The sequence below is a fragment of the Desmodus rotundus genome, chromosome 1 (assembly GCF_022682495.2).
Source record: "Desmodus rotundus isolate HL8 chromosome 1, HLdesRot8A.1, whole genome shotgun sequence".
NCBI lineage: Eukaryota > Metazoa > Chordata > Mammalia > Chiroptera > Phyllostomidae > Desmodus > Desmodus rotundus.
The window spans coordinates 158930408-159507123 of record NC_071387.1 but is presented as its reverse complement, the minus strand read 5'-3'; the positions used below and the strand labels follow the sequence as shown (position 1 = coordinate 159507123).

The 576716-nt window shown below is 36.2% G+C and overlaps 1 protein-coding gene and 1 pseudogene across 2 annotated transcripts; one reads left to right on the top strand and one right to left on the bottom strand.

The window, feature by feature from the left end:
- Positions 1 to 97564: 97564 nt before the first annotated feature.
- Positions 97565 to 474153, bottom strand: EDIL3 (EGF like repeats and discoidin domains 3). 2 transcript variants are annotated; one of them, XM_024563551.4, is made up of 11 exons: positions 473581 to 474153; positions 353005 to 353133; positions 324094 to 324123; positions 283546 to 283674; positions 244682 to 244795; positions 217952 to 218133; positions 192122 to 192277; positions 190648 to 190792; positions 185847 to 186031; positions 118380 to 118535; positions 97565 to 98987 (listed from the first exon to the last, which is right to left on the bottom strand). In XM_024563551.4, the coding sequence occupies exons 1-11, from the start codon at positions 473645 to 473647 to the stop codon at positions 98838 to 98840; spliced, it is 1443 nt and encodes a 480-aa protein (XP_024419319.1). In that variant the 5' UTR covers positions 473648 to 474153; the 3' UTR covers positions 97565 to 98837. The 2 variants fall into 2 exon arrangements, with proteins under 2 accessions (XP_024419319.1, XP_024419320.1); XM_024563552.4 differs by lacking the exon at positions 324094 to 324123 and having other exon boundaries at positions 473581 to 474152.
- An 87796-nt stretch (positions 474154 to 561949) lies between these two features.
- Positions 561950 to 562426, top strand: LOC112307482 (large ribosomal subunit protein uL23 pseudogene; annotated as a pseudogene).
- The last annotated feature ends 14290 nt before the right edge of the window (positions 562427 to 576716 follow it).

Below are 576716 nucleotides of genomic sequence, written 5' to 3'. Positions count from 1 at the left end.
CATTTTGCTTGCACATAGCCTAACTTTCTTCACATTGCAAAGGGTGTATCTGCAGAGGAAATGGCTAATGGCTAGTCTAAGATTCAGCCAGTCTAAGTAAATATTCAGGGCAACAAATGATCTTTTAAAGATCACTGGACCTCGTTTGGCCTTACACTCATCAGTTAAAATGCAAGTAATGGATTATCTGACCTTCGAGATTCATTGTAGGAATATGTCTCTGCCTATTTCCTGCATCTGAATAAATAAAATAATAATAATAAATGGCACTTGGGAGAACCTACCACATGGCATGTAACTGGGTGTGATGCTATGTCTAATCCTATTAATTTAAAACTCTTAAAAAACCATTAGTGAGTTGGCAGACAGGGTAAAGAATATATTAATTACATGGGTACATGATAGTATATAAGGAGATGTTACAAATATGACAGAAAGGAGAAATGATAGGTGCGGTTTATTACATAGGCATGGCTGAGGGAACACAGGACTTGCTGACTGATGCACACATTATGTTTGTTATTCTAGCAAGAATCTTTCTTAATGAGCCTGATTCTCTCATTGTTAAATTATTCCCCTAATTCTTCCGGGCTGCTGGAGTACCATGCCCAGGAGTATCAAAACTGCCTTTGATGTTACCCTGATGTTCCAAATGTTATACTTCTCAAAGTGTAGTTTAGGCAGTTGAGAAGATGTGACTCAATGTAATGTTTAGTTTTAGGTATCAGAAACTTTTGCATGGTATCTCTTCTCCCTGGAGGGTTATGTTAATTGTAACAGGAACACTGAAGTGGTAACACACTTAGCATTATTTATCTCTGAATTAGGCACACTAAGGACCTATTTAGCTAGTGGAAGCTTCAGAAGTATTATTTTCAGTTTCTAAAGAAATCAAATTTTATTTGCAATCCTTTGCATTCTAAGCAAGCCTCTCTGTACCCTTAATGAGCTATTCACCTCTCAAAAGAACACTAAGTATTAATAAAAAATGTCCATATTGCTCAATGGGACCAACATTTTTGTCTTCCTAATTTTTCAGATTTGCTGATTTTGGCATAAATTTGTTTACTTATTCTTTCATATTTTTTGTTATCATTGTTGCTGCTACATCAAAGGAATTTCATAACTCTGACTTGAATACTACTTTCTGGTGTCCTGAAATGTTTATTTCATTATATATACTAACAGTAACTATAGCTCAAGTTCAAGACTAATACATCTAATGTTATCAAATATTTGTTCTCCATGTTTCTTTCTCTTTCCAAGGTTTTGTTTTGTTTTATCTTTGACTAATATGAACTGAAGTTGCCCCTTGGGACTTTTTGCCTAATCTTTTTTGCTTTTCCCTTTGAAAGACAAACAGACAGGTTCTTTTCATTTTAAAGTTTTACAGCAACTACTAGGCACTGGAAGTGAAAGGAAACATTGGGGGATTACCAATGAGATGGCATTCAGATACACTTTCACACATTCCTGTCTGCATTTTTCTCTTTGAGAACAGAAGAGGGCAGATCTTTTGCATTTCTCTTTTCTTACTTTCATCCTGGAGAGTGGCCATCACCAAACTTCCTGTTTCCTATTTTCATACATTAAATCAATATTAATTTTATAAATCACTTCTTATTTTTTATTGTTCTTGCATTTCAGAATACAAGAAATCCCACATGCATTGCATATGTTATATACATTTCCTGAATTCTATGAATTCCTGAATGTACAAAAATGCAACTTAAAAACAATAAGATAATATGTCACCGGTATTTTTACTACACTGATGCACCTGCTGCACTATTCTGCATCCTTCTTTACTGTCATCTGCCCGTCTTTTTGCATATATACAATGCTCACAATGCTTTTGATCGATTTGGCCATTATCTTTGGAGAAGTGAGAATCGTCCACTGGGGCATGTCTACTACTATGAATTTTAAGTACTTGGATTTCATTTTAAAAGCAAAAAAAACCCTATGTATAATTTTTTGCTGGAAAAGCTCAGCCAAAGCCAGTGTCATCAGGATCAGGCTTCCGAGAACTGGAAGCTACAATGAGGAAGTTTCCCCTCACCACTGTTGTCCAAAGGTGGGCGTCAGATGGATAACTGCATGTGGGCAACAGAGTGGCTCCCCTTTCTCCTGCAAAGCAAAGCACCTGAAAAAAAAAATAGCCACTTGACACACAATGAAAATTAATAAAATATTATTTCACCCCTTTGGCATCAAAGAGTGCATTTAACTGACCATTCCGAGCAGTCATAAAATTTATAATTTTAAAAGTGATATAACGGCATCAAGCAATCTCTGGGAAAATAATCTTAATTTCCTTAATCTTGTGATTTCTCTCCCAAATACATCTGGAATTAGTCACTGGCATCCTGTTACAACCAAAATATATTTTACTGTATGAATATTTGAACCACAAACAACGTTTCATTAATATAATCTTTATTTTCTGCCTCAAATCATGTTTTATATGACTAAAACTTTTTGTTACTGTCAGCAAAATGTCTAATATTCCCCTGGGTGTGCAGTACTGGATGAGAGCAGAGGACACCAGGGAGAAAACAACGGGCCAGACCTGGCTCACAGTTATCTTCTTTTAGGCCAGAATTTTTTATCAAACATTTTTAAGATCAGTTGCCAACTCATAAAAATTGGTAGAATGTACCTAAATATGTGGATTTCTTATTTTTCTTTATAAATCAAGAGATCACACAATCTGGGGCCATATTCAAGAATAGCAACAATTGGTTTGCACCAGATAGTGCTACCCCCTTAAATGTGCCGCTTGCACTCTCTCTCTCGAGCATCTTCCCCATTTCCAGGTCTTCCGGACCTGGCGGCTCTTACTCAGTAACTTCTGTCTGTGTTCACATCTGTGACTTCTTTTGCTATGTGTTACTCTCGCTCCTCCTTACCACTTAAGCTCTTCACTTACTGACAGTCTAACCACGCCACTTAACCAATTATATTTATCTTTACTTGAACTGTTTTCCACACTTAGAATATTCTATTTTGTTGTTGCTGTTTGTTTCAACAGATCCTTCCATGTCTCTTTTCACAGTCTCCTCTTGTCATATTTTCATATCTCAGACAAACCATTTTCCATTCTTTAAACTTTCATATGGTTTTACACTTCATAGAACTCCTTCAGCTTATGTTATTTTCTTCTCCAAATGTACTTCTTTGTCACTCTTGGATATCACACAGCCATTTTCGAAGAATCAGTACCAATACTGCATTCCTGTCACAGCCCGTCCCTCTGCCAGAGAAGTTAGGGGTCTCTCTCTTGTCTGTCATTGAAACCTTGGATACAGTTCCATCATAACATTTATTCAATGAATGATCCTTGAGTGCATTTGTTGACTCGTTCATCTGTAGCCCCTAAGTGTCTCCACTTCCTGCCTGTTCTCCGAGGGCCAGGATGGTGTGTCATGCAGATTCAGGTATGCACAGTCAGCAACGTGCTTCGCACATACCAGGAGCTGAATGAACTCTGGTTGAATAAAGGAATGAAAAGTAAAATAGACACGTTTATAGTTCTCTAATTGTTTCATTAAATTGTGCTTTATTCAATAACTTTCATCAAACAAACACTTCTAACGTTTGATGGCACAAGGCCCATTCCATCTTTTCCCTTTCTCCTTCTTTTCTTCCCTCATTTCTGCTGGCTGCAAGTATGCACACACACACTATGCTCACACAGTGGATTCATAATGCTTAATAAGGACCCACTAATGTGAAAGGTTCTAGGAGCACGCAAATAAAGATTTAGATTGTAATTTAATATCACACTTGTTATATGCCATTGTGTATTATATAGTTTATTAGATTGCATTTTTAATTGCTCTAAAACAAATAAGAATAAGAATAATTACATGTAGAGATAGAATTCAAAAAAGGGAAATTCTAAAGGCTTTAAAGACTCCGCTCCTTTCTGTGAGTCATGTAGATGTGGCTGTTTTCAGAAAAGAGGGTAGGAACTTTTAGATGAGCTGTGAAGGACCTGACTACAGAAAACTTCATCATTACAGTATCACGTCCACTAGAGAACGTGGGCCATGAATACCCTCATCTGTGTGCCTACCGCTGAGCTGTTTGTTTTTATGGGCCCTGGCACAGCGGCAGCTAACACAGGCACTTGAGTGCAAAATCTGGTCCCCCCAAATGACAGTTCAATTCATAAATTATGTGAATATGGGTAGCACTATTCATTTATAAAATAATGCAGCTATCACTTAGTAATGTAATTCAAAACCTCTTTTATTTTATTTAGCCATTTCCAACTCTATTACATTTGACTATGAAAAGAATAAAAATTGATTAGACAAGGAGTGAAAAGTGAGCAAAAGCATATCCCGGCATCTTGCCTGGCATTTTGCCACCAAAGTGGCAAAATGATGAAACCATAGCATTTTATTTCCTACTGAGGAGATGTTTCTTGCTTCGGTGGCCTCTATCTAATTAAAAGCATATTTGTAATACTGTATTCACTTTCATAAAAAGAAAAATATGCTCTGTGCCAGGAAAGAGTCTCATATAACTGAGGGGAAAAAAAAAGACATGTCACTGTGGCAAGAAAGGCTATTTCTGGCCCCAAAGCCTGTAGGATGGCAGGTTGTGAAAATGTAGTAGATCATGTCCTTTAGCTTCTAATTTCTTTATGTGGTGTCAATGATAGAAGAGGAAATAATAAAATCATTACCTGCAGCTAAGGTAACAGTAACAGCTATCACTTTTTGAGTACTTTTTGAGTGCTGTTTCCTTTAAATATATTACCTATAATCATCAAAACAACCTAGAAATGTAGAATTATTGTCCTATTTTGTAGATGTGTGGTTGCTGAGGCTCACTTGTTAAGTGACTTGACTGATGTTTGCAGTGGCTGCCCCAATCCTGAATGCTGATGTCAAGTCCTTATCTCGGGCTGTCCCATGACATCACAAAGTGCCTCCTTGTGAACAGATAGGAGGTCCCCATTGACTGTCTTCCTGACTGTGGGTCATGGGTTTGGGTGACAAGGACACTCCTTGCTTGCTTTCATAGCCTTCTTAGATTCCCATAAAAGCATTTTGCTGTTTAGGGGTTTCCTTTTGAATTTTGGGGTTCTGTTCTGGATGTGGATCTGCTTTGTTTCAGGAGGGACAAGGAGAAGGTTCATCCATCTCTCTGGTGGCACTTGGGGAGTGTTGTCCCGGCAGGTCGTCTGTCTTCAGTGAGCTCAGGACGCATGCAGCTGTATCCATTCACAGGTGCTCACTGAGAAGCAGCTCAAATTAGAGTTTGATGAAGAATAGCTTGTCAAGAGACAAGGAAAATATTTCACGTTTACTTTTCTGATACGTGGTGTTAAGTATGGAGACCTCACGTTAAGCAGAAGGCTCCTGATTTCCCTCGTGATCTTTATCAAGAAGTACAAAACCAGTGATCAGTGTGGGGCTACAGCAGTGAATTTCAACATTTTTCAACTCATAGTGCACATAACCTAATTACTAAAATTATGTAGCACCCCCCAAAATGTATAGTTTTTGCCATTCTGACAAAAATAGGTATAATTTTTGTTCATTCACACCAGACAGCTATTAGTGTGTTGGTCATTGCCATTTTTTAATTTGACAATCTAAGGGAGTAGAGGTCAATACCCCTGATTAAACAGTCAGGTACTGCATGTTTTAAAGATTCTTGTGGCACACTGGTTGAAAATTGCTGAGCTAGAGAAACACGTCTCAGGTGAGTTGTGAATTATACAGCCAGATGGCCTCAACTCCCTGAGGACTATTCCAAAGTCATATACATTTTTTATTCATTAATTTCAAATTTTGCCTAACATTTTTACAGGCATAAGGCTTTTCTGTAAGGGAAAACTTCCATTTTAATGAAAAGGAAAACAATAAATTTTGAATATTATTCATTTTGCAGGAAAATAAAGGTAAGACAATATTTGCATTCAAAATATATTCCCAAAGAGTTTTGTAGTGTATTTATTTATCACAGTTATTTAAGTCTTAGCATTATTCCCCTCTTACTAAGGTCATATGCCTTAGAGGTCAGAGACTAACTGTATCTATGTTCTATTTTAAGTATAACACAAAGCATACTGCACAAAAGTGCTTTCCTTTTCTTCCTTTGGTTTATTTCTTTTTCTGAGTCCGATGTGAGACTAATATTGCAGTTTTAGTCAGCTGGACTCTGCCAGTTTTGTACATGAAAATGTATTGGGTTGTGATCTCAGGCTGAATATTCAATAGTTGCAAATAAAGAAAAAATATTTAAGTAACTACAATCAACATCAGAGAAGCTTTATGTTCATTATAGACAAAAAAATGATAAAATGATGGGTTTAATTAGAAAACTTTTTTTTTTCCTTTTGAAGCCCTATCACCAGCCTGATGCTTGTAACCATCGTACAATTTCTGAAGCAACTGCCCTGAATACATTGTGGAAGGACAAAACAAACTGAGACATATATCTTTTGCACATATATATTTAGATCAACATATTCTTCCTTCTGTTTTGAAAATATTAACACAGCACAGATGGCCTGCTCTAATCAGTCTGGCCCCTTCACAGTCCACGAGCAGGCCATGTGTGTTTCCTCTCCAGGAGGGTCATTCAGTTTCTGTCTCTTCATCTGTCTTTGTTCCTGCCCTCCAGGGTCCCCCACAGGACCCTTTCTCTCAAGAAGTCTTCTCTGGAGAGTCCACTCTTCTCTTGCCGCAGAAAAAGTGCAGCACTTAATTACACATGTTTAGCCCCCTGCTATGTTGCTCCCTCCAAAATGGGACTGTGGGCCCCCTGAAGATAGGGAACCTGTCATTTGAATCTCTCAGCACAAAGCAGAGCTTGAGCTCTCAGGAGGATCTTATTGATTGAGAGTCTGCTTTCTGCTACTTTATTTTTATTATTTAATTGAGTGAGATTTTGCAGGGCATAAACTATGCCCTTGAAGCCAAGGCACTCTTGGGAGCTATATTAACTTAGGGCACATGGGCCTTATTTATTTACTGTTTCAACACACTGAGTTAGCAGTTCTATCAATCACACAATCTGACAGTCTTTTAAAAATGCAATGCTTTTGCATCCTTTGGCTTTGCTCTCTTTCTGATGACCTTTTGGAAGCAGTGGAGTGGTACCAGAAGAGGAGGACTTGTCATGCTCTGTCAACTTTTGGAACTGAGTTAGAAAATTCAATGAGAACACGGATTCCTTTTGTCATTTTTAAAAAGAATAATGTAGTACCCTTGCTAAAAGCACAGAGAAGCACAGTATTGCTATTCACTCTTAGAATTATAGCCATGGAATGAGAAGGTGAGAGCTTCCCTGAGGGTGTCATTTGCCAAGGCAGACCCGTGGTTATATTACTGTTTTCTCGTTTCATTCCCAGGCCATCTGGTTCCAATGTCTCTGAAACGATATGGATGAGTGTTTGGGAGCCTGGCTAAGTCCCTGGGAGCTCTCAGCCAATGTACATTTCCAGTAAAGTATTCTAAATAGTGCTTCCCTGACCATCAGGGTTATGGGAGCTTAGTAAGGGGGATGGATCTCGTGGTGATGAGTTCGAAGTAAGAGTGGGAGGGACAAATTAATCTCAGGACAGAATTACAGCTTAAGTAGTCAACCTAAAGATGTATAAAAATTCTAAATGAATGCAGCTTAGTATCGAAATGCCGTTGTTTGAAGGGTATCTGAACAATGCAAAAAATAGTCAAACCTTCCTTGTATAAGGAATACAGAAAGCTGGGTCCAGCCCAAGAGAAAGGGCCGCTGGGAAACTTAGGAAGAAACTACAACAGTGGCCACTTTGGTTAGAGTGGGGCAGACCCTGGTCTTAACAGAAATTTTGAGTGAGAACCTGGAACCTGGGTAAAAGATTCATTAGGTTGATGACATACACATGAAGAGGTTGTGGCCTGAAGCTTTTAAAAGTATTCAAAGTCATGAAAGGCAAGGACCTCCATCCAAGATGACTCTATCCAGCAAAGCCAGCATTTAGAACAGAAGGGCAGATAAACTGTTTCTCAGACAAGGTCAAATTAAAGTAGTTCATCATCATCAAGCCTGTATTATATGAAATGTTGAAGGGACTTATCTAAGAAAAAGAAGAAGATCAAAAATATGAACAGTAAAATGACTACAAACTTACAACTATCAACAACTGAACCTAAAAACAAAAACAAAAATGAACTAAGCAAACAAGTAGAACAGAACAGGATCACAGAAATAGAGATCACATGGAAGGTTCTCAGTGGGGAGGGAAAGGGGGAGAGTGGGGGAAAAGGTACATGGAATAAGAAGCATAAATGGTAGCTACAAAATAGACAGAAGGGTGGTTAAGAATAGCATGGGAAATGGAGAAGCCAAATAACTAATATGTATGAGTCATGGACATGAACTAAGGTGGGGTAATGCTGGTGGAAGGAGGGATGCAGGGCTGAGGGGAATAAAGGAGAGAAAAGGGACAACTGTAATAGCATAGTCAATAAAATATATTTTTAAAAAAGTATATACATTTAAAGCTAAATGTATCCTGACACTGTTGGAGCATTTGGCAGACTGGGTTCCTGATATTCCTCCCTGGGGGTGGTTGCTCTTAAGAGTCTATGAGACCTGACTCTCATCGCCTCAGGGTCCTACACTCAACACGCCTTTGTTACTGGTCTCAGAACAGAGTAAGTGTTGGTGGAAATTCTTGTAAGGACTCCTGAACAACCAGGTGAGTTTGGAGCTGTAATGGTGTCAGGGTGGCCCAAGACTATTAGGCCAAACCTAGTCCTTGCATCTGCCCTAGAATGAACCCAAACCCTCAGCCTCTGAATGATTTTGATGGATCTTCTGGCTTTCAGGACCGCAAGGCCCTTCTCCAGGCAAGAGCAGACTCCAGGAGAAGCCTCAAGCAAAATGTATTTCTTTGGCGTCCACCTAGCATGGAAATAGCTTTCCCCTGGTCGGCAGGCTGTGTGTGGTACCCCATCGCTCAACATAGCACATTCTCGTTAATGTACGACTTCTTTGGGAAGGTGGAGCTAAGCATGGAAGGCTGAGGGTAGAGGTTTCTCAGAAGCGCCTGTTTCACAAAGCAGCTCTTTTTCTCGGCTGACTAACTTTGAGCCTATTACTTTCGTTTTCATCAAAATATCTTTCAGGACTTTGTAACTTAAGAGCAAACAAACTGAGACAGAAAGCCATTTTTAAAGTTAATTTTATATTTGCTACAAGATTAGAAACTATGTTACGTTTTTACACTAAGTAGCTGGTAGCAACGAAATTGTGCCTGCTGTTCTGACACATCACAGTGATATTTGGTTAGAAGGGGACTGAGGATGAGAAAAAGAAAAAAGGTCAGTTCTTATTTGTGGGCTATCCTCAGTGTCCTTTCTCAGAATCTCAATTACTTTTCTCTTGTTTTCTTTTCCATGTGTGTTATGGCCTTAAGACTAGTTGGAAACACTGAAGTCCTACATTCTCATCAACAGCCGTGGATCACAGTGCCACTCAGTACCATTTTATTGCAGTGTCCTGAGCTGCCCAGTCACCTCATGCTAAATTTAGCTTTAAATAAACAGGGTATTTGAGTTGTAGCACTACTAGAAAGCAGCTGGAATAAGGATAAGCAGGTCTGTTGCTTTTTTACTGCTGTAAGGTGAAGGATAATTTTGAGTTATTATTATTTTTTAATCAGACAAATACATAAAGATACTGATCCTTTTCTTGAGCAACATTTGGATAAATTAATTGTACATCCAGATCTAGTTTTCAATCCAAAAGTCCCAAGTTGAAACAGCTGTCAGTCTCTTAGCCTCTTAGAATCCTAGACTGTTCAATTTCACTCTTCTGGCGTCATCCTGTAAGGACTGCTGAGATGTGTCTCGGCTCCCCCACAAGTACCTTAAAAGGAGGGACTACTGTTAGTCTCCCTCGGACTATCCTAGTACCTGCTGTGCACTTGGACATACAGTGAAGCTGTCAAGAAACATTTCTTGAAGAGATTGGCCCTTAATATGAATTTGATGTTATAAAATCAAGACTTATTTTTTTAAAAAATATTTTTGAACATATTACACAGTAGAAAATATAAAAGCTGCCACAGGATATAAACTTAAAAGTTAAGGCTGCTCTTACCTCTGTCTCCTCATCCCTTCGTTTTCTTCCTGAGAGGCAAACAGAGACTTCCTGTGTAACTTTCCAAAAATACTACATGCATTTACAAACACACACATAGAACAATATATGCACATATAGAAGTTAGCACAGTATGAATACTGCCCTGCACTTGATTTTTTTTACCTAAAATATATTTTGGAGAGCATCCTATTAACGTAGAGGGAAGTAATGCATTTTATAAATAGCTGCGTAAGATATATTCTATGGATGTACATTTCCCCAAATTTTTACTACAATAAATTGTATAGCAAGAATATCTTTGTATATATGTCATTTTATAAATGCATAAGTATAGCTAAAAATACACACCTACAAACAGAATTGCAATGTAAAGTCATTGACAAATTGCTCTCCACCAACTTTCTCTGTAACCAACTTACAATGCATGTGGTGACTATTTCCTTGACATGCCCTGTGATACCCAAGTGAAGGAAGTGACATTGTTAATGGCAAACACTTGTATAGCAAGCACTCTATCTGCACCAGTCACTGATCTATGTGCTTTACATATATCATCTCAAATGATACAACAACCTTGTGAGGAAAGTACTTTCATTATCTCCAATTTACTGATGAAATAAGACAGTTTGGCTCAGGTCATCCCTCTAGTAAATAGCAGATTGACATTCGAGCCCAGGCTGTCTGGCTCCAGGAATCACTCCTTGTAACTATGACCCTAACTGCACTAATCATGACATTTTTTTTCTTAAATATTCTCCATGAGATATAAGAAGAATTTCTTAAGAAATCCAAGTTCATCTGTTGAATAAGGAGGATTTCATCAGATTCTACCGTGGTAACCCCTTTTGTCACAGTTTTCTATGGTAACCGGAGTTTCTCCCCATCATTCCCTGAAAGTTTTAGCCCCTGGGCTACTAACATATTCTCTAATATTGCTATGGTCGTAATTTGGCAAAATATCAACATTCATGTAGATTAACCTTGCATTGTCCTGACACAGTCCTCCCTCCCTCAATGACCATACCTTCCACCCTCCCTCAGCCCTTTCTCTGCTATCAGATCTGAGATGGAGACCGTTCCCACTCCCTCCCTCTGATACCCCTACTCAACTAACTCTTTGACCCCACTGGGGTTAGTTACAGTCTACTGATCCTATCATTTTTACCCTGTCCACCCCCATATTGGTGCCCTCCCATTTTCCCTTACATAGTAGCTTAGTTTTCATAGTCCATAGCTATAATCCATTTTACCTAGATTATGTATCGGCTTCTGATAAATCTATCTACACCTTTGCCACCTAGCAGTGTATTCTCAAAAAAGCAGGTGACTATTAAAATTTAAGTTAGATTAAGTATTTATCAGTTTAAAACCCTTCAATGTTTTCAGATTTCACTCAGAAAAAGTATTTAAATGGTTTATAAGGCCCTATATAGTCTCTCTGAATATTTCATACCCTTCTCCCTCTTCCTCACTCTACTTAAGCCACACTGACTTCCCTGTGCTTCCTCCAACACTCCGCACGTATTTCCACCCCAAGGCCGTGGTGTCTGATTTGTGCCTTTGCCTGCCACGTCTTTCCTCCATCTATCTGCCTGGCTCCCTCCCCCAGTTCCATTATCCCAAGAAAAATACAGTTGTAAGTATGATAGTTTCAGTCACAAAGGTCAAGTGTGCAAATATTAACTTTATGCTTTTCACTACTGAGCTCAACAGAACGTGTTTCCCTTCATTAACTAAACAATTAAACTTTACTCACTTACTGTTAAAATTTCATGTTAATTTAGCATGTCTCATATTCTTTATCATGCTCTTCTCCTCATAGGTAATATAAATGACTGGTTTTGGAGATGGGAAGCTTACTTATGAGATCTGACATGGGAAAAAGGATACATTTGTTCCAGAGCAGTAGGCTCCATCAACACTGATTTTTACTTGAAATATGTACTTCCTGTTTAATAGTTGGAAGCTTTGGTTGTAATAACAAAGAACTGGAATAAGCTTTAATATCTATAAAAAAGAAGATTGTGCTTGGCACATTTATACAATGAAGTGTTATGTCACCATTAAGTAGTAATAGAATATTAGCTGAAAATTTTGACATGTAAAGATCATTAAACTAAGTAAGAAACAAATATGTCAGGAAAACATATAGAGCAATGTATACAGTGTGATTCCTATATATTTTCTCTACATATAAGTGAATAATAGAGTTCTAGTTAATAGGATGTAAAAAAATCAAAGTATTTCTTTAAGTATACATAAGGAAACATACAGAGAGTTTACTTTGGGAAAAAGGAGGTTAAGGAGATAGAGTTTTCATTCTATTTTTTCACAGTTTTATTTTTAAAAGCATGAACACATTTTAAATTTTTGTTTTTAAATTTTAAGTGGCATTAAAATATTGAACTAAATACTCTAGGATAAACATCTGTTAGTTATTCAGTGAACAAAAAATCACTCTTAGACTTACTGTGAGTGTAGCAGCATGCTGGCCACTGAGCAGGCTGTAAAAGAAGAAGAAACAATCACTGACCTCATGCAAATTAAAATCTAATAGGGGGGACCGAGAGTCACAGAAACAATGAGAGAAGAGTATAAAATACATAAAATTCAGGCTAATGTAATGAAGCGGGTGATAGATATTATGAGAACTGAACAAGAAGAAGTTAAGTTTGCCATGCATCACCACATAACAGAAGATATAATCTACATTTGGTGTTGAAAAAATGGAAGGATTAGATGGGGGGGGGGGGTGGAGAAGATAATCCAAGCAGGAGGAACATGCGTTAGGCAGCATTAGAAAGGCAACAGCAAGGCAACGTCCAAAATGTTTTAGGACCGTGAATTGGCACCAGCATGAGGATTGATAGAAAGGGGGAGGCAATAAGTTTGAAGACTAACGTAGAAAGTAAAGCATGAGTATTTTAGAATTTACTCAAAAGAAAAATAAAATTGTGATAGGAAGAACAAAATGACCCCAAAATATGCTGAAAAAGTAAAGCTCTCTTGTATAGAGCCCAACAGAATGTTAGGACTGCAAAATGATTTTCAGACAATAAATGTTCCAGAAAAAATGTTTCTTTTGTTTTTACTTTGGACACATATTAATATACTATGTTGATATAATAACATGTCTATTTAATTCAGAATAGGAATACAGTTTTATAAAAGGTCTGTCATAATTACTGATAGGGATAGATACAAGTATAAATATGTTTAGTAAAACAAAATATAAATTCAAAACTCAAAGTCAAAAGAGCAGACAAAATAAAAACAATGTACTAAGAAAAATCTAGGTACCAAATTTTGATATGAGAAAACATTGAAAAAAAAGAAAATATTGAGAGCTTAGCAGATAGAATGAGAAAAATAAAACATATGCTAACTCATAGTATCTAGAAGATGAACGGTAATGTGCAATGCATAGTATGTTTCAGCATTGATTCCAGACATTGGAAAATAAAGTGTTGTCACGGTGTTATTTCCCCTGGACTGCCCCCCCCCACCAGGGTCATGTTAAGAGAAAGGAGTGTAGCCCAGCATCTAGACTGACAAAAACAAGAAGTAGAACCCAAGGTTTAGAGTCATGAGGTCGCCCTGAACCCCAACACAGAGCGTCTGCTTTTGCTGAGAGAACATTTCCTAATACAACAAGGGTTGCTTTAAACCAGCAATGCCACACGAACTAGATGAGACAACTTGGATATGAAACTCCATGATTTACTACTTAATATCTGGCTGCAACCTGGGTCAGGAGGAGCAGCACAGGTGCGATGCCTGGAAGATATCTCTTACACGTCTTTTTTACAGGTGTCGTGTTTTCCCTACACTGGCGCCATTCTTGGTCTCTATCACAAAGACCAAAATTCTTCCAAACTCAGCCTAGATCCTTTTCTAATGTGAGACAATCCAGGCTACATTTTCTCCCATCCCTAACTATTACTCATTTCACTTGCATGTGTTTTTTTCTCTTTTTTCTCATTATAATTTATTTTTATAAGGTAGGATCCTATTGTCAGGTCAATACAATGTAGCTTTGGAGAAGTTACCTGGTCTGATTTGTAACAAATTCTTTTTAAAAAATTTATTTTTATTTTTATTCAGTTACAATTGTCTGCATTTTCTCCCCATCCCTCCACCCCACCCCACCCAGTCCCACCTTCCTCCCCTACCTCCACCCTCCCCCTTGATTTTGTCCATGTGTCCTTTATAGTGTAACAAATTCTTTCCTACTCTTCTGTGACAGGCTGAAGAAGGGCCCTGCACAATGTCTACTCTCTAGTCTTTGGAACTTGAGAATAAGCTCTCTTACACAGCAACGGGGCTGTCTCTATGCTATGAAGGTCACAGTACTTGAGATGGGGAGATTATCCCTTTGAGTCATCTAGTCACAGGAGCCTTTAAAAGAGGACTCTTCCCCTGCTGGAGTCAGTCAGTGAGATGCAGTGTGAGAAGGATTCACCTCTCCATTACTGACTTTGAAGATGGAGAAAGGGGTGTATGAGCCAAGGAAAGCAGTTGGCACCTGGAATTTGAGAATAGCCCTCAATTAACAGTCAGCAAAGAAACAGACGCCAGTCTTACAGCTAAGAAAGATGATTCTTTCCCAGAGCTTCCAGAAAGAAGCACAGCACTGCCAACACCTGGATGTCAGCTTTTTGAGACCTGAGCCCCCTGGACTTTTGACCTACAGAAACTATGAAGTCACAGACTTGTGTAGTTTCTGGTATTTGTTATGGCAGCAATAGAAAACTAATAAATCTTTGTTGTGTGCTTAAAGGGATGCAATTCACTGCAAGGGTTTCACTTTTCTCTGTTCTGGCTCGCCTTTCCTTTGCCTTTCAATGTCTAGTTGATAGACAAAATTATTCCTCACTTCATGTCAAATTCCTTCAATTGCTTCTGGCAAACTCTGATGCTTGTCCATATTTACTATACAATAGATTCTCTTTCTCCTCAATGCATATCCCACACAATATAAAAATTAAATAAATTTTAAGTATAAAAATGACAACATGAGGAGAATTTAAGTTAGGATGATTATGGTCTAAAACAACAATATAAAAACAAACAAACAAGACAGTCCATATGACAGAAATTAAAAAACAAGAAAGTATTATTAATACACAAGTCTAATAATCGTTTAACAAGTAAATGAAGCAAGACCAAATATTCTTGCTATAATAATAAATGTAAGTGAAAGATTATATAGTAAAACAAAATCCAGGTGGAATACTTAAAACAAGAAATACAAAAGGATTAAAGATTAAAGCAGTTACAAAAGAATGTTTAATATATTCAAATTACAAGAAGGCATTAGTTGCAATAATAATACCAGACAGTTAATTAAAAACAAAGAATAAAATAAAATAAACATTCTTTTTATATTGTTAAACTATATCATTTATGCAAAAGATTTCATTGGTATGAGTCATCTAGTGAGTGAAAATTTAGTGAACTATATAAGGCAAAAAATTCTGTAAATATAAGGAGGAATTAAATGAAACCAAAGTTGAAGATTAAAAAATATTTCACATTTGACAAAAAGGTAAAATATAGATAATGATAAATATAATCTGAATTAAATAATAAGATTTACTTAAATATACTCAAACATATGCATTATAACAGAAATGTGATTTCTTTACTAGTGCCTATTAAATAGCATGCCAATAAATTACTGAAAGAGACATTTAATGGGTCAGATTCCCAGTGCAAACTGCTTTAAGTAATATTAGAAATTTGCATAAATAGACTAAAGTTAAAATCTGATTATTTCAAAAGTTTAAAATAACTTAATTTTAATTGCTTTAGGCTAGAAATGCCACTAAAATATAGAGTATTTAGAAATCAACAACAATAAGGAAGCTATAGAGAATCTGGCCAAAGAGTACTGGGAAGAAAATTTATCATTAATAAATGTATAGGAGTAAATCAAAAGATAGAAAATAGTAACACTGATAAGGACCATCAAAGAAGCAAATGAAAAAGAGTGACGAATATGCATGCTTTTCTAGAAAAATAGAAATTAACAAAATGAATTAAAAATATATGACTAAGTCAAAAAAGATGAAAGCCATTTTTAACTTATCAAAAACAGCCTTATAAAAGGTGTCTTGGCCCTTTCTGAAAACCAGATGAGTTCCATTATTACTGGGAGTCACAATGCCGTCCTAAAGGAGGACCGGAGAAATGTATGTGCCGAAAAGTAGAAGGTTCCCATTATGATTAATTATGGTCAGTACTGAGCACACCCCTCTGATAGATATGTGCCTGCATATAATGCACAGTATCTCATTATAAGAGAAATGTTTTTCTTTAAAAGTTCAGCTACCCCTAAAATATGTGAAACAGTATGGCCCTTAAAAGTACAAGAGTTTGTCAAATTGCCCTGCTCCACAATGACAAGAGAAATGAGTCCAAATGCACCATTAATGTGGTTTGGGAAACATGCCCTTCAATGGCTTTCTCTCCTTCCATGATTCAGTTCTTCTGCCTGATTCCTTCTCCTTGGGTCACTTCCCAAGAACCTACCTGCAGCTGAAGCCTTTGCGTTAGACTCCGCTTTCTGGAGGACCTGAGCAAAAACACAAGAGAAAAATGGCGACTTCCTAAAAGAAAAGATGAAATTGTGTTTTACTCAGGGTCTAGGTTTTTCTATGGATGCAAAAAGTTACTGAAGAGTAAAAATATAAGGACTTAAAATTCTACCTTGTAGAATTTTTCCTACTTTTGGTAGATGGAGGGGTCATAGAGTGAAAAGAGCGTTCTGCACTTGCTTCACTTCCTTCGTTTTCACTCGTTTCTATGAAGGAACGAGATTCACTTAAACCCCCCTACACGCATCTGTAATAAGCTCTTTTTCATGAGAATACATTCTCCTCCAATTTTTAAGAATAAATCATATCTGATGCTGTCAATGTACATAAATTGTACAGGGGTCTTGTTCATTAACAGAATCAGACTTGTATATGAGAGAGAGGGAGGGGGAGAAAGAGAGATGTCTTAGGTTTAGCATAAAGGATTTAAAAAAGAAATTTCAGGAAACTCAAGAATACAATGACAGAAATCTTTGAATGAACACCCCTTGGAGTTTTTTTCAAATATTTTAAACCATTATTCAGCAAGAGGAAGTCTGTATCAAGACCTTCTGTGCTTTCAGAGAAATCAAAATTTGAGCAGATGTCAGTGATTTTTTTTTTTTGAGTGATGGCCTTGTTCAAATGCAAGCTTTACAGACAATTTTCTAAATGCACATTTATGGACTTGACCAATTATAGGAAATGTCTAAATTACTCAGTTTAGGGAAAAATAAAAAGCAAAAATTAAAAACAAGGATATGAAAAAGATGAATGCCTGTGATTGATATTATTGTTCACTGTTTTATTTTTTACTCCTTGGATTAGCACTCTCTTTACAGCATGCCATAAATACATATTTCTATTTAATAACGTAGGTGCCACTGCACTATGGGTGAGCAAAGGGAGTTCTGTTGACTGCTCACTGTCCGTCTTCCCGGCAGTGCAGGACCGGGATGCAGACCTGAGGCAGGTTATCAGTCCCGGAAAGAGCAACCTGCTCAGAACTGAGGCTCTTCCATTTCTCTGAGATTGGTCTGGGTCTGTACAATTAATTAAAAGGTCAATCATGAGAGAGAAGGTCCAGATCCTGGGAGAGGGTAAAAAAGCACAAAGCTGGAGACAAATTCAGGCAGTCAGACAGTGGTGTGCTCTGACCTTGAATGATACACTGAAGATAAAGCTGAGTGAAAATCGACTCAGGTTTCTTGCCCTTTTCCCCTTGGCCAAAATGGAGACTTGTAAATATATGCTATTCAAGTAAAATGTTTCTTCACATTTAAAGAGAGGAAAAATGAAGCACTTATTTGAGGTCATTCAAGGTCAGAGCACACCCCTGTCTCTGATTGCCTGAATCTGTCGCCAGCTTTGTGGTTATTTACCCTCTCCCAGGATCTGGACCTTCTCTCTCATGATTGACCTTATAATTGTACAGACCCAGACCAATCTCAGAGAAGTGGTAGACTAGACCCTCAGTTCTGAGCAGGTAGCTCTCGTCAGGACTGATAGTCTGTCTCAGGTCTGCGTCCCTGTTCTGCACTGCCAGTAAGATGGACAGTGAGCAGTCAACAGGAATAGAAGTACAGCCTACTTTAGGACACATAGACTAGTCTCATTTTCGTTTGTGGAGGGGAAGAACAATCTGACGGCACAAATTAAAATTCTTGTTCCACAAGGGAAAACAATATCCAAGAATCCAATTGTTTTTCATTGATCACCCAAAATAATCAGATCCCCAGCTGGTCGATTTTCATTTGGATTTTTCTCCTAAGGCAAATCTGCCGGAGGAGAAGTTGTTAGACATACCCTAGGATAGAGGCACCATTACCCTGCAGAGTACTGACTGTACCACAGTGTAGCACGTGCCTGCCGCATCGCCTCTCAACTTCCAGAGAGCACATTATGGGAGGGATTTGCTGGCATGTTTTAATTCCCTACAATCCTCAATGTATGGGACTTCCTTTTCTTGCTGCTTTATATTTATAGGTCAAAAACCTAAATAGGCTGGCAGTTTTCTAGTTAATCTGATGATTTTGGACAGCCTGATTAAATAATTTAGTCCCCAGCTGGAATATGAGTGGCCTGAGTGACCTGGTTTGGGGGTTTGCAATTATCTAATAGAGACGCACGCGGCCACGTCTCCATTTCGTGGCAGCGTTAGGATGTCTGGAACCACTGCTCTCAGTAACAGTCCTGGAAGACCTAAGCTGGATCTTGTTGCTAATGAGTTTAGTTACACACGTGTTGTATGTGGAAAACCTCCTTTATGAAAGTAAATAAAGGACAATGGGATTGTTAAAGACAGTGGGGATTAGATTGCACTTTGAAAGGTTGTGCGAGGTCATGCCTTCATAGTGCAGGAGGAACAGGAATATCTCAGGAATTAGGAAGAATTGATAATTTTTGTGTTCTCCTTAGCTTCACTGGGGACTTGAGTTAAAGTAGCCAACCGATGAACGTGGCATCAGCAAGTAAGGAGAGCAAGCTCTTTGCAGGGCACACTGACTGGGTCTAAAGTTTCTCAGGAATCCTATTAGAGTTATCACTTGCAGAGTTTTGGGGAGACAGCAAGGCGGACCGAGAGACCCACTCCCTGGCATATTCTGCTTGCCAAGTTTGCCCAGGCGGAGAGCTGCCACAGCTTGGCTGTGGCGACAATCCCAGTCTGAAACAGAGAAGCCCTGGTTCCAGGCATTTTTTGTCATGCTGATTTAATTTCTATTATCAAAAATATCCCTGAGGCAAGCAGTTTATAAGAGATCTGTATATTTTTCTCTCTCCTTGCATATTATCCACATCTAAATAAAAGATATTTCCCCCGTAGTCTTAATTTCAAGTAGAACAATCAACAGGGAAGTAAAGTTGTGACACAGAATTGTTGTGAAAACTTAATATGACTTGGAGAAATCAAGTCACAAGATGAACTTTGACCTCAAGAATTTTCCTCATTGCCACCCGTAATACCACAACCACCAAGGGATATGCCACGTGAAGAAGCACGTTTATAAAGATCAAATCTGTTACCTAACTCAAACATCAAAAATGAACTGCAGTCCCTAAGTACTTTTAATCTCATAAACAAGGTAATAAAAGCCATCCAATAATTTAATCTAAAATATAACAAAATATTCATACATATGTATAAGAAAAGCAATATTAAAATGGTGAAACAACACAGAAAGAAGATATATTAAATTGTAGCCAAACAAACTGGTATTGCATAATGGACACTTTCTAATTTTAACTGGAATATTTTATTGAGGAAAAACAATGCTATGTGGTTGTCGGAAGATTTTACTAATTTGTTTATTTAAAAATATTCAAAAAGACTTATTTATGTGGAAACAGAGGTGAGAACTAAATGATTTTTAGGGCCCCCTTGTAAATCTATGCTTCTGTCATCTCTTTCTTGATCGTCTATATGCTTTGTGTAGCTGAGAGACTAAAATGCGAAAGGCGCACTAGTTTCTTACTGCTCTTTATCCACTCTTTAATGTTAAGAAAATCCTTCCTGGAACCACTTAACAGGGTTTATTGGAAAGTACTTAAGGTCAATGTGATACCAAGAATCAGCAGTTGTGGCCACACTATAGAGGCGTGTTAGAGTTTACCGATCCTGGATTTTACTATAACTATCTTTCCTTCCCCCGGACCCTGCCCCCCACCACCCCTGGATTCTGCCTTTCCTGTTTAGTCTTATCACATTTTTTCAACCTCATCATAATTAGAATAGTTGTTCTTGACAGGAGTTTGGATTTCAAAATCTTGAAAAGATTCTTGAACTGTTAAACAAGGCTGAGAAAGAATGTTGTTTGGAGAAGAGGGACTTCTAAGCATGGGAAGGTGTCAGCAGGCCAGCAGTGTCTTTATGACACCCACCGCAAAGCCTCTGAGAGAGGGAGTCGTCTGGTGAACACCACTCAAGCGAAGGGCTTTTGGAAGGATGATCTCAGTCGTCCCAGACACGATCCTCTTTCTGACTGAACTATTTATCCTTCCATCTGGTTCCCAGATAAGTCTAGTCCTGTGTGTCAACTGCCATCTCTTTCTGAAGGGTCAATAACCATCTATTTTTCTTTTACCTGTCTCTGTGTTTTCTGCCAACCTCTGGAATATGAGTCAACATGGTATCAATTACATACACTCCTAGAGGCACAACAGCTTCTTGAACTTCATTTTCATCTTACCGTTTCTCAGTGATAATGGCAAAAGACAAAGACTAAAAGCTCATGAAAACAAGGAAAAACTGGCCTAGAAGGGTGTTGAGGACATGTGCTAGCAACTAATATAAGATACAGAATGAGACACTATTATTTAATGCTCAATCTAGAATATGCCAGAACAGTCCTCAAAATACAGAAATTAATTTTCATTGAATCGCTATTCAATGAAAATCAGACTACATGAGACTGTCAGGAGCTCTGCATCCTCCTAGCATTTGCAAATGCCATCTACCTTGTGATCCTTAGCAAATGGTGTTATTATTGAGTATGAGGGATATGAAGTGCCCAGCGTGTCCCCATACTGTTTGGGTATTTTAATTTTATTTTCTTTTTTCTTTTTATTTTTTTACATCTTTGTTGGGGGGGGGTGGCTCCACCCGCAGGGCCCCCACGGCCAGCTACCACGGATGAGAATAAGTCTACCAAGACATGATCTGCTTGGGGAGGAAAGGTGGCGGATGTCTCAAAGGAGAAGGGCCAAGAGCCTTTTCCTCAATGGGCTTTTATTGGGTTCAGTTTGCACAGGAATACAGGTAAAGCTCATCAATCATTGCCAGGCAGTAAGGATCAAACAATAGATAACAAACAAAGAACTCTGAGGGCTTATTCTGAGTCAGGGTCAGTTAGCTAAAGGGCTATAAGACTTTGGGAAACAAACTCATTTCAGGCTTGGACCCTTATCATTTAAATTGAGGGTATTAGCAAAGCAGGTTTCACAGGATTTTATGCATTCTTTCTTAGGCCTGATCGCCCCAGGGAACCTGCCCTTCCCAGCACAGGGCTGCACCCACCTCTGGCATTGTTTCAGGCTTAAATCAGGCAAGGGAAGGAAGGCAGCCAAGAGATAAGGAGACTTATTGCAGACAGAATGAGGACTCAGGCTATGTCAAAGCCGAGGGGCGAGGGTCCATCACCCCCTTTTTCTATAGTCCCCAAGTCCTTCCCTGTGGGACTCTTCATGACCATGCTTGTCTTAGGTCATCCCTCCCTTCAGGAATCTTACCTGTCATTGGCTAACTGGTCAGGCTCAGGGCCAAGCAGGGTGAAGTAAAGTGGGCAGAGGTGGCACCCCTGCCAGGGAGATAAGCTCTGTCTCCTTAGTGGCTTATGGTCCCAAGGTCTCTGACAGCCTTAGCTATGGGGGGGTTACAGCTTCTGAAACCAGGCAGGGTGGTTCCCAACACATCTTTTATTGATGTTTCAATACAGTTGTCTCCATTTTCCTACCACCATTTCCCTCTGCCCTATCCATGCCTACATCCCATCCTCAATCCCATCCTCTCTTGGCTCTGTCCATAGACATGGGTCTCTCATACATGCTTTCCATTCTTGCTGCCAAATAAACAAGCAAACAAAAATTATATAAAAACATTCAAAATAAGCAAAAGTTGTTATATTAACTTCACTGAACTGTCATTGTTCTTTACATTTTAAATACTGGTGTTCCAATATAATCCATTTGTTATTTTGTAATAAGTTGGGCTCTTATACGTGCAGGACTTCTTAGGGCTTGGCTCCATTGTTCATATGTGTAAGTGTTCTCAGTGTGAACTGGGCCCAAGGTACAACCCTAGAAGATTATCTTCTCCTGGGGATGGAGGTAAGGTGGTTGCCACCAACATCTGAAGTATGTGTAACTGCCTTGGCCAAGTTGCTCCCCAGTGCCAGCTCCAGACAGACATGCGAGGCAAGTGGTATGTGCATTTGGTGCTCCGAGCTTTCTCATTTTTATTCTTCCCAATTCATAAGCACACACGGACCTTAGCTTCTTAACCTTGTCAAAATTTACTTTCAGAACAAAAGAGTTCTTTGAAACATTTTGAAAACTTAGTATAAAATTCTATGTATCACTTCTTCCAGGGAGATTTGTATTTTAATTTCTTTTTCCAGTGCTAATTATAGAATAAAATGCTCTGCCCCTTTTGAAGAATTCTATGCATCATTGGGCAGGTTAAGAAGAGGTTCTGGATCAGACACCAAAGAAAGCCTTCTCAGCACCCTGGGACACACCTTGAATTCACACACACACTGAGGTGAAAGGAAACAGGAACACTTATCACCTTTCTAGCATCTGTTAGGAGGCACAGTAATAGTCATTTGCACATTTCTCACTAAATTCTGTACTGCAAGTAAGTAAGACTTAAGAGGGAGGTCAAGTTATTTCATCAAAGTCACACAACTATTCAATAGCAGGCCCAAAATAAAAGCTTGGCTAAAATTCAATCTCTTTTCTCTGTACATTCTACTTATTTTTGTTGGTTTGAGTTTGTACTGAAAGTGTTAACAGGCATTTTCTGGGCTCAAATCCACATAAAAATATCAGAGAAGCCTAGTGAGAAAACTTAAATGGTAAAATACCCTCAGAAACCTCAGAGGGAAGCCAGACCAATTTTAATGTCTGAAGTCTCCATTCATTTTTTTCCCATTTCTAAAGAGATATGTCATTTATCACTTTTGTGTCATCTCTTGCTTTGGTTAACGGATGGTGTTACTCTTTGATTACTGCCTGATCTCTCATAACTTCTGTGCTGTGGGGTATGAAATATTTAACAAAATATGGAATGCTTACTATGGAGTAACTAAATATTTATTTCACTGGAAATGTTCAGCAGGTTCTGGGTGGTTTTCAATGTTTTCAGCCGGGTTCTATCAGTTTTCATTATTGCTATCAATATTTTATTGTAGCATTTTTGAATATCATAGGCAAAATGAATATTGCATCCTTTAATGAAGACTACTACATTCTCTACTCCTTAATGAAATGAGTGTTCGAACATTAGATGGACTTATAGTTATTTAGCACAGATAAGAAGCACCTAATGTTGATTGTTCTCAATGTCTGACATTCCTCCCTCATTACTGCTCTTTAACCAGCTATGTATTTGCAACAAGGAAAGGCCATAAACATAATTTCATACATTGATTATATCTGTATTAAGAAAAGAATATTTTAAAACAGGATTTGACTGACTTCCATTAGCAAGGCAAGTCATGCAGTTTGAAAATTTTCTGTTTTCATTTATGTAGCAAATATTAGTGACCTCCTATTACATATGCCAAGCACCTTTCTTGACCTAGGAAATCAAATGATGTGTCTCTGGTCTCCTACAGACTAGTTGAGGAGACAGATATTGTTACAGTAGGCAACTAGCTAGATACTAATGAATGAGCCAGACATCTAATTAAGCTGAGTTAACTAAGAAGTGAGAGCTTCCTAGACACCCCAGGGTACAGCCGCATCTACGAAAAAAATGGTAAACCCCAAGAGGACAGGAAATATGGGATTCCCAGTGTCCCAGGGAACAACTGGTCCCTTCCCACTTCCCAAAGACTACCAAGGGTGGGGGTGGGGATGGGAGGAACCAGCGAGAGGGCAAGTGGTTTGCTGAGTGCATGTGCAGGAGGAGCCAAAATGGCGACCATAAAGTGGAGGAGTCTAACCTGGGAAAAACTGGAAAAAGGATCAGATCGGATAAGAGCAGAAACCCTGGAAGATCCAGGAAAAGGATTAGATAGGAGGAGGGCTCAGCATAAGCTCACTTAAGAGTTAGGAAGAAGATTAGTTAGTTTCAAAGAAACCACTCTTTCAAACTAACTCTCGCCCAAGCCCAAGGAAAGAGTCAAAGCTTAACAAAGGTTTGATTGTTTTGGTGCACAGTTCTCTCTTCCCAGCAGCCACAGGGCCTGAGTGTGGCAGCTGGTGGGCCGGGCTGCACCTGGCACCATTAAGTCTTGGAAGGGAATGTGTAGATTTGGGAATGAAACGGAGAAGCTCTGATGGGTGCCGGTGTGGGCCTGCAACCCCAGAGGCTGGATTTCTTCATCAGCAAGGCAGAGCTGAGCCACCTGGTGGTGGGGGGCATGGTGTGGCAGCCTCTTCAGGGCATGTATGCCCTGAATGCCTCTCCAATATGTCTTGCCACTACACCTCACATCCACCATGTGTGAGTCTCTTCGTGACTTCACAAGAACCCGTTTCCAGATGGGTCAGCAGAACTGCCTTGTCCCCAGTCCACATCCAGCAATAGGATTAGTCAAATAAGAGTGCAAAAGAATGTGTGATCATAAATGAAGATATGTGCTCTAAAAGAAAGACTAGAAGAAAAGGAGGAAGGGGGGAAGGAAGGGGCTACATTGGGGACCTATAACAAAGGAGCCTGCCCTACAATGAGAACTTGAGGAAATAATGGAAAACTTCCAGAGGAAGAGATCTTGGAGCTGAATCTAAAGGATTAGTGTTAATATAAGGGAATGAGATGAAAAGGAGCTTTATAGACTGGTTGGCAAAGTTGGAGGCCTGGCATTTGGAAAGAGAATGAAGAGAAGGCAGTTTGGCCTGAGCTCATCCTCTATGAGCTAGGTCTATGACATAGACCAATTGAGAGAGTGATGATTAATGAGACTAAAGAGATAAGCAGGGGTCAGACCAGGTGGACATTGAAACATGGTTGAGGATATTGTTCTTCACTTTAAGAGCAATGGGCAGCTCCTGCTGGGTTAAGCAAGGGGTAACATGATTGACTGGCTTTGCATTTTGAAAAGATTTCTTTCTGCTCCTGAAAGAGTTTGGTCTTGGTGAAAGAACTCAGTTATCAATTTTGTTCTCTAATGTCCAATTATTTTTAAGATTTGATGGGACAGAAAAATTAGGAACATGCTCCATTATGTTATTAGGGAATTTATTTATTTCTGTTCTTTTTCCCTTGCATGCTCCTTCCTTCCATCCATCCTTCCTTCCTCCCTCCCTCCCTTCCTACCTTCCCTGCTTCATTCCTTCTTTCCTTAATTGATACTATCAAGGCTGGTTTTCAAATTAAAAAATATCAAGGCTGGTTTATTCAAAGAGAAAAAAATCTTCTTGGAAAAGGTATTCACCAGCTTCACTTAAAAAGATGTATAGAAAAATCTGACTTCCCAAAGAGAGTGCAAAGAAAGAGTGATAAATAACAGTGGCCAAATACACATTTAAAAGATAGAAGCAATTTTCTTTCTCTAATGAATATGATATTTTGTAGGAAAGACATGATATATTTCCTTATTTATAAGAATAATGAAATCCTCTGTGGAATATTTTTCTAAGAAATGTGGATGTTTTGTAGAAGCCTGGCATCAAAAGGAACCTCTATTTTGACAGATAGAATTATACCAAAATATACTGGACAGATGTTTATAATATTTCTCTTAGTGTTAAAAAAGAGCGTCATATTTGATTTATTTATTCATTCATTCATTTATTAAACACATTTTCATGGTTGTTAATTGTGTACCAGGTACCAGTTCTATAGATATAGCAGAGAAACCAAATAAATAATTTCTGTTTTTATGAGGTTTATATTTTGGGTGGAGTAGATAATAAAAAGATAAGAAAATGCATAACTTGTTAGATTGTGCAAATGAAGGGGGTGCTACTTCAAGACTAATTGGAGGATGTGATATATATTTTTATTTATAAATTATAAGTAGTTCATACATAATTTATAAATAAAATTTATTTATAATATCACCATGAGTAAAGTTTTCTCTCAGTATACATATGCATGCACATACACATATGTACGTGTTTACAAATACATGTATATGTACCCATGTTATATGTACATGTTTATTGAGAGAAAACCTCACTGATAAGATGGCGCTCGAGCAGGTCAGAATCCTGACACCCTAAAGCAAAGAAAATCAAAGAAAGCTGCTTCCAAATATTCTCTTCACCCACTGAGGAAAGACACACAGCATCACCATAATTGTTAAAAGTTTTTAGCATCTTGCTGAAATGTTTTCTTGGTATTGGGAGATCATGCCACTGCTACCACACGTCCAACCGCCACATCCTCCTCTGCTTTATTCTTGATTGCTTGGGGCTGATCTGCTGGCTCGGCCTGGAGTGTCTGCTACTTGGTGATTGCGGACCCTACAAAGAGCGCGTGGGAAAAGATCCACTTCATCTGCAGCGCGGTTCAATTATATCCGAAGTTTTAAATCTAATGTTTCCTTGCTAATTTCTTCCTCAGACTTGGTTTCTGTCTTTTGTTTAGCAGATGTGTTTTCATTACACACCCATTTGGCAATTTTGAAACAAGTTCACAACAGAGCCCATTTTCTAAACAAATCTGCACAAATATGCAAACTGTGAGCTTAACATTCAACTTTACAGTCACGACAACGAAGGATAAATAGTTTCGTTGAGAATTACCATCACGAGGTTGAAGAACAGAATTCATTTTCTGGTCAGTATCATCAAATACATTACCTATCTTGATAGCCAGAAAAAAATGATATCATATTTATTTGTAATAGCAGTGATTTCAAAGTATTTACTTAAGAATGCCTTTTTCAATTCAATAGGATGAAAATGCATCAAGTCAACTGTAAGCACACTTTAAAAATTGTTTTTATGTAAATTCTTTAGTGTTGCACATCTGTCCTGTCTATAATATCTTGTAGAATTCTTTTTAAATGGATCAAATCATTTGAAAATTACATATATACATATATATCTGCTCTGTTCATAAATAAATTCATTTATGAGACCGTGGAAGTGAAATACTAATCTGCAGTTATTTCCCTTTAGAGTACAAGAATAGGGAAGCAAAAATACAAAAGTAGAACATGGCAAGGCACACACACAACTGGCTCAGAATCGATGTTTCTTGAGTAAGACAAGTACTCAGCGACTACGTGTTTGTAATTAACAAAGATTGATATCACAGGATTCCAGATTCTCCTTGCTAAACCTTAATATTCAGAAACATGTGGAAATAGTCCACCTTCAGGCTTGCCAAGCTTTCAATGATGTTTGATATGTTAGGCAATATATTAAGGATAATCAATGAAGCCGACATCTTACTATGGTGGTGGTGTTTATTTCTCACATGAAATTCAACGCTTATTTTTTAAAGGCATATATAGACGCTTTAAAGTTTTATTTATTCATTTTTAGACCAACATAGGACTTTCCAAGACAGAATCCAATAATTTATAAAAAGTTATTGATGTGATTTAAGTATTTTTTCTTTTGTGGAATTCTAATAACAGGGTATATGGAATATTTGATTCAAGACAGTTGTTAAATATGATACAAGTTAGATTCATAACTAAAATTAAATTCACTCAGGGATTTATGAAAGATAAATTATGAAAGAGAATTTACACATGCACAGATAATTCACAGGTACAAATTTTCCCCATCACTTTATAATCTGTGTTAGAGTGAAAGGTAAGGACATGATGTAAATACCACAGTTATCAAAGATGAAGGATATGGGAGGGAGATATGGAATTTAGCTCTTGAGTTACATTTAAAATTAAGTAGGTGTTTGACTCATGGAAAGTCAATCTCCCCCTCATTCATAGGGTCCGCAGTAATGCTATCATCTACCCTTTAATGTCTGTTGAGTGATTATTAGGTTTTCCAAAATTTTAAATGGTTAGCTATAGGAGATAGGAAATACTAACTTAGCCCCTGGTCATTTTTCTTTTCATATTAACTTCCACTATAGTTTAATTTTATCTAAGCTGAAATGAATCACTCACTTGTGTATGATATCATTTTCAAAAAAGTCTTAAACCACAACACACTCACAACTAATTAAATGCGGTTGAGAAAAATCTACCCTTTGTTGGTTTGGTCATGTAACTTCAAGTTCCTTTAGTTGTTTAATAATGTCACCCTACCAAATTCTGCCCCGCATGTATGCATTAAACCTCAACGAACATTTGTTAGCAAACAGGCACTTAAGTTCATGCAATCTCTTCTGGAGACTCTCTGTTCTCTAATCATCAATTTGATAATTTATCCCCTACAGCAAACCCAAGAGTCTAGAGGCAGTCTACTCTCTGGTTGTGTCAGACAAAGAGAAATCTTCTGAGTTCAAATGCTTGGATTGGTAAGGATGGGGTGCAACTCAGAAACATCTTTGCCAAATTATAAATATGTCAAATACCTTTACTTAAGTCCCTTTCCAGCATTCATGATGGTAATTGAAAAGCCACCACTTTTACCTATAAAAACCCATTTCTAAACGGAAAATGTACTAATTATCAAATCCTTAGCTGTCGATACCTTCAAAAATATAACACTATGACTCTTTTCTGGAGTCAATATTGATAGTCATAGCCCTTCTACTTATTAATGCTGTTTGGATTTTGTTCTTATATTTGCTTCTTTGTAGTTTTGTTTTTAACCCAACATGAAACATATTTTTTCACACTTTTAATATCCAGGGTGAAATTTTATCAGAAAAGCCTCACAGAATTAGCAAACTGGAGATATGTGCAGTGGAATCTCCATGTTCCAGATTTGTAGTTCCCGAACTTTCTGTTCATAAAATCCCTGAGCAACCTCAACAGTCTCTGAGGACCTAAACAGCTATTGTTAATGTGGGTAATAGTCATTGGTTTTATCAGATTAAAAATGAAAGTGGGGAAATTTCAAATTATTTATTTGTTTAAAATAATGGCATCATTACATATTTTAAAATAATATTTTAATAAAATAACTATATTTTACAGAACAAAAATTAATGAGAAGAGTGGCATTTTAAAAAACTTGTGCAAATCTCTTTTTTTTTAAGAGGGAGAAAAATGACTTTTATTTTTTTTATTTTTTAAATATATTTATTGATTATGCTATTACAGTTGTCCCATTTCCCCCCCTCACTCCACTCCATCCTGCCCACCCCCTTCCTCCCACATTCCCACCCTATAGTTCATGTCCATGGGTCATAATTATAAGTTCTTTGGCTTCTACATTTCCTACACTATTCCTACCCTCCCCCTGTCTATTTTCCACCTATCATTTATGCTATTTATTCTCTGTACCTTTCCCCCCCTCTCCCCCTCCCACTCCCCTACTGACAACCCTCCATGTGATCTCCATCTCTATGGTTCTGTTCCTGTTCTAGTTGTTTGCCTAGTTTGCTCTTGTTTTTGTTTTAGGTGTGGTTGTTAATAACTGTGAGTTTGCTGTCATTTTTACTGTTCATATTTTTTATCTTCTTTTTCTTAGGTAACTCCCTTTAACATTTCATATAATAAGGGCTTGGTGATGATGAACTTCTTTAACTTGACCTTATCTGAGCAGCACTTTATCTTCCCTTCCATTCTAAATGATAGCTTTGCTGGATACAGTAATCTTGGATGTAGGTCCTTGCCTTTCATGACTTGGAATACTTCTTGCCAGCCCCTTCTTGCCTGTAAGGTCTCTTTGGAGAAATCAGCTGACAGTCTTATGGGAAGTCCTTTGTAGGTAACTGTCTCCTTTTCTCTTGCTGCTTCTAAGATTCTCTCCTTCTGTGTAATCTTGGGGAATGTAATTATGATGTGCCTTGGTGTGTTTCTCCTTGGGTCCAGCTTCTTTGGAACTCTCTGAGCTTCCTGGACTTCCCGGAAGTCTATTTCCTTTGACAGAGTAGGGAAGTTCTCCTTCATTATTTGTTCAAGTAAGTTTTCAATTTTTTGTTCTTCCTCTTCTCCTTCTGGCACCCCTATAATTCGGATGTTGGAACGTTTCAAGATGTCCTGGAGGTTCCTAAGCCTTTCGTCATTTTTCTGAATTCTTGTTTCTTCATTCTTTTGTGGTTGGATGCTTCTTTCTTCCTTCTGGTCCACACCGTTGATTTGAGTCCCAGTTTCCTTCGCATCACTATTGGCTCCCTGTACATTTTCCTTTGTTTCTCTTAGCATAGGCTTCATTTTTTCATCTACTTTTCAAACAAATTCAACCAATTCTGTGAGCATCTTAATAACCAGTGTTTTGAACTGTGCATCTGATAGGTTGGCTATCTCTTCCTCGCTTAGTTCTATTTTTTCCGAAGCTTTGAAGTGTTCTGTCATTTGGGCCATTTTTTTTTTTTTTTTTTTTTTTTTTTGTCTTGGCATTGTCTGTTACTTAAAGGGGCAGAGCCTTAGGTGTTCCCGGGGTGGGGTAACACTGGTTGCTGAGCTGTGACGCTGTACGTGGGGGAGGGGCCGAGAGGGAGCAATGGCGCCCGCTCCACTCTCCACCAGATTTCAATCTTTCACTCTACTACCCACAATCAAACTGGGCCCCTATAGTGCTGGTTCCTGAGTGGGTGGGCTTGGGCACGCCCTAGGCCCCTGTGGGTCTCTCCAACGACCTCTCCTGTGAGGCTGGGAGTTTCTCCTGCTGCCACCCCAACCCCCACGGGTGTTTTCAATCAGAGGTTTGCCTGGGTTGCGCGGTCTGCTTTACTCCACTCCCCGCCGTTTGTCCGGTTTATCTGTGCTCGAATGTGGGGCCTCGGGGTGCTACCCGCTGCTCTGCCTGCCCTGTTCTCTGCCACTCTGAGTCTGGCCTTCTCTGTTTATCTGTGCACGAATGTGGGGTTGCAGGGTCTGCCAGTGGTCAGACTGCCTGCCCCGTTTGTCCCACACTCCGCCAGTCTTGGTCCCGCCATGGCAACGCGAGTCCTCTCCGCCCCAGCTGCCCGTCTCCACCCCTCCTACTGGTCTGGATGAATGTTCATTTTTTTATTTCCTTGGTATCGGACTTCCTTGCCATTCGATTTTCTGTCAGTTCTGGTTGTGTGAGGAGGCGCAGTGTGTCTACCTATGCCGCCATTTTGGTTCTTTGCAAATCTATTTAATGTCTGATGATTAGAAAATAGCTGGATACTCATTCTTATTTTGCATTCTTGTTGCCATATGTTGCTTTTGTTGAGGTATAAAGAAGAAATTTGGCTTCACACATATATGTAACTGGTATAAGAAGGAGTATTACAGTAGCTTTTCCAGAAAAATGTGGATATTGTTCATTGATACTGTACAACATTTGACATGTGCTGGTTTCTTAAAGATCAGTTGCAAAGTAGAATTTCAAATCATATCAATGGGCTTTTTTATGCTGTTATATAAAAATACATAGGTCTATCTTACACTTTTAGAGGATCTGTTACACATGTATTACTGATTTGGTAATATCATACATTGATCATTTAAAAATATCAGTTCATTGAGTTATGTAGGTTTTTCAAATGCTGACATTTTCACATTAGAATATAAAAAAATCACATTCACTAATATACCCACCAATCTCATCAGAATCTTTAAGCTTTGTGATACTCTCAGGTTCAGAATGGTGGATACAATTTTTCAAATCTAATTTTCGTTTGGAAATCATATTTTATCACTTGCAACAAATATTGGAATTTGTTCTTCTGAAATGACAGGTTTACTTAGTTCATTTTTGAAAGGACATATGACAAAAACTCAAGTCTGTAAAACCATAATTTGTCTTTAGTAATTCTTTCAAATAAATAAGAAGTGGAGTTCCATAAAAAAAGGCATGAATGTGCTTTTCCTGAAGACCACCACCATATGCCTCCGTGCAGAAGGAATGCCTTAAGTTTACTTCATATTCACTTGCACAGAATGTTAAAAAGATGTTTACTCTATGATAGAACTTTAGTGAATGAAATGAGTTTTATCTATGAAGGATCTTAAGTAAAACTGACTTAAAAAAAAAAAAAACCCTAGGCTGGCTGATGTGGTTCAGTTGGTTGGAGCATCGTTCCATAAGCAAAGGGTTGCAGGTTTGTTTGCACATACCTAGGTTGTGGGTTTGATCACTGGTCCAGGTGCATATGATCCCCCATCCAGGCGTGGATGGGAGATAACAGATCAATGTTTCTCTTCCTCCCTTCTTCACTCCCTTCCTCTTTCTCTAGAAAGAAGTGGAAAAAATGTCTTTGGGTGGGGATAAAAAATAATAAAATGGTAATGAAAACAACTAAGATTGCATAGAGATGAAGAATACAATGGCTAGTACAATTGGGAGCTGCCGTCCTCATTTGTGTCAGCACATCAGAAGGTTTATTTACAATTGCCTTTTCCACATCAGTGCGAGTGTCAACACTATGAAAAGCAAAATGATATTGCAGCAATAGCTTTTAACTCTCAGATGCTCTGAAATGATCTGGGGGGCTGAGGTTCCAAAGGACACACTTATAGAACTACTGTTCTAGGTCAATCGTTCTTACCTTTCTTTTTGTTTTTAGAGGAAAAAAATAACATTGTAATATTGAGAAATTTCTAAAACAAACTACAGTGGTAATGATAGCTGCTATCTACTTAGAGCATCTAATGTGGCAAGTATATGCCCAGTATGGTAGACACATGATCTTGTATGACCTATACTGAGAAACAGTGAGATGTATTCTTTGAACCCATTGTATAAATGAGGAAATTAATGAATCTGAAAAGGTTGAATAGTTTTCCAAGATTGTCTAACCTATAATTTGTGGAGTTGAGAATAGAACTCTGGCATTTCTAAAGCAAAACCTGAATTACTCTTAACCACTAGATTAATTCATTTTTCAGTAAAATATATACTTGAATATAAATTTAAAGTGATTCAGAAACCCTGAAAATCAATTTATATAAATGATTATTGTTCTGGAATCTGGATCACTTATAAATATTATAAGAAAGCCTTCCCAGGGCTATTTCCATGGAGCAGCATCCTTTGTACTTTCTCTCAGACAAAGCCTCACTGTGTGCTTTATCCATTGATTCCTATTTCGACACCACTTTCCATTCTGAAAATTTAGTCTCCCATCCAGTAGAGTTTTCTTTTGAAATTCTGGTAAAGAACACTGACAATATCCCTATTAAAATCTAGATACATTTTAAAAACTGGTGGACTTTCAATGGTTCCATTTATACACATGGTCACTCGGGACCCTCCTATCACACTGGATCCATCAGACATAACTTCCTTTTCCAGAAGTGTGTTATTTTCTTTCAGATGCTGAGCCTATGGGAACAGGAACTTGTTTTATCCCTATATTGTCTCCTGCATGACATCATTGGTGCTACTCCTGATAAGTGAGACGTAGAGATGACGGGGTGTTCCCTGCCGGGGATTGATAACCTAAAAAAGTCTATTCATTTCCTAGCTGAGTTGATTCTTCCCTCTCAGATAGCAAGGTCTGGGAATCTGTGGGAACTCGCTCCAAGAGTGGTAACCGGGAGTCTACTCAATCACTGACCTCCTGGCTGAGGGAGTTTGGCTGGCCGCTAGAGTAGATGTGCTAGCTGAGTGCATGCTGCATTTTCCTCCTGGGTAGAAGGACATGGAGCTGGGCTTTGCATGGCTGCCACTCACACCCACCCCAGGATGTGAATTTACAAAAAAAGGAGTATATATTGCTTCTGAAAACACATGTAACCTGGTACTCTTACATATTGTAAGTATTTATATTTTCATTTAACAAATAGTTTCCAGACACTTATTAGAGGCATAGTGTTAGGAGCTGAGACACAGGATAGCAGGTTCCTGCCCTCAGAAAGTTTGCTGTCTATGAGAGAAGTCAAATTGTATTATGAATATGTAACCATATACATGGTTTGTTGTCTACAAGCAAATATTCCAGTGCACTTTTTTCCTATCCTCACTTGTTTACAGTAAAACAGTTTTCTCAGCAAAGAGGAAATCTTTCTTTTGGATCAGGACCTGTTAACCACCCCCTGTCTGGTCATCTCAAGCCTCTGCTGTGGGTAGCAAGTTGCAAGCACAGAAAACCTCTTCCTGAACGTACATACCACACTTTCGTGGCTTGGAATGACTTTGCCCCCATTCTCTTCCAGGAAAACCACTCATTCTTTCAGTCAAAGTTCAACCATTACCTTCTTTGTGGAGACTTCTTCCACTTTCCATATAGAGCAGATCAGGCCCTCTGTGTGTTGCTCTGCGTGTTGAGGAAGCCAGGGAGTCAGAATTCAGAATGCTTGGCTTTGAAGGACAGCTCTGCTCCATCTTGCTGCGTGATATTGGATGAGTTAACAGAAACTCTCCAAGTTTCCCTTTCCTCAACTGAAGTGTAGAACAGGTTGAAACCATGTGCATTTGTGAAAAAAACTGACACATAGTAAGCACTCAGAGTTTATTAGCACATAAAATACTAGTGATTGCATTCATTTTTGATAGTGTGATGACTTGTTATGTATCAGTTTTATTCATGAATCTTTTCAACCAGCTTTCACGCCAAGAAGCAGTGTTATATTTGCATGGGCTTTAAACAAATAGTTAACTGCAGTGCAGTATCAGATTGCAGCCAGCATTTGCAGGAGTTGGTTTCCCTGTCACCCCACTGCTATCACCATTCAGGAATTAAATCCACAGCTAAGTTGCTGTTTCTTTTTTCCCCCTTGCTCAATATTTGAAAATATATATTCTGCAATCTATTTAAAAATATATTCACTTGTATTCTTTCAGAACATATCATTTCATCCTAAAAACATCAATTTTTATTTTGGGGGAAATAGAGGCATTTGTAATAGTGTCAACAGTCAATATAAAGTAAAACAAACATTTTTCTCAGAATACAGAAGATGTGCATATATACTATACAGAACTCCAAAAATGCAAATACAGACCTAGAAAGCATGAATACATGTAGATATAAGGCTTCTTTGATAGCAAGAAAATTGAATAAGCACAATTTTAGTGATATTTAAACAAGAGTTCCTGGAAGAAATGCATGTTATAAGTCTGTAATAATTGATTACTAAAATGGGCACAGTGAAAAGTGGCAGCTTGTGAAAAAACCCAGTTAATTTCTATTATTATTTTTATATTTATGAATTTTAGCTTTATCACTGAAAAATAAAAAAATAGTAATTTAATGGTGTAATATCAAATTAAAAACATATTACTAAATATAAGGTATAACCATGTGGGTGGGAAATTGCAAAATGTAAATGACTATAATCTCAATGGAAAAAGCAAGCAGTACAGGAATGAGGCTTCGTTTGGTTTGGGGAATTTGCAAATGTGAGCCCTCCATACCTATTCCCAGGTATCTATTTCCTATTGACCCTTTGGTGACAGAAATGCTCATGACTTTCTGAGAAGCTGGTTCTCAAGCCAAGGTCTTTCTGCTCAGCCTGAAAGTGGACTTTGAGGGCGATGATATACAAAAGCTGACTTTCTCCTCAGAGCTGAGGTTGGGGCTGTGGGCTCCGAACTAGTTTAGCATGTCGGAAAAGATTATGTATGTATCATACGAAAGGTATCTTGCATATGATAGTTTTAGTTTTCTTTATATGGTTTGTTCTATAGGTATTGTTATTAGTGTTGTAATAGCAATTGTATAAAGGATTGTGTTTTGTATTAAAAATCATAGATTAGCAATTATGAATCTTACATGTATATTTTATTTTTTCATCGTAATTTTACCATCAGCTGAAGACTAGAAAATATATTCCAGGGAAAATGGTCATCCATTTTACTAGCTGTGGAATTTTGTACAAATTACTCTCTCTAGGTCTTAGCTTCCTCATTTCTAAAATGGGAAATGTTAATGTGGTTGTGAAGATTAAGTGGCGTCATAAATATGAAGTACTTAGAACTGCACCACGGACACCTCGAATACTTGTTAAAACACTGACCGTTGAGCCCTCGCCTCCAAGTGTCTGTGTTTAGAGTAACACCAGATAATCTGCCTTCCTGACAAGTTTCCAGGTGATGCTGACACTGCTGGTACATGGACCACACTTTGAGAAGCAAAGTGAAATGGAGAATTTGTTTAGATGCCTAATTCCCTTTGTATTTACCCCTAATCTGTGGGTCTGTCTTTTCTGTTTCCACCTAGAGATCTTGGTTTGAGGTTGCAGATTGGACACTGGTGAAGGGTAGCCTCTAGGAAACATTGAAAGAGAAGCAATGGCATACAGAAGGCCATCAAAGTCGACAGAAATATTGACAAAATGGCATTCTCCACACTTTAAATATTGCATTTTTAAGATCACGTTAAATTCACTTTCCATTTCATAGCTGCTTTGAAAATCATCCAGAGGTTTCCTCTTATATTCATCTTGTAGGTTACCAGGCCACAATTTCTAGCCCTGTGGAGCAACACAAAAATCTTAGCAATAAGAATGATTTACTCTATTTCCTTTTAAAAAGGTCAAGAAATGTTTTGCTTTATGAATCATCTTTCTCTTGTTTTCGTAGAATTTGAGACTCGCACATCGCCTTGCAAGTCCGATTTGGAATATAATGTGACGTAACATGTACTTGACCCAGCATGTGAATGGCAATTCTGTTTTTAACGGCTACTTTCTGCAGCTGCTTTGGCTTATATGAACATTAGTAAGAGAAATGGCAACGTCTAGGTTGTAAGAGTACCTTTTTATAACTTCAGCAGTGGGTGAGTACTTCTCAGGCTGAATACTGCCGTCTTAAAATGAGTCAAAATGTTCTTGTTTTTTGAAAATTAAAAAAAACACCTTTCCAATTGCAGAAATTCAATAAATTTTGGGCCATTTGAAATGAGCAATTGATGGGTGACAGAGGATCTATTCAGCTAACCCCAGGCAGTATCTAGAGACTGTCTCTTCTTACAAGTAATTTGCTATTTTGTAATCTTTTAAGATGTAGCCATTAATTTAAACTACAAACAAAGCCCTTTCAAGTCCAAGATGAATGTACTCATTTAACACTACAAACCCTCCTAATAAAAGTATATACGGTTTTCATCGCACCTGTAACTACATCTGAGGTTGTGCTGGAAATACTTCACTTTGTTAGTATATGCATTTAAAGGCACTCATTTTAATTTGAAATATTAAATTTATTATATTTAACCCAACTTTAATACATAGTGACTCAGGAGATACTCTCCCAAATACCTCAGTCAGGAGGCCATTTGTAAGACATCCAAAGACAAGTGACCACAGGCATGAGGCCTGGGAAGGGGTTTTGAAATAGCAGCCAAAGAAAACTGTATCTTGTTAAATGGGTATGTTATTTAGAAACAAAGTTGCCCTTTTGAGAACTGTGCTTTGGGAATGTGTCCAACTTTGGGGTAACATTAAGCAAAATAAGAGTTAAAATGGAGTCCTTCAACCTTATTCTCTGATGATTTTGGAAGGCAGGCCTCAGGCTCTCCACTGGATGCGCCGTTTCAGGGCCGGGACAGAAACCGTTGAAGGGAAAGAAAAGCATTTTGCTAAGGCAGGGTGTGCCCCTGTGTGTGCTGTCCCTAGCTGTGTCCTCTGAGGATAAGCGAGGGCACATTCAACTCATTCATCAACCACGGGGGATCATACACACAGAGAAAGACTCCAGTGAAGTCGCTCAGATGTTTTGGTCATTACACACCGTCAATAATTGCCTGGAAATGTGACTGCAATTCTTAGACTTGGCCTTGGGCCTCTCTTGTGAGTCCAGTCAGAATAGCAAGAGCCAGTTCCCCAAATCCTGCCTACAGCTAGACAGTAGGATTTTGAAGAACTCAGCTATCGCTACTGAATTCGCCAGAGAGAAAGTGACGACCAGATTTTAAGTGACTGGGGAGACAGGGCTGAGAAGGAAGTGGTGGAATATCGCTCCTCTTTCAGAGGAGTCTTAATTACTTACTTTGGTTTATCTTTGTTTCATCACAGGTAAGTTGCATTTCAAGAGGAGATATGTTAAGAATCCACATTTAACAAACGTCAATGGGACAGTGCACGTCTGCTGGCAGCTGAGTTTATGAGCCTGAGAGAAGAGCTATTTCCAGTTTGACGTGAATTATCAGAGGAAGCTGTGCGGTGGGACTTGAACAGCGAATCTTCACAACAAGGCTTTATTATTTAAAGACAAACTCAGACATGCTGTGATTTGGTATGCTCTAATAGGCCCTAGATTCAGTCTCTGACCCTACTCTTTGTCTTCCCTAAGCGTAAACAAGACTGATGAGTGGCAATAACTTGCAGAAGTTACCCAGCAGTAGCTCCAAGACTAATAATTCCCAAGGGTTTTCGTTCTCAACTACAGGTGCTTCAGTTTGAAGTCAATTTCCAGATCATTCATTTTCAAATGTAAGAACCAAAACACGTTTTGAAGGGAAAGATAAAAGGATTTCTCAAGGAAATTTGCTTGCTGTGTCTTTATTAGGAACAGTTAAGTCTTATTAGCAATGTATATTTTAAAAAGAGGAGAGAGATTAAGGCAAATCCATATCTCTCTGGCAGATATAACAGAGAAGTAACAATACTTCAGAAAGTTTTAAAAGAAATTTAGATTATACTAAGTTATTCTTGGAATTTTATGTCATGGTTAGGCAAGGTGGGGAGAAGATGGGTTTGTTTGGGGTCTGAGGAGAGGCAAGACTTTTTAAAAATCCTCTTTTTTGCATGAATGTGCTTCCATTCAGCTCTCTACACAGGGCAAAGGTGTTTTTATATCCCCTAAACCATACAGGCAAGTGCTGAGGTAGGGCTGAGTCTCCATCCTTTGGAAAATCTGGGTAAGCCTCCACCCAGGCACATGGGTTTTGCTGAGACTTATTTACCAAGACATTTGCCAGGAGAAAGCAAGGCCCCCAAATTAAATTGCAAGATGGTAACATGTTAACAAACTTCCAAAAGGGGCATTGTGTGCATAACGGAAAAGGATGGGGAGAGTATGCCTTCGAAGATTCTAATACAACAGGTTTTCCTGAATAGACGTTTGACACTGTAGAGTAGAGATTTAATGTTCAAAAATGTGGGATTTTTTTTTAGACGTTTCTATAACTTTTATCTTTTTGGCAATCATAACTTTTCTCCAAGAAGGAAATCTCTATAACTTGAGCAATTACTGTATATCAAATGCAGTTTTACTAGTGCCTCAAAGGAAAGACAGTGTGAACCACACAGCCCACAAAAATCAGCCCCAAGGCTGTCCTTATCCGTGCAGCTCAGTGGATCGATGGCGGGATAACGGGGCTGAATGGTTGTCATTGGCAGTTTAGCACTATTGCATTCCACTTTTTAGAAGCCCTTCTCCTTTGCTATCACCCATTCTTGCTTTGCAAAGATAGGCTTTCGAGATTTTCGAGAATTGCTGGTGGTACATGTTGGGGACAAGTAATAAGAATGTTAGGTAGTTTTAGCATAAAGCATGAAAGTTCTGGGATGGGCCTAGAGTAGGGCTGGAACATACTATCAAGAAGGAAGAGAAATGAGCAGGCTGGGCCAGGGCTGACTCTCTGAAAGTACAGATTGCCCTGTCTATCTGAACTAAAGTGTTCCTATGAAAGCTTTCATAAACCGAAATGGTTTATTAAACCATAAAGTGAAGAAGCAATTACATTGATTTATATGGAAAATTTTTGAGGTTCTCAGACCCAAAATTCAGCACACACACAATGTCTGCATTTTGTTCACCATGATTGAAAGCTTAATTGCATCCAGTTTTATGCTAAGTGGAATACCCTTAGGAGCTCTTTCAGGCTTTTTGGAAACCTTAGACTACATCTTGCTAAGGGATGGACAAAATAAGTCGAGATAAAGCACAGATTTTCACAGACACAGTTCAAAGCTGTGATGGCTTGTGCTGAAATGCTGACTGTAATTCCTGGGGAAGGAGCTCGGGGCTCCACTCTCGCTGCTCAGCACGCACGCTGCCTCAATAAGGGCTCCCTACAAAACAAACGCTGAACAGTAGTTTTGCTTTCCACCTTTTATCTTAAGAGCAAAAAGTCTCTTCAGAATTTTGTTGGTTAGCAAAAGCAGGTATTGGTGTAAATTCTTTGTAAAAGCGAGTGGTGTAATGTGAACTTTTGAAAAGCAGGGGGATATCTATATGATTCAACTCAGTGAGTGAGTCAGGATTTGGGGAAAAAAGATTGTTTTTATGAATTCTCATTTGGTATGCATTTTCATGGTCCAAACTTGACTAGTAATAACTTCTGACTCTATTAAAATGGAAATAAACAAATAAATGCATGTTCACTCTCAGGTCTTCCTTCCTGCCTGTGAGTCACACAAACACATTTTCAGAGTCGTGTCTCCGTGGGGACTGGTGGGGGAGGCCACCCAGGGTTCAGGCCATTGATGAATCATTGTCTGTGGAGAATTTCAGAGCAATAATAAAACATTCAGTGGATCTGCTTTTTTGCTAACACCATTTGCCCACAATTCTAAATACCGTCAGTAGTGAAATATGTCACCTCTCCAAAAAGGCCCACTCCCACGGTCTTGCCCTAGGTATACCAATCTATTTCTGCTTTGATTTTGCTTTTTGCTAAAATCAGATCATGCTGGAAATATTTTTATGTAAAATAAATCCTAAACATTTTTCTTTTACCACTAATCAGTATTCTGTTTAGAATTTCATATTTGCCTGTCATTTCATCATTTATTTAAACAATCCTCTGGTCTGGGTTAATTTAGACTGTTTCTAATTTTTCTTTTTTATATTTAATTACTTGTATTTTAAAAGTGAAACTGTTGAGTCAAACTGAATGGAAAAATTTTAAGGATTTTAATTCTTTGAAAACTTCACTGGAGAGTAATTACTTTTGTCAGTGCCACCAGACAATACAACTTGAGAGAGCAGGCGTATCTAACAGCTGTGCCAACACTGGGATTTATCTTAGAACAACACAACACAAAACTACAAACCCCAAACTTGGTCACTTTGGCAGACTGGTTGTTGCACTTAGTAGGGTGCGTTGCATCACTTCGGTTAGTAATGCAGCTGATCACCCCGGCGTGCTTCCTGGGATATTTGTATTTCTGTTCTTAGAGTCAGTGCCTCAGTGACCCTCAATGACCTCTCTTCTTCACTGAACAGCGGGTGTGTACACACGCCCATTCATAAAAATCTGTGTCTGTTAAGAGCAAAACCTTTTATTATATATGTTGCAGATATTTCTTTGAAGTTTACTATTTGCCTACTATTTTGCTTTTAAACTTTGGGTTTATCTGAATTTTTAAATTTAATACTGTTCTATCCTATTTTTAATATTTCCCAAAATCAACAGTGGGGTTATATTCTCTCACATTTCCTTCTAGCATTTTCTTCTTTAAATTTAATGTTATATTCCACTGGCACTACATTTTGGAGTATAAAGTAGTAAATCAGCTAAGTTGTTTTATAGAATAGTCATTTAATCTTTCCCCTCTGACATAAAATCACACACATAAAGTGTTCACACACAGTGGGCTTGGGAGCTTTGTCGTATACTCTGTATTCTACACTTATGCCAGCGTCACCCTGTTTTAATTATTGCACTTCCACAATGTTATTCTATGTCAAGTGCAGTATGTTCCACATATTAATATACTTATAAACTATTTTATTGAGTTTGTCCATTATTTATACTTCAAAATATGCTGGAAAATTGTACCAACACATTTATAAAAGAACTCCTGTTAAGATTTGTATTGGAATTATGCTAGTCTATAATTTAAGTGCATTTTAATTTTATGATTTAAATGCTTTCTATTTTTTAATTTAATGAGTTTTTTTCTATAAGTACCTCACACATACTTAAAAGACTATGTTTTTTGGGGGGTAAAATTATTATTGTTGATTCTCTTTCCCAAATTTTTGTATTTTTCTTACTCTCTCCTCTACCATTTCTTAGTTCATTATTAGCAATCACTTTCATTTTTACTGTTTTGATTTCTACTCATCCCTTTATGAGTTGGAACATTTTATCATATAATATTTCTATTTTTTAAAAGCCATGGAAATGTGTATGAGATATATTGATCTTCCCCATAATTGTGTTTTACAAATTTGTTGTATTTCTGGCAGTTTAATTTCATTATGTTGGCATTTTGTTAAGTGACATAGATATGTCAATTATTATTGTATATTTATTGAGAGCTGTACTTATTAGCAATATAAAATCATAATTTGTATGTCACATAATATTTTTACTGAATTTTAAAAAGCTATTTATATCACTTTTTTGCATTTACTTGGTATTTGCTCAATCTTTTGTTTTGAATCTCTTCCCTAATTTTATTTTAGATTTTTCTTTTATATATAGCATTTTTATAATGGAGAAAAATAGTTTTATTTAAAATCCACAGAGACTAAAATTACACCTATCTGAGAAACTGAGGGTGAGCGGGAGCAGGTGATGGCATAATTTGTGTTTGTGGGAAAGTAGAATCTCTAGCTCCTTTGCATTTACATAGACTTGTAGAAGAGGAGCATTGAATTCTGTAGTAAAATTTCAAAACCCATTTTTCTGTGTTCCTAAAAGGGGACACCCAGACTGGAAGGGCTGTTTCAGTAGTGATATGAATAAGACTTTAGAAAAGCAAAGGCAGGATAGAAGACTATTTGTGGTTCAAAAGCTAAATAAACTGCTCTGCTTAATAAAGGTAGAGTACTGAATTTTCTTGCAAGCAAGATGGTGAGGGTTTATGGGAATTTGAGAGGCCTGGGGATTTTCAGGGAGTCTTGAGGATGAAAGAAGGACACAATAGGGTGACATGACACATTTCCTCGGTCCCAAACCTACAGGGATATCTGCAACCCACCCCATTGCCTGTCTATGGAGCTGGGGTTGAAGAAACCCAGGGAAGAGGCAACAGCAAGAGCTGGAGAAGAAGATTAGATGGAAGCGAGACCTAGAATGCAGAAATTAAAAGACCTGGAGTTCAGCAATAACTATAGAAATATACCACCCCGGATAACTAATCTTTCTGTATTTGTGAAATGTAACAATGAGTGCTTGTTTGTTTATCTTAATCTAGTAGGAAAATATGATGCCCCCTGACATCTGAATCACAAATGTTGGAATTTTCGCTTAAGCTAACATGGCCTTTTAATAGAAAACATAGTCAACTTCTATTAATCATCATATCTGATGTATTTGAGCTTATCATCACATCATTGTATGCCTCTCTAATCCTTACTTGTTATTCCATCCTACCTTTCTATTCATACTTCGTGGGCCTTTTGAAAAAAATCTCAAGTGTGTTTTCTTGTTTTGGAAATTTTATGTGCTGTATTATTTTTTCAGTAGAGGTTATGCTTTAGACTTAGAAATAACATTTGAACTTACTGTTTCTCTTTAATGTTCAATGTAAAGGGTCAAGCAGTAGTTAAAACATGTTAGATGAAAATTTAGCCTTTAGCTTTAATCTCTTCTCCCATACCACTTCTCAGTTTGTTGTTATTAACAATTATTTTCCAATCTTATTTTGATTTATTTTTATCCTGTTTTGATTTGCAGCACAATATTAAAGAAAGGATATGTGGGTAGATACATATTTTTTTGACCACTCGAATGACTGAAAATGCAATACTATAGATTTTTCACATGAACAAATCAAGGATGGATAAATAATTCTTGGGTTAAATTTTTTGTTGATGTTGCTTCCTTTTCAAAACCCAGAAATAGTGTTTGACTGTCTTCTAGCATAAGTGCTAGGAAGGAGATATCTAAATCTAATTTGAGTTTTGTTCGTTTGTAGGTTATCTGCTTTCTACATATGATAGTGGAATGCTTCTCACCTTTTTATTTTTTGAAAAGTAAGAGTCATAACTAAGATAAATGACAATATTCTCTCTTCATTATTTATATTTTATATTTGCCAAATCCCCATTGATAAAGATTCAGGCCTTTCTTCTGATTAAACTTTTAGAAATGTTTATTATTGATTTTATGATTTCTTAAAAAATGGTTTCTCTTTTTCTTCAGATGTCTTATAGTTGGGATTCTCTGACTCCTTTACATCTAACATATTTCATTGTATTATTTTCTTATTAGATTTTATTTATTTTTAAAGAAAGGAGAAGGGAAAGAGAAAGAGAGGCAGAGAAACATCAATACAGAGAGAAATATTAATTAGTTGCCTCTCTTACATGCCACTTCTAGGGACTGAACCCACAACCTTGGCATGTGCCCTGACTGGGAATTCAACCCACAACCATCCACCTTGCAGCAGGACACCCAACCAACTGAGCCACATGAGTCAGGGCTTCATTGCAATGTTTTTCCTTCCTTCCTTCCTTCCTTCCTTCCTTCCTTCCTTCCTTCCTTCCTTCCTTCCTTCCTCCTTCTTTCCTTCCTTTCTTGAATTCTTGAATTCTAGGTTGATTTCCTGAGTTTATCCTCTACTACACAAAAATAACTATACAAAATCCAATCTACTGCTCATTCTCATTATCAATAGAGACTTTAAAAACAATAAAAAATCAACTAAAAGTCAGTTTGTTTTTTATGATTACCAAGTGCCAGCAACTATAATAATGCAGGCTTAAGGTCTCCAGTTCTGGTTGGACTACATATTTCTACATTAAAACAGTGATTGTAAAAATTGACAAACAGTTGTAGTTATTTGAGGTCTGTATTTCTCAGTCGTCACTGGAGTTTTTGTGTTTAAAGTTTAAAGCAGTGAAACAGAGTGCAGACTGCAGTGGCAATAGTTTTGATTGTTAAGTGCAAATTTTAGTTTATACATAAATTATGTTATTGCATTTAAATAATATTTTTTAAATAAAATTGATTCTTTTAAATGATTGTTTTAAAACTAAAAATAAATCAGTAAAATAATGATTATTACTGTTACAACATGGTTATTAATTTTGTGATGGAGAGGAAAGAGAGTGAAAAAATGACCTGCTCTGGTTATCAAATATGCTAGTCATGTCACTGACAGCCATGAGGACTGCCAGCTTTTTGTAACAGCTCACTCCATGAGGAAGTTTAATCAATTAGGTTTTCTTTGTGGGTCAGCAATCTGTTCTTCAAGGAAGTCCTCATTTGCTGATATTTCCTCCTCTGGCTGCTGGCTCTAGGGAGATAAAAATTATATCAATATTGACATTTGGCTGGTGTGGCCATCTGGTCTACCCAGACTGTCTTTCTCTCCCTGCACCCCAAACCTGTGTAAATGGAACTATGTAGGATATTTTAAAATTCTCCCATACTTATCTCCTAGACAAAGTGAATTTTGGAAGTCTTTATGCCTCTTCTGGTTCGGTCCTGGTTGCATTTCATCATCAAGAGTATCATCAAAATTTCCAATTTTTGATGTCATCCTTTCTAGTTTCCAGATGTTTAGAAGTTTTCCTCAATTTTTTATTTTGTATTTCCATAGATATCCATGAAGGTGGTAGGAAGACATCTGTGCTAATATCATTATGCCACCCCAAATTTCTGCTTCTTATTGATTTCGATTTCCCGAACTCTTAATCTCATTAAACACATTTATGAAAGAGAGTAATAAGCAAGGGATGAGAGTGTTTATGTGTGCATGTGTATTTGTGTGCATGGGTGGGAGTGCATACAAAGGTGGGCATATGTGTGTATTTATATTAACTTTAAAGGCTTGCAACTGTTAGAAGGAAGCTTTTGAATAATCCTGTAATTACAGTGTAATGAATAGTGTTAAGGTATCCATGCAGTTTAACTTTCCTTCTTTTAAAGAAATTCATGTAGGAGTCTGAATAAGGCTACTGTTATGACAAATTATTGACTTAGAATTTTAAGGTTTATACATGCTCGCATTTATAAAAGAAGAAACACTTTGACCTATCCAGGAAATATAGCTTTTATGGTCCCAAAGAGAACAGTAACAGTAGCTTGTAGAGGCAGTAGAACAGGTTAAGAATTATTGTTTCAGAGCTGAAAGTTTAGAATCAGTTTAGGGAATTGTGGTATACTTAGGACTTAAAACTCTTTATTTCTATCCTATATATTTCAGGACTGATGTTTTTCTACTTTTAGATTTATCCAGTGGAATGTACCTTTGATAAAACTGATTCTACAGAATGTGACTGAATCCCCAGCTTCTGAGGGAGTACTAGCAAGTCCATAATATTGGCTGCAAGTAGAGCAAGGATGTAAAACTCCTGCAAAGCATCATAGGAATTTAAGCAATTCAGTACTGAGCTGAGAGCCTGAGACTAATAGGTAGATTCCTGTTACTGAAATAGTACAATTTGCCAAGACCAATAGTTGATTACTTGAACATTAATATTTAAGATATTTAAGAAATACATAAAGAAGTGAGAAGGAAGTATATTTCATAATGGTAATTTTTTAAAGTAAGAATAGTAGCCTAGGGAACAAAAACACATCATTTTTTGTGGGTGGGGCACACAGACATTTCAAATTCTGACTCCCTTTGGGGTCTCTTTGGTTCACTTTCTGAGAGTAAGTCTCTCATTCGCACTTCACTGCCTCATATTTGTACCCTATGATCTATCTCCATAAACACTGGATCATTTTTTGAACACACTTGTCCTTTCATAGCACTGTTCTTTTGTAGATGCTAATCCCTCTGGCTGGAATTCTTTTTCCATTTTTTGCTTGCCCCCTCATACATCAGGGCCCAATTCATAAGTCCCCTTTTCTGTGGAATTTTTCTCATCAACTGCAGGTAAACAGTGGAAGTTGCTACAGTCCCTGTTCCCTCAATACCCCATCACCTTCTCCAAGCCCAGCATTTTATTTTCCAACACCTACCATGTTGTTTAAATTTTCTCCCTCTACTGGACTGCAAATTCTTTGAGGCCCAAACCATGTCCTATTCCTTTTTTGTACTTATTAAATAATGCCTGATCTTTAGTAGAAGCTCCAATTAGTTAAATGAATGAAGGATAACAAAAACAATCTCTAATGTTAGATTAAATCCATAGCAGAGACTTAAATTAACTTGTTTAAGAAAGATGGACATAGAATTACATTTATTTAATGCAGAAGTAAACTTTAAGTGTACTATACTTACTTTTGGATACAAGCTGTCTAGAACATTGGAAAATGAGAAACATGGATGCTGTTCAGGGGAACCTGGGCACTTGACAATGCTTTCTCCTTGTAGATTACAAAGTCTCTGTTTTTCAGCTGGTCCAATGGGAGTGGATTATCAGAACTCAACTAAAGTTAGTGTCAAAGTCTCTGTTTTTCTTAAATTTGTATCAGGACCAAGGTTATTTGTAAATAGTCCCTTCTAAAGAAGTACATAAATTATTGTGTGGTTTTCTGGGTTGATGATGATAGACTGAGTGTAAATAGGGCACTGACATAATACATGTGTTACTTCATTCTTAACACCCACAAGGACCTAAAAGGTTAATCTGGAGGCCCAGAAGAGGAGATAGAAAAACCACACTAAATTTTCTGCTGGAGCATATTCTATAAAGCCACTTATAAGTGCTTCATAAATAACAGGTATGATCTACCTGTAATACTTCAAATTATTTATACTGGAATGAATTGATTACTCTCATCAGCACTGCATCTATCACAGAGTGTCTATACAATGAGTAATGCTTTTGATTCACAGAGAAATCCTTCAGGTCTCTAGTTAAATATTAATGACAACAAACTGAATATGCACTTAATGGGTATCTGTAAATAGGTGTCCACTCTTCAAAAACATGTCTGAGGGCTGCTTAAAATGATATTCTGGTCAAAATCACAGTTGATCCATGGCCTTATTGATCTTATCTACATGTAAATCATCCTCTTCAGGTTTTCACCTTTTCTTCTTTGTATTATGTAAGCTCCTGTTTCTAAAATTAGTAGCAGTCTATATGTAATCTTTCAGGATCTGCCTCTGCCTTGGAAAACTGTACCTCTTGTAACCAGTTGGAGAGAATTGTATCATACCTTCTAGTCCATTGTGTTAAGGCATATTTGTGTGTCTAGAATACCCTAGTATTTTGCTGAGATACTGATTCCTTCAACCCCTAGGGTGGCCAGAAGAAAGCCCCACGATAGCACCTCTGGCCACAAGCAGTCTCACGCTCTTATTCCAGTCTGATGGTCAAATGTGATCTCTTTGTGTGTGTGCCCCTATGTGAAAACATGTGGGAAGCATTCAGCTGTAGCACATTGGTATAAAAACCCATGACATGCATCTGCAGGGAAACCACAAGGACACTGAGAAGGTCATAGGATACTGGCCGGTAGCCTGAACCTGATGACCTGCTGGGTGAGTTTGAACCCCTAATCTGTCTTTTACTAGTCATGTGACATTGAACAAATGACTTAGCTTCCCTATGTCTCACTTTTTTTATCTGAAAAGTGGAAATAATAATAGAACCTAGGCTAAACTATATAAATAAGATTGAAAATATAAATTAAGATAGCCAGAGTGCTTAGAACATGCCTGACATACGGTGAGGTGATGAAAGGGTTGCTATGATAATTTATTTTCTTGGTGAGGAATAAGTTCAATTATCATAGAACTGATAAGAAAACGTGTCTCTAGTACTTAGTATGCTGTCATTAAGATGCATTCATCTTCAACACACCACAAGGAAGTTCAATATATTTTTAGTTATTCATGTAAAATCAATATTACCAAGGACTTCTCAAAATTCTCATTGTCTTGCTGACATCACTGTGTAAACAGAAATTGTTTATTCTGGATGAGTTTTATAAAAATTCAAATTTTTTTTTCTTGGGCCAGACTTAATGATTTCCGTAACTAGATAAATTGTAAGGAGCAAAAAACAACACTGGTAAATTAGGACAGTTTGTTACCCAGAGTATTTAGTTATCCAGAGTGCTTCACTAGGGAAATTTGGGGGAGCAAACAGGACACTGGAAGCTCCACTGTTCCTGTAAGAATGGTTGATGGATCCAGGCATCTGTCTGGGGAAAGAACATGGAGATGGATTCCAGAGCTTTAATATGTTTAATATGTGGACCCGAGAACAGACAATGGTTCTACTGAAAATCCCAGGACATATCCCTGAAATCTGATATGTTTCTCATTTAACCATTCTCTTATGCCAACCAACTTTTTAAAGAACTTATCTTTGATAGATTAGGGCAAGGTAGAGGTCCCAAATGGATCTAAATTTGTGATTCAATTGACTCAAACTATAAAGTTTTTAACCAAAAATTGGCAATGTATAATGATTATGAAATTATTATTTTTAACTATAGGTGGTGCATGTGTAACATTTTTCCTGATTTGTAGTTAAAGCTGAGGAGGATTTAATATTTTAATAGCATCTTTATTAGTGGTACTCAAAGTATAAGTTACTGTACCAATTGATACAATTCAGGGATATTTCTACATGTGCTATTATGTTTGAGAAATACTACATATATATTTTTTCATTTCATACTAACAACTCAGTGCTCTGGTTCATTTCAATCCCACACTCATCTGATAACTGCTCCCCCCCCAGAAAATTAAGTCTACCTCTTAACTACCATTTCAATCAAGCCATAAATTAGTCCTGCAGTTTATTCAGTTCCTCACCCCTCCCTCCCCGCCCAGCTGCATTCATTCCTCTATAGCAATGTGGACGCCTCAGAGAGTGAGTGAACTATGGAAGTGCACAGAACGGCACTGTAACGACCTGAAACAGATAATACACTTCTGCCAGTGCCTAGCTAAATATCACAGAGTGCCTTGGACGCTGGGGAGAGCTCGACTCATTATTCCACTCTGCTGAGCTAAATCATTTGGGTTCTCTTTATTTGTTGTTGGCCTTTCCCTTCTCCTTTCTCTGCTCATGCATAAAGCATATTGATTTAAATAAAAGACACTGTAAACATGCACTTTGTTAAGGAAATCTGACTATGCAATTATAATTTCAGAGGTCAAAGTTCAAGAAATGCTTGATTTACATTAATTTGTGCTTGAGGAAAGTGCTCCTTCACTAAAAAAAGATATTGATTCTTGTATTGCTCTGTTCTCTTCTATCATGTTCCTCCAAAGCTGATCAAAGGGGAAAATTATATTTACTAGGAAATCTCATACTTGGGATCAACCAATATAGTACAATAGAATCAACCTCTTTGAGAAATAGTATAGCTTGAATTTAAGTCTGAAAGAATTTGGACCACCATCTAAAATGTTTTGCCATAGCAAGATAAACAGTTTTCATTTTAAAAATCATTTTATAGCTGTTTCTAAGACAATGCACTTTTTTAATTCCATAAAGAAACTTTAATGATATATCTCTACTGACATGGAAAAACTGACAAAATAAAAACAGATGATTATGTGCTCAATGTATTGCAAAAATAGTAAATAATTTAACTCTTTTGCCTATTCCCATAGAACATTTGCTTGTCAGTGCACTTATTTTTGCACACAAATCCACTTTTCAGTGTTGGTTTGCTTATACCAAAATGTACTTTTATTAAAAGTTAATAAACATTTTCCTAGAATGATGTTATTTTTATGTATTTTCAAAATTGTTTATTTACCATTTTGTTACTTTAACTGTTCTGTAAAATCAAAAGATAAAATTGAATTAAAACTTTGTAAGTTAATGACCTCATGCAATTGACAAGAATCCCTTAATTATGTGATAGAGGGCATTTTGTTTTTTAAACTTGGGCTTTTTTTTTCTTGACAAACAGACTTGGTACTAATTTCTAGATTTACCTCTTACTAATTGAATTGTGAAATGTAGTTAATAATTATTATCTTATAAATTGTCAAGAAAATTACCAATAATCTAAGTGACCATTTAGTAATCATTCTATTGTGTTCACTCTCCTCTCAATGAATTAAGTATCATATTATCCCATTTCATTCTTATTACAAACCTTTAAGGTAGGCAACAATATTGTTATATTTATACATACAAAACTGAAGTTGAGTTATGTAATATTCAAAATCACATACCTATTGAATTGTAGAAACAGAATTGAAATTCTAACAGTTTGACTAAAAAAAAATCGTTTACCCACAGCATTGTATTGTGTCTAACTATAGGTAAGGTTTTGAAATTATATTTATTTTTAATTGTCTACTTTCATTCTATTTTTCCATTACCATTTATCCACCTTACAGCCCTCTCACCCCTGCAATCACCACACCGTGTCCACGTCCATGAGTCCTTTTCCCTGTTTACTCAGTCCTTCCACCCCCTAACCCCCCGCCATAGCTGTCATTCAGCTCTCTAACCATGCGTCTGTCTCTGTTTTGCTGTTAGTTCAGTTTGTTCATTAGATCCCATTTATATTTGAAATCATATGGTATGTATCTTTCTCTGACTGGCTTATTTCACTTAGCCTAATGTTCTCCAGGTCCACCCATGCTGTCGCAAATGGTAAAACTTCTTCCTTTTTATGGCTGAGTAGAATTCAGTGGGAGAATCCTGTCCCTGGGAGCTCCCCCAGCTGCCACAGAAGAGAACAAGTCTTCCTGGACCCAACCTTGTTTTTCTGGCAGGAAAGGGGGTGGCGATTCCCTCTAGTGGGGAACGCCCTGACCCCTTCTCCCAAATGGCTTTTATTGGGTATGGTATGTGTAGGTGTATACAGCATACATACATAGCTCATCAATCAATGTCAAAAGGCTATAGTCATACAAAAACAGGTATTATCTATAGATAACAATTGAAGGAACACAGAGATTTGTCACAGGTCAGGGTCTGTTAGTCATGCTGATGCCAGATAATCTTTAAGACATGTTTCACGAGATAAGGAATTTACTCCTTATGCCTTGAACTTAAACATCTGGTTTGTATCGACAGGGCTATGCTAGGCAGAGCAGGCTTCAAAGGATAAAATGTACATTTCGGGCCTGATTCCCACGGGAACCCTCGGTGTTAGAGTCGGGTCATGCCTGCCACCTGCATTACCTGGTTTTTCAGGGAGACTTACAAACCCCTTTCAGATCTTGCTGTTGAGGGGTTATAGTCTCTGAAACCACACAGAGTGGTCCCCAACAGAATTCCATTGTGTAAATGTACCATAACTGTTTTATCCACTAATGCAGTGATACACACCTAGGCTGCTTCCAAATCTTGGCTATTGTAAATAACACTGCAATGAACATAGGATTACATGTACCAAATTTTGCCATGTAAAATGCACACCCACATTTTCTGTGCATTGTACATGGGATTGTTCTACACATGGCATGTAATCATCACACCAATGTATCATGTGCATCCTTATTTTTCCCTCAAAAATTTGGGCAAAAAAGTGCACATTACACATGGCAACATATGATATAATTTGAAATTTGTGTTTGTATTTCTTTGGTTCCATTCCCAGAAGTGGAATGGCTGGGTCATAAGGCAGTTCCATTTTTAATTTTTTGATGTAAAAAAAATTAAAAGCAGTACTCCATACTGCTTTCCACAGTGGCTGCACCAATTTGCATTCCCACCAAGAGTGCAGAGGGCTCCCTTTCTCCGCATCCTTACTAGCACTTGTTTGTTGATTTATTGATGATAGTCATTCTGATAGGTGTGCGGTGATGCTTCACTGTGGTTTTAATTTGCATTTCTCTGATGATTAGTGATGTTGACCATCTTTTCACATGTCTATTGGCCATCTGTATGTCCTCTTTAGAAAATTGTCTATTCAGGTCCCTTGTCCATTTTTTAATTGTCATTTGTTTTTTTGGCATTGCGTTTTATAAGTTGTTTATAAATTTTTCAACCCTTTATCATATGTATTAGTGAATATGTTCTCCCATTCAGGGGGTTGTCTTTTTATTTTGTTGTTGTTTTCCTTTGCTGTGCAAAAACTTTTCAGTTTGGTGTAGTCCTATTTGTTCATTTTTGGTTTGTTTCCCTTGCCTGAGGAGATATATCAGAAAAAATATTTCTGTGAGCAATGTCCAAGATTTTACTGCCTATGTTTTCTTCTAGGGTTTTTATTGGTTTCAGTCTAACATTTCAGTCTTTAATCCATTTCAAATTTATTCTTGTATATGACATAAGAAGGTGGCCTAGTTTTTTTTTCACATATCTGTCCTATTTTCCCAACCACATTTATTGAATAAACTGTCTTTAGTCCATAATATATACTTGCTTACTTTATCAAATATTAATTGACTATAAAGGTATGGGTTTATTTATTGCTCTCTATTCTTTTCCATTGATCTGTGTGTCTGTTTTTATGCCAATACTATGCTGTTTTGATGACTATGGCCTTATAATATAGTTTCACATAGTTTGATATTAGGTAGTGTGATTCCTCTGACTTTGTTACTCAGTTTCATTTTTAAATGCCAACAATAAGCTGTCAGAAAGGGAAATTAAGAAAACAATCCCATTCACAAATGCTTCAAAAGAATAAAGGACCTAGGGATAAATTTAACCAAGAATGGAACAGGCCTATATTTGGAAAGTTATGACACTGAAGAAAGAAATAGAAGAAGGTACAAATAAGTGGAAGCTTATACCATATTCATGGATAGGAAGAATTAAAATCATTAAAATGTCCATGCTACCCAAAACAATCTTTAGTTTCAAGGCAATTCCTATCAAGAGTCCAATGATGTGTCTTACAGAACTAGAACAATATTCCAAAAATTTACATGGAAATATAAAAGACCCCAAATAGCAACAGCGATCTTCAGAAAGAAAAACAAATTTGGAGGAACTGCAACTTAATATCAAACTATAGTATAGGTAACATTTTTTTAATAGTTTTTTTAGAGTTTTATTTATTTATTTTTAGAGAGATGGGAAGGGAAGGAGAAAGAGAGGGAGAGAAACATGAACGTGTGGGTGTCTCTCCCAGGCTCCCTACTGAGGACCTGGCCCACAACCCAGGCATGTGCCCTGACTGGGGATCAAATGGGCAACCTTTTAGTTAGAGGACCAACACTCAATTCACTGAGCCACACCAGCCAGGGCTGTTTTTAAAAAACATGGAATATTGCCTGGAATATGATAAGAACTCAATAATTGACTGCTGTAATTAAATATCATCATTTCTTTGATAATCAATAAAAGACATTTTAATGATCAGCATTCAAAATTAATACTGGAGTTGATGAGCTTTTACTTATTTAGGTAGTTCAAATTCTAGACCTACTATTGGCTTAGTTTTTTGTTATATTACTATCTCTGGTGACATGTACTTTTCTTTAATTCTGACATTAAGTCCAATACTTCCCTTCACTGTCAAATCTTCTGGAATTACAAATACTTTTGATAGATTTATAATCTTTCAATAGTCAGATATTAATACAGGGTGCAGAATAAATTCTATTTCTATTGTAAGAATGTGTGGGTCATTTACTTTTCTAGGCCCATAAGATTTCCTTAGGCTTCCTGTGCCTAGTTCATGGCACTTTCCATTCATGTGCATTATTCCCTAAACCCTAATTCACATCTCTACATTTCAGCTGCTTCTTTTTTCATTGACTTATCCTCATTTCTCCCCATAAAACCCTTACTGCACAGAGCATACATAATATAAGTTTTATGTCTCTGCATATTACTTTATTATTTGCCTCTGTCTTCACATGTTGCTAAAATATACAATAATATTTCCCAGGAGAAGAATCTTAGAGCCCAGATTGTTCCTACAAAATGTTTCTTCCATGTTTTAATCATTATTCAGGTACTGTAGTATTTTTTGTTCTATGGTGAGCATGCCCTTTGTTGCATCATGGTATGAATCATTTTTTCTTTATAAATGCCCAGGGTATTGTACACAGATACAGAATCATGATGAGGTTTTGTAAACTTGAGGTGTACTTGGTGTTTTCAAGTAAATGAAAGTGATTCTGTCCCAGGGACAGTCCCGGTCATTCTCATAAAAGTGAAATAAACAGTCATTGCTAGTTCTGGCACTCCTTAAATTATTGTATCATGACTTTTTTACTTTATTGCTTTGGAAGAGAGGGTTGAGAAGAAAGATCAAAAGAGTATTTGATTAATCTCTTTAATGACATTTTACCAATAGCTGCTATACATCAACATTTTATTCATTAAGATACACACATACATAAGAAACATAACTAGATAAAATATGTGTATAAATACATATCTATTTTGTATTTATATATATTTGTGTATATAATTGTGTATATATCTGTGAATATTTTGTGTTATATATATTTGTGTATATACCACGGGCATACATGTACATGTATACACAATCAAATAAAATCTAGAGCAGTTGACATATCACCATATGTGATAGAATACATTTTTATATATGCATATAATTCAGTTTAATAGTTCCTTTATTAAAAAAAAACTAGATAAAAGTAACTATATTCTTACTTAGTTTCAATTATATGGCTCATAGCTCTAGTCTTCCATTTTCCTCTGTGCATTTGTGTGTGTGTGTGCCTCTGTGGGATCTATTCAATGCAATGCAGCCTTTTTATAAAGAGTTTTGCTATAACAACTTTTCAATGACATCAGTGCAACATAATATATTTTTAATGTTTATTATGTTTCCCAGTAGTTCTCCTGCACTTTAAAAGCAAGATCTTGAAGAATGAATCTATGTCCCTCAATATCACATATATTTCTTAATTATGTGGTGCATTTGGGTTTAACTTCATCATTATCTCCAATTTTTAAAGTATAACAAAGACCCAAACAGGATCAGCAAACTCTAGAGGCTTCAGTGAATCCTATAGGTCATTAAGTCCAGAGTCTTCATTTTATATAATATTTTAAAATGAGGTTTGTGTCTATTTATATTTTAAGAAATAAAAAAGCAAAACAAAATGTCTGACACTAAAGTGTTGGAATTTTCTTAATTTTCCTAATTTTCTGTGACATTTTAATGAGAAAGAAAAAAAGTTTACCCATTACTTGGTTTTTAGGTTCCTCTTTAAAATTTTATAGTAGCATCATTTCCTGAGAAAGCATCTCCTAAAATGCCCTGAGGTAACCTCTATGGAATAATGGATTATAAAAATATTTTAGTTAGTTCAGTGGTGATTAGTGACACTTGAGTAAAGAACAGTATTTTAAGTTAATGGAGACTGAGCTTAGTGAATGATGTTTTGTTTTATATGAGTCTGTTGGGGGCTGTTATGAATAATAATGAGGAAAGAGCGTATTTGCCTCTATAGTGAATGCCCTGGGGCCTTGAGAACCCTCCCCGTCCAGGTCCCGCTGCCTGAGTGACGTTCCAGACTCCCCTCCCCAGCAGAGCAGAGCCACAATCAGCCTTTTACTGCAAGGATCATTACCTTTTTGACACCATTCTCATTGCTCTTTTCATCCTAAATTTCTCTGAGAATGAGTTTTATTCATTCTATAACTATAATACATCTAGTTTTGACACTCTTTATCAGTAATTACAAAAGAATCAGTAGACTGGAATTTGGAGCAATTCAAATACTGTCTAACTCAGCTATGACTCTTGATTTTGTAGAGCTTCCAATATCAAATATGACAAACAAGCTTTCCAGCTTTGTACCGTTAGACCAGAAAAAACGGATCTGCTCAAAATCCTGTCGTTGGAAACAAACTTTAGACACTCTTTCTAAACCAACATCGTGTCCATCTTTCTCTATTTCCTTTCCCCAATTTAAGTTCATTCTATCACACATCACTCCTTGACGTTATAATATTTCATTATTAAATCACTCTCAGTTTTTCAAGTGGAATGTAAGCGCTATGAGAAAAGGATTTTGTGTATCTATTCACCTTTGCATTTTAAGTACTAAAACACCGTCTCACACATTTTTATTGGATGAATGGCTGACAGGATTATAAGAACTTTGAAGCTGTAGATATACATCACATATATCTTCACCTCCTGGGTTGATAGATAATTCCAGGGCAGTAGATTTTGGGATTTAATCCACACTAATTAAATTCTGATTAAGTGCTGGGCATTAGGATAAATAAAGATGAATGAGATAGAATCTCTGCCCACACAGAATTTATGAACTTATAGAACATTACATTAATCTAATTTTCTGGGGGTGTTTTTTAAAGACTGTGTGACTGGAAGAGTTTCCCTTTCTTACAGAGGATAAGGCTGAATTTGAATGTCATAAAAGCCACCCACTACAAATCCCAGACTAGGGTTACTCTTACCAGTTGAGTTCAACCATTGTTTCTACCAGCAATTAATGAATGCAAACATGTTAGCAGGGGTTGCTAGTGAATTAATGCAATGGCACGTGTGATATTTCCTTGTCATTAAAAGTTTTAAATGAACCTAATATTTGCTAGATTTATCTACATCTATACTCACAAAGAACCTAGAAGAGGCATGGGAGAAGGTCGGATTTGGGGAAGGCAGAGGCCAAGGACTGAGAGAAGTCTAGACGGCGCACCGAGTTTTGTCAGGATTTCCGGTCTTACCCAGGACAGGACCCAGGGTAGGCGGGGAGAACAGAAGAGACGGAGCACATGGTAGGCAGGCATTGAAGGGAAGCGGAAGGTTCGGAAGTGATGGGTTGCCAAAAATGTTTATTATTGATAACTTGTAGAAATTTTAGGTAAATTCAGATATTAGAAATTATCTAGGTCAACACTGCACCTAAGAAATGAAGAAAATGAGGCCTAGAGAAATGTTTGGCAACTTGCCTATGGACAGTTGCTGGAACTGTGTTTGGCTGCTATGGTTTTATGACCATTAACAGCAATTATTTTGTTTTTTAACCAGCCCTGAATTTTGCTTAGGAATCTGCCTTCTTTTTATCCCCACCTTTCTTGGCTCAGTGAACTCCATTCACAGAACCTAGGGGTGGAGGATGAGACCTCAGCTTGGCCCAATCAGAAGAAGCCATCTTCCTAGACTCACTGAGGATCTCAGCGTGACTCAAGCTACTCACTCAAGTGACACATTGCTACTTCCAGTTTTTTCCAATCTCAGGAAGAAGTGTTCTCTATTTCTAGTTTGACTCAAACTTGAAAGGATGAGAGACTGAAGCTGCTCCAACCATTTTGCTACCCCCAGCAGAGCCTGAAGTAGCTATAAGTAACTAGAGCTACTCCTGTTTGTGGAGGAAGCCTGGGCAGAGGATCTGGGGCCCAAGAGAAGGGAGGGCTCAGGTTCTGGTATCAATGTTGGAACCTCTACATTAAGCAGTGCCTGAAATGCAACAATGTCTCCTGGACTTCTCTGTATCCTAAGCCATTGAACTCCTTTCCCCCCTTTTCTCTTTTTCTTGTTTTCTTAAACATGTTTGGACTGAAGTTTGTGTTGGTTTGTTTTGGCAGTGTAAATGTCCCGATGCACTGGTGGGTTTCCAGTTCAGTTCTTTCCTGTTTGGTGTTTGGGTGTGTTTCTTGTACACTGACTAAGGACACTCAGGTTGGTGAATGTGTCTATTGGAAAGATTTGGCAGAACTAATTTTAGTTCTAATGATAAAGTTACACAAATTTAGTATGTATGGTATAGAGATTACTAATGCCAAGATTGGTGTAGAAAGCGAGGAGCTCAAGTCCCCTTTCTACTTCTAAGACCTTTAGTAAGTTCCTGTAACCCTCTTCTTACCAGTTCTTTTAAACACAAAATGGAGACAATGGTTACACTTGTCTCATTGGTGCATTCTGAGGATAAAGTGAAATATATGCCCATAGCATCTAACAGAGCCCAGGACATGGTCAAATACTCACAGATGTATTATGATGATTAACATTATGTTGTGGGAACTGTCTAGCATGGGTCCGGCATAGAGTCTTTGCCAACTAAGCGGTAGCTTAAAAATAGATTCTTTCAATGTGGAGTCAGAAGAATTTGGTCTCAGTATTTCCTTCAAAGATTTTATTTTTAAAATATCATTCTGGTCCTTTTTACATTTTGTCACCTGTATTTAGACAATGAATTTTTTAGGCTCTCATTTCTTCATGTTGTTTTCAAAAGACCCTTGTGGGGATTTTATTTTCACCCCTAATTTCCTTCCACATGGGAAAGTTATTTAATGGACAACCTGCCTGCTGATAAAACTTGCTCAGAGAAATTGTGACTGATTCATTTATTTTTATTTCTAATTTGTTCTTTTACACTCTCGAAAGATGCTTCTTATAAGTTTCATTTTCAGAGCTCCCCATCAATTTTTGGCCTGATAAATACCATTTTATATTTTTCAAATATGTTCGAACAGGTAGAAAAATAGATCTTTCACATGTTTTCAATTATGATATCTTCTTCACAAGGGTAAACTCCTTTTGCATTGAAAGAACAATTTCATATATATTTAAAGTTTATCTTCATTTTTGTTAAATTTTAAGTTAAATTAGACCACATGCTGAGGAGAAGGGGAAAACCAGGCAGTGAGAATTTAATAAGTATAATAACCTCAAACTCTCCTTATATTCTTCTTACTGGGTGGTTAATGAGAATCTGTGTAAATAAGGTAATTCTAAGGCAAGATTTTCCAATTATTTTTCCTTTGTTCTCTGTAATACAACTTTGTGTCTGTGAGTGGTACTTTTTGATATTCTAGCAAACCTCAATAATGTGGAATAATTTTGAAGGAAATAATGTTATTTATAATTCTTTAAACAGAATAGCTTCTACTGTACTTTAGGGTCTGAGTTCCTAGGACCCTAAAGAAAAATCTATGACTGACACAGCATAGGAGAATGCTTTTCAGAGCAGGGGGAAACCGTGGGCCGGGCAGCCATTGTTCTAACAACCGGTGTCTTGAGGGGCCACTTGGGTAACAGTCCATTAAATGCTTTTATCAATGCAACATAAAAATATAATTTTTCTCAGATAGGAAATTTCTCTAAATCAATGTGAGCCATTAGCTTGAATGATAGGTTTTTATGAACTTAAGGCAATCTAGTCCGGGAATTAAGATGGTGATACCACAGTTGTATAGATTTATCTGCTAGTAAATTTCTCATTAACATGGAGTGTCTGAGAGAGGAAAGTATACTTAAATAGCCTGGTTCCTTCAGACAGAATTAACTTACTTCCATTGTTTTTAGGTCCTATTATAAAACAAAGCAAGTTTGTCTGTCAGGCTCTCAGCTGCAGAAAAATAAAACCCCTTTAGCTGATTTAAATTCAAGGCATCATATGGCTCACATAATCGTTGATAGACCTGGTGAAACAGACACTGGATGCTTCTGGGAATGCTCTCCTAAACTGGGTAGGGGAGCTGGACTGTGAAGGGGGCGGGTGACTGTTGAAGAACCCGATGAATCTTGAAGCTACTGGCACAACTCTCAACTCCAGGCCTAAGTAACCTCTGCCACTGTCTGCACAAGAAAAGTGTGTGCCCTGCACCCACTCCTCTCCTCTCCTCCTGTCAACCTCAATTTAGATGCAGAGTCTCACGGGATTACAGAACCTAAAGTGTCTGGATTTTTACCTGCAAAGGAATTTGGGAAATAGAGCCTTTAGCCTTGAGCCACTGCAGAGAGTTAGGCAAGCTAGAAAAGAGCTGGAATGCTGGCTAAGTGAGCCGGACACAGAATCTGTCATGTAGGGTTCGAATGTGCCCATGTTTTAATAATTTAAGAATTTGATGTGTGGCATCCATAAAGGCAGACAATTCAGATTAAATTTCTTAAACATTTGGGTTGTAAATATATGATGATTTGACAGGGGTGCATAGAGGGAAGGGAGAGAGATGGGAAAAAATGGGATGGGACTAACAAGAAACTAGGGTCCTAGGATCAGACAGATCCATGTTGGTGAGACTTACTTCAGATTCTCAGGGCTCTTTATTCCCCTATGTCTGCCCTGCTGTCTTCATGGGCAGTAAATCAGCTCTGTCTTCCCTCTTTATCTTGCTCATTCAATCTCTTAGCAGAGGACAGAAACCGCTTATCTCCTTGGGCAAGACAGAAGGCTTTGTGCCTGTGAGCAAGGCATGCCTGATTTTCTATGTGGCCCTTTCATTTCCTATATGATGAACTTCAAATGCACCATTAACTGTACTGACACCCTCCTATCATCACCATTACATGAGAAGAGGGTTAAATTTGTTCCTTACAAGAGGCGAGCACTTCATGCATTTGCAGCTTCCCTTGCTGAACGCAGTGCTCCCGCCAGTAGTGTTGGGAATGCTCAAAGACTAGTGGGATCTGTCATGGTACACCTACAGGGATGGAAATCCGAGATTTTAGCACACATCTTATGGCCCTGCATTAAGCACTCAGTTCCCTAGCCCTGTGTATTAGCTCTTTCTTTCCTCTCCTCAAGTGACAGCATCTAGACAATCTTCAAAATGAGAAGCATCTGTTCCTACCCTAGAATTTTCAGTTTCTCTCTACAATTCAGACCAAAAATCTAGTGCATAGCTGAGCCAATAGCAAGCTGTGTGTTTGAGCAGCAAATCAGAGTACAAATAACTGTCTCAGCGGCTCTGCAACCTCTCTCCTGGTCATGCTGCTTGCCTAAGGCTGGATCCTACAGGCAGGGCTGCATTTTGAAAAGGACTGAGTTCTTCTGGAGCTTCCTTTTGATGCTCTTTTGATTCTAAGTATTTTTAAACATGAGAAACTGAGATGTGAGCAAGAATGGAAAGGCCACCAACTTCCTTCTCTCAATACATGCAGTTATTGGGAGACAGATCTTTAGGCTTCCTTGGAGTGTTTGGAACAAGTTCTTTGAAAGAATTATTTGCAAATGTATTTTCCCATATGGTTGGTTCCCTTTTCATTTGCTGATGCTTTCTTTAGCTGTGCAGAAGCTTTTTATTTTGATGAAGTCCCATTTGTTTATTATTTCCTTTATGTCCCTTGCTCTAGGGTACATGTCAGTGAAAATATTGCTTTGTGGAATATCTGAGATTTTTCCTCTCTATGTTCTCCTCTAGGACTTTTATGTTGTTGCAACTTATATTTAAGTATTTTATCCATCTTGAGTTTATTTTTGTATATGGTGTAAGTTGGTGGTTGGGTTTTATTTTTTTTTCATGTAGCTCTTCAGATCTCCTGACATCATTTGTTGAAGAGGCTAGTTTTACTCCATTTTATGCTTCTGCCCCCTTTGTTGAATATTAATTGACCATAGAGCCTTGGGTTTAGAGTGGCCATCATAACCAAATCAACAAACAACAAGTGCTAGAGAAGCTGTAGAGAAAAGGGAGCCCTATTGCACTGTCGGTGGGATTGCAGACTGGTGTAGCTACTATGGAAAACAGTATGGAATTTCCTCTGAAAACTAAAAATGGGACTGCCTTTTGACCTGACAATTCCACTGTTGGGATTGTATCCTAAGAATCCTGAAACACAGATTCAAAAGAACTTATGCACCTCATGTTCATAGCAGCAAATTTACAATAGCCAAGTGCTGGAAGCAACCTACATGCCCATCAGTAAATGAGTGGATCAAAAAACTGTGGTACATTTACAAGACATAATATTATGCAGCAGAAAGAAAGAAGGAGCTCCTACCCTTTGTGACAGCATGGATGGATCTGGAGAGCAGTATGCTAAGTGAAATAAGCCAGGCAGTGAAAGACAAATACCATATGATATGACCCATAAGTGGAAACTAATCAACAAAACAAACAAGCAAGAAAAATATAAGAATATTAAGAACAAACTGATAGTGACCAGAGGGGAGGGGGAAGGAGATAATGGAGGGAAACAGGGGAAGGGTTGTCAAGGAACTTATATAAAGGACACATGGACAAAGCCCAAAGCTGGTAAGATTGAGTATGGGAGGTGGGGATGACTGGTGTGGGGGGGAGTGGAAGGGGAGAATGGAGATCACTGTACTTGGACATCAATAAAAAAAATAGAACTTAGAAAAAAAATACGTAGCAGCTCTTAGTTGAGGATTTTCATACATTTTTGTTTCCCTTATAAAACACACAGGAAGCCTATGTCAATTGTTACTTCAAAAATTCTGAACTCTTCTGTGATTTTTTTTTCTAAGATACCTGACATTATCAAAGGTCTGCGAAATTGGCTATTCCCTTGCTTGCAGAGATTCATTTGTCCTTTTAAACAATTCAGCACTTGGCTGGGTGAGTCAGTCCTATTAATGTTGGCTATTTGGTAGAAACTAAATGGTCATTTGAGTCTAATAAAGGGCAATAGTAATCTTCTAATAGGGACTGGCAATATTAAATGTTGGATTTAATTGCTATATGTCAATTGGATAAATGTGTTTCCAAGTGAAAGAAAAAATTAGATGACAAGAAGTGTTTTCTTTTCAGACGCATAGTCCTCACATTAGTAAAATTTAAATTCAAAAATATATTGCCACATGAATGTAATGTTGAAAGTGTCTCATACTTTACTATCAACTCTAATTGTATTTGTGACAAATATGTATTACTTAAAATGTTTGAAACAATAATTTTTTTCTCTACTAATATTAAAAAATTTCCTTTGAGCCCTGGCTGGTGTGGCTCAGTGGAGTGAGCACTGGCCTGTGAACCAAAGGATTGCCTGTTCAATTCCCAGTCTGGGCACATGCCTGAGTTGTGACCAGGTCCCCAGTTGGGGGCATGAGAGAGGCAATCGCACATTAATGTTTCTCTCCCTTCCTTTCTCCCCCTTTCCCCATTTCTCTAAAAATAAATAAATAAAAATCTTTAAAAATTTTTCCTTTGGAAAAGCCTTTGTAGAAGAGAACTGGAGATTTTATTTACTGTAGTAGTATGCCATCGATATAGTAGAAAATCTACAGATTTAAAAATTTTGAATCCTGTTCACTTGTTATTTGGCCAAATGTTCTATTTCTCTTTTCTCACAGGTAATCTGAGAATAATTACTCTGAAGTTAAAAATTTATTGGGGAATTAAATACAATCATTGATTTACTCAAAAGCAATTTATTGGACACCTATCTATGATGGCACTAAGCTTCCATTCTGAAACAAAACTCACTACTGCCATTAAGAAGCTGTAATCTAGAGGAAGAAAAAGCACTTTGGAAACATTAAAGATGTTTGTAGTTACTATTAAAAAATCTAAAGATGGATAATTATCTATCTTATTTTTGAGATAAAATATTCAATGCTCTAGTCTCTAATGTTTCTTAATATTTTATTTCTCAAAAACACAGTGGCAAATTTCTAATATTCTTTAATACTCTCTAATATTCTCTGTTTTTAAGTGGGCAGGCCACTTGCTACCACGAGCATGCAAATCCTAGAGGCTGTCTCCCCCTGTTCCACGCAGCTTTATGTTTAAATCATTGTAGCTCTGGCAGAGACTGATGAAAGACAAAAATCTTTGAACTTTGCCAATGGTCTTGAAATGCTATCCCATTACTGGATACCTGGGGCTATCAAAACACCTCATTTCCTTGTGCTGTTTTTTCTGTAATTCTCCCCGTGGTGAAGACATTTTCCTTCATATTTATTTTAGATACATTGATAATCACACTGTGTCTATGTGAGTTGGTGAAACTGAGATGCTAACTGATAATTTGTATTAGGTTCACTGTATTTCATTTCCGACAACCCATTCCTGTAGAGGGACTATTTTGGTTTTTATTCAGCTAGTGACATTTTTGACATGGTTACCACGTTATATGTGTGGCATACATTTTGTCTTGAAGAGCATTTCAGTTAAGGATTAGACTCTTCCCCTGAGGAACTAAAAAACATTAGAATGGAAAGAATCTCTCTGCCATGAGAGCATCAGAGGCTTCTGATGATAAATCTGGGATGAACACTGGAATTGGCCATGATTAACCTCTAATTTATTAAGATGATTAATAACAGTATTTTGTGTTTAAAGAAAGCATCACACTAATTTTTCTAGTTATCAAATCCAGTTGTTAACAATTCTCACTTTGGAGCTATTGTTTTATTTATAATAAAATGGCCCAGTATTGGATTTTGGAAAGGAATACAGGTGGCTCATAACAAAAGCTCTCCAGAGGTACCTTAAATTAAAGCAGTAATCTTGAGGCTTGGAATCTTGAAAACCTGCAAAAGCTAACAGGGGAAATGAGGTAAAGGACCAGCCAAGGGAAGGATTCGTATTAAGACCCTGGAAACTAACAGATTTGTAAACCTTCATTAAAGCCCTCTAATATCAAGTGCAATCACACCTCCAGTTTTCAGAAGTGCCTTCTTCCTCATTCCAATCTCTCTGATACCCTTTGGTGAAATATTTTATTCTGTAGCATTTATTTACCTTTTATTTCACATACTTTTTCATTATACCTAACAATGTTCAAGTAACACACTAAGGGCCCAGAGATGAGCAAAAACCCTCAGTCCCTGGCCTTACAGAACTTAGTGTAGGAAAATTTGAACATGAAAACACATGTGAGGATTGTTGTGGTGGCATGATGCCCACACAGAGTAGAACATGTCAAGAGATAACACTAAATGGAGAAATGTAGAAGATTGCCTCACTCTTACGATACTGGCATTTTAAAACAGTTTTTCCCTTTAGGAATTAGAACACTTCATCTCTCAGGGAAGTGGGTTCCACTAGATTATATCTCCAAAGATTAAAATAACTCAAATTCCAGTAAATGAATACCTGAACAAGAAAGATCGTGAAAGTGATTCTTTCCAGACAAAGCTGCTTTCAAAATCAGATTTCCCACTTTTACTCATTGTCTTATAGGAAGTAAATACTTGGTAGTGTTAAAATGGATAATTGATCTTCTAGTTATCAACTTTTAGAAAATATGGAGATTAAGTCTCATAGCTGTGTAAGCGGAAACAAGTAATTCAAAATGTAAATTTTGGAATCCATTAAAATGTTGGTGTGGTCACTATGTGATGCATGGCAATGAAAATTTCTAGAATGTTTTGAGGTACTTTGAAAGAGACTGGACCAGAGTTGAGAGCTGTGTATAGAGTAATGATTTTCACTATTTTTCTATCATAGACCCCTTGAGGATTTGATGGAAGTATGGATCCTCTTACAAAATGCACATGAATAGTTTCAGGGTTTTCACTGAAACGTGTAAGTGGAATCTCCATCAGTTTTTTTTTAATACTTTCCTTGACTTGGACTTGCTTGCTTGTACTTCTTTCATCAAGAATCCACATGACTCATAATTACTGTTGGAATACAAGGAACACTTAAGAGTAAAGGAATCACATAGATAAATATTTCTGAATTACCTGAAACTTTGGAGTTTGTTCTTAATAAAATCAACTCCTATATTTCCAGTGCCATGGTCTGGTCAAGTCTTGCCTTGACTATCTGAATAGCCTCTACCTGTTTAATCTGTCACTATTTCTGCACCTTGCACTTCTCTGCCACACATGACTGAAACCTTCATTTGCTCCTCAAGCTCATATGTTTAAGCCCTGCATCGTGCAGTTGAATGCCCTTGGATTCTCTCCAGCTTCATGTCCCCCAGCTCCATCTCTTACATCCTTATCAGAAGCTTAATTGTTACCCTCCAATATGGCAGAAACTGGACACATAATCACGGTTTATATCTCCAGACCTTGCCTTTTCACTTGGAATCTACTTTCATCTCTGCCTTCCCTGTGACCCATTTCTCTCATTCTATAAAATTCAACATAGAGGCCAATTCCCTTGGGAAACTATTCCAGACACACTAATAATTTTCCCTCTGATTCATGGATTCTTGAATAGAATTCTAGTGATGCTGTTATTATGTCATATTTAAATCTTATTGTTTACTTATTTGAATCACCAGCTAGGTACAGGTTTTATATGAGTAGAAAATTTTCTGTCTTTATGGCCTTGGAGCATAGCTGGTACAATGGGAAAGTTAGTTGAATTGAGAAATACAAAGTCAATCTTTTAAAAATATTGTTATGATGATGATTCCTTACCAAAGGATAGTCCTTATTCTTTTTTTTTTAGAGAGAGAGGAAGGTAGAGAAAGAAACATTGATGCAAGAGAGAGGGATTGATTGGTTGCCTCCCAGTTGGTTCCCTCTTTCATGTGCTCATTTGTGCCTGGACTGGAGATCAAAGCCACTACTTAGGTACGTGCCCTGACCAGGAATCCAACTCACAACCTTTCAGTCATGGAGCAATGCTCCAGCCAACTGAACCACGTCAGCCAGGGCTGAAAAATCTTATTTTTAATAATAACTAATTTGTCTGCAGAAAAAAAAGATTAGTGATATTTTAATTAGCTGTCTATTAAGGCATTAAATTAGTAACATGGCAATAGCCTTAAAATCACCCAAAATTTTATAACATTCATTAATATTAATCAATTGGATGATTAAAGTTATAAAATGAGTCTTAGAAGAAGAGAATATCAGGGATATAAGTACTTGTAGAACCAGCCCTAAAATATGGGCGGAAAAGGTAGGAAAAAGACATACAGATGAACACCTTGGTACAATAAATTGACACATATTTTTAAATATTACCTGGAAGCTGGCTCCAAACTCTCAAGATCAATTTAAATTGAAGGAAATTGAGGAGTGAGTATCATGCCTTTTACATCAAAAAATGGCGGACTTGACCTGCTTGAGCTGGCAAATATTTCAAAACAACCTTTGAGACATTTGTAACTCAGTTGATCTAATTAGCAAAAACCATATATACAATTAGGTAACTTTATCTCTCTAATTTTAAGGACTATCTTTTGTTTTCTAAGTAGTTCTTATTTATTCATCTTGTATCATTTATTTCAAAAGGTATTTGTTGAAATGTCGCTGTTACTTTAAAAAAGCCTTCCACTATGAAAAAAGTATTCTTGATATTGCTCAGTAAATATCCTTATAGTGCTATAATTATAGAACAGATGCCATTGTATTCCATAGTTAATTACACCCCTTTATTTTGACCTTTTCATGTTTCCCTGGTATATTTTTGTGCATTGTTATCTTGAAGATAATATGTCAGCTTATTAAAAAATTTAATGATAAATCAGAAAACAACCAGAGTGGAAGAACTGTTATGCTGATGCATTAGTAAGGCACTTGTTTCTATTTTGTTTTTAATACCCATCTTGCATTTTTTTTTAGTATATATGTTAACTATTTGATTTAAAAACTACCAAAACATATCAGTGAGTAGAGATGTAGAATTGACATTCTCTGAAATTTTAGTTGCATATTCTCAATATTTTCCTTTTGGAAGTAAGGTTAGTAACAACAAATAAAATATAATTATAGAATAACTGTGAGGGCAGTCAAATAAATAAAACTTGTAGAGTTTCTACCACCTAACCTGCTAAGGAGAGCAGGTTAGCTTTTAGAATAAGATGTCAGGTCAAATAACTGACTTTTCTTCACAAACATGGTTGCTTAGGTGATTTGTGTGTGTGTGTGTATGATGAATGTCTATAAAACTATGTAAATATATGTGTGTATGTGTATGTGTGATTATATTAAATTTGGATGTATAAATAATGTGGATATATGTTATACCTAAATATATTATTCATACATGCTATATGGCATACATACATTATTTATTTCATACAATAAAATATATGTTAATATATCAATATATTACATGCATATTGTATATATAATATGAATATAACAATAAAATGACAGGAAACATAAAATATTTTAAATTGTTATATATTTACACAAAATTATATATTTCTAACAAGGTAATCAATGGAGTCATTAAACTTTCTGTGAGTAGAGTTATTTTTAAAAACTTAAAGAACCTGAAGGATGCATTTGTGTCTTAAAGTAATGCAGTTGATCTCTAGTTACTTGATTTATCAGCTTAAGTAATCCTTAGTAATCCTTATTGATCCCTTGCTATAAATGTGGGCCATTCAGGGCACTAAAGCTTTCTCCCACCTTCTTCCCACCCCTCCAGCTTCTGCCTTTTGTTGGTGATTTAAATTATCTCTACATCAAAAAATTTCTATTGTTATGCTTTGATTTGCCCGTGGAAACATGGCTCAAACCAAAAGCTATTTTACTTCATATGAGTAGCTTTCTCTTGCTGTAAAGTATTTTCTTCCAGAGAAGGAGAAAAAAAATCTATGCTTATAGTGAAAACAAGTAAAGCTCATGAAACAAAATAAATGAAATGATCACAATAATAGGGCATTAAACATGGCAACAGTTTTGTAAAATGCAAGGTATTTAGGGGCCTCTGTAGACATCGGTGTTACTGATCTGGAGTGTTTATTTACTCCCTGAATGGCATGAGGTCTTTTGTCCTCTGAGGGTAGGATGTCAACCGATATATCTTTGAATCGATACCATTTGGAGGGAGTCACCAAGTTAATTTATCCTTTTAATGTCTTCTCTACATAGATTGACAGCTCGGCAGACAGCAGGAGTGTAAATCTGTGTTTCTTAAGATGAAATAGTTTGTAGGGAATTTTAAGGCATTCTAATTACTATCACTCTAACTTAAACATAAAGGCAGGTTGCCTTTTAGTTCAGAGACCAAGGGTATAAAGGGACTTGAAAAATAAAACAAGCTTACAATCCAGTGTTCGCAGAGATTTGAATTGACAGTCACACACGGCAGAAGCAGAAGCAAGCTTCAAGTAAAACCGATAGAAATAATACACCTGAATTTCAATTTTCTCATAATTATAATTGTCATGTTGATTAATCATAGGCCATGTCATATGTATCTCAAGAATTAGGGACAGATGAAATTAGAATAATGGCTTTGATCAAAAATTGCATGTCAATAGTTGCAAATGGATTGTCCCTCATCACACAGAAAGAAGGTTCCTGCTTGATTCTCTTGAGCCCCATTTTGTTGGAGCACTTGCTTCCATTGGCTCTGACAGGAGCACTTTCCTGAGGGAGTCCCACTCTCCTTTCTTCCCTTCCAATATTCGGAATGTTTCCCTCCTTCCCTTGGCTACCTGCGTGGGATCAAAACTGTGTTCAATGATTTCTCCCGAGATGAAGCTCAGCTGGCAACTCACCACAGACAACACAGATGTGACAAGAAGTCATCTAAGAATGTGAAATTATAAAGAGGAAAAAAATACAAGCAGCTTAAGCAAAGAGTTTATCCATGTTAATATCATCCCAGGGCTTCAAATATCTTCCAGAAAGGGGCACACAGTGGGCACCTAAACTGCTTCTTCATAACATTAATGACGAATGGTGTTATAAGTTTTAAGTTTTTAGTGCGTTGTAAGTTTTTTTTCATGACTTATTTTAGAGTAGTTTCAGTTGTACATAAAAGATGTAGAGATAAAACAGGAATTTCTCGTACACACCTTTAAGGGAGCTTTTAATACCATAGAAATTAGCAAATGCTAAAATCAGAACTCTACCCCTACCCCAACTCCCCACCCTCCTGCCCATTTAAACATTGTGCTGCACACCACTGCTTAAGTATCCCAGACTGCTCGCACAGGGTGTGAACATTTCTGACCAGAAAAGTCCGTATTTCATTTGAGATATTTTCCAGTTTTGGGCCTTTTTTTTGGTAGGATTCTTACTTGAAGATATTCAAACATATGAGATATATTGTCAAAGGTTGAAAGATGGGATGCAATGCTACATCTTCCAGATACATTTTAAAATAGTGAACACAATGAAAAAAAGGAAATGATATCTGTATTTTATATCTCACATATCCAAAGTGAGGTGCTAGATACATTTAATCTGAAAATTTTTGTAGAAGTTTGACAAGCTCAACCTAAGCTTTTAGGTACTAAACTATTGTAATGTAATTATTTTTATGAAGGTCTTATATAGAATCAAATTGAATTGTTCAATTATATAGAATCAAGTTTCAGTGCAACCAATAATATAAATTAGCTTCATATTTATTTAATTATAGTTTAATATTTCTAAATTTGTATCTTGGGGCCTTATGGCATAATCAAATAATTGAAAGGTTTTAGAAAAGATTTCTATTTAGAAAACAAAAATGCCTGCCAATTATAAGAGCCATATTACATCTGAAATCAGTGTGAATTTAGCTAAATCTAACTTCTTAAAGAGAAAGCCATTTCTTACTTACCTAAAGTAACATCTTCTTCCTACTGCAGGGAAGCCCGATCTTTCCCGGCCTTGGCTGAGTTGCTCAGTGGGTTAAGCACCAACCCGACACACCAAGGTGGGGGGTGTGATCCCCAGTCAACCAATGAGTGCATAACTAAGTGGAACAACGAACAGATGTTTCTCTTGCTCTCTAAAAATCAATCAAAAAAAAAAATCCCTCTTCCTTCTGATCATTTGGCAAACACAAGGAGACCTGGGTTTGCAAGATAGGTTTTCAGGTTTCTTAAGAGAGTCTTTGTTTTGTTAAGAATGTCTTGCTTTGATATTCGTTTTACTATGTTGTTTTTATTTCTCTCACACAGACTTTACAGAATCTCAAATTTCATAGTATCTTATGGTTTGAAGTGATTTTAAAGATCTATTTCCAACACATTTTTGGTGCTGTCCCCTCAGAAAGTCTCCTCCTTGTAACTCTGTCACTGAGCCAGAGGTGACTTGGGGGAGCTGTGACTTGGGCATTCACAGAGGGCCCCGTGTCAGAAGGACCACTCACTTGGTTTAACGCTCTGCAGTTTTGTCTTAAAATTCTTAATTTTTGAAAAATGAGCCCTGAATTTTATTTGGCACTAGGCCTGTGAACTATGTCACCCTTGCTGTACCAGCTGTTGATCACGTGAGTACATTGATTTCATCTTTCCTTTCTTTATAGTAACCCATTGCTTGGATTATAATTATTCTTTATTAAACATTTTCTGATTGTATGGAAAAGAGTTTGTGCCAATGCTTGCTGATTCATCCAAGGAAGATACACGGTCTAGGGGTGTACTCAATCTCTGAATGTAGACCATTGTCACAGTTTTTACTGTGTGATGAAAAGTGGCTGCGGTTAGCCATAGAAAAGAAGACTTTGGGGATAAATAGCCATATCATGTTATTTTACAAGGTAACTAAAATAAAGGTAATTTTTCATAACACTAAAATTAATGTTTTAGTTTTCATGCATATGTTGGTAATAATAATTTGCATTAAGATATAATATAACAACATCAGGAAAAACTCAACTGAGATTTCTTGTCTCATTTTCACTTAGGCCTGAAGGTATTAAATACCAGTTGGCAAGTGTAGGTTTTGAATAATCAATCTACAAAGCCTAAATCATTCCTTAATGTTTCATGAAAATTTTTTAAAAAGAGAAGAAGAGAAAAATATTTTTACCAGAAAATTAAACTGAGCTTGCCCTGCTCAGTGGGCCACCTTATTCTGCTTATTATTGTGTTATGTTATTTTCCTTCATTAGGTAAGTAAGCAACAATGAGGAATAAAATAATGACCAAAAAAGTGGCCTTAGATCTGTACCTTGAAAAACCAACAAAAGATCCACCAGCCATTTAAAAGCTAGTAAACACTTGTAAAACTGGAAATTTTGCTACATACAAATTTGTATGTAGAAGCCGTGAGCGCACATGGCAAAGAAGTGAAATGTTCACTGCTGTTTAAGGTGCTACCTCAGCCCCTGAGGCAAGCTGTACGCAGTTTTATTTGTGCCTATACATATTAATAAAACACCTCATTTTTATAATTGAGCATTGAGTAATCGAATAGAAGGAAATGCTTCATTATAGAATAATATCATTGTAATAGTACATTGCCTTCTTAATGTGGGTAATAATACTATTTTATGTTTACAAAATGAATAAGACTAAAGCCTTTGATATCTACTGATTTAATTTAGCCCACCCTGAAATCATGCAACTGAAGGATGTAGCACTTCATTAAATTTTGTACACTTTTTTCAAGAGAGGAAAAAATTATTTTCAGTTACAGTTGACATTTAATATTATTTTATATTAGTTCAGGTGTATAGTATAGTGGTTAGACATTTTTATTGAATATGGAAATGTGTATGAGTAAACTAATTGATGATTATTCTTAAAGCAGAAACATTTTCAATGGTATAGATCACTGGTTTTCAACTAGAAGCCCTTTTGCACCTGGGCACAGTAATTGTGGAGCCTTTTTATGGTTGTGCCATAATGAGAGGTGGGGGAGTCCTGAGGAGATGGGCATCTGGCGGGTAGGGGGCAGGAATGGTGCTAAACCTCTGCAAATGCACAGGGTCTACCCCCACAGTGAATAATGGTATGACCCCAAATGTCAATACGGTTCATGGTAAGAAACTGGCACAGATCAACAGCTCCTGTTTTTCATCTCCATCCCACAGATGTTTCCATCTCTGTCCCCATGGAAGAGCATTGAGCTGCAGGCTTTACAAAATGTGCATTGGAACCGAGGTCCAGCATCATTCCAGTGATCCAGATGCATTCTTCTTGGTAACTTGCATAGCAAACAGCTTTCAGTCACCTTAAATCTAGGGTAGTGAAAGCAGCTTGCTCTCCAGTGGCTTAAGGACTTCTGTGAGACCTTAGCTTCATTCCTTTTTTTCATTTTTAATGAATGTATTGGGGTGACATTTGTTGATAAAATTATATAGATTTCAGGTGTACAATTCTGTAATACATCACTTGCACATTGTATCGTGTGTTCACCACTCTAAATCAGTTTCCTTCCATCACCATTTATCTCCCTTTGACCCTCTCTAAACTCCCTTCTCCCCACCACTTTCCCTCTGATAATCACCATACTGTTATGCCTATGAGTTTTTTTCTTAATCCCTTCACATTTTCACCCAGTCCCCCAGCCCCACTCGAGGCTATCAATGTAAATAGCAAACACTGCATGAAGAAACAAGGTATTGCATTAACCATGATTACTGTACTATTGAAAGCTTGTCCTTTCTGACTGAGTGGGTAGTTTTCTATTCAAAACAGTGGGTCAAATGATCCCTTTGTCATTTTTATCTATTCGAGCCCCACGCTGAGAAATATTACAGGGTAAGTGTTCAACTGTAAACAACATAATAGTTTCTCCCTAGATGTATACTTTGCCCAAAAAGAAACCATTTATTTGACACTGACAATAGTGAGGTTTTCAAAAATTAGATTGGATACATTGTTCCTATTGCTAAGTGAATGGAAAAGGCAGCACACTAAATTTTTAGAAGTCTCAGAGATTTACCTTATGGAAACATGTAAAATGTATTGAAAAACAATAGCCTTAGAAATAAGTTAGTAAGCTTCTCAATAAATAAATTTGAATAAAATCAAAGTGATTTTACTCTAAACAAGCAAACCTTCTAAATAAAGTTTAGAAATAAGCTTCCCAAAGAAATACCATATTGCTTTAAATAATTATGTTTGATAAATATCAATTTCTTTCAGACCATAACTCCTAGTGAGCAGGTACAATGCCTCTGTTTACTTGCCTATACTTGTTAGACATACATTGGTAAAAGCAGTTGTTGAATTGTTATAGATGTGATGAAAACTGTGATAACCCGATGAAATAACTGCACAGATCAGCAAGGAGAAAAATCGAAACTGTTGGCAATGTGTGAAAAAGATGAGAACAGAAATGTTAAAATGTTCATTTTGGTCTTCCATAGACGTATCAGGATATGAAGTACATGAAATGAAACTTTGTTACATTTCTCTTAGATTTCTTTTAGTCCTCTAATGCCTTCATTCTAGGAACCTGAAAGACTGGAGATCTCAATGAATCCAATCCCCTGGGCCACACCAAAGCTAAATGTCAAGCATGCTTTCCTATTGTCATACATCTGTAATTATATCCTCTGAATATTTTTGGAAGTCTCTGGGCTGCATAATTTCAAATTATGTCTGTACTATTCAAAGTTAATTTTCAGGAGTCACACATAAAGTTAGGCTCAAAAATTGTAGGTTTGTTGTTTGCATGCTGTTGTGGGAATCATGCTAATTCTTTTTTTTTTTTTTCCTTTTTTTTATTGATGTTCGAATACAGTTGTCTCCATTTTCCCACCACCACTTTCCCCCACCCTACCCACCCCCAACTCCCACCCTGAATACCGGCCCACACTTGGCTAGTCCATGCATCCTTCATTCATGTTCATTTACATCCTTTTCCCTTCTTTCCCACGTTATTTCCCTCCCCCTGCCTCTCTGGTTACTGTCAGTCTGTTGTCAATGTCGATGATGTCTCTGGCCATACTTTGCTTGCCAGTTTGTTTTGTTAATTCCTAAGCAAAGCTGATCCACCTCAAGGCAGCACAGCACAGGGGCCAGAGTCCCAGCCCCTGAAGGCACCTGGCAGAGCTCTTCTCCTGGGAGGCTCAGGGGCAAGTTATTTCCTTCTGCAGAACAATTAAGGATGAACCTGAAAGCCAGATTTTTGGGAATGTTTTATGAAATTTGAAAACACACTTCCCATGAAATGTAACATTTTCTCATTAAACTAATGACTAAAGAACAGCTGTTGACTTTAGTTCAGTGAGCTTTGGGGTTTTCTCTTATTGCATTTTTCCTAATGTACAAGTGTTAGTGTAAGGATAAAGTCTAGGGCTTGCAGTTAGGTGACCTGAATTCAATTCCCCTTCCACCGCTAATAGGCTACGTGGTCTTCATCCAGCCTTTTCTCTGTCATGCTTCATTGCCACTTATGAAATAGAGAAAGTAATATGGTATCTTTCAGAGATTTCCTAATTTTTGTTTTAGCCTTTATGTTGAAATGGAAATAGATTCACTACTTTTATTAGATGATTTCATGTATTTTTCTTTTAATTCATATTCTAATAATTTCATATCTCAAGATATACATACACACATCTTTGTGGCTAAATAAAAAATATTTATGGCTAACCTTCTAGGCTAAGTTTCCTCACTGTTTAAGAACATCTAAAATGTCTTTGTGTGAGTCTCTTCATGCAAGTTTTTTTAGTCACAGTGAGTTTATTTGATTTTGCAGTTCATATGCCCTAGTCTGTATTTATAGGTATATATGGTACACACCCTTTGGTTAAATATCAGTTTACAGATTATTTTTTGTTCACTTCAGAGAGTCTATTAGTTTGCTTTGGTTCATAAAAGTCTACATTTAGTGTGTAGGAAATATTTGAAGAATGTGACCTTTAGAATTAAATTTACTCTGAGCAAAAGGTAGTGTGTCAATAGACCTTTTTCCTGTGGTTACACAATTTCCTTTCATAAAAAAATTTAAACCATTAAATGCAAGGGATTTAATGTTTTTAAAATGCATACACTCCATTTTTGTTAGTGATAAGACAGTATGTGAATGCTCAAATTTTTATTTATTAGCCCAATTCACATTGAAAATGGTGTGGTGAGTTGGAGAAAGTTCTCAGAATCATATTTTAACAGAATGTAAATATGGAGGGTCTGTAAGCTGCCTGGTTACTGGATTTAAAGTCAAATTTCCTGACTATATTGTGCTGTTTCCATTTTAAAAAGTTCATTGAACTCTATTATGTCAAATACTTGTTTTTTTTGTTCTTGTAGTGGTATAGTTGACCTTATTCAATTTACTTGAGATTCATAAAGCTTAGTGTAGTATTGAGATAGTAAGTATACTTATCTAACTATATCACTTGCAAGCTAAAAGAAAAACCAAGGTTGCAATAATACCCAAACTACCACCCAAAATGGTGCGTATTACCCAAAATTAGGATGCAGCAATGGATCGATGTTCATGAGTTCCCTGATCTTACCATGCATGTTCCACGTTATCCAAGGCAGCTGGTTTGGCAGAATAGTGAAATGACCTGTGCAAAATTCAGTCACATCATCAGTGAGGTGGCAATCTTTTGCAGAACTGGGAGAAGGTTTTCCAGAACATTGTATATGTTCTGAATCAGCACCCAATACTGTTTCTCCCATAGCCAAAATTCACAGGTCCAGAAATAGAGGGGTGGAAATGGGAGTGATAACACTCACTATTATACCTAGTAACCCACAAGCAAAAGTGTGCTTATCGTTACTGGAACTTTATGCTTGCTAACCTAGCAGTTTTAGCTCCAAAGGGAGGAATATATCCACCAGGAGACATAATGATTCCATTGCACTGGGATCTAAGACTGTCACCTGGCCACTTTGGGCTCTGCATTTCTCTGAATCAATAGGCAAAGAAAAGGAGTAACTGCTAGCTGGGGGTGATTGATCCTGACTAACAAGGGGAAATTGGACTACTCCTTCAACATGGAAATTATATCTGGAATACAGGAGATCCCATAGGGTGTCTCTTGGTATTACTATGCCTTCTGTTTAATGTCAATGCCAAACTACAACCCAGTTTAGTCAGGACTACTAATAATATAGATCCTTCAAGAATATAAGTTGGTATCACTTCGCCAAGTACAGAATCATCACAACCAGCTGAAGTGCTTATTGAGGGTAAAGGGAATATGAATAAGCCATGAAAAAGTTGGTTGTAAATACCAGTTATGACCTTCTGACCAATTACAGAAACAAGAACTGTAATTGTCATGAGGATTTCCTTCTTATTTTGTTGTATGTTCGTGTGTGTACACATACACGCAGATTAAGTGAATAGTTTCCTTTCCTTTCTCCTTATTGTGTAACATAATATGTATTCACTTTACCTCATAGTATTTAAGTATTATTAGTTTTATGCCATAGTATTTAAGTCACCAAACATAAATGAGAAGAGTAAACATTTCCAAAAGACCTCACATCCTCTTCTGGGGAAAGATTTAGTGTGTTTTCAGTTCCCTTTAGGATACTTTCTCTTGTTAGGTGGAGGTATGATGTTGTTACACAAACACACACATTCTGTTGGTCCTGCTTCTCCGGAGAACTAATGTAGACAGATTTTCAACCGCATAAACCCAGTAACAATATGCTGCCGAAAGTAACGTGATAGGGTTCCGCTAGCGTGAAGCTCAGTGAGAGCAGGAGTATTTGTCTCCTGGTCGCTGTTCTCTCTGTCACCCCAAACATTGCCCAGTAAAGAGTATGCAGTCAATAAGTACTTGTTTAATTAACAAGTGAGAAATCTGTAGAGTAGTCATCATTTAGCAAATGAAAAACTATGTACAAAGTTCAGTAAGGAATTAATCAAACCTGTTAAATTCTTACTGGCTGGATTAGATGGTCATTGATAGTCACTGATAGAGGAATGATCATAGAGGAGTGGTAGACAGATGCCAGTTTAACAATAATTTAGAACTCAGTTTAAAAAATAGAGAAATAGATATAAGTATAAATAATCTTTGAAGAGTTTACTTAGAAAAATTCTCTCTCACACATATATAAAAATGTACACACACACTAACAGGTAGGACAGAGCAAATAAAAAAAGATTTTAGGAGATTCAGTAGGGAGAAAAAACACTCTAGAGAAGAAGGTTCACAGTTTTTTTCAAATAGTATTTTATAGAAAGGGTCTTAAAATCCAGGTTTAGTCACTAGCTAGTTTGACCTTTGAGGAGTTCCTTTTCCTTGTTGAACCTGTCTTTATTCAATCATAGAATAGATATAATGATGTCTACCTCATAGGGTTGGAGTTAGAGTTTAAAATGTAGAAGAGTCCTCAGAATATTTTTCAGTAATTGGTGGGTGTAGCCATTTTAGAACTCTGACTACACCTTGAGATGTTCTACCCACCTGAACCTGGAGTTGCAACTGCTTTAAGCAATAGATTTGTCTTATTGCTTAAGACAAATCTATTTGTCTTAACACAAATAGATTGTGTTAAGACACAATCTATTTTGTGTCTTAATAGACACAAAATGGTCATAGATAATATATGGCTTTTGACTCTGGGCCAGAAATGCCATGCAGCTCACACCTTGTGCTGTGGGAGCGCTGACCACAGCGTAAGAAGGCCGGCTACCCCGAAGACACCCCCACGCTGGAGAGGCCTTGTGTACGCAGTGCAGCCAATAGCCCTAGCTAAGCCCAGCCTTCTTGCCATTCCAGCCAAGGCCCCCGTGTGTAAAGGAGAAAGCCACTTTGGAAGGAAATTCTCCAGCCCCAACTTTTCAAAGCACCCAACTATTTCTGTCTCATAAACTATGACCTTTATGTCATGAAGCAGACACAGTCCTCACTTCCTGTGTTTTATTCACATTACTTATCTACCAGATAGGCGATTGGAATGAAATGATTATTAGTTTACAGCACTAGGTTTGGGGTGGTTTGTTATGCAGTAATGGTAACTGGAAATCAGGGGTGTTGGGGTTTGCTAACATGTCCAAAGGCTAATGAACACATTTACACCAGCTACTGCATGTTATCCTCACAACAAGCTTTTAATGAATGGGCTGTTACTATTATTTCCAGTTAACATATAAGGATATCTAATCACAGATATAATAAGAATTTTTTCTAATGTTACAGAATTAATAAATGTAGATTTTGTGTTGCAACTCAGGTCATTTCACTGTACAATCAAGAAGTTTAAGATGAGGATGGAGAAAATGTAAAGAAAAGTAGCAATGGAGGGACAAGGAAAAATGTAGGTGGGTGTGTTATCTACAGATTTAGAACAGAGGAATAGAGTCTGGTTTGTTGCTAAGAGAGAAGGGGAGTGAGGCCTTAATGATGGGGCTAAGATGGAGATGGAGCTGGGTGATGGTGACAGGGAGCCCTGAAAACTCCAGTTTCCTCTGTCTGAATGAGGGCTTCTTGATGGAGCCCTTGATGGGGCCGAGGGACTGAGGAAAGTATAAGAGTTTAAATTTAGACCACCACTGTGGGGAATAGGCAAGAGAGCTGGGCAAGGAGTGGCAAAAAGATCACTGAACAACATTCCATGTGGAGACCATAAAGATCTGGAGATGAGGAATTTGTCATGACAGCATTGTGACTTTCCCCTAGGGTGACATCAATGCAAATGTAGGTCTTAAAGAGGCAACTTTTTGGGTTGATTGAAGGTTAGAAATTTGCAGGATCACTGTGCTAGAAGCAACACAATAAATACTATTTCTGCCTACTCTGTTCCAGGCACTCAATAAATTGTGCTTGGGGAGTCAAGGATGCTTGTGAAATAGGGTCTAGATTACTGAGGATGAACCCTCTCAGTATTGGGAATGAAAATCTGAATGAGAAAAATGAGTAATTTTATGAGAGCAAGAAAGTGAGAGATCCTGACACATGGGAGATTATGGTGAGACAGTGGAATCTTAGAGTTTACAACATCAGTGAATTAATATATTTTGTTGGTGACAAGGTCTTAAGATGAAATATCTATCTTCAATGAAGTAAAGAACATGGTCAATATGAGGAATTCAAGGAACTATGAGGTTAGTCTTTATCCAATCCCCTGGAATCTTCAGTTTGCCTGAGATAAAATAAGGTGTTCTTATACACTGAATATTTGTATTCCCTCAAAATTCATATGTTGAAATCATAATTTCTAAGGTGATAGTATCAGAAGGAGGGACCTTTAGGTCATGAAAGAGGAGCCCTCATAAATGAGATTGTGATGTTATGAGAAGTGACCACGGGAGCTTGTCTTTCTGCTTCTGCCGTGTGAGGGTAAAGTGGGAGACATTTATCTGTAAGGTCTGGCGAGGAAGAGAGTTCTCACCAGGCACCAGATTGGCCAGTGCCTTCATATTGGACCTCCCAGCCTCCAGAACTGTGAGAAATAAATGCTTCTTGTTAAGCCACCAGTCCATAGTATACTTATTAAAACAGTGTGGGCTAACTAAGACAGTGACTTCTGGGGTAGGTCTTTAAGGATGAATAGGATGACTCCAGGTGAAAATACTGAAGATAGGAATAGTGTCAAGAGAGGATCAGAAATATGAAAATCCTTTGAACCAAACTAGCCCAGCTGTTGCCTTAGAAATAGTGACAACAGGAACTGTTTGCACGAGGGATGAGAGAGTTTAACCTTTGTCTTACGTAGTTTTCTCTCTCTCTCAGGGTCAGCTTCCCAATTTATGTAGTAACATCGGATGCTTGAATGAGATTAATTTCTGCTTACAGTGACAAAATAACTCACTTAATTGTGAGTGTAAAGACATTGGTTATAAAAATATACAGTAAGAATTTGAGAAGTTATGTGAAAGTATTTAACACTTTTAATATAGTTATACTCTAAATTTTTATTTTCATGCACATATAGAAAGGGAAAAAAACTCTTGACTTGTAGCCACATAATATTAGCAATGAAACATGAATGCATGTGTTTAATTCAGATCCTGGGAGTCATCAGACAGCTGGACGAAGTTTCTGCTTTCCCCTCTGTACACTGAAGAACATGAACAAATAGCTTTATGAGTTCATAATTCACAGTGTATTCTATCAGCCAGTCTGAAAAATAAAAATGTTGGTAACAGTTGTGCTACAATGACTGTGTAGAGCGAAGCTCCCCCAGGGCAATGACGCATAAAGATCCTCCTCCTAATTACAACCTCTGCCCAACACACTCATCAAGCCTGAGCCCCACGTACCGCTCTGGGCTCAGGAGGGCACTGTGCTGCTGAGCAAGGGGGGGCAGCCACTGGGTTCACAGTGACCACAAGAGAGCTTAAGTTAGTATCGATCACAAAAACGGATTGACTGAAGTGGCTGTTCTTAGGCTGTTGATCAGTGGAGTGATTTAATAAAGTCGACAGAAGCCATGCTTTCGGTGATACTTGCCTCAGTACTGGGTATGCCGAGTGTTGAGTCTCTCTAATGTGTAGCTTCCAGTCAGCCCATCAGCCGACATCAGGCTGCTTCATATTCTCCTGAGTGCCTCCTTCCCTTCAGATGCACTACACAATTTTTAAAAGAATGTTTCTCAAACACAGTTATGGTCATATCCTTCTTTTGTAAGGTAGAGATTGCTGTTTAGCTGAGAACACTGTGGCAATTTTTGTCCTGGGGATATACAAAGAATTGATGGGTGTAAACTTTGGTTTATGGACTTGAAAAGGAAAGAATTACATCCTCTTCTGCCTCTTTCTGCCTTCCTTGCTGACTGGCTGCAGATATGATGGTGGGGGTGGGGCAGCCACTTGAGGCCACCTGTCTAAGAAGGCGGGGCAACATGCTGCCACCCTGGCCGCGCTGGATTGCTTATGCTCAGGTCTGTATGTAGGAGAGGAACACATTTTCATTTTGCTAAAGACTATTTTTTGCTCTTTACCGTTGCAGTAAAATGTATATTCTAAGGCACCTTGTTCAAAAGCCTTCATTGGCCCCCTACTGCGTAAAGGTAAGTCTGTGCGTCCAAGGAGGGCATTTAAAGTTCTACCAAATCTAGCTTCTGCCCAGCTTTGCAGCTTATTTCCCTGTCACTTGCTCTCTGGATACATTTCTCTAGCCACATTAGTCCTACCTTTTTACCAAACATACCTTCGTTTGATACCTTCACATATGTTGTTCCCTCTTCTCCCTGTTTAACAAAATAAAATGGTTCACCCTTCAATGTCTAAAGGTTTAGCTTGAACATCACCACCCCTGTGTTCTCTTCCTAGGCTTCTTGAGACAACTTTCCCTGCTCACTTAATCTTTCTTCTTCCTTAGGGGTTCCAGAATATTCTTGCGTGTGTGTATGTATCATATTTCCTTATAATACCTTACATTAAAATTTGTGTTTATCTCTTCCTAAAGATTATTCTATTATGTCATATTGGTCAGAAGTAGAGTATACCCCAGGTCTCCACCTTTAGACTTGTCACATGCAAAGTGAACAGTGAATAATCAGGATGAACACCAAACTGAGGAATCTTTCTAGAGGAATGGAGCTCTAAATGAAATTGGTCCCGTTAGCCAAGAAGAGTGGAGTGAAGGTTTGATGTTGCTTTATGTTCTTTTCAGCTAAAATGCCTGATGGTGGTGGGGAGACCAGGAAACCAAACAGCAGATGCTTTGGTCACTGGAGTCAAGCTGGAAAAACAGTCCCTGACAGGCGACAGTCAATATTGTGTGTTTCTAAAACTTTGAAAGATAAGGAGGAAGTCTGCAAAGTAGCCCCCTAGGGATAAGAAGGAATGAAGCCAGGGTAGTCCCTGAGAACAGGCGTATCTTATTCCACTGAACAGGGAAATGCCCCCCGTGCATCTGACATCGACAGCTGCCCTCTGCTGCTGCCGTTCCTGACATACCCGACTACAGCAGGCCCACCTGGCACTTCATACAGGAAGCCACAGCCGGTGCATTTGGTTTCCTCTACTTGTATCCTACGCCCAGCCTTAAACAAAGAATTATGTAAACTTCTCAGGCTTCACCATTTTCAAATGAAGAATCTCTATGCCTTAGCACTCTAAATTTTCTTTGAAAAACACTCTTCCGATTGTCACACGAGCACAGTGGTTGAGGACATGAGTTCTGAGGTCAGAGGGGATAGGCTGATGGCCAGGTTCCATTCTACAATGGCAGGCTCCTTAGGCCTGCTGTGTTTTAGCTTCCCCCCAGGTAACATGGAGGTAGTGTTGCTGTCGCCTCACAGGCCACTTTGAGGACTTAAATGAGAGAAATATATGAAATCAGTTAGTGCTGGCACAGGGTAAGCTCAATAAATAACAGAGCTTTTCATTATTATTTTATGTTACATTCATTTGTCAATTAATAGTCCTTTTCCTTGACCTCTTATACAGCTGAAGACAATGGATTGTTTCAAAAATCCTATTATATTGCCCGAATTCGTAACCTTAGAAAAAGAGAATGTTAAGAAGTCAATATATTGAAAGTGGGAACAACTATAGCAGCATAAACAATAAAAATAAAATTAAAAAAAGAATTCAATATCTTCTTATGTGGTGTGCTAGGATATGAATTGGGAGAATATAATCCAATACCTAAGTAATGACTCCAGACTGGATTTCGAAAATGGAAGAGTTTCCTCGTGTTGGTTCTTGTGAAAGTATGGATAGGACTGGCATATGCTGAAATTTTGTAGGTAGGTTTTCATAGGTGATAGTGGATAAAATCATAAATGTGGTAGAATAGAAAGGCTCTTAAAATTAACCCACACCGCATTTCTGGCCACCCCGGAGACATGCAAGGGTTTGAAGTGGATTTATGCCCAAATTCTTTGTGGCATAACTTAAAAGATTCTAAGCAAAATATGCTGCCACAATGAACACACTTTATGCTTTATGAATGGTCTGTTTATTGCTGTGGTTCGGCACAAGTAGAACAAACCGGTCTAAACCAGTCAAATTCATGCAGAGTCACGGGGTTGTGCTTTAAATCTAACCCTGACTTCTAAATCCACTTTTAACTACATCAATGAGTAGATATTGCAGTGAAATAAACCGGGCTGTGTGCCTTTCAGAGGATTCTACATAGGAGAGTATGACACCATTTAATGTGGAGTGTGAAGGAATCGATGTGTGTGTGCTTCTAGCCTGTGTGGGTCTGACTGCAGGAAGCAGCAGCTCAATCTTTGAAGCAAAGACTTTTCCTCTGCTTCTCAGAGTAAATAGCCTGAGAGAGCTTCCTCACTCCAAGGAAAGGAAATCTAGATAAGTGTGTGATAGGAAAGCAGGAGGCTGTTTGTTGTGTCTGTCAGAATGGCACCTGAAGGAAGGCAGCTGGCTCCTGCTGAGTGATAATGCTAAGGTTACTGAGGCAGAGATAAAGCCTCCCTAGGTCAAACTGTATCACAAACAGAAGGATCCCTGACAGGAGTTTTTAGCATTGCACCCCAAGTCCTCCTGTGAACAAAATGGCAGTCTTTTGTCTTTTGGAGGGACATAAGAAATATATTAAGTAGAGCATGTGTAGAACATGCGCGCGCACACACACACACACACACACTTGCTCTCTGTCTCCCGAGCTGTAGGTGGCTGACTCCTTCCCCAGTAGAACACTTTAAGAGAAGAAATCATTGCAAAAGACCAGAATAGACGGAATAGATAATTTCATTGCTCAAAGCAGAAACTTGTATTGCTCCAGATGCAGATGGTGGTGGTGGTGGTGCTGAGGGTGATGTTAGAAATCGGTTAGGGAGCTTAAGGGATAAAACACTTAAGGGATGTATAGGGTCATGGAAAACCTCACTAACTCAATACTGCAGGTGGTGCCTGTCAAGCATTTTAAAACTCTTATTTGCTTTTGATAAACCTGCACATCTTGGGTACACCCGTCCCCTCCTCACTATGGATATTTCCCTTCCCTTCACGATTCCCTCTATCCTACCCCAATGGCCTCCACCATGAAGATATTTATGAGACTTTATTTTCCATGGTTTCTATTCCCCCCAAATTAGTTTTCCCTGCCTGAAAATACAAAATTATATTATCCCTGTGACCAAACTCTTTTTGTAAATAAAACACCCCCTTGTACCTACAGGTGGAGCTACTACCCTAAACTCTTCTCACCCCATGTACATTCCCAATCATTTTTAAAGTTTTTAACACTTATGACCTTCTTGACATAACTTTCCTAGAGAAAGTACTGAACTAACTAGTAAAATGACTAGCCTTGCCTAAAAAAAATCTCACAAAATATTTTGTAAAAGGCGTACCTTAAAAGAAGATACTTATTAATTACATCTTTTAAAGAACAAACAGACCTTTTATCTCTTGCTAGTTTTTTCAGATGCCATTTCAATGTCTACATTTTTTGTCATCCTCCCAGCAATAATCCAAGTGCAGCAAGAAGCTCAACAAGATCTTGTCCTTTGTTTGCCCATCGATGATTCAGGGCTGTGTCTTAATAAGGAAGGCCATCAGGGGGAGCTCTTTGAGTGAGCTTCTGTGGTTTCCAAAGCAAGACCTGAATTGGGTAGCAGATTTGCAGGTCTAAATCTCTGTATGCAGGAGTCACAGATGCCACCTTCTCTCCATGCTTGCTGGGTAGGCAAAGAAATGGCCCATTAGAAGTAAGAAACTCATCAAATTTAAAAGGTGAGGCTGGGACCAGTGCCTATGCTTGGATATGAAGATGACTTTTGAGTACTGTCTAGTAGGCACTCTTATCTCCAGTCACAGCTCTTAGGAATCTAGACCTAGAAACATGGATGAAAAGGGGGAGGGTAACCTCGGGGGGCTTAGCACCAGGTGGTGGGCTAAAGATGGAGAAAGTCATGGAGGTGAGCAAGAAACAAAAGATATTTTTGTGGGCCCCAGGACAGGGTGTGTTGGGGCAGAGTTGAGGGGCAGCTACAATGATACTAATGTTAATGACTAGATTATTTGCTTCAGAATGATGGAGAAAATATCAGATGCCCACAAGATGGAAGGAAAGGAATAAATCATACATGAACCCTTCTATAGACCTCTTTAAACCAGAAAGGACAAATCTGAAGAAACCAGAGGTTCCAGAGACTTTGCTCATAGTAGTAGGTGAGTCAGACTTATTGCTCTGATGCCTTATTAAAATCTTGTCATCTAGGATGACTTGGGAAAGAGTGTCTTAAATATTTTGTTTTCACATGCATGACAAACAGCATTTACACACCTGCCAAAAAACCCCCAAGATATTGACAGCATCAAATATGATCACTTTCCATTTGTAATATGTTCAGATGATGACTTTTTCCTCACCTAACCCACGTGTTCTTTGGTAAAACAAGGGCGAGAAAGGAGGAAAGCAAAAACAAGGTGTCACTTTTCTGTCTCAGATTTCTGGGAGGGAGCTCCACCGTGGGTGTCACATTTATCTGGAGCTGCACTATAGTAATACTGTCGACAATCTCCCACAAAGATGTTTTCTAGAGAACTTCTGCTTGAGACTACGAGGCAGCCTCCTGTGTGGCGGAGTGACTGGCAGGCACATCAATGATGGCTCTGACCGGGAGCTCTGGTTGGCACAGCTCGGCACTGCGAACGCTAGAAAGATGCCGCCGCAAGGCACACTCCTGCCACTCCATGAATGGCTCCTTGAAAGCTCATCTGTTGCCCCTGGAACAAGCTGAACTGAGGGAGTTCTGTGTGCAACAGGCTTCTCCAGACGTGTGGCCTCAAGTAAAAGCTGCATGAACTTTTTGCGTTGCTGTTTTCATATGTTCGAGTTTCTGTTTGTTTTTTTGACACCCTGGTTGAGTACAATATGACAGTTGAGCCACATTAAGGATTCCTTTCAAAACATGTTTACTACACTAAAAAGATAGTGAATTTGGAGACTTACAGTTTTAAACAAGTTAGACCTTTACAAGTGTTATTTGCTTTTTGTTTTTTTTTTTTTAGCCTAACCAGCTGTTTCTGAGTGTACAAATGAAAAAAGTTCCGAGTCAAAAATGAGTGCAGAAGGAAAAAGAGGCTGAGAAAAGAGAGAAAGAAATAGGCAATAATGATAGGAAAAGAGACAGCCCAATTAAAAGGAAATTTATGGAAGTACTTTAAAGATAAATGTTTTTTACTCTTTTGAGTTTATCTTCATCTCTTTACCAATTCCCACTGCATTAAATTATAACTATAAAAATGACAATAATTTATTTTAGTAAATAGTAATAACTTTTCATGTCTTTTCTCTACAGAATGTAATTTATAAAAAATCCTCATAAATGGTTTGAAGTACTTAATCTTACATATAGTTACTAAATATAGTTTTAATGCCCATTTCATTTACAATCTTCAAATAAAGAAACAAAATATATATTGTGTCATAATTCAGTGTGCTTTAACTTAATAAAATTTCCTGAATGCAAGGGCTTTACCTATCTGCACATTACTCAGCCCTTCCGTTTCAGTGGGAGAAAAACTGAAGCTCAGAGAGTTTTACTACGCGTTTACTTATGCATGTGGATAAAGATTCATGCATGGCTAACTAGACTTGGGAGGGCAGGAGTGGTGGAGGGAAGAATGGCTCTTCTGTGTGGGTACCTGGTCTGTACAACCCACCTCTCCCCCTTGGTGGTAAAGAGGGTTGCTATCAAGAACAGAAGAGACCTGTGAGCCACGGTCAGTCCAGAATTCTGGGAGCTGGCAGCCTCACAAATGGGCTTATGCAGGACTGATTTAGGTGCCTAGTTTGCACATGGCTGAGTCTGGGAGATGAGAGTTCTGAGAACAGCTCCGTGTCTTTCTCCCTAAAGAAAGTGTCAGGAGAAGCTATGTTTGTTCATGTTCATTCGTTCGTTCGTTCGTTCATTCATTCATTCACGCACTCACTCATTCAACAAATACCCCAGAGAACAGATTTTGTATAGGACTGAGCTCTAGCAATGTACAAAAAGCCTGCTGTGTTCTAGTGAATCATCCCTGTAACCCAAAGAGGGGTTCAGTGTGAGCTTGGACAGAGGTCAGTAGCTTTAGGGATGATGGAAAAGGACAGTAGCTTCTGGTAGCAAGATGGAGCAGAAAATGGCCCCACGGAGAAAAGGCCACCACCGTGGATGGCAGCAGAGATGCCATCAACAGCATAGGGTGATTGTACATATGTTCCAACATACCAGGTGAAATGGACACACGGGCATCTTCTGTCCCACTAACTCAATGACTTCTGTATTCTCTGAAGCTTAGGCTCGTCCCCAGGCTCAACCACAGGCAAGGGGAAAATAGTGAATCTGAAGAGAAATCAGTAATTTTGGTTGGTAGGCCGGCGCTCAATCCACTGAGCCACAGCAGCCAGGGAGAGAAATTAGTAATTTCATAAAATAACTTAGAAATCCGTGAAGTAACTGAGTTTTCTTAGAAATGGAAATGACTGAATTACTTTTTTTTTGGAGAGGGGCTTGAGGCAAAATATAAAGAAAGTACTATTTTGTACACTTAAGTTTATGGTCAGTGAAAAGTATGCTTGCCACAGTGACAAAAACAAAAATTACAACATCAAAACCCTGAAATGTACTGAATGCCTATTTAGTCAAACTTTAAAAAAGGGTTTAGGGGAGCCAACCCCTGTGCAGTCAAAAATCCACATATAACTTTGACTCCAAAACACTTAATTAAAGTCCTTCATCATCTGTGGGGGATTGGTTCAAACCCATGTTGTTCAAAGGTCAAGTATATATATGAATTTTTCTTCTCTTCTGGAGAATTTTATACATATATATTTCCAGAAGAAAATTCCTTCCAGAGGAAACATTTCTAGTAAGCTTTCCAGAGAGGATTTGAATTTTGAACTCCAGCCTCTTTAATGTTTAGCTTTGAGATTAATTTTTTGATAGTTGAGGAGGGGCAACCCTGGGTTCATGAACTAATGATACTAATTATTTGCATTGTGGGTGCCTTGGATATATCAATCTAAAGAAGGTACATTCACCAAATGGAAGAAGCCGGCACTTGTCAACAGAGGCTGCGGAATCCTGTATGATGTCCGGGGCACGCCTAGGGATAGACTGGGAGATTAGGTTTGCAATTAGAATTTATAACTTAAAACACCCAAATTTAGAATGTGCTAATAATATTCAAGTTTATATATTTCTACTCTTTGAATGATGTCAGTGTTGGAGTCTGTGAATAACTGATGCCTTCTCTGGAAACAAAATAGGTAGCAGATGTAAGAATACAACTCTCAGATGGATTGCTATTTATCTTACAAATTAACCCATAATACTGAAACCACTCTATTGGAATGAATCTATTCTAATAAATGTTCTCTAAAGTAAATTTCAGCTGAGCCACAGTTATTGTTTCAGGACTCGATTTTGTGATGAGGCCAATTACATTTTTATTTGGGCAGCATTACAGAAATGCTGAAATCTTGAGGATATGCCAACATGAAGAAATTGGACTTATCTAGGGAAACCATTGCTTTTACTTTTGCGTGATTATGAAGAGTGTATTTACTCAAACTAGTAGCTAACTTAAGAGGCATGTATTTTTAATATGTTAAGAATCTTTTAGGCTATAAATCATTAGACTCATTAATCTATGGGAGTGTTCTAATGAAAGTTTTTGTGGAATCACCTATCAATTAAAGCTTGCAAAAACCAACACTCTGCCTTTGAATCCATGCTCTTTTTAGTAATATGCAATATAGATCATAAACTATAACAAATGTATGACTATGCAGTTTTTTGAATTATTGAATAAATTTTGATAAAAATATTTTAATGAACATTCTTTGAAGGAAAAATAATTCAAGCATTTTGTAAATACTATGAAAATGTAAATCTTGGCAAATTTTTTATTTCGCCAGCTAAACACATTTTCTTAAGGAAGAGTCACAAATGAGGTCCCAGGCACTTACACAAAGGTGCCAATGTAATGAAAGAGTTTTTTCACATGACAGGTGGCAATTTGCATCAGCTCCTTATTCTGCCTTTCCTGCCCTAATTCACCATTATTAATAAACCCTTGAGTTCAGGTAGAATGTTAGCTTGATTATGTGAGACCCTAGTCCAAGCAAGCCACAGTGAGTAGTGAATTAATAGAAACCCATTCAGTGAATAACAAAGTTTCTAGAATTTTTTCCCTGGCTGGCTGGCTGAGTTAGTTGGACTGGCATCCCATGCACCAAAGGGATGCCTATAAGAGGCAGCCAATTGCTGGTTCTCTCTCTCTCTCTCTCTCTCTCTCTCTCTCTCTCTTTCCATCTCTCTCTCCCCTTTCCTTTCAATCTCTAAAATCAGTAAACATACCCACAGATGAGGATTAAAAAGATTAAAAATTAGAATAATTATTTTTATTTTTCTCTCCAACATTCAATACACCCTTAGTATAACTAATCTAGACATTTTAAAAGGCAGCAAGAGGGAGTAGAAAGAGGACTTCCATCTTCATTTTAGGTACAACTTGTGATCCATAGCACCATCAGTGAAGAGGAGATGGAAGCAAAACCTTAAATGTTTGCTTTTATGCTTTAGGGTAGAACATTTTCAAAATATGCTAAAAGTATTGCGAAACTCTGAAATATTGATAGTCCCCCATACGCAGGACTGCCTTTAATAAAAATGGTAGGCAGGCATTGGAACTTGTCGAACCTCTGGCCCCAGCACATAAGCGCTAATTATAATTAATGAGAGAGGCCTCTTCTGGGAATGTGAGAGACACCTTCTATGGACAGGCCTGCCTCAGCATTTTGTTGTAGCTTTCCAAGTGCACAAGAGGCTGGGTTTGATTTTGCACTCCTATCTCCTGGCCTGTCTGCTTGGTGCATGGCACCATTGGCTAGACTACACACACATGCCCTGGATATAAATTTTATCCTTGGTACTTTCATGTTTGTGTTTCCTTTAGCAAACACTAAATAAATTTCCTAGATGAGAGAGTGCCTGAAGCACAGGTTTCAAATCATTATTTACTGTGAAAATGGTTTTTAAAAAAGAAAGAGGAATATGTATATGACATTGGGCTCAACAAGGAAAAGGATTGCCCAAAGCAAGACCCAGAATAATGTACTGTGTGGAAATATCAATACATTAGAGATAATCAGGTAGTCCCATTAGACTACAAATGGAACGTCCTTCCAGCCTATAGGTTCTGCTCTGAAATAAATTTCCATAAGGATAAACAAAATAAGGTTTGTAAATGAGCTTCCACTACATTCAAAGGGACTTACTAGTCTGATTCTTTACATTTTCAGAAGGTTATTTAAAACAGTGAGTAGGTTTAAAAAAGGTTAAGGAGAGACAAAAAGAGCAAGGATGTTTTCTTTTTCCTGGAAAGGACAAGAACAGAAAAATTGTAAAAAGACCACAATGCCAGTTTTTTTAAATTTTAATGAAATATATGAATTCTACTTCGGCAAAGATATAATTCATATATAAGAGGTAAGAGTCATTGGCCATTAGAATTTTAAAGACTTACTTAGGCTATACCATGCTTTCTCGAACATATTTAGATATTGTATGAATACAACCTGGAAAGATAAACTTTAAAAAATGCATCCTTCAATTACATTTGTCCAAAAATTCTTTCAGCTTATTCTGGCTCACTGAGTAATTGTCAGGGAATTGCTATTTAAATCAAGTTATAGAAATTTAATTTACTGATTGAATAAGGTTGCACAGGTTATTTGTCACTGATTAATAAGCTCCTAATTCTACTAATTGAAGTTCTTGGGGAATAAAAAATATAATGCCATTTATTTACTGTCCCTTACATTGTGTTAGCACCCACACTATACTGCCTAAGACATATTCACTACTCAGCTACTTTTCTAGTCAAGAATAAGCTGACTCAAATATTGGAAACTGGAACCCAAGGAGGGATGATTTGTTTTCTTTATTTAGAATTATTTTTTTTAAAGTGGAAATGCCTGTGTTTTTTCTTAACTATAGAAGATATTTAAAATTTTCTTAAATATATATAAATATACACATATATTATTATTGCATTAAATATCTGATATTCTCCACATGGGAAAAGGCATTTGCTGTGTTTAGGGATAGCAGATGCATTGACATTTTGGGCTTATTACTCACCTTTACAAAATTAATGCATCTGATACCTCATGGTAGTTATTAGTTTTTCAGTAATTTGGGAATCTTTCTTCATGTATTCATGTGGTAACCAGCACTTCACCCAATGATTAATTATTTCAACTCTTTATGTTATTAGGTAATATTGGTGTATGAAATTCTTTAGAACAATAGGAGAAATTGCAGAATAAACAGTCCATTCCTGGTTGGAGGCAAACCATCCCTGTTGTTAGTGTACTAGGATGTAATGAATGGCATTTTCACACCATTTGACTTGAAAGAAGTAAACTAATATTGAACTGGAAGGCAGATGTCATGTGATCCAGGCACAAATGAGAGCCCTGAGACCTGGGAATATCTCCTAACGGCCTTCACCTTCTCCTTCTCCTCTTACAAAGAGGACGTGTTAATCCATTCTTCTTAGCCTTGTTGTAAGAGTAAAGTGGATGATCTATGTGTTGTGAATGTTAAATTAGACAGCTTTGGTGTCATTTCAGATGACCCCTCCCCTTTGGCATCTTCCCTGACCTGCTTCATTTACTGGTGTTAGGTGCTTCTGGCGTATGTCCTCTTTGTACCCGGAACATTGTTTTCTCATAGCACCCAATGTAATTGTTACCTCCTTGTCTGCCCCCTCTCTCGCCCTCCACACTGGGAGCTCCTAAAAGCTAGTCTTTCATCTCTGTATTTTCAGAACCTTGGAAAGTACTTAAATTTTGCTCAAAGAACAATTTTATAAAAGAGCTTGGTTAATCTTAATATTAATATAGTAGTTTCTACAGGGTTAGTTAAAGAAGAATTTAGCTTTTATTTATATCTTCAGTGAAAGTGAAAACATTTTAATATTTCACAGGACCTGAATTACAACCTAATGCTATAATTGGAGTCATTAAGTGTTTTTGATATTAGGTTTACTTAAGGAAATTCTCAAGCAAGAAATTAGTAGTAGTATGAGTTTCTTAAAGACAGGGTCAGAAGGTTAGAAAGAGGGTGTACAAGGAATCAGAATATGAATTTTTTAACTAGAAGTGAGTGTAGAAAGAGCCATTAAAAAAACACAAGCATCAAAGACTATTGAAACAAAGAACCAAACAAAACACCATAGGGGCCTGCATTATGTTTAACCCCCAGGGACAGGGCCTCTTCCCAAGCAGAGTAAAACAATGAAACACAGTAGGGAAAACCCGTATTTTCTTACATATTTTACAGGGAGAAAGGCAAAGTGATGCATCCACCACAGAGAAAAACATTCACACAATTCTCTGTGTCTTATCTTTGTTTTCTTATAAAGCCTCTCAGGCCTCTGGCACCGCACTCGTTTTTGTCCCCAGCGGCCCGCGACAGCCCCATACTGAGCGGATCCATCTAGTTCCGGCTCCAAACTCACGGTGGCTGCCAGCGAGCTGGGCAGCTAGGAGACCCGCTTGTGCAGAAAAAGCGGCGATACTGCAGTGGTTTTCCAACTTTAACATCTGCCTCAGAGTGAGAAAACTCATTTGCACTAAATCTAAATAGAATTATAATTGAAATAAAAATGTATTCTGAAAGAATTTTACAGTAGACTCATTCCTGTACTCCCTCTCCTCTGCTCCTCTCCACTGCTTAGTGTATTTAATTAAAAATACTAGTCCTGACCCACCAATTTCTTTTTACTGGAAGTTTAAGACATTTTACTATTGTTTAAACATGACTCTTGGAGTCTTATTCCACAACCCAAGCCACTTATAAAGTTATTTATAATATTAAAAACAGGTCCTTTTCTGGGATGTGTCTTAGTTCATTCAGGCTGCTATCACAAAATACCACCTATGGGGTAACTTATAAACAACATAAATTAAATAAGTTCCTCACACTCCTGGAGGCTGAGAAGTCCAAGTTGAATGTGTCAGCATTGGCAGGTAAAAGCCTGAATCCTGGTTCAGAGATCTTGACTTCTTTCTGTGTCCTCACGTGGTAGAAGGAGCTAGGGATCCCTCTGGCATCTCTTGAATAAGGGCACTTGTCCCACTAGTGAAGGTTCCCCACTCACAACGTAGCACCTCCCAAAGGTCCCACATCCTATGCCATCCCTTTTGGGGGTAGAATTTCAACATATAAACTGGGAGGGGCAAAATCATTCACATCATGCAGGATGATTCTGCTGTGAAAAAAAATAGCATTCTTCCAAATTATTACCTAAGAAACTTGAGAATTGAGGAAGTTAAATGGCTTCAGGTTGATTGCTCAGCGTTTCCTTTGTCCCATGCCATTTTAAACCTCTCAATTCAGTGCCTCTTTCCTGGGCCTGGATGGAAAATGCCCCTGGCCTTGAGAAGAGCCATACTGGTCACATCTGCCAGAGTTGCTGGCCTGCTATAGTCCTTTTACTAAAAAGGAAGCACTTTTTATTTAGTTATTTTTTGTTTAAATTTCTGCTGTACTCTAAGATGTGACATAGTTATAAAATATGTGTGAATCCATGTTTAATTTGTAATTTAAGTCACTTCTCACAGAAAAAATTCCTTCTGTCACATGTATGTAGTAGTCTATTCCCAGGCGTCTTCCTGTGCATTCTCTTCGGTGTTTTGGCCTGATGCTCGTGTAAGTTATCACAAAGCTGTTTCCATGTTGGCCATGGGGGATGTGCTGTTTGAATGCGCCATCAACCTCATTGCCACCACTTCTTTTCCAGGTGGCAGCAGATTGAGCTTATGTCACAATTCATCATCATTATCAACATACTCATGTGAGGCATATGAACAGCTCTATGGGATTTTACATAAATACGAAAGTGTGGCTCATGTCTTTGAGGACATTAAAATAAAATAAAATCAGAGGCAGTCACCATAGGCAATGCTTAACCTGGTAATATGGTGACCATTTGCTGATGCCACTATACCATATTTCCAGAACATTAGTTTTCAAGGGATTCAATTAACTCCTGCCAAGATGTGCAAAAACAACTAAATGAGGAGCCTTTTTCAAAAGAGTTTTCCTATTTCTGCTACCAAATTCATCTAATAGAAATATCTCTTGGCGTTAAGTGCCACTTGCCTACTGTGGAAAACACTTTATTTGGAGGCATTGTTGAAACATCTAATATAAATTATAGCCATTTACTGGAACAAAATCAAGGGATCCTATTCTCCTCTTCAAAATCAATAGAAAAAAAGATACTTACTCTAGGTATTCTTTCTTTGTGAAGACAAATGACAACACATTTTGTTCCAGGGTAGTTCAGGTATTTCTCAACTAGTAATATGGTTTAATTCTCCATTTACTGACTCTAATAAAAGGGTCCTTTTGCATCTCAAAGGCTAGAGGCAATATTTGTCACAGATAAATAATGAACAAACTTCATTGTTATTATTGTTTAAACTATCCTTCGGGAAGAGAGATATAGAAAATATTGCATTTCTGAAGGTAAAAATCCATTTATCTTTACCAAAATCTTTACTCAACATTGTGTATTCAAAGCTGAAGTGCTAGATGCAATAAATTTTTGGTTATACAGAGAATATTTTCCATTCATGAAGTTGTCTAATAGATTTTTAAAAACAAGTTTTAATATGGTTAGACTTTCATCCCTGAAATTCTAAATGTTTCTATTATTTTTACATCTTGAATCAGTAATTTTAGAAGTTTCATAGTTGAAATTTTTTTGTTGAATAATGATTCTGCTATCACAATGAATGTTTATACATGTTGTCATGATACTTTAGTGGTCTTGTTAAAAATATATATAATTGTTTTCATTTAGTGAAAGCATACTTCTATATGTTTTTATATGTACAAAAGTTAGGCAAGCAATGGAACCCCACTGAACCTTTCTCAGTGAAGTGCGGTTAAGCAGGAACATGTATGGAAAAATCAACACATATAACAAGTTAGTACTAAGAACAATCAGAAATCCACTGAAGTTCAACTAAGGAATCACACTTAATATCTTAAGGTTTTTTTCATTTTTTAAATTCTAAGAAAATATCTAAAATGTAGAAAGTACACAGACTTAATATTTTACCAGTGGCTTTCAGAGTGGCAGACACAGGGTTTATGAAGAAGCCAAGTGTTATGATTTTTTTTAAATAGTAGCTGAAGTTACACGGGTGAATACATATTAATGCCTGTTTGACTGGATCTCTTCATTATACTACTGAGAATCAAGGACTTAAAAAAACAATAGAAGTAATGACATATCATTAACAACAAGCAGATCCATCCTGGAACACAGTACTTTGCATATATATTAGGTAAGGAAATTACTTTGGATTACTAGACTTTCTGTAAAATTTCCACAGTTAAAAGGAGCAGGGAGAAATACACACATTTTAATAATTTTGGATAGGCCAATTTTGCTGGTGTTAATGTATATTTGTAATATATATATATATATATATATATATATATATATTTGTTTTTTAAAACTGTCTTGTACTGGAAAAAAAAAACCTTAAACCAAGCAACTAGTTAAAGAGTAACTAGCATTCACATTCAGACAATTTGTATATTCTTACAAATGTGTTTAATTACAACTGCTTGAAAATTATCCCAGATTTTCAAAAGTTTTATTTTAAGTTTGAAGACTGGACAAGGTCATACTGATTTTACAACAGCCTACATGGTTTAGTATATATACAAAGAAAAAACAACATTGGAATATCACATGGCTTGAATGTTTGCAAAGGTTATTTGTGTCTTAGTTACTTCTGTACTGATACATCAGACGCCAGCGGTATTCTATTTCATACTCTGTCAATTAGCAAAGATACAATCATTGTACCCTAATTCTTCAAAATTCACACCAATCATTAGGAAGTCATTCAGAAAGAGAAAGTCAACCCTAAAATTAGAATTAGTAGCTATGATAAATACTTTTAATAAAACAGATAAAATGGAGATGTTTAACATTTGAATTTCATAGATTATAAAGTTAGCATAATATACTTACTCAATGTGGTGAAGACTAGGGAAAACTGTATATTCTGCTTATGAGATTTTACTTCTTTCAGTATGAATTTAAACCGAGTAAATTTGCCTCACTTTGATGTCCCAGATACAAGTGACACAAAAGCTACATACTACTTTGATTTTGCTCTTATTAAAAATACCATTATGATTGACTTTCTCTTTAAATTCTTTACTGTACTCGAAGACCACTCCATACATGTATTGGTAAGGAATGCTAATAACACACAGACAGACAGGACAGTAACAGTCTGGGGGCTTTCGTTATGTAGCACAAATAATAAAAGAAAGAAACTTAGCAGTGTTGCACAGGACCTCAACATTTTGTACACATACCGTACTTTCTTCTCCAGAATGCTTAATTTTAAACTCCGATAATTCTGTGTCTAAGCCTTATAAAATAAATAATTGTAAAGCTTATAAATTAGATGTTGAGGACTTTTATGGAGGCAGTGTGAGCTTTAATTTGAGAAACATGCCAATGAAACCTCCATTATCAATAACAAATTGTTATGATAATTGCTTGTTTTTTCAGAACCTTTGAAGCAAAATAAATAGAAATCAATTTTCATCTTGAAAATGGTTACTACTTTGTCATTAGTAAGTACTTTTCTTCTCACAAATAACTATACAATGTGCTTTCCTGGGAAACCACCACCAATTTCAAATCTTAATAAAATTCTGGTTTCACAGAAAGTGCAGAGATAAACAAAGAAATAACAAATATGTTTGGCCAAGCTATGAAGTGCTAAGTTAACATTTGTTTGTTAAATAAACAATTTTAAATAGACAAACAAAGCCTTTGTCATTCTATTATGTTAAAGTAAAGATAAGGACATAAAATATCATCAAAATGAAGATAAAATTTTGTTTTACAGAAATATAATACAATTTTGTCCTTTTTTGTAAATGGTAGTGTGGGTTTCTTTGTAAAGGAAGTATTTGGAATTTACATAGTTATAGCTTCCTTCAAAAATAGAATTTCAGATTCAATCTACTGATATTAAATTATGATCAATCTTCCAATTTTCAAATATGTTCCATATATAAGCAAATACGATACTTCTTTTAGGCAAATAATTAAAAAAACCTCAATTAAAAATATTAACTCATTCAAGCAATATACAATATAAAGAATATAAAACAGAACAAAAAATAACATAGCATCTGATTAGAAATAACATGAGAACGATAATATCAACTAGTACTGCATGTTACAAATTTGTCTTCAAAATTCTATTATTAACACTAATGGCGTTTGGTAGGCACAGGGAAACAATTAGCATAATGTAGACTCACTACAGAAAAAAAAACTTATTGCTAACATTGCAGTGTTCCTTTTATAAGAACTGGATGAGTATTGATTATAAAAAGCTCTATCAACTCTTGTTATTATTTGATAACTATGAGATTTTTTTACCTTGCCACTTTCTTTCCCTAATATTTGTCAACTAGTGTGAATAATTCAAAAACCTATGAGAAAATTCATTCACAGTTAATGTGATGTTACGTAAGAAATTTAAATGATAAAATCAAATTAAAGCATCGAAAAGGCAGGCTTAGACCTCATTAAAAAGACAGTTAGTGGCCTACCATGGTTTGAGCACTTTTTCATGAAAAACCCCATTCATTTTCCTACAGATTTTGCACAGTTCATTCCATGGAGACAGAGAGGAAGGAAATAGAGAGGAGGGTTGTAAGTGTGGGTCTCCTCACTCCTCCTCTGTGCAGCCCAGCAGCTCCGACCGCAGCGTGATTCTCCCATACCAGGACCAAGGAAGGATTCTTATGTGCCGAGCATAGATGGGAGGGTCAATGACGTTTTTCCTGTGGGTATCATTGTCAAAATTGCCCTGGAAAACCTAGTAAAAGAGAGTGAAGAATATCAGTCATATAGCCTTCTTTTTCTTGGGAATTATTTTATAATTTTCTTGTTTGGAGTTTCCCCCACCCCAAATGAGAGATTTTTTCTTAAAGATTTTATTTATTTATATTTAGAGAGAGGGGAAGGGAGGGAGAGAAATACCAACGTGTGTTTGACTCTCCCGTGGCCCCCACTTGGGACCTGGCCCCGCAACCCAGGCATGTGCTCAACTTGGAATCGAACCGGTGACCCTTTGGTTCGTAGCCAGTGCTCAATCCACTCAGCTACACCAGCCAGGGCCAAATGGGAGATTTGGTAACTAATTATGTTATATTGCAGCTTCTTTTTAATGATAATTTTAAAATTAAATTATCAATTAGTATTTAAAGACTTAAGAGAAAAATTTCTCTTGTAATGCCAGTTTACGTAGTTCTATCATTTTAATCTGCCTATCAGTTTTATTTAATGCAACAAATACTTCTTTTTTGCTTTTGCCACAGAATGATGTTGGTTAGGCAGTTTGCTGAAAGTGCTGTCTTCTAAGAAGTGACTCAGAGAACCAGGCTGCTAGCAGATTACAGCCACATCTGAAACGTGTGGCCTCCGTATTCAAAGGGACAAGGGCAGAGAGTTGTTAGATTATTCAGGGTGTTTGAAGGAACAAGGTATGGAAGCAGCTGGCATCATTTCTGGATACATCTCGTTGACCTTAACGATTACATGAGCCTGGCCCCACTGAAAAGGAGGAATTGGAGAAGAGCATGTGCTTATTTGGTGAGCGTAACAGTCTCTATCACAGTGTCTTCTGCTCACTTCTCACACAGAGAACAAGATTAATCCACCTGCAAGAGCAACAATCTAAGCGATGCCGTTTTTGAGCTATGCTCTTTTTTTTTTTGGCTTCTCTATTACTTCCTGTATCCATACAATAATGCTGTGATCACTGTGGCTTGTGATGATCTGAGATGATAGCATGCATAACTGTTCTCCTCTATTCTTCTTTTTCTTCAAACCTGTTTGAGCATTTTTCTCCCCAGAGACCTTTAGAGTAACTTGGAGAAGTGTCTGCTTCAGGAAAAAAATATTGAAATCAAAACATTGGGATTCTGATAACAATGGCATTGAATTATATAATACTTCTGGAACAATTCATGCATTTATATTATTTAGTCACGATTTTACTATTTTAAACCCTTTGATTCTGAGCATTTATTATTAAAGTATTTCTAACTATTTAATATTTACATTTTTGTTTTAGCACAATTAAGATAATAAAAATCTCTTTAAGGTTTCCCTTTTAACTGTTTGAGGCATTTTATAATTGGAAGATAATTTTATTTCTTGCTTAAGATCAGAACATGATTATATGGCCAAAGGGAGACCTGAAAATAAAATTTCATCAAAGCAGAAAAAAAAAACCCTCCATCAGCACATGACAATATTTAGTCCATATCTTTGAAGACCCTAAAATTAAAGGGAATGTTCTAAAAATGGCATTCTAAAATTAGTTGGTCCTGTCCCACATGGTCAAAAAAGCTTTCCTGGAAAGAAAAAGAAATAAAGCTATTCTCTAAAGCATTAGACAGCATGGCACTGCTTAATATTTAGAAGCAACACAATATGTGGTAATCTTTCTTCTGGTTTCATGAGGGAAAACAAAAGTGCCATTTCTGAAGAAGAGAATATTGAACTATGCCAAGCCTAGAATTCATCCTCCTTGCATATCTGAATCCACATTCATTTAATAGGGGTTTTATCCTCAGCAATGCTCTGGCTTGCATTGGCCCAGGAGGAACTAATTCTGGATTAAAACGTGTTACTAAGTAACGGTGTCTCTGTTAGCAAAAGCTTCCATGTATAGGATGTAGCAAACACTCATCAAAATCTTGAGAGAGGTTGTCATTGCAACAGCAGAAAATGGGAGAGTACGTGCTGTGGTTTCCCGATATTCCCTCTGACATACGATATTGGATTCAAATGCTTCACTGAGGCTGTGGTGTTACAATTTAATATAGAATCTAAAATCCAATTTCATAGTCCTGCTAGAGAACTTAATGTATACTTTTGGAATAATAGAGTTTAAATTCATTAACTTCCATCACAAGATCTACCACAGTCCAAAGTACAGTGTTATTCCACTTGTCAGGAATGAAATACAGGAAGAAACAATTTTATTTTAAATCTGTGGCTTTCTTCTGGAAGCATGTTTCCAGAAGAAACTATCAACCCAAAAAGCAAAAGTCAGCTTATTAATTATATCAATACTTAGCTCTTTATAATGGAGAATACATACAGAGAAATGACATCAACTCTGAAACTGCATATAGCTAGGACATTTCCAATTTGATGTGTAATAGTCATAAATATTTGAATGCTCATTAAAAAAATTAAATGAAGTTTCATAAAGCAGGATGGTTTAACATAAAAACGTCCATAGAAAAACAGTTCAAATCTGCATTAGAATCGCCAAAGCTATGATCTAAGAGTATTGAAAATATAGTTGTATTGAAAATATAGTTTTATTTTCAGAATTCACTCAGTAATGACCCGGCACAGAACACAAAGCACACATTTGCAAACTCTAGCATGACTTCTTGTGCTTGCTGTGCAAACATGTGGTACATGTGCTGTTTTCTTGTCTCTAGCACTGGGGAGATCCTGCTTAAGAATGCTATTTCAATGTTTTATCTAGAAAAAAAATGCAAACCCAAACTCAGTACTTTTAATTTGTTTTATAAAATCTGTAAGAATTCTAGAAGAATACTTTCACTTACACACTTTAGTCATGTAAGCTCCTTGATTGAAATCAAGTCCGAAAAGGCTTATGAAGAACAAAACTCTCCATATAGAAGGGAAAACATTGTATGTGAGATAGAGGCTTTGAGTCACACGTTTTTAAAAAGAGTATGCACAAGTTTCAGTTTTAGGAGACTTCATTAGCTGATGACACGTTTGCTGATGTACCCAACATGATCATGCGTAGGGGTCTCTTAGGCCTTTCCCAACATGTGGGGCTTCAAGGAAAAGGCACTCAAGGTTCTCTGGAGAGGTTTCCACAGCTACAACCTAAGAGAAGATCGGAGGAACTGCAGCTGCCTGCTGGGGCTGAGATCTTGGATTTTGTTTTCTAATATCAACCCTTCTATGACTAGTTAAAATTCAATTCAGATTCAATTGAGAATTCAAATCTCAATGCAGAGAGATTATCAGATAAAATAAAAGAATTAAATGTTGCTGGGAGCAATATTTAATATTTTTTGTAAGGGGAGATTTGTCATTAAGGCCAGAGTAGATGACGTCAGTAGGATCGTGGAGGGAGGCGGTATCCTCTATGACAGAGTCAGAGAGCTGGGCATAGCTCGGCTTCCCTTAGCAGTCATGGATTACGACTCTGCCTTCCACAAGGATCAAGAAATCCTTTGGGGGCGTCTTACATATGCTACTCAATTAGCAAGTCTTCTGGTTATGAAGATGTCATTCTTTTTCTTTGGCCTAAACTTAACTCATTAAAAGTTTTAAAGTGATTCCCATTGTTCTAACCTGTTGGAAGTTATGTTCACATCCTCAATAGGGAGTAGGTTTAAGCATTTTGTACAGTCTTCCTGAGCTCTGCCAGGCTAACAAGTCAGTACTTTAGCAAGGTCTCAAGTGACTATCAGTTCATCACTTTGGCCTTTTGGTCATCTCTCTCTAGATTTCATGTTTCTCTTCTGGTATGTGGGGTTCCAGATACTAAGGAAATAAAAGGGTTGGATAAAGCTTTCTCCCGGTTTCTCCATTTGCATTTGTGTTGTTAATGGTGTCAAACATACTGTTGGCTTTACTGGCTATACACGTATACATATCTGATGTCCTTAAGAGAGAGAGAGAAGGGACAAAGATAAACATTCATTTCTCCAAGGCAGCATAGGGTACATGTGTGTATGTGTGTGTGTCGCCAGGGTAGTTCCGAAGCTAAGAATTCTTTATTTAGCGTATATAATTTTAATTATTTATCTAGTCTTCATCTAGAGTGCTATAAAGAAGTTGGAAGAGAGCAGGCTTTTCTAGCTCTGATTCCTGTGAAACCCTGTTTTTATTTAATTCTACCCATACAATGCAAGAAACTGAAACTAGGAAGACAAAGCATAGCAGCAGCTTCCCTCTCTAATATTTCAGAAATGAGCTGTCCACCTATTCATGGTAGGCCTCAATATAATAAGGCGGGTATGTATATTCCTAACAAACATAGAAATCCAGCTGCCCAAAAACCAAAACAAAACAACATCAACAAAAACAAACCCAGCAATACTATGACACATTTAATAATAACACAAACCTTTCAAACTCAGATTCAATGCTAGGCTAAACATTCATGGTTCTTTAAAAAAACTCCTCACATAAGATTTTCAAACTTCACTTGATTTCATTCCATTGGCTTCTCTCTGGTTTAACTGTAACTTGATTAAAGTGTGGTATTTCTTTGGACACAGGATGCAGTTTTTACCTGGATGTCTCAAAAGAGTGCACCTTTGTTGCAGATGAATATTTCTATTAATGCAGTCTAAGATTTAAAATGATTATACTACATTTTGGGTCATGGTTAACTGATTTATGGTCAAATAAACTCTGAACTTTCTCATAAAATTTCTCTTAAGCCAGGAGCTTCCCATTTTTTTACTATAAATGAATTTATAGTGAATGAAGAAATCTATATTTATCCCAATTTTATTTCTTTATATTGAATTCATGACATTTTAAAAGTAGCAATTTTAGTTAAAATTATAATTCATTTAAAAGTAGTATCAATTTAGTAGACATTAGGATTTAAGTATTTGTTTCATAATGTAACCATTTATGTAATATGTGAATATAAAATCTGATTTTTGTGAGTGACATAAGGACTTACACTAATTGGTTTATGATTCAGCATCATAAAAGTCATTTTTATAAACCTTGTATTAATATTACTTGAATATTTTTGGATTGTCAAATATTTCAGTTACATCTTGAATCAATGGTTTAAGTGACTTAGAACCTTTTGAAAATTTTCACAGACTAAGCGTGTGCAAATGGTAATAAACATAATATTTATCCATCTGAATAGGATTTATAAAAGAGATTGGTTTCTTCTGATTCCATGATTAGATTATCAATATTTTTGGGGTTGTGTGTGTGTTTTAAGCTATGCTGAAATTTAGTATATATCCTACTTCATCCTATTTGGAACATTTTGAAAATCAAAACTTTTCATTTAAAAAAACAAAATAAAAATTATATTAAAATATACAGGAAATTGTTTTTAAAAATTTTCAGTTAGTTGTGTAAATCTACATCACATTAAAAATTTCTTATTGGCACTTTTGCATGTGTGAAACTTCTGTTAGAGTTTGGATATAAAAAGTTTAAAAACAAAGTTTGATTCTTTTAGCTGACAGAGAGTCTAGCTATTTTCAGTGAATTCAATTTTCTAGGAAAATTTACCAGCATCCTGAAACCATTTCATGATTGAATGGCTGGTATATCATTCTTGATGGTTTTCTCTACAATCAATTCCACTAAACCAATGAAATTCTGTAACAAAATTAGTCTAAATATAAGTACATTCTTTCATATGTAATAAGGAAACCAGAAACCAGCTTTCAGGTAAATTCCAATATTATAGGAAATGTTCCCTGGAAAATAATGCATATTGAGAATAACATTCTAAGATGTACATCAAACAAACAAACAAACAAACAAACAAAACCCCATGGTTTTTGTTGGACATAGTAGATTGTATTAACCAGAGTCTACACTGATCATCTGTCTGCAGAAGGAGTCGGGGGTGAGCCGTCACTGTAGGACATCCCAACAATGCTGCAGCCAAAGTCCTCAGCAGCAGAGAGGAACAGGGAGCTGTAACAGTGTCTTCCAACCCTAAGCATCTTGATTAGCACTACTGCCCTCCAAAGGTGCAGATGAAGTAAGGCCATGCCCACCTGAAACAATCTGTTAGTAGGTGAAAATTCTGCACGGTTCAGGATGTGTCAAATTTAGTGAAGTCACAGCACCTGCAGACACATGTCATTCCAGTGAGCACTGTGTGGTTCACACAACTTGGTGTAATATGGGTGTGCAGTGAAAGATGAACCTTACCCAAACGGAGGTCTGATCTTTGTCTTCTGCTTCTGGGAAACAATTCCAATCTCTTGGAAAGACCCGTATGATAAAAGTGTCTTTGTTTACATGGGGGCGTTAGGTCACACCCGATAGTCCATGCCAACGATGTGAGTTATGGTGGGGCCTTTGCACCAGCTTCTCTACTGGGGGGTGGGGCACTGAAGACTAAAGCCAGCTGTGCAGATGTTCTATGCACGCATGTCTATGTGACCGAATTTCAGTAAAATCTCTGAACATCAAGGCTGAGGTGTTTCACTAGTTTTCAAGAAGAAATACTTGTATATTGTCACACATCATTGCTAAAACAGGTTAGTACTGTCTCATACTCCACTGAGAGAGAACAGAAAGCTCAAGGTAGCTCTCTTCTAGACTCTGCCCCACATGTGTGGCTAATTTTTACATGAATCTGTTCACTCTCATGAAGTACCACTATGAGTATAACAGTTTTGAGTGAGTTCTGTGAGTCCTTCTAGTGAATTATTAAATTTGAGGTGGTCTTGGAGACCTCTGAACTCGCAATTGGTGTCAGAAATAAGGAAGGAATTGTAACTCCTAGACTTTGCAATATGCAATTGATGTTGAAGGGTTAGAGGATTTTTTGATATTTATAATATTGATTAGCCTGGAAAGGGACCTCAATTGCCTGAAAGGATTGTATCTAAAACATCTTCATATCATGTACCAGACTTGCGACAAAACTAATTATTAACTTAAACTTTTCTGATTCTTTCAATAGATCCTGACAACCTATTGAAATTTGTTTATTGAAACCCTAGAGTATACTTTCTAAATTCTCTACTCTTAGGTTCTATTGTATTTTGCTTGCTATTATTTTTATTTTCTGGATAATATTTATCTGCATGGATATAAATTTAATAAATATATCAAACAATTAGTATTACTTGTCCTGTTTCATATTTCCACAACAAAACAATATAATATCTTTATTCTTCTCTATTTCTTTAATGTCATTTCTGCAAAGGCTGACACATTCTTTGGGGAATATTACTTTGGCCGTCCACTGAGGATTAATTTAAAGTCTTCTGAGAAACTGCAGTCAGGTTTTCTGAAAGCTGTAGGAGTGTGGTGACATATATAAATAATTCTGCACCATATTTCACATTGGATGCCAATTTTTCTGTGTTCCTTTCAAAATATTGTTTTGTTTCATGAGCCCTTTTAAAAGTCTGGGCCCTGGTTGCTTTAGAGATTTCTTTGCTTCCCAAGCTCCCTCAGTGAAATTATATGAGGCTTTCAAACTGCCTATCCAAAGATTTAACTTCAAAGATCCAATTATACAGCAGTTTTGTTTGATGGGGGAGTGAAAAGAAAAACATGGGGCCAAGTTCCATGATTTTTTCTCACCACTGTGTGAATCGTTTTCAACCATTAAAATGAATACATGGATTCTCTTAGAAAATCATTCCCACTCCCATTATTGCTCTCAGGAGATTCCTTGTAATTCTGAAATTGGCTCTCTTTTGTAATTATATAAAAAAACTAGGTCTTTGGCTTCAGGGAATGCTATATTTCACTGAACTGATCTAGCTTTGCTTCATGCTCTGACTGTGTATAAATCTCTGATTACATTCCAAGAAAAAATGTTACTAGACCACAAATTAGATGTTCCCTTAGAATTCTTGCAGTACTATTTTGCACTCTATTGGTTTTTTCTTAGACTTATTTTTTCTTCAAGATACACCAATGGGAGATTTTAATAAGAGTTGGCCTAAATTCAAATATGCTTTATATTTTTTACCCTGGCAATAAAAGGCCACTTGATATTTTTAGATATTCATACATTCTCCATCATTTTCCTATAATTGATGTGAATGTTGGTTGGCTGATATACAATTCTTGATTGGGAAAGAGAGCTGTGATCCCTTTCTAAAATTCCTTCCTTCCTAGGTATTCTGGGGGCTGGGGTGTTGGGAAAGACAAGGTAATGGCATACTTCTGAGAGTATTTTTGAGAACTTGTAACTTCTGACCTCACATTGAAGGGGTCAACTGACCCAAAGAGATTAAGATTGAGGGATGTAACTCTCCACAGTCACATCAACTTCTCTACTATTGAAAAGTCAGCATAGGTTAGACTTACATTTTCCCACTCCAGTGTGAGAGTTATGAGTTAAGGATTTGCGAAGGTACAACCCAGCCAGGCAAGAGAGGAAAGGGACTGGGGACAAAATAGCTACCCCCATTCCTTCTGTGGTTTTCTATCATAACCTGGACACCAAGTAGCAGGACACCTGATATTTTCCTAGAAAAAGCCAGAAGAGCCTCACTGAGAAATTCACATGGCCTTTGTTGTTGCTAAGTCTCGACCCTGAAAAACAACCCAAAGAAAAATCAAAGCAAAAGACTAACTCTGTCAATTGTTATCTTTCTCTTACACTAGCTGGCATTTAGATGCTCAGTCTAAAAGTCAGTACGTAGGACACACCACTGCACTTAACTTCTTTCATGATGAAAGTTTCCTTAAGGAGCAAGGATATCCTAGGAAGTATATCACATAGGATGATTGTTTATCAAAATTTAGAACATACAATATGCCCTTCTAAAATGTGCCTATATATTTAAACTGTTTTCTAGCACTCAGGTTTCATTGCCATAAGAAATATTCTTACAGAAAAATTAAAACTGGAAAATTATCTCTTTCTCAAAGATTTCTCCAGGAGATATTACCAGGAGTTGTCAGATACTAAGACCGTCTAATGTTTTCTTTTTAGCTTAACATCAGAAGTGTGGAAATACCTTTCCTTTTTTTCTGTGGAAGTGCAGAGTAGCCTGCTTCTCTGTTGAGGTCCAATGCTCACCTCTCAGAACTTCCTAAATCACACCAGGCATTTGCATTTTATCAGAACAATCTTTCCTCTGATTCTGCCCATTCATAGTAGATATGCAAATGTTGGAGCAGTTGAGAAAATGGTCTCTGATAATTCTCACCCCAGATTAGAAGCCTTTTTGTCATTCCATGTCTCTGAAGGATTTCACGCTGTCTTGGTCAGAAATGACTTAGTACAGAGACGTCTGTCTGAACACAGCAGTGATTTAAACATTCAGCCGTGTTTCTGAGACAAACTGGTGCTGAGGAGCAAAGGGTGCTGGGAGTGGCAGAGGTTACTCTGGAGATGAGTGACGAGGTGGCAGACGGGAAACTCAGGGCTGACATGGAGTGTGCGGGTGTGTGTCTACGTGCGTTTGCCTAGGTACAGAAGGAAAGCATTCTCCTTTACCCTCTCTCCTTCCGTGTATTCTTAGGAGACCGTGTGATCCAGCTGGAAGATCTGGGAGATCTTTAATAGCACAGGGTTGTAAGATATAAGATGTGGGATATACTTATGCTAAAAAATTATTTATTGTTTATCTGAAATTCAAATCTAACGGGGTGTCCTGTATTTTATATGCTAAATCTGACAATCCTTTGTGAAGAGCAGAAGGATTCTGGTCCTGTGCTGAACAGGTACGAACTCTGCCTTGTTCTGAGCTGAAGGCTGGATCATTTGTGTCAACGAATTGAGGGTTTACTGATTATTGAAATGTAATTGCTGTTGGGGGGAAATGTCAACTTTGTTACTACTTATAGGTACTGATGAACTCACCAAAACCAGAACTAAAGGTGCTATTTTGCTATGTAAATGTAACATTTCACTCATGAAAAATACCTTCCTTTAATTATTATTAACCATTTAACATTTCATTTATCTGAATAGCATTAATTTTGTTTCTAGCTTTATTGGAAAGTGGGGAATTAACTTTTGTGTTTTGTCTTCTGCCAGCTGGTCATCTGTTCTCGGCTGCAGAAAAACTGGGGAGGAATTTCCTTTCGTGCAGGTATAATCACTGGATTGATCTTTTATTTTTTAAAGTTATCTTTTCATCAGTTTTGTGTCTTAAATTGCACCATAAGCTTTATAACATCCTCAACATGCTTAATACAAATGTGTGTCTCAAAAGCATTCCGTACATGTTAATACAATTTCATTTTGAAATCCAATAAAAGGAAATGGTATATCAGAATCACTACTCCATTGGTCCTTTAGAGGGTGCGGCAGAGTCATAAATCTTGTTATAGTTTCTCATAAACATGGAACTGTGACAAGTATCTTTTATTGCTTCTCAGATTTAAACTATGAAAAAGCATAAAAAGACTGGAATACTAATTCATTTAGAAAGTGTAAAGACTTTTTTCCCAACATCCTGCAGCTGGTGGTGTGATGGTGGAGATAGTACAAACGGCTTGTGTACCATATAGAACTACTGTTCTTGAAATATTGTTTCACCTTCAAAATATATTATATTAAGCAGTCAAAATATTAGTTGTTTGGTATTTATTTAGAAATGAAATGGGTTCATATTTTTTGCTGTATTCTAGCCAGTCGTCAATGCGCCATTTCAACAGCCAAAACGATGACCCGGGTCCTGTCGTGTGCAGACTGATCAAGTACTCACTTTCATAGTAGGCCTCTGGAATTTTTATAACAAAAATATTAAAATTTTTTTCTCAGCTAAGGTCTTTATCGTGTTTATTATTGCTATTTAATAAATAAGGCACTTGAATTCTAAACATATGATTATAGTTTGATTTCTTTGATGATTTTCCTGGAGACCTATCAACAATCACTATTTTTTATGTGTTAATAGTTTTAATCATTGCGTTGGGTCATAGTTGGCTGAACACTTGTTGGTCCCTCACAGGAGTAATGCAAGGATGACCTAAATAAGACAATGAGTATTCTTTTCCATTGGGGAATACTCTTACTATGTAATTGTATCCACCTAACATGTAAGTCCATCATAAATGGGAGATTCAGAATTTTCAGTGCAGACATTTTTATTAATTTCCAATGACTGATGGCTAATTAAGAAGACAAAATTAAGATGTTTTAAGACTTTTGGCAGTTGAGCACTGGGAAATTAAGTCCATAAAGCATGTAATAATAAAAAGGTTATTTTTTTTAAATTTACAAACATTTTACTTTAACAACACTGTTATGTAACATATTCGTTGTGTTTTTCACACATATTTTTTTTCATTCATGAAACACATCTGTTAACTAGAAAAACTATATGATATCCCATTTTAGGTAGTTTTCAAATTTCCTGGAAAAAAAACAAGTTTTGGGTTTGGGGAGCATTAAATAATTAACACAAAGAAGAAACATGTAATTGTTACTCATTGTATCTCCCTGCATTGTTTTCTCCTTTCTCCCTAAATGGACAGAGAATGATGTTTCATAGCATCTGCGCTGGGGGGTTATCTGTCACTAGTTGTGAGTCATAAGAGCAGGGAGATTACTTCACTTGGTCCCAATCTGTCTCCAAATTGTTAAACTGTATGGATTTCGTGCTTGACGTTCACTTTTTTCCTACTACCTGACGGTGTGTACTTCCAGAAGCAGTTTGATTTTTTTTTTTAATAAGAAGGTTAAAAATCTCAAACTCCATCTAAGAAATGTAAAAGCTTCATGGCCAAAATTAACCATATAGCTCACGTTGCTAATCTTTAACATTATTGAATGTAAATAATATACAAAGAATTTCCTTAGTAACTTCAAAACCAATTCTTCAAAAGAGACAATTAGTTTTCTACTGCTGTCTCCAAATAAACCAAATGACTTCTTAAAATTAACGAGAGCTCCTTAACATACAATGGCCTCTAACTGTTTCTGTGGCCAGTCTGTTTTTCTAGGCTGTGTTTTATTTCTAGTCTGTAGCTGGTCACTCAATTCTTCCATTGTAATTATTTAAATTACTAATCTTCTCCCTGCTCACCTCTGTCCTGTAAACCCATTTCCTGTTCCTCTCTTCCTTTCCTTTTCTTAAATCTTTTTGACCCCAGGTTCAGGAAGAGACATCTTTAGGTAGGCAGGATATTTGGAGTTCATGTTAAACATGAAAATGGAATCAGTCCTGCCTATTTACCTCTGAAGTTGAATCCAGTCTTCTGTCTTGTTTCCGCCCCAAGACCCTACTTCACAACTGGCTCTGATAAGGGGTCTGCATCCCGTTGCTCTCCGTGTACCTTAACAACTGCTCTCTCCCCACTCACTGATGACAGTATGTTGCTTTCCCAATTTAAATTTGTTCAATGTGATCATCCTTTCAGCATCCAATAGGCAGATCTAAAACTGCAAACGACTTTGACTTCGGTATATAAATTCTATACTGGGATATTTCCTGACATTGCGGAGTTCTTGCTAAGAGACCTTAGCAAATGTGCAGATCTCATTCTATTTTTGGCAAGAGCTTGAATTATAAACATTAAATAAGGAATTACAGGATTTCCTTGAGTTTTGTAGTTGGTATTATATATACATATACACAAAAATGAAAATAACAGAACTTCTTTATTTACATGTTTTCACTAAATCTCTCTCCATGTTAGCAGAGTTCCGTTCAGTCTTGATGAGCACATTACCCTCTAAGACAGCACTGTTTAAAAATCTTTTAATTTCATGTAGTTTTTACTGCATTAGAACTGGAATCAGGACATTATGGGTTATCTCTTTCTCTCTAATCCTGGCAGGGCAATTTAATTTAATATACAGGGTGGGGCAAAAGTAGGTTTACAGTTGTGTGTATGCAGGACAAAGGGTTTATTCCTGTATTATTTATTAATGATTGTATTATTTTCCATATAAACATCTATAAACCTACTTTTGCCCCACCTTATAATTTAAAATTAAAAGGAGTGAGTTCATCATTAAACTTTAGGTCAAATTAGTAATATTTTCAGGTTGTGTCCTGAGTTTGAAAATAACACCCACAGCCCTGGCTGGTGGGGCTCAATGTATTGAGTTCAGGCCTGTGAATCAAAGGGTCGCCAGTTCGATTCCCAGTCAAGGCACATGCCTGGGTTGTGGACCAGGTCCCGAGCAGGGGATGTGAGAGAGGCAACCACATATTGATGTTTCTCTCCCTCTTTTTCTCCTTCCCTTCCCCTAAAAATAAATAAATAAAATCTTCTAAAAAATGAAAATAACACCCGCATTTATGTAAATACAGGCAATTTTTATTCTTTACACCAACCACATCCTAGTCAGGTCCCATAATATTGAATTACAGCTAGAAAGAAAGCAGATAAAATTTCAAATAACAGTTGATACCAGATGGTGTTTATATAAATAAAACTGTCTTTATTTTAAGAAAACTCTGTAACTATATTGTTGTCTCCATAACTTAGTTCTAATTAAGTCACTCACCAAATACCTAAGTTAAGTACTCTACTGTGGCTACATATAAATCTCCACCACATAACGGAACAACTCACCTGCTATTTTTGAATTTGAGTGTTTTGTTTAGTCAGTTAGTTATTGAAAACTGCTTTCAGAGAAGCAGCTTCTTTTCTGTCCCTCCCTGCCTTGTTGAAAAACAGTAACAGGACTCTGAGTGCATGAAACTTACGGTATTCACGCAAGATGGTGAGAATCTTTCCTTGATCTTGTTGCTTGGAAATATGTGGCCGCTTCCCCTTGAAAGATTAATTCATCCCCTTTCATTTTCTGCCTACTAACATCCTCCTCACTGATTGCCACTGAAGATTCCAATTTATTTTCCTCCAAAGCACTTCAGGTTTTCAGTTTCTGAGCCAGATCAAACTTTGAAAGAACAGCATGACTGTTGACTCTGGACTGACCTCTCGTTCAGTCGGCCTCACTGATGAGCTGGACTTTGCAGGTTTTCAGTATCCAAATTTAATCTCAGCTAATGGAGGGTGCCAGCTCCAGCAGGAACGGCAGGATGCTCTGTGGCACCTGTGATGACTACCGAATTTGAATACACCTTATAATACAGACTACGGAGGTGTATTGAGAATGGTTACATTGGTGCTTTCCGTTTCACACCAATGTTGAGAAGATAGGCAGTGGGGAGGGACCAGGAACTCCGTTTTACTATGGGAGACTCATGCACTTTTATGAAATGGACATAACCTATGTTCTACTTCTTTCCCTGAGTAGTCTTATCATATTAATACACAGGGTAGGTTATATTTTGATTCTTCAAAGCGAGCTGACTATGAAAAACATAGTTCTCCCAACTTCCTTGAGCCCTTTGTTAGACTGGGAGTTCTGGGGGCTGTTGTGTTGTACTGAGATTCCCCCCATGAACCTGACATAGAGCAGACATAAACTGACTGATGAACGCATGATTGAATGAATATAATCTGTGTTCCTAACTACTTAAATCTTTCATTTATATTTAAAATTTGTGTAAAGCTAATGTGTGCTTACCTTCTAGTGTTCATAAGAGAATTGGCAAGCTTATGAAAATCTAATCTTACTTTTGGAGATATTGAATCATACTGACTTCTACTGGCAAATTAGAGGCCACGAAAAGTCCTAAAGAATTATAATATATTCCATTTTGACTTACAAAAATACAAACTTACATGTATTTTCAAAAACTTACTTTTGGTTTTGGCATCAATTAGAGTAATCTTTCCCATACTTGCTTATTATTCAAATAAGCTGGGGCCTCTGTAAACATTTAGGTTCCTAGCTCCTCCCCAGAATCTGAGGCAGGGCCCAGAAATCTGTATTTCTTACTAAGCTCTTGCGTGAGTGTTATAATCAGAAGATTTTACTAACTACTGAATGAGACTTCACCACGGTGTTGTAGGTTGTTCTTGATACATATATGTCGTTAATCTTTAAGGTCTAACAAAATCTTAATGGAAATGTTGTTTTGGTTTTCCTTTTATGGAGAATCCAGAGTTGCATCTTTTTGACTTACACTTTTAAAAATCTTGGATAGTTTTTTAGGGAGAAAAGCAAAATAAAATATTAGCTGCTTTTTCCCCGCCAAAGAAGAAAGCTTCCATGGTGTGAATTCAGGTTTATTTAAACACCATGATATTATGACTAATATACTGGATGAAAAAATCCTGCTTAATTTCTAATTTTTCCATATAAATACTCTCCTGAAATTTATTGTTGTTTTTACTTTGGCTTATAACCTTAAAAATTAAACGCTAAAAGTGTCTGTCAAATTTTGCAATTTTCCTCCTAACTGCAGTAAAAAACAGTTCCAAGAGCATAAAACAAATGTCACTTTCATCAGAGCAAAGGAATATTTGACTTTCAAACCACAAAATGTATCTGAATCCATGTTGTGGAGAAATGTGAAAGTTGGTTATAAGTTGGCAAACACATACTGTAGACGAGGAAGAGAAAAGGTAAGAATGTAGGGACTGTGACAAGACATTATCACCACGTGCTCAACTATAAAAGATTTAATGTGGGATTTTTGTCAAAAAAAAGAACACTAAAGTAAATTGCAATTCTTATGAAAGCTCTGGAAGGGTAGTAAAAAACTGATATCTTAATGAAAAAACAAAGCATGTATTTTTCCACTGACTTTTGGTGCTCAAGTACACACACACACACACACATTCATGCTTATATTTAGACACTCCTCTGTACGTATATAATTTTTCCATGGCATTGCTTTCCTGAGGCTTACTCAGTTATGACTAATGAAAAACAGAGAGGTCATTCATATTTTTTTATAATTTCATTTACACCACTTACGGTAAACCTATAATATTGCTATTATTTTGATATTGTTTTGATGAAGTAATAATCTTGTTTCTGGATCTACATCAGATTCCACACCCACACCCTCAAAATCTATCAGGGCAAGCAGTCACAAAGACAAAACAAAACAAAATGAAAAACAGAAAGGCACAAATAAAGGAATTAGAGAACGTTGTAAATATTTCCTTTTGAAATGTGCATCAATAAAACATTTCACAGGCACATATTCTGACCAGAAACATTCAGTTCACTTATTTATTAGGACAAAAACTTGAAGTTGAATTTGTACTTGTGAAGAATGAGGACATTTTTCCCTTATGGAAAGTAACCATGGAGAACCAGACACAAGTAATACTTAGAATCAATAGGAGATGGCTTGTTCAAGTTTAAAACATTAATTGCTAAGTTGTTCAGGGCCTCTCTAAAGCAGAGAACATCTATAAAGGATATATAAAATTGTAAGTAAAATGCATAGTCATAATAGTAACAACAAAGCACAATAATTATTTGGATATATAAAATATATATATGTAAATAAATGTATATAAACATGTACTTAAGTGCCTATATTCACAAGTGTTTAAAAAAAGTATGCAATGCATTTTCTCATTTATTTTATAAAATTCCTTTGTCTGTGGGAATGCAGATATGTATGCCTTGTAGTTTCTTCTTAAAGTATTTCTTTACTAAAATAGTGATTGCTGCGTTCTTATGTACAGTTTATCAGTGTTAGTTTTTCAGTAATCCATAGTAAACTTTCTAAGGCTTTTCTTCATTATATTGACTTAGATATAATATTATAAACAAACTGGCCAAACTTGATTTTAAAACCACCTGTTACGTTAGCTGAGTTTAAGCAATTGTCCTGTTTATAATATTAAAATGGTTTAATGTTTCAGAATTTTTATATTGGATAGATGATACTGTGTCATTGTCTCAAATGAGAATTCTGGCTTATGTACTTTGCACTAAATGTGTCCATGTACACTCATAATTTTCTTACTTGCCTAGTGAGGGCCTATTCCTTTCTTTTTTCTTTTTACAATAAGACTTATTTTTGGAAATGTCAAAGTCAAAATCATGTGTTGTAGTAAATGTGAATTTATAGCTATAATCTATTTTGTTTTTGCTAATGGGAGGTAATTTTTTGTGGCTTTATATTAACTTTTAAATTTAAAATGTGATCCTAAAGCAATCACTAAAATAAATTTTAAAAAAGTTATAACAAATAAGCCAAAAAAACAAAACAAAATGGAATCATTAAAAAATCAATTAATCCAAAAGAAGGCAGAAAATAAAAATAAATGAAGAAATCGTGTGACAAGTAGAATATAAATAGCAAGATGTTATATGTAAACCCAATTATATCCATACTCATTTCAAATATAAATACTTTAGTAAAAAGCAGAGATAGTTGGATTTGAAAAAAGGAGGCTCAATTATATGCTGTGCAGTGGAAATGCATTTCAAATATAAAGTACAATTAAGTTAGAAGTAAAAGAATGGAAAAAACATATACCAACGTATCAGTAATGAAAAGAAAGCTGGAGTACCTCTATCAATACTGGCAAAGTAGATTTCAGAGCAAACACTATCACCAGGGATAAAGAAAGTCATTTTTTAATGACAAAGGAGTTATTTGATCAAGAGGATATTACAATCTTAATTGCTCATGCATCTTTTAACAGATCTTCAAAATATATCAAGCAACCACTGATATAATTGCAAGGAGAAATGGAGAAATTCTCAATTATAGTTGGAAATTTCCACATTGCTGTCTCCGTAATTGGACCAGTAGATAGAAAATCAGTAAAGCTATAGAAAACCTGAACAACACTATCAAGCAAGTTGGCCAACCTGTCACAAAAGTTTTACATATATTTCAGACCTAAGATAATAAAGTGAAATGCATTCATGCACAAATTTCTAGTCTATTAAGGAAAAAATGAAAATTATTCACATAAAATGATTAAATCACATGCTTGATGTAAATAGAGATGAAATATTTCACTACTACAATGAAACCATATTTTTCTTTATACCTCTTCCCAAAATAACCTATATAAGGATTTCACTATTATAGATGTGCTTTTAGAAAATATTACACATAGATAATGGATGAAAATACTTATCTATTTTAAAATTAATTTCAAGAGTTATGTAGTGTATGAGTTCAAAAATCTTCATTTTATAGGCCATATTTATTCTGTATGTATGAAAATGCTTCCTGTAAAAGGTGAAAGACAGGAACTGAAATAATTACTTTCAGTAAATGATGGCAGATATTTGTCTATAGCTCAAAAATAAATGTGAAGGCAATTTTACATAATAATATTAATTTGATCTAACATGTCACTGAATATAAAACATGTCATTATTTTATGTTCTTCAAGAAAATAAGTACTCCCAATTAAATTGTGACATTGTAAAATATAATAGTTTCTGAGATGGTAAAATGTAAAATATTGTGTATTCTGAGGTGTTAAATGAATGTATCAGGATGCTATCTGGGTTTGCTCTAATATGTTAAAAGGTAAATAGATGTGGCTTTTATAATTTAAACCTAAAATCATGTCTCCTTTAAAACCCATTTTGTGTGATGTGAATTCAGACTTATTGATTCACTTAAATAGCCATTGCAGGCTTAGAATTTCTAGAAAAATGTATAAATTTTTTGCGTGAATACTTTAGGAAAATAATATTCCCACTCTCTATTGGTTAGTAGTACAATAACAGTAAGGGACTAAAAAGGCTACATAAAATGGAAAAAAAATCATTGTTAACTCAGAAATATTTAATGTGTATACGTGTGTTTTTATGTTCACCCAAGTCCTTGAACAAAGAGATTTTGTTTCTGTTGATGTCTTCAGAAAGCAAGAGTTCATTGTAAAAATACTCTAAGCAATTAGTTGACTTCAATTTTATTAGTCCAGCTGAGGCCATATTTTAACATTTGACCCAATTTGTTATTGATATTATCCCAAAGCACTTCCATTCTGCAGGGTCCTATAGAAATTCAGACCAGTACATATTAGGAAAAGATGTTAGAAAAAATATAAGAACCTTAAAATACTAGAAATTGTATAGTATAGAATTGTATGATGCATTAATATATATCTATTATTATAATATTAAAACAGTTTAGGCAGGTTAACAATTTAAAAAATCAATAAATTAAAACACCATTAAAGAAATTGAGCAGAGAAGCAACCTATCTTTTAATTTTGATGAGCTAGTAAAATAGTCAAAATTTGTATATTTCTAAAATTCCTAATTATCAAAATAATCAATGAAATTCAAATGTTTAAAAGTCTTTTAATTAACCTTTGAAATACTCTTCTCCAAAGAACATTCTTTTCTGGTACCAGTAATATATATTAATAATAAAAATACTAGCATCATGTGTTGAAACAATAAGTATTTGCATGTCCTTTATGGTAAATATAAGCTGAATCTTAGATTTTAGATTATTGATAATACAAAAATTGTTATTAATAAAGCAATTTGTATTTCTATAGGTTGCATCATTACTTTATTTGACCATAACTCCTTTACAGTGCTATTCTTTAAAGCTTTTTATCTAATATACATTTTTCAATGCATCTAGCCATTATTTTCATTACGTGTGTATAATCGGTTCATTCAGTCAAACTTGGATGCAGTGTGATCCTCCACTTCTGCATGTCATTAACCACATGGATGGCTCACCTTATCTTTCCTTTGTTTTTCATCCTGGTATACAGTCCAGTGTTCTCCGTCATTGCTGTAAGCTAGTTTGTAGGAGCCTACAAACTGTACATGACCAAAATCCTTAGCTCCCTGTGTAATGATGCCAGTCACTTTGGTAGGGACTAGAAGATCTACCTAAAAAAGGAAAAGACATAATTTCAATGTCACAATAGAGTCTATTATAAATTTACAAGTCTTTTTAACTCAGGAGATTAAGAAACGTATACGTTGAAGGAATTCAAAAATTCCATGTATGTTGAAGGAATTCTAAAATTTCCATTAATTGCTTATAATTTTAAACTGATGACTGAGTCAATTATTGGCTTGCAATTTTGATTTTGCCACTGGGGTAAATAGTTTAAAACTTGAACAACCATTTTGACCATTTTCAAATAAAAAGATGGTTATTTCAGCATACCAATCAATTTCCTATCAAACTAATTCATCCAGCTGTGCAGTTTTCTATAACTGAGACAGTACAGAGCTGGCAAGCTGACCTTTTTGAGACTGATCATTATCTTTCAGAAATTACATTATAATTCAATTTGCTGAATTTATGGGTAAATTAATAATAATAAAATTAAAATTATTGCTGTGTATATATCAGGCACAAAAATGTATTAGATGTTTCATCATTAAACGTTAAATAACAAGTTATTTCCATTTCCATGAATTTTAAGCAGTTTAGTTATATGTAATAAAATAATAGTAATCATTGTCCAAGGAAAATATTTCAGAAAACAGAATCCTGAAAACTCTGAGGAGCAAGTCGAGTGTTCTTCAGAAATGAAGGGTGATTACAACATGCACCCATGACTTGTGGGCTCTGTACTCATGAAGTTTCTTTCCTGCAAAATGTGTACTTAAAGGACAAATATGTGCTCAAAGACCCATGGTGGGTCTTTGAAGCATTGAATGCATCAAAATGTAATTGAACACAAAAGATAGGGATGGTTTTTATCAAAGAAGAATACATAACATTGAATAGTTTTGTATTCTCCCACTTCATTCCCTAATTCATCCATCTTTTCTTACATCTTATGAGGCTAATTAAAAAAAAGGAAACATTTGTTTCCATGTGGAACATTTTTATAAGAACTTCACATTTTTATTTTTTAAGTTTCTTGATCTACGGCTTCCTTTCTCCTCTTACAATAGCCACCGACTTCCTCATACTTCCTGTGACTAAATGCCGTGTTACCTCTTTGATCATATCATCTTTCGCCGTCATGCTCCCGTGTTTGACCTTGGTGGCTTTCCACCACTACGTCCTATTGTTTCTATTTCAGGTGCTCCATCCTGTCAGATGGACTTCGTCACAAATAGACAGTCATGGGTCAGACACAGGTCATGGGTGAGAAGTTAGTAGAATGCATTGAAAAGAGAATATGTAGTGATGCTCATCAAATAAAGATATGAAAGAAGTCCCCAATGTTTCACAGCCTAGGAATATATGTATTTTAAAAAATCACACAAATTTTTGCCCACTTTTTGAAACATTCTTTAAGTAAAGACAGGCTCAAATTGGACAATGAATTAAGACAGAAAATCACCCTTAATGCTTTATTTAAAAACTTTAGAAAGTTCAACAAATACTATAAAATACTGTGCTTCTGTTTTTGCTATTTTCCGAACATACATTATATCATCTCAAAACCTTGTGCATCCACCAGCGATGCAAGATGGCAAAATTATGATGTCCTGGGAAGGAGACTGTTGTTGCCATTATGCTAAGTGCTTCCTTGTATGTGCTTATTGAATTCCCTCAACAACCCTGCAGGAGAGGGCATTCTCTATGTTAGGGATGGGGGCATAGAAGTCCAATAGAACTTGCTGTGTGATCCAAAGATAAACAGTGAATAAAAGAAGGACCCCCAACTCAAATGCATGTCTTGCCGATACAAAGTTCTGCCATACATATAGATTCTCAGACAATGATCCTTTTCCCATTCTCTGTGACTATTTCAGGAGTTTCTCAGGAATCTCAAAGCTTTCTCACCGCATTCATGGAACTTACAGCAGCCAGTAAGTCTCCCTCCACCCCACCCCCACACAAAGAAATCCTGGCTTTACAATAATGGGAGAGCAGCCCTGTCTTTTAACATGAATTTTCACTCTGTTCTTCAGCTGTCTGGGCTTAAAAATGTGGGTTGCTTTTGTTGTCCTAAATCCAAATTGAAAGCTCAGAGATATCGAGGCATAGCCTCTGGTCTTCAAAGGGCTCTCGATGTTGCTAATGCTTAATACATGCAAACCCCCCTCCACCCCGGCAAATACCAAAAACAACAAAAACAAACAAACAGACAAATAAAAAACTCTTACAATACTCTGAGTCACTGTTTGCCATCAAGGCTGTAAACACACAGGAACTCAAACCGTCTCCAGGAATATAAACTCCTCTAGGGCTATATTTTTCAATCCATAAATTTCTATCAGGCATTCGCTAAGATGATGTAATGAGGAGTCCTACACCATCTCCTTTTCTGTGGTATTTCTTAAAATCAGCTGGGTTTCCTGCTGGGTGGAGATGTTTTCTCCTGAACTTGTGTGTCTTGGCTTTCTCTAACAGGTATGTTTTTCTCCTGCTCTAACTGCTCCCCTTCTCCAGTTTTCTTTTCTTTTTCTTTTTTAATCTAGAAATGTTTTTCTTTTCTTTTTTTTTCCAGTTAAGTCAACTTCTTGACTTAAATAGTCAGCAATCTGTTTTAAGCTGGAATTTGTCCTAAAATTTGTTACATTAAACTTAGAATACCAGGCCTAAGCAAACCTTTTTTCAGTATAAAAATAATCAGCATCCCACACTTAACATGAGGGTGCTACAACAGGGGGTATAGAGAGCTCACTCTGAGATACACTTGCGGAGATGTCTCCCTCATGTTCAGCATGCAGGATGATCCAAGAAAAGCCTGTTCCTCTGGGCCTATGCCTACCCATAGCCCTGGACCACTCTGCACACTTGTAGATCTTCTGAGTTCAAGATGTACTGCAAGCATGTTGCTCAAAATGACAAAAGGCTTTCTGCTGTTTTGGACCCTCACCTCCCAAGGTTTGGCTTAAGTAGAGCAGGTTATTTAGGGCACAGAGCTGGCACACGGGTAGACTTTTGGCTTGGTGCACTGTGCTTCATATCCAGATCTGTACTAAATATGCCTTGCATGTGTTACAGTCCCTCAATAAAGGTTTTGCTTGATTGGGAGGGAACTACTTCCTAAGCATGTTCTATGGGCAAGAATCAACCTATGGCTAAAGATGCCACAATGCATCATAGCAGAAAATGCTAACTACTTTTCTTGTGTTTCACTAATCAGGATAATATTACTGCTCAAGGACACACAATTGCCATGGTGATAACAACCAATTTTTACTGGGAGGGCAGCTAGTTAAAATCTTTTCTGATCTTCAGCAATGTGATTGTGAGAGGCAGCGTCTGAGAACTAAGACCATCCTAGTGGAGTTGCATGGTCTGAGTTCCCAGTCTGGCTCTGCCATGCCTAGCTGCCTGCCCTGGAGCCACTTACTTTGCCTCTCTACATCACAATTTCTTCACCTGAAAAATGAGGATAATAGTCCTTATAAGGTTTATGAGGATTAGATGAGTTAAAAATGACTAAGTGTGTAAAAACAATGTGTAGAATATAGTCAGGGCTACATAAGACTTTGATAACAAATAGTAAATAAATCTGGGGAAAGAATTTAATATTGGTCTTTGAGCACCTTATTAGAAGTATAATTATAGAAATAGGGAAATTGAGGGGCCAGATTGTCTTAGAAGCAACTTCTCAATTGTAATATACTTTGGTCACCTTCTCAGAGTATATATACAAAAACAGTCATTTCATTTTTACTTAAAGTAGAGAAAATTTGAAACAACTGAAATTGTCATTCATGGGTGAAATGCTTAATTAAAAATAATAGAATTAATTGTGTGGATGCTGCGTATATCCATTTGAACATTAAGATTACATTACAGTAGGGAAATGGTTCAAAAATAATATTGGAAGAGAAAATTAGATTCCAAATTATAGTGATTTTTCCTTTTAATTACAAGAGTGAAGAAAAGAGGGATACATATAGAAAGAGACATAAATGATGTATAAGAAAAATTTATTGGAGGAGGATTATGTAGAAATATAACTTTTTTTGACGTAAAACATCCTGTAATGTCTTAGCAAAGCATACATATTTTTAGAGTGTCTGACTTAGAAAAACACTATAGAATAACTGTGGGCATTTGTTTGACAAAGGTTAAGATAAGCCACACTTCAGCTATCTGCATAACACCCTGACAGATGGCTCCCTGGGAGGAGAGAGGGAGGACTTCGGAAAGTCGGGAGTTTCATGGAAATGTTTCTAAAGCGGTGAGGAAAATGAAAAATGATACAGACAAATTAAGTGTGCAGAGAGGTGAACAAAAAGACCAAAGAGATTTAACACAGAAATATGCCACTCAGCTGCATCTAAAATGCTATAGTTTTTGCTTTTATGATGTATCAGTTATTTTGGATTATATATTTTATAACTTCATGGAGATCTGTAAAATTAACTCGTTAATTAAGGGTAACTTGGAAACTAAGATGGTATTGTGGTACTTAAAATAGAATTATGGGTAAAATGTTTAGACAACATATTTGTTTTAATAAAGAATTTTCATCCCAACATTACGTAAGATAGTTGTATGTAACCTGAGCTACTTTAAGGTGTGTAACTATTGTACTTGGCATTTGAACAATATGTTCATTATCAGGTGTTGGGTATACTTTTAGTACTCATTTGCAGACCTATTAGTTAATGTCATCATCTTATTATGACATGTTTACCAACCCCTGTATCTGATATGTTTTTGTAGTTCTAAGGTTATGGGTACAAAACCTTAAAATATTATGGATGCTTGATAAACACACTCATTCCAGCACTCATCATTGCATTCCTTCCTTTATAAAAAAAATTTTAACTTGCAATAATATTTAAAAACATTTAATATAGCAATTGCTTTTTCTGTATCAAATTTTAAAACTATGACCACTAACACACACACAAAAAGATAACATAAAATAACCTTTCAAAGAATAGAGTGAATTTATTGTTCTTTTTCTAAGATTTTATTTATTGATTTTTAGAGATAGGAAAAGGGAGAGAGAAAGAGAGAGAAGGAAATATCAATATGCAATCAGCTGCTTCTCACATGCCACCAACTGAGGACCTGGCTTGCAAACCAAGCATGTGACCTGATCAGGAATTGAACTAGCAACCTTTTGATTTGCATGCCAGGGTTCAATACACTGAGCCACACCAGCCAGGGTGATGGAATTTACTGTTTTATTGGTGTTTTATAGTGTGCCTTTTACTTGTGAAACCACATATAACATGTGTATAGTGCCATAAACAAGCTTTCTAAGCTCAGGTGATCACCCAAGAGTGTGTTTTGTAGGACACCTGGCATATTGTAGACATTCCAAATATCCAGGCATCATCTGCCCTCAATTCAAACTTGAGGCAATTCCGTGCTCCACAATTACCTGCAATTATAGCACAAACAACTCCATGCATCAGCAGAGCTGTGCCCCGGGATTGCTGTCAGCTTATGACTGGTAACTGTTTAAAAGTTTATTTAAAATCATGCAAGTAATTCAACTGCATATTTTAACTAAGAATGGGAGATAGCATGATATTATAAATAGTTCATATTTTTATTTTAATAATATTTCTCATGATAAAAAGTAATATATACTTCTTCTTTGTTAGCTCCAGATGACTTGCCTAATGTTCTCAGGAAAACATTTGAGAAAATCAACCAGGCTTCATTAAAACTCTGTGTGTAAAATAGTTCTAAATGAAAGTCCATCTATCGCGATTTTCTCATTAAATCCCAAAGATGTTTAAAAGGAATAAACAACCAAAATTATAAACACATTCAGAGTTAACAAATAATATTATAAAGATTCTATTGCCTTGTATTGATTGATGCATTTAAATCATGATACATAAAGGAAAAAATGACTTGATTTTCTGTTTTTAATGAGCAGATCTTTGTAATATTCTATATAGATTTCACTCTTGGAATTGGTTGAGAATTATTATCAAACAATTATAAGTAACTAAAGTGGACATTAAGCAACAGGTAAACTCTTACATAATTTCTCTACATTCTATGTCAGAAAGAGATAAACATGTCTAAAAAGATAAAACTTAGAAATTTTAGGGAAAAGAATAATGCTATTCTTTTAAGTTATTGAAAGTGACTTTCTGCTGAGTTCATTAAAAATAAGATCATCCTTGGAGAGACAAATTTACATCTTCTTCATTTACCTTCAAGACTGATTTTGATTTGGCTGGGAACTTTGGCATATTTCATGAATAAGAACTCAGAACTGTGGCTAATTAAATTAGGTCTGAAATTGATAGGGTCACTATTAATTAGTTAATGGAGACTTAATGGAAGTCTTTGATCAAACAGCATGATGATATCCAATAAATGTTATTCAAATACTTTAATTACAGCAGTATAAAAATTCAAATGAAGTAGAAAACCAAAAAAATCACTTGTAATTTAGAAAAGAATTACATAACATAGTAGAAATTGAAATAGTTTGCTATTCGGTGCTTTTTGATAGAACAGTGAGAGGACAGCCTACGTAAAAATTGTGTGAGAATTGTTTATAAGGCTACAGATTCATTGAACTGGTGACCAAACTCACAGGTATTTCAGTACTCAGAATTTGGTGGACTGTTCACTTGAAAACGCAGCCACTGTTACTAAAATGAGAATGGTTTGCAGGGCATTGATGTTACCTGGCAGCCAAGGAGAGTGGACTGGAACGCACATGCATGAACAATGATGACTTCACTGCACTGGTCATTGGGGGCTGTAGACACCACTGAGTGAGCATGTGTACTGTGTGGCCCTCACATTCAAAAGGACTGAGTGAGTAGAGCAATGAATCTGCATCAAATTATGCATTAAGCTTGAAAATTTCACTGCAGAAACTACTTGGATGATACAGAAGGCCACAGCTATGGACAACCGGTGATTGGCAGATTTATGCATCCACTCATGCATCACGTCTCATGCAGAGTGTTTTGGCAAAACAACAAATCACCCAGATGACTCAGCCCCTCTACAGCCCAGATCTGGCACCCTGCAACCTCTGGCTTTTCCCAAAACTAAAATCACCTTTGAAAGGGAAGGGACTTCAGAATGTTGAAGAGATTCAGGAAAATACAATGGGGCAGCTGATGGCATTTGGGAGAACTGTGTGAGGTCTCAAGGCGCCTGGTTTGAAGAAGACTAAGATGTCATTGTTCTGTGTACAGTGTTTCTTCTATCTTTCATCTTCTTTAATAAATGTCTCTATTTTTCATATTACATGGCTGGATACTTTCTGGATAGACCTTGCCATATATCTTTGACAGCTATTTTAATTAATATAATTTTATCAAAGACATTTGTATTTTTAAAAAGATGTTATTTATTTATTTTTAGAGAAAGGAGGAGGGAGAAAGAGAGGGAGAGAAACATCCATGTGTGGTTGCCTCTGGTGCACCCCATACTGGGGACCTGGCCCACAACCCAGGCATGTGCCCTGACTGGGAATTGAACAGGCAACCCTTTGGTTCACAAGCCAGTGCTTAATCCACTGAGCCACACCAGCCAGGGTGGTATTTGTATTTAGTATAACCATTACATAATTTATAGACTGACATTTACAAACACAAATATCTGTATGCAAATATATGTGTCAATATGCATATTTAGTTAAATCTTGTTGTGTGGCAAATAAGAATCAGGAGAACTTTGAAAATAAAACATCCACAGAGTAATGTACATTCTAGTGATGGCAAATAACATTGCATATTTTAAATATTCAGAGAACCTTGAAAGGTAGGAAAGTTGACAGAATGCACAATGTAATTTTATGCACCATGCTTGCTGGAAGAACTATGCATGTTATGTTAATATAACACTTCACCATTCTCACTATTTGTAAATCATCTGTAGAGTTTTATCCATCATTTTGTTTCATTAGACCATGTAAGCCTTAATTCTACTGTTTTCAGTCTTAACTGGATATGTGCACATTTTGTGGTAATTGATTTTTAGGCTAAACAACAAGAAACACAACATACAAAAGAATCTAGATGTTAACTTATTTCTCCTTGACCTTACAAAAGGAAGTGGAAAGGGGCATAACCTCTAAAGAATAAGGCATGAAGTAAACATTTCAAATTGCTTTGGGAAATTGTATCATCAGTGTCAGCAGTTGAAAAACAGCCCAGGTCAGCGTGTTGTTCTGACATGATTGGAGGGGAAAGCAGGGAGATGGCCCAGCAGGAAGAGAAATGTCTTTTGATTACAAGGTTAAGAACCATTGACACAGAAAGTAGAATGCCCTAAAGGACAACTTTAAAAAAAAAAATCTTTTGTCCCAAGGACAGAGTATACATATAGTATGGATTAGAAGGATAGAAATTATTTCCATGCAAATGCATGGTCGGTAACACTGAAGCATTTTGTTTGTATAACAAGGCCCAGTGCAGCTCGGGTGGATTTGGCAGGCTATCTAGTTCATCAGAACCCCGGTCACCACAAATTACCATTGTTGTCTGATGGAACCTCATTAAAGGCCACAGCTAAAGATTTCCCCGTTGAATAAGCATAAAATCAACATGTTTTATTTATTTATATTAATTTATTTATGGTATAAGTATCTTATCCATATTCTTTCATTATTATTGATGCTAATTTTCACTTGTTTTGTTCCCAAGTGGAAAGAAAGAGCAGCTATTGTATACATGAAACTCCAATCTCATCATGCTTCCCCTTTAGGTCTCAATATTATTTCCCATTTATTCTCCTGACTATAGTGTCCAAGTTCTTTTGAGCTAATTAAGTGGCAGAATATAAAATGGGGTGCTAGATGCTGATAAAATCTTAATGCTATCTAATGAACCTATTTTAATTAAGTCCCACAGTACAATGTGGCCTGGATATATCTATAATGAAGTCCAAAATAGGAATGCACCTAAAAGTTATAATGTTATGGCTTGCATACAGAAGGTGTAACTCTCATTACATAATATTCCTCTTGACTTCACGTGAACAATAAGATGCTCATTCTTTCCTTCCTTGCAGAAGTGGCACTATATTTACAGGACTCTTATACATATGCTTGTCTCGGAAGAACTGCTCATTTCTTTGTGCAATCAGCTCCAAAGAATCTCATATTTTTACAAATTTCATTCTTTAACTCTAAAACTGTTCATGCACTATATTTTCAATTACTGTAAAATAGCTTATAAACCACAGTCTTAAATTAGGTTATGGAATTAATAAATCACTTGGAACAAACTCATTATATTAAACTTACTTAGTTTTTGCATATGTATCAAAATTTTAAACACTCCCTAAGTTATAGCTCACTTCACTGAAGACTCACATACAGATTTAAATGAATTTCATGAGACATCCCCCAGTGATTGGACATCTCTGCAAAAGCTGTCTCTGGTATCCCATCTGAAACTTCAGGCACAAAACTGCTGATATTTTAACTATAATTTACGAAAAACAATCAGAAGTGAAATAAGCAGAAATTAGAGGTAAAATCCCTTTTTTCTAATATTATAAGCACTTAAGGATCTTGGTACGCAAAGATATTTTAATGTAATTCAAATACTGATTTAAAGAAAAGAGAAATCATGCAGAAATTATTAGCTAGAATGACACTACAAGTATAATTTTAGAAAATTATTTACAATGAAACCAATCAGCAAGGAAATAAAAACACAAAAATAATTTTAAAAAACCCTATTCATCCTCATAAACAACTCAGAAGATTTGTCTTTTGATTTCGTAGCTTGTTGTACTGAAAGCAGTTATTTTGGCATGTCTTTCCCAATGTGGAGAAATCTGGGACATTTCAAAAGAAGGCTGAAGTAACCGTAAGTTAGTTTTGGAATGAGAATATAAGCTTTGACACATCTGTATGTTAAACAGATCAACTATAGGATCAAGACACATTATTTTTCAATGTCCCCTTAAGGGGAGAGGGGACACTTGGTACAGATATGATTTACACCTATAATTTACTACTTTTTAAATATCTTGTTTTCTGAAAACAAAAAAAAAACAAACAAAAAAACATGGCCTAGCAAAGGATTGTCTACTGCTCTTTTGTAAAGTAATACCTTTTTTAAAAAAGTAACAGCTAACATAAACTATCATGTAGAGATTATGCTTTAGGAACAAGAAATGTCACTGTTGTTGGGGACATTGAAGGTAAATTGTGAATAATAATTCTGAAATATCATATTCTTTTTAAAATTTTTCAGGTTGTAACAGCTAATGTGGTTATATTTTCAAGATGGAACTTATAAAACATAATCTTACAATAAAACCCCAGACATTTAAAGTATGTGTTTAACATTCTGACACTGAGAGTTTTTACATATAGCTCATTTAAAAGAGATAATTAATTAGATTAAAGACTTTCCCTTCTATTATTTATTTCTTACAGAATTTTAAAACCATAATAGGTTTTGAATTTTATTAAATTTTATGTGTGTATATTGAGATGATCGTACCTAATGAACCCAACAAATATCTTAAGACCAACTAACCCAAGGACAATAACGTTAACAACAGCTATGTGCGCATCTCCCACCGTCTTCCTGCATCTCCCAACAAGGTCAGCCAACGCTACCTTTTCACAATTTCCTTGCTTTTTAAAATCCAGTTTTATTATGTGTAAATGGACCCTACATAAAGTATGTACATTTCGACCAATGTGCAATATTTCATGTGTGTATAAGACAATACATTTCCCCATTCTGCTGTCATGAGTGTGTCTACTTTTTTGCTTTCAAAATCAATGCTATGTACTTTATTGTACTTGTATCCTGGTATACATACTCAAACACTATTTTTTGAGATTATGTATCTAACAGTGGAATTTTTTGGTTGCAGCATATGAGAGTGTGAAATTTTATAAAATAAGGCCAATTTCCAAAGTGACTACCAATTTATACTCCTATCAGCAAAATATATACATTCATGTTTAATTTCCTATCTTGGTGATTAACATTAACAGATGCTTTTTAAGTTTGTCTTTTAAGTTTGAACATTTTATGCATTACTGGGTTAAATTCTTCTTTATTAGTAAACTTACTTAAACTTTGATGAATTCCATGTATTGATGTTCTATTTGAGACTCCGGCATCTCTGTTCACAAGCAAGATTCTTAATCATTTTCTTTTCTTATACTTTTATATAGTTTTGGTACCAGGAAACAAAAGTTTCATGAAAGAATTTAGAAAGTCTTCCTCTTTGTTTTCTGTGGAATAGTGCGTGTAACACAGAGAGTATGGTTTTTGGCAGCTGTGACATTTTCAGTGATGATAGCTCTTTTCAGGGTTTCTTTTCTTTTTCTCTTTTTTGAGTATGATCATTCCTGATCATACAGGTTTCTAATTTTTCTTTGAGAAAATACATTTTAGTGATATATTTTCTTTATCTATGTATAAACATATACATATATGTATATACATATGTATTTATACATATATGTATATACATATGTATTTATCTATGTATATGTATATACATAGATAAAGAAAATATGGCAAGATGTCACCTTTTGTTAAATTTGGGTATTATATTGTTCTCTGTACATGAGTAAAATATTTTATCACTTAAGAAGAAACACAATATATTGTGAACTCCTGGGGAAAGACTTAGATAATCTTTGTATTTGTCTTTGTTTCTTAAAAGTACGTGGGAGTGATGAAGAGGGTAGCATCTTTAAGATAACTAATTCCCTCCAGTAATACTAATAATATATGCTTACTTTTGTAATATAACCCCAAAACATTAAATGTTGGAATGAAAAGTAACATAATTAGGCAATTTCTGAATGCTTTTATAAAAATTCTGATTGTCCACAGTATTGTAACTCTAGGCCTAACAAAAACTAGTATACTTAAATATTTAAAATCAAAGCTTGTAATTTTATTTTTTTGCATCTCAAATGACTTCTTCTTGTTATTACAGCCATACCACTAACATTGAGCTATTAATTTTAAAGAATGGCCTTGTTCTGTTAGCTGAATTTATTTGGTATAATTTGTTTTCATATTTCTGCATTTTTGTTGCCTTTGGCATAAAATAACTATGGCAAAATCATGTAAATATGGAATAATGATGAAAAGTACAGTATTTCATAAAATATATTACACAACTAAGTGTCCATAATGACAGACAAGTAAAGAAATTATGGCTGAGTAGAATTCCATTGTATAATGTCCCATAGTTGTTTTATCCACTCATTTATTGACAGACACTTGGGCTGCTTCCATATCTTGGCTATTGTCAGCAATGCTGCAATGAACCATTTGCAACAGTCTGGATGGACCTGGAGAACATTACGCTAAGTGAAACAAGCCAGTCAGAGAAAGACAAATATCATATGATTTCTCTCATATGTGGAATTGAATGAACAAACTGAATTAACAAGCAAACCAGAGCCAGACTCAGAGATGAAGAACAGAAGACAGCTCTTGGGAGGGGAGAGTTTAGGGAGTGGAGGGACTGAACAAAATGGAAAAAGGACTCATGGACATGGACAACAGTGTGGTGATTGCTTGGGGGAGGAGTGTAGAGGAGGACTAAATGGTAACGGAAAAATAATAAATATTTAAAAAATAAAAATATTAAATATAATTATGTTATCTCCTATAAATTTTATTATTTTCTTACTATAAGTTTTACCCAAAACAAAATCTAACCTCTGTGCCTTAAAGATTATTTTACACCATGCACAAGAGCTACAGAACATAATGAAGGTATTGAAATGTCTATTATTGCCTTCTCGGCATGCTCTGCCAACTCCTGCACCCAGATTTTCTTATATTACATGGTACCTAATCCAGAACTAAGTGCTCAAAATTTTATTGTTTATATTTTCATTACTGAACGGGACTAAAATTAATGTCAATAAAAATACCACAATCAACACATGTATCTTTGACATTCATCGGACAATCAAATGTCAAGGGTTCTAAGCCTTTTTTGTCAACTACCACGTTCTGCTCTCTTTGGCATATCCCTTCATTGTAGTGTGCACCACATTATGCTCACAGTAATCTGCTTATGAACGTCTGTCCTCCAGCAGAGTTTGAGTTTCCGGAATGCTCCAATCATGTTTTAGATCTTTGCATCCTCCAAGTTTATTGTAAGGTCTGAATGTATCAGGCATCCAGGAACACACTTAGTAGGTAGGTGGACAGATAAAATGGAAAATGATTTGGTCAGGAACACAGGTTGGAGTTTGTTTCTATTGTAAAATATAGCAGGGTAACCTTTTTTTTAAAATAGATAAGCAGCAAGGAAAAATGATGTGTACATATCTAAAGTAATTTTTGAGTGAAGAAAAAGATTTTCCTGAGAGAGCAGTTTTAAGGTAGTGTATTAAGAATTTCATGTCTGTACTCCATGGCACCTGAATTTGACAACATAGTGCGATACGCATAAACTTTGACTAGAAAAGATTCAAGTTGGTAAGATGACTTTAATGCTTTGTCGGTAATGCAGAACTGGGTAAAGGTCCCGGGATTCAAAGACTGGTAGTAAGAGTGAAAACCCCAGGGACGGTCTGACAGGTGAAAGGACAGAGACGTTGTGCACCGCTCAGTTGATTTAATCAGACCTTGAGACAAGACAAAGAGTGCAAAACTGACAGCCAATGACAGCCCTCAGGAATAAGAGTGGGTTACCACATCCAGGCCAGGAAATGGTAGATAAAGAGCTAGGGACAAGCGGAAGGTAGTAGAATATCAAGTCCAATGTCATTTTGCCAAATAAGTTTCAGAATTAGGAGGCCAAGGGAAACAGTGTGGTTTGCACTTTCTCTCCAGGGCTCAAAAGGTTGACTATGCAAACCTGAACTCAACATTGGCTGAAGGAGTCAGACCAGAGGAACATTAGGCAAGGGAGCTAGGAAAAGAGTCTAAGTAGGCCAATTGGTCCAGAGTGTCATAGAAGACAGGATGCTAAGGTTGACTGATGGAATTTCAGGGACCCAAAAGTGACAAAAGAAAGGGGAATTCCTGTAGAAAGTTGCAGATCTCAGGGAAGTCTAGCAAGAACTGCTGTATATAAGGTAGAGTATGTGTGGAAGACAGTTTTAAATGGATGGAGATTGCAGGTGATTTTGGAGATGTCTGGTAGACAGCAATAAGTAAGCATGTAGAAACTGTGTATCACAGAACAGAGACATGTGCCTAACACTATGCCCCCTCAGTGATTGGATTATCTTCTCAGGGAATATTGTTGAGGCCAACTTTGGGAAGAGATGGAAAATCAGGCAGGGGATCAACTGGGAGACCAAATAGGGTTGTGGTCCATAGCAGCAAATGGGAACAGAGAGAAACACTAGCAATTTTAATGATGCCTGACCTAGAGTTCATGTGATAGGCCTCACATGTCCACTGTCTTGGGACAAGGATAACTCCAAAATTTGGGACTCTGGGGCATGAACCTGCAAGTATGGACAAGGTGCCCTCAATGGTGGGGGCTGTGAGCATGCAGAAGTAAGAAGCTAGAAAGGTCATTGTGTTGATGAATTCCACCCAGATCACTGAAGAGCTGCGGGTCTTGAGAAGTGCTGCAGCAGTGTCATCTGCTCCTCCACCTGTCCCTGGCATAAAATGCAATCCTATGACACCCAGACAGACAGACTGGGTGCAATGATGAAAGGCCAGCAGGAAGTAGGGTTTATCTGCTTGGGTAATAAATCATAGCACTAAGACCATACACACACACACACACACACACACACACACACACACGTGTGCATGCTGAATAAGCATTGTGTGGCTTCTACAATTTAAAAATTTCCTTGATTTGTTCCTCAAACATTCCCTTCATTCTCTCTTCTTCCATCCCAAACTAAGTCAAAGGAAGCATGCAGGGAAGTGGAGAAGGCTCTTTTTGCTTGGTGTCTGCAGATTCTTTTTCATGCTAATTATATTCTATATTTGCTTGCATGCTGATTACTTCCGAGAAAAATAATCAGAAATAAATATAATTAAAATCTTTAATGATTAATATAGGGCATTACAGTAGTTCTCTGTTCTGGCACAATAATTTCTGTAGTTTAACAAGCTTGGTGTGACGCACCTGTTAGGAAAAATGTAAGATATTCTTTTGGTTGGACAAATATTTGTTAAAGACCCTCATTTTTTTTTTTCATACTTAGTTGTGAATATGTGCACTTTTAGTGACAGGATTTAATTGAATTTAATTGCGGTGTCTGAATGTTGGGGCAGTGCCCAGAAAGCTTTGGGTAATGGAATACTTTTGTACACCAAAATGGTAAATAAGGGCCATGCATGCTTTGCTCTAAAATTTCTTGCTTATTCTAGTTTCTAAAATCGATTTTTGGTTGAAAAAGAAAAAAGCCTACCTTTTAGAAAGGAGTAAACTGGCTTCGATTTTATGCATACTGATTTTTTAATGTATTTTACGGGTCTAGTGCTAGGTAAAATTATTTTAAAATTCATTACTTTAAAATCATTACTTTAAAATTTAGTGAATTAATTTATGCAATTTAAAATCTTCTTAAATGGTTTGTATTATTATTTTAGGTATCAAGATTTGATTCATTTTTGATCATCCTGGTGTAGGAATTAATGGATTTTTAAATTTTCAGGGCCAATTAAGGTTCACAGTGAAACATAAAATTTCACATTAAAAAAGTATATTGTTGCATTGCACAGTACAAATATAAACCAGAAAACAAGATTAATGCTAAGAAATGTGAAAGAGAGGCTTGGTGCCCTGATTTAAATAGGAGCATGTAAAATACTACCTCTTCCTTTAATCTAAAAAAAATAAAAGGAATATAATTAGCGAACCACTCCAACAATACAAAATTAAACAGTCTTGTATAAACAAATGTATTTTAAAGTACTCCCAAAACATGGGAAAATTCTTATATTTTAATAAAAATTCCAAATAAAGAAGACACACTTTATATAGTAAAGTGTCTTCCATCAGATGCTTTATGATGTGAAGTAAAACTAGACAATATGGATTTAAATCTTGAATCTGTTGTACATTAACTTGATATCCTTAAATAAGTTAATTAATCTCCCTTCTGAACCTTACTTGTAAAATGAGAGGCATAGGTTGGAAGATTTTCGAAGTTCCTTCCCATTTGAAAATCTGTGATTCCCTAGGCTGCCAGGTACTTAATAATAACCACTTCTGTTAACCTTTCTCTTATACTCTATTTACCAAACATCAACACAGTATTCATTCGGTGCCTTCTATGCGCTAGGCCTCCTGGTTACTAATATCCTCTCGTGCAGCTTTGATGTCACGGAAGAAGCACTCCTGTGGATATACAGCTCACGGCACAGAGGTGCAGGCTCCTCGAGATCGAAGTGCCTGCAGAGTGTCCAGAGCCAGCAGAGCCCAGATGAGCCCGAGTGTTGCAGGCTTATTGGAGTTAAACAGTGAAAAAAGGAGGTAAGAACATTTTAAATTAGGAGAAGCATACTTGCAAATGTACAGTATCTTGGAAGAGCTTTCTGTATTTGGAGAAGGAGGAGAATTTCATCCTGGGTGGAACAGAAGGCAGAAGAGCTGGAGGAGAAGGTGGCTGGGAACTGAAGGTTAGAACCAACTTATTAAGGGCTTTTCTTAGTCACTAGTCATACTTAGTAAAAGAAAAAATCACAGTCTAAGAAATTAAGATTTTACCTTTAATGTGCTATTTTAAAAGTATTAGTAATTAGGTTTACATCATGTATTCCACTTGAACAAATCCTTCAACCTCTCTGGATTTTAGGTCCTTTATAAAATGCCTGGGCGTACCTATGAATACCATGCTTCTATTTTTCAATCTTATGTTTATCTCTAAATTTGGACAGTACATAGAAATCAATTTTTTAAAGACTTTATTTATTTATTTTTAAAGAGGAGAAAGGAGGGAGGAAGAGGGGGAAAGAAACATCAATGTATGGTTGGTCTCCTCTCGAGCGTCGTCTACTGTGGACCTGGCCGGCAACCCAGGCATGTGTCCTGACTGAGAATTGAACTGGTGACCCTTTCGTTTGCAGGGCATTCAATCCACTGAGCCACACCAGCCAGGGCTAGAAATCAATTTTTATGCAGACCATCCCATTTGCAAATGGCTTGGTTTGTTCTTATTTTCTCCAATAACATAAAAGTCTATCACCAATACATAATTTGTGACCCTAATGTGCACTTCAGGAGCATCTTATGCCTCTTTAAAAAGTAGGATTTATTCATGTAGTATGATGTAAATTTATATTTTTTCACTTACCAGACTACCAAGTAGTAATCTATCTTTAATTTCTAATGACATTGGTATGCTGAATTTTTAATGTTTACTATTTGTCAAAATATGTAACCTCACCTAGGGAGAAATTTCTTATACCACCCTTTAGATCTACTAAAAATAAGAAGCTGCTAAAAATCAATTTTCCATTTCTGAAAAGTGCAGATCCTTCGTGTATCTGCAGCTTATATTTCAAAGTGTTTGCTTCTTACAGCTTAATCTTTTAAATGGTCACTGCAATTCTGCCTCATTATCTATGTATATGTCCAGGACAGGAAGACTCACCCTTTGTGCAAAACTTCCGTATTTTTTACAGACTCTGAGGAGGAATCATTGCATATTCAGCAAAGCATCTGAAAATAATAATGTAACAAATTCTTTTTCATGTCCCTTTGGCTTAAAATTTCTGTTTAACAGATCACACAGATCGTACAATTGTCTGAGACTTCCTTTTTCTTAGTGAAAATAACCCTCCTTGTTTTAGATATTTCCATTTCAAATTCACACTAGCATTGTAGGTTGTTCCTCACATTGGCAGAATCTCTCTAGGTTGTTTCTCATGTTTGAGGAGAAAAGTAATGACAACATTAAGGCAGCAAAATCAACACATTTACATATTGACATTTCAGTTGATTTATGTGCTTATCAGGCTGCTCAATAAAATAATGCATAATGACCAAATCTACCATCACATAAAACAACTAATCATATTTTCTTCACTCAGGCAACTTCTTTTTTAAAGGTGAATGGCATGCAGTTCATTTGATATTTATTAAATTGACATATATCTTTCTTCAAAATGTTAAAAATAATCAGTGAAAACCATGCTTCCATAAGAGTTAAGAGGAAGAGAGCCCTTCCCTGGTGTGCCTTCCACAGTTCGTGCCTGTCCCATCTTTCACACAGCTCATCTGGTCTAACGGAAAAGTGTGAGGACCAGCTCTCTCTGTAGGGCCGGCAGCTAGGACTCAGTGCGACCTCAGTCATTTCTTCTTGTCTGTGTATCCCTGGACAAGCATTTGTCATTCCTGAGATTATTTCCTCTCTTACAGAGTGGGGTTCATAGAACTTGATATCCTTATATCATTGCTCTCAGGCTCAAATGAAATATAAAAACATTTCTGTAAATATTCTATAAAATGCTATACCAAGATATATTTAAAATAATATTCTTTTACATTTAGTCTAAAATATGTTTGTTCCTAAAGAGCAATATAAGATGAATCTCTTAGAAAAAAAAGTGACACTTATTAAAATCCAACGTAAAGATGTAATAAGGAGCAATAACAGACATTTCATAATGCTAGAACAAGTATCATTATTTGTAGAATTGGTCATCTTTTTGTGTTGAGAACCTTTAAATAGGGAGTATTTTAAGCCACTGGAAGACAATTTTAAGAAAAGCACAAAATCAATTATTAAGGCTTTTATTCATAAATTGATTTAAGGCTACAAAGTAAACTTGAGATTGCTTACTTTTGTTTCCAAGTGGTTTCATATAATTGAACAAATCCCTAGCACTGGAGTAATGGGTCTTCCTTAGATACTTAAACTCTAGAAATTGAGCTTGTAAGGAAATATAATTCCTTTTACATTTTAACACGTGCTAAGCATAGAGAAGCAGCAGCTCCTCCCCATCTGCTCTTCCAGATACAAGAAAAGATTAGTCCCACTAGAAAAGATCTGGAATCTCACTGACTTCCTAAATACTCCCCCAACCAGCCCCCCAGCCCACCATGCGCCTGAGTTGCCTCTGTTCCCACTGCCCAAATGTGAGGCTTTGCTAACAGCTCTGTTTAGTAGAGGTGGCTCCACTCCACAGATAGATAAGCTATGTTGGCCAGAAGAATGTTTTGATTTTTTTCCTTGCTGATGCTTTTGGAAATATGTATTGGTCCCTATCTTTTGGGAAGAGGAGTTTTGCAGTGTCCCTGAGGGCTGTTTTGGGTCTTTCTAGAATATGCTTTACAATGAGTCCTGTGAGCGAATGGAGACTCAGGACACAGGAGGATATGGAATGGCTGAGAGATAAGGGGAGATATCTGGTAAGAGTTCTTTGACTGAAGCGTGACTTCAGGTGCATCAGGAGGACTTTAGGGCGGCCCCATGATTTCAACCTTCTTGATCTCCACACTTGTAAACTCCCCTCACTGTGTGCAGGAAGGACAAATGACTTGCTTCTAGCCTCTAGAATATGGCAAAAATAATGGGATTTCAGTTTCTTCATCATATTACATTATATAAGACTGTATTAGCAGACTGAAGCTAGAGTTTCTTCTAGCTGGCTTGATAAATTCAGAGACCATGTTGACAAATCCACATGGCAGGAAACTGTAAGTTGTGACCTCCAGTCACTGAAGGTATCTCCTAGGACATGAGAGCAGCCTCCAGCTGACAGCCAACAACACAACTGGGCCCTCATATAAGAACAAGGAAATGAATTCTGACAATTTGAATTGGCTTGAGACCAGATTTCCCCCCACTCTTCCAAATACTCAAGCTTCCAGATATGAATGAATATAGCCCAACAGATGCCTCAATTGCTGAGACCCTGAGCAGAGGACCCAGCTAAGCCCTGGCTGGACTTATGACTCTCAGGAACTGTGAGATAATAAATGTGTATTATTTTAGTTTGTACTAATTTGTTACACAGCAATAGGAAACTAATATACCTGATAATAGGAGGAAGTTAGGAATATGACTTAGTGAACTGCTTAGAAGTCAAGTAATAGAGAAAAGGATGAAGGAAACACATTAAGTGAAGGACACAGGGCTGAATGGGGAATAGATAGCATAAGAGTGGTCTGTATTATTTACTTAAAGACCTGTGTTTGTGAATGAAATATGAAGCATTCCCACATAGCATACCTTTAGAATACAAAGTTATTTCAATTTCTCCTATATTTTTCTGATTCTAAAGCTTCTTTTCCTATCAAACACGTATGTTGCTTGCCTAAGTGTTATCCTTGTATTGCATATCTCATTTTCACAGCTTTGTTTAGAATGTCTATAGTGACTGGCCTACTCCCCCTTCCTTTCCTTAACTAGTCGAGCTGCAAGGAACTCTATTTTTTATAATAACATAAACCGTGAAATTTGACATTACAAAAGTCTCTTTTATTAAGAGTAAAAGTATAGTGAAGTAGTTAAATTTTTTTAATTAGCAAAAGCTAGATGTACTTTCTGGTAACCAATTACTCTATCTTACTGTATCTTGCCTCATCAATTCACCATCTGCTTCCAAATTTCATCCAACAACATGTTTTTCTTCTTTGATCACACATCTTATTTTCTCACTTTTATTTAAATTCACATGAATGTTATGAAAGTTAACACATTAATACTCTCCACACTGCACAGAGTCTCTAGGCCATTCACTGCCAATTAATTTTGGCCATGAGGTAAGAGGCACAGGGAATACAGTAGCTGGCCAACTTGATGTTGACGGCACTGAGGAGCATGGGGAGTGGACTTGTATATAATCTCACCCACAGTTACAAACAGCATCTCTTACATTTTGGCCGAATCCTGACATACCATCACTATCTGCTGCCCTTATTACAGGCAGAATGTGGGTTTTCCTCACAGGTCTTTTTCTCCCCGCTGCCTTGGTAAAAGGCACCTATCTGTCCAAAGTTTCCTAGAGCAAAATGTGAGTGTATGCACATCCGCTGCTTCAGCGAACCTATTTGTCATCCACATTTAGCAAATCTGTGGATTCAGATAATTTCCATTCTATGCTCTGCAATCTATTAGTCCGCCTTTGGAGGTTTCATAAAGCTTAGCAGGTGCAACAAATAGAGATTCAATGATGAAAGAACAATGGCAGATAATAAGATCTGTTGTCACAGAGCTGCATTTGTAGATAGCAATTCCCAACACAGACTTTTAAAGGCACCTAAACGAAGACTTTGTGTAACTCTGAGCCAGTTCAGAATAGCCAACAATTGAAAGGATATAAAGCTGTGTTCAGAAGTTCACCCTATGAATTATTTAGATTCAAAATCAATATTTGTTCCATAGACACCAGTAATGCAAAATACTGACTTGGCCATTTTCAGGTTGATTTAGACAATATGCTCCATTAGCCTTTATATTAAGACTGAATGCACTCTTCATTTACAAAAGTATCTTTATAATACAGGACTTGTAATGATCATTTCAATAAAAGATTCAAAACATTGCTAGTGACAAGAAAGAGATGAAGGCAAGTAAATAAATTGCTGAAAAGGAAATTTTTACAAGTACCTAAGACTTAAAATATGCTTATATTCAAATTATTTAATTAAGTTCATTGCCAATTCTAGTTTTAAGTTACTTTATCAATGAAAACACTGTGATTTCTACACATACTTCAGATTTTCTCAATAATTATTTTGAACAAAGTGCAGCCTGCAGAAATGAAAGATGTTTTACATAATTGTTAAATTTTTGATGTTATACAATACTATTGTTGAATAATACATTATTACCATTTACTGCATTCTAATATGACCATACAATTATTTTTAAAATGAGATATTTCATTAATTCGGTAACGGTCATTTAGTTTTCTTTTCTGGATCCGTAATGTGCAGACATAAACTTTCAATTTCGGACCAGGTTGTTTACCCAAGTCAGCTGCTACTTAAGCATATGTGGAAGCACAGGTTGGTGTATTGGAAGGTTCAGTCTTATCTAAATAAGAGAAAATCTTAAAGTAGTTACTACTGTGGAACATTAGGATGAATAATTCCAGTAAGAAAGAAGTAAAAGACCCAACTGGTAATCAGCTGCACTGTACACAAAGCTTTAATTGTTGTAAGACAATATTTCTTGACTTTATAAAAACATGCCTCCCTTTATTGAACATAAAGATTTCACAAACTTAATATCATTTAAAATTTTAAATAAATTCCATGAATAAAATAAAATCAAAGCAATGTGACAAAATGTTTTGTTTGTAAACCACACGTATTGTCCTCCATACCCCATTAAAATAAGAAATACACAGGCACACGCCTGTGAGCTACTTTCTCTTATCTAAACCCTCACTATTTCATTCTGTAAATGATATCTTTTAATCACATAAGGAAAGATTGGAGATAATCTTCAGAGAATAGCTATTGAATTTCCTAGTCCACCTACCATAAGACCTTGTTCTTAAATTCTAAATCAGTGATATTGAAGCATGTCAAATTTTAAAGTAATCCGAAAGAAAAATCAGTTTCCTTGAAAAACAAAATGAGGAATAAGTTCTTTGCAGATAATTGAGCTTACAACTTATTTTTGTAAACATGATATTCTATGGAACCTGAGTGTGCAAGATGGGGAAAGTCGGATTACGCCGACTGACGGGGAAGGGACAAAGCTTCCCACACTCATTTGCTGAGTCTTCCCCTCGGCTTTATAGCCCCCATTTTGCACCCAGGATCTCCAAGACAATCCTGGGTTTCTGAAGAATATAATTTAAAAAAAAAACACCAACTTAAGTTATTTCTGCCACATTTTATTGCTGCTCGTATTGTGCCCATCCCTCTTCTATTTCAATTCTTGGCCAGTGCACTCTCTAAAGCTGTCCACGGTTACGTGTAGTTCCCTAAGGCGACTGCAGTAATGGCATAACATGGTGACTTTAAATTAGGACATAGTTGGAAACCCTGGAAATTAAATATCTCTATCATTTTTGTACTTAAGTATTTTATACATCCTTTGTGGTGCAAACACTTCTGAGGTCATCCACAGAGGCAGGGGTATTAAATTAATTCATAAAATACTTTCCAATAGCTATATTCTTTTTCAATAACTATATATCTGATATATTTATATCGTCGGTAGACAAAGTTAAATAGAAGAAATTTTGATTAGTTTATCAAGTTACTTTTTGGAAGAATACTTGAAACTAAATTTACAAAAATCCACTGGGAACAAATTTCACAAGAATTTTTTCCATCTCAATTATTCTACCATTTCAGGCTATTGCACAAAGGTTTTTATTTTGGAAAAAAATAGATAGCCCGTTTTAAAAGTTCTATTTTTTCTTGTATACTTAGGCAACAAATGCAAGTTACATTACAAGAACCTATTTGATGACATTTTTTTCCTTTACTGGATCATTGAAAAAGAGATTTGGATAAAAGTCTAAAATGTGGAGTTTGGTAATGGTTATAGATTTTCTTTTTTGGCTGGCATTTAATGAGAGAGAGATGCTGTTTACCAACACCATATTGCTTAGTTCTTTCCAAATTGCTTCTTGCCTGGAGAAAAAAACCTGGATTTACTGGATGTATTTCCACCTAAATTATGTGGAGGAAAAATTTTTTTTCTCATTTTATTTTTTAAGAAAACCTGTTTCCCTGTGGATTTACTTAAAATTTAGCCACATTAGAAAATACAATTATGTGCAAAACTATTTGTCCCACAATCCCTAACTCCTTGCCCATTTTTTATGCCTTATATGTACTTGTCTGTGTGGTCGGCGGGTGAAAGGCGCTGTGTCTTTTACTGCAGGAGGCGTGGCGATGGCACACACAGGTTGGCCGGCCTTTTCTCTCTGTTTATAGAGGTCGTTTTACTTATCTTACCTCCTTATTAATAAAGGACACATGACAATATAAGCATTTAAGAATTCAGTAACACTTTAAAATACATGTTTATTTAATTCCTCACTTAGGAAGCTGCAGTACCCTAGCATTCCAATCCGCTCTCCTACTCCTTAACACCAGGGGGTTTGAAAGAGCCTGGCTGGGAGCTACTAGTTTGTGTATAAACACATGTTTCAGGGAAGAAGGGTAAGGAGCTAAGGGAAGGCATTTATTCCACAAACGTCTCTTTCTATAGGGCCCCCTTCTATCCTTTCTATTACTACCTGGCATACAACTTTTGAACCATTTGCCAAATATTTCTATATCATTCCAAAGAGTGAGTTGTCTGGCAACAGTCATTAAAACTGCTGAGCTGTTATATGCTAAAAATGAATGTGGAATGTAGGGAGTTGAAACTTTAATTCATTTTCATATGCTCTTAAAATTTTAATAAAATCCAAACTATGTAAGACTTATCACATAATCACTTTAGGGATTAAAAATATTATAATCTTGCCTGTTGAGTCATTTTAATGGTCAGTGATATTGGTATGCTATCTGTGATCTTACCTAGTGGATATATCTCAATTTCGGCTTTATTACTTTCCATTACTATGTTTTATTCATCTGCCTATTTCTATCCTGCTCAAAATTTCCAAATGAGGACAGAAAATACTTTAACTTTTATGAAAGTTCATTTTCCCTCCTACTCGGTAAGGAAGGCTACGGATCTGATTATGTGCTTGACAGACATATTTTTCCCCATAATGAGCTAAGACAATGAGTACCCTAATCTTACCTTGGCTTCTCTAATTGATCAATTAGGAGGCATAAAGCATAGCCACTATGTTCATATTTCCCCCTGACTTATTTATAAGTAACATTAAGCTTCTTTCATTTCTGCAATCAAATTTAATGATACTTGGTAAACCTGAGGATATTTTGAGATGAAAAGAGAACAAGGTGTTTCTGAGTAACTTTAGTTATTTCTACAAGCATGTCAGCCAACATATTACATAAATGCCATTGGATAATTGCAAATTTTTCTAATGGTATTGGACACAGACTGATTGAATGGTAAAATCTCACACTATAGTACTGGACAAGAGTTTTCAAGACACCTATATTTCTGGATTAGTATAGCAATGTTTTCTACTTTGGTATTCAAGAAGAAAGAATCCACTGTAACTGAAAGGAAATTCAAGTCCCCCCCTCCTCTCAATATGGGGAAGAACACAGACAAGCAGGGAAAGCGTGGCTGCCAATGCAGCAGGAAACACTGGTGGTATCCAAAAAGGCAGTCACCACAGCAAATGTGAACGTTCTCCAACTGAGATCCAGTCTTGCAGATGATGAAGTCTTATTTGGTCTTTGAGCAAGAAGCAGACATAGCAGCAGCGGTGGGAAGCAACTCTATCAGCATGAGAGGCAATATCAGTACTGGACACATTGCAGAGGCTCCAGAGTGTTTTCGGTGCACTGTGATGTACGGCAATGCCGTCAGAACATTCGTCTGTGGTCACATTACTGGACATAAACGGGCAATCACTGCACCGGGCCGCGAGTGCTGTGAAATGGGGAAATGTTCCACCTGTTACAACAAAAGCAGCTTTCTAACGTTGGAAGGTCAGGCAAGCCTTCCAAGAATGAATGTTATCTGAAATGCATTCTAGAACCTTCCTACTTAGAGTGGAATCCACAAGAGCATTACCAGCATTGAGAAGAAATGGTTTGAAATACGGAATCTTGTGCCCTGGCATGAACCCACTGGAACAAATCTGTATTTTAGCCAGATCTCCAGGTGAACTGTATGCACGTTAAAGGCAGAGAAGCAGTGCTCTGGAAGACAGGCTGTACATAGCCCAGTGAACAGCAGGAAGACAGCCTTCCAGGAGAGGGAACAACACAGGCAAGGGGCTGGAGGTAGGAAGAACTTCTTCTGTACTGGGAACGCAGGCACAAACAAATTAGTCTTGCCAAAAGGCAGGGTTTAATGGGAAAGGTCACTGGGAATGAGACAGGAGACATGTGCAGAGGTGAGATAACAACAGGTAAAGAATGTAATATGAAGGAGTTGAACTTTATATGAGATAATGATTGAGAAGACCTGTTTCATATTTTGGCAAGCTTACTTTAACTGCAATATGGAGAGGTTTTTGGCAGATAGAAAGTATTGAAGCAGGGAGATCAATCAAGACCCAATTGTAGTAGTTTAGGGATAAAAATGATGACTCTAACTAGACAGAGGCAATGAGGGTGGAAAGAAGTACACTCATATAAGAAATAGTAATGGGAAATTTTAAACAACTTGGTGATTAATTGAATGCAAGAGATTGAGAGGATGTGGGTAAGGGAGAAGAAATCACAGAAGCTTCTACATTTGTGGGTTGGGCATTTGGGTAGTTGGTGGGACCAATCTTTGAATAAAGTCTGAATTTGAGTAGAAGAGGTAAGCAACTTGCTGAACATGTTGAGTCTGAAATATCTGTAGCATGATAATATCTAGTAGTACTTGGACATATAGGTTTAGAGCTATACATTTGGGAATAATCAACATAGAGTTATTAACAAAGAATTAAGAGTGGATTATATCACCCAGGGAAAGCATGCAATTTGAATAGAAAAGAAGGCAGAAGAAGAAGTGGGCAACAGGAAGAAGAGCCCTAAAAGCATACCAGAAAAGATTAGTGAAAAGGTTGGAAGAACAATAATATTACTATTTCCACAACTAGAAGGAACTTTCTAACATTGTCAAATGTAAAATATTAATTGCTGATATGATCTTGCTAAAAGCAGTTTTAGAGAAGTAATGAGGACTAAGAGTGAGTAGGAGGGGCAAGGAATGTAAAAATGTAAAGATAATGAATAGTTAGTTGACTGGCTATTAATGGAAAGGGAGAGTGGTCCTATCTTAGTGGAATCATACATTGAAAAGGTGCTTTAGCGATTGTTAAATTTATGTATGTGAACTTGAGGCTTCCCACCCCCAGGTTATTTGTTTGTTGGTTTTGTTTCATTTAAATTTTGATTTGTCAAAATGGGAAAAATAAAGGCAGCCGCTTTCTTTACAAAATTCTGCTTAATGAGGCTTATTTCTATATGAGTTCATTCATATTATACAAACATCCTAACTGGAGATTATGAAAACAGTCATCATTAACCCGATGACCATGTTGCTATAGGGCCAAGAACAGATGGAGCCAATGGGGTCTCCCGACACTCTTTCCAAACTTGGGAGATCCAGACTGCAATGTGATGAGATGGAATTTTCACTCCCCGGGCTTTATGAAGCTTTTGTTTTGAATAACAAATATCTTTAGCACATTGAAGTCACCATTTATCTGTGATATGACCATCTATAGAAACAGTCTGAGAGTGCTGACATTATTGTTGGGCAATTAAGCAAAATTGCAGGTATATTAAGGTTTAACTTAATGAGGCTAACATTTGAATTAGGAAGTTGTGAGATTAATGACATTGAGAAATGTCAAGAGTAAAGAACGACGTTATGAACAGGGTACTGCACAGACTTCAAAGTGAGCCTTTATACCAATAAAAGCACAAGTCTTGATCAAGGGGGATCAGATGGCTAGAAACGTGAAAGGTTTTCAGGAATCAGTAAAAACCGTGACTGTAGCCAGACATTTGAAATACTTAGATGATGGGAAGGGAAGACTCTCCGCTGACCAGGCAGGATGGTCATCAAATGCCGCATCAGTCCTCTCCTTTCACTGCACTGTCCCTGTTACCGGCCCAGCTGGAAGACCACCACCACCAGTTCAGGCACAGGACTGAGTTGTTTGCTAACTTCCTTATTTCACAGGGCAATCATTTGTTGGGACAGGCATAATTATCCCTATTCAACAAAGGCAGAAACTGAGCTTAGTGAGGGTAAGCAAGTCACACAGCTAACAGGTATCCTAGCTGGGACTCAGAGTCCAATGTGGCAGATGCCAAAGTTCATGCTTGTAATAGCAAGGCACCTGACTCCTTGGGATTCATTAAGCATTTACTTTTCAGGACTATGATTGGGGTTGTGTTCAAATATAATGTTTAGCACCCAAACTTCTAGTTCTATCTCTTTCTTGTTACTAGAGTATGTCTTCCTGAGTAATGTTTGTATCATGGTAACTTTTTCTACAATTACTACAATTACCTCGCATACAGTTCTTAATTAGGGGTCTGGGAACGTTATGATAATAGCTTTTCTGCTCATTTAATCTCATTCTTTGTAACATTTTGCTTGTGCTTCCCAATCATATATCAAGTTGCTAATTTTTCCACCTTCGTCTTCTTTGCTGCGCTACGTTCTCCTCTCCTTCAAAATTATTAAGTCTTCCAGATGACCTTTCACTACACATTTGTTCTATTTCCTTCAATTTTTAGTGTTATTTGTAGTTGGTTTTACAAACATAAGGTACAATTTCTTTTATGTTTTTTCTAGTTTCACAGGTGATTTTAATATTAGCCATGCCATGTACTCTTTTGTGCTTCCCAGTTTACAAAGCACAGATATTATCAAATAATTATTCATTTTCATACATATAATAACCCTCATTGTATTGCCAATTTTGTGTTTTTATAATTTGAATAAATCTGGGGTCAGCTCGCAGTAGAAGTTGTATAAATAGCTGTCTAATAGGCAGTTCACACATGTTCAATCACTTTTTCCCACACAGAAGGAGGTTTCAGATAGGTGAGAAGTCTGGGGCAGTTGACAGGTAATTCTGGTAAAGTGACCAGGACTTCATCCAGGCAAAAGTAAATCCACCCAGCGAGCAGGCAGCATACAGCAGAAGTGTCCAGAACAGGACGTGTAACGGCCCCACGTCACAGCACAGTGTGGGAGGTACCGTCTCTACCCCACTGAAAACTTTGGAGCCCTGTGGCATGCTCTGTTCCTGTTACCTACTGCTCTGTGCGACATACCCTTTAGTTTAGACATATCCTTTGCCATTAGTGACTCTTCACATCATTTATGCCGTTACACTAGTTTGGTCACGGCATACCATTTACTACAGAATTCAGAACCCACTCTTTCCCTGATAACCTTCCCTATCTCAGTCAGCAGCCAATAACCTAGAAATTATACTTGATTTTTCTTTGCCTTCATGGTTACATTCATTCTAGCAAATCTTGCAAACTCATCTTCAAAATTGAAACTGGTGGCCAGAGGGAAGGGAGGGTAGGGCTGCGTGTAGGTGGGCAAAGGCAGGGTGGGAAATGGGGACATCTGTAATAGGATCAACATTAAAAATAAAGAAAAATAAATAGCCCTGGCTGGTGTGGCTCAGTGGATTGAATGATGGCCTGAGAACCAAAGGGTCACTGGTTCGATTCCCAGTCAGGGCACAAGCCTGGGTTGCGGGCCAGGTCCTCAGTAGGGGGCGTGTGAGAGGTAGCCATGCATTGATGTTTCTCTCTCTCTTTCCCCTTCCCTTTCCCCTCTCTAAAAATAAATAAATAAAATATTTTTAGAAAGAAAAATAGATAAATAAAATAAAATTTAAATAAGAGGAAAAAACTTAAACTGACTTTGTCCACTTATTTCCATTAGTACACATTCAAAATCGTGTCTCATTTCTCATGTACATATTGTACTATCTTCTTTCCTCACTGGTCTCGCGGCTTCTACTCTTGTCCTTCTATAGTCAGTTCTCTTCCAAGGTAATCTTTTAAATAGAATATAAATGGTCAGATTACTCCCTCTTTGTTTAAAATTTCTGGTGACTTCTCGTCATACACGAAGCAAAGCAGATAACCTGGGGTGCTCTGGGCCCCACCCCCCCTCCACCCTCCACTACAGTATGTTTCTGACTTGCTCCCACTGCTTTGGCCGCAATGTCATTCATTTTTCTCTACTACACCGAGTTTATCCCTGTCTTCGGTCCTTGGCGCTGCCTTCCTCCCCCAAAACTTACTTGCATGGTTTGTACCCTCACATCATTCAAGTATCTACTCTAACCTCAAGTCCCAAGAGACACGGACCCTCTGACTGCCGCACTTGAAACAGCTGCCCGCTTCCATATGGACACACACACACACTCACCCAGTTTTAACTTTTTCGCCCTGGTTTGGATTTCCTTTATGGCATTTTCACTACCTGGCATTATCATTAATTTAAATTCTTTGTCGATTGTCATCTCCACTACACTGCGTCTCATGAGCCTGGAGATCTGGCTCTCTTAGGCCCATCTTAGTCTTCTCTTTATTCCCAGTGCTAAGCAAGATGCCTACCTAGCCCACAGAATGAACTCAGTAAATGTTGGTTGAATAAGCTGTTATTATTCATGTTCATTTTTGCAGGAAGGCTTTGAAAAAAGGAACATTGACAGGGGGAGCCCCTCTCAGAGCCAGAGTGACAGACAGAAGAAAGGGGATGTGACTTGGGTGGAGATAGACTCGGACGGGATGGAATGGCTAACCTGTGTGGTCTTACACAAGTTCCTTACCTCTCTAAACTTGTTTTTGCATTTTTTTCTCTTTTTTCACTTGTAAATAACAGCAATGATCCTTATTTTACACAGTTTTTGTAAAGATCAAAGATAACTTCTATGGAAATCCTAGATTTGTGCCTACCAGTGCAATTGATCAGTTCCAGCGGGACTGTCACCAATCAAGGTATATAGTCCTGAGGTCAGGACACTGACCCTATTCTGAGTTCTGGTGACAATATTCAACTCAATATAACAAACTGTTTGGATTTATGCAAATGTTCATGCTCACATTAGAAATACAGCCCAATGGTATTTGGACTAATGCCTAGTTAATACTGACTGTACAAGGTTTTGTTAATCCTCGCATTTTAAGTAAACTACGCGGATTTTCAGCAGAATGGACCAACTTCCCATTGGATTAAAAACATTTTATCTGTGACTGTAAACAGTTTCTCTATTTGTTCTTCTCCATGACATGAGGCATGTTTTTAAATTAAGTGATAATTGCTCTATCCTAAACTATTGAAAGAACGAAAGTAGGTGAAGGGCTTAGCTAAGGAACAGTATGCATAGCGCATGGACACGGGCACCAGTGTGGTGATGGCCCGAGAGAAGCGGGGGATTGAGGGTCGGTGCGGACTGGCAAAGGGGGAACAGGGACATCTGTAAGAGTGCGAATCATAAAAATCAGGTTAAAAATAAAAAAGGAAGGCATGATAAAGTAATCAAAGAAATTCCAAATCTTTCCAGATATGATTGAATCTTTTCCCCTGACTTTATTACCCTACAAATAGCTTTCATTTTACACGACTGTAACTGAATATGTAAAACCTGTCAGGTGCATTTCCATTGATACGAAGATTTTACTGCTTAGATGAAATGAGCACGCCCAGCCTTACTAGAGTTTCCTCCTAATAAAAAAAACATATGGCAGCAGATTTAAAGAACCTAAACATATGTTCTTACTTTACCAATAAAATTTTTAAATGATAAAACTTTTCCATGATTTCAGGAAGCATTTTAAACCTATTACGCTTATTTAATTGATAAGAATAGAAGGCAAAGATGTACATCTCTTATTTTTAGATATCCCATATACAAGTATAATATACATTAAGGCAACTTTGAAATTAAATTTCAAATCTTTAATCTGAAAACAATAAGGGGCATTTTCATAAAAATGTGCTATTCTGTTAGATAATCTCAGTTGAAGTAATAAGTGTGGTTTGTTATTTATAATAAGGTGATTAAGACCTAAGATGGCATTAGTTTAGTTTTTATAAAGAATTTTTTAATCAAGAAGTTAGAAATTATTTAAAATTAACCCAAAGGCTTCAAGAATATTATGCTGCCAACAACAGTGATTCTTTTTTTATAGGAGTAATTGTTACTATGTTAAAAGAAGACATGTTAAGGAATAGGAGATATACAGATCATTCACTTATTCATTCATTCTCTCATTCGTTTAACACATATTTACCAAGTGTCAACAGTGTGGTAAGCATGGTTTTGAAGGCTCAGACGCAAATGAAGAAAGAAGAAGGTAGTATGTGTCAGTACCTGCTCTTATTCAAGTTTAAAGTACATGTTCAACCCAAGAGATATACAAATATATCTCTTAGAACATAAAACATTTTGCATATCTAACCTATTTTCTGGGGAATAACTCCTAAACAGAATTAACAAAATGCTAAAGTACTCAGTCAACCAATAAATTTGGTTGGAAAATTGGCACATGCAATTATAATCCATCGTATAGACTGAATTTATAATGTAGGTTAATTTATCATGTAGATACATTGAAAGCTGTTATTTTATTTCTCTGTTTTGTTTTCAACGGTCCATGGTGTACCTTACAATTTGCCACACCTACTCATGTTGCATTTGCCTCTCCAGTCTTCAAATTCTCAAACACTGAGAATTGGACAAGCATCACTCGCTTACAATGTATGACAATAGTTTATTTGGTTGAAAAAATCTTGACTCTATTATACCCACCAGGATTTTGCAACGTGCTACTTCTACTCTTTCTGAGAGCATGGAACTGCTGTAACAGTTGTCTAGAACTGTGAAGGCATTTTTAAAAAGTCTTTGATCAGATTTGCGACTAAAATTTACAGACTCTTTAATGAAGTGTAATGTGAAATGAAATGCCACTTTAGCAGGAAATTCAGGAGGAAGGAAAATAAAAGGAAAACTAACTACCTAATTAATGAAGGCGATTACTTTTCTGTGTCTGTGGGTCAGTTGGCTGTGGGCCCTGAATAACTGAAGAACAGATGAGCTGCTCAGGATAACCAAATGGCACCCAAATTGATGTGACCTGCATTTTTGCTGTAGTATGGTTTGTAGTATGGTGAGCAGCTTTGTAGACTTGCTTCTTCTGGTGATTATAATATAAACTGTACTTTTTACACAAATGAATGAGCCAGGACACTCTGATGAGCTGAGGAGGGATCTTAGTATGTGGTACACTTGGGACCTAACAGGCTATGGCTACTGACTGCTTTGCCGGCCTGGCTACTGGAGAAGTGGAAAACACTATGAGTGAAGCAACAGGGGCTCTGCAGGGCAACATCAAATCGCAAGTAAAAAGAATCTACATCGTTATAATATAATGGCACCTTAGAGATGGGTACGAGGTATAAGTCATCCAGTCCAAAGGGGGAAGGAGAAAGATTGACTATATAAGAGGTGGCATAGTTTGGATTAAAATGCATGCAAGTCTGGTTCTTAGGTACCTGGGTATTTTAGGTACAGACCCATACCTTCATTCTACAATTTATGCATGTTTCTTTTCTAAGAATAGCTCTACCATTTTTTTAAAGATTGCACAAAAGAACTTGATATCAATTAAATACAAATATTTGATTCTTAAAGGGAAGTTATAAAAAGGATAAGATAGTTTTATGTAACAAATGCATACTTTCCTAACCAAACTCTTAGTATTGTATAAAGAAAATCACTTGGCTTGGATGAAGCAAATACAAATGTCTGGTATTGGTTTATAGTGAAAAATATCACAAAAGTACAGGAGTGGGAACATGGCTGTCTGGTACTGAAATACAGTGAGAAAAATAAGGTTTTCATCAGCTCTAAAAACTCATGGAACTTCTATCAAAAATGAATTGAGAAGTCGCTAAGAAGTAATAAGATTCAAATGAACAGCAGAAGCACTCTTGTAAATGTTAAAGTTGTGGCAATAGCCCTGAGAATTTTCATTTAGAGTTACAGCTTTTCTAGAAGTCTGCATTTCTTCTATGCCTTTGTCATCTTGTAAATCTCTATTACCATGTGTGTTACAGCTTGTAGAGCAAATTTGCTGTAAGTGGTGTGTGATGAGATTTCCAGCCAAAGGAGAATGTTTAAGCCAAAGTTCAATGTAAGTCTAGTTTACCTTAATGTCTACCATAACCTGGTTAGTCCTAATAATTATAGCTCAACTCACTTCTTTCTCATCCTCCACAAAAGCCTTATTCTGATCCCAGTGTTGTGAAATACATAAAAATATATGTTCTGAATTTATGCCCCTATTTTATTTTTTTTGTGATGGGTGTTGTAATTTACTTAGTTAAAAATATATTGAGTGCAGCCCTGGCTGGTGTGGCTTAGTGGATTGAATGCTGGCCTGTGAACCAAAGGGTCACTGGTTTGATTCCCAGTCAGGGCACATGCCTGGGTTGTGGGCCAGGTCTCTGGTGGGGTTGTGCATGAGGGGCAGCCACACATTGATGTTTCTCTCCCTCTCTCTATCCCTCCCTTCCCCTCTCTCTAAAGATAAATAAATAAAATCTTTATACATCTATATCTCTATCGCTATCTCTCTATCTATCTATCATCTATCTGCCTATCTATATACAGAGAGTGAGCGAGCAAAGGCTTGGTATTAAGAGATAGGAGACCACAGGTGGTTTAAAAATCATATTATTAGAGCTGAGAAGGTTGTAGATTATTTGTCCAAACTTGTAATTAAAAAAATAAGAAACAGAACCTGCCTAAGATTTTTGTACTTGTTGGGGGGGCTAAGACTAAAACTTAGGTCCCTTGAATTCTGATCTATTTAATACCACATTTCACTGGGCCAGAATCCCTGAACTTAACCTGAAGCTTACTGTTTTGTAAGAATGATAATTAAACCTTTTTCCACTGGCTTAAAAAGGTGAAATGCAAGACATTATGCTAGGGACAAAGAACAGTTCAAACACCCAAACAAGAAGAGCGCTGTGGGCCTCGTTACACTAAAGTGTAGTGCATGTAGTCTTTGCTGCCTGGTCTCATGTAAGCTACAGGGTCCAGCAGAAGCAAGCCCTGCTGGCATGTGGCTCGTAGGCTAATAATATGAGTGTAATAATTTATAGTTTTAATTGAACATTTTACCTAAAATGTCATATGGTGTGTATCAGTTGAGTGTGATATTATGTTACAGAATTACATGCTTATGATTTTGTAATAAAAGATTTTATAATAAAAAGTGGCATTATTTAGGCCAGACCCTGTATTTAATGTGAAGATACCTGTTTCACTTGGAATGCTACTATTCTTGCAAAGGCTACCCAAATGATGCTATAGAAGCCAAAGTGTGATCAAGATCAGTGGCATTTGTAGGGGAACCAATGGGAGGAAGCTTGCTACCATTCTAAACACTTCTCATCTAAAAAGCCAAATTTATTCTTCTCAACAATCCTGTGAAGGAGCTAACAGATATGGTCTTCTAAAATGTACAAATAAACAAATGAAGAAACATTACCTCAATGAGACTAATTCAGCTATACAGAGTAAAAACTCTTGTGAAAAAAGGTGAATTCAGATCTAGACCTTCTGTTCAAAAGTCTATTGCTTTCTCAATGAAACAGGGGTTGGGGGTGTGGTCTATGCTCTTTCCATAATGTCATCTTGTTTTTCAAGCCTACTTAAAGTTATTCAAGAACGTTCTTTACAGGAAGGGGAGCTGTGGGTGAACTCTGTAGAAATTCAGCTTGCACAAAAGTTGGTTATCTGTAGGCAGTGTGGGAAGGACACACAAGGGCACTGCATTTGAACATTGGAAGATCCAGGCTTAAATCCTTCTTAGTAGCTCTGTAATCTTGGACCTGGTCCTTAACCATCATGAATCTCAGTTTTCTCATTTAAAAAATGGTGGAGATGATATCCGTCCAATATCTTTCACAGAGTTTTATGAGGATCAATGCAGAAATTGCTCAATAAACCTTTTCTCTATTGATGTTCTTACTCTCATATTCACCCTCACAATCAACCCAATTCTGCTGGCAAGATTTACAGTATTCTTTTTGTAACTCTAACTTACTGATCAAATATAAAGTATTATATTATGTACCAGGCTGCTATGTTGGGTCTGCTCCATAGGTAGGGTCATTGAGAGTAATTATTATTTTTAAAGGCATTTTCATCTTATAAATGTGTAAACAACACTGTGACTTCACGAGAAGCACAATATTTTGAGTTTTTAAACAAATTTGGAAGCATCTTTCATAAGCAGCTATATTTATTCTTGAAAAACTGTGTGAGGACACATTTTGAAATTCATGGTTTTTCTTAACAGTTTAGGAATAGAAACACATTGTGGCATAACAGTATAATTTTTAGTTTTCTAAAATTGTGTTTTTTTAAATAAATGTGTATTACATGTGGGGACAGCATTCATTGGATAAGGTATGATGAAACATGACTTGGAAATGTGACAGCATGTACTCATTGGGTAATATGATGTGAATTACAAATAGAACCAAGTGAATTCATTCTGTTGTTTTCTATTTAGTGGTTACTTATTCTGTCATCTGTTAGCATTGATCATAAATTGTGTCACTTCCATAAAAGGTCTCTATAAATTCAGAGGAACAAATAACACATCCACAAAGAAGGCTTGTTTATTCCACTCTGAGTCATCATGGATGGCACTTTTCTTTGACCATTCTATAAAAAGTTGCCCATGGGAGGAAAAATCATCGACTGCCTTGTGCACTTTTTGGCTCTACTCTGCAATATGTTGATCCTACTCTTCTATGTCCAACTAAATACCCTTTTCTCTCTGAAGTTGGGCTATCCAAATTCATAGTCAGCTCTTTCTTTTGTGAGCCCTTGTGGCATGGTTATCTAAAATAGGCATTAGGCAATCAGTACATAGTAGCTTGCATTGTTTTGCATCATTTTAAGTATAAATTCCAACTCAACATATATTCAATAGATGTGAGAGTCTTATAGCTGATATTTCTATGCAAGCTTTGCCTCAGCCCAACATTTGATTTGCTCTATTAGGCAATCATGCAAATCCTTGATGAGAATCACGAAGAATAGATGGTTAGGAAACTTTCCTGATGTTTTAATTCCTGCTTCCACCAGCAGACTAATTCACTTACTGACTAATAATGGGAAGGATGTGTGTTTCCTCTAATCTCTTTGGATTTAACACAATGATAGGCCAGAGGGGCATGAAAATAATTCTCAGTAAGTCTCTCCACAGCTGACCTGACTCTCATATTTTCCCTCTCACTCAATCTTTGTTCCACTATCAAGAATCATGGTGTCATCAGGCGGGTGGAAGCTGAGGCCACTTGCTCTTGCACCCAACTCAGACACTTGGTTGATCTTCCAAAAAATAAAGTGAACATTCAACGGAATCTTAGCTGATACGAAGGTTGGAAGCCAGAGTATAGAAGACACTTCACAATGGGTGGTGAGGAGATTTCATAGGTTGAAGGGGAAATACCTCCATGTGTGGTGCCTGTAGTGGTGGAGAGCCTGATCAGAGATTGCAGCTTTGTGGCCCCTTTCCCTCCCAGGGCAGGGAACCCCCAGACCCAGGCCAGGAGTGACTTGGATGTGCAAAGTTGGGGAGATCCAGGCTACAAAACCACAGAGCACCCATAGCTGTAGCAGCAAACGCCAACCAGGAGAGTGATACAGAGAGAGAGAGAGAGAGAGAAAGAGAGAGAGAGAGAGAGGGAGAAAGAGAGAGGTTTCTATCTGCACCTGGGTCCTGTGGAGGAGGCAGGCCATGGCCAGCCATGACTGTGAGAGACTCTTGACTTTTTGGAGAGGCGCTGTGTGAAGAAAGCTGAACAGTGACTCAGTGCTGCAGTGGGAGTGCCCAGAGAGACATTTAAAAGGGGGAGCTGAGGTGTGCTGGGCAGGGACCCCACGTGCAGCTGCCCTGCTAGCACAGGGAAAGGATTGAGGGCATGGTTTGCTCCCACTCAGTGCAGCTGAGCAGATTGATCAGAACGGTGCAAAGCAAGGGGATTTACCTGCAGCCCAGCCCGGTGCAGCTGGCAGGGTGGAGGGTGTGCAGAGTGTGGGACACTGTCCTGCTACAGGGGCAGTGGGCTGGGAACTGGAAGGGTGGGAAGTGAGCACCTGAGAGCCCCATTCCCTAGCAGAGATGGAACCTCTGGGAAGGGAAGGTTGCATCCAACCCCCACCTCTTGCAAAGAGCTGAGGAAGATCTGCAAAACAGGCAGATCAGGCTCAAGAGCCCTCTGCAGGGTGCATTTCTGCAAGAGAAAGATGGCAGGAGGAATGGCCCATTTTGAACTTCTCTCAGGGAGACAAAATATACTGGTTCCTAGGGCCTTATTCCACTGAAGCCAGCAACGCAGGAGATCAGAAATCAGTGCAGCTAGAGGGATTCAGGGCCATTCCCAGCCTTATTTTGCACCCAGAGCTACTACCATCAGCACCAAGCAGAAAAGAGCTGACCCTCCTACACAGATTGGCCTCTCCCTTGAAACATACAGCTAATTCTCAGAAACCATACATTATTGGAGAAAAGCTGGGACAGAACAAGATGGGTGGTGCAGGGGCAGGCGGAACATACCCACAATTTTCCCAGAAGACTGAACAGTGCCTTCCAGGGGAGACTTAGGAGTCCCACCCTCCGAATTGCAACAGAAGCTCCTTTTATAGGCAGGTGAAGGTGATATAGGTGGTGCTGCCAGAAGTTGGATGACCCACCCCAGGCCTTGAGCTGATAAAAAACCAGAGGCAGATCCAGAAAGAGAAGTCAGAAGGTGAACACCAAGTGGCTGAGATGAATTTCACCTTGATCTTCTTATTTGTTTTAAATCTTATAGGTTATTCTCCTCCTGTCTTACTCCATTTTTCTTTCCTCCTGCCCTTACTTATTTTAATTAGGAATTTTATTTTTCTCCTTTCATACCTGAATTCTATTCCTTACTCTTATTATTTTCCCTCATCTTATCCTCTCAAAATCATTTTTCTTTACTGCAGACATTTCATATTCTGTTTTCTTATTTGTAGAGTTCTTTTTCTCTTTCCACCTTTTTGAATTTTTGATCAGCTGTCATTTTTATTGACCCTGTTGTGGTTTTTCTGCAACTTTGTTCTCTTTGGCTTACTACTTTTTATATTTTATTTCAAGCATCACATTATTTATTTAGCATCATTACATATAGATGCTAAAATCCCCAACAAAATATTGGCAAACTGGATCCAGCAATACGTTAAAAAGGTCATACACCATGATCAAGTGGTATTTACCCAAGGGATATGAGGATGGTACAATATTCACAAATCAGTAAACAAAATACATCACATAAATAATATGAAAGACAAAAATTACATGATCATAGCAATAGATGTGGAAAAAGCATTTGATACGGTACAGCACCCATTTATGATGAAAACACTCAGCAAAGTGGGAATAGAGGGAGCATACCTCAACATAATAAAAATCATACATGAGAAACTGACAGCCAACATTATACTCAACAGACAAAAAGTAAAACTTTTCCCCTTAAGATCAGGAACAAGACAAGAGAGTCTGCTTTCTCCACTCTTATTCTACACAGTATTGGAAGTTCTAGCCACTGTGCAAGAAAAAGAAGTAAAATCATACAAATTAGAAAGGAGGAAGTAAAACTGTCATTATTTTCAGGCAACATGATAGTGTACATAGAAAAACCTATAGTCTACACCAAAAAACTACTTCACCTAAAAAGTGGATTTCACAAAATAGTAGCATACAAAGTCAATATTCAGAAATCAATAGGATTTAGTACACCAAGAATGAAATATCAGAAAGAGAAACTGGGGGGGGGGAGATCCCATTTGCTATAGCAACAAGAAAAATAAAGTACCTAGGAATAAACTTAACCAAGGAGATAAAAGATCTGTACTTGGAAAACTATAGACCACTGAAGAAAGAATTAAGGAAGATGTAAATAAATGAAAACATAAACCATGTTCATGGATTAGAAGAATTAACATCATTAAAATGTTCATACTACCCAAAGCAATTTATAGATTCAGTGCAATTCTTATTAAAATACCAGTAGCATATTTCATAGATCTAGAACAAATATTTCAAAAATTTGTATGGAACTAAAAAAAGACCCTGAATAGCCTTAGCAATCTTAAGGAGAACAAAGGAGAAATCACAATATCCAATATCAAACTATATTATAAGCCACTGTAATCAAAACAGGCTGATACTGGCATAAGAACAGACACATAGATCAATGGAACAGAATCGAGAACCCAGAATCAAACCCATGTGTTGATGGTCAATTCATATTTGACAAAGGAGGCAAGAGCACTCAATGGAGTAAAAACAGTTTCTTCAACAAATAGTGTGGGGAGGACTGGACTGGTACATGCAAAAACATGAAACTAGACCACCAGCTTACACCATGCACCAGAATAAACTCAAACTGTATAAAAGACTTAAACATATATTGTGATACCATGAAAGTCCTACAGGAAAATATAGGCATGGAAAATTTCACGTATCCTACATAGCAATATTTCTGCTGATATATGTCTAGGGCAAGGGAAATAAAGGAAAAAGTAAACAAATGGGACTAACTCAAACTAAAAAAGAACTTCTCCATGGCTAAAGAAACCATCATCAAAATGACTGTATGGGAGAACATGTTTGCCAATGATATACTGAACAAGAGTTTAATCTCTAAAATATATAAAGAACACATACAACTCAACACCAGGAAGACAAACAATCCGATTAAAAAATGGGCAAAAGATCTGAATAGACACGTCTCCAAGGAGGACATTCAGATGGCCCATAGACATACAAAAAGATTCTCAGCATCACTAGCCATCAGAGAGATGCAAATTAAAACCACAATGAGATATCTCCTCACACTTGTCAGAATGGCCAACATTAATAAGTTAACAAACAAGTGCTGGCGAGGATGTGGAGAAAAGGGAACCTTAGTGCACTGTTGGTAGAATGCAGACTGGTACAACCACTGTGGAAAGCAGTATGGAATTTCCTTAAAAAAATAAAAATGGAACTGCCTTTTGACCCAGCAATTCTGCTGCTGGGAATACACCCTAAGAATCCTGAAATACCAATCCAAAAGAACCTGTGCACCCCAATGTTCATAGCAGTGTTATATACAATAGCTCAGTGCTAGAGAAGGCCTAAGAGCCCATCAGTAAGTAAGTGGATCAAAAAATTATGGTACATTTACACAATGGAATACTCTGAAGCAGAAAGAAATAATTCCTATCTTTCGTGACTGAATGGATAGAACTAGTGAATATTATGCTAAATGAAATAAGCCAGTTGGAGAAAGACAAATATCATATGATTTCACCTATAAGAGGAAACTAATGAACAAAATAGAACCACAGGCGTGGGAACAGGGACCAGACTGAAAGCTATGAGAGCGGGAAGGGGGATAATAGTGGAAAGAAGAGGAAGGAACTAGACAAAGAACATGTATGAATGACCCACAGACATGGACAACAGTGTGGGAATTGACTGTGGGAGCAGGCATGTGGGATGGGTGGAGGGGGGCAAAGGAAGAAAAAAGTGGACAATTATAATAGAATAACATTAAAAATGATGTAATAATAAACAAGGAATCACAAAGTGCCATCAGTCCTTTGCATCCCTCATTCCTTAGTGAGTGACATCCTCAGTTTTCAGTTGGAATAACCCCAGAAGCATACAACTTTCCCTATCGAAAGCACTGGTGAGGTCTTCCTGGGCTAGCCTTGCTCTAGTGGTGTTAGCATGTTAATAACTCTGGAATTACAAAACTTCAAACTCCCCCAACTCAAAGGGAAACTCTGACCCTGGGCCTGGCTGCAATGATACTTTGCAAAGACTCATTATTCTCTTGAAATGTAAAGTGGGAACTAACACAGGGAGCCTGACACATCGTTATTGGGCTTTTAAGTAATTACATCTGAAGGGTTGGATATGCAAGACCTATTTTCATTGTATTTCCTAGCAACACAAATTTGATCAAGAAGTCCAAATTGGGCTAAACATGCTGGTTCTTGCTGAGCCCTTGTTTCTGTTTCTGAGTTGTTGAAACTTGTATTCTAATTTAGTTCTAGCTTTCTGGTAAGACTGTTCTGGAAGGTACTAGGGCTTCCCCGTAGAGCGCTGGTCTTCCTATGTGCTCTGCAACCAACGAGCTCTTTGGCCAAATCAGTGAGGGAAACACGGCACTATTGCCCTTCATAAACATTCATAATGAGTGTTAGTGCATCAAAACGTATACTTAACTTTGTGCAAAAATTGCTTTCCTTTTATAATCTTGTGTATTCCCTCTAGTTTCAGCCTTCTAAAGTTAACACTTTGTAACATGCTGTTTGAGTAAATATAATATAGCTTTTACTGTTATACATATAGAAAGGTATTTCTTAGACACTTAAAGGAGATTTTACTCTCATGTGAACCTTATACTCAGCCATTAATTTCTTTAATAATTTAGGGAACTTGGGTGGATTGGGAATGACTCAAATTTGTATTCGTCCAAATGAAATATGGATTAAGAAGACTGCTTTCTTATGGGCCATTTCTCCAGAGACAGTTGCCTGAATTAAGAGATAAAATGTCAGGTCAAACTCATTTCTTGTTACATTCTAGCAATCTAAATGGCAGCCACTGAGATAAGTCCAGAGGGGTTACATTTACAAAGGAACAGGGTTATTGATTCCTGAAAATCAATACTTCTTTGCATCCGTTTAACTTTTAGAGGAATATTTTTTACTGAATTAAAGATGTCATTTATCTTAAAAATTTTTTTTTGAACTTCGATATGACTAACTTGGTGGTGGAATGTAGTAAGTCTGTTATGTGTGTGCCTGTGTGCACACACACACCCCATATAATTTTGTCCCAGTGATCTCTCTCTCTCTAACTAGCAGTTTCTCTAAGCAAAAACAGCAATATTTGGTAGCAAAAGACTAAACACATAAATAAATCATTACCCCCCACAGAAACATAGTTATGCAGAGAAATAGCTTTCTAATTCTTCTTTATATTTATTTACTAAAAGAAAAGGCTACACAAGTACACTGCTAAACATTCGCACATACACAGGCATATACAGGGTCCGGCAGAAGTGAGGCTTGCTTGAGTGTGGTTGGTGGTGTCTCTCATGGGATGGACAGTGATTTGAACATGTCACCTAAAATGCCATATGGTGTGCTTGAGTGTTGTATTGTTATGCTACAGAATCGCATGCTTATGATTTTGTGATAAAAGATTTTGTAATACGAAGGGGCGTTATTTGTGCCAGACGCTCTATATACCAACAGTTTCTGCATTTAGGTAGAATAAAGAAATATTGCTTGCATGTTAAAAATAATTAAGAGTCAAGGGAAAAATGTTAAATAAAGAAGAGCATTGAAAGTAAAGATAAAAATAATGAAAATAATGTAAGCATTTTTTAAATTAGTTATATGAACAAAAAATTACATTCTTATATTTTAAGACCTAGTAATTGTGAAAAGTATTTATGCTCTTTATACTACACAGGAATGTCTGAAGTAGAACACTACCTTTTGCAAATATTTAAGTTTGTCTTAGTCTTATATGAATTTAAGAAGAAATAGACAGCATTAATTTACTCTTAATGTTGATAATGTATCATAAAATCTCATCCTTTGGAATAGTGCAGCTATTGAGCAAAATTTTGACATAAATATTTGTACTGATTTAACAATTTCAAAATTCTACAAAAAGTTTAAGAATAGGCTATTTGTCTAACTATTGTCCCACATATCATGTATTAACATGCTTCATGTAAATGCAAAATGTATCTGGTTACTTAAATTGTGTTTAGATTGTAAGCTAAGGAGATGTGTTCATGATAAAAACGATTTGGTGCCAAGGTCCCTACTAACCTGTGTCATTAGACCTTTCTTCTTTATGGTGTCTGTGGACCCCATTACTGACAGACACAGAACAAAATGACACATCATTGCATTATCAACTACCTAAAAAATTATTTCAATATTTAAATAACTTGCAAGATCACAATTCAAATGATACAATAGCACTGCTCAATTTAAACTTACATTTTCTGTAGAGCTGAAAAGATTAAATTTGAATAATTAATTTTAATGTTTTCATTTACATGTGGTACATTAAAATTTTACTTGTTCTGAGCCTTTAATGATGGACTATAACCCAATTTCCAGGATTTAGAGATTTTTTCTGCACAGATTAGCCTTGGTGTCTGTACCACGCAAACCTTCTAAGAAGTATGCAACATTTTGTAACTATACTTCACTCCTAATTGGGCTCACTCAGGCATGCTATAACTAAGCAGACACTTCATGGTATGCTATTCACAATGATACCATAGTTATTTTCTGGAAAATATGCTTTGTTATTAATTTTCATCTACTTTTAAAGTACAATAGAGTCCTTTAACATTACTCCCAATAGCCTACTTAAAATCAAACACTATTTAACATAGCCACAGAAAATGTTTTAATACATTTTCCTTAGCATCAGTGTTTTATTTGCTTTTCCTCCTGTCCTGTAATACACCAAGTTTTCAGTCATTTATTCATTCACTTCATTGGCTGTGTGCTGACCATACACTATGTATAAGGCCCGGGCCAGGTGCTTTTTAAGATCCAGGTGTCTATGTTCCGAACCCAGTCACCTTGCAGTGTACTCTACTGCAAGGGTGACACGATATTCAGCAGCTGGAAAGACCTGGAGTAGAAGAAAGACTGAGCAGAGAGTCAGACTCTCTGGGTTTCAATCATGAATCTGCTACTTTCTAGCTGTGCGACACTTTGAGCTCTAAGTAGCAGAAAAACTCAATCCATAATGGCTTAAATATTTATAATATGATGTCTCAAAATAGGGTAGCTCTAGGGTTAGCTAATTAAGGGACTCATTAGTATACCCAACTACATAAGTTCTTCCCAGTTTTTCACACTACCATCTTCAAAATATTGATTCTATCCCTCCAACTGGGTTCCTTCGGTACCACAGTCACATGCCATATTACACATCAATGAAATGACAGTCACTCTTCAGCATTCAGCACAACCACGTTGAACTAAAGAAGAGGAGTTGCTCCTTCTTTTGAAACTATACACAAAAAACTGGGCTTCGCCACCATGAGTTTATTATGTGTCCCTTGCATTTTTTGTCACTTCACTGAAACTGGGTTAATCAGAGTTTCTCAGGTGAACTGGAGCTGAGCAATGGCTCATGCCTAATTGAGTTCGCTGCCTAAGGATGACACAAATTTGACTCCATGAGAAATCCTAGTACCTTGATACCTAAGGTGTTGAGCCTGGACCGGTCACATTGGTATCACCTGAGAGCTGGTTAGAAATGCGGAATATCTGGCCTCACTTCAAGACAAACTGATTCAGAATCTGCATTTTAACAAGATGTCTGGATGATTCATAGGCATACTAAATTTTGCAAGTCATCACTCTTGTAGAATATGATTTCTGTTTTTATCCCACAGATGTTTCAAATCCAAATATTTCATTAGGATTTTGCTAACATTGATGATTTCACATGAAAGGAAAGCATTTGCTGAGGTAAATTGCATTGAGCCAATTTAATTTTTTAATCAATTTTCTTTCAGAAAGAATGTTCCCTTCTTTTTTATTTTAAGTCATTTTATTGTATCAATTCTTCTCTCAATACATTTTACAACAAAAATTTATTTCACCTGTTTTTTTTTCCTTTTTTCATATAAAATTTTAGTGTTTTAGTATTTAATCTGCTGCTACTATGTCTTCTTTTTTTAGGGGGGAGAGAGGAACACTTCTACCAAATCCAATTTTTCTGCCTTAAATTGAGCAGTTTTAACTTTTTAAAAAATCCTCACCCAAGGATATGTTATAGAGGAGGAGGAGGAGGTGGAAGAGGAGGAGAGAGGCATTGATTGGTTGCCTCCTGTATGCACCCCGACACTCTGACTGGGAGATCAAACCCACAACCTACGTATATCATCTGACTGGGAATTGAACCCACAACCTTTTGGATATGGGCAGATGCTCCAACAAACTGGAACATCCTGCCAGTGCTAGGCTGCATCCATTAAAGTCTACACACTCAGAAGCAAGGACACCCTCACAGGCCACTCTACCTATTTCACTCCGTACTGATTAGAACATTTACGAAGCATTGTGTTCACTTCCGGGGATCACTTTTTAAAAGAGCTATTAAAGACTGCACACAGAGGAAGACAAATGAGTTTGCTGAGGTATCACACTCTATTTACAACGTAAAGGTTACAAAGTGGCTAGAAACTCAGGGAAGCTTCTTCTTCGTCTTCTTTTCTTTAAGAAAGATAAATTTAATAATTGAAATAATCCAGCAATGCATTTAATAATCCAAGGATGAGTTCCCTATAACTGGACTTACAGAGATACAGGTTCAGTGGTCATACATCTATAAAGGCCATATTGAAAGGGTTCTAAACATCAAGTCTGACTCATTGAGTCTGATTTTTGATTTAGATAATCTTAAAATTCCCTTTTGAATCTATAATGCGATTACTAGGAAAAACAACATATTCAGTGGACAGACAGTTGATGGTATAAAGGTGTTAGTGTTTTTCTTTTTTGTTTATTTTTAAAATGTCTGTGACATACTTTATAATTACACACATATTTGCATATCTAAGTGTAAGCAATAATTTTCTTTAAAGTACTAATTATATATCTTAGAAAGTTCAAACCATTTATCCACATTTTTTTCTTCCAATCTTGTAACTTCTACTTCATAAATATCAAAATGAGGTTAAATGGCTTTCCTTAAGGAGTAGAGGCACCAGGAGTGGTTCTAAAGATATCGATGAAGCAAAGCAATTCTCCCAAATTTAGCTGAGATGAGATAAATAACAAAAGAACATGCATATCGGATTTTTATTTATTCTTAGGTCCATATTTATATATTTATACTATAAAGAAGGTTTAAAGAATATTAATTTAAACATGTATCTTGAAGCACTGCATCTTGTATCTTGTAGCATATATCTAATAGATTATGCTACAGTGTTGTGATTTTCCGCTTCCAGGATTTGGTTTTACCATGAACTATGAAGCATTTTATGTCCTCTCCAGATTACATCCATAAAGAAACACTAGAGCACCGCTTCTGACTTCTGCAGCAGGAGCATCAGAGGAGGCCTGAGAACTGGGGAGCAGCAGGGCTATGGGCTGCGCCAGCCTGCACCTCCCTGCTCACGACTGTGCGTTCCTCGAAATCCTCACATGGCCCCAAAGATGAGACTCTCAGCTCTTGTCACTTCAATGAACTCCTGTCACAGGTTGCCCATATTCAGTAATTATATTAGTTTTCTAGAGCCGCCATGACAAAGTATCACAGACTAGTTGGCACAGAAAACAGAAATGTATTTTTTTCTTATTTCTAGAGGGTATAAGTCTGAGATCAAGATGTCATCAGATGGCTGACTTTCTCTGTACCTTCCAGCGGTCTACCTTCTGTGTGTGTCTGTGTCCTGATCTCCTTGCCTTACAAGGACAGCAAGGGTAGTGGATCAGGGCTTACAAAGATGGCCTCATTTCACTTTAATGACCTCTTTTGAGACCCTCTCTCCAAATACAGTCACATTCTAAAGTGGTGGACATTAAAACTCCAGCATAGGAATTCAGGGGTACATAATTCAGCCCACAACAATAATTTTAAAAAGTGATTGATTTTACATGAAATACTTGTTTGACACATTATTCTCAAGTTTTGTTTGGCTGTGTTTGCATTAAGGAATTTTGCTAAATCAAAGAAGATAAATAATTTTTATTTTAACAAACTATTTTTAGGCAAAAGTCTGGAAACTATTTTGGAGTTGTGGTTTGGTTGGTAACTCTACTCACTATTCATTCACTATTTATTACCAAACAAGCTCTAACTAAGGAAGACACAAAAGCCTTTTCAAAAACTTAAATTATTGCAGAGGGATTTCGGTTATAATGTCAGGTTTGTTGGACATACTAACAGAATATCTCATTGAAGTTTGTTAACATGCCCCTCGAACCATAATAGAGAGAAGTGCAAAGTAGTGTTTGAAAAACATACTTGTTCTTTACATATGGAGAAATAAATGTTTTCTTTTCTTATGAAAGGGTTTCTCAGAGAAGAATTCATATAAGATTGCTAAATGGCTTTTCTATTTAATTAAAAATAGAGTTTTATCTGAAATGGATTAAATACAACTACCATTTAATTAAACCAAAAACCTTTAAGAGGATCACGCCAATAACATCAATTAACATTCTGTTCCATATTGAACATAATTAGGAAGGCAATTCTTGTAATTCACTGGCATAACCTTTAAAATATGCTTGGCCTTTATAACTTATCTATGTGGCATTTCCTTAACAATACAAACAGTTCAAAAGAAAAATTATATATTGAGTTTAATGTTAGTACTAATTTTAAAATTAAAATTATTAAAAATAGAACTAATATAGAACTTATTTGACAATTGGTACTTCTGATTAATTTGAAAATTCTGCATGAAAAATACACTCTCATTGGGGAAAATGGAGAATAAATCTTACATTAGAGAACTGGGATATTGAGCAAATATGAGGAATTTGAGTCTACACATTCTTTTTTAAAAACTGAATAGTTTTAAGTCAGGGTTTTGAAATATTTGCTTTAAATTTCTGTGTCACACAGCTTATGTAGACATAGCAAAATTTTATTAATGCCAAGAATAATTTTAAAAGAAAGCTTACATTTTCATGTAGTCTTGAACTAGCCAGGGAAATTTCCAGAAAGAGAAAAATAAAGCTTATCAAAGTAAACTTTGACAACTGCAGCTTTGTGATCTAGTGATTATTAATGGGAATTCTGAACTATGCCTTACATTTTAATGTATAAGATGTGTCCAGCCGGGAATGTGTCCAGCCAAGTAATATGAAAAATGGAGACATTTATTGAAGAAGATACAAAATACAAGAAACATTGTATATAGGACAATGACACCTCAGTCCCTTTCAAAGTAGGCCATTTGGGACTTCACGCAGTTTTCTCAGTTTCCATCAGCTGCCCCAACATATTTTCTTGAAACTCATTGACAGTCTGAAATCTCTTCGCTTTCAAAGGTGATTTTAGTTGGGAAAAGCCAGAAGTTGTAGGGGACCAAATCAGGGCTGTAGGGGGGCTGAGTCCCCTGGGTGATTTGATGTTTTGCCAAAAAACTCTGCAGGAGACATGGTGCATGAGTGGGTGCATTGTCATGATGAAGCTGCCAATCACCAGTTGCCCATAGCTGCAGCCTTCTGAATCACTAGAATATTTTCCGCAGAGGAGTGTTCAAGCTTAATGCAAAATTAGATGCAGAATCATTGCTCACCTTGCTCAGTCATTTTGAATGTGATGGCCACACAGTACACGTGCTCACTCTATGACACGTGCGGTCCCCACTGACTCATACAATAAAGTTGTCATTGTTCATGAACGCACATTCCAGTCCACTCTCCCTGGCTTCCAGGTTACATCAATGTCACACAAACAGTTCTTGTCATATTAACAATGGTTATACTTTTTCATATACATACACACACATGCACACACACAAATATATAATATACATATATCAAATATACATGATGCTCTTTGCTGCCAAATATATGCAGTTATATTCCTCCCATCAAACATATTTTGAAATGGGTCCAAGAAAACTAGGTGAGTGGTTGAGAAGATGCTTAAATGTAACAATCAACAATACTCAGGTGTACTAAGGGGACCTTCAGAGGGGTCTGGTCTTGGGCATGCTCACTGGGGAAAGCCAAGCTACCAGACATGGCAGAGCTTCAGAGCTTTCAGGTTAAAAGAGCTTCTTGGTTCTAAAGGTCTTTATTTTCAGGTCTTGTAGGGTATCAGCCCCAGCATATGTGCCCATCACAGACTTGCTAGAAGTTTACCCTCGGGCCCTTTTTATATAGCTTGCTTCTATGATCTGTTATTGCGAAGGATGCTTCTCTGGAGACAGAACTCCTAACTCCTATTCTTTCTTTACTATTTCCTGATTGCACTGCTTTGTTCCATGCTATTTTGGTAATTCATTTCAAATTGATAATTTCCTGGCCAAAACTCAATTTTGTATATGAAAAATCTAATTACTTGACTAATAAGAATTAGTAGCTTATTTTCTTATCTTTTTCATATTTTCTTACAGTTTTTCTTCTGTATTTTTTAAAAATTGAACTACAGAAACCTATAAGATATATATGTGTATATATATGTATATATGTGTGTGTATATATATATATAAAATATATATTTCAAATAAATTAAAATACAACCAGTTGCCATGTAACACCCAGGGAAGTAATTTTTGAGAAAAATGCAAGGAATCTGGTGTGCCTAGGGTTCTGGTAGACTTTCCCGTGAACCAGCAGCTACCTCTGGACCGCTGTGCTCTCCGTGGGATATACTGACTGAGTGATCTGTACTCTGATTTGTACCAGAACTCCATCCACTTTAACATGGTAGCCAGACAAGAGAGTCTGTTCTCTTAATCACCACAGCTGTTTTCCTGACACAAGCGCGAAAATTCCCTCTCCCCCTGCATGTTCTATCTGGAGGGGGAGCTCTTCAGGGAGGGAAGAAGGGGCACTAGCTGGTTCCTGTCCACTGTTACCCGACAGAATGCAGGGCAAGCTTCTGAACCCACTGGAAAGATTCCAGGCTCCACTGTTAGACACAAAAGCTGAGTACAGCCTGAAAGTAGAAGACCAGAAACTTGATGGATAGTTAAAAAGCCTTCAGCATTTAAATTCACTCCTTTTAAAAGAGTAATTGGTTACGTATTTTCCAAATAGTTGAATCAATTTTACTAAAATTAGAAGAGCTGCCATCGCAGGTGCATGGTTCTGCTCTCCATTAAACACAAGCACAGATGCGGGCAACAAAATTAGATGCAATCATTTCATTGAGAAAAGAATGGCACTTGTTTCCCATTTCTCATTTTTGATTAAAAAAATTAAGCTAAGCGTTGGTTTTTCTCCAAGACCAAAGGATGTGCTGTCCTCAGTGTTTTAGATTTTTTTTTTTTTCACATTTTAGTGGGAATTAGAGATCAGGTTATTTTAGAAGTCACGGAGAAAAATCTTATCAGACCACAGGCTAGGCCTCCTTTAGTGCAGTCATAATAACTGCTTCTATGTCATAATCAACTTTACATGGTAGGCACCACAAAAGGAGAATATGCTTTCCATCAGCCTAGGATGGCCCTTGCTCTAATTTGGCTACTGCATGCACAAGGAGAAAAAGGCATTGCTTATGTGCCAGGCAGTATGGTAACAACTTTCCTGGATGTCCTCTCATTTAAGCTTCACAAAAGTCCCTTGAGGTAGGTTTGGCATCATTTTGAAGATGGGAAGCCCTGGGGTGGTGAATTCATCTGTCCCCCTGATAAAGACAGTGATAAGCAGAGCTAGTCTGAGCCACAGTCATTGGAACTTATTCGGGTATTTTATCTCCTCACCAGTCAGTAAATCCTCAGAAGACACAGCCTTCTGCAGCTTTCATCAGACCAACCACTCCCCTGATGCCAAGTCCAGCCTTGTAAGTCCAGGAGATCTGAGAGAGCGATGCCCCTTCTCACTACTTGAGCTTTTGGAAGACAGATGTTATAGTGATTTGTTTTCTAATTTTCTGTGATGTTGCTTTTTTTTTATCATAGACTGCTAGACCATACTGATGTTTTTAAAATTAGGCTTTTAAAATTATAATAAATTTCTCAAGCCAATATGACCTTAAGAATAATTAAACTGAATCCCACATGAGAATTCTCACTCATATTAGCTGTAGGTAAAAATAATTTATTTGTGCATATGTATAAGTAAACCATTTTATTCTAGATTTGAATAAACTTTAGGGGCCATAAGGAACAAAGTTCATCATCATGCGTTGGTATAATAGGTACATTTCAGCAAGTCCTGTTGATTAACTCAACTTTAGAATTGCTAGAATCGTAATGCTAGAATTACATGCTAGAATTCTTCTCATGCTAGAATTGTAATTTCATTTCCCTTATTTGCTGTTCTTTACAGAAAATTTTCAGTTTTAATATTAAATGTTTTTAACTTTTCTCAGCTAGGGAATTAAAAAGTAAATCCACATATTTTAAATGATGATGATCCCTAGAATTTAATTCATTATAAATATTTATGTGAATAATTCTTGAAATGGGGTAAACCTTGGTACAATTATTCCATTAAACATCCCAAATTTCATCTTACTATTATGCTACCACTTTATTTAAAATTTTATGCAGAGAGTGTATTGGGTAATGTGCCAGAAGTTTCAATAACATTGCCAGGAACTTAACTTTTTTCCAGTTTCTCAGATATGCCATGCTTTTTTAATTCTGTTTCCTTTTTTTTAAATCTCAAGGACTACACATACTGTTCTTTCTAAAACATTATTTATACTCCACCCCCCTATTTCTATTTGCAGACATAACTGACACTTTCTTATATTCTAGGTTTCTGCTAAAATATCAATTTCACGGGACGTCTTACCTGATCCCTAGATCAGATCTCTACCATACGTTTTAACATAGTCTTCTATCTTCCTAGAATACTCGTCTTTCTTTTCTTTTATTTCTAGTTTATAGCTCTGTCTTTTTTGAGTTATAAACTTCATAAGGAACATGTCTTATTTACCTCTGAATCCCCAGGGGGTAGACTTATAATTCATTCAATATCTGTTGAGTGAGTAGGTGATACCTAGTAATATTGCAGAAATGTGCAAATTTGGATTAAAAATCTCATAGGATATAGCATGATGAAGCTAATTGAAATGAGAACCAATGTTCATTCTTTGTTCCATTCCCCCCTGAGTAACCTGACTTGAAGGTTCTACATAATAATGTTAAACACCCAGGATACCTGTCTCTCCTACGGATGGTAACAGGGAACACACATGTGTCTGTTGTGTAGGTGCGTGTAGATTCAGTGCAGTCACTTCTGTGTTTCTCCCAGGAGGCAATCATCCGGGTTCTGTCTGGACCGGAGAAGATCTTAAGACACAACTGTGGGCACCATACACTCTCTGGACACTGAGCAGGTATTAATAAGACACACAGGCACTTACAGTTCCATTTGTGTGATTATATCCCATCCACTTTGAAAATAAGGAGGCGGGGCTCCAGGAAAAGCAGATATCTGCCCAGGGTGTTACTAAGTAAGTAGCACAAACAAAAACTCTACTTCTTTGCACATTTTAAGATTAGCCTTTCTAAGCACTTCATTTTCACACATTTCTCTGGAGTCTGATACCTTGCTTCTTAGGCCAACACATTTAGACAGGTAGGGATTTTAAGGAATCCTGAATTGCGCATTGATACAGAGATGATTCTAAGAGCCGCTGAGGAACTTGAATTTTAGTAAAATGAAATTGCAAAATTGTGAAACCTGAGTTCTGTGCGAGACCATTTTCGTATTTAGAGCTGTTTGAGAGCTAACACAGTTTCTTCACTCACGTTAAACTGCTTCTTTCTCATTCGGATGTTTAGTCTCTGCTTTTTATTATAAGACCAATGTGTATTATAAGACCAATGTTGGGCTAAGCCAAACTTGAATGACCTGCTTTCCCCAGCTCCCCTAGCTGAACCCCATCACACTGAAAAAGAGTAAATCTGACTTAAAGTAGGAGGCTTCTCTTCTCACCCATCATGTCGCCTCAGGTTGGCAGTGCATCACTGTACAGTGTGTGTCCTTTGGTAGTTTTGAGGAAACTAAGTGTCTTCACAGGTCTATTGGTAACATCAAATAACAACTTTCAATTGAAAAGGTAAAAGGGAGTGACGTATTGTGGTAAATGAAAGGGCATATGCCTCACTTAGGCCATTCAAATTAAAAGTTTAAAAATCATCCAGTGGTATCTGAAAAAAACCTGGCCCGAATATGAATCCAGCTCACTGGTGCTGGTCTCTATCATCTGTTGAAGCATTCTTTGCAAGGGTAGATAATTATGTGCAATCCTTACTGTTAGTAATATAAAATATATGCTTTGTCACCCAGTTCCTATCAATTCCACTTCAGTGACACATATCTCCTTCTGAGTGAGGTCCAGAGTAGCATTGCTATAATTATCACTATCGTCATTCTCCTTATCATTAGCTATATAATGATGGTTCACTGTGAACACAGCATTTTGCTGAGTGCTACACCTGCCTTATATAACATAAAGCTTAGAACAGCCCTATAAATTAGTAAGTATTATTATTCTTATTTTACACATTCTCTACCCTCTGGCTTCCAGACATTTAAAGAATATGCTGGGTGAATTCCTTTTGGCTTCAGGAGACTGCTGAAGCTGTCAGATGAATTTACATGGCAAAGACATGCTCCTGTGTCTAGTTTTATAATGTAAATCCTGCCCCATTGTCTGCTTTTCTATTTCTAAAATCTTCCACTCAGAACAGAAACATCACTTTGTTCACATTCATTGGCCAAGCCAAGTCACATGGCAAAGCATGAAGTCAGCTGCTCAGAAGGGTTAGCCTCTTTCAGAAAAACAAACTGTAAGGAGTAGCAGCAGCGGATCTTTTGAACGATGATATAACCTTCCATACTTCATTTCTTCAATGTGTATAATGCCTCACTTTACTCATCAGCTAGACTCAGGACTTTGTAGTCTAAAATTTTACAATTCAATTTCCATATAAAAAATAAACTGTAATTTACCATACTGAGATATGCTTCACATTCTTGACATATTAATATCATAATATTATTATTACAGGATTGAAACTTGAAGGCCATAGATGGAGCTGTCTTCTAATCAACATTAATTGGCCAGTTTAATGTCATTGCTTGTTTTCCAATGTTCTTTGTGATTTCTTGTGTATTTGGTTGTGGCAGAAAAATAAAAAGCCTGATTTATTTGACTTTTACTAGAAACATAACTGTTCTTTCTAGTCTATATTAGAGATACTGAAAAGTAGGTAAATTTTCAAGATTATAAAGGAAATACTGAGAATTGAGATAGATTTCTCTAATATGTTTTGCATTTATTTGATCCATTAAAAAACCTACTTTGTAAATGAATACATTTATGTTCCATATAAACAGATTTTAGTATATTAAAAAATAACTTGAAGAGTAAAACTTCCCAAAGAGAGTCTATACTTTCTATATTTAAACCTGATTAGCATTTTAATTCATGATATTGTTAATAGTTAGAATTTTTCAAGTGCTATATATTTACCTGCATTTTTTCCAAGGCCTGAATAAAAGGCGGAATACTGTTTTCTACTATTGCGTTCATGTAAATCTCTAGGGACCAAAACAAACAAACAGATAGAAAAAAACAAACCCTCCAATACTCAGTGGATAGACTTTTATAAACCTTATTTAGAAGATGGTTCTGTGTGGTGTGGGCCCAGCTCCCACTTGGAAAAGCCAGTGGGGAGTGGTGTCTGGCACACAGGACCCACACCCACGGATAGGTTCTCCCGTGGGGAATCAGGCCCTCATTGTACCTAAGCCGCTTTGACACTTGCTTTTTGGTAAAACTCCCTCACCCTGAATTGAGGCAACAAACGTTTACCGCATATCTTTAAAGTAACTTCTAAAATCTATGCTAAACCTTCCAAGGACCAGTGTAACCAGTTCAACCACTTTTCCCTTTACATTTATAAATATCCTTCCTTTTTGATGTAATTAGCAACAATCTCTCCTTTGTTTTCTGTAACCACCTAAAGGGAACTTGTGCATAGTAAATGAGGATCATTCTCTATGTAATGTGCCCAGAAAAGCAATAAAAGTCTGCCAAGGCAGGGTCAAGGCACTCTCCTCTTGAGAGAGTGGCTGCGTCAACCCTTTTCCTCCACAGGACTCGGTAGTCCATGTGAATTTGTCTCATCTCAGCCACAACACTGCGGATACTGCTTGCAGATGTCTGCATCAACCTTACATCTGTTATTCATACTTTTTCTTAAATATTTGGTATCCCCCACCCTTCGTTGGTTAACATGACCCGGCAGATGGGGAAACAAAGTGGTCCATTAATATGCAGAGTAAGCGGATTCTCTTCTCCACCTTCTGCTCCGGGTGTAGCTCTCCCCAAGTGGCAGGTTGGGGCCAGTCTGCACCCATCTTGTTTGCTAATTTTATACCTGAGAGGTGGCTCCAGTGAGATGCTGTTTCCAAGGTGGCCAGAATTTTTTGGTTTCTCCTTCAGCTCTCTACAAATACTCTCTAAATAATCAATTTATCATAAATTATGGTGTACTTGCTCTCCAAGTATAGTCTTAAAGGTATGTCTCCTACTTCTGCCTCTACCTTTTCCATGGCCATTCCAACCAGATGCTTCCCTTTTACAAGGAAGTTCTGGACTGTCCCCTGAAGAACTCATCTGTGGGGAGTGATTGCAGGACTATGTTGGTGCCTCCTACCAGACACGCCCAGTTACACCGGGGTAGCTCCCCCAACGGAGTGACTTTCCAGAAGAAGGAAGGCTGAGCTGATAAAACAGTGAATAATACCACAACAGTGGTGGTGGGAGAGGAGTTTCACAGAATTTTTTAGACAGTTAAGTAGTGTTCTGAAAACACCCAGGAGTCTAGGTAACATTTGCAGTACATGAAATAATCTGACTCAAAGCTAGGAACAAAAAGTAGCCTGTGTTGCCCACTTAACTTTGTCTTTTGATGAAATATAATACAGCTGTAGAATGTGAGATTAAAGTTGGGTTGAGGACTGCTTAATCTCTAGGGTTTGTGTTTTAACGCTGAGAAAGAGGCAGGGAAGGAACCTCACATGGGGCACTTGTGCTGTTCCAGGTACCTTGAAAAATGTTTTATATGCATGATCACATTCAGTTTTCTAACAGGTCTGTGGAATGGGCATTCCCTACATGTCCCAGATGAAGAAACTTACACTCAGGAGGAAAATGCCACTTTCAATGTCACGCCGCTAGTACATCTGGGGAACCAATATCTGAGTTCAGATCCTAGAGACTGTAGTATCTTTATATGATATGAATTCACTAAACCAAAATCTTTGAGGGTCTTAAAAGCCAGCTATTGGCAATATCTACAAATTGTAGATACAATATCCCAAATGTCACTAAGAGTCACCCAAGGACATTTCTGGCAACTCCAACCCATTCCCACGATGGAAAATATTACACCAAGTTGCCATATATTGAAAGAGACTGACTTCTACAGTTTATCAGCCAGCTCTGTGTGTGGATCCCAAAGGGTTCTTCTTGTCTCCAGAAATTCACTATGCACAGACAAACCAGAAGAAAGAATCACTTCCTTTCTCCAGAACAAAATAGGAATTAATAATATTGAAGTGGAGGTTAATTTAAACAAATATTTCTCAAAGTTTATAATAAACTACTGGCTTTCCAACATCTATTCATCTGGAGTATAGGTATATTACAAAGCAGTCACAAATAAACTGTTTATTAAAGATATGATCAGTTAACTAAATCATCATTATGTCAGCATCGTAACTTAGTTTAACTAAAGATTTGAGGGGGGAAATGCATGAGATGGGGTGAAAATAGGGTTGCTGTATCTAACAAAATAAAATACAGAATGCCCAGTTAAGTATTAACTTCAGATAAACAACATTTTTTTAGGAGTATGTCTTTTGCAATATTTGGACCACCCAAGCACTCTGCAGCATTATCAGTCTTTATCTTAAATGAAAGAAAATGCTTTATATAGTTTTATTGATTACTGGGTTATTCTGATTAATAAAAAATAGTAACAATATTATAGTAATTCATTTAATACTTAGCACAACCTTATAACATAGATATTATCATTTCTGTTTAGAAAATAAGAATATTGAGACCTAACAGGCAGAATGGTTTGTTTGTAGTCAAACAGCTAGTTAGTGGCAGAGAAAATGTTTACGCTCAGAGAGGTTTGTTAGAGACTATACCATTCTAACAGTTATGAAATACTGTTTCTTATCAAGTATATCAGTTAATTTAAAATTACTCTATAAAGTGCACCTACACTGATGACTTCTGAAAATATTATTTAAAACACTTTCAACATGTATCAAGCACCTATTTTAAACAAGGCCTTTTCATCTGACAGAAACAGTAACAATAGTTCATCTTCACCGACTATATTTTACTCTTTTGAAATGGTACTTCAGAAATTGAAAGTGTCTCATGGCGATTGTTAGGAATATCTGTTATTGTGTTACACATAAAAAAGATGAATTAACAAATATCCTTGATACATAATTCTGTATACTAGAGCTTTATGTTATATATCCCTAAAATGTGGTTCCTAGCCAGAGAATGTGCAATATTCTTTCTGAAGATGGAAATAATGCTTTGAACTCATTTAGGCAATTTTAAATGCTTGGTTTGTGCAGATATAGACATAAAATTGATGAAATTGTTTGTGATATTGAGGTCTATCACAAAACTAGAGGAATGCAGTGAACTGAAAAATTGTATTTCCAAATACACACATTTTGCATATATTTTGCTGTGGTGAAAAAGAAAATCATGAAAAAAATGATTTAAAAAAACCCTACTAAGGTTAGATTCATTCTACATAATGTCAGATGCAAAGAGTCATAAAAATGGCATTCATGGAAAATAGAAAAACTAGATTTTTGGATCAAGGGCTGACATTTTTATAATTAAAGCATATAACCTCTGTAATTTTTTTTATGTTTTGAGTCAGAATACTTTATACAAATAATTAAATAATTCTATGTACCCAGATTATTATGAGGATGCAGTGAATATTATCAGAAAAGCCCTTTGAAACCAACAAAGTGCTACAGAAACACAATTTAATTAAGATAGAATTTTCTAAAGTGGATCCCGGGGAAGTTAAGGTAGTTATTTTTAAAAAGTACTAAGTGATCAAATAAGTTTGAAAATCACCAAATAAGACAAATCTCTTTTTTATAGGATTCTTAAGAATCCTATGTTCATATGTATCTGAATCAGTAAGAACAGTGAAGATTCAGACTTTACTAAATGTATTTGGGCATAAAATATAGGGGTTTTTTCTCTTTCTTTCTTTGAGAGTCTTACGAAGAAATGTTCTTCAGGATACATTTGGGAAATGGTGATAAATTGATAATTTGGGGAGAAAAGAAACTTAATTTGTTTTATAGTTCTGAATTTTTAAGATGGAAGTGATATGTCACGCTAATTTTGTCAGTTCATAATCAGACCGAGAAAGACAGGGCCTTTTGGAGACTCTGGGACTATAATCAGGAGGATTGAATTCTGGTAGTAGAAATCTCTAAAAAAAGAAAACAACCCAAAACAGGCATTTGAAAAAAATTGAAATTGTGAATGTCAGGACCAGGGAGCAAGATCGCTAAGATTTAGTTCAGCTTCGGCAGCAAGCTGGGCCTAGGTGTGCTGAGAAGCAGGTAGACAAGGTGGCATCAGAGGGCCTTTGTGAGCCAGGGCCAGGCTGAAACTTCCACAGAGATGAAAGTGAGCTGATGACAAATAGCCAGTTAGCTATGAGAGGGCAGGCAGAAGCGGCAAAGACCCAGAAAAGCTCAGGGGAGAGGAGGACACAAGAGGAAGACCGTCAGAAACGCACCAGCACGCACAGGGAGTGAGGTGGGTCAAATGGAGGGAGCGGCATCAGGTGTCTTGACAGACCTGGGCAAGGAGCCTACTGGATGGGTTAAGAAGTGAAAACTGGTTGGTGTTGATACCAAGGCCACAGTCTGTCCTACCCAAGGAAACTGATAATCTCGTTTCCTCTAGAATATACACTAATTACTGAAAGTGAACAAATGAAAGCTGTAGGCAGGTATGTACGCAGGTATATATTAAAGGATCTCAGAGAGATTCTAACCAAATGTTAACACAGAAACAGGCATGGCTAAGTGGACCAACACTCTCCCGGGGCATACTGTGCCAGTGAGTTACATTAGCAGCATAAAACAAAGACACTAAATATCCAAACTTTGCTTCACTGAGGCATGTTTTCCCCCAGGGAGGCACGTTCTGTTATAATTGCTATTATAGTAGAAATGCTATTATAATAGTGAAAAAGAAAATAAGTGAAATACTTGCTATAAGTAAAGTTATTTTATGTTGACGTTAGCTGGCAAAGAAACACTTCATAAATGAGAGAGATCTTAATCATGAAATAAAAATTGGATGACCTATGGCATCTCTGACTGTAAAGAAAAACAAGTGTGGCCAGGACACACCAAAGCAACCAGAGCAGGTGAGACTAAACCTGCCTGATCAAGAACAGGTTGGCCAGGGCAGGTTCTCTAAAATGTGGCATGTGCACAAGAGACAGGAAGAAAAGAGAAATAGAATTTCCATCCTTTTCCCTATTGGTTTCATCTTAAACCAAAAAATATGTAAAAATTGCATTTTCTAAATATTTAATGTGTGTTCAATGTTCAGTAATACTGTAAGGGGTATAGAATTTTTGTAGTGTGGAACCACAAATTTAGACAACAACCTTTACCGGAAGCTCTCCTTCAAGACAAGGATGGCCAGAACTATGCTGGTCAGCCCTGGAGGGCTTCCTGATCCAACAAACCCCTGTAAAGAGCAAGTCACCTCACTCACTAAATGGTCTACTAAACAGTCGGTAAAAATCATCATATGAGCTTCCTGGTGTGTGTGGAGCTCCCCTCCACTGCTGACTGGCTGTACAGCCTTTAGCAAGCCTCTCAGTCTTCCACAGCCTCAAAAACCAGACATAATTGGGTTACTGAGAGGGCATCTTTGAAGACAAAATGATATCGACAATTAAAATTGATTCTCATTTTATCTGAAAGCCTTTACCAATGCTCATCTTATTTGAAACCATATTCCCCAATTCTGAATTGTACCCATTGGTATATTTTCAGCTCATATCTTTAGAGGAAAATTGTCATTCTTGTAATTGTATTTCATTAATACAAAGATAAGTAATATGTCACAAATTTAAATTTATTTGCACACAAGGGGATCAAAAGTCATTTAATGCTCATTATTATAACAAAAAACATGAATGGACCTGCTGTGCACATACAATTCTTGTAAGTCCCACTGTTCAGTTTTTCAGTGGTTTCAAATGCTGTTAGCAGAAGCACCCAACTTCCCACATTTTCGCTTATTGCTTTGAATCCATGACAATGAGGGAAACAATAATGGTACATGCAGACAGACACAATGTCAAATATATCCTTCAGCTTCTTGCCTGTGGCATTGTGTTTTATTATAACAGGTCTCAAAAATATTTATTTGAACTTTAAACATTATAAAGCCATTTAAATAACCTCAAAACCACAAAGCGTTCGTCCAGTATTTATGGACCATTGAGGCTTTCCCTTTCCAAACCCTACCATGTCCTTCATTTACTCCTTCCTACAGCCACCAGCAGCTATTGCTTTTTGTATTTTTCATGATTTGCTGTATATAAATTCTAGTTTACTCGTACTTCATAATGCGTTAACATGTCCTATTGTTTTGTTTTAGGGATTTTTTTAAAAAGCTGTTTATAGAGAGCACTGACCCCCCCAAAATATTACTCAAAATGGAAATGAATGAAAATGTAGGAACAATTTCTTTGGTATTAAGTAGATACACTATGAATAACATAAAAGTTAACTTTTTGAAGATTAATTTGGAGGCTAGATGACTATGTACCTGTAACATTCATTAAATTATATGATGTCTTTTTGTTAACTGCACCTGAAATACGCTGGTGGTCCTGATAATTTTCTGATTACTTTGGATTGGTCATCACTTAGATATTAGAATTTTAGTGGTGTGAGAGTTTTTAAAGGAGGAAGGTTACCTGGGAGGATGTCAATTTTGTAATATCCATGTTTTAGATGAAAATAAAAGAGGAAATTTCATTTGTAAATATTCCATAGTTGTTTTATCTGCCTCTCTATTGATGGACACTTGGGTTGCTTCCATGTCTTAGGGATTATAAATAATGCTGCAATGAACATAGGGATGCTTATGTTCTTTCGGGTTAGTGTTTTAGGTTTCTCTGGATATATAATGCAATTGTACTCTGCCATAAAAAAGAAGAAAATTTTACCCTTTGCAATAGTAAGGATGGACCTGGAGAACATTATGCTAAGTGAAATAAGCCACTCAGAGAAAGAAACACACCATATGATTTCATTCATATGTGGACTCTAATGAACAGACTGCACTAACAAGCAAAACAGAGACAGACTTATAGATGGAGAGCAGGATGACAGTTACTGGGGGCGGAGGCGAGAGGGTGGAGGGATTGAGCAAAAGGAAAAAGGACTCATGGACACGGACAACAGTGTGGTGACTGCTGGGGGAGGCAGGTATAAGGGGACTAAATGGTAATGGAAAAATATAATACAGACTAAATTTTTAAAAAAAGAAAAAAGAAATAACTGAGTCCCAGAATGTTGATGTGATTTGTCTGCCCTCAAAACCAAATTTTTGGACTTCAAGTTATACACTCAGCATACTATGTTAATGCTAGACACACTGTCCTTTGTCCTCTAAGTACTGTCTTTAGAACTATCCTTCTCAGCTTTGCTTTCCTCATTACATTTTTGTATTTGGATAGTGAAGATTCCCTTTGATATTGTGAAATTATAAAAAAAACCTTGAAAGATGATTTATAAAATAACCTAAGTATGAACATCTTTTGATTTATTTCAAACACACCAAAATATATTAGCATTATGAAAGATGGAAACTGTCACAATCATACTTAAATTAAGGTTCATTACTTGATCTTTTTAGATCAGCTTTGTAACCGAACTCTTCATGTAGGCTTACTCACTGCTGCATTTAAAATTTTGGAAGAGTGACTCGGTAATCAGACTCTTCCTTCGTATTGACAAGTGTTTCCCAGAAGCCTGGAGGTGCCTTGCTCCTTGAATTTTTTTCCTCTAGTTCTAATGTAAATAAATTAAATTGTCCAGAGGGCAAGAGAAGTTAATGGTTTTAAAGAAGTTATGAGTTTTATGTCTAGAATACATGTTTTTAAAAAGCTAAAATGGACTAAATTAAATATGGCTTATTTAATTAAGAAACTTAAATGCAATTGCTTTCTTTCACATTTCCTTAAAATTAGTATTGAAATGAAGTTGTGTAGGGTTAGCTGCAATTTTGACAAAGGTCAACATTAAAGTATGTAGTTTAACGACTCAATTAATTCTACTAATTTGGATGAAATACTATGCATACCACCTTAAATTAGCAAATGTTTCATGAAATAGATCAAAAGGTCATTTCTTAGGTGACATTGTAACATTTTTCTTCCTGTTAGTCATTTATATTATGCTTCCCTTAATGAAATCTGAAAAACTTTTCAATAGATTCAATTATAGAGGCAAATTACCATCAATAAGGCAATGAATACACACGTAAAAGACATTTTAAAAAGGTTGGTTAGTCAATCTAAGTTAATTCTTAGAGTGCTCATTGTTTACTTGCATCTACTATACCAAAATATTTCTTCACAGTTAATAAGATTATCATCAGTAGTGCTGCTACCTTTGATAAATATTAAACATCACAATTTTAATGCTGAATTTTAATCAGTTTGTATAACATACATATTAATATGAAGGGAATTTACTCAATGTGTTGAAAGCCACTGAAAATGGACATAAAAACACACGACCATTCTAAAAAGAATATTATTTCAGTAAAGAACATTGCCAAGTGACATAATACTCATTTTAAGTTATTAATAATATTATTACTATTCCCAAGTAAAGAATTTGAAAAGTCTAATGCTACCTACACACAAAAATAAAAACTAAAAATGTTTTGTTGTCAGTGCAAATTTATGGAATCTATCAACATTTATCACAGTTTGCAACTAATCAGACAATATGTTGCTTTATCTTTCATAGTTTTATTGGAAGTTACATTCTGAAAGAAGCAAAGAATATGTATGTAGATCTTCATTCTTGGTTAAAATTGTGCTCTCCTGAGTTTACTACACAAATCACGAGAAAGAGAAAGAAAGAAGCTACCTCTTGCTGGATACCTACTACATGTCCCTCCTCTGTTCTGTAATTTGTCCTGTTTAATCCACCTTAAAACCCAACAAAATTTCTGGGTCTTCTGTTAGGACATTAGCCACAGAAGATAGTCTGCTCCTAAAAAATCTCAGTGAATTAAAGATTGCTTTATTTTTTAACATGGATGAAATCTACTCCAACCATATGTCAGAAATGTCCAGCTATGAGTCAGGAATGAATGGCTTATGATCTTTCAACTTAGGTGTAAAAATTTTTAAAAGGCAGAAACTGTCATTTAACCAAAAAAAAACCCCAACAACAACAACCCTGTGATTTTGAAAGACACACTGCTAGGGCTTCTTGCTCAAAATTTGAAAACAGCAAACACATCAAAGTGATGAAACATTTTTATCAGAGGTGTGAAAAATCCTTCTCATTTAGGGCTGCTTGTGGACTTAACGTATTTTTGCTATGTTTATATAGGACTAGCATAATGATTTCATGATTAACAGTAGCTCAAGGAAGCTGCTAATTAGTTAGGTAAGATGGCTTCTGAAAAATAATAAAGGAATATTTGCTTAAGAAGCTCTCAGATTTTGACCATGTAGAGGAGACTAGAAGAAACATTACAATAATAAAAAGAAGAAAATGTTAAAGTTATATTTGAAAACATAAAAACTCCTTAAAATATTTTTGAGTTTTCATTTAGAACGATTCTACTTACAGACATTATCTATTAAACTGGGTTCGGGAACACCTATTAAATTGAAATAAGACTCTCATAATTAGAGGGTGAGATATACAGTTAGTATGTAAAAGAAATTTATTTTAAAATCAATAAGCAGGAGTTTGATGATGAAGGAAAGGAATTTAAGTGACAGACATGCTTTTTCTTCTGAAGAGCTGTTTATCAGAGTTAATATATCTTATTTAAAAGCACAACTAAAACTTAAAAATGTGGAAACCTCAAATAAGGATAGTAATTGACTCTATGTCAACAACTTAAAAATAAAATCACTCTATATATTATAACTAAAAATATTAATTTTATTTTCCACAAACACACTAACAACCTTAGTAGTATACAGTTGAACAGATTATATTCTCTGGAGAAAACACTAAAAATGATAATAATTCTGGAGCATTTTCTTGAATGATGTCAAAAAAAAAGAGAAATAAATGTAAGTAAAGGTACCGATTTACCTTGCCTTTAAGATTCTGAATATGTGTTGACACAACAAAGGTAGACATACATTGGAAGAACTGGTCCTTGAATTGATAATCTGTCACCAACAGATTGAATCAATTTCAGCATGCAAGTGACTAACAAGACAGTCAAAAAGCCATCTTTAGAAAAAGTGATGGATGGAGGGTTGCATTGAGGTGTACACCTTGATTCATATACAAATATTTATTCTTATCTTTCTAAAGAAATTTGCAATGGACAAGCCCTTCCTATGGGATTTCTAGAATCTATCAACCTGTCTGAGTTACTTCTAGTTTGTAAAATATTTTGTATTATTCTGCACGGCATTATGACTTACAAATAATATTTAATCTGATGTATGACTAGAATATTTTCAATTTAAACATACTATACAGCAACAAAGAACAAGTTTAACTTTATCATTTAATTCTAACAAGTGGAAAAAATGTTTCCATGGTTTTTCAAATTAAGCATTGAAACTTCATAAAGAATATGTATTATAATAATTTATCTCCTGTATTATAAAGGCCAGATCTTTACTGTGAGGTTCCAGTTTCTTTTTCAAAAATTATGTTAAATTTGAGGTTATTAGCAGTTGGCCTCTTAAATCCTAGGTTACATTTATATGCTGTATAGACCTAAATCAATAAATTCAATTACATTTTGAAGTATTAATTAATTAATTCATTCATTCATTCAACAAATATTTATGAATGACTACCATGTGTCAGGTATTGTGACAGGCATTTAGTTTGGGACTGAACAACAAGTTGAGAAGGACAAAAAGACAGATGTGGCTCCATCCCTCCTGGAGCAAACAATGAAGCATGGAAACATGATTTCCAATATAATGTGATAATGCTACAAGAGAATCACAGATGACACAGAAGTATAAATGAGACAGCTTAGGCCAGATATAGCAATGCCTAATTAAAACTGTAAGTAGTGGCACTGGCTTACTTTGGATGCACCCAAAGGAATGTGTATCGAAACCGTAGCTGAAGGATTACACAAATGCAAGGCTGGGGATGCTGGGGGTAGAGGTGCTTTTCCATTATTTTCCTTTAGGAAGAGGACATTTGCAAAGGGATGGGAAAAGAGTGAGTGTTTCTTTGAGAAACTGAAGCACATTTAGTGAAGTGTGGTAAGAGAGGAAGTGGGGCTAAATCATGCAAAAACTTTCAGGTTATACTAAAATGTCTGTATTTTATTCTGAGGCTGATAGGAAGCCATTGAAAAGTTTTCAAAAAGGAGTAAGAAAATCACATTTGTACCTTGAAAAAAGAAAGATCATATGGTTACAACTTGGGAAACAGATTTAAAAGAGTAAGAGCAGAAACTGGAAAGTGGGAAACACCTAGAGTGATTAGCCAGGAACACAGAAGTGGCAGTGGGGATGGTGAGCAGTGGATTGGTTTGAGAGTAGTTGACATAGCCAATACTATTAATTAGTTAATGTGAGTGTGTTGAGTGAGCGAAAGGGAGGTTGGCAGGAAGATAACAGTCAGAGGAAGGGTGACCTGGAGGACTTTGGGGATCACTGGCTGGAAAGATGGAATAAACAAAGTATGGTGTCATACACCCCCCCCCCAAAAGAGTGCTCTTTAAAAGAGGAAATGTCTTAAAAGCATGAACAGGGGGATGCTTGCTCACGCGCCATCACCATTTATCATGCTGTGTGCTGCTTCACAGGTGAATCGCAAATAAACATTTGTTAAGTGGATGATTTAATTTAGTAAGTCCTGAGTTTTGGGAGGATGAATATACTTCAAAATCAAAAATCTCATAGAATAGTTAAAAGAGAAAGACGTACCTATTTATCCATAAAGCATGGTAGCTAATGAAAGGGCTCAATAAAGATCCAGACCAATAGAGATCCAAACAGAAAGTTAGGGAAAAGTAAAGAAAAAAGTAAATATTTCTAACTTTGAGAATAGGGGAAAATAAGGTCAAGTGAAGAAAAGCCTGTCTGTGCTTTTCTTGTATAACCCAGCTCTCTTACCAGAGTGTAATCAAACTGCTCCATTGCCTAGCAACCACAGGGAAAGAGCTAATAAGTCATGATCCACGGTTCTATGGGAACAATCTCCAGGTCAGTGGCATGATTCTAAGGTGGTTTAGATTGCGGCTGTGACACTTGCAAACCCATATTGACATGAAGCATTAGAATAGAGGAGAGTTAAAATGCAAATGTTCCCATAATCAATCAAATTGACCTATACGTAGTGTGATCCGGTACAGTCTGCTGCATCAGTCTGACAGCAGCATCTATAAATCAACACGGGAGTAACAGCACCCAGACATGGCTTCATAGGAATTTTTGTTTTACCAGTTTAGTTAAGCCAAAAAGGGAGGCACATTTAAATTAGTATAAAGGTAATGACTCCAACATTTACCTAACCAACAGGAAATCTTTTTTTTTTTACTTATTTATTTATTTATTTATTTTTAGGGAAGGGATGGGGCAAGAGAAGGAGAGAAACATCAATGTGTGCTTGCCTCTCAAGCACCCCCTACTGGTCACCTGGCCCTCAATCCATGCATGTGTCCTGACTGGGAATAGAGCTGGTGAACCTTTGGCTCACGGGCCAGCACTCAATTCACTGGGCCACACCAGCCAGGAGGAAATCTTTTTAAAGAAGAAGTGCGGTGGGTGGTGAAACAGTTTTTGAAAATATTACCTGTAACCATTGTGACTGGTCATTGTGGCCGGAAGTCCAGGCATTCACTTTGCCCTGCTTGTCCAGCCGAGCTTTCCTTGGTTCCCAAGTGAACATGTCCATATTGAGAGTTCTGAAAATGCTGGAGGCAGTGATCTGATAGTCTTGGATATGCCCTGATTTCATCCCCAGAGGCTCAGAACAGCCTGCAGGAAAATGAGAAGGACTCCATGAGAAAAAATAATTTATTATCTTGGAAGTTTTCTGTCTTTATTTTGGATAGGCAAAAGAAGATTAAGCATAATGCTATTCAGTTCCCCAAAGAGAGAGGATCTAAATTCAAAAAAAAAAAAAAAGGCTATAATCAGAAATAACTCTGGAACAAAATCGAAAACGAAATAGCCAATTCAGTTTATTTTGTCTGAATATATTTTGGAAAAATTGAAAACAACACAGTCAATTCAAACTACATTTCTGTGATATATGATTCTGCAAAATGAAAACAATGCCGAAATGCTCTGTCCTGCCTCATTAATGATGGCTACATGCCTGTTCCCTAGTTTTCAATGGTTTCATTGTGTCTTCAAAGTGGAACATTTTCTCACAAAGGAAATCTGGTTTTCTTTTGTTTGTTTCCATAATCCTGCAAATGAAAATTCCCTCAGTACAAAGGCATTTTCACAAACTGCTCCGAAGGTATATTATAAACTGCACAGCATTTTCTTTCCCAAGAAACATCTGTAATCTTTATCACTGATTCTTACAGCACTAACATGGCTTCCTCTGGAAGGTGAGAAGCCAATACTGATTCAGTGTAGACCATGTGCCAGCCACTGTGCAAGTGTAGGATTTAAACAAGTAGATAACAGAGGAAAGTAAGCTAATTTTAGCAAACGCCATTATAGGATAACCCTTTTTATACATTCTTATACTTTGATCATACTCAATAACTTTTAGTACTGGATATTTTTGGAAGATTTTCAATCCTGCTACATAGGTTTTAAAGTTTGCATGGTGCAACATTTGGGTTTGTCTATCCTTAAAAAGTGTGTCTCTGTGCGTGTGTGCACACATGAATTCCCAATCTTAAAGTTGTGACAAAATTCCATCCATAAAGCCTGTGATAGGAAGCATGATTTTATGACCATATTAGCCAGTGGATGCATCTTCCTTATGTAAAACTTGCATTTTGGCCACGGAACACACAAGGTGAGTCTGATCATCAAGAAAGCCAGGATAGAGGGAGGACTTCTGCTGTCAATTCTATCTTCTCATACTCTCTCTGCCCCCACTTACTCTTTGTGTGGGCTTGTACCCATTATTTAACCACGTGGTATCTCAGATTTCAAATCTTTAAAATAGTAATAAAGTAGAACCTACCTTACAGAAATGTTTTAAGAAATTAGTTAATACATATGAAGTGAAACAGTGCCTGCATATAGCTAGTATGTCAGCTGTTTTTATGATTTCTGTAAAGCTCATTCCAACAGATAACACTGGTAAGACTTCAGATCAGCCTGCCAGGGAGTACTAAAGAATGTTTGAACACTGGCTATAGTTTCTAAAACTAAGCCATTTTAAGTCAAGGTTCTAAAAATGTGGCTTAGAATTTTTATTAAAAATAATTCTTAACAACAATTAATTACTTTCTGTCTTAGTCTAGACTAGTTCTTCCTTCCTGAGGCTCCTCCATGTCTACCTTTAATTCCACCTTCTGGGAAATGCTTATCTAATGCAAACATGACAAAAATGGTCATGGAGGGTTAGCTGGTCATGCCTTAATACAAATTTTGTTGGGTTTTAGGGGTAGGAGACATATACTCTAGGTCCCATGATAACTCTTAAATACAAATTCTGGAGGAGAAAAATTTCTTTATGCTAAGTGAAATAAGCAAGTCAGAGAATGACAAATACCACACGATTTTACTCATATGTGGAATCTAATGAACAAACTAAACTAACAAGGAAAATGGGTACAGATTCATAGGTGGAGAACAGGATGTCGGCTAGTGGGGGAAGGTTAGCGGATAGAGGGATTGAGCAAAAAAGAAAAGGGACTCATGGACATGGACAACAGTGTGGTGATTGCTGGGGGAGAGGCATAAAGGCACTAAAAGGTGATGAAAAATACAATAAAGATTACAAAAATAAAGAAAGAAAAGAAAAGAAAAATTTTATGACAAATCTCAAAGACTGTAGAAAGCTCTAAAATCTCAATACCATGCCATTTATCTTTAGGCAGTTCTAAGATAACGTGTATTGTCTATATAATAAATTTCCGACTTGTTCTTATATCGCTTCCAACAAGTGCCCACTCTCACCTTGCCCTACTACTGGAGTCTTTGTTAAACTTTGTTTCACTTGCTGCAGAGATACAAGGGAAACAGAAAGGCGGTTGTTCTTTTTCCCTCTTGTGATATAACAGTATTTCAAATATTGCATAGAAAAAGGGTGCCTTTACTTTGAACATTTCTAATTCTTAAACTTCATTTCATAGCCACTCTATTCCTAGTACTTAGCCTAGAGGAAGTTCTGAGTAATTTGTTCAAAAAATGAATGAATTTCCCCCATAGTTATGGTCATGATCCACTTCATTCTAAACATCTTAAATCACATCTCTCTCAGAGAATTTAGGGGATTTTCTTTTTAAGTGTCTGGGAAAAGATTATCTGCTGATCTTCTAGGCAGGCTGAGAGCTCTTGTAACAGTTTATTGAATACAATAAGGCAACAGTGGGCTTCATAGAATTGCACTGGGTTGTGAGAAATAGTTTGGTATGTTATGTTACTGTTTATTTCTAAAGGTAATAACTAATCTCTTCCAATTTGCCTCACAAATCTCCCTTCTCATCCATATGATTTCATACATATAAATTAATTAACTCTTTAACCAGCATGGACAGCACCTGTACAAAATGAAATATTGACAATGAAATTGATTATTTCTATTGTGAGGTGCCCTAGCTTTTAAAAGCATCTATCGAGTGATACTATTCTCTGCAAGAAAGTTCAAAATCAATTTGTGGGGTTGGGAGAGGGGTACGGCTTCTTTTTGAGAACATAAAATCTGTGAAGTGTCCGGTGTATGCGCTTGTCAAACTTGAAAGTAAAATACATCCACACCCTAGGGGTGTAACTCTGCTTTGTACGAGAGACTGACCTTCATGAATCAAACACCTGAAAAATTGGGGAAGGTGATGTTAAGCAACTAAAAACCACGGAGCTTGCAGCAAACCTCATCATATTGTGGCTTCTTCTTGATTGCTTTATGACGAACGACTCAGGGTTGGCACTGGCCTGCGGTGATACACTGAGATGCAATATAGACACTGCACAGCAATAATTCTGCTCAGATTTACTGGTAGTCAATAAGCCGGCTTGATTTATCAAAATTAGGAAAACATTCCCATTAGGATAATTAATAATACTAAAAACATATGCTGGCTGTTTCATAGAAGACACCCATACATAATATGAAATGTGATTCTTGAAACAGATTCACTCATCTACCTGTGTCTAATTCTTTTCAATGTAATGGGTTCATTACATTTTTACTATTAAAAAACTTTGTTTTTTAATAGTAACTTTTTATTTGCTTAAAAATCATTTTTTCAGTATCACAAATAAATCTAAGAAGAGAGACAGACATGAAGTATACATTTTAACCAATATGCAACCTCTTGAATATTGGTTAAATATTAGAATGAATAAATAGTTCTCAGTTGTCCTCTTGCAAGAATGTGCCCTCTTATTTTGAACTGAATAGCATTATTGTAAGATTATTAAAAGTCTATTGTATTTGAAAGTTATGCTAAAAAGTGGGGCACACGTGAATTTTTATTTTTCAAAAACACAGTTTTTTGAACAAAATAATTTCGGTCCACATCAGAAAAGATAGTTTGTAAATGTTGATGCTAAAGTTATAAAAACAACTACCAAAACTATAACAATGAAATGCCTAGACAGTATTTTTCTGTTTAGTTCAGAATCTAGCTGTATTGAAATGGGACCACTAAGAGATCCACACATTAAGTCTTCATCTTTGTATCTAACACTGATGCTCTTGTAAGACAAGGATTATTTAATTCTGAGCCCTGATAGATTATCTTTGAGTTGGGTAAACCACTGTTTGTACAATAAGCAAGATGGTTGATAAGAATGATCCAAGAATGAATTTATAGTAGCAATCTTAATTCTGAAGGATTGTTTCATTATAAAAAAAAAAACTAAGTTCTTGCAGTAGGTAGACAAAGATAAAGCTTTCTTTTCTATTCTATTTAGCCTAAATATAACTGCAATTTATGAAGTCAGGGAGTACTGTTTTTACTGAAATTTTGTCACAAAACATAAATCATAGGTACTGCTAAAAACAAGACACATTTAAATAAGCCAAAAGCTTCCGGTGAGATTTTGTTGTACTTTTATTTTTTGAAGATTTAATTTATTTATTTTTAGAGAGAGAGAAAAGGAAGGAGAGAGGGAGAGAAACATCAGTGTGTGGTTGCCTCACACGTGCCCTGGCTGGCCATCAAACCAACGACACTTCGGCCCTCAGGCCAGCGACCAGTCCACTGAGTCACACCAGCCAGGGCATGTTGTACTCTCACTGACCACTCAGAGAAATACACTGCTCCTTCCTACAGTGTTGTCTTCGGCAGTGTTTTTAAGAACTTGTTTATCCTACACACACACACATACACACACAGAGTTTCTCACTAAACCATGTGCTAGACATTTTGTAGCAAAAAATTGGACAAATGCAAGTTATTAATACTCTACAAATTTTTTAAAGAAAATACTGAACTAGGTAATACGAGACTCACCAGACAGTTCACATCCAAGAAGCTCCATTCTCAAAGTACAGTGTCTGCGACAAACTTGGGGATAGAGTCTTATATACTGAGCTTTTATGGGGGGTGTAAAAGAGTTAGCATAAGGTGTGTTGTTATCAACATTCCCACGGAACACCTGTGTAGAGACATAATATTCAGTTGTAATTATTAATTTTAATAGCTCTTTACCTATTTTTATATATTGATCCTATGTCTTACTGAGCATAATCTTTCTAAAATTGGATTAAACAATTTGGGGGTCTGGAGCATTTAAGGAGCATCTTGTCATCAGCCAAATATATAAAATCTTTAGATAAAATACTTAAAGTTACAAACTGCTGTGGCCCGCAGTATAGAGTCTGTATTCTACGTATGAACGTATTGCCAATTTTAAGGCCAGTCCTTCAAACCTTCAAAGCCAGAAGAATGACTCTCTCATTTTTTGAGAAATGGGCACTTAAAGCCTTTCAACTTAATGTGGGTCTGTCCACATTAAGTTGACATATAAATATAAGTATAAATATATATTTTTAGGAACTAGCCTTTCCTAGTGCTTCCTGTTTGCTCAGTCTCCCTAAAGCGATGATCAGACTTATGATGCTTTAGGGTCTGATTCCTAAGATTACTTCCTCATTAGTAAGTCCCAGATCATTGGATAAGAGACTGCTAATTCTATATGTATATAGCCAGTAAAAAAACTATACTTTCCTCTAAAAATTAAGGGTTAAAATGTTATTTTTAATTCCTTTAAATCTCATTCTTATTTTACCTTTTATATAACCTGGTAATCAGATAACTTTAAATTCATTTAAGAAGATGATTTTAAAAATCTTTTACTATTTGTTAGAATATGGTCTAAGGACTTGGTTTTAAATGGAATGAGCTGAAATCATGATTTTTTAAAAAAATCTTAAGAAAACATTAATAAAAAATTGGGACTATGAGACTATAATATAAATGTCAAGGGACATTGAATATTTATTTTCTTTAAAATATTTTATTCTGCTAAGTAACAAAATTTTTCTTCCAGTGTTAAGTATGTAAAGGTACAGATCCTTTCTATCACTTGGTGCTTTGCTTTTAAAATAATACTTTTTCCTTTACAAATAATAGTTTTGGTCTATAGTTATTTGATTATAGAGAGTGTTAATCTGTCAAAACAATAAAATTAAATTGAAAACTGACTATTGTTAAAATAAAACAATTGTTATACACATATTATTAACCTGTGATAAAGTGTTTATAATACCACCAATTAAAACCAGAGAAAGTCTTACATGGCGGCCAAGATACATTTATAACTTAGAGAAATTCCTTACCTCTTTCACCCCACTCATCCAATTTTAAGAAATCATACATTTATTTTCAGCAAACTGAAGCTTCTGCTGAAGATTGATTATTCATTTGTATCAATGATTATTAATGCAATTTGACTTTTAAATTATGTATGTTATATCATTCTTACCATGTCTTCATTGGTGCCTTTCACTTTGTACATTGCCCAAGTCTTCCCATCATTACTATAGGCAATTTTGTAGGATTTTATATATTCTGGGCTTCCGATCCTTTTGGCTCCTTGGGTAATCACACCCGTGACTCTCATTTTTTTTTGTAAATTTATCTGAGAAAACAAAATAATCAAAGGTTATCACATTGCTTTCTGGATACAATATTGACACTATCCATTTTGGCAATAGAACATTTTTATTTATTATTATATGTTTAAAATAATACATTAAGATAATTTTCTTGTACTTTTTTCAAATGAAATTAAAAAATATACTAAGTTTAGTTTCAAACTCTTTCTTTAATGGAACACTAATGGCTTTCTTTTTTAAGGAAAGAAATATTTGTGTACAAACTTTGAGAAGGACAATGTGCCCCAAGGGTATTAAGCATGGAAAACACTGGTGGGTTATGACATGAAGATGTGACCCGGTAAACCGAAAAATGGGAGCATCGTATTGCCAGAACAGCCTCAGTGACAATCCAATGGCACTCTCAGGTCAATATAATTGTCCCTGTGTCTCAAATGCCTTAGGTTTCTACACATTTGTTTAAAATAAAAATATGAAAATCTTCCTGAGATCTTTCAGTACTAGAATAAGAAAAGGTAAAGGCAAAAATATTGACAACCCACCCCCCCCCAAATAAACAGAAGCGCCTTCAGTTTCTGGATCTTTACATTATTGTTTCCTTATCATCTCCATTATAGGTTGTAGAGGGTTTTTCATCAAATGCTTGCTTTTCTCTTCATTTCATCACATGGAGACTTTCTTTCTAAGTGGTATTTTATCTTCATATTTTCTCCCCATTTTTAATGACCCCACGACAGTTTGCTGTAAGAGTAAAAGCGTCTAATAAATTTGTTAATATTCTTCTTATATTTAAACAGGGGGAGCTCATTTTGGTACCTAATGTATAACAATTAAATGCTAAAATAAAAATATTTTCTTCTCATATGGGAAACATTAAAAATTGTTTTATTCACTTTAAAATGCCTTTATGCTGTATGCAAAATCTTATATTTTTAGAAAGATACTCTTTCAATGTTCTTGAAACATTATTATAAAGTTTTCCTCTCCAATTACAAATAAAAAAATAAATACCTTATAATATTAACAATTCAGAGACCATTTTCCAGAGAATACCAGAAAATCTTCAGATTCATGTAAGTGATTAGGGGTTTTCACCTTCCAATATTATTCTGAGAGATAACATTTGAAATGGTAGAAGATGCGCAATTAGAAATCAGCCCCTGTGTAATCAGTTTATCTGTCTACCTACCTGCCTACCTTCCTATAAGATAGTCAAAAAGTTAAAATTGGAACTAAGAAAGCTATCCTTACAATGTTCCCATCCTAGACAAACGCTATGACTTATGAAAAGGTCTACAGTGCTTTATTTCCTTCAATTTATACATGTTACACATGTTATTGTGTTAAGGGCAATCCTGAATCCTGCATGTAGGCAGCACCCTTTCAGGCTTTTGAAAGTATGCCAATGTGGGAAGGTCTACCTTCCTCTCCATGCTCAGTCTCCTAGTTTCACCTTCCTTCTCTGAATATCATGAGGTTCCTCCCCAGCTGGTGTTCACACGACAATTCTCAGTCTCACTTATGAATGAAAAATAAACATAAAAAATTTTAAAAACCTGGTATTTTGATGAGTTGAAAAACTGGGGTTGGGTAGCCCTCAGGCCCTGACTGGCGGGCATGCCTCTCTTTCACTCTCGCGATGCAGACCTTATAAACAACATTTTTGCTTCTGAATTCTGGGTCTATAGTCCCTTTTGTTTAAAACCAATAATGCTGAGATCCAATTTTGCTCTTCTCATTTTAATTCACAGACATCAAAATTACTTACACATACACATTATATGTTCCATATTTTTTTGGAGGCTCAAAAAGAGAATGTCCCCCATAAAAGTAAATTTTACTTATTACTCTTAACATTGATCTATTTTTATTTTCCAGATTGATTTTAGAATTTTAACTGTGGGACTTGAAATAAATAACCTAAGAAATATACTTCATTTTAGTATGTTAGGTAAATTACCACATGGCTATGGAAGAGCAATATTATTCTAGTATGTTGTGTGTGACATCCTTTTTATCTTACTTGAGAAAATATATTAAATACATTCATACCTGAGGCAGCATTACAAGTCAGTAAGGAGAGGATAGATTATTTAGTACATGTGATTGGGGAAATTGAGTCTCTATAGATAGAGAAATGAACTTGTATTAGAATGTACTGAAGACCAAATGTGAAAAGTAATGCTATTCATGAATAGAAAAGACATGTGGAAATGTATTTTTGTGACCTCATAGTTGAAGAAGCTGTTATTGTAAGGTCAGTAAAACACAAAATATGAAGCAAAAATTGCTTTGGCTCCAAAAATAATTAAATATTTCTAGTGAACCAACTGCATCATCACAGGTAAAGTTCATAGAAAGGTGACAGGCTGGGAGAAGATAAGTGTGACATCAAAAAACTGGCAGGGACTTATTAGTACGGTAGTTCTCATAATTTTAGGTCTCAAGACTCCTTTAATAACATTATTAAAAGCTCCAAAGAGCAAATAATCACACAAGGCATTATGGGAGATATGTATATGTATATATGTATATATATGTATATGTATGTATATACATAATTAGAAATTAATACTGACAAGTTTTAGAAATGTTTATTATTTTATTAAAACATAACAATAATAAACCAATTACGTTTTAACATAAAACCATATTTTTATTAAAAATTATGTAGTCTAAAATTAAAAATTTACCAAAAAGAGGTTGTTTTACACTTTTGAAAATCTTTTTTTCTGGCTTAAGAGAAGACATGTAAGTCCTCATATTTGTTTCTGTATTCAGTCTATAGCAAAATATTTTTTGGCTGAGGTGTATAGAGAAAATCCAGCTTTACATAGTTGGAAAAAGGAGGAGTATTTTAATAATCTATTCAGATAATGTGCACATTCTTTTAAAAACTTGACAAGTGAGAAAAAACTTGACAAGTGATGACTTCTTAAATTTTAACTTCACTGTGCAAACTAAAATTTATCAGTGAATTCTTCATATTCATTATGTTAAATTCATTGGTTCATTGTGCACTTTGTATAGATCTTTCACTCGTGTGTGGTTTTGTAACATTATGTTTGGTCATTTGAAAAATATAAGCTCACTGAGCTATGCAGATTCTCCAAATGATGACATTTCATTACATAATATTGAAAAGTCACATTCAGTAATATCATTGCCAATTTCATCAGAAAAAAAATCTTTAAGTATTGCAACTCTCAAGCTCACACTGGCAGTTCCATTTTTCCAAAATTCTAACTTTCACTTGAAATTTCAAATGTTATCACTAGCAACAATTACTATTAGCAGTTTCCCTTAATATGGTAGGATTACTTTATTTATTTTCAAGAAAATATCTGCCTTATATTCAGGTATGACTCGTCAGTATGTCAGTTGTTCTTTGAACTAAACATGATATTGAAGTAGGAAGAGGTTAGGTCAGCTCTTAACTCACCATCTCCCACGTGCTTTTCTTTGAGATTTCAAATATAAAACATATATGTGTGTGCATGCTTGTGTGCTCTTGCATAATACATATAGGCATTGTTTCTAAGAGTTAGAAGCAGTGAACTAGATTTACATATATCTACCTAAAAAACATAAGACTGTGTAAAAAGAACAGAATGAAATATACACAATACCCTTTATGTAAATTTAAAACCACACATGTACACCATAACATCATGCACTTTTTATTAATTCACTTTTCTAAATCAACACAGGGAAGGTGGAATGAAGGTTACACATCAGCTCAAGTAGTTTGGGTGTCTTTATAAAGGAAGAGAAATGAGAAAGAAGGACGGTAGGAAATGAATAACAATACCATGAAATAATGAGGTTCATCTTTATTTCAGGGCTGACAAATGACATCCTAGGTGAGGGAAGGGATCATTGATTCCTCCTATTTCTCCTCTATTTCCCAGGAAAATGATTGAAGTATGGCCTTCTGGTATGGTAGTACTGTTACATACAAAAGTATCTTCGGGGACTCATTCCCTACTATAGAATTCAGTGTACAAAACATTTCTAACATACTTATATAATGATATACTTAAAATTATTTATAGTTGTTATTTAAGCAAAAGATAGTATTAAATAAGCAATTAGCTTTAAGGGTAGCTCTATGAATTGTTAATAGTTTTTCTCTACCTCAAGCTTGTTACCAGAAGTTGTGATATGCATAAGTAGGGCATTCAAGGGTGGGTCTGACTGGTAGCTGTTACTACTATATTAAACAAAACAAAACAAAACAAAACAAAAACCCTCCACAAACATAAAATGCAAAGAAACACAGTCTGTTGGAAGTAATTGCCTTATTATATTTAACTGAAAATCATTCTGTTATTTAAATTTTGTAATACTTGGGAAGTGGAAGAGGAAGAATTTGATTTCAAAGAAATTCTAAGAAAGATTTGCCAATTAAATATTGTTAATATATAAATTGGGGTATATCAAAAATTTTAAGATTTGAGCAAAATTGATTTGAATGAGGCAGCACCAAACCAAAAAGTGGTTAGGAATGCTCTAGCAACAGGAGCTAGAGGAGAGATATTTAGGGAAAAGAGGTGAAAGCAAAGCCAGGGTGTACTTGGTTAGCCATAGCTTCATTGCTTGTATTATTTGGAAAAACCTACTTGGCTGTTTGTGGTTGTCCTTAGGTTTTTATTTCTTAACCTTGAGACATTACAGGCTTAGGTTTTGGTTTGCTTAAGTAGGTTGTTAAGGCATTAAAGCCAACCCAGTCTAATGGTTTCCTTATTTAAATAATTTAACAAGATAAATCAGTAAGAAAAATAAATGCTTAATTTATAACTTATTCTTAGGAAAATCATGTTGAGATCTAACATAGTGGTTATCTCCTTCATAATAACTGAGGTGTGTACACCAGCACTAGTTTGTGAGTTGATATACAAAAATGTGGATTTGAAGATTAGACAGCATATTACATTGAAGTACTATGTAAATATGTAGAACTTAAATAATAATGATAATCTATAGCAATTATAATGCATGCCAATGTTTTAATAATTTACACAAAACACACGCAATTTGTTAAATTGAGTACTAAGTATTAGTGAATACAGACTTCTGATGTACTAATTTTTATTTTTTCGTATTGAAGGTTATGGATTATTATATAAATAATAAAAGTATCAAATTAAAAGATTAAATAATAAAAAGTCTACTAGACATTATGAGATGGATATAAATATTATATCACTAGAATTGTTAAACATTCCTTGAGAAATTTGCTGTTACTGTATATTAGGTATGTACACATGAATGCTTAAACTGAAAAAGAAGCACATTTCTTAAGAAAAGAACATTCGATCTGCAACCACATTTCAATTTCAGGAAATGAGTATTTCTCTTGAACATCACAACTGTCTTTCCAATAAATGATATAGAGACTAAAACACAATACAAAAAAATCAGTGAAACCAACAGCTGGTTCTTTGAAAAGATGAACCAGATTGAAGAACCTTTAAACAGACTCTGAAAGAGAGACAGGAAGAGAGAGACAGAGAGAGAGAGAGAACCCAAATAAACAAAATCAGAACCAAAAGAGAAGTAACAACTGACATCACAGAGTAGAAAAGATTGTAAGAAAATACTATGAACAACTATACGCCAAAAATTTCACAACAACCTGAGTGAAATAGATAAATTTCTATAAACATACAATCTTCCAAAGCTGAATCAGGAAGAAGTGAAAAATCTGAATAGACTGATTACAGCTAATGAAATTGAAGCAATAATGAAAAAAACTCCCAACAAAAAAAACCCCTGGACTGGATGGATTCACAAGTGAATTTTACCAAACATTTGTAGAAGAAATAACAACTATTCTCAAACTATTTCAAAAACTTCAAGAAAAGGGAAGACTGAACTTTTTTTTATCAGGCCAGCATTATACTAATTCCAAAACCAGATAAAGATACTACCAAAAAAATTATATGCCAATATCTCTGATGAACATAGATGGTAGAATCCTCAAAAAAATATTAGCAAACTGGATCCAGCAAAGCATTAAAAAGATCATACACCATGATCAAGTGGGATTTATTCCAGGGAAGCAAGATTGGTACAATATTCACAAATCCATAAAGGTGATATATTGCACAAACAAAAGGAAAGATAAAAATCACATGATCATATCAATAGATGCAGAAAAAGCATTTGATAAAATCCAGAACCCATATATGTTAAAAAACTCTCAGCAAAGTAGGAAGAGAGGGGTCATACTTCAACATAATAAAGGCTGTATATGACAAACTGACAGCCAACATCATACTCAGTGGGCAAAAACTGAAAGTATTTCTCTGAGATCAGGAACAAGACAGACTGTCTGCTTTCACCACTTTCATACAGCACAGTAATTAGAAGTCCTTGCCACAGGATTCAGATAAGAAGAAGAAATAAAAGGGAAACATCCAAATTGGAAAGAATCAAGTAAAGCTGTCATTATTCACATATAACATGATATTAAACATAGGAAACCCTAAAGATTCTACCAAAAACTACTAGAACTAATGAATGAATTTGAAAATAGTAGAATACAAAATTAATATTCAGAAATCAGTGGCATTTTTATACACCAATAATAAACTATCAGAAAAAGAATTTAAAAAATCCCATTCACTATTGCAATGACATCAAAAAGGTACCTAGGGATAAATTTACCCATAGAGGTAAAAGCCTGAACTTGGAAAATCATAGAACATTAAAGAAATAAATTGAGGAAGTTACAAATAAGTGGAATAGTACAAGGCTATTGCAATCAGAACAACATGGTACTGGAATAAGAACAGGCATAGAGATCCATGAAACAGAATAGAGAGCCCAGAAATAAACCCACACTTTTATGGTCAATTAATATTTGACAAAGGACACAAGAACATACAGTGGAGTGAAAACAGCTTGTTCAAAAAATGGTGATGGGAAAATTGGACAGGCAGGTGCAAAAAAAAAAAAAAAGGCTACCAACTTAAACCATATACAAGAATAAACTGAAAATGGATAAAATACTTAAATTTAAGTTGTGAAACCATAAAAGTCATAGAAGAAAACATAAGCAGTAAAATCTCAGACTCCTCTCATGGCAATATTTTTACCAATATGTCCGCTCAGACCAAAAAAAAAAAAAAAAGGAAAAATTACACAGATGGGACTAAATTAAACTCAAATGGTTCTGCATAGTCAAAGAAAGAATGGCACCGGAAATTTCAGGGGAAGCCCTTTGTTAAGTGCATGATTATCTAACCAGTATGCTGTACACCTGAAACTAATGTAAAATAATGTTGACTATGAACTATACTAGGAAAATAAAATTAAAAAACTGTCCTTCTGTTGAATGAAAATCAGTAATTTTCATGAAATTATTATGAAGTAATGTGCAATTAGAGAAAATTAAAGCACCTAAAAATTGTAAGTTGTCATTTGTGATACTTGTATTTTAACAAAGATTTATTTTACATTCTAACATTCTACCTCTGGTGGTGATGCAAAAAACGTGCATTTAATTAGCTCTTTTTCCTAATGCCAGGGGTCTGGAAGTATGTAAGCACAGGTATTTCAAATTTCCAGATAATGCTTTTACACTGGTAGCATTTAAACTTTTAAATTTTTAAATGAGTTTTTCTATCCACACTATTCTTCATCATCAGCGTCATTCAACTATGTTTTTACGTGTTCCAGTTGAAGACAATCCTCTAGAATGGCTTTTGGTTGGAGCTGGCAATACAAATAAACCTCAGGACAAACAAGTAGGTAACCATCTGTTTTATGTGATATGAGAAATAACTTGAGCTTCCCAGGAAGTTTTCAATAGTTGAATTATGGACTTAGAGGGTTAAACAATGCAAGAACCTTTTCACCAAAAGCTTCCACTTAAAAATGACAGGGAACTGGAATTCCCCAGTTCTTTCATTAATATAAATATTAGTTCTTTCTAATTAATATAATGTATTTTATTAAATGCATCTTTTAACATTGTTTGTGGAGACCTGTGTGCTGGGACAGTATCTAAGAAGGAAGGCCTCTGAGGAGCTTCAACCTGAAAAAAGTAACTCAGACCAACTCTGCACAGTTCTCAGAGATTTCATATGACTGGTCCTAGTTGCTATAATAGAATTTCTCTTAAGCAAACTCCATCTCACCAACACCCGAATGAACGAAAACTCTTCCTTCCCACTGTTAAACACACTCTCTATTCCATACACCCAAACCTGGAACTGTCCTCTGTGAGGCCCACTCTCCTTGCTTTTGCCAAAGGAGCGGCACACTAACCACCAGAAAGTGTGTTCCCTAATCTGTTTTTTTTCAAGTTATGTTTGTTATTTTAATCATGTAATTTAATTAAACATAATTTCTGAAATTTGACTCTGAGAGTGTTTTTGCCTCAGAAACATATAAGAGCTTTGAAAAGCTTCCAAAAGGCAAAGTGCTGAAAACAATCGATATTATTAGGAAACATGATTAATATCCAGATTCTATTCTTGAATAACTTCACCATTATGGTTAAGCAGAGAAATAAAAATTGAAGTACCGATAATGTTTTATGGATATGGTTCATCCAAGAAACATGAAACAGAATTTAAATGCCTTTTTTCTTTTTATCAGTTTTTCTGAATTAACTAGTTCTGACACTCCGGATAAGAGGGCTTCGAAACTGTCCTCCACTCTTCTGCATGCTGGTCAGCCTGTGACGTGTGTTCAATTAACTGTCTTCTTTGAAAAAATATGGGAAAAGAACACATGTGAATAGACATAAAACCTGTAATCACTTCATGCCTCCCTGCAGCTGGTAGCACTTCCCAAGTGAAACACCTCATTCTCTGAACCGCAAGTAACAGAAGCATTTACCGTCATGGGTATAGTCTGTGGGTTGTTTCCAGAGTCGGCCTGGAAGTTTCCTCTGAACTTCCGCCTGTTTCTGAAGGGCTTTTGCTATATTGTACTTGTAGTGATTTGGCTTGTTCATATGATCCAGCTCTCATAGAGTCATGTTCAGGAATGAACTAAACTATGGGCATTTTGTTTAAAGACTTCAACCTGTTTATTAAGTTAGATGGAACCGCATATACTAAGGCAGTCTAAAATCCTCATAAACAATAATTTATGGTTTGAGGTATAGATTTTAATTTATACACTCTGAATTTCAGATTAATTATTGTGTTCTTCCTGGTTACTTTGTCTGAGTAGGGCAGGAATTAAAGGAGTCATTGTTTGTACAAAGCCTGACAATCTGAGTATATTCAGTAAAAGATGGAAGGAAGAAGGGATGGAGGAAGAATAGAGGAAGGGAAGAAAAGAGAGAGAGGCAGGAAGGAAGGAGAAAAATGGAGAAAACATGCACAGATAGAAGAAACAAGAGGAATAAAAAGAGAAAATGATGTCAGTACATACATAGAATGTTAACCTCGATTAAAATAAACTAGAAATAATAAAAATAAGGTCTTTTTGCTAAGTTATATTTTTAAGGAAGCCTGGCATGCTACCTAAAAGAAAAAAAATATCCTTGATGCACAAGCAGAAGGGCAGTGGGTACATTGTGAAGGTTGGAGGCTGTGGGCCAAGGATCCAACTTTCTTAACTTCCTGTAGGTGACCAGTGTTGACAAGCAATGGCTCTTAGGAGGGTAGAAAGTGGACATAGAAAGGCAAATATCAAAAGAGTTATCACAAACCTGTTCTGCAGAAAAAAAGAAAAAGAAGAGAAGAAAAGAAAGGAAAGGAAGGGAGAGACAGAGAGAGAGAGAGAGAGAGAGAGAGGAAAGTAAATAAATAGATAAATATGGACTGCTGAGAAATGTTGTTTTATTAATTAAAACAATTTAAAGACAGATGTCTGGAGAGGTGCATTACTTCTAATAGATGGTCCAGAAATGAGGGGCGGAATTTCGCTTCAGGGCCCACCTGAACACTCTCCTCTGTTCCAATCATCTCACAGACTGGACTTCAAAGAAAGTGTGACTGAGAACAGTGCCAAGTGCCTCAGAAAAGTAAAACTGGGATATCCAATTACTTTAACAGACATTCCCTTCTGCTCATGTCTCTGTCCAAGACAGTGAAGGATTAGCCAGAAGATAGAATGCATTTGCTTCTGTGTCTCCAATTTTTCTGTATCATTTCAGAAAAATTAGCATGTAAATAACAACAGAATAGTTTCCAAGTTATGTTGAGACCACTCTACACCTTTCCACTTTATGAGGTTATTATTGGTAGTGGCATCAGGTGTCCTGAAATTTTAAATGCTGACATGGAATCAATTAAACAGCAAGACAGACGCAAACACCAAATAATAAAAACTTAAAAGATGCTCTGGAAAGCAGAATTCTGTGATACTCTTCATTTTTATGGACTGAAGAAAAAAAGAAATCTGCAAAGCAAACATATGCTGTAGCACTAAAGGCGGCAAATTTTCTAGGATATTATTTTCTAGTATTGTGCCATATGAATAAATTAATCAAAAAGAGCAATAAGAAGGCTAAATAGATGGAGTTCAAACATCTAGGACACAGATGCAATAGCTATTACCAAGTAATAACTTAGCTTTCTATATCTTTTGTGTTCTTCCGGCTTTATTTTAATCTAAGTAAATACAATCTTACATCTGTGTTCAAAAATAAAATTAAACAAATATATTTTAGAAATTAAGTTGCAAATTGGAATATGTCAGAATATGCTCTGAAAAATAGCAAAACAGACTTTTATGGCTTTTTTATAGAATTTCAAGTTTCACAAATTTTGCACAAATAAAATAAAATTTGCATAAATAAACAGTCCTTGGTTATTTGTCCTTATTATTAAATTGCTACTCTAGCCCTAAAGGTAGCAGCTAGGAATGATATTAACTGGGCTAACCAGATGATCTAATTCCAGACATGTAGAAACTGTTTGTTTGTTTTTTTTAACATGACTCCAAAATTGAATACACGCTGAAGATAGTGCCATAGTATTTTAAAATGTTACCTGACACAAAAGATTCACTACAGTCTACATTGAATTCTCCCTAGAAAATCAAGTAACATATTTTAATCTTTCCACCTATTTATACATTTCTATAGTAAGGATTAATTTGTGATTTGCATTGTATTTTTATGGATATTATGAATACTACATTTACATATCTAATTATTTTTGAATACAATATGGAAGGTAAAATTTCCTAAGCTGTTTCAACATGTCAAATACCTTTACAAGCAAGTAAGTCCTGAAAATTGAAGTCAGAGTTTTTCACAACAAACTAACATCTGGGACTAGGCTTGCTGAGTTTGGGACCTTGAGACACAACGAGAAGAACCTAAAATTGGGAGTCCTGCACTGCCTAACTTCAGGGTGTCCAGACAGGCTGCTCTTTTCTAGGTGCTGCTCAGCCATAAGGACCACTAAGGCTCAAATGTGTCGGCTTCCACCAAGGTGGAGTAGAAGGAACAACAGAAGTTCTGTTGTTTTTTTGGGGGGGAGTGGGGAGGAGATCACTGCACTTAAGAGCATATTTATTTTCTGAAACCCCAAGCTGGTAACCTCCTTGTGCCACTCTGCTTCCCGACACTGCCATGGGCAAGTTCCTCAACCTTTGTAGGCCGGAGATCCTTCATCCATACAATTGTAATGAGATGCTATCAAGTCCCAGAGGGGTCTGAGTGTTAAAGCTGATGTTCTCTCAGACTCCTGGCATCCTTATGCATCCAATAAATGTTTGCTCTCATTACCAATCTTTCCAAGAAAGAGAAAAATGTTTATCTTTTATATACAAATGTAGGAAAACAACAAAAAGAACAAATTGTTTCTTAAATTCACACTGATCAGGTGTGTTAGATCGCTAGTTCTTTAATTAACCTTTACTTTTCAAAGTACTTTTGTATATCATACATGATAGATTATTTCATTTGCTGTTTGTATGAACCCTAAGAAATAAATTGGACGATTCTGTTCTTCTGTAAGAACCCACATGGGAAGATGATGAGGAAATTTTGGTCATCTCTGCTCCTTTGAAAGTTAGGAGGAGAAAATGCAAAGAGCAAAACCAACCACAAAAAAAAAAAATTCTACCCGCATAGCCTTGTTGTCCAGCATCTACTCCTTAATCAAGTAGAAAAATAATAGTTTTCCATGTGTTCACAGTTTCACCATACTAAATGGTTTTGAATAGCAAAATTTAAATTATTTGATATTTTTAAAGGACAAAATAAAATATATAATTTTGCTGAACAGATGTTAGCAATTAAGGCATTTTTTAAAAATAATTTACCAGTGATATTGTTTATAAAGTTTTATTTCCACTTCCCCTAACTATATAGTATAATATACTTTCTAAACTGTGAAGACTATTTTTAAATTAGATAGTATCATTTATTTTTGTAATGTCACTAGAGTGTGACCTGAATTTAGAAAACAAGTTATTCTTAACAATCCAAAGCTAATCACTAACCAGATTTATTCATATAAAAAATTACATCTATAACTCTAGTGTGATTATGCCTCTATATCATCATTAAATATCTTTAATTCATCCAATATTTCTTGCATGCCTTTAAATCTACAAATGTGATGATAGATACAGTGAAAAATTTAAAGACATAAAAGATCTTCGTACTTATCCTATGTAATCTAGAGAGGAAAAGACACAAAAACAAATAACTGTAATATAAAGCAGACTTTTATCATTTATAAATGATAAATACAAGGGCAAATGCCTTATCATGGACATAAAGAGCAAGTATAAATTATACTGACTGGAAACAGGAAATCTAGGCCTAAAAAATTCAAGTGGCTTGCCCAAGCTTACATACCAGGAGTGAATGGCAACCCTAGACCTGGAGGCAAGCAAGAGAGAGAGCCAAAGTGGCCAGCTCACTATGCCTGGGCATTATGAGGGGCCTGGTGAGGCTGGACAAAAAAGGTGATTCTTTTGCTATGTGTGTTCACCTAAAGGTCCCTTTTATCTATTGCAATAATCTGGAAACTTATCTGCCCTTTAAACCTCATTTTAAATGGCCTTTCACTTACATGTACACTTAAAATTACTGTGGCACTAATACATTCTGCCTTGGTTATAATACTGAACATGCTATTTGCAGATTTGTCTAATGTATGATTTGGTTCATCTGTGAGTGATTAAAAAACTAAATGAACATTGGCTTAAATAATGAAGTTGGCTTCTCCCTTGCACAAACATGTGACTAGGCTAAAGAAGCCAGTAGATCAGGGTCCCCCTGACTTTCTACCTTGTTGCTACTATATGTAACACTGATCTCATGATTCGAAATGGTAGCATCTGGTTCCAGTGGCAAGATGGAGGAAGAATAAGGGGAGAAAAAGCAGGTAGGTGCTGTTCCCCCACACCACCAACTGCACTTCTGCTTATATGCCTTTGGCCATTTGTGAATCATGGGGCCACACCTAGTGGAATGGGAAGTTGGAAAATATGGCCAAAAACCTACATGCATTTTTATATGGAATATATAGAATCATACAGAAAAAGGCTATGTCTGAGATGGAATATGCTTAGCTAATAATCCTCATGCTCTGGAAACAGGTGAAAAGGATGCTGATAGTTAAAACTCTCAGCTATAACTCTCAATATATATTTGTTGAATGAGTAAGAATTTAAATTTACGAATCACTTGCTTTGTGACCAATATGTGACTAAACAACCATAATATAATCCTCACAATAATCCTAAAAGGTCACTCTCTTTTTGTTGCCATTTTATATCTAAAGAAGTTATAGCTTGGAATGTTTAATTAGCTGTTCAAAGAGACAGTGGCCAGTTGAACTCAGAACTACTGATCTTGAGTATCATATTGGTTTACCAGAGAATATAACTGCTTATGCAAATGTGTTTTACTCATGTTAGATTTATAGATAATGTGGTTTATTTATCTTCACACTATTTATCAATTCATTTAATAAATATTTATTAAGGAAGTAAAAAATATCCTATGTTGTGGGGGAAACAAAAAAAATATGATAGCATTTCTGTTCTTATTTATTACTGGTTTAGTCATTGGGAGCGCTGAGAGTACTGAGCAAGCCAAGAGACGATGCCCCTAACCACATGCAGCCTACTTAATAAAATAATCTCCTATATGGTCTTTAATGATAACCTGTGAGAAGAGCTAGACAAGAAAAGAAAAACAAGCTATAAGGGTGTGGGATGAAGTCAGGGGAGGCTTCTTTGAGAAGGCGGCATCTCGAACAGCAGTTGGCACATGGGAAATGCTCAATGAATATATTTAAAAATTAATGAGCCCTGACCAGTGTGGCTCAGTTGATTGGGCACAGTCCCACAAAGCAAAAGGTCACCAGTTCAATTCCCATGCAAGGGCTGCAGGCTTGGTCCCTGGTTGGGGTGCATGTGAGAGGCAACAGATCAGTGTTTCTGTCCTTTATTTCTCCTTCCTCTCCCCTCTCTCTAAAAATAGACACACAAAATATTTTCAAAGTTAATTAATAAGTTTATTAAATTAAGTTGGAGGTCAATTTGGAAGATGTTTTTTTCTAAGCTTTGGGGAGCAGAGGTTCTCATGAGACTAGAATTCATAGCATAAATCCTCCACTCTTCCCACAGCACATGGTTATGGGCTCAACTGCTCCCTGAATTACCTCAAACAGCTTTATTCCTTCTCAAATGTCCACATGATGAAGTAGAAATATTCCACACATAATAACTTAAATTTTTTATTTACTAACATAAACTCCTCATGGGCACAGAATACTTGTCAATTGCCCGAATAACTCTCTGCAAATAGTAGCCTCTCAATAAGTACTAGTTCAACTATGGCAGATTTAAAACTAAGAAAACTGTTCTAAAAATATTACATCTTCCATTCAAGTACTAACCAGTCCCAACCCTTCTTAGCTTCAGCTATCAGACCAGGTTGGGAGAGTCACTGCTCATCAGATAAATGCAAATTAAAACCACAATGTGATATCACCTCACACCTGTCAGAATGGCTACCATCAATAAATGAATAAACAATACTTGCTGGCGAGGATGTAGAGAAAGGGAAACCCTTTAGCACTGTTGGTGGGAATGCAGACTGGTGCAGCCACTGTGGAAAGCAATATGGAGCTTTCAAAAAATTAAAAATGGATCTGCCTTTTGACCCAGTGATTCCACTTCTGGGTATTTACCCAAAGGAACCAAAAACACTAATTCAAAAGAACATAAGCACCCCTATGTTCATTGCAGCCTTGTTTACAATAGCCAAGATATGGAAGCAGCTCAAGTGTCCATCAATAGATAAGTGGATAAAACAACTATGGGACATTTACGCAATTGGAATATACTCAACTGTAGAAAAATAAGAAAATTTTACCCTTTGCGACAGCATGGATGGACCTGGAGAACATAATGCTAAGTGAAATAAGTCAGTCAGAGAAAGACAAATATCATATGGTTTCACTTCAATGTGGAATTTAATGAACAAACAACTAATAAGGAAAATAGAGACAGACTCGGATAGAGAGCAGAATGTCAGCTATGTGGGGGATGGATTTGGGGGTGGAGGAATCTAGCAAAAGAGAAAAAGGACTCATGGACTTGGACAGCAGCGTGGTGATTGCAGGAGTGAGGGGGATATAAGGGGAATAAATGGTAATGGAAAAATATACATTTTTTTAAATAATAAAAAATAAAAAATATTAGAAAATGTACTTTCAAGATTTCTGTACATTTCCCAAATCTGGGTTAATGCTCCTAAGAAAAGAAGAGCTAAGATCTACTGGAAATATTAAAATAGCTTTTTTGTATTTTCTTCTTCAAGATAATCATATTTAAGTTGAAGAGATTCTTGAAAGCTGCCTTTATGTAAAAACATTGGTTTAGGCTGAATTCCTACTGGGAAAATTGAGATAGAAAATAATCACACCTACTTCTGAAATTCAGCACCCTACCTCTTAACAGCACTAATGATAGTAACAAACACAGGAGATCTGAGTTTAACATACTTTTCTTAAATCAAAAATATAAAAATATAGCTTGTGTATTATGAACTCAGAGAAGAAAACTTCAAAGCTATTGCAACATTAAATATAAAACAGAAGAAAAAACGTGAGTCCATTTGTGGAAAAAAGACAACTTTATCATTTTTTCAAAAACCAAAATCCCAACAAAATAAACGAATGTATACTAAGTACGCAGATATTAAGCTGAAACAGCTACAACATTTTAATTAAATACATCAATTCTGGGGAAAGTAGCAGCAGTCACAGCAATAACAACATTAAAAACAAATACATGGAGAGTAGGTAACCAATGTATGGTACAAAAATAAAATATCCTGGTAAAGGTGTTAATACGGAATAGACTTATTTGGAAATTCAAAGTTCAGTTCTTTTCTTCCTAAGGGTCCTGCACAGTGGTGCGCCTAGGTAAGCTATCGCCTTATAAACTGTTTCTTTTTTTTTTAAATCCTCACTTGAGGTCAGGCTTACTGATTTTAGAGAAGGGGAAAAGGAGAGAGAGAGAGGAGAAGAGAAATGTCAATGTGAGAGAAACATCGACCAGTTGCCTCTTGTGCGCTTGGACTGGGTGGGGACTGAACTCACAACCTGTGCACGTGCCCCGACCAGGAATCGAACCCACAACCCTTCCATTTACTGGACACCACTCCAACCAACCAAGCCATACCCATCAGGGAACCTTGTAAACTGTTTTGATGGAAACAGAAATGGAAGAAAAAGAAACATGCACCACTATAGGAAGTGGTCTGTCCCTTAAATATCTATTTTAATTCAAAATGGCACCACTAACTTCCCTTGTCACTAGGCATGGCCGTGTGAGTCACAGATGGCCAGTGGTGTGCATTTCAGTGTCACATGGTGGTGGTGGTGTCCATCTATTCCACTTACTCTCTCCATGCCAGGGGTGTCAAACTCATTGTCACTGGGCAGCCACCTCAGCCTCGAGGTTGCCTTCAAAGGGCCGAATGTCATTTTAGGACTGTATAAATGTAACTACTCCTTAACTAGGAGCTTGGCGCTGCCACCGGGTAGAAACAAGGTGGAGGGCCAGATTCGGCCCACGGGCCATGTGTTTGCCTCCTGCTCTCTATGCAGCGCAGCACCCTCAATCTTCCAACTTCATTCTAAACACCTGTTTTAGGATTTTCTCCAAGTAAATCAAACAAACATTAAACCCCAAAATAAATCTGTCATTTTCCAGGCAGACCAACTCTGTTCCTGGATAACTCTATTTCTGTTAATGGTACCAAAACCATGCACAAGCTCAAAACCCTGGAATTTAATTTTTCTTATTTTTTTCCTCCCTTCCCTCCCAACACACAATTCAATCAGTTGTTAATGCTTCCCCCTTGGGCACTCCTACACTTTTATTTTCTATTGTGATTTCAAAAGTTGCCAGTCTATTTCTGGTCCTCCTCCAGCCACTTAGTAACAAATGCCTCCTAACTGGTGTGCCCGCTCCTAGACTCACTTCTGCATTCAGCTCAATATTGACTCAATAACATGTCACTAAATGCCTCATGAGCACCGGGCATTGTGTTGGGTACTCACAGTACATACCACTGACATGTCATCTTTCTAAACTCTAGTTCTCTCATTCCCAATACCCTGATGAAAACTCCTTAATAACCAGTAAGTGTCCCTTTTGTCTAGCATTGATGTATTTCACATTCTGGTGCCTCCTTACCCTCGCAGGCTTTCACCCTCTATTCCCCTTACATATACCCAGCTACCCGGTAGAGCAGGTGCAGTCAGTCCCTGATGCAGCTGGCTTTCTTTATTGTAGTTCCTGCCTCTGGAAAAACTTCCTCAATGTCATCCTCAAAAATGGTGACTATGCCAAATTCACCTTTAATAATTAAAATACAAACATCTTTTTGATGTTTTCATTATGTTAAGGCTGCTTGGAAAATAAATATTTCTTCCTTAAAGATTCTTAAGACTCACCTGAGGATTTAATAATAAATCATTTAAAGCCTGGTCTCATAAGGATGTGGATATTTTTACAATCCTTTTACTGTTTAATCATGACAATTATTGAAGGCCTTAGGTTATAGGCAAAACATCCTTTGAAAACAATTAAGCATGACCATATCCAGTTATGGAGGAATGGGGATCCCACTTATGGCACACACTGATGTAGGCAAGCTAATAATAAAAATGTCACCAAAGCAGCTTAAGTAGTTAGGTCTGGACTTTGTGAATACTTGATGCCTTCCATTACTTTAAAATGTTTTTTAAAATATTTCACATCAATGTCTCATTTTGAAGAGCGATATACTCTTCTCCGACATCTTAATTTATTTAATTAAGTTGCTTCTACTAATGAAAAGGCACATCCATGATGAAACCTGTCTCTGTCACTAGACCGAGAGCTCCATCGTGGTGGCGATTCCTGCTTTTTCTCAGGGCCACCAATATTAAAGTCCGCCTGAAGTGACTGCTCACTATGCTGTCCCCTGGGCTCCAACTCTGACCTACTGATTCAGAGACTCTAAGGGTGGGGACCACATTTTTAAAGCCCTCCAGGTAATTTTCATGTAGTTGAGTTTGAGAACCACTGTCTCAGGCTGGGGGTGAACTGCCTGCTTATGGACAACTATAAATTTTATAAGGTACAGTAGTCACTTTACAATGCCTTACAAAAATCTAAGACTTCACCATAGCAACTACCAGTATACCCCCAAATCAAAAAGAGAACTTCCGAGAGCTCTCAGAGAAAGGGTGGTACAGAGGCTGTGGATGATTTAGAGCTGGCCTCTCACATGAGTTGCCTGAATTTAAATCTCAGCTGTGCCACTCACTAGTTTACTGAACTTGGACAACTTATCTTTCTGTGCCTAGATTTTCCCTAATGAATAATTAGAGTAATAGCAATACCAATTACATGGAATTATGGAATTAATACATGTAAAGCAGTTGAAATAGCACATAGTGCTAGCTATTAGATTATCTTAAAGCTAATACATAATATTATGGATAACGAGACTCACTTGTAATAAAGGTATACGTGAATATATTGACTTTTACTAACTATATGCAGTTAATTTTAAACAATAACAAACTCTCCTGAATGGAAAGGCTTTCAAATTCATTACTGTGTCCAGAAAATAAAGCTCTCAGAATCAGGCCAGGTGGCTTGGTACGCGGTCACATTTTCAACACAAGGAGGTTTTCACTGGGGCATTTGGGCAGAACAAATTCCTTTAGTGTCGACAGTGGAAATAAGGGGTTCCTTCAGCCTAATCCAAACAGTAATCCCACTAGCTCCCAGAAGATAAACATGAAGAGACAATCAAACCTTTAGCTGAGACTCACTTCCCGCTGCTACTCTGCATTTCTCACCTCTAGGGACTCAGGACAGGCTGTCAGTACACCCTCTCTGCCTTGCAAGAGGCACCACTGCCCTCCTATTGGGGTGAGTTGTTGCATAGGAGGTAGTAGCTGGCTAATTCATAAGCAGCATTTCTCTAGAAACGCTGGACTCATAAGCAGGTTTAACACCTTTGGGTGAAGCTGAATTTACAGTCACAGGAATACTGAGGAGTGCATTTAAAACACAGAAATAAAGTTACAATAAGAAACTCTGAAAATGACAGAAAATCAACCTGCTATCTCCTCTAGTTGTAAGTGACAGATATTAGAAAACATAGCTCAGAGGTTGCGTAGATGGTCATGTGAGGAGATATGAAGAGGTAACTATAAATTTGATCAAAGTAAATTGTAAAAGCAGAGATTCTGAACTTGAATATTTAATTATTTTTATGACAATAGTGACTTGTTACATTCAATTAATTAAAAATATCTCCATTTTGCTCCACCAGTATCATAAGCTAAAAAAAATTACCCTGTTAATATTCATGAGACAATGAAAATGAAGCACAAGGCCTTTAAAGTCTCAACATTTGTAAATACAAAGTTAAATAAAAACTGTTTTTCTCATGGGAAAAATGTATGGCAATATAATGAAAAAGTCTATTACATAGGGTGCTTTACTGAATCATCTACTAAGAGTTCAATAGACATGAAAACCGTGTTAAAGTTATTCTCTGCAACTCTTTATATTCTATATTTTATGAATAATTGTAACAAACATTTCCATCTACAGTAATGTGATTATGATAACAAATTTATAAAAATGTGCAAGAAGTTAAAGCAAACATTTAATTTTTGACATTTCAGGAACACAGCGTAGATGGGATGAAGATGAATACTTTGGTGTTTGGGTGCTCTTGTCCAACACCTTACAAATGTTACCCATGTCCATTGGATGTTGCTTATGAGTCGTTTGCCATAGTTACAGGCTATTCAGGTTCTCAGAAAGTGTGAACCGCTTGCTGCGACAATGGATAAGGCATTCCATACGCTGTGGACAGACACACCATGTATGGCCCCAGTGGTCGTGCTGATCAGGTGGCACAATCCAAACGTCGGTACATAACAGCTGAACAGACAGTGAACTGAGTTGTTTGGGCACTTTCAGTACCACGCAGCAGAGTATAACGACCACGTGACAATAATCACTACCTCTCTTCCATCTATTTTATTTGATATTCTCTCTTCTATTAATAATTTGCCTCTATCCAATATAGTTTTTTAAATTCACTGTGCTATGGAAATCAACTTAAATCAGGTTAATTCCTACACTCAAGTTGGTCACAGTGCAGGAGAAAGAAAGGCAAACTGTGACTATAAAAAAAAATAGCTGCTATTATTGAATTTATATAACTGGCAGAGTGGAAAAAAAGACATGGTAGTCACATCTATCTTTGGAAATAAAAAGCGGAATTCCAGGAACCACTTTATACAGAAGGGAATACAGGAGCAGAATCCGAAGATTGGTAGGTAGCCAATAAACCAACCACGAAGCATGTATGCGCAAACACAGCAGTGGAACCAGCCAGGTGAATTTGAAGACGGGCACGAGATGCAGGCCCATGAGGCCTTGTGTGCTGGATGTAGGGAGAGGAAGCAGCATCCGAAAGAAAAGAGATTCCTGGAGCAGCTTCTTTTCAATTGGAGAACAATTGCTATATGCTTAGTCATATATTCCTTAGCTCATAGAATCTGAAGTTAAGATGCAAAACCCATCCTTTAAAGCTAATAAGCAAGCAATATGCACTATATTAGTATGAATGTGATCAGTGACCAAATAATTAGAGACTACATATTTTCAGTACAGAGGCATCGCCATTTTTACTTAATACTAAGTGACTTTTTGTTTTTAAGAATTAAAAAGTAACATTTAAAAGAAAAACAAATACCTATGTATGAAAGTCCCATTCTAATAAACAACTTAAAAGAAAATATTGATTTTTCCATCCAGGATTACTGTATTTTAAAAAAAGATAATTAGAAAGAGTGATATATTAATGTCCAGATATAATTACCCTTAGAAAGTTGTTGAATATGAATAGGAGAGTATAGGGGGATGTAGCCTTTTCAGGAAAAACCAGGCTAATTTTTTTACTTGAATGAAGTAGTAAAGATAAATTCTATACATATGCATATGCATATAGAATACATATACATATGTAATTTGGGTTCTATAATTATAAACAATCTGAAAATGAAAAATATATAGTTCTTAAATTCAGTGTTTTTAAAAGTGACTTGTATGTCTCAAGGAGCTCCAGATGCCTATAAGTACCAAAAAAGTTTTCACACATATTATATACAGGTTTTTGAGTGAAATAAATGATTACTCTATTTTTTGTGCCATTTCAAATTCTACTATTCACAAAGTTTTAAGAATAAAGCCCTAGTATATATGGAATTTGTACTCCAGAGACAAAAATTTGTAATATAATTTGCACTCACATAATTCTTCTTTTGATTCATGTTTTCTACATTGTTATTGTTGTTTAAAAATATAAAAATCAGATGATCTTGCTTTGGGATATTTTAAATTTTCTAACAATGAAGAATCTAATAATTATTTATGAACATAAACTGTTGAAAATACTTAAAATTTTATAATGAATGAACAACCCTTACTTATGAACTGCCACTAACAGCGGGGTGCCTTTCTGACTAGGAAATAATGTTGTTCTGCATCCCTAGAGTGTAGAGACTTTTCATTCACATAGTTCCCACTATCCGTCCTCATTTTCCTTCACTGTTGTTTCCTCTCTTTCCATCAACGAGGTTATTGCTACCTGAAATTTCAACAACAGAGTGCCCCAAATCACCAAGTAAAAATGTTTTTAAATTTTATTTTTCTATTTTTAAATGTAACTCAAACAGTACAAATCCAGGGTTTATAAACTGAGGAAACATATTAGTACAGCGCAGTCGAAGGAGGACCTGCAGCAGGTCTGGGGCAAGCCAGGCGATTATATTTTTACCCAGTGACCCACGTGATTCCTGTGCATGTTACAGGTTGAGAAACTAGTCTCTCTTCCTCCCACAAACTCTGTGGCACGTAGAAAAGGAACATATGAAGATCATATTCACATTTTCTAAAAAGGGTAATAAAGTATTTAGAAGAGAAAAATCAAACTTATTTTTCTCAGCGGTAATGTACTAGCACTGAAATTATTGCTAAATTAACTTTCAAAGGAAAATTATGGCTTTGCCTAGGTATACCCGTCAAATAGATCAGCAGGTAATAATGTAGCTGTAATACATAGTATCACTGGGTTTCACTCCTCCCATATTCTATATATTATGTTAAACTACTTTTTAGTTTAACAAAAGTTCTATTAAAAATAGGCTGTTTGGATAAGGTAAAATACAAATGGTTCAAATAAAAGAGTTAGCAGGCGGTGTAAGACCAGGCCACAAAAATTACATGGCTTTGTTCGCCCCATTTGCTTTTCTGTGTCTTATAATCAGAGCATTTGAAAGCAAGTGCTGTCTTTTTTCCAGTGCCTAGTAGAACACAGAGGTGGCACTTACTCAGTACATGCTTGTTGAATGAATAAAAAGGATGAGTGTGAAAATACAATAAGACAAAACGACCTCAGAAATTTTTTAAAATACAAAATTTTACTACATGTAGCTATAAAAAGAAAAATAACAGAAAATAATTTTCTTTAAAAATAAATCAAAAATAGCCATCCTGATTGACCTAAGTCAGTTGGCCAAGTACTCAGAAGGTTTAAATAAGTTTTTTTTCATTTTATATGAGATAACCCAAAAAATATTTCTATAATTGTGCAAAGTTGCTATATCTCACATCAGTCAAGAAGAGAAATTGATATACCAGGATGACAATATACCAGTCAGTGTTTAAGGTAGTAGTTTATTAGTTGGAAAAAAATCCATCTGAGGAAATAAAAGTCATAAAAACTTGGGGAAAATAACAGGTTTCTATTTAACTGTATTCATCAGTCCTTTAAATCCAGAACCAACTATCAATATCATGGTGCTGTTAATAACTGCATGCTGAGCGTGTAAGTTTAAAATGGTAATTTTAACTTTCATCAAGACAAGGAATAAAATGTAATTGAGTACGAATTATTGCATATGTGCCATACACCTGAAAGATTAGGGGACGAGTGTGCTCATCTTAAGTGAATTTAAGCAACGTACTCCAGTGTTTCATTTGAAGGACTGATTATAAATTAAAAAATTAAATGACACAGGAAATTAATAAAGTTCAGCACAGAAAATTTAGTACATGATTTATCGTCCCAGAGCCTTTTAGATATGATTTTCTTTTAAGAAGGGGATAACCCTTTACATTTTAGAAAAATAATAAGCTTTTATTAAAGAATACAATAACATAATATATTCTCTGAATACAGTCACAAGTACTATTGAATAACAATGGTTAGTTTTCAGTTTTCCTCCCGTTATCTGAAAGATATCTTCATCTAATATGAACCCCTTTTTATTTACTTTTATTTCATTTCTCTAAGAACTCATTATCTTCATACTAATAGCAAAATAATAATAACCATAATAAACTGCTATTAAAAATAAAATAAATATTTAATTATTCTACTTATGGTAATCATTATATTTATCTAACTATAATCATGGGATAAAGAGAACTTAAAATTCATTCTTTGAAAGGCATATGATGCATTAGTGTTAAGTTAGCAAAAAACTGGGACAAAGTCAAGTGAAATATCAGGACATGAAACTCCAATACAGTGTTTCTCAGAGAAAACATTGCAAAGTATGGTATTTATAGCTTATCAAAACATGCCAGTCACTGAAGCTCACAAATATAATATGCTGAACAGAAACCTTGATGCAAACTTGTGACATCATTTCCCAATTGTTCTGTCATTTTTGCTCTAAATCTTAATTTCTAGTTTTATCATGACCTCAATTCCACAAATGCATTTCACAACAGTCAACTAGGAAAAAAAATGGTCTCTGGAATGATTTTTAGTTAGTAGAACAGAAGCATTTTGGGGGGTTTATTTAACACTGTAATTGGAAACTCATTAGCCTATGATGGAAACTATACAGATGTGTCATTTCCTCTATCTGGATTTCTCATTGCATGTGTGGCTATAGATTAAAAATGTGTAATTCTATGACTTAAGAAGTAATTTCTGCAAATTCAGGCAAGTATAAATTTGTACAACCAAAAATATCAGGTAACTACACGGAGTTATACAGGTGAAATAAATCTATACAGGAGATGCAAAAATTCACACGAAATCTGAACAAAGAAAACATCTGAGGGAGATTTTGGCCTGCTCCTAAAGTTTGGAAGTCAAGTCATTTGGCCATAAGTCAAATTTCCTTCCCATTAACTGCATGTAAAGCAACTCCTGTACATTGCACCTAATAACATCACATCAAAGATTCCCACGTTAAAAGTTGCCTTGATACAAAATATGTAGTAAACAGATAAAGCTGATCAGCTCCCTAAACAAATCAAAGTTCTGTTGTAGCTCTCTATTCCAAAGGAATAAGGCCAACCTGTTAGTATGCATGCATCCTAAGGCACACGAAACTCAGCCAATAAATGTGGACACATTCCTCCAGCAACCGATACACAAATCACGAACTTCTTTATGATGTTCCCCAGACTCTCACCCAGCACCTGTGATCATGCTGTTCCCTTGGCTTCTAGTCTCTATTGAAAGCCACCTTCCAAGGCCTACCTTAAAATCTGTCTTTTCCATGAGGCTTTCTCATGATAATTAATTACTTCTTCTACTGACCCCGCTGTTGTACTGAATTTTCCTTTTCTTTAGCACAGATTGATGACTTGTTAGAAGTTATTAATGTTGTCACCCCCCCACTCCAACAGAGGCATGATCTTTTCACAGAAAACTGGTTTGATTGCCTTTTGTATCCTCCTACTATGTAGTTTACTATCTCACTTCAGCGAAGGGATCAAAAAAGCATTTAACCGGATTTAATATAAGGTGCTGGCATTGCTACCATCCATCCCATCTTTGGGAAATCAATATCTTGGTCTTTCACCATGTTCTCCTATTTTAAAAATTAGGTGGCTGATGATAATACATGGAAATATATATTGAAATGTCTTTAGATATTGTGTATCTCCCTTTCTTTGACACGTACCTTAAGATAAGGATATTTATAACCCAAGAACTTAAAAAACGTAACGCTCTGAACACACCTTCCTATGGAATGTCTGTTTCCCACAGTTTCAGAGTTGATAGACAATTTGGACTCTTAACTAAATTATCCTTTCTTCTGTGACCATGAAGAAGAGTCCTGTTTGGGCTCTCACTGTCTTCTTTCTGAAATGACTCTGGTTGTTTTTTGGCTGTAACCTTGTCCCATCCCATCTGTTACCTGAATCCATGACCATCTGTCATTTTCTGCAGCTGTCCAGGCATTGATAAGCCCCTTCTTATTAAGACGAGCATAGTAGGGGTACCACTTCTGAAGTCCAAAAAGAGCTCGGTGAGTAGATGAAGCTGTGATTTGCTGATTAGATATGATTCCACCTTCAATTCCCAATGGGCCCGAGCATTCTGGAAACAAATCAGAAAAAGCAATGTGAATGTTATTAGAAGTAATCCATACTGGAAATGTGGCTGTTTCACTTGATGAGAGATATTTTCAATAGATTTTGAATTGCACCGTCACACCACTTACGCTGCACATGCTTCACAGATGTTATGGATCCCCACCGGCAGGAAATATTTTCTGTACCTCACGACACTGTCTTCTTTCTCTCTTTGAGGGTGGCATGCGCAAAGACACTTCCCTTCTGCATAATGGTTCTGCAATGTGTACAACTTTCCTTTGACTGTTGATCATGTCAACAAAAGTGTGATTCCCTTAAAAGGCCTACATCACATTTCTTATTCCAGGGATTAGCGTGCCTCATAAATCAAAAGTTCTTGATAAATATCTGTTTATCTGTTATTTTTTTCTAGCATTCCTCTGAGTTTGTATTAAAATAATTTTTTATTGACTTAGCCTTCTCACTACTATGAATTTTTAACTTAAATTTTTATAACCAATGTCAGTTACAATTCCACAAAAAAAGCCATGTGTAAATCTGTCAACATTTAAAAACATTATAATAATAACTTGTGTTACGTTATAAATAATGGAAAATATGTCAACACAATATTTACAAAGGAGGTAAACTTTCTAGTGTTATAAACAACAGTACATATGCCACTCAGTAAAGCAAGATATTAAAATATTTATATTTCTAAAATTTTTATTTCAAAATTCACAATTACATATTGGAATTATGCAATTGTATTTTAACTTTCTCATTTTTTTCTTAAATTGATGACAAAAATTTAAGAAAAATTAGTTAATACAAGTTTTAAATACTAAAATTGAAGCATAAAATAATCAAATGATATGTTCTCAGATAATAAATTTATTTAGATTTTAAAAACAGAACTGGAGGTCAACCCATCTTAAAATTATAAATATTTATATTACATATATTTAAATTGTATAATTATTTCATAAATTTTCACCAGATAGTACATTTATTATAAATTCAGTTTTGAAAATTCATAAGTAATATTATAACTAATACAAAGTAATACCTAGTTTTCTTTTTCTTTTTAACTTTTTATGTATTGATTTTAGAGACAGAGAGGAAAGGAGGGGGAAGAGACACACACACACACACACACACACACATGGATTTGTTGTCCCACTTAGTGATGCACTGATTAGTTGATTGTTGTATGTACCCTGACCAAGGACCAAACCAACAGCCTTGGTGTATTTGGACAATTTTCTAACCAACTGAGATGCCTGGACAGTTTTCTTAATTTCATTAACATTTCATATACTATCCTCAAAGTTTTTGCCAGATTTGATTTGTATAATAAGTATAATAGTCCTAATATGAAATATACTGCAACAATTTATCAGGATTTCTGAAAATAATGAAAAGAGCACACTACCATTATCAATGCCACTGTAGAGAAATCACCTTGATCAGTGATAGATACCCGCATACTGGATAGATTTTAATTACTATTGAAGTCCAACATTTGACTGTAATGAAATGTTTATATCAGTTTGAGGTTAAAAATATGAAAGAAAGAATTCTGCAGATGGATTATAATATTTTTAACTTTACAAAGTTATTCTCCATTAGTAATTTTTTCCATTAAGACATATTTATATGTCTCTTATTTCTATTCCATGAACAGAGAATAAATAACTCTAAGCTCATGACTAAAATTTCCCCAATTGTTTTAAAACCTTTAAACACTTTTTATTAAAAGGATAACAATCTGTGGATAAGTAATCACTTTAATCAGACTTTATTGGTAAAATGGCATTAATACACCAAAAATTGCCTCTTTGTGACTAATGATTAATAAATCACTCACTTGATAAGTTAAATTTAAATATTAAAATTGTATAAAAATGTAATTAGAGCTGTTTAGCACTTTATGAAGGTATACTATATCACTTTGAAGTCATTAAATTAAGAAGCCATTTGTTTTTAGAATTGCAGTATTAAGAGCCACAGCTAATAATCTAATTTTCACATTCCAAAATAATTAAGGTTGAGAACTCAAATGTTGCATCTTTGGATGCTTGCTTTACTTTCCATTTTGTATGATACTTGCAGAGTTCATAAAAGCACTAAGACCTTCCTGATGACACTTTGATCTTAACCACTTCAGGAGGCTGACTTTTTAGGAATATTGCCGTGGGAGGAGTCTCAAGTACCCTTGTCTCTGATTTGTACAGCGACTGGGCAGGAATGTGCAGCAGGCATGGAAGCCATTTGCTGTGGGCCTGTTGGGAGAATGACAGAGCTAGAGAGCCAGCTTTGATCAATGAAGCTGCAAGACAATCTCAGAAAGAACTCTCAACCATTGAACTGTGTGCTTCAAAAAACCTCATGGTGAGTTGTAAATCTTCACCAAATTTGTAACCATATAAAAAAGTGATTAGGCCTCAAACCACACTGTTTAGTAAGTCTACTTCATCAGCACCAACCAACCTTCCCTTATTAGCTAAATGGTCTGTAAACACACTGGTCACGAACTGTTGCATTTCATATAAGCCAAGTACCAATCAGCGATCTAAAAATATATTTGCATAAATTTTTACTCTGTCCATAATCTTCCATTTTTTGTCATGTCCTCACTAGTTATTTATTCAAACAAAATATAATTCAAAAATATTTGTGATATGCTATATAAACATAGGCGCCACAGTTAAAAGTATTTTTACATAATCTATCTCATTGCTGTAATGTCAAATTTACAAATACTGCATTTCTTTACTCAGCCCTCAATTATACATGGCTTTTAAGAAATAAGTATTTACAAAATTCACTGACATTCTCTATGCTGCCAATCAGTAAATTCCAGTGAAGGAAACCTAACTATGGGTCGGGGTGGGGAACCAGGAAGGCAGGAGGGCAGGGGCACAGGCAGCGGCTCTTGAACGAAGCAGGAGTCAGTGAGGCATCAGCTTACTTCCTTACTGGTTAGTGGTCCTCACTTTTTCTCATTTAAAATTCAGGGTTATTATAAGCCTAATTCACCAATTTTGAGGAAATAAAAAGTAAAAGGTGCTTTGCCTTTATTAACTATAAATGGTTGAAAAACAATGAGATTGATTCTGTAAAGGCACACACTCATTTCTCTTTTGAGTTGTGGAGGCGCTGACCTTTAGCTCCTATGGAAGAGGTGCTTACACTGTTATACCCTTAAACGTGCATGGAGGCTTGTGTGCCAAGAGGAGCCCAATAAAGATGAGCTGAGTATTGGTATTGGGGCCTTTTTTTCCTACACAGTAAACTAAAGAGCAAATACAAGTCTTATACTTTATTTCACACTGGAAAGTTGTCACGGCAGCAGCTTTTCCTCACTGAGCATTTGGACCACAATCACGTGGATGTCATCATAATAAAAGGCTCAAAATCCAATTTCCTTTTGCCTGTGCAATCCACCTCCCCAAAGTCCTATTAGATTCAACAGTTAGAAAAGCTAATGAAGGAGCTGCAGTTCAGAACGCAAATGACTGTACACCTAAGATTAAGTGACCATAAGCAGAGCACAACAGGACGCTGAAAAGGAAGATAATATGGAGCCGTGTGCTGTTATCACTATCCAATGAATGAGGGAAGGATATGAAATGCTGCTTTTTTACCTTTAATTGTAATTTTTCCATTATGATTTAGTCCCCTTAGGCGCCCCTCCCCCCAGCAATCACCACACTGAAATACTACTTGATGAAAAATATAGTATTACATGAACATTCTGAAGTTTGAAAAAGTATCCACATGTATTTTATCATATAAGCAAAATAATATTTTAAGGAAAAAAGGTTATTATGACTATATAATAAATGCAGAAACTTGTGAGGAGGGAAGTTAAACTTGCAAAAGGTGTCTGGAATTTAAGCCAAAATGCTCTGCTCCCTGAACAGAAAATAGTATGATAAAGTGAAGAGTCCAGTAATTCTTCAGGAAATCACTGATTCTGGATCTTTTTCCTCTGCTGTAATTCTATATGATAGGTGTGCACTTACACATACTAGGAAAGAGGATAGGTGACTTAACATGCAGGAACCATGTAGAAAATCACCAGTGGCATTCAGGATATGACAGAGCTTTTGCAAACTGGTATACATTTAAAAAGTAGGTGACAGTCTGTGGCAGTGAGTCACAGAATTAAATATTGAGGTATTGTGGTGTCCCTTAGAAGGTGTTAAAAAATTAACTTGATACCATTATTGCCTATTTCTGCTTATCTAATATAAATAGGCTAATTCAGTCTTGAGTTAATTCAATTACCTCTTATTATGTGTCAGTCTATCCAAAAATCTATCTGTCTACTCATTTTCCATTCATTCATCTCAGTTTTGAAAAATACATATTTATTAAAGCCCTACTATATACCAGACAGTTTTCTAGGCAGTGGAGATTACAGGGATGAACAAGGCAGAAAAGATCTCAAATCTTAGAGTTCATGCTTAGTGGGTAAGCAAACTATAGACAAATAACTAAATAAGGAAACACCATAAAGAGGTAAGTCAAGAATAAAAGATAATGTGTTAGGTGATCAGTGATGGCCTTTCTGAGACGTGACATTAAATCTGACCTCTGAGTGAAGGGCAGAAGTTGGCTATTGTGTTAGGTTAAGTGAATTGGTTTCCTCATGTTGCTTTCAGTCCAGTGGGAGAGAGACAGAGAAATAAAAACATTTTACTATGTGATCGTGGGTGCACAAGATTCAATAGGAGAATCAAGAGGGAATCCTAACCCAGCCTTGGCTTCAGAGAAGGGTTTGCTGGAAAAGGGTGGGAGCTGATATTGTGAAGAAGGGAGGGAGGGCAGACACAGAGACGGGAATCAGCCTGGTATGATTGGGGAAGTAGAGGCAGGTCAATGCTGTGAGACCCAGACTGGAGTGATGGTCAAGATAGGATGAAGCAGCAGAGAAATCTAGACGAGTTTGCTGAAGAGCTTGCTGAGAAGACATGATTCATTCAGTGAAAGGAGTTGTTCAAGGATTCCAACTACAATCACGTTTCCATGTAATGTCAATCATTCCTGCTATATTGTGGAAGATAGATTTGAGAGGGGCCAAAACTGATGCCAAATAGAAAGTAACCATAATTGTTTAGGTGAAAAATGATGCAGGTCCGAAAGACATAGGAAAAAGAGGAAGACTTCAAAGTTTATTTAGAAGGTAAAATTGTTTTACAGAACTAGTGATAATTAGATGTAGGGTGGAGGAGAGAAATAGAGTAGTTTTGAAGGTGACAGCATAGATAGTGCTCCCTTTAACTGAGATCGTACATGTCTCACAAATAACACCATTGAATCTAACTCTTCTCTTAAATTTTTATCAAAAATTATTCTTGCTGCTGAATTGAGCTCAGGAGGACCTGTTTTTGTCTCACCTGCTATTACCATACTGAACCTGGGGAGCAACAGTCACATCTACCAGGCTGCAGGGACAGGATTGAAAAGCAGAAGCCTGCTTCTGTGCTCCAACCGTCCCAGAACCTCCCCACTCCGCAGCTTCTCTGGTGTCTCATGTGTGTCCAACTGCTGTTCCACAAAACGAGGAGCCCCTCTTAGGCACCCCTCCTCTATCTAGCAGGAAGCCTCAATCTTAGCAGACACTTAATAAATGCTTATATTGGAAATTAATTTCAAAATAAATATAAAAGGCAAATAAACAGTGAAAAATTATAGCTAACATTTTAATATTCTGTTTGCATAATTCATTTTTACATTAAAACATCATTTCACCTACTTTCTCAAGAGTACACTGACACAGATGCCTTTAAAAATCATTCCTACGCTGAGGGAAGAGGAAGAGAACTTCTTCAGTAATGAAAAAATAGTCAAGTGGGTTACTTCTCTTTTAACTAGTTGCCAGTCACCGAGCAGGTATTTCTGAAATTGTCCAGAGTCACCCTTAGAGTGGGCCCAGTGGCAATCTGATCGGCACTGAGTACGGCAGGAGAGTGCAGGAGTCAACATTTCTGATCGCCAGGTCTGTGTTTATGCATCTTTGGTTGTGTTCTTGCTTTTGTCAGGTTTAACAATAATCCTAAATTAAGGAGTCCTATCAACATGGATGACCAGAGGCTTTTAGGCATCATTTACATAGTCAGCTAAAATAACAGCATTGCCTGACTTGTCTGAGTGGCCTGGAAATGCCTTCTGACATGAGGGCCTGCTGTTCCGCTGTTCAGACTAACTGAGCGAGCGAGTGATGTCACCTGGCAAGTTCAGCAAGAAGAGCAGCTGGGCCAGCTGAGGCCAAGCCTCATGTGCCCTCCCTCCCCAGAGCACTTCTCCACTTTTGCCAAATCCCTGCGAATAAAACAGCTTCCAAGTGAAGCCCTTCTCAGTCTGCAAACTCATTCTCTGGAGTGTGGCAAAGAATGGCATCGGCACTTTATTGATTTTGCAGCTGACAAGTAAGCAGTGCCTCAAGATGTCTCACAATTTGTTCCTGAGTGTGCTGATTAAGCCTTTCAAATAAGTGAGATGCATGGCTGAATCCGGAACAAGACTGTACTGCTTTCATTTGCTCCATCTCAATATTCAGACCTCTTCAGAATGAAAGGATTTCAAATTAAAGCCATGTAAGAAACAAATCTCCTCTAAACATCTCCAGCCCTCTCTTTACTGAGCACCTCATCTCCTTACAGGAGTGTGAGTCCTCTGCTGTGCTCAGCATAGCACGATAACTGTGCTGAACACAAGTGCCGGCGAATGGATTACTGATGATCTCCAATACTGCAGAAATTAATGCTGATCTGAGCATAAACTTCCCCCTGTGCCACTTGGACCACAGGCTTTCCCTTATCGCTAGCATTTGTTTCCTTTTAGAGTTGTCTTGAGACCAGGGTCTAAATTGGTGGGGGAGAGATCAAGGCCACTATTTCTAGCACTGTGGCCCAGAGGTTAAAAGGAGCCTTGATGGTTTTTTTTCTTGTAAGTCTTGTCATCTAAGCTCCAAAACATTTGTTGATTTCTCTTAGACTACTATTTTTCTGCTGTTGGGTGGTGTCAGAAGAAAGAGAACGAGGGAGGGAATGAAGACAAGAAGTGTAAGAATGGCTGATCTCAGGTAAAGCTTAAATGTACTGCTTTGGCTGTGGGAGACAGAGGAGATGGCAAAGGAGCTCCCGCCACAGTGAGAATGGAACTTGGACATGCACAGCACAGCCTTCCCTTCACTCATCCATTCACAGATTCCATGGAGCAGGCCCTGTGGAGTCAGCCTGCTGCCCCGCCCTGGGAGTGATCACCTTAAAAGGACTTAGAGGGAAAATTCCACTTGGTGATATTTGTTTCTCTCCACACCTAGAGACTACTTCTTTGTATGAGTGCACGAACTTCACATACAGCCACACTAGCCTTGCTCAGGGAAACTATTGAAAAATCACCAAAGCAGCTTTCAAAAATTAGTTAAGCTTATTTGGATTATACATAAAATCTATGTGTAACTTAGAGAACAGGTTTTTTATTTATTTATTTATTTTGCATCTGATGAGCTGCTTAGTCTAGATAAATGCTAATTTTCTCTACAATCTTGAAGACTGATTCTGTGATATGTGGCCACTGAAGAATGTTCTGCATGCTATTAGAAACTGTATTCTATTATTTTCCATATTGTAAAGCTTATAGGTATCCAAGATAAATGATGAGAAACAACTATTTTTGTTTATATTTTGTCTTAGGTAATACACTACTTTAAGCTAGAAACCATGCTTTTTGTATTTTTTTATATTTCCAAAGCACTGAACACATTACAAATGTGTCTGTCCTTAATATTGTGGGTTAAAGTAAATTAAAATAAATCATTGCTTTTTTGGAATTACTTCTCTGCCTTTGTTGAAACTGAATTAATCTTCTGAATATAGATATGATCACTGTAAGGATTCAACATACTGGGCAGGGATAAAAATCAGAAATCTTTCCCTGGCATTCTGAAATGCTTGAACTATATAAGAATTAGCTCTTGGAGGTAGGAGAAATAACTTGTTTAAAATAAAAACCAGCATTAATAATATTATAAATTCAATTATCAGCCATCCAGCTATTTTCTGTAAAATGTAGTTATGCTTTTCACACTATGTTATCTGCAGTCAATTATAATATATTATCAGTTTAAATTAATTGTTTTGAATCCAGGAAAAAATTAAACCCATGAAAAAGGTAAGTTATAATAGGAAAGTGTCCAATAATATTTCCCAAAGCTAATCTTTAGCATACTGATGCAAAATGATGGTCGTCGTTGTTATTTAAATAGTAGGGCATATGGACTCTAGTATTCAAAAGCCACAATTCTCACTGAGATAAGTCACAAAAGTCAGAAACATCTGATGAGATTATCATCTTATCATAGTACACAGTTGCCATGGGACAAAAGAACAGCGCATTTTAATTACTTTAGATGCATTCTTTCGAAAGAGAAAAGCACATACACGGGTTTGCAAGTGCCACATGCACTTCTGCAGCCAGACAAGATCTCAGTACCTTGTACTCAGGCTTCTACTTAAACTGCACAATTCATCTTCCACCAACTATAACAATAACAACATGGTCTGATGAAACATTTGTCTGGGGAGCCAAAAGCCTGCAGTTCAAAAACCTGCAGATGTATTGCTGCTTCCGACAAAGATCTAGCTGCACCGGAAAGAGCTAAAATAGGTATAATGCCAAGGTAAATGCTAACGGTGGGACTCAGTTGCTTCAAGAAGCACGAGTTGAATACCAAATGGAAATATTCAAACACTGCTCTGCAGAAGACACATTTTCACACTTGTAAGTCATCTACAGGTTTTAAATTTTGTGTGTGTGTAAATGTGCATCAGGATAAGTACCAAGGCACTGCCTCTAATGTTTTCTTTTAAGTAATATTATTGGTATGTCAAACACTGATTTTTACTTGAGAGATAAATCCTAGTCCCAAATCCAATTATTAGCTATCTAGCCCCCCCCCTTTTTTTCTGTGCAATGCAGCTATGCTTTTCTTCACACTGACTGTTATGTCAGGTCAAGTATGAAGACTCAGTGCCCCAGGGGAGAAAAGGAATTCAAAACTGACCCAGGAAGCGCCTGCAGATGGCAGGGTATGGCGTAGTAGGCCCTCTCTGCAGCTAGAGCACTTGGGAGAAAGTCAGTGAAAGAAAGGATGAAGAGTGAAATGGAACATGGAAGTATATAGTGGATGACTTATTTATTTGAATTCTAGATAGATCTACATTTTACATTCGCTTCTAAAAATATAAAGAAATATTTGTTATTTAGGAAACAAATAGGTGTATAGTCAGAGAAGTATTAAAGTTGGGGAAGGGAACTGAAGTTCTTACAAGTAACTTTAAAGTCTGCCTTCTAAGTGACAACATCACCTCCATTGTTTTTCTCCTTCAAAATTCATACATATATATATACACATACATATAAACACACACATGTATACATATATTAATACATGTAAATATGTGTATATGCATATACACAGATATGCACAATTCATATATATACACATATATATTTGCCAGCATTTCCAGTACAAACTTGAGACAGAAGATAAATTATTGATTATAATGCATTTACAATACTAATCAAGCATTCTCAGAGAAGAAAGGATCACAAAGGCTTTGTATATAGTATTTATAATAGCTTTGGTTGTTCTGAAAAAGACAAATCAACATATAATTTTAAAATAACAGTAAAATGACTACTAAAAGGATGATTTATAAGTTTTATAGAAAATGCATTATAGGAGAATTTATCAGAGTAACAATTTTATTGTGAACCTGCAGAAGCTAAGCCAGCTTTTCATCTATTACCCCTTATTCCCGAAAGAGTCATATTAAATGTGTGTTGTAACATAATTAATATAGGTCGGCCTATTAAAATAAGAAATTTAACTTTTGCTTATTGTCAAATGTATTATGCTTAATGATAAACTACACCCTGATATTATGTGGCCTTCAGGTTAAATGTTCATTCTTGTTGGACAATATTTGTAGAAAAAACAACTTCTAAAGTTTGTATCAAAGCTACCTAGTAATGCACACATACAGTTGAGAAAAGTAAAGACATTTAAAAATCTTAAATCTGGATTTAAGTCTTCAGCTGCTGGAGTAAGTAGAGACTATTCGGTATGCTCAAGAAAATATCCATAATGGGCTAAACTGCAATTCTCTGGTTTGCTCGAATGGAACACATTATTGTTATGTAGTTTTGCTTAACGACTAAGTAAATAAATATGCTTCTTATAAACTTACGTTAAAATATATGACAAATATAAAGTTTTAAACAGAAAATAATCCTATGACTGCCTATTAGGAAGTTGTAAATTTTAAAAATGTAGTCAAAATGAATTTCATGCTTTTTCTTAAACTTTTTCTTAGAAGATAATTTAATATTTCTCTCATTTTGGAACTATGTAAGACTAATTTCTCTAGAAGCTTCCATTTTACCATTTTACTCATGTTGAATAGCTCACCACCCTAGTTTCATGTTTACAGGACCAACCAGGAATCAGGGACCAGCCATGAAATCACAAACAAATAATGCACAGTCACTAACCCGAAGCAGAGACGGACACGTACTACCACTTGTAAAACCTCCTGTATGGATAAGGAGAGACTAAAGACTGGATTTTCTTAGGAAGCCTTCACTTCAGTCAGATGCTTCAAAAATAAGGAAAGCAGTTATTTCACAACTTAACAGTTTTTAGGATACAGCATGATATAGCTATTATTTTTAATGCACAGAAATGATAAATTACATAAAAATAAATTGAGGGAACCAAGTAAATAAATTTTGCCTGGCATGAGTAAGACAATATTTCATTATTCAATATTTTTATTTAATTGTCCAAATCCTCTTTCACTAAAGAAAAAATTAATGACCGTGTGAACTATATGTGGCTTAGGCAGGGTATTCAGACAACATAGATTTGGTGTCTTTGTACTTTCAAAAGTCATCTCCTCAGCTAAACCAAAACTGCTAAGATGAAAAGATATTAAAAACATTTGTTTTACATTAACAGATTTAAAGGTCTAGAATTTGAGTAGATTATACAGTTTACAAAACTAAGTAATTTATTCGGGAAATCCTTAAGGTAACAATACAGGCACATACCTGGTGGCTGCTGATGTGTGTGAAGTGACTTACTGCGTCTTGGCTAATTTTCTATTGTATCAGTTCACCAAGACTGTCTCCATTGTAATTCTGGGTAAGGGCATTCAGGAAAATGCAATACTCTAGCTATCTTTATTTTTAAAAAATATGGAGGATGCCGATATACGGCAGAGCAATCCTATGCTTAGAGGAAAGAGTAACACCCACCTTAGGTTTTCTGCACGGGGTAGGAACAATAGATGGTAAGCACAGAGTGAGTCATGTGATGACAATCAATATGCCCTCAGTGAATGGGAGCTCTTATGTTGTTGAGGTTGTTACTACTTACTGTTATAAAGCAAAAGTGAGTGTTGGAAGTTATGGGTGAGGGGAGATGGGCTTCCACTGTGACTCCTGAGAGACCCGAGATCCAAACACATGTTCAGCCAGGTTTTACATGCACCCGTTTCTTGTTCAGGAAGCAAAAGGGGAGTAAACCACCTATTCCCATGTTCTATGTAAAATATTATTTAATAAAAATTAAAATATTGACATAAGCATAATTATTAATCATTATAAGTTATTGAAAATGATTCAATATGTCATTTTACTCAGGGTTTCCTTAATATCATATTCATCATCAGATATTTCTGTCACCAAAGCATTCAAATTGTGAAAGAAATCTTTGCCTGGGGGAAATATAAACTATAGTTTCTTGTAATGACTGAAAACTAAATGATTCCCCATAGTACATTGCCAGACTCACTAAAAGTAAAAATTACTAATTAAATAATTTCTTTTTAAAATAGGTCTACTCTGGCAGGCACTTTTCCTCATTGTGGTACAAAATAAGGATCTCCTATGGAAAAGTCTCATATTAACTCTTTGAGAAACCTGATTACAGCTTTGAGAAGCGCCTTTATAATCAAGTTTCTTTCCCAATTTAATATCCAAGCAATCCTATCTTTAGGTTAGATGGAGATGAAGTTTTAGCTGGCGGCAATTTTGTTACAATAATCTAAGAAATCTCATTTCCTCAAGTCTATAACTGAGAGTGAAGTAACAAACCATTTCCCCCAAATTGAATAATACCTAGTTGCCATATCTGCAGCATAACCTTACCGTTCCACCGTGACTGATTTTCCCAATCAGTGCGAGAAGAATGTTAATATTCATTGTCTCAGTTTTCCAAGGACATGAAGGGGATGCATTAGAAAAAACGCATGAAATGCCACTCAGCACCTAGCTGATTCTTCGCCTAATCTGATTTTGAGATATAAAAAACCATGCACAAATACTGCTTTCTTATGCAGTGTCGTGTGAAGAAAGTAAAATGAAGAAACTTCTCTGCTCTAAGGGGATGAACCTTTCTTTTCTTTCCCAGACATGCCTGGAGAATAAAAATAAAGCCTGTACATATTTATCACAAAGAAAGTATGTCAGGCATTTCAGTGTCAAAATAACCTGCTCCATGTTAGGTTCATTCTCAATGTTAACTGAGGCAACTGAGACTCAGAGAGGTCAAGTAATTACCTTGAAGTCACAGAGGCAGGATCTGGCCCCAGGTGTTACCGATTACCAAATGGTCAGGATAAGCATGGCGAGGTGGTATGCTGAGAGCATTCTGTTTGCTCTGTATGACGTAAGCAGTGCGAAGAAGTAATGAAAAATGACAAGAAGGGCTCTTGGTCACCATGTTTACAAAGACACAGAGGAGTGACGTAAGTAAGAACACGTCCGTCTTCATTGTTGTTCCTGCCATAGCTTGTGGACTGAATTGATAGAATAGCGTCAACTGTTACTCATTCAACCTTTACCAAATGTATTTGGAACCTCTGCTTTGTGCAAGGCTGAAGTATAGGTCTTTTAAGTTTCAAAAGGATGATGAGGTGGGAGTAGCTTAGTAGAAACTAATTTAATGTTAGCTAGAGATCTGTAGAAAAGGACTGTGGTGAACTGCCTATCTCAAGGATTTCTTCAGCTTTAATTCCCCTCTCCTTTGCCGTTTATTTTCTCTCTACAGTATAAGAACTACTCTCGTGTTTTCACTTTTAAAAAGGCCAATTCTGGCATGAAACAGATTCTCTGGCCAATTCTTCTCTGTATAACAAAATGCTTCAGCATAAAGTGTATAAATAACTGATAATCAATAAACATTTTCTATTTTTTATGTTAATCAAATTGATGAAAGTATACCCTTTCTCTCTCTCTGTCTCTCTCTCTCTCTCTCTGTCTCTCTCTCTCTCTCTCTCTTTATCTCTCTCTAAAGAATTCTTACTAGAAGTCAAATAAATCTTGGCCATTCAAATGCCTAGGTTTGTCAAATGGCTAATACATCCATGTAGAGATTTTAGGTGTTACAGAGACAAGAAAATAACATACTGAATAAAATGTTCAGTATTAAAAAACTTTAGATCTGAAGTGGGGTTTAAACAACTAGACACACAGAGGACAAGCTCTAGAAAGAGAAACGTAACAATAAATAAATGTTATAAGTATAGCCTTTGGTAGTATACTATATGTGGTGGATTTAAACAAACTCCATTTTATAAAAAAAGGAATTAAAACATTACTATGTGTTTTTCAAGTGTTCTTTTTAGATACATATTATCTTTGTAATCAGAAACAATGTTTAAAAAACAAAATGTCACTCAAAGCAAGGGGAATGTAAACAGTTTTCTAAGTGGACTATCAGAGATGCTGTGACCTGTTGCTAAATGGTACAGAGGTACTCAAGAGAAACTACTTGAGAGATAATTGTGCTTAGAAAAAAATAATTGAACTACTTTCCAAATAAGGTGTGTGTGTGGGGGGCTGTGTTTGAAATGCTGTATATTAATCTTATTGGTGTTGAATTATTCTAAACACACCTCCACATTTGCATAGGGTAATCTTTGGGCAAACACAGGGGCTTCTACAGCTGGACAACTGGATTTTTGTATCATTTGCACTAGTGTTAACCCACATTTTTGTTCATAAATTTAAAAGTAATTACTTGGATGGCTTAGCTTAGCTATAAATGACTGCTGGCAGTACATTTTTTGGAATGGTCATGTCACCTCCATTTCTGTGCTATTGTTAGTAGACTTCAGTGAGATAAATATCCCATTACTCTGTGACATTTAAGATGCCTCCTAATTTCAGATTCATTAATATGTTCAAATAAAGGGCATGCATTTTAGAATTGAGAAAATGAGGAAAGGTATATGATTTATGTTTATTTTCTCTTGTGGGTACTCTTTTTGTTCCTTAACAATTTTTTATTCCCACATTCCTGGTATTCCCAAATGCACTACAATTAGGCAACCCTGCAACTGGTAGGTAAACCAGCGTGAAAAAAAATCCTTCCTTTAGGTCATATTAGAAACCAAAATTTGAGGGTTTATTACCAGACTGGAAAATGTGAAATGTCCAATATATCCACTCAGGGATTTTAGGTTTTAGCTGGCGGCAATTTTGGAAAAATAAAGTAATGTTTTTCTGTTAGATTGGCTTACCCAAATCATGGGAGAGAATTTCATATTACTTTGTAGTATTTTCAGGCAACAGTGACACTTCCCACAGAGTATTTTTAAAGAAGTTTTACTTTTGATGATTAGAGCAAACACCAGAACACAGTTAATGTGGGGATTTTTGTGCTGTTCTGCATTGTGAATAACTCACCTAAGCCAGAGGATAAAATCCACCCGGCTATTCAAATGGTTACATGTGTATAAAAAGCTTGTATTTTGCTCTGCTAGGCGGAAGAGTTAAGGGACACTAAATGAATTGTTTTACCTTCTCAGGTACAATTTTAAGCTGATAACTTTTGTGTGTTATATATACTTTTCATTCTCTAATCTACAGCACTACTTATTATTCATAAAAAAGAAAGCACCCAAAGTGAAATATTGTTATAATTGAGAAATAAGATAAAATTTTAAAAATGTGTATTGTTGTTCAATTATAGTTGTCCCCATTTTTCCCAATTGCTCTCCCCTGCCCTGCCCACCGCACCCCCCACATTCAATTGTCCTTGTCCATGGGTCCTTTATGAATCACTGATACAAAAAAAGAAACAGAATAAAAACATAGGGAAAAGCAAAAATTCTATGAGAGACCATGTGACCAAGAAATAGGAAGATGGAGAGAATGAGAAAAAAAAAAAAGACAGAAGCTCAAGTACGACACAAGCCTTCTTTATATCCGTGGTTCACATGTCATCTTCAAAACCGCTCTCCTAATGAGGTAAATTGTATGGGTCTGTGTTTCCTGTCATCAAAACAAGCCAAGAAGTACAACAGAGCGATCTCAGCATCTAGTACAATGCCATTTTCACTGTCATATTGCAAAAAATCTAGGTCGTGAGATGACCAGTCTTTACCACTTTCTTATTCTAGTCTGACACCCAGAGATCTGTGCAAACACATCCTCCCGTAAAGAAAGAAGACCAAGTAAATGATAGAATTGTAGCAGTCTGGAAAGCATACCCTGCTTAAAATAACTCTCGGTACAAGTATATTCGGACATCAGACCTAAATTCAAAAACAGAGTTAAGTATATGTTTAGTGACAACACCTTCACCCTGATCCTGATGACCTGAAACTGATGTGAATGAACAGCAACTGCAAACATCCCTCAGTTACCAGACTGGTATTTTTCTTTGTTTGTTTTCTAGGTAGTGAGTATTCTGCATTTACTTTGTATCTGATGCCGTGATTTTGGATGACACTTTGTATACTAGCTACATTCTTCTAAAGTGACTGTGTATATGGCACTGACCACCCAAATAACTAAATTAATTATAAACTTTTACATGGATAACAACTGTTCTTAAGAAAATTGAAAATGTCTTGTCAAAGGCAGACTTTAGACCTTTGGGCAGGTGGGATGATCTTCAGTTTATCTCTCTTCCCTTGTCTTTAAACACAGTTAGTGTCTATTGGCACCATAGGATACATCACCTCACCGTAGGGTTACAAACTTTCTAAACCTCTGCTTTTGGTGAGAAGCAACAATGGGTTCAGTAAACACTCAATTGTACTAACAAACCTAGGTAAACCCATGATAAAAATGTGACAAGAGTATCATCTGCAATTTTACTTATATTTTTTACATATGGAGCTAGGGAACAATATTCAACAGAAAGACCAGGAATGGACATTCAGTGAAAATGGCTCATTAATACCTTTAATTTCCAAAGCATCATCCAGAGTATACAGAAAAAAAAACGTTTGAAACCAGTGAACTATTAATTCAGGGTTCTGAACCTTTTCTCTACTGTGAGTCCTTTATCAGTCAGGTGAAGCTTACAGAAGCACAACATAATTATCAAAATATTTTAAAATGTGTAAAATAGTAATATATGTCCTTGTCAATTACTAACATATCCAATAACAGAGATAGTGACAGGTCCACTGCAGTTTCACATTAATAAACCGTGTAAATTTCACTTTCAGATACATGTAACAAGTACAGTGTGGGGTCAAAATGTCTGTGGTTTCCACTAAGGACAGTCATTGGTACTGCTGTTACTACGATTCATTGTCGCCTACATTTGTAATTGATAGAAATTCTAGTTTTTAGGTAGCCGTTATTAAAGATAAACATATGATTTTTTTCATCAAAGGACACAGACTCCCTGAATTCTATCCACCTATATTTGAGAATCCTGTGCTCTAGGTTAAAACTTTACACAAAGCACTTAAAGAGTAAGACTGATACTCTGGTTTCTGTTTGGATCATATAAGTCTTTCACCTTTTTAAAGGGTGGGGCTGACAAAGTTGTTACGCTAATCCCTGTTGGAAAATGTTCATGTTCTATTAAACTACTATTAATAATGATAGAATTCATGGCTAATTCTAATGGGAAAGAAAATGGCATTATTAAGTTACTGCTGAGTGGATATGAAGTGATACTTATCTGGCAAATGATTGTTTTAAAGATGGTTAAAACTGTGTTCTGCTGGAGCGAGTACCAGAGAAAATATCAAGTGAATCTTAGTTTGAACGAATCACCACAAATATCCTTGGATTTCTTGGAGCTAAGAGCTGCAGTTCCAATGTCTGGGTGTTTTGTAGTTAGCTAATAGTGCTGAGTATTTATCGGCTTCCTTATATAACTACAGTTCTGTCCATTTTTCTTGTCAGACTAGTTTATTTTCGGTCCCTGCTCCTGTTTTCCTTGAATTTTAGTATTGGGTTTATTGACTTTGCTCTGGTGGTACTTCTTTTTATAGAATCATATTCCTCAAGTTCAATTTAGTTTTAAGTTGGATACTTTATGTGTCCATTCCCTTTGGAGCTCTAAAAAGAATGTGTATTATTGACCAGATAAAGCTATTAAGGTAACTATTATGAAATTTATTTTTAGGTCCTTGGCCACTTTAATGGCTCTTTGGGGTGTAAGATATGCTCAGGGTCGAGTGCACCATAACCAAGGAGGAGTGGACTGCCGCTATCATCTCTTACTCAGCACCTGCTCAACCTGAATAGCTGGAATCTGGCCTTCTCTCCCACCACCCACTGCAATTATCTGGGGATCCCCAAGTTTTACAGAGTCTTCTTCAGGTATCCATTTCCTTGACCAGTTTCTGTTTTGGAAACATTTTATTCCCTTGCTTTCAGTCTTTACTGTCTATTTCTTTGATTAATCTTTTATTTTTTTGTCCACCTGCAGATAGAATTTCTTTATCTGCCTTAAATTCTATCTTTAGCAATCTTATGTTCTTTGCACTTTTTACTCTCTCCTTTTCCAATAACATTCAATCTTACCATTTCGCCATTCTTGTCTGATTCCTAAATCTAAATCTCTATTACCAGTGCTTCCCTCAGCTATTGCCTGCTTTTTAATAACTAGCTGTATTAGCGTACCAAGGTGCCAAATGCACCTACAATTCCATATGCCTGTACAGGAAACATTTTGCCAGGACCCCATCCTTCGGTGGAAGAAGACAGCTTGAAGACGGAATTCAAAACATGTATGTGGCTGTCTGTCCTACATGCAGCCGGAAGCCATCACTTCTAAGTCTGCTGCTTTGATGGAAAACTACAGCAAGGGGCATGGCAGTTGGTGTCACTGCCCAGCCATCTCCCTGGTGACCAGGAAGATTTTATTGCAACAATTTGAAACCTTTGGGTTTTCAGGCAATCATAAAAAATTGTGCATGTTTACTAAAGGATCAGAAACCATCTGTGTTCTTTCTCAAATTTGAAGAAAGCATTTGTCTCTGCTATTAAGTGGATGGAATATAAGCAGAAATGCTGTGGTCTGTGTCTATTATTTCCCCATTATGAAATAACCATTCAAATCTCACATGACATTCAGACCCAAAATGTCACTGGAACACCCCAAAATTCTATGAAAACATGTGTAGAGAATGATTACTGACCCAGAGGTTATATTTTAACCATGTTCCCCCTATAAAGTCTGAGGATGACTTCTTTTCTAGTAGTTTTCTTATGGATACATTTTTGGTTTTGTTTTTTAAAATATTAAGGGATAGAGTGATGATTAAAAATGAATTTTTGGCCAGGGAAAATTATAATATTTTTCAATAATGCACCACAATTCTAAATTTTATGAGGGTGAAGTCAAATCATTTTATACTGTTCCCAGACTCTCAGTATTTCTGCATACTTTATCTTTCTTTGTCTTTAAAATAGAAAAGAGTAGAGTGAGCTTTAACCTGGAGAATAAATGAGAGTAAATTTTAGTCCCTAAACATTTGCAGTTTAGCACATAATTGGAATGAAATAATTTGAAAATCAAGAGGGTCTTACCGGATGTTTCCATAATTATTTGCAATCAAATGCAAAGCTGTCAGGTAATGAGAATCTGATTCAATTCGTTAGCGGTATTGAGCAAGTCCTGGGGGGTCTATCTGAACTTTTTTCTGATATGTTTTGTCATTCTTTAACAGGTTATCAGTTGAAGGTACAGCAGGTGAACTTTTTAGTGTGATGTGTCTGTACAAAAGCATTGGGCAACATTTGGAAAAATATACCCAGAGCATCTAATTGAAGATGGAGCATCCGTGTCAGACACAGAAAATCCAATTTGGTTTTGTCACTGAGTCAATTTTTTGCATTTATTGTTGCAAAAACTTCATTGTGCAGTAATGTTGCAATCATTTTCTCCCCTGAGTGCCACTGATGCAGTTGAATAGTATTCTGTTTGTTTGTTTAAAAAAACATATTATCAATTAAGTTATAATAATTATCAATATTCAACTATTTATGACTATCATTATTTCCATTTATATCTGTATATATTTATGAGCAGGCATTAAAATTATAAATCTCAGATATAACATTATACAATTAATCCTGAATATAAAACTTTCATTCATCCATAATCTAGTTTTTAATTTTTATTATGTTCACAAAAGGAGACAGCCTGCGGTAAAACACCCTTCTCCTGTCCTATTGGTGTTCTGGACTAATTCCTATTCTATGTAGTTAAGAAAACTAATCTTAAATTTATATTAGGCAATGCTTTCAGAGACAAAGTCATCGTGAAAGCATGCCATTCAAATTTCTAAAACAGAGCATGTATTTTTTATCTGGAATGAAAATAGGATTAGAATTAATGATTATTTTTCTTCATTTCTCTTTGATCTCTGGATGCATTTATAAAAGTTCGAGTCTATTTTGATGTTTTGGAAGTCACTGTGGTTGCAGAACAAAATAGTTTATGAAATGGGTTTTTAATATATAAATATTCCTTGCCGCCCACTGGTCTTAATCTCACATTGGCAAGACCTTCAGGGTAAGTGATCATCCTGAAAACCTCACCACATGATAATTACACAGCAGTCAAACTCATCCATCAAATATTAAGAGTCTCATGGACAAAGAGGTTGTCTATCCTGTTTGTTTCCAAGTTATAAGGGAACGTTTATTTAGAAAGTCACAGAGGTAGAAGTGATCCACAGAAGAATGGGCTCAGGACATGTTGCAGAAAAAGAAGGACCCTTGGAGTTTCGGGGAGAGAGAAGGAAAGAGATGGATGTCCCTGGAGAGATGAAAGAGGGAAGGGACTTTGAGCATGTTCTAGTTAGAGAAAGAGTGAGACAGCATGTCTTGGGGAAAGAGGGGCTGGGGAAAGCCTCTAGGGTCTGTTTATCCTTGAGCTTACGTCCTTCTTGTAAAATTCTCATCTGCACCACTCCTGGTTTTGATTTGGCGCTTGCTGTATACTCTTCTGGTCTCAACATGAATGTCACTTCCCCAGATCCCCCAAACAGAAGAGGCATTTCTCCGTGGCTCCTTTTCATTAACTTTGTGCTTCCTGTTTTATACTTAGCATTAAGTAATTCTTGGTTTTCTCTCCCACTCATTTGTACACTCCAGGAGAATAGAAACTGAGTATATTTTAATTACCAATGTGGTTCCAGCTGTAGAGGGTGCCTACTTTTTGATGTAATTAGGTGAATGAATTGTTTTCTATATGTCCTTCAAATCCCCTACATAGTTATGTTAAGAAAAAAATCAATAAATATTTGTGGCTATTTTACTTGATTACGTAATTGAACACATTCCCACACAGGACTCATCAATGTTCGTTTTAAATGTATGTGTGCAGTGATTCTCATTTTGACTTCTTTATAAATACCTCTTAATTTTAAAAGTATTCTATATCAGAATCTTCTTATATTTTGGTTTTTGATCTATGTCTTATCTGGATACAGAAGGGTAGGAATTCAGTGTTTTAGAGTATGGAACTATATACACTTTTTGAACAATGATACAGGGTAAGAAAATACTGGAATGATTCATTCCACAGTGAGTTTCTGTTCACCATTCACTAAATGCTCCATCAAATAACCATGACAGCTTACAGTAATTACAAACATGAAACCTGGATATAACAGTATTAGGTTTTGTGCTTCAAAAGTATGTTGTGATGTCATGTTTTTCAAAAACCAAGGCAACTCTTATTTCCCATAATGGTTTTGGTTGGTTTAATAATATTTCTTTATTAAAAAATTAATACTAAAGTATTTCTGAAGTTACATACTTATGAAACATAATTTTAAAGCCCAGCATTTCAACTCCAGTTCTATTTGCTTGCAAAGCCTGAGCTCGTTCCTTGTACTCTGAAGTGCAAGTGTTCTTAACGTGTGCGGTGCACTGAAGAGGCCCTTGCACCCTGCAAGGGCCAGGGTCAGCAGGAGCTGCAAGGCCTGTGGTTAGGCCAGGCTCTGCAGGACACTTGCCATGTGAAGTTGGACAAATTATTTAATTACTAGGTAGCACAGTTTTCTCTGTAAAATAGAACCTGTGATAAACAGAACCCACTACAAAGAGTGCTAAGAAGATTACATAAATTAACATTGAAAGTACTTGGGAGAGTGCTTGGCACGTGGTAACCTGAAGGTCTAAATTAATATCAAGATAATCCTATGACAGTTAGCAGGCATCAAAATATTTGAGTATCTGCCATTACTCACCAATCTGTCTTTACAAAAGCAACAATTACAAGTGTTGAGCAGAAAAATACATATCACAATTTATTTAACTCTCAAATGTTTTAGCAAATTTCACTGAGCCTGAACTTACACAGATGAATTTGGCAATGCACACTAATATCAAAAGAAAAATACACAGGTACATTTATATAGCATATATTATGCATGTTTGTATATTTGTAAATGTTAGCTCATTTGTAATGAAAGATTAAAGAGCTACAGCTGTTCAAGAAATGAATATAGGAAAATATTTATAGTTTTCAAAATATACACATATATCATTGCCTTTTACCCCTGTAAATTTATAGATATAATTCTGAAAGAAAAGTGTTAAAGAATTATCTATATTCTTTTATTAAATAGTTTAGAAATTGAATAATTTTGACATTTAGAAACATCACTCTATCCTTAGCTGAAGATTTTAGTTTTCAGTTTTTACTAATACCCTCTGAAATCTTTCAAGTCTCAATACTTTGCAGCATAATAATTTGGGGATGATGCATTATGAGAGCTCCCTTGGTAACTGTCTTAATTTCCATAAATACTCTCAGCAATGGAAATGAATTTGAGTACTATTTCTGAAATTTAATCATGCCACATTTGAACACTCAGGAGGGAACTGTAGATGGCTACTGTGGGCCCCATAGCCCAGTGGATGAGCACAGTCCTAGCTGTTTTTAGATTAGGTAATGAAAATGCTATCAATTTCTACTGCATGCACTTTAGTTTAAGCACCGTGTTCTGTTAAATGCACACGGCAAAGCGTATCTGTTTTTATAAGAATAGGTTTCCATTCCAGTTCATCACCATTTTTCTGTCAAGCTGTTTATGAAAATGTCTGTCTAAACACTAAAGTGTATGTCATTTAAAAGCAGTAAGAAAATATACATTAGAATTTTAACTAGAAGAATTGCTGTAATATTATAATAAATACTATGGGAACAATTAAATGATTTACACCTATCAATCAAAACTAACTTCAATCAAAATAAAACATAATCAAACTTAATTAAATCTCCTGTACTAAATTAATAAAAAATAAAACCAAAAATAACTGAGATCTGCCAAAGTCAATGAAAAGTTATGTGAACCTTATCTAGAAATCTAAACTGAAATTTTTAAATGAGAATATTATTGCTTTCACCCACCTATAAACATATTTAGTAAATAATTAGTGTAAAAATTATAGGTATATTTTCCAAGTATTATGACATTTGTTATTAACATTTGATATAATTTTGTTATTGAAAATGTTAATAAGTGATTTGCATAATATTATTACCACATTATTGGGCATCATGTCATGATAGATAGAGTTAGATATAAATTTATTTCTTGTAAGGTAAAAGTGCTTACTAGCTATAGTAATTTTTAGAAAAGGTGAAAGATTTATATGATCTGAAGAGAAACAAGAATATGTTCTACTAATTAAAGACATATGATACACTAAAGAATTCACATAGATTTGTATATATTTATTAAAGTAGTATCTCAATATAAACAACTTCCATTCTCATATCTGTTGATTAATTAATTGATATGGATGAGAAATAAATAAGTGATCTAAGATCAATTATCAAGATGCCTGCATGTCAAAATGACATAAAAAGAGAAACAACATTCCTGTTTCATTCCCTTTGTATAAATCCACTTGCAAAACCCTCACTGCAAAGGAAAGCAATTCAACTTGCAATGTCATTTATGAGTACCAACTGATATATCATACTACATTTTATCATCCTGGAAAACACAGTTTTATAATACTGCTTAAACACAGACAGTTGGGCAAAAAATAACCTGGTAGTAGTTGAGGACACTGAGAAATCAGGTATCATCCCTACACCTGAAGATCCCAGAGTGGGATTCATTCACTCATTCATTTAGCAGATATTTACTGAGCACTTACTGTTTTCCAGTTCTATTTAGGCAGTTGTGATTACAACAGTACAATCTCTCCCTTGTGGAGTACATACTCCTTTGGAGAATTAGTCAATAAACAATATTTAAAAGTAAAAATATAATGTCAAAGTGAAAACCCATAGCAGAGCCGGGGGTGAGTGTGTGTTTAGAAGCACTGTGGTAGGGAGGTGGATAGGTCAGGGAAAGCCACGCTGAGAAGATGCCTCTATGCAAGGACCTGAAGGCAGTGTGGGATGTTCATAACAGACACTAGAGGAAAAAGGAGGCGGAGAAGGAAATGCTCTAGGACCAGAATGTGCCAGGTGTGCACCAGGACCGGCTAGCGGCAGGAGCAGCGCCTGAGAAAGTCAGAGTCCTAGGAGATGAGGTGAGAGGGGAGTGAGCAGAGTGGAAACACAGGCAAGCCCTGCAGGCTTCAGGAAGCAGGACTGTAATTCTCACTGTCTGAGATCAGGAGCCCGAAGAAGATTCTGAGCTGCGAGGTGGCGCACTTTGACTTTTCACAGGCTCCCTTTGGCAGTGGAGCTGAGAACTGACTGGGGAAGGAGCACAGGCAAAAGGGTGGAAGGACATCTGTTCAGTAGAATTGTCTAGTGGAAACTTTCAGGCCTGTAAAAAACTCTGTTGCCTCCTTTGCTGTACAGTCTTCCCCCCCCCCCCAAGACATATTCCTTCTGGAGTGATCCTGGCGTGTGTGCATTGGAGTTTCCTGGGGGCCTCGCGGTTGGAACGGAGCCCTGGTTTAACAGCTCTCACTCCTTTTCCTTCTCTCCCTTTTCTTTTCTCTATTCTTTATAAAGTTTGCCAGCTAGCCTCTGCTCCTCTTTAGCACTTCATCCTTTTCTGTTTATCTACATTGTCATGTGTTCGTGCCATTTATCTTCCAGTTAGCACTTGTGTTACGAGAGGGGCTAGAGATACAAGGTGAGAGGAAGAAGCACACAGGGAGATGCGCGGTCAGTCGGGGTTTTCATCACATAGCTAGTGCTCTTATTACATAGCCATTTAAAATATAATCATAATTTTCAGATCATAAAGGTATCATGCTTAAGTCTATTTTTAATAAAAATCAAAGTATTTAGAAGAATAATAATGAAGACACAACTATAATATGAAAATATTCAACATTAAATTACTTCCTTTGCATGAAGGTTCTATTCATATTCTTCTTGTTTTTACCTGTTGTGTTTAATTTTATTGAACTATGAGGTATAATAAATTAAGGATAAGTAACATCTGCTTTCACGATTACTGTATATATTTCCCCAGTTTATTGTGTTGTATATAACACTATTTTGGTACAAACATTTTAGTGTTCAAGTCCATTGTAGTCCTTTGCAATATCTGCTATTATTTATTATTTTGGAGGTGCGTTGAGAATGATTTCATCTTAAAATGTGCCAAAACTTAATTAGACCATCAGTGGAAACAAGAAAGAAGTGGGGCAAGTGAAGCTAATATGAGTGCAGGAGCCCGAGACTGGACTGAGGCAGATGGATTCGAACACGATGACAACGGCATTTCAGCATGGATGTCCGCTGATGCTCCCAGTAGTTAGTCTCTATCATTCCTCCTTCCCTCGCCCTCCTGAAATACCTGCCAGAACAAATGGCTTCTCTACCATTATAGCAGGGATGAGCTGACCCAATGGTGTGACTGTGGGCCAAAATTCAAAGCCCAGGAAATAAATAATCTTCCTAAAGAGTGAGAGCCAGCACATCGATTATAACCCATGTGATATAAACTCTGAAGATCCTAACCTTGGTCCGCTTAGAGCTGACACTATCTGTAGGTGTCTCTATGTGCCTTGTTATGAGTGAATGCTCTATGTCCTTCTCCAATTATTTTTTAGCTTAGAAAATTTCCCTATCCAAGGTATTTCTTTGATACTCAGAATTTCATTATTTAAAAAAAAAGTTTTTCAAGACGAAGATAATGAGCATCCCTAGACCATCATTTCATTTATATACATAATCCAAAGAAACTCTTAACTAATTTTCCTTTTTTATTTTATAAATTATGATTGTCAAAGGGAGGGAGAGGAGGAAAGTGAGAAATGAAGATGTTATTATGGCTAAAGAAGGAGTGTGTATGAGGGTGTGTGTATGTGTGTGAGGGAGTGGGTGTATGTAAGAGGAGGTGTAATGTGCTTTTGTTGATTTGTTCGACTCCATGTGAAGAGAGATCTCAATTTAGAGGGAAACATTCTGAACTTGGAATTACAAGACCTAGTCCTAGATTCTTTCTGGTGCCGCTTCTGCCACTAACTGTAAGAGCTTGGGCAAACCATAGCTCAAGCCTGTGTGTCTCAGTTTCTGCATCTGAATTCTAATTTGTATTTGTCTTCTGAATTTCTATAATGTTCCGATGCTCTAACACTATAATACACATCAAGGCAGTAGCATGATGAAGTGCATATAAGTGCTTACTGATTATAGAGCTACATCATTATTGTTCTCATTAGTTTATATTTGTGCCTAATTCTGGTCTCATCCCATGTTCCCCAACCTTGTTTCTATCTTTTCCTAGTATTTGGTTTCTTTATTTTGGGGAAGGAATGGTCTCTTGTACTTCTCTGTAAACATTTCTGGTAAGTTACTATTCTAACATTTGCTCCATAATCTCAAGACTGTCTTGGGCTTCCAAGAAAAAAAAATTGTGTGTAAAATTTCTATTAATGTGTTGGCCAACTCGACATGAATCCTCTTTCACCCCTCCCTTTTACTTGTGATAAAGGCTATCCGGCTCTGGCACACTGAACGTGTGTCTAAACCAGAGAAAGCACTCTGGTGAAAATTTAGGTCATACTCACACTCAAAACCCAAAGTGGAATTCATGAGAAAGATGTGCATGGGGTCTGAGGAACTGTTGCCCTCCCTACGTTCAGACCACGAGGTGACCACTCCTGCGCCCATTATGCACTGAGACTTATCCTGGACAATATGTGCACATTAATAACAAAAACAAATATTAAATGTGTAATTTCAATGAATTATGAATTCTTGAAGTAAACTATGTTGAGGTCAGCTCATATTCCATAACAAATGCACACTATGCAAATAAAATGATATATAAATATATATGAATACTTACTGTGTTGACAATTTCTTCCCATGAATTCACCCGGGCACTCACAGGAATAGTTAGCAACATGATCTGTACATATTCCGCCATTTTTGCATGGCTCAGCTTCACATTCATTTATGTCTGTGGAAAAAAGAACATAGGAAGTGAAGTATTGGTGAAAAAGTGATTAGTTATGGAAGGTTTGGGGCATTACAAATAAAACAAAGTCTAAGTAATGCATTTACATTTTGTGTATGTTAATCTTGAGTCAATAATACAAATGCTTCTTAAATGTATTAACAATCAAATTAAATCAAGTACAAATGGACTTGAGAATCTAAAGGAAAGACCCACATAACTAAACCTCTCTCCAATCGGAGAATAAATATGAGTAGTGTGGAGAAATAGTCAGTGTATCCTTAGAATTAAATCAAACAAATTAACCCTGATAGAAGGATGAATTGGTATCACTTACGAGATCTAGAAACCTCCCCTGCAGCAACAACTGCCAATTAACGCTGTCTCATTTCATCTTAATTCATTAAAATTCTAACTGACAGAGATGTTTTAGTTTCTAAATAGTTCTCCTTTGATGAATGCGATGAGAAACAAATTAGAGTTAAAAGCTAAAACTCATTACATGCAAAGTATAATAAATGTAAATGATGATCACTTCTTAATCTCGTTCAAGGGTTTCTAAAGTTAGAATGACTAAAGCAACTTACCCTTGATATACAGTTATTACACCTCCTGTAAAATCATCGGAAAAATAAATGTTCAGCAAATTTTACAAATTTCTCTCCTAATTTTGGACAATGGAGATAATGAGTGTGATTTTAAATAAAAAAGGAATAATAACTAATTCGGCCTAATATCAATCACTAATGTTTACAAATCACTCCCTCTCAGCACAGCACCACACAGGGCTCCGTGGGAGCTGGTGACGTGGTTGGAGGACACATGCCATTGCTTTCTCTTCCTGCCATCTACTCCACTAAACCCCCTCTCGGCCTTTCTTCCCACAATTCCATTATTCTTCCAGCCTTCTTACAGACCTAAATGATGTTACTTAGGAATTGTCTATTCACATGCTTTTCACCTGTTCACCTAGTCAGACTGTGAGCTTTACAAGTCCAGCGCCTTCTTTGCATCTAGTTTCGTATCTATGCAAATGACTCACACTTTCTGGTGAACACTAGTGCCCAATAAATGTTTCCTGATATTTCAAAAAAATGATAAAAGAGAGAGGTGCAGGCTATACATAATTATTTAATTTCAGATATACGATGTGCCTTCTGATATGCCACAATGTATCAAAACATATTTCTGAAGTCCTGGGTTTTCATAGTACTTAAAATATGACAATTAAATTACCCCTCAAGAAAAAAACAAGGCAAAATACTAGAAATGTCTATATTTTGCCCTATGTTTTATTCTTTCTTATAAACAGTATCTCTTCCTGGAAGCAAAGATGTCTATCTCTCATTCTAAGTTTACTGTACAAAATTTGGTCTAAATTTCCTTAAGCAGGTGATGGCTTTCTCTGAAAAAGCGATCCTTTTTGTTTTCTCATTGACTGTCACGGTTTAAGAGTAAAACAATTCATGAATGTGTTCAGAAAGAATTGAAACAATTTCAGCATGTTATAACATCAGATAATAGAATAAAATCAGAATTTGACAGTCTCTAAAAATAGCTGTGTATTATAAAATATGATAGACTTCCAAATTTTTAACACTAAAACTCTCCAGAAATAAAGAAAAAAAGAAAAGAAGGAAGGAAGGAGTCATTAACTCTTTTATACAATATAATATTTAGTTCTTTTTAGTCATATCAAAATTTCATTTAGTCTATATTAGACTAACACAAAATATTTTCATTATATTTTGAAAGAGGCATAAAAGTCACTGTGCTATTTATTTTTTGCAAGCTCAGTGTTTCTCTTTATCATATCTGCTAAAGTTTGTTTTCAAAGGGAATGTCAATGGCTGATAAGTTAAGCCTTCAGGTCTTACAGAGTGAATTGTCTAATTTTGTAAGTTAGACAGAGAAAGTTATCCTTCGATATACTGATACAAGAGAAACTGAGTATTGATGTCTGAAGATCACATGAAAGAAATACAGTATGATCTTGGAACCGAATGAAAGGTTTAATTGAGATTAATATAGTCAGGATGAAGATGGTGGTGTATTTCCAAGAAGGCACCAAAATGCGTCACAAACGTGAAGAGGGCAGTTCATGGTGTGATGATGTGTTCAGGTATAGGAACAGTCCAGTTTGGCTGGAGAAGAGAATGGGAAGAGAAGTCCTGGAGCCCACATGTGAGGATGTAGATAGGGAGCAGATTATAAAGATACTTCAGTGCCAGTTGAGAGAACTTGCTTTTGTCTTTTAGCATTGAAGACCTGGAACTAGATGGGAGGGTATTCTCTGCACCTGTGAACTTTAGAATGACCTAGTGAAACAGTAATGTGGGATGGGCTCCAGAAATGAGTAAACGAAAGCAGGATGGAGACCTGGACAAGATTTGATCTTAATAGGTACAACATATATTTTAATTCTCAGGTAAGAGGCTCTAAGCATTTTCTCATTTTAAGATCGAACTACTTCATGAGTGAAATCAAAACCAGATCTTGCTACTTTGAAATGTTAATAGAAGGAAGTTTTCATAGTGCATGTCATGAGAACAATTAAGTCTATGAAGGCAACACTAATCAAGCTTCTGCCTGTTCTTCAGGACGGATCTGTAATGGTCAACAAAGGAAGTTATAATTAAGAACATCTGATTCTAAAAAAAAGAAAAGAAAACAAACGAACAAACAAAAAAACAGCTACAACTTTCCCCAGGCACTAATGTGAGGTAAGATAAACTATAATTGCATTCCTGAAGTCAACATGCTTTATAGCCATACTCAGTTTGTGATGAAGGCAGATCTTTATTGTTTGGGCATTTTTCAACTTTTTTTCCTTCAAAAGCTACCTTAAATACAAATTCATAAAAACACAAATGCTATATTGAATTATGTTCTGCAATCTGGTAGCAAAATAAGTAAAACATTTTTGCATATGTACATATCTGGTAACATGTAGGCTCAGAGAACAGATGCAAATTACATGGAAGCAGTTGCATATTAGTATAATGTGGAAATTCAGCAGTGAAGGCTATTTGCACTGTGATTAACACTGCAAGCAATCTAAGTGGAAACAGATCTCAATTTGAATAAATCATGTTTAATTAAAGACTAGATATAAATGTTCACAGAACATAATGTAATGAAATGAAAATTAAACATCTTTGTAATAAATCACATACATTTCTCTTTTTCACAAATCAAAGCATTATCATTTCAAGAAAAAAGTTCACATCTAGTGCAAATATATTAGACTATGCTATATTAGTTTTTATAACTAAGAAGAACTTGATACAACAGTCCCCAAATAAACTAGAAATATCTATATTTGGTCATATTTATAGTTTATTCATAATAATAAAAATAGCTATTACTTTTTGAAGTCTTTGCTTCTATGATTGCCTAATGAGAACTATTAAAAAAACAAAATGAAAAACAACCTTACTGAAAATTGGATTTTATAATCAAGGCACTCAGTTGAGTCTTGATTCCTCACTTTTGACCCATAAAAATTTGCTGCCCACCATTTAGTCTAAGACATAGTATCAAGAGCTGAATCTGCATTTCCAGATGTAAACTCAGGAAACACCTTTTGTGGGGTTTGATTAGGGAAAGAGCAGTGAAGGAAGAAGAAAACAAGGTAAAGAAATGCCAGAGAGGAGGAGATGAAAGAGTTAGACAGATGGTCACATCAGCATGAATTTCTTTGAACCAAAGAGGTACTCCAGGAGTATTGCCACGCTCTGTGCTCGGTTGTAAACAAGCCACATGGATTTACTGACTGTATATGTATAAGTTAGACTGTTTATCTATACCACTGTGTTGCACTTAGCCCACTTGATGCACATTTGTAAAAGTGTCTTCATAGTATGCCCTCTTTGTCTAGAGTTTTTGCTAACAAATAATCGGTCAGATAATTACCATTTCTTTTTGTGGTGAGGATATTTAAGATCTACTCTCTTAAAAATATTCAACTCTATGACACAGTATTATTAGCTATAATCACCATACTGGGCATTAGATCCCCAAGTTGTTACTTTTATAACTGGAAGTTTATATACTTTGACCAATATTTCCTCATTTCCTATTCCCTTATGGTAACAATTACTCTACTCTCTATTTCTCTGAGTTTGTCTTTTTTAGATTCATGTATGAGATCGCTCTTTATCTTTCTCTGTAAGTTCACTTAGCATAACGCCCTCCAGCTCTATCCCAGCTATCACAAATGGCAGGACTTCCTTCCTTCTTGTGGCTGAGTAATATTCCTGTGCATGTGTACATGTGTGTCACACCGTTTTCATCCGTTCATCTACTGATGGACACTTAGTTTGTTTCCGTATCTTGTGTATGCTACGTACAACAGTCCGAACATCTCCCACCCCCAAATTAAACATAGAACTAACATGTGATCCAGAAATCCAGCTTCTGGGTATTATTGATCCAAATAAATTGAAATCAGGATCTTATAAAGATATTGGTTTAGAATATTTTGAATACTTACAACAATTTAGACCAGTATATCCAATCCTTCTTGGGACAGAAATCCATCTAACCTCCTCTTTATTGGAGACAAAGATAACTTAATTCAATAATGAACCTATTTCCTTTTCATCCCCAAGTACATCCAGGCCCCAGGAGCATTAAGTAGGAACAATTGATTCTCAGGATCAGCAGCTTCATTTTTATACATTAAAGGGACACCATGCTTAAGCCTTTTATTTCCTTTGCAAAGAAATCATTTCTTGACTTCCTTATTCCTTTCCCTTGGGCTGTCTCTCCTCCCTGCAATATTTTATTGACTGTAATTAGCCAGCAAGAGCTTATTTTCAAGAGCCTGCTGTATTTGATCCTTAACAACACATCTTCCCTAGGCTCCCCGTTAGCTATCAAATGTTCTCCAGACCTCCTGTAAGTGATTGCCTTTTAAAATTTGACCTTTCATGTTTATTCTTATTTAAGTCTATGGTTTTTTAATTTATCCCACATAACAGCTGAACAAATTATGATGAGTTTCTGGAGATTCTGTTTTCCCACTCAGCTACAGAATTTACTTGTATCGTAAGCAGAATTACCTACAGGGTTTCCCAGCCATTCCTGGGACCGGTTCAGTATATTTTTAAGCTTGTCTGCTTGAACTCCCTTTTGATCTGATATTCTCATACAACTAATAATTCATTTTGAAGTAGCAAATTAAAATCAGCATTTTTCAATCAGAACATCTCACACACAAACCTTTTATAATACTTTATTGAAAACCTCCATTTAACAATAACAAAAAAAAGAGGTGTTTATCCATCACAGCTTTCTAACAGAGATCAGACTCTGTCCATCTCTATCCTAGTATCTTAACATTTATTTTAAGATCTCAGTTTAGCCCGGTTCTCTAGGATGTTTCTGTATAAAGTTATTCCTAAAAGGCTTTACTTAACTCAATCAGATCTGTGGTCAGTAAGATAAGACAGCAATTACAAGGTACTTATAAAACCAAGACCAGGGGAGGTAGAAGAAAGGTTGGGAAGGAGGTAATCAGGATGGTGCTTTAACTCAAATACTTAAGGCCTTAAAACTTTATAAGTAAAAGCTATACTAAAAATATATAGTAGAAGCCCCCAAAAATGTCTCTGGTGAAAATTTTCACCAAGGAGCAAACTAGCTCAAAGGACCTCACCTCAAGGGCATGCCATATAATAACTGCGGTAAGTATTTGTTCATTGGTGAGAAAGAACTGGAAGTATTAGTGACTTAGGGAATCACTAACTGTAAAATTATAGTGAGTCCCTTGACTGGGGCAGGTATATCAGGTTAGTTCTAAAAGGGTTCTACTAAGGAAAATGAAGTCAAAAAATGCTCCTTTCAAAAGTTAGAATTTTAAAACCATACCAATTACAGATGGGGAAAAAATCACTTGAAATGGGGTGTTGAAGTACAGCTCTACGGATACCTTGAACCACCAGAAAGATGAATAAATGGGCACTAAAGCAAATTAAGCCTGAAACTTTACTGGAGGCAAAAATGACAAAACTTAAGCTGTCCTACTTCCAGATACATCATGAGAGGCACTAGTGCTGGGAAAAATTAGAGGACAGCAGGAAAACAGGAAGACCGAATATGAGATGTATTGACTCTCTAAAAGAAGCTGTAGGTGTGAGCTGGGCAGGGCTTTGAAGACAGGAAACTGTGTACATCACCCATTTATAGCCAGGAGTCAGAGCTAATTAAATGGCACATAACAACAACAATGCAAAGGACCCACACCAGAGATTCTGAGTTAAATGGACTTGTAAGGACTGAAGGTAGCAATATCATTTATATAGTACTCCAGGTGATTATTATATGTGTAACTACAGTTGATGAAGACTGAGTAGAACCTCTATGTTTGAAAACTATCCATCCATCCATCCATCCATCCATCCATCCATCCATCCATCCTTAGTTTCTGTGCTAAGTGCTAAAAATACAAAGACTAATATGGCATGGTCCCTTAACTTTTCTCAAGGCTCTTATGGTAAATGGACAAGTAAGTAAACAGTTACAATGCGAAGTAGAAATAAAAAGCTCTAATAAGAGAATGAGTGCAGAGCTTCTTAAAGGAACTCCAGTTACCAATGACTAAATAAGTCTAGTAGGCAAGAGTATGTTGAGTTTTAGAGGAGGACTGGAGAAAATGCTTCTGAGATATCTGGAGTTATAAGTAATTTACTCTATAAAGATTTTTTCTGAATTAATATACATCTCATTTTTCTATAGACCTGAGAGTAAGTCATATATTTTCTGATTTCCTACTTATATTATCATATGTTATCTGCATATTCATAATATTTTATCCAAAATTAACCACTCTATTCTATAACTTGCACATCTCTCAGTTTTAGTGGTCAATATTAATGATGAACTGTTTTTAACTTTTTCTACAAGGAGTCATCAGACCTATAACTGGTGATATGAGGTGGGATTCACATTCACACAGGAAGCATAGCTGTGGTTCATATGGTTGCCCTCACTCACTCACTCACTAAAATTTTGATAAGCACCTTGTATGAAGTAGGCTCCAAAATATATGATTGAATGGGTCAGGAAATAGAGATAGTTTCTGTTCTAAGATATCTTGTTTTCTATAGTTCTACTCAGGAGAGATGTAATTGTAATAAAATATAGTGAATTATGCCCTCTACACCACTATGTACAAAATGTATTGTGATAACAGAGGAGGCCCGGGCTGGCCTAGAGGAGATGTGGAAGGTTACTTACTGATAGAAGGTAAAATATGGTTGGTGCTTAGAGAATTAGTAGGAGTTTTTTTAGACATCTTAAGGTGGGAACATAAAATAATACAATGTTTTCAGAGAAAACTGAGCATTTTAAAATGTCTGGGTACTCACAAGGATTATGTATGTAGAACTAGTAGGGATGGCGATTACTATGTAGTCTGGAACCAAATTTTTATGGCCTTATGTGTCAAGTTAAGAAGTTTGAATTTCAGTCCTTGGGTACTGGGAAGTTAATAGATTTTTCAGGAAGTATGAAAGGGAGCATAAAATGGAATAGATCTATTTTTTGAAGGCTCATTCACATACTTTTGAATTTCATTGCTGGTAACCCTTTAGGAAAAACAACTCAAAGCATCATAAAAAAAAATATGTTGAGTGCATAACCCCCAGACCACATAACATGATGATGATAGCAATGTATCTTTAAACATTTAGCTTAGTTTGAAATGCATACAAACTTCCTAATAGTTAGGGTGGACATATTTAGCAAATAAAAATGCAAGATATCTATGCAATGTTTAGTTCTAATACAAAAATAGTTTATCTGAAATTCAAATTTACCTGGGCATCTGTGTTTTATATGGGAATCCCTTCTTGAATTGTCAACTAGAATGTGATTTCTCCATATTTTCTTTCTTGCATTTTATATAAGCACTTTAATTTTCAGCATATGGTCATGCTTTTCTTTTTTTTTTAATTTTTAGCAGACCCCAAGGTAAATTACATACAGTGAAAATCATTATTGACAAATGAGTCTTCCTCAGGCTTTTGTTCAAACTAAAAGCCATTGCTTGCATTCTGCAAATTGCTTCATAATCTTTAGAGTTTCCTTCTATGTAAGCTTCAGTAACACACATATGGACACAGAGCACTTCGGGATGATAGCTGATGGCAGCGATGGTCACATCCACCCATGTGTAGACTACTTAATATGTGCCAAACATTGTTCTACGTGTTTTATATCTATTATATCTAACACGACACCCTCTACATCACACCCTGTGAGCTAGTTACTGTTATCATAGATGTTTTACAGGTGAGGTAATTGAGGCATTGAACATTTAAAAAACTTTCCCAGAGTCACACTGGTGGTAAAATGAGATTAAAACCCGGATAATTTTTCTTAAGAATCTATGCTATCCACCAGTACACTTTACCACCACTCTGAAAGATTCACACTCACTCTTAGCCTCCATTTTACACTTGTTTTCAAGGTGCCACCCTGTCTGCTGAGGGCAACACATATATACAGTAATACATGGTCCCTGGTATCAAAATGCTTATAATATTTTACAAGTATTAGCAATGTTGCTTTGGGATAGACTCTAGTCCTAAAATCTTACTTTGTAATACTTTTTTCCTTTATTTCACTTAGTAATTTTTCTCAGAACTTTAAGTGGTTTGGGCGTAATGGCCATCTGTTCATCTTTTATTCTTGAAATCTACAACTGCTTGTCTATTTAGAAATAGATTTCCTTGACTTTTACATTCTTTTATACATGCCTTTTAATGTTACATTCACATGAAAGGCATACACTTGTTTTTGTTCCTTTATTGAAGGCACAGATATACTTTTTCCTGTACAAGTGAAATTTTTATTTTTCAGGGATGACAATTCACATCATTTTAAAACCTTTATTTGAAAGATGGCATATATACAAGAAAGTGCACAAAACAAAAAGTGAGTTATCGTTAAAGGGCAAGTTGGGTAATGGCCACCAACGTCAAAGACGAAACCCCTCCCAGTACTGCAAAAGCCTGCCTGAGACCCATCCATCCACAACATCCCCTCCAGCCTCACCCAGGCAACAGTCTCCTGCTCACAACGGCAGTCACAGTCTCGTACTTTGTATGGTTTATTGGTGTCATTATTAAATATGCATTCTTAAGTATTACTATTTATTCTCTCCTAGGTTTAAACTGCATGGCAAAAGAAAGTCATTCAACACGTGCTCTGTTGTGTGTGGCTTCATTCACAAGGTTGCTGCAGCCGGCTGCAGTGAATTCACTTTCACTGGTTTGTAGCATGTCAGTGTGAGAGGAACTACAATGCACCGCGTTTTTCTACTGTTTTCATAAAACATATGTTAATGTTTGGAAGTTTGTCATGTTATTCTTTTTAAGATGAGGAGCAACAGCTATATGTAGAGAGGACAGGATAACATTAGTATTATCACTTTTTTTTACAGCAAATGTATTTTTGCTTCTAAATAAAAAGTAATTCTTGTGTTTTTAATATTAGTAAAGTTGAATCTCTAGCCAATTGTTGGGAACCACCCTGCCTGGTTTCAGAAGCTGTTATTGTAGATTATACCAAAATGGTTTCTAATGTGATTTTACCAATTTTCACTCTATCAGCAATTTAGTTCAGAACATTTTTAAAGGTACAAACTGTATCAGACTTGTAGGTAACCACTGGTTTTATTTCATACACAAGTTCTAAGTAGAAGGGCTAAACACCAATATGTCTTTTTAAGATATTTTTGCCAAAAGAGGCTTTGAAGGGAACAGTTGCAAGCTTTCAATTCACCAGGTTGAATTATTTCTCTTTTTAACGACCACACCTTTAATGAACCTGACAGTAACTTACACTACAAATGATGAGCCACCGCAAGCGTGCGGCAGTGCCACAGTTAACAACAGGTGTGCCACGGTCAAGTCCTCAATACGCTGAAATAGGGTCGCCCTTAACTCTACATTTAACTTCTTAAAATAACTCTGTACATCAATTATCACTCACAGACACGTGCAGATTCAGATGATAAAATAATAATACTTCCTGGTCCTACATTTTGCTATTTTTGAAATTTTGTATGGAAGCATAATTAAGTGATGTCCAGAAGTAATGGATTTTGTTATACTTCTAAAGCTACTATCAGGATTAAATGAGGTGATTTATGGGAAAAATATCTTGTAAACTCTAAGGACTGTTAAAAAAATTATCCACATTATTGTAATGTGGGCTAATCCATATTCATATTGTTCTGTAAAATTTTATTGGTTGTGTTGCTACATAAAAATGCAGGTGAATTTTAAAAATGATTCTTTAAATTTAATTTTACTGTTTTTTTCCATTATCATTTATTCCCCTTGAATCCTCTTCCACCTCCACCCACCCCTCTACCCACCTCAATCACTGCACTGTTGTTCTTGTCCATTAGTCCTTTTTTGTTTGATTCCTCTACCTCCTAAATCCCCCCTCTCCAGAGCTGTCAGCCTGCTCTCCATCTATGAGTCTGTCTCTATTTTCCTTATTAGTTCAGTTTGTTCATATGAGTGAAATCATATGGTATTTGTCTTTCTCTGACTGGCTTATTTCAATTAACACAGTGTTCTCCAGGTCCATCCATGCTGTCTCAAAGAGTAAAAGTTTCATCGTCTTTTAAAGTGTGAATAGTATTGCATTGTGTAAATAGTTGTTTGATCCACTCATCTACTGAGGGGCACTTGGGCTCCTTCCAAATCTTGGTTATTGTAAATAATGCTACAACGAACACAGGGGTGCTAATATTCTTTCAAGTTAGTGTTTCAGGTTTCTTTGGATAAATTCCCAGAATTGGAATCTGTAGGTCATAAGGCAGCTCCATTTTAAATTTTTTAATATAACTCCATACTGTTTTCCACAGTGACTGCACCAGTCTGCATTCCCACCAACAGTGCAAAAGCTTTGCCCTCTCTCCACTTCCTCACCAGCACTTGTTTGTTGATTTATTGATGATGGCCATTCTGACTGGTGTGATGTGATATCTCACTGTGGTTTTAATTTGCATTTCTCTGATGACTAGTGACATTGAGCATCTTTTGATATATCAATTGGCTAGCTGTAGGTCCTCTTTGGAGAATTGTACTTTTTAATGAGACTTCTGTATACAGATACTTCTACTTTTGGGATTATTGTTAGAGTAAAAAAATGAGAAAGGTTTTAATAAATGTTTTACAGACAAGCAGCCTTGCCTTGGAGAAGCATGAAAGACAGTATTTATTCCCATAATTGCAAAGCCTGTTGGAATTTTGATGCACTGAATGGGGTAACTTAAGAGATACTCTTGAATATATTTCATTCTAAAGTGATAACATTTACTATTAAAAAAACCTGGAGCATCAAATCTCCATATGTTTTGGCTGACAGATCTAAGACAATGACTGGTAAATACAGAGAATGCACCTTCCTAAGTTCATAGGCATTTTGGTTCCCATCAATAGGAAAGATCTGGGTGGCTCCGCTCCTCTCAATTCCAGAACCTCATGAACATCATTACAGGAGTTTTCCTGGATTCCTGGCAGAGTTGGAAGCAACAGAAACCTTTGCCACACTCAGGGCCAGCATAGGAGAATCTGCTTCAAGTAACGAACTCACTATTCAGTGCCAATGAAGTGCTGCTGACAAACCATTTCCATTCATATTTCATTTTTCACTCATTTATTGTTACCTATGCCAAATGGGCATATTTTCTTCATTAAAATTATAATGTTTGAATTCAAGAGAATTTCTTCTTTTGGCCAAGACATAGTACCAGGGATCTGATTTGCTCTCTTGCCTGAAACAACCAAATAAGTGAAACAGACAAACATATGAGACAGGTTTTTGAGACACTGAATATTAGGAAAGAAAGGATAATAGTAAACCAGGTGGGTCCTAAAATCATTCAGGTTTACTGCCTTAAGAGGGATTCCAGACCATGGCACAAAGAGGAAGAATCCAGGTGGAGCCTGGAAAGCTCCCTGAGTTGAAGAGAGCTGAGAGGAGAGGGTGACAGAGATAATCCACAGCCACCTGCACAGCCTGTCCTCAAGGTCAGTGTGCCTGCTCCAGAATTGGACAGAGTATGGGTCAGCTTAGGCAAGTAAGGAAATTACTGATGAAAGAACCATCTAAGTTCACCAGAGAGAGCAACATCTGGGCATCCCACCAAGCCAGGAAAACTCCCTTCAGTTAGATTGGGAAAGAAACTAGTTCCTGTGGCTTTGGGCAGAGGTCTCAGAAAGGCCTTGCCTACACAGTGGGGAATAATTAGTCCTGGACTACACAGCTCATTGGTCCTGCTTGACAATCTCATCAGCAAGACCCAGAAAGGTTAAACTGTTTTCCAGTAACTTAACTGTGTAAGAGAACTAAGCTCAAACAGATATATAAGACTATAGAGCATCTGGCACTCAACAAGGTAAAATGCATGTCTGGAATCCAATGGAGATTAGTGGGCATGGAAAAAAGCTGGAGAATGCTACATATTACATTAAGGAGACAAGGGTATTAAAATGTTTAGCATAACTGTGTTCTGTATATTAACACTAAGTAGAGACATAGAAAATATAAAAAGAGACCCAAATTGAATTTTCAAAGGTGAAAACTGTAATGTGTGAAATAAAAAAATATACTGGAAGGAAATTAAGCCAATTAGACATCACAGAAGAAAAGATCAGTGAACTTTAAAGACATAATAAAAGAGAGAGAGAAGAAAATGAACATTAGTGAGTTGTGGAACACAAGTACAAACGGCCTGGAATAGAGGCGATTGCAGTCCCTGCAAAGAAGAAGGCAGAAAAATATTTGAATGGATAACAGCCAAATTTTTCCTAATATAATCTAAACTATAGCCACAGATCCAGGCAAGTTAACAAATTCTCAGCACCAGAAATATGAAGAAAAGTGCACAAAGGCATGTCATGATTACTTTAAAAAATGTAAAAGTAATTCTGCAGATACGTATATTCAATAAATGGTTTAGAAGAAATAGATATCTATATTTAAAAAGGACTTAGAGTCCTATGTAATATTATATACAAAAATTAACTGAAAATAGACTGTAGAACTTAAAGTGGAACCTAACAGTATAAAAATAAATTATAGGAGAAATTATGGGAGAAAAAGTTTCTGGGCTTAGTTTAGACAAAGTTTTCTTAGCTACAACCTCAAAAGCATTAACCATTAAAATTACTAAATTGTACTTTATCAAAATTATAATTTCTGCTCTTCAAAATCAATTCTAAGAGAATAAAAAGGCAAGCCACAGACTGGAAGAATGTATCTGCAAATAAAACATCTGGTAATGCACTTGTATCCAGAATGAATAAAGGATTATCAAAACAATGGGAAGAAAACAACTGACTCAAAAAAATCTGGACAAAAGATCTGGACACTTCACACAAGAGTACATGTACATCACGGGACCAATAAACATATGAAAAGCTGTTTGACATAATTTGTCATTAGAGAAGTGCAAGTCAGAAAAATATATCACTAAACAACTATTACAATGGCTGAGGTAAAAAAAAAAAACACACAAAAAAACCCTCGACCATACTGAGCATTAATGAGGAAGTGCATGAATCAGTCCTCATATACAGTCAGAATGCAGAATGTAAAATAATATAATCAGTTTGGAAAACAGTTTAAGTCTCTCAAACATCTAAACACACATTTAGCATATGACCCAGACATGGAAATCCTAGGTATTTACAAAAGGTAAATGAAGCAGATGTCCATTCAAAGACTTGTACGAGTATTCATAACAGCTTTGTTTGTAGGAGTCTCAAACTGGAAACCACCAAAATATCCACAGTGAATGGATAAAAAAATTGTGGTATACCATTACAATTGATTACTAAACAATAAAAAAGAATGAACTAATGATATAACTGACAAGATAAAGGGATCTCAAAGTAATTATGCTGAGTGAAAGAAACCTAACAAAATGAGACATATGAGCTGATACTATTTATGTAATTTTCTAGAAATGCAAATGAATCTGTAGGGACAGAAAGCAGATCAGTGGTTTTCTGGGATGAAGTTGGTAGACAGAGGGGAGGGATTACAGTAGGCAGAATGAAACTCCTGTGGGCAATGAAAATATTCAATATTTTGGTTAAAACACTAGTTTCATGGGTACATGCATATATCAAAATGTATCACACTGTACATTTTAAATGTGCATATTTTATTATGTAGTAATTATACATCAACAAAGTGGTGAAGAAAGTGATCATGTCAACATTCTTCTTATAATTCACTTACCAGGTGTACGTTTACAAGCACACACACGACCATGCACACATGCACACACTGCACACATGTTGAAATACAATCACAGGCCCACAGAGTTAACCAGGAGTGTCAGCCTTCTCAAATTCACAGCAGAGAGGGTTTTTAAAAATGCTTCAACCTCCAAGTGAAAACCACGCAGCCCCAGTGAAATGAGGCAGGTCTTACTGGAAAGACTGAGTAGTTTAATAAAACATACTAATAGAAGGAGCTGTACTCATAAAAATGACAAAAATACTAATTTTTTCACAGTAGTTCACCTCCTACTTTGCAGGTTATTTTCATCATTCAGAAAAGGCTTTGCAGGAAGCCTTAAATGAAGATGAATGGGAAAAAATGTAACATAACTGCAAGATTTTCTATTGCTCATATATTTTTGGTTTCAGATTGGATTTATTTCTGATGTGGTTGACTATAGGAAATCTGAAGATTATTAAACTGTAACTGGGGTTACTCATATCTTTCCTTATGGTTCTTATTTCCCAGTCATTTTTCTGAGGCTCGTAAAGTATATTGATGTGTATGTTTCCTGCACTCATAGCATCTATTTCAGTGACTAAAATTTTCATATAGGAATCATGGAATAATTTTCTCCAGTTCTCTTTTCTTTTATATGAGATGTATGGCTTTAAACATGTATATTTAAAGGAGAGTTTTATTATTAATTTCTTTTAATATGCATTGAAATAGAAATCTCAATTCCAATAATTACTTACCACGATATTTCGCATTATAAAAGTTAGCCTTCAGGGCAACAGTTTTCATCGTCTCCAATGAACCTGATTAAAATCTTTGGCTATTTTCATAACAAGAGCTTTAACAAATGGTCCTAATCTGTCAGAGAGGAATGGTTCTGATTAGAAAACTGTGTTGCAGTCTTATGCTATTATAAGACTAATGCTGGAAAAAAGTTCAGTTCCTTTTGAAATCCAATAACTTGTGAATTGACATAATATCTGTAAATAGTAAGTATAAATGTAACCCCATCCACTTAATTTGGTTGTTTAATTTGGCCCTGAGTATAACGATTTGCGTTTATGCAGTAACTTCCCTACATTCATTAAATCTCTTCCTGTGTTTCAGAGGATAAAGGAAGGATTATGTGGTCTCACATAAATGGGCTGTAGATTTCTTTAGAAGTAACATTAATATTTTTCCAAGGTAGACTCCATCCACAGGTACTGCAGGACATAAAATGTTCTGGTGAAGTCCAGGAGAGTTAAGGGATCAAGATCTATTGATGATCTATTTTATTAAATGCGAATATATATTTGAAATAGAGCTCTTTATAGGTACTGTCACTAAACTATATTAGATTGGTATGTTAAAGAAATATTAATCGTGGGAAGAAGGGGAAGGGACTAGACAAAGAACATGTATGAATGAACCACGGACATGGACAACAGTGTGGAGCTGACTGTGGGAGTGGGGGGTAGGATGGGTGGAGAAGAGCAAAGGGTGAAAAATTAGGACAACTGTAATAGAATAACAATAAAAATGATTTAATAAAATAAATAAATAAAAGGAATATAGAGGTTACTGTAATTGTGAATAAAGTGATTAACACCTTATTTTTATTTACTTGCTATATATTATAACAGTGGAGGTACAATATTTTAACTCATGGCTTTTATTTCATTACTTATGTTACCAGCGGACAACTCATTGTATTTCTTAAATGAGATTATGATCTCCAAAATTACTACCTTATATTCTATGCCCTTCTGAATTGTTGTATAATTATTTTAGTTCTTTTGATTCTTTTTAAAACATTAAACAATACATTTAAACTTGCTTTTTGCTCATCAGCTTTAGACATTAAGCCTGCTTATTTGTTGGAGACATTAAGCCTTTGTGTCTCTTTCCTACCTCTATAGCCCTACTTTACTGGCACCTGATATGGATATGATATTTATTTCTGCATCACCTGAGTGTCAGGAGGGGTGGTGGAATCAGGAGAAAGAAGGTAGTCTCCCTGGAGGTGCTCTGCTTTGAGCTAAAGGTCCCGCCAGGCCTGGCTCCTGGATGAGGTCTGCGCTTGTCTGCTCTTTGTGATTATTCTGAAATCTAAGTTGCGTGCAGCAGCTATATTTTGCGCCTCTGTGATGGTGATACCAAAAGATCAAAGAGCAAGCGAAACATGCAAGACCTTTTAAAGCTTAGGCTCAGAAGTAGTTCACTGTCATTTGCTTCATTCAATTGCACAAACCAAGTAATATCTCCAAACCCAAAGCTGAGGGGGTAAGAGAATATATTCCTCCTATACCGAAAGAATTTCAAAGTCTATGACAAAGGGTATGGATAGAGGGAAGAATGAAAAGTTGGGGCAATAATACTATATGCATTTTAATTTTTTAATGTCATATATAATTGATTACAAAAATTGGAAATTGAAGAGTATTTAATGGTACCATGATTTTACATATGCTATGCACTGTGAAACCAAGTACAGACATTGTGGTTCAGCAAAAATGAGCCACACACTATGGAGGCTCTTCTAGCAACACAGTCAAATGGACCTCCTTTTGACATAGCCTATCAATTGTTCAAAATCATGTGACCTTTAGATGTTTTGTATTTATAAGGAGTTTTTCTCTCTTATATTTTCCTACACTATCTTGCTGGGGTTTTTGCTGAAATAAGTATAAGCTTATTCACCAGATAATCATAATCTTTCCATATTTTGACTGAAATGTATCCCCATGCTTCTTGAAGATGCTCTCCTGCCCTCTGATTAACTATTCTTACTTGGGCTGATTGCTTTCGAGGACTGCTGCCAGTTACATCCTGGGATTTCTTTTCCTTTCTCCCTTGGATTATTCTATTTTTTCTTGGATCTTATGTTCCTTCTTTTTCATATCTTCTTTTTGTTTGCCATAGAATACCTTCAGATAATTTTCATGAAAGGAGTAATAAAATATTTTGATCCTTTGCCTTAAAGATTGTCCCCACATTTGAATAAGATTTGGATAATGACGAGTCTAGGTTCAAATTCATATATCGCCAGAAATGTAAAGACGCATCCATTTCTTCATGGACTTCATACAGTTGCTGACTGAGAAGTGCAAACCCAATGTCACTTTTGCATTTTGGGGTTACATTCAGGGTTCATTTTTTGCTTCTCTTAGCAGTTTTGGAATTTTCTCTATACCCAGATTTCATTAGAATTTTCCTGGATATGTCATGCTTTTTTTGTTAATGGAGTTGGTAGTCATTAATTTACTTCAATATGAAGACTCACTTGTTAATACTTCCAATTTTTCTATTCTCCATAGAACTGTAAAATAAGCCCTATGTTGAATTTCTTAAACTGATTATCCATGTTTATAAAACATATATCTCATGTTTTTTAGTTTATTATATTTTAATCTAAATTTTGGAAGATTTATCTGACTATTCTCCTATCACATTAAAAAATTCTTTGTCATATTTTTCATATCCATGCACCTTTTTACACAGTGACATATTGTTTTTATGAATTTCATATTTTCTTTCTGTTTCTAATTAAGATGATTTAAAGAGGTCTCCTTGTTCCATGAATCATCCTCTCATAACAGTTATTCTGTGTGTTCATTGTGGACCTTCTGCATTATACTGTTGATTTCAAATGACTGCCGATCCTTGATTGCCTACTTTATGAAAAGTATAGATTGGTTATTTAATATGCTTAAAGAATCTTTTCATATGTTTATTGTCACCAACAGTCTTCTCTACTGCGTGGAAGGACTGGCTGTAGACTTGACATGTGCAGAGCATAGGTAGGGAGCTGGCAGCATGGCTACCTTCATCTTGCAAAATAAGAAGGGTTTTATTCAGTTATGCCCTCTTCCCCGTTAGGAACCCAAGCTTTCTCCAAGGAAACTGTTAAAGTTTTTAGACAGCGGTCTTTCAGGTTTAGCCTTGAAAACCACGCTTTGTATATAAGGGGATAGTGACGGAAAAAGTTGGGCAACTGGCATTGCTGTTCTAGCAAGTTCTTAATTAACTAACCTGATTTCTTTCCACTCATTTCTCTGTACCAACTGGCATTGAGCTTGGATGCTTTCAGTAGGAAAAGAGCAGCCTCACCTCCATTCAGACTATTCCAGGTCAGAGATGTAAGCTCTCGGTCTCCTTCTCTGTCAACACAGTTCTTTTCCCTGTTCATTCATCTAGAAATGTTAAAAATCACTCGGTGCTAATAGTCCCTTCTCATTATTTTAGGAGTATTAAAAACATAGTCTTCTTTTCTTCATTTTATTTAACCTTCTCTGTCACTTCAGTGAGATTTGACAATAAAGGTATGATAAATATGTATGTTCAATGTGCCATCTTGAAGGGCTAAATTTAAGTTATATATAATATAAAATTAAGTGAAAACATGGGAACGAAAAGGAGACAATCCATTAGGGCATATTTTTCCAAACAATTAAACTAAACTTTTTACTCTTTACTCCAAGATTGTTAATGAAGATGCTTTTAAGTCCTGGGGAATCAGTAGTCTGCGGCAGCCCCTTGACTTAAAGATGGCCCTCTGGGGAAGGCTGCAGCTCCACAGATACAGTCATTTCTTTTGACTGTTCAGTAAAGTTTCAGGAGAGCATATTTCCTGAGAGAGCAATGAGCCCACTTCCAGAGACTGCTTAGGAAAGCTTCAGGAGAAGTTGTCTCTTTTAAAAATCTAGTATCCACTAGATCAAATTTAAATTATATTATTTGAGACACCAGACCAAAATACCATCACCACAGGTCATAGAAAAAGAAAGAGAAAAGGAGGAGTTAAATACAATTGAACTTCCTCCTTCTCCAGTGCCATCGATATCAACATTTTATGGCAAGAATTAACCTTGATCAATATTTTTTTCTGTAAGTCTCCCTAGAACAAGAATACCATATTCTTAGTAAAACTCTAAGAATAGTTATTTTACAATACCATTTTGATTTTACTAAGAAGCTGAAGAGTATTTGTCAAGAATGTCTGAATAAACTTTTGGTTCTTCTTTTAAGTATAACAGATTTACTCATGTTATTAATTGTAATACACTTGTACATGCACCACAGATGTGAAACAAGGCACCCAATAAGTGACATTCAAACTGCTGTGAAGAATCAAGATAGAAAAAGGGAGCCTTGGGGGATGAGAGGCCCAAACCGTTCAAAAATACATACAACACACACACAAACACAGCTCCTGGCATTATGCACTCAAACTCTGTTTCTGAATGTTCACATTCTGCACATATCAACATAATTAAAAAAATTACAAAATCTGGTGCTATGTTTTTCCCAAGTTAATTTCTTGGGACCTTTCCATTCTGCCCACATCACATCACTCAGTGTTTTTGGCAGTGATAGAGCCCCCTAATCTGAGTGATGTCTGTAAGGAAGCTAGTGATGGATATTTTTAATTCTTCTGAATTCTTGTGGGAAAATTTGTTTTTCCATCGAAAGTTCTTGTAGAGATGTGTTATGAATTAAAAACACTAACAAACACAAAACTAAATGCATAAGTTACTAAATGCATAAATATTCAGAAAAGTTAATAAAAATAATACTTCAGCCTTTGAATATTTCATATTTTGGTGACAAATGAAATGGATGTCTTGAAAATTTTCCAGGCCATGATAGCTAGATATATTACTGAACAAAGGAACATTGCTATAATGAAGCAGCATGCTGCATATAATTAAAGTATTAAAATAGTATACAGACAAAACTGTTAGACACAACAAGGCTTATTACATATGAGGAAATATTTTTAAATAATATATTTATAACACCAGATGTTCTAGTATGTAAAAGTAAAAATAAATTGAAATCTGATTGGTTTAGAAATCTATCAATTATGTTGGACAGAGTCAAGTAACATTTTGATATTGTCATTTCTCTACTTTTATATAGCAATTCATAAAAACAGGTAACCTTAGCGGTTTTACCAATTTCCTTTTTAACTCTGAAAGTGAACAGTACTCTGATATTTTGAAGAATAGTATCTGCACTGGAGGAAATTAAAGTGAATAGTGGGAAAATAATTTACCCAATTCCCACTAGCAAACACACAAACATTCAGCTGCATTCATACATATATAAATATGTTAGCTTTTTCTCAGAGACATGCTCTGAATTATGCTATAGAATAGAATACCTGGGAGAAAGAAAGAACATTTAGAACATCAACATAGAAACACATCGATTACTAAAACATAATTTTAAAGTGCTTCCAGCATATACAAGACACATTTACATTTCATAGTTATGTCGTGCATAATATACCTTATTATACAGTGAGCTTTGCATCTATTTGCTATGTATCCCTCAATTACATGGTAAAATTGGATAGTTAAAAATGAAAGAACACATAAATATAAGGATCTTGCTACTATGTCCAGACATATTCCATCTTAAGATGTATAGAAAAACTGTTACTTAAAAAAATATTTGTGATTAATTTTCCATTTTCTGTAATAGGTTGTTTACCTTAATTTTTGCAACCTTTAGGTCAAGGAATTCAATTTTGTCATTCCATGCTTTCAGGTTTCAGTTTCATTTTCAGAACATAGGGTATTGATCTAGTAATCATACTCTACTCCCCCAAATATATAGTTATTTCCCCCAAAACTCATTTATTACAAAACATATTAAACTATCCCCTCTGGTGCCTATAACAAAGAAACAAACAACAATAAAAATGTACATTTCTATTGTATTTTAATAATAATCCAGTTGCCTGTATGTGCACAGCCAAGTGGAAACATTTTAGCCACAGGCATCTCCAGAGAGCCACTTTCTGCCACCCTGAAATACAAATTATTGGGTAGAAATTTCCATTAACAAAAAATGTTAAAAGGCAACTATCCATTAAAAATGAACAGTGCATTTATGAGTAAGCTCATCTTAAATCACTGTATGAAAGCCAAGGAGTAGACATTGTCATAATATTTCTCCTTGGGTTGCATAAATTCCTCTTATTAAAGTTTTATATTATTTCAATAATCATAAATAGATTCCAAATTTATAGGGAAAAAATGGTGCCTTTTGATTTAGCTAAAAGCAGAGAATGGTTAACATAAAAATAATAAGACATTCATTTTGTTGTTGTTGCTCTTACAAGTTCGAGCTTACATGGGTTACTTTTTTGTAAGTATATTTTTTCTTTAAAAAACTCCAATACTCTTTCCAGGGGTGTCCAACCTTTTGGCATCTCTGGGCCACACTGGAAGAAGAGGGGTTATCTTGGGCCATAAATTAAATACATTGCAATACATAATCACAAAAAAACTCTCATAATGTTTTAAGTAAATTTATGATTTTGTGTTGGGCCATATTCATAGCCATCCTGGGACATATGTGGCCCACGGGCCACAGGTTGGACACTCCGGTGGGTCTTTTCCAACCATGGTCTCAAAGCCCTTGAGTGGTATGCATTCCCGATATATGTATAATTAAGTGTTTTAAATAATATATAAATATTACTAATTCAATATATTATATATACAGGGTGGAGCAAAAGTAGATTTACAGTTGTATGTGAGACACAGAATTTATTCTTGTGTTATTATTTATTGTATTATTTTCAACAGAAACACCTATAAACCTACTTCTGCTCTACCCTGTACTATAACATATAAACATATTTTTAATGAGAAAAGTTGCAACAAACATTTTTAAAGCATCTTCCTAATTGTGATGGCTGGCTTCCACATACCATTAATATCTCAAAACGTGATATCTCAAAAACGTAAAATCTCAAAAACTCTCAGTGAGTTCATCATTAATAATGTTGGATATAAAGATATATCACACACCATGTTGATCAATTTGTGGTGATAATACCCTGTTAGATATGATTAGCTTGGCACTACTTTATTTCATAAGGTTTTGTGCTTGGCTCATAATAGAAGAAACTTTACTTGCCATTTTCTTCCCTTATTGCATTACTGGCGATTTCTCCAATTTCACATTTCTCTGCAGATTTTTTTACATCAATTGTGGATTTGGTGAGGGTTAATGCAACTAAAAGTAATAACATAAGGTGCCACAGTATGCTGAAAGTAGAAAAAGTATTCATGCTCTTTTGTTCCCATTAACTTCTTGCCCTTGAAGAGGGTTTGATAGAAGGGGAAGTCCAGAGCAAAGTCTCCAATGTGAGAGACACAGGATAAGGGACCTTTCTGGCAGTGACCAAGGAAAGATGTGGGAAGGGAGTTCAGTTCAGATCATAGCTTCTCTCTCATTCCAGCACATCCTCCACTCTCTAATTGTATTTTGACTTCTCATTATTGGAGTAAAAGAGGTGAAAGTTTTCATTGAAGTTTACTTAGGAGGAAATGTGGCATTGATGATCCCTGGAAGTGGTGGATGTACACCTAGGGGCTTATTCTCTCCTGGGTCAATTTTGTCTGTTTTTGCAGACACCTCATCCATGGAATTCCTTGTCTCCAACTGCTGTCTCTGATAAGTCACTATGCTCTGCCCTCTGGTTCCCCGTGGACCACCACTCTGTGGGCCAGAGAACTTCTCTAGGCTTTCCTCTTAGGCTCCATCCCTCTTAAGATGACACAGCTGCTTGGCTTTGCGTTACATTTGACCTATAGGAAGCACGACACACATTCTTTCTCTGCCATATTCTAGAAGTGCAGCGTATTCTTCAAACAATTCTTCACCTGCTTCGTATCAAGTGGGGACCACGTCAGTCACAGCCTCTTGTCTTTGGACCTCCACAGGCAGGTGTAAAAATCACCATTTTGTATGTAATTGAATATAAGAAGGCATTACAAATAATAAAAGGAAATCTTAGTGTTTTATTTCTTTTTGATCTCCTGTAGTCTCTTTTTCCTTACTGATGTACTTAACATCAATCATGTTTTTCAAAAGGAAATATTTGGGGAAAAGAAGAGAGTCTGCTTTTAAAATCCACCAAGGCTCTTGAATTTTATACTTGAAAACACTTTAAAAATAAAAGTTGAGCAAAAATTTTAAACCTCAAAGAATGACTCTACTTTCAGATAATAAAATCAAATCATGTCCAAAGTTCCTGAAAAAGAAAAAATGACCAGGAGGTTTATTTTAAATATATTCTCTGAAGCATTTGAGAATGGCGGGCCATAAACTACAGCAGAACGTTAGTTGGAAATAAATATTTTTCTTCAATTCAGTGTCTCTAGTGGGGAAAGAAAAAGATTATGCTTTCAGATAAAAGTGTCATTTACACTCTTACTGGACTATATGTAAAGAGAAATTGACATAAGTTATTTTACTTTTAACTTTGAAATATCGATTAAAGAATAGAGCTCATTATAGTTAAATTATCCCGATGGAAATAAGGAAATTTCAGGTTTGTTTAGTTTTTTGATGTATAAGATCATCAACACAATACTACATTAAATACCTTAGATGATTTTATAAATTAAAAAAATAATTGATAATCCAGGAACTAATTAAGAGGTTTAAAAGATTAACCAGGGTTTGCAGAGACAACAGCCAGCCACCCTGAGTCAGTTCATCCAGTGCGTAATTCAGGGTAGCGCTGCTAGTAGCATATTAACATGGACACTGTCGTCTTTTCAAGAAAAATGCACATGGAAAGTTGTTTTAAAAAAAATATGTGTAGAATCAGGTATACAATGAAGTTCATTCTAAATGATTCTAGAAAATGCTAGCCATGTTGTCACCAAAATAATGCCTTATCAACTTTCAAGTGGAATGCATTGTTTACTCTATTTAAACTAGGTGAACTATTTATGCACAGCTGCACAGAAATCTGGAGTAATTGCTTGCCCGTAAAAAAGGCTGACTTGTACCCCTGGAGCTGATCATAAGGGACTTAGCTTTACTGCTGTTCATGCTGCACTATGCTTTGCTGTTCTCATTACATATGCAGAGACAATTGGAAAGAATTTGAAATAATTATTTATTTTTAATATATATCCTGCTCATTTTAAAAAGCTGTTAAAGAGCTTGCAGTAAAATGCCTACACCTTAAGATAGTTGAAAATAGAAACGATATCCAAAACCGTATTGTAGAGTGGGAGCAATGGGAACCTAGAATAGAATACTTACTGAATGTGAACATTATGTTTTTCTGTGTCAGACAAGCAAAATAGCTTTTACAGATCCCAGTACCCGATAACATTAGAACATCTTTGTACCTCCAAAAGGGACACCTGTGCTTCCCTGAATTTATATGAAATGTATAAATCACGTAGATAATATAAAAATTCATTCAACTGTGTGACACCACCTTGCTAGATATGAGGAATAAATTGGTATACAAAACAGACACATGACTTTGCCATATAAGGCAAGTAACCTCAGCAGGTCTGGTGCAAGAGACAAGACTACCATTATCTCTTTTGCAATTCACCATGGTTTTCTCTAGCTTTCTATACTGGTTGTCAAACATAAACAAGTATTTACTGAACATTAACTAGTCATTCCCTTATTTATTATTTACCACATATATTTGAATACCTGCTAAAAACAAGGCACAGTTTCAGGTTAGCATGACTCAGGTGGAAGTTGTCTTTAAGCTACCTGTGGTGATGAGAAATACCCAAATAAATGCATAGCAAGGTACAGAGAAAGAAGTAGTAGCACAAGAGGTAGAAAGTAGGGGATTTTCTTGCTGGAGGAAGGAGGGGACTCCTGGAAGTGCTCCTGGAGGGTCTGGGCCTGGTGTGATGGCTGAGGGAATAATAGGGGACGATGCAACAGCAGCATGAAGCATAGTCAAGGAACACTGCCCTGGCTGGTGTGGCTCAGTGGATTGAATGCCGGCCTGCGAACCAAAAGTGTCGCCGGATCAATTCCCCATCAGGGCAAATGCCTGGGTTGCTGGCCAGGTACCCCATTTGGGGGCTTACCAGAGGCAATCACACATTGATGTTTCTCTCCTTCTCTTTCTCCCTTCCTTCTCCTCCCTTTACAAAATAAATAAATAAAATATTTTCTTAAAAAAAGGAACGAGAAGGAGGATGGCAAGCAGCTAACTTGGATGAAGCATTTGGTATATAAGGGGGAATATAGAAATAAAGTAGCAAAGTTAGGTCAGGGCCAGGCTTTGGCAAGCGATCAGGTTCGGCTTGCAGTGCTGCTGCCTTTAATTGTGCCTCTTGCAATGCAAGGCCAGCAAAGGAAGCAGACAGCTAGACTCCTGCCCTGAAGGACTTCATAATTTAATATGTACACAACAAGGCGGACGCAAGACCTTTGCATTTAACTATTCACATGTACTTTTCTCTTACCAGATGATGTACAGGATTCTACAAGAAAGCAACCCCACAACTGGCACAGTTCTGGGAAGGTCACATAATCGGAGCCATCTGATCTGTGACAGAATCACCTTCTACTGTGCTTACCTTTCACATGTGACTACAGGTTCTAGGGACCCAGTTCTACTACAAAGGTAACTCCTGTGCTGCAGTCTTCTCTGAGAGCGGCTGGCTCCTGCCTCACAATGTTGCCCTTGAAGGATCCACTGCCTGGCTGCATGGATGCAGCTCACAAAGGACCTCATTTTCTCTAAAGCGATGCATCATGAAGCACACACAGGTGGGAAAAGGCAGCAGCCAATGGACCATGCTGGTAAGAAGGCGTATGTAGAAAGGCAACTTTAAGAAGACACTGTGCTGATGGGAATCCACAAATAATGTCACAGAGTCTAGTAGAAAAAGTGGCAAGTGGCTTCCTAGACAATCTTGATGCAAAGCATCACTCATCACTCCTTTATCTCTCAGACAAAGAAGCCACCACAGGAAGTGTGACATTAACATAATCACTAGTTCTGGATAGAATTGTAAGTGCTGAATCAATGCTTTTAAAGAGGAGGCAGGATGGCCATCTCTCATGTGTATTTGCATTAAAATGTGTATATGTACAGATGGAAAAATCCCTGAATTAATCTTCAACGTCACCCCACCCTTGCCTCCAACATATTTACCATTCATTTGACAATAACTCTCCACCTCACTTTGTTTTCATGTGTCCTCTCTCCTCTGGGTCAAGATTAACTTCTCCATCTGATCTTATGAGGTCACTTCCACTCCCCTCTCTTCCAGGCAATCGAATTCAACAATAGGAAAGAAGTTTTAAAATCATCTAACAATTACTTGTCTGTCTTTTTAAATAAAATGCTAAGCTCCCCAGAGATTTCAATAGCTAATGAAGACTGTTAATTTCCAAAAGGAAAAAAAAAGTACAATGTTCTCACACATATTTTTCCATAGGAGTCTTGTTGGATAAAGTGGTAGTTTTATCCACACTAATTTCCTAAGCTATTGAAAGCATACAGCGTTTGCTAGAGGCTTTTGTTGGCTTGTGTTTGACTTTCACAGAGCCCAACATCACGGAAGACACGGTCTAGTAGATGGTACCTTAATGGGTTAATTGATTGACAGACTAGTGGTTGAGTTATTCACTTATTTATTTAATAGATAATTATTGAGCACCTACTAGGAGCTTTTTTTAGGCATAAGGGATTGAGTAAAAACAAAACAAATCAAGTTCTTGCTCTTAGGAAGCTTACTTTCTCAAGGAGAGAATAACAACAATAAATACAGGTCAGGTGGTTAGGAGTATTAAAAATAATTAAGGAGAGCAAAAGAGTCGAGAGTCAAGAGATGGTGGAGGAAGGGCGTACAAAATTATATTTTATTCGAGGGAGTGGGAGAAGGGCACTCTGGAGAATTATCACTTGTTCGAAGATCTAGCAATAGAGCATGAGAGAGCAAACCTTGTGGCTTTCTAGGAAGAGGCCAGGTAAGTGAGCACAGGCAGAGGCCCCAGACTGGATGCAGGCTTAGCATGTTTGAGGAGAGCGAGGAGGACACTGTGACCACAGCAGAATCAGCAGGAATGGATCAGGGCTGGGGCTAAGGTCGGACATGGCTGGGCACAGAATGTGTCAGGCTCATTTGCACTCTATAAAACCCTGGAATCTACTTCAAGGGAACTAGGAAACCATAGAGGGTTTGGTACACAGATGACAATATCATTTGTGTATATTTGTATTCCTTTTTTATTGCTGTTCAAGTACTGTTGTCTCCATTCCCACCCCGCTCCCACTCTCCCCCCCCCACCCCCACCTCCCACCCTCAATACTAACCCCCTTTGGCTTTGTCCATGGGTCCTTCATATATGTTCCTTGACAGATCACTCTGACTGCTATTTTGAAAATAAACTAGGGAAAAGTGTAAAGACAGCACAAAAATGTTTATGGCCCCAGTGTAATTCACTTCAAATTATTATCCATATCTGAACATTTATCAGCTTCTTCCAAGTCCTTGTGACCCCCTCCATCCAAGCCCAATCATTAAGAGTATGTCATAATGGATAGCAGTGTCTTTGGGCAGAATTGGAGGCATAAGAGGTGATCAGAATGTAGATATAGTTTTGGAGCAATCAAAGAGCTCTACAGGAATACAGGAAAATACAGGAAACACTGAAACACAGGAAACTCTTCTATGAAGTTTTATAGGAAAGTAGACAGCTAAAATAATAGCTCTCTCTCTTTTTCTTCATCTCTTCCTCCCTCTCCCCCTACATACTCTTAATCACAAAACTTTGCTTTTTAAGACATCTAGTGTTTTACCCTTTTTTCTGCAAAATTAGCTCTTATAAAATGAGTATTAATTTTAGTTTTATTTTGGTACCAATTTATTCTACCATTATTAGACAAAAGTATTTTGAAAATCAATCATAGAAATAATAGTGATATTTTAGGATGTTCAGAACTTCTAACTATGTATACCACAACATGCATGAAATTGCTTGGGCATCAACAGCATGTATCTAAAAATGGGCATAGGGACCAGTTAGTTCTACTTTACACATGAAAAAACCAAGGCCTAGCATAATCATTAGTTCAAGTTCATATGACTTATTAATAGCACAGAAGGAATTGAAGTTTGGGTCTCTTTTACATTTCTGTTCTCAATCCATTTCATGCATTCATTTGTTCTAAATAAACTGTACTCATTTTTATTTAGAAACAGAAACAGTTCCTTTATTTACCCTTAAAAGAGCCTTTTCATGTTTGGGGAGAAAATTATCTTAGAAATGTTCTAGTTTAAGATATATCTTATGAAATGATTAAAACCTCTTGAATATCTAAGGATAATTTACTTCCAAAGTATATTGCCTTAAATTTCTCTAAACTTACAGGCTATGGCATAACTGCAAAGTCAATTAGGAATCATGCGAACAAAAGCAACCAAGTTACATTCTAAAAGCTGCTGTTAGTAAATATCCACTCAGGGCAATTGTGACTTCCAGATGTCCCATTAAAATGTAAGTGCTCTATTTTTATAATCATTATTGCATGTAATTACAATAGTTTTTATTTATATACTACTTCTATTATGTTTTCTTTAAAATATATTGTATTTTACTTTTAAGACTCAGCCAGTGTGAAAGATAAAGCTATAGAATATATCTAAAGGTATTCAGTCTTGTGGCTCCTTCAAAAATATCAGAATTTGAAAATGCAGTATCTTAAATAACATAATATATATTTAAGGTATTGATTGTGTATGTATATATGTATTTGTGTATAAATTATGTGTTTTTTATTTAAAGTTCTAGATTTTATCCTAATGATGTTGTTAAAAGCAGGAAACAAAAATAAATAACAAGGCATACTGTAAATTATGACAATATATTACACTGCCCAGGACTATGACAGGAATTTGTTTTTGAATGATAATGCTAACTAAAATTCATTAGCAAAAAAAAAGTATATATGGTCCTAGTATGATTCACTTCAAACTGTTTTCCAAATCTGAACATTGTTCAGCTTCTTCCGAGTCCTCCTGACCACCTCACTCCAAGCCACCAACATCTCCCAGCTGGTCTCGGGCATTCCCTCCTTACCCTTAACAGAGCCTATTCTTCACTATTGTCAAAGTCATTGTCCAAACAGAATTTAGACTGTGTACTCTCCACCCTCCAAAGGTGCCCTTCCACAATCACAATAAAATGGAAAGTCCTCTCTATGGGTTATGGCGCCCTGTGTCATCTCTCCTTGACTACTGCCCAGGTCTCCTTTCGGCCCCCTCTCCTCTTGCTCACCACGCTCTAAGCACAGCCCTCTTAGGACTCTAAGCTTGCTGCTCCATCTGGTTACCGGGCTGGCCCCCTGAGTTCATTCCTGTCTCTGCTCAAAGGGACATGATGGAGAAACCTTCTGTGGCCATGCTCTAAAACGGCACTCAAATAACTCGGCTGCAAGTCTCTCTTCTTACAACACATATCGGTACTGACATTACTTGTTCTTATATGGTGTTACTAAGTGATCTTTTTAAATTGAATTATGTATTGGGATAATTGTAGGTTCTTATGCATTTGTAGAAAAATAATAGAGATCCCATGTACACTTTATCCAGTTATTCTCAGTATTTAACCTTTTGCAAAACAGAGGTATAAAGCACAACAAAAATGCCGATATTAGAACACATCAATCTAGTCCAGATTTCTCCAGTTTTACTTCTACTTGTTTGTGTGAATGTAATTCTATATAATTTGATCACACCTGTAGGTTTGTGCCAATATACTGAACTGCACCAACGCCAAAAGGACACCTCATATTGTCCATTTGTAACCACACTCGCCGCCCTCTCCTCACCCCCAACACTTGAACACCACTACCCTGTGCTCCTTTTCTAAAACTCTGTCATTTCAAAAATATTATATAGTTGGAATCATCTAGTATGTGTCCTCTTGGGATTAGCTTTTTATACTCAGCTTAATTTTTCTGGAGGCTGTTCCTTCCTTTGCACTGCCGAGTAGTGACCGTTCCACAGTATGTATATATCTACATGTATATGTACATGTGTGTATACACATATATCCACACACACACATACACCACTGTTTGTTTAACCATTCACCTGTTGGAGGACACCTGGGCCCATTCTAGCTTTGGGCTACTACAAATACAATTGCTGTGAATATCCACATACAGATTTTTGTGTGAACTTGAGTTTTCATTTCTCTGGGATAAATGCCCAAGAGTGCAATTGCTGGGCTGTATCGTAAATGTGTGGTCATTTTTATTATTTCTTTCCCCTGTTAGAATGGAAGTCGCATTATACCAGGAACTTGGTTGCTTTGGTTCAGTGCTGTAGCCCGATGTCCAGACAGTACTCAGTACAGAGGCAGATATTAACACATACTGCTTGTTGGGTAAGTACACTTCAGAGCCGTATGGAGATGTATGCCCATGTGCGCAGGTGCTACCCTTTTTATAAGGGATTGTGGTGAAATGAGTCTGCAGAGAGTCTCCCTGAGGTGTCAGTTTGAGCCTTGAGAAAAAGAGCTCTTAGGTCAGGAAGGAGGAAGGCTAAGTAGTGAAAGAATCGGAGGGGTCTCTGGAAACAGCCACATGGCTTTCCAGTCCCAAGAAACACGGTACAGCCCAAAGTCATTACAGAGGCCCAACTTGTCCAGATGTCCCCTGGGATCCTGTGTAGTCTCTCTTGCCTGGGCAGCCACCAGCAGAAGACAGAGTAGCCGTCCCCTTAGCTATGTTTTCGAGGTGGGACCAGTAGCAGAGCCAGGAGCATGTATTCGTTCCTAAGCAGTGTGGCAACCTGGTAAAACAGTAAGTAAGCTCCCACAAAATATGCGTGTAATGTGTAAGTAAAGTGAATTATTTGCTCGTAGGCCTGGAGAGGGCTTTAGGGGGGAATGGGTTCTACAACAAAGGCAAACAGCATGGAACAGGCAGCTACAGCAACAGGAAGCTGGAAATCTGTGCTAAGGTCACCACAAGCTGGGAGAACTGGGAAATTTGGATTACATGCAACACTTTTTAAAGTCTGTATTTGTGATACCATCTCTATTGCTGGAGAGGTCCTTTTAAAAATCTTAGATGAATCAATTCCAGAAAGTCAATCTTACTAGTGTAAATACATCACCTTTATGAGTATAACCTTCTGGTACAATTTGTTTAACACATTTCTGTTCAGAGTTTAGGTTTCCCTGACAATCAGACTTCTTTTAATTAGTAACAGGAAAAAAAAGAACTTTTAACTGGTATTTAAAAAGCAACTTTCAAATATTTTGAGATTGTGAATATGAGTATTTCATTGCAAAAGTCACAGACAGTCTGTATTTGAATAGTGTCTCTGTAAATATCCATTACATACATCTGTCAGGACTGTGTTCTTCATGAGACTCCTACAGAGGATGAAAACAAGAAAATAAAAACGCCTTGGAACTCCGGCTACTGAAGGCAAATTAGTGAATAATATGTTTTAAGAATAGTAAGTTAATATCTTCCTGGACTGATCCTTTCAATCAGTTAATGTTTCTTGATGTAAGATGATTTCTATTGTATTAAGCAAAGCTTGAATGACAAAATTCAATAAGGTTGAGATTACTTTTGTGATCCTAAGCTTGGTTTCTCTTTGGGTATTTCTCTGCTTAGTTTCTTTAAGACACAGTAATTCTTCACAGTGTGGCTCTAGAACACAGACTCCCAGCCTTGGCTGCACATTAGAATCATCTGGGGAGGTTTTAAAGCTCCTGATGCCCAGACCATAGACCAGATCAATTAAATAAGAATCTCTGGGGTGGGAGGCAAGCATCAGTATTTTTCATAGGTCCCCAGTTGCTTCTAATGTGCAGCCAAGGCAGAGAACCAGTGTTCTAGAACCACTGCTGCCAGATTCACTAGGGTACTTGTTAACAGTCTGACGTGGTCCAAAATTAAATCTATTAAATTGGGATATCTATGAATGAGCAAGAGGGGTCTGAATATACTCGCTCACCGCTGGACGATTTATACGTACACCAAGTTTAAGAACCTTAAGCTTATAGAGTTGATGGAGCTAACACTGACCTGCAAAAATACCAATGAACAGGGAAATTTGAAATCTCAGCCCACAGTCAGCAAATCTTTTGGGGCTGGAGACGAGTCTATTGTGAAATTTTTATAGGTTTTATACTTAGTCCGTGTAAGTGACATGCAAGCTTGCAGTGTCAGTGACGATTCCAGGTGAAGTTTTTGAAGTGGATACTTTATTAGGGCAAATGCATCCTCTAGTGGAAAAGCTAAAGTAAAGAGGCCATCAAGCTAAAATCAAAAAGAGTAATTAAAAAATAATGATTACCTATTAGCATTAATGATGTTAAGAGAGGAATTTTATAGAAAAGTATAAGACTCTAAATGGAGCTTCCCACCCAATTTTTTTCTAAAAAAGTACAATTAAAATGTTTTTCACAGAAGGGAAAAATTAAGAACCAATAGCAATTCCAGATATTTTTAAAAATATTAGTCCATTGTGCATAGGAATACAAGGGAAAGGACTGTTAATTCCAATTTTTACAAACATGTTATTTCTATAATATAACACAAGGTAAAGTTCTCAGGTTTTGTTGAGTTGAACTGAATTATTGTGTGAGAAAATTGAAGCACAGAATTATTCAGTGCTAAATGACTCTCAAGTGATCCAAACAGAACTGCATCAAAAACACAGGTGTGATTCAGAATTATTCCCCTAACAGTGTGCTTCCACCAGTATAATTTGGAAATCAAAGGTCATTCTTTAAACTAGTGGTCCTCAAGCGTGGGGCCTCGAAGGCTCATGCAGATGGTTTTAACTGCATCCATGGTACCGGCCAAAGATATTGATTCAATAGGGCTGAAGTGGGACCAGATTCCACATGTTTAAAAAGCACCACCAAACAGAGAAATCATGTAACTGCCAAATATGTAGTTAATCCAATTAGCAGTGACCTTCAAAACAGCAAATCTCACTAACTCTGAGAAAGGTGAAACATGTAAGTTACAAATATAAAATGACTCATGGCCTCAATAAATATTTGTTGAATGTATGAATCCCTTAATCAATAGTATAAAATGAGCACCAAACTGATCTATAATAGTTATCAAAATAAACAAAGAAGAATGTTTTAGATTCTGTATTTTCCTGTCCAACATTCTTAGTGGGCAAAGAGACTAGAAAGCATATTATCTTGAGCTAATCTGATACAATGGACCCTTTCTTTCTTTTTTTTTTTTTTCTTTCAGGGCTTGGTGGGCACCTAGAACAGTTCTCCTTCCTCAAAGAAGAGAAACCAAGAAAATATGCTCTTAGAAAGAATTGAAGGCTGCAAAACTGTTTGTAGGTGAGGAATAATGCACAGAATGCCATCCCTGGTAAGACAGGCAAAGAGTTCTGGTATTAAAGAAATGGTCCTTTCTAAGGCCTTAGATTTGTTACTAGGCAACAAATAAAATATGATTATTGCTAGCCAGCCCCAAATGTGGCTTCTAACAGAAAACTGATTGCTTAAGTCTAAACTCTAAACAATTTTGGTGTTTATTTCATTCTGTATCTCATATCTTATAATTATACTCACCCACATACACAAACATACACATACATGTATATATGAGGTCTGTCTAGAAGGCATCCAGCCATATAATATGAAAAGTAGAGATATGTATTAAAGAAGAAACAAGAAACATTGTACATAACAACAACGATGCCTGAGTCCCCTTCAAAGGAGGCACCTTGGGACCTCACACAGTTCTCCCAATTGACATCAGCTGCCCCATCATATTTTCCTGAATCTCATCTACAGTCTGAAATCTCTTCCCTTTCAAAGGTGCTTTTAGTTTTGAGAAAAGCCAGAAGTGGCAGGGTGACAAATCTGGGCTGTAGGGGAGCAGAGTCACCTGGGTGATTTGGTGTTTCACCAAAAAACTGCATGAGATGTGATGTATGAATGAGTGCATTTTTGTGATGAAGCTGCCAATCACCAGTTGCCCATAGTGGCAGCCATCTGAATGACTTGAATAGTTTCCACAGAGGAATAGTTCAAGCTTAACACAAAATATGATGCAGATTTGTTGCTCTACTCGCTCAGTCATTTTGAATGTGATGGCCACACAGTACACATGCTCACTCCATGACTTTTACCACCCCCAGTGACTAGTACAGTGAAGTCGTCATTGTTCACACATTCCAGTTCACTCTCCTTGGCTGCCAGGTTACAGTGATGTCACAGAAACTGTTGTCATTAAATTAACAATTGCTGGACCTTTTCTGGATAGACCTCATATATGCCTATGTGGGTACATAGGTTTTACATTGTATGGCATTTTAAGAACATGTATAATTTGGCAATTCTATATAAAAACTACTGCTAATTGTTATTAGTCTTAAAAAGTTATAATCTCATGCCATTTTCATTATCACAAAAAATATATGTACTGGCTAAAATCCAAAACACTGACAAAAATGTTATCGAAAATATAGAACAACAGGAACTCTCATTCACTGCTAATAAGTGTGCAAAATGGCACAGCCACTCTGAAAGGCAGTTTGGCAGTTTCTTACAAAATTAAGTGAATTCTTACCAAATGATCCAGCAATCACACTTCCAGATATTTATACAAATGAGTTGAAAACTGAGGTCTACACAAAACCTGCACATGAATATTTATAGTAACTTTACTCATAATTGCCCCAAATGGAAGCAATAAAATGTTCTTCAGTGGGTGAACAAATAAATGAACTGTGGTTATATCCATAAAATAAAATATTATACAGCAGTTTTTCAAAAAGAGCTATTGAGTCACAAAAAGACATGGAAGAACCTTCAATGCATATTGCTGGCTAAGTGAAAGAAGTTAGTTGGAAAAAAGTCTACATACTATATGACTCCAGTTTCATGGTGTAGGATTCCAACTATGTGACATTCTGGAAAAGGTAAAACTATCGAGATAGCAAGAAAAAAAAATCAGTGGTTGCCCAGGGGTGGAGAGTGGGAGAGAAGGGATGAACAGGCGGAGCATTTAGGTCAGTGAAAGCATTCCGTATGAAGCTATAGTGGATATGTGTGTGATGTGTATTGTTCAAAAACCACAGAACTATACAACATAAATAGTGAACTCAAATAAAAACTATGAACTTTAATAATAATGCATTAATGTTGTTTTATTGATTTTAACAAATATATCATTTTCATGCGAGATGTTAATAAAAGGGCAAATAATGTAGGGGGAGAGATATGTGGGAATTCTCTGCTCAATGTTTCTTAAAACCAAAAAATATTCTAAAACCTAATATTTACTATTTTTTTAAAAAGCATAGTAGGTAACATTAATGCTGGCACTGAAAACTTTTTTTTTAATTTGTAACATATTGACAAAATAATTATTAAACTGTATCTATTAACTATGTGTTGAATATTTGTCATACTGTATTATGAAACTTAAAATTCTTTAATGACTTACCCACACATCACAAGATATGTAATTCACATTCTGTCATATGGAACTAAATAAAATAGCTCCCCCGCATATGAATGCCAGAAGCACTCTTAAAAATTCTTTTCTCAAGAGAAATGTTTTTATTATATTTGCTTAGCTCTCATTTTCATTGATTTCCAATACAGTTTTGATTTGCAAAATCCACAATAAATATTTTGCCTATAATTACTGTTATGAAACTGAACACAAAAGTTGCTACATTAATCTATGAGACGATTACATTTAGCCACTAAGCCCTGGACAGTATTTCTCAAATTTCAGTATGCATGGGAGTAGATGGGGGGTCACTGCAGTTGGTTTGAGGTGGCACCTGATAACCTTCACTTCTAACAAGCTTCCAGGCGATGCTGGTGCATAGCCACACCTTGAGCAGCATGGTTTTAAAGCGTGTTTGTGGCATAAATATATTACCACTGGGACAAACAAACCCCAATATCTAGCAGTTCTTGCAAAGGATTAAACAGGCTACTTTTGCCCTGGCTGCTCTATCTCAGTGGACTGAGCGTGGGTTTGCAAATCAAAGGATCGCTGGTTTGACTCCAGGTCAGGGCACATGCTTGGGCTGCGGGCCAGGTCCCCAGTAGGGGGCAGATGAGGGGCAACCACACACTGATGTTTCTCTGCCTCTCTTTCTCCTTCCTTTACTCTCTCTCTAAAAAGTAAGTAAATAAGTAAATCTTTAAAAAAACAAGAGCTATTTTTGTTTTCCCACACCTAGAAAAGCTCTCAGAGCTCCCAGCACTTCTAAATCTGCCTTTCCAATATATAATCCTTTTCAATTTCATCTATAAAGTGGAAGGCTTGTTAACCTTTGTACAGGAAGCAAGCCACCCATTTAGCTATAATACTCTCCTTGCCTGTGTGAAACAAAGAATCTATCTCTAGTTTAATTCCTCCATTTATATGTCTTCAGTTGAAGAAAGGTCATTTGACTGGCTCAAGGTCACTTATCCAGTAACTGTAAAAGGTCAGGTCTCAAAACCAGATCTCTGATTCCAAATCCAGTTCTTTTCCCTCCATTCTCTGTGGCTTCTAATAGTGATGCACTTCAGAGGATAGGGACCACAAAATCCCAGTTCTGAATTGACGTGCTCAGCCTAGGGCTTTCCATTGCAATTCCTAACATGGGTTTAAGGTTTTGTTGAGGATCAGCTGCTGTTACGGGGGAGGGCTTCTTTGTGCTTCAAAATAAGCCTTGAAATTCAACACAATTATTTGTATTAATGAGCTTATTTGAACATGATGTAAGCTATGAGAGCAAAGATTTGGATTTCTATTGTGTGTGGAGAATGGGGACAAGAATGATTTGTTCTATTTTTCCAAACCTGATCGTTCCGTTGAAAGAACTCACAGGCAGCCAATATGTGGGAGTCGGTTTCACTTGCACGGGGAAAAACACATGAGGACTTGGTGTCTTCAGTGGGACTTCTAGGCTTCTAAAGATAACTGAAACTAAACATTTCTTCACAACATGAAGAAAACAAAGCCCAGAGATGTGAAAACGATTTCACGTTGTTATACAGGTATTATTAACTGGAACTTAGATTTGGAGTTTCTCAACCTCTGGTTTAAGGACCAATCCCAACTTCACACTGACGTCAGCAGGTTGGGATGGAAGGGCTGGTAAATATGAAATGTTTAAGTAGCATTAGGGTCTACACATGCCTTCCAGATACTGCCTTCTTAAGAATTCCTGACAGTAAGAATCTGCCTTTGTGTACGTTTGCCCTCTCCCTTCTGAGAACCTATAACACAGAAAAGAGAAGATTAGGATGATATGACCCTTAAGTGCAATTCCTGACGCTGAACCCTGGGCAGCCGCCCATTCCAGAAATTCTGTTCCCACTGCAAGGGGGACTCCTGTGTGTGGGGGTGCTGCATGCTAGCCACTCTGAATCGAAGAGCTCAAGTTGGGTAGCTGGACCGTCTCCCTCTGGGGACTGCTCTGACATACTGTGTATTTTTGTTAGTAAGTAAGTTAGTAGCACAGTGTTCATGGGATAGAGTGAATGTAAACCAAGTGAAAGGCAACCAGGATTCTGGGCTCCCATCGCTGTCTTTCTGGGGATATGTTGAGGTATTCATGTACGAAGGCTGAACAGTGACACTACAATATGGAAGAATCAGCCTTAGCAACTCAAGACCCAAGCTGAGAAAATCAGCAGCCTCCCAGTTCCTCATTGGTGATCTGAACTCTTAGAGACAATTACAAATGCCAGCTGTAAGGAACACAAATGCCATTTGTCCTTAACAGGCTTCTACAGGAATTCCATAATCTCCTAGTAATGACAAGGCTTCAGAAAAGTATAAAATGCCTCAACGTCTCAGAGCCAGGAGACATACTGTATTCTTTACTGGTGTTTGGGAATCTGGCTCTGGTCCAGCTTTGGCTTACTCCTTCCTGATATCATGGTCTTAACTACCACTATTCAGGGCTCTGATCCTCATACTTCCCACCGTGAGCCATCCATTCCCCCGTACTCCGCCCTCTGATCAACTCCTTATCCCTCCGTCAAGACTCAACAAGTTGTGGCCTCTGTAAGAACCTGCCCTGACAGCATGTAGTCCAATGTGGCCTCCTTGCTTGCTGAACGCTTATGGAAGTTAAAGACCCATACACTCACTTGGCATTTATGTTGAGCTTTACTTTTGAGAAGAAATCATCACACGTAGAAATATTTAATTTAACTTCCCAGGATAAATAAGGATGGGGATAAAAAAGAGAAGTGCAAATACCACATTTGTTGAACTTTCAAAGATTTTCATGCTAAAAATACCAATATGTTAAGATGGAGGAAACTGGCTTATAGATAGGGTGGGGGGGTGTTTTCTTTTCTGGGGATCATCTCTGAACCTAGTTCACAGAATTATATCTGGAAAGCTTGAAGAATGTAATGTCAGGGAATGTATGAAAGAAAGAGACAAGTAACAGTTTAATATAAAGAGAAACATTTCGCAAGTGTAGCTAAACACTAATGGAAAGGACAAAAGATGGATAGCCCCCTACCACAGGGAGGACTGGCCAGTCCAAGAGACCTTGGCTAGGAAGTGGTGTATTCAGTGTGAAAGAAGCAGCCCACGGCCAGGGCTCTTTACTGAAAGATGCTATTATTCTAGTACAAACAAGAATGATAATGGCTTGTACACTTTGCAATCAATAATAATAAAAGCACAATGACCATGGATAACTTACTGTGCTGACAGTGAATCCCATTAAATCCTCGGGGACATTTACAAACATAGCCTATGAATGTGTCCCCTCGATACGCTTCACTTATTTCACACGTCCCTCCATTATGGCATGGATTAGGAATGCAGGGACCTGAAAAACAGAAGAAAAATATCACTGCGTAATGCATATGCTTTAAAGTAGACATTGGGTCAACACTTTGCCATTAACTATTTTATAGAGAAGTGGTACAGGAAATATACTAGCTGTGTGGGATCTGAAGAAGAATGGGTTTGAATCCTAGTTTAACCACTTCCTACCCACGTGGTCTTAAAGGACTTATTTAACGTCTCTGTGCCTTTGCATCACCTTCTGTTATATATCAATACTAATAGAATCTACTGTAAAGGGTAATAATACATATTTCAAAAAGTCATACATATAAAATACTCAGAGCAGTGTCTGACACACACTAAGCATGCCAAGAAATATCAACACTGTGAATTGTTATTAAGATCTTCAAATTTTAAAATATCTTTTGCATGTTTATAAATTAATACTGAATGGTACTTTCTGCAGGTATGAACACCGGGGAGCTTTGTGTCCTGCTGGTGAAAGAATAAACTTGCAAATGACTGTAACCGTGCAAGTCAGGTGACGCGGATGGCTGTTGTGGTGGGTCATACTGAAGAATCATAACTTTTGCTGATCTATACAAAGTAGCTTGTCAAGAGTTGCAAATACAGAGAACAAGGTCTAGTCATCACTTTTAAGCTTTAAGGAAGTAAGTTCACCAGAGTGGCACCTATGATATAGGTGTGGTGCTCAATTTCCTGTGGGCTGAGCAACCAGCCACCAGCACTATGGGGTACAGAGCTGGGCCAGTCCACCCTGACCTGGGCCTCTTCTAATCACATTCTTTGTTCTGGATGTCCCTTTGGTGTGGATGAGGTTTCCTCAAATGGCATGGCAATCTGAGGCCTTTCATATACACTCTTTCTTCCGTTCTTTCCTCCCTTCTGGGGAGCAAGTCTTGTGTCACAGCCTGAAGGGTCATCCCGCTTACTCCTGCTCCCTCTCCCCTTTGTCCCTCACAAGCATTTCCCAATAAATCCTTTGCACCTTTAATTCTTTTGGAAGATGTGAATTGACTCAGGGCAGAATCCAGAATGGACATCGTGAAGATGGGAAAAGACAAGTTTAAGAAAGAAAAAGCTCAAAGCTCACACTGGGCAATGAAGAAAGGCCAAGAAAAATATATAGTGTGTGTACTCTAATTTTGTCATTTTTTAATTGAAGAGAGTAAAACACCTTTGTTAGTCAAAGAGAAATCACTGAAAAGAAAGTTAAGATGTATATGTCAGAGAAAGAAAGCAGGAGTAGTTAAAACCAAGTGTCTGATTTTGTGTGAAGGGATAAATTCCAGAGTTCTGGAGGAAGATCAGTTAAGAAAAATAGCAAATGGTTTTAGTAGAGACGAGAGCGAAGGTGAAAAGTTTGGGCACAAGAAAAGTGATAACCTCAGGCAGCTGGGGGTGCTCTATTGGACAAGTGCAATAGTGAATGGTACTCAAGCATGGATCAACGCCATTTAAAGACTTATGGAAAGAAAAGCATCATATGGTATTTGTTCATCACCACATGGCTTATTTCACTTAGCATAATGCTCTCCAGTTCCATCCCTGCTGTTGCAAAGGGAAGGAACTCCTTGTCTCTCTCTGTTCTGTAGTATTCCATTGTGTAAATGTACCATAGTTTTTTGATCCACTCATTTAATGATGGGCAGTTAGTAAGGACAAATACCATATAATCTCACCTTTAATTGGAACATAATCAACAAAAGAAAAAAGCAAACAAAATATAACCAAAGACGTTGAAATTAAGAACAATCCAAAAATAGCCAGAGATGGGGGACAATGGGGAGAAGGGTTTTAGGGAACTGCTATTAGGGACACATGGACAAAACCAAGGGGGAGGGTGGAAGCAAGGAGGGAGGTGAGTTTGGCTGGGGTGGGGGGGACTATGGGGGAAAAATGCAGACAACTGTAATTGAACAACAATAAAATGCGATAAAAAAATAAGGAAAGGAAATTCACCATGGTCACATTGAGCAGCGCCACAGGACATCAAGGACAGGGACCATTTAGGGGCTGGGCAACACTGTCTTGCATTGAGGCAATAATTTATAACTCTGTTTCTCCAACAGCTGTCTTTGACACTTGGTGTTTTTCAGTTTAAAATTTTGTGAAATTTAACAGTTGAAGAACTGCATAAAGATACGTGCAAAATAAGAAACAACGTGGCAACTCGATAGTGTCTGGATCTTCAGTTCTTGATAAGGCTGACTTTAAAGAGTGAGAAGAAATCCATGCCTCTGTCATGTTCCTCTGGGTTTCTCCACACCAATACATTTACTTAAGTAGGCATTGTTGTGCCGTGCAGTACGTGTCAATCAAACAAACCAACCCCTGCCCTTGAGGTGATACATTGCCAACGATTGGGACAGGAAGAAGGTGCATTACCAATGATCAGTTTTGTAGCAATTTGAATCATTTTCTTCTATTGTTAAGACATTGAATATGTTTTATTTTCAGTTATATATTATATATTGCATGTGGCACATTATATATAGTAGACTATATGTGTTGTGTGTGTGTATATATATAATAGTAGGTTAAATCAGAAAACCTGATCAAACGAAATGCAAATTCCATAGGTAGATTCAGAAAATAGTAAATTGTGTAGCTATTTACATTAAAAATAGTTCTTAAAGTAGATTGTGGTAATAAATATTGTCCCAAAAGTTTTTGAAATTGTTTTCCTCCACATCATTCATGATGCTTCATGTTAAACATTCTGAAAACAGCAAACTAATATATTATGTGTCCATCTCAATACATTTCTGTGTATGTAATTAGATAAAGATTCAGGTTTTTGTCCCTAGTAGATAATAAATTGTCTCCCCCCAAAAGAAGAGATGCATAATGTGCTACAAAACATAACTCTCCTCTATCTTTCTCAATTTCTACTTCCTTCGTCTTTTCAAATGAATTAACATTTGATGATGCCTTACAATCTACAAATTCTTTTCACTTAAATAATCTCATCTATTCCTCACAGTAACCCCATGAGGTAGTTGTCTTTACTATTCTCTTTTATAATTAAAAAAAAAGGAAAGGTCAGAAGGATTTAATAATGGTTCTCAAATAAACATCTATGAGTGACGTATTTAGGTCTCAAACTAAGACTCTGTAGTTCTAAAACAGACATTCCTTAGAGAATTGACTAATTAGGTAGAGAGAATAAAATAAAAGGATACTAGAGTTCTCATTCATCTGTTCGCTTCAAAATAAGAAAAATACACGACTTAATTTTTTATTAACTGGAGATGAAAACTATACATAAACTGCTAAACAAAAAATAAATCTAAATAATTATGGTCAAAGGATTACATAATATCAAACAAATAAGAAGTCCTGGAGATACATACTCCAATCTTTCAATTTTGCCAATGAGGAAACAAAGCCTAATAAGAATTCAGTGATTTCCCTCCCCAAAAAGAGTAGCTACAATGAGGAAAATTGGGTTTAAGGAACTGTATCTCAGAGGAAAAAAGTTATTAAAACCCAAAATGATTAAGCTATTCCTGAGCCCTCAAGAGAGTGATGTAATTTATATGAGAAATAAAAATCTTTTCCATTCTCTTTTCCACAGAGTTGGGTGAGAGAAGGATTAGGGGAAAAAAAAAACTGAACTAATAAGACCTCTGCCAGTTCTTAAAAGCGGTTATAGCTGTGATACCAAGGAAGGTGGTTTATTAAAGTCATTTTGAAGAAGAAGGGGCAAATATGATCTTGGGATAGATGACACTGTTGACCGAAGCCTACTGCATCTTTGGGAAAGTAGAACTTGCCTAGAAGTTGAGGATGAGTTCATCGGTCTGCATAATAAAGGGGAGAGAGTTATTGGGAATGGATGGGGAAGCCCAGGAGAGAAGACCCCTAAAGCAGAGCTGGAAGTAGACTTTAGGAAGAGAGGAGGTCAGGCAGTGTGTTGTGAGGTTGTAATACATCAAGAAAAGTGGCTAGTAACAAATCGTGATGTCTACATTTCAAGCTGACATTGTTTGCACAGCTATTATGTGAACTGTTCTGCTGGAGTGTCCAAATCTACATCCAAGTCTGCTAGACACAGACCTGTGTGTGGCATTTAGAAAAAGTGCTATGCTATTCCCTGGCTCATTCTGGCAGAAGGGAGGGTGTTACAGCACAAGACACTAAGGTATTCAAGAACCCACGGCTACAGGAACCTGAAGCCAGAGTTGACAGAAGCATCTAAAGTCCTAGACACTCTAGGTAATTCCTGAGGGCAGAGAGGAAGCCTGTCCAGCAATCTGGGTGCTGCCTTGGAATGCCTCCAGGATTCCCAAGGATGTGAGTTAGAGAGCTGGAGCTCATTTTATTTACACCCCAAAGGACATCATGACCTCAGCTGACCCCTGGGTCTCAGAAAAGAGATTACCTATTACAGAGGCTGTGACTGCTGAATTTTTCTTACCCCAAAATATTTGGTGGTTTTCATTTACAGGGTGAGGACGAAGAAAGGCACATGGAACAAGGATTTAATGTCTGGAGTGCCTCGAATGCTAGGCAACATGAAATATACATAGAGTGTTCTTTATAATGCTCCGTAAGAATGTATCTTTTTAAAAATATATCTTTGATTTCAAGGAAAAAATACAGCCTCGCCTCAGAGAAGTTAAGTAACATGTCTAACTGGAAAATCTAAGATTTAACACAATCTGCCCGACTGCAAATCTGCATGCTTCCCATTAAAACTCACTCCTTGCCACGCTGAAAATCTGTGTACTTATTTATATGTTAGTCTTGACAGATGCAAACAGAACCAGCATGAATTCACTGAGCATATTCTTATAAATAACACAGTACTCCAAAGACTCCCTAAATGGAAACATTTCAGAGTATTTTCAGCAAGGGGTCAAGGTGTATTAGATGTATGAATACAGATAGGTGCTGATTTGCTAATGGTACTCTAGTTCACTTATGTTTAAAATTAACTGTGAGACATGAGTATCTCCCCAATATTACTGTATAACAGAATATTTTGTATGCATAGAGTGTTGCTCATACTGTGGGGATAGGGAGAAATAAACCCTGTCCAACATGCGGGCTTTATTTTCTTGTTTTTGTCTCCATACTTGGACTGTGGGCTGATACTATATGCCTTTACTCTTTTAGAGTACTCGTGGTAGAGTGTTAAAATTAGTGGCTACATGTTGCTTTTCCCCCTTAGATGGTAAATTCCCTATAGGAAAACTCATGGTCAGGAAACAGTAGGCATTTGATACATTTTGAATAAGCAAGGGTAAGGAAATAAAGAGTTATAATTATTATATCTTTTGTCTAAACCACATTCAAGTTCAGGTTTCTAAACTGCAAGTATCCTTTGGCTTTTCACTCAGTAACGAATTGGGATACTTTCTGTAACTTTTCTGTAAGCATTCTGTAAGCTTTCGAGATTCAAGTCCTTAAAATTTATAATTAAGTTCCAATGTTTTTCTCTCTAATACACTTTAAGCTTCGAGAGTATTACATCCGTAATAGCATCGCAGCTGTAAATAACAGGTCACTGGACTGTGCGCTTTTGCATAAGAATACATATCTCATAACTCCTTGGCAAATGTATAGTCAAGAAAAACATAATAATGCTTATCCCCATTAATTGTGTTTTAGTCTCCTAACTTAACAATTCCTGTTTAAATAAAGACATTCACTTATAGCACTAACAACATGAAATAATCAGAATGCAAGTTTGTACATAAAGATAACATAATAAGTCTAACCCAAAGTATCAACTCACAAAATTTATTTGGTATACAGAAAGGTTCTTTATGTTAAACTGAAACATTTAAGACACATTACAGTGTTCAGGTTTCTCTCTCCAAGTGATAAGTGGGCTAATTACATGAGAATTAAAGATCTTAGGAAATTCTTATTAATTTTTGTCTTCCCCCCACCTAAAAATCTTCTCCATTTTGATACTGAAGGTATTATTTTAAGGTCTTTCCTGGCACACTGATAAATCATAATCACATATGGCTTACACTGTTGCTTGTATTGTGAGTACAGTAGAGAAACTGACCCTGACCCTGTTCAACATAGAAGTTGTTTTTGTTTTCTTTCTAAGTTCAGGTTACATATCATTTATTCATTAGGCACCTATTATGTGCTGAATACTCTGCTAGTAATGCGTGATGAATGCTTTAAATGGAATTAAGTTGTTAGCAGCTGGAAGAATAAGCTTACAATACAAGAAAATACTTAGTTATCCAGTTTCTGTACCTCATTTTTAAAGGTAATTTAAATGGCTACCCTTTACCGTGAATATACAATGCTCAGAATTAATATACTTTTTTTGTTTATGGAATGATCTCTGAAAATTTCGTTCTAGAATTCCATTAGTTAAAATATTAGTAAATGTTTGTAACATGGCTACATTCTTAACTGTTGCAAACAAAACTTTGGTGTATCTGGGGCAGCTTATGTCTTTTCTGTAACATGTCAACATATCCCTATATGAAACATAGATATCTTCAAAAGCAATGCCATAGCAGTGCAAGATTTGAAAACAAGTATTAACAACCACTTAGAGCTCGTAAAAGCAGAAAATATGACAGACAACGGCAATTTCAATTGCTTTCCATTTCAAAAGTCTCTTTTTAATAGTTTGCTTTCTTTTGGTATTACAGGTATACAAAAGAAATCTACGGAGTAGTAATTATGAGCTTCAGTTCTAATTAGTACTCATAAAAGTCCAATTATCTGATTAGACAACACTTGGTAATATCACTCTTAACATTGAAAGTATAAGTGGACTTTCAAGATACAAGAAGCTTCAGGGTGTTTTAAAATCAATAATGCCGTAATACTTTTGTAGGTGATCTTTAAGTAGCTCCTCACACAATGGGGGCAGCCTATGATCGATATTAATGAACAACTGAATTCGACAGCATGCTTCCCAGGCATTTTTATGCAGGTTCATATAAGTATGTCAACAAGATTAATTGCTCACAAAAGCGGTAGATCTATACGGCTTGCTGCTATTCTGCGCCTCTTCTCATTGTTCCAGCAGTAGAGAGCTGAAGGCGCTCCCATACAGGTAATACTGTTAGCTTTTCACGCATTTAGACTATGCTCCAAATCATGAATTCTTTATAGTGTGTGTTATAAGAAGAAAATAGGTTAAGACTCTCCTGTGAGTATGTGTACACAGACTTCGTCAATTTTACAGATTGTGCCCACAAAACGGTGGTAGTCAGATATTAAAAACGAATGTACGTTGTTATGTAATAAGGACGTGCCGATGAGGCAACTGGAAGAGCCGGTTTTAGTTGTTCTAGCAGTACAATGAGATAAAAATAGTTACGACCTGAAAGTTCACCCCAAATGCTGGTCTTAAGGTTACATTGAAGTTCTCATATTATAGTGATGGTTTTATATTGAATAAGTTTTAAACATTTGGTGGTTGCCATTTTGAACCACTGCTATTCTATTTTAAAACCAGTTGAAAAAAAATTAGTTTGACAACATTCTTATAATTGATGCTTTCAAACCAGTTTTTATACTAGTCCTTCCTCTTCCTCCTCCTCCTCCTCCTCCTATTCTTTCTCCTCCCCTCTACCCTCTTTCTGCCTTTAAAATGTGCAGGGCAAATTCAGCCATTTGAGGAGGAACAATGTCTATGCCTATTTAGTATACATATAGAGGGAGGTAAACTATAAATACACATTTAAAACATTTAATTTTAGAAAAGAATCAGCAGATTCGACAAATTATTCTTTGAATATAAAAATATTTGAATAGAATATGAAATTGAAACCTGGGGCTAAACAGAGATTTTTTAAATACCTACCCATAAGTGTTCTCCTCAAGAATTAAGAGCAGACTCTACATATAATAGGCTATAGAATGGCACTGAGAGGAGGAAAGGCTAAAAAGGTGTTTTAGAGGCCCTGTATTAGTTTTCCAGGGATGCTATAATAAAACCCCACAAATGTGGCTTCAAGCAACAAAAATTTATTCTCTTACAAGTCTGGAGGCCTAAAGTCTGAAATCAAGGTACCCTCAGGGCCACCCTCCCTCTGAAGGCTCTGGGGAAAAACCTTCCCCGGTCTTTTCAAGCTTCTGGTGGCTAGTGGCCTTCCATGGCTGGTACCAGCATAACTCCAATCTCTGCCTCCATCTTCACATGCTTCTTTCCTTATAAGTAAACCAGACACTGGCTAGGGCTCAACCTTACCCATAAAATGATTTCATCTCCAGATCTTTAATTATTTACCCCTGGAAAGCTCCTGTGATGGACTGAATTGTGTTTTCCCCAAATTCATATGTTGAAACCCTAACCCCCAGTACTTCAAAATGTGACTCTATTTGGAGGCAGGGCCTTTAAAAAGGTAATCAAGGTAATGAGACCATGTGAATGGGCCCTGAAAAAAAAATACAATTTATCTTATAAGAGGAAGAAATTTGTACACAACAAAAGAGGCACCAGCGATGTGCACACCCAGGGGAAAGGCCATGTGAGGACAAAATAAAAGGTTGGCTGTCTACTGCCCTCCTGAAAGGTTGTTCAGGAGAACAACCTGCCTGCATTTTGATCCCCAGGCTGGGCTATTTTGCTACGGCAGCTCTGGCAAACTAACACTTATGTCCAAATGAGGTCACATTCTGGTTCCTTGTAGACATGAATTTTGGAGAAGTACTATTCAAACCACAATAGTCCCCAAGTAGTTTTTTCTCTTTTTTTAATAGCAATGGAGTTCACTCACGAAAGCAGAGCCCTCATTTATCGTTGGTTGGCTGGCAGAGCACTCATAGTATCAACAATTACACCCTAGTTCAAACTAATTCCACTTGGCTCTCATCACAGAGAGTGGTAAATACATTTTTAGGGAAAAATATGTGTAGAGTAAACGGAGGCAGTCTGGTTTCCTCACCCAGATGTCTGGGGAACTAAGATAGGCTGTGTTTTCACAGCCTTGAGACTGGGCCCGATAAATGGTTCCCGTAACACTGAGTGGGCTCGCATGCACAGAATCTCGCTGTTCTACAATGTATTGTGGCACCCTGCCGGCTTTGTCTTTATCTAGTATATAAGAGAATTAGGGGCTTCCCGCTGGGGGACAGGTGACATCCAGAGACACACAGTGACACGCAGGGGGACCCTGCAGCATGTGTGGCTCACCCACATCTGAATAAAGGCATGTCAAGCACCCTCATGGCTCTGTGAATTTTCTTCTGTTTGCTCGAACATGTATGGCCTTGAACGGTCTCAAGACTATGTGTGTCTCTGTGTGTGTAGTCTTTATATATATAGTCTTTATGTGAATAAATAAATATATATATATATATATATACAAAGCTTTGGAGATCAGAGAGCATTTTAAATTTAAAGCAATGCCTAGGAAGAGGGCCAAACAGCCTACTTAGGTGGCACCCTGGATGATCAGGCACTGCAAGATAAAAGGAAATGTGAAGAAAGAACATAGATTTCCTGGGGTTAATTGTTATTCACTTAAAACTTCTGTTTAGAGTTGGGCTTGCCAATGGCAGTGGGTTATTTAGGTAGACAGCCAGCATTCTGAGAAAGTCTTCATATGGGCTATTTCCATGAACACATGTAATTATTTCAGTTACATTAGCTGGTACATTTTCTTTTCCCAATAAATAAATGGATTATTAAACATTAGTATAGCTTAATATAACAACAGGAGCTATCATTTTTCAAAGTGGTAAGTAATGCTATAGCTGCGTCTTATCATGGAGCACAGTCTCCCCATCTCCGCCATGGCCATTCATCTCTCTCACCGCGGCCAAAACAAACTTCCTAAACCACCACGTGCATAATGGAAATGTTCAGCTCTGAATGTTTTATTACCCAAATGGCAATCTGTCTCATTACTCTGCAGTTACAATGCATACACATTTTGTTAATCCTCCAGAACATGCTGTCTATTTTGGGGCATCTTTTAGCTAACGGATGGGATTTGCTGACTGAGTGATTGGGGGGTATTATTGTCCAAGAGCACCATGTGGCAAACACAAGACAAAGATGATCTTTCCCTTTTATTTTTTCTAAGACAAAGGAAACTAAATCTGATATAATATGTCTGTGAACATTAAGGATAGTTATGAAAGGCCTTGTTGAAACTAATAAATGCCATATGGAACTGAGTAATTATTTATTGTTGAAATTAGTAATATAAGGCCCATGTGCATCTTTAAATCTTGGGTGAATGGGCTTAACACTCCCCAAATTTAAAAAAATGTGGATATCAAAAATGAAAGCTATCATGATAATCAGTATCATCCTTTTGTTTTTGCAGATGGCCACTAAAATAAGAGTAATGATTTCCCTGTGAAAATTCCTGTGAAACTTCAGAAACCATAAATACAATTTAAACTAACTGATAAAACAGACACTCAATAATTTTTTAATCAATCTGTGAAAAAAGACTCTATCTGCTTCTAGTAATTGTAGGAAACCAGCTCTGGTTACCTGTGTAACAATTTCTCTCTAACTCTTCACAAGGCCCTCTTTAATCAAGGAGCTGTTTGCAAACAGAACTCTGCAAATCACTTGTTTGAGAGGTGCATCTGTCAGATCTCACATGCCATGGATGGCGAAATACAATTCAAGCTTGAGAATATACACCAGCAGGTGGTACAAATAAGATATCCAAGTTTGCCATTAGCTACCATGGCTCGTTTCCTCTACTACACGCCTATAGGATGGTGCATAGATTAAAGACAGAGCAGAGACCAATGTTTTCCATGTGTATAATAATAAGCAAATATCTGAGTCCAAGTGTCAGGAGCATTAAGCAATTTTCCTGTTCCACACGGTGTCTCTAAACAGCTACAGAATTTCCATGCTCTTCATCAATCTTTCTCTGACAGCTCTTCACCTTTTCCAGGCTCCTACTGAACAAGCTGCCTGACTGCAAGATTAGCATCTCAGCATCTCAGCATCTCACTGTACACTGCTTCCTCCTCTAATGATTTCATGGGCCTCTTTTGTTCCCTAATAAACTAAGTGTGCTCCGGAACCCCTACTCCTTACATTTTTATAGCCCCGTAGACAATGATACATGAAAATGCTAGATACTTTGATATTGCTTCATAAATGTATGATGATTGAGTGAAAATTATTATTAATTTTAGAAATATCAGCATGAAAATCCAAACTACTACTCGTAGTCTATAACAAAAACCTGAAGTTTAATGATTAGATGCATTTTCACCTGTAGCCTTTCTTATTCACATGTGGCAGTTTTCGATGATCCAACATAAGCTTCGGACCAAGTCTGATTTTCTTCGCTGAATGTTGTGGCAATTTGTGAAATATCAGATTGTGGGTGAATCTTATAATCACACATAGGTGTTAACAAAAATGGTGCACTATTTCTACAACATTACAGCTCTTTCTCTTGAAGTTTAGGATAGCAGTTTTAATTTTGAAGGCAGTGACAAAAAGTTGGGGTAATAATTGCTGTTTTTACTTTTGGAATCTGCCCTCTGTGACTGCATCTTACTATGAAACAGAGACATCCCCATAGGAGATGTTCCAGCTGCACTCAGATGGGAAGAGTGCTTACCCAGACTTCCCAGCTGAGGACACTGGGAGCACAGCTGGACAGGCAAATTACTGTTGGGATGGCTTCTTCAGATACTGCATGTGGCTTCTTTGTGGCAGACTTGAGAAAGCATAAAACAAAGCAGGCATGGATTCTGGCCAGCTGGCCATCTGTTCCCTTACCCACTGTGATAATTTGGTCATGTAGAATTTTGTTAAGTGAGCATTAAGTAATGACCATGTCAAACAGAGTACATAATGAATGCTTCTTAGTCACTGATGAAAGCTTATGGGATGCTTGCCCAAACACAGAACAGGTTACCAACACACAACAAGAATTTAAAAAGAGAAGAGCAATGAAATACATACAAAACAGCAACATTTCACTACTTTTCCCTTTTTACTTTTGATCATTTTCATCTGCTTCAAACCGATGACGTAGATCTCATAAGGAAGCTAAGTAATACCACAATTTATACTATCCCATTATGCATGTATCAATTTATACTGGGAAAGTAAGGAATAATCTTAAAACTAAGGAGATAGGTGAAGGGTTTTACCATCTTGACCTGAACTGAAGCATTTGATTATAATCATTTTCAGCAAGGTTTTCCAAATAAGTCCCCATAATAACACCAAGTAATCACCGATTGAACAAAATATTATACTTTCTGTTGGCTTTTTAAAAGATCAATTGAAGTATCTTATTCTGAGAAAGCAGCTTTTCCATCATAAACAACAATTACTGAAGTTTTTAATCCCTTAAGTGGTAGTGACATACTCAATAACTCTTTATTTGGACAGTCTCTTACTGCCTGGAATTCCAAAGTCCATAATTTGAACTAATATTGCATGACCAAAGTTACCTCTACTGTTCACAAGAATGAACCAAAATCTTGCAGCTGAAAACCTGTCATCTTATCATCCTTTCGTCTAAAGAGATAATTTCTATTCCTAGGATTCTACTCATATGCTTCCCCATTTCAAGATGCCTTTCTTTCCCCAATTTCTTTCAAATCTCCATTTCCTTCCAAAGACTGCCCTAAGATTCATATCCTCCATTAACTCTTCCCTGTCACTTATACTTATTCTCTTCAACAGTTTTCTGTTTTCTCTATTGCAGTCAATGTTCATCCATTCATTCATCCACTCATTCACATAATCATTCATTTAACATTTCAATCTCTTATTCCAGGCACAGTGATAAATATACGAGAAATAAATAGTAAGCAAAACAGATATTCTTCCTGCTGTCATGTAACTGGAGCAAGTGGATGGACTGACAAAAACCAAATAATCACATAAAGAAATGTAATTGTTTAATGAATCCTGAGGGAAAGATATACTGTATCCTGAGAACCTCCTAGTAGGAGGTTCCCTGAGAAAATTAAGCCTAAGCTAAGAGCTACAAATCAGTAAGAGATACGCTCATAGGTCTGTGGAAGAAGAAGCAGGACAAGAATAATGGTCTTGGTGAAGGCCAATGTAGCTGGAATAGGCAGAGTAAAGACAAAGATAGACTGGGACCAGATCAAGCTGACTGTCATATGTCATGTACAAAAAAAAGGCTTTATGGCAAACAGAGTGGTGCAAAATAGGCTTACAGTTGTTCATATGAAAAATAATACAATAATAAATAATAATACAAGAATAAACTGTGTTTTGTGTTCTCACAACTGTAAACCTACTTTTGCCTCATTCTCTATATTAACACGGTTAAGCAACAGGATAATAGGAACTGAAGTTTTAATTTTAAAGATAATTCTGTGTGATGTACAGACAATATTTTAAAAAGGATCAATATAGATGACAGTAGACCAGTTAACAGTCATCAGTCTAGTCCAGCTGAAGCATGGAAGGAAACCTGGATTAGAATCGTGGGCTGGTAGGTAATAGATAGAAGTAGACAGGATTAAGAAATAAAGGCCAAGAAACCTATTAGGTTTCTAGATTTCACATCACACTGGATGAATGTTGGTGCCCTTCCCTGAGACAAAAATACTGGCATAGGTTCTAGATTGGGAATGAAGATCATGAATCAGTTTTAGGATCTATTATTCAAGAGGAAATATCAGGAAGGCTGAAGAGAGTGGCCTAGAGATATAAATGTCAGTGTCCTTGGGTATAGGTGAAAAGTAATGGGATATGGAGGTAGTTGCCTACTGAAAGACTAGAGATAATGCAGAGAATTCATGACCTGGACTCAAAAAATGCCGTCATTTAATGGACAGATAGAAAGTGCAATGGGCCAGTGAAAGCAGGAACCAAAGCAGTTGGAAAAAATAATTAGCAAGAAAGTGAAATAATTGTAGCACTAAACATATTGCTTGGTATTATTAGTAAACTGTTTCACATGTATGTATTTTATCATTCTGAATAGATTTTGAAGTCCCAAAACATGGGGTTTCTATTTTATATTATGTTTACTATTCACCCTGCTTTTATATACCTCCAAACACACAACAAATACTTGCTGGATGGATGAAAAATGCTCAAAATGGTCACAACCTCATGTACTGAACATACTGGCAATTTACATTAGGAAACTGTTCTCCCTTAAGTGACACTATTTTATACCAAAAGAACATTCTGGTTGATCCTTTTACTTTATCTAAGAAGTCACTTTTATATACCTAAAGCAAAAGCCAACTTAGAGAAACTGCCAACACTTTTTGCTTCCAAAAGAAAGCTTATTTTGCAATAGGAGTAACATTTTTCAACAACCTCAATCCCCTTGGAATCTATGAGGAGAAAAGGAAAAACAGAGAGAACAATAAAAGGAATATGAATATAAAGACAGAAAACAATGTGTTGAGAAAAATATAGCTATTTTCAGATTTACTTAAAGTCTTTTGGCTGTTTTTTCCCCCATGATTTATCTCTCTGGTGCTACTCTCAAGATGTGCTGTCATTTTACTAACTTCAGAAGTCCCCTTGTTTAAGTACAGGTCACAAACTGGTTCCTGTATGAACATTCTGACTAGAGAACCTACCACAGTTCACCTATTAGGGATAAGCATTATGTTGGTGAATAAAAAATCACACACACAAAAAGCCTTTTAGAAATAATAATATCCCATTTTATGTAAAGTACTTGTCTGTATGTTTCCTAGTAGACATGCAAATGTGATAAGTAAATATTTAAGAAATTAGGATGTCCACTTAAAAATGTGGATAACAATTTAGTATCATGCAAACCCAATTAAAAGTGTTGAGCTATTAAACACAATTCACTTTCTAACCCATGAAAGTATTTAACATATGTAACACAGATTTGCATTACTATAAAAATCTTTATTTCCACTTTCCAGCATTATGCATTTAAATATTTAAATTCCATATTACAGTAGTCACATGAATATACATGGGAACTTTTTAGTTATGGAACTGTGGCCATCGCTGTTCCCTAGAAAGGAAACAGTGGTAAAATCTGTGGTGAATTTTGTTAAAGATTGACTATAGTTCCCAAAATGGCAAGGCTTCCTTCACAAAAGTTATTAGATGTTCAAGTCCCCCTCAGCTGGATGATGATAATAAAAATAATTATTCCACTTTAATATCACTGTCTTAGGACTCTGACTGACACTGGATTTAATACTATATAGAATTTGGTCATAAAGTCATTAAAAGAAGTGGCAATAATCCATGTTCGACTGCACTGTGATTTAATATTTATAGTGCTTTCATGATCCAAATAAAGTATGCTGATTAAAATGATCAGGATGTCGCCATCTGGATGGACACAAAAGCTGAGGTTCACATCTTCATTACAAAATGCCTCAGGTTACGTCCAACACAATTTCCATTAGGTGAAATATTAGAGTACAGAGAAATTGTATTCAGTAGAGAAGTCTTTAGTTAATAAATGAAAACTTTAAATAATTAATTAGAGCTGTTATTACCAATATGCTATATAAATGGAGAAGGTTTGAAATTTAAATATAAGTGTTCATTCTCTAAGATCAGCTTATCAATTACAAAAGATTTTGAGAGTAAGCAACAATATACTAAAAGTGACAGAATGGGTGGTTGCTATTTGGTCAATATAGCACAGCTTTGAGTGTGAATTTTTTTTCCTGCAAAAAGCCCTTTAAAATAAATTATGCCTCTCACTGAAGTAGTTTACAAACAATGAAGCAGAGATTTATGATTGGCTATTTAGTTCTAAAAAAGTTAGTTGTAAATATATAGACATTGTAATTTCCAAAGAAGCAGCTGAACAATATCTTCTCATTATTGCACAAGACACAATGGTACTTTGATAGGAAGGATGTGTTGGATTCTAAGGGAAGGTTGTCAAACCACTAACTTACCTCTAACTTGGGTATTCAAAGATAACCATATTGTTCAACATTAAATATCTTCTGGGTATAGTTCCCCCCATAACTGAAATAGGAGTTTTATTACAACTGCTTTAGCATATTTGTGGATAAAAGGATTTGATCATGCTTTATGTGATAGAACTAGAGGGCTCAAAATTTTCTTTGAATTATGTGCTAGAGGAAAACCTGAAATCTCAAGCAGAATCTTAGCTCTTTCCACAGAAGCTACCTTAGTTCACCTTTGGGTTGAAAAGCACAGTCTTTGATTTAGACACTTATGCTCATCAGGCCTCTCAATTTCCCCAAGTGGATGTCCTTCCTACCTCTGCCTAGGCTGCCCCTTGGAGCATAAGGGTATATATGCTTTTACCTGCATCCAACTCATTAGGAAATGCTGTTAGCTCTACCTCCAAAATGCTGAGTGGTTATAATTCCAGGAAACATGGATTAATACTCACAAAAACTGATTGATTGATATTGCACTGCAAAACAATGAAATGATTTGGGTCTACACGGCCCCTGTTGCTATATCAAACATGGCAATCAGGCTTCCACTTCAGGAAATTTGCATTGGCTGTTCCCACTACCTAAGAAGCTATTCTGTTACTTTTGTTGCTATCAAGCCTTTAACCAAATTTGTCTTATCAAACCTTTGCTCAAAAGAATGTTACCCATTTACTACTCAAAATTGCAAACCATACCTTCAACCCCAATATTCCTATCTCTCCCTTACTGTGATTTTGCTTTCTCAATAGCATTTATCACCTTCTAATATAACATAATTGTTTTGTATTCATTTACTGGTTTTCTTTATTTGTTAGAGAGAACTCCTGCTAGAATGTAAGCTCCATGAGGACACGGAACTTTGTTTTGCTCACTGATATATCCCAACTGCCTGACAAGAAAGAACTCACTCATCTTTGTGGACAGAATATAATTCTGCATTTTAATGGCTACATTTTACAAGGCCTCATCAGGCACTGAAATATTAAACTTACTAAACACTGATCGAAAACTGATTTATCCCTGAACTATGTCTGAATATCAACTACCCATGCACATAAGATCATTTTGATACAGAAATGCTTTATAGGATCATATTTTGCTTTAATCCTATTGATCTGCATAAAAAGATTTAGAAAAACACCCTGCTTTATTTACTATTGAGTTATGTTATCCAGTACCCAAGAAGCAGTATCTCTGAACTTGAGACAAAGAATGGTTCTCTTTCTCATGAGATCTCATTTATTCTAAAATGGCCACTTGAACTTATGATCATTCAGTCTTCAGAAACTCATTAAACAGATGCTAGGTGCCAGGCACTGAGTTCAGCGAATATCAAAATGCAATCAATGGCCTCAAGAATCTCATATGACAATAAAGATTATAGGCAAGTAAATAGAAGAGTTTAATATAATGAAATAAGTGCTAATGCAAGGCAAGTACAGAAGGTATGAGGAATATCTAACCTAATACTGGGGACTCAGTTACGACATCCTGCAATAATTGCCATCCAACATTGAGCTCTACAGGATAAATAGACGTTGGCCAATATGGAAGGTCAGTTACTGCCATCCAGGCAGAGGAGGGTTATATGATGTAATGAGCACTCAAAGCATGGCTAGTTTGTAGAACTGAAGCAAATGCAATATAACTGCAACCTGCAGTGCAAGAAAAAAACTGTCAGTAGAGAAAGAGATTAGCAGTGACTGATTATGACCAGCCAGATTAGGAATTTAGACTTTATCCTGAAGGTAATGGGAAATTATTTAGGAGTTTTAAGCAAAGAATGATGGGATGTAAAGGATTAGCTATTTTTTGAGTTACTGGAGGATGGTTTCTATTTCTGAAATATGTATTTGTCTCATTAGTAGAACAGATAGTGGGAGGTGATGTGATAGAAAAGGAAGCAGAAGCATTTTAAATAGCATCTAGTGGGGTATAAGAGCCATCTAAGTAGGAAATCAGGGGTTTGGAGGTAGTGTTGATGTTCAGATGGTGTTAAAGACAAGGAAACTGTAATGGTCCCACTCTGCGTGGTGTGACATTTCTTCTGTTGTGCTCAGCAGAAAAGGATGGTGCAAACACTCAATACAAAGATAGAAGTTTTCTAGGCGCATATAGCTCCGGAAGAATAAGGCAAAGGAAAGGACAATGTGTGCAACAGAGTAGTTTTGATTATGGACCATGTGGTCTTGGCTTTTAAGACTTCAAAGAGCTGAAAGAGAAGGGTTCAGGGAGTCAGGGACTGGGGGTCTGTGATCAAAGAAAAGGGGTCATTTAAGAAACTAAATGAGTTCTGGGTCTGAAAATAAGTGGTACTATAGTGAAGTCACATATGACAAAACACATACATACAATTTGGATATAAATTTATAAAATTTTAGATAAGTGTTAATGATTAGTAACATACTGAGACATTGGTCTTGACATGCTCAGAATGAATAAAGGAGTATTAGCAAGAAAGTAACAGCCTCCATAAGACTACATCATTCAAGCTTACTTATATCTCATTTGCCCACCACTTAAAATCACCTAGCAGGAAGTACTATACTTTTAAAAACACTGCTTTAAGACAAAGGCATTGTCTGGGAAGATGGTGAGCATATCATGAAATGTGTGTGCTTTGGAATGGGGTCCTGTAGTTTCAAGAAAAAGGTGAGCAGCAGAAATTGGGATCTACCTAGACAAGCAGAGCTAAGTGAGAACAAGGACTAGTGAAGAAAGCTCGCCAGACAAGATTCCAGTTTTAGCGTCACCAAAGGTTTCTAAGATGGAATGAGATTGCCTGGCTGTAAGATTTCCAGAATAATTAATTCCTAGCAGTGTCCTGCCCGATGGAAAGACTCAGGCCTCTGTGTAAAGAGCAAATTGCAACAGGAAGTAATTTGCTTCTGAAGAATCTTTGTTCTGGCGGGTAATGCTGAGGGGATCCAGTGAGTCAGGATCTTTTACAGTTTGAAAACAGCAGCGGCCCTTAAGAAAGATTTTTAGAGTTGAATTCATGGCTCACCTATGTTATGCAGGCCTATACTACAAGAGGGCAAAAACTTCATAAACCATTTTCACCCAAATTTCATCTAAATTTGACTATTATACTATTTTCCTTTTGTCCTATATTCTTTTTCCAGTCACATATAACCAGAAGAACAATCACCACCTTTTCTAACCACTTTTGGAAAAAGATGAAAAATCCTTATACTGCATATGAGGTCTGTCTGGAAAAAGTCCAGCCATAGTTCATATCACAAGAATGGTTTGGGCAACATTGATGTAACCTGGCAGCCGAGGAGAGTGGACTGGAATGTGCATCTATGAACAATGACGACTTCACTGTTCTAGTCAGTGAGGGCAGTAGATGTCCTTGAGTGAGCATGTGTACTGTGTGCCTGCCACATTCAAAAGGATTGAGTAGAGCACCAATTCTGCACCAAATTTTGCATTAAGCTTGAACATTCCTCTGTGAAAACCATTTGGGTGATTCAAAGACCGCAGCTATTGGCAACTGGTGATTGGCAGCTTCATCATGACAACATGCATGCTCATGCATCACGTCTCCTGCAGAGATTTTTGGTGAAACATCAAAGCACCCAGGTGTTGCAGCTCCCTACACCCCAGATTTGGTAGCCTTTGACTTCTGGCTTTTCCCAAAACTAAAATCACCTTTGAAAGGGAAGAGATTTCAGACTGTCAACGAGATGCAGGAAAATATGTTGCGGCAGACGATGGTGACTGTGAGAACTGTGTGAGGTCCCAAGGGGCCTACTTCAAAGGGGACTGAGACATCATTGTCCTGTGTACAATGTTTCTTGTATCTTCTTCAATAAATGTCTCCAATTTTCATAGTATTGGGCTGGATACTTTCTGGACACATCTTCATATATTGAACGTTCAATTGTAAGTGAATGGGACACAGCAGGCCCCCAGATGTGATCCAGCCCAAAGTGAGAACATCCTAGGGAGGGGGAGGTAGGTTGGTCGGTTATTTATTTATTTATTTACTTATTACCCAGCAAAGCTTCCTAATGAACTTTATCTCTTATACTTGGATAAGTCTCTGCTATTCCCCGAAAGCAGGAGATCTGCAATGGGAGAATTAAACAGTGGGGTAAATTTCAGAGTAAGAAAAGAAAATCATGGCGGCTGAGATGACGAAGCAAGTCTTGGAGTAGAGTATACCAATGAAGAGAAAATCATGTAAGAGTTTCCACTTCCTGTTTCTTTTTCCTTAATTTGAAGAACAGTCAGATTAAGCATCAAGTTTATTTATTTTTATTTGTTGTGTCATTTTTATTTCTTCCAGGCAGCCTCAAATCTCCAGTAAAATCTTTGCAATAGGAAGCTTTTGTGTCATTGGGATGGAGGCCCTTCAGTGGTGAGACGTAAAAGGAAACGCAAGCATCCTCCTGTCACACCGCAGCTCAGCTGAGAGTTCTGTGAGCTGCGCCCTATGGAGGCGCCCTGGAAATTTATCCCCTGGCCGACTACAAAGTGAGCACAGGCTGATAGCCAAGCTGAGAGCGACTGAAGCAAACTGTGTGTCATGATTGAGGAAAACAAGCCCTTTCCAAATCTATAGACGTGGGCATTTCTAATCGTATATTGGTACAATTCTCCCAGAAGCCTGAAAGAGTAGAGAAACCCAGGCGATTGCAATCAGGATTACATTCAGGGTTTAATTTTCTTAAATGAATTTATTTAGAATATGAATTATAAATGTTGTGTGATTTGTATCTGAGTTTAAAGATGCTTCTGTAAAATCACTTTGAAAAGGGCAGAGTATTAATGAATCAACCCAAATGAGTTTAAATTTTCACAGAGATTAATCATGATTATAATGATCTTCAACACACATAAGCAATGATGCATATTTATTTCCAAAAATCCAAACTGGACATATAAATTAATTAATATTCATGAGCAACCAAACATATGGCATGCTATTTCCCAGTTTAAAAAAATCACGTTTTGAAATAAGAATCATTACACACAGAATAGCTATATCATCTTAAATACATAAATATTTAACTGATATTTGATGAGATTTCAGACTTAGAAGTAGAAGTATATTTTTATTGAGACATCCAAATTCTTAAACTTGTTACACACTTTTGTGATACATTGTACTTGTCTTAACAAAACCGAGGTGATTAGTCATATAATGTTTCTAATAGGACCCAAGTTCATTCTTCAAAAGACAAAAATAAAATGTTTAAGTCCAAATCAGGCCACTGTTAGTAGCAGACAGGCATTGCTAATTATTTAGACATTGATAGTTTGAAAACAACTTCTTTGGGAAGTATTGGCGTAATGGTTAACAAAGTAGAAAAACATTCTACTTTCTTATATGGAGAAAGTACAAGAAATCTTCCAGTTCACATGATTTCCACTAAAATTCTTCCTCACAGGAAAACCTAATATTATTTATCAAGCATAAGGAGCTCAGGCAGGGGATGGGGTAAATTTTGATGTTTTATAACATCTTTTCAAATATTTTTGTTAGGGTAATGAAAATTTTAATTGCTTTTACCTTAAATCTCAAATAAATAATCAAAAATATGAATACTAATTTCCAAATATATACAGTGGAGTCTTGTGTAGAAAGCAGCTAAACAATTGGTTTATAATCCATTTCTCTCCTTTATCAGGGGAGATCCAAGGGAAAGAAAGGTAGATGTTTCAGTGCTTTGTAAAAGTACTGATAACTTATCTGTTATAAAATATTTGTTTAGAAGGAGAAAGCTTATCTGTGAATATTTTTAGCAGGATGTGTTTAGTTTATGAGTGCTTATGGTAAACAAATCTACAATATATGAATTTATAAGGCATAGCTCTATGGCAAATGCCATAGAAACTATTCAACTGCATAAAGATAACATTATCTAAACATTCCCCATATACATGGTAATCCATGTACCATATTTAGCAATCTCATATCTTTTTTTCTGAGTCAGAGAGTATGTATCCGATGCAGAAGGAAAGACCTGGCAAGCTATCCTCAATATCCTAAAACTCCTCAGTTCCCCCGGGACTCTTAACTACTTGTATCCTTGAAATCATTAATAAGTTTTGATATCGGGTAAGATCACTGATCTGTGTAAGGCTAATTTGACAACCCAGTCTTCAAATGAGCTCAGCTCTACTTAGTCAACCTTTTTAAAAATGTTGTATAGACTAAAAATAAAGTGCCTGAAATAATCCAAATTCCCACAAGTTGAGAAATGATTAAGCAACCTTTGACATAATATAACTAACTATGAAATAGACTAGAATATTGCCAATTAAATTAAAAATATGAAAGCAATTTAGTTATGTGCAAAAATCTGCAAGGAATTCTATTAAATGCAAAGTGAAAGCACAGTTTATGCTACTATTAAGTACAATGTGCTGTACATACAGTGATAAGCACTGAAAAAGCAATGGATTTTTTTAAGAGCAGACTTATTACGCAAAAATTTTGTTGTAAAGAGTTTGGGAAAGGGGAATGTCAATGTAGGCAAGAAAACCAGTGTGGAAGTCCTTATAATTGTCAGATTATAATCATGAAGATTTCACAAATATCCCAGTTCTTCTCAGACACAAGGTAGGATTGCACGTGTCCATTTTGTTCAAGTTAGTAGTTGTCATGTGACTTTCTTTGACCAGTAGCATGAGAAGTGATGTGTGCTATTCTGATATGTGTTTTAAGAACTAATGAGTGATTTGCCATGTCTCTTTCACACTGCTTCATGAGTATAGAAGCAACTGTTGAAATATAACCTGTGTTAGTCTGAGTCCCTGAGTGCCTACAATGAACAGAGATCCCCTATTCATGTACATGGTATGTTAAGCCACTGAGATTTGAGTGTGGCTTATACCTGAGGCATAGGCAAGTTAATCTTGACTAGCTGGACAAGATTAATTGGAGTCTCATGAATTTATTATGTAACAGTTTAGCTAAGCAAAGTTTGTGCAAAAAGATTTTTTTTAGTACTACAGGAATGTCGATTGGGCATACAAGTAGGAGATAGACTTAACAGTATTGCAGAATAAGAAGCAAATGATTGCAAGAGGTAATATTGAAGAAGAGAGTGAAATTAAAGGTCAGTTGGGTGTTTTATGCCTGGCGGAAAAATGAGCAACCTCATTGAGAGTTAGACCACATGAGGGCAGAGGGGGAAAAGTTAAAAATATTGCTTTTTACACATAAGCTATTAGATGTGTCTAGCTAATGTCTGAAAATAGAAATCTGAAATTCAGGAAGGAGGTTAAGAATATAGAAAGAGGAAGAAGAAAAATCAGCCTCACGTACTCGAAACTGGTTATTCTCCAGGTCTTTTACATATAATATTTCAATAATAATTACATCATCACCATTTCTTTAGAGAATTGAATGACTAAGAAGTTCAGTTATCCAGATTTGGGAGTGCTATCTATAAAGGAACTGGAAGAAGTCGAGTGAGATTACAGAAAAGAAAGGCAAGGAGATAGTGAAGACTATATCCAAAAGAAAGGCAAAGGAAGTAGGACACTAAATAGGAACAGACGTTTTTAAAGCTAATTGAGAATACGGTGTCACTGAGGCCAAGAGAAAAATGTGAAGAAATAATGGATGCTGCAGAGAACACTAACTAGATTCATCATTTAAAACTACTGAATTTTGCCTTTAGTGGTTAACTTGTGAGAAATACTGTGAAGCACTGTGTGAGCAAACTGTGAAAAATACTCAGCTTTCAATTTATTAATATTCTGGAGAACATTAAGCTGAACAAATCTCAAAGATGAGGTGCTTTATGAGCATCAGGCCTCATGTTTGCCTAAATTAGAATCTAGAGAATTAAATAAATGCCACTTCCAGGAATATTTTTATTTCTTCAGATAAAAATGTCTAACAAAGATGACCCAACAGATGTTGAATGAACCCCTTAACAGGTCTAAATCATATAGGTAAATTAACTCCACAAATTTCTCTCTAAAGGAATTTGAATCTCAGTGCTGATTTTGGTGTGCCAACAACACTTCCTTTTGATGGGTCATAACGTTTAATGAGATGCATGGGAAGCTCTGAGCTGGATATATATTCAAAGTTATCTTCAGGGAAATCCTAAAAGAGAATGCACTTTAAAAATTTAATCGATAGGTCACATAGGTGAGATACAATTATAAAATCAATAACATAATGGAAGTTTTACTCTTACAAGTGTCAGTTAAGAACTTTAGCTCAAGGGCTCATCACATATTTAGAAAAAGCATCAACATTTTTCTAAGGGACAAAAAGCTACTCTTTTTATATGATTTAAATGAAAATACTTGAACTTCTCATATTAACTATGTCAGAAAAAGGCCAAATTTGAAGTAATGAAAGCACATATCTATAGATACATTCATTTTTTTAAAAATTGGATTGTTATATGCTTTTGCCAATTCATTAGATATAATCAACAATTCTCGCAAATATTGTATTCTAACATTAGAAAACACCATCGATTGAAGGTTTTCTTTTTTGCCACTTTTGCTAATGAGTTTATGTAAGGAGAGGAAATGAGATTGTGTTGACTAGCCAACTCTTACCCTTTACTTGTGGGCATTTCCTCTTTTTTTGATGATTTTTTTTCTTTTTTCGTTTTGTTCAGTTATAGTTGTCTCGATTATCCCCCCATTACTCTCATCGCCCTACCCACCCCCATCCCCCACATTCAATACTACCCCCCATTGTCTTTGTCCAGGGGTCCTTTATACATGTTCCTTGACAACCCTTTCCTTTAACTTTTTACAGACAGGTTTCCACTTGTGTTACTTCGTACTTTTATTCTAAAATAGCAAAGGAAAAACACTAAGTACATTTTTACTTTAGAAAAGTATGTTTACAGGATTTATTGGACAAATAGTGATACAACCTAATTACCAATATTACAAAATTTATTTAAAATACTTCATTAGAAAGTTATTAGTTATCTAGACTTCTGTCAAAATTACAGATAGGTAAACATGGTACTTGCCTCCTACCAGAATCACATAAAAATTACAACTAAATTGCAAAACAACAATCATTCAAAACTACCAGAAATTGAGTTGAGTAGGTCCTACAGCTATAGAATTAAAGAAGAAACCACACTGAGACTGGTAGGAAGGGTAGAGGTACAGGATGGGCTGTTCCCACTCCCATGTGTGGTAGATAAAAATCAAGAAGTGGGATATATCAACTGTGGAGGTCCCCCATGAGGAGTGAGGGCTTCCAGCCCCACGTAAGGCTCCTGTCCTAGGTGCCTGTGCCAGGAAGAGAAGTCCCCATAACTTTTGGCTGTAAAAAGCAGTGGGAATTGAGGCTGAGGAAGACAGAAACTTCTGGAATCCCAGGCAGTTCCTCTTAAGGGTCCATGCATAGACTTACTTGGATTGAATCCCTCTGAGCTCCACCGTGTGGGCAGCAGCTAGAAAGGCACCAGAGACAAAGGGGAGGAACTGAATTGTTTGGCATCAGGGCAAGAGCTTGGGGGCAGCTTTCTCCTGAACAGAAATGCTGGCAGAAGCCATTGTTCCTTCCCCCACAGAAACAGCAGGCAGGCACCTCATCTGAGACTCCATCACACTGTATGCCCCAGCCTGGTGATTCCTTTCAGCCCTGGCATACCCAAATTTTGGGTTCACTGTAGCTGTTTCTAGTGGCTTTTCCATACAAATGGTTTATTTGGGGGTCATGCTTCAAATTTTCCTAAATGCTCTCAAAAAGCAGCACCTGGTTTCAGCAAGCTCTGTACCTCTTGCTAAGTAGCCCCAGGCCCAGCACTAGCAGCAGCTTGCATTGATTGGTTCACAGCTTGACCTCTCTTGGGTAGCTCCAAGCCCAGCACTAGTAGCCGCCATCTGTGGATTGCTTTGTAGCTTATGCCAGGTGGTCCCAGGAAGAAAACTGTGCCTGCACCTCCTGGGAGACCACAGAGTCAGCACACTTGGTGGGATAGGTTCAGACCACATGAAAGCACCACCACCCAACCACCACCAAGAAGGCACTCAAAAGGTAGACTCAGCAGGCGTCGGAGCCCCGCTGAAGTAAGTCCAGCTGTGTAGAGTGGGCCCCTACACAGTTGATACACTGCAGTCAGAGTACAAATCGGTTGTTATGGAATAGTCACGGGGATGTAAGGTACAGAATAGGGAATGTAATCAGTAAACGTCCATAACTATGTATGGTGTCAGACGGGTGTGAGACTCATCAGGATGATCACCTGTTAAGTTATATGATGTCTAATCACTGGGGTATACTCTTGAAACTAATATAATAAGATATGACAACTATAGTTGAAAATAAAAAATAATTTAAAAAAAGAAAGTTAGTAGTTATCCAAGCAAAAACTACACTTTTACATAGCCTTTTAGTCAAATTCATTTTCAAAAACTTCAGGAAGTAATGCCTATTGAATGTATATTCCTTGAAACTAACAGTACAGAACACAATCAATTTTAAAAATAAAATATTTTGAACATTGTCTATCTTAGTTATTTCCTTTATTTTCATCAATATGTAGGTAACATTAAATTGAATTTTTTCAATATATTTTTGATGTTCAGCCCATTGCTTAATTAAGTCTGCCCTTTCCTTCAATTCTATTTAAAAATTCACATGCATATCTATTAAACACCTAGTTTTATTCATTATACAATTATTTCCATCTTCAGGTCTACATGTAACCTGCCTACCCCTTCTTGTCTGCTTAACTTCCAATTAACTTGGAAATACAGCAGGCCCATTATTAGTGCAACATTAGTATCCTTCAAAGAGTCTTCTGCTCTTCTTTGAAATAATATATTAGTGATCTCAAAATAGTTCTTCAAATCCTCTCTCTTCTATTGTGATCATTTTATAAGCATGAGCAAATAGACCTAAGGCAAACTTAGGCTAATAGACGTAAGGTTAATTTTTGTATAATTTCTTAAATGTAATGTGTCCTAGAAGTAGCCTGGAAAGTTAAAATAGTAACTTTCTACATAGTCATGTATATATGTTTCTACATATCTGTGTCCCACTTTTTTCCAGTAAGGTTTTTAGATAGCCCCAAAGTATATGAACTAAGCAAGAAACATTCAAATAACCTACCCAAAAAGGGAGGGGTAGCAACCTGACAAGGAACAAGAAAAACAATAAAGTCAGATGGGTCATTGCAAATGACTGCCTCTCTTTCACAAAGGCCATCATATTTAAAATCTTATAAAGAAGCTGTGTCCACTTGAAGGACCTGGGGAACTTGACTTCTTAGTGACAGAGGGTGGGCAGTAAGGCTATTCTCACCTTCTACAGAGCACAGAGTCGAGGGGTTGGCAGTGCTCTAAGGCTCAACAACAGACATATGTGTATTTATTGAGTATCCAGTTCACTGGTAAATAAAGTGGAAGAAATTCTATTAAAATGTTTCTTGACACATTTCTCATGGCAATCTACTGATATTTTCTGCTCTATCCTTCAAGTTACTCAATATGATTATTTCCCAAGGGTCCTTTCCACATCACAGTGAGACACCTGCCTTCTGTTACCTGAATCTAGAAAGAGCTTACAATTGCATCTAACCGTGTTCTAATTCACTGCCTATCGCCATCCCCCCTCAAAGGACATTTTCCAGGTATAAAAAAATAGATAAGCATATCAGAGATATTTATATGTCAAAATTATCAGGAAAGCAAAATGTAAAATAGAAATAGCTTAAAAGTTTCTGTATTCATTACAGTAAGGTTAAACTTCGACTCCCAAGTGGCTAAAATGCATTTTGATAAAAGACTGTTCTCTTTACCACAGTTAATGTTTATGTTTTATTCAAAACAGATTACTCATATTCACCTATTTTTCTTTCTGCCAACAAGTGATAAAATTGAAATGGAAATAAGGGAATACAGTGGAAGGATAGTCACAGTCAAGAGTGAGTCGCAGTCCAGGAGAGCAAACAATTCCAATGCAAATCCAGTACATAATAAAGGAACACAAATCCCCGAGAGAATAGAAACTGTTGGCTCCCCAACCTCTATTCTATCCCTCTTTCACACCAAATATGATTTGTTTGAAAGGTAGTAGGGGAGATCCTGAATTCTCTAAGACAATGGAGCCCTTTCCCAGTCATGCTAATCTCAATTAACTGCCAGAGAGAACATGCCTAACAGACACACAAGTTGGTATTCGGGAAAACAGAAATCAGTGTGAATTACAGCAGAGGAGAGATGTAAGACTTGAGATGAATGTGAAAAGATGGATAGATTCTGGAGATATACTGGGAAAGGAAAGCGACCTGTAGACAGACAAATGTGAGTTAAAGCTTGAAGTCAGACTGAGCACAGCAGGTACGACTGGATGTACAGGAGACTGTTCCGCCCCCTAGGGAGGAGAAACAGGGCGTGACAAGTCCTAAAACCTGGCACAGGTTTCACTAAGTGGAATGAAAGAACACCTTAAAGGACCAGTTTATTGGTTTCTTCATTTCCAGAATAAGGATAAAATCAGTGTGAATCAATGATTTTATCTCTCAGCTTCCAATTATCAAGGAGCAGAGAGTAACTGGATGATATGAACAATGGTGACTGAAAACAATCACAGTATGAAAACTTAACTTACTTAAAAATATGCTAATCACCTTCTGCTATAGCTCTATAAATTCTCAGAAATCTTCAAAGTTCGACAACTTGCCTGAGCACTCTGTTTAATGAATATCAGTAGGAACCCAAGATGAATCAGAATTCCCAGTGGTTTCTTTGCGATTGTACAAATAAAACTTACTGTAAAACAATGTGCTGGCAGGTAAGTGTAAAAATGTTACAATTCTGGGAAGAAATCCCTATGTATCCAGTTTCTAATTATTCTTATTTTAGTTTTGTTTGTATTAGCTTAGCATTTGCACAATTCTTCCCAACACATTTAAACATTAAGTTATGGGATGAAATTGTTTCAGGGCCTCGGTCTCAGGTGGGAATCACAATATCTTCCGAAGAACATCTAAAGCCTCAGCATAAGCCATTGGTTGATATGTATAGTGGTTTTTTATTCTTTTTTTTATTTTTGAGAACTGCTTTGTTCATTCGTTTTCAAGAGCTCCTAGTAAGCTTTCAAAACAATCAACATGCTGTAACATATTATTCATTTGGATATGAAATAAATACTGAATATTTTCTCATTTGGATTTATGTCTAGAGAAGCAGAAAATTAGATGAATAGATATGAAACATCTTTAAATCGTGGTGAAGTCTAGCAGTTGAAACTCTGCTTTGGGTAACATTTTTGAAGCAAATGCATTCTAAGAATACTACAGAAAAGTATACTTTATTTTATTTTAAAATGTATTATTCAAGACCTAAAAAATCTGCTATCCATATACATTTGAAAATGGAATTATTTGAAAATGTCTGTGAGCTTAATGAGACATGAATCAATAACAATGCGTGAATGAGGAAGTTACTGTACAACAAAAAAAGCCGGCCCTTTCTTTTCCTTCTTTCTCCCCGTGCAGTCCAACTCAGAAAGCCCTGTGGCCCTGTGGCCCTGCCAGCGTGTCTGTCCCTGGGTGCACCATCCCTGCGAGGAACCAGCTCAGTATTTGCCATATCCTGCACTACATTTTGATTGTTGTCAGGTTTGAAGCTTCTTAAAATCACTGTTGTGGCTTCCATCTAGTAATTACTTCCATCTAGTAATTACTAATAATGGCTAAATTATTGACACTGTTAGGATATCACATGAAAAGAATCATCGAGCAAAAGATTTTCTTGTTGCAGTTTTCTACTGCAACAAGAGAAGAAAAACAAAAATCAGTGTTATAGCCCTATGCTTTGCTGAGGGATTTAAGTAATTTTAAAGCATCATTAAGATTCTTATCAAATTAATAATATTATTCTTTCTATTTTGCATTATTAAATTCGAAGATATATCTATCATTATTCCTCTCTTTAGTTTATCTCATAAGAAAGAACTATGTATGTTCTTGGGTTGACAGTGGATTAAAATCAGCATAAACTCAATGTGGCTTACTTAATTTATTCATTAATTCAATCATACAACAGATACTAATTAAGTGTGTACTATGTACCAAACACTTGTTCTAGCCCATGGAGATTCAATAGTGAATAAAATAGACCAAAAAAAAATTCCCAGCCTTCTGGGAGTTTATATTTAGCCTGGACAGACAATAAACAAATTATGTATTATTTTAAAATACAGTGTACATGGTCCATAAATTAAACCAACAATCAGATGGTTCTTTAAAATAATAGATAAAATTTTGTACATGTTATTATGTATAGCTTTCTAGTACATGCATAAAAAATGCTTCAATAACTATATAAATTTTACAATGAAAAGAAATGTATGCTATTTGGATGACTCAGAATGCTTTTGAGGATGATGCAATGAGTGAGTGGCAGTTTCATCACGACAATGCACCCACTCAAGCATCACATCTTGTACAGAATTTTTTTGAGAAACACCAAATCACCAAGGTGACTCAGTCTCCCTATAGCTCAGATTTGGCTCCCTGTGACTTCTGGTTTTCCCAAATCTAAAATCAGCTTTGAAAGGGAAGAGATGCCAGACAGAGGTCAGTCCATAAGGTATCCAGCCATGTAATATGAAAAATAGAGACATATATTTAAGAAGATATGCAATACAAGAAATATTGTACATAGGACAATGTTGCTTCAGTCCCTTTCAAAGTAGACACTTTGGGACCTCACACAGTTCTCCCAATTGCCATCAGTTGCCCCATCATATTTTCTTGAATCTCATCATTGTTCATACCTACACATTCCAGCCCACTCTCTTGGGCTGCCAGATTACATTGATGTTACCAAAACCATTCTCATTATATTAACAATGACTAGACCTTTTTGGACAGACTTTGGACAAAGTATGTGTATATACACACACATACTTTTAGCTGTTCTGCCTTCCTGTGAAATTATATAAAGTGCTGCACATAGAACACTCAGTGTATTGCCTAATAACCATAATCAAATTCACAACAATAATATGACACAAACATTAATGATAAGTAAAAACAATAGCTTAGACTCCCTGTGCTCATAGAATGGGCACCATGTGGTAAGCACTTTACATGTCTCATCATGTTAGAGTCTTAAGAAGACCTCTCAGATAGGCACTATTATTATCTCATTTTATGGATGAGGATAATGAGACCCGAAAAAGGAAAATACTTTAGAGGTAGGAAGTAGCTATTTATCTGAAAACAAAAGCACCTAAAGGCATAAACTTAAGGCTGCAAGTCCATGGGGCTTTATCTTACTCAACATGAAACAAAAAGTTTAATGTCATCTGTGAAGCAAAAATCTCTGGAATATAAAATTAATACTTCTCAGTGTTTCATGTCTATTGAACTTTGAAGTGAAACTCAAGTCAGCAAAAAAATTGACCTAGACAATTGGAGATGGCATTAAAGATGAATCCAATCAATGGATAGAGGACTAGAAATTAAAGAACCAGGAAACCTATGTGGGCTCAGAGAGTGGGGCAACATGCATTATTATTAAACATTGAAAATTATTCTTGATCTGTTTATTTTTCTGAAATAGATGTTGAAAATTTAAATAGTTTGTGTTTATATAATTTTTACTCATTGTCTGTGTTGGTTAAGATAAAAATTTTAAAAATTAATATTTAAAATATAAAAATTAATTTTATCAATTATGGCTAGACTATAGTGTCCAGTTGCTTTGTCAAATACCACTCTAGAAGTTGTTATGAAGGTAATTTGTAGATGTGATTAATATCTACAATCAGTTGACTTTAAGTAAAGCAGATTACCAGTAATATGGGTGTTTCATCTAATCAATTTAAGGCTTTAAGAGCAAAAACTGAGGTTTCCCTAAGAAGAAAGAACTTTGCCTTAAGACTGTAACAAAGACAGAGTAAGAAGAAAAAAGAATCAGAGACTTCTGGTCAAGATGGTGGCATAGGCAAAGTCAGTTTGCCTCCTGCACAATCACATCAAAATTACAACTAAACTACAGAACAACCATTACTCAGAACCATCAGAAATTGAGTTGAATGGAAGTCTGACACCTAAGGAACCAAAGTATCTACATTTATCCAGACAGGTAGGAGGAGTAGAGACTTGGAATGGATTGGTCCCACACCCATATGTGGTTGATAAAAACTCAGGAGGGATATCTTGGAAACGAGAAGTCCCAGCCCCACACCAAACTCCCCAACCCAGGTTTCTAGTACCAAGAACATAAGTCCCCAAAACTTCTGGCTGCAAAAACCAGCAGGGATTGAGACGGTGGAAGAAACATCTGGAGTCCCAAGCAGTTTCTCTTAAAGAACCCACACAGTAAACTTACTTGGACTCACTCCCTCTAAGCTCCAGCACTGGGGTAGCAGCTTGAAAGGCACCAATGGCATACAGAGGGGAAATGATGTGTCTAGAATCAAGGTGAGAGCTGAGGGATAGGTATCTCCCAGACAGAAAGGCAGGCAGAGGCCATTGTCCCTTTTCTAAACTCTCCCCCTGACGGAGCCATGGAACCAGAAGAAGGGTCCCATACCTGAGACACCATCAACCTGGTTAACATGATTTGCCCTGCCCTAGAGACTCTGTCCCACCCACCTAAGAGCCCACCCAAACTGTTAACTGTGACTTTTTCATATGAATGGCTGGTCTTGGCTCATGCTTCACCAATTCCTAAATCCTCTCAAACAAACAACCACCTGCCTCAGTGAGCCCCTAGCCCCCATACTTCTTGATAACTGGCCACAGGCCCGGCACTAGCAGCAGCCAGCATAGACTCAGAGCTTGACTTTGCCTGGGGACCTTCAAACCCAGAAAAAGTAGCAACCATCTCAGATTGCTTTATAGCTCATGCAGGGTAGTCTCAGGTGCAACACTGGTAGGGGTTGACCTTGGCCTGCACCACTTGGGAAACCCCAGTGTCCAAACACCCAGTGGATAACTATAGACCATGTTGGAGTACCACTATCTTATCTCTGTACAGCTGATCTTCCACGGAGGACAGAGGTTAGTGATCAGTGGACACAGCCAGTCCTTGAAGCTGACTGGCCTGTGTAAATCCCTCCCATTGACCTTCCAACAGCAATCAAGGCTCAACTACAAGAGGAGGGTTACTCAGCATACACAAAGGTCACACCTCAAGTACCCAACTTGGGTCATAGTGGAGGCTGGGCCAAAGGAACCTACAGGACACCGACTGCATTAGGACATGTCACCAAGAAAGGGAGTTATAGAGGCTCAACCTAATACATTCAGAAACAAACACAGGGAGGCTACCAAAATGAGGAGAAAAAGAAACGTGGCCCAAATGAAAGAACAGATCAAAACTCCAGAAAAAGAACTATACAAAATGGAGATAAGCAATCTATCAGATGCAGAGTTCAAAACACTGGTTTAAGGAATCTCAGAGAATTTAGTGAGGACCTCAACAGCTTAAAAAAGAACTAGTCACAAATGAATGATACACTAATTGAAATAAAGAACAATTTACAGGTAAACAACAGTAGAGTGGATGAAGCCGAGACTCAAATCAATGATTTGGAACATAAGCAAGCAAAAAACCACCAATTAGAACCACAAGAAGAAAAAAAAATTCAGAAAAATGAGGACAGTGTAAGCAGCCTCTGGGACAACCTCAAGCTTTCCAACATTTGCATCATAGGGGTGTCAGAAGGAGAAGAGCAAGAGCAAGAAATTGGAAATCTATTTGAAAAAATAGTGAAAGAAAACTTCCCTAATTTGGTGAAGGAAATAGACATGCAAGTCCAGGTAGCACAGAGAGTCCCAAACAAGACGGATGCAAAGAGGCCCACTCCAAGGCATATCATGATTAAAATGCCAAAGGTGAAAGATAAAGAGAGAAACTTAAAAGCAACAAAAGAAAAGTAGTTAGTTACCAAAATGGGAGTCCCCAAAAGACTATCAGCTTATTTCTCAAAAGAAACTTTGTGGACTAAAATGGACTGACAAGAAATATTCAAAGTTATGAAAGGGAGGGACCTACAGCCAGGATTGCTCTACTCAGCAAAGATGTCATTTAGAATCAAAGGGCAGATAAAGAACTCCCCAGATAAGAAAACACTAAAGGAGTTCATCACCACCAAACTACTATACATGAAATGTTAAAGAGACTTATTAGAGAACAAGAAAAATATCAGAACTATGAACAATAAAGTGGCAGTAAATACTTATCTATCAAAAATTGAATCCAAAAAACAAACTAAGCAAACAAGAACAGAGACAGAATCATGGATATGGACAGCATTTTTGGTTGCTAGATGGGAGGGGGTTGTGGAAGGATGGGAAGAGGTGAGGGGATGAAGCAGTATAAATAGGTGGTTACAGAATAGCCATGGGGATGTAAAATACAGTATAGGAAATGGAGTAGCCAAAGAACTTATATGCATGGCCCATGGACATGAACAATGGAGTGGGGATTTCCTGAGAAAGTGGGGGTGCTCTGTGGAGGGGACAAAGGGAAAAATTGGTACAACAGTAATAGCTTAATCAATAAAATATATTTTTAAGAGATAATAACATAGATATCCAGTTTCCAACTGTTTCCTTTTCCCTACAGATTTTGGACTTGCCAGCCCCAATAATCATGTGAGCTAATTTCTTAATATAAATCTCTTTGTTCTACATATTTATGCATGCACACACATCCTTTTTGTTCTTCTTCCCTGAAGAACCCTGACTTATACATTCTCCTTTTCTATTTATATATCTTTGTTACTATTTTTTTAAACTTTGATGATTTTTCAGTACTTAATCTTATCATTAATTTGGCTTTCGTTTTTGGTTTTTCTCTCAGCATTCTTAAGGAAAACAATATGAAAATTATTACTAATTGAAATAATGTAAAATTTCTACAAACATTTAATCAAAGTTTGATTTGTACCTATGGAATTATTTTTCAACATTATGATAGGGGTGAGTTTCAAATAATTGAATTTTTAATGGTCTAGCAACATATATGTAAAGATTAAGTCATTTATTTTTTTCCTGAGCTCAAAAATTGATGAAATTTGAATGGCTACTTTCTAATACTTCAAACATACAATTATTGTGACTTTGCACAGGTTCATGGTAAAAATTCTTCTACATCTAATAAGATAGTATCAGCCTGAGGTAACTTAACCAATGATGTTATTCAACAGTCTTAGGAATTTTTCTGGACAATAAAATTTAACATAAGTATCACTATTTCAAATGTGGAAAGAATGATTATATTCAGCAGCACCTAATATATAGAGCTGAGTAAGTAAGGTATTTTCTGTAGAAACAGATCATGAATGCAAAAAAGAAAGATCAATTAAATATAGATAATGTATATACACAGTTTTGGCAAACATGAAAAAAATGCTTTTGCATGTGAGAAAAAAATAAGGATATGGTGAAGTTGAGATTTTAAGTCACAAAATATAATACTGAAAGTACAATTCTAGACTTTGCTGTTACTAAGATGTGTATCGAGTTTAAGTTCTTCACAGATTTCCAAGGTCTCATATAATAAGCCAGTAAGAGAAAGACAAGTACCATGTGATTTCACTCACATGTGGAATCTAATGAACAAAGTGAACTAATAAGCAATACAGAGACAGATTCATACATAGAGAGTAGGCTGACAGCTCTTGGGGAGGAGGTCTAGGTGGGGAGTCGGAGGGATTGAACAAGAAAGAAAAAAAGAGAAAAAGCTCATGGATACAGATAATCATGCGGTGAATGCAGGGGAGCAGGGGTGGGGGTCGGGGAGCTGGAGGAGGGTGCAGGGGGTATAATTTGTGATTGACAGAGACTCAACTTGGGGTGGTGAACATACAACACAGTGTAAAGATGATGTGTTGTACAGCTGTGCACCTGAAACCTGGAGAATTTTGTTAACCAATGTCACCACAATAAGTTCAATGAAAAGGGAAAAAATTATAAAATTGTATGAAAAACATATCAAGCTGTAGGAGAAAAACTGAGAAGATACTAAACAGTGACAGGAGTGTTATCATGGTTCCTTCCTATTGGCTTTATTAACCATCCACCTAATACGCATTTCACTCTTTCCATTCCTAAAGAGTACCCTTCCCCTCAGCCACATGGCTTCTGATCTTGATAGAAAGCTAAAATCCACCTCTTGCTCCAGGGGAGGGTCTTGACTGGCTGGTTGTTTAACAGCGGCAGGAGGGATCTAAGTCTGTCCAATTAGAATAGATCTCAGGACCCTTGCTTTGAAGGCAGGGGAACAAATGTCACTTCTTTGTCCTCTCTGGACATGAATAAAGATGCATACAGCCACAGCAGCTGTTGGCAGATATATCGCTACCCCAAGGGAGACCTGTGTGGAGATGAAGATAAATTGCACACCACAGAAGACAAAGCAGGAAAATCAGGGAAAGAAAAACAGAAACCAGATTTTAAGTGACATCATTGAACTCCTCATGTTAAATTCTGTGAGCCAATAAAATCTCTTATTATTTAAGCAACATTAAATTGGCTTTTCTGCTACAGATAGTCATGTCACAATACGTGATTATTTTTTAATATATGCATTGTTAGATATTAATATGCATTACTGAAGAAACGATAGCTTCAAGCTTTATTATGAAGGATTTTAATTATTTTATATATTTCTTGACAAGAAGATCTTAAACTTTTTAACTGTTTATTTGAAGTTCGGTTTTACACTTTTGGGAAAAGATGGTAGGTTATATAACTATATCTATATTCATATATATACATATATATATATATAAATAAAGGTATAAACACTATTTCCCCTCTTTTATTAGTTTAATACTTAAACTTGTTTAAACGGAAAGATATGGAGTATAAATCTTCCAAATTCCCTGCTGATACCACAATTGTTTAGTACAGTGAAGTTTATCTCAGTAAAAATATGAAAAAATACTATCTACATATAACATAAATTGAAATAACTTTCTTTTTCTCATGGTTCAAAATCACTATCACATACTCCCAATGAGGAAATTTTATTTCAGTAAAAAAAAAGTGGACACTATTTGGTCTTTTCACTATGTCTTTTTACAAAACTGATCAAAGCTGAGTCTTCAGAAGCACAGACTTTTTCCCTGTTCCAATGAGAATCTGCAGATAATGACTTGTTTCTGTTTTTCAGAGATCATAGCAAACACAACTTTTGGGGGTTTACGTATTAAGTGTTAATACTTAAGCCTGTTTAACATATATTTATGAACAAGAATATACTTGATAAAATAATTAGTAAAGTTGTTCTCCAGGCACTAGAGAGGAAATATTCATTTCCATATAAAATAGAGAAAATTTATAACAAATGTAAAAATTAGGAATGTGAAGCTCAATTTCTGACCCCCAAGGAAATAAAGCATTAAGATCAGAATGCAAAAGCAACTCTTGTTCATTAGAGGATAATATGGTAAGATATCATTTTTCTTCAAAATGTGTGAGCTGTAGAATAATAGAGCATACTTAGCCATTAAGAATTAGATTCTACAGAAAACAGGAAAGAAATATAAAATAATTCTGTAGCAAAGTTGAGAAAATCAAAAAAGGTACTGTAAATAGAAGTAATGTTTTCATAGAAGTAAAATTGAGTATTTCAAAAGTTAGAGAACAACATCTAATTACTGTATCCTGTGCAGTAATTAGCTGTGCACATGTACAACACATTTCCTTTAAACGTGTGTGTATATAAAACCCTGCGTGAGACTTCTTTATGAAACATATTTTGTACTTATAGCCATGTTTTATATATAAACCCATGTTAGCCAATGCTACACTATATGTGTGCAGATTACTAGTGTCCTTAGGTGTACTTCCTCAATGGCCAAGCTGAGCATTTAAAAGATTAAACATGTTAAAAGATTTGGAAGGAACATAGGAGGATGCTGAAGCACTGCTATGCCAAACCACCGTTTCCTTCATCTCTCCTGGGCATCACAAAGGTCGAAAGAAGTCTACTATGTAAACTATTGTAGCCAGGGGGTAACCTCGGCCATCATAACCAACTGGTCTCTGATGTTAATAGGCCATAAACACAATTGTATATTCAATAAATTATGAAATTTTCATTTTGTAAACATATGAAGAGCACTATGGCTTTTGTAGTTGTCTATTTTAATTTAGCTGATTGCTAAAAAGATTTTACCATTTACGTTCATCTGAAATTTCATTCTTCAGATCATAATTGTTCTTGATTTAATTCAATATTAATAGTTATTTTTATATAAACCCAAACTTAGTACCTTTCTTTGATATTAAAAAACAATTAAAGCAATAAAAATTTTCCCCTTAGGCAAGATAGAAAGAAAAAGATTAAAGCTTTGTTTTTAGGTAATATGAACAGAAACAGTTAAATTGTAATTTTAACTATTGCCACTGATTTCTGTATAACTACAAGCTCTCCAGTGTGTCATTTTCTGATCTTGATCTTATTCAATAACACTTTCCAATTTGCCCTTGTTTTTAAATTTTATTGAGGTAACATTGGTTAATAAAATTGTATAGGTTTCAAGTGTATGATTTGAAATAAAGCATTAAGATACATCATCTGTATATTGCGCTGTATGTTTACCAGCCAAAGTCAAATCTTGCTATTATTTCTTGCCATTGTTTTAGTTCTCGCGATGTTCTCAATTTGGTAGATAAGTGGTATCTCCAGATAATTAAAATAATAGTTAATAAGATCAAGTAAATTAAAAAGAATGAGGAAATGTATATATGAATAAGCCTGGTTTAATATACCTTATAGCGAATAAATTGAATTCCATATAGATTAGTTCATTTCTAATAGTTTTTTAAAGTAAATGTCCTAATCTTTTAAATGACATAGACAACAGTATTGCTATAATCTGTCTATGAAGCCTCTCATGATTATAAAATTTAAATAAATCATAAATGACCATTGGATTTATGCAACATGAGAGTATCAGCCACACCAACTTAACTTTCTTAAACAGTATTATTTTATGAAATTTAACATTAACATGATCACCTTTCAAAGCTGTTAAACTGACTTGATTTTAAAGTTGCAAACTGATCTGCATTTCACACCCACAGATACACACACACATATTCTTAATATTTGCAAATCTTTCTTTTTGAAGACATATTGGACAAATTCTGATGAATTCAGTACCACAGTTCTGTAACTACAGGGAAATAATTGATGCTGCAATCTCATAAAGAAATTCTGAAGAAAATTTCAAAAGGAAGTTTTGAAATATTAGTTGAGCAATAGCAACATAATTGGATTATACTTATCATCTCTAAAGGTGATTCATTTGGAAGCACAGTATCTGTTATGGCAGCTTTAAAAATACGAATCTCATTAGTTTGTAATTAGATCTTGGGATATAACCTAGTTGAAAGGAATTTCTTGCATAGTTCATAGATGTATTTTTACACTCAATGAAATAAGTTGTTTAAAAGTCTAAACATAAAATTCAATGTAAGATAAAAGAAACTTAATAGTTACAGAAGCGAGTGTTAGGTGAAACTGCCCTAGTAACTCAGTTGCTAAAAATCATGTTCCTTTAGACTAATGCAGCCCATCTGAACATTCACAGCTGAAAATGATGCTCCATATTGGCTAAGGGGCTCATGTCCCCATGAGGAGAAATGGGATGTAACATATTTTGCGTGCTCTTTACAAATCAACACAAAAATGCACTTGCTTTTTGATGATAGTTTAGAGGTTCAAATGAGAAGAAAAAGGCATGTTTGAAAAATAATAGGTCAAGGCTGAATGAAACATAAAAATATACTAACCCAAATCATATGAGGGGAGAAGGGGTCACTTCTATGTTTTAATGATGGCAGTGATAATAATTCTAAATATAAGGCAAACCAAATATGCCCTGTCATGAAGGGAAAGGGCCCTATCATTTCGCAGCATTATAACACAAGTGAAACAACTAGCATTTCATTAATTTTCTCAGAGTTCTATTTCCTGTCTTGACTTTTTCACATTAAATGTTATTTGGGATAAAACTTGTATTTTCTTTAAAAATAGTTCTGAAAAATGAGAATTTGTCATAATTACTGAGTTATAATTAATCCAATTCTGTGTACCTGTGGGGGAAAAACAACCTAGATTTGTTACGCAATGTCTATAAAGGTAGCCAAGGAAGCCTGCTAGGCCCATAATACCCACACTTCGCAAACATTAAATGAGTCATTCATTCAGTACTAGCGTCCACTAGAGACCTATACTTTCAGATAAGTCTTGCACACATTTGTTTTAAAAATAGTCATTTTAATCCATAGTTTACGGATTAAATCTGTATACATTAGCATTTTACTTTATTCTCCCCATTTTTATTATTTTTCCTGCATTTTATCACTTTAGTTTTTTCTTCTCATTTAATTGTTTTTGGCGTTTTGCTGACGCCATGCTTTAACGTTGATGTGATATGTTGTGTTATGTTTTCCTCTGTTCTTTTCTATTTCTATTTAAAACTCCACAGCCCTTTAGTTTGGGACAGTGGGTCCAGTAAAAACAAACAAGTAAATAAAACTGTGCCAGTTTTCTGGTTGAAACTTTAAGATATATACTTCAAAGGGTTGTTTCTCCATTATTAAGGTCACTAAATAAAATAGGAATTATCTTTACGGAATAGGAAATTTACCTGCTGAAGTTGGTTCTTCTTCCTCTGATGCTACAGTGGGAGTGGGCAGGGGGAGAGAGAGAGAGAAAAAGAAAGAGACAGAGAGATTGAGATTCTATATTTCTAAAGAGTGACGACAAGCTCTTGGCTTGTAATTTTGTGTATGTATTAAAAATATGTAGCTAGATCATAAGATAATGACAGATTAATGAGTATTTACATGAAGTTAACATTTATATACTCATACTTCAAAATATGTGTGTATTAGGAAAAAACATTCAAATGTCTAACCTTCATTTTTCTTTACTTTTACAAATAAAATTGACTTTATTTAGATTGAGTGTAATTACTATAATTATTACACATAGTATTGTTTAAAATATTATATACAATGAGGTCTGTCCAGAAGGTATCCAGTCATATAATATGAAAAAATAGAGACATTTACTGAAGATACAAGATACAAGAAACATTGTACATAGGACAATGATGACTCGGTCTCCTTCGAGGTAGGTGATTGGGACCTTATACAGTTCTCCCAGTGTTTCTCCCACTATTCAAAACACTGCAAAATCCTTTGTTGTAATTGCCATCAGCTGCCCTGTAGTATTTTCCTGAATCTCTTCAATGGTCTGAAATCTCTTTCATTTCAAAACTGATTTTAGTTTTGGGAAAATCCAGAAGTCACAGGGCACCAAATCTGAACTGTATAGGGGATGAGTCACCTGGGTGACTTGACGTTTTCACCAAAAAACTGCATGAGATGGGATGCATGAGATGGGATGCATGAGATGGGATGCATGAGATGGGATGCATGAGATGGGGTGCATGAGATGGGGTGCATGAGATGGGATGCATGAGATGGGATGCATGAGATGGGATGCATGAGATGGGGTGCATGAGATGGGGTGCATGAGATGGGATGCATGAGATGGGACGCATGAGATGGGATGCATGAGATGGGGTGTACGAGATGGGATGCATGAGATGGGATGCATGAGATGGGGTGCATGAGATGGGATGCATGAGATGGGGTGCATGAGATGGGATGCATGAAATGGGGTGCATGAGATGGGGTGCATGAGATGGGATGCATGAGATGGGGTGCATGAGATGGGGTGCATGAGATGGGGTGCATGAGATGGGTGCATGAGCAGGCACGCTGTCATGATGAAACTGCCAGTCACTCATTGCATTGTCACCAAAAGCCTTCTGAATCATCTGAATAGTTTCCACGGAGGAATGTTCACGCTTAATGCCAAATCTGATGCAGATCCATTGCTCTGCTTGCTCAGTCATTGTGAATGTTATTGCCACACAATCCACATTCTCACTCAATGGCATCTATTACCCTCATTGACTAGTACAGTGAAGTTGTCATTGTTCACACATGCGCATTACAGTCCCCTCTGCTTGGCTGCCAGGTTGCATCGATGTTGCACAAACCGTTCTCTTTATAGAGACTTTTTCCATACTTTGAACATACAAATACCCCTCCATCAACCACTTTGTGGGAATGTTCACCCAGCAAAGAGGAATTAAAAGGCATTGTTGATAGTTGAAATATCATGTTATGAGTTAGAAGTTATAATTAAAATAGGAGTTATTCAGCCTTAAAGTGACCCAGAATCAGTTTGAATGCTGGTTAAGCATGAATATTGTAGCTCTTGCCTCAGCCGCCATCACTCATGCACATACACCACACATGCAAACACACTCACTCATGCATACCACATATTTCAGGATTCATTAGTGCTGATTCTGTGGTGAGGACACAGGAACCTACATTTTAAAGGCACTCCAAGTGGCTTTGAACTAAGTGTTCTACAGTCTACACTTAGGTAAACATGGGTATTATGAAATAAAAGGCCACAATATGCAAACACAGCTTAATGTTAAAGCTGTAGTTCCCAACCCTGAATCTGTATTCAAATGCCAAAGTCTGGGCTCCCCCTCAGACCAATTAAGTCAGAATCTCTTTCAGTAGCACTAATTTTCAGCCCGCATTGAGACAATACTAAGTAATAGCAATGTAAGGTAACACGAACTTTTAATTCAAAGTGTGAATCATTTTGGTTCCTGTTTTTAAAGGGAGGGATTTTTGAGAGCAGCAAGACTCTGAGGGTAACAGTCTATGGCTGGGTGTTTGTGGAGGAGAGAACATAGTGATTACAATAGTGGTACAGAAAAGTTTATCTGAAGTCGCTCCACAGCTTTTCGTAGAATCACCTTGTCACCTTAATACTAATAGACACTTTGTCAGGAGGTATTTCTGTCTTGTGCACAAGTGTAGCTTACCCAGAATATTACTGGAAATATATGACACAGCCAGCACTATTTCATTTGATTCATGAAGTTTTAAAATAAAAATTTACTCAGCTGAATTGCTTATAAAGGAGCTTTGTTCCCGTGTGATTTGTTAATCAAGGTATCACTGTGCAACCAGGGAGCAGTCTCCACTCTTTTCCATTAAGGTTTCATCTGCACAAAGCACACATTAGACAAGGTTACTTTGTGTCCTGACAGTATTTTCCTCTCACGCTGTTTGACTTGTCTCCTTGGCACATGGAGAAATGGAGAGAGCAAACACAGTTGGCATGTGCAGCATAGAGAACATAAATATTTAAAAAGCTGTAAGCGTCTTTATCATGTCCAAAACATATCATAACTTGGTCAGAGAGGAAAATTGTTGGTCGCTTCCAGGAAATCCCATTAGGAAAATACTACAGGGGTTTGTATAAGTGCTGACTTAGATGGCTCATTGTTAGTAAAAGTTTGGAGATTCACAAGTGGAGAAAAAATACACTTATGACTAGTCATTTTATGTGTGAGAGCTCAATTTATAAAGCAACTGCGGAGATGAAAATTACTGTGATTTGATAGATGAAGATAATGGTGTTCAGAGTGACTGGGCAATCTGTCTAAGGTCAGCTGCATTCGAGCCCATGTCAGCGTGACTTTAAAACCAGACTCTCTCCACTATCCCTTACTGTCTCACAAAGTGTTGATTCCAAATTCAGTAAGAGAAAACGTGCAAAAGGGTGAAATGGTCATGGAACCAGGACTGGCTAGAGCTTTGAAAATGTTAGTCGAACTTTAGCATGAGGGGGAAAAAAACTGGATGTAGGAGCCAGGATACAAAGCCCTTTAAAAACAAAGTTTTCCCTTGAAACTTATCCAAGTCTCCTACCACCCAGGGATAGACATAGGCAGGTGAGGTCCTGACTATGTAGTCAAACGAAATATCCTAAGTAAGTGATGCCTAAGGAAGAGTTAGTCTAATATTTTATTCCTCAGTTATATGTGGGTAGGCAAGGAATTTTAGGAAAGAACTAGCAAGTACTGATGTAAACCCAATTCCAAATTTATAGGAATATTAGCCATTAGAAGCATCTTAAAACCAGAGCCTCTGGGGCAAGTCACATACTAACATACCCTTGAGCATGCAATACCTGAAAGCATCTTTGTAACAAATTAACAGTACAGTTGTACCTCAGTACTTGTTAGCTTCAGAACTTGTCAAACCCTGTACTCATCACATTTTGGTGAGAAAAGAAAAATGTCTCAGTACTCAGTGCTTGCCTGGAACTCTTCACACTTGCTTAAAACTTTTATGAGTCACAGTGCTACCTCACAAGGAAAATGTTTCATTGTTCAATACTTGTTGGTTCTGGCACTTGTCAAGAGTTCCAGAAAGAATTAACGATGAGTATCGAGGTACCACTATATTAGAGTCAGCAAGTACATAAGTTTGCATAGAATTCTATTTATAGGCAACATCTCCATAGTTGTGGTTCTCATAATATGCATAGGTCAGTAACCGATATTCATGCCATTGTAATACATGGGCACAAACACACAAAGGCACACATACAAGTGTTAGGATTGTTATGAATTCACTATTCACTTATCTCTCACAAAGATGGCTTTGCAGTATAATTGTATTACCAAACAAAGCATCATGAACTATTAACATGTGAAAGCTAGAGCCTCAGAAGTACATATAAGCCTCATAATGGACATTAGTGGCCTGTTAGGTGATATTGAAGTGAAGTAAGTATCAGAGAAGGTAATGCCAAGCTATGCAACTGATTCTTCACTCTTTATATATGCTTCTCAGAACTATTGAAATCAGCAAATCAAATATGTGTGAGGTCTGTCCAGAAGGTATCCAGCCATGTAATATGAAAAATAAAGACATTTATTGAAGAAGATACAAGATATAGGAAATATTGTTCATAGGACAAGGATGCCTCAGTAACCTTCAAAGTAGGCAGCTTGGGACCTCACACTGTTCTCCCAATCGCCATCAGCTGCCCTAACATATTTTCCTAAATGTCTCCACTCTTTCAAAGGTGGTTTTAGTTTTGGGAACAACCAGAAATCACAGGACATTAAATTTGGGCTGTAAGGGGGCTGAGTCACCTGGGTGACTTGATGTTTCATCAAAAATCTCTGCACAGGACATGATGCATAGCGTGATGAAGGAGCCATTCACCAGTCGCCCGTTGCTGGGGCCTTCCGAATCATCTGAATAGGTTCCGCGGAGGAATGTTTAAGCTTAATGACAAATTTGATGCAGATTTGTTGCTCTACTCGCTCAGTCATTTTTGAATGTGGTGAACACACACAGTACACATGCTCACTCAGTGGAGTCTACTGCCCCCACTATTGTTCATGCATGTGCATTCCAGTCCACTCCCCTTGGCTTCCAGGTTGCATTGATGTTGCACAAATCATTCTCATTTTATTAACAATGTCAGGACTTTTTCTGAACAGACTATATATATATATATATATATATATATATATACATATATATATATGCATGTATACACACACATATACACACATGTATATATATTTGTGTAAGTATATATATAAACTATGTCATAGGCACGTTCCTCTAATCCTGGAAGTTAAAAATGCATGCACCAAGCAGAACGAAATAAAGTCTAAAAAATAGTTCTGTATTGCTCTGCCTCATCACAATGCAGAAGAATGTGTGAATATTATGGTGGTAGAAAAACAGGCATTGAAAATATGTATCTGATATACAGAATTTAGCTCAGTGTGGTCTTTCCATTGCCCATGAAAGAATAACCTGGAGTGTTTGCTAAAATGCCCCAGATCCACTGCATTTGAAGTTTGGGTATAGCAGATGTTTCTGTGTTTTTAAAAAGCTCACCAGGTGACTGTTATATGTGATGCAATGGGAAAGAGCTGAGGTTCCCATAGTTGGAGCCACAGGAGTAAATGTGCAGGCTTATAGGAAGCACTTTGCAATTGTGTACCGGGATTGTTTCACTAGTTCTCAATGCTTATTTTATCCTATAATATCTTCAGGTTTATTGAAGTGTCTACATCAACCCTTGGGAGCAGATGACTCCACTCTTGAATTCAGGAGGAAGTCTGTATGTGTGAAAAAGTAAATCTTTTCCCCTCTCCTGACCACAGTTATTGGCTTAGATAGGTATACGACCCATTTGGGGACAATAATGTGTAAGAACAGGTTTGTATATACTTGGATAAAGAGAGGCTTTTCGAAAGTAGTGCTCATTCTTCTGAGAAAGTGTCTAGGAATAACCCTCTCTCTTTCTCCTTTAGATATGGACAAGGAAGTCTGTGACCCCAGAAGTAACTGGCAGACATTGCAAACACAATGGGAACTACCTTTAGAAAGAAGCCAATCCTATCCAAAGGTAGAGTGGAGAAACAGAGAGCAATTAGATTACTGATGATATTGTTGAGACATTGAATCATACTCTGACCTAATTCTGGACTCTAGTTCTAAGGAAAAATACTTCGTTACTGTTTATCTGGTTTTAGTGGAGCTATCTCTTATTTGCAACTAAATGGTATTCTGCTACAACCATAGACACTTTTGTTGTTCTACCTTAAATATATACTATAATGCATAAGGGATTAATTATCTCTAAGGCAGGTGAAACTTGAAATACTGGGTTGGCTAAAGAGTCCATATGATTTTTTTCCATAAAATAAAAGACACATTTTTCATTTTCACCAATAACACTAGTGATTTGGATATTTTGAGTACTTTGGCTATCTCCCACATAGTATAATGTTAATTGTTCTCGCTTAACATCTCAACTTGATCTCTATCAGCTTCAGCTGGTCTACCCAACTGTGGAACATTGCCCAGCAAGAAATCTCCAGCACAAAACTACACAAACCACTTTTGACACACGTTCGATCAGTCAAAGCACCTTCTCCATACACTGAACATTTTTTTTGGCATTTTAGCTGCATTTTCATCTTTCTTGAAATAATCAAGCATAATATGCTGAAAATGTTGCTTATTTTCTTCCATTTTCAATATTAAATAGTTACACAAAAAATCACCTTTTGATAATTTTTTAAAAATGCACACTGATAGGACAGCTGTCACAATACAATCTAACAAAATTGTTTTGAATGAAAGTAAAGACAACTAAATGCTACTAAAGACATCTTATGGAGAAAACCAAACAAACTTTTTGGCCAACCGAATGCAAACAGCCTTGAGCTATGCTTTCAGAGAGCAGCTGGGCTTTTAGATTCACCAACATGTTTTTGATAGAATAAAACGATTTATCTGATTTTGAAACTGGTCATTGTATTTCTGGACAGTCTGGCCGTGCGTGTGGTCATGAACTGGGCTGGTGCTTGGGAGGCGGAGGAGAAGGCATCCTGTCAATTTTGTTCAGGTTTCTTTAGGTATCTACTTTCCTTCCTTTCTTCCTTCTTTCATCCCTTCTTTTATCTTTCCTTCCTCCCTCTCTCCCTCCCATTCTCCCTCTTCTCCTTTATTACACAAGATCAACTGTCAAGTGCATGAGCTACAAAAACCTCATGGGCTGTGTATTACCACACACTTGGTCATAGACAAGTTCCAGTCTTTCTCTGTGCCCTCAACAATCCTTATACCTCTTGTTTTTCTTTGACTTATCCTTGGTGTTTTAAGTAAACTTTAATAACTTAGAAATTCCATCCATTCAAAGTAATTCTATACCCAGTGTTGTTCACCATCAAATAGGGCAAGTTCATTGTGAAATATATAAAGTATATTTCTTAGCATTAATATCTATTTTATAGATGGGTGTTAATTCATATTGACTTATGGATCATTTTGTTTGCTATATTATAAATCTAGTTAATTATACATCAAATATGCTTTGCAAGTATACAATTATCTATGTAATTCATTATTTCTATGAGCAAAGCAACAGGAAATATGTATTATTGTATTCTGACAATATTTTAGAAAGTTTTTATTCACCTGCAGTGAAGTAAAATTAACAATAACAGTATTTATGCATGATTATTCATGCCTGCCCAGGTGTTAAAAGCTCTAATGTGTATGTGATTACTAAGGTAAAGAAGTATAAATTATCATTTCAAATTTGTGAACTCAGTCATTTAAGTAGGTTGTAGCGCTGACTCTGCAAGTAGCCAAAGAAGTGTTTAGAGAGAGGTTTTCATTTCTATGCCCTATGTTTCATTGTTTGTTTCTTTGTTCTTTTGTTCCTGACCAGTGGCCCAATGAAGACATGCCTCAGGACTTAAACGTTGCTGTGATCAACTTCTCCCTCTGTAAGGCATGAAGAGGACTGTAAGTCTCTCCTAGCCAAACTTCGGTGAGCATATGGTGTGGTCAATTCTACACTCTCTGAATTGCAGAATATTTGGGTCACTGTGAGGAACAGCAGGCAATGTTATTTGCAGAGAAAATGTTCAGAGAATTATGAAGTCTTCTCTATTCTATTTGTCTTTTACATGCATTTTGATTCCTGTGTTGGATTTGGGGGATGCCATATATTTGAATACAATTAATAATGTGCAATACGTAAAATATAATTATGTACACATGTAGTTAGTGTATAAGTGTACATTGATAGTGTGTTTAGTGGTCTCTCCCATTAGAGTAGGAGGCACAAAGGGCAGGGCTGTGCCTTTTTTGCTTAACATTGTATCTCCAGATTTTAGAATAGTGCCTACAACTCTGTAGGGCTCCATAAATATATAATAAAAGAAAAATACAAATGCAGTACTCGGAAGGTGGTAATAGCAACTTTTAAGTCTGTTAATCAGAAAATTCAGCTGCTTCAGTATGCTGTATTACTTAACTCTCAAAAAAGAAAGCCTATATCATTTTTTAAATTTCTTTTTATTTATTGATTTTGAGAGAGAGAGAGAGAGAGAGAGAGACTTCTTGTTCCACCAATTTATGCATTCATTGGTTGATTTCTGTATTTCCTTGACCAGGGATCAAACTTGCAACCTTGGTATATACAGCTCTCTAACCAGCTGACCTACCCAGCAAGGGCAAGAAAGCCTATAACTTCATCTACGTTTTAGTTATGCAAATCTGTGTGTAATTATATATGTAAAACTTTATATAAATCTATATAGCCATATAAAGTTGATTATTTTTCTTGAGCATGAGAGAAAAGTAATAGTAGTTAAAAAGACAATGGTTGCTTGAATGATTGTTTGATCATCTCAAGAAAAAAAGTAAGTCTGTGATTTTAGGCTAACTCAAAATCATCAAACAATAGTTATTAATTAAATAGATTCATTAAAGTAGAACTGCAAAATGCACTTTCTATTTTTAGTGGTTACATAGCACACATGGGCTTTATAACCTACTTATATGGTGAATCACATTAACAGCAATTAGCAGAACATTGTGATTTTCTCATTTTAGGAAGAGGTACAAGTGGGGAAATAATAAAGGATGAATGGATGATTTAGTTTCTTTTTTTTTTTTTTGCCACGGAGATAAAAAATACAAAACTAAGCCAGAGTTTTGGGAAGTTGCAGAATGCTACTGCTGAAGCAGCCTAACATTCATGTCTCAGCTAATATTAAAAAAGACTTTGGGGACATGAGTGGGACACATTTGCCTCCATAAAGGAAGCACTAAAGATTTTTAAGCTAAGTGATTTGACATTACAAAAGCTTTATAATTCCCATTTCATGTATATATTCAATTGTCCTTGAATATCTTTTGTTTATTCAATGGGTCCTCCATCTCTATCCAAATTCATCCTATCCTTGTGGACTGAGTTTAAATCCCAGCACCCTCAATTCCTCAGTATTTATTTCAGCCTCCAAATTATGCTTTTACAGTTGTCCTTTTCCAGCTCCCACTGGCTTTTAAACTATAATTGAAAGCTGACCATAAAGAAAATGGAAAATATTTTCCAGTCTTTTTCCCAAGGTAGACATTATCCATTATTCTTCTTTCAAGACAAATGGTTATATTTTAATTTTGTATAGTGTTTACAACTGGTACTGAGTAAATACTTTTGGAAAGCTATCCAATTTTACAGATGAGAAAATAAAGTCCAGTAAATGAACTTAAGGACTGTTTTACATTATTGTGAGCCATGAAAAGCAAAAACTGGAAATCAAACCTAAGGTATACAAAGAAAATTCATAGATAAATAGAAAGAAGAAACTGTGAGGAATAAAGCAGATCAGAAGTGAATATGATTGCTCAGATTTATCAATTTCAACAACATTAATTTATAATCTATTTGAAAATTTAACAGAGGGAAATACCAAGTTTGCAAGGAGAATGCTGTTGATGGGTGCAGGAGAGCCATGAAGCCGCGGTGACCTGTCCGCCACAAGCGATTTTTCGCAGCAACTGGCAGAAGGACGCCACTGCCTTCAGGGCTGTGCTCTGTGGACTTCCCTTTACTTTCATGTGGGAAGCTGCTCACTTCAACCTCAGTTTGCTCCCCTAAGTCTGGATAAATGAGCTCATCTAAAAAGCAAATCTGTTAAAACCAAAAGAACAAAAAACTAAAAAGTAATGGGTAGGTCAGCAATATTGGTACAAATCTTAGTGACAGCACCCATTTAAGGAAACCACAGAAAATGTTAATGTCGGAAGAGATCTGTGATTCAGGGTGTTGGCAAAACCCCATTGTTACAATGGTTAAGGTTTGTGTTAGAAAATAGAAGTATATTTATCAAATCACCTAAATCACCAACTAAAAACTCACCTCAAACTGAATTTTTAAGAAACATTATTTAAATATCAGATTAGATTTAGGTTTTCTGTTGTGAGTATGCAAAACACAGAGTTTATCCTTGTATTATTATTATGTTATTTTCCACACGAACAATTGCAAACCTACCTTTGCCACACCCTGTCTACATACATAATTTATAATAATTAACATTTTAACATAATGAAAAGAGAATTATATAATATATGTTCTCTCACTTTCTTTTTTCATTAACATTTTCCACATTTTCTTACATCAATATAATCACTGACTATGGGCAGTGTTGAAAAGTAGTTTATTTTATAATGGAAATAACAATTTATTTAAGTCTCTCCTGAGTAGTATTTGGATAGGTTTAGGGACTTCTCTCCTATAATCCATATGTCAAAGAGTAACCAGACTTCATTTCAGTAGTGGTAGAAACGAGAGACAAAAATAAATGGCCAAATGATTTCATGAAATAAATAGGAGCCCGTAATTCTGAGCACAATATACAATATTCACTTTTTCTAAATAAAGCTTTTAAATGACACTGTTTTCCATGCAGCAGCCTATCTTTAGCAATAGTCTCCTTAAACATATCGGACAATTTATATTTGCATCCCCTTCCTTTGAAAGTTACTGCCTTGCAATAGTTACTATTAAGGGAGATCAAATAAAACTTCCAGCATCTCAGGTCCACAGAGCGCAAGACACAGGGGCAAGGAGATTGCTGAGCTCAGGGCCTGTGCAGATGCCGCCTTAGACCAACGGTTTCCTGGCGCAGAGCCCCTACTCCCGCACCAGGGATGTTTAGGGTTGGATACTGACCATTATGTATCTTCTGGGATATAAATAATATAAAACTTTCATATCTTTAAAAAAATAAATGATGACTAATGGAAAACAGAATTTTACTCTATTACAAAATATTGGCATCTAATGCATGTGCATGTGCATGTACAGAAACAAGTCAGACAGGAGAGGGGAGGAGGAGACTGAAGGTGAGGGGTTAGCCAAAGAACACACATACAGGGTCCACAGATACAGACGCCAGTATGGTGATGCCCATAGGGAAGGGGTGGGGCGGAGGCAGGTGCAGATAGGCCAAGGGGAGAGAAACAAGGACATCTGTCATAGTGTCCACAATAAAAATAAAAAGTTAAAAATACATGTTACATAATCAACAAAAGAGAAAAGCAAACAAAATATAACCAGAGACATTGAAATTAAGAACATTGTAACAATAGCCAGAGGGGAGTGGGGAGGGGATAGTGGGGAGAGGGGTCTATAGGAGCTACTATAAAGGACACAAGGACAAAATCAAGGGGGAGGGTAGAGGTGGGGGAGGGAGGTGGGACTGACTGGGGTGGGGTGGAGGGATGGGGAGAAAATGCAGACAATTGTAACTGAATAAAAATAAATAAATTAATTTAAAAAATACATGTTACAGTTTTTTAATGACATTTTTACTACTCTTGAAATTTGTGAAGTCTTTTAGTAAAATATTATTCCATTTTCACTGCTTATATTCTGAAGATGAATTCAGAGATTTTATGAAGACTTTAAAATGAAGGATTCCCAAAATATAGTCACACATTTAGCTTTTGAAATTAAAATACCTTTTGAAATCAAAAGATAAAGGGGAAAAAGTGGGCAGGTCTAACTTGAAGGGAACTGAGATATCTTTGGTGAATCGGGTTCTCTTTGGTCAGGTGGGATGCTGCTGCTGCTAATGCTGCTGCTGATGATGATTTTGGGTATTTTGAACTCATCCCAAGAACACCAACTATAAGAGATAAAGTGCAGCCTCTGCTGGCCTGTATCATGCCACTAATCTAAACTGCCACTACTTATTCAACAATGAATTAATGACTGCTATAAAGGATTATTTTTCCTTCCTGTTAAGACAGAAACTAAAATTAAATGCTTTCTTTTCACAATCATTAGGACCTTCTTGAGAAGAAAAGAGCCCTTGTATCCACATTCAGGTGTTAATCAAATGACATTGACAATGTAATTTCCCTATCGGCAAAATCTGCCTCCCTGAGCTAAATTTTTCCTTAATTGGAATGTCTTTAAGGAACTCAACTGATAAAAATGTGGACAAGACTAATATTAAAACAATGAAATTGAATAAAGGTTCAGGACTATACAGGGAAGGCTCCAGCTCCATTCTTCTTATCTTTGAGGTTATTTTTCAAGTTGTGAACGCACACCATTAACTGCTAGTCTTCCAACTGTCGAGAAACAGTCTGGGGCCCTGACCCGGCAGCTCAGTTGGTTAGAGCATTGTCCCTGATACACCAAGGTTGCAGGATCGATCTCTCGTACCAACCAAAAAGCTAACTACTGCTTCAAAACTTGTAGTGGTAGGGAATTCATAATCTCAGAAAGAAACATGCCACTCCACTCTCCCAGAGAAAGCATCTGGAAAATAATGGAATAAGGTGGCTTTTTGACATAGAAGCCAAATATTTGAAGACAGCTATTATATTTCCAGTAATTCTCTTCTTAACTGAGATAAACATCTCTACTTTAATTTCATGTAGCACGGCATATACCCTGGTCATTATATTTGTTAATCTCCTCTTGATAAATTAGATTTTGTCAAGGCCTTTTAATATAGCAACAAGAATGAGATCTTATAACAAGAATTAGTTCTCCAGATAAGATCTAACTAGTACAAAACACAATGCCATTATTACCTGCCTTCGCTAGGCTGCTCTATTACAACTAACAATCCAGCATTGTATTAATTACTAAAAAATAAGGAACTAATTTCCTTCCCCTCCTTTCCCCAGCACAACATTACAGACCAATTACTAGAACACTGGAGATACTATATCTTATCTCCTTTCTGTCTCAGGGCAAAATTGGTCAAGAAAAACTGGGAGCATGCAAAGAGATCACGCTTAAGGTGGAGGTTCAAGGGGAATAAGACTGGCTTACAAGCAATGTTAAAAGTATTTTATCAGTAGGGAAAAATGCAAAATTTTGAAACAAAACAAGTCCTTAAAGGTATTCTTCCAATCTTTCACTTTCTACCAAAGAGTATAGTTTGCACGTATTTCATATACAGTTGGTTAAGTCCACAGGCAGGAAAAGCAAACTTTCATTTGTATTGCAACAGTTTCTTTGGTGACTAAGACTAGGGGTTCATTCAGGTGGATGTAAACATATTGTATATTCTCATGGGATTTTCTACATGCCAACTGACATTTTAGTCAGAGAAGGGTTTCCTGGAAACTCTCTTTAAACCTTATAGCTGTTTTTTCCAGCAATTAATTTCTGGTTAAAAATTCTAGATTATAGAAATTTGCACTAATTTCAGTCAATAAGCCACACACAGCCTTTACCAAATCAACTAACCTATTAGGCCAAGTCTTACTGAAGACAATCACAATAATTAACTGAAGAATAGATTTATCCTAGAGGCAGAATAAAAATGCAATAGAAAAAAAATAGTACCATTTAATCCTCAAGAGAAAAGCCTTAGGTAGTACTCAGAAATTACTTCAACTATTGTTCTGTTGAGAGTTCTGTGTTGTTTTATATTTATAATGTTTGCATGCTTCAATAATGTATTGTCAAGAGAAGTTATAGAATCATGTTCCTGGGACAATTTTAATAACTTTGAGTATTATATTATTTCATTTAATAATATAATTAAGTATTATATTATTTAGTTCAAGAGGATGACTGGAGGCCTGACACAGTATAGCTCCAAACCACCTTCTTGACCTGGCCCCTGAACATTCCTATAAACACCAATTATCTGGACAACCATGAATGCTAATTCTTCTAGAAGGTCCCCAAATTTCTCACTTTCATGCTTATCATCCCATATTCTACTTAAAATGTTCCCATCTAATAACTTTACTGGGGAACTACACTTTCACCTTAAAGGCCATCAAATCTGAACCCTAGGGCAAGGGCTCAAAGCATGACCTTCCCTCCTCTTGACACCTTATAGCGAGCGCATCCTTCACCTCTGACGATGATATTGTCTGTACTGTGTGTATGTGACTATTGATACGTGTGTCTTTTAGTCCTTCCCCAAATGCGAGTATCTCAAGGGCAGGTTTTGCACCTCGTGGTCGTAGGCAAAGGGGAGATTAGCGTCTTGTGGTCAAGAATAGCTTTCCAGAGACCCTCACTAGTGTTTGTTAAAGGGGAGATCCGAGTGTCCTTTTCTACTCTGTGATTCTCTTATTATGCAAAGCCACAAAGAGTTTATTACAGATCCTTTCCATACAAGAACCTAATATTAATATATTGTCATAAATTCCAACTTGACATTTGTTATGCCTTTATAGGATTCCAATTTTGTAATCTTATAAAGAAAAATCAATTCATAAGTTATTCACTGTAGGCTAAGGAGAGCTATACTCATAAAAGGCCAATTCCTAATTATGCAAATGTGATTTATCTTACTCATAATTTTATACAATAAAACAGAGTTGATTTGTCAAATCATATGTAGAAGAAAAGACATTTTTGAAAAATTAAAAGCTGACAGCTAAATTGCCCCCAATTTGCACATTCAAGCACAAGCAGAAAAAACCCTGACATAAGTATAATAGGTCAGTATTTATTGGACATTTCGATAATGTTCTTCATGACTGAAATGATGAAAGAATATTCAGGGACTTAGAAGCTTGATTTCTGCATATAGGATTGAATTGTCTATAATGCTTATACATATTTACTTATAACTCCTATATGGCTCCGATTGTAAGTGAGATGCTGTTTTAAGCACCTTATACATATTAATTTGATTTGAACAAAACTCCTTTGAGGTTGGTACTATTTTACAGATACATTGAGGTGTTAAGCAACTTGCCCAAAAGAATAGAGACAGTAAGCAGAACAGCCAGGGTTGAATTCAGTGTGGCTGAGTTCTCAACCACAGCACCAGGAAGAAATTCTTTAGAGAATGTGTTTCTACAGAATTCCAAGAAAGCTTGTGATGAACACTGGAGTTAAACTTTTTATTATTATTATTATCATCCCAAGTTCTCTCATTGTTTCAAGCCATGCATCCCCATATGTGCAACCAGCACAGCTTAACTTGAACACAGGACACTGAACTGTATAAAAAGCTGGGACAAACATTCAGGCTTTAATACCTGTTCTGCCTGCTTTTGAGCAGAAATCTGTGACCTTGTTCTAGTCATTACAATTATCATAGAATCACGTTCCCACTTAACACTGAGAATGGTATTAACTCAACTGTTTATTTCAAGGTTATTACCAGAATAATATATATTATCATTTTAATGAATAGAGTACTCTAAAACATAAGACACCTTAAAGGGAAAAGGGTGAGGGAAAATACGTCCTTGGCAACATGGTGATTGGTGAACAGTGTTAAAATTATCTGCCCATCCTCTTCGAGGTTTGTTAAATGAAGGACTGGTAAGCAGCTTGCCGAGTTGTGAGGTGAGACATACCACAGAAATTTTGAGTCAGAAAATCATTGTGGAGAATAGTATAGCTCGACCTTCAGAGTTGAATAATTAATAAAGCTGCCCACGTTGGCCAGAGCATGTTCTGGGACGCACCCCGGTTTATCCATTGCCCGTGGAGCCAAAGCCATTGATTGAGAGAGCTGAGCTGACACAAACAACATCTGTCTTTGTGAAAATGTTTGGTAGCTACTGTGTTGACGAGAAACAGAAATACCTTCTGTACTCAATTGCTCTCTGTGAGATGGATGAAGCAATTAGGGTCTGACTTCTCAATTAAAATTTTACCAGATAAAGGCAGTGTGGGATTTACCAAAATGCTATGTAAAGGAGGTGCTAATTATTACTTGAAATTTGCTCTAATTTCTAAGGATTAGTACTTAGGAAAACACCTTTATATCAGTTCTATCTTTTGCTGAGGACTAAAATTGTGTTCTGCATGCTTTACTTCCCAAGCCTTGATTAAAATAAAATAAACATAACAATAAATATCAATTGTTGTTCACTTTAAATCATAATTGGTAAATTTTACACATTCAAAAAAATAAATATATTCTGAAAATAATTCTGCCTGAATTCTCCCTCATTATATGACTCATTATGTGTTTCCACTGTCCTTTAAATAATATGAAATACAAAACTTGGCTTCACATAAACACTTTGATATGTGTTGGACAATTTATTATCTTAGAGTACAAAGTTACCTTGAGGCGTCAACCAATTTTCCTATGGATTCAGGGACTGCGGCCAAATAAACCTTCACACACAATGACATCTACTTGCAGCTCCTTGAGAAAAGATTCATGCCTTCTGTTACATTTTAGTAACCTTTACATTTTATCTAATGATTCCTAATAACAAATAGCATGATTCTAGCACATAGTAAGTACCAAAAACTTTGTTCATTAGTTTATCTACTTTATTAATATTAAATTCTACAATAGTTACTAATAGTTCTAAGAAATACATTTTAATTCAATAAAATAGTTACTTTTCAATAAAGATTTTTTATTATTTATTTTTATTGCATCTCTTTTCCATTACCACTTAGTCCCCTCACACTCCCCTCCCAGCCGAAATCATCACACTGTTGTCCATGCCCATGACTCTTTTTTTCCTTTTTGATCAGTCCCTCACACCCTAACCCCACTTAGCTGTCATCCTGCTGTCTATCTATGAGTCTGTCTCTATCTTGCTTATTAGTTCAGCTTGTTCATTAGATGCCACACATGAGTGAAATCCTTTGGTATTCGTCTTTCTCTGACTGGCTTATTTCAGTTAGCATAATGTTCTCCAGGTCCATCCATACTGTCACAAAGGGTAAAGCTTTCTTCTTTTTTACAGCCGAGTAGCATTGCATTGTGTAAATGTGCTACAGTTTCTTTTTATCCACTCTTCTACTGGTGGACACTTGGGCTGCTTCCATAATTTGGTGACTGTAAATAATGCTGCAATGAACATAGGGGTACTTACGTTCTTTCAATTAGTGTTTTGGGTTCCTTTAGATGGGTTCTAGAAGTGGGATTGCTGGGTCAAAAGGCAGATCTATTTTGAATTTTTCGAGGTAACTCCATACTGCTAGCCACAGTGGCTGGACCAATCTGCATTCCCAACAGTGCAAAAAGGTTCCCCTTGTCCATGTCTTTGCCAGCACTTGCTGTTTGTTGATTTATTGATTATAGCCATTTGACAGATGTGAGATGACATCATATTGTGGTTTTTATTGCCATTTCTCTGGTGATTAGTGATATTGACCATCATGTCATATGTCTACTGGCTGTCTATATGTTCTCTTTGGATAAGTGTCCAGGTCTTTTGACCATTTTTTAATTGGGTTATTTGGTTTTTTGGTGTTGAGTTTTGTAAGTTCTTTATACATTTTGGATATTAACCCTTTATCAGATATACCAGTGAGTATTAGAATAAATCCCATTGGTGTATGATCTTTTCAATACATTGCTGTATTCAGTTTGCTAGTATTTAGTTAAGGATATTAGCATCTATGTTCATCAGGCATACTGGCCTATAATTTTTTTTCTTTGTAGTGTCTTTATCTGGTTTCAGAGTTAGGTTAATACTGGCCTTGTACAATGCGTGTGGGAGGCTTCCCTTCTCTTCAATTTTATGAAATATTTTGGGAAGGAGAGGTGTTCTTACAACGTTTGGTAAAATTCACCTGGGAAGCTATCCAGTCCAGGGTTTTGTTTGTTGGGAGTTTTCTGATTATCGTTTCAATTTCCCTAGGTGTCATCTGTCTATTCAGATTCTCTGATTCTTCCTGATTTAGTTTTGAAAGGTTTTATGCTTATCATTTTTTAGAATCTATTTCATTTACTTCTGCTTTGATCTTTATTGTTTCCTTCCTTCTATTCACTTTGGGCTTTGTTTGTTTTTCTTTTTCTAGTTCCTTTTCCAGATCACTTATTTGTCCTCTTTCTTGTTTTCTGAGATAGGCCTGTAATGCTTTGAATTTCCCTGTTAGGACTGCTTTCTCAGTGTTCTACAGATTTCAGATTGTTGCGTCCTCATTTTCATGTGTTTTAAGGTATCTTTTGCTTTTTTCCTTGATCTCGATGTTGACCCATTCGTTGTTTGATGACATGTTATTTAGCTTCCATGTCTTTGTGTGTTTTTCAGGGTTCTTCTTATGACTGATTTTTAATTTCATAGAATTATGGTCAGAGAAGATGCTTGATATGATTTCAATCTTCTTAAGTTTATTGAGACTGGTTTTGTGTCCTAACATGTGTTCTATCCTAGAAAACATTCCACAGACACTTGAAAAGTATGTATATTCTGCTGTTCTGGAGTGTCTAGCTTGTTATTTAAGGCCATTGTCTTCTTGTTGATTTTTTGTCTGGAAGATCTGTCCATTGAAGTCAAAGGAGTGTAAAATCCCCGACTACGACTGTGTATCTGTCAATCTCTTCCTTTATGTCCATCAAGGTTTGCTTTACAAATTTGGGTGCTTCTGTGTTGGGTGTGTAAATGTTTCCTGGGATTGTATCCTTTGTTGGATTGTTCCCCTTGTCATTAAGTAGTGTCCTTCTTTGTCTCTTACTATAGCCTCAGTTTTAAAGTCTATATTGTTGGATACAGTTACTCCAGCTTTTTTTCCCTTATCATTTGCATGAAATGTGTTTTTCCATCTTTTTACTTTTGTTTTTGTGTATCTTTTGATCTGAGGTGTGTCTTTTGGAGGCAGCATGTATATATAGGTCTTATTTTCTTATCCATTCAGCTACCCTGTTTCTTTTTGTTGGAGCATTTAAGCCATTTACATTTTAGATGATTATTGATAGATATGTATGTAGTGCCATTTTATTATTAGACTATTTTCCTCTCTGTTTTTCCCTCTATCTCATTTTCTTCTTTTATCTCTTTCTCTTCTTCTTCTTAAACCAAGTCCTTTAACATTTGTTGCAGTTCCAGTTTGGTGTTGACAAACTCCGTTTGCTTTTTCTTGTCTGGGAAGCTCCTTATTTCTCCTTTGATTTAAAATGACTGCCTTTTTGGGTAAAGTAGCCTTGTTTGTAGGTCCTTGTTTTTTATCACCTTGAATATTCCATTCCACTCCCTTCTGGCATGAAATGTTTCTTTTGAGGAATCAGATGACAGTCTAATTGGTGTTCCCTTGCAGGTGAACTACCTGCTTTTCTCTTGCGGCTTTTAGGAATGTCCCCTAGTCTTCAAGCCTTGCCATTTTAATTATGATGTGTCTCCATGTGGGCCTCTTTGGGTCCAACTTGTTTGAGACTCTCTGAGCTTCCTGGACTTATGTGTCTTTTTCCTTCAACAGATTAGGAAAGTTTTTAATCATTATTTCTTTAAAACAGTTCTCGATCCCTTGCTCACTCTCTTCTCCTTCTGGTAGTCCCACGATGCAGATGTTGTTATGCTTAATTTTGTCCCAAAGATTTTTTATGCTCTCCTCATTCTTTTAAATTCTTTTCTCTTTTTGCTGTTCTGCTTGGGTGCATTCTTCTACTTTGTCTCCAAATCATTGATTCAATACTCTGCTCCATCTAACCTACTGTTCATTCCTTCCAGTGTATTATTTATCTCAGATATTGCATTCTTTATTTCTGACTGTACTTTTTATGATTTCCTTGTCTTTTTTCATGCTGTTGAGTATCTTTATAATCATTACTATGAACTTTCTATCTGATATATTGCTTGCTTCCATTTCATCTAATTCTTCTGGAGAATTCTCCTATCCTTTCATTTGGGTCCTGTTTCTTTGTTTCCCCATTTTGGCTGCCTTCGTGTGATTGTTGCTATGTATTAGATAGTTCTTCAAAGACTCTGGTGCAGTTCTTTGTTAACCCTTACCCATGACAGGCCCTGAGCAACCTGTTTGTAGCTAGCAGCAGTCCACAGCCTGTGGCTCCCTCTGCTTGGCCTGTTTGTGTGCAGAAAGAACCAGGCTCCACACCAAGGCTGGATTTTACCAGCACCAGTCCTGGAAGGGTCAAATAAAGTCTCAGGGATACCAGAGATCCCTCTCTGCCTGCATGCTTTCTGTTAGACTTAAAGAATGAAAGTCTATCAGCTGTACTCCTCAGGAGCAGGGTTTAAGCACCACAGAGTGGAGAAGGGTAAATCCTGTAGGTAAGGCTATTGCTTCCCTTCAGTCAGATGCCCCTTGGAGGGATGTACTGCCTGAGAAGGATGGCTCCTGCAATTTGGGGAATAACTTAGCATAGGGATCCTGGCAGGTGGCCATTCAGTTCTCTGCCCAGAGCCACTAGCCCCAGATTATTCTCAAGTGTCTCTAGTCCATTCTGGCCTCCCTCATCCTATACCCAGAGTAAATGGCTACATAGGGAATTTTGTGAATTGGCCCTTTAAGAGGCTTTCTGCATCTCTAGCCATTTCTCCCTGGTGGATAGAAACCCCACTGCTTATCACAGCTATATGTTCTTTGGGTTCCTTTTCCTATTCTGGTATTCTAGGGCTGGGGAGTCCAGCTTGGGGTTTAGACCCCACACTTCTCAGAGGGAACCCCATGACCACTGAAATATCTCTCCAGGACTTCAGCTGATGCCTGTGGAAGTCCAGGCAGCCCTCTCACACTTCCTCTGCAATCCCTACAAGTCATGTTGTGGTGATGTGGCTTCTTCCATCTATCCATGGTTATAAGGCTTCTCTCCAGCTGGTGTTCAGTTGGCTATTCAGGATGATTTTTCTGTAATTTAGTTGTAATTCCAGTTTGGGCCTGTGAGGAGATTAGTGTGGCTTCCACTTACTCTTCTGCCATCTTTGGTCCATTCTCATTAATTCGTAATGCTTCATCACTCCTTATCACTCTATCATTGTGTAATTAATGGTAAAAAGACAACAACAAATTCTCTGTCATTCATCCAATAGACTTTCACTTTCCATTATATCCATTTCCATTAATATCCATTATAGTGATACTAATCATTTTCTCACTTCTTACATTTATCTACCCTTCTTAGGCTTCCTTTTTCCTGTCTGCTCCATACTGTAGATGTTCTAGAGCCAGCATTTAAAGTTTCTTTGATTAAATCCCTACTCCCACTTTTACTGGTTTTAATTTTAGAAGATAGCTTTTTTCTCATACTTTTTATCAATCAAACTGGGCTTTATATATGCCTCTTTTAACTTTGTCCTCTTAAAAAAATTATAGCCTTATATAATAAGTGAAAATAAAGGGGATATAGTCTTCAAATATAATTTAAAAATTTTAATGATTTAACAGTCTCTTCTTCTGCTCTCCAACAAATCAAATAACTGTAACTCCAAATCTACATTATTATAATTAAATAGCTATAAGCTTATTAAGGTTTTTTTTGTCATAAATTCACTACAATAACCTATTTAACTTTTCTTATGCAGTCCTTATATATAAAAGGTTCTCAATAAATCTTGTCACAACCATTTACTTTTAAGAATTTAGTCTAAAGACAGAATGATGAAAGTACACAAAATATAGTTATCAGAGTGTTTATCAATATGTTTATAATAGAGAAAATTTGCACAGAACTTAATTTTTAAAAAAAGGGGCTGGTTGAAAAAGTGAAGGTAAATGATAGAATGTTAGTCTGACATTTTAAATGTCAGGAAAGGATTTGTAATGAATGTAAATATATTAATTTTATAGTGCAAAAAACAAAAGGAACATCAAAGAATATGAAGTATGTACAGTATAAATTTTACACATGCATATGTTTACATATAAGCATGCATGTACACAATTTTATATCAAGAGCTTAACTTAAATTGCTGTCATGTTTTATATGACACTATATGGCTATAAATACATACATGATAGATCAACAGATATATGACAGAAAAAAGGATAAAAGTCTATACAAAGTAAGATTATAATTTTTTTAAAGATCTTATTTATTTACTTTTAGAGAGAGGGGAGGGAAGGGAGAAATAGAGGGAGAGAAACATCAATGATATTTGATTGCTTCTTGCACGCCCCCAACTGGTGACCTGGACCAGAACCCAGGCATGTGCTCTGACTGGGAACCAAAATGGCAACCTTTCAGTTTGCAGGCTGGCACCCAATCCACTGAACCACACCAGCCAGGGCCTAAGATCATAATATTGATTTAGTTTGCTTTTATTTCTTACTTTTCTTCTTTATTACTTTTGTAATGAAAATAATAAATAAATTCTATATGAAATAATCACCAATTTCAAGACAAAACCAGTGTACACTGTTAACTTTTATTCCTGTTAAAAGCATTCAGCAACTCAACCTACATATAATTAATTTTTCATTTTCTTGTTTCTATTGTTATCATAGGAAGAGCATTATTCTCAAGCTCTAGCAATATACATATCAATTTCCCTAAAATGATAAAATTTTAACACCTTTCATGATTGCTTAAAAGTAATGCTTTTGTCATTTGTTTTTTTGTAACCTGCTCTGTTTGGGATACCATTGATTAAAGTGTAATTAATTCAATTAAAAAACAAAAAAGTGTAATTGTCAGAATAAAAGTATTGATTCAAGGTGAAAATCAAGGAAAACAAAACCAAGTAACAGTATGAAACATTTTGAAGACTGTTTTGTATATTAACTATTTTATAAGTTAATTGTGAATCACCTACAGACCTCTTCTCTATAGAAGAGAAAATTTTTCTAGAGATTAATGCTAAATTTGCACTTACCCAATCACTTTAATATAGTAATTTTCCTTTTCATAAATGTGTAAAATTGCCCATTTGGCTGTGGCACAATCAACTTCATGCCACTTCATTTAAAATCTAAATGAAAGAACAATTTTTTGTCACTTTCCATTTTGACTTTTCTAGTTTTTAATGTATTTGTCTAATATAAACAGAAAATAATCAAGTTTTTAAGAGAGTTTTTACTTTTCCTCCTTTATTAAAAATATTATATTGATAGCTAGTAACCTAAAAATAAAAATCCACAAATATGCATGTTTATCAACTTTTTGCATTGCTAATAAACACTGTTAAAAATAAAATAAGAAGAAAAGTAACTAACATGTTATGGTAGATTATTAAGTTAGCCACAAATTCTTCACTTCTTCTGCCCTCACCTTTGCAGTATGAAGTGGCAGATTGGACCATTAAAGTGTTGCTAGCTAAGGTGACACAAGCTGTTTTGAATCATAATGACATTATAATTCCATCTTAAAAGAAAAACCTCACGTGGCCCAATTTCCCATTTCAGTTACTATCTCCTTCCCCTTTACAAAGGGTGGGGGACCCAAAAATCCCCAAATTATCTTTTCAAGGGTGGACCTCTTATAGTACAGGCTGCCGCCGCTAGGTGAGTGTTCTAGGAACTCATCTATATCAGTGTACCCGCTGTTAATGTTAGTGACTGTGTTCAGCTTTAGTAATTTTTTTGAAGATTCCTTCAGTATGCTTGCCCATTTCATGATGAGTGAGTTATGAGTGCACCTGCTCACATTGCACTAAATGTTCAGCAGTTTTTGACCAAAAAATGAATGACCTCTGTGCCTCACCCCCCCATTCACCTGAGCAACTTTTTTTTTCCATGGATGAAAAAAGTTCTCAAGTGGAAATTTTTTGCCAATATATGGAAAGAAGTGAAACAAAAAGTGGCAGAAACACTAAAAAGCATCAATATCGATGAATTCAAAAATTGTTCTGAGCAGCAGCAGAAACATGTTGATAGATGCATTGCATGAACTGGAGAGCACTTTGAAGGTGACTAAAGTTTAAATGTATAAGAAGAGACATATAAGTTCTATAAATAAGTTCCATTTTGGGGTCCCCCCCTCATACAATAAAGTTATCTTTGTTCCACTCTAGGTTCAAATACCAACTTTTCAGTCTTTGCTAATATTCTAACCCCAAATATACTTCCTCTTAATCTACCTCATACTTGTCTATTTTTCTTTATAAAACTAACTATAATTGTGATAGTTTCTTTTTTATTCTCCATTTGAGTGGAATATCCATGAAGGCAAAGTCTATTTTTTAATGGTTATATCCTCAATGCCAAGAGTTCTTGGCATATAGTATGCATTCAATAAATATTTGATGGATGAATGGATAAACTAAAAATTTATGAATATTTATTATAGACATTTTAAAATTAAAGAACATTTTTAGAACACTTTTAAGTTCATAGCAAAACGAGGAAGATATAGAGATTTTCCATATAGTCCTTGACCTCACATATACATAGCCTTCCCCATCATCAATACTTCCCACCAGAGTGGTGCATTTCTTATAGTTGATAAGGCTTCACTGATGCATCATAATTATCCAAAGTCTGTAGTTTACATTAGTATTCATTCTTGGTGTTTTACAATGTATGGGTCTGGACAATGTGTAATGAGATGAATCCATCATTATAACAGCATACATAGTATTTTCACAGCCCTAAACTCCTTTGTGCTATGCCTGTGTTATTTTTAATTTCAAAGTCCACTTGTTCATTATGGTACATAAGACAATGATTAACTTTTGTATATCAACTTTGAATCCTATAACCTTGCTAAAATGTCTTATTAGTTCCAGGATTTTTTTAACTTGATTCTTCAGGATTTCTTTCTAGATGGATGATCATGTCATCTGTGAACAGACCGTTTTATTTCTTCTTTCCCAAACCGTAAACCTTTTATTTCATATTCTTGTCTTATTGCATTAGCTAGTACTTCTAGTGCAATGTTGAAAAGGAGTGGTTACAGGGAGCATCCTTGTCTTGTTTCTGATCCAAGTGGGAAAGCTTCAAGTTTCTCACCATTATGATTTTAGCCATAGTTTTTTGGGTAGGTATTCTTTGCCATGTTTAGGAATTTCCCCTGTGTTCTTAGCCACCTTTCAAAATTTACTCTGATTCTTCCATGTACTATAATCTAGCTCTTTCTCCAAATTTCCAACAAAACTGACCTTGGCAAGGTCATCCATAAGTCACATATAATCAGTGTAAATATTATGTTGATTAACTTCTCTGCAGTATTTGACACTGCTTATCATTCATTTCTTGACACACTGTTTATCCTTAGGTTTTATGGTGCCATGCTTTCCTGGTTTCTCTTCTATTTCCTTGACCTCTCCTTCTGAGACTCCCCTATAGAATTAACTTATTCTATCTACTCCTTAATTATTGATGAACCTCTCTTATCATTTTCCATTTCTAGATCCCCTCATCTTTTCAGAAGCTTTTGTTCTTCTGGGGAGATCCGCACATTTCCTAAGTGTTGATGACTATCTGTATAATTATGACTCACAAATCTATGTCTAACTTCTTAACTAATGCTTAGCAAATTCCTCAAATTCAGTATGTGAAATAATTAACTTATTTTTCCTCATAATATAGTATATCCTCTATTTGCACCATCTCAGTAAATTATGCCAAGTTGCTCAGGTCAAATACTGGTGATGTTTCTTCTTCATACTTTACGTTCTTTAAACTCATTCTACTCAACTGCTCCATTAATTACCAATAATTACCTACTATTGGTAATACTATAAATATTTACTGACTATTTCCTCTCCATTATCATTCTTGCTTTCTTGATTCAGGCCAAGATCATCACGTCTGACCAGGTCTTGTGCAATAACCATCTAATTGTCTGCTTGCCTTAATCTGGTCTATTTTTTTTCATATTACAAAGACAGAGACCTTGTCAAAGTGCAAATCATCTCCATTGCTATCAGCATAATCACAACTTCTTTCACAATGATTGCAAGGCTGCAGAATCTGACATCGTCACCACCTCTAGACTCATTGCTGGCCACCGTGTTGCTCCCTTTCAAGATTTAGTCACAATTAATTTCTTTCAGCTCATGGGATCAAGACTTTTCTTATCTCTGGCTATTTAAGCAATTCTTTCCTCTGCCTTGAATGCTTTTAGCTTTCTGTCTGCTGGATTGAAATTATCTTCAAAAATTATCGAGATATAATTTTTCAGGTTGCCATAAATTCTCTGACACCTAGGTTAGGACTAGACATTTGCTCCGCATTTCTGTGGATCCCTAAACTTCTCCTATCACAACACCCATCATACTTATCTATTGATTCACTTGTCTCATATCCTAGCTAGACAGCAATTTCTGTAAATTCACTTACCATTGCATTTTACCATTTAGGTAACTACTTCTTAGTCAGTACTCAATCAATATTTAAGAATCAATGAAAACTAAGATTTTACTTTTTAAAAAGGTGAATCACTTATTATCTTCTCTTTGGTTGCATTAATATACAATGTATTTGTGTTGTAAAAAATTATATTTATTCCTAGTTTATTGCATTACTTTAATAGCCTACAGAAAATTATGTCATGAAATGTGAACAATTTAATAATTCCCAAAACTTTTATATGTGTACTCTAGAACATTCACTAGTAATAGAAATTTCTATATGAAATAAATGTGTAACATTTGGCTCTAAATGACACAGTACCATCCAGGAATGTGAGGAGGTAATTGGGAAGTAATTTGGGGCTTAACTGCATGGATGTCTGGAGAAAAGTCCCCTGGAGAAGGAATTAGCATCGTGTGCACATCTGTGCAAACAGTTGTTAATGTGGCCAATGTCTTCAACTCTGAAGATGTGAAGTGCTGTTTTTTTTTTTCTTTCTTTTGCTCAGAGAGATGCTTTCCTGTTGCCTTTAATGGATATCAGAAGTCAATCTTAACAACACTAAGAGACTGACAGCACTGAGATTTGGAGGTAGGTCTGTATAAGGGGGATGTGTATGATGGAGAAAGAGATGGAGAGAGAGAGAGAAAGAGAGAGAGAAAGAGAGAGAGGTAAAAGATGGATATTGGAGTATACAGGCAGAACAAGAATTAAGTCAAAGTAAAGCAATGTTGTCCAGCAAATGAAGTTCACAAATCTGAGCAAGTCAGTGTCTTCAAGCTTTCGCACATAATATAGGAATGTAGGTAAGTGAGAATTGATTGCAGATGTGGTAAAGTGTTTTGTACTTCTCTGACACTAGATGCTTTGAGAGGAAAGTACAAAATTGGACGAGAATCTCTTTTGAAATAAGTAGTAGCGAGAACTTAAAACAAGGCTACTACAAAATAATGAAGTTTGAGGTAAAATCAAAAGCAATTTGTACCTCTAAGAATAGCATGCAGTTTTTATTGTTGTTCAGTGACAGTTATCCCAACTTTTTCCCCATTGCTCTCCCCTACCCCATCCCCCCCCCCCCGTTTCCAAAGTGAATCCACACCCTTGTCCACGCCAATGTGTTCTCTATTCGTGTTCCTTTGTTTGCCCCTTCCCCTTTGTTCCCCATTGTCCCCCTCCTCTCTGGTCACTGTCAGTTTGTTCTTTGTTTCCAAGTCTCTGGTCCTATTTTGCTCATTGGTTTGTTTTGTTGATTAAGTTCCACTTATAGGTGAGATCATATGGTGTTTATCTTTCACCACCTGTTGCTGCTAATACTATCATTCTTCTGGTAAAATGATGAATAAGGAATTGCTCTTTGAAAATATGGCTGAAAATATTCAAGTATTTATTTAAAAAGTGAACAAAGATACTGTTTATTTTAGTTATTTAAATACATTTTCTTAAAAATTAGCCAAAAATGTTATATACTACAAATCTAAGGCACTGCCATATTTGTGGTTAATGGGCTTAAAATATAACACTAAATTTTTATTCTATTCATACATTCCTGTTAGAAATATTTACGTCTATAATTTTCCTCAGAGCTATAGAGTTTCCTAAGGATATGATTCTCATATTACACTCTGAAAGTCACTGTACATATTTGGAGACTGGGTCAAAGTGGTTACAGCAGTTTTATTTCTATGTCACTGTAACAAACTCCCTAAAATAGCAGCAAGTTAATAAAAGCTGTGAAAGAGAATTATCTTTGAAATGAATTAATGAGCAAGGTACTTTTTGGCAATCATATAATTAACTTTTTTTAGATGTAATACATTCATACTAATGTAATATCTTAAAAATACAAGAAAAAGGTATATAAGAATAAATCACACTAAAACCTAATGACTTGTGGCCAGAAACAGCAGTTAATGGTTTTATTTAGTTATTTTTTCATTCATTAAACCAATAATGATTCGGTCCTGCGATGCATAAATGTGCTTCCTATAGATAATATTACTTTTCTTCTTCAAAACTTTATTTCAAAAGTCATAGAAGTCTCCCACTTTCCCAAAGTTTATGCTCGTTGACAGAAGTTCTAATCAAAAACATGTTTGGTTTTCCTATATTGGGCGAATATAATCTACTTCTTATTTTTCTCGGTACTGCTTTGAAAAAAATGTAGCAATCTGTTCAAACTTAATCATGGTATTATTTTTAATCACAGGGAAAAAATCTCTATATAAGTTTACATAGTATAAATGATAGAAAGTACAGCTATGTCCTTAATTGGGACTTATTTGGAATTTATGGAAGTTACCCTGAATCATAATTATGCATGCTAATTAAGTACTTCACAGATGAAAAGGAAACATTTTGAAATGTGATCAATGACTATTCAGTATCTACAAAGTTTTTTTGAGAAGACTTTGAGGAACAATGTAAGTGGAATGCTGTATTGTCTTCCTTCATGTATTTATAGTCTTAGAAAACTAAAACATTAGACCATCCATAGAATACTGATGAATATTACCTGTTGCAAAAGTAAGTTTTGTTTTATTTAGAGTGACTATGTTAATTTGAGTAAACTGACTTAGGGATTATTTTCCACTGCAAATAAAAATTTGAATGAATATATTAATATTAGAGAGATGAGAAATTTATTAAATTCCATTAGTACTTGTAAGTGCTACTCATTAAAACATTTTAAATTATTTATGGAGAACACCACTAATAAAAATAAAATTTAAATATAACATGGAAATGATAAAATTGAGGGTCCTACAGAGAAGTAAACTAATTAGCAACATACAGCAACCTTATACAGAATACCCATAACACACCACAGCCGGACTTGCCAGCCACTCATTTCAAGGGAGTAACGACTGAAATGCTTAAATCTGGCACTTACCAACCTCCACAACACTAGAGCAGTTGGGATCTGTGAAGCCGTCCGGGCACTCACAGGTGAAGGAATCTTCCGACAATCCTGACAAGCAGATGCCTCCATTTTCACATGGATTGGGATCGCAAATATCACCTGAGGAGTAAAGAAACAGATTTTGAGGGGTTTTTTTTTGTCTTAACACTAAAATGTACCATTCCACATACCCCACTCATCTTCCTTTGGTAAAGTGACCATACAATTTAGCTTTACAGAATTTACAGGTAAAGTATGTGCTTTTAAGATAGATGGTATATAACATGGTCAAAATTATTTTTTTTTAGTTTAAACAGTTCCTGCTGAATTGCATACTAAAAGCTAATAACTCAGTTTGGGGTTCTTTCATTACATGTAAATAAAATACTATGTAATTTGTTAAATGTTAACAAATATCTATGGTAGAACTGGTTTATTAATTACCCCAATAAATAACCTTTCAATATCCACACACTTGGCTCTGTAACTCTCGAGGTCCTCTCACTAAGTGAATTTATTTCTGGATCCCTAGAATCTGGGCTTGTTCCTGTGATTTGCTTTGGATAGTAGGATGTTAGCAGACGTGAAGCTATGATTTCACTCATATGTGGAATCTAATGAACAAACTGAACTAACGAGGAAAATGGGGACAAGCTCATAGATGGAGAGCAGGATGATGGCTAAGGGGGGGGTGAGGGGGTGGAGGGATTGAGCAAAAAGGAAAAGGACTCATGGACATGGACAACAGTGTGGTGATTGCTGGGGGAAGTGGGGGTATAAGGGGACTAAATGTTAAAAAACACAATAAAGAAATTATTGAATAAAAAAAAGCACTTGAGCATTTCCACTTCCTCTCTGGGACCCCTCCCATGCCATGAAAGTAAGTGCAGGCTAGCTTTCCTGAGAGAAGTAAGACAAACAGGTAAGGATAAGAGAAAAACTGCTACCAAGAAATAAGTTGTGCCGTAACAAAGACCTAAAATACGTGGCCTTGGCTTTGGCATTGGGTAGCAAATAAAGTGTGGGAAGGCATGGAGAGAATAGGTACGGCAAGCTAGAAAAATGGCTTTCCACGCTATGTAGACAGAAGCAGTTGGTAAAGCTGTCACCTGAGGAAACTCCAGTGAAAGAAAATGTACCTAATGAACTTTTGTAAACAAGTAATGAGATTTCCAGGTAAAATGGGAAAGTGTCAGCTGGCTCCTATTAGCTTCATTTGATAAGGTACTATAAGGAGGAAATATGCTAAATAAAAAAACTGATGAGTCTGAAGGTAAGGAAAAGAATATGGAAGACCCGGGACTTGTCGCAGAATATAATCTGTTTTTTAATTCCAGGCTGTCAAACCCATGACAGATCAAATCCAGAGCCTGGTCAGAAAGACATAACCTCAACATAAATATCAAATCAAGGATATGGTTATAAGACCCTTTGTGAAAACATTTTAAATAATTCAGGTGCAACCTGAAAGACTCTCTCAGGTAATTCAAAGGGTTTCTAGAAATCAGAAGGATATTATCCCTGAGCAGCCTGGCAGACCCAAAATGGCATTAAGTCTCAAGTGAAAAGTGTCTTCGGACAGTCATGGGTACGGCTTTATTGCACAGAGAGGGTGTGAATCAAATTCAGAGAAGCCCACACTATTTTTAAAGGAGTTTTATAAGTGAAAGTACCATCTCCTAGATTAAGGAAATGAGACTTTTCATAAGCAAAAAAATACAGCTGAACCCCTACTTTCTACTATTTCATATTTCTTAAGAACTGTACTCCTTTAAAGGAGATTTCCCTTGAATTATTTCATCTTTTCTAGACTAACCACTTTAAAATTTTAGAAAAATTAAAATGGAGGTTAATATTGTTGTCAAATTTATAAAGCAAGACATTAGCTACACTAGATGATACATAAAAAATACTAAATTAACACTGGAGCAGATATTAGAAAAGACAGTCATGAAATAAGTGAGTAAATGAATGAATGAATATGTTTTCAGAATACCATAGACTATAGTAGGACTGGACCATGAAGTATTTCGTTAGGAATAGCTGAGAAAGTGTAAATAGGTTAGATCAAGGAAGATCAAAAGGTAACATAATTTATAACATGAAGAGCCAATGCATGATTTACATGTATTTTAAAATGTTGATGTGATCATATCTGTATGTTAAGACTGTCACGGCAGCATTCCACTGAGTGCAGTTGGATGGGGAGGCTGATGGCTGGTAAAGGTATTTCAGTACACTCTCTGTCCACTTCAATTTTATCCAGCTAGCTAGCCACTCAGCTATTCTGCTTTTTGTTCATCCATTAGTCCGCCTATCCTTTTATTCCTTGAATGCCTGTTTTGTGGTATGGCCTGAGGTAAGTTTGACATAGAGAACTAAAAGCAGACATTACCATGAAGAAGTACGGAGCCTGCTAGGGGAGTTAAAAGAGACAATAACCACTATAGCACATATGGATAAGGTCTGTGATTAGTGTGCATGATCCAAACTGCAGGGTCCATGGAGACTTCTAAAAGGAAGTGCTGTCCAGTGATGTAAAGGAGGAGGTCCATGATCAACATCCCAGGCAAAGGGAGTGACATACACAAAGGGAATGCATCATGGCTCAGTCCAGGGACTTCAAGTAGGCCAACTGCAATTAGAGCACACACGTGTATGAGTGATAGAGAGAAATGAGCTCCGAAAGGTGGCATGTTGGGTCAAAACTTTAAAGTTTATCTTTAAGCACTGGAAAGTCATAAAAGAACTTTAAGTATGTGGTCACATCTGTGTTTGGGAATGATGATTCAGGCAGCATCATGTTAAATCGGATGAAGGAGTCAAGGCTGAGAGTAAAAGGACTAAGCATTAACCTTTGCCACAATCCCAGCAAAGAAATGATGAAGGTCTTCTTGCTCCTCCTTAGAAGCAGCGTGGAGCAGAAAAAGCAATGAAGGCACCATTTAACCCCAATCCAGTTAATAAATACTAGGTAATGAAACAGAAAGTAAAAGTTTTTGCAAATGAGTACTACCCCTCCCCTCAAATAATTAATCTAGAGCACATGCATTATTGCTGAAGTTTTCTAGAAAGACTCAATCAACAGATTAAATGTGAAACCATGCCTCTCTGCCTTTGGTGTGAGCAAAACCGCACTGATTTGTACAGTTAGACTAACAACATGTACATTGCATCAAGACGAGTAGTAATACCCAGACATTTTTTATGAGATGCCAACCCTCATTTTCTGTATTGTAATATGACAAAAAGAGGAGTCCTACATTTCCCAGACTAGAGCAGTTGTTGGCAGCAACGTCCCCAGCTGCGGGCATGTTGGAGCTGTTTTTACCGCTTTGTTTACACTGACAGAAGCGATGTCTCCAGGACAAAGTCAAGGCAGTCACAGAATCCTAGAGCTTCTTAAGCATACCATCTATATTTAGTATTTACCCAAATCAAGAACCTCTCATTCTAATCCCTCTCACTCCTACAGTCAAGGTCCTGCAAAGTTTATCAGCTGAAGTGATCTTATAGTCCCAGGGCCACGTGAGGCTGGAATGTTTGATTCCTTTGACTATCCTTTCATGCTGAATAGTTATGGTGTTCTAAGTTTGTTCAAAGTTTTGGCTTTTTACTGCCATTACTCACTGATAGTACTTAATCAGTTTTCTAGCAGGTGTGCCTGCCAGTCATAGGTTGTTCCTGTGGTCAAAATACGACTAGTTGATCTCTTTGCCTCTAATTATGTCTTGTAGATGCCAGCTGCTATTTAGTTTACTTGTTTTCTCTCTCATCCTCATGTATTTTGATCATTTTTGCTATGTCTACTTATTTGTAATACATTGCATTCTTGAAAGGTAGAAAAGAGGTAATAGATTTGACCAAAATGATGTACTTAGTAGAATCAAGATGACATTGTGACCAAATTAATGTGGAGGCTGAGGGAGGACAAGCAATGTGCTTTAATTTCCAAAGAGCCACCCTGACGATTGAGTAGCCATCTTTTATAAAGAAACATGTTGGGTTTAGTTTTAAAGGAATCATTGTGTTTGAGAAGTCTCTGGGATATCCAAAATGAAAATATCCCATAAAGCTATTAATTAAACAGATTTAAAATTGGAGAGGTTTTGCTAACAACATAATTGTTGAGTATGAATGTGGAAACAATTTCAGTGAGAGTCTTTGAGGGGAGGGCAGGAGAGGAGCAGGGAGCAGAGCGGTGAGGAAGAAAGAGGAGAGAAGAGGTCCTTGGACACACCAACAGATAAATGAGGAAAAAGCAGGAAGATTCTTCAAAACAGGAAAGAGAAAAAAGGGAAATCAGTGCTCGGCTCTTTCCATTCCAGTATAAATATTTAGTCTATTCACTTAGGGTTTGGTATGCCGAGGTCTGCCTGAGATGAATAAAGGCCCCCACGTGTACCTGCTTTAGATGGACAATGTTAACAGGAAGCAAAGTTGTGCTCGTGGATATAGCAGAGGGACAACACAAGCCTGTCAAACATAATTAGAATCATAGGCTATGTTTTAAATCTATTTCCCTACACCCAACTATTTAATAGTACCCTTGTGTCAAATGTAAGTGCTAAGACAAAGTTGAGAGTGCAAGAAGTTTATTGAGAAGTAATGTCTGCAAAAGATAAAATGAGGAGGAAGTAGAAACGGGCAGGAAAAGCCTTCATCTTGTGATGCAGATCTGACATCTGTGAAAAGAAGGGGGGGTGGGAGGTGGTAGAAGGAACGTTGAGCAGGTGAGCCTCGGTCTGGAAAGCAGACTTGCAAAATGTTAGCCATTCTACCTGGGAGCCCCAGAGCAAATATTCTTTAGAGAAATACCCCAAAGACAGAAATGACCAGGCACTAGTGCCTTTACCACATTCCGTCATTGGCTGGAGGCGGCCCAGGTACAGTGAAGTTCTCAAGCCCCAGTGGGGTCCTGAGAGTGCAGCAGGATGCTGGGAACTAACTGCATTCCATGTTCTTAGAGGGAGGCTGGAGCCCTACACCTGCATGGGTGCCGGAGCTCCACTCACTCTCCACATTGTCCTGGCTTGGGTAAGTTACACACCAATTATTTTCTCTACATACTCCTTATGGTACAGATGAAGGCTGATACATTAAGTAAAAATAAATCCTCTCTGGCTGGAATTTCAAGTACAATTAAAATGCATTCTAGGGACTTCTGATTTCCTGTCACTTCAATTAATCTATGACAGCATCAGGTAACAATCCTCAGTCCTGATTAAAATTCAACAGACTCCCGGACTTCAAATCAGTGCATTTGCTCTGTTTGTTTGTTTGTTTCCCAGTGGATGTGTTGGCAGAGGCTTTTAAAACTAACTTGGAAACCAGTACAACAAGGTAGGCCCGGTAAAGGAAAATAAAACAATTCGTGATTTCATGATTCTTTATTCCACTGTCAGCAGGCTCCCAACATATATACCTCTGCATCTTACAATCGGCGTGCAGTGTTGTACCTTGATGCTTCTTGGCTGGCTGGCCTCACGTGCTTTAGATTAGGACAGATGTGTTTAATTTGAATCTAACTATGTTTTATGATTCCATCTGTAGTATATGGCAGACTCAGGCAAATTAAGCTGATGCCGATTCACCTTTTGGCAGTGGAATGAAGCAATTATTTTTCCCAGGGGCCAGAAATCATTGCAGGCTAAATTTAAATGCCTGTTTGCCTACTCTTCTCCCCACCCACCCACCACTCTCCAGTTCTGCTTGGACAGGGACCACCCTGTGTTCAGTGTCCACTTTATTTTTCTCACTGACACTCCATTTTTCTCACAGCCTCCTTCTGTTCAAGAGGATTTAGGGTCTTATTATCACTTCATTATCAATTTGTAATCCATGCTCTTTTAGCCTAGATAGCAAGGTGCATAGGCATCTATAAAATACCCTGTAGTAGTGCAAAAGACAAGCAAAGAACCCCTAAAATTGGTATCTTGAGGTTTTAATTTGTAGGGGGTTTTTTCTATGAACTCAATATATAACTATGCAACTTCTAATACCAGGTGCAGGAGAAACTTCTGTGTTGGCATACTCTGGGAATTGGATGAACAGAACAACTAATTGCTCTTATTGATATTTAAACACTCAACGGTTTGTGCCTTCACTTTTTCTTTATTTTTCAATGCCTATGTCCAGTTCACAGATCAGAGAGTCACTGATGCATTCACCATGCATTGATAAATAGGAAGCGCATTAGACCCAGAGATACGGCCCAGACGAAGACACAGATGTTCCTGCACACTTAGAATTTATATATAGTGAAAAGAATATGTAATGGAAAATCTTACAAATAAATAAGCTAGGAATATCCCCTCATGATTAAAGCTTTTTGGGGGTTGGAAGAGGAGGAGAACAGGATTATGAGAAAAGTAGTAGATAACACTGGTTACTTATGACAGACAGTCAAGGAAGGCTTCTCTGAGGAAGAGCCACTTGAGCTGAAACCGGGAAGATGAGTATAAGGCAGTCATGTTAAAACCTAGGTCAGAGCCTTCTAGGCAGAGGGAACATTAGTGTGTGACCTAGTGACAGGCAAGAGAATGATTTCAAGAAATGGAAAGGAGGTGAGTGTATCCAGAACACAGTAACAAGATGTTACTAATTTTTTTTGTTGGCAATCCAATTTTAGTGGGAAACAACTTATAATTTAAAGCCCGCATTGGATTCTCTGTCTTCCTGACAATCAAGGGAATTTCTGCTAATTTTATTCTCAATATGTATCAAACATCTACAAGAAATATTATACTTACATGTTCATATTTGCGTATTTATTTATTGATATCTTCTTACATATGAATATTTTTAGATAGTACTGATAACCTGTGCATGTATTTACACAGTTACGTATATATGTTAATAATTTATATGGATAGATGTATGCCTCTTCATTTTCTGTCCCTTCAACGATCTTGGAAGCTACCTAAAATATGTCTGCAGCCTTATCCCTGTTCTCTCTCTATTTCTGCCAAAGTTTGTATACAGATATAAAATTAAAAACAAAAAAAGTGTTAACACATCATTCAAGCATGTTATTTTGCTAGCACAAGATGTTATTTAATACTCCAATATCCCCACAAACTAAATGGGAAGGATACTACAATACATGTTTATATGTGGGAAAGTAAAACAGCGAGACACCACTTAAATTCATGTTCTGCAACCATGACAATACAGGTCTGTGTATTACAACCCCATCTTCAGTTTATTGCTCTCTCATTGAACTTGGCAGTTATATTTTCATCGTTTCATTTAAAACTAAAAGAGAAAGAGGCCTTGTTTTCAATTTCACAAGTTAGAATTTGAACCAACCTGTAAATAGAGTATTTGGCAAAATGAGCCAATTCTAGCACACAAGTGAGCAATAACCCTACTTAAAATGAGATAAAGTTCATGATAATTAGCATACCCAACCTGGTAAAACCCACAGAAAATATTAGCAGCCCTATGACTTATTGAGAGTGAAATTGTGCAGAACAAAATAAATGTCACTTTTGAATCAATAATAGACCTCTTAATTTACTTTGGTATCTCTTGAGAGACCATTTGTATTCAACACTAAAATGTTACCTGTTGTACATTCTAACGAGTTTGATGCATAGATTTTTATTTTAAAGCCTTTTTTCATAAATTAAAAGTAATGAGTGTGGTCAATTTACATCTTTAAAAACATTTAAAAGGTTCAATTTGTTAGTTTTATATGTACTTTATAAACAAATTCTAGTTGATATTTCAGGCAATCCTGCAATTTGAAATAGAGAAGAAAATAAAATAAAATGCTAATAAGTTTATCTGCATCGAAAGGATGGACCAGATCTGCCATTTTATTGGAATATCATTAAACATACTTGTAATATCAGATCATCCAATCCTATACCTTGGTGTTCAAAGAGCTCTAAATGACCATGTGCAGCCACGGAAGATACAAATCTAATGAATAAACAAAGAAACTTAGACTCCCTTAGGGCCACACTAATGCTAATTTAAAGCAGGATGTCTCTCAGCTATTAGCCAATGGTTTATCTCACTATTTCTGAAAACACTTCTCGTTTTAAATAACTTTTCTTTTAAAAGATAACTTTTTAAATGTTATGGGAATACTGACCTAAAGAGAATTAGAAGAAAATCAGTGACAATTGTTGAGTGTTGACTGTTTGAATTTTAGTTAATACATCCTTTAACACAGAGCTTCAATCAAGGCTAGTTAACTGCCCTACATTCTAAAAGAGAATCTTTTGGCATATTTTGTATTTTAAAACACTCTGGAGAGTCCCTTAAAATAACAACATCTAGAGTTTATAGAATTGAAAGGGACATTAGAGATGATCTAACCCAGTGGTTCTCAAACTTTGCTGTGCATTAGAACCACAGGGGAACTTCTCCAGTTCCCGGTGCCCAATCCAATTAAATCAGGTCCACTGGGGGAGAAGTCAGCCCACCACATTTCCTTAAAGCTTATTTGAAGATTTGAATTTATTAAAGAAGGAAAATGAACAAAAGACAGTAAAGAAAGAAAGAAAGGAAGGAGGTAGGAAGAATGAAAAGAAGGAAGTTCTATTTTTCTGCCTTCAATTGAGAGGAAGGCAGGTGAGGAAAGGTACATATTTGACCAACTTTGTTAGCACACTATGGATTTTGAAAATATAATTTGAAGGAAGCTAGAATTGGCAAATTGAAAATGCAGGCACCCAGTATGTTAAGGAGAATAGAATAGATACCACTTAACACTAATAACATATATTAAATTCCTATAAAACAATTAGCTGAAATTTTACAAATTATAAGAAAATTCAACCACCCAGTAGAGTTCCCAAGTACACTTTGAGAATATTATTTCCATCGATGAAGAATATCCATCGAGTCATTCAGTTAATATTTATCGAAGCCCAACTATGTGATATTAAAAGTGATAATTGCCACACATACTCTATTTTTCAGACTATGAGACTCACTTCCCTCCCAAAATTTGGGCGGAAAATGGGGGTGCATTTATAGTCCAAATGTAGCTTACCTGGCTCAGTGTGGGGGGGGTATTTATGTTATTAAATATTTTACCACATTTTGTGCTTCAAAATGTTTTTTCCTATTTTCTTCCTCTAAAACCTAGGTGTGTCTTATGGTCTGAAAAATACGGTATATGGGGCCCTGGAGAGACAATTACCTACTTTCTCTAGAGTCTACCAAAGACACAAATTGACAGATAGTTATCACTGCATGTCAAGTCTACCAGGCAGGAAATGCCTAGTGAGAAGAGGGCACAGGAGCGGGGCACCAAATTCAGAACTGTGAGTTAGAATGCTGCCTCAAAGCAAGTGAATTCCAGTTCAAGACCAGAGGATTGGTGGGACCAACCAGGCTATGAGGTGAGACAAGAGATCCAAGACTGAGGGGAAAGCACGTGCAAATGCACAAGGCAGAGCCAGAGCATGTGTTTAAGAGGCAGGAAGACACTCATGCTGGCTACAGAGAAGGAAAGTAAACAGAAATAGCCAAAAGCAAGACTAAAGAGTAGGCAGCAGCCAGGATATGCAGGGCCTTTAAGAGACTCCTAAGGAGTCTGGGCATTCCTGAGCATACAGGACAGCTATTTGAGGGAGTTAAGCAAGAGAGTGATATTGTTTCTGCCCATATTTACCTAGGAAAGGGGAGTAAAAGGAACTAGACATTGAGCTTAATAAAATTGGGAACATAAGCCTGATTGCTAGCCAGGAATCTACAGCTTCACACTCCGGGGGATTATAGCATTGCTCTGCCAAGAAGATTAGCACTTCACCTTTCTCCCCTTTGGTACCAGATTGTTGCAGGAGGAGGTGCTAGACCATAGAGGCCTGTCAGTCTAATTGGGGGATGTGGAAACATCTGAAGCCTGTGAAAGCCTGGAAAATTGATTGGTTCTTTTGAAAAAAACACCTAGTCCATCCTACACTCAGCTAATATAATTCCGGGGGAACAAAGAAGCTTCTTTTGCCCACCTGGTGATGCACTAGCCCATTCGTTCTTGCACTCTTAACCAGGGAGCATGTGACCATGTGGTTCTAGCAGCTACTGGCCCTGACGCAGATGATACAGACTTCAAAAGGACTAAGCTCTCCAGCAGCCATGTGGACTACACCACTGAAGCAGCTGGGGACAAACTAAGCTACCTTGATGGGGACTGAGACTGCTTAGCTGCTGCCTGCAGGCTATGAAAGACTGCACTTTAATGTGAAACAGACATTCTAGACACTGGCTTTTTTCTTGGACTTACTGAGGATATGGTTGTGCTGGCGGGACAGAAAGAAGCAGGACATTGGGAGCCCCAGGGGCAACTTTTATCTCCACATAAATAAACCATGTTACACCACAATCTCTCATGTGTGGGTCCTTGAAAGGCTTTTCTTGTGATTCCATGGAAGAACCTAATTCCCACCTACAACAAACAATGCAGTTTGGACAGTTGGATAATTCACCTTGACTGCAGTTTGGAGAATGGATGACAAGGAGGCAAAATCTAAGTGTAACTGACCAGTTAGAAAATGGCAAGTGTTATTCTGAAACAAAGGAATGCTGGCTTGGATCATAATGCTAACAAGGGAAACGGAGAGAAGTGAACTCCAAAAAGTATACTAAGACAAATTTATAGATGGAATGTATGTTTGGAAGGAAAGAAGAGAAGTAAGGATAAAACCCGTAAATCAAAAAGCTCTGCATTTCATTTGGAAAGAGAACATGGTCTAATGAACAATTTTAGGGATGGTGGTGAAGGGCAGTGATGAATTCCACTTCAGAAATGCTTGGACCGAAGTGCCTATTGACACCCATGTGGAGAGAGTCAGTGAGAAGTTGATTTTATGAATTTGAACTTGGAGAGAAAGGTTCAAATGGAGGAATTAGTGTAGAGCTGGGTTTTTTTTTCCAAAGAATAAAAGAAAAATTGCTGAGAGGAACGTTTGGAAAGATGATTTAGAAGCAGACATATTGTCCTACATTGTAAACTCTCTAAATGTTGGGATCAGTTCAGCATACTTTCTCCCCTGTGCCAAAATTGTGTGCCTGGCACACAGGCATTTTTATTCAAATAAAATGTTATCTGAATAAAAATCACATAAGAGATGGGCTGGAAATGCATTTAAAGTGGCAGAAACCTGTTAGTGTTTTGGTGCTGATGGGAAATAATTATTTTAGTAGTTGTTTAGTAGTAAAAGCACAGTACAGGGGAATGCTCAGAGGGTGAGAAGTGTGGGAAAATATTCAGATGGATTCGAAGCCAATGTGGAAGGGTCACCTTTGGTGTGAGGAGAAACACAACCGTAACAAGAAGTTTGGGCTGAGATGCCTTTGTGTTTGTAGATGCTGTTGCACAGTTTCAAGGAGTTCCCTCCTAGCGTTTTCTCTGTGGAGTAGGCGGCTGCAAATACGATGGCATCAGAGACCTGAGAGAATGGAAGGTAACATGAACCTGCGATAAATGGTCACTGCCTGGAAAAGAGGAGGGAAATGATGGAGGGAAAGCACACAGGCCCAGCTGAGTTTGGAGACAAGAATTAATAGTGGCAACATGTACCCAAGGATGTACTTGGTTAGAGGTCAACAGCTGAGGCTCAGGCAGGAAGTAGAAGGCAGGATTCAGGCTTGTTGTTTTACCAGATAGCTGCAGTGAGGGTCAACACAGCAAAAGAGAGACCCCTGAAAGCTTCAAATTTCTTGAAAAATGCATAAAATAGCTTACTGAATTTGCAGGGGAGGTCTGAGATGCAATATGGCTCAAATAGTAAAGGTGTCTGGGACATGTTGGACTCTCTGTTTAATCTCTCCTGACTGTTTAGTTCTCTGTAGCCTCAGGTTGGCTTGACTAACCACCCAGGAAGCTGGAATTCCACCCAAAGATACATGTTATGCCTCCAGGAATGAAGTTAATAGACATATATAGTGTGGATAACTGCCTGATGTTATCTGTTAACTTATAAATGCATTATTCTTTCTGGTGGTCTACGGAGACTATCCACCATATGGTTTTACCATTAATCACTATAAAGAAGAGACCCTATCCCAGGAGAGGGTGGACCCCTTCCTGGCTGGCCAAACCTGGGAGCAAAGGGCTGCTTTGCCTGTGTATGTCACTTTCTCCTATTAAAGCTCTAATGAATTTGAACAAGGCTGTGTGTCAGTTCTTCAGAATCTACCCTGAATTTAGGCTTTTGTGGCTTTCCCCCAACAAATTTTATGCTCTAAGATTATATATTTTCATAATTATGAAAAAAAACTATAAGCCCAGTAAATTCTTCTTTCAGAGAATCGTGCAGTTTTTCAGTAGACAGGAAAGGACAAACCAAAAGATGGAATCTAGCTGCTGTGTATAAATAATGCAGTACATCAGGATAGTAACACTTAGTTCGTCAATCCTTGTCAAGAATGGAAACTCACATGACTTTTTGAAAACAATCAGGTGATACAAAGAAAACAAAATTCGGTGCCATGTCCAACTGTGGAAATTGCGTATTGCCTTCACATCTAGGTCATACGTTGTGAATTCGGCCTCTTCTAAATGCAAAGCTCCTCAGCCACAATATAAAGATAACTTCCAAAGAAAACTAACAAAAATAAGTCACCTAACTTAATTACTTCATAAACAAAGTAACCAGAAGAAAGGAAATTTTGTCAGTCCCTACATAACTCACTTTATCAATTTTCAGGCAGAAAGGATATGTCATGTTCAAGTTGCAACAATTTTGCAAAGTCTAATTTTGTGCTTTATTTAAAATCATGTTGAAAAATGTCATAATTTAAGACAGCAGGAGAATGATAGTTTCACACTTCAGCATGTAAAAACTGAAGAAATATCTTTTACTGATTTAAGTGCAGCCTCAATTACTTATTGCCAGGATGTTTGTAGTTAATCACTGCATTGCATAATATATTTATAAACTGTGCTACTGAATCTGACTATGTATATTTATCCATTTGGTGGGTGGAGGAAAGCAACCACAAAGTTAAAACTAGTCCTTTTTACAGCTGGGTGGTATTCCATTGTGTAAATGTACCGCAGCATTTTTATTCACTCATCTAGTAATGGGCATTTGGGCTGCTTCCAAATCTTGGCTACTGCAAATAATGCTGCAATGAACATAGGGGAGCATATACTCTTTTGAATTAGTGTTTCAGGTTTCTTTGTATATATTACCAGAAGTGGAAACACTGGATCGTAAGTTCAATTTTTAATTTTGTGAGCACACTCCATACTGTTTTCCACAGTGCCTGTACCACTCTGCATTTTACCAACAGTGTGCAAGGTTGTCTTTTCTTCACATCCTCATCAGCATTTGCTGTTTGTTGATTTATTAAAAATATCCATTCTGACAGGTGTGAGATGATATCTCATTGCGGTTTTAATTTGCCTCTCTCTGATGATTAGTGACATTGAGCATCTTTTTGTACGTCTATTGGCCATCTGTATGTCCTCTTTTCGGAAGTGTCTTTTCAGGTCCATTTTTTAACCGGATTTTTTTTCTTGGTGTTGAGTTGTATAAGTTCTTTATAAATTTTGGATATTAACCCTTTATCAGATATACTATTAGCAAATATGTCCTCCCATTTTGTGAGTTGTCTCTTCATGTACACTTGAAACTGGTATAATTTGATTATCCAATGTCACTCCATTAATTCGATAAAAATGTTAACCATAGAATTAGCACAAGTCCCAATAATGCCAGCCCTAGGTGTATACCCAAAAGAATTTAAAAGGAGTATTCAGATAAGTGCTTTCACACAAATGTTTCCAATGGTATTATTTGCAATAGTCAAAAGGTAGAAACAGCACAAACGTTCATCAACAGATGAATTATCGGCAAAACATGGCATATACGTACAAAGGGATATCATAATCAGCCATAAAAAATGAAATACTGATACGGAGTACAAGTGAATAAGTCTTGCAAATACGCTACGTGAAAGAAGTCGGACACATAGGTCACATACTGTAGGAGTCTATCTATAGGAAATATCCAGTATAGGTAAATCCACAGAGACGGAAAGCAGAATAGTGCCTATCAGGGGCTATGGGGGGATGGCCCAGTGGGGAGGGAGGAAGGAAACAGGGAGCGGCTGCTTAATGTGCATGAGGTGTTTTGGGGGGTGTGAAAATATTTAGAACTAGATGGAGGTAATAGCTGCCTCATCATGAACTAGATGCCACTAAAGTGTACAATTTTTAAAAAGTCCTCTTCCAGCTAGAAATAACCAAACGGCATCTAATTGATGGAATGGAAGTCAAATGTCAAAAACAAGATTTAGACCTTGATTAAATTTTGTAAAAAGTGAATAATCTCACGTCCAGGGTTTTCAGTTAGATTTCCACATGAAATTAACACTTTAAAAAATAGCTGTTAGTGCTCTAATTCTAATAAGCTTTAAAATTTCAGAATTTATATCATTTTATCCACAGCCAAAACAGTCTTAGAAAGCAAATATACAAATATATATTTAAATATATAAATATATAGACATATATGTAATAAATATATATATATATATAAAGCAGAAACATAAACCACTTCAATAGGTCACTCTCTGATGACATGATCACTGATAAACATGACAAAATGAGTGCTCTAATTCTTTTAACAAACATAGAATGTGTTATTTATAAATGTAATGGCTACATGGTCAATGTGTTTTGTTAATGCAACGGAATTCCTGACAAGGAAAGACATTTGATCTACTAACTCAGTAGAACTCAGAAATCACTTGTGTTCTTGCCACTTTGTTGGTTTTCAACAGGTATAAGGTTATTGCTGTAAGCACTCCAATTTGCATCTTTATAGGTAATAAACTGATTGTGAGTAAGGAGGGCAGCAAAACGCCCTTTCTTCAGGAGTCCCAGAGACCTTAATGGAGTCCACTTAGAACATTAGGGCTTTGGTATTAGCAAGACCAGGCAAATATTTAGGAAGTGGGACTAGGTTACCCCTCTAGCCTGCCAAGTAGAAATGTGACTTGCTCAAATGAAGCCACTAAGTGCAGAAAAGGATAACTCTTTGAGAACATGAACACATTTAAACACAAATTGCCTCTATTCTGTACTAGGTCTCACACTATGAGGCTTTACCAAGCACTGACTCTCTGTATCCCTCCTGTACTCATTTTTGTGATCACTTGATACTCACCAGCTCCTTCCTGGTCCCTAAACCAGCCCTGAGTAGAAGGGGACGTGTTTGATGCAGCTCTAGCCCAACGCTCAGAACCCAGCATGTCTATCTCTGCGGTTACTCAGGCTCTGACGTTATGCATCTCTCTCCTTCTTCATTGGTTGAATTACTGTCTGTGCAATTTTGTCAGTGACTCTCAAACAAGGGTGGTAAGAGCACAGTTTAGAATAACCTGGTGTGTAGGGCTTCAAACTACACAACCTTTGGGAAACTCCCTGCCCCAAGCCGTGAGGAGCTCTGTTCTGACCTGTGTAGGTGACATAACTCCCCTTAGGCCTGAAATCATGCAATTTGTTCCTGAAAAGCTTCTCTCATACAAAGTGCTTGTGTGCTCAAATTCCCAAATTTTATGTACTCTGTGGATTCTTCTCTTCCACCACTTCCTAACTTCATTATTTTGTAACAATATTAGTTAATATTTTGTGCCATAAATATATGCCAAATGTTATACTAAGTGCTTTATGGGTATTGTTTTCATCTTTGTAATAGTCCTACAAGAAACTTTGCTGACATTAAAAAAAGCTTTATTTTACATGTGAAAAAAATTAAAATTTATTAAAGTTGCAGAGTTTACTCAAAGACATAGAATAACAGGGGTAAAGTGACACTCACACGTAGGCAGCATAACTTCAGAAATAAGAAACTGAGTGTATTGGGATGCTTGCTCTTGCCCCCGCCCTCCTTCACTTTCTCTTTACCTCTTCAAGTTCTTTATCTTCCTCAAGTTCTTTTTATTGTCTGCTAGTGGCCAATTATTTAGCATTGTTGTATATTGCCCACCTTCTTATCATTTTGATAACTTCTCCCTTTTGGATTTATTCCCCATCATTTGCATATCTGATCTCCCTTTACTTAAAGGGAAACAATTCTGAGTCCCTCTGTGCCTCTGCAATCAACACGGCCATGTCTACTAGGATAAACTTTCTCCTACTAGTGCGGGCAAATCTTCCTACTGCTAAAAAGCAATGGCAGGCATTTAATACCAAATCAGATACTGGACTAAACCATATTGCAAAGATATGTTATGTTGATACACAGTTTCTTGATATATTTACCCCCTGTTATAGAGACTGTTCATTAAATAGGTCTCTAGGGTGTGAATGTTGTAAAATAAATTCTTCTATTACTCCCAATATGTATCACCAAGTAGGTGATTCACCTACTTGGAAAAGTAGGTGAATCACCACAACATATAAATCATTGTTTGGGTCAAGAACAGAGAATCCTAGAAAAAGACCTGGTCTATGATAGGTTGAATACATGTCTAAGGAAAGAATTCACATATATAATTGAGTGACGTTAGGTATATGCTCTCTTATCAAAAAATACATGATGAAAAAAATCATGTGAAAATAATGAAACAGTTGCAATAGAAATATAGCTTTTGGAAGCTTGAGGTAGCACATCTCAGCAATAATTTGTCTAGAAATAGTTTGTTGTCATACCTATTGAATTGTAGCTGTAGATCAATGAGTCACTAAAATAGAGCCTAAGTGGCTTACGACTACAGTTTTTTTCTTGTTGTTAAGAACACTTTAAGCAACGGAGTCAGTTATGCATTTTCTCTGTGTAAATACCAATCTTTTCTAAATCCATGTTATTATATTTGCAAAGATGAGATTATAGCCAAATTACGTGTCTGAGTAAAATGGTTCTCCATTAGAAATTTAAGTATAAGATTATACAGCTTTAAAATAACATGGTGAGCATTTCAAACATCGATATCACTGGCATCCAGTGATACAACCTGTATTGCACATAAATCTGCTCTGAACAGTTTCCCTTTAGGTTTTAAGATAGCACCTCAGTTTCACTGAGTATCTACTACGATCCAAGTGCTTTTATTGTTTTCTTGTCAGTGATTTGGGGGATTTTAAATCAAAAGTAAAGGCTACAAAACCAAAAATAAATAGGTGACAATATGTCAAGTTTAAAAGCTGCAAAGGAGACCATCAACAAAACAAAAAGGCAACCTACAGAATGGGAATTATGTCTCCCATTATATGTCTGATAAGGAGTTAATATCCAAAATACATAAAGGACTCATAGGACACAATTGCAAAAAAAGCAAATAGTCCAATTAAACATGAGCTGGGAAACTAAATGGACATTTTTACAAAAAGGACATACAAAAGCCAATGGGCACATGAAAAGGTGCTTCACATGAGATATGATCCACCTGTTAGAATGGCTATCACCAAAAGACAAAAGATAACACCTGTTGGTCAGGATGTGGGGCAAAGGGAAGGCATTTCCACTGTTGGTGGGAATGCAATATGGTACATTCACTATGAAAAACAGTACGGAAGTCCCTTGAAAAATTAAAACTAGAACTACCATATGATCCAGCAACCTCACTTCTGGGTATAGATCCAAAGGAAATGAAAACAGGACCTGAAAGAAATACCTGCACTCCCCTGTTCACTGCAGCATTATTTGCAATAACCATGATATGGAAACCAACTGTGTCCATCAATCCATCAATGGATGGACAGATAAAGATGTGACATACATATATATGTGTGTATGTGTGTATAAGGATATATACATACATATATATGAACATTACTCAACTAGGAGGAAAGATATCCTTCCATTTACAACAACACGGAGAAAATGAGGGCATCAAGCTGAGTGAAATAAGTCAGACAGAGAAATATAATCACTGTATAATATCACTTATATGTGGAATCCAAAAAAGCCCAATGCGTAAAAACAGACACCAGACTGATGGCTACCAGGGGCTGGGTGTGCGGAAATGGGGAGACGTCTGTCAAAGACTGCTGACTTCCTGTTAGGATACGAGTACGTTCTGGGAACCTGATGTGAAGCACACTGATTGTATATATACAATCATTGTATATGCCCTGTTATACACTCGAGAGTTGCTAAAAGAGTACATTTTAAATGTCCTCACCACAAAAAAGGTAGCAATGTGACATGATATGGGTGTTATCTAAAGCTACAGTGGTAATTATTTTTCAATATTTTATATATATATATAAACACACACAGATATATATGTAAACTTACATTATATGTCAATTATATCTCAATAAAGCTAAAAATAAAAATTATAAACAAAATAGTGTATTTTCATTGTAAAGTGTTTGGATAATGCAGTAATAAAGCAGAAGGCACATTACCATAATCCTATCCCAATAGTAATTTGAATTAGTACTGTTTTATCTGTTAGCTCTACATTTTAATCAATTGTTTAACAGAAACAAGGGCATATTCTTAGAAAAAGAGATAAAAAAGTTGTTACATGGGTTTTAACTACCCTTATTCTCTACTTTTCATTCTCAAAACCTACAAGTGACCACTGTTAGCTCTTTTTGTATCTTTTCTGAACATTTACACATAAATACTGTTTTATGTTTCATAAACGAATTGACAGAAATGGCATGTTGTTCTATCAGGGGTGTCTACCTGTGACCCACGGGCCACATGTGGCCCAACACAAAACCATAAATTTACTTAAAACTTTAGAGACGTTTTTGTGATTACGTGTTATAATGTGTCTAATGTGAGGCCCAAGACAGCTCTAGTCTTCCATTGCTGCGCAGAGATCCCAAAAAGTTGGACACCCTTGCGTATTTCAGAGATTGTCAGCACAAAGACACTTCATTCTGCTTAGTAAATAGGTGAAATCCAATAGATAATACACCACAATTTATACGCAATTCTATACCACTGGACATTTAGGAATTTTCAAATTTTTCCTATTATAAACATATATTATGAATTGATCATTTCTGTGTAGACATCTTCGTGAACTTCTACTTGTACTGATGATAATATATTAAAAGTGGGCATGTTCTCAAAAAATTATATCAATACCACCTAATGATCTTCCAAAAATATTATCCTAATTTAGGATACCACTAAAAGTATGCCATTCTTCTTTATGGTCAGTGGCATTGAGCCGAGACTGTTTCCAAACTAATTTACATTATTGTAAGCAGTATGTCTATATGATTCCTGTTCCTCCTTAACAGGAGCAGCTCACAACATTGGTACCAGCAATTAAAACTCTGAGCTCTTGTCACCTGGGAGAAAGAATAAAGGATGATCTGCTTAACTTCATAACTAATCCAAAATATATAAAAATTAAGCAGCTCCTAAAGCTTTATTTTAATTCTGAATGTGGACTGCAAAGTTAGTGTGATTATTGTTGGCAAATTTCCCAGGCCTTGGGTTAGGAAACCTAAGGGACAAACCAGTAGACACAAGAGTATCTCCAGAGGACCTGCCTGCCCTCCTTCCCCTTCTCTCCTCCCACCCTGGAATGACTGCATAGGAGATCATTAGAATTTGTAAGCATGGGGTCCGTATGTGAATGATGCTAGATCTTGTCAAAACACTTGGTTAAATTAAAAAACAAAACATACTCTATGATTTCTCTCTAGAGTTAGAGAGGAGAGAAAGATCTAGAAAGATATATGCAAAGAAATCAACACAGGCTGTCTCTAAATAGAGAGGTAATGGGAGTATTTAAATATTCTTCATTGTGTTTATTTTGTAATGTTTTCTAGAATTATAGGCACTGCTTTTTTGGTAATAATAAACAAACTTAATTAAAAATCTCGCAACATTTGAAAATCTAATTAGCAGCTGGGTAGAAACAGAAAAGATAACTACTAAGGTTGAATTAAAAGAAACAGAGGTTAGTGAACATTATGATGGGCCATGAATATTTAATGTATACTTAGTGTAGGGAATACTGAAAATGGGATCTTTAGGAGCTCAGCCTGTTCTCAGTATAAACACATGAGACACTCTCCAGGTTTATCAGGGTTGTTGAACTGATGGACCTGAGGATATATAGGTCTTTGTCGGTAAATATGCTGATATTGTTTGCTTCCCTTATGTGGTATATTTGTCAGCTTACAATACCTCTATGATAATGTTAATGCTTAAGTCAATTCTGATTCATTTTTTAAATTTTGATTGATATGTAACCTGAGAATTTAAATTTTTATCTATTTAATATATAATCTTTATTATATTTTTCCCTTACCATTTAGTCCCCTTATACCCACCTCCTCCCAGCAGTCACCACCTTGTTGTCCATGTCCGTGAGTGCTTAACCCCTCCACCCCCTGACCTCCCCACTGGCAGCCGTCATCTATTCTATTTTATTTAGTTTTCAAAATTAATAATAATTCTCACATCAACAACTATAAAAGCTAACTATTAAGCACTAATGATATACCAAGCATTGTTCTAAGGACTTTATAGATATTATCTCATATGAATGTCACAATAACCATATGACATGAATACTACTATTACCACCATTTGGGTAATTTTAAAAGTTAATAAAAAGTAAAGATTCAATAAATCACTCTAGATTCCATAACTGATAAGTAATGTCATCTATATTCAACTCCACGCCACCTGATTTCTCACTCTCTTAGAACCTGACAGAGGAATGAAGTGACGTACATGGAGTAGGCAGAAATAAAAATAGGAAAACATAAGTAATCACATATATATCCCAATCCTGAAAAAAGGCCTTAGTCATTCATCCATCGCTTGACTCACTCAAAAACAGTTTACTGTGCTCCTACCAGATTCAAGGCACAGGTTTAATTAGTGTGAGTGTTACACTGTGAACTTATGATAGAGACCTGCTCTACCTAAGTTATTCTTCAAATTTTATCTAGACACTTAAAATCCGCATTGTGGGTCTTCCTAAAAGAAAAGAAATAGACAAAATTGACTGTATTTTAAAATATTTCATTATTAATATGAGCTTCAATGTGGAATTATAATGTCCTTTTAACTGTCACTTAAAATAAAAAAGGGACTTGGTTTATTATAGAAGGAAAAGTAATGCTGATGTTCAAGGATCCCTCATAAATGATTTATGGGCCTTTGATTTTCCCCATGAAGCCACTCGTTAATGCTATGTTGTAAGCTTGTAAGCTACTGGGATTTGGTTTACCTCTGGAAAAAGAATCTATTTTATGTTCATTTCAAATCCCTTATCAGGTTTTTCACTTTAATAAAATTATGTCTCATGCTTTTTAAAGTAATTACTTAATTACTAAATCAACTACATTCTAATACCTTGGGGAATAGAATTCAATTTTAGTAACTTTATTGGCATGATAAAATCTGGAAGCATTTCCAGAGTCAATACAGAAACCCTTCAGGCAGCGTGACATAATTCACAGCAGCGAAGGAGTCACACACCATATCCTCGGTTCGGAAATGATTCACATTTGGATCTCTCTGCTATCACCGTTTTATCAGATGATCTTCTTGGACATTTTCTTCTTCTTCATTTATTTTTTTAAACTTAGTTTTGTTCTTTAACAGAAAGGAAAAAAAATCTAAAACTACTTATAATTCATACTGTGTAAGGGAACGATGTTAAAAGCTCAAAAGCATCCAAGCCTGTGGCTGTGATAACACTTCATGGAGTGGCCGGCCAGTTGCTCTTTCTTTCTCTGTAGTTCTCTTGGCTTTGCTTGTGTATGTTATCTGGTTAGGGATGAGAAGGGTTTCTCATCTAGTACCCAAAAATCCAAGGCAATGATAGATTTTGAAACCATAAACTATGATATCCAGAAGAGTGAGTCTCTGAAAAGTGCTTTTTATTAAGAGCAAGAGGATGTCTTTCCGAGGGGGCTTGGTCCTAAATGTATATGTACAATGCACATTTCTCCTTCAAATCCTACCTTAAGGCAAATGCCTTGTGCTGAGGACCTGAAGTCAAGAGTTCCTGCCAATCAGCTAAAAAGGAGGAATCTTTAGAACAATCAGGCCCACTTGTGGAACAAGCAGAACAACGTGAATCTGGTTCCTGGATTCATATCCAGCTTTTGTGTGTACTTGGGAAAGCCACTTAACCTGTCTGTGCTACCGTTTCCTGCCACAGCGTGGTAACGTTGTGGTGAGAATTAAGAGTTATTATTCATAAAACACTTAGAAAAAACACTTATCTAGCACATAACAAGCAGTCCTTTAGTGTTATATAGACCCATAAAATCTATTTGAATAGTGAGAGATACAACATTGCCACAGTGCCCAGAAAGTTCTCAACCACACAGTTTGTGTTTTAGTTACATACCAATGCAACTGCAAGCTTCACCTTCCTTTCAATTCTATTTTTACTTCATCAAGGTTTCTATCACAATCCTTACATACGGTGGCTTCCCACAATAGTGGCCGCACGGCACTGCCTTCTTTCATGTCCTTAAAGAGCTCTGCATACCCACCTCTTTATATTCCAAGTCTTTAAAATATGGGAAGAGGTTAGGCCACCTTGTTTCATACTTGTACAATCATATTGCTTGATTATAACATGAACACTAGTTAATATTCATCTCAGTATGTGCAAGTATCCTTTATGGTCAAAATAAGGCCAAGAGCTTGACAACAAGTAGAGATCAACTGACCTATTTTTCTATTGCCTTTGTACCATGCCTTTTGTTTTTCATGCACAACTGCTCTTCCTCAGAATGCTATATTTCTGATTTTAAAATTGCTGTTGGAACATTCTAAAACATTTTAGTATCACTTTTACTTCTCAAAATTTAATCTCTCTACATTCACCATTTTCCAATTGCATTCTAGCCCAGTTTCACAAATATTGAGAAATATTGCACGAAAGATTATCTTATGTATTTATTTTATTATGCATTATAAAAAATAAAACTACCATATAAAATACACTTCATTGATGTTATTGATAACTTTAGGTAAAATACAATATAATTTTAAAATATTACTTTTTAGATTAAAATGGTAGTAAATATATATAGTAAAAATTCTGGCTATCATAACAAAAGATTGATTTTTTTGAAGCAATGAAAACAATGGAAAAATGAAAATAAAAGCAGGAACAACTATAAACATGCACACATGGAAAGACACAAAGAGAAAGACCTTCAGAAAACAATAGTTATCAGTGGTATTAATAATTTGCTGCATTTTGTCATAATTTAATTCTTCAGCATATGCTCAAAAATATTTTTTATTTTCAATATCACATAACCTTTTGACTTAATATAGACATATATTCATGAAATTTTAAAGATAAATAGGACCTCTCTTAAACTTTCAATGATTAAAGAGAGGTCTAAGAAATATAGTGAAATGCCTGCCAGCCAAGTAGTGACACATGTTGGATTGGAAACTTAGTCTTCCGATCTCTTAGTCAGTGTCTATTTTTTTTTTTTTACTGTACCATGCCATCTACTCCACAGTTATTATTTTGGGGGGAGGAAAATCTGAGGTGTTAGTGCTAATGAGTGACAAGAACACAGTTTCAATAAGTCAAGCTCCATATTTCTACTACCTGCTAAGCCACTGGGATGCAAATATAAAATCCACTCCCCATTTTGCATTCAGTAGAGCTTTCTTTTTGTTAAACATGCAAAATAATTATTACAAAAGTCTTTCTCAGCTTTTTGTATTTCCTACCTTACTCATGTAAATACAGTCAGTTCATTTAGCAACATAAGAAGGAAATCAGAGGGATCTATAGAAAATGTATTGACATACTCTTAGCAATCACTCTCAATTATGCAAAACATAATTTGATGGTTTCATTTACAAATTAATTCTTATTGAATATTTTTTCTCTGATTCTCAACTGAATTGGTTGTAGTGTGTGATATCTGTTAGATATGAAAAGAGGCCTCTAGAGTTCTTTAGTTTTATTCCTAAGGCAATCTAAACAGTCAGAGAGGTGATAACCTAGTATACTTGTAGCTCAAATAAGTGATTAAACAAGCATCATTATTCACAGACAGTGGATATGAGAGAACTTCAATAACTAGGCAAATATATTAACTAATTCGCTAGAGGGAGGTAGTGAATGATTTTGACAAATGCATGCTCACAGACAAAGATCTCGGAGATAAAATAAAAAAATTAAATCTTAAACACAAACATTTTTCTTGTCAAATGAAACTATTAATACTAGCTCAGGGCTTCATTATGAAAATACTAAACTACTTTTTATCCATTGGATTTACATATTTGCTGCAGGAATGTTTCCTAGGTTGCATTTTCATACATGCATATTCGGGAAGTTTTCTCCTTGTATTGGTGGGATATCACTTTCTTACTGCCCTGAGTCTCTCAAAGCCAGCAAGGAGCCATCTGCTCTTTTTCTTTTTAAACACATGTTTGGAACTTTACAAGCTGGTCTTTTGCCTTCTCATCCTATTACAAGTCCTCTCTTTTGTTGGCTCTTCATTCATATACATCTATATGTACAGCTTTTAGTTTGTTTAAAGTGTTTTGATGGTTGCCAGATGGGAGGAGGTTATAGGGGAATGGGTGAAGAGGTGAAGGGATTAGGAAGTACAAACAGGGTTCTGGCTAGTGTAGCTTAGTGGATTGAGTACAAGCCTGTGAACCAAAGGGTCGGGGGTTCCACTCCCAGTCAGGGCACATGCCTGGGTTGTGGATCAGGTCCCCAGTAGGGTGTGCGCGAGGCAACCACACATTGATGTTTCTCTCCCTCTCTTTCTTCCTCCCTTTCCCTTTCTTTAAAAATAAATAAATAAAACCTTTAAAAAAATTTTAAAAAGTAGTACAAATAGGTAGTTACAGAATAGCCATGGGGATATAAAATACAGTATGGGAAATGGAGTAGCCGAAGAACTTACATGCATGACCCATGGGCATGAACAATGGTGTTGGAACTGCCTGAGAGACTGGGGGGTTCTGGGTGGAGAAGAGGGAAGGGGGAAAATTGGGACAGCTGTCATAGCATAATCAGTAAAATATAATTTAAAAGAGTGATACTTGAAATCCCAAAATAAAAAAAGATGGCTTTCTATTTGCAATCTAGTTTTAGAAGACTATAGTGTAGAGGTGTGCCTAAATTTAGAGTCAGATGAATTTTAGAAAATATTTACATTTTCTTGCTGATGAATTTTCAACACAAATTCAAGATATGTTTTCAGAATTTTCAGCTTTGGTTGTTAATTCTCCCTTTCCTTAATCCCAATATGTGCTTTTCTGTAACTTTTACATCCTTTCCTTCATAATCTGTCAACACCAATTTATTGATTTTTGATCTGTTTATTTTGTTTACCATTGTCTTAGTTTCCTTCTTGGAATCACTTTGGTGATATACCTCTTGATTTTATGTCCAAGGTAAGTAATATTTGTTTTACATAGCACATTCTAAGAATAAATAAAGTAAATCAGGCAGCTCTCTAAACATTAAAACTTTTTAAAAATATTACCTTTTATAATCACAACATTGTTATTCTCTAACCTTGGCCCAATAACACCAGTAGTTCATAAAACACTGCCTGTTATATATAGATTTTTAAAATCCTTACCCAAGAGTATGTTTATTGATTTTAGACAGAGAGGAAGGAAGAGAGAGAGAAACACCAATGTGAAAAAGAAACATCGATCAGTTGCCTCCTGGAGGTTCCCCAAATGAGGACTGAACCAGAATTCTAGGTATGTGCCCTGACAAGGAATCGAACCTGCAACCTTTTGGTGTATGTGACAATGCTCCAAACAACCGAGCTATAAGTCCAAAGCTTAAGATTTTTTAATTAAAAAACTGATGTCCTTTTGCTTAATTAAAATTTTATTTATTGATTATTTGCTATTCTATGTTATATAATTGCATTTTTTATAAAAATGTTACCATTTATTATTTACGTTCACTTTTACATATGTAGTTACTGAAGTTATAATCAGACTTTTAAATATCTCTTATATGTGTACTTCTTAACATTTAATTAAACATAGTTCAATATGACTGTCATACTTTTTTCATTCATTCTTTCATCATATATATTCTTAAGCACTTACCTGTGCCTTATGGAGTGAAATAGCAATTTATAATATCACGTACAGCTTCCATCATTTAAAGGGAGGCCTTGTCATATACTTTATTATTTTTTAAAACATAGAACAAATGAAAATAAAAGTAAAACTGATTCTTTTAATGTAGCAATCAGTTTCAAAACATGGGTTTGAACCTTGTACTTTGAAAGTTAATTCACATCATAATGTAGTTACTGAATATAATGTACGCCTTTCGTTTAGGGCTATCCTCCTGAAGTAGTATCCCTGAAGACTCAACCTTTTAACATTTCCATCAGTGTGGCTAGAATTCTAATAATACCTATTTGTGTGTAGCATAGTTCCTCCAAATAATTCAAAGCAGTTATACGATGGATTTCTCCCAATAGCCCATATCGGTCACACAGTCTAGGTTGTTGTCTCGATTTTATAGATAAAAAGCTCCATGCAAATTGACATAAAAGGGAATGCCTGAAAAAGATCTTAAGGATGAATAAGAGTTTATAAAATAAGAGTAGATGGAAGGGGAGAGGATTTCAAGCAGCAAGTGGAAACAAATGGAAACATAATATAACAGGGTATGTGTCCCTCTCATGCCTTCTCACAGCATTTTTCACTCATTTATATAAATCACTGTCTCTGTAACTAGAACATATGCACTTGAGCCTATCTTGGTATGAAACAGGAACTCAAACATTTCCTGGACTTCTGCAGAATCAGATGGATAAAATTACTTCCTCAAAGTCACAACCTTACGCAGTAATGGCTGAAAACAGGGATCCTCTCATTCCTTCAACACGACACCAGCACATTGAGGACTACCACGTGCCCATATTATGTCAGGTATAGGGGCCAACAAAGACTGCCCAGCGCTAAGGTCCAGCATGGAGGAAATGAACCATTAACCGATCTGTGAGCCCACAGTTACCTCTTAGATTCTAACTTGTCTGTAAAAACAATGAAAGTTTTCACGGAATGAAAAAGAAAAGTTTTGCCTCTCAGTGCATAACCCACTTGCCTTGCTCAAGTGCCTTCGCATAAGTAAATGTAGATATGCTAACTTCTCTCCTGAAAGTGCAGGGGTTCCCCATTCTTCTCCTGGTGTTTTCCTTGACATCTCTGACAGAAAGTGGCTGATAATCTCCTACCCAGGTTTCCTGCTCTTCTGGAGAGCATGCAAAGGATAGCATTTCATGATTCCAGGGCTATAGGCTGTAGGAACCAGATCAACCTTTTTCACACCCTGCTTCTACTACTTTTAGCCTTGTCGTCTTGGAAAATGCTCTCTACCTCAGTTTCTTTTCCATTCTTAAATCAGAGGGCTTAAATTGGATAATAGAATAATGCCTGTAAAGCAACTAGCATAATTCTTGATGCCGAATAGATATTCTTCCTCTCTCCTTTTTGTGAAATAAATTATTTAAATCCTGCTCGAGAATAAAGGATAAGTCCAACTCCATCTGTGAGAAGAAATAATCGAAATATATGTGAAGTAATCACATCAAAACTATTAGTTGATCCTATCAGTGAAATGAAAAACTATCCTCTCCTTAGAGAGATTCTCTCAGCATCCCACTGACATGTTAAAATTGTTTTCTTAGATTTAGGAATCCTGTCACATAGATTAGCATGAAGGCTGCCATACTCACTCTACACATCATTCTTTATTTGTACACAACGGTGTTTACAGAGATCACTATCACTTTGTGTTGCTAAACCTATGATGGCTGGTGCTTTATGAAGAGATTATAATCTACTATGTGTATGTTAAAGCTGTTCCCGTTTTCACTCGTAGTCAGAGCTACTATTTGCAGAGCACTTTGCTGTTTGTAACACAGGTGCTCTGCTATTCCAGTTTGGATGGATGCATGGCTCAGAAAAAAGCTTTGTCCTTCCCTATTGCTCCACATTGTTCTAGTTATTCCAGTGACCCTCCTACCTATGGCAAAATCACAGGCTGAAGCTTCTGTCCTCTCTGCTGACATCTACTCTTTACCAGCTCCCGTTCTAAAATTGTTTGAATACTCTACTGCTGTACTTTCTCCCTACACTCAGAAATTCTGTGCTAAAGTTAGTATTCTTTTATTGCCAGTGGACTGATACAGGCCAGTACTTAATCCCTAGAGTGCCTTTCCTGCTATTTAATGTACTGCTGCTAAAGGTTTGCAATGTCTTGCTGTTGTCCAGTTTTCCCAGAAGATAGAGAGCTACACATTTCCATTGGCTTACAGTGCTTGACCCTTTGGCTGCCTTGCTTTTCATTCTTCCCACATGACTTGTGTTACTGAAAGACGATGACAGAGTGAAGGGAAGGCAAAATGCAATGTTTTTGCATGTTCACTCTCTAGAAAATGCCTAGCGATGAATTGTTTCCTGGTGATGTCCAGGACTTATGCTCCTCGTTTTACGTCCCTTTACTTCACCTTTACCAAGTAGTAGGTGGTGTCATTGAGAAATGCAATAAAGGATAAAAATAGCAACTCACAATATTCCTACCAGACACAAGGAGAATATCAAACCCTAAATAGAGTGTAGTGTGTGGTACAAAGGCATGGATCTGGGGTCCACAGACATTTCCTCATATGCCAACTACACCAAGTATGAGGATGTACAACCTCGCACCAATTCATTAATTTCTTTACAGTTCAGTTTCATCTCCTTGAAGTTGATCTCATTGAATAAGATAATGACCATTCAGTGGGCATTCATTCAATGATGGCTGCTATTTCACTACTACATTCTAACAGCCCATTTTCTCTACAGTGTTTTATGTTCCAAGTCTGTAAAAGGTTTTCTTACTAGTTGTCTACATGGGTTTGTCTTGGTAGGCCGTATTCTTATGACTATTAAATGATGATGCTGCCCCTCTTCCCCTGTGAAGAGCGTATTTTTTCTATCACTTTTACAAACCATGGCTGTCAGCATTGCATTATGGATAAGAATTTAAGGCCTGGAATTCAGCGTTTATTAGAGATCATTTTTGTTAATTTGCAAAAATCACTTAAAATTTGTGTTTGGTGATCTTTTCTGTAAAGGAGAAAAATCTAAGTATTTCTCCCCTAACTCTGAGGGTGTAGTGAGAGATAAATGGTTAATTTTTGTTAAGCTCTTAGAATACTGGCAGGCGGACACAGAGTAACTGTTCAATAAATGACCATTATCTTCATTAACCAGTAACTCTCTGTCATCTCCATAAGGGACTTGATATGCTTTCTGAACTGTAATATGTTACTTTTTTTCTTATCAGTTTATTCTCATTCGATTCTATTTCTTTACTATGATCAACAGAATTCAAATATGACTTTTAAGAGTTTTGATATTTTATACATAGGCTATAATCTAACTCAGTTTAAAGTGGAAAAAATTGACTACAAATAGAAGAAAATGGCATATATTCTTCTATCATCATTTCATCTTAAACACATTATCCATTGGCCCTTTAAATGCATGTGCAACACACATTCCCTTTCAGAAATGTGCAGTTCCCTCTAAAGCATTTTAGGTCTCACTTAAATATGACTCTTGTTTTCATCTTATAAATTTCAAGAAAGTGCCATAATCCACATAGAAAACTGCAAGATGTCTAATCAGTGCTTAAAAATGTGAGCTATCAACATGACGTGCGGGCAACATCTGTGCTCACAGTGTGGCAATGGCAAACACGCACTTGCTCCCTTTCTGCTTGGGCAGCTGTGTACACACACACGCTGGACTCCAGCTCGCTCTCCTCTGACTACAACAGCCAGACGCCCTCTCCCCCGGCTCTGCTGATAATGAACTGTAACCTCACGTACGCCAAGTACTTCTTCAAGTTCCAAAATATTTCAAGAAAACAGAGACATATGAAGATTGACATAATAAAACACATGTATCTATCACCTGTGCCAAATTTTAGCATTTTCTTTTGTTGCATTTTTAAAAAGAATCAAGGCAGTAAAGCCACAATAGTTAAATCTGTGTCACTTCTTGATTGGATCCCTTTCTCTTGCTCATCCTACAGAGGAAACCACTAGTATAGCTTTTATGCTTATACTTTTATTACAAATTTAGAGTTTTATTTTACTCTCTCAACTTTAAATATAGTATTATAATGAAAGTATCCCTCCACGTTTTATTCTTAAAACTGTTTTTGCAAATCATCTATGTTTACCCCAAATTCCAACTTGTACATTTTAATTGCTTTGTAATATTCTATTGTATACCATAAATTATTCACCTGTTTTCTTGTTGATGGATATTTGGAATATAAGTATTTCCTATTTTGTTTGTGTTTGTTTGATTGTTTTTGCTATTACATTTTACTATGCCTCTACTTATACATTGTGAGAAAATGTCTTTAGCGTAGATAACTAGAGGTAGAGTTACTGGGTCAAATAATATGCATTTACTAAACTATCACAAGTGGCATCCACTTACATGCCCACTGTCAGTGTGTGAGTCTCCAGCTCCACATTTTTGCCATCATTTAGCGCTGTCAGAACTTCTATTCTCTGCAAAATTGATAGGTGTAAATCACATCCCTTTATTGTTTTAGTTTTCATTTCCCTAATTAGTTTTCTTTCACTTAAACTGAAGAAATTGGCGTCTATAGTTAAGGAACCAGTATTGATATACAATGACTTACTCTCTGTTATGCATTTATTAATCTGTTGTATGTGTTTTTAGAAAAACTAGTAAATATTGATTATATTTGATCAATTAATTTGTTGTTAGGATTAATTAATCAAATATCATGTAGAAAAGATAAAAGGGTACAAATAAACTGTGTCCATTTCTTCCTTCCTTCCTTCCTTCCTTCCTTTCCTCTTTCTAATCAATAAGTTACTATAAAAGAAGATAAGTTGGTAAAACTCTATATTGGGCTGGTATGTTCAGTATTCATTTATAAGAGCAAATATGGAGTATAAGAAATATATTAAAGAACTGACTATAAATGTCCACTAAGCAAAGCTACAGTTTCTTTCCAATTATGCCATCTCATGTGGGTATTTAAGAAATGGCTGTGGATAACACATTAATGACAATATCATAGTTGTAACCATTAAAATAATTATATGATCAGTTAACTATTCATGTATATATTCTAAGAGTTAGAAACTGCTATAATTATGGTTGACTTGTCTCTTTTTTAATTTTAATTATATTTTACTGTTTATGCTATTACAGTTGTCCCAATTTTTGACTATTCTCTTCTAAATAAACCATTTTTTCACCCTGACTCCACTTTCTGTTCATAAGAACAAACTAAGATTACTTTGATTTTCCAGAGCTATCTTTAAGGACTCCTATTTTTAAAGTTAAATACAACTCCAGGTTTTCCTTCAAAAGCCATCTTAAACTAAACCAGGTTGCAGCTTAAAATCCATGAAAGGAGTGTCATTTAATTTAACAGAAAACATCGAGATTATTTACAATGAAACCCAAATTCCTGTTCACATTTCTAACCACATTGAACTACTATTTGCAGTTCACAAATCTTTTTCAGTATCTCATTGAGCAACATGGACCATTATACCTTCAAAAAAACAGTTACTTACCATATTTTTCAGATTATAAGGCACACTCTGTCCCCAAATTTGGGAGGAAAATGAGGGTGCATCTTATAGTCTGAATATAGTTTATCTGGCTCGCTGGGTGGAGGGGGTATGTTATTTATGTTATTTAATATTTTACCACATTTTTTGCTTCAGAATTTTTTTCCTATTTTCCTCCTCTAAAACTTAGTTGTGACTTATGATCTGAAAAATATGGTACATTCCTAGTTTTCTAGCATATACTTATATGCATATTCCTAGATAATTATTTCCTAAATCTCTCACCATTTTCTCTTCATCTTCTCTATGCAAAATGGTTATCTCGATTCATATACTTCTATGGAACCACAAGTTTATTATATTCAAAAGTAAACACCTCTCTGATGACCCCTAAAACCTGGTTCTTCAGTGAAGAACATGACCACTTATCCAGTTGCACAGGACAAGGGGCTGTTTCTTCCCTCATCCTCAGCATTAAACCTATGATCACCAAGTACTTTTCACAATTTACCCTCTAAACCACTCAGAAGTCTACTCCCTTCTCTCCGCCTCCACTCCCAATATCATCATCACACCTCCGCTGTTTTCACTCTTTGCCAAGAGTCCCTATCTCCACTCTTCAGTCTTCATCTCCTAACTATGAGCTGATTTTCCCAAGTCTGAGGTGCCTTCCCCATTCTCCTTCCAAGCCCATTTCTGGTGAGAGAATCCCTTCAGGAGCCCTACTGCATGTCTCCTAGGGCATGGCTACCGAAGCCATGCACCCCTTCTGTTTACTGGTCCTTCCCCACTGGGCCACAGCATCTTTGCGGACGAAGACCTATCCTTCATCACTTTATCACCAGCATGGAGAACTGTACGCAGTGCCATCATCATGTTCGAAAACTATTTGCCGAAAGAATTAAGCAGGATAAACCTAATAAGGTAGACATTACTAAGAAAAGTGGCCGTAGGGTTACTTGGTTGTTTGTCCTCTTTTATTACTTTTAAGTAAAAAATGTTTTTTGACTGATAAAACAATAATTATATTTTCTAGAAACCTTTAAATAGTTTTGTTCTAACATCCTAATTAAGACCAATGCAATAAATACAAGTCTTGAGAGACTCACACCAAATATAATTAGAGGCAGACACCAGTTTATCACTTTAATGCCACCTTTGTCTCTAATATAACAAAGAAAACACTGTCCCCTTCCCGCCTGAAAGATCTATGTTTTTTTGATTTGTAGCTATCGGTTACAATCCAGAAGACAATGGGGAAAAATCTATAAAAACTATTATTCTCAGTGACATTCTGTACACTAGAGAAAGCACCATGATGGGTTGAAATTTAATTTAACAAACAAACCAAACAACTGCCACCGGAAGTCAATAGCTACAAGAGTGTTTCTAAAGGCACACGTAAGTGAATCTGTGTTAAACACCATGATGAGAAAGTACAGATAAACTATCTGTATAAATCTGTATAATAGTGAGTTTTAACATTTCCAAATAAGCAGGCTCATTTTAAATGTCAAAAAATCATGAACTCCCTTATAATCAGAACTGCAATTTAAAGGCTCATTAATTAAGAAAAAGCTTAATGACAAAATGCTACCATTAACCCAAATTTAAATGTTCTAATCCTGATAGTGCCCACATATCTTTCAAACATAATAGTTTATATGTGTGAGTATAGGTGGTGTGTGAACAACATTTATTGAGCCTTCAAATGTTACTTTGCCTAAACATAAATCTGCTAATTTGAATTTAATTGAGAGCTACCAATACCTCTTATATAAGAAGCATTATTAGTTAGAAAGCAGGGACCTCGTCTCGGGGGCTTTGCATCCCTCATTCCCAGTGCAATGTCTGACATGCAGTAGGTATTCAGGGCCAACTGAATAAACCAAAATACTTTGCCTTTCTAGTTTTAAAAAATGAGTGTTGTTCATATTACCTGAGTCAAAATACATTCATAAAAGGAAACCATAAGGAAAGATCATCTCACGTTAGAGTGAGGCTCCAGGTTGCTGAAATAAATTCCGCCTGTAGCTACTAAGGTGTTCGAACCCACTTGGTATGCATTGCCGCACTTGCAACCGTAGCCGCCGCTCCCGCCATGGACTTAATGAAGGGAAGTGATGGGCTGTGGAAGACCTCGGATAGAGAAGCCTTTATAGGAAAAGTGTCAGGGTGACTGTTCTGTCAGTGGCATGAGGGATCCAATGGCACTGATTAATTTCAGTGGCAGTACTTTATATGGAAATGGGAGACACACAGAGATCAAAATTGGAAATATATTATGCATGGAGTTCTTTTTACCTGTTTGAACATAATTGCTGGCAGCCCGAATCTTAACCTATATTAATTCCATGGGAATTTTTTCCATGGGTTTACCTAAGATGAAACTCTTGGCTTGTATCTTCAAATTCTTGTTTTAGCTTTAGGCTTACTGTGAACTCTATAGTCAGACTGCATAAATATTCCCGAGCTTTGCTTCGTGTGCCAAGCCCTCTTGGGACTTGCATAGGCAGTAGATTGCAGTTTCAGATACTGAAAATGTTTTTTAATTCTGTGATGTCGTGTATTTTCCCCAAAACTGATGTGTGTTTTAGGTTTTTGCATTCCTTCCATTCTGTCTGTCCAGAGAGAAGGGATAGTGAGGACGACTAGTATGCCCCTGATTTCAAAAAAAAAAAAAAAAAGTCATAGAAAGAAAAGGAGATTTATTAATGGAAAATGGAATAAAATATTCTTTAAGTATAAAGAGGATGATCACAATAAATATTGCGGTACAGGCTGAGATGTGGTGCTTACGGCCTTATCAAACCCCTACTGAAAGAATTCATCAGACTGCCACACTATGAATCAAGATAATACATTGTGCTTGCTTGTTTTGATAAACTTAAGCCAGAAATCCACATTATATATTTAGCTGGACTGATTATATAAAGGACTCTTGATAGCCTTTCTTGTAAATTTTATAACTTACTAGGTTAAATGGGGCAACAGAATAAATAAAATAATGTAGAATCTATTAGTTCTGTTGAAGAATTCAGATACAATGCTTTCTCTATTCATGATTTTTTCTCCTGCCTTCATGAAACGGCCCTGTGCTTCAGGTTTGAATCAATTAGGCTGATCCTCAGCTCTTCAGGCTTCAGGTTCCCAGTGCAGCATCCTCTGATGGTGCCTGCTCTCCCCACTAGAGCTTTAAGCTGAACTTTGGGAACTCTGCCCACCCTTTAGACCACTCACAGTGCCTCAGTCACATTAGTGCAAAAGCCTAGGAAGGATTCGAGGAATTCTACTTCATGGTTTACATAATATTTTACTGATGCTCTTCTGAAAACCACCCCCTACCTGCAATCTCTGTGAGTAATCCTGGTAATGAAAGGGGAAGACAGCCACATAATAGGAGACACAGACTTTTTGTTGGTGATCATTTACATAATATTTGTTAAATGATATAATATGTGCATGTATTTTATAAATTATAGAATCCTATTGATTCTAGCCTGTGTTGATCAACTTGCCTTTCTATAAGATATATGTGTATATGTATGTATGTGTGTATATATACATATACATACATATATATGTTTATTTTCAAAATAATGTGCTGTTTTGATCCTTTATACAAGAAAGGGAGCTTAGCTTTGTATATAACATGATATGTGAGATTAGTTTAAAAGGAAAACTTCTTATTAAGCATGTCAGATGTTGACATTTGGCTTCTAAGGGTGCTGGTGTTTTCTGTGGGAGTAGTCAGTTGAAAATGAAGAAAACTACTATTTCTTTTCAGATTCTGAATATTTGGTATATTAAATTTGGAGGTCAGATCACTACCTAAATATTTGGCAAATGATTTCCAATGCTGTTTGGAATTCATGTTGGATTTTTATATTAATCAAGAAAATTACACCAGATTAACAAACAATGAGGGTTAACATGCAAGAATTTCTGTGTCCTAGAGAGCAACAACCACAGGCCTGGTGTTCATGTGGTCACATAGGGAAGCGTAGTGAATGCTTTGAAACTGAAGACATTGGCTAGTTCAATCATATATTCTCAGTCCTCATCTTACTGGCCCAGTCAGCAGCATTTGACACAGTTGAGCACCATCTCCTCTGTAAATGATTTTCTTTGCCTAGCTTCCCCTGATTTCCCTCCTACTCTCCTGGTCAGTCCTTCTTTGCAGGCTCTACCTCTTTCCCCCTCTAACTTAATTTTAGAGTGCTCCAGGGCTCAGTTCTTGGCCTTCTTTTCTTTTTCTATTTATACCCTCCCTTTGTGATTTCACTAGTCTCCTGGCTTTAAGTAGCACCTATATACACTGATGACTCAACATTTTCGCCTCCAGCCTGTGCTCCCTTACACTTCAGGCCTATAATTACAAACTCACTTGGATGGCTGATGGGAATCTTAAATTTAACATGTGCAAACTCCTGATCATCCTCCTCAAGCCTCCTTTCAGTGCTTTCTCATGTCAGTTACTGTCAACTTCATTCTTCCAGTCGCCTAAGCCAAAAGCCTCAGAGGCAGGCATGACTCATTACTTTCTCTCATACCCACGTCCTCTTTGTCAGCAGTTCCTGTGGGCTCTCACTTCAAACCACATCTAGAATTTGACCACGTCTCACCCTTCAACTGCCAACACTTGAGTTCAATTCACAATCATCTTTTGCATGGATTATTGCCATAACCTCCTAACTGGTTTCTTTACTTTAATCCTTCCCCCTTTCAGTATTTTATCACATGTCAGAGAAATGATTTGGTTAAAACATTCAGATCATGTTACCCCTCTGCTCAAAGTTCTCACTATGTAGATGATATTTGAACACTTTAACATGAAGTATAACTTGGCCCTGACCAGTTGAAATGCACTCTGGCATCAACCTGATAAGACTGGATCAGCGCCTACTAAAACAATCCTAATTCTCAGTACCAACGTAGGGACATGTTAAGAGAGAAGTGGCGTCCCCACACTAACAAGTAATCCTTGGACAGCAGCTGGATGTCCCATAATTCAATCCAATTCTGACACTATCTGCCCTGAGATAGTGTCAGATCCTACAGGTTAATGGTTCAGTCCTACCAGACTGTCCCCCTGACACCTACTTCAGAGGACAGGCACAAGTCCAGGTTGTCACTTGTGCTTCATACTGCCAGGCCATAGATAAGAGTTTCCAGTGATTTCCTAGGGTTTGATTAATTTGCTAGAGGGGTTCACAGAACTCAGAGAAACCTTTGACCTACTACCTTATCAGTTTATTATAAAATGACATAACTCAGAAACAACCAGATGGAAGAGATTTAGAGGGCAAAGTATGGAGAAAGGACCAGGAGCTTCCATGCCCTGTCTAAATGCACCACTCTCCCCCCACCTCCCCTCATTAACCAACCAAGAAGCTCACTGAACCCGCTTCTTTTGGGTTTCACATGGGCATGACTACTTTAATCATTGGCCAGTGGAGAGTTATTCAATCTTCATCCCCTGGCACCTCCCTGGAGGCCTGGGAGTGAGTTAAAAAGTTCTAACCCTCTAATCACATGGCTAGTTCCCCTGGCAATCAGCCTCACTCTTCAGGTTACCTGGGGCCTTCCAAATGTAATTTCAATAGCCTAACAAAATCATCTTTATTGCCCTTATCATAGGAAATTCCTGTAGTTTGGGCACTCTAGACCAGAAACAAGACTAAGACCAAATTAATATGCTCCGTTGCTATCAAATATTTCAGCAATGTATTTATCTCGATATTTTTGCATCAGAAACACTTACTCTGTTTGGAATGCTCTTGCTCGAAGTATGAGAAAGTCTGGTATCCTTACCTTATTTAAATTACTCAGATATCACTTCTCAGGAAGGCTCTTCCCGACTACTCAACTTGTAGTCTCCCCGACTACTAAATTGTAAGTCTCCTTGCCCCCAAACCTGGCACTTCTTTCATAATACTTATCACTAATTATGATATTACAAATTTTACTTGAATGCTTTGTTTGTCTCTTTTCCAGGACAATGAATACTCAAAAAGGTAGGGCTTTGTTTGTTTTACTGCTATACCTATGTAGGGGTTCATAATGAGTCACCCCAAGATGTACCCCTGTGTGGTATGTGGGTTATTTTGAGCTAAAGGAAACCAAGACCCCATGGGCTCAAGAGAAATTTCTGCCCTCCACCCCCTTAACTACCTAGAAGAATTTAAATAAGGGGCCTTGTTCATAATAAAAGATTATCAGAGATCATTGTTTTGACATACCTACACGATAGGAAAAACTAAAATTTACTGGACATCTACTCCTTTTATCCTCCAGCAGTGACGGTCCTCCCTGCAACACCCTGAAACACCTGACCTCATCCTTCCCTCAGGATGCCACACACTCATCGTTTTGACTTTCTGTCCCTAAACCACTTACATATGTAAAGTCCATGACTTTCTGATGTCTGTGGAAGGTTCCCATACTTACTTACACATGCAATTAAATTTGGTTATTTTTGCTTGTTAATCTGTCTCATGTGGATTCAATGACTAGACCAGCTGAAAGCACCTTGAAGGTAAAGGAATGTTTCTTCCTCCCCTGTACTCGTTACTCAGAACAAGGTCTACAAGTAATAGGTACTCTAGAATATTATTTCATGTTTAAATTAAAGTTGATTAAATGAATGAATGAATAAATGAATGAATGAATGAAATGTAGAACACAGAAAGCTAAGAAATTCAGATCAAGGCTTGGGGATTTGACTAAAACATCCCTGCTCTATCCTAAACTGCCATATTTTAATCATTGTGAAAAAAAAATTTTAAATGTCATTTCAAATGGAGTCAGGAAGCCTTATAGGGGGTCTCTTATGCTCAACCACTCCTCATATCTTGGCAAAACGTAACAGGAAAAAAAGTCTTTTGCAATCCCCAGCAAGAGTAAGAAACATGTTTCTTCTTGCCTAGGTACATAAAAGAAGCCATAAAATAAGAACCTCTGCAACTCAGCCACTGAGAAGTAATCACCGGTCCATACTCTCACTTTCCTCCAATGAGCTGTCATTCAAAACCACCCCTCTTAACTCTCTCAGTTCCTCTGTGAAGGCAAACCCCTGTTCTTTGCTCTCCAGACTGGCCTGTGTCTGCCATGGCTTGTTTATCCCCAGCTGCAATTCTCTGCTATTCCAGAATACTTTGCATTTATAATTTAATTATTTTATTTGAGGTTGACACAGTGTCTTTATTTTTATTTTCTTTTTTCTTCCAAGAAAATTGCTAAATTCAACAATTTGCATCCTCTAGATTTCTAAATTAAGCTGGGCATATACAAACTAGTAAACAAAGAAAATAATGAATAGAATATGTACTACAATAAGCTTCGCTTTTGGTTTTAATGTTACTCACTTAACATTCTGTTGCTTTATCTAAATAAGTTTACTTAAATTTAGCCATTAACAAAATAAAGTGTTTCTCTAACATTTTGTTCCCTTAAATTAACAAAAGAGCTTAATTACAAAAACAAATTGCTGTTTGAGTTTTCCACACTGTCTTCTTCCCAAAACATAGCCTTTTCCACCTCCTCAGGGGTGGGAAATGTTACCCACAAATTCCCTGTTCTTTTCATTTTTCTCTCCATAAGCTCGTTTTGGTCTGCACTGACATATGTTCAAGTTGTCAAATATACTTCCTCCACTAGGATTCATTAATCACTTCTTCACTCCTTGCAAGTTGTTGTCCATCCCCAGTTACTCACCTAAAAGGAAATCAAAGACCACTTGGCTGTGAATCTAGTGGGTATTCTTCAGTCCTTATCTTACCTGACTTAATGTCAGTAACTGACCTGGTTGACCCTCTGATTCTGAGAATACTTCCCTTTAGACAGCATTCCCAACTTTTATCCATCCCTGCCTCTGACCAATCTCTCTAGATATGCTTTCTGGTGTTATTTCTTTACCAGAAACAAATGGGCTTACTGAAGTCATTAATAATATTAGACACCTCAACTTTTAAATTAAGACACTGCTTAAGCACTAAAATATATTGAGGAAATAAAAACTTTAATACATAAATTTTATATTCTTCCACAGAATCCTGACTGTCCATTGTAGGTAATGTCATTTTAATACCCCATTGCCTAATAAGAGGAATTAAAAACATCCTCCTGACTTCCAGGTAATATATGGTGGAAGATATATTAGAGGGCTTCTCAGATCCCATCAGGAGCAAAGCACTGTTTTTTAATAGTTGGGAGTGTTGTTTCCTGAAAGCTCAAAAGTTAGTTCCTGCCCAGTAACTGTCCTGTCCCAGTTGCTGCTTCATTGAAGAGTGTACCCCCTCCCTGGGGAAAGCCCACCTTCAGCGTTGGTCAATGCGGAAGTATTGTTAAAACAGAAACAACAAGCCCCAGACAGACTCACTTGTGCTAATTCCATGTCAGAAAACCAGGCTTAATTGCAGTCTCAGCCTCTCCCAGGAATGTGAGCTTTAACCAGTCAATCTGGAATTACCTGACCAGTGCCCCAGAGGTAATCTTCGAGAGAGACATCCCCCACCTGCAGTCTTTCCCAGAGGAAGGGGACCACGTCTGAAACAACCCACACTTTATTAGAGACTTTCTTTTCCCACCCCTTCCTGTCTACAAAAAGCTGTTCGTTTTATGCTCTTCCTAAGTACTTTCTACTTGCTAGATGGTATGCTGTCCAATGTATGAATCTACTTTACACTGAATAAAGTAAAGTAGATCTTCAGATTTACTCCATTAAATGTTTTTGAGCAAATACAAAAGCACAGACCCTGGCTTCAATGCCAGGTGACTTGGAAGAGCCATTCTACAGAGCTGCCGTGATAATTGTCTGAGACTTCTTTTAAAACTCCATCAAGGTCAACTTCTCCTTTGGCCCATTCCTGCTTCCTTTACTCCCTGCAAGTGTTCTTCCTACGTGCAAATCTCCATTTCAGTGTGTGCTGTATGGGGAGTCCCATCTGAACCTACATCATCTCTAATAAATAAGACATTGAATATCTGTGCTATTTCGTGTAGACGTGGTTGAATCCTTCAAAAGACTGCTCTCTAAACACTTGCTTTACTCTCACTATAACACTTAAACTACAATATTCTCCACAATGCACCATTATAACCAGAAGAGCTCGCTCATATTATAACCTGCTTGATAACCCAATTTAAAATTTCAATATATGGTACCAAAAAAAGCAAGGTAATGTCTGCCCAAGAGTGAGGGTATGTGACATTTAAATTCATACACATTACTCAGTAGCTGCTAGTGGCACTGAACAGAACTAAAGAAAGAAAAGAGCTCACAGATTCATATTCAGTTAAATCAATTAAGAGTTACTATTTTCCCTTACTAAACTGATTTTCATTATCTGCATAAGAATGTTAGCCAAATGATATTGAGAGTTCTAATTATATTTTAGCTATATTCACACACTCAACTGGCTTGCTCAAGCATAGTTAAAGAGCACTTAAACAAAGGAATAATCTCATTTTTAAAAAGGCAGTGTTATCAGATTGAATTGTTGAAAATACAGCTGTATGCCCTTTTCGAAAGGTACATTTAAAGCAAAACAGCATAAAAGAAACTAATATGATAAAATATAATATATACCAAAGTCATTCTACTTTAAGAAAAGTAATATAAATATCCACCAAATTGAACTTTAGACAAAAATCTATACAAAGATTATAACATAAATGACAATCAACCAAGGAGATAGAACTTTTATTATTATATACATGCATAAACACATAGCCTGGATATATAGAAGACAATAACTGCAAAACTATATAGGACAAAAGCTAGTGAAATTTAAATATATGTTACAGTCCCTTTCCCACGCGTAAACACATATACCATTGTTATGTCCAGATATACTTACGCAAAGCAGTAGCACTAGCCACAGCGGTTATCTATGTTAAATCAGTTTAAGTTAAACAAATAAAACTGCTTTACAAAGTCAGTCCTTCCGTCTCACCATCCACGTTTTAAGTACCGAGTGAACCACGTGTATTGAGTGTGTGTTGAGTGACCATCTTATTGTACTCACATACACCAGATATTCAACATTTCCACGTCACAGAAAGTTCTGCTGAGGAGTGCTCTTCTAGAGTGGACATCAAACTTGTGACAGAGGAGAAACAGGGGTGGGGACAGTCATTGAGGACACAGTGGCTTTTCAATGTTACCTTAAATTTTTTAAATAATAGAACTAAAGTTATGGATTAACTGTATCATGGAAGTTACTTGTAAAAAAGAACTACCACTCCTCTCAGAGCAGGTATCTATGAATGCTAATTTTTAGATATTTATATTTATATAAATTTTATCTACATCACACATCACAGCTGAAAGAAAATTTACGCAGACCACACCAGATAAGTGTCTTACTGAAATCTCAGTAAGGAAAACAGAAACAGAAAATTTGTATCCTGATATCTAGGTTTGGGGGCTGATTTGTGTCTCCCAAATCCGTACGTTGAAGTCCTTACCCCCAGTACCTCCGAATGTGACTGTGTGTGGAGACAGGGTCTTCAGAAAGAAAAATAAGCAAATATGAGGTCACTAGGGTGGGTCCTAAACCAGTGACTGACGCCTTTATAAGAAGAGGAAACCTGGACATGGAAATGTGCAGAGGAAGGATCATGTGAAGACACCACAGGGAGAAGATGGCCAGCTACCAGCCTCAGAAGAAACTAACCCTGTGGGCGCTTTGATCTTTAATTTCTACCCTCCAGAACTGTGAGAAAAAAAAAAATTCTGTATTTAGACCACAGGATCTGTGGTACTTTATTATGGCAGCCTTAACAAATTCACGCATCAGGCTTTACATCTTTCTGTTACACGATGCTGTCTCTCACACCCATCTACCAACAATGATTGCAAAATATCAACATGCTGATCACATTATTTTTTTTTAAATCCTCAAAATTATGACATTCAAAATTTAGAGCATGTTTTCAGAATCACATTGTTAGAAGGCACTCAGAATTTCAGAAGCTATCTCATGCTGAATGGAATGCAGTGTTTGGGAGCCAGGAAAGCATTCGCTCCCTCTTAGTGATATTTTGTTTTGTTCTCTCAGCTGTGCACAGAAGAAACAAGATAAGAGCATGGCACAGCCTTGCGCAGCACCCTCCCCAGCCAACAGCGATTACGGAAACTCCACGGCAGACCAGAGGCTGTCTGTGTTTGTCAGTAATGGTCAGGCGACGATAAAAAGATAAAGTATGATGCTACAGTTGCATCCTCACTATTTTATACTAATTAAAAAATATACTTCCATTACAATAATTGGCTCTCATAGTATATATACTCAGTGATTTCACAGATTGATGAATGCATTTGATATTAGCAACTCATGCATTTGTGAGTAAACCAAAGGTTATTGCTAATAACACAATTACAACTGTTGTTACAATACATTTTCTTAACAAACACATAGCACTCTAAAAAGTTAATGAACTTAATTTTCCTAGAAACCCTATGAGCTAACACAATTATTACCAAATTGTACAGGTGAGGAACCTGAGTTATAGGGAGACTGAGTAACTTCCTCAAAATACTAAAGCTGGTGTCGTCTCTGAACCCAGGTCTTTAGTTCTAGGGTCTGTGTGCTTAGCCACTGTGCCACCGCCCCACTGCAGGCATCCCTGCTGACATGTGCCTGCAGCACAGACCTACCTATTCATAGGTAAAAATGAACCATGTCCGCTTCAATCCACGTGTATCCCAGTTAAATCTTTACATAAAGGACACATTTTAAAACTTGCAAATTTATAGCCTTTAGGGATACACTTTAAGGCTGTAGTGTAGAAAAACAATCACAGAAATGATTATCACACACATGAAGATAACGTTTCCATTTGCAAATGTGGGAAAGGAGGGCAGGGAGGCTGTGGTAAGGAAAGGAGTCCAGAAATACTGCATCTGGGCTAAGCTTTTAGACCAGCTGATGGCTATATGAATTTTCTCTTTTAAATAATTCACTCATTTCAATATATTAATTTTTATTCACTCTCCTGTGTACATAATTTTTCTAAAGAAATTCTTAATATATTTATATAGATATAAATACAACTTCTTTTGGATTTTCTGGAAACAGAAAAATGTTGTATAACCCATCCGCAAGTGTTTGGATAAAATACATGAAGTATGACACCATTCAAAATGTAAGTCAAAATTACATGCTTTAAAAATACCTTTTAAAAATTGCATGGACCATAATAACCCGAATGCAAATCATCATCCAGATAGGAATGCTGAGAAGTTTCAACTAGCCATATGTACTCCACCAATATGCATAAGGAAGAAAATGATATGAAACTAACTTATCATCAGAGTTGAGTCTTTTGGAAGATGTACAATATATACCCATCCATACATCCACCCACCCACCCATGTATATCCCACTCACACACCACCCCAATTAAAGAGATCCCTGGATAAAACACACACACATACAAACACACACACACGTGCATACACAAAAAATCAAATGCAAAATTTATTGGCTAATCTTTATTCAGTGTTTACTAGGTTTCTGATGCTGTGGTAATACAGTGTGTGTATCACCTTCCTGAGCCCCAACATAAATGAAGCACCATCACATCATCATCTTACAGAACCCGGAGATGAACGAGCTGCCCAGTCGATACTGCTGGGCATGTTGACTCTAGGACCTACACCGAAGAAGCCTCACTTTCAGGGCATTATGTCTCTACGCAGAAGCCATGGCAAAAATGAGATGTGCCAGTAAGTAGAACATAGTGCACATCACAGTGCCATGTGTTTTAATATTTATAGATTCAGTAAAGTGTAAGTTTATCTGGAGCAATTCTTTTGCACAGGAAATTCCATGCAAGAATAGTGGCCAGAACAGAAAAAGGCAGAAGACTTAACACCTGAGAAAATGGAAACTTTTAGTATTTTTTTCTCTTCCTACCACACATAATAACACAGAGGAAATTAAAAGAATGTATCATTGTATATACAACGTTTAAAAATAACAGCTCTGTAAATGTGACTATGTAGGTGTGCCCATTTTAACCCACGTATTTGATTAGTGTGCCATTTGAAGGGAGGATGTTACCCCACCTTAAAATAATGTTAGACCTTATTCATGCTCTAAGGACATGATCCATTAACAGAAATCATATAAAGTAATTCAGAAAATGATATTTGTACATAACAAATTTAGCCACTGTTACTAAAAGCAGTAAGAAACTTTGTCATTTTAACAGTGGGGTATTAAAGCATGCCTATCACATAGATTAACTAAATTAAATTGTTAAAACTTTAAGTATTCTTTTGAATATTCAAAAAGATTTCATATGTAAAGTGGTAAAAAATCAGGGCTATTAACTTTTCCTAAATTTAATGATTAATTTCTGAAAGCTATAATTAATGTTAATTGTTTCATTTAAAAAATAGCAGTAAGAGTAATGGTTAAGAACATGGCTCTTTAAATACATTACTCTTAAAAGACACAAATACACAATTTCCCTAAATTACTTAAAACACAATAGGCCATACCAATACTCACTGCCATTGTTTATTACACAAAAACTTGGGTTGAATTATTTCTCTGTATTTCTTAACTGCTTTACAAACACCATTTCCTGTATTGTAGTAGAAGTAGTTTGAATGTCTCAAGGTTTTGTCTTCAGGTGAACGATGACTCAGACTGTTAGCAGTTATATAGGGAGGGACACAATATCTGCATGGGACAGAAGTGTGTGCATCTTTACCTCAGAGTTGGGCCGTACCACTGTGTATCTGCACCACATTATAGCTACTTTACCTCTCCTAGTTCTTTTCCCCTCTTCTACTTTTTGTTTCCTCATTTGTAAATCTTGCTTCAAGTTGCTTATACTACACAGAAAGCAACAACCTTTGTATCTAACACACAGTAGGAAATTTAGACTTGTTAGTTACTTTCTTTTTCCCCAACTCTAACAAGCATTAGGTAGAGATAGAAAAGGTATTATGGAATTCTATGCAGCAGAGAGAAAGAAGGAGCTTATACCCTTTGCAACAGCATGGATGGAACTGGAGAGCATTATGCTAACTGAAATAGGACAGGCAGTGAGGGAAAAATATCATATGATCTCACCTTTAACTGGAACATAATCAACAAGAGAAAAAAGCAAACAAAATACACCCAGAGACATTGAAGTTAAGAACAATCTAACAAGAGCCAGAGGGGAGTGGGGAGGGGACAGTGGGGAGAGGGGTTTACAGGAACTACTATAAAGGACATATGGACAAAATCAGGGGGGAGGGTGGAGGTGGGGGAGGGAGGTGGGTTTGGCTGGGGTAGGGTGGAGGGATGGGAAGAAAATGCAGACAACTGTAATTGAATAACAATAATATATATATTTAAAAAAAGAAAAGTTATTAAACGCCTTCCCTCCTCCTTGCCCCAGGGCATTCATCTTCCTTCCCAGCTCCGCAGCCGTTGAGCTCCAGGCAATGAAGTTCAGACTAGCTAAGCAGGCACTTTATTCCTACTGCATCAACGTTCCCCTTTGGTCAGGTATTTTAGTGATTTTAATGGACAAAATTTACACTCCAGAATAAGTTTGTTTTATTCTGCATTTCTCACAGGATCTGGGAGAGTGGCACATACTCAATAAACATTAAATACATATTTTGAAACTAAAATGCAACTATTCTGTATCTGAAAATCAGAAAGCGGTGTCTACTTTGAGTAAGTTAATGTGCTTTTAAATGGATAAAACTAATAATACTAACTAATGTTTATGACCTCTGAATTTGAAACAAAACTGAAATTTAGGTTGATGTTTCAGATAAAGGCATCTAAAGGAAACTTGTCACTGCCCTGTGATACCTGCCTTCTGTCACTCCAGTGAGCCAGCTGGCCAGGACTCCACCGAAACTGCCCTTTCCTGCTCTTGCCCAGGTCACACATAATTTCTGCATTGTGAAGCAGCTGCCACACCCTTGTCCTCCACTCAAATTGAATATAACTGGCCTCTTCATCCTCTTTGAAACCGTGTGCTTTCATGGTTACCACCGTGCACTGGTTCCCCTCTTGTCTCGCTGAATATCGATTCCCAGTCTGGTCCCTTGGGGAGCTGCAGGGTTCAGTCCTGCGGCTGCTTCACTCGTCTACAGTATCTTCTCTCGGGCACTTTAGAGAGCCTCGCTTGCAGGCTGCCTGCTGATCGCTATAACACCAAAATCTGCAGCAGAAAGGGGAGCCACAACCAGCAGGTAAAATATTTCACAACTATTTAACAGAAACCTATGAGCCTGTGCTGAGAAATTAAATACCGATGGCAACTTAGTTCAGAATATTCTATTAATAAATTGCAGTGGAGGTAAGGAGGATCTGCCTCTGGAATTCACTAACAGGTAGTAAATAGAAAGACAGGTGCAAGTCTCACCACACATAGTGGGACTCCAAATCCCAGGTTGTTGAACTAAGAGAAAGTAGCAGACACATATTTTTTAAGAGTTGTGGGCTAGCACCAAAAGAAGGAGCTTAAGGAGCTACAGCAGGCAATACCTAAGGCAGCAGGATAGGGCTGGGGGGCGGAGCTGCTCTTAATTCCACTGTCTTTAACTGATTTTTTTTCCTACGACAGATAATCTTTACCTTGTGAATCGATCCTCCATTCTTTCAAAATAAACTTACCTAAATATATATAAAATTGTTTCATTTTTATGACTGTATTTATTATTTTGTGCTGTTCTAAGTAGCCTCTGTGGATCATATTTATTTTGATATACAAAAATTAGTTTTTCTTAAGGTCAGTAATTACCATTTTTTCACATGCTTTGTGATATTTTTATACTTGTTTCAATTATATCTCAGAAGAGACAGCAGGTGACATGTATGATCAGTAAAGGCCTTGACTCTAAAGTGGTACCTACACTTATGTTTGTCTGTGGAACAATCATTAACTGATATATTGGAACATGGGGCATGTCACAATATATTAGAAATTTACATTAGCACACACAACACACACACCATATATATATGTATATGTTCCAATATATATATATGTCCATATATATATGTGTGTGTGTGTGTGTCCCTATATATGTATATATACATACATATGTGTATATGTATAAATGTATCATTTTTGGTCTGAATACACTAACATTTCCCAGTATATTAGTTTTCTATTGTTTCCATAACAAATTATCCCACAACTTAGTCCTCAAAACAACCTAAATTTTTCTTCTTTCAGTTCTATGGGTTAGAAGTTGGACAAGATTTCCGCTGGGTTAAAATCAAGGTGTTAGCGGGGTTGCAATCCCTTCTGGAGGCTCATAGGAAGTTTCTGTTTGGATGGCTTTTCCGGTTTCTCCAGGAAGGGTACCTGCTTTCTGTTTGTTTGTTGTTGGCCCTCTTCCTCTTCAAAGTCAGCGACATTGTGCTCTCTGACCATTCTTTCATTGCCCTATCTTCCTCACTTCTGAACTCTGCTAGGGAAGTTCCTCTGATTTTGAGGGCCCAAGGATATTCCAGGATACTTCCTTCTTCACAAGGTCCTTAACTTTAAACACGTGTGCAAAACGCTAAGAAAAGAAACACATTCATAGGTGCTGAGGTTTAGGAAGGATGTACACATCTTTGGGGGACCTTTACTCTGCCTACCACACCCACTATTATGAATGTAATCTTAGCAATAAAAGCTGTTAACGACAATGGATATGTTGTATGATCTAAGGAAATTCTTTTATTTCCTGAGATAAATGTATACAATATACAATCAACTATAATTATAGAAAATAAAGTTATATTCTAAGAAATAGTATAGAGATAAATTTATCTAATATTTTAAATTATCTATTGATTAAAAATAAATTTAAATAATAACTCAATTCCATAATTCATCTATTTACAAAGTAATTTTATGTGTCACCTCAAACAAAAATAGCACATTCTTAGGTAAATTGTACATCCATTCATAGTCAAGGAAACAGGTTATGTAACATACTTATAATCATACAATAATTAGATGGCAATATTTCTGTGCCATCACCTACACTAAGACTAGAATCCATATATGATGACTCCAGGCCAATAGTATGTGCTCAGAGGCACATGTGTGCAAGAACATACACACACACACACAGGTCTCACAATATTTCAGACATTTTACAGAGAATCACGTGGAATCAGAAGTATGAAAAAATCAAATGAAAACTCAAGGATAGTAAAACTTTATGCTGTTGGATAGTGAATCCAACAGCATAAACTACAAAAGATAGTTATTATGACAGGGCAAATTTTAGACTTGCCAATCTCAAAATAATCCTGTTAAATCAAGTCACACGTAATACGGTGTGCTCTTCCTCTTGTAAGCCTTCGTATTTGCTTGCTCCAGCAAGTACAGAAATAGCATGGTCAGGGTCTTCCCTGCTAAAACGTGTCGGTTTCCATCTTGTCGTATAAATCACTATTATTGTTATTTTTTAAACCCTGTCATAACTTGTACTGCAGAATGAAACTACAGCTGTAAATCAAGTTGCAGGCCACTGTGACTTATGACTTTGTGAAGCAATCATTAATCAAATAAATTGCACATTAAAAAAAAATCAACAAGACCAAACTCTTCCTTTTGTGATGATCTTTACTGATCCCTTCAAGGTGTCTCAGTAATTCTTTAGCAGTGATAGGTCCAAAGCAGATAAAGAGGATATGAAGGAGAAGATAAGAAAGAAACAGGGATTGTGAGTGTTTCTTCAGGTGGATTCCAGATGTGTGCATTTTTATTTCTTTTTTTTTTCCTGACTAGAGAGTCCACACTTTGCATCATATTATCAAAATACTGTGAGACACAAGATGTTGTGTCTTCTGCTGATTTGAAATAGTTTCAGAGGAGAACACTACATTAATTTTTTACATTAGTATAAATATTGTCTCCATGTAGAGTACTGACTATATCGAGAATGTGCTTGTATAATAGCCGTCTCAAAAATCAGTCTTGTAGGGCAATCACAAATCTGGTAACTTCCTGAGAAAATTAGTATTAATTATAGAACCTTGATTTTATTTTCTACCATTCAATTTTAAAGTTTTACTATCCTATTTTTGCAGTTTACATTAGCATGTTAATAACCATGCATGATTTTTTAAAAAAGGAATTGAGACCTCAAATACTTTATATATTTTAAAAGAAATCTCTGTATCCCATAGAAGGTTCTGTATGGATTTATCTTCTTTTTTTTTCAAAAATGTCCATAAAATGTCATTTTCCAAAGCCTTTTCTGTGTTGTCTATTTCTATTACATGTCCTCTGTTCTAGGCAATATCATCATCTTATGCGCTGAGGATTTTGAGCCCACAGGGACAACAGTATAAACCTGTCCAATAAAAGTAGAAGGTGGCCAATCCCCCAAATTCACAGAGGACAGATCATCTAGCAGAAAACCAATGAATGTCATTTATTGTTACCCGGGGGTTAAGATATTTCACTCAGTCCCTCCTATGGGCTTTTCACTGCACTGTCACCATGCTCACAATATGGTGAAGGAGCTTCCACCTGAGCCATCTCAGAGAGAGAGGGGCCTTCTTCACAGGGCACCCGCCACCTGCACGCTGGGCCTCATCTCTCACCGTTCCTTCCAGACCTTTATTTGTGTGGTCATCATCTCCACCACCTTAGTGAGTTTCTTACCACAAACATTTTCATTTTAGCTTTCATTTGTGCCCTGGCCTTTCCTTATTTAAGGCTCATATCTCATCAATTTCTCTACTGGTATCTTCAAAACACAGGTTTCTGTAACCTCCATTTTAATGCCCCATCTCAGGCCTTTTCAATGAAGTAGAATCATTTAATCATTCTGTAATTAATTATATTCAGTAAACACGCTAGAAAGTGTGTTTATTAGAACTCCGTCTATCACAGTTTGTGGTATGTCATAGTATCATTAAAAGTAAGTGAAAAATACTGACACTTTTTCTTCGGAACAATCCACTGATCAAATCACAGAGTTCTTTCAGAAAAGCGTGGACTCCTGGGCAAGCTGTGCGTCACACGGCTCCAGGGAACCATCTGTGAGATGTGGATGCTGCCTGCTGCAGTTTCATAAAGCAATGACCCTGCTCTCCTTCGTCTCCTGGCTGTGTTATGTAAATTCTCCCTCTGTCATTCTTGGGTCCTTTTGGGGCTCTCTGTGATAGGTAAGCGGTGTGTCTCCCTCAACCATTTCTACACAACCCTTTCTCTCACATACAACTGAATAACAAAACATGGCATCTAGCACTCCTCTTGGAGTCATTGGCTCTAAATTCCGTGGAACATCAGGATGAATCTACCCACTTGTGTTCTGTCCGAGTTGACATTTTTCCATCCTCTTTCTGGTATGTACTCCAAGCTCTTTTTCTTAGCTGTTTGGCCAGAATCTTCCCCATCCCTATTTCTTTTCATTATTTATGATATCTAAGGAAAGGCTTCATTACATTTGGGACATGCTTTCTGCACACTTCAGCCCTGACTCCACAGTCATCACATCCCACTTGTCTGTGAGAAAGTCTGACAGGGCTAGAGAAACGAGTACCACTGTGGAGCTAGCCGCACCGCTCTGCCTAGCTGTGCTGCCCTAACCTGTCTCACGGGCGTCCACAGACATGCTGATCACAGCTTTTGAAGTATTCCGCACTTCTCCTTTTTTCCCATTCTCCTCACTGCTAATCTGCTCACATTCTGAGCTGCGTACATGAACTCGTAACTTACAGCACTCAGATTTTCCTTGTGCTGGTCTGCTCTCCCCAACTAGTTAGTGATGCACACGGCACGGGCACAGAGGAAACAGTCAATAATTTAACTGCCTTTTACAGTGTATGGAATATATTTTATTCTTCAAGTTAATAGTTAAATAGTTATAGTTAAGTTTTTTAACAGGTATAATTAAGTTATTTTAAAAGTTACAGTTACAGTTCAGGAACGTATACAATGACAATTTTAAATTCCCTCTTCGATTCTTCCAACCCTTAAACTGTACTTCCCTGAGGGAGCCACTTGAATAGGCATGTTCTGAGCATGTGTGTGTCTGTGTCTGTGGCTGTTCTGCATCGTGCTGTATGTAGTTTTTGCAACTCACTTTTACACTCGACAGAGTATTTTGGGAATCTTTTTTATGACAACCCAAATGTATCTATTACTTTATTTTTATTACTTTACTTTTAATGGGTATATCATCATGTATTCATTGGTGTGGACAAGCCATTATTTAAATAATCGCTGACTCCAAATACTTTTAGGAAAATCTGCTATAATAGTAAATATATGAAGATACACAGAAGTAAATGGCTCAGTAAACAATATAGCTCATCCTTAATGTTTTCACCACTGAGTAACAGGGATGTTTTCTAGATAAAAACTGAAATTGGACCAGAATTTTTGGTTCGAACATCATGCAACAATCCTGACTGCATTTTGCGGTGCATGTCCACGGGCTGGCAGGAAGGTCAAGCCGAGAGGTTTCGAGTCAAAGTTATCCAGGGAGCTCCAAAACTGTGTTCGCGGGGGTGTGGAGCTATCTCAGCGTGTCACAGCACATCCGGGCATCTGCGTCGCCTCGCTGTCGTGCACGGCAGACCACAGGATGCTGAGTGCCAGCGTGCACTTTGTAGTTGTGAACACGCAGCTGTAATTCCATTCTTCTTGCTTAGTGGAGGGGGGCCCAAGAATGCCAGAAAAAAAACAAAAAACAATCTATGCATCCTAAATGAGAATTTCAAGTCAAACCTTAGAACATAATGTTATAAAAATCAGTTAAGTGTTCAAGGTAAAATTATGTTTGAATTTCATATTGAGGATCTGATAAATGAAATGATACATGATATATTGAAATCCATTCATTAGTTTTATGTCTTTATGATGAAATCCTCCAAAATTTATTTCAATATTAACAAATCGAAGCAGCCCCGAAATACAACCAACGGATGTAAGCCAAAGAATACTCAGAATGACGAAAGCTACCACCTTTTAAAACACAAAAATAGAGCCATCGCTTTTGATGGGGTGACACATTTTAGAAATGTGTCAGAAAAAGGATGTCTCGTTAAAAATTAAAAAATAAGCAGTTTTAATCAGTGCAATACAGAGATGGAAAACTTTTAATGTAATTTTAAAGTAGCTAAAAATAAATATAAGGCTCTTAGGAGTTCAAAATACTGTATTAGAGAGTGACTTGAAATATTTTGGATAAACTAACAAATAAGACAACTCTTAGAATTTAAGAAGTGAATAAAATTAAGCAGTCAAACATAAAATAAATCTAGAATTAACAAATGAAAGTCTTAAGTAATTAAATAATTATGAATTCATCATTCTTTAAGATTACAAAAGTACATTTAAATGTGATTAACATATATTTTTAATTTTAGTAGTTTTCCTATGAGTACATGTGTAAACAATTATATTAACTACCTCCTCCCTCTTGTAAGGTAAAACTACTTCTTTGGACCACCTTGCAACTATTTTCTGTGCCTCCCTTGTATATAATTTGTTCTACAATATTTAGCTTTTACCAGTTGTTGTGTAATCACTCCCAAAGGCTCATATTAGCTCAGTTGCCCTTGGTCCCAGGAGCCTTTTTAGATGTAGGCTGTAATCCACCAGCGAAATGAAGCAAGGGCTCTCTAAAGCTCTCAGCAGAGTTTGATTGGTGCTATGTTGTACAGTTCCAAGCTGTGAGATCTATTACTTATGAGTCAAAAAATAACTTTAAGATACACTGTGTACATGTTTTCTTTAGATTCATCTCATGTCCTCCAAAACCTCTGACCTGTGAATTTAAACACATTCCTTTTCAGATGTATTTAAGGACTATGAAGGGGGACTCAAAAAACCTTAGAATTCATTTATAAAAAATTGTGTATTTATTCTTACATGTTTAGACTTAATGCACCTTCCATTTGATGCAATATACCTTTCAAGATATTTTTTCCACTGTTCAAAACAGTTTTGAACTTGTTGATTTTCATGCCTTTTAGTGCCCTGCTATTTTTTGTTCCATCTTTTCCATATCAGCAAGGCCTTTCCCTTTGAGGACACTTTTCATCCCGGAAACAAATAGACAAACAAACAAAAAGTCGCACAGTATGAGATAAGGAGAATAGGGAGGGTGGAACATGGGGGTTGTGCTGTTTTTTCGTCATAAAGTGCTGAACTGTCAGTGTGGTGTGGGCGAGTAAATCACCCATCATGAAATGGGCAAACGTTAAAAGAGTGTTAAGAAAAAAAACTCACTGAAGCTGAACACAGCCTCTCACAACACCACCTAGTACACTGATACAGATGGGTTCTTAGAACACTCACCTAGCAGGGGAACCCTGTATTAAAAGGGTCCCACCCTTCCAAAAGACAATTCTAGTAGAATTTCCTTCTCTTTTGTGATAAGGGTTGTCATTTTCTACCTTTATGCTCTTTGTACAAAATCATCAAAGCGAGCTCAACAAGTTATCCTAGCTATAATAGACACCAGGCACAAGTGAGCCCTTTTCTCTTTACATTTTTTCCACTGTTAGCAGAGAAGTATTAGAATTAAAATGGCATGTATAAAGGTCATTGACTTAGGCTGAGCACTGGCTTGAAGTATGGGAAGAAGACCAATGACAACATCAACCAGCCTGAAGGTTCATTTGGGATTGTATTTCTTTAAAGTCACAAAGGTTGGTTAATATTAGCAATTATAACATGAACTAATTGAAGCCTAATGCTCATAATATACGAAACTGGCCCAGAAGGCATCTGGCCGCGTAATATGAAAAATGGAGCCATTTATTGAAGAAGATACAAGAAACATTGCACATAGGACACTGACACCACAGTCCCCTTCAAAGTAGGCACCTTGGGACCTCACACAGTTCTCCCAATCGCCATCAGTTGCCAATTGTATTTTCTTGAATATCATTGATGGTCTGAAATCTCTTCCCTTTCAAAGGTGATTTTAGTTTGGCGAAAAGCCAGAAGAGATGTCATAGGGTGACAAATCTGAGCTGTATGGAGACTGAGTCACCTGGGTGATTTGATATTTTGCCAAAAAACTCTCCATGAGACAAGGTGCATGAACAAGTGTGTTGTCATGATGAAGCTGCCAATCACCAGTTGCCCATAGCTGCAGCCTTCTGAATCATCCCAGTAATTTCCACAAAGAAATGCTCAAGCTTTATGCAAAATTTGATGCAGATATGATGATCTACTCCCTCAGTCATTTTGAATGTGATGGCCACACAGTACACATGCTCACTCAACAGTGTCTATGCCCCCACTGACTAGTACAGTGAAGTCGTCACTGTTCACACATGCACATTCCAGTCCACTCTCCTCGGCTGCCAGGGTACATCAATATTGCACAAAGAGTTCTCATTATATTAGCAATGGCTGGACTTTTTCCAGACCTCATTTTTCTAAAATTAAGCCACACTTTATGATTAGCACCATAGCGGTAAACATTACTGTGACAAATAATATTGACTTTACCCTGATCTCCCACATTCTATGAACTAAATAGAATCTTTCTTGAGATCTGAGATTATGGCAAATAGGTAAATTCTGTTCTATAGTCAAATTATTCAAAACTTTCTCCTGACTAATACTGCTCAGATAGCATCAGAAAATTTTTAATACTTAGCAAATAAGTTAGCCCTAAATCATGAGTCATCTGTTAAATAGATATCTATTTCTAATGAAAGCACTTTCCAAGTGCCTCCATTTTATTATTTTGTGGTGTCAAAGTTGGTAGCAAAACTTTTAGAGTTTTAAGACATGCTCCCTGAACAAGTCATTTCCTGAAACGATTTAATCAGCAGAACCATCTTATGTAGTTTTCTCAAGTCTTATTTTCCAAAGTCAGTTAGTGATTATTTTCCCACATAAGTTCTCAACCCCAGCTTCACTCCTCACTGGCCATATGACTTTAGACAAACCATTTAACCTCCTTGTTCCTTAGTTTCCCTATCTGCAAAATGAGAGATGTAACAGCACCAGTTCAGAGGAGCCTAATGGAAAACAGAGAATGTGACTTATGTAAACTGCTTTCTACAATACTTGATACACAGTGACTCCTCAGTAAGAGTTAAATATTACACTGCCAGTTTGAGTTAAGTATCCATTGCCAGTGTACTGGGTACTCGGGGTACAAAGAGATAAATGACATCATCATAACAAATATATAGCCTAGTTAGGGAGGTACAATTCAAGAACAAAAAGAAATATAACACATTTAGAAAACAAAAGATAATAAATCATTTCAAAAAATGTAATAGGAATGCCCTGGCTGGTATGGCTCAGTGAATTGAGTGCCAACCTGCGAACCAAAGGGTCACTGGTTCGACTCCCAGTCAGGGCACATGCCTGGGTGTTGGGCCAGGACCCTTGTAGAGGGCACGTGACAGGCAGCCACACATTGATGTTTCTCTCCCTCTCTCCTTCCTTTCCCCTCTCTCTAAAAATAAATAAACAAAATCTTAAAAACATATTTCTTTAAAAAAGTAATAGGATAGAAGTAGGGCTAGTCAAAGTAGGTCTCATGGAATAAGTGAATCCAATCTGCATATTGGGGTTAAATGATACCTGTGAATTAATGGAATAATGGGAAGGAGAGACCAACAAAAATAAGTAACAGAAATAAAGAATGACAAAGTGTCATAAGAAAGATCAGCGGTGAAGGAATTTGGATAAGGAAAAATAAAGAGGGCCCACAGAAGCAGAGGTGTCATTTGTGGGAATGTTATATAAGCTACTGTTATTAAAAAGTATGTAGATCAGCTTTATCTATTTATGCACTTGAGAAATATAAGAAAAAATCACTATAGGTTCTTGAAGAGGAAAATAACTTGTCAAAAATTATGTTTTGGAAAGGTTACGCCAGCAGCTGTAGGTTGCATGCTCTGGGTGGAAGAAGCACCAGAAGCACAGAACTGGCAGTTGAAGCTTTGAGAGCAAATGAACTCTCTCTGAGGGAGTTATTAGAGGGGGTGGGAGAGCAAAGGGCAAGGCCGGACCTGACGAAGTTCACAATTAGCTACAGCCTGTGCAGGAGAGAGACACATAAAACACAGGAGGAGAAATGAGAGGGAAGTATATACAAAGGTCTGGTCTTCAGTGCACAAAGCAGTGACGAGATGGAGAATATGAATTAAGAGGGTGGGGGTGGGGAGTGGGGACAAATATGGATTTTAAAAAAGTGGCTAAGGGTGGAAAGTAAAACAGAAAAGGGTTGAGGCCATAACTTGGTAGTATTCTTGCATTATCCTTTATCCACAAAAAGAATGGAAACAATCATGATTACATCTATATTTTAGCACAGTGATTCTGGCCAACGGCGTAAAGGAAATATTGGAGGACAGAGGAGGCTGAAGGCAGGAAGACAACACAGGGTTCATCTACAATACTCGATGTGAGCAGGGAGGACAAAAGAATAAAGAGGAAAGCAATTTAAGACCTCGGGATGCAGAATCAGTGTGACCCAGTGGCCTTACAGCTTTCTGGCCTTTATACCAATAAATGATACAGTTTTGCAGAGGAGAAGTTACAGATTGTGTTTTGGAAAAGCTAAGTGTGAAGGGCCTGTAAGACATGCTGTAGGCAGTTATGAACTTGTATCTGGAATTTGGAACAACAGCGGCTGTTTGTACATTAGACAGCAAAGCTTAGGGTGATTTGTGCATATGAATATTCCTAGCATTTCCTGTGCTTGCTTCCCAAGTGAATTCTCCTCCTAATCATCTGCAAAACAGCCTAATTAGAGGCACCTTAATTGTAATTGTTTTTTATGTGATGGGTGCATGCCCTCTATTGTATTTTAATTTGATTCAATTTCATTGAGAATAATTATTATTTTCTTGGCCATGTAGAAAGGTAAATTCAGAACACTTTTGGCTAGCAATTTTCAAAAATATTAAAATCACATAAAAAGGAAATTATTAATCTAGAATTAAGATTTTATAAGACAGAAATAATTGATATTCTGCAAAACATGATGACTAATAATATTAGATACAAGATTAAAAACACATATTTTAAAAATCATATTATGTATATAAAGAGATCAATTTATTGGTCTGATATATATTTGATAGGAGTTTTAAAAATTAAATTGTTATTTCTTTTTCTGGCCATATATCGTATTTTTCAAATAAAGACTCCTCAGGAGAAAGAACACAATCTTTTGATCATGCAGCTGGGCAACATTCTATCCTCAATCATTTAGTTGCTCCATTTCGGACCCATGAGAATTAGTCAGCAATAATTTATGGAGGCTGAGGGATTTTCATAAGACATACAAAATGAGATATTATATTCACATCTTTTGTCAAATAAACTGCTTTTCATGATTTAAATAAAGATAGGACTAACAAAACACATTTACACTTTGTTTCATGAACTTTACAACTGGGGATACATATCGGGAACATAATTTTTATCTTAGCTCAAACTCATACGTCACGATGATGTTGAAGATCAGTATCTGCAACAAATCTTCCCATTTCCCCTCTCCTGTTCATTATATGAAAGCTTTTGTGTTAAATCTGGTGGGTTTGACTGTCTGTTTTGGAAGCTAACAATTCTGTACTTATCTGGCAGGGACACATTTTTGTCCGCAGTCCCTTAAGCCCACACTGTCACCCTGCACTATCATCGCTCCCCCACGATCCCAGAGATGTCTTACACATTTGAAATAAGAAACCACTGTCAGGAGAGAAATATTTTCATGAAAAACAAAAAACCGAATTCTGACATTGAGACAACAGACTTTGAAATGGTACTCTCAGGTCATTCCCTTAACCACGACGACGACAACAACAACAACAAAACAAGTGAAACTTGCAATCTAGGCATTCTTCCAGAGCACCCTACTAGCTCACAGTCGCACTTCATACACCGTCACTGTCATGCAGGACACTTGTGATGTTGTTGAGATCATCTTAGAAATCTTTGCTTTAATGGTGGTGAGTAATTTCCCCAAAGTATGAAAAAAAACAAACGTATTTTTAAATGTGGGGGAGATGACACTAAGGCAATGTGAAATGTCAGCCCCTGTGGTCTTTACATAAAAACCATGTGTTCTAAAAATAGTATGCTCCATTCCTTTATGTTAAGACTGCAATTTTAAATTATTTGAAGAATTTAAAGAAAAAAACGAATTTCACTGCATCTCAGAAGACATGCAAGTGTTGAAAACTAGTTATCGAAGCACTAAGGTGAGGGCCACAGCCACCTAGGGTGCTAATGTTAAATCTGAAGTGACAGTTTTTCTTTATTTTTATACAACTGTTTACAGGGCCCAAGGTCTTGCTCACTCAGGGCCTGTCTTTTTAAGTCAAGCTTAAAAAAGCAGAAGCACACACACATAGAGGCATGCATGAACCGAACGTCCTTTGATGGAGCTGTACCTTGCCCACAGTAAAGTTCACAGATCATGAGTGTGCAGCTCCATGATTACAGAAATGGGTGTTATGCACCCATGAGTCAGCTCCAACTCCTGGAGACCCTATGAATGAGCGAGGTCTACAAGGTCCAGTCCTCTACAGCCTTGCTCAGCTCCTGTAAAGTTAGGCCTCTGGCCTCTTGTAAGGAGACAATCCATCTCATGTTTGGTCTTCCTCTTTTCCTGCCACCTTGTATTTTTTCCCACATTACCATCTTTTCTAAAGAATTCTGCCTTCTCATGATGTGTCAAAGTAGGACAGCTTCAGGTTTGCCATTTTTGCCTCCAGTAAAGTTTCAGGCTTCATGTGCTGCAGGGCACGCTTGTCTGTCACGCTGGTGGTCCAGGGCATGCAGAGAGCTCTGCTCCAACAACATTCTTCAAATGAGCCACTTTCTTTCTGCCATCCTTCTTCAGCGTCCAACACTCACGTGCATACATACTAGTTGGGAATATGAGGCTATGGATGATCTTAGCCTTGGTCTCCAAGGACACATCTTTGATCTTGGTGATCTTCCCGAACTCTTCCAATGCAGTTCTTCGGAGTCTCAGTCTTCCCTTGATTTCTTGGCTGCAGTCTCCGTTTGAATTGATGGCTGAACTAAAGTAAGCAAAATCTCTAAATATTTCAATGTTTCTGTTGTCTATGTTGAGGTTGTGTATTCTTTGTAGTCATGGTTTTTGTCTTTTTGATGTTCAAATGTAGTACTGCCTTGGCACTTTCTTTTTCATTTTCATCAGGAGTTTTTCAAATCATTGCTACTTTCTGCCATTGAGACCATGTTACCTCCACATCGGAATTTAAGGGCTATGTCTTCCACCGATTTTCACTCCTCTTTCCTTTGAACCTTTTCTCGTTTGTTGTTGTTGTTGTTGTTTGTATAACATATTCTGTGCACAGATTAAATGAATAGGGAGATGAAATGCACCCTTGTCTTGTCTGACACCTTTGACTACAGTAAACTCCTCTCTCTCCATATTCCATCTTGACAGTGGCTCCCTGTCCACAATATAGGTTACACTTCAAGACAATCAAGTGCTGAAGCACGCCCGTTTTTCTCAGAGCACCCTGTAGCTATTCAGACTTTACTGTAGTCTATAAAACATAGACTAATCTCAAGTGGCTCTTCCTTATCTAAATACAGCTTGCAGAGATCTGCTCCTTCTAACCTCCCGATAAAAATCTGTCATTCCCACACTCCAACATGCTCCCTAGTGCTCTTATGCAGTCAACAATCAGTCCAAAGTCACATATTTCTATAACCACCATCCTTATCAATTAGTTTTGCCGGTTCCTGGGTTTCACATAAATAGAATGCATTCTTCTGAAGCTGGTTTCTTTCACACAATATTATACCTGTGAAATACATCCATATTGTTACTTGAAGTAGTTTTTCTTCATTGCTGTGGAGTATTCCTGGAATGAATATACCAATTTATTGATCCCTTCTACTGTTAGTGGACATTTGGGTTTTTTTTCCTATTTCTTTTTTAAATTCACAGATGATGCCACTATAGAATTCTTCTGCAAGCCATATATTTTGAATTGCTTGGTCTTAGGTTATATTTAGTTAGTTAGTTAACATACATTAGCTTCAGTAGACAATGACACAGTGCTTCTAGGAGGTGGTACCAATGTGCTCTCCCGCCATTCAGCGTACTATCTATTGAGTATCTTAGCACTTGAGAGGATAGATCTTTCTTGTTATTAGGTTACACTTTTCATCAGCTGTAGGAAATAATCCACTGAAGTGCTCTTCTTTTAAGTTAAGGTGGCTCTTTCCTCAACAAATGCATTATTTAAATATAAATAACAATTCTAGCATATAGAATGAGAAGAAAATCCATAAATTAACCCTTATCAAATATAATATTGGAATATCTTAAATATACTCTAAAAGGAAAATATAATTTTAACAAGTCTTCAATGTTTCCAGTGGCATTCTGCTCGTGCCATAAAATTATGTGAATTAACTGATAGCAAAGGTCTGTTTTTTGTTCATTTCTTTTTATGACAGGGCCCACAATATTGAAAATGCATGTATACATTTAAATGTATAACTAAAGTTAAATAAGGGAGAATTAGAATTTCCTGTTACTAAGTTAAATATAGCAATATCAGACAGCTATCTTGGCGCTGCCAGTCATGTTAAAAGCTGAAACGTACCAATTTAAACCCGAATGAATCTCTGCAGCTCCACTTTACATTAAAGGGAAAAATAGCCTAAATCACTCTACCATTATAGGTGCAGAGAGTTAGTTTTATACATAAGTAAATGTTACTCTCTTTCATGGCAACTATTGATTTAACAATATTTCAATACAGTAAGAGACCACAGTTTTGCTAAGAATCTGGGTGCATACCACAAAGTCAGACCTGGCTCCAACATAAAGAGCAGGAGCAAGCCTGCAATCGTGGAAAACGTGGACAGAATCCTGCAGCTACCACGTTTTCATGATGTCAACCTTCGGCAAGTGAAAAGTAGCAGAACACACTACCGCAAAATATGACTGTAGGAGTTCCGTGCAGGCCACTCCAAAATACGCCACTTTGTTATAGTGATTATTTTGAGCAGTTAGGCACTCAGAAAAAACAACAAATGCTGGGAGAGGCTTTCTCTGAACTCCACTTATCTGTCTAAAGATATATCCTGCAAAAGAAACCTAATTGGCGTTAATTCCTTCCCAGGGAGTTTCATGAACTCGCAAGGATGACTCCTGTAACAAGAGAGGGGACTAGAAGCTGACACCCGGCCCAGACACTGCCACAAACTATCACACCTGCTATCTATTCTTCTAAGGACCCGTTTGTGGTTTCTAAAAATCATGTCCTCTCCCCTACGGGGCATACGTCCTACCCAACTCCTTCTCTGTTATGATTACATTTAAGCCTGAATTCTAAAACCACCTGTTTATCCGCCCCCACCCCTGCTCTGGATATCTCCCGTGCATATATGAGGTATGCATGTTAATAAATGTCTGTTGGCTTTTCTCTTGCTAATCTGTCTTATTACAGGGGTCTCAACCAGGACCTCAGAAGGTAAAGGAAAATTATTTTTCTTCCCCTACACTAACCATCTAACCTTTCTGATATTCCATCTCCCCTTTTCCCTGAAAAGTATATATTATATCTACCTAAAAGGATATTTTAAGCATTAAGTAGATGGTGATCCCAGAGAGATAGGTAGACTTCCTAGTACATTTCAATAGTTCTCAAATTATGCACTTTAGTCATCTGGAAAACTTTAAAAAATCCTCATGCCCCAGCCATATGTCAGATGAATTAAATCACAATCTCTGGGAGTATGACCTAGGTAATAGTATTCTTCAAAGTCCTGGGTAATTCCAAATTTGTAACTGAACTGTAGATACTTACAAAAAGGAATATAATCCAAAGGCATAATGACATAGGTCAGGTGCCATTTTGTGGAATGGAAGATCACAATGGGAACCAGGAGGGGTCTGCATTAGGATAAAGCAATTTGAGATGCACAGATCGTGGGGAAGCCTAGAGGGCAGCGCCCCCAGTGACAAATCTCTGCCATCCTCAGTGGGACTCGCTCTGCTAGGTCTGCAGAGTGTCAGAGAAATATCAGCTTTATCTTCATGCCCAATTTGCTTTATTCTTCTCCCTTTTTAATTTAGCATTTGACTGTTACATGATAAATGCATGCAAAGGAAAGTCTACTTTAGGCTAAGGAGAGAATTTTTTATTAATACAGATGTATAGAAATATAAGTTAAAAGGTTTCTTAGATTTCATAAATTTCACCATGTTAAAATTATTGGGCTAATTTACCTTTGCAGGAAAGAACATCAATCTTCCTTCCAAAACACTTTGAAGATAAAATGTCAGCATTTAATCTTTTCCACATTATATCTCCTACTCTATAATGTGAAATATTTAAAACCTGTAAAATATATTTTTCTATAATGTCCCAAAAAAGACATTATAGAATATATATTTTTGAAAAGTCTTCAAAGATATACTTTGAAATCTACTTCTGATTTATTATGTAAGCTTATTCATTTTTTAAATAAGTCTCAAGAATCAAAAAAATCAAGAAAATTATTATGCTAGCCCCATTATTTCAAGTACAGTGTAATTGAAAATATAAATATCTTTGATTTTTTTATTATAGTTGTAAAATCTGACTAGTGAGGAGTGTGCTACGATGTTACCAAATGTTCACAATACGTAAGTGCTTTTCCATTGTAGTTTTTCATTTTACTTAACTTGGTTTAATAGAATTTATGGCTATGACTACAAAGATAAAAGGTGAACTGATCTCCTTCCAGGAAATTTGATCACCTCACACTAAAGACCCAACTGAAAATACTCATTATGTTTCTCAATGACTTAAATAATAACCTGGACTCAACTCTGCATATTGCTGCTTAGCTTATATAGACATGACTTGAAATTTTGTAATCACACCTTGAAATGATTTGAGTTTTTTGTTTGGTTTTGCTTTGTTTTTTGCTAAGTCCCTCCACCTTTTCTACCCAGCCCCCGACCCAAAGCTTTTGGTGAAGAAACCCTATCAATTAAGAAAGAAATTTCCTTCTATTCTAGTTTGCTAGAATTTTTGTCACAAATGATAATTGAATATTATTATTTTCTTCAACTATTTAAAACCTTTTTCTTTTAAACATGCTAATCAGATGAACCTATTTTAAAACATTTGATCTAGAGATTATAGTCATTGGACAAATTTAGTTTGGTTATGATATCTTATCCTTTTTTCCACATTGCAATACTTTTTGCTAAACATTTTATTTAAAATTTTTGCATTTATTTTTATGAGTGAGACTGACCTGTAATTTTTCCTCTCCATCTGTTCTTGTCAGGTTTGGGTATCAAAACTATAAAAACTTCATAAAATAAGATGAAACATTTTCTCTCTATTTCTCTTCTAGGATGAATTCTCTAAAGGCTACATATTTCCTTCTATTTTAAACCTGAGGGCTATTCAGGTTTTCTATTTCTTTTTCAGTGGATTTTGGCAAATGTGTTTTTCTAGGAATTTGTTCATTTTGTTTCTCCAAGTATCTTTTTATTCTCTCTAGTGTCTGCAATTTTATCTCCCCTCTGTGTATTGTTTTTAAGGCCTTGCCTCTTTTAGCTTGATGAATCTTGCAAGAGGTCTTACCACCTTATTTTAGAAATTTCAAAAAAACACAAATATTTACCTTTTTGATTGTTTTGTATATTTTATAAATTTCATAAATTTGTGCCCTTATCTTTACTATCTTCTAAATTTGAAGTTGCTTAGATTCATTCTTTTTTAATCCTAACTTCTTAAATATTATGGTCACATTATTCTCATGTTTCCTTTCTTCTCTAACAGCTTTAATGGCTACACATTTTCCCGCAATATTGCTCTAAAGCATCTCCCAAGTGGACATACAACACTTCTTTTTAATTTTGATGCATTTCAAAGTATTTTATCTTTGCCACTGTTCTCTAACTCATGCAGGTTTTTTAATGTGTTTTATAAAAATTTCCAAACATATAAAGTTTTGTAGTTATCTCATATTGTTGGCACTTAGCCAAAGATATGTTCTGAGAATACAATCTCATGATGTCATTTCTCTGAAATACATAAGACTTGCTTTATAACTGAGAACACTGACAATTTTGGGTGATGTTTTTTGTGTTCTTGAAAATTATAGGTATTCTGCATTTGTTGGTTGAAGCAGTCTATATTATCCTATGATATTTCCAATACACTTTACTGATATTTTTGATTGGCTTGTTCCACCAATTATTGGATTATAAAAGTTTAAAATCTTCCTGGGCCATGAATTTGTCCATTATCCTTGTTTAATTTTACCTTAACATACTTGGATCTCTTGTTAGTTGATAACAAGAACAGAATTCATATTTTACTAAAGATTTAAACACTTTGTCAACCTGTAAGAACCCTCAATCTCTAGTAATACCTTTTTCCTTTAAGTCTGTTTTATCTAATTAAAATATGCTTCATTTGGTTTTTGTCTCTTTTATATTTTTTCTTTTTTTTTAGTTTTAACATGATTGTCTCCTTATATTTTAGATGCATCTCCTGTTAGTATTTCACTTTATTTTTTCATTTAACAATCTTTGCCTTTGTACTTGAGAATCCACTTATGTTGACTGAGGTCACTGATATGTTTGGACTCAATTCTCCCATTTTACCTTCAGCTTTCATGTGTACTGCTTTTGCTGAGTGATTTTTCCTCTCTTTGTATTGACAAAGACTCTCTCCACCATCACCCTCTTTCCATTCACTTTTATTTAGTGCATGTATTTTTTCTTTTAAATCATTACTGTTCAGTTGTTGCATTAGTTTAGTCGACTAGAAATTTGAAAATCCATATTTTCCCCAATGTGTTAGGTTAATCAACATCTTTTTCTTTTACCAGAATAATACAATATCTTTAAATCTTTATAATCATCCACCTCACAAGCAATCACTTTCCAAGGCTTTGCTTATAACTCGATTTTTCCAACCTGAAAGACATTGCATCTTTTATTATGATTTTTATACAATCAACATCTAAACAGACTTTCCTCTATGTTTGTTTACCTATTTATTTGATCACTATTCCTTTGTGCAACCTGTCCTAACATGATAAGTATGTTTCTTCTTCTGGAATTACAAAATTTAGTAGTTCTTCTAGTGTACATTTGGTGGTGTTAAATTCTCTGAGGTTCTAATTTTCTAAAAATATATATCTTTCTTTTGCCTTCATTTTTAAACAGTAAGTTTACAGGATATAATTCTGGGTTGGGAGAACTTTTAACTCTAAGAAAATATAATTCATTTTCTTCTGATTTTAATTGTCACCATAAAAAATTTAGAAATAAATCTAATCTTTATTTTGTTGTGTGGTTGTTGTTCCTCTGTATTTTCTCTCTGGGCACCTATCACACCTTGTTGTCTGTAGCAGTTTGTACTTTCATTATGCCTGTTTAAATGTGGATCTCCACCTCCGTCTTCTCCTTCCTCCCCTTCTTCTTTGCTTTTGATTCCTGTGTGTCCCAAGAGTTTCATAATTTATTTTTCACCCTTCTTAATTCTCTTCTGCTCTTATCTCAATTGCTCTGTTATACAATCAAGATAATTTCTTTAATATATACGAGGTTTGTCCAGAAAAAGTCCAACTATTGTTAATATAACGAGAATGGTTTGCACATCAGTGCAACAGGGCAGCCAAGGAGAATGGACTGGAATGTGTGTGTGTGAACATTTACGACTTCACTGTACTTGTCCGTGGGGGCAATAGACACCACTGAGTGAGCATGTGTACTGTATTTGAAATGACTGAGCGAATAGAGCAACAAATCTGCATCAGATTTTTCATTAAGCTTGAATGTTCCCCCTTGGAAAGAGGATTCAGAAGGTCATAGCTATGGATAACTGGTAACTGACACCTTCATCACAACAACGCACCTGCTCATGCATTACATATCACACAGTTTTTGGGCATAACATCAAATCACCCAGGTGACTCAGCCCCATTACAGCTCAGATTTGGCACCCTGAGACTTCAGGCTTTTCCCAAAACTAAAATCATCTTTTCAAGGAAAGAGATTTCAGACTGTCGATGAGATTCAGGAAAATATGATGGGACAACTGATGGGGATCGGGAAAACTGTGTGAGGTCCCAAGGTGACTACTCTGAAGAGGACTGAGGCATCACTGTCCTGTATACAATGTTTCTTGTGTCTTGTATCTTCTTCAATAAATGTCTCTATTTCCCATATTACATGGGTGGACACCTTCTGGACAGACTTAGTATACCTACCTGTTCTTCAAATATCTTTTCATTTGTGTCTACTCAAGGTTTTTAGTTTAATAAATCCATTTATTACACAGAATTTCAGTTATTATGTTTTTCATTTCCTTAAATTTAGTTTAGTTCTGTTTCAAACATAACTGGCCAATTTTTATAGTCACTTGTCACAGTTTATAGTCATATATATTCATATACTTTTATAGTCACTTATCATGTAGCCTTGTCATGCTTTCAACTCCATCTTTTTTATTTCTTTAAAGAGACTAAAGGTATTTATATTCCTCATAAAATAATTTTATTATGTATAATCACTGTAAACTTGATTCTGCATTTTTAAAGTTATTTTCATAGTGATATATTTATGCGTTTTGCTTGTTTGGTTTTTAATTCATGTTTTTTGGAACTGTTTCTATGAGAACATTTAGCTTTTTGTACTTAATATGTCTTTTTCTTACAGAGAAGTTTTGTGTTTTGTTCACTTTCACACTTGAGACACCAATTCTTCCCAAGACCAGTTTATACTGAAGTTGAGGTTTCAAAGTTTGGGAGCGACACATGTCAGTGTGAATGACAGTTCTAAAGCCCAGTGAGGGACGGCCTGCAATTGGGGTTTCTCAGGGAGAGACTTTGTTTTTATTATTTTATCTCTTTCCACTGAGAGGCAAGATTAGTAAAGTGGGTTTCTTTCTATCAAGGGTATAGCCCTAATTCATCTCAGTGTTCTATGGGGCCAGGCCGTGCAGGCGGCAAACACATGAGATCACTCCACAACAGCATGGACGTAGTCTATAACTATTTTCCCAATTAACGAAAGAACACTTTTCAAGGAGAATTTATTTCCAACATAAATTACCATTTCAGTAATGTTTATTAATGGTTTCTAGAAGTAAAATTTCCTTTTGCTTTGTTAGAGTGAAAAAGGAGCCCACGATGAACAATATTTTTTAAAAAGATGGATAACATGGAACACCTTCTGAAACATATTGTAGAAGCATGTATGTATAATTAAACATTTCAGCCTTTCTCAGTAATCCTCTGCTATGGAATTGGAAGTTCTATAAATAGAACTTGCTTCTCAAAGCTGTGTCTTAAAATGGAATCAATGCAAGCACATAGGACTTCGTGAACATTTTTGCCATGGGGATATTTGCTATAGAGAAAATCCTTCCCAGCACTACCACCTACCTCTCCTCCTCCTCTATGCTGCAACTTTCTCTAGAAAGATGTGGTGATTACCACAATGGAATGAGCTTTAATGCCCTCAGGGGAATACACTCTCATATTTTCATATTGAATGGTGTCATTCATCTAAAAACAAATGCTTTAGGTGATTTTCGGTCTCTGAAACTTGATCACATATTTCTGAAATGGACAGATGATTCCTATATGCCTATTCTCCTCGTGTATATTATAAATGGCTCTACAGAAACGCAAAGTTCACCCTGCTACCCCCTTAGCGTGTCTCTGCTTTTGTGCAGAAAACGGCAAATTTCTTCTGCTCAAAGAACACCAGAATTTAGCTACAAATGCCTCATATCAGTCCAGCAGTAAAAGAAATGCAATACCCCGGACGGAGTTAAATTCAAGTAACTGTCAGCAGTTCATATTATCTTTAACTGCATCTGTAAGATCCTGTCAGTTGGGAAAAGGAGAAGAGGCTGATACTTGTACAGTTTCATACAAATACTCAAAATTTTCTTCAGGGAACCTCCCACTTTGATGTCTGACCCTTCAGAGAAAGATCATTTTCTGAAAGAACTACAGAACGCTCGGTCACGCTAGTGCTACAAAGCAGTCAGCTCTGAGTCTCTCAACACTCAGGAAACTTCACTCTATGCATACTAAATGATTTTATGCTAAGTATCTGTGCATTTCTTTCTTATAATGAATTCAAAACAGTATATCTGCTTTGAGAACAGAAAAATTGCTATTAAATTTCTTTTTCCTTGATAATAAGAAAGAAAAGCATGATAAGGAAAACGACCATTAGTTTTTCTCTTCCAGGGTAAGTGCACTTTGTTGCAAAGCTGAAAGGCCGTATATACTAGCTCAATGTTATCAACATCTTACACAAGGAAAACAACACAAGTGAAGTAAACATGGAATAATTTCCATTAAATGAATAGTGATGTTTTTCTGTAACACTAAGATGTCTCCTGAATATTCAAGATAAGCAAGCTAACGCTATTTCCTAATGCCGTGAATGTAAGGTGTGTTTTTAGCTGTCTCATTACGAAGAGTACATCTCTCCGTGTTACACGACGCTTGCTATGAAGGGCTCCCAGACTTGTGAGTCTGACTGCATTCGATGACACTGTGCCACATTATTAATTCATATACAATTCTTAGAAGTCAGCATAATGATTACACCACCTGTTGTGTGTATTGTGTGTCTCTATTTCTGTATGTGATATCCTGTTGCTACTTCAAAACTCATAAATTATTATGGCTCGTACTTGGCTTCTTGATTCCACTGCATAAATTATTTATTAATTTCTTCCAGTAATTACCACTTAGTAGTATTTTTTAAAATAATGGCAAAATAATTTTTAAAATAAAAAGTATAATAAGTAACTTACAACAATTAAAATTTTCCAAGACATTTTCACATATACTATTTATAATAATATTGTCAAATAAGAACAGAGGTTTATTATTGTCTTGGTACAAAAGAAAAAACTGAGACCTAGAATTATTAGGTGCCCCATCCAAAATCCCATAATTTTAAATTTTATACATATTACTTATAGATTTTTAGAAGAAATTCCACTTTAGAGAGTGCAAAGTTTCCATCAGTTTAATTTCCAAATATCAAATTAAAATATCTAAATATCTAAATACTTAGATACCTAGTTACTTAAAATTGTTTGTTAGAAAGTGAGTACAAAATGTTCCAGAACCATATTTTATAGAAGATTAAGTTCTAATATTAACTAAATCATCCAAACAGATGTGAAATACACGTAAGTATGATGAGCACAAAGCCTAAGATTCCTAGAAAACTACCAGTTTCTCCTGGAGTAATGAACTGTTTTTTCCTTTCAATGCAAAGAGAAAATATTTAGTTCTAAAACTAGCTATAATGTTTGAAAGTGAGAAATGTAGAAGAATACATTTTGCTTTTATTTATGTGACAATAAACAAGCAAGAATAAGACCAATAACAGGTACAGGAAGGCTTCAATGCTCACTACCCAGAATTGGCAATTAGGTTTAAGTGCTCAAATAACTTATAGAACAAATCCTTAAACTGGTTAAATTCAATGCTTAAACTAGTATAATCTTTTCTTTAAAGTCAGAAAACTGTTAAAACAAACATGGAATCAAGTTAGCCCACACAATCGGCATGATAGACTTAGTATATTCATAGGTCTCAAATTTACCCTCAACAGTTTATTTTTAAATAAAGATATGTATTTTATGTGTTGTCACGTCTACTCCCTACAGGACAAACTGAAAAGGACAAATTTTAAAAATAGTATCCTTTGTAATAGGATGCTTCCTCACATTCAACTATCTTTCTTTATCTGTGTTTAACGAACAAAGTCAATAAAATATCATTTAGATGAGGGAATAGACATAAAAATGTGGTCAACATTTATAATAGATAGATCAATTATCAATACAATTCCCTGGTTCTTTCTATTTAATTTATAATTCAGCCTCTCAGTTCCACTTATCTTTTAGGCAGATAAGGCTATTGAGGAGGCTCCCTGAGGGCTGGGTGCAGGCCTGTGCGGTCAGCTCCCAGGTTGCTGGGGAGCAGAGCTGCCTACAGTCAAATCCAATCAGGGCACATTTGGTTCTAAGCTCCTAACATACCTTAAGGCGAAGAAAAATGGATCAGGAAGGGGTGGATATTCCAGTCCTTACAGCAACTACTCTGTTGTTTTATTTTATTTTGTTTCCTCACTGATATTTATCGCCAAAAGATTTTCTATAAGAAGAGTTAAATAAATGTTTCTCTGTGTACCATTTTTCTTTAACAGCAGGATCCACCTGGGTACAGAGGTTTTTCATTTATGTGTATTTTAAGTCCTCCCCCTGCACATATTCAGACCTGGAACAGTGAATTTTCAGTCAATACTAATAAAGAAAGAAGTAAACTTATATGAACTCAAAGAAGTACTGAATTATTCACCCCTAGAGTTTGGGGCAAATTGTCAAATATGTTATAAGCTGGATACATTAGAAAACCCACTAAACACCTTTCCGGCCAGTCTGTGAGGGGTCTTGTGTGATTGACAGAAGGGGCAATCTGGCAGTAGGGTCGCTCCAGGAAAATAAAGTGAACAGAGTACTGCAATAATTGATTTCCTAACTCAGGTTAAAGTCGAAAGCCATTATTGAGTTCAAGACAAAGTGCTGATTATAGAATTTTCGTTTTCAGTGCAAGATTTCACGATCTCCAGTGGCTGTTTCCCTCACCGGAGTTAACAGGACCCTCTGCTTGAGAAGAGGGTCGAGGGGCAGAATTGCTATAATAGCATGACTGGTGTTTGTCATTGGTTCAGTCACAACTTTATTGACAGAGGTACAGCTTCAGTAAGTAAATCCATGGTTTCTCAAAGGGCTGTGATGAACACAGAGCTTCTATGGTAAAGATCAACTTGAAACTCCCATCATCACGTTGCGGAACGGGGTGAAACTGACAGTGTAGGTTTTCCTTCTTGCATTGGGAGGAAAAACAATCAGGCTATTTCAGATGTCTTTCTACACATCTGTAAATAGATGCTATGTTGTTAGATAGGCAGGTGATAGATATAACTAGATAGGTAGGTAGATAGAGACATGCATACACACACAGATACATAGAGAGACACAGAGGTAGACGAAAATAAGAAAAATTGAGAAGTATTGAGGGAAAGGAGGGTGACCAGTAAGAAAACAGAGAATGAACTAAAATTTAAAAACAAAATACTTGTGAAAGGAGGACACAGAATTATATAAAAGCTTATGATTATGGAGAGTTTAGTACTTCTTACTTCGAGTTGTGAATTATCATATGATTGTGATATGTAGAGTTTGATTACATATAATTATGTAGTTTGTAACTATGATTATGTAGAGATTTGATACTTCTTAGTTCAGATTGGGAATTATTAGTAATTATAATCAATTTCTTATATTTATGTTGTAAACAATATGATCACCAAGAGCTGAAGCTATAATAAGAACTTAACAACTAAAGCTATGTATTTCACTTGCTTAAACACTGTAATTTATTCCCACTTGAGAATTAACATAATTTACCTTTTGAAATTGAAGTTGAAAGGAGTTCAGTTTTTGATAGAGAAAATTAAGAAAAATTTCAGTAAAAAATTATTGAAGATTTCTAACAAATATATGCATTAACATTCCTTTTGCTTAATTTCAAAGGAACAAGCTAATAATGCACCAACCTAATATCTTACCATATAGATATGATAAGAAAAATCCATTAAATATTCTTAAATTTTCATCATTTTCTAAAAAATCATGAGATAAATGCATTTTTTACTAAGACCACTAACAACTATGTCTATGGGGGCTATTGAAGATAAATAATTACGTGCATTCACAAACTATTAAAATTCAATAGTGAAATAATTTTAAACATTAGAATATCACTAAATAACACATTCTGTGTATGCAAGTAGAAATTTATGTATAATGAATTAGCTAATTAAAAAGTTCATAGCTTCTAAGGGAGGAACAAAAAGGAAGATTTTTATGGGTGTTAACATTTCATTGAGAAATATTTTATAAAAATAGTCCCAAGAAAGTGAAATATTCACAATAAAGTGATTAGTTATGATTTCCTTAACAAAACAACAAAAAGATCAAGTACAAACTTAATGGAAGAGTTACTTCATTTTGAAATATGAATTTCTGTGTCAAAAATAAGTAATTGGAGACTGCAGGCTTTTATAGAGCACACAATTCTCTTGTGCTAAACTTGTTTTTCATTTTGTGTTTTTTTATATTTGAAGCCTACACATTTAATTCATCAATACAACCGTAAGGCCTTAAGTCATATAAATAATAAAGTATATTAATATCCATAAATATTATGCCAATATATTCTATTCTCTACTGTAATCTATTCAATAGGAAAATAATATTGACACAAACTTCTCTCTCAAAAACAAATCAACAAATACCAGTGACTTATTAGATTCAGAGTTCATATTTAGAGGAATTTCTGCCACTGCTTGATGGGAGATAAAGGCGAAGATGCCAAGGATCTAACCTTTTAGGTGTTTGGGGAAATGGAGTGAGGATGTGACTTAAAAAGTGCAATAGCTTTACAATATATGTCTTCCTGCCCAGGAGAACAGAAGTAGTATCAGTAGTCACTGCATTTCTTTCATCCTGAACATTTCATGTAAGATCGATGACCTTGCACAAGGGCCATGTGAGAAAAGTAAAATACTTTATTCTTCAAATACTGCAACTGAAAAAAGAGGGAAGATTTTTCTTCAAGTATAAGAAACCAAGTTCTATTACCTTCTTCATTTTAAACTCAATCCAAGCATCCCATTCAGTGTTTGTTGCCACTGTGCCCTGATTCACTGTGTGTATTCAGTCTTTGGCTTTCATTCTCCTACCTGCTATTCAAAGATACTCACCTATTGATTGATTTATTTGGCAAATTTTAATTGAATGTATTTATGAGCCAGGCCTAAAAACAAACCTCATTCTTGGGTTCTTTGACCTTAAAGTGTCATTATCATGAAAATCCATTATTTTTAATGACATCCTTAGAGGTTTTCAAATTTATTTTATTTTTATTTATTTTTGCCTCAAGTATCACCTATACGTGTTATTATAATCACCTCCTTTTAAATCCTTCCTCAATAGACACTTTTTTTTTAACACTCTCACCAATGTGGAGAATTTGGTTCACATGCTTTTTAGTGCAATAATATTTTAAATTAAATTTGGGTCAGAGGAGTCTTAAATCTGTTCTGGCTCTATTCCCCAGGTCAGAGAACATTGGAAAACTGGGAGATAAGATAAATAAGAATTTTACATAAAGTAAATTTCATTACTTTTCATTGTAATTCTCACACATGATTCTCTCAGTTATACCAAAATTGAGGAAAGGTTATAAAACTTCCTAGTAAATGGACTCCACAACTGGTCCTTCCTAATTGTTTTTCATTTTATCTGTAATGTATTTTGTCTTCTATTACCTTTTAGCCTCCTTTACCTACCCTCCCAGCAATCACCACACTGTTGTTCACATCCATGAGTCCTTTTTCCATTTTGCTCAATCCCTCCACCACCACCCCCACCTCACTACCCCACTAGCTGGTCTCCATCTATCAGTCTTTTCCATTTTACTTGTTAGTTCAGTTTGTTCATTAGATTCCACATATGAGTGAAATCATATGGTATTTGCATTTCTGACTGGCTTATTTTGCTTGCATAATGTTCTCCAGGTCCATCCATACTGTCACAAAGGATAAAACTTTCTTCCTTTTTATGGCTGAGTAATATATTCCATTGTGTAAATGTCCCACAGTTGTTGTATTCATTCATCTAATGATGGACACTTGGGCTACTTCATTATCTTGGTGATTGTAAATAATGCTACAATGAACATAGGGATATTTATGTTTTTTTGAATTAGTGTTTTGGGTTCCTTTGGATATATTCCCAGAACTGGAATCACTGGGACAAAAGACAGTTCCATTTTTAATTTTTTGAGGTATCTCCATACTGCTTTCCACAGTGGCTGCACCAGTCTGCATTCCCACCAACAGTGCAAAATGGTTCCCCTTTCTCCACATCCTTGCCAGTACTTGTTGTTTGTTGATTTATTGATGGTAGCCATTCTGACAGGAGTGAGATACCACGTTGTGGTTTTAATTTGCATTTCTCTGATGATTAGTAATGTTGATCATCTTTAAATCCATTGGCAATCTGTATGTCCTATTTGGAGAAGTGTGTATTCAGGTCCTTTGCCCATTATTTAATTCATGGTGACATTTGTTTGAGTTTTTTTCGTGGAGTTTGTTTTTTTGGTGTCATTTGTTTTTTGGTGTCGACATTTGTAAGTTCTTTATAAATTTTTTATATTAACCCCTTATCACATGCATCAGCAAATTTGTTCTCTGATTCTGTGGCTTGCCTTTTAATTTATTGATGGTTTCCTTTGCTGTCCAAAACTTTTTAGTTTGATGTAATCCCATTTATTTATTTTTTCTTTGTTTCCCTTGCCAGAGAAGAGATATATATAAAATATTGCTACAAGAAATGTTTGAGATTTTGCTGCCTATGTAATCTTCTATGCTTTTTATGGTTTTGGGTCTCACATTTAAGTCTTTGATCTATTTTGAATTTATTTTTGTATGTGGTGTAAGAACGTGGTCTAGTTTCATTTTTCTGCACATATCTGTCTAATATTCCCAACACCATTTATTAAATTATCTTTAGCCCATTGTATGTGCTTGCTTCCTCTGTCAAATATTGATTGACTATAAAGGTGTGGGTTTATTTCTGGATTCTCTGTTCCATTGATCAATGTGTCTGTTTTTATGTCAGTGCCATGATGCTTTGATTACTATGGCTTTATAATATAGTTTGATGTTAGGTGGCATGATTCTTCCAACTTTGTTCTTTGTTCTTGGGATTGCTGTTGCTATGCAAGGCCTTCTGTGGTTCTATATAAATTTTTGAAATATTTGTTCTAGTTCTGTGAAATAAATTATAGAAATATTGATAGGATTTGCATTGAATCTATAGATTGCTTTGGGTAGTATGGACATTTTAACGATGTTATTTCTTCTTATCCATGAACACGGTATGTGCTTCCACTTATTTGTATCTTCTTAATTTCTTTCTTCAGTGTCTTTTGTTTTCCAAGTACGGGTCTTTTGGTTATGTTTATTCTTAGGTATTTTCTTTTTTTTTTTTAAACAAATGTGAATGGGATTGTTTTCTTAATTTATCTCTCTGTTAGTTTGTTATTGACATATAAAACACATCTATCTGATTTCTAGATATTAATTTTGTATCTTGCTACTTTGCTAAATTCATTTATCAGTTATAGTAGTTTCTTAGTAGAATCTTTCAGGTTCTCTATGTACAATATTATGTCATCTTCAAATAAAGGCAGTTTTACTTCTTCCTCTCCAATTTGGATGCCTTTTATTTCTTCTTCTTTTCTGATTTCTGTGGCTGAGACTTCCAGTATTATGTTGAATAACAGAGGTGAAAGCAGACATCACTGTCTTGTTCCCCATCTTAAGGGGAAGGCTTGTAGTTTTTGCCTGGTTAGTGGGATGCCGGCAGTGGGTCTGTCATACATGGCCTTTATTGTTTAGGTAAATTCCCTCTATTCCCACTTTACTGAGAGTTTTTATCATAAATGGGTGCTGGATTCTATCAAATGCTTTTTTGCATGTATTGATAGATCATATGGTTTTCATCTTTCATTTTGTTTATGTGGTGAATCACGTATTGATTTGCAAATGTTGTACCAAACTTGCATTCCCAGAATAAATCCCACTTGATCATAATATGTGATCTTTTTGATGCACTGTTCTATTCGGTTTCCTAATATTTTGTTGAGGATTTTAGCATCTTTATCCATCAGGAATATTGAACTATAATTTTCTCTTTCTAGTGTCTTTATCTGATTTTGGGATTAGGGTAATGCTGGCCTTGTAAAATGAGTTTGTGAGCCTTCTCTCCTCTTGAATTTTTTAAATAGTTTGAGAAGGAGAGGTCTTAGTTTTCTTGGAATGTTTGGCGAAATTCATCTGTGAAGCCATCTGTTTTAGGGCTTTTGTTTGTTGGGAGTTTTTTGATTGCTGCTTCAATTTCACTAGATATAATCTATCTACTCACATTCTCTGATTCTTCCTGATTTAGTTTTGGAAGATGGTATGTTTCTAGGAATTTATCCATTTCATCTAGGTTGTCCAGTTTATTGGCATATATTTGTTCATAATATCTTCTTACAACCTTTTGAATTTCTTTGGTGTCAGTTGTTATTTCTCCTCTTTTATTTCTTATTTTATTTATTTGGGTCTTCTTTCCTTTTTTTTTTTTTTTTGATGAGTCTGGTTAAAGGTTATATCTGACAAAATAGACATTAAAACCAAGGCTGTAGTAAGAGACAAAGAATGACAATACACAATGATAAAGGGAACAATCCAACAAGAAGATATAACCCTAGTAAACATTTACGCACCCAACATACAAGCACATAAATGTGTGAAACGAATCTTGATGAACATAAAGGGAGAGATCGACAGATACACAGCCGTAGTCCTGGTTTAGCATCCCATTCCCTTCACTGGAGAGATCTTCTAGGCAGAAGATTAACAAGGAGACAGCAGCCTTAAAAGACACACTAGACCAAATGGATTTAATTGATATCTTTGGAACATTTCACCCCAAAGCAGCAGAATGTACACACTTTTCATGTGTGCATGGAACATTTTCTAGGGTAGAACACATGTTAGGACACAAAGTAAGCCTCAATAAATTTAAGAAGCCCTGGCTGGTGTCGCTCAGTGGATTGAGCATCGGTCTCCTAACCAAAGGGTTACCGGTTTGATTCCCAGTCAGGGCACTCACCTGAATTGTGGGCCATGTCCCCAGGAGGTTGAGAGACAACCACACATTGATGTTTTTCTGCCTCTCTTTATCCCTCTCCCTCTCTCTAACAATAAATAAATAAAAATTTTAAGAAAATAAAAAATAATACATATGAGAAGACTGAAATCATATCAGGTATCTTCTCTCACCACAATGCTATGAAACTGAAAATCAGTCACAAGAAGAACACTGAGAAACATGCGAAGACATGGAAACTAAATAACATGCCATTAAACAATGAACAGGTTAACAATGAGATCAAGGGAAAAATCAGAAGATACTTTGAAACAAATGAAGAAAAGGATGCAACAACCCGAAATCTGTGGGGAAGCAGTCCTAACAGGGAAACTCATAGCATCACAGGCCTATCTCAAGAAACAAGAAAAATCTCAAATAAACAACCTAACTTCTCACTTAAAGGAACTTGGAAAAGAACAACAAACAAAGCCCAAAGTGAGTAGAAGGAAGAAAATAATAAAGATCACAGCAGAAATAAATGAAATAGACTCTAAAAAAAGTCTAAAAGATCAATGAACCCAAGAACCGGTTCTTGAAAAAAGCAAGATTGACAAGCCTTTAACCAGGTCCTTCCTAATTTTAATACCGGCATGATATGGGTGCTATGAGGTGCTCAGGAAAAGAAGCTGTGACTGAGAGAGGCCCCGTAGTCCAAGAGCCTTCAGTAAAAATCCATTTTGTAATCACAGCCTCGTCCTTAGCCATTCCTAACTCTACGCACGATGCAGTCCCTCACTTGGAACTCCTGTGTGAAAGGGCTTTCCACACAGTAAGCATCTCGTGGGCTACAGTAAAATCAAGTAGTCATTTCATTCAGTGACATATGGTTTCCTAGCACAGCATATTGGCTAACAGCTTGGGTTCACACGAGGATTCGAATCTTGTTCTACCACATATTATATGGTTGGGAATAAACTGGTTTGTCTTATCTAAACTTGAGCTTCTTCTTTAGTTAAGTGGTAACAGTAATGCTATCTACCATGGAGGGATGTAAGAATTAATGAGAAAATTCATGTAAATATCTAATTATAGCTTCTAACATGTAAGTCCCTAGTAAGTGTCAACTCTTATCATTGTAATTTGACTCCTTTCAGTGATTTTAATGGAAGGTGATTTGTTTGGGGACATTTTCCCTCCAGAATCTGTAGAACTGGACATTTTCAGATATGTTTATACAACAAACAATAACTATTGTACAGTATGCAAACTATCAGGCGTGTGCAAAATTACTTCCACAAGGGATAGTAATGGCAACCAGCGCTCCGATGCTGAACAGCCAGAATCCGAATACAATAAAAGGAAGCTATGGCTGAGTCTTCTAACTCGAAGTCTGCACAGTCAAATGGAGAACACAATTTCAACGTAATTAATTACCCTATAAATGACATTAATTTTCATAAACAAGAAAGGGGTATATGCTTCACAAAGGAAGTGAAGATAGAAGCAGGGGTTAAGGAACATTTGAACTGATCCTTGATAGAGAAATAAAAACTTAATGAGTGGTTAAGAAAATAGGAACTAAGAGTGCAGCTTTTGAGGTAGTGAGACTGCTGTGTTCAAAGCACAGAAGAGTAAATGGAGCTTCATGTGTTTGGTCTCCAGACAGGAGAGTGGAAGATGTCACTGGAAAAACAACTGGGGATCAGATCATGAAAAACCTCACATGTGAAGCTTATGACTTAGATTATTTCTTGTGCACTATGATTTGCCACCTAAGGAGTTCAGGCAGAGGGCCTGTCTGCCATGTAAAGGTAATCGTTGGATGGCATAGAGAACAGATTAGATGAAGTTGAAACATGATTCAAAATTAATGGGAAGTCATTACAATAATGCAAGGACAGAATAATGAGTGCCTCAACCAAGGCAGTGAAAGTGGTGATAGGAAAGAGGTAAAATATAAATGATTGTTTAAGAAAGGGTATCAATAGGCTCCGGACTATGACTGGGGGGAAAGTGGGTGAGGAAGGTGGTTCATAAAGAATCCTTGGATTCAGGCCCAGTCCGCAGTGTGGATGGTGGTGTCTTTAACTTAGATACATTTAGTCCATGGTATAGTGGAGAGAATGCTAAATATAAAAACAACAACATTCTGTAACTTTCTCATACATAATGCAAATATTGATCCAAGACATGATGCCAAGGACCTATCTCCCCTGTTCTCCTTTGAAGTGAGATCGTATCTTCCAACCTTAAAACTAATTAAAAAAAAAACAAACCTTTGAGAGTTAAGGGACTTGCTCAATGTCACTCTCATGGTTAAGTAGCACAGCTGAAAAGCCAATCTAACTCTCGCCTAGACTGGGGTTGTGTTTTCAATCATCAGGACCCCATGCAGGTGCACAGGTCCTCACTGCACCAGGGTGCCGGGACGAGTGGCCAAGTCCTGGTCTTCAAAGTGCTGGATTCCAGACTTGGCCATGTACACTGACCCAAGCCTGCGTATCAGCTTTGCAGACGGGCCTTTTCCTAGTTCATAGAAAAGTTCTTCTGATAACTGAGCCGTGCACCCTCAGAGCTTTATCTCTTTAGAAGAATAAATTGTTGGCATTTGCACAAAGATACAAAGTCATTTTTTGCTTTGATGTGGCTTTCTTTGCCCATTATATTTGAAGAAATTTCCTAAGTAAATGTTGATATACTTTGGAAAACAGTAACTAGAAACTACCCCAAAGCTGAAGGGAAGGGTTGGGAGTAACTCTGGATGTATATGTAAGAAATTATTGAGCTGGAAATTCCCTACACTCAATTCCAAAAGGTAATTACATCCCCAAATTAGAGAACATGAGCAACTAATAAAAACTGCAGTTATTGCAGCATTACTAAAATGAAGTACAATATATACATTGTAATTTTATATATGTTGTGTTCCTTCAGGGCAAAATTGTTTTGAAAATAGAGCAACAAAGCATCCATGCCAAGGGCATGGCTCTGGAGCAAATACACATAGAATACAATTCAGACTTAACAAAAAACAAAACCCCTTTTTCTGGTGCCACATAGCTTTTATTTCACATTATCTACAAATTTTCGACTAAATGGCTATATTCAGGCTGACCTGCAATATTTTCCATAACTATTTTTGGTAATAGTAAATAATGAATCACAATCAGAAAAGTGACTTCTTCTATAATGATGCAAATATTTCATTTTTATTATAGAACTATAATCTCCAATTTCATACTGAATGAGAAATCATAATCATATGCAAGGCCATGCAAAAGCTATGAGGGTGCCCTTTTATGTACCATAATAAAATGCAACACCATTGATCATCAACCTTGTAAGAATGTACATTTCTTTTCTCTTTGCAGCATCCTTCTGTGCTTCTCTGTTGTTAAACACTGACTTACATTCATACAATCATTAAAAATTGTGTACAGAAACATATTTAGAAAACTAACTCTAGACTTATGTTAATTAAAATTCTCATTTTCCTTCCTAAGAATATTTAGGCTAGCATCTTCATAACTATTCACCACTGGATGTTATACTAATTCCGGGGAGGACAGAAAGGGCTGAGGAGATCATTTGTTAAAAAGTCTGTTTCTGACTACATATGGCTGGCCTTATAACTTGCTTTGACCAACAGAATGCAAGCTGGTGTGATGTAAGCAGAAACTATAAAATGTGCTCATGCTGTTTATCTGGCTTCATGAACTTTTGCCATTTACCATGAGACCAGCATTCCATTAAAGATAAAAACACACAAGTAAATATGAGTTGAAATTGTAGCCTGTGGTCAAGCTCAGACAACCTACAGCAAGAAGAGAAGCCACCTAGCTAAGCCCAGTGCACATCTGAACACCAGTTTGTCTGTAGACATGTGAGCCAAAAATAATGTTTGTTTGTTTAAGATGCTGACTCTGTTTGTTATGCAGCAAGAGTTTGGTAACAGCTGACTGTTGTAACAGCTATATAACCTTGATCAATGTATTTAACTTCTCTGGATCTCCCTTTACTCATTTGTATAAAATAAAATTGATGGATACATGATTATAATACCTAATTTAATGGTTATAGAAATCAAATGAGATAAAATATGTAAAATCATTAGCCTCGTGCCTTAAATATCTTACTTCCCCTAAGCAATTTAACATGCAGATTAGCCCTGGCTGTGCTCCATGTTGATACTATTGAAGCATTAATTTTATCCAAATACATTCTGACTCTTTCCTGGTAGGCAGTTATTGGATGCAGTCAAGTTTGATTAATTTATCTTCCAACTGTTGTAGCTTCAGAAGCCCTTAGAAGCAAGTGCAAGAAGGGAGGGCTATCCCCAGACTAACTCACCCAGGAGATTTTATTTTTCTTCCCTCTTGCTTCCTACTTTCCTTATTACTTTTAACAGAGAAAACTGACATGATTCACCATTTGAATCAGCTTTTATTCTCACTTTACTCTCAACCTTGTTGCACATTTTTTTAATTTATTGGATACTCATGTCATACAATACATTACTGCTAACTATATGGGTTTTGTGTTATTTTCCTTTGCAAGAAGAGCTCCTCACCCTCACACTTATTGCCTGCCCTATACAGCCCCATGATTGGTACTATAGTAGATACTCAATAAAATTCACCCACACCTTACGTTCAGTAGATTAGTCTCCCAGATGACATCACCTATAACTCATTCAATATTGATGTCCTCTATCAATATCACAATTACATACTTATCAGCTGTTGTCATAACGCTGCATTACAAAAAAAAATCAAACCAACATTCAGTGGCTTGAAATAATGTAATTTTCTCTTTCATCTTGCAACTGCAGGTTGCTTATAACTAGGCAGGACAAAGTCCCAGGCCTTCTACTGTAGGTTGCAGATTGGCTTCAGGTTGATTTGTGTATCTTCAAGTTTTCCTCAGCTGCTATCAGAACTATCAGAGAATGTTTCTCTCCTGATGGACCAAGAAAGGGCTAGATGAGCTTGCCCTGCCTTGGGGTCTTAGACAGGTATCAGCACACTGTCACTTATACATTTTGACTAAAATATGTCTCATGACAAACACAGCCTCATTGGGGTGGAGAAGTATAAATTCCTCTCCCTCTCAGGCATTGTATAAGGTCACATGACAGGAGAGAAGGAAGGATCGAAAACAATAATTGAACCACCAAAAGCTTTCTCTGGAAAAAGAGATAATTTTTTTCCAAGGTTAATGCCGTTCCCCAAGTGTGGGTTCATAAGCATGTGACATGAGAAGTCACAAGTCACAGGGGCCCACATTTCAAAGCACTTCTTACATGATTTAATGTTTGCCTTTTGCTGTATTAAAAGTCTTAATCATTTTTGAAGAAGGAGCCCTATATTTTCATTTTTCATTGGGCCTCACAAATCATGTGGCTGGACCTACAGCTCTCTACTCCTCCCTTCCCTGCTCCTCCCTTGCTCTTCTGTCTAGTGGAACAGTGGTAGGTGCTGGGGATACAGTGGAAATGGCCTGACAAGGATCCATCTTTCCTTTCCATATTACACAAGAAGCCATTTATCATATGCATTTATCTTTTATTTCCCACATAGCTCAATATTTTACACATAGCATGCCCTGAATTTGTTTCAGCAGACATTGAATTAGCTCCTTCTATGTGCAATATACTAGACTGTGGTCAATGAAAGACAAAAATCCTAGCTCTGATGGACTTATACTCGAGAAGAATGCACAGATTCCTTGCCTACCTTGCATGCTTATAAAAAAGAAAAGAAAGAAAGATAGAAAGATTTATAATAATCAAGACAGAGCTGAGCCTCATGGAAACCAGGGGGAAGTAAGAGAAAAATCAGATTAACAGAAAAGATAAGAGTTCCTGATGTTTCTATAAGGTTTTGTTGTATATCTATATATTTTTCAGTTAATTTGAACAGCTTCTATTGTCATGTCATCGGGCAGGTCAGAAGTCTCACACAATCACCTCAAATCTTTCTGAGACTACACCCTAAAAAAAATGATGACCAGAGCAAATAAAATAATCTGAAATGGTATCTACCAGGAAATCCATCCCTTTTCAATTAATTACTTTTAAAACCATTTTCACTTTCTAGAGGATGAAGGAGTTTTGAAAACATCCTTCTTTTGCCACTGGTGAACAATTACATTTCATATGGGAATCCCAACTGAACATCTAAGTATAACATCCTTTCCTTGTATCCATATGCCCTCTGCTCTAGCAAGGACTTAAATGCAGGTATTACAGCTTATTGTCATACAGCTTCTTTCTCCCTAAAAGCCCGATACGCATCAAATGTATCGTTATTGCATGCTTTTTTCCCTCATCCCAAACTTTTTCCCCATTTTTAAACTGGAAAATTTTACAATCACTAGGTGCCTTCTTTAGGCCCTAAGGGGTGAATTGATTTCTTCCCTTCAAAATAAATTTATTACCCAGGCTCCTAGAACTAAAGAATTATTTCTTTTTTGAACACAGAACAGCAAGTCAATCTTTGTATGATGAAGTCTTTACACTTCATGATTGCTCAGTGTTACGTTTCAGTTTTAAGTTCAAAAACTGACTTAGAATCAAGCTGGTGACCAGAATGTTATTCCTCATTTTTCACTGTTTCCCCATTATTTCAGAGACTTTCAAGCTTCTAGGCCTAAAAACAAACTTAGAAATCATCTATCCATACATTTGTAATCAAATTCCCTTCAAGTTTTGATAGTACATTTTATAACAAAGGAATATTTTCCTTGAACTTCTCAGCTGTTAAGTAGCCATGAGTTGTTTTTATACGCCTTCCCTCCTCAAGGAATGGTACTCTTCCAAAGCAAGGTGTCCATACTAGACTCGGGACTGAAACCTCTCTCTTAATTCCCTGTCCAAGTGCTTCCCACTGTTTCATGAATTCCTTAAACTCTTCATAATCCCTAATCCTATCTTTCTACATTTTCATTGTAATTACATGCCTTGAAATTTTCAATGGTTAAAAAGCAAGGAACAAAATATTTTCCTATCTTCTATTTTCTTTAGAAAGGAACTGAAAGGGAGAAGTCATTTAAATTTGCCCTGTTTACAATTTGTGCTATATACTTTCTTTCCCCCTAATACTTATTTTTCTAAGTTGAAAATTTTCACTTACAAAATTCAGCATTTGGAAATAACTTGTTACTCTTTTATGTAACATTAGCTGAATTCTCAGGACCCTTAAAATTGAAAATAAAATGTGGTTGACATAACTTCTTTTCTTGGCTATGTTCCTGAGCACGGTGCAGTGGGTCAGGTCTTTAGATCCTTTCAAACTGAAGTAAAAATGGTTTATTGACTTTCATGTTATATTGTTAATAAATCAGTTTTTTTTTAGAAAAGGCACAAAATTTTCTAGCTTATCTATTTTCAGATGAGCTAGCTTGTCACTGCTGGAATAGGAAGTACACTAGGATTTATTTTAATTCGAGGAAACAGAATCACCAAGTAATGCAGTATTTCCTTTAGAAGTGTTTCCTATATAAGGACTTCAGAGTGCCAATCTGAACCCATCACCCATTAAGTCTCTTCCATATACACACTACATGAGTAGCTATAAATCTATTTATTCTCATATGTCTACAGGAGATACAGAATCAAGACTGCTCTTTTCAGACTCTTGTTTCTCTCACACTCATATTCCCTACCAGGACCCTTTGGCTTGGAATAGAACCTGAGAAAGAAATAGGGGCTTCTTCTCTCCTGTGGGAAATGCTCTAGTGTTTCTCATAAAAACCCAGACCTTCTGTCCCTATTACTGAAGAGTCATTCCACAGCCAAGGCTGGGAAAAGTTTCTGGTTGACGTCCCACCACGATTCTAACATGAAATTATTATCTCTTTAATATTTGGAAAAAATGAACAATACACTTGAGAGAAGTGCTCCTCCAATAAAATAATTTTTCTTCTGCTTCTTTCTTTAATGTAGCCGATCTGTCCCTGAAACTTGTGGTAGCAGAAGTTCTGTAAACGTGGCATAGGAGCTACTATTTGCACATAAAGGTCACCTAGTGCAGACCCAAACTTAGGAAAAATCCAAAATGCCTACAGAACATGTGCCAGTCAGTTTTGAGTGTGAAGATTCATTTTTATATATTTTGTTACAACTGGTGCACTATAGATATTTTGATACATTTCAGTATTACAAGCAAACAAATTGCAATTATTTGAAAACTCTGACCTGTGTGACAACTGACCTACATTTGCACTGTCCAGTGGTAGCCACTAGCTACACGTGGCTATTGAGCACTTGAAATGTGGCTAGCAGGGCTGCAGAACTAAATCTTTACTGTTTTTGACAATTTTATGAATTTTAATTTAAATAAAAATCTAATACTCGATGTAACTATTAGAAAACCTTTAAATATGTTAGAACAATTCGGGAATGTGAGTCTGCTTTTTCAAATGTAAATTTTATGAAATCTAAATACAAACAAAGTATCCCTGATGAAAATTTAACATCTGAATTGAGACTATTAATATAAAACACCATACCAGATTACAAATACTTAAAATAAAACACACAGGGTGGAGCACAAATAATGCCCCTGTTGTATTACAAAATTTTTAATTACAAAATCATCATGTAATTCTGTAGCATAACAATATCACACTCAAGCACACCATATAACATTTTAGGTGAAATGTTCAAATTAAAACAATAAATGATTACACCTATATTATTACCCTACCAACCACACTCAAGCAAGTGTTACTTTGGCTGGACCTTGTAGAATGCAATATATATATATATATATATATATATATATATATATATATATAATTTCATACTGTTAAGTTTTTTAATGAATATTTTTGATATATTGGGTTAAATAAAATATATTATTTTCTCAACTTTTTTGAGAGGTAATGGACAAAACTGTAGACCTTTAAGGCGTACAATGTGGTGACGTGATATGCATATACATTCGGAAGGATCTTTACCCCTATGGAGTCTGACACTTCACATATTTACCTTTCGGTTTTGCTTCGGTAAGCACATTTTAGTTCTACTCTTAGAAAATTCTGGTGATACAATACAATGTTACCAACTATAGCTGTCATTAAAATATATTATTGAAATTAATTTAACCTATTTTTATGTTTTTAACATAGCTACCAGAAAATTTTAAATTATACTTTTCTATTATATAGAGCTGCCTTAGACAATAATAAATCATTTAGGGTGCCAAATGCTAGGGCTCTTGACTTAAACACTTTATGCTGTTTTAAAATTTTAATATCATTTTCAAAATATCAGTGATATCACTTACACTTAAAGCAAACTGGTGGTGCCATTTTAAAAACTCTTGTAATTGCTTACAACACATTTTTAGAGGGTTATGTGTTTCCACATAAACATTTTAATGACCAAGCTGTTATTCCGTCATTTTTTCCTGTGGCTCATTTTCTTGGCTCTCACAGATAAAATTCTGCAGGACAGTATGAACCTCTTTTGTAATATCTCACATTTCACCACAGAGGAAATACCTAACCACTTAAATCTTTCTGCAATGATCATATTGGGTAACACTTGCACCCTAATTGACATAGAGAGATAGAACCCTACTGATTAGTGACCTCTGTAACACATTCTGCCAAGGAAATGTCCTCTTGATTCCACCTAGTTACAAAAAGAAAGAAGAATTACCCAAATATTCTTTTCAAAGTAGCTTTAATTCTTCAGGTAGTTTTTAGAGGGGGAAAAATAAACATCAATAATAAAATAAAAAAAAAAGGCCAGATACTCTTCCAGTTTAAATCAATTAGGTTCAGTTGAAGAACTGAATTAAAGCAGGACTACGGCTCTCCAATTAGAAGGTTGACTGAGTCGCTGTAGCATCTGAGCGTCTCCTACAGACGGCCCGGCCCACTTTTAAAAAAGATCATAACATTTTTAATTGCTTCCTAATTAGCTGGGACTCAGGGTGGTACAGAAAGAGATAATGTGTTTATGTTCTGTTTTTAATTTATATGCATAGATAATAGAGGCCAGAAAAAAGTATCTTTATGCATTCTAATAATTTACATATTGCCATATAAAAATGTAAAAATAACCAAACATTTTGCAGAACTTTCAAAAAATGAAATGTAGTCAAATGCAAGTATAAAGACAAAGATAAATTTCAGAGTAGTAAAACCTGGTTCAAAACCTCTAAAAATAGGTACAGATTGAATAACCTCAAATGTGCAGGAGAATCTCACTCAGCAAATACCTATGCTTCATGTACTACAGAAGCAAATGATTTAAGAAAACCACTTGCTGAAATAGGTTCAAAAACACAATGTCTGTACTGATGCTTGTACAAATTTTATTAAGTACACCCACTTAATGGTATCGTTTTTCTCTTAAATCTTTATTGCAGAGTCACCAAACTTTTTCTATAAATGGCCAAATAATGAATATTTTAGGCTTGAGGGTCATACTGACTTCATCAACATCACCTAACCCTGCTGTATTAGTACAAAAGCAGCCAGAGACAATACATAAGCCAACGGGCCTGACTGTGTTCCAGTAAAACCTGATAAAACAGGCTGTGGGGTGGATGTGGCTCACGGGTCATAGCTGACTGGTCCTGGCTCTATGTCTTGGAAACACTGATCTTGCTAATTTAATTTTGCTAGTCATGGTGTTTTCAAGAATATTCTCCTTAAGTAGATAGTAAAACTGTGAATCTGTTCGGAGTGCATGAAATGCAAAGCTCTATTTTTATCTGTTCTTTTAGTGGAAAAGCTACTCATCTCACACTGCTCTAAAATATTTACAGATCTTGTATCATTATGCAGAGGACAAACACTGAGAATGTGTAAGAGGAAAGAAATGTAATGCTCCACTTGGGAATAGCTAATAGACATCTGCAGTAATATCTACCTTTAATTTTATTATATACATTATGAACTGTGCCCCCATCATTAATTATAGTAACTAAGTGTAGGTGACTTTTCTATTGATCTTTACCTAGATATACATAACTATATTTTTGGTTTTTTCCATATAATCTGAGATACAATCTATTAATTTCTAAAGACAAGGTTGGATTAAGATTAATTTTGGAGAAAAATTCTACCCACCTAACAGGAGTAATTGTTTAATTTGATATCAAATACCATACTTATCTTCATATTCACCTTTCCTCACAATATTAAACTGCAGTTTTCTCACAGGTAGATATGTGTCTCTCCCTACTGTTAGCCCTTGTAGATTTACCATCCTTTCTTGCATTTACAAAGGAATCCATATCTACTTAATTCAGTTACTACTCTTTTTTGGGTTCCATTCTGATACATTTGCCCACATCTGTATGATAAAGACTTGGAAGGCAGGGGCTACTATTTTGAGGGCGTGAGATAAAATATCCTGCCTATCATATAAAATGTCATATGATATGGTCTCCTTCAGGTTCCCCAAGCCCAGGTACCAGAATCAATGGTGAAGGAGTAGGGAAATAGTTCACGGAAGAAAGGGCAGCCAGTAAAGAGTGACCACTAAACCACTGCAGGAGGTGACTTGGGCTTACTTGCGTGGAAAAATTCTGGAAAAGGTGGAAAACACACTTCAGAGATTTATACCACTTGGAGTATGGGAGCTGGGGGATTTACACACCAACTCCCTCCAGTTACTGTTTGAACTGACCCACAGAGGTGTTAATTATCTGTCATTTCCACTCTAACTATTCCAGAAAAAGCATTTAGGCACAGAAATGGCCCAGAAGCTGGACATCTTTCTGAACCCAAAAATGCAGGGCCTAGGGATGTGGGCGAGGGACTGACAATGTCTGTTATTGTTGTACCCATCTGTTCTTCATTCTCCTTTCCATTTTCCATGTGCAGTATTAAAAAAAAAGAAAGAAAGAAAAGAAAAGAAATCTCCCACCTGATTTTCTTTTTTCATTTTTTGTTATGTTCCTTCATGGCAAAACAAACAAAATCAAAAAGTTAAAGAAAAAAAAAAAACTGTTCACACAAAAAATAATTGTGAATTTGAGCTGCATGGCTAGTTGGATTAAAGATTTATAACTTAAAACATATGAATGATTTTCCAATTTGTTGTTTTTTTTTCTTCCGCTCTGATAGCCAGAAAACCCACCAACACAGAGAATGTCCTTAATGTCTATTGAAGGTATAAGTATACCAACGTTTTCAAAGTATTTAAAGTACCATTTCAACTCTTACAAAATTCAAATTTCTAACTAGTGTTTGTGTAGCATGTTACCCTTGAAATATCATTCATATTCACTAAATAAAAATCACCTCTTACATTATAGAAATTAAAACATTTTAGCCAATCATTAGCAAATAAAAATAACATGATTCCTACTTAATGTGCATAGCCCTGTCCATAATTCTAATGACTTTTGAACATTATACCTCAAAATTTCTTCTAAAATATAGCTCCTTTTTTTCCTCTATGCTATGTAACATATTAGTCTTTGAAAGAGCTAAATAATATTCTTGATTACTTCTATGGCCAAATTTAGAAACATGTTGTTCTACTGCTGATATTTATAGAAAAAACACCTAGCTTTCTTTCCCAAGCATGGGTCTCAATGCAACAACACACTGGATATTTCTGAAGCCTTGTGTTGTGGAAAATTCATTGTCTCGAGGAGTCTAATTAGTGACAACCCCTCACCTGTGCTCCCTGGCCCTGCATGAGCAGCAGCAGCTTGTCTGTTCCTCCTAAATGGACAGGTTAGGGAGGATGGTACTGAATTGGTCTCGTTAGTAGATCCACCAGCTAACCCTCTTTTCATAAGAGGTAACTTATATTAGTCATGCTCTTGACGATTGGCTGACTCAAAAAGTACACAATTCATTATTAAAGAAAAGAACTGATGTTCCATGACTTTTGTTTTCAAATATATTTTGGCAATAAAAATAATTTAGGATCATTTTGAAAAATGAGAACAGGAAAATTTTTATATAGCAAAATTCTACTTCCAAAGAAATCATGTTCAAACATTTCTAGTCATTTTTCATCAATAAACATAAAATAGAATTGAACTACACATTAAGTTGTGAAGTGACCACCTTTTCTCTCTTATATATAACATTCTTCCATGTCAATAAATACAGCTCAAATCGTTATAATGATGATTACTATTTTAAAGCATGGATGTACCATTAATTTAAACTCCTACCTTCAATTTCTGTATTGCATGCAATGTTACCGATTTTTAAGGTACAGATATCTTAGCAAATACTTTTGATTAACCTAAAAATATATGTGTAATTTACTGTGTTCAAAAAACTTTAGCAATATTAATGTATTTAATCCTGATAGCAGGTCTATCAGGCAGCTGTTACTACTGCTTCAGTTTAGCAGATGAGGAAACTGAGGCACAAGGAGAATAAATGTACACACAGGGAGCAAGTAGAAAATCCTGGTGTCTAGCCCAGGCAGTCTAGCTCTAGAATTTGTGTTTTTACCCACTGTAATAAGTTGTCTCAGTGTATTTCTCTCTCCATGTTATGTGATTAGTGGTTATTTCTTTTTCAATAGCATGGCTTACCTTTAGTTAGTATATTACCTTCCTTAAACCCTTGTGTCTAATGTCAATTTCTCACCAAAAAATTTGAAACAATTTATATCTCTCTAGCAATCCATGACCAGAGGAATAACATTAGATATTATCACACCTTTAATTTTTATCTTACTGATAAATAGCAAAAGCTATTACCATATAATTTTAATTTCCACTTATTAGTGAAATTGAACATTCTTTAATATATCTCTTAGAATCACCTGAGATGGATGTTCTATTGGGGAAAATGAGCATCTAACTTAAATGACTTTTGTTTTGCATTTAATTAAAAGATTTAGGGCAATCATCTGTATATTTAGAATTCTCAAACTTATATACACTTAAACCATAGGCCAACCATTTAATTGAGAATCCACAAGAGATTAATAAGACTAAGTCTTGAAATAACAAAAATGATGTTACCAGGATAATAGTTTATGACTATCTAGGATTTCTAATAACAATGATCCAGAATTGTCTTTAAGGGCAGCCATACAGTGTACCCTTTAAACTTACAAACAAAAATACTCATGATATCTGCATGAGTAAAGATAGAAGACCAAAAGATATTCCACTTCTGATTTGAATATTCACCCTGTTATCTCTTATTGCAACCCAGCACCGTTCCACAGAAACATAAAGTGAGCTACACATGCAATTTTAGATATTCTGGTAGCTACGTTAAAAAGAGGAAAATCATGAGTAAAATTAATTTTAATAAAATGATTTCATTATCATCTCAAAATGGAATCAATGCTGAAATTAATGAGATATTTTATGGTTTGTTTTGTACTTTGAAAGGCAGTGTGTGTGTTTTTCATTCACAGCACATACCAATTCATTTGAAATAACCAACTGCCATGTGTACTCTACTGTATGGGGCAGCACAGCAATAGCCTTTTGCAGCCAGAGCATCCCTCTCCTCCAGCTCGTTTTATCTTTTAAACCAGCTCTTCAGGCTATTAAAAACATGTTTATACGTCAGCAGGGACCGGTGCTTCTAGGAAACTGTATGCTCTTTTCAGTGCTATTTACATATTTTTACCTATTTTGACTGTTTGGGGGATTGTCGAAACTATAAATTTGCAACATCTTTCCTGTTTTGCAAAATAATCTGATCCAATATCTATCTACAATCTTTGGCATTATTTTAAGATATCTTGCTGACAAACACTGTGTTCTAGCCCTCGGTATGTTGCTCATCAGCTGTGGGAAATGGAACACCCCACGCTCCCTGTTTTCATCTCTGTGCAGGCCATGAACTCTAGGCTTTCTGTTCTAAAGTCCTGCCAGGGCTCTTACTCTACTTTACTGATAATGAGACGGGTGATCTTGGGAAAGTCACTGAAGCTCTCATTTTCCTCTTCTACCAAATGGAGATAACACTTACTTAACAGAGGTGCTGTTAGGAGTAAATTATACTGTTTACTCCATATTAAACAGTTATATTTAATACTTAACAATTATTAAGTATACATTTCCCCATCTACAAAATGAGGATTGAACAAGAATGTGCTCCAAGATTCCTTCCAATTAAAATATTCTATAATTCAGTGAGTTTTTTAACATCATAGTACGTGGGTGATAGAAGGAAATTTAAAGAGAATTCACCCACTCACCCCCAGCACCCAGCACAGGATGGTAGTTCAGCTTTGTTTCTCTGATGGCTGTACAAAGACAGCATGGCCAAACGGGCACACTGCAGCAGGCCAGGCCGACGATGGAGTACTTCTTAGAGGCAGCAGAGTCAGGGGTGACCATCAACATGTTTAACAACTGGTAAAACATGGACCCCCACCAACAAATCATGACAGTTGCGGCAACTAACCAAAAGGAAGGGCAGTTGCATGAAAACCAGCTAGTATGGCCACCCTGTTATCTCCCCGGCTAATCAGGGCGCCAGTATGGAGGCAGGTGGGGGGGCAGCGCTTGAGATCTGGAGACTTATTTAACATATGGTCTTGGGTAGGTAACTTAAACTCCTCAGGCTGTGGCTTATTTCTTTAAAATAAGGTGACTTTACAAGAAACCTCTTACCTAAGGACAATTAATTCCAAGATAAAGGAATTTTGAATGAATCTATGTAAATAGTACTCAAACTATCTAAGTATTATATTAAAAATAAATAAGTCTGATTAAGACTAATCTTGCACTGAAAACTATGAAAATAAGTTTACTTCATCTTATACGTTACAAAACTAAGTTATATTTGACCTAGTGCTCAACACAACGAATCAATCAGGAACTGAAGAGGGGGAAATTTGGGGTCACTTTTCAAAAAAATTGTATGATAATATATTTTTCATTTTAGTAATGACTCTGACAGCACAGCCATAAAGAGGATCATTTTGAATAACAATAATGTTTCTCTTAATCCTTTCTTTTCATATAACTTTCATCTGAAGCCATGTTGTTGTGCGTTACCATTACATTTATTTGGTATTTTTCAATATTTCCTGTATCTGATCACTGGTTAGTTAACAACACTATACAGGTTCAGGCTCTTGTGTTAATCACAGAGTGTTTTTAAAATGAACATTTATTTTTTCAAGTCATTTCTTTACTAGTTACTATTTTCTTCTCTCAAAAATAACGTTTGCTTCTATGCCAAACTTTATAACTTTGGGCATTTGCCTAATTAATATTTATGCAGTAAGGACCTTGTAGATGAGTCACGCGTGATGCTAGTGAGGGCCAAATGGAATAATGTCAACAAGAACGTAGGCAACGCACAATAAAAGCCAAAGCCTAGTCCAGTCTTCCATTTGACCTCACTGCTCAGGAAGGACAAGTGTCAGTCCTTCAACAGGAAGCATGCGTAGTATGTTGGCCATCCTAGGGCATCTTCCCTTGTTCTTTCCATGGTGACAATGCTTGGGGACCAAGAACGGAAGAAAGTATACCTCTAACTGTGGGGGACTCACTTAAAAATGATTTTAAAATGTCCAACTAATCAATGATAGTTAAATAACTATCATGTAGAAAGGCATTGAAACAAATAAATTTAATATTTTACTACACTTACATGTTAAAATTCCCCATCTGTACATAACTGAAGTACATTGAAGACACAATTTAGTGTATAGTTTTATTTTACCTCTTATATAATTTTATATCTTTATTTCTTCATTTCTTTGAGAATTTTCTTCATTGCTTTATGAGAATTTTAATATCATTGTACTCCATCTTTATGTCATTGTACTGCCTCAAAAATATGAGGCAAAGTTTCAGCTTTGCCTCTTATTTTTAATCACCTCATTAAAATCACCCATGAAATTGTGTTAAAATGATAACCTGGATAGATGCATCTCTGTATGAAAAAAAATAGCTTGCAAATCTGAGTAGCTGGCCCATTTATTTCCAACAATATTAATCATATTGTATTTTAGTACTATTAAAGTATAAGATTCTTTTAAAGATAATTTTAACAAAGGTATAGAAGTATTAGAAAGTATAATTTTACATCAAAATTAAGAAAAAAACACTCAGGTGAAAATTGTAATACAGTTTACCACCACTTTTACATCTTTTGAATGAATTGATAAACATTTTAAAACACATTGTTCTCTAAATTAGTTTTTAAATCAGATTAATTCACACTGAGTATTTTAAAAACCTAAACCAATTGCATAAAAAATCATGTGAAAATAAACTATTTCCAAAATTCAAGATGCCAAAACAAGACTGCTGAGAAGAACGAATGGCTGGGGTTATTTATGTAAGCAGGAGAGGAGTTCTCGCATCAGTGTATTAGTTTCCCATTGCTGCTTTAGCAAATCAGCACAAATTTAATGGCTTAAGACAACATAAATTTATTATTTTATAATCGAGATGAATGAAATATGAATGGGCCTCACCTGACTGGGGGCAAATCCACTGTCTTGCCGGTTCAGCTGCTAGAGGCTCCCCGCTTTCCTTCACTCAGGTCCCCCTCCTCCTGCTTTGAGTCTTTTTCACAATCTTCACTCTGACTCGGCCTCAGTCATCAAATCTCTGAATGCCCTGCTTCTCTTTCTCACTTTAAGGACCCCTGGGCCCACAGGATAATCCAGGATAATCTCATCTCAAGATCTTTAAATTAATCTGCAAAATTTCTTTTTCACAGGTTCAAGGTATTAGAACCTTGACATCATTTAGGGACTATTACTCTGCCTACCACATTAGATAAAAGGAATGCTCTTATTTCCTCTCTTATATAATCTTGGATCTAACCAATCACACTCATTTTCCTCTATTGTTCATTATATAAATAATTCAAGGATTGATTATGCAAATATAATTCTTCAAGCTCTTTGGGCCTTAGGAGAACATTCTGATATCTGTCTCCACTTTAGTTGTAGACTCCCACTCCCATCCCAGGACTCCCACCAGGTTCTTATCGTTCAGTGTATAAAATGGAAATACACAATCCCTAGGACACTGACAGAGTATTCACCCATTTCTTTCTCTCCGGAGTGGCTGAATCAGTGGCAGTAGCCACAGGAAAAGCAGAATTCACAGAGAAAACCCAAACTAACCGCAAGATTCCCCACACAGCCAAGGAACGTTCTGCACAACTGTAGTTAGCTCTGGTACACCCTGGATCCCCATAATTTTGAGGTTTAGAGGGCAGTTTCAGTGAACGCATTATCAATGGACATTGCATCCTGAAAATACACCTGATCTTATCTAATTTTAATGCATCTTATCTTCTCCTTAGACCCTAAATGGAGCCATTTTCTATAAATATATGCAAGCCAAAAGGCCACAGCAAAGTGTCATTCATAATTGTGAATGTGTACAACAATGTGATGTGAGCAGGTGACACAGAAGTTGCTCTCTAAAAGGGCAAGAAGTTCCCTTTTGAAATTGCTTTCACGTATTGGTCTATAATATATAGAAAAACATAAACAGTGGCAGTTTTTGGTCAAGATTATACATAATTTTAGAAGAAGTAAGACATCTCTCAATTTCAAGCCTAGAATACTAGTTAAACATGAAGCTGTTTAAGCAGTTTTGGGATACAAACTAACTGTGGCAGAGAATGATGGTACCCATATACATCCTGTGGCCATAGAGGCAATTTCAAAAGGAGTTTAAGATAGCAACCGAACAATCATGCTATCGTGATTTTAAAAAAGGAATACACCCCTTGGGGCAATTACTTTGAAGGAGAGTACTCATATATGTATGGCTATTTGGGGTTGCTTATTAAAAAGTATGATTTTAATATTATTGCTGTTTGACCCCCCACCAATTAATATTTACATTTTAGAGCTGTTGTTTCAAAGGTGATTAAATATGAAAAATACTTTTTTTAAATCAACCATTTGACTGACTAAAACATCACCACTCTGTCTGTCTCTGTAGCATTACCATAAGACATGCAAGGCGGCTATACTCAGCATGGCAAATGTTTGGAAAATATCCTCTCTAATCCCCAACTTTTGCCCGAAATTTAGTCAGATAAGTATTTAATTAGACAAATGATTTGTTATAACACATTGCTAATCATTAAACATAAAAGTAAAAATTGCATTTCTAAAATATGCCATTACATTTCTGAAATAAATAACAAACCCAAGACAAATCTCATCACTATTGCCTTCTAGTTGTACAGCTCATGCATACTCAGATTACCATTTTAAACAGGTCGGGAATTCCCCAAGAATTTGGCAATCTGAGAAATAAAATTTCCAGCTGATGGTTAAGTTATAAAATCTCAACAAATAGAAAAATATTGACTTTTCAAGGCAGTGAGAGTTGACTTGCAGTTAAGGGAGTGTATTATGGTATCCAAAGAAAGAATATGTCCGTCAGAATTGCTTCAGTGGGTAAACGGGCTAGGGGAAAAGAGGTTAGCCAGCAGTTTGGGCACCAAGCCTGAGAGACAGAGGCTAACCTTGCGATTGCACATCCATCACTGGCCACTGCCTGGGGGAATGGGAACTGCAGCTCAGGATGTGGGCAGGTGTGTTCCTGTTGTTGTCAGACCATTTTCATCTCTGACCACTAAACATTCAAATTGTTCCCCCAAGGTCTCTCTTCTAATTCCAGGATCAACAAAGAGTGAATGAACTGACCAGAAGTCTCATGTCTCTGTCTGTATCCTCAGTGATAATTACTAAAAATTTATGTTCTGAAATAATAGTTCACTAAATTATATATCCCTAGGAGTTTACACCTAGGAGATGAAGCTGTTTTCAGTGCACTGACCAATTCTGTTTCTAGATCTGAAAGACTGAAACTATTACTACAAGGTGAGCCTGAATGACTACTACCAAGTCGGAGAAGCTCAAGGCCTATTGATTGGAGAAGTTGAAGAGTCACAAGACAGGGGTTACTGTAAGGGGGAAAATGATATGAGCTGAATAGAAAAGTAAGGGAAGGCAACGGAAAGATTAACAGAGAGGAAAAGTAGAGATTTTATGAGGTCAAAGCACAGATGTTGTAAGGATAACTGAGTAATTCAAAATCTAATTGCTTTCCAACATTTTGGACCTTACAGAATTGTGTGAGAAAATATAGGAACAGCTATTTGTACAGCCTTCTCTGAATTCAATTAATTCAGTCAGAACCCAGCTAATTCACTTAAAGACTGAAGTTTGACAAATTAAAGGCCAAGGTGTTTGAGCCTGGGAATAAATTCACTGCCCCCAGAAACATCTCCTAATGTAAAATGAGTAGATAAATTGAATGCCCTTTATCATCATTTCCTATTAGATCTGTAAAGAAGAAATAAATAATGTCATCTCTTGTGTAGGTTATAACCTCCAGAATAGTAATTAGGTATCTCAGTGAAAACCTAGTAAACACTGAAAGGAATAGAGAGCTAAGCAAATTTCAGAGTAGAACTTGGCATAGAGCTGAGGAATCTTATCAGACTGGCATGTTAAGCAGGGGTCCTTCAGAAGATTTTGGTTTCATTTCACTGTAGTCGTGTATGCTTTATCTAAGCCATCGGAGGAGGCAGTGAGAACAAACACACTGCCACCTTTCTGGCCTCCCAGTCAAGATGAATGCAGTCCCTTTTCCAACAGCCCAAGCTAGTGCTTAAGTTTCTTATGAAACAGCAAAAATAATATACTGTGGGAGTGGTATAGAGTTATATAGCAAGATTCTTCTAAAATACTTTCCCTAAAGTGTTGTAGGCACTATGTTAACATAGTACATAGATTTGAATGTACTGGAAAAGTGCCAGCAATGAATAGCTCAGAAGAATATATCTTGCCTCTCTGTATAACTTTGGTCGAATTTCCTCAGCCAGTTCTGCCAACGAAAGTAGTAATACAAAAGGCAATAGAGAGATTTTGCTTAACCTGTTTAAAAGAAAATCTCATTAGTCTGGACTTGGTTCAGGTGTGAATGAAAGGAGATTTAGTCAAAACAAAAGCTTTCTGGTGATAACACCTTACTGGGACACAGTCATCACCACACACACACACACACACACACACACACACACACACACACACACACAGAGTCTTTAAGCATTAAAGCAAGATGAAGCCTCTGTACAATGTCTTCCTGTCTTATGAGCCTGACTATTCTATAAAAAGCTAGGAATAACCCAAACTACCAATATCCTTATAAATAGAAGAGTCAATCAATATATCCAAAACAGCTGAAGTACAATCTTTTCTTCTAGGAGAATACAGTGATCAGAGGTATTCTAAACTTCTCTGATTCTGTTAATTACTGCCAGCATTTTAAATTTTGTTATCTCAGATTTTAAATGGTAATATGCTAGCACTCTTTATTTTTTCTGAAAACTTTCACTTTTATTTATTTTAGTTTTTAAAACTTCATTATCTGAAATGCTGATTTTTGCTAACAGCACTGTCTATCACATTATAAAAATATTAATACAAGGTTTTTAGAATTCAGCCTGTCTACCAGGTACATGCTAGGAGCAAAGAGCTTTTATAAGCACTGTGAAGCATGCTAAGGTGATGAATGACCTTCACTTCTATATTTACCTTAGTTCCTGTTTTAAAACATGGTAAAGTATGAGTAGTGAGATAATCAGTGTAGAAATGCTTTATATTTTATTCAACCATACAAAAGTAAAAGGAATTTGTACTTATTTTTAAATATGTACAGAAACATAAATGGACAGATATGAAATCTCAGTCTTCGGAAAGATATAACATTGTGAGTATAGTCATTTCTGTCAGAGCGAATTTAACACAATTATAATCAAAATCTTAGCACACTTTCCTGAAGAATTTGAGAAGTTAATTCTAAAATTTAATCAAAATCACAAAAGGTATAGATAGGGTAAATTTATAATGATTACATTACTTACGTTCAAGCTAAAGTAATCAAGACACCGTGGTGTATTTGTGTAGTGATAAAAATATCAAAGTTGTGGAATAGATACAGCTGAGGCACCAAGTCAGTTCAATGGAAAAAGCAGTCTTTCAAAAAATGTTTCTGAGATCACTGACTCACACTACGGGAAAGATCAGTCTCCACCTGAACCTTGTGATACATACAGAAATTAATTCAAGAAGGACCGTAAACCTAAATAGAAAAGCCAAGGAAATATGAGAGTCTTTGAAGGAAGCAAAAGACAGTATAGTTGTGATACTGGACTGAAAAATACTTTTTAATATATCAAAACACTGTAAAAGAAAATATCAATAAAATGCACTTTATCAAAATTAGACACCATCAAAAGGCACCATCAAGGAAAAGAATATCAAGCCACAGAGTAGGAAAATATCTGCAATATGTATCCAGTAAAGTACTCATGTGAAAGATATACTCAAAATCCCTACTAACCCACTTTAACATACCCAGACATTCTAATGTCCTCACATCTGTAGTCATTGGGAAAAAGAAATTAAAAATTCAGTGAGATGCCATTTCATAGCAAGTATAATAGCTACCATCAAAATACTGATAATGACTAATTTTTGTGAGGATATGGAACAACTGAATCCCTCAAACATGCAATCATTTTGCAGATTTGTGGAGCAGTTTTTATCAAGTTAACATATATCTACCTATGATTCAGAAATTCTATTCCTAGGTATTTACCTAAGAGAGATGAAATTATATGTCTATTAAAATGTTTCTATAAGATTTTCATATTATGTTTTTTCATAATAGCTAATAACTAGTAACAACAATCATCCATCAACTAGAGAACAAATTATGTTATTGGAAATGCTATTGAGGAATAAAAGGAATGTACTCAAGATATGTGCAATAAAAAGGACAAATACGAAACCCAAACCCATCATACTGACAGCGTGACTAAAACATAGACTAAAGTCCGCACAAACGTGTGCACGCTCACGCACCATCATAACGACAAGGAGTGCAAAACCCCCACAAAATTAATCTCTGATGATAGCAATCAGAAACAAGTGTTGGAGAGAGGAGAGATGGGGATGGGATCTAACAGAAAATAATGTGGGAGGATTGTCTAAGATGACGGAAATGTCCTATATCTTGTTTTAGATTGTGATTACATGGGCATATACAACTTAACAACTCATTGAACTAAACCCTTGAAATTCAGTGTGTTTTGTATATCAATATGCCTCTATAAATTTATAGTACCATTTTGTCATTGCAGATATATTAGTGATTTTCATAAACCAAAAGAACCAATAATATTGACCATCTCAACATAATAGTCTAGCAACCTAACCTGGGAACCAAATACATCAGTTACACAAGAGTCTTCTGTATATTATTTCACAGCTGCAGACTGAGTAACAACATCCTAGAATAACAGCCTTATATAGATGTATAACAAAATAAACATAATGTAGAATGCATATAAACCAAATTCCCAAGTGAGCAGTAATGCCGAAGGATCCACGATTTAATCATAAGCATGTGTAAATAGATTTCCTGAAGTGGTCTCTATTTTAATTAGTGGATTATCAGCTTTGAAAGAACATAGCAGTATCTTTTTCACTACACACCCTTGTTATTACTCCAACAAAAGAAGCAACAATGTTTAGGTTCCTGAAGTGCAACCAAATTATTCTTCAATTCATTGTGCTATAATTTCCTTTTTCAGGAGTCAGGGAACCATTGATCCATCTGAATAAGCTCTAAATTGCTAAATTCTATCTTTCTTATAGTCCATGTCTTCTTACATTTCTTGAATCATAAAAAAATTGGTTGACTCATGCCAAATTGTATAAGTATGATTTTGTTCTATTAAATGTTGTGGAGTGATGGTTTGCATTCTTAATATGGCCAAATTACCTAAATATTGTTTTCTATAATGTAGTTACATATTAAAATACATACTTTCACATAGATACAAGGTCTGTCCAGAAGGTATCCAGCCATGTAATATGAAAAATATAGACAATGAAGAAGATAGAAGATACAGGAAATATTGTATGAAGGACAATGACGCCTCACTCCTCTTCAAAGTTTGCAGTTTGGGACCTCACACAGTTTTCCCAATTGCCATCAGCTGCCCCATCGCATTTTCCTTAATCTCATTGATGGTCTGAAATCTCTTCCCTTTCAAAGGTGTTTTTAGTTTTGGGAAAAGCCAGAAGTCTCAGGGCACCAAATCTGGGCTCTTAGGGGGCTGAGTCACCTGGGTGGTTTGATGTTTCGCCAAAAATCTCTGTAGAAGATGTGTTTCATGAGCAGGCGCATTGTCATGATGAAGCTGCCAATCACCACTTGCCTATAGCTGCAGCCTTCTAAATCAACTAAATAGTGAGGAATTTTCAAGCTTAAGGCAAAATTTGATGCAGATTTGTTGCTCTTCTCACTCAGTCACTTTAAATGTGATGGTCACACAGTACACATGCTCACTCAAGTGTGTCTACCACCCCCACTGACTAGTACAGTGAAGTCATCATTGTTCACACACGTACATTCCAGTCCACTCTGCTTGGCTGCCAGATTGCATCAATGTTATGTAAACTATTCTTGTTACATTAACAATGGCTGGACTTTTTCCGCACAGACCTCGTATATCATGGTAAATGAGCACAAGAAAAGTCACGTTAAAGTTTGTATGTTCCAACTCCCTGAGCTCAGACTTTAGGCTTTGCTCATAGCAATTGCCTTCACAAACAATCCTGGAAGAGTTCTTCATACCTCTCCTTATTCCAAAGTCAATAGAATTAATTTATAACATATTCCCAATTAAAGTTAAATCAGCAATTTGAAACTTCCAACCCTAGATTGTTTTACTATGCAGCTGTTTTCAGCAAAAAACATTTTAAGTATTTGAGACACTCAAATTATGGGAATACAAAGCAAAACAAACTACCCCTTTAGAAATAGTCAAGAAATGTTCCTTCAAATTGATCTATGCCACTTCCCAAAGAACATGCAGAAATTATTTTTAGCAACAAATTTGCTTCTATTTTTGTTTTATTTGTATATTTGACTTCCAAAACCATTTTATTTTTAAAGCAATCACCATATGAATTCTATTACTAACAAAAGAGGTCATTTGGTTAAGGTCTTTATTCTTCTAATTTATTTAAATATTTTTCTTTATAAAAAAGAATTAGACATTTGCAAATACATATACATTATAGTTTCTGGGAAGAAAAATCCCAACGATGTGATTGCATTTTAGTGTTAGAATCTAAGCTAATTTTTTTTATTGAGATACCAAGAAATTGCTAATTCAAAAACAAATTGTGGCCCATAAATAATTTTGAAATTGAACTTTACAGAAAAAAAATAAAGCATGCTTCTCTAGAAATAATTCAATAATACTAGTTTAAACATTTAAAATAGTGCCTCTGTTGGTATATTTAAAGAAATTTGTATTAATCTCATTTTGTGGACTGGCACTGGGACTAAAAGTTGAAGTTTTGAGGTGTAGGAATATAGTAGGAAAGATGACCCCGATTGTTCTAGAGGTAGCAATTTTGTCAGTGAGAATAAAAGAATAACTTAACTTCTTAACTTTCTGTATCTGCATGAACCAAAAAAGAATTTTTAAGTCAGCCACTCTAAATCTCAGTTTAGGGTTATAAAGGGCAAATGGAGTCATGGGCATACTGGGACATCAGGTATGAACATGCCCATTTTAACATATGAGAGCTGTCTACATCCTGGTTATCACCAGTTAAGTTCTCATGATGCAGTGACTTACCTACGTATCAGATTTGTCATCATTTCTTAATTGTGTTTATGTTCCTTTTCCAAATAATTGTAATCAAAAGTTTTCATGGCATCTGAATATGCTTAGTAAAGCATACAAAGATAAATAAAGGGGGCGTCGTGTAAAATTGGGAATTGTCATGACTTCCAATACCAGCTGATTCTGCAAAGGTATAGAAAACAACACAAGATTTTGAAGCTACCACCAAACAGACAATCTGTATGACATTTTTTAGTTTCGAAATGATTCCCTATATATTGCTTCAGTTTTATTGTGATCATTACAATAAGACATTATCTCTGTTTTTGCCAAAAAATGAAACTAAGGCTCAGAGATGGGAGTTTGCTCGAAGTCACAAGGCAAGTTCTTGGTAGAGTCAAGACTAAGTCTTTTGATACCTAAACTAGTTCACAGTGCAAATACGAATGAAGAGTTACACAGACCTGTATCTATATGAGACTGAGTCTAGAAATAACCATGACATGATTATTTACCCCTTTACCCCTTGGTGTTAGGCCCATTAAATATGTTACGTTATATGGCAAAAGGGACTTGGTAGATGCAGTTAAGATCATCAGCTGATGTTACAGGGAGATAATCTCAAATGTGCCTGTTGCAATGTTCCTTTATGAAGACACCCATGTAATACTCAAATTGATCTAGCAGTCTTCTACCTTGAATCATTGTCTATTTCTCAATTCATCTAAACCACTTGATTCATTCTGTAGGAAACCATGTCGTTTTCCTCCAATCCTTAAAATGTATGCATGTATCTGTATCTTGTGTTTAACCAAAATGTCTTGTCTTAATGGAAGGACTTTTTGTTTTGTTTGTTTTTCCTGAAGCAGGGAAAAAGGGAGTGAGTGATAGTAATTGTCACTTCTTTAAAATGCAAACAAATTTATTTTATTTTAACTTAATTTTTATCCATCTTTTGAGATAAAATATGTAAAGAATTTTGAACTGCTTAAAGGCAAGAGATAGGAGAGTTTTCTGAGTACTAAATACTGACCACGGACAACACCAGTCATGAATAAGCAGATTAAAAAAAGCTTTCATGCTGTCACCTTCCTTATATATAGTATTTATAATTGAGACCTCTGAGGCAAAATGTGAAATAAAAATAACCTAAAATAGTTTAGAAGTTTCAATAATAGGTTATAAATAAGGACACAACTTATCGTCTATATTGAGTGGAGATTAAGTGTAACTAGGTGGGAAGAATATACACAGGCAGCAAGGACCTCCTGGTGAGTCAGGAGAAATTGAAGTATTCTATTAAAGATAATACTACACGATTCCACTCATATGTGGAATCTAATGAACAAACTGAGCTAACATGCAAAATAGAGACACACTCATAGAAAATAAGCTGCCAGCTCTGCGGGGGGTGGTGACGTGGGGGTGGCATGATCAAGCAAAACACAAAAAGAACTCTCAGACACTGACAACAGTGTGGTGATTGTGGGGAGGGAGGTGGGTGGGTACAGATGGAAAAGGGTATAAGGGGGATAAATGGTAATGGAAATAACACCACAAAAAGTAAATTATTTTAAAAAGATAGAGGATAAAATCAGAAACTGGTGTGGCAGTTATCGGAGAAGAATGAGCAATGTCGCGTGGCTCATGACTCTCCATGACGAAGATGACAACGTTGTGAGGAGCAGCCAAGAATGAATATGAGTTTGGAAATTCTCTGGAAGGTGTTTCTAACAGGAAAAGGAAATGCTAGAGAAGAAGCTGACCACATTAAGGAGGGCAGTAATACAACTCAACCATCGCTTCTATCATCATCATCATCATCAGTGATGTTTACCACGGGCCAGGACACTCTGTTCACCTGACCCTGATGGAGTTGAAGATGAAGCTGGCTTTGTGAGTTTCTGTCCAGACTTAGTGTGGACTCTGAGAGATTTCCACCTGTGCCTGGGAGCAGATGGGCAACACATCACAGCAGATGACTACCTGGAGAATTCACTGAAGCTGAAGTAAGACACTGTATCAAAGTCATCAAAATTTCAATGTGTCCCACTGTTGTACACAGAAATTCCTTCCAATAAAGACATGTTTTATCTTTGACTCGCCCACTCACTGGAAGAAGCCTGCCCAGGTTGAGACATTACATGACGATGAACTGGATCTTGATTTTGGGCAACAAGAGGCACATTTCTGTTACTACAGCTTTCACCATTCCAAGACTAAAGCACTTTCGGGAGGCTCAAGGTCAGTGGACTTCCTTACACTCATACCAGCTTTACACACTGGAGTGGAAGAGAAAGGGAATTCTGAAGGGAGATGAAACCTGAGAAGAGGGAAAGGAAGGAAAGAGTAAAGAAGCAAAAGGCCTAGAGCAGTCTCATCAAATGAACATGCATAACTTTAATTATTTCCTCATTTCTCAATAGAAAAATCATGGCATGAGGATGATCACATGGATCTTGAGGTTTCTCCTTTGAACACTTTCTTTTCACAAACAAAAAAAGATCCGGCTTCTTGGTCACACAATTTCCTGGAAAAACAAACATATTTGGACCACTTGAACACTATGCAGAATACTAAAAAAGCTCGGGCAGCGCACTGTTAAATTAACATTCTCAGAACTACTTAGTTGACAGCATGCCCTCTTTCTCTCCAAATAATGGAAGTATCTCTTTCCCCTGTGAAGATCTAGAAAGCCTGATGCCCAGCTATGTCAGTGCCATCAGCACTGGGATTCTGCCCTGCATGGAGAACTCAGTCTTGGCCTCGGCCCAAACCAAGAACTCAGCTGCAGTACAAAAGGCCATTGCCCACTGTGACTGGCAGATGGGACAGAGGTGCAGCTGCCCCATGGAAACCCTCTAGGAGCTTCTCCACCTGCACAGGACCAATGAGAAAGAGGCCATTAGAGACTTTGTGAAGAATTCCTTCAAGGATGTGGACCAAAGATTCCAGAAGAAATTAAGGGTAAATACTTATTTTTTGCTCTAGTTCATGGAGCTTACTTGTAATGCAGGACAAAGTATTGCTATGAAATGCAAAGGGCACTTAATTAAGAAAAGCAATTCTTACTAGACTGAAAAGTAATGACTATAGCCTATGTGACCAAGATATTACTGTTATTCTGAAAACAAACAAATAAACAAACATGTAATTTTAAAAAAGACAATGCTATAGACTTATGCCCATCTCCATTCATACATTGAATCCTAATCCTCAATGTGATGGGTTTTGGAGGTGAGCCTTTGGGAGGTAATTAGGTCATGAGGCTGGTGGCCTCACAAATGAGATTAGAAGCCGCAGTGAACTCCCTTGCCTTGTCAACCACGTGAGGACAAGGTAAGCAGGCTCTCACCAGACACTGAAGCAGCCAGCGCACTGATCTTGAATTTCCTAGTCTCTAGTACTATGAGAAATAAAATCCTACTTTTCTTTATGATCCACCCACTCTATGGCATTTTTTATTATAGCCCTAATGGACTAAGGCAGTCAAATACCCCAAAATTAAAAAGTTTAAAGCAGAAACATAACCAGAATATATTTAACAGAAATTCAAGGATTGCTAAGCTCTGTTGATCAGGCAATTTGTCAAACTGGTCCAGGTTGCCATCCTCTCCTTATACCCTTCTCCTTTGGAATGTGTCCCAGGGTTACTGTCTTCTTTACAGTAATAGCCACAGCCACAACTGAGAAAAAGATACCTAATGTGTATTGAGGGTTTATATTGTGCCAGGATCTGGAAGCGTATTGCATGGGCTACATCTTTGAATAATTATAATGGCTTATCTTGGGCACAGACATTGTTCTAAGCACTTAACCTGTATTAAATCTTTGCAATAACACTGGAAGTCAGGTCCTATTACTATCATCCCCATTTTGTTTTTTATTTTTTCGAAGACCAAGGTTAGTCATGTGTTGAAGCTGAAAACTCTGACTCCTGAACCTGGGAGCTTTATGTTTACTTTTTTACTTTTTTTTTACTCTTGTTTTATGTTTACTTTTTTACTTTGTAATTATCATATTGTATATAGATTTCTATAATATGTTTGTTTTGTTCTATATAAATATAAAACTCTTCACAAACATTTTAATTCTGTATGTAATATATGCTAAAAAGTTAGATGATATACTTAAAGCACCCTATTCTATCATAAATTATAAATTATCAAAAATGGAAAATAGTTAACAAATGAGTACTCTATTAATTAAGGAAGATCCTAGAAGTAGTAGTCAGAAAAGTACCCAAAAAACAGATCAGACTGCTCACTAGGTGAGTTATTTCAAACCTTCAAGAAACAAAAAGCTCTTATGATATTTAAAGTGTTCCAGGAAGCAGGGTTTCCCAATTTCTCATGTACATCTAGTATTCCCCAATTCCAAGCCTGATAAGGATAGCTCAAAATATCATTTATGAAAATAGATGCAAGCATCCCAACTAAAATTTAGCAACCATATTCAGATATATTTCTAAATAATCACACATGATGGCACAAACACATTACAGACTTAGAATAATTAGAACTACGTGCTACTGTCACGCTAATAGAGAAGCACCCCAGTAAGTCTCCGAACTGAGGCCGCTATATCGCAGAACTCAGTACCTGATACATATGCCTCATTTCCTAACATTTGATGTCACTTGTGTTGGGACACATAGCTAACCGTTTGGTGGGATGAACGAATGGCAACCCATATGCACTCAAATATGATGCCAAAAGCAGATTATAAAGAAAAATATGAATATGTTTTACAAAACAAATTTGTTTTAACACTGTATAACAAACATAATAACTACAATATGAAGACAAATAAAACGAGACAATATACAACATATACCTCACTTCCTTCATTTTTTTGAACAGTGAGGCTTGACCCTCTGAGCACGCTCATAAAAGTTCAATCCACTCTTGAGAGCCCTACCCTCTCCGTGTAACCTACCAATTTTCTGTCCCCCTTCATTAGAATGTGAGCTCTGTGAACAAGAACTTGAGTATGCTGTGTTTGCTGCTGTAATTCCAAGACCCAGAACAGCCTTTTTCATCTAACTCTGCTCATTAAAAAGTTGAGTAAATAAATTATACAACTGTGTGGTATGATCTATATATGGTGAAAATGTTACTTTGACCTATTTATTTATTCAAACAAGTCTCTAAATAAAGATAACAAAATGTCACCATTATAGCTTTTCTTCAATGAGTATATATTTATAGATTCAAAAATAATTAAAAGTTTAAAAAAAGATAAGAAATTAACGGCCTCTCAAAATAAATTGCCTCAAAATAAATAAATTCCTAGCATATAAAAAGTAGAAAATCAGTTGAATTTACAATTTTTACTTCACACAATTCTTTGCTCTAACTACCTCTTTTGGAATGGCATGTAGTTTTCAGAGTTTTTAGGCTAGGGGTAGCAATCACACAATTACTGGGGTCACAAGCATACAAATTGTTTTAGAATCACTGAGATGTTTAAGAAAGGTAGAAGTATCATTGCCCAAAGGGAAATAAACAGTAGTCTGCCGTGACATAAACACCCTCGTTACACAAACAACTCTGGACAGCGGCTTCAGAGGCTCCCGAGCAGACACAGCTCCCAGGGGCTGTCTCTTCCCCTCTGCCAAGTACATCTGAATTCAGCTGGTGTGACAGCACGGCAGGGTGAGGGGAAGAACTTATGGCTGGAGGCAAGTTATTGCTGGTGCTGCTTATAGGATTGATCACAAAGGCATTGGGGAAATTCGCTGATCACAGTGCTACCTGCAGGTTCTCCACCTGGCAATTAAAAATACGAAGTGTTTCGAATTTGTTGCACATAATTTTCTTGGCAACCATTGATAATAAGATGACAGTCTAAAGATTACTGTCTATCTTTCATATACAATTACAACAATTTTGTTGAACTTATTAATTTAAGGTAAAACCTGAATCTTGCTTTGAAGTGTTTATAAATTAGACAGCTATGGAAACGATTAGGTCATTTATCCAGTCAGCCCTTAGAGTTTGCCACTACTAAAGTATTTATTGCTTTCTGAACGTGTATCCCTTGTGCCATAAATCACATGTCAGTGCACCAGTACATCAAGTAGATAAGAAGGTATTAAATAAGTTAATGGATCTATCAAAGGAACACATTTTAAACCAGAGAAAGATTTATATACCTGCATAGTTGTTTCCATTCATGTTTTTCATTCACTGATACATGCATAAATCAGTCAACAGGTATCAACTGAGTACCTACTATGCATACAGCACCATGTTTGGAGTTGAATACATGTTAAGAAATAAAACAGGTGTCCTTTCTGCCCATGTGGAGCTTACAATACATTGGAGACAGGATAGAAAATAAGTTAATATGAAAGTGGTCATATCACTATGACTTTTGAAAAATTGCTATAATTTTTTTTAAAAGAGTGAAGTTACAGAGAATAAAGGTCATATGGTGTGTCTGTGTGTGTATTGAAGCCCTACTACTTGGAGAAGGGGGTCAGGGAGATTCCATTCCGTGGTGCTGTGCAGTTTCAAGACAGAAAGGAGCTCAGGGCAGAAAATGGCAAGATACAGAAGGACATTATTAGAAATAGATGTAGAAATAGAAAAAACAGAGATAGATGATAGCTTCAAGAAGACAAGAAATACTTGAAGACATTGTTAAAAAAACTAAGAATGGGAATGACTGAATTGCATTATTATCAAGCAGATATGTACCTGATATAAAATGTCAATAAATGGTATATTAATATAATTTGCAGGAAATAAAATTAGGTTTCTGAGATTCCAGTAAAATTCCAGTGAAGGCAAAAGCAAAATAAAAGTATATAAAAAAAGACATAATAGTATTATTTGGGAAAAGGTATTCTATTAGAAAACAGTAATCAGCAAAGTGATAGATTAAAAATTAAGAATGTATTTTCAAAATAAAAACAGTACAGACTAACGTGTGTGGCATTACTTGAGGGAAATGCATCCCTGGAATTCTTTGTTGCATTTTTGGCAAACCTCTTGAATAATTATGTAGGCTATTTGGACAGCTTCCAAATGAAACAACTAAAATGTTGAAAGGAAAGGCTTACAAGGACAGATTAAAGGAAAAAATATGTATGACTTTAGCATGTCAGACACTGAAGAAGAAACATTATGTTTTACAAGTATTTGAAACATGTAAATTTGAGAAAAAAAGAATTATGTAATAGGTTGCACAATTATGAGAATGTTACAACTGAAAAAAAATATTCCCCTAGTAATAATGTTGTTTTTCAGTAAGAACCATTTACACAAGTTCTTCAAACATGGTCAACTGATAATTAAGGCCACGAAGCAGAAATTGACATTCCTAGTAACCTAAACTATGCAACCTCAAAATACACAGAGGCCCATCTGAACAGGACAAAGTAGGCTGGGGCACAACTGCAGAAATCTTCCTATCCTCCGGCTGAGTTTAAAAGGTAGAAGGGATCTTCCCATGGTTTGGGGCTTTGCTTTGTAGCTGTGCTAGAGTCGAGTCCTGGACTTGGGTCTATAAGACCAATTTTTTTTGGAGTGTGGATCACTTATTCTATTCTCAGTCTTTATCCTTATCTATCCGTGGAGAAAATAATAACCCCTCAGGTAGTTATGAGGTTTAAAAGAGCTGCTGTATATGAAAACATATTTTATGTGCTTACATGCATTAGTCCTAGTTACTATAATGAACTCAATATGTTAAAAGCTGTAGGATGAAGACTGTGAAAGAGCATGAGGTCTGTAACTGGGTATTATTTGTGTTCCTGCTCTAAAGGAATTCAGCCTCCTCTAAGTCACTGTTTACCCTGCAGCCATCTTAAATGATCGTTGTTTTTTCTCTCCTAGCTTCTGGACCTGAGATGGGGCACAAGTCTCTCTTGCTCCTCAGTGAGACTTCCTGAACGTCACTCTCCCATGCAGTGTAAATTCCATGTCATGCACCTCTATTCCCCCACACTACCCTGTTATTACAGTTATCTAGTGATTGCTGCACCACACGCCCTCATTCTTTGAAGATTTCCATTCCTGGTTCACTGTCAATCTCTCCAACATGTCTCCTGGTATAATTTTTGGGGATTTCAATACCCACACAAATGACTTTTCCTAAACTTGGCCATTTATGCCTTGACCTTTTTCTTCTAATGATCTTGTCTTCCACCTTCCTTCAACCTTTACTTCTACGGTCATACTCCCAAATTTATAGTTATCAATAATTGTAACTGCAGTATAATTACTTCAATGTCTTCATAATCTTACAGCTCCTACCATCACTTTCTATCTTTACTGCTCATTCCCTTAAGGACCCCAACTCAACCTTTCAGCTCCACCAGGATTCCTGATGGGTCCTACTACCTTTTGACAGTGCCCCACTTTTCTTAGCTCCAGAAACGGGAGAGGCACTTTGGAAACTACCTTAGTTTGGGACTTTTTGAAGCAAAAATGGTGAAAGTATGGCAGCTGAGAAATTCATAAATGGTTGAATACCTCTTAAAATGGATAACCAGAGAGACCAGGTTGGGAAAGAAGAGAGGTGAGGGCTGCAAGTTGGAGCAGAGGCAAGAGTGGGTTCAGTGGGAATGAATGATAGGCAAGGAGAGGAAGAAAAACAGAAGATTCTGTGAAGAGATGGAAAGTCTGGGGAATATACGGTACTGTTACTTGGGCAACTCCCGTGATAAGAAAGTCTAAAATGCATATGCTGATGGCATGAAAGTGTTAATGTTAGGCTAAGAGGCAGTTTCAAAGTTTTCAAAAAAGCTGGTAGCAGTACATCAACTCCTCCTTCTTGTTTTGTGAGTCCAAGAACTGAGGAAAAAACACAACTATAATTCTCTTAAGCAAAGTTCTATAACAGAAAGGAGTAAAAAATAGGTTGGAATCAGTACATGTACCATCAAGTTCAAGTTGTCACTGGTTGCGTGAATTACAGGTCTGTTGAATCATGGGTCACATGACTTTTTCAACCCCAGGTTCCTCATTTGTTAAGTGAGATTAAGAATGCCTTCTCTGCTTATGTTCCCTAGAATAGTGACAAGAAATGTTAAGAAAATTTAACTACTGTTTTGTTATTATTATTTTAGGGGAATAAATATAATAAAACATATGGATGCCCATTTCAACTATTACTTAGAGTACAGATATAGAGAAGATATTAACAAAATGATCTCACATTAAATGATATAATTTTCATTAAAGTCAATCCAATTCTACTTTTCAAAAAATAAACCATACTTTGGATAAGTAATTATAAACCAGAAAATATCATTTTCTACATGATGTGGTTTGAAATTCTTTTTGGTGCTTTTGTTTGGCTAAAATTTCTCAATAAATTGCATAGAAATAAAATTGAATGAGGTTGGGATGTAGGGCAATTTAAAAACCCTCATTGAAGTAGCAGAAATAAAAAACTTATTAACCTTCAAGATCACTTTGTCCTACATTACGTATGTGAAAATTACAGAGAAAGCAAGCTCTAACACTTCGTGCTGAATGACAATGGAACGCCGTGGAGCAGCACTGGAATCCCAGAAAACAAAAACAAATTATAAAAATCATGCTGAAATAAAATTGAATAGGTAGATTTTGAAGATAATGCGTTTTGAATCACTTCCTAAGTCCTCTTCTTTTTTTCTCCCATCTTCACTATTCTTACCAGTGTAACATTATTCTGCAAGATAGATTAACTCTTTCTGATCACAGTATACTTCAACCTTTATTTCTCAATGTGAAAAGTATGACACTTTACCAACTTAAATTTGAAAACTTTAAAAATATTGTCCCAAGAGAATAAATATAATTTACCCCTTCCAAAATGTCTACCAGTTAAATAGCAGTTAAACATAATACGTGTTTTACAAGTAAGAAAATCTTTAACAAATTATCTCCATGATATACAGGATATGTCACACAGTATGTATATTCTAGTACTTAAAAGAACAGGATTATACTTAAACTGGATTCGAATTCTAACAAGCTACTTAGCATTTGTGTTCTCTTAGGAAATTATTTAACGTCTCTATATCTTCATTTTGTCATTCGTATATAAATAATAAAAATATCTGTCTCAGAGTTGTTGTGAGAGGCAAAGATGTTATGTAGAATGGTGGAACAAAAATAGCATGCATTCGGCAAATACTATACTTACTAACTTAGAAAGCTATCAGAACAAATGCCTCTTGTTAACTTGTCTAGCAAGATACTTAAACTGATATGGTGGCAGTCCCCAAGTAAAGAGAGGAAAGGAAAAAAGAAACAAGTACCTGAAAAATTGTTCCAGGTCAAAATTAAAGCAAGTTGAAATGTCAGAACCTTGTATCTAATAAAGTAATCTATCACTTAGAGGTAGCTTTTCTTTTAATTGGTGATGCATCACAAACGTAAAAAGTCCCCTATATCTTGCCTGTACATTAACATCATATGTTAAAGAAGCTCTTGCAGGAGCATTGAGGGGTATTTTCAAAGTAGGTTCATCTACAATACCGATTATAAAAAAGCAAAAACCAAAATTTAAAATGAGTGTGTATTTCTAAGGAACACTGATTTGGAGTGGGGGGATAATTCCATTCATTTCAATATATAAAGTGCCTCTTTTGGGTTTTGTTGTTGTTTAGTTGTGTTGTTTGTTTTGCTTGGCACTGTTCTAAGCTCTGGCTCTGGAGGGAGCACAAAGTATGAAGCAAGAACTTGGCATATAGTTATTAAAGCATTTTGAATGGTAATGTGCTTTTTGTTTGTCCGTGGACAACATTTCAAAAAAGCTTGTGTTTACAGTACAAAAGTTAAACAATAGAAAGAAAAAAGGTGGATAAACAGACAGGAAAAATAACGTGGATAAAATTGGAGTTCAATACCTATTTGGAGAGAAAAACGTGCGGACAGGAGGTCATCAGAGACGAGAGCACAGGCAAAGACTCATTGGTGGAGACCGCTGGCCATTACCAGGAGAGATGTGTCAACTTGTAGCAAATGCAAGTATCCTCCAGTGTTCACTTGACTGTTCCAGTCTTTTCTGCATAAAAGTCCTGAGCCCACTTTACCTCGGCTGTCTACATGTAATCGGGTATCGGTGGAACATACATGTTTATTCTGGCCTCAGTAGGAGAAGAGATTTAAGAGGATTATTTTGCATTCCCAAAATAAATGACTTTATCAAATACCAAGCATAAACCTTAATGAATGAATGGTGACCTAACCCTATTTAGAGATTACCTTCAAATCTAACACGATGTCGTCGAACAAGAGATTAAAACCTCGGCCTTTCCTTTTAGGTACTGTCTAAATTACTTAAAGTGATCAATCAGTTTGATACAGGTCTGTTCTAGAAAATAGAAAAAGTAAAGCTAAGATATAGAGCCATTCTTTCTCCATAGTAACAATAGCATTCAAAGGTGCTTTAGTTCTTAAAAAGCCCTCACTTAAATTCTTATACATAAATTCCCCATTCTACTTCATGCACTATTAAATCTTTTGTTGAACAAATGTTACTCTGCTACCATCAATATATTAATGCATATTTAAAAACAAAATAGCAGTACTTTTCTTCTAAAATATAACCAAATAATTGTGGGATATTTTATCTGCATTCTGAGGTCTACTTCTCCACAAAATTGACTAATACGTTTTGTGATACCTTCATTCATTACTGAAGTGGAAAATTAATAAAAACATATATAATAACATCTTCTCTGGCAGGATGGGAAAACAAAGTTTTTAAACAGGTAAATTCTTCAGAGTTCTGTCTCTTTCACCATTAAGCAGGTTTTCAAGCTTACACATTTTTGACAAAATCTCCTCAATGATGCATACATTTTACTGCCTTTGTACCGCAAAATGTGGAACACACTGCAGAGTCTGTGTCCAGAATGCAAGACCAATATCGGCACCGATTACTATAATATCTTCTCACACGGAGATGCCTTTCATCCTTTAAATTTGCCCAAACCTGCTCCCCGGTTTTCACCCTGTAAGCTCTCACTGTGTTTGCGTGTACTTTTTTCAGTCTCCTCTTCCTCTAATAGCTGCCATGTTTTATTGCTCTGATTAAGACTGACCTTTTACCTCATATGCCCTTCATTTTCTGGATCTAATTTAAAGGGAGCCCAGGAACTTAAAAAAAAAAAAAAAAAAAAAACAAGAGTAATAGATTTTCTACATGATCTAAGGCTTAAATGTAGTATCTAGTTTAGGTGATCAGAAGTTTTTGATGTTTTCTTCTAGGTTCTCAGCTATGCGCTACAGGCAAAGCAAGAAGAGGGTTGGCTACAAGTACAGTGGATAGAAATATCCTCCCTGCTGATATATTTAGGCAGGTTACTGTGATCAAATCAAGCTGTAAAATCCTGAGTTGCTCCATAATTCAGATCCTAATTTATTTCTGTTTATGTTTTAAACCTCAGGATTTAGTAGTAGAAGCTTCACTTTGTCATCTTTTTTTTTTCTTTTTCCTTCAAAATAAAATAAATCACAAATCTAGTCTGGGAGATTAGCAACCTTTTAAGAATTTTATAGTGAATGCTATGCCCTTGATGCTATCAAGCCAGGCAATGTTAGGGGTATGGTGGGAGAGAAGGGAAAAAGATGGATAGGGAGAGAAAAGGGTTTTATTTTAGAAGGACTGTGACAGAACGGATGGCACAGGATACAGCCTGTTTAACATGATGTCAGCAACTATATAAAAACCTGAGAGGAACTTCTGTAGAAATAGTGTGATGGTGAGTCTGTAACCTGCTTTTAAAGGCTGTATGAGCAGATGCCAGAACTGCTTTGCAAGGAAAGGCTATCAGGTGAGGATCAATGAGAAACAAATTAAGTGAAGTCACCAACAGCTTGATATGTAATAGGCACATATGTAAGGATTAGTAAGGATTACTCAGGTTTTAATAAGGACTAAAACTTTAATACGTCATTTAGTCTCTCTTGTGCGCACGACTTACTTAGAAACTCGCAAACTCTGGAAAACACACACTTCACTATCAGGACAGGAGAGGATATGCAGGCATCTGTTACCAGGACTGCAGATGTATATAAACACGGAGTTGGCACACGCACATATGTTCATGCAAATCAGTATCACAGAACTTCTACTTACAAAACAGACAGTTGGTATGTAGAATAAGCTTAAAAGCACGCCAAACATTTCAATAACGGTTTTCCTGCCAGCACCTCACACTTCTGTCCACACTTGCTTTGAAGTGCTCTGCAGACCCCAAGGGGCACTGGCCCAGCCTACGCTTGTGCTACTTTGTGGCAGTAAGAGTAACACTGTTCCCACGTCACACTCCTGCGGTGCAAGGAGCCAGGCCTCGCCCTTCCGGGGGTCACTGAAGACTGACCAATAATATCAGTTTGATACTGAGTAGGAATTCACTTCTTGTGGATTTGCAGATTAGCATTTACGAGTTTACTTTTTTATTTTTTCCATCTTTCCTTTAAAAGATCTCCACTGAGAATCCTGATACCTGCTGGAAAGGGCAGAGTTGATTCCAGTCTCCTTTTCCTTTCAACAACTCTTTCAAATCAGACGCTTTAAAGGTTTTTTAAGTGAAAGTTAAGTGGCAATTCATTCAGTTTAAGTATTTATAGTACTTAATTTCTGGCATTATCACATAACTATGACAAAACTGTCAATATCCCACATGGGCAACCACTCGACTCTTTGTATTGGTATATGCACACATGTTTGCTTTGATTAATCAACAAATTTTAAAGTCATTACATGAGCATTGATTTTAAAAACAAAAATTAAAATGAAACCATGCTAGACATCTTCATTAAAACACAGATTAGAACTGAATGACAGGAATGGCTTGGCTTTGAATTTCTACTTTTTTTTTCAAAAAAATGTGTGTTTACAAACTACTTAGGGAATAAATTCAACTATATAAAGAGCAAATTCATTAGCTCTGACAGAAGCCATACCATTAACTATATATTTGCAGAGTTTGCTGTTTCTCAGTGCCTCCTCATTCTGATTTACTCTGGCTTGAACTGAGTGTTGAAGCCTGCATTGAATTTTGTTGTTGTTGTTGCTTGTTTGTTTTGTTTTGTTTGGGCAAGAATATAATGAACCCGTTATCTGTAAATCAGACTCAGCACTATTGCACCCATAAGCGTGTTCAGAAAACAGCAAATATCAGAATTAGTTTCTTGGGCTTTAGGTACTTTTAAATCTAGCAAGTTTTTGCACTGTACACAAATGATAACATATACAGTCCATCCCATTATTCAAAATCCTGTAAAAGATAAAAAGTTCTAACAATAAATAATCTAACTAAAACTTTTATATTAGTTAATATCAGTGAAATTAGGAGTTTGGGCTATAAATTTAGAGTCTCGAAGCTGTCAACCATTTTGTAATGGCTGTGAGTACCCGAACTCTTTTATTGCGGTCTTGTAGACTTCACCTCTTTACTCTCCACGGCTACAACGCGGTAAGAAGGGAAAATCATGTGTCTAGCAACCAAAGTAAACTTTATTAGCAATGTATTAAAAATACCCTAATCCTGAATATATGTTTTAATGAGTAATGATCTCAAGATAGCTAAGCAAAATACAACAGAGTTCTAATTTAGAAAAGAGTTTAGAAGTGGTATACATTTACCTGGTTTTGAAGATCTTTGTTCCTTTAAGACCACAGAAGTAAGAATAGACCATTTCAATTTCTTAACTATTAGTTTGTGTTATTATGAATGTTTTTTCAAAATCATATAAATGTAAAACATACATTCAATTCTACAGAAATATTTCAAGAATGACTAGGAAAAAATATTCATGGCCAGAAGGGGGGAAATGAGTGTTGTGCAGAGTGTGTGACGTGGCCGAGATTCTGCTCTAGTGTCAAACAGACGCAGCAGGATACTTTATTTTCCCTCAATTATTACTTTTAATTCGACATCTCAAAATTATTTTTAAATGTTTCACCAAGAAGTTGAAGTTAGCACTTATTTTTAAAGTATAAAAATAATGATTGTGTAAAACAGGTAATGAAGACACTAATGAATAATAATTTTTTAAACATAAAAAAACTGTTATTTCAGCATAAATATTCCTATACTAATCATAGAAGCATAGTGTTGTTATCCCCAGTGAGAATATTCAGGTACTAATTTATGTTCACGTCGAATTAACTAAAAAATGACATCGATTTAAAAAAAGGCAAATGACAATGATTCATAGTATTTAGGACACGTCTAGACATTTTTAGACAGTGCCATTTGCTTAAAGACTTCAGGCCCAAACTGCAGGCAGAGGGACAGATTGCATAAGACGTCACGTGCTTGCTGCAACTGTATGCATGTTATTGGATTTTTCAGAGCAACCCATAATGATGAATAATTTAAGAGTTAATAAAATATTCAGTCTGACTGATCCATTGGTTTAATTTTAAAATAAAAACAACTAATAAAAGGAATTATATGTCCTTATCAAATCCCATGCATTAATGCACAGAAATTACAACCCACACATGGAAACTCCAATTTCTAAAAGGCATGATGCATTGGACAAATTACGTGTGTGGAGGGGGAGGGAAGAGAGTACAGAGAAATTCTGAGTGTGAACACTGGCTTCAATAACTTTGCCCAAAGTTTAATTGTTTGGACCTGTCATGCAAGCGGCATTCTGCCTTCTGCAGGGCTGAGGGAGAATAAAGTAGAAAGGTGCAAGTTTAACATAAATTGCTCATGGAAAATGGTGTTTCTTTCTAAAGCCCTCTTTCCCTCTCACCACAGGCTGGCTGAAAAAGGAGAAAGCTACTGAAGAATATGGAGTACACAGCTGCCCGAGCATTGTCTAGGAGCCTGAATGGGAAGGCCAGGCAACCTTGCCACGGTAGGTTTGTGTGCAGGAGTAAGCTGTGCCCTAAGCGTGGTTATCCTTAGGAGGTAGAGCTTCGGGCTGCAGCAAGCTGGCTCTCACCGCGACCAGACCAGCCAAGGATATAGCGGCCACACACACTAAAAGGTCCATCTCTTCCACCTCTGCCGCCCGCCTCGGAGCGGGACAGATGGTGGCACTGACATGGTGTAGGTGTGGTGTGTGTGTGTGTTTTCGTGAACAGAGGCAGGGAAGGGAGGAAAAGAGAAGTGTCTGCAGTTCTTCCCCTTCCCCTTCCAGCTAAGGGATCAAAGTGCAAATGAAATTCATTCGGAAAATAAAAGAAAGGGAAAATATAGGTGGTGGGAGCATTGTCGCTGGGGGACCCGAGAAGCTACAGAGCCATGACCATTCTGTAACCATCAGTGGCGTGGCTGCCTCTCCTGACCGCTGGAAGGGCACTTGGTAAACGCCGGGGAAGCACACCCCTACACGCAGGCTGGGGATAACATCCTCATTCTGGGGGAGGGTGGCAGGCGAGGAAAGGAAAGGCCACAGATCACACTACTGGCAGGGCAGCGAGGGCGTGTGGCCAGGAACGCCCGGCTTCTTGGGCAAAGAGTAGTGCAAGAGTGCACAATTTTCCTGTGAAACAAATGGATGGATGGTGCAGAATATTCATGCAGTATCTAACCTCAAATGGACTCTAGTCAACAAATTTTTATTCCAATTATCCATTTTTAGAGGCACGGAATTTTAAACCCTGTAGTGCACTCAGCTCTCTCCTTGAAGCAGCCTGAGGAGCCCCTAGAAGGGGCCACCGGCATCTGTGAGTGCAGAAGGGACGCAAAACCCCTCTCGCGGCCTTCCCACAGTCCCTGTCGCTCCCCCTGCCCTTTTCCCGTGCCAACTTCAGCCTCCACGGGCGCAAAGATGGGACCACGGCCAGGGCTTGCAATGAAAAGCCACTCCTCGCAAAGGACCTGGAAGTCCTCTATCTGTACAACTCAGCAGGAGGCTCGTCGAAGTCCTCTGTTTTTGTTTTTGTTTTTTTTTTAAACAGTATGGTTTATTTCACAGAAGTCATGGAAAAGCACCACCAGACCAGCTCTTACAACTTTTCTGCTCTTAGGTGGGGGCGCGAGGGTCGCACCGAAAGATTTTCTATTTTCAAGAGTTCAGCTTGTGCGGAGGGGAGTGCCGGGCAAAGCTCGAGGCCCCGAGGATTAGAGAAGAGGCCGATTCTGGGGAAATCCACGAGGCTGCCTTCTCGGACGGAGAGGCGGGAGACAGCCGAACTGGCCGGTCAGACCTTCTCCCTCTCACCCTCTGCCCAAACTCCCGGCGTTAGGTACGGGTTTGCAAACCGCCCAGCCCAGCCCCGCGGCGAAGCGCCGCACCCCAGAGGCAGCTGTAGTCCTGCAGCTCTCCAGCCTCATCCCGTTTTAACTAGATAACGCCCCCCCCACCCGGTGCCCTCGATTCCGCAGCTGGACTCCAGCAATTACCAGCGGGGGGATCGGTGATCGTAGCGGGCTTTACACGCATTGCCCTCGGAGGGTACGAGCGGTCACGGCCACCCGATGCCCAAGTGAGCCCTGGAACCACTGGTGCCGAGGAGCACCGTTCCCTCCCACCTCCCCTCTTGCCCGGTCTTCCTCGCTCTCCCCTCGGTACTGCCCGCTTAACCCCGCTCACTCGCTCGGACTTTGCGAGCACTTTTCCGGGGAACCCCGTTCCTGACGCCTCCTCCGCGCCGCCCGCCCGCGGTGCCCAACACCCACGGCCCGCCCGGGGGACCGCCTCCACGCCAGCCCCCTGCACAGCGTTTCTCAGAGGACTTTCCCGTGTCCCGTACCCACCGGACCGGCCCTCGCTGCCTCACCTTTGCAAAACTGGGGGACACCGAGGCTGAGCACGACCAAGAGCCACGCGGCCACCGAGCTCTTCATGATCTCCTCTCCTGGACTCCCGCTAATCAGGGATCGTAGCCGGGGGCAGCGTCGCGGAGGTAGGACCGCAGGTCACCGGCAACCCCGCCCCTGACAGTGAATTCTGGAAGATGTCTTCTTGCCGAAGCGCTTCCTTAAACAAATTCTTGGAGCGGGGGAGAACAAGTGGGTGACCGAAGAGAGGAATTTCTCTTCTTCTTTTGCCTGCGTTCTGGCGCAAAGAGGTGGGCGAGCTTTGGGAAGCTGCCTGGCTCAGCCTCCGCTGCGGGTGGGTCCGGGCTGAGCGCCGCGGGCGGGGCGGGGCGGGGGCTCCGGCGCGGTCCGGGTCACCGGAGCTGGCGGGCACTGGGCGCTCAGCTGGCGCTGCTGGCGCCGCTCTCGCCGTGCGGCTGCGGGGCTCCGGACTTGGAGAACAATGAAGCGTGAGCGGGCGGGGAGCGAGCGAGCCAGCAGCCGGGAGCGCACTGTGTACAAACAGAGGCGGCGTGCGTGTGAGCCTGAGCCTGCCAGGCGCGCTCCCCTGGCGCCACCCGCCCCCTGTCCTCCCTCTTATTCCCTCCCTCAATCCCCCCTCCCTCAGCCTTCCCCTCCTCTCTCTCTCTCTCTCTCTCTCTCTCTCTCTCTCTCTCTCTCTCTCAGGTGGCTCCTTCTGCTGGAAGAGAAAGGGGAGACAACTGCAGCCACACCCTGGCACCTGCTACTGCCTCTGAAGTTCCTACATTCCTACGTTTCTTGTACCTTTTCTACACGCGCCAGAGACTCTTGTCTGAGATCCCTTGGTTTCCAGCGTTGACGTTACCTTGAACTACGTTAAGAATTCCCCTGAAGTCCAGTTCCCAATACAGCCAGGAAAAGAAGTTAAGAGATTTGGAAAAGTGGCTCTTGGGGCACGAAACTGCAAAAGAGACAGAACCCTGCAAAGTGAGTTGTCCTGTATACTCAGGAAATGCAACCTACTCAGCAGCCAGACTGTAATCATACAAGACAGGGCTGCCTACTTCTACCTGCCCTTCTGTTAGTTCTGGGGCTGGAACAGAGGGTTGTGGGCTCACCTCTTCTCAGGGGCGAAAAGATGAAGGCTTAGGGCAAGCGAATGGGAGACATGCGTCTTATTAATTAAGCAGGACATCTGTTTCAAATGAGAAATATTGCGGCAAATTTGGGGACCGTGCAAGAAAATAGAAGGCAATGGCAGATTCCTGAAGCATCACTAAAGTGGATCAAATTACCCTGCTACCCACCAAAAACAATATAAACGGACTGGTTTTTGCAGTGAAAGTGGTTGAACCAAAATATAGCCCATGGCTTACAAATAATGTTCTCTTCTCTTTCCTGTTAGAATGATTGCTTAGTGTACATGGATTCATTTCCAGCAGTTGCAGGTACCAAAATGAAACTCAGGTTTGTTTGGGTTCCCCCCCCCTTCTAGAGAGGGTGGTAAAAAGAGGGACTGAAACAAAGACACGGGAAAATTGAAGACAACATTCTTGAAGACAAAATGCGAAAGGAGAATGTACTAAGGAAAGGATAGCAAGACTTTGGCCATGCAACTTCATCTCCTTTTGCCTTCTTGAGTTATTTTAACTTTAATTTTTACCTTCCTTTTGGAATTTGAGGTGGGATCAAGGATGCAAGACTGATGGAAAAGTAATACTTTATATTACTAAGGAGGAGGTAAGGTATTATGCCACAGGCAAACCAAAAGAAAAGCAACATCAACAAAAATTATACAAAACAAGGTTTGTTCTGATCTCATGTGTGTTGGGAGTGTGAAAGAATAGGGTTTTTTTTTCTGTCAATAGATTTTTTTTTCAATTTTTTAATGTTTTCAATTACAGTTTACATTTAATGTTATTTTATATTGATTTCCGATGTACAGCATATTGGTTAGACAATCATCTTTACAAAGTGTTCTGCCTTATATTTCCAGTACCCAACGGCACATACATAATTACAGTATTATTGACTATATTTTCTATGCTGTGCTTTGCATCCCCATGACTGCTGTGTAACTACCAATCTGTACTTCTCAATCCCTTCACCTTTTTCACCCACTTAAGCAACTAGGTGGAAAAAGAGTTTTAAAAATGACTTTGCTAGGGGAAAGAGAAAGAATTATTTATTTACTACCTATTTTCAGACTCAAAACCACTGGTGTTAGAATAAGGCATCATTGTCCAAAGCTGTAGCAAACAAGTTTTAAACAATTAAATTCCAAATTTCTGGCATGTCATTATTACTTTATTTTGAAAGTGTGCTTTCCAGTTGTGCTGTAGCATTACCATAAGGCACTTCTTTTTTTCTTTTTTTAGTGAAATGACATGTTTAGCGTTAGTGTTAAAGTATAATTTCTAAAAGATAGCACTAAATTTCAAAAATGTAATATTAAAAACCAGTTTCTCTGTGGTGAGACATTATTTTCCTGTTTATTTCCACTTTTATGATAATATATGACCTTAATAAGAATGTTAGGAAGTTAAATAATTTCTGACAACAGTGTATGCTACTATTTTTTTTCTTTTTTAATTTAAAGTCTTAAAATAAAAGAACTTCAGGAGAGCATAAAACTACTTTAAAATGCATATTCTGTGACCAAATACCTGGAGTTATGACTGTAAATGCCATCTTGTATTAACTGGTAGGTGACTTGTAAAACATGTTGCCAGTTTAATACCGCTACTTCCACAAGCCCCATTTCCCATCTAAATCTGATACACAGCCTCAGGTCTATAGCTCCCTGGGCTTAGTTACTCCTCCCCCCAACCACTTACTGATAATGATCATGTACCAATAAGCCTTTCCTTTTGAAAGTTACAGGCACTTTACTCAATTTACATTTATAATACTCACTTCACTTACTAAATTCATATATAGCCTCTTCAGAAGTGGAATATGAGAAATATTAGAAGACCAAAGGAAAGAGATTTATTTACAAAAGAAGAAAAAGTAAAAGAATGATATTCTGTTATGAATCTTCCGCCTCACATACAGTGCTAAGGGACCTTTACTAATCATATATGATCCAGCGTACAGTTATAGCTTCTCCAAATATGTGCTTAAAGTGCCAAAAATGAATCTATACATCACTTGAAGACAGCACTTCCCAAAATATTTTCTGCAGGCTTACTGTCCCCAAGATGTTAATAGGTTTCTGGGAAAAACAAATTTTTCCTTGGTCAAATAATCTTGGTAACATTGCATATCACACCAGTATCTTAAAGATTCATGGTGAATGTTAGCATATGAAACTTTGAAAGTTCCTGTGTTTAAGAAACTTTTCCAAAAGTGTTTAATCCAGAATTTTCTTTAATATCCAAAATATCCCTGGATTAAAATTTGGATTTCAGCCTTGTGTGATCCAAAGCAGAAAATCCAGTCAAATGCTACTGTGAGTTTTGTTTTTATTTTTTTAGATTTTATTTATTTATTTCTAGACAAGGAGGGAGGGGGGGAGAAAGAGAGGGAGAGAAACATCAATATGTTTCCCAACCAACACGCCCCCAACCAGGGACCTACCTGCAACCCAGGCATGTGCCCTGACTAGGAATTGAACCAGCGACCTTTTGATTCATAGGCTGGCACTCAAACCACTGAGCAACACCATCCAGGGCAAATTGGTGTTGTTTTAAACTTCTAAATTCGAGGTAACCTGTTAAGCAGAACAGAAAAAAATACAGTAGATCATTATTATTATCCCCTTTTTTAGAGAGAAAGAATAGGCATAGACTGGTTAGGTAAAGTGTCCATTGTCTCAGCTTAGTAAGTGTTGGAGCCAGTAATTGAACCTAAGCAGTTTGAATTCGGCGCTCAACACTCTCTACTGGCAACAATATGGAGGGTCAATTGTATAATAAATACTGATTTGTTTTCACATACACTGCTTCATTAAATCACCTCAACAAGGTTTATGAGGTAACTATTATTATTATTTCCATTTAACTGTTGGGGAAACCAAGGATCAAAACATTGATATAATCTGTCCAAGATTAAGGCAGTACTGAGGGATGGAGCCAAGAGCCAGGATCTGAGCCCTGGTTTGATTTCAGAAGTGATATTCACAACCATTATGTTGTAGTTTCTACATGGACAGTTGTCTAACTTACATAATGCATTTATATTTTCAATTGAAGTAGCTGTAATTATAATTGTCATTTTTTAGTGTATTCTACATTCCCTTAGACCTTCTTGATTTATCATTTTAGAATATACTGTGCTTAAATGTAGAGTTCCAAGCACATTTTAAAATTGTCCACTATATTTGCATAACTCAAAACACTTTTGCATTGCTCTCCACAAGCACCAGCCAAATCATTCTTCCAAGCTTCTATTCATGCTGATATGAGCAGCTGAAGTGACCTCTCACGACTTCTGCTGACTTCATGTCTTCCGACAAGACCTCCCTGCATTATTCCAGCACAATAGAACCATATATATTTTTTTAGAATTAACACTTTCTATTTTTCTCTAGTTATTTCACTGGTGTTATAAATGGTTCTTGCAGTGAAGATAATTGTGGGCCTTAGATAAAGCTGAGTGTTAGTTTATACTTCTTCAGTCTTCTACCATGCTCACTAAGGGAGGGTAATTATTAAGACTATACATTTTTTAAAAAAGCAAAAAAATAAAATAATTTAAATAGTAAAAATTTAAAAATGGAAAAAAGACTATACATTTTATACCCAATTCCAAGTTTCCAGTATTTCCCATCTTGATTCTCTGGTGGATGCTGTTTCCAGGAAACATGCAGTGTCATTATGCAAAAGTAAGCCTCAGGCCTTCAGTCTGACCCTGGTGAGAGAAATCTTTGGTGCCTCTGATTCCTTCCCTCCAGTTTCCCAACCATTTCAGGGCCTTAATTTTTAGCTCCCTAAACTATTTTTGAATAATTAATACATGCACATAATAAAAGTTCAATGGTACAAGCATACAGGGAAATAAATGTTTCCTTCTTAGTGTCATTTACTCCTTATAGGGTGGCCTCCCCAGGAATAATTGGTGGCAACTAGTAGCTATTGCTGTGTAACCTTCTAAAGATATGTGTATGTTGGGAACCGCCCTGCCTGGTTTCGGAGGCTGTAACCCCCCATGATTAAGGCTGAGTCAGAGTTGGGACCATAAGCCACTAAGGAGACAAGGCTTGTCTCCCTGGCAGGGGTGCCACCTCTGCCCACTTCACCCTGCTTGGCCCTGAGCTTGGCCAGTTAGCCAATGACGGGTAAGAATCCTCAAGGGAGGATCAACCTAAGACAGGCTCTGGTCACCAGGGAAGGACTCGGGGGGCTGTGGCAAAAGGGGGTGATGGACCCTCGCCCCTCGGCTTTGAAATAGCCTGAGTCCTCATTCTGTCTGCCAGAAGTCTCCTAATCTCTTGGCTGCTTTACTTCCCTGTCTGACTTGAGCCTGAAGCAATAACAGAGGGCGGTGTAGTCCTGAGCTCGGAGGGGCGGATTCCCTGGGGAATCAGGCCTAAGGAAAATACGTACATTCCTGTGAAACCTACTTAATCTGTACCCTCAGTTTAAAAGATAAGGGTCCAGACCTGAGATGAGTCTGGCGCCTAAGGTTTTATGGCCTTCTAGCTGATTGGCTGTAGCTCAGACTAAGCCCTCAAGTTCTCTGTAAATCCTGTATTGTTTAATCCTTACTGGCTGACAATGATTGATGAGCTTTATCTGCATTCCTATGCAAAGGAACCTAATAAAAGCCCATGGAGGGAAAGGATCAAGGCCCTTCTCCTTTGAGAGACTGATTGGTCACCTTTCCTCCCCAAGCAGATCAGTTCTTGGTAGACTTATTCTTCATCAGTGGCGGACTGGGGTGGGGGGGGGCTGTGTTAAAGTCCCCCCGACATCTGGCGCCTGGACAGGGACCTGCACGGACCAGAGGCTTCGAGCCACCATTGCCACGGACGGCACCGAGGGGCTGCGTTAAAGTCCCCCAACATGCGTATACACACTAATAAACATACATACATGCATACATGTGGGTGCATATATGGTCTATATATGTATATGTATGCATGCATACCTACTTTTCACAACAATTACTAAATTATATAAATGTTATACATCTTGTTTTTTGACAAAAAATATTTCGGGAAATTATATCAAGGGCAGTGTAGTATTTATGGAACATAAATTTCTTTTAATAGATATTTAAGTTGTTTCCAATCTTGTGCTATTGCAAACAATGTTCGGTGAACATATGTGTCTGCCTGCACATGTGTGCAACATAAACTCATTAAAATAGATCTCTTAAAGTGACATGGTTGGTTGAGGGTATGTACGTTTAAAATTGTGGTAGATCTTGCCATATTGCTATTTACAAAAGATGAATTTATCCTTCCACCTATGATGCATCAAAGTGCTTATCTCCCTCTGTTCTGGCCAGCACAATGTGTTTGCAATTTTTGTGCTTATCAACCTTGTAGATGAAAACAGGCATCATGTGATTTTGATATCTCTTATCAGGAGTGGGTGTTAAAAATATTTAAAAATATTTCACATATTTAAAAATAATTTATATTTTCTTTGTTACTTTTATAACATGACATTGCATATCTTTTGCTCTTTATTTTCTACTGGATTGCTGACCTTCTTCTTGATTTATAAAAATTCTGCAAGTATTAAAGAAATTACCCATTATGTATGATATTTATGTCAAAAATTTCCCAGATAGTTTGTAGCTGTTTTGTTTGATTTTATTGTGCTAAAATATTTTCTATTTGAAGTGATAAAATTTATGTATTTTTGCTTATGAATACTAGGTTTCATTGTTTGCTAAGATAAGTTTTTACTATTCTTCATTTATAAACATATTCTCTTATACTTTCTTTTAGTGCTTTATGGGTATTATGGTTTCATGTGTGTATTTACAATTTTTATCAAAGTAAAATTTTTTGTAAAGGGGTAGTATACATCTTAATTGTTTTCTAGAAAACTACTAGTTACATAAACAAATATTTATTGAAAAAATCCATGTCATCTTTACTGATATGCTATGTCAACTCATTCCCTTAGTGAATATATATTTGGCTCTAGGGATTGCATTTACAGACTCACCCATTGGGTTATCTGTTCATGGGCCAGCACCACACTCTTAATTATTTATGTTTAAAATGTTTTTAATAACTTCAAAATGCCAAGTTTAAAAGAAAAAGAGAGAATCTTAAAAGAAACAAGGGAGAAACAGGAAGTAACATACAAAGGAGGTCCAATAAGGCTAGCAGTTGATTTCTCAACAGAAACACTATAAGCTAGAAGGGAATGGCAAGAAATATTGCAAGTAATGAGAAGCAAAGGCCTAAAAAACAAGACTATTCTACCCATCAAGTCTCTCAATTAAAATGGAAGACAAAATTAGGAGTTTCCCAGACAAAAGAAGGCTGAAAGAATATGCCTCCACCAAATCAGCACTGCAAGATATGCTACAGGCACTGCTGTAAGAGTAGGAAGGGAAAGACTGAGAGAGAGGAACACAGGTGCAAAGGGGGAAAATTAATAAGTACCTATCAATAATGACCTTAAATGATAATGGGTTAAGTGCTCCAATCAAAAGACATAGGGTAGCTGAATGGATGTGAAAACATGACCTGAACATATGCTGTCTACAAGAGACACACCTCAGAACAAAAGACCTACACAGTCTGAAAGTGAAGGGTTGGAAAAAATATTCCAATAAAATAGACAGGAAAAAAAGCTGGGGTAGCAATACTTATATCAGGAAAAATAAATTTCAGAACAAAAGCCATGAAAAGGGATACTAAAGGACACATCATAATACTCAAGGGAAGAATCGATTAAGAAGACATAAACATTATATACATATATGCACCCAACATAGGAGTACCCAAATACATAAGGAAAAGTTTGGAGGACTTCAAGAAAGATATAGACAGAAACACACTTATACTAGGGGATTTTAACACCCCATAGGCAAAAATGGATAGATCTTCCAAACTAAATGTCAACAGGGATATTGCAGTATTGAACCATGCCCTAGATCAAATGGACTTAACTGACATATATAGAGAGCCTTTCATCCCAAACAAGCAAAATATACATTCTTTTCAAATACACATGGAACAGTTTCAAAGACAGTCCACATAATAGGACACAAAACAAGCCTCAACAAATTCAAGAAAATTGACATCATATTAAACATTTTCTTGGACCACAGGGCCTGAGACTAAAAACCAATCTCAAGGAAAAAGCTCAAAAACACTCAAATTCATGGAGATTGAATAGCATGCTGTTAAACAATGAATGGGCTAATAATAAAATCAAAGAAGAAATCAAAAAGTTTCTGGAAACAAATGAAAATGAACATACAACAGTACAGAACTTATGGGACACAGCAAAGGCAGTCCTGAGAGGGAAGTTCATAGCGTTACAGGCCTACGGAAAAGATATAGAAACATTTCGAATAAACAACCTCACCCTATGCCTACAAGAACTAAAGGAACAACAATGAATTGCCCAGAGTGAGTAGGAGGAGGAGAATAACCAAGATTAGAACATAATTAAAGGACATAGAGACTAAAAGAACAATCCAAAGGGACAATAAACTCAGTTCTTTGAAAAGATGAACAAAATTGACAAGTCTTTAAAGCCTCACCAAGAAAAAGAGAGGGCCCAAATAAACAAAATCAGAAATGAAAGAGGAGAGATTACAATTAATACCACAGAAACACAAAGAATCATAAGAAATTATCATGAACAGCTACATACCAACACATTTGAAAACCAGGGTAAAATGGACAAATTTCTAGAGCAATATAATACCCCAAAACTGAATGAAGAAGAAGCAGAAAGTCTGAACAGACTGATAACAGATGATGAAATCAAGCCATCAGAGAGATGCAAATTAAAACCACAATGAGATATCACTTCACACCAGTGAGAATGGCCATCATAAACTAATCAACAAAAAACAAGTGCTGGTGAAGTTGTGGAGAAAAGAGAACTCTAGTGCACTGCTGGTGGGAATGCAGACTGGTACGGCCACTGTGGAAAACACTATGGGATTTCCTCAGAAAACTAAAAATGGAACTGCTTTTTGACCTAGCAATTCCACTGCTGGGATTATACACTAACAATCCTGAGATGTCAGTTCAAAAGAACCTATGCACCTCAATGTTCACAACAGCACAATTTACAATAGCCAAGTGGTAGAAGCAACTTAAGTGCCCACCAGTAAGTAAGTGTATCAAAAAACTGTGGTACAGTTACACAATGGAATACTACACAGCTTAACGAAAGAAGGAGCTTCTACCCTTTGTGACAGCATGGATGGAACTGAAGAGCATTATGCTAAGTGAAATAAACTGGACGGTAAAAGACAAATACTGTATGATCTCGCCTGTAAGTGGGACCTAATCAACAAAACAAACAAGCAAGCAAAATATAACCAGAGAAATAAAGAACAAACTAACAGTAATTAGAAGGATGGGGGAGGGGATAATGGGGAGAATAGGGGAAGGACCATCAAGAACCATGTATAAAGGACACACGAACGAAGCCAAAGGGCTTAGGTTCGAGGGTGGGAGGTGGAGATGGGTAGGGCAGTGGGATGTGGTGTGGTGAAAATGGAGACAACTGTATTTGAACCATGATAAAAAAAGGTTTTTAATAACTTTTACGATAAAAATGCTCTCATAAAATGAATAAAATATCCACTTGTCTTAAAAAAATATTTCTCCCAAAAAGCTACTAGACCTGATAAATGATTTCAGAAAAGTAGCAGGATATAAAATTAATATCCAGAAATCAGTTGCATTTTTATATGCCAATAATGAACTAACAGAAAGGGAAATTAAGAAAACAATCCCTTTTACAATTGTTACAAAAAGCATAAAATACCTAGTAATCAACCTAATCAAAGATAAAAGACTTGTCCTCAGAAAATTATGACACTGACAAAGGAAATAGAAGAAGATACAAAGAAGTGGAAGCACAGACCCTATTCATGGGTAGGACGAATTAACATCATTAAAATGTCCATACTACCCAAAGCAATCTATGGATTCAATACAATTCCTATCAGGATTCCAATGATGTATTTCACAAAACTAGAACAAATATTTCAAAAATTTAAATGGAACCACAAAAGGCCCCACATAGCAACAGTGATCCTAAAGAAGAACATGTTGGAGGAATCACAATACTAATATGAAACTATACTATAAGGCCATAAAAGCAAAACAGCATGACACTGGCATAAAAACAGATACTTAGGTCAATGGAACAGAAGAGAGCCCAGAAATAAGTCTACATCTTTATAGTTGATTAATATTTGACAGAGGAAGCAAACACATAAAATGGGTTAAAATAGTTTATTAAATAAATGGTATTGGGAAAATTGGACAGATTAGTGCAGAAAAATGAAACCAGACCACCTTCTCACACCAAGGAGAACACACAAGAGTAAATTCAAAATGAATCAAAGACTTAAGTATTAGACCTGAAGCCAAAAAAGGATAGAAGAAAACATAGGCAGCAAAATTTAGGACATGGCTCATAACAATATTTCATGGGATATATCTCCCTAGGCAAGGGGAACAAAAGAAAAAGTAACAAATTGGACTACATCAAACTAAAAAGTTTTTGCACAGCAAAATAAACAATCCACAAAATAAAAAGACAACCCATTGAATGGGAGAACAAATTTGTCTATGCATCTGATAAGGGATTAATATCCAAAATCTATAAATAACTTATAAAACTCCACACCAAAAACAAACAAACACAATCCAATCAAAAAATGGTCCAAGGACCTGAATAGACACTGTTCCAAAGAGGACATACAGATGGATGATAAACATGAAAAGATTTTCAATGTCACTAATCATCAGAGAAATGCAAATTAAAACCACAGTGAGATGTCATCTCACACCTGTCAGAATGGCCATCATCAATAAATCAACAAACAGTAAGGGCTGGCGAGGATGTGGAGAGAGGGGAACGCTTTGCACTGTTGGTGGGAATCCAGATTGGTGCGACCACTCTGGAAAGCAGTATGGAGTTACCTCAAATTTAAAAATGGACCTGCATTTTGTCCTAGCAATCCCACTTCTGGGAATATATCTGGAGGAACAGAAAACACTAAATTCAAAAGAACATAAGTACCCTTATGTTCATTACACAGTTATTTACAATCACCAAATATGGAAGCAGCCCAAGTGTCCATCATTGGATGAGTGGATAAGCAACTATGGAACATTTACACAATGGAATGCTCTTCAGCTATAAAAAAAAGAACATTTTACCCTTTGGGACAATATGGATGGACCTGGAGAACATTAGGCTAATTGAAATAAGCCAGTCAGAGAAAGACAATACCACATGATTTCACTCATTAGTGGAGTAAAATGATCAGACTGAACTAACAAGGAAAATGGAAACAGACTCATAGATGGAGGACAGGATGACAGCTGAGGGGAAGGAGAGGTTAGGAGGTGGAGGAATTGACCGAAAAAGAAAAAGGACTCATGGACATGGACAACAGCATGGTGATTGCAGGGGAGAGGAGCATATAAGGGGACTAAATGGTAATGGGAAAAAATACAATAAAAATAAAATAATAATTCTCACTACGTTATGCATTTGTTTCCCCCTTATGTACTTTAGAATGAACTTGTCTAATAAAAATGGTAATAAACATGTTTACAATATTGGTATTCCTATCTATACATATGCAAGTTTTCCTTTAAGTTCCTCTTGTTGGTTTCTACTTAGGTATTTTATCTTTTTATGCACCAATCTAACTGCAGATTTCCCCATTATATTTTGTTGTTGACTGTTTTCTCTTTATATGACGACTATTTATATATGTGTGTGTGCATATGTACTAATGTTATACCTAGATACTTTATCAAAGTCTTGACTGTTCATATCAGTTTTTCAGGTCATTTTTTTGTGTTTTCTAGAAATACAATTATATCATCTGAAAATAATATTGGTTACACTCTCTCTTATTAAATTTTCATACTTCTTTTCTCCATCAAATGGTTATAAGTGCTGCCAAATACAGACTAACCAAATGGCACAACTCATTGTTCCTGATTGTAATGTGACCAGTCTAGGGAATTCCTGTGAACACAGCCCATGTCCTCTGGTCTCCTGAGTCCAATGCAGACATTACAGTAATTCTCTATATACCAGCATTTGCTTGAGAAATAATTAAAAATAACTTTAAGGAGCCAAGCTATTGCTGTCAGTGAAGAGAGGAAATAAATGCTCATGAGTGTGCAGGATAGGATAAGAAAAAAACAATTTTTCCTTACAGGATAGACCAGTAGTATCAAACTCATTTTCACCGGGGGCCACATCAGCCTCGCAGTTGCCTTCAAAGGGCTGAATGTAATTTTAGGACTGTGTAAATGTAACTACTCCTTAACTAGGGGCAAGGAGCTCGGCGCTGCCGGTGGGTAGAAACAAGGTCCCCAGGCCAGATAAAACAAGGTGGAGGGCCAGATTCAGCCCGCGGGACCAGTGTTTGCCACCTGTGGGATATAGACAAAGCCACGTGTGAAGCTTCTTTAGGATTGGATGGTGTAAACCTGAGATGGCATTTTACTGAGAACAAGAACTCAGTCTTCTGACTTAAAACAAAATGGTGAAAAACTTCCTTTCTACCCACAATAGCCATAGCTATTTAAACGTACAATTAACTGGGGAAAAGACAATAGTGTAACTGTCTAAAGGACAATCTTGGACTATTTTCCCTTTTATCATTTTCGTTGACATTTCCCTCTCTTTTTCTCAATTTATACCGTTGTTGAAAATTGAGTCAGAGATTTGTTTATTTAAAATATACATGACTTCTGGTCTGATACATCAAGCATAGTAATAGGACCAAAATAAATGGAACATACAGACAAATACTTATCCATAAACAAATGGCAAAGATTATGAAAACACAATATCTTCTTTGATTTTCCTGGCTCCAAAACTGACTGCAAATTACAGAGAAAACCCTGTCGATAAAAAAATGTTTTCACAATCACTGCTTTGTTTTAAAGGATTGAAAACAAAAATAGAATATATTTCAATATATGGTATTTTGGCAAGTGCAATTTAAAATACAGTTTGTTTTCTCTGCCTTGGGGAGAATTACATTTAATTTCATGTGTTTACTGTTGACATTGATTCTGTTACTTCTGTCTGTAGATAAAATATCCCTAGAACAATTTTCCTTACGTAGTAGTTTTAAATATGTCCCTAAAATAAAACATAACACATGCCTCATAATATAGCTGTAATTTATCTTTCATTATTACTGTATTAGCATAATATGAAATATTTGATTACGTGTTTTAAACTCATGTATTCTCCATACAAACCAATACAAAACCATAATGCCTTATTACAATTAGGAGGATGAAAGAAATACAGTGGTCCTCACTATGAAGAAAATTATAAAATCTTGATCTTTTGCTTTTGAGAGTGATCAAAACAAAATAAAAATTTAAACCAAGACAGATCCTGTGGTACTTCATTCATATTTTTTTATTCTACAAAATACAATGCTTACGACAATGAAAAGACAAACCACAGACCGAAAACATATTTGAAATCATATATTCAATAAAGGTGTTGTTTTCAGAATATATAATGAACTGAACGGCCAATACAAAAATAATGAACTAAATGGACAGTAAATCAGAACAGACCCCTCACCTAAGAAGACACACAAATGGCAAGCAAGCATATAGAAAGATGTTCAACGTGATTTATTTGGGAAATTCAAATTAAAACCATAAAGTAACAGCACTTCACAGCTATCAGAATGTTAAAAATAGAAAACAAAGTAACCAAATGCTAATCAGGGCACAGAGCAACAGGAGGCCATCTTTCCAACAAAGCCTAAAATATTTACTATCTAACTGTTTACAGAAAATGTTTGGAGACTGCTAGTGTATGGGAGCATCACTGTATTACTTTTTGTCAGTCTTCCATAAGTTTAAAATAATTTCAATGCAAAACAATTTCAAGTGCCCTTTGATTTAAATCATCACTTTTTTTTTCCTACCATTGTTGGAGAGCTATTTGTGAAACACCTTGTGATATGTGTCTTATGCACTACGCGAGTTAATCCTCTCAGCAGCACTTTACAGCTCGTCCTATTGTTTTCCTAATTTTATACCTACGGAAAGTAAGGTTAGTTAAGTCAAATGACTTGTGCAAAGGCACAGAGTTCACATGTAAATCAAGAGATGTTAAATACAGTTTTCCGTACACAATGACAGCGTGCCTTTTTGTTTTATTTGATGATCCTGGGGACTTGTTTCAGAGAAAAGCTTTCTTTTCAAGAACAAAAATTATAAATATATATATATATATATATATATATATATATATATATATATGAGACTATGAAGCAAAATTGCACCATTGCTTCACTGAATATGTTTCTTAAATTATTTGGGGTTTTTTTTTTTTTGCATTTTTTATTGTCATTTAAGTACAGTTGTCTCCATTTTCCTACCACCACTTTTCCCTGCCTCACCCACCCCCACCTCCCGTCCTCAATCCTCCCCCCTTTGGCTTTGTCCGTGGGTCCTTTATACATGTTCCTTATGTGGGACAACTGTAATTGCTTCACTAAATTCTTAGAAAATTCAAAGATTTCTAGTTTAACTTCAATGATTTTTTTTCTTAAAGTATATACAGGGATGCAACTTGACTTAAAATGCAATGTGTAATCTCAAATAGAATGGAATAGATATTTTAAACTGAAAAGTTGCAGCTGATATACAAAAATCCATTGCAATGTAAGTCTTCATTTCATCCAATCAGCAAATAAAATTAAAAAGAAAATTCTGTTTAGCTGAATTTTTATTTTCCGTTTTATTATAAGGGGACGCAGACTCTGGCCAGCAGTGTCTGTGGTGTTGTGAATGAGACGAAACAAATTCACATGGACTACTGAAGTCCTGTGGAGAAAAAGGGACGGCATGGCCACTCTCTCGAGGGGAGAGCACCTCGACCCTTGCCTTGACAGGCTTTTATTGGCTTTCTAATAGCAGACATCAAAGAAGGTTCTCACTCATTATGCTCAGGTTTGCTTTAGGTGATTCCGTTTATATATAACAAAGGAAAGGATATTACTGATTACTTCCTACAGATTAACAAGGAAAAAATGTTGCAAATGCAAGGGAATGGTAAGAGTGATTAGTCTGGTTACACTCTGTCCTTGGGAGAATTAACACAGACTTCAGGAAGTTACTTTAAAGATATGCAGCAAGCATTTGCTGCTTCAACTCAGGGTGAGAGAATTTTAGCAAGAGCAAGCCTCAAAGCAGCCTAGGTGTAATGCAGGCCTGATTTCCCACAGGAAAGCTGATCTGTGGGTTTGGCGTTCTGCGTGCTGACACACGCCTATGGGCTTTCCAATAGGGCTGGGCTACATTTGCCATTCCACACAGATATGTTCCCTATAATAAAGAATACATTTCTGAATGTTTACGATAAAATAATGTAATGACAAAAGTTAACATGAATCTGAAAGTACAGATTATAAATCAACCAAAATTCAGTTTTTTCAAACAAAGTAATGAATTTAGAGTATCTCTTAGACTGGCAAATTAGACATGAGTGACTTAAAAGTGCTTCTAAACAGAAAATAGTTACTTTTGCCAAAAAAGTTTTAAAATTACATTTTTCTACTTTTTAAAATAAAATTAACCTTGATATTGATATGCAAAATATATTGTAGTCCTGTTTATGAGAAGAAGACATCCTGATAGGGTGTAGAATGAGGGACAGAAAGTGTTGCCAGTGCTGCCCATGATGATCTCTGACTCAGCATCAGCTGACTGCACCCTTGCACCGTTTTAACATTTTTCCTTCCTCTGTGAAATTATGTGTCACTCTGGGCTATGAGTCAGGCTGGTGACTCAGTTTTGTCCAAGACACTGCCTGGGGGTTTGGGGTGATGACTGGGAGCACCAGAAAGTTTTCCCTGTAGAAGAGACTTGGTTTTGATAACAAATAGTTAGGCTATTGATCCACAACTTTTAGCTAGTTTACGTTGAATAAAGGGAGTTGTTAGGCCCTTTACCATTTATAATGTTTAACCTCAGCAATATATTTTATTGTTTTATCTGCTTTATATTCTACTGTAGTTATGTTTGCATTACTATTAAATTTTTATTTTTTTAAATGCAGAATAGTCTTATGAATTCTCTGAATAGCTTACATTCCCAACAAGATAGCTCTTTTGTTTCTCAATAGTTCTGTAAAATACCTTTTAATGCTAGAAAATAGATCTCAGTTTTCAGTTCCGGATGGCACATTTCCCCTGAAAGGCAGTCTTATGAAGGAAGTGGTCAGTGTGGAGCTTAATTCATTGTTCCTGGCAGTCACTGGGGCTGCTGGCTGAGGATTCATTCCCACGGGAGCAAGACACACCAACTCAGACAGCTCAGGGTAATGACTAGAGTATTGTTGCTTTCTAATTCTAGGGTCATTCACTCCTTAATAAATGAATCCATGAACTCAAGATAACTTTCTGACAGGAAACAAGCCTTCCATTCAGTTCATAGTATGGAATGAAAAGGACATTGGAAACCATCATACTTCCTTCTGCTTTATTTACCTTTGTAGTTATATTGTCTAGCGCTTCCAAAACAAATAATAGGTAACTCTTCAGTGGTTCACACTCTGATGGCATTCGAGCCCAACTCTAATGCCAGGGGTGTGCACACAGGAGTGGCCTACAGAAGCACATCATAAGCTGGCGTGTCTCTGCCTCCTGCAGTACTCTCCTTCGTATCTGAAGCTGAGAAGGAAGATATATTATACATCTTCATGTAAATCATTACAAAGAATAGTGAATCTGTCTCTATGACCATTTAAACAATTTTGTGGTAAAGTGATGTGACAATAGATGTTAACTTCTAGGTTGATTTTTGTCTCTTCTTCAAAAACAGGCAAAGTAGTAAAGAAGGTGGGGTCGATAGGAGTAGGGAGAAAACATCAAGGTCTTCCCAGGAAAGAAAATGAGAAGCAGTCCACCACAAGGTAAAGGATAACCTGCTGGATAAATGCTGATATCTGGATATCTGGAGCTCAGAGCATGAAAACTGGAGTGGGAGAATCGGGCTGGGGGAGTGGGGCGGCATGGTCCGAGAAGGGCCAGAAACGGAATGCTCGGAGGACGTTAGGAAGACAAACACCTGAGTAGCATATTACAGGAAGCAAAGGCCTTCATCCACAAACAACACTCCTTCAACTATGAGAGAACTTTAAAAACATCAAAAGCATGTATTACCTGCTTTTCACTTGCATTCTGAAAATTTAAGACTGTATGAATTATTTTGTGCTTATTAAACTTCACTGTAGAGAACAACTCTATTAAAATTATTACAAAGAGGAATGTTAGTTATCTAGTATAATTGGTTTTTTTAATAAATTTTACTTCATTGGCAATATGTCAAGAGAAGTTTGATTCTCTTGAAAAAAATGGTCAAATGTACTGTGATTGTTTCTCTTAGGATGAACAGGGAGCTGGTTTTGCACTGACGAGCTTCCTTACAAAATGAGACCAACATAAAGGGTCTAAACATTACATCTTATTTTTCTTTTCTGAAACATCGCCTAATAATATTTGTATCAATGAAATTTTCTGATCAGTTTTTTCTTCAGCCAGTCTACAGAGTGAAACTAATGATAAGCATTGCCAGCTCATAGGTCACTTTGTACTATGTTCCTCCTCACTTACTCTGAGCTCTGTTCACTTTCCTCAGGCAGTTTGCATTGATTCTCACCCTCAGTGAGAATCTCCTCCATACCAGTAATAAAACTTAATCATGGGTTGTTAAATCATTCATTTACTCTTTCATTCATTCCAAAAAACATTACTTTATCATACGCTATGTCTCAGATATGATACTAAGACGTTCCTTTACTTTTATTTTCAAGGCTTGTGAAATGCTAAGATATATTTTTAATAGTACCCTTGTATATCCCAAATATTCCAGTGACTTCTTAGTCTTGGCTAAATGCAGCATTATACAGTTCCCATATTCCACATATACACCTATAACATTGGTCTGCCAAGACCACATAACCATTTGAACTTAACAGATATTGGAACCCATTTAGCTCTAGACACCATGGACAACATAATTTCATAAGGAAACCAAAGCTTAGGTCAATCCTGGTAAGTCTTCTTTATGAATATACATCTAATCTATTATTTAAAATGAACATTTACATGAAATGCCTACTGCGCTGAGGTAAGCCACCTACAAAAGTGAAGTGGATCTAGTAGAATACAGTAATGGGCAGCGGCAAACTGGAAAGTGCACGCCCAATCTAAAGTGTATAGCAGCTATCCAAACACAGTCCATTGCTGTCTTGTGGGAATATGGGACCAGCAGGGTCAGACTCCGGTTTTTCAACACCAGAAATTTAATAGGAAATTTTCCAATTTTTAACATGCAGATATAACTGAACATTTCTGCAAATCAAATAAAGTAAGCATACTTCTAGTGATTGGATCCTTTTGAAAATTAAATTATGTTCTATTTAAATAATTAAAATAAATTTAAAATAGATTAGCAGTCTAATTAGCTTTACTATCAAATCACATCAAATAGAAAGTTTAGGTCAATATTTTAATCTAATTTTTGAACAAGGAAAAAAATAAAATAATGAAATTAGTGACAGATTTCCTTATCTATATAAAAATTAAAAATATTCTGTACATCAAAAAAACATAAAATAATTAAAATGTAAGTATCAATACGGGAAGAATAGTTCCCAGTGATGACTGATTCTCATATATCTAATGAGAATATTAATTGCTTCCATCTTCTTAGGAGCAATTTGGAAATACAGATGAGGGACGTTAAAAGTAAAGCTACCCCTGATTGGTGTGGCTCTGTGGGATGGGTGTCCTATGCAAACCAAAAAGTAGGTGGTTTGAGTCCCAGTCAGGGCACATGCCTAGGTTGCAGGCCAGGTCCCTGTTGGGGGTGTATGAGAGGCAACTGATCCATGTTTCCTTGGCATACTGATGTGTTTCTCCCTCTCTCTCTCTCCCTCCTTTCTCCTCTCTCTAAAAATAAAAAGTTTAAATAAATAAATAAATAAAAACATTGACCTAATAAAATAATTTCTAAGAATTTATCTGAAGGAGTTTATTCAATATAGTTTCATATATAATTCAGTTACAATAGTGGTTATTGCAGAATATTTATTATATCAAGTATAATAACTATCATATTATTTATTATATCTAGTATTCTAAATAAGGCAAATGTCTAGTATTAACTAAAGATTAAGTAATCTTAACTAATTTAATAAGTTTTATGATCTTCATAACATGAGGTTTTAATTAATTTTTATACTATTAAGGTGAATGCTTATGTTTAATCTAGATTTTTTAAAAGGTTAGAAATGTTCACCTATAATCCACCACTACTTAATGACTGCTAACATTTTGGATTATAACTTTCCAGATGTATCTTAAATGTATATGAACAGAGTACATAAATATAAATATATAGTTTCTTCTCCCTCCCTTTCTATCTGTATCTTCTTTTCTCTCGCTCATTATATACTAATCAAAGTATCATTAATTTGGTTATGGTTCATTAGATATTTAAAGGTAATTCTAAAGTGGTTATATAGCATTCCTTTGTAACAGGACAGATGCAATGCAATCATCCAATTCCATACTGAATGACTTGAGGTTGTCTGTGGTTTTTGTTGTTGATTATCTTGTTATTACAGATAACGCTCTAGCAAACAGGCTGGTAAATATATCTTTATAAACTCCAGCAGTCATTTCTCTACACAAGTTTCTTAGTTGAGAGGTTTCTGGGTAAAAAAGCATGCATATTTTAAATTCCAATAGATACCCCAGAAATTGTCCAGAAAGTGTGTACCAAGTTTATCTTTCACCCGTGGTGCACCAGAGTACCCATTGTCCCAGACAATAGTACACGTGAGTCGGCTTTTTATATTATGCAAATCTGACAGTCAAAATACCCACAATATTTTGTGTTACTCTGACTACTAGTAAGGTTAACAGATCATTTGTTTTTTACCTGTAACCGTCATCTTTTTTGAATTACCTATTTATATCCATGCCCACTTTAGAAATTTCTCTGGAACTTCTGTTATCATTTTAGAGAGCAAAAGTAGAACGTGTGACGGACCGGTGCTAGAAACCCTGGCCCGCGGTGGCCGCCCACCTCACCGCTTCGCAGGGGCAAGTCTCATTAACGAGAGGCGGAAAAGGTGTCCTTCTTCCCATCAAACTTTTGATTCTAATAGTTAAGAAATGGTAACAGCCAAGTACAAGTAAGTACTTGTTTGATTAATTAAATAACAGTACTCCTGCCATTGGGATACATGTGACCCTTAGCACAGTATAATAGAAAAATGTATATTAATGCAATAAAAATCAGGATTCAGGGAGCAAGGGAACAACTTTCCAAATCAATACAATGTGATGCAATTTTGTACAAAAATGTTGCACAAAAAACATTTTGGAAAGTTTTTATTAAAGTATTAGGAAAGGTTATCTCTAAGGCATGTCATTATGAATATTTTGAAATTTAAATTCAAAATATTTTAATTAAAATTTTTAAACAACAAAAATATTGCTTTATGAAATATGTTGTAAACTTATAAAACAATTTTTATGTTAAAAATAAAATACATGATGTTCAACATGTAAGCTACACAATAATACGAAGGTTTCCTGTGATAGGAATCCATTTTGGTTCATATAAACCTCCTGTCGTTTGGGGCTTATTTTTACTAGTTAATGGACTCCAGCATCAGTCATACAGCATTTCTGTACATCTTGACACGTCCATGGGTTTTCATATTTTTAAACTAAATCTTTATGAAACAGATGATAATCTGAGGCTTGCCTGCTTGCTATATAGTGAAAATCCCTCTGTGTTTGTAATTAAGGCTTCATCTCTTCTCTACCAAAAGTATGTGTCAAGAGTGAATAAATGTAACTCTTTTTTAAATACCAACTAACACATTTATTAACTAATTACTTATGTAAATTAGTTAATTATCTATATGATTATAAGTAATATCTTTATAATAACATATTAAAGAATGATTCATAAAAATTACTCATTTTAATGTAAAGACTACATCAAGGCTTCCAGTAAAATGAATCTTATTTATTTTTAAAAATAAGGAAAAGCAACACACTTTGAAATTTAAAAAAAAACAAGTGAATAAAATAACATATTCCCAATAGACTGGGCTAGTTTAATTCTCTGATAATGTATTTTATAGTTTATGTTGTGTATGATTGGTTAGGAACATTATGTTGCTAATCTTTGAGATACACTAGCCACTGTGGCCTGCAGGTATTTCTAGTTCAATTTTTCTTATCTTTAATATGGATTTGTGGGATCTTAGGGCTATCAGCTATTCTGTGAAGACCCTCCTTTGTTACTTCCCTTTGTCATTAAATTCTGGTTTCCAATCCATCAGCACATTTTTTTTTATTGAGTTCCCAATTTGTTAAAAGCAACACTCTGAGGAAAAGACAAAGAAATGTAAGGAGTACAATCTGTTCTTTGAAAGTTCACCGTCTGTGTGAAGGTGGAGGAGCTATAACATTTGAAGATAATCAGAAAAATTATAAACATAGTTCAGCAATAAATATTGAGGGTATGTTGCTGTCATTTTGTTGCTGTTTATGTGTTTTATGGTCCCTTTTTAATTTATTATTTTTAAATTACACTTTATTGTTTATGCTATTACAGGTCCCAATTTGTTCTCCCTTTGTCCCCTTCCACCCAGCCACCTACCCTCTCCCTCAGACCATCTCCACACTGTTGTCCATGCCCATGGGTCATGCATACAAGGTCTTTGGCTACTCCATTTCCTATGTTGTACTTTACATCCCCATGGCTATTCTGTAACTACCAATTTGCACTTCTTAGTCTCTTCACCTTTTTAGCCCATCCCCCAACACCCCTCCTATCTGGAAACCATCAAAACATTCTCTGTAGATATGATTCTATTTCTGTTCTGCTTATTTGTTTATTTTGCTTTTTTAGATTCAGTTATTGATAGATATGCATTTATTGCCATTTTATTGTTCATATTTTTGATTTTCTTCTTAAAGAAGACCCTTTACCACAAAGCACAAGGAGTCCCAAACAAGATAAACCCAAAGGGGCCCACACTAAGGCACATCATAATTAAAATACCAAAGATGAAAGACAAAGAGAAAATCTTAAAAGCAGTAAGAGAAAAGCAGTTAGTTGCCAACAAGAGAGCTCCCATTAGAACGTTAGCTGATTTCTGGAAAGATATTTTTCAGTCTGGAAGGGATAAGCAAGAAATATTCAAAGTGATGGAAAGCAAGGACCTATAGCCAAGATTATTGTACCCAGCAAAACTATCATTTAGATACAAAGAACAGATAGAGGATTTCCCAGACAAGAAAAAGCTAAGGAGTTTATCACCACCAAACCAGTATTATATGTTTATGTGTTTTTGCCAAAAGTAAAGTATAACTGTTTCAGTGTCCAGAGATGACAGAGGACTTAGGACAATGAGTAACACACTATGTATCTCTATAACATGGTTGGAGGTGCAGATTGTATATACAAAGAAACAAGAAGGAAATACCAAGTTCTGGAGGACTCAGAAATAAACCCATTGCTGCAAATGTTTGGTGAAGACAGAGTTACTAAAGATTAAAAAATTTATTTGAACATATATCAGTTACATCAGTGTCTTTAACTTGTAGGTAACCAAAAACTTAACCCAAATGGGAATTTCTTTTTTATGTGATTAAAATCCAACTATCTCTCATAAACCCAGGAATGAGTTACAAGGACTGACTTTTTACCACTCTCTTGATTCTGCCTATGACCTGCTGACTCCAGTCAGAGAAGTATATCCCACATGGTGGAAAGAAGGCTTCAGAATTTTCGGTCCTGTGCCATCCAGTTACAGTATACTCAAACATTTCTTCTTCCATCATTTGAACAAAAAGTCCAGTTCTCTTGGTCACTGTTCTGAATCAAGGGGTGTGTCTATCCCTGGACTGATCTCTGTTGCAGGGTAAATGGAATTCCCTGCATGACTGAGGCCTGGGCCACATACCCATCCCTGAAATGGGATGGAACCTGCTCCACCAGGGCTCATGAACTGGAAGTTGGGGTCATATCTATCTATATGAAAGATAAAAGAAGGTGAAATGTTTTTTAGATGATTCAAAAATACTAGGCTTTCATTTTATTTAGCAAGATAAATAGTCAGTTGGGGTAATGGGGGTTTTGCCTTTAATACTTTTATAATTCATATAGTTGTATGTTTTGTATGAACATATGGAAAAATGTTAACAAAGTGGTCGAAGTAATTAGAGAGGGTTTCAGTATTTAAAAGTGTTGGGAAATAAGCATAAATGTAAAATGATTTCTAAAACAATCTGTAGTGAAATTTAACAGTAAATATAAAAACTTTTAACACTGCTTCATCATTACCTAATCAATTAATGTCTTAAAATTAATTTTAAGGAAAAACTGGTCAAGCACAAATGGATATATTCATAACATATTGCACATTTGATTTTAATAATATCAAAAATGAGAAATCATTCACTGAAGAATCATAAAAAATAATAGAATAAATTTTACTATGTCCATATTTTCAAATGCTTTGGAAGCATTCACTATTTTAATTTGTTTTTGTTCATATGAAATAGGTGCAAAATAAATCAGATTTTAAGAAGACTATGTGGGGCCCTCACTGGTGTGGTTCAGTGTATTGAACTCCAGCCTGAGAACTAAAAAAGAGTGTGTGTAATATGATTGCATTTATATATAAAATTGCTTAGAGAAAGTTTGAAATTACAGGAATATGAATCAAGGCATTAAAATTGGTTATATCTATACTATGGGCTTAAAAGCAGGTTTTCTTTCTTTTAGTTAATTTCCTATTTTGTAAAATAAAAAATTATAACTTTAAAATAAATAATAATAGGTAGAGGTACTAGAAAATTTCCTCACTTTTTAGTTACAAAGTAAAAGATAATTTTAATGACAAAAATTTTGGTGTTGAAACAATTTGAGTAATTTAGTTTTACTTCTTTAAAATATATGAGAAATATGGTATTCCAGTCTCAAAAAATAAAAATGACTCAGCTTACACGTGTTTACTTGTGTGTATATGTGTATAGACACATATTTACATATATATCATAGGTGCACAGCCTCTCCTTTTAAAATTTTTTAGATCTCATGTTATATTGTTCCTTTTAACCAAATGTCAGCTTCTTCTTCCAATGACCAAATCAGTGAATGACATAAAATGTATAAAATGGACCTCTGCCATTCTACTTCAGAAATTTAACTGTATATATAAGCCAAAGGACCTTGTAATTGCCAAACAAAAAGGGAATTAATTACCTCAAAAGACTTTCAGCCACACATTGTTCTACCAGAAATCAAACACCAGGCATCGGCTCGAGAAGACTTTGACAGGGTTGTCATAGGGCAGTGCACACTAAAGCCTTCATCCCATTTCCAAATGTTTATAATACCTTACGTAAAAAGTAAATACAACTTTCTAAATGGAGATAACTCTTTTTTTAAAAGGAATATATAACTTAAACAGGTATCTGAGAGTCACAGAACTTCTAATCCTGGGATAAGTCTTAAAGAACATCCAGTTTAAATTTTGTATTTTACAAATATGAAAAACTAGATACCATGATGGAAAATGACTCACAGGAAACCTACAGCTCAGTGAAGGGAAATTCAAGATCGGCTTACCTGACTCACTCTCCTTTGTTTTTGCTGTCCTGCTACACTGCTAAAACAACCACAAATAAGCCTAGAATTTGTGGATTTTCCTCAGTGTGGGTCTGGAAAAACAATAACTTGGCTTGTGGTGTCAAGGAAAAGCTATACCCTCTGAGTCAAACAAGCCGATCTTTCTCATAGGTTAACTATGTAAACTTGGGAATGTTAGTTAAGCACTCTGGGCCTCTCTTCCTTATCTGTCGAATAAGATGAATAATGTTTAAATGAAAGTGTTTGTGAGTCTTGTAAGTATTGCAGGTAATATGCATGAAGAAACTAGCATACACCAAGTTTTGATCAGACTGTCCGATCTACACTCCTCCAGTCTTGCTTGCTATCTTGCTCAGATTAGAACTGCTCACTCAGGTGCTTAGGAATATCGATAAGGTGATTGTCTTCAGTATTCGATTTCAGACTACCCTTAAAGAAATCCTTTCAGGACACAAGATGCCAATTCTTAATTCCCCACTTAATATTTTTAGTTATCTCTTTCACTCTACTTAGGAAAATGTGCTTTTTTATTACAAATGGGAAAGAAAATATTATTGGCCAATATAAGAAATGGGATGACGAAGGAAATCCTGTCAACCATGTTTTTGTCTGAATTTCCAGAATGTATATCTGACCTTATTCACTCTAAAAGATGTGTTTATATGAGCATGTCTTTTATTAGATTTCATAATAATGTAGAAAATACAATTCAACACAAATAAATTACAAATGAAAAGTAAATAAATGAATAAGCTTAATTTATTATTTTTAATTAAATCCAGATGGTTTATCTAAAATGGATATTTCACTGTCATTTAAAATACACACAAAATAATAACCTTTTACCTTCAGAGGGAAGATTAAAAATTAGTATATATCTCAGATGATCTACTGATAAACCATCCCTTGAGAAGCAGCTATTTTAAGATATCATCTCAGTAGTAACAGGTTAGCATATGCTTGTGATAATATCTGTCAGACTGTAATCATCACCTCGAGGGTGTATACATCTCAGTAGTAACAAATAAATAGACTGAAACCTCAGACAGACCTTAAAAACATAGCCCAAAGCCAAGGGCATATCCATCAGTCCAGGGAACCATAAAAAGCTTCCATCATAAGTTTGCAAATCATTAGAATAAGCACAGGCATCTATAGGAGACCATTCTGCATAGTGTGGGCCCAGCTCCCACTCAGAGAGGCCAGTGGAAAGCGAGGTCCAGCACACAGGACCCACACCCACGGATAGATTCTTCTGTGGCCGATCAGGCCTGCATTGTACCTAGGCCACTTTGAGACTTCCTTTTGGCTGAAACTCCCTCACCCTGAATTGAGGCAGCAAATGTTTACTGTGTATCTTTAAAGTAACTTCCTAAAATCTATGCTAAACCTCCCAAGGACTAGTGTAACCAGTTCAACCACTTTTCCCTTTACATTTGTAAATATCCTTCCTTTTTGATGTAATTAGCAACATCCTCTCCTTTGTTTTCTGTAAAAGTAACCATCTAAAGGGAACAGGCACATAGTAAATGAGGACCATCTTCAATGTAATGTGCCCAGAAAAGCAATAAAAGCCTGTCAAGGCAAGGGTCAGGGCCCTCTTCTCTTGAGAGAGTGGCCATGCTGTCTCTTTTCCTCCACAGGACTGGTAGTCCGTGTGAATTTGTCTGGTCTCAGCCACAATGCCATGGACACTGCAGGCCAGTGACCACATGAGGCATGAAGACTACTCTTCCCACATAAAGAAGAAAGAAATGCCTGACAGAAGGGAGAGAACTATGGATCCCATTGTTGGTATCAGTCTAGAAAGTGCTTAGGTAAGAAATACTGGAAAAAAGTTGCCAGGAAACAGATTTGATTGCAGTAAAAGGAAGGAGGTTTGAAAACTTCAGAGCTGTCCAAAGTGGTGAGTGCTTTGTCACACAGCTCTTCATGAGAGGATTGATGTATTTAAACATGCTCCGCTGGAAATCCCTTTACTCAGGTTATTCCAAAACAAATATTCAAATATAATTTTTGAAAATGATACTTTGACAAGAAGTTTGAAATCTATTTTACTATAAGATTAAAACTAATTTTAATCATTAAACGTAATGTTTAATTTGCAAAAAGGCAAGAGGTAAGTGTTGGGGAAGACGTGAGTTGTTGGTGGGAAGGTGCGATGGAGCAGTTGCGTGGACAACAGTGTGGAGGTTCCTCCAATAATTAATCATAGAGCTGCCTTATGATCCAGCAGTCCCACTGTCGGTAATATATCAAAAGGGAATGAAATCACAATCTGGGACAGGTGTGTGTAATGCCATGTTCATGGCGGCATTATTCACAATAGCCAAGATAAAACCAATGTGTTATTCAATGAACGAATGGGTAAAGAAACACAGGATGCTGGAAAGAAGTGTTGTTAAACCCACTTGAGGATGAGAGGCAAAGTGGAGGGAAGCCTAAGTATCCCAGCTGAGAGGTGGCTCCAACTTCCAGACATGTCATGGAAGCCATTTGGACCATCCAGCCGAGCCACCCTCCAGCTGAATGCAGCCACATAAGTGAGCCCAGACAGAATCAGCAGATGCATTTCCCAATCAACTGAGAGAATTATGAGAAATAGCATCTTGTTCTTGTTTCAAACCTATAAGATATAGAGAGGTTTGTTACATAGTAATAGATAACTAATATATTTCCTTAGTTTTACTATGTCATATAATAGGATACAAGAAGTTACAGTAGTTGAAAATCAATTCAGAATTTATTAATTTTTAAAAATGACATTATAAACCTGTACTTCTACTGAGACATACAATTGTAAAAGTGAAAGAGAAGCTATTCATCAGCCACACTGAATGTGAACAGTTTTATTATTTGTAGAAGATATATATTTAGTCAGTATTTTGAATGAACAAAACATATAATGAGGTACACCATTATCTCACACAATTATGCATAATGACTATAAAGGAAAAGTAATATGGAGGTTGAAGGCAACTATTCTGTTAAAGCAGATATTTCAAAATATCCTCATTTAAGGAAACAGAACATGCTTAGAAGGAGTCAGATGTTAATCATTATACAAGGGGAGGACCCAAAAACCACGGAATTATCTTCTGGAGGGCAGGCCCTGTGTAGTACAGGCTTTCCCCGCTAGGTGAGTGTTTTATAAACCCATCTGTATCAGTGTACCAGCTGGCGTTGTGATGAGAGGCTGCATTTGGTCTCAGTTAATTTTTTTTAAGATTCTTTCAACACATTTGCCCATTTCATGATGGGTGATTTACAAGTGTACCTGCCCACACAGCGCTGAGAGTTCAGCAGCTTTGGGCCAAAAATGACCTGTCCCTAAAGTCCCACCCTCCTTATTCATCTGATCTTGCTCTGAGCAAGTATTTTTTGCTTCCTCAGTTGAAAAAAGTCAGCAAAGGGAAATGTTTTGCCCATGTGGAAGAAGTAAAACAAACTGGTAAAAACACTAAAAGGCATCAAATATTGACAAGTTCAAAAACTGTTTTGAGCAGTGGAAAAAATGTCTTGAGAGGTGTGTTGCACCAAATGGAGAGTACTTTGAAGGTGACTGAAGTTTAAATACGTAAGAATAAATACACAATATTTTATAAATAAATTCCAGGGTTTTGGGGGGTCCTCCCTCATATATTATATTAATTGCCTGATTCTTTGACAGCTGGAATATAACTCTTATGTTAACATAGAGAAGTTTATATAGATAGAATTTATAACACCACTTTTCAAAGATTCTAGGTCCTTTGTGATTTAGATCAGCAAATGTTGATGCCTACTTATACTTGTTTTCAAAGTATCATAGAAACCTATTAATATTTAATCAATGTTTTCTGGGTACATTGACTCTCACAATTTACTTCTTTCTAAAGTGAATGTTCTCTTCTCATGGATAGTAACACAACATGATAGAATGACTTTCACTTTCAATTTTCCAAACGTTTTGAAGGCTGCTCCATGGAGGCACCATTTAGACTCTGAGTAGCTCTAAGGCCTAGGTGCGTTCTCATTTATCACTGGTTTCCTGAGGCTAACATTTTGTAGTTCTACGGCAGACACAGTTATTCAATAAATGTTGGCCTGCTGAATAAATTATCACAGGATAATGGTTAAATCTAAATATTTATACTCCAGATTCTTGGTAGCTGTATGATTCTGAGCTAATGTGATTTGCCTTCTCTTGTATCTTTCCCATAACAGAACAAGAAAAATATTGACATGCACAGTTTGCCCGAAGTAAAATATATTACGTGATTGCCTTTGAATACAAACCAATGAAGGAAAATATTCATAACGTACGTACTGATTTTGTTTATCAAAATTTTAACATACAAATATGTTTTGGAGGAGAATCAGAGTAGAAAACAGGAGAACAGTACTTCTAAGCTATATTGGGTTGGCCAAAAACTCTGTATGGATTTTTTCCATAAAATAAAAGTCCCATTTTTCATGTTCACCAATAACTTTATTTATCTGGATATGTTGAGTATATCGGCTATCTCCCACGTGGTATAACACTGACTGTTCTCAAATAATGCCTTTATTTGATTGCTATCAACTTCAACTGATCTGCCTGAACATGGACCATCGTCCACGGAGAAATCTCCAAAGTGAAATTTTGCAAACCACTTTTGACACGTTCAATCAGTCGCAGCACCTTCTCCATACACTGAACAGATCGTTTTTGTGTGTTTCAATTACATTATCACCTTTCTTGAAATAATAAAGCATAATATACCAGAAAAGTTGCTTATTTTCTTCCTTCTTCCATATTAAAATGGCTATACAAAATTCATCAATTTTAGCATGTTTTTTTAAAAATGCACACTGATATGACAGCTGTCGCAATACAATCTAACAAAATTGTTTCGACAATTAAGCACTACTGGAGCCATCTTGTGGAAAAAACCAAATGAACTTTTTGGCTGACCCAATAATATATAACAGTGGAAAAATCTATGTAAAAACTCTGAAAGAAATTAAATGAAAATCAACTATCCCTCCACTGCAGCAGTTTCCATGGGCACGCCATCTGCCTCGGGATTACTGGGCCATTATTCCTCCATTGTGCTGTCCATGTGCCTAACTCCTGACTCCAGGGACAGAGAACGCATGGGCATTTTGAATAGAAACAAAACCTTCCATTGCCCATTATCCACCACTGTCCTTTGACTTTGAAAATGATTTCCCCTCTGGATAGGTTTCAGTGTTTTTCTTTCAGAGCATATTGATTCACAAAAGCACTTTGTGGTTTACTTGTAGAAAATGCACTTAGGACTAATAGCATGCTTACTCCTTCCCCCTGATGTTATAGAAACAGGTCGTTTTTCCATAAATAAAGATGGAAATATTTTTATTTTGGAATAGACTATCTTTTTTCTCCTACATTTTTATATTTGATTCCTAACATCTTCTAAGGTGTGTTACTTAAAATAAATTAGTCTGTAAAATTGAAAAATAAAAATTGAAAAAAAACCCAATAGTAATACTAATAAATATGTCTAAGTATGATTCACAACTGTAATGAAAATTATCCTCATATATTTGGGCATATGGTGATTAAATTATGCATTGAAAATGCCTTCAGTGTTGCACAAACTTTATCAATGTAGACTATTGCCAAATAATATAAAAATATACAGCAGTCAACATTAAATATGAGTTATGCTGTTATATGTTTGATTTTGCTGTTGGTAAGATGTAACATTTTGATGTAGGAAATCTCAGAGTTGGGTAACCAAGTTCATAAAATAAAGCAAAGATATTCTGAATCGCTATTTTCTGCAATAACACTTTCCAAAGTCTTTCTGTTATGACGTTATAACTGATGACATAGTCTGTACTCCTTCACTGAAATGACTAAAAAAAGTACAGAAGTGTAATTATAGCCGTTTCTTCCCCTTCCTTTCTTGAGCAATTCTATTCTAAAGAGATTAGGTCGACAAAGAGACGGGAGCTTTCATTGTGGAAAGCAAACTGGCGTGTGGAGTCGGACACTGATCCGGGAGAAAGGGTGTCCCGCCAGGGGACAGCACGTTTACCCTGCAGTGTTTCAGTAAAAGAAAAAAATTCCTTGTACTGTACTTGCGAGTCTTCGTAAATTTGAAATTGTTTTAAAAAATAATACAAAGAAGTATAATTACAGAAGTTTGTGCTTGCTTAATAGCACAGAAATAAAAATCAATCAGGTTTAAAAGTTTCAAGTAATTATCTAAACTGTAGATTGGATATGCCCAATAAAACTTCTCATCAAAGTGGTTCCATTTTTTTTCAAATACTTGTTTAGAGTCTGCGAAGATGGCAAAATCCATTATTTCTCCTGGATTTTTATATATCATCGAGAAATAAGGTAGGTAAACAACTCAATGAATACGGACTGACTGAAAATTAAAAACTATTAAACTTCGATATGTAATGAAATCAAGCAATTTGACTCAGAAACCCAGTGTGGCAGAATATCTTGGGAGGGGAAAAAACAATCACAACATTAAGATTAGAAATCCATTTCTTTTAGATGGTCTTATTCTCTCTGTCACTTTGTATTTCGTATGTAGAAATAAAACTGTTACAATGATTAAGAACTAACGAAGTGGGTTAAACTAGACCATTGTACTATAAATTGATGGTCTTCAATAAAATGAACTATAGAAATAAGCACTTAGCATGAATAATCTTGTCTTGACTTTGAAGTATTATAGAGACACAAACATCATTCTTTTGTCTAAGCATTTGAGTAAACACAGCTTTAAAATCTTTGTGAAAAATAGAGCAATTTCTTAGGTCTGACCACTTAACCATCCTTTTGTTATAAAGCAAATTATAATAGATCTTACCTTGTTTTTCAGAGTTAAAATGTTTTTTCGTATGTGGTGATGAATTAGAAACTTAATTATCATATTTTATAAAGTGTTTTTAGCTTTACTACTTGTTTAAACATATTTAACCTTAGAGTAAAAAGAGAGGAATTCAAATTTGTGCTAAAGCATGTAATAGACATAATGGATTTGAATAGCATTCATACGCATGGAGCAGAGTGAATGGGGGGAGTTTTCAGGTGTTTGTTTCCATTTTCTTTAATTCTCTGCTTAGTAATGTATACTAGATTAGATTGCTTTTGTAGCAAATATTCAATGCCTCTTTCTACCACTCTCATGGGAGAATATATTTTCTATCCCGCAGATGTCAGGTTGGCTATGTGACTTTCTTTGGCCTGTGAGTTGTCAGTGAATATGATGCAAGAAGAAGTGAAAACTGATTTGAGGTTGAGCTTGCTTTCTTGTACTTCTGCCGTCAGCCATGAGAAAATGCCTTGGGAATTGCTGGCTCAAGAAAGACAAGAGGCTTTTAAAGCAGGTAGGAATAGCATGTCCTTTCGTTTGAGTAGTAATAAAATTAAAATAAAGTTATTTATCAGGTGAGTACAATAGCATGGAAGGATTATAAAGAGAATGAGAAAAATCTACAATGGCAAAGAGAGGAAAGGCACATTTAAGAACTAAAGACCATAGAAAAGTAGGAATTTGTGTTTGGGCACATTCATTCATGCATCAGCAAACTACATTCCTATAGGTCCAGTCTGTCTGTGGGGTAGAAAGCATTTAACAAGGTTGTGATTAAGACAGGCACTGGGTCCAGTGAATCCTCAATGTGCCTGCATAGGCCCATTAGTGTTGACTAAAAGACAGGAAATGTGAAGATAAACACGATAATAGTGACTTTTAATCTAATGGACTGCTAAAAATAGACTTCAAAATTTCATACATTATTATAATAAAAGTGAAAATGTCATTCATATTTTCATTTTGTTTTAAACTTTCATTTCAGACTACTTTACTTTGTGAAAGTTGTACCAATTTCTAAGAACTTAATAGGCAAATAATTGAGATTTGTGTATGTACAGATAGTACCAAATAACTGTTGCTGAGGAGGAGATATGTGTGAGGGATGTTTTATCCAGCCATCTTGCTGATGTCACTGTGCTAAGTTAATTTTGCGACTTGATATTATGGGCTCAGAGAAATTCATATTGGTGTATAGAATAGGTATTGTAATGTCACTAAATAGGCAAATTTTACTCTAAGCAGTTGCAGAAAAACATTACCACATAATCTAATATAACATTATATTCTATAATTGAATACATTATAACATCAGATATAAAAAATTATATTGAAACATATATTTTTACCTTCTTGTATGTCTGTTACTCTTGAAAATGTTAATGCTGATTTAGTTGTTTACATAATCTGCATAGTTATTTGAACTCTCCACTTCAATTTACTATTAAAAACTAATTAAACTGCAAATGGAATGGCATACATATTGATACTAAATGGTAAAAAGTGCTTTAAAGACTTTCTTTTGATATTATCCAAATAATTCAATGATTATGTATAATATTTCATGTTTACATGAATATTAAATTATTCCATTACTAAATTATCACTTAAATGAGTCTGGATTGAATTTATTAATTTGATATGTAGGGTTTTGCCAATCTTTCATTTTCAACAATTAATTAAGGGTAGTGTATTAGATTTTAATAAATATAAATAATCTTTATAATATAGTTCAAGTCTTCAAACTTATATCTTTACTGCACAAGCTTTTCTACAAGATTTTTACCATTCACTTTGCTTCCTTGGTAAAATATTAAATATATTCAGTTTTCTTGATGTAGAAGACTGACATAGATTAACAAAAATTCATCTTATTAATTAAATTAAATGCACAAATCATTCCATTTTAATTTTTTATTGATTTTTGTAATGGTTTTAAATTAAATATATTCATTCACCAAATGGTTATTGACTGTCTTTTATGCATTAAGCATTGCATTAGGCAGTAGAACAAAATGATGAGCAAAACCATGTGACATTTTTGCTTTCATGAAACTAAAGCTCTAGGTGAGGACAACTAATCAACCTAAAACTTACACAAATGAATGAAAAACTATGCTTTGTGATGAGTACCGCAAAGGAGAATTCTACAAAGGCAAAATGACTTCTATTATTTGTATCAGGAATATCTTTTCCCAGTGTGTGGTTGCATTTTCATTCTCTTATTGGAGTCTTTGATGAGCAGAAGTTCTTAATTTTAATAAACTACAATTTTTCAATATTTTGGTATTTATTGTGTCCTATTTAAGATATTTTTCTAAAAATTTAGTATTTTATCATTCATATTTATACTAAAGTCTATCTGGAATTTATTGAATATTTTATGCATAAAATCAGATTTTCTGCAAATAGAGATTTTTTTCATTTCTTTGAAACATAATGACTTTTTATGCCTTATTATTCTGCTCAGGCCCCTGGTAAAGTATTAAATAAAAGTATGACTGATAGCAATTCTTTTTCATTCCCAGTCTCAGGGGGAGAGCTTTCCATTTCAAACCTATTCCTAATTTGCTTATAAAGCCCTATATGGTGAATAATTGCTAAATTTTTAAATGCTTTTTCTACAGTTATTTAGATTAACATAGGATACTCTTATTTTATTAATATAATATTGAGAATTAGCATTAAAATTTTCATACTATTTAATTTTTGAATTTTAAACTAACTTTGCTTCCTGAAATAAACTGACCCTCTCTATATTATCCTTTTTAAAAGTACAAGGGGACAGCCCCATAAAACAGAAATTACCTTCTGGAGGGTGGGCCCCTTGTAGTACAGGTTTTTCCACCTGTGAGTGTTCTTGGAAGCCATCTCTATCAGTGTAATAGCTTGCATTGTTATTAGAGGCTGTGTGCGGTGTCAATGAATTCTTTTTTTAAGATTCTTTCGACGTATTTGCCCTTTGAATGATGGGTGATTTATGAGCAACCTGCTCACACCATGCTGAGTGATCAGCAGTTTTTGACCAAAAACGGCCTGATCCTAATGCCCCACCCTCCCTATTCATCTGATCTCACCTGGAGCAACTGTTTTTTGCTTCCCCAGATGAAAAATGTCATCAAAGGGAAATGTTTGTCAATGTGGAAGAGGAAGAACAAAAGAACAACAAAAGCACTAAGGCACAAAATCGCAAGTTCAAAACTGTTTTCAGCAGGGGAAAAAATTTCTTGAAGGTATGTTCCATCAAATGGAGAGTACTTTGAAGGTGACTGAAGTTTAAACATGTAAGAATAAATATACATTTTTTTTTTACAAATTCTGGGTTTATTTGTGTTCCCTCCTTGTATATCAGTAGATCTGTATTAAAGTTTCCAAAGAAACAATATATACTGAATGGGGCAAAATTAGGTTTACGGTTGTGAGGATGTGAAATGCAGAATTTATTTTTGTATTAGTATTTTTAATTATTTTTATTATTTTCCATATGAACTATTGTAGACCTACTTATTTATGCCTCACCCTGTGTATACCAGAGGGGGAAAAAATACATATAGAGAGAGCTGGAGATGCAACCATTGATTACAAATAACATTTTGCAATTGCAACTTGTCTATGACATTCACCATAAGAGTCATGAAGCTTACTAACAAAGTTTTTCCAGACTTTAGTGTCCAAATGTCAGTGTTACTCACCTACTCTTAGCACCAAGGAAAGTAGTTCCTGAACCCAAGGTATAATGTGTTTCAAAATCTCTCTATCTTGTACTACTATGACATCTCTACAATGACTAGGGGGACCAGATAAAAGAGTATCAACATGACTCAAATTTCCAAATACCTTCTGATCTCGGCACCCTTTCAGGACCAGTGCCAGTCTGTACCAACCACACACGTTTCCTGCCCTGGCACTCTGAGCTGGTCCCATATTCCCAAAGAACCTGTTCAAGTGTTTCTGAGATTTATGGTCTTATTTATTAAGACAAACATCCTCAACATCTTCCATTCTTTAATTATATTTATTGTATGTCAAGACTTTATTCAAGCCTATCACTTATTAAATCAACACACAAAAAAAAAGCCCACTTTTTAGCTATTAGGCAAGTAATCTATTCTTCTTTAAATTCTTGCACAAAGCTCACTCCACAAATTACTGTTTTTCTCAGGTCCAGGTTCATAACTGAAGGAAAAACAGGGTATTTTTCTTATCATGCCACATTTTAAAGCGTTCAGTGAAAATGTGTTATTTATTTGTTTTTAGTGTTGTTTTAAATTGAATTTATTGGGGTGACACTGGTTCACAAAGTCATGCAGGTTTCAAGTGTAGCACTCAATAAAACATCATCTGCACACTGTGGAGCCATCACCCGGAGCAATGTCTCTTTCTGTCCCCACTTTCTCCCCCTTGGCCAACCTCCACCTGCCCTCCAACCCCCTTGCCCTCTGGCCATCACCACACTGTTGTCTGTGTCTGTGCGTTATGCATGTATGTGTTTTGGTTAATCCCCTCACTTTCTTTCATCCAGTCACCCAACTCCCCTCCCTTCTGGTAGATTTCAGTCCTTTATGTTTTCGTGCACCTGTTTTTATTTTGATTGTCAGGTTACTTTGTTCACTAAAATCCACACATAAGTTAGATCATGTGATATTTGTCTTTCTCCGATGGGTTTATTTCACTTAAAATAGAAGTTATGGGCCTTATTTTTAAATTGTAATACATGAATGATTTTATTGTTACAATCACATTTCATAGTGAATCTGCATAATTCAGTTCATTTAAAAATATATACTGATAATGATTTTCTAAGGCCCGAATGAATAAAAGATGAGTAATCAGTGGGCTCAGCCCAAGCTTGCTGTCTGCATGATGATGTAGATATAAACAACTAACATGAAAACATGTTAACAGTTGTCCACTATTAAAGTATACAGATAGAATAAAAACCAGAAAATAAGTAATTATCCTGGTAATTTTGGTAGCCAAAGATTTTACATCAATTATGCAGAACTGCTCCCACAATTCTATATTAGTTACATGGATGACCTCAATCTTTATGTTTTTGTTTTTGGCTCTCCTGTGAGGACTGTAGTCATAACCCTTTATTCAGTTTCCAGGAGGAAATTAACACATCCATTAAATTTCTACTCCATGAACTGTGTTCCCAATTTCCAAACATACCTAACACTTATTTTATGCTTTTATAGAAATCAGAAATTATCTCTGAGCAGCTGCATTTTTACCCCCACCATTTTCAAATTTGTTTAAGGTATTTTAAAATTAACAGATGCCTTTATTTCTTAGCATTTTAGTGAAGAAAAGGAGAATAAATAGAAGTTTTATAGTTGCCATTTCTTTTGACTATACTGTTGTAAGACCATGTCCTTAAATAAAGGGATTTTAAAATTATTTTGCTTTCAAAATTTGTGATATTTTTATTCATATATATATTGACTTCTTTTGAGTTTTAAGATGATAAATAAAACCTATTTCCACAGAAAATGAAACAGTTTTTGAAAAGACCAAGTTGCAGTTGATTCTTTTCTTTAGATGTAGGAAGGAAAAAAAACCCACAGATGAATTAACATAGGCAAAAGAGGACTGATGGGGAAATAATAACCTACCACATTACAGGTAATATTGTGGATAAGTATTTCATTCAAATTACACCATGATTCTCTCAGATAAGCCTATGTTTTTGCTCACACTCTCCTCTTGACCCATAAAGGAGTCTTTCACCTACATGAGAAAATGATGTACTTTTATTGTCTGACTTTGGAAACTTTTATTTGTCTTTCATTTCAAAGGTCTTCATCACCCAGGTCATTGAGATGAATTGTCCTTATATTACTTCTCAGTGATTCTATCCCTTGCGGATGACTGAAATTTGGGCCTAATTATTTTCTATTGCCTTGACAATGGCCTTCAGTGGGCACCTTGTAGTGGTATCAATGCCAACATCAGCACCAACATGAGTACAACACCAGAATCAACACAAACGTGCCCATGTGTCATCAACACCAGCATCAATACTCACTTCAGTACTAATACCAACACCTATACAGTACCAATATCAGCAGCAACACCAATATGAGCATTAACACTGCTATAAATGCAAATACCAACACCCATATCTGTACCGTTGCAGTATCAATGCCTTTAAACTATTTCCCATCAAGGACCATGCTAGTTGTATTCTAATTGCACTACATTCAACAAGTATATATTGCAATTATTACTAATATTCTTATTTTAAGATGAGGAAACTGAGCCTCAAAGAAGCCAAGTAACTCAGTCATTGTCTTAGAGTTAGCAAATTGGCAGAATCATAACTAGTTCTCAAATCTGTCTGATTGTGACAAATAGAATACACTGTGGTCTTTTTCATACTAGTTTTGAATATTTTGAGAAAAGTGTATTGTCCATTTTTGTCCTATGTAGGCTTTTAAAATAAAATTATAGAGATGTAAGACTCCCTTAAGCTTTGAGAAAGCAATGTACATATTCATTAAATTTAATTTGAATTTTCCAGTGAAATTGCTGAAATACTTAAATTGCTGATCTTTTAACAATATGTGTTCTTGCTCATGCACTCCATCATTAAGATTTCAGTGTGCTTAACGTCTTCAGACATTGTTGAAAATTTTATTAAAATATTTTTGAAGAAGTAATTTTATTGGGGTCATAAGTGCCTTTTTTCTAATCTGCTAGCACATTTAGCTATTAGTCTGGAAACCCTCTCATTGGTCATGATTCCCAACCACCACCTAATGCAAGCATCACGATTTTTCATTCTAGGCAAACTTCAGTTCACATTGTTTAGCACAGTTAACAGAGATGGTTGGCCTCCCAATGCATCTCGCATCTTCTAGGGTTTTATGTGTTCACAGTCCTTACTGAGAGAATCATTCAGGTGTCCTTGTAGCTCTCACTACTTTTAACAAGCTCTATGAGCCAAAAGACTGTGTGAATAGTGTATAGACTCAATTCTTTCATTTATCTTGTATTAACCTTTTATAACATAAGAAAGGAGAAAAAGAAAAACCTAGGTGCGTGGTCAAATGCAATTTGATAAGATCAAATCAAGGTGGGAATCTTAGCTTTGCTTACTTAAAGCCATCGCAAAAAGTCATTTGCTCCAGTGAGGTCAGTTCCATTATGATCTCTGCTTCTAACTAGTCATTGTATTTCCTGACTCTACTTCCATTTGATAATTGAGAATAGTCCATATTTTCAAATATTTCCAAACTTTAACAAAGGAACAAGCAAACAAATAGATTATCTGAATTGGCTCTCCTTTCTGATTGGTATCCTAGTTTCCTCTTTGCTTTTATAGTCTAACTCCTTAAAAGAGTTGTTTATTCTATTTCCAGTTTTTAAATTACTCCCATTCACTGCTCAAATTTCTCCACCTGGATATATTTCCACATTCCCCATACCCTACTTTGCTCTTCATCCTCCTCAGCACTTCTCATTTGTAATTAACCTCCCATTCTTACAAGTAAAATTAGGACTCATTTCATAATATACTGCATTGGTAGATATGGCATCTTAATCTCTAGGATATATTTCCATGTTTGATAAAATTGTCCAACTATATTAATAACTATATGGAATTATGCCTGTTTTTTTCTTTACATCAATCATAATAACTGCTAAATTTCCCTACATTTAAGACATTTAATATATGTGTCCTGCATAAGTATTTAATTTACACTTATCATATATACACATATAAATACAATGAAGAAATATACCTATTTTAATATATTATTGTACATTTTTAAAAGGTGTCAACAGTATAAAGTGATAAGACTGACTAAAGATCAGCCAATTTTTATGTAATAGTCCACATATCCATTTTAGACAATAAATAGATGTTTACTTGGATTATATTTTTATGTAACAGTACTTTCTGCATAAGATTTCAATAATGACAATGATAGAAGAGAGTAGAGTGACACTGTATCTATTGATTATTATGTGATTGATATTTCTTCTTCCAATTATTTTCTAATTTGGGAGAAATGCTTTCTTAATCATATCAGCTATTCTACTACAATTTTGGCTGTTTTTCTATAAAATAAAAGTTTGGCTTCTGTTAGATATTTTATTGAAATAAAATCAGGTGCATATTTTTCTCTATGTTTTCTGAAAACAGTACAAAGGATGTGAGTTAGATATAAAGAAAATGTTCCTGACATTGTCAGCTGTTAAAAATTGGAATTACTTATAACAAGGGCAAGTTAGCACACTTTAAAAATATGATGAGTCACCACCTTAATAACATATCATAAAAGCACATGAGAAATGCCATCCAAGGTCAACCAGTGTCTATCCAGCTACCAACACATAAATACCTAGAATGTATTCTACCTAGAGTGTAGAAATATATAAATCAACTATTCTTCTTATTAATGTAGTCTTTGAGGACTAAATTTAATCTACCTTAAACATATCCATCTATTTATTCAATATAACCTATTTTGGGGTATCAGAGAAAAATCTTCCTTATTCTTTTTAATACCTAGGCCATTTAGGCTTTGTGGGAGGGTCCATCATTAATTAATGAATGAATTCTATCATTCATCTGATAGGTATAATTTAAAATATCACCAATTAAGCTTACAACTTGGGAGAAACTGAGTTAAGCATTGTATGTTCTGTGTTTATCAGCTGAGAATTGCTTTTGGTTGTGAGAACAGAGACTTATTAACCAGTCACTTAACAAGACAGGGAATTGTGTTTCAGAAGAATATACAAGATACACTGAGGTTTGGGAATGGACACTCCAGGCTTGCACACCAGGTCCATGGTATTATCAGGACTCACGATTCTTTCATTTCTCCACTCAGATCTTCTTTAGTATCTATTTATTGTCTCATGGTCATAAAAGAGCAGCGAAGGCTCCACCCTTCACATCTGTGTTCCAGGAAGGAAGAAGAAAAAGACAAAGGGCAAAAAGTTCTTGCTAGCTAGCACATTCCTTTTAAAAGATATTTACTTATAGAGTATCAAGCAAATTTGGCCAGAACTTAATCACATAGCCATGCATACTATTGTAAGGTAGCTAGGAAGTGTCATTACTAACTTGAAAATAAATCTTCCTCAAATAAATCTGAGTCCTCTTAGTAAAGGAGCAAACAGGAATTAATACTAGATAAGTAATGAAAAGTCCATACCACGTCTTTTATATATGCACCTCATGGTCACTGTACTAGACTTGTCCACCATTCCCACATTAATTATTTGTTTTCATATTTCCTTCTTTTGATTGCTCTTTGCTATGCCTTTGGTTTTAAAAGCATATCTCAGCACCCTCTCTATACATTTTTTTCATCTTCTCCCTCAAAATTCATTATCTCTTCTATTATTGTTTCCTAAAGATTTTTTTTCTTATACTGTGTTTATGCAGAGTAATTCAAATTATAGTTTTACATATTGTGTCCCTCCAGGATATTTTTAACTGTTAGACATCTGGGACTTTTCCTATTTATTTTTGTGTCAAGTATTAGTACCTTAAATATAATAGTTATTCAATAAACAGGGTCTGGCACAAATAACACCCTTTTTTATTACTAAATCTTTTATTACAAAATCATAAGCATGTAATTCTGTAACATAATAATATGATGCTCAACTACAACATATGACATCTTAGGTGAAATGTTCATATTAAAGCCATAAATTATACTCATACTATTACCCTACCAACCACACTCAAGCAGAAGCCTTACTTCTGATGGACCCTCTATTTGCTGAATTAAACAACAGATCTCATTTTAAATAAACCTAAAATTTAGTAAGCTAGATAACCAGCTTTCATAAACATATAATAAAAAGAACGAACTCAGAATGGCCTGACATTAAAGTCAAGCCATAAAGTAGAACTTATCTCTGTGGATGAATATATATATATATATATATATATATATATATATATATATGTATATATATATATATATACATATCTCCATTTCCTTTATCATTTTCTACTTAAATGTATCATTGATATAGAAGTCCCTAATTTTAGATCTGTTTTCTCAACTATTCTTTTTCCACATTTTCTTCAATCTGCTGCTGCTTATTACCTCTCTTTGCTCATAAATATGTATTATGCTCTTACAGTAAAATAATAAATTATTTTTCTTCTCACCTAAATTGGTTCTTTAGCCACATGCATTAATTTTATATTTACTAAATGATGATTATTTTGTTTGCCTCCTATATTTAGTCTTCTTGCTTTGCCACTATGCATGTATTACATCAATTGGTTTCCAAGGCTTCACGTGTCCCTTAGGTCTTGCCAAGAGAAAACTGGAGGAAAAGGGGAGAATGGAAGTGAAGTATTTATTCTTCCAACTCCCCCGCTGAGAGGCCAGTTTAGTCTGGCATCTCTGGACTGAAAGTCACTGTTCCTTTCAAGACACTCGGGGTTCCTGTCACTATCCTATTCTTCCTAGTCCTTAGGGCTTGGGAGTGGTGACAGTTTACCTCTCCAAACCCATTCCTACCATGCTAATAACTCCATTTATAAATAAGCTCCTTTAAATCCTGATGGGAAGCTGGTCTACGCATTTTCAATCCATAAATTCCTTTCTTAACTGTGATATCTGGATCACATCTTTCTCTTCTTTTTAGGAGAGTCATTTATGGTTACTTGACAATGAGAACAAACCACCGAAGATCAATTCTACTCCAAACACTTTCCCTTTTAGAGTAATGGTGCGCATTAAGAGAACACCTGTGAAAGAGGAGGTGGATGAAAGCCTTGAATCAGAGACAGGTCGTAAGATATGGCACAACATCAGTGAAAAATTTAGGGCACTTACTATTTCTCAAAGGAAAGCAGAGCAACATGGTCACATGATTTGAAACAATTTAAAGCCTTCTCACCAACAGATCTGAATTGGATGCCAAGCATTTTCGTATACAAACATACCTTGTTTTATTGTGCTTTGTTTTGCAGAGGTTATGTTTTGTTTTGTTTTGTTTTCCAAATTGACGGTTTGTGGCAAACCAGTATTGAGTAAGTCTATCAGTGTCATTGTTTTAATAGCATTTGCTCATTTTATCTCTCTGTGGCTCATTTGATATTTCTCACACTACAAACTTTTTGATTATTATTGTATTTATTATGGTGATCTGTGATCACTGATTTTTGATGTTTTGAGGGCCTATAAATTGTACCCATATAAGATGGTAAACTTCATAAATATTTTTTGTGTTCTGACTGCTCTACTCATCAGTCATTCCCGATCTCTCTCCCTTTCCTCAGGCTTTGCTATTCCCTGAGACACAACAATATCAAAATTAGGCCATAACCCTACAATGGTCTGTAAGCCAAACAACTGAACTTAATGAGGAAGGCATGTTGAAAGCTAAGACAGGCCAAAAGCTAGGCCTCTTACACCAAACAGTGATGTTTTAAATGCAAAAGAAAATTATTGAAAAAAAATTAAATGTGCTATTTTGGTGACTGCAGGAATAATTAAAAAAAGCAAAATGGCCTTGTTCCTGATACGGAGAAAGTTTTTGTACTCTATATAGAAGGTTATAACAGCCATAGCATTCCCTTAAGCCAAAGCCTAAGCTAGAGAAAGGCCCTAACTCTCCCCAATTCTATGAAGACGGAAAGAGGGGAGGAATGTGCGGAAGAAAAATTTGAAGCCAGCAGGTATTAGTTCATGAGGTTTAAGGAGAGATGCCATCTCCATAAAATAAAAGTGCAAGGCAGAACAAAAATTGCTGATGTAGAAGTTTCAGGAAACTATCCAGAAGATCTAACTAAGATAATTAAAGAAGGTAGCTACAATGAACAACAGATTTTCTTTTGTTTTGATTAATTTTAAGTATATTTTATTGATTAATATATTACAGTTGTCTCAATTTTTTTCTCCCCTTTATCCCCCCTCTACCCTGCATCCTCCCTACCTTCCAGCATCCCCCGCCCTTAGTTCATGTACATGGTGACCAACAGATTGTCAGTGTAAACAAAACAGCTTTATAATGGAAGAAGATGCCATTAGGACTTGCATAGCTAGAGAGACTGGTCAATTCCTGGCTTCAAAGCTTCAACGGTTGACTCTCTTGTGAGCAGCTACAGCAGCTGGTGACTTTGAGTTGAAGTCGCTGCTCACTTGCCATTATAAAAATCCTAGGGCCTTAAGAATTATGCCCAGTTAGCTCTACCTGTGCTCTATAAATGGAACAACAAAGTCTGGGTGGTAGCATATATGTTTACAACATGGTTTATTGAGTAATTTAAGCCCACTGTTGAGACCTACTGCTAAGATAAAAAAGATACTTCTCAAATTATTACTGCTCATTGAAAATGCACCTGGTCATCCAGGAGCTCAGATGGAAATGGGTAATAGATTTAATGTTTTCTTGCCTGTTAACACAGCATCTATTCTGAAGCCCATGAATCAAGGAGTGCTTTTTACTTTTATGTCTTATTACTTAAGAAATACATTTCAAAAAGCTAAATATTCTATAGTCATTCCTCTGGGCAAAGTAAATGGAAAACCTCTAGAAAAGGATTCACAGGTCTAGATGCCATTAAAAATATTTGTGATTACAGGAAGAGGTCAAAGTGTCACTATTAATAGAGTTTGGGAGAAGTTGATTCCAGCCCTCACGGGTGACTTTGAGGGGTTGAAGACTTCAGTGGAGAAAGGCACTGCAGATGCAGCGCAAATAGCAAGAGGAGAATTTGAAGGGAAGGCCTGAAGATGTGAGTACATCGTTGCCATCTCATGATAAAACTAACATATGAAAATAGCTTTTTATGCATGAGCCAGAAAGCGGTCTCTTCAGATGGAAACCAACCTGGCGAGCATGCTGTGATGGGAAGAGTGCGAAAAGGACAACAGTGGATTTAGAATATTATATAAACAGTTGGTAAAGCAGCTTCAGGGTGTGACAGGCTTGATTCCAACTTTGAAAGAAGTTCTACTGTGGGTAAATTGCTGTTAAACAGCATTGCATGCTACAGAGAAGTTGTTGTGAATGGAAGAATTAATTGATGCAGGAAACTTCATTGTTGTTTTATTTGAAGAAATTGCCACAACCTTTAGCATCACCACCCTGATCAGCCAGCAGCCATCAACATTCAGGCGAGACCATTGCCTAGCAAAAAAATCATGACTTGCTGAAGCTCAGATTATGGGTTAGCCTTCTTTAGCAATAAATATATTTTTTCAGTTGAGGCATGTGCAATGTTTTAAGGCATAATGCTATTGCATACTTAATAGACTACAGTGTAGTGTAAAGATAACTTTTACATGTTTTGTGTGGCTCACTATATTGTGATATTCACTGTGTTGCAGTGGTCTGGAACAAAACCTACAGTGTCTCCTAGGTGTACTTCTATTCAATGAGAGCATACACAGTTTGTCCAGAGGGTATCCAGTCATGTAATGTGAAAAATGGAGACATTTACTGAAAAAGATACAAGATAGAAGAAACATTGTACATGGGACAGTGAGGCCTCAGTCCCCTTCAAAGTAGGCGCTTTGGGACCTTACACAGTTCTCCCAATTGCCATCAGCTGCCTCATCATATTTTACTGAATCTCACTGATGGTTTGAAATCTCTTCCCTTTCAAAGGTGATCTTAGTTTTGGGAAAAGCCATGAGTCACAGGGTGCCAAATCTAGGCTGTAGGGAGCTGCATCACCTGGGCGATGTGACGTTTTGCCAAAAAATTCTGCATGAGATGTAAAATGTACAATTAGGTGCATTGTTGTGATGAAGCTGCCCATCACCAGTTGCCCATAGCTGAGATCTTCTGAATCGTCTAAATAGTTTCCGCAGAGGAATATTCAAGCTTATGAAAAAGTTGATGCATATTCATTGCTCTACTCACTCAGTCATTTTGAATGTGATGCCCGCACAGTCCACATGCTCACTCAATGGCGTCTACCACCCCCACTGACTAGTACAGTGAAGTCCTCACTGTTCATGCGTGCACCTTCCAGTCCACTCTCCTTAGCTGTCCGGTCACATCAATGTTGCACAACCATTCTCCTTATGTTAATGACTGGACTTTTTCTGGATTGACCTCATATTCTTTAAAATTAGTACTTGCCTCTTCTATAGATTACTTAGATGGACAATACAAAAATTAATGACTTTATTAAAAATATGTCACTCAATCTTATTAACTATGAAGTAATATTTACATAGAGCCATGACACAATTTAAAATTATAAAATATATACAGTATGTGACAATGTAAAATAATTAAATATGATAGATAACACTAGCTGAGCTTCATTAGTTTTATTTCTATTGCATTTAAAAATTATATTACATTTTCTTACTTAAATAACATAACACTTTAATTACCAAAATTAAACAAGTCAACTTGTGATTAATATTAGGACATATTATGTAATGGTATTGGATATTATGACTAAATTAACTAGACAAATTTAAGACATTTAGCCTAATTATTCTGTAACTGGGCTTTTGAAATAACAATAAGAATAATATAAAAGTAAATTAGAATCTTTAGCTGTTCTGTTTTTACTGCATATATATTATCAACAGAAATAGTAGGACATAAAGACTAACTAAAAATTTAAAATCCTCTTGTCATAGTATCACCCAGATAATAGTTTCAGGCTAACTGACAATACTTTGCTTTTAACTACTTTGACCTGTTCTCATTTGTTTGGTTCTTTCCTTTGAGAACCACATAAGGAAAGTACCTTAGGAACAGTACCTAGAAAGACACATAATGAATGTTAACAGTAGTCACCCTCGGTCAGTAAGATTTCACATGGTTTTGTTATTTTTCCTTTTGCTCATTCACACTTCTAATTTTTATCTACAATGCACATGTTTCTTTTAAAATTAAAAAGCAATATTCCAAAATCCCCCAAAATGGCAATTTTAAGAATATCTTTTCAAACTAATATATATATGCATACAATTTAGAATTATACCTGAGCCGTCTCTTCCTATTAAAGTCAATGTTGTAGTTTCACTGATTTTAGAATATACATGAACTTAACTTGTTTCATTAGAACACACAGCTGAGTACCTGAATTCTCTGCTACGGTCTGAACAAGAACGAGGAGAAGCAGTCTTTTCCTGAAAGGCATCCACACATGCATCACAAACTGTAGTACAAAGTCAGAAGAGAATAAAGTCTGTGTTAAAGCTGTACCAGTTAAAGCACATAAGAGCCTATTATTACTTTTTTTTTACTTTTTGAAGGTAAAAGACTTTAATAAGATAGACATGCTTTTGGAATCTTAAAGGGTGAATAAAATCCTAGCATATAAAAAAGATAGAAGAGCATAGAAAGTGTGAGAAATTTTAAATTGAGGCAAAGAATATTTGGTGACAGTATATCCTAATGCCCGTCAAGTATGAAAATTACTACTATGTGGAAAAGGATACAGATGCATTCTATGTTGCTTGAACCGGCAGGACCAGAGCATAGCTTTGTATTTTTTTCACCCATTGTTGCTTATGTCTGCAATTTATATCAATGTCTTGATAAAATACAAAACTTTTGACACAATATTGTTAATGAGTACAATATTGTTAATGAGAAAATATAAAACAATGTACTTCAATAACATTTAAGATGGTTTCCAGAAATTCATTTTGCCTTTGAAATAAAGGTTGCTTTTAGATATACATAAAAATTAACGCAAACTGCCATGTTTTAATGTGTTTATTGAGGGTGGGCATTTTGGCTCTCAGTTTTACGTACAACATAACTTGATATTGAGTGTCAGTAACAATATGGACTGTAAATGGATAAGAAAAACAAGAAAATTGAAAATTAATATTGAGTAAAATCTTCTGAACAATTTATGTCAATAAATGTAAAGATGGCTTCACAGCTTGTTCTTTTTCTGCTGTTTTTATCAATGAACTTGATAGAGAATGAAATCAGAGTCAGAAACTGTCAAGTGCAGACAGGAGAAAGTTTGCTTCAGTGAAAAATCAACAACAAAAGTTTAATCTTTTGTTATGATGTTCATAAATAGATAAAAGTTTAAAGACTATAAAATATCTTTAAGGCCTGAGTTATGAATCTAAGCTTGAATGCTGGAGTCTGGATAAGTTTTGTGATTTGTGAGCCTCCATTCGTGTCTCTTAAATTAAAAAATAAAAAAAAGAGTCTATTTGGAAGGGGGAAGAACCCACAAAGAGGAATTTGATTCCTTAAGAACAAAGTACCTGCTTTAAATGGAACTAATGTACGCTTTTCTGTTTTGTCTATTGCCACTAAAATTTCAGGCTGTAGTGTAGGATATATAAAAGAAATAATAGAGCTCAAGGAGAAGGGAGTGCTTCATTTAAAATCAGTTATAAATGAAAACAATTATTAAACTTGAATGTGTTACAACTCTAAGCATAGCAGAATGCAATGCTTTGAATTTTCTGATTAATTGAAGATCAACTTTTATGTTTTGTAAATTTCTTAAACCATGATTAGAAAATGCCCTAGTAAGATGTTAGAGCATCATTAAATTTGTTGTTAGTTGATGTTATTGGAGTAACTGTGATTAAATACACTGTATATTCAAACATGTTTATGTTTCATAAATTTTAGCAAAGAAATACCATATGTTGGTACTGTTCTAAGTAATAAAAGTATGAGACAAACAATAAATAATAGGTTTTGAAAGATAGTACCATAGTTGCAGAGGGCATCAGAGATTAGATTGACTTTACTCAACAATTATTTATGGGGAACCCTTGATTGTTTTGGGTGCTGGGGACACATAAACAAATACACAAAAGAAGCAGAACATACTACCTTCATAAAACCTATTGCTGAGGAAAGATTAGAGGGCACTGCATTGAAGAACATAATTTGATGGTGAGAGGATGAAAACTGTCTCTTCTAACCACTTCCATTTACTCAGTGAAGTAGGAATGAAGATAAGCTGTTGATAATGTGCTAGAAGGAGACTGTTGATAGGTGGCTTGAGCACAGGGAGGAAAGTACGAAGTGCTCATCTAGAAGGGGATAGTAGAACTGATTGGAAGCACTAAGAGTCTGTTTAGGGTTTGAAATCATAAATTGACTCTGAGTGTGCTTGTGTGTATTTCTCTAAGCAGATGTGGCATACACAGATTAAACAAAGGTAGGATTTTCCCCCAGCAAATTTATGGAGGGAGAAAAATAAAGGTGTGGAGGATCTATGCACAGGAGTAATAATAGTGATGGGTGTGGATTTAAAGTCAGATAAAGAGAAGTTTGAAGAAAAGATGATTGACAGAGAGTGAAAAGATGGGGAGAATCAATAAACTGGAGTTTCTGGTGGAGTCAAAGCATTATTGGAATCAGAATAGGAATTGGAATCAGAGAGAGTGTGCTGAATGATAAAAGGTTATAAATGGAGAGTTGGACGCTTGAAACTGGGAGTCTGGAGGGCGTACAAATATTAGCAAAACGTTTTAGAGCCTGATCACGGGAATGAGTTGATTGAGGGGAGGAGAATGAGATCATTGAAAATTAGGAAGCCAAAGTAACTAACACCCAGAATTTTGCAGAGATCAATTACAGAGATTGAATAATCAGAAAGTATTTGCACTGATCCTACAGCATACTTTAGGATAACTGACATAATGTAAATTTCTAATAGTCACATAATTTTGCTCAATCCAAAGCAAATGAAACCATTCTAATATACTAGGCATTCAAAAGTATTTATAAATGCATATACATATGTGTGTATCTCAATAATACTAGGCGGTCTTTTCTATGAGCCAAGTCTAATGTCAGCATGGAAACACGTGCACAGAAAAAATAATTCTGACTCTGAAAGACTTGAAGTTTACAGTTTCCACTGTCTTTAATCCAGATTTTCTTTAAGAAAATTTGGTTTCCTTGCAGTTTGCTCCTCATGTTAGTTTACTTTTTCTTTTCTTTTTCTAACACCCTTTGTGGTCTGGTCACCCTGATGAAGCTGTGAGGCAGCCATTTGCATCGTCCCACGTTATACAGTGCAGATTCTGCATTTTCTTTAAAAGACATCAAAGGGAAAATGTTTTAAGTACTTATACTTTCCTACCTTTAGTACCTGTAACATGTATTTATGTATATATATAATATGCACAAATATTTACTTGTATGTGTCAGAGAATGAGAGAGTTTACGCAAAGTCATGAGATGGAGTGATTTACCTGAACTGTTGAGACTCAGAACTGTGAGGGAGTAAAGCTTTATTACATGATTGATCTTCACTGGTTGCATATTCAAGCAAGTTTGGGAACATGACTCTAAATAAATGAATGAGGAATCAAGTGTGACATTTCCATGATGAAATATGAAGCCCATTTTCAATAATTTCAGTGATCCCTTAAATATCATTCAGAATTGTTAGCTGACCTAAATTTCCATTTGGCTAATGACTTTTCTTTGCAAAGCATATGACAAGCTGTCACTGCCATAACTCTTGTAATACATCAATAAATTCCACCTTTTCTGAGTTTTTGCATATTTATACCTAAAGCATTGAATACAATTCCTGGGTAGAATAGAACTTGACACAATATCTTATAGAACCAAGAGAGAATATTAATGTTTAAAACATTCATGTTTTTTAATACAATGCAAAACACAGGGCTGGATATGTCTGTTAAATACAGAACATTTAACTGCATCTTAGAATAAAAATCCTCATTTATCATTTTTGCCTATAAACAAAATAACTTCCAGAAGTCTACAACAAAGTTTTTTAAAAATAAATATCACTTGAAAATCCAGGAGGATTTCAGTAGACAAGGAATTACTTCTTGTTTTTCTAAACAATGTTAAATCCCTAGTAAATAATTGTAATATTAACATGTTTCTCCCATATCTGCTTAAGTTTTTAAATTAGAAATGATAAACAGGGAAGAGGCAGAGGGGAGACAAAAATCCAGAAGCACATATTTCAATGCTGTGATTATAATTCTTATTAATTTATATACTGAAATAGTTATCAGCTTATAATTAGGTGTTCTGATAACCAAATGACATGAGATCATTTTAAATTGATTTTCTACATGCTTTGGCATTTGCATGGAAAAATCAGTGCTGAATAGGTGATGTCCGTTGTTGTAGGCAGAGATTATTTGATTGCAAGAAAAAGAAGCAACACAAAGGAGTTCATATGGAGAAAGGAAAAGAGGCAGTACTTGGCAGGGGCATGCTGTATCACCCCGCAGTGTAAAAGAAGCCGAATCTCTCCAGGCCCAGAGTCAGGCAGTTGCCACTCATTAACATTCATTCTCATTTTCTCTCTCTTTCTCACCTCTGCAACCCAACAAAAGGCTAACCAGTTTCTCATCTGCTACCCATTACACATCTGCTTCTTTTATTCTGCCTTTCTAAACCAACTCTTTTCACTTTACTGGCAAACTGGCTCACAAGTGGCTCACAAATCCGTGGAGGATTTTTATATAGTTCCTAGTTCCAGGACCTAACAAAGTTAAACTAAGTACTTTGAGTTGCAAATTCTGCACCTTGCATCAGGAGAGTAGCCCCGAACCAATGAATCGTAATTTGCGTAATTTGGAGATGGGTACAGAGACAAGGGGCAACATGAGGAGGGTACTCAGGGTACCTACCCTCTCAGAATGACCCAAGGCCAGTGATACAGATGGTTAAAATTCCCATCTATCTGCTATTTTGAAAAGGTCTAGAAAATTTCTTATCTTGTGCGCCCTTCCACAGATACCTGTAGAATTCCCATGGATTCCTACTTAGACATCAATTCCTTTTTGCGGAAAGCACATTCTCTTAGAAATGGAAAAGCCTTAGGGGAAGATCACATGTGATAAAACAGAACTGGAAAATACATGCTAGTCTGAATGAACTCAGCCATCTACTTATAATAAAGTATAACTGCAAGGAACCTAAGACATCATCTAATCTCACTGTTTGTTTTATAAAGAAGGGAAGTAAGTTGCAGAGATTTAAGGGTTTGTCAAGTGAATGTGGTTGGTTATTTTGCAAAAGTCAAGGTGAGAGTCCAGTTTTATTAATTCCAAGTACAGTACTATTTTTACTGCATTGAAGTGGTTTATATTGTAACCATGTAGTTTGACCAGCGCACCAAGGGAAACAAAGTGGTGTTGTATTGGAAGTGTCAGTATTAGTTTTCTGTTGCTCCTTAACAAATTACAACAAATATTATGGCTAAAAACACAAATTTGTTATCTTACAGCTGTGGAGATGGGAAGTCTGCTGTGGGGCTCACTGGTCTGAAATCAAGGTGTCAGCAGGGCTGAACTCCTTTAAGGGAGTCCATTTCCTTGCCTTTTCCATCTTCTAGAGGTTGCCTACAAGCTGTCTATGGCCCTTTCTATTTTAGAAGCCAGACATGATGATTCAGATCCTTTCACATCAAAACACTCTAGTCTCTGTGTCTGTCCTCACATCTTCCTCTTTGTCTTTCATTTTAAAAGACTTCTGTGATGGCATGAGCCCTTTCAGATAATCCAGGAAAATCTCTATTTTTAAGGTCAGCTGATTATTAACCTTAATTCCATTTGCAACATCAATTTCCCTTTGCTGTATACCCAAACATATTCACAGGTTTTGGGGATTAGGGCTTGAAAATCTTTTCGGAGTTTTATTATTCCACCTCAAAGGAGACGATTCTTGAAAAGGGCCATAGAGATGGGTCACAGAGAGGGAATGGGTGGGTGGTCCTGACAGCAGTTTCCTAGGCCTCTGCCACTCATGCCACAGTGGCTTCTCTTCCAGCCTTCTGAATTTTCTCTGTCACTTCAGGCTTACATGTTTCTACTGTACTTTCTAAACAGAAGAACTTTTCGAGACTCAATTTCAAGGCTGTATATCAAGCTACATCTTTTCAGAAAATTTACCTACTTGCAGAAGGTCTGCCTGCACCCTCATCCAGCCAACCATCAAGTTCTATTTATATTACTTCTCATTACTATCAATTTCTGTTTTCAACTTCCGGAATTTAATTCCCTACAGTTATTTGTGGAAAAAATTAATAACTTTACTCGTATATGTGGAAAAACAGAGAAGATAATTGCTTTGGTGACTTCACATAACCTGAAGCAACAAGACAGTGACATAGCTGAGAATACAGTTTAGTTCTTCACCTTTCAATTCATATTTCCTACAAAGCATAACTCAACAAGGAAAAAAAAAAGCTTATACGCATTAAACATTTTTCTTTGAATTGGAAAAAGTTTTTCTTTCCAACATCAACACCTTCACCACAGGATATTCTGTGAACTGAAAAGAAAGTGTCTGTACAGAAGCTGTGTTATGCTAACACTTCAGCTGGCATATTAACTTCCTGTTGAAGAGCTATTTAACTTGAATAGAACCCGGGAGGTTACAATAGCAGGAAGGTTTTATGTAACCTTCATTTTTCTATTACTGAAAGCTCTACTACCTTTAAGATCTAAAAAAGCAAGACCTCTGCCATTAAAAAAAGCCACAGTTCTCTGGAAGACATATTCACAAGTAGTTAGCAAATACTGCACTGGCTCCTGGCTTTATGTGTTAGTTACGAGGACACAGAAGAGGCGCACTGATGGGATCAGAGCATCGGCATACTGTGTAAGTTGAATATAATATTGACTACTAAAGGAATGTATGGTTAGATGAAAAAATATATAAATGCTTTTCTCTTCCATGTTGAAGTTTATACTAAAGACAGTTTAAATTTTCAATAAAGAATATAAGATTGTTAGAAAATAGCCAATATTTTAGCTACAATTAAATGAATTTGATAATTTTCTTGCTTGTAAAGATGATCGAAATCTTAGTGGTTTTTAAACATGAAACCTATATAGCCTGCTATTAAGTTTGAAGAAGTCTTGTCAGTGTATCATTTGGCTTCTGAGAAGAGTTGAGGGTATTTGCTTTTATCATGAAAGAACTCCCAGTAGTTTTTAAGGGTTTCAGTTTAGAGCAGTGAATATCATGCTCCTATATGTAAGTAAGGCTAAGATCATCCACAAATTATCAAATCGTAACAATTTTCATTTACTATGTAAGGAAGCAAAAGTTGAACGGAGAGGAAGGCTAATAGGGAAAAATTAATTCATTTAAATTGTGGTATCAGAGGAGAGGTCCACAGATACCCTGGACCACCAGAAGGATGAACAAGTGGGTCCTATAGGAAATTAAGCCTGAAACATTGCTGGAGGCAAAAATGACAAAACCGAAGCTGTCCTACTTCGGACACATTATGAAAACGCAGGGTTCTTTGGAAAAGACAATAATGCTGGAAAAATAGGAGGTAGCAGATAAACAGGAAAATAAAATACGAGATGAACTGATTCCATAAAAGAAATCATAGGCATGAGCCAAGCAGTACTGTCGAGAACAGGATATTGTGGATATCATTCATTCATAGGGTAGCCAGGAGTCAGAGCCAAATTACGAGCACATTATACACATGTGTAAGTCGATAAATCTGCAGTACATTCTTAGAGTAAATTTCCCTCACCCAGAATAGGGTGACCACGTTTTAAATTGTTTTAAATGAATTATGATAATTCTTGGGCTCTACTTTGGCATTTCAACAAATGGCTAAACTCTGATTAAATTATGGAAATTAAGTTGAATTATTCACATTTTTCTGTTAACATTTTGAAATTGATATACTCACTTGAACTCTATCATTTATTCATAACAATGTACTGAGTGCCTTTATTCTAGTCACTCTTTTAAGTTCCAGAGAGCTAAAGATAGGTAAGATACTGTGGGAGAGAAAACATATACAGAAACGATTATTAAAAAATGGAAAACTCAGTGATAGACCTATATAACCTAAATCTTCAAAATAAAAAATATTGTAGGGATTATCCTACAAGGTGAAACACTGGGTAAGAACACTCTCATCCTTGGGAGTTTCATTTGAACATTCATGAAGAGGTAAAACAACCTAAGGGAGAGAACTAGGAGCAGTTCCACCTACAATACTTAGATAACAGAGTACCATAGACAAGGGTGAAGATATTGTCTGCAAAGATTGAAAAGGGTCAAGGTCAAGGGAAGTTAGTTGTGGCATGCCAGGTAGTTTGACCTCAATTCTATAGAAATTTGAGAGCCACTGAACAGTTTTAAGAGATAGCTTGTTTTAAGCAGGGCACCTTGGCAAGGGTGTGGAGAATAGATTTGAGAGCACAAGATCAAAAGTGTGGAAAACAGGTTGTTAAAAAATGTTGAAGTAGTCCAGGGTAGGGATGTTTTTTGAACTTTAATGAAGACAGTAACACTAGTAATGAAGAAACAGGGAAAAAATAAAGAAATATTTAGGAGGCAAAACACCAAGACAATGGGTGATTGGCAATACTAACCGGTCGAGAGAGAGACAGAGAAATAGAATAATTATTCTTGGGGTTTTCACTTGAGTGACTGGAGAGATGTTGTGGAATCAATTTGATTAGAGAACAGGAAAGACGACAAGGAGGAGGACAAGGATGAGAGATGAGGAGAGGGAGGAGGGGAGTCCTACTGATCACTGTATTTGAGGGCAAACGGGCTGCTTTTCCAATAATGGATGCTCAGTGACAATGTGGCATCAGATGGCATTCGTTCTCTTGCAAAGAATTTTAAAATAGAATGTGCATTCTCAACTATATAAACATTTTTATTATTTTATTTTGAAATATTATAGCATTTTATTAGAATTTCTTTTACTTTAAAAATATTCTTTGGATATAAAAATAGGTTAAGATTGTCTATTTACAGAGAAAAGCAATAGTAGGTTAGACTGATTTTTGAGGTATTCCATAATTCTGTCTCAGAGTTAATCTTTAAGATGTAATTTTAAAAGTTTAGGCAAATTCCTCAAGCACTCCTAGATTTATTAATGAGTTTAAGATTTATCAGATTTAATTCATTTAATCCATGGAATTATGGCTGAAATAAATAGACAGCTCAAGCTATCCATCTGGTCCATGTTTATTCTGAGCTTAATGTTCATGCTTTTTAGATTTGGTCATTACCTCATCACTAAGATGCACTAAGTTTATAAAAACCAACCAAACAAATCCAGACAAAAAAATCATGTAACCACAAATGTTACCTCATAATGTAATGACTTCCATTTCATACCCATGTAGCAATAACTGAATAGTGTATTAGACTGTGAAAAGGATTTAAAAGCCTGACTATACAGAAATAAGAAAGACTTGTTTTTTATTAACTGACTCTGGAACCATATACACTGTTGTATATTTTTCCCTTGTTAAAATACATTTTAAAGGACTAGAATTAGTATATAACATAATATAATAAAGATCTAATGACACAAAATCTCCAACAACACTAAAATACCTCTCAGTCTCTCACACTTCTCTGCCTCCAAACACTAATATTCTACATGTATATTTATAACAGTATATACTATACAATTACATTTGCACTGCAAACGTTAGGAAATCATTTATACCATGATTTGTTATGTATAGAATGTCAGTGACTCATCTTTGTTACAGTATATTTTATCTTCACTAAAAAATTAGCTACAGTACTGGCCCAAAGGTAGCCCATAGGAATAAAGGACTTTTAAACTTTTAGGTTATGGGTTTTAATTTTTCCTAAATTATTGGGGAAACAATATAGTAGATGATACCCCTTGTCCTGAAAGAGTTGATGTCTTCCCTAAGCACTTGAAGGAGGATCTCACTTTGGCACGGGGAAAAATCTGACATTTTATATTTAATCAATTACAGGAAAGTGTGCTCTATATATTTGTTGCTTATTTTGCTAACTAGTCTTAGACTAACACTTAGATCCCAAAGGAATAAGTGGCACCCAATAGAAATAACTAAACTACTTAACCTAAAAGATTTAAACATTCAATGAGTAATTAATTAGAGAGATGGTCTGTCTATACAGTTGTACCTCGGGAACTATGTTTAACTTCTTGGTATGTTCCAGGTTAGGCAGATGGGTTTTAAGTATCAGCATGATATTTGATACTTGGTCTAGAGACAGTTGTGAATTTTTCCAGTTTTCTTAGTAAAGCAGGTCATAATTATTTTTTTGTCAAATGTGTTTTGTAAACATTGCCTTTGTAATAATGGTCCTCAACATTACTTCTTTTTCCTGAACTGGTTTTGACATGTACTCCACAACGGTTTGAGAGCAATTGCATTAAGAAGTATTTCCTCAGGAAATGGGAAATAATCACTTTAATACTACAATGGGAAGAAATAATGATTCCAAGGCACCAACCAGCAAGCTAAGCATCACTATAAACCTACCACAAAATGAAGTTCATTAAATGGCTGTCTTATGAAAAGTTTTGGCAGAATGATTCTGAACCATTTTTAACATGAAAAAACGAAAACACAATTTCCTAGTCATCCAAGGGCCATATTAAGAAGATTTGTTACAGTTGATTGACTTTTCAGGGTTATGATATCAACCATTAAACATCAAAACTTTAGATGCACAAGACTGAAAACAATTTAGTAACTTTTATTTTTACATTCAGTAGTGGGTTCCTGGGAAGTAACTGAATGTCCTTGACACTGTACAGAGGTTGGTTTCAGCTGCTCTAGGCATCTTGCTGAATAGTGTTTTTACCTTAATGGGCACGCAGTCGCAAAAACATAGCCCAGGAATGGTGAAATAAGTATTTCAATGCATGGACTTATTTGGTCTTGTTTGCAATAAAAATTCAGAAAATGTGGCACTCGTGATTAGAATGAATACACTTTTGCTTTTTATGTGTTTACATAATTGAATGCAGTTGTGTTAGAAATTAGAATGGAATAATTTAGGAGCAAAATCATTTTCTGGTTTGTGAGTAATAATTGATTTTACTTGAAACTAAACTATTGGATTTGAAATCTAATAAATTATAGAATTCCAGTTTATTATTTCTTTATAGAAGCATATCTCCATTTTAATAAGAAAAATCAATACACTTGAATCTTGGGATTTTAACACTTTTAAAGCCAAAAATGTATTATGTTTCATAATCTAGGGTCTCATGTATGAATCTCTAATAATTGCTGAGTATATACAAACACACAGTGAAAGGATAAGCTCCTTGTGATGGAAATATAATGTGTCATGATTTACTACTGGGAGGTAACATAAAATATGGAAACCTATCTCATCAAATTAAATTTTCAATATATCTATATTATTATAAAAATACTATTAAGTACTTTAACTATATGCATTTGTTTCATCCGTAAGCTTGATTTAAATAGAGACACAAATTGTCTCAGATGTGTTTGGAAGTTCGCATTTAGTGAGGAGAGGGGATTACAGGAACTACTATAAAGGACACATGGACAAAATCAAGGGGGAGGGTGGAGGTGGGGGAGGGAGGTGGGTTCAGCTGGGGTGGGGTAGAGGGATGGGGAGAAAAGGCACACAACTGTAATTGAATAACAATAAAAAATTAAAAAGAAAAAGAAAAAGAAAATGCTTACACAACCTGTACTGGGCTATTCAAATCTTTCCTGAGCCAGGTATTAATAAATTAAAATGAAGGTTTTATACTAAATAGACGTGTGCATGCCTCAAAGGGCTATCCTTTATGTCCCTTGTGTCTGTCACATATTATCTTTATAAATACTTACCAAGTGAATGGATGAATTCACATACAAGTGCCCTGAAAAATTTATGAGTTATAACTCTGGTGTACATTATTATCTCATTAGCTGTGCAACATAGTTTAGCACATTATGCATTTGCTATAAAACCAGAATTTTGAAAGTTCTTGTACATAATATGTTTGGTCATTTTTTGATCTATAATTTAGATAACATATACATTTACAAAGCACAATGAGTTTTTAATCCCTTCCACGTGCAGCTATCCAGAGGTTTTCACAGCCATGCTGTGTTCGCTACATACTCTTCAGGAGACCGTAATTTATGTTAATGTCTCATTTTACCAAAGATGGGCATCATCTTATATTAATCAGAATAATTCTTAGATAGGCTTAGGTAGGTAATACAATAATAGAAATATACTCTAAGGTGGGTTTAGGGTTTCTAAGATTCATATCCCTGGCAATAAGAAATCCCCAATACAAGTACAGTGTAAATAGAAATACAATGGGAAATATGTTAAAAATTGGACATGATATAAGCAGAAATATTATCATCCTTGATTTTTATTTATCAGCATTTTACTAAAAGGCTATATTACATTTAGTGTTTTGATCATTTCATTATTATTAAATTTTTACAGGGTTTTGATTCTCATAAAACATGGTCATTGCAACTCTAACATAACAAAATGCAGCCCCTCGAGGTGAGGACAATAGATTACACAATTTAACGTAACTGTACATAACAGTAACATGGAATTTAGAACAAAAGCTAAGAAAGTGTCAACCTCAAACTCTATGTCAACAAGAGAGTAAATTAACGTCCTTAGGTTCACTTTTATTACTTTCCAAGGAAGAAGGTTAGAAAAGATATTTCTCATATCTATTTATACTCTAAATATCCCTTGTACACAATGCTTTCATTATTATCATTATCACTATTTCCAGTATCACTGAAAACTGTAAGAATTTAAGGACATCAGAACTTGCTCTAGCAGAAGGCATGACTTCATCACTCCTCTCCCCGCTTGACGGGTGTCTTATCCTCTAGGAAGAAATCCAGTGATCGTGGATGATGGTTTTCGATCAGGATAATTTTTTTTCTCATTGAATCATGGCACAGCAAAAAAAAAGTATACTGGATGAAAAGTGTATGAGAATACATTTCCCACAACAACTCAATAATTTAATACATATTAGAGATTCTTTACAAATTTAAAAATTCAATATTTATATTTTAACTTCAGATCTTTGTGAATATGATTTAACTTATAAATTACATTCCAAAGATTTAAAAATTATGGCAAAATGTGATTTATTCCAGATTGTTTAAAAACATAGTTGTGAAGCTCTGAATAGTATAATATAACTGAGATGAACAGATGTCTATAGAGAATATGCTTTTTCATTTATTTCATCACTCATTGAAGATTTCTCCTAAAATATTTTTAGCAAATTAAACTTGAAATGTTTTGCATTAATACTAAAGCTAGCTGGATAGCATTGTCCTTCATAGAAATCGCAGTTTTAAGTCAATAAGAAAATGTTTTTCCACATTTAGTAACTTCATCTGTTAACCTAGCACTTAATTACATTGACATGCAATCAGAATCACTATTATTTTTTCTTATCAATTCTGTAGGGTGCTCTAAAGAGTCGCTGATTCAAGACACTTCAGTAAAAGAAGCTTGAGGCATTTGTGCTTTAACATTGTATTTTTGGAAATTTCGTTTTGACATACTTATGTCTTTATAATGTAACTATGAAACTTTAATTTCCCATGATGGTGCCAGAAAATACATATATTTACCCTGCTATAAGTTGGTACTTAGTATTCTACATGTTAACATCTTCTATGCTGCTAAAACAAATGCTAAGTTAGAACATAATGGGTTGGTAAATAATTCCTAAAATTTTCCTCAAAATTTTGTACTTCTAAAAATATTTTGTATAGCCTTGAATCAATTTAAAATAAAAATTGTTAGATTTTCTATAAGTGATCCAATGCTTCTCAAACATTTAGCAGCAAATTTCTTTTTATAAAAAGTAATAAAGAAGAGACGGAATATAATTTTAATATTGTAGCCATGTCTTTTATGTCATGAATGCGTGCGTGTTTGAGTAAAGAAAGGCGTTAGCAATTATTGACCACCAGACTGGGTGATTCAAACCCCAAGACTCAGATTTTTCTTTTGAAATGATGCAAAAACTGCTTACCTCATGACTTATCTGTGATGACAGATACATGAGACAATGCTTGTATAATCTTGCCCTCCGAAAGTAATAGCAACAGTTGTAAATGAGATAGATGAGTAGCTCTGGTGAAACACAGGCTGAAGTAGCTAAAGTCCTGCTCTCCTAGCTTTGCCTGTGTTCCCTTTTGGGCTCCATAAATAGTTCAGAAGATGAATTTCAAGTACTTTCTGCTTCTTACTCCCACAGTGAAATTGAGATTTTAGCTGTGATCTAGAAAACAGTGATTCAGATAAATGACAAGCAGTACCCTTACTACACACTAGATCATCCCCTACTATTTCATTGAGACATAGAATCAGGACCATTGCCTGCTTCCAGGGCCCCACACATTAGAGCAGCTTCACTTCACTCTACACTTAGGAGCTGACACTCAGAGTGACTCCTGCCTCACACATAATGACTGCTCATGGGGGGTAGTATTTAATTTTAATTCCTGCTAGAAACTGAAGGGTCACATTTGCAATTGACTGGATTTCATGGAATATCAGAAAGTCCAGAATTGTTTGCTGCCATTTTATAATCTTAGGGGATATCCCAAATGTCATGAAAGCAAGAAAAGAACACTGGTTTGGGGTAGAAAATGAGTTCCTGTTCCTTATCACCTGAAAAGATTCCTTGCTATTATCATATGAGACTCAAAACCAGAATGATTTGCAGGGTTAAGGACCTGACATATTGAATCATAGGGGGAGGATTTATGTGCCAGCCTTGGCATTACATTGGGCAAAGGCGAAATACTATGCCTAGCATAATACGTGAAAGCTATATAGGTCAGCCACTTACGCTGTGGTCTTCTGGGACCTTCTTCTGGGTACAGCTTGCATCTGTGGTCCACAGATTAGCAAGGAGGCTCCTCTGGGGTGACAGGAGCAACTGAGTCATGTTCTTTTCATCTTTCATAAAGGCTAATCTGGATATAATCACATCTTTCCACAGCAACATGTGCTATAGCCATCCTAGGATCCTTGAAAATCTCATCTAATATAACCCCAGACTCAATGCCCTGGAACCTGTCATCTACATCACTTCTAGATACAGCTTTTTGGGTGCCTCCTTTTGCTCCAAAGACATACGAAAACAGATAATTGAGAGACATGAACAGAAAAACTACATAAGTGCTTCCATTTTGGCAGGGAGTGGGGACAGAAGACTATTTCAGTCACTAGTCCATGACAATTCAGAAATTCAGTGAGACAAATGTTGCCAGGCCTGCCTGACTGAGGAAGAGAGAATGTGCTTGATTAGGACCTGGTTCTGTTCCCTGGAAATCACTCCCCCAGCCATTGCTTTCCACGATTCCCAGCTCTGGCTCTAGAATATCTTTTCATTTCCACTCCTGTTGGCTACGTTTGAACATGGTATTGGAAAACACAACTTCTGAAAGTTTTTCTTAGTTTAATTTCTATTACCTAGGAGCCACGAAGTCATTCCCTTTTTGTTTTTGTGTTTTGTTTTGTTTCCAGTATATCTATTTATTATGTTTTTTATTGTTGTTCAAGTACAGTTGTCTCCATTCCTCCCCCTATCTTATCCCTTTTTGAACGGCCTCAGTCCCTTTTATCCATACAGACAGTACTTTTGTTAGTATAATTCTCTCTCTTTTGTAAAATATTTTATTTATTTATTTTTAGAGAGAGGGGAAGGGAGGGAGAAAGTAGGTGAGAAACATCAATGTGTGGTTGCCTCTCAAGCGCCCCCTACTGGGGGCCTGGTCTGCAACCCAGGCATGTGCTCTGACTGGGAGTCAAACTGGAGTCCTTTTGGCTCACAGGCAGGCACTCAATCCACTGAGCCATAGTAGCCAAGGCTAGCATAATTCTCTGAAAAACTTGTGGTTAATAATGAATTTTGTTGTATGTATTCTATTCCCAAAAGCCATACTCATAATTCTCTCTGTTTTGCTCAGGCATATCAGCCTGCTCTGGAAGACCCTTACGACTTCTAGAAAAACTTTTTCTTTCTAGTTGATAGGTTCTAATAGACATTATCTGATACTTTCTACATACTTTCAGCTTTTTTATTATTTAATTTTTCAATTACACTTTTCATTCACTACTATTTTGTATTAGTTCCAGGTGTACAGTACAGTGGATAGACAGTCATATAGACTACAAAGTGTCCCTTCCAATAATTCAAGTGCCAGCGTGGCATCATAGTTATTACAATACTGTTAACAATGTTCCCTATACTTTTTCTTATACCTCCATGCCTATCTTGTAACTACCAATTAATAATTTTTAATCTAATAACTTTATTTCACCTGCCCACCAACACTCCTCCCCTCAGGCCTCCCTCCGTTTGTTCTCTGTATCTACAATTGTGTTTCAATATTATTTGTTTGTTTATTTTGTTCTTTAGATTGTACAAATAAGTGAAATCATATGGTATTTGTCTTTTTCTGTCTGATTGTTCCACTTAGCATAATACCTTCTAGGTCTACCCATGCTGTCATAAATGGTAAGGTTTTATTCTTTTTTATGGCTGAATGACACTCTATACCCTAGATTTTTGTCAATGTCCCAGATATTTTTTTAATATTGAGAGTCTTTTTTCAATTGGAGAAACTGGATATGAAAAATAGTTGTGTTTTCCAACCCAGCTTCAGGTAAGTTCAGGAGTACAATTTCTGGTGTTTGATGAGCTTTTAATTAGAACGAGGGGGGCAACTGTCCATGAGGTCTCATGCTCCAAGCAGGCCAACTCCGGTCGTATTCACAAGGCAATGTCACAGTTCTATAAAGAAATGGAAAGGAGCAAGGCCTCAGAACTGGTGCAGGATGGCTTCCACAACGTTCTAATTGCCACAGCAGATTCAAATAGAAATGGACTCTTTGTCTTTGTGAAAAGACAAAGGAATGGTAGACATTTCTGCAATCTACCATAAGAATGAAAACATAAATTATTGGTTGGACTTAAGGTAGCATGAGGCAATCTGGAATTGATTGCTATCATTTTGGGTTCTTTGTGAGTACCCTATATGGTATAAGAACTAGAAATACATAGCAATCGGACAAAGGAAAGTCTATGTTTCAACTATCTGTTAAGACCTCTCTCCAATTTCTCAATTAGTCTGAAAATCAGGATCATTTCCTTGTGGCAAGAAACATGGAGTGGAGTTTGTTTGTAATGCTGGGCATTAGAAATCACAAATGAAAAATATCATGCACAGCATAATAGTTTAAAAGTAGACCATCTCAAGACACTCATCGCTGTGACTTTTAGATTATTGTATCAAAGATAAGTTTTCAGAGAGGAAAGATAAACCAATCTTCCACAAAGGATCATAAACAGAATGGCTTCAATTTTTTTAATTGCCACATTACAAACTAGAAAATAGGGGCAATGCCTTCAAAATTTTAAAGGGAAATGTTTAAAACATAGAAATCTACAGTTATATAGCCTACCAACCAGATATGAAGAAAAGAACTTAAAACATTTGCTCCTCATACACACATGCTTAGAAAATTATTTCAGGACATAATCTACTAAAGAAGAGGGTAAGAGAAAGAAAGAAAAAAAGGATGGATGGATGGCAGGAAGGAAGGAAGGAAGGAAGGAAGGAAGGGACGAGGCAGGCCAGCACACGTTATACACTAAAAAAAGAGACCCGCACTAAAGTGGAAAGAAGGAAATCAAAATCCCTTGATAATGGTGAAGGGGCATCCAGGATCACTACTGCGTACCAGATATACAAAGGTAGTTCAGTTTGGAACAAGTGAAGTCATTTGCAGACAAAGTGAAGAACTCAGTATCCATCAACCTAATGAAAGTCAATGGAATGATAACTCTTATGAATGATGATGTATATGTGAAATTGAACTACAGGACAGTAAACAGATGTGTCCCTAACCTAATGGTTAAATTAAGCCTTCGCGTCTTTTGTTGGTCAATATCCAAGCAGAAGTCTTCTGTAGTGTCTAGGCTACAGAGCAGAAGAGAACACAAATTTGCCAAACATAAGGAGTTACCCTATATATTCACATATGCTTGTATATGTGTAGAATTATCCCTAGAAGGATATTCAAAAACCAGAGAAGTCCACTTGCCTCTGTATAGGAAAACCTCATGGTTGGATATTAAACAGAAACTTAATTACCACTATTTACTCTTTTATTTCTTTTAAATTGTGTACCCCATGCATGTATTTCCTGTTTGAAATATAAATGGAACAAATCTGTTTTCTAAGACAAATATGGCTAAAGAAGTTAATTATGTTTCAATATGGAGCCCTCTTTAAGAAACATTTTTAAAATATAAAAGAAAGGTGCAGAATGGTATGCATAGTTATCCACCATTTTGTTATGAAAAACACACATTCACACATACATACATGTGCATTAATACAAGTGTGTATGCATACATAGGCACATGCAAATATATATACACATGCATGCACACACACATGTGTTTCTTATTCCTATAGGATCTTTAGAATGATTTTTGTAAAATTTTTATTGTTATTCAATTACAGTTGTATGTCTTTTCTCCCCTTCCCTCCACTCTGCCCCATAGAATGATTTTTTAAAAAAAACTGGTCGGATCAGTTACCTCTGCAGAAGAGAATGTGCACGCATGGGCTGTACATGGAAGCAGCATACTTTTCAATACAAACCTTTGCGTCCCCTTTGCTTTTGTACTACACGTCCATATTAATAACTTAAAAATTGACACAGTGCGATCATAACTAACTTTCACTAGGATGATACAATTATGTAAAGTTCGGACAGTCCTAGAAAACTGAGATAGTCACCTGAGTATCTGAGTCTTTGCTCTGTCCTGCAGTTTGTCCTACTGACTGACTTCAGCTAAATGACATGACCACTTTATCAGTCTCAGTTTTCTTATGATTAAAATGTTTTATAACATTTTACCTAGTAACATTTATATCAATGCTCATTATCACTTATATTAAAACATGACAGTTTCACATAATTTTCTGTTCTATGTGACAACTTTTTTATTTGTTTGTTTTGCTCTTAAGTAAGCCAGACAACATCCTTGTCTGACACTGGCTGGACAACAAACGAAGGTTTGTGCAGTGAAGGACTGAATGGAAATCATCTCAATTATTCTTAGAACAAATTGCAGGCAGAGTTTAATGCCAGTTAAACTGTTAACATGCGATTGTCCTCTCATTGGAACCACAGCACATATCAAAGTGCTTACCCTGTTGGAACAGCCTGAGAAGTCAGTCTCATTCAGACAGAACTGCTGTTTGTATGCCTCATCTCCTCTCCCTCAGTGGCGGCAGCAATACGCATTTAGTCCAGAACGTATTTGTGATTAGGGACCAGACATCATTAGTCCAATTAGCATCCTTATCTCCTGAGAATAAGGGAACAAGGTGCCTCATATTGTTTCAATTTACAACCTGAAATTTTTAGATGCTCTAGACAAAATGTACATCACTCTGTCAGAAGAAAATCTGATTTGTTTGTTAGTTGTCTTATATATTTATAATAGATGTCTTTTTCTTATTCAATCTGAAAATATCCCCAACAGAACTTGACTGTGTGGAGGTTTGAGTAATGTCAAAAAACTATGTTTTAATTATTTTATTGTTCTTCAAAAAACTATTTTTAACTGAAAAATGAACAAAAATATATTATAAGAAATATATCAAAAACTAATTAAATGTTCATCTGCTCTATGACTGCTTTTTCGTGGGTGACACTTGTGCTAATAATTAATTTTTCATTACATAGGACATATAACTTTGCAAAAAGTTCTGAAAGCTACATTCAAAAGTTATAGTTGCAGGGGGAAATAACCTAAAATTAGACAATGTAATTAATTCTACGGTCAAAAAAGTGTTGTATATTTGATGTCAAACCATCTCAGGTTTTTCTACATGTTTTAGTAACAAGAAATCCATATTATACATTTTTCTAAGCCAACATTAAACTAGAAGAAATAAAAAAGTATATGCACATTCATTCATTTATTCAACAGCTACGTACAGTTAAGCACAGGCACTATATTCAGTGGTTAGAAATTTAAAATATGAATTATACATTGATTTTTTTGAACCCTGGTGGTTTCAAGTATATATACCTAAATGAATATAAGCAACGGTTTAAACTTTACACTTTTTTTTTAATCATGCAAATCTAAACTGCATATCCAAGACAGTTCAACCAAACCTCATTCATGGGGAAAGATCTTGAATGACACACTAGTGTATTATTCTTATATAGTGAATAAAATTTGAATTCTTTGATTCGGATTCATTGACACACTACTACATTATACCTGTATAGATTAATATTTGAATTCCTTATTCATTCCCTAACCCGCCTATTTTCCACCAGATCATTCATTAAATTCTTAATTCCATACATAGTTCTTAAGTCTCATTGTGTACTAAGAATGTTCAAGGCATTGGAGATGCATTGGAGATACGGCAGTAAACAAAATCAGACACAAGTCACCATAGTCTTATAACTTAGTCTGCTGTGGGGCTGCAAAGCACAGAATCAGCACAGGAATTAAACTAAAAGCACAAGGCTTCTCTTGCCGGGACAGCTCACTCGCTGCCCAGCACTAAGGAGATGAGTGACTGGACAATGTTCTTTGCCAATATAGGCTATCAATAGCTGCAGGGGCTGATTAAGTCATTGTTATGATTATTAAACCAAAATTCTTCCCACTTTATATCCTTGCTGCATTGCTCATTCCCCAACTCTCTAAATGGATGACTCCTTGGAATCCCAATAGCTAAAGCAGGAATGATCACCCCTACCACTCATCCTGCCTTGTCCTACTAAGGTCCCTTTTTTAATTGCAAGCCCTGGTTTATTTCCTTCTTAGAATTTTTCATAATCTACACTCATCCTATTTATCTCGCATTCCTGGGCAATCTCCATCTCCTTCACTACAAGGCAAACTTTGTGAGGGCGAAGTCATTTCTGTCTTGCTCACTGCTGCCATGCACGGTCCTGATGTGGGGAAGACAGGGAATGAAGCAAACCATGAAATCTCTAAGAGGCATACAGAATAGAGAGAGAAGAAGCCTGTAGGCAGTGAGTGGAGAACTCAGCTGACATAGAGAATAGGTGAGTCAGGTTAATACTACTTGCTTTGGAAAGAAAGAGTATAAAGTCTTGCCCTTAATGTAGAAAAATATTTTAAACCCAGAACACTGTTTCTGCATAAGACCTAACCCGATTATATATCCTATATTTAACACTTGTGACTTTCTGCCTTCTTTCCTTCTCTTTAGTTAAAATGGATGAGACTCTCAGTCAAAAAATGTAACCAATCTCCTGAAATACCTTACTTGATTCATGAGTTTCTTCCTTAGAAACTTGTGTCACAATATCTGTTATATTGGATAAATTTTAAAAATCCTCTCCTCAGAGAACTGATATATTTTTCTTAACAGTATTAAACCAGTAAGAAATGAAATCACTCAAGTTATGTGAAAAAGACTTACTCTAGTCTAGTAGTTCAAAATCAATTCCAACTATGTTGATTATCTTGCGTGAGATCTGGAGATATCAGCATATTTCCTGATGGTAGTTTATATAACAATCACAAAACCACAATATCCAAATTGGATTCCAATTATCAGCAAGAGGAAACAATTTAATGAAATAGGAAATGCTTTTTGGCTACCCTGAGCTCAGTTGAGTTATTCTCATCTGAAAGCCAGTTCCACTTAGAATGCTTAAACTCTAAGGAATTTAGAGGTTTATTATTTGAGAAATTACCTGTCCTTGGTGGTCACACAGTGACTGAAGATTGCTCCCTTTTAGATATAACAGGTTCTAATTTTTATATTTAGGTACTAGAAATGGAGTATTTTATCAAGTGTTCTACATTCTAATGGAATTTCTTAGCATTGACTGTGTCAAGGGCTTAATATTCCACTCACAAATATTGACAGTAATTTTGGACTTATACAAACTTTAGGGAAATTTATCATGAGTTTATTTCTAATGTGCATTTGGAGGATTCGTATGCCCTGTGACTTGAATATAATTTCAGAGATTAATCTTATAAGAAGTATATGCAAATACTTTGGGTTAATATTTTTATTTCTAAGACTGATCAAACTTTCAAAAGTAATTTAAAAGAGTGCTTTTCATTGAATAGGTTTATCTCTGGAGATCGGGTGTGATGAGGAAACATACAGGGGAGCAAGTTGTTGGACATTGTGACCCATTTGGGGCAGATACGGCAGCTGTAACTAGGCAAAATGAAACTTCTTTCTCAATAAGGTCTTGGGAGGGACATCTTCTTCCTCTGGCAAAAGAAGAAGCTATGTCCTTATCATCTCCTGTACAGGACACCAGAATACTTGTGTTGGTCTTCCTGATGTCACTATAGCTGCCTCTTACTTATCTCAGGCCAATTGTTTTCACTTGGCTACTGTATTCAATCCACTTCCCCTCTTAAAAGCATTGTTTTTGTGATAATGTCCTCCTCTATGATTTTTTTCCTTTAGAACCCTATCCTTAAAGACATATTTTATCTTAACAGAATTAAAACAGTAAGCTTGGGAATTATTCTTTTTTTTTTCCCCCAAGGCATATGTAATTTTATTTTGATTTCCTTATTGGTCCATTCATGTATTTTTTTTATTTTTATTTTTACTGTTGTTCAAGTACAGTTGTCTCCATTTTCCCTCACCACTCTCCGGCACCACACCTTCCCCTACACCCATCCCCACTTCCCACCCTCAGTCTTACCCCTTTTTGGCTTTGCCCATGGGTCCTTTATACATATTCCTTGGCGACCTTTCCCTTCTTTGCCATCAGCCCCATCCCCATCCCCTCTGGTTACTGTCAATTTGTTCTTAATTTCAATGTCTCTGATTATATTGTGCTTGCTTGTTTGTTTTGTTGATTAGGTTCCACTTATAGGTGGGATCACATAGTATTTGTCTTTCACCGCCTGGATTACTTCACTTAGCATAATGCTTTCCAGTTCCATCCATGCTGTTGCTAAGGGTAGGAGCTCCTTCTTTCTTTCTGCTGCTTAGTATTCCATTGTGTAAATATACCATAGTTTTTTGATTCAAGTATCAGTATATAAATAACCAGCAGTATGGGGATGTTCCATCCCCAAAACAAACAAAACCTCTTTTGGCCCAGGGTTGTATACACAGTACATGCTAGCCAATTTTAAACAAGTTTTCTATGGGGTAGGAGGGGGAAGATTCTGGCTTTTAGCATTTTGCCAAGTCTATGGTATAAATACTCTTACTCAGACTGATTTCAAGTTATCAGCAGAATGTCATTGAATGGATTTTCAGAGAAATGCACAGTAACACACCATTATCAACAGGCTTTCCACCACACAAACACAGATGTAAATAACCTCAAGGGCATGTGTTATGGATTAAATGATCCGCCCCTCTCAGATTCATATGACTGAAGTCCTAACTCCCAATGCGATGGTATTAGGAGATGAGAACATTGGGAGATAATTAGGGTTTAGGTGAGATTATGAGGATGGGGCCCCCATAATGCGATTAGCATCCTTCTGATAAGGATGCTAATTTATTTCCATTCTTGGAAGATAATAAGCTCACTCCACCTCAGAACCCTTTGCACTAGCCCTACCCTTTGCTTAGAAAGGTCTTAGGCTGAAGTGAAAGAATGGCTGCTGCTCACTGTCAGGTCCGGGATAAAGTATCATTCCCTCAGATAGGCTTTTTTCCCCCGCCCACCTGGGTGTAACCACCCTGTCACATCCTCACATCACTTTATTTAAGTTCTTTACAAACCATTCTCCCCTATTTGACATATTTTTTTCACTAATTTATTTGTTAATTTTTTTCACTAATTTATTTGTTTAAAAAATCATTGTCCCTCACTCTCAAGAATGTTTCATAAAAATTATGACCTTGTTTGTGTTGCTAGCCTGGTGATCCCAGGGCATTCAAACTGTCGTTTTTGAATGAATTAGTAAATAAGTTACCAAATTTAGTGTTTCCTGTGGAAAGGCAGAATTGTGCTCTTCCCACTTCTCCAGATAGTGCGTTAACATGGAGTGAAAATCCAGTGAGGTTGTTTTCTGATCTCAGAAGCAGTTTGAAGAGTGCTTTTCCTTTGTGACAGTGTAAGTTACTGAGGGAATGGTTATCTACTCTCTATAGTAGAGTATGCCCTGATGGAGAAATAAAAGCAAAGCTGAGTGTTAACAATTTTTTTTTAGTTCTCTCTTGTTCATATTTTCTAGATGCAAAAGGAGGAATCAGAGGTGGTATAAAGGGATTTAATTATGAGAGCAGAGAAGGAGAAACGTTCATGAACCAGTTAAGTTAGTATATACACTACTATGTATGAGTTAAATGTCTTTTTTTTTTCTTAAGTAGAAGTTTCCAGAACTGCTTTCATCCTAGAGCTCCTGTCCCAAATCCCACTCTTCTGTGCAACAGCAAAGCTGTGAGTTTGGTGTGTAGCCATGTGGAAATAACATGTCAACGAAGAGTATATCCTTTCCTCATGGTGCTCAGAGTGCCTTGCGCAGAGTAAATAACCCTAAAACAGTGTGTTCATTGTTCCCAAATAGCTTACAAGGAAGATAATCCATAAGCATGTACATTAACATAAACAAATTAATCAGTTTTCTGGGAAATCAGCATCTTTATCCATCCCAAAGAGGTCTGAACCAGGAGTAGGGTTAGGGAAGGGAAAGAGTGGAGAGAATTGGTAGAAGCTGATAATTATAAGCATTAAAATATATAATTTAAATAGCCCTTAAGTTTATATTTGATAAAATACAGTTGATCATTTTGCTAAATAGATAGGAGAAAACTCCTATTAATGTATCTTTCATATCTGTGGGTGAATGACTGTTGATACGCGCATTTGTTTCCCCCAAATTTTTATGGAAACAATAAGAAGTAAAAAAGAATTAATAAAATGAATGATATGATGGCCTTGGCAACCAAACTATTTTCTTGCTAAGTAGATGGAAGGCTCAAAAGAGAAAACACAAGGAGAATGGAAGACCACTTAGAATTCTAGAAAATATCAGTGACAGCGTCAGAAAATTTTTTGCCTATTATAATTATCTAAAGAGTTTTTACTCATTATGAAGCTGTTTATGCATTTAGAAAATTTAGAAAGAGAAGTCTGACCATTCTAAGAAAAGCTGAAAAAAAAAGACTAAAACAGAATATTTCAGATGTTTGATGAATATTAGGAAATATGGAAATAAAATATAAATGTTACTATTCAATGGTTATTATTAAGTAGCAAATAGGGACCCTGAAATCCCACTGGAGGTGAAACAGAGATGGAGTGGGCACTTGTGAAGAGAACACTGACATCCCGCGGTGTTCATTCCGTTGTGGCACTCAGGGACTGCAGCTGGACGTTTTTAGATAAGGCATTCACTACAGCAATTAGAGTGATAAAAAGGCTTTGATACCAAAGCAGCCTACTTCACACCACACTTCGACATTCTGTGCCTCAGGAAATAATCAGCATTTAGAAACTGCCATCTCAGAGAACTGCGAGAATGGTTTTAGGTACTAAGAAGCTGGAGCTAGAAGGAGGTCAATCCAAGATTGTGTTGTAAGTAAATACTGTCACATATGTGACAAAAGCCAGAGTGAGGTAAATACTGATAATAATTATTTTCTAGGCAGACTTTATTAAAATATGAATGTTGTAGATCTTGCTGTTATTATAGTTAAGCAAACTTCAAATTAGGGATCAGTTCATCATGACTAGTTATAACAATTTTTTAAAAGTTTTACCATTTTAGGGACAATTACAATTATTCTTAGTATATTGTATTTTTTTACCCCCAAATATATGAAATAAATATGCTGTAAAAAGTAACAATTCAAAGCTATGCTATTGGCAAAAAATATATATATTATAGATATATAAAGTACTAAATATATACACATACAATAATATATATACATATATACACATACATATATATGTATATACATATGTGCATATATACACATGTATAATAATATATGTGTGTGTGTGTATATATATACACACCGATTAAGTTTATACTGCTTTTATAACCAGAAAATATCATGAGGAACAAAAATTACGTTGTGCCCCATATTTGGATGAACCCCTTGCTTCATACACTGAGCAAGAATAATTTAATGGATAGCAACTTCTGTTACTTTTACATATTTGAAAGTACTCATTTACTTCTGGTTGTATTTTGCTATAAAGCCATAAAGTATTTTTTTTCCCTGTGCACAACTATTTAAAATGTTGTTTGAAAGCACAGTAATCAGAAGCCCCAAGTAGTTAGAAGATGTTTGCAGAAAGAGGACTGTATCTTTCAAGGAATGACTCTGTACTTCTTTGTCACCTAAGATCAGGCCTTATCTTTCTCTTGTACATGCAATAACCATGTTTTCTAGTTCTTGTATTTATGTTTGGACATCTTGTCGACTCTGGAGGGACTGTTTGACCCCAGGTTAGCTAATTGCTGGAGATCACAAACACATAAAAGAACTCATAAACACACCTTTCATATGAAAACCAGTTCAGAGTCCAAGAACCCAACCACTTCCTTTACAGAGCTCTTACACTCAGTATTACTATTCTCCTGCTCTGTCACCCAAGAGCCAGGTACCAAACAACTGGGGACCTGTCACATGCCCCCAGGTCTGCCAAAATTATTCAAACTAGCTAATCCTATTCATACTTACCCTGCCTTGCCCACTCATTCCCAAGGAAACCACAATAAAAACCCATGCCCCACATTTTCACCTTGCTTTTTCTACCTCCTGATTGACCTTGACAGTGATACAGAAAGATCTGATCAGATCAATGGGGAGGTGTAGGGAGGGACTGCAGGAGGAGGCTGCGTAAGACAATGGTAAACAGTTTAGGACAGGATTGGCTGAGAAACTGAATGCCTCAGGTGCACATACATTTATGGGCCAAAAGATTTAAGCAGAAGGAAGACAGAGTCTGGCTCTTTTCCTTGAGGATGTCTGGATGATCGTGCTGCAGCAGCCTGCATTTCCCAAAGGATGGTATTTTGGCTGGGAGAAAAAACTCCAGGTGTGGCCTAAGACTGGGCTGGCCTGGCAGAGGGTGGCAGGGTTATTATTATTCTTTGGGAGCTCTAAAGGGGAGGGGTTCTGAGATAGAGAAGCCTGCCATTCTTCCAAAATTGTGTAGCTTTTGAATAAAGACTCCTTTCCTTTGCCACCAAAGATTAGACTCTGGAACTTTGCCTAGGGGGTGGTGGCAGACAGCAGGCCCCACTTGCTGTTCAGTAACAGCACTTGCCCGTGTGCCCCCTCCTCTTGGGAAGTATAAATAATAAACTCTCTTCTCAAACGCAGTTTAATCCTGTTCTACTGATCTCACCATATCTGAATAATAACAAAGCCTTCTTTTTAAATAAGTAAAAGATACCTTATTTATGTTATTTTTGTACACACTTTATCTTGAGCTTATTGTTAATCATGTATAAAAATGTGTCCTTTTTATTTAATTGATTTTGTGAAAATATTTGGGTATCTTAGATTGGGTTGGAGAGCATTATACCATTTCTCATTAAAATTAATGACTTTTTTTCACCTTAAGGACTTCTACTAAAGAGACATGGTTTTCAAAGAAGAAATTAAAGTTATTAAGAAAAGACAGGTGTACTTACCTTTTTGAATATTAAAAATAGTTTCTTTACTTATTGAAATATATATTGATATAGTGCCAGAAGTAGACCTAAGCATGGTCTAATATTTTATAAATGTTGTTGCTAATAGGATGTTGGATTCTGATTATTATCCCAAAAACAAAAACATGAATCAAAAATAATATGTTATGGTAAATATCTGAATATTTGAATCTCATTTCTGGAGTGAGAACTAACTTTTTTCATTTTTATCTAAGTAGGTTCTCTGACTATGTAGCAATTTCAGCAACTTTGGCATCAGAGTCTTGTGGAGAAGCCGGTGACCTCCCTGGGAGGACCAGCAATTCAAAACTTAGAGAGCATCAGCACCACCGGAGGGCGAGCTGACTTGGGATAATGCAAAACCAAACGAGGTCATCAGAATCTGATCTAAGGAATTAAGCAGAGAAAGATAAAAGGCAAAATTTCAAATAACATTAGTTCTAATAAGCAGGTACTGAAGAAAATAGTTATATGGATTTTAATTCTAAAAAGTTGTAAAACAGGAAAAGCCTTAGAGTCTCTGGCCTTTTAAAATTTAAACAAATAGATCTTCAGCAAGAAGAAATTCCCTCTCCAACTCATTAGCTACTTTTGAAATGTTTACACAAATTAAAACAAAATAAATGTTTCCATAAGAAGAGGTTAATAACAGGACCTGCTATTTTCAGTTTTTAATCATATATTGACTGCAAGTCATTCAGCTTCCTCTGCTTTAAAAAAACGATGATATCCACAGGATGGCTAAGAACAGTCTCCAAGTTGTATAGATTTGATACTTGAATCTTGAATATATATTTGAATTATAGTAATTATATTAAGGACAAGCAGATCATACTTTGAAGCTTTGCAACATCACTGTAGTCACATGTCATAGTAATAGAAAGAGTGCAGGCTTTGGAGTACATCTACATTTATTCAAACCCGATGTTGTCGCTCAGGGTAAGGCTTTGAAAAAAAAGTTATCAAATTAACCTCACTCTTATAGTAGCAGTAATAATAATAATAAGAAGAAGCAGGAGTAGCACAGTAAAAACTGTAATAATAGTAATATTATAAGCATTTTCTATGTTTTAGGCATTGTGCTAAGTTATTATGTATTCATTTAATTCTCTAAAAATCCAATGAGATAAGTACTATTATTGTTACTTTGCAGAAAAGAAAAGATATAAAAAAGACTCAAATAAGTCAAATTAGAAATGAAAGAAGAAACTTTACAGCTGATCATAAGAGAAGACTATCAACAATTATTGGACAAACAAATTGGAAAATGTAGAAAAATGAATAAATGGATGAATCTGGATAAATACATAAATTCCTAGAAATATACATTCTACCAAGATTGAGTTATGAAGAAAATTTCAGCAGACTAATAGTAAAGAGATTGAATTAGTAATTAAAAACTTCCCAACAAAGGTGAAGACCAGATATATAAAGACTTAAAGAAAGGTCAGTACCAATTCCTCTTACTCCTCTAAGAAACAGAAGAAGACAAACACTTTAAAACTCATTTTATGAGGCCAGCATTAACCTGATACTGAAACAAGACAATGATACCACAAGAAAATAAAATTACAAGCCAATATCATTGATAAACATAGATGAAAACAATCTTCAACAAAATATTAACAACTAAATTAAAAAAAAAAACACTTAAAGGATCATACACTGTGATGAGGTGGGATTTATTTTAGGGATAAAAGCATGGCTCCACATACAAATATCTATCAATGTAATACATTGCATTAATGAAATGAAGATTAAAATAATATGATTCTATCAATAAATGCAGAAAAAGCTTTGGACAAAATTCAACATACACTCATGATAAAAACTCACAACAAACTGGGCATAGTGAAACCAGCTCAACAGAGCCCACAACTAAATTAATACTCAATGGCGAAAAGCTGAAACTTTTCCTTTGAGATTAGGACAAGACAAGAATGCCCACTCTCATGTCCCTTATTCACCAGAGTACTGGAAGTTATAGCCAGAGCCATGTGGCAAGACACAGAGAAACAAGACATTTGGATCAGAAAGCAAGAAGTGACAGTCCTTATTTGAAGATGAAATGATAGTACATACAGAGAGCCCTAACAATCTCACCAAAACACTGTCAAAACTGGACATGGAATTCAGTACAATTGCAGGATACAAAATCAGTGCAAAAATTACTTTTATTTTTGTACACTAATAATGAATTATCAGAAAGAATATTTAAAAAACAATCCAGTTTATAATTGTGCCAGAAAGAAGAAAATACCTAAAAATAAATTTAACTAAAGAGGTGAAATACCTGTACATTGAAAACTATATGACATTGGTGAAAGACATGAAAGACACAGGTAAATGAAAAGATATTCTGTGCTCATGGATTGAAAGAGTTAATGTTGTCAAAATGCCCATAATACTCAAAGCAATCTACAGATTCAGTGCAATCCCTATTTAATGCCAAAGGCGTTTTTCACAGGAAGAGAATGAACACTGCTAAACTGCGTGTGGAACAGCAAAGACTGTGTGTGGATAGGTAGCCAAAGCACTCTGGAGAAAGAAAAACAGAGCTGGAGTCATCGCACTTCTTGATTTCAAGCTTTATTTCAAAGGTAGTATAATAAAACGGTAACACTGCTGGCATAAACACAAAAACAGATCAATGGAAGACATAGGAAGCCCAGAAATGTACCCATATGTATATGATCAATTAATTTATGACAAAGGATCCAAGGCTATACAACAGGGAAAGGAAATGGTGTTGGAAAAACAGCACAGCCACACAGAAAAGCATGAAACTGGACTTCTCTCACACTACACAAAAAATCAACTGAAAATGGATTAAAAATTGAACACAAGACCTGCAACTATAAACCTCCTAGAAGAAACATTGATCTTGGCAATGATTTCTTAGATTTGACACCAAAAGCAAAGACAACAAAAGTAAAAATCAAAAAGTGGAACTATAACCAACTAAAAAGCTTCTACACAGCAAAGGAGACTCTAAGGAAATTGCAGAGTCAGTCTATGAAATGAAGAAAATACTTGCAAATCATATATATGATAAAGGGTTATGTATGTATGTATGAATATATATGATATAATATATAATAAATATATCAATGTATTTAATGCATGTATAAATATAATTAATATTTACACATTTAATAAATATATATTTGTAAATATAGAGATATATTATATAAATATATATGTATGTGTGTGTATATGTAGGTGTGTATACAAACATGCATACATATTCCCACAACTCAATATATAAAAACCAAACAGTCTAATTGAAAATAGAGAAACTGAGTAGACATCTTCCCAAAGAAGACATACAAGTGACCAAGAGGTATGTGAACAGAAGCTCATCATAATTAATCAGCAAGGAAATGCAAACCAAAACCATGAGGTGTCACCTCATACTCGTTAGAGTGCCTATCATGGAAAAGATGAAAAATGCCCAGTGTTGGGAGAGACGTGAGGAAAAGGAAACTTGTGCATTGTTCATGGGAACGTGCATGGTGCAGCCACTACACAAAAAACAAAACAACATGAGGGGTCCTCAAGAAAATTTTAAGGAGAACTACCATATGGTCCAGCAATTCCATTTTTGAGGATGTACTTGAGAGACAAAGCACTCTCCTAAAAAAAATCTTTACCCTCATGTTAATTGCAACATTCTTCACAATAACCAAGACATAGGAACAAGTAAATGAATTTTTAAAGTTATGCATTTTATATACCTACACACATACAATGGAATATTATTCGGCCATGAAAAGAAGGAAATCCTGCCATTTGCATCAGGATGGGCGGATTTTGGTAGCATAATGTTCTGGAAAATAAGTTAGAGGAAGCTGTACTGCATGATCTCATTTATACATGGAATCTAAAATAAATAAATAAATAACCAAACTCACAGACACAGAGAACAGATTGTTGGTTGCCAGAAGTGGGGGTTGAGGGTGGGCAAAATGGGTGAAGGTGTTAAAAAGATACAGATTTCCACTTATGAGGAATACAAGTCCTGGGTCTGGGATGTATAGCATGGTGACTATACTTAACAACTGTACTGTACATTTGTAAGTTGTTAACAGAGTAGATTTTAAAAGTTCTTATCACAAGGAAAAAAAAACATTTTTAACTCTGTGAAGTTATGGATGCTAACTAAACTTACTGTGGTAATGATTTTTCAAAATACACATACTATTTCAAGTAATTATGTTATATACCTAAAACTCATACAGTGGCATGTCTCCATTGTATCTCGGTAAAAGTTGGGGCAGGGGGGAATCCTCAGGCACCTATTTATAAAAATTTTCCTGAGTTCTACATTACATATTAGTACTCCATATATGTATGTATACACATACAGGGTCCGGCACAAATAACGCCCCTATTTTATTACAAATTCATAAGCATGTAATTCTGTAACATAACAATATCACATTCAAGCACACCATAGGACATTTTAGGGGAAGTGTTCAAATTGCTGTCCATCTCATGTGAGACATTCACGTACCCTACCAACCACACTCAAACAAGCATTACTTCTGCAGGACCCTGGGTATATTTATCCTCACCAGAGGACGTGCTTATTGATTTTAGAGAGAAGGGCAGGGAGGGAGAAAGGGAGAGAAACATCAATCTGAGAAAGAAACAATTGATTGCCTCTCATTCGCCCATGGAATGGCATGTTCCCTGACTGAGAATCAAACCCATAATCTTCAGGTTTGTGGGGTGATGCCCAATCAAATAAGCTACATCAGCCAGTGCCTTCATGTACATAGTTTCAAACTACAAAATATATAAATATACAGAATGGAGATAACACATGTTGAAGAGATAACAAATCTCTATGAGTAAGTATTTATTAAAGGTTAGGTATGTTTTTTTATTACTGTTGAGAAATTAATTATTATTTTTTAATTCATTATCATAGTTTTTTTCCTTCTTTCCTTTCTTTTTACTTGCTTTCCAGTCTTTCTTCTTTCCTTCTTCCTTTCATTTCCCCATCACTCCATTCTGCTTTCAGTCCTTCCCTCTCTCCCTATTTTACTCCTTCTTTTCTCCCTCCCCTCATTCTCACTTCCCTTACTTCCTCTATCCCTCCTCTCACCCCTTCTTGGGTCTGATAGTCTTTGCACTAAGTATTTATTTGGTCCTACACACTTTTTTTTGGCCATAAAGATTCTGTGGTGAACAAGACCAATATACACTCTATCCCTGTGTACTTCTCAGGTATGTGGTGAAGGTAAGCATTAGAAAATAATTAAAATACAATTAGCCAATTATTATAATAGAGGAAGATGTTTAGGAACTGATAACAGAGGGCCTGACCTAGACTAGGGTTCAGAAAAGTGTTTTCTTCATGTCAAAATTATTTGACGCACAGAGACATAATGTAATACAGCTGAATTAATTTTATTGGTTCTGTCTGAGATTAAATTTTCATTATAAATAATTTAATGTGATTTTGAAATAGTTATTTATGCAGAACATTGGACTCACCTAGAGTTATTTTAAAAATATATTTAAATTTTAACTTATATTATAAATAAGGATTTAAAAAAAAACACTAAAAACAACACTAACTGCACCTTTCAGAGAGTATGATTATTTTATATCCATTTTTCCTCTCTCTGAATATGGACTTAAAATATCAATGAAGAAATAGTCTTGATTTACAAAATCCAGCTCTTACAAAAGAATTTTTTGAAAAATATATTCTGTTGCATAGTTCAAAAATATTTTAGAGGTTGGCTTGGATCATATGGAATATAGAAAATTATCATAATTATAAAAATGATCACCCTGGCTGGTGTGGCTCAGTGGCTAAGTGCCAGCCTGTGAATCAAAGGGTTGCTGGTTCAGTTCCCATTCAGGACACATGCCTGGGTTGTAGGCCAGGTCCCCAGTAGGGGGCGCGCAAGAGGCAACCACACATTGATGTTTCTCTCTTTCTCCCTTCCCCTCTCTAAAAATAAATAAATAAAATCTTTTAAAAATTATCAAATAGAATCCTCATTATATTGTTGAGCAAGTCATTACAGATATTATCATGATTATAAAACTGAAGGACAAGTGATATTTCTCAGCACAGCAAGTAAATAATATTTTTATCATATACTTAGCCTATCATTTCTATGTAATCAATCCCTGGGGCATTTGAATTTGTTGGTGCAGTTGAGTTGAATTGAATTGTTTGAAATGAATGTATTTGATGATATTATATCTTATAGTTTGATACATTTTGGAAATGGAAAGACTCAAGTTCAGTCTTTTAGTAGAATATCAGAATATGTTTTACACGTACAGGATAGAGAACTAAAGTATATTATTAGCTTCCTACCATTGATTTTATGGTCATTTTTCCCTGTTTATTTTTAATTTAAAAAATATTTCTGTTTTTTGCTTTGGGGCTTGATCAGGAATTAACATTTCAATTACTTAATTTTACTATTTGAACTAAAGAAGAATAAGTACCACTAAAGGTGAAAAAAGTGTCTATTTAATGATAATACAGGAGACTGAAAGTTCATCTGTGATTGTCTTCTTCATACACTAATACAAAGAGCACACAATGAATTTTTATGGGTTAAGCTTGGTCTGTATCTACCACTTTTCTATGCTGTGTAACAAATGACCACAAACTTATTGGTTAAAATCAACAAAAATTTATCATCTTACTATTTCCCTGGGTTAGGGACCTGAGTATAGGCTATCTAGGTCTTTTCCTCAGGGTCTCACAAGGCCTAAATCGAGTTGTTAGCCAGAGCTGTGGTTTCTTTAAACCTTTAGGGTCCCATCCAATCTTATTGGCCACTGACAGAATTGAGTTCCTTGAAGCTGTAGGACGGAGGCCCTCAGCTTCTAGTGGCCACCCACTGTTCCCTGTCTCCACAATTAGGCAGTTCACTTCTTCAAGACGAAGAAGAAAAGGACTCTGGTGTTTCAAATCTTTACTGTGTCTGACTGCTAGAGCTTCTTTAAGTGGACTCTAGGATTAGGTGGGGATCACCAAGAAAACCTCCTTTTTGATTAATGTCAACTGTTTAAAGATCATAATTATATCTGCAAAATCCCTCCACCTTCTCCATATAACCTTTCCACGGGAGGAATATCCCATTGTATTCACCGGGCTCACCCAGTCGTAAGGCAAGGAGATTATGCAGGGCAGGCACCCCAGAAGGTCAAAATTAGGAGGCCAATCAAGCACCCTGTCCACCACAAGAGGCTTCCCTGGGATCATTTTTAATTTGTAACATATAGAAAGAATACTATCATGAGAGAGTAGTACTATTTCAAATAAATTACCCAGCAAATAACATATCTCACAAATGTTGATATTATAAAAAAGATACATAACACAAATTAACAAAAGTGAAGCCAACGATATACATAATCTTGCGAAGGAGAAATGCTTCCTTGTATCCATGCACAAATAGCGCACCAGGGCTTTCTGTTCATGTATTACATCATACAGAACTTACAGCCTTCTAGCTCCTCATTCTCTAAACACTTAACAACCAAAAAGTATAAAAACAGGTTTAATCACTTTTTCAAAGTATATCTAATGGTTATTTTAGAAAAAAGATATTTCTAGTGTCTGCTTTATTTACTCACTTTTACATTAATTTACATATTTCAGGAATGACTTCTAATATCACTATGACATTAAATGCAGAAAGCCTGGCCATGAGAAATTCTTTTTGTGTTATACCAGAAAAATAAGTCCTATTTTGGAGGGTTTTTCACTGGCTCCCTCTGTGATAATATTTACTGAAATGCATATGAGTTTACTGAAGGCCCTGACACTGTCTGATCGTAGACATTGGAGGCAGACAGAAGTTGAAAGTGATCCTTGTGGCTCAGGCACTTCCCAGCAATGACCTTGACCTGTTCATGAATCTCCGTGAAGGCCAATTTTATATCTCTAAATTCAAATAATACATAAATGATAAATAAAATTGATTAGCCTGATGCCTGGCATGACTTTTGATCTGAGCAAGTAGTAGTTAATATTGTTGGGTTTAGAATGTGGGCTTCCTATATTTTCTGATAATCAAAAGTGAATTTTTGGCTTCGGTTTTACTCTTGCTTTATGAAGTGTTGGAAGAAAATGTAACAACAGTTAAAAGAAAACAATACATACAATGTTATTAACTAATTTACCACCAATAAATTTAATGAAAAGAACCACAAGAGCTCACATCCTTGCATAATATGCAGTTGGTTAAACAAATAAAAGGTCTATGTTTGTCTGACTATCCGCATATCAGTTCCTTACTGATAGTACTACTGTGTTCTACATTGTTTCTGTCATTTGGGAAAGTGGGCATGATTTCAATGCTTTAGGAAAATTGTGTTGTGTCAACATGACTCCCAATTTGGGATCATGTTATTTTGGTAGTATTTGTATTTTCCTCTTAAGCTTGAGGAAAGAAAAAATAATTATACATGTAAATGAGGATTTGAGACAATTTAGAAATCATCACTTAAAATTTTCCACAATCCAGGACAGAGATCATGTAAGTTTTGCCAGATTTCTAACTCCTGGAGGATGTTGCTGACATTCTCAGTCTGCCACAGTTCATCAGAACATGCTATGTCTTCAGCAGAGACAGATGTTTGCCCAACCTGCTTCACTACGTGCCGATCCTGCTTCGTGTATTTTCTGCCAAGCACTTGATGTTCACACAGAAGTCAACGATCATTGTCAATCTTGTGCCAAAATTTCCTTTATGCAAAAACACTACTAGAGCTTTTGAAATAAATATACTGAGTTCAAGTCACAAACATGGCTAACTATTCTGTATTTAACTCAATGAAAAAAATTGCACTGTTACTTTTAATACTGCTCTTGCCCCACAAAAAGAAACATATCATTGAGATAAAGCTGGAATAGGCTCACTGACTTACTGAGTCAGTCTACTCTGTTTACAAAAGTTCTGAAGGAAACCGGGACAAGAAACAATTGCAGAAGAAAAAGAAAACAAAACAATAAAAGATAGTTAGAACATTTTCTTAAAAATGTGATACTATACGCTCATCCATTTGAAAAAACTCATAGTAGAAGCTGTTATTCTTACTAGACAGATGATGTATTCTCGAATGACTTAAAGAAGTGTGAAGAGCTGAGTTCCTGCCTTGCTAAAATATTTTTAAAATGCATTAAAGGAGAGTTCATTCTAAGTTAGAAACAAGTATTTCTCATTTGCTCTTAAACACTACCAATTAGACGATTTCTCTTTTGTGTTTAGTGTTTCATGCTTACCGTGTACACTCTAGGATTCTGAATCCTAGAAGACTGTGAACTATTTCCCCTGCTTTGTTGATGCCTGGAGAACTTAGTGTACTGTCACCTTACTATCAATAATACTCTTTTAAGTCACTAAAGTTCTCTTGTAAGAATGTATTTGACTGAATAGAGTTCAAAGGTAGGATTAGGAAATCTAAAGTTACAGAACCATGAATCTTTTAAAATATTTTTTGAAACTTGGGGAGAAACCATATCACATTACTTTTAAAAATCTGGTTTTCCAGGGCACGTGAGGGAAAAAATAGATGTAAATATAGGTATAGAAAGAGAGAGAGACTCTCTCTCTTCCAATATATACATACAGATAGAACGAAAGTCAAGTCCAGGAACCATTGATGTGTGCCACGTATTTATCACTGATGGTTGAGGAAAAAGGCTGTAAAACCCACTTCACAATCACCATCCATTAATCCCACTCACACACACACCCCAACACCAGCTTTTTTTCTTTTTTTTTTTTTTCCTGCTCTTTAGATGTTGCCTTTAAAGAAGGAGCAGCCTTCTTCTTTCCTAGTGCAGGGAAAGTGGGGTAGAGAGTGCTGCATTAGCTGAAGACTTCAATTCCTTCTAAGCAAAGAGCTTATCTATCATCGAACCAAAGCACTCAAAATCTTATTTACAGGTTACTCCATTAAGGTTGCTGTCTTGAGGATTGCTAAACAACATTTTCAGTTGCTTTAATTAGGCCCATTTTGCACAAGATGTAAGAGGAATGGGGATTCTTCTCCGTGAGGCTGGTGAGGTGTGCTCCTCTTCCTTGTCCTGTTTCTGTGCACCAGTGATAAGCCTTGCAGTTGTAAGTCATTCCTTGTGTTTCTGCCTTGGGATCTTAGCAAACTGTCTTTCTGGACTGGAAGGAAGCTGTTATATGTTATATGTTGAAGGATAGTTTGTATAAATTAGAACTATTTTATCAAACATAAATTATAGTATTCAGAATTTATCCTTGCCGTATGGAGCTACATTGTAAAATATATTGATCTGTATCACTGGATGCATATCAGTTCAGAAAATGATTTGCTTCTTCTGTTTGTGTTTTACAATATAGAGAGGGTTATCTTCATCACTTTATGTGTTACAATCCATACTCCACTAGATTTTTTCTCACCTGTATCTTAATATATACATATTACATTCATTCTTCCTATACACACACTTATACACATATCTATATATATGTATACATGAATATACACTACAGTAGAAGGCTGGGCAATAAACAGTTATACTTGGGCCGACCCTCCAAAATGGAATTATCTTTTGGAGAGTGAGCCGATTGTAGTACAGGCTTCCTCAGCTAGATGAGTGTTCTAGGAACCCATCTGCATCACTGTACCAGCTGGCCTTGTTGTGAGAGGCTGCTTTTGGCTTCAGTGAATTTTTTTTAAAGATTCTTTCAACGCATTTGCCCATTTCATGATGGGTGATTTACACCTGCCCACCACTCCTTATGTGTTCAGCAGTTTCTGACCAAAAGCAGTATGACCCCCATGCCCCACCCTCCCTGTTCACCAGATCCTGCCCAGAGCAACCTTTGTTTGTTTGTTTTGTTTTATTTTGTTTTCCCAGATGAAAGAAGTCCTCAAAGGGAAATGTTTTGCCAATGTGGAAGCGATGAAACAAAAAATGGCAGAGGCATTAAAAAACATCAAAACTGATGAGTTCGAAAACTGTTTTGAGCAGTGGAAGAAAACATCTGGATAAATGCATTGCATCAAATGGAGAGTATTTTGAAGGTGACTGAAGTTTAAGCATATAAAAATAAATACATAATTTTTAGTAAATTCCATTTTGGGGTCCCTCTCATATTTATATATATGTATTATGAGAAAAAATTCAGAAAATACACAGAACAAATACAATGCATGCATTCACTGATTTAAAGCACATTAAATGCAAAATATATCTAAATCCAAACTTCAGAACAATTGAAGATACTCAAAAAATTGAAAAAAAACCCCACTGTTTCTCTTCTTTTCTTTCCATAACCCACAAAGAATTAAAGAACACCTGCTGTGTTCAGAGTACTTTTTTCCTTTAAAAAGAAATTTATAAAAGGTCAGGAAACAGAGATGAAAATTGTTTGATTCTATTTAAATGGTGGTTCTGTGGGGAGCAAAGTCTTCTCCATGCCAACCCCCCAGAGATCTGCCAGCACTAGAAAACTACAGATCAACTCCAGAGACTCAGAGTTTCTGAAGCCTGCAAGTCTCCTTGCAGTAGAGGAAATGCTTTTCCTCTGAATCACTTTCTTAAAAAAAATTTTGTTCTTATTTTTTCCCCTCAACTTCCATAATTTGATACTCTTAGCCACCTTAAGAACATGCTTGCTCACATGCAAACCATCTGCCTTATCCTTCATAGGAATAACAGAAGTAACACATTAGGTTCCTTAAAACTGTTGTTTTTAATATATTTAGAAACTACCTATATTTAAATTGTTGCCATTTCAAATGCCCTGAGAACCATATACATTTTGAAAGAACTACCAGAAATTTACTCTAGAATGGTTAGATTAAAAATAAAACTATTGTATAAAAAAATGCAAGAAGATATTACTAAATGATGATTCAGAAAAAAAGTAAAGCAGATTTGAAAAGTGAAAAGTGGTTTTTCAAAAAAGACTAATAAATTGATCAAATTGGTGGAAAATATATTTCAGAAATTACAAATAACAAAATTATAAACATTAAAGTGAATATAGCAAGAGATGTAGAGAAGATTATTTTTAAAAGTGACTTTTGTACATTTAGATTTAACTCCTTTGTTAGTTTTATATTCATCCTAGGTAAGCACAACAAGACTAAAATGAATGGGAGGAAGGAGAATCAAACCTATTGCAGGTGAGTCAAACAGAAAGGTACTGAACACCAAATAGGCAACGAATGACTTTGCCAAGGAAAGATGATGCCAAACTAGTGCTCTGTTTGTTATGACATCAGCCAGCAAAGAGAACTCCTCTATTAGGTATACACCTTGGTAGGGAGTGGAGGAAGATGGACAGACAATTGCAATGCAGTGTGATAAGCATTATTTCGGTTATAGTGGTGGGGATGCATTGGGGGGAGTAGATTGGGGAGAGGTACAAAATGTATTAGAATAAATCTACTTAGATGAGCTAGACTTTGCACTGTGATGGCCTAAGATCCCGGGAAGAACAAGGGATGAAACATGAGTAGGTAAGCAGAGCCTAGAGAATGAAGTGGCATCACAAAAAATAGTAACCTCTGTGCTGCTTTTTCTCTGGTTCTCTTGAAGCAATCTTTCTGAGTAACCTTGGTCTTTTATAGCATGGTATGAACTACTAGCATGCTAACCCAGTTACTTGGTGGTAGAGCTGAGATTTAAATCTAGGCAGTCTCACTCCACAGTCCACGCTCATAATTACTGTGCCCCGATGTCTCTAAAATGTCTCTAAAATGTATGAGAATACTGAGTAAGGATCCACAGAAACTTGTGGTATTGACACCTACTAACCAGTATTTTGAATCCCTTCAGTGCATATTTGAATAGACAGTTTAGTAAAGCTAAACAATAGTACCTAGAAGAAGGCACATATTAAATATGTATTTGTTGTATGAATAAATATATATTTTTAAAAGAAACATACCACAATTTATGCCTCTCAAGCAAATGTATCTTTAACACTAAGACATAGTTTTGACTTTTTTAAAAGCTTCTACTTTCATTTTGCTAAAGGATCCAGATGTTTTATTTTTATCCTCACCCAAGGATATGGTTATTGATTTTAGAGGGAGGGGCAGAGAGGGAGAGAGAAAGGGAGAGAAACATCGATGTGAGAGAGAAACATCAATCTGTTGCCTCTCATATGTGCCCCAACCTGGGAATGAACTCACAACCTAAGCATGTGCCCTGATCGTGAATAGAACCTATGAACTTTCAATTTACTGGATGAAGCTCCAACCAACACACAGTCAAGAGCAGTTTTTATTTTTTATGCATTGAAGAACTCCAGGGAAAAATCAAGGTAGCAAAAAATGTTGCTCTAACTTTTTACTTTTAGCTTACTTTATTTTCTTTTCCTACTTAATTTCTCTTACACCTTTAAACTAGAAATTTGAGTTCTGTCTTTATTTGCTAGCTAATAACAAGCACACAAACTATCCTAGATTTTTACTTAGCTGCTTTTGATATCCTTTTAGAATCAACAGAATCAGAATGCCTGGAATTAAATCCAAGCTCTGCCATTGAAAAGTGGGCGTTAATCTGACTAGTGACAAAGTGGCTTGCTCATGGGGAAATTCACTGGAAGGCAAGATGGCATACTATGAGAAGTAGATAGTTTTTAGAAACAAATAGCAATGGGTCCCTTATTTCTACAACTTGCAAGCAGAGACTGACTTTTTATATTCCAGAGTATCTTTCAGTGATGCTTATATCATAAACAGCTTTGGAATATAGAGTATCTCCCTTGGGGAGAAGGGTAAAATAAAATTAAAAAAAAGAAAGTTGTTAAAATAAAAAGAAAGGCTCTGGCTGGATCATAGACCAGGTCAGTTATTTTACTGTCCATTATAAAACATCAGGTTCCTTAGGTTAGTGTTTCTTTAGTAGTAACACACGCCTATTGTGTGCACATTACCAAACTCAATCCCTCTGTTTGCTCCTATGGAACTTGGAGGCAAAGAAACTGTCACAAACTTGAAACACATGCTGCTTAATGTACAATAAATAATAAAGTCCTTTGTCTCTGACCCAGGAGTCTTGTGTTTTCTGCCAGCGCCTACAAAACTGTGACGGGCTGACTTGTTAGCTTGCAAGCAGGGTAAAATCTTACAGCTTTCACAGTTATTCACAGGTCCCTCATTAAAATTCTAAAATCTCTCTCTTTTCAATATTTTACTCTGTAAAATCAAAAAGAATGTAGAAATAGTCACACTTAAGATTGTTGGAAGACTTTGTGAAGATGGTGCTGAAAGCAAAGAAGGAAACCTCTGCCCCTCTCAGAGCTGAAACCAAAGCAAAGGCTTTCGAGGCAAAGAAAATAGTGCTGAGGCATCCAGAGCCACAAAGGAAAAATAAAAGGAAATTTGCAGGTCATCCACTTTCTGATGGTCCAAGATACTGTGGCTCCAAAGGCAGCCCAAATACCCTCAGGAAGAGCATCCTCAGGAGAAACAGGCTTGACCACTATGCCATCGAGTTCCCCCTGACTACTGTGAAGAAGATAAAAGACAACAACTCACTTGTGTTTATTATAAATGCCAAGGCCAACAAGCACCAGAGCAAACAGGATGTGAAGAAGCTCTATGACATTGACATGACCCGGGTCACAAGCCCCATTGGACCTGATGGAGAGAATGCATTTATTCAAGTGGCTTCCAGCTATGATGCTTTGGATGTTGCCTTCAAAAATGGGATCTTCTACACTGAGTCTGGTTGACTAGTTCTAAACAAAAATTTTTTTTTACTGTAAAACAAAAGATTGTGGAGAGGATTAAACTAGATGATAAATTTAAATGACCTAATCTAATGTTTACCATATAGTCAATAAGATTACTTAGTATTACCTGACTCATACATCATGAACCAATATAATATGTTTTAATATAATTTGGGTTATATAATTATAGTCTGTCTGTAGCAAAATGACAAAGAAAACTCTTTCCTTTCTCCACAAGTTTTGTTTTTGGAAAACTTTACTAAATTTCCTAAGTTCCTCCATACACACTTTCTCTACAGTGTCATAAAATTTCCTATTTATTTCATCTCAGTTTAATAATCACCATTTATTCAGCAGTATTGGCTACCGAGTTTATGACACTGAGCACAGATAACAAACTGTTTGTACTCATGACCTCCCTTAAGTCAATTTTTAATAATTATATTTAAAAAGACAAAGCAAAACAAAACATTTATTCACCCTTGAAAAATGCAGTACACCTTGAACTGCACATACATATTCAACAACTCATTTGAAATCAGAACATCCTTATTCCTCCCTAGCCTATATAGGTCCAAGCAGGTCACCCTAATCTAAATTCCCAAATATTGCTGGCTTGTTTTCTGCATAATTTGAGGAAATCAATGTCTACTTCAAAATCTTTCCCAATTGTTTTGGGGAGTCTCTAGAATATGTCTGAGGAAAATCAGAAAGAGGTTCGCTTTGGTTCTGCTGTCCTTTGCAGAACTGCCCTGCAGAGCATGCCAGTGACCGGTGCTGGTCACTGCTACTCCTCCAGCGCCTACACCTTACCTCCCATTCCAGGCACGCTGGGCCCTGTGCTGCCAAAGCTGTGCAGGTACCTGGGACAGACAGTGCCGTTGTTTTAGAAAGTTACCTGTTGGATGTGCTGTGCTGAAGTTGGTGCAGCCCCAGGGGGAAACAAGAACAATGCCTGTGAGGGAAAAGTATTATTCTCACAGGTCCCGGAGAAGGAAGTCAACACATGCTACTCAGCATAGGCCAGAAGGCTGAAGGAGCAGGAGCAAAGGCCAGGTTAAGTTATGGCCTTTATTGGGGTTTCTACAGAAAAATCCAGGCTAGGCAGGGCAAACAGTTTAGAATTGGCAAATTTGAATAAGCAGCAGGTTGGGGCTACAGATAATCTTTAGTAGCCTGGTATCTAGTCCTAGGTTGATTAAGGCCTTCAGAGATGCACAAGATAGAGGAAGCGCAGCTCCTGACTGGTTATTTTGCATATCAAAGGCATGCTCCCAGCTGGGCCCTTTGCTATCTCTAAGAATTGGTTAGCCCCAGGAGGCAAAGTCTCTACCCAGCAGAAATGTTAAGATGTCAAATATCTTAATATACAGGAAAAAAAAAAAACCCACAATACAGGGGGAAAAGGGCCACTTTCTAACTATGGATCGTATGTCAACACATGGGCTTGAAATTAGCACTGCTTGTGTTAAAACTTCAAAATGTTCCTTCTGAAAACAGTTTCTTTATTTTCTGCCCCATTTCTTCTCCATGTGGTAGGTCAAGCTTAGTCGTTGAAGTCTGGCTGAGGGAAAGCATTCTATTATTTATCGTTTCCTTTCTTCTGAGATACATTGTCCACATTTCAAACTTTCAAATACTTTATTCCTAATGTCTTTGTCATCTCTGTAGATAAAAAAGGGAGTTCCATGGAAAGCAACTACACAGGGTGATCTGATTATAAATTCCTAACTGGGCAGGTCTTGGTGGGTAGTTACACCCCAGGCCTTTGCTTCAAGCAAGCCCTGTCTATTGTTTCTGTGCCTTCCCTATCTGGTTTTTTTTTCTATAGTCATGCAATCTTCCTTATATCCTCTCCTTAATTTCAAATACATAAAAACCCCCTGCAAAAGTGTTATTCTTTGCAGCATTTGAGATCTTGCTCCTCAACATACACTGTCAGTTTGGCTCAAATAAATTCTTATAATAATTCTCTGTAAGTTCAAACTTTTTTAAGCTGACATCTCAAACGATCAGATATGGATATTTATACTATAGCAGTTTCTTAGATTAAATTCTAATGTCTATTAGCTGGTTGTTAAATTTGAGGCAGAAAGGATTGCCTTCCCTACCCACCAACTCTTTCTTCAGAATCCATGATTGTGCTAGTATCCTACACTTACACAATTCAGAAATAGGCATTTCAACACCAACAGATAAAGACAGAAAGCACTGAAATCTGATCAACCAACTCTTGATGTTTTGATGACAAAATATGTTACTGTTGAGCTTCTGGTTCAACGTGATTAGATTGGCCCTTGAACACCGGGCTGTGATTTTCCACTGGTCATATGACCTCCTCCATCCCATCCAAAGTAGTAGCTATCAATACAGAGACTTTTTAAGTTTCAACAGACAGTCATCTATAAAGACTTCAACTGGTTCCAGAAATATCCTCTACAAAGAGGTCCAGAACGTGAATTTATTAGATTGTTCCACTTCTTCACCCCCCTCCCCCCACCCTATCTAGTGACTTGAAAGGTTTTCATGAATTTAATTATGTCTCTTTCTTCTCAAACATTCTAAGGGAGGCTAGTTTTAATGAGTCCAACATATTTTTTCTGACAATTCTTTCACTAAAAAGAGAAAAAATAAAATTTTAATGTCTCACAGGATACCCTCTCTAGAGTACTTGTTACCCAGCAAGCTGTGAATACCAGGTAAGGCTCAGTCTCAGCCCTGACTAAATATTTATTACTGTTATTAACATAGCATTCAAGATTGCCTATAGAGTCAGAAGTCACCAGATTTATATGAAATCCAATGGGAGGTAATCTTCATAAGTGTAAAAGCTGTCGACTTGTAAGACAGGAACAAGTACAAGGAAAGTACAATAAGATAGAGTCCTTGCTAGCTAAATGAGGCAAAAAAGTTCAAAATAATTTGAAAAAATGGCATAAGCTTGTACAATGGAAAGGAGTGTTTAAATGGAGAGAAGGCATTAACATGTTCTCAAAGCTAATTAAATGAAAATGAAGTCTAAATAATTAGCAAAAATTATAGTTATATAATTTGGGAATGAGGTTGAAGATTTAAGTGAAACTTAGGGAAAATGAGAGATTAACCCTTTGGTATCATGTAGAATTCTTGTTGTAGTGAAACTAAATAGGAATCAGAACATAGTAAAAATAAACAGGAATACAAATTTCCTGACAAGCAGCTTTCTTGCTGTATAACCTGTGACTGAGAGTTCAATTTATACAGCATGGTCTTGCTATTTTTTAGTGAGTGTTTTAATTCTAAAAGGTCTAGAATTTAGCACAGAAATAACTAATTGGAGTATCTTTCTGTTGCTGAAGACAAGTTGGCATATATTCAACAACTTTGAATTCTAATTTAAAATATATAATTTAGTAACTAATATAGATGGGATTTTATTTGAAATATTAAAGAAATGTTTTTTTAATAACACAGAAACATTTAAGAATCTTAAAAGGTACTATACGTAGTTAAAATGTATTAGATACAAAAACGTTTCTGGAAAGCTTGAGATTTTGTTTTCTATTTAGAGTATAAAAATACTTAAAGAGAAATTTGAATATGTTTCCTTTAGAAATACAGCTAAAAAATTAAAGAGATGAGATTAGTCAAGCTACATTGAAGGTTACTTTTAATATAGCAAATTTTATTAGCATTATACATTAAAGCATATCAGATTTAAAATTAAAATTGTATAGATTTATGAATTCCCCATGATAGTAAATCTAATGTGGATTTTAAAACTAAAGTAAATACTAATGGTCTTTTTACTGTGCTTAAACACCAAAACAACGTATTGTAAAAATCTGTCTTGGAAATATTTTAATAAAAAAGAAATAAATAAGCCCTGACCGGTGTAGATCAGTGGGCTGGATGCCATACCAGAGACCAAAAGGTTTCCAGTCTGATTCCTGGGTCAGGACACATACCTGCGTTGTGGGCCTGGTCCCCCACTGGAGGCCTGCGAGAAACCAATCAATGTTTCTCTTGCACATTGATATTTCTGTTCCTCTCTTTCTCCTTTCCTTCTCCTCTCCTTGTTCTACAAATAAATAAATAAAATCTTTTTAAAAAAGGGATTAATAAGAGCAATACCATATAATTAGGCAAATTGATGAAAAAATGTATTTAAAGTCTATTCTTTGGATAATTTACTCTCCAGATTTGATAATCAAACAAAAATATTATTTAAAACAATAATTTATATCATTTAGGAGATTTTTTTACAACTAATAGATAACTTGATACAAATAAAATACTTTCAAATGATAGCTAGGTTTTTTGTTTTTTGTTTTTTAAGTGGGTTTGATTAGATTAACTTGAAGTACTTTCTAAAGAGTTATTTTCATAGGTTTTGGGAAATGTTGATTAAATTGTTTCCTTGTTCCTCTCACAGTATTTTATGTAAAATTATTTATTACGTTCAGACATGTCTGACATTGGAAAACCAAGGGTTTATAAATGCTAGTGTGTCCGTGATAACAGCATGGACTTGGGATAATTTCTGCTGTGACACTGACTTGTGCTCTCAGCCTCAATTACATCTCTGATCCCTTGGGCTACACTTTTTACATCAAGGCATCTGTGTTGACCTTCATTCTGTTATGTACATTATGAAGACAAAAAACAAATTGCTCAAAGCACAACATCAAAGAATTGTTTGCTAAGAACACAGGAAGAATGGCAAACATTCCAAGATAAATATATGCATGACCTAAATTAAGTATATGCTTACAGGATAAAATAGCAGCCTCTGGATGACTATAGTAATGGAGAGGTTTTTAAAATTACTGTCATCTTGTAAAATAAGTTGTTCCTTTATTTATTGAACTTACATATTCACTTTAAATAAATATATGAAGCTACCTATTTAAATAAACTCTTACTGGTTGCCTGAGATAAAGACACAAAACAGAGGAATCTCAGTAGAAAAAGCAAAAGCTAGGACTGACAGTCAACTCACTGGCAGACTCTGGGAGGATTTTCCACTAATTAGAAGCAGGCTGACCCTAACACGTGTGGACCTAAAGCAAAAGTGTAAATGGTGACTCAAGACTGTGGGAGATTGATTGCAAAAATGGCTCCAGGGGCCAACTCTCCCTATATCCTCTTCCTATAATTGAGCCTGTAGCTCCCCTCATCATGAGGTAGAGTTTCTTTCCCTATCATTTGCACTCAGGCTGACCTTAAGACGTGTTTTAGCCAATACGGTGTGTAGAAATAATGGAGAGTTCCCATGTTATGTCCAAGAGACCTTGCATCCATCTGCTTTTTCTCGTCACACTCTGCCACCGCCACAAAATCAGCATGGACTAGTTAGCCTCCGGGAACAGAGTTTTGTCATGTCGGCTGAGACCATTCTAAGCCAGCCATTCCCAGCCAAGCAACTAGCTGATTATCTACAGAGCTGCCAAACATGGCCCTATATCAAAATAATTGTTAATGAACTCAATAGACTTTGGAGAAGTAATAAAAGATCATTTTTTAAGCCACTAAATGTGGGAAATTTGTTATACTGATAACTAACTAATATATAAACAAAAATATAGTTTTCTTCTGAAGTTACTATCCTCTATTAGCTGAAACATATTAATCACAGCTATATAAAACTTCTATCTGGTATCTTCAGTGGGCTCATTTCCACTATTCAGGTTTGTTCTCTTGGTTTTGTCATTCAGTGTCTTCTGTGTCATGTCCGGTAGATTCGCTTGAATGTAGCAAACTCTGTTTGGCAGTTGTAGAGATAATTTGAGGCTCTGGTTTATGGTTACTCCCTCCAAAGAGGAATTATTTAGTTTCTCTCAGGCAGTTAACTGAAGGAAGATCATCCTAATCCAAATAGTGTTTGAGCTCATGTAAGGCAGAGTAAAAATCTTTGTGAAGACAGGTCTATAATTTAGTTTTTCCTATTCCTAGGTCCTATTCCTATTGAGAAGTTTCAGATTTTGTGTAGGCCAATATATTTCTATATTTCCTTACTTCTACGATATAGACCTTCAAGGTATCTGACTGCAAATCTGGAGTATTTTCCAAAGCCCTTCCTCCTTGCCAGGTCCTGCATTTTGTTTCTTGTCTACTAACCACATTCAACTTTGAAAATCTGCTCAACTCCTTAACCTCTTTACCAGAGAGGTATCAAATTGGCAAATGTATCAAGGAGGTTATGGGGGAGTGAGAGACATGTGCTTGGAATACTGGGTTTATGTCATTGTACTTTTCTCTTGGATCTTGATTTCTCAAATTTGGTTGCCAGTATCAGTCTCTCTGTAATATTTTCAAATACGTGTTTCTTACATGTTGTATGGATTCTTTAGTTCTTTTTGGCAGAAGGGTTAGTCTACTTTAAGGTAATTCACCATAGCTAAAAGTGAAAAAGTCATATTTTCATCTAATTTAATACATGGCTTCAATTTCTTTTACAAATGATCTCATTGAACTTTAAGATTCTAATAAATTGTCATTCATTGTTCAATCATTTTAATTATTTGCTCCCTTTCTAGTTATCTATTCCAATGCCACTTCTCCATGCATCTTTAGAAGCTGTATATGAGAGCACAATTTCTGTGTCTTTTCATGGACAGATGTAACCTGATTTGATGTCTGGCACATAGTCCTTTCCTAATTTGTACCTATTTTTTGAAAATTAGTACCCCCCACATAAAAGGATTAAGAGTACCACCTAGAAATCTTGACCTTTGAGTCACTCAGGTAAGCTCACTAGACAATATCATCTATTAAAGAAATGAAAAAGCGCCTTAGTGTTTAATACATTTGAAAAGTGAATGGAGAATTTGTAGGGAGATGCAGGTTAGAAAAATAGGTTTTATGATAATGTTGAATATTAAAAAAAAGAAAAACTACAGGAGTGAGATTCTCCCCAATAGAATTTACCAAGATGATTTACATGTGTACATTTCAGGACCTTAATTATTATATTTCCCTTAATTAAAAAAATTAAAATATTTTCAATATTATATAAGAGCAAAGTAGCTAAAATAATACACGTATATTCTTGATCATGGCATGTCATTTCTCAATTGGTCATATGATATAGTTTTTCTACAGATAGTATCCTGATTTTTTCAGATAGTTTTGTCAATTTTAAAAGCTGAATTTTAAACATGTGATGAAACCTGCTACACGGCAAGTTGAGTTATAGCATTAAGGTAACTGAATTAAGTAGATTAAAATTTTTGATTTAATTTTTAAAATTCTTTGAAACAATTGTATTTAATATATTTTCCAGTGGGAAATTTCTGACAAACGAAGCAGCACAAAAATCTTATTGAATTATAAACACTCATGTATTTGAAGTAAATATATGCTTGAGATGATACAAATGTAATTTAATTAGTTGACATTTAAATCTTACATTGAACTGTTACCTGGTTCACAATCTGTCATTAGCAAATTATATTAATAAATTTAATTCATACAGATTTGTTTAAACTCCCTTTAATTCTGTTTCCTAAGTATATCATTTTAAGCATTTCTGGCTGAACAAAGTGATATTCAGTACATTTAACAGCACTGAAATTTTTTTCAAAAATATTTTTCAAACAAATATATGGCAGTGATGGGAAAATTAATACCTTGTGTAAATTTCCTAAATGTATAATAAAAAAGTATATGATGTCTATTATCATCATTTTAATAATTAGGAAGATAAATGAGAACATGCTATTAAAAGCAAACCTCAGAGATACTGTAGCTTTGGTTCCAGACCATTGCAATAGAGTGAGTGTCGCAATAAGGAGAGTTGTGGTATTTTTGCTGGTGGAGGGTCTTGCTTTCATTTAGTAAATCAACACGACATCTGTGAAGCTCAAAAAAAGAGAAGTGCAGTAAAACAAGGTATGCCTGTAGTAAACTATTTTTTTATGAAGCAGAACACAAGTCTTTGAATATTTTAACATCCTAATATGTTAAAGCTATGGCTCACTTGTTTTGCATATTGTAACTTAGACTCTATTCTAATTTTAAGATTTTTTATATTGAAATGCAGGTGAACACCATTGTATTAAGCTCCTCAAAGTAATATCTGATTTTTTCTTTTAATGTAATGTACTCTGTCAAATTTATATTATTTAAAATAAACAGTTATTGACTATGGCTAAGTATATTGTGTGTAGTTCAGGGAGCCATATATCAAAAGGACTTTAGGTAATCTAAAACACCTCACAGAAGGAAAAAATAGGAGGACGAAAGTCTAGAATCTACGTTATATTAAGAATCATAAACAGGGCTGCACAGCACGGAAAAGAAATATTCAGGACTACCCTATAAAATAGGGTTTATATCCTTTGTGTGTAGCTCCATTAGAGAAAATGTGGAATAAATCAATGCATACTACAAGAAACAGAATTGATTTTAGATAAGAAAATGTAGTCCTAACAATTAGAGTTGTCTAATTTATCTAAAGATGAAGTGAGTTTCTGAAAATTCAAGTTCACATTTGTGATGGGGATGAGAGTAGACATAGGAAAAAAGTGTAATAATCTTGAATGTCCATTGGAACACTATAATCTGTTATAAACAATTATCAGATAATTATTAAATATATAGTTTCAATCTCTATTAAGATCATACAATGATTTAAATCACCTTATACACCACTAATGGACAGAGTTTTTAGCATTTTTTAATGCTAAAAAATGTTAAAGCTTATTTAATCCAACTTGCTCATTTAAGGATGAGAAAACCAAGGCCAAACTATATGAAGCAACAACTTGCTAAAGATTACTATGTAGTAGTACGGGTGGGAAAATCCCCTGTCCACATCAACAGTGCTATTCTAGTAGGTTGATGAATAACAATGGTATTGGGTTGTAAGAAGACCCATCATATTATATACGAGTTTTGAGATGTTGGGTAAATTATTTAATTTCTTTAAATCTTAGTTTTCACTTACATAAAATTTGCATTGGAGAAAAGAAATAAAACTTCATAATAACATAATATAAGAAAGGCAGATAAATAAGAAATTTCAATGGAGAAAAATATGGAGTTTTTCTTCATTTTTCTATTTACCGTATTCTTTTTTCCACTTACCGTATTCTTTTTGGAGATTTTTGAAACATTTGTATGTTACTGTATGTGCTTCTCTAACATTTCTTTTACATTGACATGAATTAAGATATTGCTACTCAAAATATAATTTTATTTCCTTCTTATTTGTACAAATTCATTGACTTTATTCTCTTTAGGTTGTAATTGTAGAAACAGTTTAAGCTTATGGGTTAACACATAACTTGCTGACTTTATTTACTAAATTTATCTTCTAATTTACTTTTAAAATACTTTGTACACTTTAGGAAAGTTTTTATTTTGCTTTGCATTTTAGTTACTTCTGATAAGTAAATGCAAGCCTTCAACACTGTGTGTGTAATCATAAATGTTAAAAGTCAACAAAATAAAAATGAATTTTAAAGACTTTTAATCATACCAATACCAAAAGTGATTTTCAATAAATATGCTTTTATGTACTTATGTGCATGGAAATACACTATTTATTATTTCTCTAAAAACTCAAGAAAGACAGTAAGTTATTTGAAACATTTGACATTGAATTAACTAAAATTATATTTCAGATAGAATTTGCCAGACTAGACTAATTCTGCCTGGCTTGCATATTTGATAGTAAATCCCACATAATTTATTTTGTAAACTATAAATATCACAACAAAACTAAAACATGGATTTTTGATCACTTGTCAATAATAATTTGTTTTTAAATATTTAGTCGTTCAAATATGCCTGAATATCAATGCAGTACACAATTTGATCTAATATTACATCAATATTTTTGACTTCTCCTGGAATAATTAACCTTTCAAAACAGAGCTGTATCTAATAGCTCTTCCCGGAAAACTACTTAAAGTTCATCCATTACTTGAATTTATTATGAATTGGTTATATGTTAGTGTTTGGATGAGTTATATTTTCTGCTTCTAGCAGGAATGTGCACTGAGCTTCCTTAACACAACCAGATCCATTGTAGCTCTTGAAGTGCTCCTGACAGTATTCTCTGTTCTACTCTATTTATTAGAAATATTGATTTCTCTAAAAAGCCTTATTCATCATGCTTTTTTTTAATAGAGCAAAGAAAAACTTCATTGTATTCTCCATAGTTGTTTATGATGTTGAAAAGGATATTTCCCTTGTCACTAAGGAGAGACTTTAAATGTTATTTGTTAAATAACAGTGGGCCAACATTAGGAACTTGATAGATCTTTAATTCATTTGATTTTCCTTTACTTTTGCTAATGGAATAAGTTGCTTTTGATATAATAGCATTATTAATAAAAAATACACAAGTATCTATGCAGACTTTTTATACTAGACAAAGGCATATATCTTCTTAGTAGTCTTAATAGGTGAAGCTGTTCTGGATAAAAATGACTATACATAAAACAAAATCATAAGCAGATAGCTATATAGCCATTCTTTAACCCAACTTGAATAAAATTTCAAATAATCTTTAAATACATTTGCTTATGGAAATTAAAGTAGAAAATTTCAAATACATGGGTATGAGAGGTATAATAAATCATCTATGTAAAATTAGTATGTTATATTATTATTATTTTTTTTGTTGAATTTATTCAAGCGAATTGGTTAATAAAATCACATAGGTTTCAGGCACGCAATTCTATAATACATCATCTGTATATTGTATTATGTGTTCGCCACCCCAAGTCAAGTCTCCTTCCATCACCATTTACCCTCACACACTCACTTCTATATCCCCTGACCCTTCTTTTACAATATATCCTATTTAATTCATGAGAATCACACATTTTTGTTGTGTGAATGGGATGGCCCAGACACCTTTCAGCAATATCTTCTTGTGGCATCACAAAATACAATCATTTGCTTGTTATAGTGATTCTAATTCAATCATTCTTTTTACCTTTAATAACTGTATTCTTCTATATAATCCTTATACTTCCCTTTGTCAACTAATTTATCATCTTGAAGTGAAATACTTCTGGAAAAGTAAAATAAGTGCTGATTCTTCACTTAAAAAGTCAAATTGGTAAAGAGATAAATGTGTACATGATCTTATTTGGTTACTGACTTGATTGATAAAAACAGGCTTATGGCTTGATACGAACCCCAGGAAAGAATTAATTGTATATATTTGTACTTAAATATCTATACTTACACACCTATTTTGAACTAAAAGACTCATCTTTGGGAATCCAGAAGGACTTAAATGCCAAAGTTTAGAGTTATAGGTGAGACCATTGATCTTGTTTTGTGGCTCTGCCATTAGAAAGAAACATGAAAACCGTCTCCTTTCCTGCATGTTTTGTAGATTATGCTCTTTATATTAGCCATGCATCTCTTTCTGTACCTCAAGTTTCAAATGTCCCAAAGATGATTGTCTAGATGGATTAGTCATCATTCTCAGAGCTTTTATGCTGGATCACGCATCCAGGGTAATTGGATATATGGGGCCAATCTGACAAGTCACTTGTAAGAAATCACTTATAGCTCTGGCTGGTGCGGCTCAGTGGACTGAGTGCCAGCCTATGAACCAAAGGGTTGCTGGTTTCATTCCCAGTCAGTGCACATGCCTATGTTGTGGGCCAAGTCCCCAGTGGGGACCACACGAGAGGGAACCACACACTGATGTTTCCCTCCCTCTCATTCTCTCTCCCTTCCCATCTCTCTAAATATAAATATATAAAATCTTTAAAAAAATCACTTATAATTTGACTAACACAAACAAAGTAAATATGTTGCTAGTGAATGAAAGAAGCCCGACAACCCCCCTGAAAAAGCATATTACTTTGTGTAAACTTCTAAAAAATGCAAACTTCCATAGTGACATAAAGCAGACCAGTAGTTACCTGGAGGTGAGGGGGGGGGGGTGCAGGAGGGAGAGATTACAATGAGGCACAAGGAAACCTTAGGAGGTTATGAGTGTATTTACTAACTTGTTTGTTCATAAGTTTACATTTATTGTATTGTACACTTTAAACATATGAAGTTTATTGCAAGTCATTTATATCTTAATAAAGCTATTTTTAAAATAGGCTAGAAGGGTGGAGATCAATCTGAAGGCCAGATTGCCCCTCCAGTTACTTATAAGGAAGTAAGTTGTGTTGGACTGACAGACGAAGAGAAGGGTTTGGAGTACAGGGTGCTCCACTGAGAAGTCAGTCGAAGGTTAGGTACCCTGATGAGAGAATTTTAGAAGCCTTAGGGTAATGAAAGAGTATTTGACTACCTAATCAAGTTATTTATTCTAAAAAATCATCGTATTTTAGGAACAAATCATTCCAAATGCTTTTTATATTATTGTCACATACAATAATAAAATATTTACCTACGTTATATAGTATAAATCTGTCAGTTAATGACAACTGAAGAGAATTGTGAAGCACAGAAAAAACAGAGACTGAAGAAATGCAGATGGACAGAGAGAAGAGCATTTGGAAGAAGGAAAAACTGGAGAGACAGAAAAAAAAAGAAAAATACAGGCATGGAGAAAAGTCCAAACAGGAAACTTTAGTAGCTTTGGTACATGCCACGTATATTGTTTATCTAGTCGTAAAGTGACAATTCCTGAATCATCAATGAACTTTCTAGCAGTTTAAAATAGTCCTTTCTGTGATAAGATTTGCTTAATTTATTGTTGATGATCAATTTTATTTCATTTTACCACAAATCTAAAAGTTTTGCATAGATATGATAGACTGACTTGGAATTCTGAAATAATTGTAAAACAGAAATACTTTAGAGTTAAACAAATATAATCCATGTTATCAAATAATTCATACAAGTCAATGTGTCAGCGTACAAGAACTCAGTCATTATCTGGCTGTGTTAGAAAGCAAAAGTTGACTGATTTACTAATCTATATTCTCTCTCCCTCTCTCTCTCTCTTAGTCTCTCTCTCTCTCTCTCTCTCTCTGTGTGTGTGTGTGTGTGTGTGTGTATCTCCATACTGATTCCTTGCTTAACCAATTTAAGGATATTGTTTCTAAGCTTGTCTTAAGGCATGAGAATCTACTTATTATATTGATAATTAAATTTAAGATTTACTCATAATTAGTGTTACTATGAGCCATTATTAATGGTGAATGAGGTTCTACAAACATTAGTGTTTTCACCAAGAATTTTCAAAATGATTCTGAGATTAAAGATTGTTTCTAGGACTAGATACTTCCAAGTTGTAAGCAGAATTGTTGTACAGAGGTTTAAAGTTATTTTTATATATGTAATTCTTCAACTGAAAGACTTTCATGAAGCTGTAGGAAATTCAAGGGTAGCGCACTTGCTTGATGGAAGGATTAAATTCAGAATAGCTAAAAAATGTTCATTGTGTGCAAATATTGGATGCATAGTTATGATCAAACACACAAGGAAACCACCTACACGTACTGATATCGAAAGATGACAGCGCCAAACAAGATCGCACGTAAAGAAGCAAACCACATACAGAAGTGGCAACAAGATCTTGCATTTGAAATCACTTCAATATCAGACAGAAAACCTCATAGGAGGTTTCAATTTTGTTTCGATCTAGCAGAGACTGAAGACAGCAGTTTATGAGTCATCAGATGTGATAGTGATAGGGAGAGTTTGGGCATAAAATTTGGCCTAGTCTATAAAGCAGACATCTAAGTCTACAGCGTGGAGATGGACAGACAGGATGAGGAATAAGGGCTGTTCTTAAGACAAATTAAGTAATGTTCATTAGCATGGGTTTATTTCAATACTATAGCATTTTAAAAAAGATTTTAAAGATGTGTGGTTGCCTCTCATATGGCCCTCACTGAGGACCTGGCCCACAACCCAGGTATGTGCCCTGACTGGGAATTGAACTGGCCACCCTTTGGTTCATAGCCCATGCTCAATCCACTGAGCCACACCAGCCAGGGCTCAACAATATAGCATTTTTAATTTGGTACGGTATTTCATGATTTTGTTGAACAGTGAATATTTACTGATAACTTTTTAAAAAGATTCTTACACTAATATTATTTAAAAATCCCTCTCATGTTACAGATGAAAAAACTGGAGCATAGCGGGTGCAATTACACTAAAATCACATAGCTAATTAGTAATAGATTCAGGTTTAAAATTTTTGTTAGGGATTTTTGTTAATATAGCAACTATGTCTGAAGTTTTGGTAGTAGGAGACATGCAAATGAAGAAACCCCAGGGAAAGTAACATCTCTGGCTTTTGAACAAGGTAGATTAATTCTAAAATGGTAGAATCATATAGGGCCTTTATGCTAGGGACGTGTGGTAGAAT

Excerpts from the sequence above, each read along its gene's own strand:
- EDIL3 (XM_024563551.4), bottom strand. The coding sequence starts at position 473,647 with ATGAAGAGCTCGGTGGCCGCGTGGCTCTTGGTCGTGCTCAGCCTCGGT. Across the intron at positions 324,124-353,004 it reads CTCTAGTGTTGTGGAGGTTG|CATCAGAGGAAGAAGAACCA; the intron begins GTAAGTGCCAGA and ends CTCCCACTGTAG. Across the intron at positions 190,793-192,121 it reads AAGGCACCAATGAAGACATG|GTGTTCCGTGGGAATGTTGA; the intron begins GTAAGAATGATA and ends GTCTCTACACAG.